Consider the following 454,462-nt stretch of genomic DNA (forward strand, 5'->3'; position numbering starts at 1 on the left):
ACTGCTTAAGGACACCCACAAGAGAGTTTGCACTAACAGAACTAAATTAATTTCCAACAGATTTTAGTCAAACTAGTATAATTATCATGTCTTGACAAGGGTTCAGTCTATTTTTGCATATCTTTTCCCTGCAGAGTGATGATTGCCACTGACATAAATGGCATAATCGAACTCTGTTCAGCTGAAGTCCATTCCATGGCACTTTGTTGAAGTGAACAGGGATTACTGTGGCAAAGCCAAAGTATCTGTCAGGCTGTAAAACGTGCTGTGTATTTATGTGTGACACCTTTGGAGCCAGCTAGCTTTCTACATTCAAAGGGGTGAGGACAATAGCTTAAACTGTTTTTGAAAGGCTTTCATACAGCGTCTAAGGAATAAATGTGAAGGGCAGGTAGTAGTTACACTTCAACTAATTCTGATCATTGAAACTATGACATACCTGTGCAAAGCCACTGTGACTGTGGGGAGAACAGAGCCTGCAGGCTGTGTTTTTGGGTTGTTTTTGTTTTTCTTTCAAGAGTATCTGTGAGCAGTGTGATTGTCATGCAGAGGCACGGCGCTGCTCCGACGTATATGGTGTCATCTGTTCTACGCTAATAAATTAGCATCTGCAGCTACCATTGCTGCCTGTCAAACGTGGGTACAAAATTGAGCTGTTTGATCTCAGTGCCACTGAAGTGTGGCTGCACACTGCAGAAGATGCACATTATCCCATCTGTTTCCCACAGACCCTCCATCAGGTCGGATGCTTCAAGGTAACAGATCAGACACAATGAATTCCACCGCAGACGACTGCCTTGGAGGCACCTCCTGCTTTGTCCCTGCATGTAAAAATTTGACTTAAGAGTAATTTTATTCCTTCACAGCAGGTCATTTAAACCCTGTCCACTCTAGGGAAATTTCTAACTTTGGCTCAGCTCCTTACATGCCAAGGGTTGTCCCCAGTGTGGCCGTTGTCATTATCGTGCCAAGTCACTTCTCTCCAAGCAGGCCTTACCAGACTCTGGTTCAATCAACAGCAGCCACTGGTGGCCAGTTTATTTTTGGGCTGTTGCTGCCACTTGCCAGATGGAGCTGAACCAGTGCCAGCCATGGTGAGGCTTCCCGGGCAGATGCCAGAGGTGGGAGGTGGGGCAGTGTCCCTGTCCCCAGCATGGGCAGCTCTGCAGCTGGGTGTGGGCACCTGCCACACCTGCACTGCTGCTGCAAACCCAGCTGCTCGAGGAGTCAAATCCTCTGCTGCACTGGCGTTTGCCTCAGAAAAACACTTTCTGTCTAATTGCCTAGGAAGGGAGAAAAACAGGCAGTTTGATTTGGAGTGTAATAAAACTAGTTTATTTACACAGTAACATGAATGCCACGGAGTACACAGCAAAGTACCACAGCAAACCAGAGTGTAACTGCCCCTGATCACAAAGGAAGGCTTGAAGTTTATATACTTATTTATATAAAAATGTGTAAATATCAATATGAAGCACCAGATAAAGCAATGCAACCAGGAATTCCAAATACAAATTACCCACAAGAATGGAACTGAAAAAAGAAATTAAAACAAATTCCCTTATTCAAGGCATTTAAAGAAATCCCATTTATAAAAGTTCACTGATTTTGGAATCCCCAATTTAAAAATAAATTTCCCCCTTTTATTAAAAACAAGAACATATTCTTAAATGCTCAGCATAAGTAAGTTTTAAAAGAAAAAAACCCAAGAATTTCAACTGCAAAACCTTCTAATACCAACAATCCAAAGAACAAGGAAGCAGAAGTTTTGAGTCATTTTTGAAGAGGTGTTATTTATGAAACTACTATATTAAAATTTACACACTCTTAAAATATATATTATATATACAATATATAATATATATATATTTTCAAGCAAAAAGGGGCAAAGAATACTTTTGGGATAAAAAATTTATATACATACATATATATTAAAACATGCCCACATGCACTCATATATATATATATGTATGTATATATATATATTTATGAACAAATATTTATTCCATATAAAAAAAAAACAAACTCCAACCTCTTCTAAATCCCTGAAATCTTCCCCTTAAATTTATGGAAAAAAATCTTTATAGTCTGAAGTAAAAACCAAATTCTCAAATTCTGCAGAGTGGTAAAATGCTTATGTACAGGTAAGTTGAGTATTTCTTTTCTCACTGGCAACTCTGCTTGATCTGAAAGCATTCTGTGGTTTCCAGGTAAATGCTGAGTGGAGTACCAATGCAAGGAGACTTACAGGAAATGATTTAAATTACATTCTACACCTACTCAAAATCACCATCCTTCTAACACTGCATCCAGGTCAGTAAGAAAATCCATACAAATGTCTGCCAGAAATTCTCTGCAGCACAGCAGGGAAAAAGACTTGCTCCTTCTTTTGGAGTTGAGGGTGCCCTTGCGACATTTCTCCCCAGTGTTTTGAGAAGTATTTTTTGTGTATTCTTTGCTTGAAGTCTTTGTAATCCACATGATTGTTTACAGAATATTTCCACAGGTGTATTTTTGTAGAGGTATTTAAAATTCTGTTCTGTACTTTGATGTCATCTTACTGCATAACTAAATCACAGTCACATCTCTCTCTGTGCTGGCTGAGGGGCTCTGACTGTGCTCCAGGTCTTACAGGAGTTTTAGCAGAACCAACACCACCTCTGCAAATCAGAGTAAAACTGATGGTCTAGTCATGCAGTAAAGTACTGTTTGTACTGAGAAACAGTCAATTTAGAGAAAGGGGGAAAAGAAAGTGCATTAAAAGGTCTGACTCAGTTTCTATTGTATCCCTCAGAAAACTTAAAATTGATTTAAATAAAAACAGGATAATTTATTTTATATTTACATAAGGATTTGTTATTACAAACAAAAAAAATTAATTTAGATGGGAATCTCACAAGAATTCAGAACCAGATACATTTTATTTCAGCAGCAAATACATGTTAAAAATTAAGGACCTACAGTACAAAGCTGCTGAATAAATTCTGCAGGTAGTTCAACCCTAACACACATATTTTATTTAAATAATATATTTTTCTCTATAGAAACGTGTAGGAATTCTCTTGTATTGACATGTCAAGATGATCCATTCATACTTTGTGGGTGGGATGTGTGGAGCATAAAAGATTTAAGGTGGAATATTTTTGTAAATGCTACCTGCACTCTTCTCTGTGGGGCAGCATCATGGTATCCTGGCTGGAGTTACTGATTTCATCGGTCTGAATACTGAAGTGAGACCAGGCTTCAGTATTTGGACATTCCAGGGGCTCCAGAAGAAAATTCTGGATTCCCTCATTCCTAAAAATTTGTAGGCAAGCTTTTACCAGTAGAGTCCCTTTATATTCACCTGGTTATGCATATTGACTGGATCAGATCTGAGGTTTGACAGACAATTAGTAAGAAGTAATTCCCACTGAAGAAATACAAAACTAACCCACTTTCCATATCACCTCAGGAGCAGCTCTTGCAGCCCTCCTGTTTGAAGAGAGGTTTGCATTTCCCACCACAGCCCAGGGCTGGGGTGCAGCAGCTCCACCACCTGCACCAGGAGCAGCACATCCCCATCCCGCGCGGACTCTGCAGCAGATTGTCGGAGCAAGAGGCTTCTCCTGATGCCTGGCCAGGCTGGAATAACTGCCTTGGTATCCACTGGTATTCCCCCTGATCCAGATCCCAAATCTGAAAGCCCACAGTTTTATTACTTCAGGTTTATGCTGTACTACAAGCAACTTAAAGGAACCTGTTCACACAAATCTTATGGAATAGATCAACCCAGTATCATACAAAGTACAGCATTTAATTTTGTAAAGTCTTGTGCATCTTTACATGGGCAGTATTATTTCTAGGGCTGTTATGAAAAGAGTAAGATTTCCACCAACTGACCAGCTACATTTCAGGTTTTTGACAAGGCACTAAACATTGTGAATCCAATCACTGTGCTCTCTCTGTAATATTAGAGAGGGTTTTAATGGCTCTAAAAGGATCAGAAACCACTCATCATAATTCTTCAAACAAGCATTTGATTTTTCCAGGAATTAGTTTCCACTGGAAAAATCTTTAGAGTTCATGTTAAAAATATTTGAATGACAGCTTTTATTAATAGAAAAATATATATTTACAGACAATACTGTTATCTTAGACTTGCAGCTCTTCCTATTTCTTGAGCTCAACTGAAAGTGCGACATTGCTAAAAAAAAAATTCAAGATCTGTGCATGTATTCAAGTACGTTCTAACATGCACAGCCAGGGGTTTTGTTCCTGCCATACACAGGATCCTGTTACAAACAGAGCGGGTTTTTTTCCTTTTGCTTAGCAATTATGCTGTAGCATTCTTAGGATTTGTTTACAATCAGTTTAATGCATACATTCTTGTGTATTTACGTGGCACAATCTGGTGCCAGGATGGAGAACCACCACAAACACAGTTGCAATCATCAGTTATGGGCAGATCTGCAAAGTCAGCCTCAAGCTCCTCAAGGAAGAACTCAGGCCAGATCAGGTTTGATTACATTGGCCATTCTTTCTTTTTTAAAGAAAAAACCACACAACATTACAAATTGCTAAAGTTTACCCAGTGCTGCACAAGAAAGAGGTTGGGAGTGAACATCTATCCATGCTTGATTATACTGCAGAGCTAAAATGAGTATTGGTTCATCACAAAAGATACAAACTGAAGTTAGATAGCTAGAGATACAAAGGCGTTGGACCAGCTGCATTAACACGTACGGCTGTACAACATTCAAAATCCAACTTTGCATGTGCGTGTTGACATCAAAGCGGCAGCAGGAACGCGTGTCCCTAAACATGGGAACACCCAGAGGCTCCCAGGGATTGCCCCACTGCAATGCCAAGTGGTCCAACAGTTACTCCTATACCTATCTGAGCTAGCTGGGAAGTCAGGTGCACACACACACCACGCAACAAACACAGAACCAGACCACAGAGAACAAGAAGCCCGCTGGCAGCTCAGCACACTGTCACTAACAGCTAGTAGGTAGTACACAAGTGACTTGCCATGCTCGGTGTATGTGAACTATGGGAGCATTGCCTTCCTGTGTCCAGATAAAGCAGGGCTGCACTGAACAGGAGATTCTTTGTAAAGGTTCTTCTACAAGCTGCTCAGCAGTAGTGCAGAAACTTTCTTTCCTGACGCAGAGGAAGTACTTCAACTACACACATTGCACTTGGGCTTTTAATGCACTGTCCTGTTTTTCTGCATCAATGCCACCATCCTAACCTTCTTGCCAAAAAGAGAAAGAAAAACATACATATCACATTAAAATATATTATCCTTATCCTTGCCTGATCCTTCACTGATACAGGTGAATCAAACAAAAGAACAACCAGAAGTTTCAAAAAAATCTTTCGAAAGGCAACGAAGACAGTCTATACTACAGCACAATCAATGTAGGCTTCCACACGCCATCAGCTGAGCTCTGAGAGGTGCAGAGCAGAATGACACAGACACGCCCTCGATGTGCGGCGTGCATCCAGAGCTACTCTCGCTGACTTTAAGCCTGCAGGACTGTTTGTTCAGTTTCCATGCATGTGGTCCAAGAATGCGTATGTTGTATAAAGTGGCTATTTGTTTCAAGGCTGAAGTGAATTGATTCCTCACAGTTTTAACAATTAAAATGGAACATCAATCCATAAAAAGAACACATGGATATCTGTGCATTTATGTGCCAGGAAAGTAAAGGAAGGGGCTGCAGATCTAGCATCGGGTAAAGGCTGGTGTGTAAAGTGAACACTGTAATGTACAGCTTTAAAAAACAATACAAGAATTGCACATAGATCCAATCCATAGGAGAGAAGCACAGGCTCATGACTACGGCTGTCTGCTTTCCATCACCCAGGTCAGAATATTCAGGATTGCTTTTCCCTCTGCATCCAGATCCATTCTTCAGAGCAACTCAGGAAACAACTCCTAGCCTACCAAAACTGAGCAAGGATAATGTCTGTCCAGAGGTTCCATGGGAAACAGCTGTTAGGGCACAGAAGGAAGTCAGCAGTGGCCTCTAAAAGTGAAAAAGCTCCTTCAAGTTGAGGTTTTAAAAATTCTGACTCTTCAATCCTCACTAATTCCTGCTCTAGTCCACAACTCTGTCTGTGATGCTCTTTGAGCTCTTCTGACAACATTCCATTTTTAGGGTGTTGTCTGTAGCAACATTAGAAAACACTGGTTGCAACAGGCAAAGATGATGGGCAGAGATGGCAGCCAAGCACTGCTGCAGGAAACGTGGATCATGGTGCTGCTGGTCGTGGCTGCCAAACTTAACAGCTCCCTCAATAATTAAACAACAGAGTTTTTGCCCCCTTGTTTTCACCCTTCAGAGAACTGTGTCTGCATTAAAAGTATCTCCATGCTGCCTGTTAGCTACACACAGACAAGCTCTCAACATTTCTATCTCCTGCCAACAAACCTGCAGAGCCAATTTCAGTCTCACTTTGCTGTATGGCATAAGTGACAAGAGCAAACCAAAACAAAACAGAAGAGGTGGCTTTTATTTTCATCCCTGATTCATAGCAGTGATTGTCAGAGAAGGCTACGTATGTCCCATCCATTCCAAGTCAGGCTTTAGTGCTTTTTGCGATGGAAGGGGAATTTCAATGGTCCACCAAGTGTTGTATTGTTCTTGTATAAATGTGGTTATGGCTACAGTACATCAACAGTCCAGACTGGTGAAAGTTGCCTAGGAAACAGGATAGATAAAGTGTGCATATTCTGCTTTTTAATGCACAGGTCTCAAGCTAAGGGTAATGGTGTGATTAAGGCAGCATTGATGAAATCGTGGATCCATGGTTAGAAGGGATATGGGTAGGCAGTGAGGCAGAGGAGGAGGGAAGAGGACTGAACACAGGTTCTTACTGCTCACTGACACTTGCCATGCTCAGTGGAAAAACCACATCTGGGGAGGAAAGTACAGGTGTAAAGCATAAGAGAAAGATCAGAACCTGTTTGGTTGAGACCAAAGGAAAGAGGAGCACAGCCTGCTTGTGGGGGACTGATTAAGCTGAGAGGAGATGTGTGGTATGTGGAGTGACAGCAAATGAGTGTTTTGTGGCATGGTGGATAATTCATCTCACATTCACCACTAATCCGTCTCTGCTTATGGTCACTGCTATTCACTGCTCAATGCTGCGTAGGAAATGACAGAAACTACCCAGAAGAGGAGGGCAATTTGTTTACTGCAGTGGTAGAAATAGTGGTATCAAAGCTTGCTCTCCTTTTCAGCCAGATATGAATCAAGTTACATACTGTATGATCCAAATGCAGTCGTGTATGTGATCAATCCCTAGCAGGCCAGGCAAAAAAGTAAAGTTTCTGTCATACTTAGTACAGGATGCAATTTCTCCAATTGGAACCTATTTGCTCAGAGGTGCTGGCTTTGTTGTCTAGGCTGTTTTGTAACAATTGTACAAAGTGTGAGCCCTAGTGCAGGCTGGAGTGAGGGCTAGGGCAGAGGTGGGGATGCTTCACGAAAAGCAATGGGCTCTACAACTAGTGCTGCTTCATGAGCCTCACAATGCGATGAAGTGAGTCTGTAGTGGCAAAAGCCAGATACTGACAACAAAGCCAGTCTTCCAGAATAATTCCACAATCCCTCTCAAAGGACTTCTCTGCAAACTTGATCATTAACAGCGTCCTTTTTATATCGAGCCAGTTCTGAAGTATAGCATCTCTCCGTGAGGGGTTGGAAGATGTACTGAGGGCATGGAACAAGTCTTCACGTGGACCCCAAAGCAGACACTGAAGGATTCCTTTGGCTTCTGATATCAAGATCCTCTCCGAAGGGTTGGGATTCAGCAGGCAGCTGGCAAGCTGCTGAAGCCCTTGAGAGTAGAGGGAACGGCAAGGAATCTTGGGGAGATCAGCACAAGTGTACTCCTTCTCTTTCAGCTCTGGATTCTCATCAAAGGGGTTGGGTAAGTGCAGCATTTCATAGATGAGGATGCCAGTCTGGAACTCATCACACTTCTTGTACTGCGTTGCAGTGATGATTTCCGGAGCCAGGCGGGACTGATCCCGTAGCACCTCGGGATCCACCATGTGACTCTTCTGCTTGGCCTGGGAGAAGTTGCTCACAATTAATCTGGCTGGGCAGGCAGTGTTGGGATTGGGCTCTGTGGCCTCGGGGCTCAGGGGGCTGCCTCCCGCTCTGGAGTGCACCAAGAGCAGGTTCTCCAAGCGCAGGTCACAGTGCGTGATGTGGTAGGGCTTCAGGTGCTCGAGGCCCAGGCACAGCTGCAGCAGCAGCAGGCAGACCTGTCTCTCGTACAGGTCGGGGCTCTTGCTGTGCCGGGGCGCGGACTCGCGCACGAAGTCGGCCACGGTCAGCTGCGGCACCTCGCGCGTGATCACCACCACGCGGCTGCGCGGCCTGCCGGGGCTGTCCCCGCGCGAGGCCTCCGCGCTCTCTCCGTTCTTCTGCTCTGCTTCTTCCTCCTCTCCTTCCCGCTCTTCCTCCACGTCCGGGGCGTCCTCGTCCTCCCACGGAAGGAGGCGAAGTGGCACTTCAGCCAGGAAGTGGCCACAGTCCTGCTGGATGTTGAAGTTGATAGCCAGGCTCTGCCGGATGGACAGGCTGTGGTAATACTGCTGGGATTCCTTCGCCTTGCTCTTACAAATCTGGGGGAAATAAACAGAACAGACATAATTCTTTAATTCCTCAATTCTATATAATTTTTAATATGTACTTTGTTGATAGGATCTCCAGTCTAGGCCTAAACATGAGCAATGAACATTTTTTTAATGAACTGACCTTGGCAGCCTGTCTTAAGGCACCCAAACAGCTCTCATTGGCTAGTAAGCAACTGCAGAGCAATACATGCAGGCTCTCTCCCTCTGCATAGATGATCCAATGAAAGTACAATTCTGCTTTTTAATCAGAACAGCAGCTGATACATGGTAAATGCACAGCAAAGCTTTTTTTCAGTTATTAGTTTACCTGTATCATTTTATTGCAAGTTCTCTCAGCTTCGTGTGAAGCTTGAACAAGGTAAAAAATCAATAGCAATAGGGGATACAAAGAAATATGCATAAAGTATTTGACCAAACGCTTGCACACGGCTGAGTTAGCATGGCAGAACAAGTCAGCCCCTGCAGCTGGGGACTGATGTTTGCTCCTTGCCCGTTGTAACTGGAACTGAAATGCAAGAGCTGCAGCAGTGTGCCTGCAGTGAGGGGTGCATGTGTGCATGGCTCAGGCTGCTGCCAGACAGACTCGGCTCAGGTGATGAATGGACACTCAGTAGAACATTGTACCTTAATTGCTTTCAATCAGTTATCAAGATCCAAAATATGGTTTGGTTTTTTGCCATATATACTGTATTTATGTCCAGAAGTATCTTGTTGATATATACATTATCAACACAGTAATTATCCTTATTAATTGTTTGCACTCCCATAACAACTGGCAGCTCCAACCTCTGACAAAAGTCACTGGACAAGCCCTATTAGGGCCTCTGTTTCTAAGGCATTAACTGATTAAAATTACAAAGACTCAGCTGTCTTGACCTTTGCATATTAACCTTAGTTCTACTAAATTCAGAGAGATCATTCACAGCATGTTAGGTTAAGTGTATGTTTTAATCTTTTACATGGTTAGAGTCTAAATATTCACTTGCTGTAATGCACCAACAGGTTTTGAGTGCAAAGCTCAGAGAAGAAAAAAGAGAAAGTCATCTCTCTCCAGATGAAGCTACAGCTTCCCTTAGCTCATCTCTGAAACCAAGGAAAGCCAGATAACCAAGGTCAGCACTTGTTATACACAACCACCACCACCAAGAAACCCAGATCTCATCCCAGCCCCAAATGTAAGCATTAGGTGACTTTTCTTCCTGTTTCTCATTCTTCCCCTTCTCAGAACATCTGCAGCTAAGTTATAAACCTACCTTTCAGTAACACACACATAGATGTTTCATATTTTACATGCTTATGTGGTTAAGAAATATAAATGTGAGATTTAATCTTTTATGGTAGCTGATCAGAAAACTGCATTGTCAGATAACCACAAACAAAATTTGTACCAACATTCTGACTGCCCTCTTGTCTTTGAGACTCTGCATATTTCTATACTTCACAAGCACTTACATTTCCCTACTCATGTACACTAAAGCTGCCTGTTTATAACTGCCACAAACCCACAACACTGATTTGGAAAATGCATTTTCTAGTCAATTTTATTTATGAGAGGAAATGTTGATCCTTACCCTGTTTACACAGTGGCTTTTGCTCATTTAAATTTTCAGATGTATTTTACCCTGTTAAGAGGTGAAGTGAGTTCTCAGTGGCATGTGTGGCCCCAGTCCCTTCTCTCAAGGGTTACAGAGGCAAAAATATAGTAATAACCTTTGAATTATATAGAAAAAGAAAATGCCAGTTGATTGTCTTTGAGACTGAAGTCCCCAGATTGATTAAATACTTAATACTGCACAGAAGACAGAACTAGAAAAGCTATATAGACAGACTCATATATATATATATATATATGCTGAATGTACACACATGGTGTGTATCAAATCTGACTGGGAGAAGAGCTATTAAGGAAAACAAAATTGTTCCATCTTCTATGCCCTTCAAGTCCATGGCCTTTTTCTTGCACAGCCAGCCATGGGAATACTCAATTCCAACTGCAGAAAAGGTTCAGCATGTTGTAATTCAGCCTTTAGTTTTTAAAAATACTTAAGTGACCTAAAAAAAACCCCAAAAAACAAACAAACCAAAAAAACCCAACAAAAAACCTCATTCTGAAAGTTTAATTTTAAAGTCAAGTTTACTTGCTGATAAAAAATGTTGAGAACCACAATTGGCCTTAGCTACTGCTCTCTATTTCTTAATCCACGGAGGATTTCTAGTGCCACCAGTCAGCCAAAACTGATACTCTGCTAGGAATATATAATCCACAAAGTATGTGCTCTGAAAACAATATGCACATCTCAGTTTGGTAAATATAAGGCTTTTTTAAAAGTTTATGGAAAGGATTTTCCCTTGACAACAGAAAAAAAAGCGCAAAGGAATCAAGACTTTCTCCTAGTTCCTAATTTTAGCCCTAGGAAGCCTCTTTTTCCTCCTTACTTCAGAGAATGTTCTCAAAGTTTCAGTTAAAGCTGGAGAGAGGATCTCACCCCCCAAAATCAGCTTTGGTTCCCTCACTTTAAGCACGGCTGATCCCAGAACTGTGAGTACAGAAGCACACCCTCTCCCCTGCTTTAGGGATGTGGTGATGCTTTCTTCTCATCAGAAATGGCTGGCCATGCACATCAGCATCCAAAGGCATCCAGCTGTTGGTGCAGAGGATGTTCCTCCTGAGCCAGTGGCCTGCAAGGGCAGTCTCCATCCCTGAGATGACCTCTCCAGCCTACTAAACCCACCCTAAAACAGTTCTGCTTCTCTATCTCCTTTATTTTTCTTTCCACTATTCAATCTTAAGTCAACTTCAAATTAAAGTGACAGCCCTTCTCCTTGTTGATTGGCCAAAAACTGATTCCTGATTCCCATCCTTGAATATGATATCTTTACAACTGGGGAAAATGTAACATTTTCTATCTTCTTTGTTTGTTTTTGAAAATACCCAGCCCTTACTTCTCCTACCTTTATTCCTAACCCTCTGATTTGTGGTGCTCTTTCTGGATTCTCCCCATCTATTACATCTTTCTGAAGAGTGGTACCTATAATGAGCTCAGTATTGCAACTGTGGCCTCTCCAGCTTTCAGCAGAACAAAGCTTTGTGTCCAGTGATCCTCAGAACACTTTGCAGGAAGAAAAAGTTACATTACTAACTCCCTGTGTTCTTGAAAACATTCAGAGCATTGTCCACTCTAAAGTAGGAAGTCACAGCAGGGCCAAACTTTCCCCAAAATCAGTTCTTAAATTTCATAGGTCTTGCTTCAGACTCCTGTCTATATCAATAAAACAGAATTTAAGTTATCAACAAACCAGACATTAAATAATAAATAGAATTATGATTAAAACTGATACTAAAATCACTGCATTCATTAAAAGAGATTTTCCCTCCTAATTGTGCTGTTAATATGGGGAAAAAACCTCTAATCCCACAAATGGCCAATTGTGATGGATTTTGGACACTTCCACTTCTCTTGTTTAATACAGAGAAGTAGATGGGTACATATCTACAATATCTACAGAGACAAGAGAGCTGAGATCTGATTCCAGATGTATTTTCTGCTTCTTGCTTTTTGTTTACAAACACCATGAAGTGAGAAGAGGCAGAGGCAGCTGGGTTATTTCAGGCTGATTAAATTGCTGACTACACAAACACTAAAATTTGTACACTGAGCACTCTGCAGTTGTTGGGAGGAAGGGAAAGCTGGGCTTTCTGGAGGCAGCACCCAACCTCAGAGTGTGGTAACAAATCAGACACCTGTCTGAATTCACAAAGCAGTTTCTAGAGCACAGACCTGCAGTGATCTGGTGTTCCTTTAACTGTGGCTTCTCTTCAGGTAAGTCTTGGGGTTTTACATTGCACTATTCAGATTCTTCTACATTGCAGGTTCTACTCAGAAGTCTACTTTATATTACCATTTTGCAACAGAGTAGTAAATACTGGTGTTTAAGACCATCAATGGGCAATTATTCTCACCCAAGCCTTTTGTCCTGGAATAACTCCACTATCACCTGAAACTACCATCTGAATGACAAAGATTTTAAACTTTCAAAATGGTTTGAGCTGGAGTCTGAGTTATGTGACTGAAGTCAGTATTTACATTTGAAAAAAATTTAGGGAACAAATAGTGAAATTTATTGGCCTTCCTAGCAAGTATTTTCAACTGCTGGTGATGAATTGCTAAAGGAGTGCACACAGAGCTGCTTTTCTGCTTGTGATGGTTAATTCTGTGTCAAAGCTGGGGAAAAAATATATAGCCTAATTTCCTTTGCATTTTAAAAGCTTTTTTCTGTTCCAGACATCTACTCAAAAAGATGGAAATCCTGTTGCCTTTTACATAGAGAATATGCTGAACACCTCTTTTTTGGCACAGGAAGAAAAGGTGAAAATACTTTGACTAAAACAATAACACAGAAAGTAGGCTCAATGAGTCATTTACTATTTGCTTTCATGAAATACATCCAGCTGAGCTATGAAGATATGGTATGTGATAACAGCTGAAAGGAAGGTGTTGATAAGGGCTTGGCCAGCCTTATGTCATGAGCTGATAAAGAGCTGGTTGCTCAAAAGATGAAGCAATGTTGGTGAAAAACCCTTCCATATGATGCAAGAAAGCAATGAGGAAAAAGGAGAGTACAAGTAGGGAGGAATGCAAAGTATCCATGTTCCTTTTCACTGGAATGCACTGTCATCATGTATCTTTTCCTTAATGCATCCACATGTCACATTTATAGGGACAGGACAGGTTTCTTTATGCTCTGCCATTTCAATTTTCCTCAGTGCTCCTAGCCCAAGGAGCAGGAGTTGAACATTTCAGAGCTTCTACAAAATGTTCTGCATTAGCTTTTCTTCTTCCTTTATGAGTCCCGTGGCCTGCAGTGCCATCAGCTGACTCTCACTTCCCCAGCAGGGAATCTCATTTCCACTCTGTCCCATGCATTTCACACAGCATCAGTGAACTTACAGCACGAGGAGTATTGTGGGAAATGAATTTACAAGCGCTGAAAATGAGAAACACAGAAGATCACAAAGACTGAACCATCTGTGCCACTTTGTTGTATTGCACAGAGGGACAACTGCAAATGAAATTCTGTGTAGAATGAAAGCTTGCTAATCCCAAATTGATAGCTTGTTCTTGGCACAACCTTGTTTTCCAAGGAGGCCAGTTTGATCTCTGATTGACCTCATTTTCTTGATCTGGCCTTGGAATAGAGCTTTGACTTTTTAATGATGTGCCAAAACACAAAATTCTGTTTTGCTGTGACTGAACTGGGAATGGGCTGGAAGTTGAATGTACATTGCTTTGTTTTGATCTGAAGCACAAAGTTCTGGGACAACCTTTAACAATCCTTCTGATAGGAAGCTGCACTAGGAAACTGGATTACCAAATAAAACCACCTTAGCACACTGTGACAAACTAAACATGATGAGGAAGTAATTGTCAGCTGCAATACAAAACTGCCAGCCAAGTTCAGCCCAGTGCTGCTTACTTCTGCATTCCTGTGTTTTATAGCTGGGACACAAACCTTACCAGGAATCCTAAGCTTTTACTGCCAGGAGAACTTCTGCTGCCCTGCAGCAATGAAAGCAATTCTCACCCAAGAATTCTCTCTGCAATTCCTGCTGCCCCACCTGAGCAGCATTGCCACACGTGCCTGTGGCCAGAGCCAGCTGGGTTTATGGCTGTGTGGACTCTGAATCATGGCTTCTGTGAGTCAGCCTGTGACACTGGACAGCGTCTGCTTTGGGAGTTTAATTCTGAAAGTGGAACCAGTTTATGTCACTGACACAGTAGTTGTAGTGTCTGTTTTCCTTCTGAGTAATCTTATTTATTTACTTTTTAATAAAAGACGTCCCTAGCACACCAGTGCCTTATTCAATTTGTGTCAGGACACTAAGAACAGAACTCCCCCAGTCTGCTGTGACAAAGAGCTGCTGCTCTCTGCTGCTTTTACTTTGGTGTAACCTTTTCACCACATATTTGGAATTACTGATAAGACTGTGGTTTCAGGGGAATGTTTATCCATATTGCCCCAGATCTACCAACAACTTAGAAGGTGGTACTGCACTAGGTGAAAGAAAAACACCTCAGGAATTTTATGGAAACCTTTCTTGAAAGGGAACTTGCATTTTTCCATTTGAAAAAGTACTTTTCTGATCACGACTTATGTACTCCTTTTATTTCTAATGTTTCAGTCAAAATAATTTCCACATGGCTTCCTGCAGCTATTTTTGCACTGAGTGTTTACTAGCAGATTAGGTGAGAGTTGAAGCAAAAAGCATAATAAAGTGCTGTGAAACAACACACTCCTATGAATGTTTCCTCTTATATCCACCCCAACAGAACAAGTTGTGCTCGTTCTCCACCAAATTTATCAGAGCATCTTTTACTGGTGAAACCACCAGAATGGAAAAGTGCACTGGTACGTTCACCTCTACAAATCATTTATTGTTCTAAATTTAATTCAGCAGTGTTAAATGGTCAAAGCTGAATTTTTAACAATGTTTTGTAATTATATTTTTGGAGATAGAATATTAAAATGCCAATTTTATGTATCAAGACTATTAGCACTGTTTGGGGGTGAATCTCTGATTTTTTACAAAGAGAATAATAATTTAAAAAATCTCATTATGACATTGTTTCTCAGATCTAATATTAAAATTATAAAACTTAAGAACTGTCTGAATTGTTAGCCAGTGTTGCTTGGGTAGTTCTGCAAAATTCAAAAGAGCTACATTAATTTACGCCATCCAGAGATGTGGCTCCATATACCATTTGAAAGTGTATTTCTAAGACTTGATCTGAAATAAGAGGAAGACTGTTTTGGATTCAATTGGCACACCAGTAATTTTCATCTCACTGCTTTTTCCACTCTGTTTTGGGGACGAGGGATTTAAAGTGGCAGGAAGACATAGGTTATTTGTTGAAGGTAGATTACTGTGTAATTTGGCTCACACAAAATACACCCATGGTAGTAAAAACTAGCATATTTGTTAAAGCTAAATTCCCCAAATCTCTGCGTAATGAAACAGCAATCTGTGGTTATGAGCTTTTGGACAAATCTGATCCTGGACCAATGGCTTATAAGTCAAAGATCAACTTGGGGCCAATACCTTCCTCTGTCACAGTAAATGCCAGGGGGGTATTTTCAAGAGGAACTTTTCCTCTCACCCTAACAGCACAACAGCTCCTGGTGACCTCTGACTCAAGGATATTTTGTGGATACTTCACTCGCATCTATTACCATGCAATAAAGCTTGTTAGTCAGAGAACTATTTTTAAGAAACCTGAATTATGAAAAAGAAAATGTAGCACCTATTTGACCATGTTACCCTGCTGTTCTTTCTTCTCTCTGGCTTCCTACAAGGGAAATGTATTTTCTGGCTGTATACAAGGGAATGTCGTGGGGGACACACCAATGACACAGGTCTTGCCTGTCAGGGAATATTGTAAAGGCACATCTGTGATGTGCAAAGACATATCCCATCAGTGATAACTCAAAGCTGCCCATATAGAAAATACCACTTTGGGCCCTAGAAGCAATCATTTTGCATTACTGTATTAAAGCAAAAGCCTCCAAGGCAGCCATGAGCAGTGCCAGATGCTGATTCTGGAGCACAGCTCACTGCCACATACGCTCATGGTCTGGCTCTCCTTGGCTGCTCTGTACCACTGGACATGGCAGCTCCAAGACATCGTACTTCATTTCACATCTTTTCCAATCAGAAGTCCTTAATAATTAATGCAATATAAATGGTTAGACCCAGATATCTGCATTAAAAGATACCTTTCAGGCCTCAGAAAAACATATTAGCTGCACCAATCTTACCGTTCAGTTTTTCATATCTTATTTGTAAACAGTCATGCAGGACTGGTAATAACATTTTGTTCCTGTAAAGCACCACCCTTGTGAGAATGTCAGATATAAGGAATAACAGCTCAGGCCTCACACATCTGTGTCAGGCAATAAATGTTTTATCTCAGTTTCAACAAGGAGGAGTCAGAAGTTCAGTGATTTACTCAAGGTCACACAGGAAGCCTGACAGTGCTATGAGTCTCAGCTGTCCTTCTCACTATCTTCCCACCAGATAAGCATTGAGAAATGCAAAGTTACAGCACTCAGAAAGAACTACCTATATAAAAGTCCAGGAAATAACAATATCTCGTGAGATAGCTGCCAGCTAGGCACTCATATATTAGCAGTAAATCTAGTAAATCTTATTTCTTTAATGTGTTAGCTGAAGAATTTATAGGGCAAACACTGATGGCTAGGCAGAGCTTCTGAAAGGCTGGTAATGAGCACTGGTGAAAATCTAAGACCTCGTATGGGAACAGAAAGGTCTATTACCCTAGAATTTACATTTAAAATTACATGGCTCTGAAAATGGAGAACTTTTCAATTTCTTAGGAAACCTTTCCTAAGTAGGAGTGATGATTTAATTTCCTCTGCATGCAGGTGAATCAAAGGATTTCGTTACTGTGAGCTTCCAAAAAACTGCTGACACACGTTAAAAGAACACCGTTTTTCTTTCACAGTGTCATTAAGCAGTGACCACAGTAAAGACTAAGACGTGTTGATTTCTCTTTCAGTAATTTTGGAGCTGCAATAAGAACACGCAATTAAACAGCAGGTACCAGTGGCACAGATGGGTGTGGACAGAAGGAAGAGCCTGTATCTTGGGAACCTCTCTTCTCAGCCATGTGCCAGCAGCAGCCCTGTCACTAGGGGATGTGGGGCTGTCCCACGTGCGCTCCGCAGCCCCTCGTACCTTGACTGCGTAGTTGTTGAGCGGGTCCTTGGCGTAGGAGGCGGGGTAGTACACGGCGTCGCCCGCCTCGCAGCACGGCTTGTCGCTGGTGAGCCGGAAATCCGACCAGCTGTCCACCCCGAAGCGCAGCTGGTCCTTCTGCCCCGCCATGAACAGGTCCTCACATTTCAGTGCCAGCTTCTTCAGCGAGTCAGCGTGCAGGCTGCGGATTTTGCCCACCACCTCCTCTCTGTTCTCGATGCCCCGGTAAAGCGCCTGTCTCTGCGGCTTCTGGACACCGCGGCCCTGCCGGGGCTGCGGGAGGCGCCGCCCGCTCAGGGACTCCATGCTGTTGGAGCACCGCTCCTTAATGCTGCCGGTGGTCAGGCTGGAAACGCTGCTCGTGGCCGAGGTGGCCGCCCTCGGCTTCTCTGCCGGCCTGTCCAAGGAATCTCCCGACTCGTTGTCCAGGATCTTGAGCTCCAGGCTGACCGAGGAACAGGCGCTGCTTGCTTCCCAGTTGGTGTCGATGTCGTAGGTGGGGTTGGCCATGAGGCACAGGTTGTTCTCCAGAGCCTGTTTCTGGAGATCTCGCGGTGTTGGCTCCGTGTTAGCTCTCAAAATTGTTTTCTTTGGCAGTGGAGGTGGTGTTGGCTGCAAGCTGTTCGCTGTCTCCTGGTCTGCCAGCCCTCCAAAGGCAATGGCATCATCCAAAGCTCCCTTGGGTTGCCTGGGCTGTTTTGGAGGGATCATAGCTGCTCTGGACTGCCCTGTGGAATAAGATAATAGTAAAAGAAGATTAAAGTACGTCATATGTGCTGCTCCTGTTTGCACTCTGCAAAGAAGTTTAAGGCAAAATCCCCCAAAATCCTAACTAGGACCTGGCCCCCCAACATTTCAAAAACCCCATGATACATATATGAAAAGATGAGCTAATTACAAAGTAAATTACCAAATCAGCATCATCTATATCTAATTACATCCAGCCAGCCTTGATTTGACCTTGGCATAGATACTGAAATCAGCTTCAGTGCTAGCAGTGCTGCGATTTTACATCCAGCAGACCAATGACAAGAACTGCAAGCAAAACCCAAACCTCAGTTTGACACTTTGGCCAAGTCCAGCCTCAGCAATTACACCCAGTGTCCTGTAACTTCTTCTGCAGTCAACTGACTCTAATATTATTCCTTATTTTCTATTCAAATGTGCTAAAACTAAGGGTGGATAACAGTCCATAAAACAATTAGGAAATGCACTAGACAGGCTGAAAATGCTATTTCAGAATGGAACCCAGAAACTGCTAGACACAAATAACACAGTTTAGATACTCTGGAGGTCCCATCAGGCAGGCAGGATTGCCCCAGCAGATTCACACAGTGAAATCAAGGAAGTTAAGCCAACTTCCACTCAAGTTGACAAGTGTGTTGCCATCAAGAGCAGGATCATATTTTGACAGAAATAGTTTCTACCCTGCAATTAAAACTCTTGTGCCCTCCTCCTGACTGTAACTGCTCTAATGCATTTCCCTTCCTAACTTGCCACAGGTACCTTTGCTGGCAATGCTACGTTCAGAGATAACCAGACCTGGCTTCACTCAAGAGATCCCACGTGGCAAGTTGCGTACACACAGGCTGGGATTTCTAATTTCAGACATTTGTGTGAATCCAGGGAAGATAAACTTCCTGTCATGTGTTCTGGATGGCTTTTATCAAGGGCATTTATGTTTCTTAAGTGCCAGAGTCCTTGGAAATGCAGAATAAATAAATGACAATAATATAATGGAGAATAAAAACCAATAAATACACAATACAAATGACCAGCTCACTGCTCTGGGACAATTAAACTGTTGTTACTCATATCAAGATGAGATCCTTCCAATCAACTGCTATTTTCAGATAAATTATTTTATAAGCTTTCTACTTCTCCTGGGAGGTTCAGTGACTGTCATGGTAAGGTAGGAAGCCAACTCTGACAGCTGAAAACAGCAAACCTGAAATGGATGCTCTGAGTAATTGCAGCTGAGCATCTTTTCTAGTAAGGGAACAGACACCACAGCTATTTGACTATTTATAATGTGCTGAATCAAAAAATCATTTTGGCTGAAAAGACCTTTAAGATCAGAGTCCAACTGTTAACCTAACACTGCCAAGCCCACGAAATCCTTGTAAAGAGAGGACTAAACTGGAAGACTAGAGGGATCTAAGATTCAGATCTGAATTACAACACTTCAATCCATAATTAATAATTAATGACTTTGAAGTTTGCAAAAAGGAAGAACTATTAGCTTCCTCTGCATGTTATGATAGGTTGTTACAGTTTTTATGAACACTACAGAACCCGAAATCCACATGGCCAGGATGTACCAAACCCTGCAATGCTGGGATAGAATGCTGAAACAGACCTCCTAATTTCAGAAGATCAGAGAGGATCATATTTCTATGTGTATCCACAAACAAAACAGCCGTACACCCTGCTTTCTTAACAACTGCTCTCTTTTCAGTCACTCCAAGGAGACAGCATCCCAAATGAAAGTTCTATCCCCATCTTTTGTTTAAGCTCCAGAAAGCCTCAGAAGAGCCTTATGGATTTAATGATAAGCCTGGCTATTCCAATGTTTAAAAAAAACAAGTTTTGAGCAGGAAATTCTATCAGTTTTGTACATACCTGATATTCAGGGAAGACTGCAAATCATGTAAAGGTTGCTGAAGAAAATGTAACTCTTGGAGGGCTCGGGGACCCTAGTGCTCCTCTGTATTGCAGCCAGTGTTTGCTGTGCTGCAGCACTGAATGCTGCTGCCAGCTGGGCACTACAGGAACTCTGCCATGAAGTTCCTTTTGCAGAGGTGAAGTGTGGTACGATTCCAAGTCAAAAGCAGAATTGATGTCTGTGTGCCAGACACACATCCAGATGCTTTTTGCCTAATCCTGAAACAAGTTCATTTCTTCTTGACAGCCAATTCTCTTACTCATGCAAACATGTGTCCTCTTCCACAAGTGCTCACTCTTACAAAATCTGTGACCTATGTACTTCTCCCCAGCAACACTCTGTGCTAAAGATCACTTGCCCGTTTTCTCCTCCCCAGTGCAGGGACAGCCCGACTGCTGGGCTTTGCAGACACTGCTCAGGAGGCAGTTTGCTATCGGGCCTTGCCTCTGGCACCTGCTAACCCAAGGATGCACAGGTGCTACAGGGAAACAGGGAAACAAACTGGAGCAAGATGCACATCCTGAGCAGCAGCAGCAGCAGCAGCAGCAGCAGCAGCAGCAGCAGCAGCAGCAGCAGCAGCCCTCTCCAGGAAAGGTAAGATTCATAACAGTGTTACTGTTTCAGTCTGCTTTGACGGCTCTGTCCCCCAAAAACCACTCACACAGAGGAGAGTGTTGAGACTGCAACCAGGGCTGCTTTTGCACAGCTACTGGCACTGTGACATCCAAACAGAGTTGGAGAAGGCTTTCATAACCAGGAGTTGTTTTTTCAGATGTCTGGAGGGGGGGCAGGTTCCAGAGAACTGAATGTACAAGTCATTCTGTAGTTACTGTTTCAAGTACTCTCAGCTGAGAAAAAATGACTTGTATAACATGCTATGTTACAGTGTAGTTTCTTCCCACAAGAACAAGTTTTCCTTATTGAAATCTAACCATCTGTATTATCCAGTTGGAAAGTTTTATGTCTGCATTGTTTCTGTGCTCAGTTATAACACTGTACATTTCTTTCACAGCTACTGGGCGAGTCTCCAGCTCAGCCTTCCCCAAGCATGGCAGGAAACTACACGGCCCAATTTCTTTAAAATCATTGTCTAGCAAGAAAAGGATTGTCTTAAATGCTGTCCCTGTCAAAGGCACAAGAATGTCCTTTTGCATAGAAATACTAGCAGAACATGAATTTCTTTTTCTTGCCTATCCTTTCCTTCTCCCATTGCATGCTTAAAACTCATCATTTCCTCACCTACTGCACAGACTCTCCAACATTGCAAGTTCAGCCTAAGCCACACTCCTGGGAGGCAAAATGGAAAGGAAGAACAGGGACAATATTAGGCTAGCACTTTGAGAGGTCTTTGAAGTGGATTGCAGACTGCTCAATGACAGAAAAAAATTTAACTCTTTACAGACAGCAGATTTCTAGAGCTTTAAATAATTCTACAGTTCAATAAGATCTTCCCTTATAGAATCTCACTACACTATTTAAATATTAATGCTTAAGTCTCCAGACACCATGCAGAGTTCTGAAACTCTGAAAGACATCTGAGAAAGGCATTTAAGTTTAACTTTGCTGGGTAACTGATTTATCATCAGACTTTGCATTGCAGCCTATTTATGTTAGCTGCTGAAACTATCAAATCTGACATCACTCCTTAATAAACACTTACTCTGACTGATAAAAATAACCAAACCACGAAAAAACCCCACAAATGCATCAAGTACCTTCCAGCCCCAGCAAAAGCTACCAGCATGCTTCATAGCCCCAGTTCCAATAAATGCTGTGCATGTATACCTCTGTTCTATAAAACAGTCCTGTACAGAGATTTGCATTAAATCCTCCATTGTTTACACATGTACTGTTAATGGAATAGTTAAGATCTTACCAGAATGATTATAGATGTTAGAGAAAGGGAAGCTAACATTTGTTCAGTAACACTGGTGATGCATGTCCAGAGTCTCAGCAGTAACTGGACACTGGGCACAGGTCTCTTGGGACATGCAGTAAGAGAAGTCTCACTTTGTTTCCTGGTGACTTGTCAGGTCTTGCTGCCCACCCTCCATTGCACCATCTTAGACATTACCTGTGCTAATTATGTACTATATAAAATGCACCAGACTGATGCTATAATCACTGTCTGTCACTGAGCTGTCAGTTTGCATCAGCAATGACCTCATTACTTTATTTACAGTCTGGCTAAAGCACTGTTTTCTGCCCTGGTCTAACTGACTGACTGAGGCAATGCCCCATGGCAGACACTGTGATTGGGATTTTTCTGTCAGGAATCACAGCCTAGAAACTCAGCCTCCTTTTTCCCCCATTTCTTTAGGTGTAAAGAGAAAAATAGCTGATAATGAAATAACCTATTTTTTTTCAATGGCAGAAAAACTATCTCGAGTATGCTGAGAATACCTTAATCTACTTACAGCTATGCAAATTCAATCAAGTCAATTTCCCCAACAAATTCAGACAAAGACAGAACAATTTAAAGATTTGTAAAGGAAAGGCTTTGTCTTCCTTATCATCAGTTACAGGGCTTACCTGAATTAACTTCTGTAACAATAAAAGAACCCCTTACAAAAGAAACATCCAGGCCCTCCCTTACACATCTGAACATTTGTTTCTTCATCTTGATTCAAGTGGCAGCCTCTGAATTTTGTTAAATTGTTGATACCACGTCTCCCTCACTGCAGTTCTGCTCACCACAGCAGCACCCACACCATGATCAAGCCAGGCTCTTTGATAAGCTGAATGGATGCAGATTCTGAATTAGTCCCTATGAAGTGCTCACCACAATACCAGGCATTTGCAAAGCTTTTCTTTAGAGTCTGGGCAATTTTTAAAAAATTCTTCTTAAACTGTGGGCATCACAGCCTGACTGTGACCATGGCAGTCAAGAACCTCTCTCCTCCTACTCAAGTTTCCTCCTGTTTCTACAGCCAGGAACACATCCTATCATCACAGTGGGATCTCATAAAAGCCCCAATTCTTTTATGTCGTACCTGACTCCTGGAGGAGAATCCTGTGTTTTGTAAGGCTTGTCTCTTGAAAGGCCAGACCAAATATGTTTGAGGGCAGTACCTGACATAAACTATTACCTGACTGCAGATGAAAATTCACCAAGGCTTGCAATTATTTCTGTTCATGACACTTCATGAGTGCTAAGGCATCATGACATGTCAGAACTGAAGATTAGCCATTTATCAAAGTAGAGACATATTATCTGCTTTTTAATAAAAACCATAGAATATGTATCAGATGGGTTTAAAAGGTGAACATTGTGCATTATGCTGCACATGATGTATTTTACAAACTACAAACCACAGCATCAGCTCTAATTGCAGCTGAGGCAAGAGTCAAATGTGATGTAACTTCTCATATTATCCTTTCTTCCAGTTTCACACACCAGTATTTGTTAATTCTGTTAAAGATAAGGTTTTGCTGCCCAGGTGATGCAAGATGTGAAAACAGGTAGGGATTATTCTCTGTCCCTACCTAGAGGTCTCTCTGTTGCCATCTGAACTAGAAAGTGAGGCTGCCTGAACAAAGCAGAAAGCCTTTGAAGGGCAGCCAGGGAGCTCAGTGCCATTTAGGGAAGCATTGCTCCTACCAGCAGGCAGCTCTCCCAGCCAGAGCCAGGCAAGCCCCAGAGCACCTTAACCCTTTCACACCAAAAGGGCACTTTGGAGACAGCACAGCTCAAAGTGAACTGACGGTGAGGAGAAGATTTTGAATAAATTGCTATGGGGTTGACTTTTTTATGGTTTTAAAAAGACACATTCAGACTTAGGAACAGCACTAATACAGGCCAGGACTGTTGGAAGGGATCTCTTGAGACATTCAGGCAGGGTGAGCTGGAGCAGGTTGTCCAGATCTTCTTCAGTTGGGCTGTGAACATCTCCACAGGCAGAGATTCCAAAACTCCTCTGAGCAAGCTGTCCCAATGTTGATGGTATTTTGCTGCACGGGATAAACGTGGTACAGGCAGTTCTGATGCAGCTAGACCTCAACTGCCTGGATTCTGTCTGCAATGTCCCTGTCTCCTAAGTACAGCAAATACAGATACAGATACATATCTCACTAACAATGGAAATAATTCATTACATCTATGAGTAATTCACCATAAAGACACAGGTTTTAGTTGTCCTCCTTAGAGGAAGAATTTCTTGGTAGATGTTAGCATCACACTTGGACAGGATATTTTTCCTCCTTATGCTTTATAATCAACACTAATTAATGTTTTAATAGCAGAATGCACCAATAAGCTTGCCATTAATTCGCATTTAAACAAAAAAAAAGCAACACTTTCACTGAATGTCTAAGGAATGTATGCACCTGAGGGTTTAAAGTTTAGTCCTTGATCCCTGAAACATGTGTGGACATGCCAAACCCCTGTACTCGTGAGCCATCTCAACACATTCAGTTTACTCTTGGCCAAATGCTTAATAAGTTGCTGTGTACAGGATTGGGATGTTCAAAAAACATGTATTGGGATATCCTGGAATGTAAATAAATGAGAGATTTTGTTGTTCTAGGAAACCTGGCTATTTTGCTGTTCTAGAAAACCTGGCTATGAATTCAGGTATCCCTGAATTCACAGTACTGCAAATCAAAATGCTTTAGAAAATTAGGCTGATAATACTGACACTGCACTCGGAGATGCTGCTTTTCCTTGCTCCCTTATCTTCCAGAGAAGCCCTGCATCCATGCATCTTTTTAACGAGTCAGGAATTCAGTAATCTTTGAGTAGTACCTTCAGAACATTCATATCTCATTGGGAAGGACCAAAAGTAAACTCTGACTAGGATAAGAACAGTTTCAGCCAACAAAAATGGATAGAAATATTTTAGCAGTTATTGATGCTCTAAAGTAGAAAGACCTATCGTTTGCTGAAGTTTAGAACTAAAATATTGAATTTTACTTATTCCTTCTAAAGAAATGAGGTAGCTTGCTCTGTATTTTAAACCTCTTTGACAAAAAATTCTTCCAAAGACATAAAACAATGTTTATTTTAAAAATAACCTGAGATGTTGATCACTAAGGGCAATTAAAAGACTGTTTTAAATTACAGGAAAACAAACCTTTGAGTTTGTTGAATCCTCACTTTCTTGGTTATGACCTGTGAATGACACTATATATCTTTATTTTCTGTAAACCAATATGAAACAGTTAGGCATTAAAAGCTACCCTTAGGAAGATGCATTGAGCTGCTCAGAAGGAAAGGCTCCTCACGCCCTGGGAAGGTACCCAAACCCGAGGCAGCTCCCCTGCACTCACCGAGGTTGCTGTAGGTAGCACTGCAGGTGCTCAGATCAGGAGAACTCGGAGCTGCCGCTCTGTCCTCGCCGCCCGGCGCGCGCGCCGACGAGACCGGGATGACGGAGGCGCTGCCCCCATTGTCCTGCTTCACAAACACAGCTCTGGGGACACGGGGGGACAGCTCCTCCAGGCTCGGCTCATCAGGCACTTGACTGAAACAAACACAAGCACGTCACCTGGAGACCCGAGCTGGGCACTAATGTCTGCAGGAAGGGGAATGAACTGGGGAAGAAGCAAGTTCTTTCACCCTCCTTTTCTAAGAACAATGATCTGCAGTTTTTATTTTCCTTAGTGAGAAGAAACAACTTGTGACTGAAATAGTAACCTGGTAGTTACTATTATCATGATTATAATAATATATATAATACCTTTGAGATAAAAGCTATAATAAAATGTTTTGCAGCTTGACTACCATCAACATCTGTACTCATAAATATGCAGGCATGATTCTGGGTAAAGTGAGTGGGGCTCAGGACAGCAGCAGAGTTTAGGGTGCTTTTTGCCAGTGCAAACAATTGTGCCTCAAACAAATATAACAAGGTATAGCAAGGGTGATTAAGTCCCAATAAATGCATAAAACTTCAATGATACATTTTCATATCCTGGTAGGATTTTGGGAACTGACACTCTGGGAAACAGAGCTCATTTAGGCCAATAATCTCTTTCCCATATAAAATTCTCCACCACTAAAATCCATCTACATTAGGCCAGTTGCAAAAGGCACTGAAGACATTCCTCTGTGCCTGCTCTTAGCTATGAAGTTTTAATCACACTGTGATGACTTATAGCACAGAACTCTGAAAACTGTGCATTTACTTGGTTTCCATGGATATATTTATTGCAGCATAATTTAAAAATGATGCATTATATGCATGAAAAAAATGTCGAGATTTAATAAAACCCCACAATCATACTGAAAATATAACAGCAATTATCAGTAATATGCCACAAAAACATGTCAGAGCAAAATTATTTCCATGCCTTTATGTTCTCTCACTTGCAGAAACAAATACTCATTACAGGCCAAATCTCAAGAGCATATGTGCTGTTTGCTAGCTGTCATTACTACAGCCTGATCAAATACACCAGGAAGAATTTGAACTACTTGTGACTTCCATTAGGGACAGGAGGAAGACACTTCCATCAAAAAATGATCAGCACATCATGAATCTGTAAAGATACTTATTTTCTGTGATAAGGATTTCAAACTTCCACAAAGAGTTAACATAAATGATAGGTATTTGTCTATGGCAAAGCCAAAACCCTGAAAACCCTGGGACACAGTCTTGTAGCAATCCCCAAGTACAAAGATTCCAACATGCCAATGCTCTGCATGACAAGCCCCAGGACGGTGCAGTGAGCACATGCTGTTTCTGCTCAGACTCATGAATTTTAACTGCAGCTGACACAAACCAAACTCATTAGAACTTGTTAGTAAAAGGGAAAAAATGGCGTCAGTTCAAAAAGATGTAATCTTTAATCAGCGTACCATTTTTTGTTCAGTTTTAGTACCATGCATAGGAATGGTGTGAAGAACATTCCATGTGCCATAAATATATCCACATTAAAGAGTTAACCTCAGTAATTTCAGAGTAAAGCAGACATAAAATTAAAGCAGTAACAAGGCTCTCAGGATAATTTAACTGAAGGCTTGTAGTTGCTGTAAATAATATAATACATACCTGCATTCCTCCACAGGAATGTTTTCTTTAAGAAGAAATAGGTTCTAATAGCTTCACAGCTCTGTCATTGCCACAAACCAGGAATTATCACATCTCAAAGTAACTTTTTAGTATCTCTTGGTGAGGTAAGAACATACTCATTCTCCAAACCAGACACATGCATGCACATACACTAAACCTAAGCTCAGAAGCATTTTGCCAAAGTAAACCAACAGCTAGAAAGGAAGAAAGAAAAAAATACCAACTCACCCACTGTACTCACTCACACAATTCCCCATTAAAGGAAATTCTTTCAGGGCCTTCTTGAGTCTTTTAATCATGTCTTGAAACTCTGGCGAGCCATTGATTCCACAGTGTTCTGGTGTGCTACAAGTTGTGCAAGCTGTGAGCAAGAGGGCTGAACTCTGCACAGAGTGATACACCTACTGCACCTTGGTGTTTACCTTCGGGGGCTGGGCCCTGCAGGGCCCCGGGCACGGCAGCCCTGCCTCCTTAACTCCTGCACTGCCTCCCTGCAGGCCAGGGCAGGCTGCATCACTGCTCTGGAATGATGGCCATGGCCTCACTCATGCCTGCTGCCCGGGAGAGCACACTCAGCTCTCACTGAGCTTTGGGAAGTAACACTGACCTATTGTTAAAGTAAGAGAGTATCTCCAATCTGTATTCAGGGCCTCAAAAGAATACATTTTAAACCACAGCAGTTAGAGGTCAGCTCGTGAAATCCATGGGGAAATGCTTCCCAGTATCTTAACGCTGAGAACAGAGAGATCGAGCTTATGTACACAGTGCAAATGTCAACCTTCAGTGGTGCTGGCAGGACACAGGAGGAGTAAAAGGGGGAACCTCCTCACCCAGGGAGCTCCAAGAACCACATCCCAGCTGCTTCATGAACTAAACAGTTAAAATGACTGGTTTTTCGAGGAAAGAGGGGCAGCTGATAAACAGGCACTTCTCTCAGATTAGAACCACTAAAACCTGATTTTGTGTAACTTTCTATCTGCTTACTGGTACCAAGTCATACTTAAAGCTATCTCCTTATTCGGGATATTTATAGATATTTTGCCAGGATGGATTCTTTGATGCCTTGCATAAGAGCACAAATTTAGCATCTACCACAGTGGGCGCAGCCTCCTCTGTCCAAGGTTTTTTCTCTCTCCTTTTTTATTTCAAAAACAAACTTCATAGAAATTAATTATCTTAGAGAACTCTGCTCCTCGGGCACAAGTGGCTGAAGCTAAACAACTACTCAGTTAGTGGAGGAAGCAGCCCTCTGCATGCAGAGAATTCTGTTTTCCTAAGAAACTGAGACTACGTGAAGCAAAAAAACTTGCCATAAAAATGACTGTCCTTCAGACAACACGCCACTGAATTCAAATACTTGTTATTCACGTGTGCACAGGCTCAAAACTGTTTTAAAAGTGTTATTTTTCTGCAGGGACAAATGGCTCTCTTTCCTTCAGGCTCTCCTCCTCCACAGTTTTTGGCCGATAGCCAGAAGATGATGCAGGCTAACTCGCCTCGGTCTTCTGGGAACAGCAGGATCCAGAAAGCTGCCTGTGTAGCGTGTTAATTTTGGTGAGGACACTGGAATCACAGCTCTTGTGTGACCTGTGTTCTCCTCTATTCAGAGCACGCCTGCTCAATTAGGGTGATTAATAAACAGCAATGCATACGAGGGAGATAAAGTGGAATGCTTATAAGAAGTGATTGTGAGAGTGTATTCCTGAAATAGGGTCAGATCCAGAGGTAAAGGTGAGGGAACACAGTTCTGTACAAGACAGCACGTAAATCCCAGCGGCAGGAATTAGTGACAGAAACAGAGAAAAGCTGATGTGGCCTTGGGGCCAGCACAGACTCTGCTCTCCTCCCCAGTGGACATCAACACAGCAGCCTCAATGGCAGCTGTACAGTTGGACATGACAAGGAAGAGGACTTCGTTTTGCACACACAAAAACCCAACTGTGCAATTTGTAGCTATATTAGTTTCAAAGACAGCACTTTGAGATGCCCTCAGGCTCTGCTCTTTTAAGCTAATAAAGCAAACATAAAGCCTAAACTGACTGATTAATGCTTGAGGAAAAATGCAGAGGTTAACGGCTGGAGGGAGGTCAGAGGCCACCTTAGGCAGAACTTCTCCTCAGAACACTGCCCACTGTTCCTGCAGAGCACTGAGCAGAGACAAGCAGTGCCCAGGTTTCAGTCACAGGGCACCATGGATACCAAAAACATTCCAGTGGCTCCTGCAGTTCAGTCCCTCCTCACCACCATCGATAGTCACTGCAGAGGAAAGTGAAACAAACTTCTCAAATGACAACCTGAAACTACTAAGCCATGAAGTTCATTCCTAATTCTGATTATTGAGAAGCTGGCTTAGTCCTGAAGCTTGAGAATGGTTTTTTTTTTTTTTTTTAGATCTTGTATAATGCGATGTTTGCACGGATAAAGGGAGTACACTTGATAATCCAGTAAAGACATCCTGCTAAGCTCTTTAGTGTCACTGAAACTTAATGGTAATGAGTTTCACAGATTAACTGTGCATTATAAAAAAGATATTTTTCTTTATCCATTTTAGGTTCTCAGTCTTTCCATTTTACAGACAGTATTAGAGGAGTTAAGAACAATAATACATGATTTACCATTTCCTAATCTAAACTTATAAAACAATAAATGGTAAAGTCCCTTCTACTTGGATCTTTAACAGTCCTTGGTGTTTACAAGTTCACATTACCAAACTTATTGCATAATGCATGTGCAGAATTTCCAATTCTGTTAGAATTGGAAAATGTTCTAGAGAAAAACCTCACAAGTTTTTAATTGATGAAATGGTAGAAGACAGCTAGTTAATACTTTTAAAAGCACTGCTAAGCACTGTTGAGTAAGGTGGATAAAGCTTGCTGACACCTAGACAAGAAAAGCCCTAACATGGATTTGACAAGAAAGAACAGCTGATCCACCCTAAATTTTCAGGGAGAAATTCTCCCATTTCAATGGACTTGCTCAAGCAAGGATTTTCTTTTCATCTAGAACATCCTTGAAAATGCTCATCAATTTACTTGGGCTGTACCTAAGAAGTTCTGGGTTCATGTGAGAACCTCATCCTAAGAGTTATACCAGAAGCCCTCCAACCACAGAAGGACTGTGTTTTAAACAGAGCCCTACTGTGATTTCACAGATTTTCTTATCTTCCCAAGCAGTTTCTGAAGCAGCTGTGGAATCTGCAGGACTGGATCAGTGATGACAGTGTGAAAGTAGAATGTGGCAGTGGTGGTTATTCCTGCCTGTCTCTGGATGAAATCCTGACCTTAATGGATGGCTACATTTTTGTAGAACAGTGATTCCCATTGTTTCCTCTGAGTGATCTGTCACAACACTCATATTCCTCTATACAGAGCTCAGATCTATCAGTTATGAGATCAAATCCTTTTGCAAAAGTGAACATAATCTTAGGAATTAGATTGGGTGATCACAAATTTAGCTATGAAGAAATGCTTCCTTATCTGTACCAGAACAAAATTAATATTCAGATCTCACTACCTGAAGGAAGTATTTCAGGAAAAACAGAGTTTTATCTTCACTTCATCCAAGACTGGCCCAAAGATCCCATAAAGGAAAGTTATGGCTGGCTTGCAGCTGTGAAAGGAAACTCTTGAGTTTACCCTGTAACTGAAATGGAGATGGCTGTGCCCAGATCAGATGAGTTCAGCTCTGATGTGCTTTATGAAGACAGCCAAGGAAGCAGCAGGACTGTGCTGCACTTTGCTTCGAGGAAATGTCTCAATCTAACAAGTTGCTGCTGGGTATGAACAGTGATGTCTCAATGAAGGAGAGGAGAAGCCTTTACCTTGTGAAACTCCAATAGGAACACTCTGATCCACAAGATAACAAAGCCTTTTAAGGATCTTTTTATTCAACCTGAGATGAGTGGATTGCAGCTGTGCTGTCCCACCTTCATCAATTACAGTGACTCAGGCCAGAAATGCCATGTGTTTATCTTTTGGTCCATTTTAGGTTTTGCACCTGAGAACAACTGCTGCTTCATGAACTAAAGGTGTTCTCTTCCTAATTAATGATAAAACTGTTGATTTTTAGCAAAAATGAATCTATCTAAAATTTTTTGGTAAATTTAATATATCATTATTTGCTAGCTCCTTTTGAACCAGCATATGTGCATCCTGCCATCAAACAGAAACAATCACACTGACCAAGTTCCTTTGTATAACAGAGAGATAATTTTCAGCTTTCTGAAAAACTGATAGCTTTGCAAGTGCTGTTCAAAGGGAAAACTGACCTTTCTAGTGATAACTTGAAATACCTTCAGCTGTTTTGTAGTTGTGTTATCAATCTTTAGCAGCTTTGTAATCCATTGCAAAGTAAGGAAATACTGGATCTTCATTAAATTTGCTTTCGAGACCCCTCAGTAATCTGACATTTTTTAAAGCTTATCTTATTTTCCAGGTCATCAGTTTGTTTTTTCAGAGAGCTTGCTGTTCTTGGTGTTCTGAGTTAGGGAAGTGTCCTGTTCACTGATTGCTATCTTCAGGTCATCCATTCTCCTCTAAGCCTCTACAGGTTTAACTGAACATTCTAAACATCTTTTTCATGCACATATTTTAGCCTGAATTACAGCTAACCTTGTACTAATACCTGGAGGGTTAACACAAAACAAGCAAAGCTTCTCATGGGTTATACCTCCTGCTCAAGCAAAAACAGCATTTAGAAATCCTGATTCTCACCTACCAGGATATTAAAAACAAAAGCCAAACCCCTTAAACAACAGTAAAACCCTTCAATTATGTGGCATTATAAGGTTTCACTTGGTCTCATTACAACATTAAAAAGTATTAAAAAACCCTAAATAACTCAAGGCACCAAGAATAGAAGAACTGAAGCATAAAGCTACCCACTGCCCAGTGCTCCCACAACTCAGCACCTCAGTGTATTTTCTTTGAAATTTGGAGAAACCAGGGAACAGTATTGTCAGAAAGAAGAAATTCTAATGCTAACGTGTGGAAAATTCCAGTTTTCACTGAGGAAAATTCCGAGATATGGTTTTAACCAACATCCTTGTGACTTGAAGAAAACTAAAGAGTAAACATGCTTTTTGGAATAAGCGAATGAGAGATCAGTGACCCACTGCCTTCAGAAGGAAGGGCAGAAGGAGCACAGGACACATCTCAACAGCACCATCTCCAGGGCAGTGCAAGGATCCCTGGCTGCTGCTCCTGCCCTCTCAGCACCCACAGAGGCAGCTGCTCCTCCTGCCCCATCCCCTGGCACATCTGCCAGCTGATGTGGCTGAGCAGTGACTGCCAAGCTCCTCCTCACTGCATCTCTGCCCTGGTTCAGCAGAGCACAGCAGCAGGGCACTGAGAGCTGGGAGCAAGGGCACTGGAACCAAAATCAACCTCTTTCCCTAGCTTGCCCCACAGACAGGAGAAAGAAACCAGGTTCCTGTAAAGGAACAAACTCCTCCAATCCTTTAACTTGCCCTCTGAAGGCAGCTACTTCTCACCAATTCATTTAGGGCAAATCTAGAGACTGCACTGTTCTAGCACTTTTCTTGTATAGAGGAAGAAAACCAAGTTATTTTGCTTTAGGACAAGTGGCAGTCAGTTTATGGTAAGCTCTGACTATGCTCACACAGAGATTTCTATTAAGTTAAAACTGTTTTTAGCTAAAAACCACTGCAGTTTTCTTGTATAGAACATGGAGAAAGAAAACCAAAAACCACTGTCATCATACGTTTTCTAGGGCTCACACTTCACAAAATTTTTGATTTCCTCCCATTAGGTTGTTGTTATAATGAAATAAATAACTCAAGTTTGAGGCTACTTTTGAATTGTTTGTGTAATAACATTGGAAGACAATTCCAACACATCCACAGCTGTGGTCCAGCACTCAGGGAATTCTACTCTGCCCACATGACTGACTGCAACTGATGTGACCATGCTGGATCTAATACTGTCAGGGGACAAAGCACAGGCCTTGCAAGACAGAGATAACACTGTTTTGTAGATACCTTAGTTCTGTTTCTACCTTTTTACAAGGTTTATTTTAGGAGTCCTGCAGTGATGTGCAGTGTGGTTAATTAGCATCTGTTGAATTCTTGGGCATGTGAGGTAAAGTTAGTACAACACCTTCTGTGAGTCGCAGATCTTTTAATTTCTATTGTACTTCTCAAGAGTTGCCTTGTATTTCTGCTGACAAATTCTCAAGTTTCCCATAACACAGAAACACTTTCTAAGCAGAAATTCAAGAGAATGGATCTGATCCAATGATCAAGAGAATAGATCTGATTCAAGAGAATGGATATGATCCAATGGAACATGACTCTTGTGACATATTAGCGAGCCTGCAAGACAAACTCTAAATATCAGGTACTGCTTCTAGTAAATGTTTTACCTCTTTTCTGTTATTTAACACAACAGAAAGATTTTAAAATACACTCTAAGTTACCTAAAAGAAATATACATTGAAAAAATTGCATTAATGTAATAAAACTTCTTAGTCTCTCCCTTTTGAGCAGCACATACAGGACAGCTCACAACAGAGTAAATGACTAAAACAGCTGAGTGGTACCTGGGTATTTTCTTGGGAGCCTGAGGCGGTGAGGAATGGCTGGCTAGGTTTTGTTCTGAGCTCTCTGGAGGCTTTTCCTGCGTTTCCCCCTTGTCCTTCCCCAGTGCCTCTGCAATGGCAGACTCCAGGCCGGGCTGGGGCGGGAGCTCAGCCCTGGGCTCGGCCTGCGCCGGGTCACACCTGTACATGAACACGATGGACGGCTTCTCGCCGGAGTCCGACTTGGCCTCGCTGAACCAGTGGTGCCGCTGCACCGGAGGCGGGGGGAGCATGTGTATTACAGTTCCATCCAGACCCACCAGCTTCCCCTTCTCCCTGTCTTTCTCTCTCTCCTCCTCATCATCGGCTTTCCTGCGGCGGAAGAAGCTCTTGAACGATATCCAGCGTTTGGGCTTCGCGTCGGGACGCCGCCCCTCCGAGTGCAGGATGGACTCGGCCTCTGTCGACCTGGGGGGGCTGTTGGGCTTGGCCCAATTGCTGAAATGCCTTTGCAGCAAGTTACTGGCATGGTAGGGAGAGGAGGTGGAGCGTGGAGGGGGGAATGGTGGGGCCTGCTCTGCCTGGGGACTGGTAGCGCTCGGGGTGGCTTGTGCTGGCTTTGGAGAGGGAGTGGCAGCCGGCTGTGAGAGTGGATCTTTCTGCATTTTAATGGCAGTGCTTTCCATCTTGGAGGACTCGACTTCAGGCTGTGATGTAAACAGAGATTTGGGTCGTACCAGGGTGTTTTTAGCAGCATCTCCCTCCGGGGGTAAGGAATACAGTTCCTCTACACTGCAGGACTTGGGAGCAGACTGAGGCGTTTCTGGAGGAGACTGTGGAGGCTGGATAGAAGCCACGATCTGTGAGAGCACCGTGCTCGCGTTCTCTCTGCCACCACTGCTGCCGATGGAACCATCCGGGGTCACGTCTGCCTTCGCTGCAGGCTCTTGCACTGCCTTCTGAACTCTGGAGGGGGAGCTGTGGTCAGCACTGTGACTTCTCTGTGGGGATATCTGGCTTTTACTGAGGCAGCTGTTGAACTCTTGGACCTTCTGAGCCACAGAGCCCAGCCTGCACTCAGAGCTACTGGCCACCCCCTTTGCTTGGGGCAACTCAGTGGATTTGTTGCCTATGGCTTCGGTGGCTTTACTTTCAGTTTCTATTTCTTCATAGGTATGGCTTATCACACTTGTAGTTTTATCTTTGACAGACAGCTCCCCAGTGGTCCCTAGAAAACTTTTATAGATTGCCAAGTTATCATATGCATTTGGATTGATTACAATAGGAACTTTAATAGCATTTTTGGAACTCCTAGCGTAAGTGGGCTCATCATGAATGATAATAGGGAAAGGTGGCATGCCAGCATTGTTGTAACTGTTGAATTTTATCTCAGACAAATTGGGAGACTTAACTGGGATCGTTTTCGAAGAAATATTTGTAGCTGTAGGTGAAGTAGGAGCTGACTTGTGGCTTGTCTTCCTGGGAGGAACGGAAGGTCCTGAGCTGTTTCCAATCAGTTCCACCTTAGGTATCTTCTGCCTTGGACTAGTGCTAGAAGTCCACACTTCCTGGTATCTGATGGCACTGGATTTTTTCAGATTAGCGTGTACACGTACAGGTGATGCTGCAGAGGATGCAACAGGTGTGCCTGGGGTTACTGGTGAGCTTGGGTTAGATGATGCCTTTTTGGTTTCTGAGGTTTCAGTCTGGTTCTCTTTACATTCACTGGTCATGGCAGCTGATACATCCACTACGGTGTATGGCTTGCACACTGGCTGTTCCATGTTCACCACCCTGTAAGGTTTAGCTTGCTCCTCCACAGGCACCAAGTTAATAGTCACGGCTTGACCAGCAACATCTGAAGAGCTTTTATTCTCCTGTGTATCAGTCTGCACAGCAATTTTGCCATCCTTCTCCTCCAGGCGAAGCGCAAGGACTGCCTTGTGAGTTTCCTGACTTTTCAGAGCATTTCTGTGTGCTTTTGGCACATCCTTCACTTGTTGATTGTCACAAAGACTTTCATATTCTGGTTCAATCACTTTGAGGTCCTGAGGAGTGCTAGGAGATAACCCTCCATTACAAAGCTTCTGGGAAGAACTGCTGGTTGTCCCAGAACGAGACTCTTCTGTCAAAGAAGAATCAGGAGATGTCGAATCAGAAGACACCATGCTCTGCATGCTCTCTTGCCCATAAAGCATCACAGTCTCTTCCCCATAACCATTTAAAATTTCATCATAACTGTCATCATAATCCACGGCACAGATCCGCTGGAGAGACTTGTTCCGAAGGGGCACAGTATTCCATTTTTTGTCAACACAGAACGGAACAGGAGACAGGGTGTTAGCTCTGAAATTAGCAAAGCGAGGTTGGCCCCTCATGCGGATTTCCATTGCTAACAACTCTTCATCACTTTCATCCCAGCTCTCGTGCTCTTCCTGCATGCTGCCAAAAAACGTGTCATCCTCACTCTCGTCTCCACTAGACAACTCTGGATAACAGAAACGTCCACCTTCATTGCTTATGACTTCAGTGCTTCCACTCAGAATAACATGCTTACTCTGTGAGTCCTTCATTCCACCCACCATGCAGCTCGGAGGGATCTTCCTCTCTAACGATCTTTTGTAACAATTATTTATCCTTCCCAAGAAGGTTTCTCTTGAGTTTGTTTCATTTCCAGTGAGCTGAGGTGTGGTATCCAAACCCGCAATCTCCTTCAGAACTTCTGTCAGCCCGTTATTATTGTTATTTGGTATCTTCCCCACGCCCTCGCTGCTGCCGTAAGGCCTAGGAACATGGCTGTAACCTTCGATCTCCTCCTCATTGTTATTGTTCAGTGTTTTTTTGCTCAGGACCGCCTTGTTGCGGTTCCACCCCACAGGCAGGGGCTTGTTCTCGCACTGCTCCAGCGTGGCCAGCTCCCCACAGAGCCCATCTGCCACTATCATGGTGGGCTTCACCGCTATCGTCGGCTTCTTGGCCACGGGCGGGCGGAAGCTGCCGCTGCTCCTCCCGCGCTGCCCGCTGCTCTGGTTTGCATTGGCTTTCAAGTTTGCTTGTGAGAGCGGCTTCTTTTCTGACACCGGGGGTAGCTGGTGCAAGCTCTTGGGCTTGAAGCAGTTCTTACATTCACCGGGTTTCCAGACGTGCTCAGTGAAAGTGTTGCAAGCAGACATTTTCTCAGAGCTCGGTGCCTGAAGCCCTGCTGCTCAGTGCATGGCAGGAGTCTCATCCGTGGGGCTCCTCTCTGCTCACCCAGCACCGACCCTTCCTGGAGCAGTGATCATGCTGCAAGAACACAAGACACAAAAAGGATGAGAATGGGGAAAAATCTGCTTGATCATTATGTTTTTCACACTAGGGATAATGTGGAAGGAGCAAGTAGCCTTTTGCTGACATCTTCATTTATAAAACTGCATAACTGAAATGCAAAACCAAATTGCAACTATCATTCTTCTCATACATAAAGAATTAAAACTTTGGCAGCCAAGTCCTATGTCACTTGAAGCAGAGGGAGGGAAAAATGGCAACGACTGAGAATTTAGAGTAACTCTCTTGACTAGTTCAGGACCATTGACCTTTAATTTTGTCAAATAAAACAAATGCAGGAAGAGGATATAAACCCAAAGATTACCACACATTATGCTTTCACCATAACTACTCAAACATGAGATAGGAAAGCAAGAGTATGTTTACTCTCCTAAATGCAATTGAGATAATTTGTTCTAGCTTCAAATGTGAACAAGCTCAGCTTAAGTGAGAAAATGTGTTCAAGCAATCCCAAACTCTGCCATTTTAGCACTTTTTTCATCAGAGTCAAGTGATAACTGGAGAGGTATTTTGGCTGAACAGATAGGCTGTTCTGATGTCCTGGAAAAGTCAGATAACAATACAGTGGAAATCTTTCTAGAAAGTCACTGTTTTTAATCTTTTTGTTTACCACAATGGCAATAAACCATTGTGATATCCTCAAAACAAAGCTAAGGATTTTTAGTCCCTGATTTGTTTCATATGTAGCTTTTCTACCTAACCCCTCCAGAAATAACAACTGAAGAAGAACTGCAAATCTCTTTCAAAGTGAATCTTTTTATTTCCTGAAACAATCAGCCTTAAGTAAAAATCAAACACAAATCTGCTGTGCTTTATAGTCACCAGAGTATCCAGGATTTGAGAGTTTCATGAATTAATGCCTGAAGATTTTAAGCCTTCTGAGCCAAATCCGCAAGTCTGTTCTCTTCGTCACTGTTGCATAACTCAAATTATTGGAGACATTTCACTGAGGTGAAAGGATCTCTACGTTCACTGCTACTTCTGTAAACACAGGCACTGGAAATCAATAATGTTCTATTCTTACAGGCCTTGGGGTGCAAATATCCTTGGCAGGAACACCGAGAGGGCAGTGCTGACCCCCTGCAGGTCCAGCTGCAGCTCCCCACAGAGCCACAGTGCTGGGAGCTCAGAGCAGGGTGGCTGTGCTGGAATTCTCAGGGCACCACTGGCTTCCAGCAGCGTGGCAAACAACAGGATCATGAGGAGAGCTGACACCAGGAGGGGTTTGTCAGTCTCCTCACGTCCTGCTCTGTGTTTTGGCAAGGGCTGTCCTGCGCTGGCAAACCAACAGAGCAATCCCGATCCAACAGCAGATGGGGCTGAAGCCTAACTCTATTAGTGCCTGCAGACACAGCCGTGCTACCAGAGCTATCACATTTCATATGCTGACTAAATATGTTTCCAGACAAAGCTTTCTGCCAAAAAGCCACTGCCAAAAGCTCTCTCTGTATGACCTAAGAGATAGAAACTCTGCCAGACTGAGATCTGCCCAAACTTTTAGACTTTATCTTACATATACAGAGTAAAATGCCTTTGTATGTTTCTTGATCTCTCTCAAGTTTTGTTGGATCAACACCTTGCAAGGCTATATACTGTAAGCAGAAAAACTATATGAATAAATAGGTCTCCTAAAATCAGAGAGAGAGCATGTACAAGAATTTTATACTCTGGCTAGCTCCCTTTCTTCATGTATTTAACAAATAGAAGGAGTAAAGTTACACTAATGGGAATCTAAACTAAGTGCTTTCTTGAAAAATATATTTCTCCATCATATAAAAGCTTTGAACAACCAATTTAAACAAAAGGGTTAGTGCTTGTGTGTGGGTTTTAAGATTTACCCGTGTGATCTTATTTCTCTGAAATTGCATAAGCTGCACTTGCTGCAGAATCCCATCACAAGGCAGGCTGCTTTATGGTGTTCCAGGCATTTCCTGCCAGGAACAGGGGGCCCTGAGGAAGCTCTGCAGTGCCCACCTGCCTGGGGCTACACCCTGATGTGATGACACCGCTGCCTGTGTCACAACACACAGTCACTCTCCTTTGCCCTGACAGCGATGCTGCCGCTCCCTCTAAGCCAGAGAAGGGTTACACTCAACCCGATAATGGGATCTACAGGAAACCCAGCAGAACCACAGTTCTGCAGAGAGAGTAACAACTACAGCTCTGTGCTTCATGCCAGAACAGCCCCTGTGTGCCAGCGGGGCTGCCTGCACCAGGTCACCTCAGCAACCACACCTGGTGATTGTGGAAATGCAGATGTGGAACCTGGACTCACTATATACAAGCCACGCGTAGATATTTCAGCTCTTTTGGTCTCCAACAGCCAATAGAAGTGGTTTGAACACAGCCCTGACCCCCAGGATGATTTGTGACACTGGAACAGAAGAGCCACTGACTGCCTGGGTCTGTGAACCCCAGCTGGGTTTGCGACTGGCTCGGGCACAGCAGGACGAGCAGTTCCTGTCACAGGCCCTGACACTGCCTGCAGCTGCACCACAGAGGAAACAGCCACCTTCCAACTAGAGGAAATGATCTTAAGAAAACAACCAAAACAATTCCAACACTGTGCTACTTTTGTACTTTGAAATCAGAAGCACTCCTACGCTATTTCAAATTAAATCCACAGTGACCTTTATATGCTGAAGCAAGCATTTGCATTCTAAAAAAAAGTCAGTTTCTTCCTTTCTGGACAACTAAAAGCAATCTTTCTGCTGCTTTCCTCTCCTTTAAAAAGGATTACTTTTTAAACTACAGATTCTCTATTATGTGTGGTAATTATGGCAGGAGTAATTAGGAGTGATAAGAGAAATGAAATCTTTCAGTCGGCTGCTGCTTCCATGGCTGCCACCAGCTGCAGCTTGGCAGGGGGCAGCAGAGGCCATCGAAGGGACTGAAAATGCACACAAAGACAAGGAAAAAATCACCCTGACATTGTTCCTTGCTGGATTCCTACACTATCTCCAAAGCAAAGCAGGGCAAGAAGAGACCCACCTCAGATCTCTCCAGCTGTAGGGGACCAGGTGTCTTTTACTCCCTACCTTCCCTGCTTCCACTGACACTCCATGTGCCTGCTAAGGAACAGGAATGTGCACCCTGCAGAGCTCCTGGCACTTGTGAAATGAGTAGTTCAGATGACAAAACTTATTTGAAGACGCTCAATCCACGCAAAATCAAGGCAATGACAAGATGTTACTTACAAAACATCATCAGACTTGTAAAGGAAGTATTAATAGCAAATATGTGACATCAACAGTCTGCATTTCATCCCTGTATCTCAAAGCCTTTTATGTAAGTTGGTAAACAGAACTATTCACAATTTATACAGGGAACCACTGCAGTGCAGTGACGTTCAGGAACTAAAATTCACCCAGTGAGTCAGTGTCAGGAGCAAGTACAGACAGACAATTTCTGCTCCTAACAGCAGATCGTGACACTTCATTCACTAAATGGTTGAGTCAGCACAGATAATTTATCAGCCTTAAAGGCCAAATCATTCTTTGTGTACATGAGACTAATGCTCCTCATTCCAGCAGGTACACAGCTGTGCACAGGAGGGCTCAGCCTGGCCCTGTTGAGTTGGTATCAGGCAGTCAGGAAGGCAAAAGCATATTTCAGCTTTCAGGTCAGAGGGAGAAGATGACAGATTTGGAGTTGCAGGGCAAAGATGAAGCAGGGATCAGCTGAGATACCCTCGTGTCAGGAAGCTTGCACAGCAATGCAGAAATGTCTCTGTGGAGCTTTTATTTGTTGACATCATCTTTGCTGAGTGCATGAAGATAGTAATAAACATGCATTTCAGGCATTTTGCCTTTGTTCTAGGTAATTTCAGGCTGGCAGGTCTCCTTTGGATGCATGCTGGCTGAATCACAATGAAGGCCTTCTCCAGTAATACTTTATACTAAAATAATCCAATTAAAAAGAACTTAATTGGTGTGCAACATTCCCTACAATTTCAACATTTTAAAAATGAATAGTCTCGGTAAGTACCAGATGGTGACACGCACTAATTAATCAGGCCTGCTCAATGAACGAGCATATGAAAATGAAGGCACCTATTAGACAAGTGTTTGCAATGCTGTGTGCTGCAAAAACCTCCCCCACTGAAAGGCTGGGACTTTCCTGAGCTGGGACCAGCACCCTCTGGTCTCCTCTGGGATCACCACATCCTGGCACAGGTTTCCTTTGGTTTGTCCTCCTCCAGGGAAAATCCACTTACCTTTAGTGCTGCTGGCCCTGACAAAGGGGCTGCAATTTTTATGCTGCAGAATAAACTGCATTGATCAGCCTTCTTCGGCATCAGTCCAGTCAGGGCTGCTGCACAACCACAAACCTCTCCCCACTGCCAGGCCTGTCCTCAGACTGAAAAAATCTGCAGTGGGAATTCAACCTGGGCTTCCTATATGGGAGTGCCCAAAGGCCACAAAACCACCGTGGCTTTGTGGTTTGTCTGAACCACTTAAAGGCATCTGGACAGTCACTGAGCATCATAAACAACAGTGCGAGTCTCACAGCAGGGAAAAAGGGATGGCTATTCTTTGCCAGGATTTGATTTCTGTTTCTTTTAAATTTTAATGCAATCATAAACATTTTAAGAGACTGTTTTAAAACCGACACTCGTGCAGGTCCTGCCTGGGGGGCAGCAGGCTGTGGGAATGCTCCCAGGGAGTTCCAGCACTCCCTTCACTCAGGGTGTGCCAGGAAAACCCACGGAACCAAAGGATGCAAGAAGCACTATGGGCTGGCACAACTTTATTCCCAAAGTAAAGGATATTTGCTAAATATCAACTTGCTGCAGTACCAAGCCAGAGCTCTGACTCTGGCAGAGAGCACAGATGGACATTTCCATAAATGCTGGGCATTACCACTTTTGTTAAAAAAGTTTTATCTTGCTGCAGATAGCTTTTTCCCCCCTGTTTTAATGTTTCACACTGTATTTTCTCTCCTTCAAAAAGAGCTCAAATGACATAAGTATTCCATAATACAAGTAAATGAAAGAAAATCTTAAACATGGGGTTTTTTTTCCTCCCTAAAACTTGCAAGGATAAAACATGATAAAAATAACCAACGAACCGGAGAAAAAACCTGCCCAGGGCTAGACAATCTGTGATGCTTCAGAAGAAAACAGGCATTTCTTTGCAATTTACCTAACCCAAAGAGATAATGCCACAGAGCAAGGAAAAGACAAGGAATATCCTCGGGATCTGCCCAGGTACTCTGGATGGATTCTGCATCACCACACTGGGAACACACAGAGCTGTACTAAGGCCAAGCTCTGCCCTTTGCTGCTGAGGCCCAATGGGCCAGCCAAGGCAGGTGTTTGAGTCCCAATAATAAGGATTCTTGACATTCTAAACTGGAGATTTTTTTTCCTTTTGGAAAAAGAAATCATCATTTAGCATTAATAAAATTTTAAATTCATTTGGTCCATTTAGACGTATATAAATTCTTATAATCACGATCACTCAGACAAGGCAGCACAGTATATTCTTTAAGAATACTTTTTTATTTACATGGAAAATTGATTTTTATTTCCTACTTTTAAAAAAGTGAGGTAAGCCAAATTATAAATTGTTTGCTTTCTGAAAATGGCTGTACAACATTCTAAGATTTAGCAGCAAATTATGGGTAAACATATCAACTGACAGTAAAAAAGCACAATAATTATGATTTCAAAAAAGTATCCTCAATTCTAGTGCATTCAGCTTCTCCCTAATTTATTCAAGGAAAACGATGAGAATTAAGCCTTCCACAGCATTTTAGAAGTGCACCTGTATGACTGTATCTTGACCAATGTAATTATCTTTGATTTACCCTTCCTGGGCTCACTTGAAATTCTGCCCTTTGATCTTTCTTCTTTTTGCTTAAGTACATGCAAACACTCGTGCAGAAGAATGAACTTTACCAAACCTCTCCAGAGTCTGCTCACAACAAACAAAAAAGCAATACCTGAGAAACATTATAGTGCTTTTGTAGTCAGAGACCTGGGAACAGTTGTGGTTATCCTTCTGCTGAGCACAGCTTGAGAAGGAAAACAGGGTGGATCACCCCTGGGTTGTGGAGTCCAGCAATTCTGCAACTTCTGTTTGCTTCAACCTCTCTTCCCTGAACTCCTGCAGGCCCTGGCTCCAAAGATCTGAGTGCTGAACACCTGAGGCAGCAAAACCCACAACTGCCAACCCCCAAAACCCCCCATAACCCCCATTTCACTTTAGCAAGTAACTTGTGGATAGCAAAATAGAAAACAGCATTGGAAAAGATGGGGAAGAAGTGACTAAACAGGAACCAAAGACACAGGGAAGTGTCAGGGCAGGTAACTCAGGAGGGAGGGGCTGGCTCACAGCCAGGGCAGGATCAGCTACAACACCAAGGCTGCAGCACAGTGGGGACCCTCCAGTGGTCCCAGTCCCCCCTGGGAACCTTAGGAGTTATTAAATAATGACTTGGAAGGATTAAGTTTAAAAATAAACCACCATGAGCCATTATAAAAAAAGGAGGTATTAAAAATAACTGATAAATTACAGCAACAGCACAGCAGGGCTGGACTGTGCAGAGCCAAGAACTGTGGAGAGATTCAGGAACCAGGTGGCTGAGCTGTGCAAAATTACAGTCCCTTATCAGAACCAGGCATCACCAGAGCACATGGTGAAGGGACCTGCTCTTTATCATCACTTCTGGGAAGGAAACTTGCTCTTCCTACCAAACCACGAACCAATGGCAAAAGAGAAATGGCACAATTTTATTTTAAGCTTTTAAGAAGTTCTCTCCAACTCCTAATAGCAGGGCATGCAAATGGTGTCACAGCAAAGGCCAGGCAACCAGCAGATTACATGCTTTCTGTGTGAGAAAATCAATGACATGATTTACTGAGTATTGCACTCAATTCTATTTATGACATTGCAGGAAGAAATGCTGCATAAAACAGCCACAAAAATATTTTAATATGGAAAGCTTTTCATCCCTTCAGTGAAACAAAAAGATTAGGATAGTTTAGTTCAGAATTGAGACAAATAAAATAATGTAATAGTATATTAAATGATCCGTCACATAAAGAAGACAGATTGGGTGTTCCCATTTAGTGTCTATCTCAAAAGAAAAAAAAGGCAATAAACCCAATGCAGCATATTTACATGTCCAAAATGAAAATTATTCCACATAAAACACTTCCTGAAAGAAGCTGGCACTGAGATCAAGGGGTCAGTGGATTCAGAGGAACAAGCAGACATTCACACATGGGATGAGCCATGACAGTTGTACCAGGTGGGGTGAACCCAAAGCTCCCAATTTCAGAGCTCGAAAGCAGCGTGTACCATTTCAGTGGAGAAGAGGATCTGCTCATTACCAGACTGTTCCCATGCTGGACACTGGAGAAGTCTGGGCAGGGTGAAGGGCAGGCACTGCTGGGGGCTGCGCCTGACTGCTCCTCCTCTTACCAGATCCTGCTTTTTCAGTGGTTTCCACTTGACACAGCAAAATTACCCCATGGAGCAGGAACCCTGAGATCCCATCATCTCCAAAATTACCCCATGGAGCAGGAACCCTGAGATCCCATCATCTCCAAAATTACCCCATGGAGCAGGAACCCTGAGATCCCATCATCTCCAAAATTACCCCATGGAGCAGGAACCCTGAGATCCCATCATCTCCAAAATAACCCCATGGAGCAGGAACCCTGAGATCCCATCATCTCCAAAATAACCCCATGGAGCAGGAACCCTGAGATCCCATCATCTCCAAAATTACCCCATGGAGCAGGAACTCTGAGATCCCATCATCTCCAAAATTACCCCATGGAGCAGGAACTCTGAGATCCCATCATCTCCAAAATTACCCCATGGAGCAGGAACCCTGAGATCCCATCATCTCCAAAATAACCCCATGGAGCAGGAACCCTGAGATCCCATCATCTCCAAAATAACCCCATGGAGCAGGAACAATGAGATCCCATCATCTCCAAAATAACCCCATGGAGCAGGAACCCTGAGATCCCATCATCTCCAAAATAACCCCATGGAGCAGGAACACTGAGATCCCATCATCTCCCACTGGTAAGGTCAGGCCTTTCTCTCCTCCTCCCACACTTTGTCACCCTTGTCCCAGACCTGTACCTCCATCCTGGGCCATCCCCTGTCTCCATTTGTACCTTTTGTGCCTTCATGTTGACCGTGGGCAGCAGAGGCCCCAGGCTGTCAGATGCCTGGGCCAAGGGACTGTGCCACACCCCCGGGTCCTGCAGGGCTCTGGACAAACCCACAGCCATGCCCAGGTCAGGCAGTGGGAATTAGCCAGGTAAGGAAGCCAGGTGGAAAGAGTTTACTACAGATTAGTACTGTTTGAAGCTTGGCTCACTACAGGCTAGAAAAATCAGGGTAAGGTTACCCTGATTGAAGAGTGATTTTTCTTTAAAAATAACCTAATCAATTTAACTTTTGAAGACACGTTACTATTTTATGGTGGAAAATATAAAGAAAAAGAAGGCCTATACTGCTATCTCATTCACTATGTGGTAGAGCAATGCCTGGAAAGGGCCTGAATCTTTATAAAAACTCCTCCAGTTTCCCATTCCACAGCAACCATCTCCTCCCCCTGCCATCTGCCTGGTGCACTCATTTTGCCTCATTCCTCACATCTATGATCAAAGACAGACATTCTAATTTGAGGGCCTCTTTGATAATCTTGAGAAACTAGCTACAGGTAATTTTTTGACCATCAAAGCTGGTTCCAGCAGCTCACTCTCACTCAGGGTACTCTTCTAATTAGGGTGTCATTTATTCATCCCAATAAGCTACTTCACCAAGCAAGATGAATGCAAGAAATTTTAATCTGCAGTCGTAAGTCAGAGCAATGAAATGAGTGATGAGCTCCAAGTCAAAAGGTTAAAGATATTAATGTTTACTGGTGTTGAAGTTTACAACAGATAATTTCTTTGCTTATTCTACTTATGCTTTGCTTAAAATCCATCCCCTAAAATGGCAAGTCTCCACTGATAAGAATGTTATTAGGGATAAAAAGCACTAGCATAGATGAAATTCAGAAAAGGAATTAGGAGGTATTGGCTTTGGATGCTTTTAGCATACATAATAAGAATTGACTTTTTCCTTATTCTGATGATTAAGTGTTGTGCCTGCCAGCCCACAACACCCCAGTGTTCCAGGCACATCGTGGGGGCTCTGTGTGCAGCCCTTTCCCTCCGTGGGGACAGAAGAGGACTAACAGCCAAACCCAGGGCATCTCACAGTCAGTCATCAGCTTTTTAGCCTACCAAAAGAGACAAGATGTAGGGCAGGAAAAAAACCCCAACAAAACTCCAGTAATTTATTTTAGTTCCCAAAATCTGATTCCATACTTAAAAATAATCCACAGATGGAAAACTATGCAGTGAAGGCATCATTAAATACAATCAAGGACACAATCAGAAAGGAAATGCAACAGAAATCCTGTGTTAGTTTTTATCTTTACAGTCAATGACTGGTTTTTGCAGCTGGGGAATTTGCTCAATTTACTCCTTGAGAGAAGAAACACCCTGCATTTTCACAGACAGATGTTTATACCTATCAAGTGTGTAAACCACTATAATTTTTAGCCAGTGCTGAAGGAGAAGCAAGGGGAAGCAGGAATGGCGAGAGGGCTGCTGCAGGCAGAAAATCGCTGCCCATGTGCCCCGGGGCAGCAGAGCAGGGAGCTGCAAGCGGCCAGCCCGGCCCCAGCGGGGCTCCTGCAGCGCCGGGGGCTGAGCCGGGCCCTGCAGCCCCTGCAGCTCCTGCAGTCCCTGCCTGGCCCTGCAGCTCCTGCGGCCCCTGCAGCCCCTGCCCGGCCCTGCGGCCTCTGTGGCCCCTGCCTGGCCCTGCAGCCCCTGCCTGGCCCTGCAGCCCCTGCCTGGCCCTGCAGCCCCTGCCTGGCCCTGCAGCCCCTGCAGCCCCTGCCCGGCCCTGCAGCCTCTGCAGCCCCTGCCTGGCCCTGCAGCCCCTGCAGCCCCTGCCCGGCCCTGCAGCCTCTGCAGCCCCTGCCTGGCCCTGCGGCCTCTGTAGCCCCTGCCTGGCCCTGCAGCTCCTGCGGCCCCTGCAGCCCCTGCCCGGCCCTGCAGCCCCTGCCTGGCCCTGCAGCCCCTGCAGCCCCTGCCTGGCCCTGCAGCCCCTGCCTGGCCCTGCAGCCCCTGCCTGGCCCTGCAGCCCCTGCAGCCCCTGCCCGGCCCTGCAGCCCCTGCCCGGCCCTGCAGCCCCTGCCTGGCCCTGCAGCCCCTGCAGCCCCTGCCCGGCCCTGCAGCCCCTGCCTGGCCCTGCAGCCCCTGCCCGGCCCTGCAGCCCCTGCCTGGCCCTGCAGCCCCTGCCTGGCCCTGCAGCCCCTGCCCGGCTCTGCAGCCCCTGCAGCCCCTGCCCGGCCCTGCAGCCCCTGCCTGGCCCTGCAGCTCCTGCAGCCCCTGCAGCCCCTGCCCGGCCCTGCAGCCCCTGCCTGGCCCTGCAGCCCCTGCCCGGCCCTGCAGCCCCTGCCTGGCCCTGCAGCTCCTGCAGCCCCTGCAGCCCCTGCCTGGCCCTGCAGCCCCTGCCCGGCCCTGCAGCCCCTGCCTGGCCCTGCAGCCCCTGCAGCCCCTGCCTGGCCCTGCAGCCCCTGCCCGGCCCTGCAGCCCCTGCCCGGCCCTGCAGCCCCTGCCCGGCCCTGCAGCCCCTGCCTGGCCCTGCAGCTCCTGCAGCCCCTGCAGCCCCTGCCTGGCCCTGCAGCCCCTGCCCGGCCCTGCAGCCCCTGCCTGGCCCTGCAGCCCCTGCAGCCCCTGCCTGGCCCTGCAGCCCCTGCCCGGCCCTGCAGCCCCTGCCCGGCCCTGCAGCCCCTGCCCGGCCCTGCAGCCCCTGCAGCCCCTGCCTGGCCCTGCAGCCCCTGCTGATCGTACCTGGGAAGGCCACGCTTGCAGCCCGGCCAGCGCTCGCTCCTGGAGCAGGACACAGCAGGAAACAACAAAGCTGAAGCACAGCAAACGAGCTCTAGCAAAGGAAAGAGAAAGACAATCACCACCAACATTCAATTTTCTTTCTTTAGCTCTTCTTTACGGATAGAAATGTTTTCCTAAAGGAGCTGATTGCCAGACAAATTTTGCTACTTGTACTTGACAGAATCCTGAGAATGTGAAGCCTTTTGTATCCAGAAAAAACACAATGTGAATTTTCTACTCTTGTACTGCTGAGATGACTCAATACCAGTCCACAGGGGTCTGAAGGTAAAAGCAGAACCACACTCATCTGAATTCCTTGCCTTTCAAACGAGATTTTTATGACAGAACACTTTATTAGCAAACTGGGCTGCTACAAGCCCACACCAGGAGCCACACCAAGCCCAGGGCAATTACCTTTTGTCACTGCCATTCCGAGTGAAATGGGACAGGCTACTATTACCTGCTCTCTTGGAGAGTCTTGAGGGAGGTTTATTCCTGCCATGTGCAACGTTGTGGCATTTGGAAGTAAATTGTTTATAACAAGCACCAGTGTGAGACAACAGCCACAGAAGCAGCATCAAGCTGCACAGCAGCAGCAAAGCTCTGCCCCTGCTCCCTCTGAGCTCCTGGGCTCAGTCTCCAGGACTGGCCAGGAGACACCATCACATTCCAGTGCCTCAGGGAATTGCTCAGGAATGCTCAATGCTTCCAGGAAGGTGCTGCCTTGCTGCCACCTCCTGCACAGGAGGGCAAGGCAGTGCCAGGTGTCCCCAGGATGGTCACAGGAGACTCCACGCTCTCTGTAGTGCTTAACCCTGCAATCTATACAGAAAAAAAAAAGATCTGAAGGTTCTGGGCTCAACCTTGGCTTAATTAGTGGTGGTGGCATATGTTCTGTGATGGTTACATAAACAGGGATGGCATCCCGACCGGTGGCCAAGGGGTTGCCATGGTAACTGTGACAGCCATCAAGGCTGCCTTACTCATCGCTTTCCCCCATACTCCAGCAGCACTTCTGGTTCTGCTTTGCTATTTTCAAATATAAACACGAATAAATGGAGCTCTCTGGCCTTCTCTGGAAACGAAGCTGCCCACACCTGTAACCTCCAGTGCCATTTGTGAACTGTGAGCAGCACCCTTGGGCACAGTGCAGGGTTCCACTCTGGGGACAAGCACCAGAACAGCCCTTCCACTGCTGCAGCACATCCCTGCACACCTGGAAGCAGGCACTGTCCTCTGCAGCCCAAACTGCTACCCCGAACTCATGATGATGATGATGATGTGCTCATGCCTTCCACAAGCTTTTCAGCAGCTTCACTTCTCTCAGTGCAATCAGGCAAGCCTGGCCTAAAATCTTTTATTCCCAGTTTACAGCTGTACATAATAAATAAAGTGTATTTCCTCCATCTTTTTTTTTCCAGTATAGTCAGTGCACATCTCTGTTTTCATATCTCCTGCTCTCCCTATTGATATTTTTTTTCAGACTGCTCATAAAAACCCCTGACTAATTTTAGGACAAAGATTAATACAGAGCAGCCTGCTCAGTAGCACCTCCTACCTACAATCAGTTTCAGACCTGTCACCTATAGCCAGGCCTAACCCACAGAACATCCACTGCATTTTCATCATTTTGGTTTCTCAGTAACAACACAGACAAATGAAATTAAAATATACTAGATTTAAAAGTTAATTTGGCCTTTTGTGTACTTGTTAATCAAGTTATCTATTTGTACCTCACTAAAATCCAGCATCTGCAATGAAATACAGAGGCACAAGACAGGAAACATGGTTTTTCAAATACAATGAATTTGTGTTTTATTTTAAAGCTGTTTTAAAAAACAAGCCTTTTGTTTGCAATAGTATGCAGCAGTTATTCGACAGAAAAACCAGTCTCAGTAATCTGAATAAAGAATAAATGCTAAATTTTTTGGATTTCAGTGATTTGCAGAAATATTTTTTGGCATAAGCAGAAAATGAGTCACTACTAACTTCACCTTCTATGAATGTTTCAAGTACAAATCATTTCTCAACTGACAATCACTCAACTTTTAAAGCCAGCTGTTTTATAAAGCCTTTTGTTGAAACGTGGTATGTGAACAGGGATCCCAAAGCCTTAATTTTGAGAGAAATTGCAGTATGTCAAACTCAATAAAGGCAGAAGACTTGTTTGGATGCCAGAATTCTGTATGTAAAAAAAAAATTAAAAAATCAAAAATGGTGAAGTTAATAATAGGAGATTTGTCAGCTGCCTGGATACAGGTGCAGGATTGGCCTCTTGGTTGCTCCATACAGCAGAGCTGAGAAACTGAAGCAGATCTGCTCTGCACTGTGCAGATCTTCAAAATACATGTTAATACAAACACTTTTGCTACATAAAAATACTTGTTTCTTCTTCCTTTCTTTCGAGAGCAAAGTAATTTCTTTACTTCCATATGGTACTGCAGGAACAGGAAGAGTAAAGGGAAAAGTGGACAGCAGTGGTTGTTAGGAGCAGCTCTGCACAACTTCTGCTCACCTGTGGTGTGCCAAAGCAAGGCTTGGGTAGGTTCCAAGAGGAGCCCCTGCCCTGCCAGGACACACTGCAGCCAGGCAGTGCCACAGCCCCAGCTCCCTGCCCTGCCAGGACACACTGCAGCCAGGCAGTGCCACAGCCCCAGCTCCTGCCCTGCCCTGCCAGGACACACTGCAGCCAGGCAGTGCCACAGCCCCAGCTCCTGCCCTGCCCTGCCAGGACACACTGCAGCCAGGCAGTGCCACAGCCCCAGCTCCTGCCCTGCCAGGACACACTGCAGCCAGGCAGTGCCACAGCCCCAGCTCCTGCCCTGCCAGGACACACTGCAGCCAGGCAGTGCCACAGCCCCAGCTCCCTGCCCTGCCAGGACACACTGCAGCCAGGCAGTGCCACAGCCCCAGCTCCTGCCCTGCCAGGACACACTGCAGCCAGGCAGTGCCACAGCCCCAGCTCCTGCCCTGCCCTGCCAGGACACACTGCAGCCAGGCAGTGCCACAGCCCCAGCTCCCTGCCCTGCCCTGCCAGGACACACTGCAGCCAGGCAGTGCCACAGCCCCAGCTCCCTGCCCTGCCCTGCCCTGCCCTGCCAGGACACACTGCAGCCCAGGCAGTGCCACAGCCCCAGCTCCTGCCCTGCCCTGCCAGGACACACTGCAGCCAGGCAGTGCCACAGCCCCAGCTCCTGCCCTGCCCTGCCAGGACACACTGCAGCCAGGCAGTGCCACAGCCCCAGCTCCTGCCCTGCCCTGCCAGGACACACTGCAGCCAGGCAGTGCCACAGCCCCAGCTCCTGCCCTGCCAGGACACACTGCAGCCAGGCAGTGCCACAGCCCCAGCTCCTGCCCTGCCAGGACACACTGCAGCCAGGCAGTGCCACAGCCCCAGCTCCCTGCCCTGCCAGGACACACTGCAGCCAGGCAGTGCCACAGCCCCAGCTCCCTGCCCTGCTGCTCCTGCCCAGAGCTCTTCCAGGGCTAAGCTAATCCAACAAAAGGACGGGCTCCCAGTGCTAAATGGCTCTGTGTTGTCAGGAGATAGACTGGAGCCTCTGTCTCTAATGCCCGATGGTAAATCTCTTCTCTCCACGTAAAGCCTGGGACATTAACCATGTCTTATTTTCCCATTTTTCTTTTCAGGGAGCCTGGATGGATTGTAATGCACATGGATAGACTGAAATGCTCAGCAGATGATTTTGCTTAAATCTCAAGTAAGACAAATGTGAGGAGATCTTCAATCACTGCCCTGGGAGGTGTGGGCGATGTATTACACTTTACAAGGAGCAGCATTTGGAAAAATTCCCTTTTCACTCCTCAGCCACTGTACTCTTTTAATTACTTGCTAAACTTGGGGAAAGAAAAACGGGAAAGGAAAAGGGCAGAGGAGACTTGACAGAGATAATGAGATGGCTGCCTGCTGAAGTGAGGCAGCATTAGTGCCTGGGCTGAAGGAGGGGCAGGCAGATCCCTCTGTCCCCATCCCTCGTGGCAGCAATTCCTGCAGTCCCTGGTCTGCAGTCAGACACCAAGCTCAAGCAGCAAGTTCCCTGCTTGAGTCAAGGCCTTTGTCCCATAGGGTGTGATGGAAGATTTCAGTTTGAGGCTCTGTAGGAGTAATAAAATAAATTGTGCCTGAAATCTCCACAAACCTGTAATATGCCAGAAACCAGAGACAAATTAAAGTCTCTAAAGGTCCCTGGAATTTTACCACTTGCTATGCCTATGCATTCCCTGGTAAACACTTCATTTTTACTGAAAATTCAGTGCAAAGAAATAAATTAGGAAGAGCTGTCATACTAATTTTTTTGCAAGTGCAATTTCAATCTTCTATATGAAAAATGTGATTTGAAAATTCTTGTAGATATTAGTATCCAAGGACTACAGGCTTTTAAATCTGTTTGGGTGGATTTGATGAGTTGCTCCACACCAATGTGGACAATACCTTTGTTTCCTTGTAGATGCAAACATGGGAGCATTTTCCCAAGATCCTGAATTATGCCTGCTGCTAAACACACTCCAGGAGCTCTCAGGTGAGTACATACTTTTCTTACAGAGGTAACCAAGTTCTGACTCTGACATGCTCAGAGGTTCATCAAGTTCAAAAGTTTTGCACAAGTAAAGCACAACTGAGAGCATTATTGCCTTTCAATATTATTATTGTAATATCTAGTGATAAATGTAATGCCACAAGTGTACAGCTTTAATTGAAACACAAACTAAACTGACAGTCTCCTTCAATTGTCCTTTGCTAATTATGAAAATAATTCTAATAATTACTCTGTCCAAAACATCTGGGAAGGAGATCAAAATCACTATCTGAAGATTAAGTACAGTTGTAGTTCAGGGGTTAAAGTCACATAAATGGTGCCTTCTTTAAAAATACACCTCTATAGTTTGCATAGTGCTGTAGCAGAGAATATCAATTAGACATATTTATAAACACACACACAAAAGGGAAGGAATCACAAGTATCCATTAGGATATTCTGACATCTTCAGATTGTGATCCCAGGCAGAAAGCTGAAGTAAGTGTGACCAAATAAAAGGGGACTTAAAACAGAGTAAGTATGATTACAAACCAGAAATATTATACTGTTAATGCATTCCAGGAAGAATTAACTTAGCCAGCTGATCCAGTGAAAGATGTTAAAGTGGGGATGGCTTAAAGGCCACCCCACAGAACAGTGGGGAGGGTGAGTGACACTGAGCAGACCCTGCTGGAGCAGACCCACGGGAGGTCACAGCTCTGCCCACAGCCCTGCTTGGGGATGATTCCCACTCTGCCCTCTGGACCAGCCCCAGCACGGGGGCATTTCAGCCCCACATCACACAGACCCACACGGGGTGCCAAGCTCCCACAGGTAACTTCCAATCCACATCATGCACTCGAGCTTTTAAAAACACTGCAAGTCAATTCCTATAGTAACCGTGTGGACATGAGAACATGCAATTTATGGCAATTATTTTATAAGGGAGAAGGGGAGAGGTTATAATAGGATTATGAGCAAGCAACTTCCAAACCCAGTTCTAAAATTATCTTCAGCTTTAACAAATCACAACTCTAACCCTCTCTCCTTTTTGCTTATTCCTAAAGCCTTTCTTCTTTCTCCTCTTGTGCTTAATCTGATCTAAATTCTTTCAGGATGTCAAGGGGATAAATCTGCTATTAAGAGCTACTAGTTTCCATTTGCTTTTCAGAAGTGGGTGTGTGACAACACTCTGAGGCATTACACAGGCAATTAGGTATGCACAGGATGCCCTACTCCAGAGAGACAATATGCAGAGAAGTGGAGGCTAAAGCACTTCTGCATTAACAGGAGGACCCTCCAAGTACTTTGCACAGTGTGCTCCAGGGCCACTCAATTGTGCCACAGTGTCAGTATTCCAAGCAGAAGATATTTAACACTGTTTTTTCCCAGACCAAAGGATCAACACAGGAATCAGGTATTTATCCAATGCCAGTAACAAGATTTCTACCTAGCAATTTTCTGCAACTTAAATGTAAATGATGCATGAAAAATGTGTTCTTATGAGATATTAAACACAAGCCAAGTGCTTTAACAGAGAAGTAGGAAACACCCCAATGATCTCTGTGTTTTGTCATCATCAGTGACTGCAGCCCTGAGGAGCCTCCAGCTCCTGCCAATCCAGTAGCAAATAAGGACTCAGTGCAGCTTCGAAGAAATTATGGCACTTTCTTATGTGCATTCAGAAAGAGACAGCCATGAAGCATTGCCTCGCTAAATGTTATAAAAGTTCTTATAAATATTCATGTGCAGCATTTGTACTCTGAGTATTTAATCATTTCTTTACAAGAAAGGAACAGGGAGAAGGGGAGAGGAAGAAACTACTGTTTCTTCAATTCCAAAGAGATCAAGGTAACAGAAGAGGCAAACTTGTGCACAGGTGATCTATAAATTAGTCAGCACCAAACCCAGAAACCTACAAAAAAGAGAGAATTTTTCCAGGTAGATTTTCTTTTTTCATTACATCTGAAGTTACACAACAGTTTGCAGGTATTAACCCAATGATTTCTTTGATCATTTGAATTACTTGCATTTTGATCCTTTGAATTTTTACATCATTGGCTTTTGAAAAACAAGCCTGTTCTGTTGCTGCTGACATTTGTGTGAAGACAGATTCAGCTGGCTGCACTCTGCACTCCAAAGCCCATGTCCCAGGTAAGGCCAGCACCAGAGCAGCACTGCCTGGCTGCAGGGGTTTTGCCCTGGGCACTGGATGCATCCCCTGTGACCCACAGGACTGAGAGCCCTGCCAGCTCCTGTGCAGGCACTGCCTGTGGAGCTCTGCCCATGGCACCCAGCCCTGCATCAAAGCCTCCCAGAGCTACAGTTTATCAATACTGCTGGGAATTAAAATAGATTTCTGTAACACGTGCTGACAATACAAAAGCCTGCTCACAAGTGGCTTGTGCACAAAAGAGAAAATACATTGTAAAACAGCTTTGATGTCAAATTATAAACCTAATAGAAAAGCCAAGAGATATGGAACAGCAACACCTGAATGGCTCAGAAATCACCCAGCAGAGACAGCAGTCAGGGCTCCTGCCTTGCTGTGATGTGGCCTCCAAGCCAGACCAGGAAAACCTTGGACACTTTTCCCTCTCCTTCCACACCAGGAAGAGCAGTTCCTGCTGCAGACACGTGTTACACCGAGGCTGTGGGTACAATGCCTTTGCAGACCCCACACTCTGGATGCACCTCCCCAGCCAGGATGCTGCAGCTCGAGGAAAAAATAACAATCTCAGATGTTTATTACTGCAGGCCCAGCTCCTTCACACACACCTTGGCTGGCAAGCAGACCCAGTGCTGGCTGAACAGGCTGGGACAGCAGCACTAACAGTGGAAGAAGCTTATTGTTGTGATGCTTCTCTGTTGGATCAGCCAAGGCAGATTCCTGCCAGCTGTACCTGTCTGTGCTCTCAGGTGTATTGGACAGGTCTCCGTGGAGCCACTCCAGGCCCATGCCATGTTTAGAATTACAAAGGAAAGTGAAACGTGGTGCTGCCTTTTGCTTCCCTCAGGAAAACTGCCTCTTGCAAATGGTTCTATCATTTTCATTATATCCTGTTTGATTTGCTTTACCATCTTGACTGGAACAATAGCTAAAACATAATAGAAAAAGATTTTTCCACAGGCTGGTTCTAATTACATTAAATCTCAAGTGAGATAGGACATTTAAATAAGAAACAACAACTGCAGAGTCTGAGATAATGACATACTGAGATACCAGGCTTTTTGAGAGTGCCATTAAAATGATGCATGAAGCATTACAGCTACTCCAATTGGGCTTCAACACGAAAGCCATTCCTTCTGTGGCACAGTGCTGCAGAGAGAGGTCAGCACTTACTGCACTCAATGTGCTACTCAACAATTAGGAACCATTATCCCTTATGCTGAAGTTGCAACAGAGACACAGGCTTAAACTTCTGTATGAGCTGAGGCAGTTGGGAAGGCAGGGTCTCTGGGATGAATCACCTCATGAGCCACAAAACAGAGTGGAGGAGCTTCTGAAGAGCTCCTGGATTTTGCTGCAAGTTGTACCTTTAACATTTTGCCATCATAACCGAATTCTCTTAAGTTTCCTGGAAAACCTATCTTTAGATTTTCTGGAAACCACTGAAATACAGACATGCAAAATGGAGCCTGTGGCTGTGTGTCCTGCAAACACAGTGCAACCTGTCACAGTCCCACTGCTCGTTTGTTTAACCTTGGGGCCCCTGCCCAGCTGTGCTGCCAACACTGGTGCCCATGGGGCCCTGCAGCAAAGTCCCCTGCTGGAAATCAAACTGAGGAAAGGGAACTTCTGTGGGAAGTGAAGGACTTCAGGCACTTCCCCTGTGCCTCCCTTTCCTTTGGCTATTAAGTGCTAACCCAGGCTGAAGGGAAGGGCTGGCCTGAGGGGATTGAGGGCACCCTCAGCCAGGGGCAGACAACACTGAGTGGGGTGGGAATGTTCATCTGCTGGGGGATGGTCCCAGCAGATGAACATTCCCTCTGCAGAGGGACCAGGACAGCCCAGATCCATGTGCCAAGGCCAACTGTATGAGGTCCAGCAGGGTGAAGAGCTGGGTCCTGTCCTTGGCTCCCTGCAGTGCTACAGGCTGGGGCAGAGGGACTGGAAAGCTCCCCAGCAGAAAGGACCTGGGCACAGCTGAACACAAGCCCAGGTGTGCCCAGGTATGCCACAAGGCTGCTGGCCCCCGGGCTGGGACTGCTGAGGCCACACCTCACACCCTGGGGTCACATGTGGGCCCCTCACTACAAGGAAGACACGGAGTGCAGGGGAGCTTTAGGTTGAAAATTAGGGAAAAATGTCTTCCCTGAAAGGGCTGTCCAGCCTGGCAGAGGCTGCCAGGGCAGTGGTGGAGTCACCATGTCTGGGGGATCAAAGAGCCATGTGGGTGTGGATTTGGGGACACAGCTCCCTGGTGGAGCTGGCACTGTTGGGTCAGTGGTTGGACACAAGGATCATAAGAGTCTTTTTCAACCTTAATAGTTCTCTATTCTGTAATGGGGGAGAATAGTTCACCAACTGCCCTTGCTCACAGCTTATCCCTAGGCTGAACAACTAACATCAAACCATGGCTAAGTGGCTCTCTGCTGAGGCAGGTCTGTACTTATACTCTGGGTATCAGTTTCTTCTCTGTCCAGCTGGTTTTGCACAGCTGTCATAGGAACCTTTCAAGGAAATTAGTGAGATACTGAGGATTTAGAGAGTTTGTTTCAGTCAGAAAACAGAATCTGTGATTCTAAATTCTATACTCAAGGAATATAAACTTCACAGAAGCATGTCAGTAACTAAAGCATTCTTGTCCACATAGCAAAACATTAATTGTCTCTTAATAATCAAGTGTACAAAAGAAAATGTACAAAGTTTATTTCAGCACACAAAATAAAATTATTTTCTTGGGTGTATATTCCACACTTCAGCCTTGCCCCACTGAAGTGCTGTGACACACAGACTGTGTTCAGGGCACTGCAGGATGATGGCTCAGACACAGCTCAGTCCTATGACCACGAGGCAAAAGCATTTGCTAAATGCAGCTCAGGTACCTGCACAGCACTGCTGGGGATGCCTGAATAGAGCCAACCTGAGCAGAAACACACATGCAACTATTACTGCTTGTGACAGTATTTAATTTGCATAAAATAAAGAAGGAGTTTAACTTGTACACCTTTCCCTATCAACTACTGGTTTTGTTACCTTGTTTTAGGCCCTCATAAGACATTAATAAGCTAAAATTAGATGGCCATGCTCACCTCCATGACACCTCTGAACAGCCCCAGCATTCCAACTGCAGCAGCTCCACCTGAGGGTGGGGAGGAAGGGTGGATTTCTGTCAGGTCAGAGTGAAGGACATCAGCAGTGAGCACCATCATGGGAGGCTGTTGGGCCTCTGCCTCCCTCTGCTCCCCAGAAGTGCCAGGGGAGGTTTCAGCAGGTGAAGAGCAGCAGGTTCATGGCCTGACCAGATCCTGTCCTGAAGTCCTTGGGCTCACACTGACTGCCCTTTCCCCCCCGCCCCCAGCTGCTGGCACAAACCTTCCCCACTGGATCCCATTGAAATACCATCATGCAATTTTACATGCAAACTGCACAAAAGGCTGTTTCTTCCCCAAATAGAGGAATAATTTGAAAACTTGCCAGTGTTGGTCATGAGCTGAAATAGAGGCTGCACAGGTCATGATGACCTGAGAGCTGAAGGGAGCTGAGGATTGTCTCCCCAAGCCAGGACATCCCTGGGAGCCAGTGCCAGCACTGCAGAGCTGGGAGCTCAGCAGCACAAGGGCAAACCCCAGAGCCTGAATTCCACAAATGGGCTGGGATCTCTGGCACTGGCAGTGCTAGTGCTGTATCCCAGGGCACCTCATCTATTGTCTGTCACATACTCTGGATTTGCCATCCAACTTTCTTCCTGCACAGTCTGGCCAAAATCTACAGAGCATATTTCAGCTTTTATAAAGCCCACTGTGCTTTCTGAAGATCCACCTTGTCTTCCAGGCAAGTGAAGTAACACTGTCTGTCTATGGCTCCTGGGGGTTGTTTTCCCTCTTTATTTTTAAAAAAGTTATTCAGATCTTGCAATGCCTATTTCTCAGCCAGACTGTCAGGGATGTTAATGAGATGTATCCGCACAGCCTCTCTCACTCTCTGCCCCCTTTCATTCTTTGACACACAAGTGCTTTTATGTTGCAGGAAATGAGGACAACAGAAAGCTGCAGATCCCATGAATGTAAAAATTGTCTTGAAGGCATGGAACAATCCAGCCCTAATTACAGCCAGCTGGAGCCTGCTCTCTTTGCACTGATACTTAGATAATTAACTGAATACTGACTGATGCAAGACTCAAGTATGTCAGTACCACTTGGATATTCAAGGCTAATTTTTGTATCCATCACCAACATCAAGCTTAATAGGTATTATCATCTAAACTCTTGAAAATTAGTAACACAGAGTCATAGTCAGGCAAGGACTATTTTTCCTTCAGTGAGCTTGGTGCCATCTTTCTTTAGCTGCAGAAGAAATGTCTTTTACATTAAGAAGGCAAACTCATAAATTTTGATCTATTTAATACCTGTAAATTCACTCACTTAAAGCCTTAAATTTAAATACACTGAAATCACAACAGTGATGTAATAAAATACACCCCAGAATCTTCCAGTGGGCATTACCTGTTTATTTCTCATAGTATGGCATCTTTAAATTGGTGTGTGTGTGCATCCTCCTCAGTAAGCTTTATATGGATGTTGAAAGCAAACAGTTCTATGCTGAAAACCAAATATCCTGATTTAACTGTGCATATATCTGAAACAATTACGGGAGGGGACAGCAGAGATAGTGCTCAAGAAGTCTGAAATGTCTGTAAGTCAGAACTGCTGATGCACTTCTCCTCCTGCATGGAACAGTCATGTATAGATTGTGAGGTACCTGAACTGTGTTGTCAGCAAAAGAAGTGAAAGAGGAAGTCAGTACCAACAAGAGAAAGTTGTCTGTCTCAGTTCCACTTTCAGCAGTGCTTTTCCCTGGAAACAGGGATTTTTGGACAGATTCAATCCCTCTGACTGGTTTACAGCTGCACTGACAGGAGAAAACAAGGTGTCACTACTGGTTATCACGTGGTACTTTTATTCCTAGTTACTAATTCAAGAAATCACTGTGAAAAATTGGAAGCATTTTAACCTGGTAAAATGTTCATAAGAACAGCAACGTAGCAGAGCAAAGCACAGAAAAAGAGGACAGAACTAATCAGTTCTGTTAGAGCTTGGGTAGGGCTATGCAGCAGATAACCAGCATGCATCTCAGCAGCCTGCAGTGCTCTCCAAACATCTGGGTGGGGAGGCAGGAATCTAAAGAATCCGGAATAGGGATTCTTTTCATTTTGTATTTTATTTGTCCTCGCACCTTCTTATCTAGTAATGGAAAAATAAATAATCCCAGTTATGTTTGCACATGGCCTACATACTCCTTCAGTGGGAAAAGTCTGAATTTTGTGAAGTATCTCTGGAATGCCACTGTAATGTAAATCACAAAGCACTGCCACCACAGTGCAAGTTAAAGTGTAACCTGCAGTTTCCCCCAAGAGAATACACAGAATTTATATCACCAGAAATGGAAAGCAACAGAACAAAAATAAAAGTTTAGCAAAAAAAGTAGGTTAACTGATATAGAGAACGATACATAAGACAAGGCTAAAAAAGAAAGCAAGACAGGTATTTTTGGAAATATTTTGAAGTCTTTTTAAAGCGCTGCCTATTTGCCTGTGAAGTATTTCTGCTTGAAATATAGATATGCTAATGTTCATATTTAAGATGGTGATGATTGGGCTAAAAGAACTCCTCTTTGGAAGAGCAAAGGAAGAAGGACTGTGCACCATCAGCAGCTGGCTCTGACTGCATTTTCAGCCTCATCCTGGGGAGGGTAAAGGAGTCACGGGATCATCAGGGATGAAGGGGCCTCAGGAGGTCATCCAGTCCAACTCCAGGGAAATGGATGTTTGAGAGGAAAAGTTGCATTCTGGATAAATTGAAGAAACCTTTGGAATCTGAGAAGCCTCTAAAACTCCAATTATTTTGTGTAAAAGGGGGCATAAGAAGTATTGCTGCAGCAACTCTCTGGATGAGATGGGTGCTGTAGTACCCAAGGGCATCCAGCACTGCCCAGAACCTTGGCACAGTGGCACTACCTGCATTCCATGGAAATGATTACTGCTTGCAGCAGGTTCAAATGTGTTAATTATCTTTTTCACCTGGAAGTTCATGGTTGTCTTAATTAGCAGGGTCTGAACTGTATGCAGGTTTTTTTTTTTTTTTAATTTTTTATTTATTTATTTTTTTTGGTTTGTGAATTTTTTTTTGTTTGGAAGAATGGGAATGTGTTTCTTGCCAAGGCCACATCACATAATAACAGACTAGAGAAATATAAAAGGACCCAGTATGAAAAATACAATGCAATTATCACCAACTGAGCAGCTGATAAAAGAAATGACAGAGTAAAATACACAAGTTTCACATGATGGCAACACAAGGAAAGTGAATTTGTTACAAATATTGAGCAAATGAAAAGAGGAGACCTCACCATAAGCAAGGCCTCTCACCTCCCAACCACTGAAAATTCCCTCCTCCTGCAATAAACAATCTGCCATCCCATCACAAAAGGAGCTACAAGATGTCCAGCAGCAGAGCTGCCTGGATGGAACTTACAGGAGCATGGCCAAAATGAAGACCAGGAGCACCACACAATTACAACGTATTTTTTTCCATTTTATACTGTTTATTTGAAATTTTCAGCCATCACAGCAGCATGAATTCATCAAACACAGCATCAGCTGCCCTCTATCAGCTAAACTGACAAGGACAGAATTTTTAACACACCTGTGATGGGCACATTTCAGAGATAAGTCTAAGTGAAAAGAGAGACTACTGCAAGCATGAAAAATCTGAACTGCCCTCTGGAAAGAAGTGCATATAGGGACATGGAATAAATATTATTAAGTTATTGTTGCTTAGCCTGTCAATGTTTCCATTTTGAATCAGCCTTCAGCCAGTGAAACCTCAGCTGGAAAAGCGTGGTTGAACCTGACAAATGAACAAGCCAGGTCTTGGAAAGAAAAAAAATCATTTTTCCTTGACCCCCAACTCAAAGACATCCTAACTTCTGTATCTCCAGCTTCTTTTGAGACCAATATCCTTGATTCTGCATCTTTCTTTTGTGCATGTGTGATTGCAGTTAAAATGTTCCCCTATCTGTTCCCTGTTTTACCCTGAGAGGGAAGCAGCTGGCCTGTTCTGCAGGGGAGCACACCCAGCACAATCCTCTGTGCCCAGAGCTTCTCCAAACTGCAAGGACACAGAAACTGATACAGCACTTGGAGTCTGGAAAACTGTTCAGGAATGCACACAGGAAATGCACTACAGAAATGTAAGATCATTAAAAGAATGTTATTATGGTTATTATCCTAAAAATCCATCTAAGGCAGCAGCCCCTGCCTGTCCCTGCAGATACCTGGCTTTATCTGCAGCTCACATGGATCACAACAGGCTCCTCCTCAGTGCCAGCATTTTCTGCTCCTTCCTTGTTCTTTGTGCCAAGCCAAAGAGAAGCAACAAAGGCTGGTGCTGTTCATGGAATGGAATGGCTTCTGCAGGAGTCAGTGGGCAGTCTCCCTTCATGCACACAGGCTCGAGCTCTGTACGGTGAGGGAACCTCTGCAAACACGTTCCTGGTGCAGCCTTCTCAATGGTAAGCATCCCACAGAACGTGTGTGGGTCCTGTGTGTGGGACAGGAGCCTGACAGGGGCCTCAGAAGAATCCTCTGTGTGGCTGCAGAGCCAGGCAGGCTGAGGTGTGTGAGCTGCCCACAGCCTCCCATTGTTCCTGGGAAGGTGGTGACTTCCTCTTCATTGAATCTTTCCCCTTACTTTGTCCTTCCTTCCTGATGATAAATACAGTTTTTATTTTTCCAACCAATTCAAAATTACTTTTAGAAATTTTATCACTCATTCAGATTTCAGTCAGTGAGTCAAGCGGAAAAAATGTGTTCTCAAGCTGAGAGAAAACCCTCCCATTTAAAATCCCTGAGCCAAGAGCACCTCCCAGGCAACATCCTCCAGCTGTTCTCAGAGACAGAAAGAATGTGCCCTCTATCAGTTCCCACCTAGGCCACTGCAGAGCATCTCCAGCAGGAAGGAGATCCATCTGCCCAGAGCAGCAACCCCTGGCTCTTCCCAGGCCTCATCCCACCCAGCTCTTCCCTCAACTGCAAAAACCTCTTCTTGTTCAGCTGATTAACATCTTCCCGTGCCAGCAGAGGAATCCATCCCATAGCATTGTTCTCCCTGATTCTGGGCCTCTGATTGTCACTTTTATCAGCTAAATCATAGTAATTAGAATGCAGAAACAATTATGGGAACTATTTGCTCAGCTGAAGTCCTTGTCCCCGGCAGATTTACAGTTAGTGCTGTTTTGTCAAAGGCTGAATGCATGAAGTACATGCAGGCAGGGATGCACAAGGCAATAGACAAAACATCACCTTCCAGCTTCCTAGCAATGTTTCCTCTAAGGATGGTGGTTAGAACCTGCTTGTATCCCCCCCTGACTGCCTGCACACAGAGAAGCCAAGGTGGTGCATTTTCCTTAGTAAGAACGGGCAAGCGTTTGTGACCAGGAGCACTTTGTAACTTGTGCTGCTCATATTTCTGGCTCTAAAGTGCCCTACAGAAACCAAACATCCCACTGAAGTGCTCCAGCTCCAAAACTTTTGCAAGAGCTTGGAACTGTCTTTCTTGTTCTCATTAGACACGTGAGTGAATCAGATCTGAGGGTCTCTGCACACCTTCAAAGAGAAAGGACTGCAGGGCTACAGGGAACAACAGAGAAAAAACACTAACAAGAGCACAGTAAATCTGAAAACTTGAAAGAAGAAAAACATTTTTCTTTTAAGTTCTTTTGAGCTTAATTTGTCACCACTGCAGACAGATGGAATCTGCAAGCCCTCCCTTTTTGCCAAAGCAGCAGAAGACACTGACACAGTATAGAAACAACTCTGGCAACAAACCAGACAACTCCTAAAGAGGGGAACAGTGAGGGAGGAACCTGGCAGCCTCCTGAGCACCTGAGCTCTATGCTCTTGGTTGGGAGGCTCCTAAATGCTGGTCTGACTGTGCTCTCACAGGAGACAAAGGAGCTCAGTGTGGATTTCAGACAGAATTGGCACATTAATGTTGACCCTTTTCTGAAATCGCACCCTTAACCTCACAGAATCTTTCTGGGGACTGACTGCTCTCCCACTGAAGTTCTAACACAGACTATGATACAGGGGTGGAATGAATACCTCACCTGGACTGGTAAATAAGAACAGGTATATTTGTGAGGTTCAGAAATGCTGGTCTGATTTTTCTACCATCAGTCACATAGAACTACTGTCAGGTCTGTTCACTCTCCCTCTAAAAAAAGAGGGTCAAATAAGAGATAAGCATTTCAAACAAAACCACAGCACACAACAGATTTCCTTTGTTTTATTCATGACAAATGAAAGGAATGTAGGGAGATGTCATTTTTGATATGTGCAGTTACATCACAGTTTTCAAACTAAGGCAGATTCTATTGAGCTGGGGTTTAGCGAGGCTTTGAGGAGAGCACAAACATCTCCTTTCACTCTCTTGCCTCAAAAGACATGGAAACATCGTCTTGGTGTGGTATTAAAGATGTAGTAATTCCCCTCTACCCTTTTAAAAGCTCCTGTTTTTAGTGGCCAGTTCAACACTGTTACAAAGGCACAGAGCCCAAAATGGGATAGTAAGACAGAGCTGAGTCTTTCTGCTCCCAATTTAACTTCAAAAAGTAGCACAGCTTTGTATTCCTGACTAGTAAACTGACCTCAGAAAGACAGGCACAGAAGAATTCTGATGTTTAATACCCAGCTATGAATGACAGAGAAAAAGATAAGCAAATAAAAAGAGCAAAGAAAAGAAGAAAATGGAAAAAGATTTTTGAGGAAATATTGAATGTCAGCAGAAAAAAGCAAACTTCCTAGTGTGCCATATAAGCACATCTTTCCACAGGTTTCAGGAGTCACGCAAAGTACTTAAAATATAACAAAAACCAGGGACAGAGCTACTTCTAAACCCCGTTCCAAACGGCATTTTGCTGGGCATTGGGTAGGAAGACAGTCAGTAATGGATAAAAATCTTTTTGTTTTTCAAAGATGAAGACATGGGATGAACCGAAAGGAGGAAATTTCAACTGCTGAATCAAGCACCAGATACTAAAATACCAACTTTTTGCTAATGAAGTTCACAAAATCATGTTTGCCTCTTGTAAGATTCTCTACTTAAACTCTGGTAGTAGTAAAACAATAGAATCTATAATAGAAATTCTCCTACAGTACTGTATTAGAAATCAGAAGCTGACAGATAAATGAGTTACCGCTTAAGTCTGAGGCAGTGAATCCATTCTCATGTCAATGGCTGGCTTGGCAAAACCTCCTGCAGCCAATGGTAATAAATCCTGCTGAAAACTTCAAACTTCCAACTTTTCCAGACAAATTCGCTTCATCCCCTTCTCTCCATGACTGCTGGTCAGGGCAGCAACATTTTCTGTGAAAGACAAGAAGATTATTTCAAACAAATTCCAAATCTGATTTATTGTAAATTTTCCTTGAGTGAACTCCTGATCTCTTAAATGCTGTGAGAGCTGTGTAAAAAGACATTTGAATTCTTTTCAGAATTCTGGCTGCATAGCTGGCACCCCAGAGTTTTGTCCTTAACATTCCCATTTCTTTCCCATTCCCCAGGAGCACACTGCTGCAGCCTTCCTTTAACTTTATCTGCCCAAGAGCCATGCTGCAGCTCTGCAATGAAAACAGATAGGAGGCACAAGCTGAGGAACAGCCTGTAGTACCTACTGGAAGAATGAAGGAATTTTCCTGGGAAAAGGAACAGAGCTCGTTGGAGTTATTCAAGGAAACAGCACTGTCCAGTTCTCCTGGGGTTTTGTTTGTGCGGTTGGTTTTTTCCCCTCCTCTGGTATTCTGCTTCTTGTGACTTCAAGTGTGAACACGTTTGTGGGTGACAAAGCTGGCAGCAAGAAAGCAAACACAAATAATTTGTGTAACGGAAGCCACAAATAACAAGGAGCAAAGCACTTCAACTTCTGTGCAAAGCAAACAACCTGGTGAGGGCACAGACTGAGCAGCACAACCAGAGCGCCTTGACAACGATTATCACCACAAAAGGACTTTTTAGGACATTTGAAAGGAAGATTCTGAAATAGCTCTGTAGATGAGCAGTAACAAGTGAGATGAATAAGAATCATCCTAAAAGAAAACACGCATTATGTGTTTGAAAATTGAGTTAATGAGAAGGGTGAACACCCTCGCACTGAAGGCAGGTAAGGGAATAGCCCCTAAATCAGACTCCAACTTGTGGCTCACTGTCTAAATAGAGATATTAGAGATGAGTTAAAAGCTTACTCTGGATGGAGAAGATTCAATCTAACCCGAGTGTTACCAACCAATTTCCTTTTGCAGATGGGATTAGCCAGAAATAGGATGCAGGAAAAGAACAGGAATGAGAACTGAGCCCTGCAAAGCCTCCAGAAGGAATGTTAAGGGAACACCACAATCCTTCGTAGTTCTGAGAACCTCACACAGCAGCAAACGTTTTCTTTGCTTATTACCAAGTTCTCTGAAATAGAGAAAAGAGCCCTGAAGAAAAGAGAAATCAGCCAACACTTCATGGCATGGAATGGCAGCACTGAAAGATTATTTAACATCTCAGCATAAGGAGATGTTGTTGGTGTACAATTTTAACCCCTTCTGAAATGTTTTTTGCTGGCGAGGAGAACAAGGGACTGGGAACTTTGTGCATTCAGGCAGGATGCTGCAGTTCAAGCAGCTGGCCTGGAGAGGAGGGGGGATGGATTTCTCCTTTAGTGCCCACCAGCCTGCAGAACCTGTTCCCAAACTGCACATCTCTACAGGGAGCACCAAACCAGGAAACATTGCCAGAGCTGTAGCTATATAATAAAATATCAACAGTTACCCACATTTTAAAATTTCAGCTGCATGCAGTTGTTTGTACTTCTGTCCTAAAATTCTGCAGCTTTTGCCCAGCAGCACAAAGGGCTCTCCTTGCCATTTGCCTTCACTTGTGGAGCTGCACTCCCAACAACTCTGATACAGCTGGAGATGGCACATCTGCCACAGCTGGATATAAATCTGGTGTTCCTGTGGCTTGTGAGGATCACTGAGGTGTTTATAGGTGCCACAGAAACATTTTATCTCCAACATCAGCATAGTGCACATTAAATGGTAGCTAAGGCAACAGGTGGCACAGAGATGACAGATACAGTTGTCGTTGTACTCACTAACAGCACAGGGACCTGAAAAACACAATCTACCCCTCAAAAAGAAATTACTCAAGCCACTCCATATTCACTTCTGTTCCAGTGCCCAGTACTACAGATTAATTTAAAACATTTGAAGTTAATTAATAAAGATGATGTGCAATCCTTTTTAGCTGCTGCTCCAAAGAGGCAATTCACATGGATGGAGTGAATGATGCTGCAGATGAGTCCCTCTCCATTTCCCTTGGCTTTCCCTGGAGGCTGGGGCAGGAGAAGCCCTGTGTGAAGAGCTGACATGTGACTCGGTCCCCTCCGCTGTCCTCACAGCACAAAGGGCAGGAATGCTCAACAAATGAATCACAAACCGTCCCTGCAAACATCCTGGCTCTCAGCAGCTGCCAGGGCTGGAGCAGCTCCCAGCCTGTCAGGCTGAGTGACAGCCAGGGGTAAAGGGGCACCTCCTCACAAGATTAGGAACAGGAAGGCTGTTTCAAACCCCTGCATGTGAATTATGATTGCTGACTGCGTAAGGAGGCAAAAATGGAAGCAAATCCACAAGGAAACAAAGCTTCATTTGGGAAAGGTTTTTCCTATTCATGATGATTGCAAGTGAACTCTTCCCAAGCTGTGAACAACTGGTGATGCTTTAGTGTTCAGTACATGGCCTGATTTTATCATAAAACCTCATCCTGGCCTTCAGCTGGCTGTCAGATTTGCCAAGCTGGTAGGATTCTGGCAACACTTGTGATGTTTAATGTCTCAGCATGTTGTATCTTGGACACAAACCCCTGCAAAAATACCTAACTATAAATATTTATGTTCATTATCCTTTTTGCATGATACAGTAAAGAGAGGGGAAGCAGATTTTTTCCAAATGGACTGAATCAGAGAAGCATGACAACATCACAGGGTCAATATCCACCAGCAAAGCATTCCATTAAACCATGGGAGCCCCTTCAGTGGAATCCCACACACACCGTGAGCAGGGCAGCTTTGCCCAGGGGCTGCAGGGATCACCTGGCACAGCAAACTGCCCCCAGGAACTCATGGCTGGGGGTTGGTGCTGAGCTCCTGAGGCCACTCAGGGGGGGGCATTTTGAGGTGGCATTACACAGCCACTGACCACGTAATGGAGAGATGTGCTCTGCTTTCAGAGCAATAACCTCTTCACTTCCAAATTGTCTCCTGGGGCACAGAAATGCTGCACACAGAACATATCCAGTCTTGGAGGAGATAGGAAAAGGGAATGCATCAGCACAGGAAATGTGCAGCCCTTGACAGATTTGTTTTTAATATAAATTCATAGAGGTACACAAGAGACTCCAGAAAAGTTTAAAAGTCAAAACTTCGGATTCCTTAAAAAAATATTAAATACATGATGACTGTTTAAAATAGAACTGATTCACAGGGAGAAAGGAAGTACTTAATGACTTGCTCATGCTTAAGGACTCTTAAATAAAACAAGTATCTGTTACTCATGCGTTTGAAGGATTTGCTGCTCCCGAACTACTGATTTGAAAAGCTTTTGACACAGCAAGATGAAGACACATCCCCAAGGGCTGCTGTGTGAGCTGAAAGCCTGTGTGCTCTCAAACACTCCTCCTTTCATTGAAGAAGGGAAAGATTAGCAAGAGGAAGAAAAAAAGTTAAAGACTTAATTGTTTTGGCTTTGGAAAAGACGTGTCAGTAAGGTTTTCTGGCCCAAAGAACCCCAAATTATCATGTCAAGAAGTAGTGATTGAATTTGAGCTCATCAGAAGCTATCCAGGCCCCCAGTTGCATCTCTCCTACTACAATATTATTCATTAATTGTTGGCCTAATATTACAGACCCAATACCATTGAATAAGAGAAGAAAATTCGCAGAAAAGACAGAAATTACAACTAGTCACCCTCCATCCTTATGAATGAATCATGTAGTACAAACTTCAAACACAGGGTTTATCAAGGCTTGGCCAAAATGCAATTTTGGCTCTGGGATAGCAGGCAGGAACAATGAAGCAATACAAGTCTCTGTTCCATTTTACTGCTCTGTGCTCCAACAAGCACCATCTCTCCTCTCACCAGCCACTGAAAACCTAGACTGTCATTGGGATTTCTCGTTCCTAAAAGCCCTATGAATAGCTGAATGGGGCTTTCCAGGAGGGCTCTTGGCACAGCCACACCAGCTCAGGTAGCAGCATGGACACAGGGAGAAGGAAAAGCTGGCAGCACCGTGGCAGCAGGAAAAACTGAGAGCAACAATGATCTGCCCCCAATGCCAAAGCCTCAAATGACTGTTTATGCAACTTTCTTTCACAAACTAACCCCAAAACTTGCACTGGGATTGCAATTTGCATTTCAACCCACTCTCCCCCCGCCCCCGGTTGCTGTTTGCCCAGTTTTATTAGAACCATCTGCAAGATCCTCCCCTTCCAGTTTCTTGTGTTGGTTCATCTGGCAGCTGCACTTTCTCATCTATTCAAAAAAATCTTTGTTTCAAAGTTGTTGAGACAGAAGGCCTTTGACAGGCTAAAAATCATCTTGAAAATCAACACAGAAACCACATCACATGCTGTTCTTTACAGATTGAAGGGGAAGAATGGAAGCTGGAATATATATATATATATATATTTTAATGGGAAGATAAATGAGGGTTTTGGGGATCAAGAAAAATTTTACCAACTGTATTTATCGGACAAAAGCCTCAATTTACAGAAGTACTGCAAGTTGCCACTGCAGAAGGGGTTTCAGGCTCACCATTATTACTGACAGAAACAAGAGAAATGAAGAGAAGTATTTCCTTACAGCAGCTCTTGGCAAAAGCTAAGTGAGGGGAGTGCAAAGGGAAGAAGGAATGTTGGTGAAGTAGTAGGGTTTGAATAGTTTTCTTTAAACATGATACAAGTATTACAAGTTTTTGAATATAACATGCTTTGCAATGCCCTTCATTAGCTGGTGCATGGTGCTGCCTAAGCTTCCATCTTTCCCTGTAACCCTCCTGAAGATCCTTGTCCCCTTCTGTGGACAGATATCCCTGCTGTCACCAAGCTGTCCATGCTGATGGGACAGCTCCTGCTGCAGGGCAGGGCACTGCTGAGAAATGGCACAAATCCTGGGCCTTGCATTGGTTTGGATATTTTTCTTCTCCAAATTGTTTCTGCAGAAGCATTCACCTCACTGCAGAAGAATGGCACAACCTTCACCTTCTGGGGATTAACAGAGAATTCTCTTCCAGATTTCTCCAAATCTTTTCATAAAACATTCTCAATAGAGCAAATTCACTTCAAGTATGAACACAAAATACTTGAGGAACACCACTCCTGCTTTCCCATTTAGATTAATACCAACATTTTTTTTTCTTATGTTGCTGCTGTTTAAAAGGTTATAAATAACTACAGACAAGATTCACCTGCCACCAATAATGCTTGTACACATGTAAATTTGAGGAATCTGTGACATGAACTGAACTATTTCATGTCTCCCAGAGTCCCAGCAATGCTGGAAATAACTTTCTCCACGTTTGCACAAGAGCTGCCTTTAACTCTCAATCACATCCCGGCCCTGCTCTCATCTCCTGTGACCTTTCTGATTCTGTTTTCTACAACCTCCAGCCCACGTCTTCCCTAAGCAAATTCCTAATTCCTTGTTTAACCACACAAGACCATTTAAAGTTTCTCAAGCACTCCGACAAGACTTCTACAGCTTCTGCACTGGGATTTGCCACTTTCTTCCCACACTTTCCTTTCAATCCTAATAGAACATTTTTGGGTTTAAATAAAAGTATTAAGCTGGATTTTTAAATTGGCATGAACAAATTGGCTTATCTTTTCCCTTGAAATTTATCATAAAACACAAACAATTTAAGTGCTTTTAATTGCACAGGATCTAGAAAAAAATATGCAAATGTAATAATTTGAGTTGACAGATCATATGCAAGGCAGACTTTAAAAATATTTTCAGAAACACTGGAAACAGCGTTATCATAATCTAACTACATAAATTTTATATGCAAATAAAAAACAAAAACACAGCCCTGAAAATATTTAACAAAATCCATTTATTTCAATGAATAATATAAAAAAGTAGATCTACCCTTGAAAAAGTATCCTGGAATCTCTCAGGGGAATTAATGGAATAACCACAGAGTTTGTGCTTCTGTGCTCAACTAGCAGGAGAGATCTTTATTGAAACACTTAATATTACTTTTGTTAGCATGTACTTCACTCCAGTGGCTTATTAGAAATTTTGGTTAAAATTAGACATGTTGTGAAGGCAAGAAAGCTGAACAAAACCAAAGTCTGAGAACACTAAGCTTGAAATTTCTCTTCCCCCCCCTCCAATGTATTGTAAAAAAATACCACTTTGATGAATAATCTCTTCCAAATCCTCTTTTCCAGTCACTTTTTAACTTTAGAGAATATATACATTTATATAAGCCAGAAACAACCACAAAAGCAATTTCAAACCCCCATCTCAATGCATACCCCTGTTTCAAGGTATCATGAATATATTAAGCTAAAATTGCAAACAAAGGAAGGGTTGGGACTATAAAAAAAAATTACACCCTGCTGTTAATGCCATTTTTCTTGCTCTTGAATATGTGATGTTGATTCCCTGGTTTCCATTCAACAAATAAAGCTGTGAAATGGCAGTGGCTTCAAGTCCAGGCCCACATCCAAACAATTCTAACATTAAAACTGCTGCTGCCAGCCTCAAATATTCCCTCCCACAGGAAAAAAACCCCTCCCGGATGTACCACAGAGGTTATCAGAAAATCTTACTGAACTTGGGTTAGAGGAGAAAGTGGCAGATTGAATGTGAGCATGGCATTCTCCTCATGGAATCTGTTCCTAGGGAATGAAGTTGCTGAGAGCAGAGGCTGCTGTGAGCTTGCTGAACAGCTTCATGCCATGGACAAGGAACATCCAGGAAATCCTGCTGAACAGCTTCATGCCATGGACAAGGGAACATCCAGGCAAGTCCTGCTGAACAGCTTCATGCCATGGACAAGGAACATCCAGGAAATCCTGCTGAACAGCTTCATGCCATGGACAAGGGAACATCCAGGCAAGTCCTGCTGAACAGCTTCATGCCATGGACAAGGGAACATCCAGAGTCCCCACCATCAGAGGGACTGCAGAGCTCTGCAGAGCTGCCACAGGAGCCCCAGGACAAACTCAACCTGAATGGCATCCCCTTCCTGGCACAGCACCTGCCAAAGGTTAGTGCAGCCTCTGCAGCCCCTGGAACTTGGGGGACCCACACTGCCATGAGGCTGCACCTCTGTGCTGGGGGTGCACCCACAGCTCTTCCTTTCCTGGGCTAAGGCAGAGGATCCATGTCTTGATCCCTGAAATAAATGGGCAGGAGATCTTTCTCCTTTTTAATGCCTTTATTAAGAAGAATCAGCTCAGGTCAGGAGAAATCGACGGGTCGCGCCCACGCCGCCGCTGCTCCCAGGCGTGGCACCGAGCAGGAGGGTGATGCAGCTTTGTCCTGGTCTGCAGGCAGAGCTGGGGATTCCGTCCTCACGGGAGAGCAGCAGATTCCTGCTTTTTTGTCTAACACCCCGGGGCGTCTCTTTAATCAACATCTTTTCAGGTTAGGGTGAGAAGCAAAAAGGATCCAAGCAGGTACGGGACTACACTCCCATCCTTAGACGTCACTTAGGTCACTTGTTGGCTCGTAATTTTAGGGGTTTTTCTTGTAAAAACTGTAAAAATTCGGGGCGCAATGCATTTCTCATCTGCATACTGGCTCTGATGTCACTGCTATTCTCTTCACCTGGAGGGTCTGTCCTGGTGTCCCTCCCTGGCAAGCGGCCAGCATCAGGGGGACAATGGTTAATCACCAGCCATTAACAGGTAATTGAAGAACTCTTCTTTGGCAGTGAAACTAACTTACAACAACTGGTCTGACTTGTTTTTAACTCTGCCACCTAAAAAAAAATAGATCGCTTTCTATTCATAACAATCCCCAGTTCTGTACTCGGTTAGGAGCACTGCCCTCCACGGCTCTGTCAGAACAACCCTGCCATGTCCCTGGCTGGTCCAAGAGCACCCTCCCCAAACACAAGCACTCGGGCCAGGAAGGCAGCTCAGCTTGAGCACAAACCCTCGCAGAGCCCAGAGCCAGCGTGCCCCGGCACAGAGGGCTTGTGGCCGCAGGCAGAGCGGGAACAGCATCCCAGACAAAGCTGGAACATTCCACAAATGTGTGGCACCGAGCTCTTCCCACAGCTACAGCCAGACAAAGAACACTCACTGCAGCAGGAAGCTGGAGAGAAATGCTTTAGCTGAATTCTTCTCATCGCTCAAGTCAGAAATGCAATCTTTACTTAAATGTTAAGCCATATACATGGGCCATTAGTCAAAGTTCCTGTTCTTTTTTAATAGCTTTACCAGGTTTGACATTTTGTAACGCTATTATTTTAAGTCTGGTCTGGACTAGAATTCAAATATTAGCAAAATGATTTTCAAAAGACTATGCTAAAATATCTTCCCCATATTGCTATCATTTGTCAAAGTTTTGCTTAAAAGGAGGTATTAAGATAAATGAAATGGATCAGAAATGGAATACTTCCAGGAACATAAATGATGGTTAAATTAAGCTTGTGACAAGAGCCAATCCACACGTTTTGACTTCTCAGTGAAGTACCATTTGACCTTGCAATGAGAAAGGCACTCATATACTATGTAAATCTAAAGGAAGAAAATACATCAAAAAGTGAGCTCAATTGGTTGAAAGAGCCAGAAGGCAAAAAAAGGCAACAAGTGGTGAAGGTGAGAGAGAACGTCGGGAATCGAACAGCAGCTCAGGGAAAGGGCCAGAACCGTAGGGTCAGTCAGGAGAATAAGCAGAGTTTGAAGACAGGTCAGAACCTACAGTGCACTGAATACAAAAGCTGGGTGAACACTGACAAATTGAACAGAAGCAGCTCTACTTGCTGCAAAGCCTCCTTAAGGCAAACAGCACTGGGGTGACAGCCGTGCACCCTGCAAAGGCCTGGGGGCATGGGAAAGAGGCTCTCTGATTCCTTCCTGGGCTATTTCTCTCCCTCAAGTACTTAAGGCATTTTCCCTTGTTCTGACTGCAGTTTAAAAATACTGATGGAAAACAACTACAGTTGTAATAGGGAACTTCAAGTAGCACTTAATATTTCTGAAGTATTAAGATACAGAGTATGCATTTAAATAGCACAAAATGCAGCAAGTGTTCAGTGGCTCCAGATTTTTTTTCCCCCAGTTCTCTGAAATGCTCTTGCCTGAGCTGCATACATAGCTGCACACACACTGCCCTGCTCACCACCAACCACTCACCCACTGCACCACGGTGTAAGAGACTGAATGCACCAGGAAAACCACATCATAACCCAAAGCACTGCCATCTTTCAAACACTGAAGGAAAGCAAGATTATTTCTTTAAACTCTCTCTTGCTAGAGACAGGTTGGGCATTAGTGGTTTTGGCAGCTGTATAAAACAGCTGCAGCTGGAAACAATTGGTGCTGAGCAATCGGAAACAGGCAAGGACAGAGGACAATACACTGCAAGTATTGCTCCCGTTCTGGCTTGTCATTAGACACATGAGAGCTTGCTGCAGCCTCACTTCTCCAAGGGCAGAGCATTTGCTTAAAAAAACCCCAAAAACTGAAATTTAGGATCAAGATCTATGTAAGAGCTGGGGCACTTGCATTGATAAGTATTGTTATGGAAAGGGAGACTCTGAGAAATTTTAAATCTAAACTCACTTGCCAGAGAAAAGTGGTTATTTGAATCCTGCAGTTAAAGAAGAATGAGGCAAAGATCAAAAGAGGGTAGTAAAGGACTATCAGAAGAGCAATGCAAACGGTGACAATTGAGAACATCCACAGCTGACAAACAGTTCACTGGGAATACACAGAAAGGAGAAACAGGTATCAGCAGTAAGGGGGAATCTTGTCTCACAAAGAACTGCTGGTGAACTGGAACCATTTGCCAGGTTGATGCAGACCACAGGGCCAAAGGAACATGGTTCAGTGTGCTAAAGCAACTGCCCAGGGTGAGGTGACCTCAGTGAGTGTTGTACTTCAATAACACAGTTACCAAAGCTACAGAGCAATCTCTTAAATGCTCCTCTGGAAAATGATTTTATATGTTAGTTCAGAATAAAATGCCAAATTGGAAAGGCTGAAGCAGCAAGTTACTTTTTCAAACATTTTACTCCTAAACACAAATTTAGGGACAGAAGAATCAACTGCCATGGAAAAGCAGGAGTGCTCCATCTGTGCAGGATAAATTATGGACTAGAAGGGAGAACTCAGTTCAGCTGCTGACATTTGAAACAACAGAGGTAACAAACTGCAGATTTAGCAAAGCTGCCAAATATCAAAGATGTTGAGAAGAAGATCAGAAGGATCATAAATACCCCAAGAAGAGCCCCAGAGAGGAAAAAAGTGGTTACAGGATGCCAGCAGCTGAATCCAGCGTGTCCATTAGGCTGCTCCTGGCACCAGCCCGCAGCACCTTCCCCAAACTCACTCCCACCTCCATCAGCAGCTCAGAGACTTCTGAGAAAGAACTGGGGTCTCTGTACTTCATATTCTTGCATGGAATTTTCCTTCATAAATTCATCCAATTACCTTTTGAACCCATTTACAATCCCATATCCACAACATCCTGTGGAAGGACATTCCACAGCTTCTCAGCTTTGTGCGTTTGTTTTGAGCTGCCAGGTTCTTGTCAGAAAACAAAAAAGAAAACAGTTAAGAAACTCAGTTCCTTTATCACCTCTATTTATTTTTCCTATGCCATAATGATTTGTGATTTCTGTTACAGGCCCCCTCAGCCTGCCTTGCAGTGGAAGTGTCCTGTTGTGTGTGTTCGTGCTGAGTGGATGCTGCTCCATACCTCCAGCTCCCCACCCTGCATTCCTCTTCTGCATTCTTTTCAAGTGAGGCTGTGTGTCATATTCAGAAGCTTTTGAGAAGAGGATGAAAGAATTCTAGAGCAGTGGGAACAAAGAGGCGTGTTTGAAGGGAGAGAAATCTTATTTAGGGAAAAAACATAGGAAATAAAGAGAAGTTTCACTGTGAATCTACATGTTTGCAAGCAGAACTGTTCAAGCATTATTAAAAGATATGAAATAGGGAACAAACTGTAAGATTTGTAGTAGAAATCAGCTTATTTTTCTGTGCCTTCATGCTTTACAGAGCTGAAAAAATTTCAGTGTGCTCTGTTTCTCCTTCAAATGAGCATTTCACCACAGTTTGTAACTTCCCAGCTCATCTAGAAAGGGGCACCAGTGCTAGAGGCACTAATGAGCCTCTGTGTTCTAATTGTATGAATATACTGAAAGAACAGAAGTACAGGCAGTGAAACAGATTGTGGAGAACTGGAGAGTGGGTGCCAGTAAAGGAAGCTAAAAAAGAATTACTGGTCACTGTACACTTTTAATGCTGTAGGAGTAATACCTGGAACTCGGCTTTTCCAGGATTAAAAGCCAACTGGGATCTTTATCACTCACTTCCAAAAGTACACTGGAGCAGCACTGTGATCTGGCACCCAGCTCAGGCTCCCCTCAGGTCCCACTGAAGCACTTTGGAGCTGCTCTTAGAGGCAAAGTTGCTTTTCTCACCTTATCACCACTACCTGACTCCAGGTGGACACTGGGCACAGCAGGAAACAGCTCCTGGCACCATTTCTTCACTAAAGGAGTCCTCAGTGAAGCCCTGCTGAGGTCAGGTAAGGTCACTGCAAGTCCGTCCCCCTTGGGGAAAACATCTTGGATTAAAAGCTGCTGCAAACCACACCCATGGCAGGCCCTGCTCCTCTCTGGATCTGCTCCGAAGGTTTGGTCAGTCCAGACATGGACATGGTTTATTTGCTGCCACAAAGTGTCCTATTAACATTTTTGAGGAACACCCCACTTCTAATCTCTGGTAAGCATCTCAAATACCCAAAACTGTATTATTAAAAAAAGAAAAAAAGGAAAAGGAAAAATCCCACAGGAGGCACACACAAAACATTCCATGCTCTTGCATCCCTGGGCTGCAGAACCCCACACAGGAATTTTACAGTATATTTTTTCAGATCACAGATGTGCTTGTAAATGTTGTGAATTGCATAAAAAATGTTGGCTTCCATTATTTAACAAAAAATCCCAGCAGGTGTTATTCATAAGAATATTTAATTTTTTTGTAGTCTGCCACAGCAATCTCAATTTTTTTGTTATTAAGTTACACCAAGTGTATTTTAGATTTTCCCAAGAGTAAGACAGAGGAAAGGAAAAAAAGATATTCCAGTGCTACTCTGTATATGTACTTAAGAGCTTCTCCACTTAGAAATTCACTTTAGAATTGAATTTTGGCAGGTGTAAAATTTTTGCCTTCTTCATAAAATCCTTCTAATTTGGCAGAGTTATGATAATTTGAAGGAAAAACCTCAACTATATTTATATTTTCAGCACATTATCTTAAGTGTTGATAAAATTCAGTATTTGCTAAACACACTTCAGGACATTAGGAACTAGGGAAGGGGTATTTGCCCTTGATGATAGCAGGTCAAGATTGGAAGAGACACGAGGTTGTCCACATATGACCGTTCTTGAAAATAGGCATATAAACAGGAGAAAACTCACTGATATTTGCATATCACATAACACTTCTGATATTTTAAAGCTTTTCAGCATATATGACTTCATAAACTTGATGCTGCAATGAAGAGCTACAGGCAGTGGAAACAAAATGAGTGCTGTGCTGGTTTGCAATGGGAATTCTTCCCAGCTCCCCACTGCCCACTCTGCATAAACCCATCAAAGTCTGATGCTCTGCCATGATTTCCCCACTGTAATCTGCTGCCTATTATTCTCTCAAACCCCATCTGCAGGTCATTTTTCTATCAAATGAGCTGGTTAAAATTCCTTCTCCCTTTTTATTTAAACCTAGGGGAATTTCAAATAGTCCGGCACTAACCGACAGGAATTTATTTTAACCATTATTTAAAATACCAGCAGCTTTGCACTGCTACAGTTTAACAGCTCTGATGGGTTTCATGCAGTCTCCCTTCACTTTATCTCCTCTGACACAGGCATTAGCATCCTGGAAGCCCAAGTACAGCTCAGAGAGTCATTGCCATTGCCTTTATTTCCTTTTAGGCTCAGACCTCTTTCCACACAGAATTTGGAGCATTATACAAATTTTCTATGCATAGAAAAGCATGTACTAGTGTGAAAATAGCTATGTAACAAGTAAAAATATTTAGAAATGCACACTAAGGTAAACCCTCTTTCCCTTTATAATTTAAGAATTTTTGAGCTAATTTTCCTTATAGAAGGGAAGCAAACTGATTATTCCCTGATCTTGGAGGAAGAAGATACTTAAGAGTTACAATTCTGTGTATGCATTTTGAACTGAAGCTTTTTCCTCTACCAGATGCCACTATGAATGGAAGCATCACACATGTCAGCACTTACCTCCATGCCAGAGGGCTGAGAGGGAGCATGACCTGGATGGGACTGCTTCCCAAAGCCAGTAATTGAAGTGATCTAACAGGGTCCCGTGCAGACTGGCTGCTTCTTGCAGGCTGCCACACACACTCAAACTCTGCAGCCAAAGAGAAGCTGCTCAGTAAGAAGCTGTAGAGAAATGTATTTTTGAAGACTGCAGCTTGAGAACCTCTTGTAGGAAACCAACAGAATAGAAGACAATGGAAAACTGTTAGCTATGATGGGGCTTGAAAATAATGAAGTTTAACATAGCTTATTTTTTCTTGTATGTGTGATGGAAGAGAGGCAGATGAGAGCAGCATGATGGCCAATGCTATCACAACATGCTTCCCTAAAAAAAAAACCACCTTTGGAGCACTGTGACAAAGCCACCTAACCAAAGCATCAGGTGTCTGTACTTCAGTGCTCATTGCAAATGCTTATTTGTGAGTTTCAGAAGTTACACTTAAACTACAGGTTCACAATTTACCACAAAAACCAACCACCAAAAACACATGCATCAGGGTTCTCCTCCTTTTAGCAAAATGCCCTTAGCTGTGGGTTTGCTAAAGGGGAAGTAATTTTTCCTTTTTGAATTGAGCTTTGCACAAGCTGATGGCAGTGCTGCAGCTTGGCTCGGGTTTGGTTTCACTGAGGAGAGCTGAGAGCTGACACACACCGAGCAGTGAAGGTGTGACGGGCACAGCGCCGGTGCCACAGGCAAGGCTCCTTATCTGCACCACCTGTGGCACTGAGTGCAGTCACACAGGCTGTGCTGGCAGATGAACGACAGGATTCAGCCCTTTCCCTGCCTCTGCTGGCAGCCACGCTGCTTTGCTTCTTCTATGCCCACCCACTCCTCACACAGCAGGCAGCTCTGTGCCCTTGCCAGGCTCTGCTCCTGAGCTCCTCCACGAAATCAGCTGCAGAGATCTGAGGTGGCAGCAGTGGCTGGGGAGGAGAGGCAAAGGCAGAGTGCTCAGGAACTGCCCCGGCAGCAGCAAGAGCTGCACTGAATCGTGTCCTTACAGGGACTCTGAGGATGCTCTCCCCACTGCCCTGCTCTAACTCATCACTGTACGAGCCACACAGTGCTACAAACACAACAGCAACTGCAGAGCTGCCAGCCTGGCTCCAGCCTAGAGAAAAACAAAGGGAAAACCAAGAGGAATATGATCCATGGGGAATTCTTGTCTTCCTCGTTCACCTTGACAGACCCAAAGCTGAGTCAGAGGAGCAATGTGCACATGGAGATGGAAGCGGCTGGTGTGGGTCAGGGGGCTGGTCCTGGTCCACAGGGGCTGCACAAAGGGCACCAGCGACCAACCCCACCCCTGCAGCACAAACAGCACCTTCTGCAGTGCTCCTCAAAGAGGCTGCAACCTGCAAACCTGGCCCACAAAAGCTGCACCAGAAAAGCCTCATTGCATGGAACTTCAGCAATCAAGTACTTTGCCTGAGCCTCATCAGCATCAGTTATACGAGTATGCTTCGATTTAATTTATCTTAGTAAGGACCTGACCTGGATAAATCAGCAGAGAGATCTGAAAAAAGAGACCCTGATGGTGGTTACTGTCTCTTTTGTTGTGTGTGTCCAATTTACCTATCACTTATTTTTAGGCATAACCTGAATTTTTAGGCTGTTGGCTCCATTATAACTTTATCAGCAGGAGAACAATCTTACACAACTCCTGCCTTTTCTCCCCCAGCTGTTTGTTCCCATGCCAGCCCAAGCACCCAAGACCACATGGGTTTATGCTGGCAGTTGGGTCTTCTTGGCAGGATTCTCCTTCCCCAGATGAATCACTTCCCTGGCTGGGTTCACCAACATGTGCTGGCACAGCACAGAGAGGAAAGGAATGACCAGGAAAAAACAGCAGTCAAGCTTTACTGGGCTGCAGTGACACCACAGATACAATCCCAGCTTTAATTAGCTTTCTGTTCACACCTGAAATGAGCTACAGAAACATTAAGAGTGGGGAAGAGTGATGTTAAACTAAAGATGAAGGAGGGATTTGACAATGACAAGTAGGGAGCAGATTCACAGTAGCAGCATTTAAATGGTTAAATCTCGAGAGGACATCTTTTAATCATCCCACAGTCACACAAATTCTAAGTTCCGTAGAAAATTTAAACACACTTCACTTTGCCAATGCAAATATACTATTTGATATCAGTCTTCAGAACAGGGCCACACAAAGTTGCCCAAAATAATGATTTACTACTCAATGCCCAAAAACATTTCTAGGCTTTGTAATTCCAAGTTTGGCCACATTATCCTCCCAAATGTACAGAAAGAAATATCTCTTTTGTCAATAATGCCATTACTGAATGGTATAATTCCAAAAATCCATGCAAAAACCGTCTAACACCAGAGTTCAAGAAAATGCCTTAATTTACACTTAGAGGTGGCTTGGGAAGAAGACAGGGATGGGTGTGGAATTAAGTATTTTGTATTTTTGGAGACAATATGCTTTGGTGTTTACAAGAACGTTCTTAGGGACGCCAAAGTGGTGGCTGAGTGCCAGGCGAGCTGAGCACCATCCTGGCAGCTGCTCCAGGAGCAGGGAATGCTCATCAAGGCTGTCACACACCAGCAGCCTGCAAAGGGAAGGGTTTCCCAATTTCCAGGGAGTGCTGCAGTCCCGCAGGAAGGGGGATGGGGACAGCCAGCTGCCTGGAAGCCAGGCTGTAAGGAAGCCCTTCTGAGTCCTCAAATCCCCATTAACTCAGCAGCCAAACATTTCCTAACTCCTTGCTTCTCAAAAAGGCTGTGGCCCACAGGTAGGAGTTCCTCAGGCTTAGGAAATGATCTAGCAATAAATCTAGGCAGCAATCCTTCTCAGTCTCATCTGAAGACCAGCATTAAAAGGACTCCAGTGAGACACTTGGACATCATGGCAATTTGGCAGCTTTGCAGAACACATTTGACTGCTGAGCTGCACAACAATAAATACAGAGACAGACCAACCCAAATGCCCCACATCCATGAGGCACTTCCAGCCCCTTTGCCAACACATCAAACCAATAAACATTGAATAAATATCAGCATGTAGCACACCATCTGAGCTGTGTTGTCCAAAAAAGTGGTCAAGAATTACCGAGTTTTATGCTCACCCTAAATTCTGATGACTAATCTGGTTCTTTTATTCCAGCAAACTGAAAGTACAATGGACATAGTGACTGACTGGATGCTGGAAACTACAGCTCTTCTGTGAGCTAATCCTCGGGATCTCAGCAGCTCTGAGCAGACAGTGGGGGAAGGTCCCATGCTTATGACTCATGACACCATTTTTCTCTCTCCTATTGTTTTGCAAATTCTCTGCTTAATCTAAAATCCATTTCAACTAGAAACTTCCAGGCTTAGTGGAAACGTGAAGATAATATATTCCAAACAAGTGATGCTTCAAAAGGGTGTGGATCTACAACCCTTGAAATCAATCTAAATCTGGGCTGGCACTGCCCTGCCCTTGTCACTGGCCCCTGCTCCTTCCCATGCTTGCATTATCCCACAGAGAAGATCCAGATGTGACCCAGCTGGAAACCAGGGCAGTGCCACCACGTGGAGCCACATGGAGTGGGAGTGATGGAGGACATGTCACAAGATAAAGTTGTGGCAATCCAGATTTAGACAAGCCTAAGTGGAGGTCTACCACTAAGAGTTATTAATAATCCTGAACGAGCCATGTCTTAAAGGAAATGGGCATCCTGAGCTTTGGGTTTCATTTTAAGGTATTGATTTATGTCCCTAAAACATTTTAAACCTGTACATTAGCAGAAAAGTTATCCTACATATACTGGTAATATATTCTCTTAATGGGATACATAGCAATAAAATTTTGTCTCACTAGATCTTTAAGAGCAGATTCAAACTTCAAGGATTATGAGTTCAGGCAGGATAATGCCCGTTTCCCTGCCTGATGGCTGGCAGTAACACTTGGAAGCTGGTTTTGATAATAGGTAGGATACCACAGTAGCCACACTCAACTCTAGGAATCTTTTCTGCTTCATTGCTTTAGCTTTGTTTAACAGCCCGTTTTTGAGTGGTAAAACAGTAGCAGAAATGGCAATATATTTATGAAGACATGCTAAATAAAATTGTACTGCTTTTACAAGGAAAAGCAATAGATTATACCAAAGCCATAACAAAACCCCTGTCTGTTTGCAGCGAGAGAACTGCAAGACAGGATTCCATCTGCCTCCCAGGACAACTTTTCATGCTGGTTACCCATGGCACGAGGCCAAACACACCTTCAGAAATAACTGTCAAATATTTTAAAATCACCTACCTATGCAAAGCATTTCTATCAGGCTACCACCCTTCTCCAGACAGGGAAATTCCCACTAAATCATCAATAATACATCCAGGCAGCCATCAGTCCATCTGCTAAAGAGCAGTTCTAGCACACAGCACCTATCCACAGAAATCAGGCCTGGAAGATGAGAGCATAGCCCTTAATAATTTACAGGACTCATTAACCTCATCCCAAAAGAGAAACAAAAAGAATGTGATACCTACTCAGATTTCCAGACCAAACCAAGATACAGTGTTTCAGAGGCCATTAGGATGTATCAGTCAATAAATACTCTGCAAATGTTCTTCTGTGGAATAACCTGGCAGCCAAAGAACCATCCACATCTAAAAGCCTGTATTATTAGAGACACAACATCAGGAACCTTAAGAAACTTGCTCTGCTGAAAATGAGATCGAAAAGGTTTGAAAATTATTCAATATGGCAAATGATAAAAAATCTTCTGAATTTGCTATTTAAGTAGACAAAACCAGTCTAGTCTGGTTCTGCATAGAATAAATACCAGCCCTCTACAAATGTCAAGTGTGCCCAGGGACAAATCTCACATCCAACATCAAATACTCACTTTGGCAGCACAACACAGAACCAGGAGCAGGGGGAAAAGACAGCCCAGGGTCTTGTCCTGGGACTAACACTCAGTTCTGTACCTGGCCCAGCAGGGCATCCCTATTCCCACCAGACACTCCTTACACAGGGATTGATACGAGTATCTGGGAAGGAATTATGATGATGCAGTTTGGTCTGCAGTTTATGACTGAAAACCAACAAAAATAACCCTAACACCAATTGCTTGGTTTTCGTGGTGTCTCCAGCTACAAATACACTCTATTCTCTCTGCACAAACACCCAGCAGCCACGAGGGTTTGCCTCCAGAGGGAAGCTCTCCACTTAGATCTCCTCTTGTATCAGATCCCACACAGTTACCATATTCCTGTGCCTGCTTTGAAGTCTTTCTGAAGGAGATAATCTAAATGCTGGAGGAGCAGGCTGGAACACCCAGTTGTGCTCTGTGGGAAAGGAGGAGACCCTGTGCTCTTCCCTGGCTCTGCTAGGCAGGTGTAGGAACAGAAGCTGGGAAGCTTGTTTCTCACTCCATTTACATGGATCATGTGGGTTTTTTCCAGGGATTTTTTTCCAGACATTGTGTATGAGCTGCTGTACCTTCCCTTCCCTCTCCACATGCCCAGTGAACTCTCCCTTCCAGCTACAAAATCAACATGCAGAACTGCTACATGATGTAGGCTAAAACCACTTAAAACCCAGATGTGCCTCTCACAGCCCATCCTATCCTAATCTTTCAAAAGCCAGGACACAAACTCCCATTTTACTGTCGATCATTCTGAAATGGCAGCAATTAAGGAACATGCTATTTTCCTAATTACAATTTCCTTTTTACCAAAGCCCCTTTACTCACAGCAGCTTCTGCTGCAAGCAGAGAAGCACAGCCCAGTGCTGCCTTGTCAAAGCCAAGTGTGTCTGACACTTGTTCTTTCCTAAAGCTACACCCACCCCTGAAGGCTTTTCCAGTGGGCCATGGCACAGGGACTGTTCAACTGCTTGATGACATTTTGGGACTAAAAGGAGAAAAAACAGCACTTAAAATAGAACAGAAGAACCATGAATTAATAGAAACAAGGAATGGGTAACTATTCCATAAATAGTGCTGATAGAAATTATCAAAAGAATAATGGTTATCTTCCTGTAAAGAGAGCTTTTATTGAGGTTTCATATTGCATATTACTTTGAAAGAGGACACAAAGTTGAAGGAAAAAGTGGTATCTTTTCAACTTTTCTTTCACAATTAGAGTGTGTCCTTAATGCTTAAACCTAATTAAACTCAGAACAACTAATTCCAGCTTAGTAAAAAAAAAAAAACAACATCTTAGACAAAAGGTGATCTGATAGCGCAAAATTATTATTTCAGTGCATGATCTGGGACATGCTGAAGATTAAATATTAGTTATAAATAAATATTAAATATTAGTATGTTCATGGAAGAAAAATAAAAACATGGCATGTTGACAAATACAGTTTTTCCTTCTGGCTTTCATAAGGTTACATCAAGTTCATTATATATAAAAACTTAAATATTTAAAATAAAAATGTGTATGCATCAACTTGTCAGAGGAACACAACAATATCTCAGCCTATCCAGCACAACCTGACCCACACAGTTGTGGCTAAACAAACATTATCCCCGTTTGCAAAGGAAAAACTCCAGCTCTGGATGAGCTGCAGGGTGACTGGGGCCAGTCTCCTGATGGAATTCCTTACTGCTCACTGGCAGCACTCACCCTGCCACACCCCATGAGACGAGCACAGTGAGGGTGAACAGTGGATGAAGTACAAATACAGCAAGAAAAGCAACTACTGCCAGAATAACACTGCTGTTGCGAACAGGAACACATCTCTAAGGTTACTTTTAATCAAAATAAAAACCAGTAACTGGTGTAATTTGTCTGGACACATGTTCAGCGGTTCCATATTTCAGTCCCAACGTACTTTTCTTCCACAGAAAAGTGCTTTTCTAATATCCAGAAGTAAACGAATTTTTGAAAGACCATTCTGTCTCCAAAGAGACCATTAGGATCAGTTTTCCATTCTAAACAGAAATTCCTATCTTCTCACACAGCTCCAGCTCCTCCAAAATAACCAAACCATCCTGAGCTTTCTCGCGCCCTCACCTGCCAAAAGCAACAAACACTTCTAAAGGAGGAACAGCAGAAAACCGAGAACTATTCTTTAATGGCACTGAAGTTTGAACAAGTGAAAATTATTGTTGCTTTCCCTGGAATAACAATTACCAAAGGTTCAGCCCAGAAATGCCTTTTAAAAAAAAATAATTAGGCTACTAAGATTTGCTGCCTTTCTCCATTTGTTTTTTGTCACAGATCTTTAAAGATCTGCTACCTGCAAGTGAGAGAATATCTCTGTTAACATGTTAAAGATTCGTATTTATACAGGTGAATGTTAGCTAGAATTTTCTAAATAGTATCTCCCAAAGTTTTGAGGTTTCTGCCTCAAAGTCTCAGTCCCCAGTAAATTTTATTTGCACATCCCATTATAAAGTTTTAATTAAAAATCATAAGGCAACACAGTCCTATGAGGCATTTCCTAACACACTGGTGGGCCATAAACACCAGGTATTTTGTGGTATATGCAGTGAAGAAATGAACATACCATGTACACTTACTGAGAATGGGTGTAATTATGCACCAGAGCATCTCACCTTGCCTCTGCCCAGCCTGCACACTGCTCAGCAGGGATTTCTGCAGTTGGGAACCTTATTTTTCACACACACTCCTCAGGCATTAAAAGTTTTAGAACAACTTTCTCATTCATAACAGGTCAGAACATTTTGCCTGCAGACCACACACAAATGCTCCGTTTGACAGCTCGGTTGTTTGGAGGCTGCTGAGATGCTGCTGGAAAAATTACAAAGGCCATGGTACTTCCAACCCCCAAGGACCTGCCCAGCTGAGGATGCCAGAATCCCCTCTCTCAGTCCAGCTGCAGTGGGAAATAAGGCTCCCAATGCACACTGATTGTCCTGAAAGTTACAACACGTTACCTGACAAGGTGCACACAGAATACAGGACATAAGTTATGCCTGAAGAGCCCCAGGTCTTCCTATAGACAGGAGAGAAAGATTACATGGACAAATTACTCTTCCAACTGCCCTTCAGGTCAGTAGCTTTCAATACTAACTTTTTATTAGATACTTCATTAAGTTATTGACAATCTTTATTTCCCTTTCGGAAACTGCAGAGATTTAATTTATTTTTTTTAACAGGACAAGGTATGCATTCCCTGAGGAGCTTAAGTTACTTCATTGCTATAGATTAATTTTCTCTAATCTTACTCCTTTATAACTCATTCCTCCGTTCAAAGAGATTTTCTCTCCATGAAAAACGAACATAACATCAAAGCTGCAATGCTGTGCTTTTCTCAGTAGTAAGAGAAAGCGATGTGAGATACCAAATTTTTTATACTGGAATTCCAAACGGTATCTTGTGACAGAATTTACGGCATGAAACCTTACAGAACTTTGAAATTTTCTATTTTTTAAGACTTGCAGTTACTATACATGGCAAGAAAATGAAATATATAAAATATACACCAACTGGATAAAAAAATCTGACATTAAATACTCCATTTTAAATGTAACACAATGTAAACTCCTCCGCAAATGCCAGCCTGTCGATCTGTAGACACACAAGCTCATCTCTGTGCTGCTGCCTCTCTCCTCTGTTGAAGTAAGCACTGAATTCAAATAGGAAACATTCTGAAGCACAATTGTTGAGCTGCTCCCAAGGGACAGTTACAGTTTCATGGCTTAATCACTTCAACTTTCCATTTTGTTAATAACATAGTTGAATAAAAATGATCTGATGCTACTTGTGCATTCATTTTAATGAGTCCCTGGAAAAAATGCCTACAGTGAAGCATGCCCAGATCTCCTGAATCAGTGGGAAAAGTTCTGCACAAAGATTAGAAATATCTTCAGCTTCTATGCATCAGTAACGTATTTTTGATCCTGAATCCCAATTCAGCTCTGAAGAAAAATAAGTTTAGGAAAAAGTTTCATAGTTAAATATGAAAATCAGTGCCTGAGCCAACATAATCCTTCAACCCCAGCTTCCCCTTCGAAATCAGAGCATATTAATCTCCTTTCCTTTTAGCTGCTCCAGTTCTTGCATAACAATGCCATTTCCTGAATTCAAATCTCACAAATAAACCTTAAAGCTGAATAATACATTATTAAGCCCTATGAATATTCCCTTAAGCAGGGCATCCTGAAACTGGGCTACACTGTCACAACTCAGCATCATTTTCTTTGGACTTTCAGGGTAAGAACAAGAAGCACTGCAGCAGCTAACAACCTAAAAACCTTACTGAAACATAACATTTCCACCCTCTGCAGAGGAGATTTTTAATAAGCTACTAATGCTTTGTTGAAATCCCCATCCCTCCACAGAGCAGTCACTTATTTCTCTGTGGATTCATAATTTGCACAGGCTCCCAGGGGAATTCTGGACTGGTATTTTTGGGGGAAGGAAAAGCACACTGCATCCCCACCTTCCTGCACAGCCCTGAGCCTCTCCCAAGTGTTCAAACTATCAATGCTCAAACATTCATCTAAGTGATCATTCCTGCAATATGAAAAATGTAAAAGCATTTTACCTGAGAAGGATGCTCAGTTACGATTTGCCTGCTCTCTCAGTCTTGATCTGTTCCTTTCCTAGCACAAATGCTCACTAGAGGCTAAAAATGTGTGTAATTACTGTGTTCAAGCTCCAAGCTGAGCACAGGCTGGAGATTCTCTGCATTAGTTATTATCTCAAATGAGATCCCTCAAGTGTGACTTGCTGGATGAGGAGGATGGCAGCTGATGGCAATGCAGATTGTACATGGACATGGTCCACAGGACACTTTTCACCAAAAGTCTATCTTAAGCAAGAAAAAAAGAAATCATCTTGAAGTGCAACTACTACAGGGTAAAGTGTACTGGATGTCAGAGGGCAAAATTTATTTCTCAATTAGGTCCATAAAAGCAAACTATTCATTATCACTGTTTTATCATCTACTCAAGACCCATGAGATACCTTTTCTCAAAGGGCTTGGAGAATACAAACAGTATTACTAAGGAAAGATCAATTACCTGTTGTAAGCTAAACATTTCAAAAACGTCTTTGCAGTAATCCCAAGTGAAAAACAGACTGACATCCAACAGGACAAGACAGTGTTTCACACATGGAAATGAGACAAGTCCATTACACAGGGAACAAGAAGTAACGCACTGAGAAACAAAGGGACATAATCTCTCAATTTAAACATTTTTTTTATCAGCCACTAAGCAATCAGCACACAGTCCTGCCCCTGCCTGATGGAGCAAGTACTCAGTACCTTTATCAGCTCAGTTATTCAGTGCAGCAAACGAATGCTGAGCCTGGAGCATGCCTTGGCACGATGAAATGCCAAGCAGTGAAAAGAGCTGAGCCAAAAGAACTCTGTGCCAGTCCAGCCTAAGCAGTGCTTCCCTAAGGAAAGAGTAACACAGACCAATGCACTTTTTAAAAACTGATCCTGAACATTTACACACCAGGAAAGAGACACACAGCTCTTGGAGTGGTGCCACTATCAGCAGCATCTTGTCACCCCCCTCCATGCCTGGGAAGATACAGCCTCCAAAATGAACCTGAAAAATCAACTGAAATGCAAGTGAAGAATCTGGACTGACAGACTAGATATTAAGGTATAATTATTTTAGGTTAAAAAAAAAAGGAAGCTTGAAAACAATCACAATTGAATCCAGCACATTTCAGCTCACTGTGTGACACCGACACCTCTAATTCCAGTATCTTGCAAGTCTAGACATCTGTCTGGAACTTTTAATCTGAAGCTAAAAACTGGGCAAAACTGATGCAGTAGGAATACAGCAGTGTAGCAGACTTGATGAAGAAGAACCCTTTTACTTTGGTAAGGTACAAGATGTGTTTACTGGGCATTCTGCTCCAAACCATCCAAATTTAATCAGTAGTAAGTTTACTCACAAAATGATCGATTACTCCCATTACTCCCTACACAAGTCCATTTAAAGCAAAGCTTCTGGAGCTTTGTTTTTCTCTTTAAAGTGCAAGGAAGCAGCTGAGCCATCCTGAGCCCATCTGCATGTTAACAGAACATTTCTTAAGGTAGGGATTTACAATCTGTGTAAGAAGATAAAAATCTGCGCTTTTGGACTATCCCTGCACTTCTCTGGCAGCTGGAGCTGATGAAAGTGCTTGTGGGTTGTGTAATCAGCCTGATAGATGTGCTCCCTAATCTGGCTGGAAACTAATCCCACACACAAGAAAACTTCAGCTTCGTGCTTTTCATATTACTTCAGGTCAAGATTATATACAAGAGGCAACTCTAATTTCCTACCATGTCATTGCAATTTTTTTTTTGTAAGTTATTTCTGATCATGGAAACACATTTAGAGAAACGCTCTTCCAGAACTGTTGCAATTCTTAGGTAAAAACTTGAGTTGGGCATGATATAACATTCTCAATAAACTTTAACACTTATTCCACTGGACTAATTTTCTATAAATTGCACGCCCATACTGGTATTCTAAGAAAATTAAGTTTATTGCTACATGCCCTCCCTTAACAACTGCCAGCCAAATAAAAGGAGTGTTAGAAGTACTGTGTCTTAAAGTCTGCAAATTCTGGTGTAGAAGGTACCATCTAGTAAGCAAAGCCTGCTGAGGAAGGCTTGACAGCTCAATCCTGTCCTTGGCAGGGCCGACAAAAAGGCCACTGAGGGATGCACTGGGTGTGGTGATGGAACAGACCAGGACAGGAAAATGAGGAACCACAGGGAAAGTGGATTGGAACCCCAGTTCTCTACTTAGGAATGGTTAAAAAACCGCCATAAATTCCAGTTTTCCAAGAACTTGTTTTCTGCCCCAAACTGAGAGAAGTAAAAACATTTTTTCAAGGAAATAAGATATTCCACAGTTGTTTTGTTTTTTTTTTCCAGTGTTGTGCTTACACAAAGTGATACCACCACACAAAACAATCCAAAGTTAACAGGTTCAAAAAAATGTATTTCAACTCCTTTGGAGAAAAAGGGGAAAAACAGTGTAAAGTAAGTAGCTCAGGACAATTGATGCACTTCTGTGAATTGTTTTGGTCATAAAACTGACACTTCTCACTTAAAAACTGTTCATCCACCTTTTCCAAACATGAACAGACTTGTCTTTCCACCATAAGTTTAATCTTTCCACCCTGACACTGAAAATTTTCCACTGACCTCAAGTGCTTCCCTGTTCCTCTAAGTCCCAAAAGGACAAACAGCAGCATAAAAGCTCCAGCTGAGCAGAGACCAGATCCATTACTCTAAAATGGGTTGGATAAGTGATCCATAACTATAAAATATTTATCTACATTTGGCGTGTGGCTATCAAACACCATCTACTTCATTAGGCAGTTTGGTACAAGGACACATTTCTTGCAAGAATTATTCCAAGCTTTCACAAGAAGTTGGGTAAGTTTTCAATCACCAAAGCTTATTTAGAATATAATCGACCTGTAGAAAAATAATTGGTTAATTGGCAGATCATCTAATCAAAAAATTCTGACAGAATTACCTCATTAATTCCTCCCTCCTACCCACACAGAGTAAAAGTCACAGGAAAAAAATGCTCTCACACCGTTTTAAACTGGTCACTTCAGCTTTGTTTTTCACCCTGAACAGAAAAATGGAAGTAATTTTCTTAGATAGGCAACAGCTTGTCTCTTGAATCCACATTAATAGCTGGCTTTCAGTTTTGAAGATCCAATTTGATTAGTTCTCTGAACAAAATCCAAAAATGAGCAGCTGGTCCCTAAAGAAACTTTCTTCTTTTGGGAAGAGATCTTGTCCCCTTTTCCCTGAGCCTCTGACAAAAAGGATGCAGTCACTACCAGGCTCAGGATTCCAGACTGGTATTTTTTATGTGGCTCTGACTTTGGACTGAGTTATTGGCATAAGAAACTCATTAAGTCCATCTCCCAGATTAGCTAAACTGAACTTGCTGGAAAAGGACAATTTAGCACCTGGAGGCAGGTGTAAACTGATTTTCTCAATATATGGATAAAGGACAACACGTTTCTATTTATGTCTAAAAACCAAGGAAGTAAAGAAAAAGAATAGCAAGTTACCAAAATACAACTGCTGCAATATATTATACAAACAATTACTTGCAATCCTAGCCAAATTTATTTGTTAAGATGTGAATGTATTCGACACATCAGAATGAAATCACTAAATAATCCTGCCAAAATGTTCTGGAGACAAAACTCCTTCTATGAGAACCTGGTGGAAAAGCAGACAGGCTTTTTATTCTGCTTTTCATTAATATGCAAACCCAACAAGACCAACCAGATACTGCAACAAGTTACAGCCTCACTTGTTACAATCGACCATTACCAAGACTCCAAAGATAACCAAAATCATCTGATGGACAATACAGCCTGGGAGAAAGAGTGGTTTTCAAGACATGGATTACAGCTTGACATGTTTCATGTTTTTTTTTGTAGACAGCAGAGAACAAGCCAAAAGTACCCCAAGAAGCAGCTTTCTAAGTTTCTAAAAATAAGCAAATCTTTTCTGTTGTACTCCTAATTCCATGAAGCTTCTAAAATTTTGAATTATTTTCAACTCCCAAAACCTGAACAAAAATGATTTTTCCAGAACTGCAGCACCACTTGCAATATACTCAGAAGACAAATTCTGCTTATTTTCCAGCATTAAAAACCAGATGTTCTTCTGTGCATTAACAACACTTGATTATAAAATAAATTTAGCCTCTGTGCAAAGAGGAATGAACATAATGGCTCCCTGAAGGCACAGCTTCGAGGTATGAGGGCTATTAGTTCAATTTCTTTTTCAAATGCTGCAGAGAAGGATGACAGAAAGAAAGCTTCCAGTTGTGATTCCCTAATCTGTCTGGTCCATGGATGCCCTGACTCCAGATTTCCCTAATAAACTCCATTACAGCACAACCCTGCCCTGTCCTCACAACACAGAAACTGCAATCTGTGTGGTCTAGTCAGAGAATAGCCCAGGGAAAGCATTTTGGGTTTCCAACGATTATTTTTTTAAAACCTGGGATAGCAAGAGAAGGTCATTTCATTTAAAGAACCCACAGGAATCTCATAACATTCCAAATATTTTTATTTGTGTGTGAAGATAGACATTTGTGTGGGATGTGGAGGGGAAGCTTTGGGTTTATATATTAGTTTGTTTGGGCAGAGGATGGATTGCTGGTTTCCTACCAGTGTTTTTGCCAAATTGCTTTGCTAAACTCTCTGTAGTACTGATTATCTGTTAAAATATTTAACTTGTGCAATTAATGAAGCAGAAATAACACAGACAGGTAATCAACAGCAAAAATTATCAAAAGGGAAAGCAATCTGTGTTGCTTGGGAGTGGGAGAACAACAAGTACCACTGGTACATTTAAATAGCAGAGATACATTGAGGGAAACAATGCCATTAAGCATGTAAGAGGGAGGAAGAAAACCAGGCAGAAGCATAAAGGGCAGAGGAATGAAGAGAATGAAGGGTGGTTGAGTAACAACCCATGCCAAGAGGATCATCTTGGAGAGATCTGATCTAGCTGCTACAGATTCTTCTGCAGAGCACAGATTGCCTTTACAACAGTCCACAGGATCTAAAATTCAAGGTATGCTGCGTCACAAAGCCCAATAAATAACTTTATTTTAACCATATCCTATAGGCTACGTTTAGCCTACAAATGTTTCACTACATTTTTCAGAAACCAGTTACTGGCTATACCTCCAACTTTTTCAAATAAAAGGATCAGAAATGTACACAATGTGAGAGTATGGGTAATGAATTTTGTGACCAACTTGGCACTGAAAGTTGTCACCTCCCCACCCAGCTCTCCCAAATCTTGCTGCTGCTGTTCTGCAGATCTGCTGCTCCACAGGCACCACCCCTCTCCAGGGGCTAAGCCCACGAGGTTCCCATGGCCTGCTTTCCAGCACAGCCCTATGAACCTGTCTTCTGCACAAATGAGAGAGCAACACATCTTGATAAGCAGATGGAATGCAATATGGCCAAGGGGCTGTAAAAAAAAGTCTGACACAACTCATTGCTGGTGATGCTGACATCCTGCTGCATGGCCACAGGCTGAACTCCTCTGGGTAAACAGCAACTCAGCTAAACAAGCACTTCACTCATGCCCACTTTTCCTGGCATCCATTTCTGGACACAGGTACACGAGTACACATGCTAACCAAGGGACAGGACAGGAGGTGCAAGCAGCTCTTCAAAATGGCCTGTGCAAGACAGCTGCCAAAACACTACTCTGATCTGAGGGCTTGGGTAACCACGAGGGATTACATGGGGAGGGATCCCAGAGCCATTCCCTTCTCTTCTGGCCCCACAGCACGCTCTGTTTCCCTCTCCCATGCCTCAGGATAAGCTCTTTCAGGGACAAAAAGCAACATAAATCTTTAACAAAAGTCAGAATGAAGAACTTCATTAATTTCATTGTGTTAAATACAGAGATTGCACAGGTTCCTCTTCCCCACCATGCTCCTGGTGCCAGTGTGGCTCCCTCCTGTATGCTGCTCCTGATGTTTGTGAGCCTCATCACTGAGCCAATCTGAATTGCAAAACTAGTGCTAAATCTCTCTTTTCTCTACTGGAGTGACTCCCTGCTGCTTTACCAAGTTGACTCAAGTTCAGCCGAGGGCCCACAGGTGCTGGTGGCAGGAGGAAAGAAAGGAGGAAGAATCAAGCCACTATTTTTGGATTAATTTAGGTGCTGTTTCATGCTACCATTGAGAGAGGGAAAGGAAATAAGACCTATACAGAGCAAAGTACTGCTGCTGGGTAATTAAGATCTAGGAGTAAACACGCCAAATGGTGTTTGCCACACAACAAACAAATGTGAATCAGAATGTGAATCAGTACTGGAGCAGAGGAGGGAATGTTTTCTCTGCTACTCAGGAAGCACTTCAATTGTTTGGGAAAGGTGTGAGTCATTAACTCTCGCATGTACAAGTGAGACATCCAAAACTATAAATACCTGACATACTTCAAGGGTTCTTTGGAATGGAAGAATGGAAATCTATACATACTTTTTCAAAATTACAGCAGCGTGAAGCCATGCATCACTTTACAGATTTTGATTTGTTGTGTTTAGGCTCTTCTGAATTGCATTACCCAGGCATGACAAACTCTAACCTTGAAAGGCCCTGCTTTCTTGTTTCTGAGCTCTGGGTAGCTGAACAGCTCTTTGGGACAGAAGATGAGAGGTGCACAGGAACTGATGGAATGCTATTTTGATGCAGCACTTTTCCATGTCTCAATTGGTTGCTGATCACAGCCATTTAGCAAAACTACCTTTCTGATGGCAACCAAGAATCTCATGGCAACAGTCACATGCCATAAACACAATCCTCCCCCTCTCTGATTTCGCATCTGCTTGCAGGAGCTCAGCAGGAAGGCAGTACGGAAGTTTTACCGCCCTCTTGCAAATTGACTTTTATGGATTCTTCAGACTGTAATGCACTGAAGCTCTGCTTAATCTAACTCCTAACATAATTTATTACTTCTAGACACAGGTAAAAAGGCTGGTTGGACTTCAGCAGTGTTTTCATTCCCAGGTGAAACCCACCAGAGAGGGATTATCAAGCCATGGTGAAGGGCTTGGCTCCTGAGCTAGATTTAGCCAGTCTGGCAGCCTAATGACAAATATTAGTGTAATAATCCAAGTATAGATCCCATTCCTTCAGATATGCAGCTTGAACATTTTTCCCTAAGAACATCATTAAGTTCAGATGGTATTAAACACCTACACAATCCTTCTAGAGAAAAATATGTTTTTTTCCTCATGATGTGTTCTTCAGAATGATTCTTGCATTGCCTTTTACCTTGGATATCAGAGAGTCCAAGTAATACTGATGGGCTGCCTGTGATCACACTACAGGCACCTTCCAGAAAAAGGAGGCATGAAATACCCCAAGAGTCCTGCCTAAGTTCAGGGAGTAAATGCATTACTCTACTGTGACTGACAAACTCCTGGGAAAACAGATTGCACAACAGGAAGAGGGTAAAGCAGAGCTTCAGAGCTTGGACACACATGAGAGTCATTAATTTACCCCTGACCCCAAATCTCAGAACAGAAATAAGAGGAACACAAAAAGAATGCTTGGCTTTATGCAGGCATATGGAAAGTCTGATTTTGCAGTATCATAAATATTTAATTACCCTTTCATGCAACTAGCAATATCCTTAATTCAAATTCCTTTAAAAATTCCCATTAAAAAAAAACCCAAAACTCTTCAGAACTATACTTTATTTCCTTTAATTTAATAAAAGGTTATGAAAAAATATTTTTATGAAGAACTTACTTTCTCCCAAAGACGTGTAAGTTATGTTGTCCAAAGTTATGCTGAGAGATTGATCAGGTATTCTTACAAGCCAAATGATCTGTAAAAGCTTTGATGAAGAGCTTTCAGAATGTAGAAGCCCAGCCTATGGCTGCATTTGAAGTGCTGCAGTCTGCATTTAAGTGGTGCTACATCACACCCAACTTGCTTAAGACTGGGGAACCAATTGAGGTGATATCCCTTCCTTTGCTAGCAACTTCCAAGCTTTATTAAATTCTGTCACTCAGTGAAGGCTTTCAGCTCTTCAACACTTGGTATTACAGTCTTTTCACAAAGTGAGCAACTTTCTATACATGCAATAAAAACCTCCAAGTCTGAAACAAATATTCCCACTTACTGCTTCAGAGCAAGTAAATCAAGAAACAGGAGCTCATCACGAAAGGTTCTGCATGCCAGAGCTGCCCAGACTGCAGTACAGACCCTCACAAGTACAGCTGCATTATTCTGTTGATGTATTTGTGCAGTCACCACAGTAATGCTGACAATTTATGTAATAAAAGACATCTAAGGAAAAATGAATTACCTTGTACTGTGGCACTGGAGCAGCTTCTCTGTCATGCCAGGAAGCAGAAGCACTGCTCCTGCACTGAGACCTGCCACAGCTACCTGCATCTGAAGGACACTGAGGCTTAAAGAGCTGCTGCTCTGAAGTCATGAGCTACATGTGCAGCACAGCTCATACACTGGCTCTCCAACATGGCAGCAATAAGAAAAACAGGAGTTTGTCTCACTTTCCAGAAGTCTAAAGTAGCAGTAGGGCTTTTCAGCCTGAATCACAAATCACTTAGCACTGTGCAATTTCAGAAGGATCGAGGGGATGCAGGTTTTCCACAGCACAGCCCTGTCAGGCTGTGGAGGCAGCCAGCAATCCGCCCTGATCTCCCTGAACACACATCCCTGGACCAAAATGCACAGAATGGAAAAAGCTGAACAGGCAAAGAAAGGGACACATGTATAAACACATCCATGTTTTTCAGAGAAATCTCCCCCGAAAGCATCATTCAAATGAAGGTATCACACTAAAGAGATTCTTCCCAAGGGGCTGCAGGAACAGAGCCCAGAGCTCCCTTCTGGGGTCACTCAGCAGAGGCTCTGTCCCCCAGGGGGGCACAGCCAGCTGCTGCTCCCTCAGCCTAACAACTTCTGCCTTAAGGAGGGGGATGACAGATTTTACCACTGCATACACATATTCTTTTCTCACATAACCAGACATCTGAAGAATGGAAAAAAACCCACCTCATTTGTGAGTGGGCTGAAGGTACCAGTCAAGAAGTAAAAACTTGCTCTTGTCAGATGGAGTGATTTATCAAGCTGCTGTCTCTCAGCAAGGATGTGAAGAATGCCTGTGCAAGCTCACTGCAGTGCAAAGGAAAACAACTTAGATTTAAGATGTTTAAATCCCTAAGTAAACAAATTCACCTCACTTTGTACTGAAATCAAGTAAGAGGTGCTGCAAGCTCTGTCCTGCACCGTGGAGCACGAGCAGTAACCTGTAGCTGAGGGATGGCTGACAGGTGAGGGACAAAGTCTCCTTCATGGATGCCAACTTGACCTAGAAAGAATTTATCAGAATTTAACAGGGCACTGAACAGAACTGCAGAACATGGCTGGCAGGTCTAAAGACTTCATAAGTTTCTGAATCAAAAATAAAATTATCAATGTAAAAAATACTCTGAAAAAATTTTGGCTAACCAAGTTTTCTTTTTTTGGTAAGTACATAGCCTCATTTTCAGAAAGTATGACAATGAGACACACACAGTGGTCAGCAGAACTCCACAAGAAATATTTTGGTAACACATCAGTGTTCCAGGCTCTCAGCTCTGCCCCGTTCCATTTTCTCTTTGATGTCAGTAAGTTATTCATCTTATTAGTTCAAGCTTTATCTTTTGATCAAACTTTTGTAATACATAATTTGGAAATTAGTTTCTTAGAGGACAAGAGCTGTCAAATCAGATTGACCCCAACAAAGTGGCAACAGCTTAGGACAGGTCAGAGCCAAAGCTGGAATTGCAGAGCATACGTGCAAGTTATTATTTCCTAAAAACCACAGTGTTGACATTACAAGGGAAGAAAAGAGAGGAAAGATCCTATCTCCTCAGCTCTTGATCAAATTACTTCATAACTCACCCACTAACCCTATCCCCTGGTTCCCATAACAGACAACAATCTGAGACAGAACAAGCCTGTGGATTTTGGAGCATTAAGGGAGAAAAGGGAACAAACTACAGTGCTGCAGCTAAATCTCCTGAGGATGTAGAAGCACTCAGAGGTATTTTACATGGCAGAATAATTTTACAGAACCTTGCAGATATAAAATATGGGAACAACTTGAAATTAGCCACAATCCATGTGCATGATATAAAAACTAGGAGCTCAGAACTATACAGTGTCTGCAGTTTCCTATGGTTTCTTTCAGAAAACTTTTTTCAAAGTAACTGTCAAAGATATTAGATTCCAGTATTTTGAAGATGGTATCTACTACTTCTTAATTTATCCTAGCCTCTTATCTTTGAAGCAATTCAGTTTCTGTCTCAGTGCCTAATTTCCATTTTACACATCCTATAATTGTGTTTGTCCTTTAAAGTTGACTTCTAAAGATTCCCATCATTAACACATCTACCAGGAACAAACAACTTGCTCTCTGTGTTCTTTGGTTGAGATCTAATTATTAAAGTTATAATTATTTCTCCTTGCAGATTTTAATAAGTTGGAACTGGCTTTAAATTGTTCTTTTACTTAAAGCTGTGGGCTTGGACATTTCTTTCTTTAGGAAGGGATGTGTGCTTTGCAGAGGCTTCAGATCCTTAACCTGTAAATTAACTTGTTGCATGAGTTACTGTTCACTTTGCCTTCTATCAAGTCCTGGCTATTTTCAACCATATTTAGTTTCCCTTTATATATTTAGGAACTACTCAGCCCAGAAATTTTATGCAGTGTTTCTAGAATTCCTTACTAAGACTTTTGAACATTTTACCTTCTCTCTCTTTTCTTCAATATCTATTTTCTTAATGGGTAAAGCATGAACTTTATCTTCTTAGGATATGGACATGCTAACACTTTTAAACATGCAAACTCAAGAGCTGGCAAGCCCTCTCCCAGATTAAAAAAAAACCCATGAAAAATAACTCACAACATTGAGCTATGCTTATTTCATGACACAGACTCTTTTCTATACAGGAAAGTATAAATAGTGTCCACAGCTGTGCAATTTATCCTCAGCCATTAAATGTCTCCACAGTCTTACAATTCCTAAAAGTGTCTGCACTGCCTACAAATGAGCTGCATTAATATAAACAGCATGTGAATGTCCAGAGAGCCTATAAAACAAAAGCCCTAAAAAGTGCCATTCTCAGATTTAAAAAATAAGAGCTTGTAACTATTCCAATTTGCCACGGAACCCTTCCCAATGTTTTGATCCCACAATTTTGAATCCCTGGTTTAGATACCTGGAGGGAAAACAAGAGCTTGTTTGAGAAGCCTGGAGCCAACCTGCACTGTGCCCAGGTGCTGGGGGAGCAGGCCTCCTGGTCAGTCCCAGAACTGCCTGGTTTCACCAAAATCCAGCACTCTCAGACAGAGAGGATGGAATAACCTGTAAAGACTGGCAGATTCAAACAAGGGACCACTAACAGGTATGCACAGGAAACACAACTAAACCTGGCTCAGGTCCTAAATACACATGCTCATGGTATAGATATATACTGTTCTAAATCCAGCACTGTTCACTTACAGCACTTTGCAGAGGAATAAGTGAGACTAAAATAAGCTGTACACTGTATCTTATCTCCATGTTAAGAATGAGCAAGTTTCTTAACCTCTTTGTCTCAGTTTCCAAGGCTACAAGTGAGGCATGACAAAGGCAGGAAGAAAACCCAGATATTTTTTGGCTCTCAGCTTTTTCTTTTTTTATTGCTGCTCAGTCATCTTCTCTTCCTAAACTCTGGGATTTAGTAATTTCAGCATAGATATTACTCTAGGTTCAGCCTGTTTTCTTGGAGATTCTAATCCATTTTTCTCTCTGCAAATCTGGCCAATTGTTTGGTGACTAAATCTGATCACTTCTTGTTTCATGCACATAGAATTAATCAAGTAAACAATACCCCAACCAGCACTAGCACAGGAAAAGACACATTCCTACAAAATAAAGTTAAACCAAGCTATTTTTTAAAGGTATGCAAATGACGTTAGAGAAGACAGGAAACCACATTTAAAGGCTAAATCAAATCCATTCTTCTGTAAAATTTCTGAAAAATGGCTTTTTCTACTTTTCTCTCGCAGAATTTCTTTGCTCCTTACAAAAGGAAAAACAAAGCAACAAGAAAATGATGTTCCTCCTCTGGCAGGGAAGTAATGGAGTCTCCTCCCCCTTCCAAAGGGGAGCACAGTTTGCCAGCTTTGGCAGCCACTGTAGTATTTAAAATAGAAATGAATTCCAAAATGTGATTTGGCAAAGGCCCGCTGCAATATTCAGTAAGTCTGTTTTCCCTCTTTTCCACTTCCTCTCTCCCACTGTAATAATGTGGAGAGATATGCAGGCAGCCGTGGCTGACCCCCAGAGCAGAGCCCCACGAACTTTAACACACATGGACACACGGATCAGACAGACCAGCTCCTTGTATGGCCACGGCCCGAGCCTGGGACACGGCCAGCAGCTGCTCGTGCTCCAACACACAGCTTCAGCTCCTTGGGAGGCAGCCCTGTGCCTCCCAGACCTGACAGCATCACTTCCTCTGGCACTGGAAAAAAGCCAACAATGCCAACAGGTTCCAGCAATTTTTCAGCACACACAGACAAGACTAGGATTTTTGTAACACTTTTGTTTTCACCTACACTGAGGTGAATCCTATAAGCCAGAACACACAGTATTTTAGAGATCTGCTGTGTTGAAATAAAGAATAAAGAAAATACCAGTGCAAAAAATGAGAGATGAGTCCAAGATGTGAACCCTTCAGAGGGCTATCCAAATCCACTGCCAGAGTGAAGAATGCTAGCTGGAGTCAGTATGCAAGGACCTTCACTCAGAACAATTGCTTTGGAAAAAAGTTACTTAATATGAGACAGCACTTGGCACTGGGTGGGACAATAACCCAGTTGTCCCAGATGCTTGAAGCAACAACAGAAAGCATGCTTGATTACCAGAGGCACTGAGCTTGAGGTGCAGGAGCCATGACAGCACAGCTTTAAGGAACTGTCTTTAACAGGAGGAGCAGATTGTGTGGCATCTATAACCACTGCTTCATTGGGCTTTAAAACTACTGACTTCTCCCTGACTAGGATGTGTTGTATATAAATTAATCCATCTTATTCATTCACAGAATAAAAGCTATTAAGTATCTGAACCCACAAAATGTTAGCTTTAGCATGCAAGCAGCCAGCCAGCTGACTCATTCATACCATAGTTTCAATTTGAAAGGTGGGTAAATGTCTCCAATGTATTTATGCAATAGCAACATTACCAAAGTAATTCTGTTCAGGATCTCGTGACATACCTCCAGAAAATGTCAGGACCAAAACTCTCTCATTCCAATTGTAAAGAAATTTTCCAAGCATCAACATTTTGTCTTCTGTATGTTTTAAGCTTTAGATTTTTTATAAGCCTTTCCCAAAGCCCGAGTCATTTCTACTTTGTCATCAATGAAAATGTTCAAAGGCAGCAGCAGGAAGACTCAAAGATTGATTTCACAGATCATTGGTCCAGGCAGTGTTTGTAAACTGCTGACCCCAACCATGGAGAATTGCTAGGGCCATGCAGATTGAAGGGAGACTTCCAGTTTAAAACTGATTTGAAACCTGAGGTTAGCCTGTCAGTTTTTCCTAAAAAAAGCCAACAAACTTTTAAAGGAGTTCATTCTGAATGAGTCATATTAGCCCACACAAGTAAATCAGCACATTGTTCTGATTTCCCCTCCCTAAAATGCATCGTGTCCTCAGCACAATGCTACTGCACAAATAACTCAGGACTTGCCAAAAGCTTCCAACAAGCTTTAATTACAGGAGTCCTCTATTTTGTATATTGTCGAATCAAACAAGAACAAAATCAGCCTGCTAAAAACCAGCCAGTACTTCAAAATCTCCAGTGAAGATTAAGAAATAAATCTCTGCAATAAAGCATTAGCCAGCCCAGAAAGAGCCTCATTTTCTTGCTTCAAGATAAGACTGTGGTACATATGTGAAAACTGCTGTACAAAAGAAATGGCAGGAAGCACCAATTAATTGCAACAAATTATTTTAATGCAAATCATTGCTACTAAATGTTTCAGACAATTTAACTGTATTTCCACTTTGCCTTTTTGGCTGCTCTTTCCAATTGATTTAGCCCCACAAGTGAGAATGTTTACATTGTCAAAGTTTTTGTCACTGTCAGCATTTTGTTGAGAACACCATGCTCCATTTCAGATTTCAATATATTTTACAGAACAGTTAAAAAACAAGAGGGTGCATGTCATTCTGCCAGTCATTCTCATCTTATTAAGCTTTTGTCATGGCCTGACAATACCAAAAGACTTGAATGCATTTTACTGTTTTGCAAGCAGACTGCTTTCTCTCTTGTCACAAATAAGGGAGAATGTGATCCTGGGGTCAACAAGGGAAATTGTAAAAATGAGGCTTCCTTACTTACAAGTATTTATTCCGTCTCTGACTTGGAGTTTAAAGGCAGGATCTTCCATGCTCTAAAAATAGCAAAAATCTGTTTTAATCCAAAATTTCAATTTTTAGATGGGAGAAGAGCACCTAGATTAAATAATCTGAAAACTGAGCAACAAACCAAGCATCATCCCAGTTCCCAAGTTTTTCCCATTGCTGAACGATACAGAAATTAATTCCCAAGATGAGTCCCAAATCACACATTAAGTATTTGGCTACAAGCAAAGCAAATACTCCTCAGCATGTTGGACTTCTGACATGCAAGGCAGCTCTTGCAGCTCCCAGAGAGAAATATTTAACTGGCAAAATGTGTGCTTGCTCTGAACTGACTGTAACACATGACCTGGCATGTGCTTTGACAGCAAATTATTCAAGAAAGATGACAATACAACAGAGTTACAAAAACAAAATGCAGCAGTGCCAGGAGAAGCCTTTGGAAACACAATTTGTGATGTAAAGCCATAAATCTTTAATATTTGAACTAAAGACTTGAAGCTTTTAGAAGCAGCAGCCTCACAGCTAAGGTTAGAAGACATTCCCCTACTCTATTATGGCAACTAAATAAATATTTACCATGGCTCTTTTCAAAAGACTGGGTTAGCAAAGTGAGTAAGACCATCAGAGTGCTCTGGGTCCTCTTTTAAACACTAGAATAATTGAGTTCAGGCAAGCCAAGCTTTTAGTTCTCTTATTTGTAAAATCAGTAAATTATGGAGTTCTGGGTTTTGATAGGAGCTGACTTAAAAAGCCATTTCACTCTTCTGCCTCTCTGCTTCCAACACACAGGCAGCTGGGATGCTCATTAGAAGTCTCCTCAACAGCACTTTAAAGGAAAAAACACTTTAGCAAACCAAAGTCCCAGCAAATTTCTGGAAAGATGAGCACTTCAGTCACACTCTCCAGACAGTGAAATGTTTTTAAATCACCCCTTCTACTGTACTGCTCTGAAGATAAAAATGGACTCTTCCCAAAACATGAATATAGCAGAAGTATTAATCACTTCAAACAAATATATATGCAAGATGTACATATCCATATCCAAATAAATCTGAGCAAAGACACACACCATTCTCTGGATGAAAACAAAAAATGTCTTCTTTTTGAATGAAAGTTTGTACAACATTTTTCCCCCAATAACACTAGGAAGTTGATTTCCAGACATAAATATTTTTTAAGCTGTACATTTCAGAGCAACATAGTGTAGGATGATCACACTTGTCCAAACCTTCATGGCCAAAGATATTTACAGAGAGGACTCTTGAACTATTGACAGAAAATTTATAGCTTAACTTCCACAAATACTCAAATGGATCAGTCAATTACTCTTCCCTATGAAACTATAAACTTATTTATACAAATAAGATATGAAATCACAGAAGGTGCTGCACAGAAATGCCAGGACTGACTGGTCTGCAGAGCCAAACAGCAAAATAAGCCACAGCACCTAAAATTGTTTCTTCAATTCAGACACTTCTTTTTTCTCCACCCAAAAGACATAGTCTCTTTTCTAAGTGATTGCCTTTTTGGTCAGATTCCAAAGCAGGCCCTTCAGCCCCGAGTTTGCTTTGTCTTTCAGACTTAATTGTGAAGTGAAAGAAGAAAGCAAGCAGAGAAAATGAGTAATTTGAATACAAGTTCAAAAACCTAACAGCTTCCACAGTTTGTGCCAATATTTCTTCAGAGAGTCATAATTTTATACAAAGCAAATTCTAATGATTTTGAATTCTATAAGTATTAAATAAAATATTTTCTACTAAAAACACTGCAGAGTTAAAGGTGCCAAACAAACTGTGGGGCATTAGAGGTGTCACAGAGCTAGAATAAAGGGAAATGTATCCATTTTTACATGGCTACAAGCAGTAAATACTTTATGAATGCAAAATAAAAACTTGAGGTCATGCTCAGAACTTAAAAACTTAAATGTTAGGTAATAAAAAGCAAAAAGCTCAAGAGAGTTGCTCATCTGAAAAATATGAAAAAACCCTTTCAAAACAATGCATTCATTCCAGCACATCTTAGAGAGGCAGAAGAGACCACGTTCCCTCTCTCTGCACATTGTGTACAGCTCTTCCAAAAGGAAATGTTTATCCAGGTCCCAGCACACGCTGTGAAGCAGTGCAGACACAGGAGGGTCACACCAACCAGCACAGCAGCATTCAGAAAGACTTGGCTTCATCACGAGATGCCTCCACTTTCCTCTCTCACAGTAAAAATAAAAAAGACAGACTTGTATTTCAGTATTTTTTCCTTATCTAAAGGCCAGAGTGCTGATTTTTCAGGGGCAGCACAGTAAGTTCAAGACTGCCTCCCCTTTTGTTCTCTGTATATTCTGCTGTGAACGCTGCTGGTGTGAGCACCCAAAGAGCACGGCAGTGAGGAGCTCATGTGGTTTGTAGGGCTCCTTATCAGCCTCAGGAAGCACCTCAGGAAGGCAGGATTGGCCATTCTCCTTCTTTTTAAGCTCTTAGAATACAACTTGACTCTAGTTCATCTCTCAAATTAATAAGAGTGCCTTTTGTGTGGTGTGACACCTCTCCTTTCTAAGCTCCATCACAAACCCAGTGCCAAGAAAACCACAAGAATGTTCAAGAAAATCTTACAGGTGCAGGCTGATGACTGCAAGTGCACCCTGAGACCACAAATCCCCTCCCACTGGTCCCAGGAAGGATCCAGGAGCTGCCCAGGCTTTGAGCTGTCCTCTGGCTGTCATTTTTCAGACCTTTGTAGCAGATTATGCAGCTGGGGCAGATATTTTACCACGTATCAGGAAATGAACATTTCTATGTCTGATGCACATTTACCTTGCTTGCAGAACAATTACTCCAAGAAATCATAGAAAAACAGTGGATGGAAAAGAAACCTTGACCCATGTGGCAAAATCAACTTTAGGAGTTGAAATCTGTGGATTTTAAAATACCTAAGTTACAGACATTTGTAAACTGGCAGGTGAAAGCAAAAAAAAAAATTACAAAAAACACCCAGCTCTTGCCTCACATTCACAATAGGAAAGAAACAAAGTTTTAAAATTATAACTGTTCCCATTTCATTTTAAACACCAGCTTGAATGGACAATCATCTCACTCATTATCAGCAAGAGAAACCCAAGAAGCCACATCCCTCTGCTGCAGAGAGATGGAGGATGGGACTGTGCTCCTCTACAGTGGCTACACTAATGACAAGCTTTGGTTTTTGGAAAAGCAGAGCTTACCTTGGTTTAGAAACTGATGTGGATTTTCAATTATTTCACTTGTTCAGTAACTTTTTACCCACAGTTCAGGTATTTGCATCCAGCACAATCACTGCAGCTATAAACTGAGTACTGGCTGCTCATTTTTCCAATCTATTTTCAAACTTCTATTGTGATTATTTGATTGAAAACGTACACCAACTCTTTTAGTCAGCAGAACACACAAAAAATTCAATGTGTTATCTGTGCAATGCAATTTAATGACTATTGACCTAACTTATAACCCCCTCAGTAAGCTGCACTTGCTGCTGAAAACAACAATATTCATTATATGGATTCGTATTTCCTCCTGTGTTCTATGGATCTCATTCCATTTGGGTGTTTAAATACTTTTTAATGAAAGCACCCCAAGTTAGCTCTCTATGTAGACAGACCAATATTGAACTGCAGAAACTGAAGTCCAGGGGGAAAACCCAATTATGTAACATTTGATTTATTAAATCTAATTCCCACTTATTTAAATGCTGCTGCTTCAGTATATCACCTGTTCACTTTTATTTCTCCTAAGAATTATTAGTGTATGCATGAACCTTCCAGCTGCCCCAGCAGTTGTGCAGGAATACTTTATAGAATACCATTATTCCACAGCACTTCCATCCTCCCCTCTGGGGGGACTGAGCAGAACTCCCTGATAACCTGTGCTGGTTTATCTTTTCCACCATGTTTCTGTACAACGCTGTTTCTCACTCAGCAAATTTGGCTTCAAAAGGTCTGTCTGTTGCTATCTCCATTGTTCAGGAATACACTGTTGATTTACACTGATAAACAAAGATAATGTACAACCATAAGCAATGAAGTCAATCTGCAGAGGACTCAGTGGGAAAAAGCCTCCAATGTTATCACTATCAAGTACTACAGAGAAAAATTACAGCTTTGTGGAAAAAAAAGAAAAGATGAAGGGTGAGGACTGGGCACCTTTTTTTATGCACCACTTCTTGCTATTTACAACATCAGGCAATCCAGTATGATTTGCAGTTGTGTATGTAAAGAAGATATTTACTGAATGCCCTTGTGATGCTGATGGCAATACCATCAGAAGGGAACCTGATTCAGCTTCTCTTTTTGAAAGCAACAATCAAACACTTCCCACACTCCAACAAGCAGAACAACAGAGAATTATGCAGAACACAGGAGAACTCACCACGACTAAAGCTCCAGCGAGGCTGAGGAATCTCCATCTAGACCACTCTGCAATCTCTCCTTAATGCTGTTGCAGAAGGTTTTTCATGGCAACTGTTACTAACAGCATCTCTCTACCAGCTGCTAAAAACAGGTACTTTATGTACCGGTGTGCAGCACTCCTCCTGATGCACCAGTTACTGAACAACTCACTAAAAGAACCACCTTTGGAAGAGATCTGCTGCTGCTCTGAGAAGATAAGTGGGTTAACTTGTAAGGAACCATGACCCAGCACCCTGCCTGCTAACAGGTTCAAGGAGCAAGATGCCAGTTGGGATATGGTACGGAATTGCCAGAATCACAGGTAAATGAAATACAGGGGAAGCTCTGAGTTCTGCTTCTGCTGACATTTTCTCTCACAGGGATGCTGCCTTTGCTGAACATGAAATACTTACCAGGCAAAATTCAGAGGAGCAGGAGCCTCAGTTAGCTCTGCCCTAACATGCCTTCATTTTCTGCGCTTCCCAAGCACTCTTCTCTAGCCAAAAATACTGTCCTTCAAACCTGAATATGCCTCACTTCAAGGCCTGCAATAACACTTTCCAATTTTCGTTGTTACAATTGAAAGGCATGTTATTGACAGCTTCATTAGCAGCAGAGCAGGTCTGAGACTTCTTGCTAACAATCTGATATTCCAAATTAAAAAATTTAAAAAAAAAATCACAGCATGAAAATACAATTTTATATCTATAAAGCTCTAAAATGGTCAGCATTTTTGTGTTGGATGTGTGTTTAACACCAAGTTCAGTGAATTCTTCCACTGACTACAACATACCACAAGCTGTTGCACAATCACAGCACGTGTAAATCACCACACTGGCAGCTCTCATGTGCCCCCCACTCTCTACATCTTTACTAGGAGCTGTCTCCCTGCTTCTAAAAACTGAGATGTCTACAGCTTATGGAACAAAAGTCATTAAATAAGCCATTTCCTCCAAAGATCATTCCAAATGGCAAGAGTCACACTCCTTAACCATATAGTTACAGCCTGAGAAGTCTCAGACTGGGGAATATTGTGCAACCTGTTTTTAAGGAAAACTATCCAATCTAGATGAGGAAGGCCCAGAAGGACAATTAGCAGGGTTTAAAGCAAATGGAAAAACAATTACACAACATGACTTACTCCCCCGTGGAAAACTCCTGGACTAATATTTATTCTCTCTGAGCTTGTATATATTTGCATTAAACTTCAAACTTTATTAAAGCAACATTGATGTAATTCTGAGCCTTTACAGAGGGAATCAGTGATTTTAACAGGATGGCAAACAGGCTAAAAGGACACTCTGCAGAAGGCTACTCAGGGATAAAACAAGGTAGAAAGGCAGAACTGAGAGGAAGAAAAAGGTGTGAAAAGACTTAACAGCTACCCAAGGCTCCAGAGGCACTGAAATTTGAAGTATCTCTATTACCTTCAGACACATGCTTCTGAATGTCCTGGTCAATCTGGGGGGAAGATTACATATTTTAAAACTGTTCTTCCTTCTGGCTGCACCACAGAAGCCCTCAGAAAGGACACCAACAAGTATAAAAGCAGAACAATGACCCTCACTAAGAGGAAATTTGGCAGCTGAGACAACAATAAGAGCATCTGTGATATGTACAGAGACTTATGCTAAGAGGGAATACACATGAAGCCAGTGTGGAAGCATGTCTATATTTGTTCATGTTTGTACTGTAAGATTTAAATGTCTTTTAAATGTGTTTGAAGGCTTTTCTGACAGCAAGACCCTTGGAGCTGGAAGCCTGAATATATACATGCAGAACTTACATCTCCTGCATTACAGACTGTCTTCCTCCTCTGGGGAGCTTTGTAGAAAGGCCTGTGTAAATACAGGCATGCATCCAAGAGGGAACATTTTAGGATTGAGATCAGTTTTACAAAAACATGGAAGGTCAAACTGTGAACACTAAACAGCTTCCTACAGAACCTGTAGCCAACAATACAATAACCCAAATCTGCTTGAACACCAATAATGTTGCTTTAGCAAATTCTGTGCTAGTAGCAGTATTTTCTGAAATAGCACTAACTTTATCAAGTCAGTGATCTTACTTTTTAGCACCACACTGAACTGGCATCTCAGACAAGATGTTACTAAAACAAGTATTGCTAGAAGCCTACAATGTTTAGCCTGGCATGATTTTTATCCATTTGTTTACTGTGATTTCGAAAACTTTGCTAAAAATGTCTCCTGCAGTCAACAGTGACTGCATTAAGACAGTTGAGCATTTTTCAGCATTTATATTTAAGCACATATAAGGCTTTTTAACTGAAATATTACTCCTAAGGAAAATGTAGGATAAAGTCTACAAATGGAAACATTTTTAAATGTCTTTACCAGACAATATTTATATTTTTTTACACTTAATGTAGATAAAATACTTCCTCCCTCCCCCTGCCCCCCCCATTCTCCAGAATCAAAGACTTAAAAAAGGAAATCCATTACAGATTGATTACAAAACACTTTCTCTAGGTGGTATGGCTCAAAACTGAGTTTGTCTTCATCCTGCACAGCAATATGTGATTACTAGGAGGAGAAAAATGATGACTGAGGGTCCCAGGGGTTCTGAAATCCTGTTGTTCTTGTTGTCATCTGAACAGACAAACTCAAAAACATTTGTGATAATCCATTTTGTTTCTTGGTGAGTTAACATGGTAACTTTTATAACAGCTGAATGTGTCCCAAAAGAAATTCAATTCAAAGAAGGTGACCTCAGAGTTACACCCACTGTGTAGTTTTCCTCTGTCCACATTTTGCACTATCAGGCAATCTCAAATCAACTCAGTCCACTTAAAGACATATGGGAAAAGAAATTGCTTGAGTCACTCAGATACTTATCTATCTCAGGCAAAAGGAAAACTGAAAACTTCTTACACAGTTGATAATTTCTGCTTTTGATTTGGAAAACACAGAGCCCACAGCGCTAAACCACAATTTATGGAAATTGCAGCTCAAATATTGGACAACTAGTTAGAATTATTACCAAGTAAAACCAAGCCATTTATCCTTGTCACTGATGTCGTGGAACTTCTAAAGATGTCACATTCTCCTCAGTGTACACTGTCAACTTGCTCCATTTCACCCTGCTTTAAAACAGTGAAAGTCAACTAGCAACTCTTACTCCAGTTTGCAGCCTGGATTTTTCCACTCTAGATTTAAAACTGTATGGTAATGGAAATTCTGCATTATTGTGCTGATCCATATGAAACAATGGAAGCATTTCAGCCTCAGGCCAATGTAAATCCCAGTGCACCTCCTGGTCCTCACACAGCGGCTGTGTGGGAGCACAGGAAGGTGGGAAGACTGGTAATGCCAAGTCAGGCTCTGCAGACAAGGTCCCTGTGCCAGCCTGTCACAAGGAATGCACTCACAGAACGTGCTCCATCCATCCCTCAGGTACCAGCATGGAGAACCCAAAGCCTTTTCCCCCACCTCTGGGGCCACATATCTCCTTTTACAAAATCCACGGGACTTTACATGCATAGAGAACGGAATTTCCCTCACTGGTGATTTTTGGCTGCCACTAACAGCCAGTAAATTCTACACATGGCTGCAAGCAACTTAACATTCTCTCACTCAACTTTGCTTCAATTACTAAACCAAAACACGTTCTACAGATTATTATTTTTGTACTCAAAGTAGGTTAAAAACATCTGGAGGTGTTAATAGCAGAAAGATAAGAAAGTTACATTTTTAGTTCCCCTGTCAGTTGTTTTCTTCACCATCTCCTTTCACACCACAGGTACTCCCCAAGCTCCTCAGTGCCTTCCACCAGCGCAGCGCGCTGTCCCCGTCAGAGCCGAGGCATTTGCATTTCAATGGCCTGCCCGTACCCGAATGTCAGCTCTGACACACCGAGGCACGGAGGGAGCAGCTCGGCCGGATTCCTCGGCACGATTCCCCGGCAGCAGTGCGAGCAGCGCGGGGCTGGCAGGAGACAGCCAGGCTCCCCTCGGAGCCCACCTGGAATCCTGCGGGGCTCCCACAGCCTCACAGCCAAAAAAAAAACCAAAACAACAGAGAGAGAAAGGATTATTAACACTGAAACCCAACCTCATCACAGCAATCAGAACAAGGAGGAAAGCTGCAGATCCCTTCAGAGAAAAGGGCAAAGAAAACATGGGCCATTAGCAGGGATGGGACAGTGTGATCCTAAACCGGGATGAGGGAGCTGGAGGAAAAGGGAGCCTAAGAGCAAAGACTAAACAGGAAAAAGGAAAAGGAAACGCACAGGAGTGTAAATGCAGAAAAAAGGTAGAGAAAACATGTTACGAGTAGTTAATTTAAAGTAAGTTTTTCACATACATATTTTTCCTAGCAGAAAAAATAACCTTCCTACAGAAGGTTAACAGTAACTGCCAATGTCTATGACCCTTATCAATAGATGACAATAGTTATCATAATCTTTTACTATCCTGTTTAGGAAAAATAAATTGGTCAACATTTAGGAGTCATTTAGCCAAATAGCATCCTCCCCTTTATTCTTCTTTTAATGACTGATTCCAACCAAATCCTTTACTTGGAAAGTAAACAGGAAATAATACATATATTACTAAACATGTCAGCTCTTCAGAAAATCCACTTCCAGACAAGTCAGAAACACAGATTACCCAAGAAGTTGAAATGGTATTTTGTCTCTTTGCTCTTTCACTGAAAGAGCCATAAGACTTGCAGACACATAGAAAATGCTGTTCCTTCAAACTAACTGTATGCCCCAAAGCAGAAGGAAATGCAAACATTGCATCCATTATGAACTGCAGCTGAGTGGAAGTGCCTACCTGCAGCCAGGCCATGCAGCAAAGTCTGCTGGCTCCTTGTTCTGCAGCTGGTACCTCCTGCCCCGGCTCAGGAATCACACCCCACCTGCCACAGGTGAGGAAGGTGTAGCTGAGCCAAGGAGATCTGTCCAAAAAGGTAATTTAGGAAATCTGTGACTGAAGTTATCTACATGGGATATCCCAGCAATACGGTAAAGCCATCAGGAAATGAATACATGAGATTAATCATGGAAAGTTACTCATGGAAAAACTGGTAATTCCTTCTCTCATACTTCTGTGTTTTAGAGAATAAAACAAAGTTTTCCTGAAAACACACTGAGCAGTAACTCTGCCAGGAAGATGCTTCATCTGGATAAATCAATTTAGCTGCTTTACAGACACAACCTTTTAAGCCAGTATGAAACTAGATTAAGAGCTCTAAGAAGTCCAAACAACCAAATAAAATCTCCACAAGTATTTGCCACTCTTGCTACACCCCAAGATTCAGACTGTCTAGAGGAGGCTGTAAGTCAAACAAAAGTCACACAGAAGGAAGTAAATCCAGTTTGTCACAAAGGCAGATCAGCTGGCAATTTTAAGCAAGTTAAAGTAAACTTTCTATCTACAGAACCTAATTATTGGAATTCCATAAAGTCTTGGTTCCTAAAACAACTACGTGTTCTTTCCTTCATGCCCATATATCTCCATATGTTATTTTTTCTGTAAATATCTGGGAATAAAATGTTTTAGCAGACATTAGACAGTCTTTAAGCCAGAACGAGTAAGGGGAAAAACTTTGGAGGCACTTACGAAGCGGTTAAAGAAGAATGAGCTCAACAAAAGTAAATGGCAAAGACCTAAAGTAAACAGAAGTTATGTTCTCTGAGAAGGAGCCCCTATTAAATCCGAGGTCAGAGATCCACCAGACGACATTCCCCCTTGCCCCAGTGCTCACCTCGGAGCAGCCTGGCCATTCTGCATCAGGTACCAGCTGCTCCACAAGTAACAAACAACTGCAAAGTATTCACATCGTTTCACTTGCTGTCCCAGCGCGAATCCCAGCTTTCCCAGCCCACCCTCAATAAAAACCGGGCAAACAGACCGACCCACCTCCAAATCCAAAACAACCTTCGAGAGAAAGAACCGAGAGGATGGAATGCAGCTACAGACGTACACGCTAGCACAAAACGCCTTTCAAGTCAGTAATTCGCAATAATAACAGAGCAGGGACAGAGTCCCGGCAGGAACAGCATCCACCCGACACCCACAGCAGCTTTACCCCGGGAAATTCCTCGAAGGTGTCAGCGCGGCGGCAGGCGCTGCCCGGCAGGGCGCGGGATCGCGCCGCACGCTCCCAGCCGCGCTGCGGGCTCGGCCGGCGCCCGGGGCTGCGGGGGAGCACCCGGGGCCCCGCGCCGCGCCGGGGGCGAGGGCGCCGAGCGGCCCCGTGGGGCCCCGGCGCGGCTGCCGGCGCCAGACGGGCTCTGCGGGCGCCGCTGCGACCGGGACCGCGGCGGGGCGAGGGGAGGGAGTGACGGGCAGGCGGCGGCTGCGCCCCGCTGGAGCCCCGCTCGCTGGAGCCCGGCTCGCTGCCCCCGCCCGCGGCCCCGCTGAGCAAAGCTGACCGCCGCCGCCGCCGCCCCCCGGCCTCCCCTCACGGCGCGAGGGGCCGTCACCCCCCTCACGGCGCGAGGGGCCGTCACCCCCCTGCCGCCCCTCACCTGGCAGGGGCTCCCCGGCCCCGCGGCCGCTCCCGCGGGGAGGCGGCGGCTGCGCCCCGCAGGCTCCGTGCGGGCTCGGGCTGCCGTTCCCGCCGGGCCCGCCGAGGACGCGGCTCCCGGGACGGGGCTGCGACCGCCGCGCCCGCGCGCAACAACCAACTCCGGGCGCCGCCCCCCGCGCGCGCACCGCGCCGGGAAGCCCCGCCCCTCGCTCGCTCATTGGCTATCGGCGACGGGTGGGCGTGGCCCCGCCGCGGGGCGGTGCGAGGCCCTCGGGCGGCCAGGGGAGCCGCCGCGAGAAGACTACAACTCCCGACGTGCACAGCGCGCGGGCCTTTAAATGCGTCCCGTCATCTCGCGCGCGCGCGTGTGCAGAAAACATGTGCTTCCGCCGGCGGTGGTGAAGTAGTCCCGCTGCGTGGTTTGAATTCCAGCCCCGCGCTGGGCCGCCGAGGGGAGCGGGGCGGCGGGCGCCGAGCAGGGAGTGCTCCTGGCTTGGCTGGGTTTTCTCCCGAGGGGTCCTCTTGGAGAGGCGAGAGGGCCGCGCTGAGGCGGGAGCGGAGAGATCCGAGCAGGCGGGGTGTGAGGCGGCCGTGCGCGTGCGGCAGGCGCGGCGGCTGCGCGGGCTGAGGGGACCCGGCTGAGGGGACGCGGCCGCCCCCCGCGACCCCGGCCCTGCCCGAGAGCCGCCGCCGGCAGGTCAGTGGGGACGGCCGCGGGCCCGCCGCCCCTCCTCGGCCCCGGGGCAAGGAGTCGGCGGGCGGCTGCGGGTGCTGTGGCCCGCCGTGAGGGGGGCTGGGGGAGCCGCCGGAGCTCACGGGGGGTGAGGGGGAAGAACCGGATGAGGGTCTGGGTGCTTGGTTTTCGGTGTTCTCCATTGTATATCTTTCCACAGTTCCCCCAAAGCGATATTTCATGGCTCCTTAGTTCTGTTTATTTGTCCTTTCTGTAGGTCCACTTAACGTTCCCTTGTCAAGCAGGTGATTTATTACGGTGCGGTTTTCTGATACTTCTGTCCAGGTTTCCACACCCAGTTCCCCGATCCTGGGGAACCAAGTCTCTTATTTCGAGGTGGTAGAAAGAAGCCCCGAGCCTGGGGTTGAGGACCCCGGGGCCACCCACGTGCCTTGCGAGGCGCCATTCATTCCAGTCCTCTGGAAAACCAGCGCTAGAGCAAAAGGAGGGAGGGCAGGTAAACAGAAATAAAAGAGCTCCTGCTCTCTAGAGTAGCGGCCTCCAGCTTTTTTGGCTGTCAATAAAGAACACTTTTAATCATGCATCTCTCATGTATGCAATTTTACTGGTTTATCAGTTATCCACACATAGTACTGTACCAATATATACATTATGAAACATACTCAGGCGTAGAAATTGAGAAAGGCTAAGACAAAAGTGAAATAGACAGTATTTTAAGACATAATTTCATAAAGCTGCAAAAAATGTAGCTTTTTTATTTGCCTTGCATGTGACCCCCTTGACCACTTTTATAGCACATGTATGTTGTTCTGAAGTGATCGTTCTTAACTTCTGAAGAGTGTAAACATAAACTGCTGATGAAAACAAAGAATTTGTTTTGCCTAGGTTTTCTTCTTTAATCCTGGCCACAGGTGCAGGGGCACAACCTATCTGAAGATAGTGAAATGCTGTTTTACCTTCTCTTGGCTTTTTTCACATCTGTATCATATACACTTAGAAGGGATGAGATATTCAGTATTTCTAGAACTGTATCAGTTGGTGGCAGGTCCTGTAACTTCAGAGTTCAGGAAATTGAGGGAAACTGGTATTTTTTTCCCCTGTCCTTAGAAATTTGGCATGTCTTGAAATAGAAGTTGAGAAGTTTGGCTTAGAAATAGTGCCTAAAGTATTGGGTTAGTCTTTGAAATCCTAAGTTAGCTCTTATATAGGATCCCAGCAATTTTCAGAACAGAAAAATGGATTGTGTGATCTGACCACAGTGTCTTGGTTATAAGTGGATTTTTGTTCCTTTGGTTGCCCATGGTGGGGCACACAGAGGGTATGTGGTGATAACCTTTCATGGCTCAGAAAAGGGAGAAGAGAATCGTGTTCCTTTAACACCTGAGGCTCGGGTCCAGCTCCTGTGTGTGCCTGACTGTTGGGAGGTGACTGTAACAATTTCTGGTGCTCTGCAATAAAGCAGGCACAAGGAGAGGGATTCTCCCTGTTTCCACCTTGTGCTCTTGCAGGGGATTTCCTGGCCCAGCTCAGGCTTGCAGTGCCCCCGGAGCTGAGGAGCTGATCTCCCTGCATGCCAGCTCTGGCTTTGCTTGTGTGGCATCACAATGTTACTGTCAGGGCACAGGAACGCAGAACATTGTGTTGGGGTTGACTCGTAACCTTTGTTAGAGTCTGTTCCCAGTGAAGTTCAATGAATCCAGGTGTTTCTCCTCACCTGCCACAGCAGCTCAGGCTTCCATGCTAATTGCTTCTCCTTGACTAAATAGGCAGTGTTTTAGCACCAGTTATTCAGTGGGATTTTTCTCAAGCTTACTGGCTCATACAAGTTTCTGAATTCTTGCTGTTCTTCCTGCCCTCTCCAGGCCGTGGAAAATTGAAGTATTCCTGCTCAGCATTGCTGCAGTGCACACAGAGCTGTGCTTGGTTTTTTTGAGTGTTGTGGCATGTGCTGTGAGGAATTGTTAGCGAATAAAATAATGGAGACACTCGTGATAGTGATCTATGGGAGAGATGGATGACTCAAGGGAACAAGCCTTTACAATTTTGAGGGCAGTAGGTGAATACAGAAAAGTTGTCTTTTTTTTTCCCCCCAGTTGTTCATGTACCTTTAATAAAATGCTGTTTCAGTCTATAATGTGAGTGGCTTGGGAGTCCCAAAATGAAGTAGCTTTCTGCATTCCTTTTACCTTTTTTGGTTTTTTTGCTTCCATGATTCCCTTTAGAAAGAGAGGGAAAATGTTTCTTATGTTCATGGGAGCTGTTAAACTTCTGCTGTTTTTAAGACAGGAAGAGTGATCAATAAACACATTTCAACACTAAGTGTTCACGAGGTATGAATTCCTAAGTGAAGTTTGTTTTCAGAAGCCACTGTTCTTTTCAGAGGATTGGTTTATGACAGCAGGTAAGGCTAGTTGATGGCAATTTGGAATACGCAGTCGAGTGGTAGCTAAAGCTTTATTGATGCAGGTCAGGCTCCGTGGCAGGAGTGCAGTGCTGCCCACATTGTGGTGCTGTGTGACCCCAGGAGTGGCTCCTTCGTGGCCAGTGCCATCAGCAGCACTGCTGTTGGCTCTGGGGGCAGCTGTTGGTGTTCACTGGAGTTGGACTGGTGTTTACTGGAGTTGTGGGTCCCTTCCAAATCAGCATGTTCTGTATCCTGTGGTGCAAACCTGTGCTCTGATACTGGACCTTGGATTGTGAGGGTGAACCAGCCAGATCTGGGCTGGTGCATGCACTGCCAGTGGGACAGGTCTGGTGATAAGCGTTTCATTACCAGACTGGTCTATTTTAATCTCTTGCATAATGGGATTGTTGGGATGTATATGGTAAAGCTATTTGTATGCACGTTAATCCCACAGATGACTAATTCTTGTTAAAGGAATAACTTGCATTTTTCGTAGCTGTGAGGGACAAAGCTGAGGCTGACATTTGATTTCTAAAGGTCTACTTGGTGCCACTTTGACAAGGATGCTTTGGAGGAATTGCAGCTATCCCTACTTTTTTGTGAGAAATCCTCATTCTGTGTCACAGGGAAACAAAACCACCTAAATGTGGAATACCAGAATTTCTTTCAAGTTCTGAATTTGTTAGGAAATCTTCCTTGGTCCTTGACCTTACTTTTGCAAGTTCTGATGTACTTGGAAGAAAACCTGTCTTTCAGAAACGTTAGGAATATTATTGGCTTGAGTATTTTAATAGTAAATATGTTAAAAAGAGCCTCTGCTGTGTTGCCTTCATTAGTGATTTTAGTCCTAGAAACAAATAATCCTGCACTGTTTTGCGGGAGACTGTGGCAAGGGCTGACTTTGGCTGACTGGTTTCAGTCTTTTGGACCATTCACCTCTCCTGGCATACAGTGAATTGCAAAATAAATCTTATTTTTCACTGTTTCTGAAATTCTTGTGACTTGGATTGTTTATACAGTTTCTTCATGTAAAAGGGAATGGAAATGTAAGACGCTGGAACGTGCTGTTTGTGTATCATGGCTGGGATAAGTAATGAGGTGAGCAGTGGGCACCCTTAGCCTGCAGTTCAGGATACTGGGATAGCATGAAATGGCAAAGGATGGTTTAGTCACAAGACTGAGTGGCAGAAGGCTTTGTTGCTGATAAAAAAAATGTGTGAAGTGCATAAGAGAATGAGGTAGTCAAAGTGTTGGTTATTAGTTGACTTCAAGAGGCTTAAGACTGACAGGATTTATTTCTGGATCCTTTTTTCCATTATTTTTTTTTCTTCCCCTAACAAGTGCAAAACACAGAGGATTTCTCAGCAATTTAGTAAATTAACAGGGGAAAAGACCACTTTTGTTTTATTATTGTGTTCAAATACGAAAAGATGATAAATTCATAGCTTTAATTATATGGTGGTGTCTGAGGGATTGTTTGAAGCCAAAAGAATTCAAGTTTTCAACTGCCCTTCAAAATGTCATCTGTAGAACTTGCCAGGCTTTGTTTGGAGGGCTTCTCAGACAGTCTTAACCAAATGGTGGTTAAAGCAGGTCTGACTTGGCTGTGCCTGTTCTGTAGTTCCTTTCATTTCAGGTAAGTAGTATGGCATGAATTTGGTTTTTTTTTTTGTAAATTTTTGTGTTTGTTACTTAAGAAATAAACAATTTGTTCCTCTTGGAATTCCCTTGGCTGCTCTTTTAAAGCCTTGGATATCAAGTGGTGTGTTTCTTCTTAACTTTGGAGTATTGTTTGCTGAAATCCAGTAATTGGCAAAAAATTTAGTGATGGAAATGAAAGAGATTTTGGGAGAATGGACTTTGGGTAAGAATAGGCTAAGCAATCTCAGGCTGATGTCTGGGCCATAATTATATGTTCATCAAGGGCTGAGTTTCTAATATAACAGAATTAGTGTCCCATACCAGTACTGAGGATGTGCTGTGCCTAACAATATATGGAAAGTGTCAGTCTCCATAGTTGGGAAAGCAGTGGAGAGAGAGCTGTGGCAAAACCAGTTCTGGTAATAGTATGGGACTACACAGGAGAGAAAAGAGATCAACATGGAGTGAAGTACTGGAAACAGTAAACTGTGAATCTTCTGTCACACTTGCAAATCTGGAGCTTGCTAACATTGCATTTCTGCCAGGAAAACTGGGGAGCCAGGAGGGTGTTCCCAGTGCAGGATAGTGGCACAGGGAGGTAGAGAAGAAAGCTTGGAGTACAAGCTTTGTAGTTTGTCATTTTAGGGGTGTTGTTTCCTTGCTTGTATTCTACCCTGGGTATGGTGCTGCTCTTATGCCCCAGTTTTCCCTGTCTTACTTTAAGAACAGTCTACCTTGTTTGAATTTTCACTTATCCAGGACATTGACAAAGACACCCTCTGATACCTAAAGGATAAGAAAGTAAGACTTACTGAAGTAGGATATTCCATTTAAAGCTACCATCTCTTCACATATACAAGCATCTTGTTGGAATATCTCAATAATTACAAATTCTGTACTATTTCTAGAGCAGAGGAGCAAATCTTCAGAGTCTCCAAAAGTCCTGAAATATAGGCATATTGGAATGCATTTTTTCCAGCCCTGACATCTAGTCAGTAACTATCATAGGTAACCTCCTGAAATCTTTTGGAGCAGAGTGCTGGCTCCGGGTGCATTTACTGCAGTATGTTGTAGCTGCTATAGCACATGACTCATGCTGCTGAAATGAAATTGAGATAACCAATATTTGACTAAATCCTTGCTGTTTCAATATGTGGGAAACATGACAGAATAGACTCCCAACTACTCTTTGCTGAGCTTAAGATAAGAAATTGCTGCAATTCATGTAAGATATGACAAACCAGTATAATAAATAATAAGAAGAAATTAATCAGAATTGTAGAATTGAATTTCTTTTTTCAGACTTGTGGGGAAGAATCTCATCTTTCATCAGGAGAATAAATGTTTTGCTTTAGATTGGAAAGGGGGGGGAAGAAGTCATGTCAGTTTATGATATAACCCTAATTTTTTCTGGTAATCATATTTTGTCCCACTTAAGACTATTTTGGGGCCCTCTGTTACTGGAATAGCTTCCAATGTTCTTTGTTTTTGGCAGCAGTAGAATTTTAGGGAGGGTTGAATCGCAGCCTGTGGAGTTATAGCAATGTACATCACTAACTCCTGGCTGTGTACTCACATCCCTTTTTCTTCTGCCAGCTGCTTGTTGGATCCTTTGCTGAGCCATTTCACCCTTTCATTTGGCATAAACTAATTTGGTAAATGAACTAAATGCTCTTGTGTTTCTTCAGCATGCTGAACCACCATGTGATTTGTCCAGGGAACAGGTGCCAGGCTGAAAGATGATGCTCTAGGAGTAGTTGGTAGCTCAACAGGCTTAGGCTGCAGTGAAACCATAGCCTTAGGCAGTGGACAGCTGGTGTCTGCACCTTCCAGCACCTGGCTTGTCTTCATGCAGGCAGAGGACCTTGCTGGATGCTTCTCTTGATGTCTTGTGAGAACTACAGCCCACTGCTGGCAGAACAAATCCAAGAAGTTATCTTGGGTGATTGGAGGTGGCTCTTAGAGCTTGATATGACTTCACCAGGCATGGCAGTGGGAGTTCCCATACACATTCTTTTTCAATTAGCTCTGGTATTTCTTTGAGCCTTTCCTTTCAGCTGGGTCTAATTGAAGATACTGAGCCTCCTCGATTTCCTGAGATTCTCCCAAAGGGAAGAGTTCGGGAGTTAAGTAGCTCTGTAAAACGTCCAATAAGCTGTAACCAGCTGAGAAAGGGGGAGAGGGCAAGACCTTTCTCTTTGCAACAGCAAGTTACTGCTTGAATCTAGGTTGTATCAAAATATGCAGAGCTTGAGCATTAGAGAATTGCAATCTTCAGGCCTCTTCCATCTTAGGCCATCAGTATTTTGCCAGTTTCCCATTCTGTGTCAGTTAATAGCTGTGTATAAATCGTGTGACATCATCAGGATTCTGTAAATTGTTCACTAACACCAGATATGTACTTGTAATGTAGAAGCACAAATATTTTTTCTTAAAGCTCCGAATATAGGAAAAAGAAAGTGAGAGAAAAGCTTCTGAATCATATTAGTTTGATCCCTGCTTTTTAAATGTCAATTTCAAGTAACAGATAGTGCGTGATTCATACTGCTTGCTGATGGTTCTGAACAAAATGCCATCAATTTAAAACTTCTGGGTTATTTGTGGAGAGGTAATGTGACAAGTGCTTTTTCAGTAATTGTGGTTGACTAACCTGGTTCAGCTTTCTGTTTTTAAGGAATGTACTCAAGCAAACCAGCTTTGGTATTTGGTCCCATTAAAGCAAGCATAGCTCTGGGCAGGTGTGGGCTGGGAAAGCCCGCATGGGAGCATTGACATGGAGAGGTGTTGGAGGTGACAGGATAATCCAGCTTGGGAACATTAGCATTTAGTGAAGCCTGAGAGGCTAAGCCTTAGGTATAAATAAGAGTACAGAAGAATCTTAACAGGCGAGGTATAGCACGTGTCTCCTGCAGCTGGCACTGGCACTGCTGCAGCTGCTTTGGAATTCAGAAAGGGTTGCTAGCACACTGGAAAAAGATCAGTTTGAACATAAGTTTAAGGCATATTTTAACTCCTAAAAATACAGGCAGGTGCAGCTTTAACTTCCTAAAATGATACATTTATCAAATAACAACTTAATCAGAGTTTATTGATACAGGCTCTTAGCTCATAGGGTCTAACCTGTGAAATCATACCAAAATCTGTGTGACAGCTGCACTAAGAAGTTGTACAAATTTACTGTGTGCATAAGTGCCACATGGGACAGCTGCTGTAGTGATGCTTCTTACTTTAACACCATGATGAAGGTTTGAATTCCTCTGTGTTTCTGGTTTTTAGCAGAGGGTAGTGCCTGGTGTTAAATGGGTCACAGTGATCACACTGGCTGTGGCTGTACTGCAGCTTTTTTAATAGGGAAATAAACTTTAATTCTAGGCAAAGAAAGTTTTGGAGAGTACAAAACTTTGCAGGTATTTGTATTAAACTAACCCCAGTGGTCTTTGTCTTGACATAAGATTTGATAGTTCTTCTGTTTACATTTGGATATAAAAACCTATAGCATTATTAACTGCATATTAAACTTAGACTGTGAGACTTTATGTGAATTGTTTTGAATGTGTAATGATGTGAAAATTTTCCAAATATCAAAGATACTTTTCTTACTTGAGAAATCTTTTCTGCTAATATTATTTTAACCTTAAAAAACTTAAAGTTCACTGCAAGTATGAAAAGCCATGAACTCTGTTACAGATGGCTTACTTCAATTTTCTCTATAGAAATACACTTTACATGTTTGGATTTTTTTTAGGCAAGTTATTTATATCATTTTATTGTCACTTGTAAAAACATACATTCTGTCCCAAAGTAATTTCAACAGAGTATTTCTCAAGGGAATTACAGAACAGACATTTATCAGGAAGGATTTGCAAGACATGCAGAAAATAACTGATCACCAGGAACTTTTCAGCACGTTCTTCAAGTTTTTGTTCTCACATTGCTGTTACATGGAAAAGTACTATATTCAAATAACCACATACAAATGGTTTACATTTTTATAGTGAGGAAAAGTGGGAAGACAGATTTCAAATGCATACTAAAGGCTGGATACTTTTAAAAAAAAGCCTTCAGCTTTTATCTTAGTGTCTTTATATTATAGACTTCTGGGAATTACATTAGAAAAGTGAATTTTCTTTATTGAGACAATTTCTTTTTTGAGACAATTCCTTATTCACAAGTCTGAGATCAGTAATGTTTGTCAGCTCAGTGTCTATAATTGGCTTTTTCTGGAGACATTTGAGTGGTGCTGTATAAATGCAGGGACCTGCTGCTCTCTAGCTCTGGGGCATGGTTGGGTGTTTTCCTTCCAGCCTGTGTGAAGGTAGATCAGTGTCTGATCAGTAGAAGACTCTGGGCAAGTGGTGAGTCAGGACTGTGCTAGTGCAGCAATACATTCCCTGAAAGCTAACCTACAAAGGTCTCTCCTGTAGATAAATTTTATTGAAATCAGTTGTCAGTCTGTAATAGGAAATGTCTGTCATATTTGTAGTTTTGAGACCTGAGTGTCTCTGCTTCTGAACTGCTTTATAGTATCTCAGTTCTGTGAATGTATTTGTATACCATTGTAACTAAAAATACAGAAATTTGAGCAATTGGAGGTTTTGCAGATCAGATAAAGGAGTTTCCTGGCATTTGCTGTGACTTGAGACTGCTAAATAATTTAGCATTTAAAAGGTGAATGAAATGCAAAGAAGCACAACAGCATCAACAAAACCAGACAAGACTTGGAATGGCAATTTATTGAAAGAATAGAGAAGTGTCAAATCATCGAAACAGTTGACAACAGTTGCTTTTTGGGTGTTGAATGTAGAGGGGGGTTGCAGGTGTGTGAACTACTGCAGCAGTTATTCAGGTAGGGCTTGAGTGTCCCTGCAGAGATGGTTTCATGCTGCTGGTGGCAGGAGTGTTAGTTGGTGATTCATAATCCAGCTGTGGCACAGAATGTCTCTTCAATTTTTCATGTAGTGCTGACTATTTCTTTTAAGATGTAAAGCCCTTTTGTCATGCAGATAACAATATATCCTCTGCCAGGCTAGAAATGAGAACTTCATTTGCTCATAGGCAATGAAGGCCTTGATGTTGCAATATCATCTTGGTCCCTCAGTCATCTGTCCCTATCATCTTGTGAAAGTGTGCAGATCATTTTGCTGTGCCTTCCACTTGAAGGACAGATTGAACAAGTGGACTGGTTAGTGGAGTGGCAAACACAGCAGCCCTGAGCTAAGCTTTCTTTCTTTTTTTTGAAGAAAAAGAACCTGCTGAAAGCTGCTACTGACTTAAACCTACTTGAAATTGCTGGAAGTTGGATTCTGTGAAGTGAGCCTAATGTGGGACTTCTCTTGGAAATGGCAGCTTGTCATTGTTTTTTACAGTTTGTTGAAATGGTTTGAGTGGTTTATTGTACTGAGAATTGAGAGTAAACCTGAGCTTAATTCAAAGGCTGAGGGAGTCTGATTAAGGTCAGTATTGGAAGTCCAGCTCTAGCTTCATAAATCGGAGACAAGATCCTGGATTCCTTGCTAAGGTTGTTCTTGATGGATTTTCTGGTTAATAGATGAATAAAGTGAAAGCTTTCTCTCTGTTACTCTGCTCTTTTATTCTCCTGTCCCTCCAGCTTTGTCAGGACTGGGGAGGTGTTATCTGATACACCTGTGTTCCTGGGGCTTCTTCAACTGCTTTTGTCCTGTCTTCCATCCATTACTGTCTGTGTCCTGAGAATAAGCAGTGCTTATTTCTTCAGCTCTTGGTAACCTTCCTAGCAAAAAACCAAAGCAGTTGAGGGCATTTGATGATTTAAATCAGTGTTGATAAGGATTTGATCCTGACAGTGTAACGTGGTGTCTGCCATGAAGATGACCTTCACCTTGGCTTTGAGTAGGTGTTGGGATTAAACGACCTCTAGAAGCCACTTCTAGTCTAAACTTGGAATCACTAAATTTGAATGATGCAGGAGATATATTTCTTGATTTCTGGGAGCAGGCTTAATTCAGTATAGCAGAAAATGTGGACCTTTCTCACATTGTTTCCTTTTTTTCCCCTTCAGCTGGGCAGGGGCAACTGACAAAGAAACTGTGGTGACTAGTCATGTACTTGCCTGGGTGGATCTTAATCAGCAAAACTAGTTGGATTTTCAGATTTTTTTTGTATGCTTAGGAGATATTTATGTATAAAATGTGTAACTGTTGGATGATGTCAGCAAGTGTTATTGAGAAAGGCATTTTAAATAGGAATACAAATGAGTTCATGCTGATTAAGACATGGATACTTGAGTAGAAGAAAATTTCATTGTGAAGTGAATGTTTTTGCTTCTTGTTAATTGAACTGTTAGCTGTAAATGAAATACACTTCAATTGTCAAAAGTCACAATTTTTACAAACTGAAATTTCAAACAGGGTTTCCTATTCAGCTTGGTTACTTGGCACAGTTTCAAATAATAAACTGCTTGTTTCCTACATGCTAAACTCCAAGACCTGGGCTTGCTGTGCTGTGTATGGGACGTGTTAGGTAGAGTTTGGGGCAGTATCTTCTGTCAGGCTTCTTTATTTACACAGTGTAACCTGCTCTGAGGTTTCCTCATTGCTGGTCCTGGTCAGGCAGCAGTGAGCCTGGTGACCTGTGTTTTGGGGATGTCCTTGTGGGTCACGTGTGTGCTGCTTACAGCAGCCAGGTGAGGCTTCACTCAAACCCAGCGCTTCCTTCTGAGTGCTTGTTCTGCCATGAAAAACAAGGCTCAGTTCAGATGTGAACTGAACGTGCTGAATTCTTTTTGGTGATCTTACCACAGAGCTTTGGAACGCTGTGGCCATATTTTGTCTGGTGTTATACATAGATGACCCTTTCTAGAGGTCAGGAAACAGTTCCAGGGTGGGAATTAGCTGTTTTGGGAGACTGTTAAAAACAAGCTTCCATTACTGTAATAAAGGTTTTATCTTGGGGCATCTATAAGCTCAAATATGATTGAAGTTTTCATAAAATATGAAGACTGTTTACTTTTAAAAATATAATGTATAGAAAGCAATATCATGCCTTTTTGCCTTTCTTTTGGGAGATGTAGGGAGAAGCAAAATATAAATGAGTGCTTTTTCAGAGGAGTCTTTAAATTAAAAGGCAGTGCTGGTGACTGAGAGGGTAGTTGTCTAACTCAGAAATCTCTTGAGCTAACTTGGGGATTAAATGTGGTATTTGATCCTCAGCTAAATCTGTGTACTTACTTCTAACAGTACTTCTAACTGTTGTAAAATGTTTAGGCTCCACAAATCAAAAAAGACAGTAGTGCCTGTACTCTTGTTTTCCACCAGTTGGTTTTGTCTGTTTCTGCTCAAGGCAATGGACTTCAGGTTATGGTATTATACTGAGGTGAAATCCATGTTGTAGGACTTTAGAAAATAGAAATGTTTTTCCACTTTCCCACTGTTTAATGCTGTGTAAACCAGAGTGTTGCTGACCTTTTGCAAGGATCACAAGGACTCTAGTTCTTATTTCTCTTTGCAGTAAGAATTGCATGATGTATATTCAGGTCAGAGTCTCAGCACGACTTAAGATGTCAGAAACCAAGCAAAGCCTAACAATTAGTTGAGATGTCCAAAATAAAGGTTAAGATTGGTAGTGCTTCAGAGTTTGTTTCTGAAGTTTGGTTGTATTAGCTTGGGGAGATTTCCTTTATCACCTTTAAACCAGCTGTGCATCTCTGCTCGTATATTGGGATAATATTTCTGCTTTCACTCACAGGAACCATATTTACTTAATAAATATATATAGAAATGAATCATGTTAAGAAATGTAAAAGCAGTATAAATCTGCTGTTTGCTAAATATGGTAAATACTCAAACCAGAATGCCAGATATCTTTCAGAACACTTTTAACTAAACATAAATTAGGAATCTTTCCAAGTGCAAGTACTTGAACACAGTGTTGTGTGAGACCTCCATCTTCATGTCTGTTCAATCATCAACCTGTTTGAAAAGATTTACATTCTCTTTTAGGGCTAAATTTATTGAGTGCTTTGATCAACTCTCTTTTTCAAAGCTTGTGCATGTTTCCCACCTGCAGTTTCTTGTTTCCAGCATATGAGGAGCAGCTGTGGAAGAGGGAAGTTGGAAGAGCAGATTAAGTCTTGGACGTGCTTTTCCCAGGTTCTTCTTTGCTCTTTGGCTCCCAGCCCTAGACAGTGATTCTCTGCTCTTGTGGGTTTTCCCTCACCTCGTTTGCCTTCTTGGCTGTGATATGACGGGAGATGCACAAAGAAGAGGCTGCAGGAGGAGGTTCACCACTGCTCTCAGAGCAGTTTCTTTGCACTGCTGGAGATGGCCTGAGGTGCAGTACTACAAATGTTTAGCTGTCGTTCCAAGCACTCAGTTTAGGATATTTAGGCACACTGCTGGCATGGATGCTTTTTTCTCAATCATACTTCAGCTCCAAAATGAACTATTTTCATTACCTATGCTATAGGTGCTCCAAAAATGTGCCCTCTACCTGCATATTCCCATCCCTCACATGCATCTCTGGATTTCTTATGTATTGCTTAGCACTGGAGAACAGTCAGACCACTCCAGTGGCTTTGTGCTTTTAGTGGTTTTTTCCCTTATTTTCCATTCATGATGCTAACTATTGTCTTTTCCTCTTACTTTTGGATGAAGATGAGTATAGGGAAAGCTTTATTCGAACTTGTCTGCATTCTGCTGTTGATTTAAGTTGATTCTTTTATGAAGCCATGGAAGTACCTGGGTTTTGTATGATTTTAAAATTTCTGCAAGCTCACCCTTTGGTGCTGAGAGGGGTGTCTTGGAATGTGCCTAGTTCAGAGCACAAAGTTTATCTTTTTATATTTTCCTGAATTTTTGTTATTAGTGTAATCTTTTCCTCTCATATCCATTTTAGCACATTTTGTCTGTAAACTCAGACAGTTTTCAAATCTTGTTAACAGTGGTCAGAGAATCTGCCTGCTGTTCTTGGAGAGGATGCTTTGGCAGGACTGGGCTGTCTTTTCTGTTTCTTTTCTTTTCAGGAATCCAGACAAGGTTTTGTAAGCAGTGTCCACGGGTGTATTGATGCTTACATGAACCTCTTGTCTGTTCTTTTGTGCTCACTCTCCTTATTAGTTTTTCCATCAGTGTGTTTCCAAAGCCTTTCCAGTTTTTATCCTGTGGTACCAATGGTACCATGTGGGACTGCAAGAACAGCCTTGGCTGAAAAGGGATTTTGGTTCACTTCATGCAATATCCCTCCAAACGTTATTTTCTGATAGATATTAAACTATTACCAGAGAGTTTTAGGGCCAGATTAGAAACAAACAGCCCAACCCAGTTCTTCACTATTCTTGCTATTAGAAAGTATTCGCTAACAGCAGTTCAATTGTTCAGATTTATATGCCTGTTCTTTTGCATAACTAAGGCTATCTAATATTATGATTTGTTCTACATGATGGGTTTGAGGATTCAAACTCACTTTTACGTTGGAATAAAATGCCATACTTGTTTTATGTTGTATGGCAACAGCAAGAAAATAAGAACAAAAATGTATGGAAGCTGACATGTCATATTTTTTTTTTCTAAAGATGGATCTTCTCTAAAAACAGGCAGAATGAGTTGCTTGTTTTGTGTGAGAATCACTGACTCTTCCCACACTTCATTTCCTCTAACCTTTGTCCCTGTACCCATATCAGTGCATTTAAAATATCCAGTTCCATGCTGTCTTTGTGGCTTTTGAGGTCAGAGTAGATGCTTTTGTGTTGGGTCATGATGCCTGTGGTGAGTCATTCTTTTAAGTATATACTCAATCTCCTTCTCAGTGCATTCTCACATCCAAAGTATTCGACCCCATATTCTGTAAATGGCCGTAATGACTTCTTTTGGTGGGTATGTGCATGAAAAATTCCAATTTGTATTCCTCTGTGGCAGCAGCCAGAGCTTCCTCTTGCAGAATATAAGTGAGCTTAGAGTATATGTTCTACTCCTCTACAACTCCTGTGATGAATAAAGCTTTGAGGAAGAGCAAAAGTGCTAAAATAGCTTTAAAACCACTTTACAATCTCATCAGGTATATGCAGTCTTCAATTATTTTATTTTCAAGTATGTGACTTTGCATTTCACTGGCCAGTCCCAATCAGGATTCCTTGACATTCAGTTATCTCTAGTTCACAATACTTGTTTGGCATTCTGAATCAAAGTATTCCTCAAGCATTAATTAATACTGTTTCTTATTTCACTGGTGTGATTCGGGTAAATGTTTGAACTGGGTAAACACCATGAAAAACTTCAGTCTGTTCATTTACATTTTTTAATAAACTGCTTTCCTTATGGCACTTTTATGTTTGCATTGCACAAACAGTGGGTGATTGAGTCTTACAGACATAAATGATCAGAGGAATCAGAGGATCCCAGTTTGGGAGGGAAGTGGCCTCTGCTCCTGCTGGGGAGGGCTGGGTGGTTTTGGCTGCTGGCCTTTGGGAAGTGTCTGTGCTCCAGGCACTGTTTGTGACACTCTGGAGCTGCTGCTTGTGGGGTATTGTGGGTGCCCCTTGTACCTTCTTAATGGGAGAGGAGCTGTTGGACAACTTTGTCCTGTGAAATACGAGGTCCTCAGCTCCCAGAGGAGTTTTCAAGTAGCACAGCAGGTGAAGTAGACTGAATTGCCTATAGTAACTGGAAATTCAGGAGACATTTTTATGGGCAGATTACAAAATCTGCTCCCATCCCTGGTAGTCATCTATTTGACTTACTCTAGGTAGAGTGATTAATAAAAAATTAAAAATTCTCAAGATTTTTGAGACTTATTTTTTGGGATCTGAATGGTTTCTGTTTTCTCATATGAGATCTGTAACACGAGAATTAAATTAATTTTGCAGAATTGTATTTGTTAATGGTATTAGTTTAAATGGCAATTGATGCTATCATGAACAAAGTTAATTCAGAATAAAATGAACTATCCTAATTCATAGGTATGTAATACCTGCAGTGAAGGGCTAGATAGCAAAGCATTCCCTCTGGATACCAGAGGTAACCACAGTTACTGGTTTAACTATCCAGAGATCTATAGCACAATTAGTTTTCATCTCTTTGTGGGCTTTTGTTTTCCCTGAAGAGATCTAAAAGCTGGTTTATTGGTAATGCAAAATTTCACTCATGTATTTGAAGGGAGAGCATCAATGTGGGGGTGCTCTTGCCTTTGGCTGGAGAGTTGAGTAAACCTTTCCTGAGGCTTTCATTCCAGAAACCAGCAAGGTTTTACATATCTATATATCTATCTATATATATATGTGAGAGATGTCTTGTATGTGCCTCATCCTAAAGCCTTTATATAAATAAGAGCAGACTGCAGAATTGAACTCTTTGTGTTTTTAAAATACATGTTTGCAGATGTTTGACAGCTGTTTCTAAGGTCAGAGTATGAATGGCTTTGTTAGTGTTTGCTGCAAAGACCCAATTAAACTAAACATAAACCTAAGCTTCATATCTTTCCCTTCTTTCCTTAAGCTGCTTGGAAATGCAGTGGAACTCTGGATTTTTTTTCCTACAAGTCTCTATTTTGGTCTGTAGTGTTTCTTTGTTTTTACTGGCAAGAAGTAAAACTAAAAGGAGTTGGCTATTCTCTGGTATGTATTTTCTGACAAAAACTTTTTTTTTTGACAGAAAAACCTTCGTCCCATTAGGTTGAGCTTGCAATTTTCCTACTCACAAAAACCTTTGTCTAATGAGTTGCCTGTTGGGAAAAAGTAAAATCTGATTTTTTGCAGTGAAGTATTTCAGATATCATACCTCTGCTACAGCTTGATGGAAGAAAAGGCTCTGTCAGAGGGATCTGGACTTCCTCTGACAGCTCCAAAAGCATTGTGGTTTTAATAGGAGATGGACTGACTTCAGTTTTGTTTCTGATATTCTTGTTTCTTATTTCTTTCTGTGGAAAGCAGAGGAAGTGATGGTCCTGTGGGTTTTTCTCTCATCTGAATTCAGATTGTTTGCATTCTGAAGTGCTTGGATTCTGATGCTGAGATAAGGAATACTGTGATTCTTCTGTGATGTAGCAGATGATTATTTTTTTGTAATCTGTTAGCCTGTGAATGGTAAAATTTGGACATATTTACTCTGGCAAAGGGGGACGAGAGACTTGAGGAGAAAAATTCTCCACTCAGCAGTAACGTTTCTAAAACTAGAGCTGGTGATGAGGTAATTGGAACTCCTGCAGTGTTTTATAATCAGCCTGTAAGTTGGATTTCTGATGCTGATTTCATATTTAAATATGCTTAACCGTAATAAATACTCTTACCTTGTAATTGGATGGCTAAAGAGATTAGTAATTTATTTTTTTATTGTTCATAAGATTATCTCTTGTAATGTAGCCATTGAAAAGGCAACATTGTTAAGGGCTGTTCTCCCTATTCCCAGTGTTCAGGGGCATCTTAGGCCTGGCCTTGGGATGAGAAGGAAGTCAGTGTGCACGTGCCAGTGACTTACTGGTGACCAGGGCGGTGCAGACCCTGCCGAGGCTGGCCCTGTCCCTCGCGGTGTCACTGCACAGGCAGTGGGCTTGTGTGGGAGCAGTGCCCGCTTTGGGTGTGCGGTGTCCCTGTGCCCGGCGTGCCCGGGGCAGCAGTGCCCGCTTTGGGTGTGCGGTGTCCCTGTGCCCGGCGTGCCCGGGCAGCAGTGCCCGCTTTGGGTGTGTGGTGTCCCTGTGCCCGGCGTGCCCGGGCAGCAGTGCCCGCTTTGGGTGTGCGGTGTCCCCGTGCCCGGGCAGCAGTGACAGCTTTGGGCGTGCAGTGTCCCTGTGCCCGGGCAGCAGTGCCCGCTTTGGGTGTGCGGTGTCCCCGTGCCCAGGCAGCAGTGCCCGCTTTGGGTGTGCGGTGTCCCCGTGCCCGGGCAGCAGTGCCCGCTTTGGGTGTGCGGTGTGTCTGTGCCCAGGGCAGCAGTGCCCGCTTTGGGTGTGCGGTGTGTCTGTGCCCAGGGCAGCAGTGCCCGCTTTGGGTGTGCGGTGTGTCTGTGCCCAGGGCAGCAGTGCCCGCTTTGGGTGTGCGGTGTCCCTGTGCCCGGCGTGCCCGGGGCAGCAGTGACTGCTTTGGGTGTGCAGTGTCCCTGTGCCCGGGCAGCAGTGCCCGCTTTGGGCGTGCAGTGTCCCTGTGCCCGGGCAGCAGTGACTGCTTTGGGTGTGCGGTGTCCCTGTGCCCTGGCAGCAGTGCCCGCTTTGGGTGTGCGGTGTCGCTGTGCCCAGGGCAGCAGTGCCCGCTTTGGGTATGTGGTGTGTCTGTGCCCGGGCAGCAGTGCCCGCTTTGGGTGTGCGGTGTGTCTGTGCCCAGGGCAGCAGTGCCCGCTTTGGGTGTGCGGTGTCCCTGTGCCCGGGCAGCAGTGCCCGCTTTGGGTGTGCGGTGTCCCTGTGCCCAGGGCAGCAGTGCCCGCTTTGGGTGTGCGGTGTGTCTGTGCCCAGGGCAGCAGTGCCCGCTTTGGGTGTGCGGTGTCGCTGTGCCCGGGCAGCAGTGCCCGCTTTGGGTGTGCGGTGTCCCTGTGCCCTGGCAGCAGTGCCCGCTTTGGGTGTGCGGTGTCCCTGTGCCCGGCGTGCCCAGGCAGCAGTGCCCGCTTTGGGTGTGCGGTGTCCCTGTGCCCAGGGCAGCAGTGCCCGCTTTGGGTGTGCGGTGTCCCCGTGCCCAGGCAGCAGTGCCCGCTTTGGGTGTGCGGTGTCCCCGTGCCCGGGCAGCAGTGCCCGCTTTGGGTGTGCGGTGTGTCTGTGCCCAGGGCAGCAGTGCCCGCTTTGGGTGTGCGGTGTGTCTGTGCCCAGGGCAGCAGTGCCCGCTTTGGGTGTGCGGTGTGTCTGTGCCCAGGGCAGCAGTGCCCGCTTTGGGTGTGCGGTGTCCCTGTGCCCGGCGTGCCCGGGGCAGCAGTGACTGCTTTGGGTGTGCAGTGTCCCTGTGCCCGGGCAGCAGTGCCCGCTTTGGGCGTGCAGTGTCCCTGTGCCCGGGCAGCAGTGACTGCTTTGGGTGTGCGGTGTCCCTGTGCCCTGGCAGCAGTGCCCGCTTTGGGTGTGCGGTGTCGCTGTGCCCAGGGCAGCAGTGCCCGCTTTGGGTATGTGGTGTGTCTGTGCCCGGGCAGCAGTGCCCGCTTTGGGTGTGCGGTGTGTCTGTGCCCAGGGCAGCAGTGCCCGCTTTGGGTGTGCGGTGTCCCTGTGCCCGGGCAGCAGTGCCCGCTTTGGGTGTGCGGTGTCCCTGTGCCCAGGGCAGCAGTGCCCGCTTTGGGTGTGCGGTGTGTCTGTGCCCAGGGCAGCAGTGCCCGCTTTGGGTGTGCGGTGTCGCTGTGCCCGGGCAGCAGTGCCCGCTTTGGGTGTGCGGTGTCCCTGTGCCCTGGCAGCAGTGCCCGCTTTGGGTGTGCGGTGTCCCTGTGCCCGGCGTGCCCAGGGCAGCAGTGCCCGCTTTGGGTGTGCGGTGTCGCTGTGCCCGGGCAGCAGTGCCCCCTTTGGGTGTGCGGTGTCCCTGTGCCCAGGGCAGCAGTGCCCGCTTTGGGTGTGCGGTGTCGCTGTGCCCGGGCAGCAGTGCCCGCTTTGGGTGTGCGGTGTCGCTGTGCCCGGGCAGCAGTGCCCGCTTTGGGTGTGCGGTGTGTCTGTGCCCAGGGCAGCAGTGCCCGCTTTGGGTGTGCAGTGTGTCTGTGCCCAGGGCAGCAGTGCCCGCTTTGGGTGTGCGGTGTGTCTGTGCCCGGGCAGCAGTGCCCGCTTTGGGTGTGCGGTGTCCCTGTGCCCGGCGTGCCCAGGGCAGCAGTGCCCGCTTTGGGTGTGCGGTGTCGCTGTGCCCGGGCAGCAGTGCCCGCTTTGGGTGTGCGGTGTGTCTGTGCCCAGGGCAGCAGTGCCCGCTTTGGGTGTGCGGTGTGTCTGTGCCCGGGCAGCAGTGCCCGCTTTGGGTGTGCGGTGTCGCTGTGCCCAGGGCAGCAGTGCCCGCTTTGGGTGTGCGGTGTGTCTGTGCCCAGGGCAGCAGTGCCCGCTTTGGGTGTGCGGTGTCCCTGTGCCCAGGCTCTGCAGGAGGCTGTGGCAGGGTGAGCCCGCCGTGCCCTGGGCAGGCAGGGCTGCCCCCAGCTGCCTCCTGGCACACAGCAGTGCGGCTGGGCTCTGCTCAGGGCTCTGCTGGATAGAACTGGTGGCACATTTTAAATGGCGTTTTTGCTGTTCCTGATGCTTTGACGAAAAGGTTGTCTGTGGTAAATTTTACCCTTCATTTACAGCATGTATAAAAGGACCTTGAACTTTGTCAGGTCCTTACATGTGCTGCCCTACAGGAGTGCTGTGAACAGCGCAGCCACAGTAATGTTGTGGAAAAGTGAATCATTCTGTCTGGCTCCAGCCATGGATTTGTTCTCACCCTGATTTTAAAGCTACCTGCTTCTGAGTTTTCCTCTCTGCAGTACAAATGTGATCAGAAATTTGATCATATGGTAGCTTTCAGTCTATGCAAAATGTAACTTGGCTACTTTAGTACTAGAATAATAATTACATATCATGGCCTACAAAAGGTAATGTGAGAAGAAATTAAGAAAGGTTATTTAAACCATATTCTGGTTTTGAATGGTGTTTAATTACCCACTGTTTGATCCTTGATGTGTGTAGTAGCACTTAGATCTTTATGCTGTAAAAGTTTTGCTGTCATTTCCTGAGTAATTCTGTCAGACCATGTTGGTACATTCTGTACAATTTTGTTTAAGTATGATCTCTGTGGCATGCAACCAAAGTGTCTAACTGACAAATATAAACTAAAAGTTACAAAGTACTGTTGTCTATTTTCTCTGTCATGAAGTCATGATTGATCAGGGAAGAGAGGGAAAGGAAAAGATAAATTAAACCACATTCTTGATAATGTAGGATTTTCTCTATGCTCATATAGAGGTTTAGCTAATGCTAGTGTATGTGTTAGTTGAACCTTTGAAATCCTGTCAAATACTGCTGTAAATGAATAAATCAGTCTCTCCATTCATGTGTAGCTGGTTGCTTTCTTGAGCCAACACAGCCAGCAGTGTAGCAGTACAGTGAACCCAGAGCTGCTCCAGTTTGAATTAGTTTTATTTGAGGAGATGCTTCCCTGCATAGGCCTGGTAGGGTTTGGGGTTTAATTGCAATTTCGGTTTTCTTTTTGCATTTGGGTAGATGTAGTTAAAAAATGAAAAGAGGGTATTTGTGTGAGCCACTGGAAAACTAATTGTACATTGTTTCTGTTGCCTTGAATTTAGTTAAAGGGTTTCAATAAACATGGGGCTCTGCAGTGGGGGTGAAACTAAGTGGATAATGATTTTGGAGCAGAGGCATGGTGGGGCTATCCCTGAGAAGTGGGACTGAAAGGCTTGTGTAGGTTCCCATCTGCTCTCAGTAAGTTTTAGGGGAACTGTTTTGTTTTCTTGCTCTCTGGAGCTGATTAGAAGCTGTTGTAAATTCACTGATGTTACTTTTTCTTTAGGATATGGGTCAGCATCATCTGAAAGAGTTACTGTCTAAAGCATATGGGTTAAATAAAAAAAGTGTATGTTCTCCTGGCTTCCTGTGTTTGTGTTCTGTTTATATGTTGTTAAGGTTGGTGTCCAGCTGCCTCCCTGCAGTTTGAAAGTGAGCTTGGGCCAGATGTGAGCAGACAGATCAGGACCTGGTGAGAAGGTCACAATGGGCATAATTGCTCAGGCTTCCTTTTTTAAAAATCGTAATTTAGAATTTTGGACTGATGAATATTGTGCTCCATGAAGCAGAACTTAATTTCCCTCTTAGATGATAACTGCATGAAGTGATTTATGTTGTATGTTTAGAAGCTGTGCTTAAACATCTTCCTGGGCAGTGAAGAGCATAATTTTCAAATCAGTTGAGTTTTCAGATTTCTTGTGATACATAAAGTCCCAGCCTTTATATAGTTTCTTTTATATGAGTATAGATTCTTATCCATGTGTGAAGAAGTATTGTTTGCACTGCCTTCTTTAAGGATTAAAATCCTATTTGTTCACCAGAGTATCTCTCTACTTTTCCTCGCAGCATTATATTATTTGAGTTGTCTTTCTTTTCCTGTCAGAGATGCTGGTATTTGAAAAAACCCATAATGTGGAGCTGTGATTCATAGAACTGCAGATGTTGCTTGGAAGGGACATCTGGAGGGAGGTCATCTTAGTCCAGCCTCCCACTCAGAGCAAGACTATTGCCAACACTAGTTTGGGTCAGTTACAGCTTTTAGCATTTAAAATCTGCCAGGATAGACTCCACCTCTCTGAGAACACGTCCTGGTGTCCAGCCTGAACCTGCAAAGCCAGTATAGCTGGGGAGAATTTGGTTCTGTCCTCTCTGCCACTTCCACCCAGTACCTTTGGGCTCCATTAGATTGGCCCTTGGCCCCTGTGCCAGACTGAGCAAGCCCATTTCCCTCACCATCCCTTACAGGCCAGCTGCTTCAGATCCCTCAGCATCTTGGGGTCCCTTTGCTGCTCAGTCTCCAGCTGTGCCACAGCTCTAAGGCTGAGTCCCCAAAACTGCACCCTCTTCCTGGCTTGTAGTGGCAGGGCAGGAATTCGGTTTCTTCACTTCTGAATGAACCTTTCCTGTACCTGAGTAAAGGTGTTCCTCTGCTAGAGATCAATGTCTGTACCACCTAGGAGTAGTCTGCTTAGCTTTAATTATTTTCCAGATGAGGAGTCAGGGTGATGGGATGCTTAAGGGTGGTCTAAGGATCTCAACAGTTGCAAAAGCAGAAGAGAAAAGGGTGAATGTCATCCATGTTGTGCTTGTGATGGAGATCTGCAAAATCTGTGAGATGCAAGAAGCAGTGACCTCTGTCTGTAGAAAACATCTACCTTTAGAGCTGGGGTGGCATGTGGGAAAACACATCTAATATTCAAAACATGGAGCAGCATTTTGTTCTCAGATCACTTGGATGTCAGTGCTGGGTGGAAAGCACCAACCCAGGAGAAAGCAGTACAGGGTGATAGCCCTCCTCAGTCCCTGCAGGCCCAAAGCCCAAGTGTGCCTGAAAGGGACAGCAGTAATTGAGTGCAGTATCTGCTGCTCATCAAAGGTGACTCTGAAACTGAAGGAACAGGAATTTAAGTAGTATGGCCCTTCAAAATGGCCTGAACTGGCAACTCATAATTGTAGAGTGAGTTTATTAAGGCTTTTTTTGGGGGGGGGGGGGGTGGGGGGGTGGGTTTCACTAAAATATAACAGTTTAGTTTTGTATTTTAGTAAGGAAGGGGATAAATTAGTTAAGCTTTGGATTTCATCTCTCACAGTAAATTCCCATGACAGGCCACAAGGTTACAAGTGGAACTACTTCTAATTTGGGGGTAGTTTGTATTCAATGAGGAATACACAGTCCTTAAACCATTTGCTTCAGCAAATGGGATTGAAGGTAAAATACTGTAAATAGCTGTGTTCTCAACTGCAAACACAGATTCATTGTGAAAATCTGGACAAGAAATTATTAGAACAATCTTTATTTGAAACTTCTGGGGGGACTTGGTTTCAGTTTTCTCTGGGATCAGCACAAACCTCTGGTGAAGGGTGCACTGTGAGGAGTAATCAGGCAGGTGGACTGGAAGAGCAGAATCTACTTACCTGTGTGCTGAGTATGGTGAGTGAGGGTTTGTTTTGAGGGGTAAAATAGAACTGCAGGGATTTCCAGCAACACTCTGGCACTGGCACAGGGCTCAGTTAAAATGGAACCTCGGAACTGAAGTGTCATTTATGGTCTTTGTTCTTTGTCCCTAAGCACATCTGCCCACAGGATCTGTCCTGAAGCCAGCCAGCTGGGACTGGCCAAGTGGTTCATGGGGTAAAAAATTCCTGGTGTGTTATGATGTTTGAATTGAAGGACTGCTGAAGGCAAACAATTACATAGTTAACTTAACCTTTTTTACCTTTGTTTTTTTTCCCCAGAGGTATGGAGAACTTGGTAGCTGGCTCCAATCTTCCTCCACTTTTTACAGATGAGGATGGATCTAAGGAAGGTGCTGAAATTAATGTAACTGGGTAAGTTACTCCTTTTTTACCTTCAGCTGGTAGATACTATCTCTGCACTTGTCAGAGAAATTGTTTCAGTGGGAGGAGGGCATTGTGAGTAATTTTTAAAAATAAGAGAAATAAACCTGATGGAATTCAATTTTGCAACATTCTCTTGGCCTTGATAGAAGATCGCAGGACTCTGTTTGGGAGAAACCAGAACTTGTCTGAACTGATGGAAGTAGTCACAAACTGTTCTTTAGTATCTCTTAGCTTTTAAAAGGTAAATCTGTAGGATTTCAGTCTTAAGTGACATTATGGGGACAGAGAGGGAGGAAGTATCTGTTGGCCGTAGTGACCTCTGCTAAGTCAATTATTTCAATTAAAGATATCATTACTATTCGTCAATGATCTCTGAAACTGGTCACTGACACTGATGTCTCATTTTGTCAGTCTAACTTGCTTTCAGAAACTGCAGCAATGGCCTCTTAAAATCCCATTGCCAAGAGAAGTTTTCTTTTAACAATACATGGAATTTTTGCTGTTTTGATAATTGAAGCTTCTTTTCTGTTTTGCAAAGCACCAAACAGTAAAATTCAAACTTTGCAGTCAGATAAAGCCCTGTAAAAATGAATGTGAACACTTTCACTCTAAATGGGTCTGAATTTGGATTTACTTATCTGGGACTTCAAACTTGCTGGTGCCAAATTAGGAGCATGTTCAAATTAGGCTTGTGTTTAAGAGGTATTAATGTTTTGGCTGAGCTTACATCAGTGTTTGCTGCAAATGGCTGCATCACATGAAGATTCTCCTGTAGGTGCAGTTTAAAGAGCTTCTCTGCTAAGGGGGAATGGAGAGGAAAATTGAAATACTCTTCAAACCCTAACATTGAATCCAGAGCTGTTGTTGTTCCTATTCTTTTTGACACATACCAAATATAATTAACTTATGGGAGGGTGTCTGCTCTGTTCCCGTGGTCCCTCTCTAATTGTCAGTAATGTGAGCTCAATCTGCTGTCTCAAAGTCAGCCATGGATCTCTGCAGCCCTTTTTTCTTTACCAGTAATTATGTCATAATTGCTGATTGTAGTGAGTGGTGAAAATATGCTGTTCTTTCTGAAGACAGATATTCCCATGGGCATGCAAATAACAATTCTGTTAATACACATCAAATTTTTATAGCTGTATTCTACATTGATAGGAGCAGTTATTTTGAATATTTAAAATTTGCCATAGACATGAGTAGCTTTAGACTGGAATAAATGGAGCAAAGGAGACTTGAAGCATACCCTGCTGTTAAAGGAATTTTCATGAATGTAACTGGGTAAGGCCAAGTATTCTTTAGTATCAAGAAGGGTTTAGAATCTGAGATGAGTCCAAAAATCTTACATTAATTTGCATACTGAGCACAGGGCTGAGAATGTCCAGGGGGTTGTTGCCCCAAAATGTGTGTTCAGCACTGTCAGTCTACCTTCAGAAGTATTTTTGCACGTTTGCTCTTCATTTTTGCCTGCAGACATCTTGCCCTTTTTTGGAGTAAGGTAGATTGATACAGCTCTTGCAGCAAAATTAAATTATGGCCATTCTGGAGCCTGTTGGGACCTAGTCATGATTGTGTTTAGATACCCATGTGTATAAACAGGAGAGTGTGTGGAATGAAGTTCAATCCAAGATCATACCCAATCACAGATCTCTACATGTATTTGTGGAGAAGTAGATTAAACACATCCAGAAAGGTGTATCTTGGTTGACGATGAAACTTTTAATTGCAAATTCCTTATGGTACTTTTGAAGAAGGATAGATTCATGCTATCTGGTTTCTGATGCAAATGTTCACTTGCCTGCAAATTGTTTGTGTGATCAAGTCACTAAAAATGAAACAAAATACTACTTTAAAAATCAAACTGGGTCTGAAAGTCCATGGGAGCTGTGGTAGTTACAGTGGTTGCTTGGATGGAACAGCCAGTTCTTCAAAAATCACTTCTACATCCCATTTTTCTTGCTAGTGTGAGAATGAATATATTTGCAACATTTTTGCATGTTTTAGAAGATTAGGGAGGAAGTGATTTAGGAATGATGATTAAATTTTTTGTTCTCCGCTTCTGTGCATTTTCAGATTAGCCAATTCGGAGGGTTCATTCAGTGGTGGAACTTCACAGCCTGTGAATAACCCAGATTTGGTGGAGGACTTGTCACAGGCTCAGCAGCAGCAAAATGAGTCTTCAAATGCTGCTGAAACCACTGAGCAGAAGCCTGAGGAGGAGGTGAGATGAAATAATAGTAACTTTTCAATGAAGCAAAGCCATGGAGTTTTGTCATTATATTGTCTTACTTGCTCAGATTTAATTTTTAAGAGGATCACAAATTTTTATCCATTTGCCGTCTGATTCCCTCATTTTCTCCTGTGTTGCACAGCTGCACACAGAGAGCTGGCAGTTGGGATGTGCAGAGAGCAGCACATGGGTCTCAGCTTTGCCAGAAGGGCCCACAAGCTGGTGCTGCATTCAGGACTGAATGTTCAACTGCCACAACTTATCTTCTCTCTTGTGAGCCAGCAAAGTGAGACCACTGTAGTGTTCTGGTAGTAACTGAGGTCTTTAAAATCAGTGTGTTTTTACTGCTTTAGACTATACCTTGTGTACCATCCAACACTGGTTTTTGGTGATTAAATCATGAAGGACCTGAAGTTGGACTAGGAAGTGGTTTTGGGGTTTTCTGGTTTGGTGGTTTTTTTTTGATAGATGTATTTGATATTCTTCCTTGTAGTTTGTTTTCAGCTGTGAGGTCCTTTTTTAATTAATAAAATTCCAGGAGGAAAACAAAAAGTAATATGATGGCAGGAACATGTTGAACTGGGGAAAGATTAGAAGTACAGAAAATAATTGTATGTACACAGCATTAGAAAATAGTGTTGTCCAGAGCTTGCTGTAGAAATGGTTTGAAGACAAGAGGATGACTGCTAATGATGTTATTCCTGTGAATCACGAGCATGCCCCAGACACATTTTACAATGTTCCCTCCTTTGTAGTTTGTTTGTTGCTCCATTGGAGGTGGTTGCTGGGAAAGATGAGAGTAGAAAAGCCTGTATACTGTCTTTCCAGCCACATTTTGGGCACATTGTGCATGAAGGACAAAGATCTAGAAGGTGCAAAATAATTAGTTGTCAATTATTAACTAGTACACAAAATCTCTCCAAAAAACCTATTGAAGTAAATGACTTGCAGGGGAGGGTGTGTGAGGGTGAGAATAACTAAAACAAAGCAAATAAGTAATAAAAGAATATTTGGAGTTGCATTAGTCGAGATGATCATGCTGTAGGTTATCAGTCCCTGTGATTTTACAATCAGAAGTTGATGCCAATGTTACTTTGTTGTCCCTGTGGCTTAGGAGAAACTGTAAGCTACTTTTCACAGTGAGACTCATTTGGCTTTGTTTAGACAAAAATTGGGATAGCTCTGAAGTAGGGTTTGAGACCTGCATCCATGGAGAGGATTGCAGCCATGTACTCCCGATGAAGCTGTTTATTCCTTCCACAGGTGAGGTTATTTTCACTCAGCCTGAATTACCTTCTGTTTTCATCTTGCAGCAGCAGAGAACCAAACGAGGAGGCTGGGCCAAAGGGAGGAAGAGGAAGAAGCCCCTGCGGGACAGCAATGCCCCCAAATCCCCCCTGACCGGGTACGTGCGGTTCATGAACGAGCGCAGGGAGCAGCTGCGGGCGAAGCGGCCGGAGGTGCCTTTCCCAGAGATCACCAGGATGCTGGGCAATGAGTGGAGCAAGCTGCCCCCTGAGGAGAAGCGGGTACCACTGCACTTCCTTGTCCTTGCTGCTGCACGGGAATGTTGTTTAGTGAGGAGGCTGACACAGACTGTTGGTTGAAATCGTGTTTAGGAGGATATTTCAAAATGAGTGCTACAGGTTCACATGATGAGCCCTGGCAGGGCCATGGTGTCTCCTCCAGGGGTGACTTGAGAGCTGTATCCTCTAGGTAAGGCAAGAATACATCCAGAATGGGGACAGTGCTCTACTGAGATCCCACAGTTGTGTGATCCATCTGGATGTAACTCAGATACATCTGAGACTTGTAATGCCAAAATCTTGGGATGTGGTGTCGCCTATCTGGGGGTCCTGTGGCCTTCTGCACCACCTGACAAGTGAATTAAGCTCAAGGCCATGTTTGGGCTGTTTTTTAGGGCCTTCTGGAGTGAACCTTGTTAATGGGTTAATTGCTAATGGATGTCTTACTGTCCACTGCTGATTGCCAGTTGGGCATTACTGCAAAGCAGTTTTTAAATCACAGTGCTACTGAATGCTCTCATACAAATTTGATCTTCATATTTGAACTTTGGAAAATATCTTAAGGGTGTAACGAAAAATGAGATGGCACAAAAGCCCAAGATCTCCTTTTGTTGTTTTTTGCTAAGCTTGTAGAATACCACTTACAAGGATGATATAAAATGGTGCATAGGCACTGTGATTGAACCATAATGGAGAATATGTGGCAAGACAAAGCAGTAGATTTGGTAGCAGGGATAGTGAGAATGCTGTTGCTTAGAGAAAAGTCAGGATTGCTGCTATGTAAGGTTGGAAATTTACATCCATGGAGAGGATGTCTTGCAGGGATGAAAATGTCTGCTGGGGGAGAAGGGAAAAAGACATCTGCCCCTCTGTCCCCTGCACTTTAACATATTCTTATCATGTCTCAGGCAGAGTTTTAACCTGAAAAAGGAAATTGAGTTCAAATCTCTATTCTGTATGCTGCTTTTTAAATCCTCTGGGAATCTGTCCTTGAGTAAAGCTGTAAGTTTCTAACTCAGAGCAGGTCAAGTAAAGACTGCTGAGCTCTTTCAGCAGCACATTGCTGGAGGTGGAAAAAAAGAATTAATATCTTACAGACTAATGTCCAAAAGCAATGCCAACCCAAAAGCATCACCAAATTTGTACCTCAGTCCCTAATGTTACTACTCATCAGCAGAGTCAAAACTGTGTTGCACAGGTATGGAAATCATACCTTATATGTACTATCATGATGACTTAAAGAGAATACCAGGTGATGAGGTTCACTGATTGAATTCTTACATTCACTGAATTTTAAATTCATTTGGAGAAAAAATTGGGAAGGCAACTTTTTTTTTCCTGAAAGGATCCCATTAGCAAGCATTGTGACATTCGTTAAATGTTTTTCAGTTCATCAGTTTCCCTATAGAATTTACCAGCTAAGCTCATTCTGTCATGCAGATGTGTGAAATGCCTTCAGGCTACTAAAAAAATTTTTCTGTTAACCAAAATGCAGATGGATTATATCAATTTTAAAAAGTTTTCTATTAACCAAAATGCAGATGGATTATATCAATTAAAACTAGGCTCTTTTATCTTTACACTGCTCTTTGCAATAGCCATGATGTTTTGTTCACCTCTCAGATGTGCCAAGTGTATGGTGGTGCTTTTTGTCTGGTGGGCCTGAAAACAACTATGTATTTGGAACTCCACTGTTCTGGGTCTGAACCATGAAGCATCATCTGATCTATCATCTGATAAAATCTTACTGTTTGGCAGCACTTCCTCCTGGCAACAGAACAGGAATTCTGAAGTGCTTGGTCTGTAACATGTAGGTAACATTCGGTTGAGTAGAGTAGCTTAGTAGCAAGTTACTCCTAGGCCTAGCAAACAATATTAAGAGAATAGTTATGAAAAAAGAGAGAGAAAATGGGACACCAGAGTACAGTAATTTTATCCACAGATCTTATGTCTTTGCACCTCATTGTTTCTTCACTCCTCTCCTGTTTGCGTAGGTGAAATGGATCAGCACTTCATTTGCCAAGCTGTTTTTCTTCCCTTCCTCCCAAAGGGGAGGAAACTCCCTGAACCCCTGGGACTTTTTTGTTTCAGCGCTACCTGGATGAAGCAGACAGAGATAAGGAGCGTTACATGCGGGAGCTGGAGCAGTATCAGAAGACTGAAGCCTACAAAGTCTTTAGCAGGAAAGCACAGGACAGACAAAAAGGCAAATCACACAGACAAGGTATTCAATGGGACAAAAGTAGCCCAGGCAGTCATGCAGCCTGACACTCCTTGAAAGTCTTGGATTTAAAGGCTGGTTAAAAAGTGAATGTGTTCTTTCTATGGCATTTACCTCAGCTGTGTGTAAAGGGAATTAGATTTATCTGAATTTAACTGTGTCTACATTGTGTTGGAGGATATGCTCTAAGAGCTTCAAAGTTAGACACAGCTTCTCTGTGGCTTTGTAGGAGAGCTGGGCAAGTCTGTCTAGAATTGTTGTGTAATTGGGGTTGTGTAACTGCCTTAATTCTTTGCTTCTTGTTTTCTTAAATTTTGTTTATTTTGAGAGACTTCTTGCTTGTTTTCTTTTTCAGATGGAGCAAGACAGCCAGCTCATGATCATGAGGTAAACCTCTTAATTCTACATTTACATCAGTGGTTAGACTTTCAGGTGAAAAAAACTTATAGTGAAATCAAAACCCAGTTTATCGGAACTTGAGTGTGAATTCTTCCTCTTCCTAATGCAGGTTTTGAAAAGTTAGAAATGACTGAGTATGGTTACACTCATTGATATGACAAAACTCAATTTAGTGAGTCTTGGGCAAGTACAAATTATAGATGGAATGGAGCATAGGATACACTTAGAGCATTGGTCTGTTTTGTAATGCAATGTTAAGAACTTAAAAGTAGTGTGAGACCTCCATAAGCCTGCCAAGTCAGCCCCTTTAGGTGGCTGTTTTCAGGTACTGATTTTTTGCAGTAACACAAATGCTTGTGGCTTCCTTGAGAAGAAAAGGGGTAAAGCAACCAAATAATTGGAAAATCTCTGGCTTAAGCCTGCCCTCCCTTGCCCTCTGCATATGTAAATATTGGAAAAGAATGATGATATCTGGAGGTAGAGCTCATCAGCTACAGCACAGGCATCTTACCACAAATCTTGTGTGTCCTGGCTGACTGTGGTTTCCCTCTCCTTGAAACACTGCAGCTTTCTCCAGTTGTATTACCTAGGGCCACAGTGCTTCTCTAATGGTTACCAATAAATTGCAAACAAAGAGCAATGAAAAAATCTTGATTATACACAGCCTCTTCACTTGTAAGCAATAGGGCTTTCTGAAAGATCTGTTTTTCTTTGTGAGGCTTTTTGCCTTGGGAAAGCAATCCAGTTTGCTTCTAATGTGTTCATTACAATAGTGACAAGGCTGAGCACTGCTGAGAGGCAGCTACTGGTCTTGAAGGAAAGTACGTTTCATTTTCAGGAAAGTGTTTTGGTAGCATGTTTCTTATATGCCTTTTATTAACTCCTAGAGGACGTGCTTGCAGTGAGATTATCCTTTAGAAGTACATGATCCCCAAGTTTTCTGGTTCTACAGTCACTGAATCCAAGTTTGTCTCTAATTGTACAAAAACTGAAGGCTTCAAGTTCTAGGTTGACTGTGACTGTTATATAACATTTGAGTTATACAGGTGGCAAACTACAAATTTGGAGTCTTCCCTCTTGCCCTTCTAATTGAAGCTATGATTGCTGATCTTTCACATCATAAATGCAGTTAAAAATGAGTTCTCCTCACCCTGTAGCTTCATCAGATACAGCTGAACATCAACCTGTCAGTCAGACATCCTACAAACTGTGCCTTTGACTACTTGGTGTTTTTCACCTTTATATTTATAAAATCCCACATGCCTATCACCTGATGTGCTTTTGCATCTTTTGTGCAGGGAAGTCAAGTATTATAATCCTGTATAGGTGGGGGATAAGCAGAAAAATCTTAGATTGCTTTTAGAAGTGTCTGCTCAAGCTGTTACTGGAAGCGAGGCTAAAGGTCTTTGTTATCTTGCTGCTTTCTCCTGTCCACACTGACTTCTGTTGCTGTGTTTGTGATTAGCAAGTACAAGCTGATGAAATGATATCTTGAGAGAATATAAGAGAATAAGGTCAAAGAAAGCTTTTTTCTTTCCCTTCCTCCACTTAAATGTTTATCGATGTAGTTTCTGTGAGTGGATGTTGAAGATATTTTCAACATTGTACATAGAGTTGACCTCTAAAGAGTTTCATGATGGGCAATTCAAATTCTGATTATAATAAAATATAACTAAAGGATGAGAGAGAACTTATAATAGATATTGCCTTGAAAAACATGCACACACTGTCCCCTGAGCTCATCTATATGCATGAAATAGAACATTTTTTTCCTTCAAATTCTAGTTTCATAGACAGTAATATACACTGGAACTATTGTCATCAGCAGTGACTAAACCCCTGGATAATTGTTCTCCATTGTTCTGCTATTGTTTATTTCCTCAAGCTGCTTGATTCCAAGTGGGTCTGGCATCATGCACTCAGTTACACTTGTTAGTAGAAAGCTTTCAGAGATTTGTGCACACAGGTTGAGGAGAGCAGGGGTTGCCTTGTGGTACCTACTCTGAAAACATTTAATGGAGTAGTGCATTTATTATATCTGTTCATTCCACTGTCTGCAGCCTGACCATGGCAGCAAAGGTGAGCTTAAACCCCCAGAATCTCAGCTGTCTCATTACCATAGTTCACCAAGTCTCTAAGAACTTCAAGCCTGATTCATTGCAGAATCTTCAGAGTTCCGCCTCAGTTTTAATAATTGGATGAAATTGTTGACTCTTGAAGCATCTCAGTCTTATTTAAGGTAAACGATAGAAAAAATTTTGATTCTCTTTTGGTTTGAGGGTTGGCTGAATGATATGTGAACTGAACAGAGTGGGTCCTTTCCAATAGGAGGTAATCAAAGCCTTAGGATTTTAATCTTCAGTGAACCTCAGAGTGGCTTAAGTACTTCAGGGTTCTCAAGAGGATCTTTTATGTGCTAGGTAATGTATTTTGTAATGGGAGAGTGCTGATGGTTTTAATGATCACTCTTCTGCTTGGTAGCATTTCTGGACAGTTACATTTAAAGCCTTAATATTTTTGATTTTTACCTGAAGAACCTGTATCCTAGGGCTGCAAAGAGAATATCTTCTTGGCAGTACTGTCTCCTCCACCATCTATTCTGTAGGAGGCAGAGATGATCCAAGCCAGTGGCTCTTTGCACACAGGTAGTAAAAGTGAGCATGAATTAGAATGTTTAAGATGGATATTTTATAAGTGTTCTAACCAGCTTCATAACTGCCAACATTTCTTAGTGCACATTAATGTTGTGATCCTGGATTTTGGGGTGAAATTAATTCTTAGCCATCTAGGCAGTGTTCAGACAAAACAAATACATTATTCACATTTCTGTGTATGACTTTTCTTTCTTATACTCTTGAGACATTTGCCCTGTAGCAGCACATACAAAAACTTCAGTGAAAAGCACATGTGATCATAAGCCCTAAATAAATCCTACTATGCCTCAGAGAGCTGGGAAGAGTTGCCCTTCCCTCCAGTCTTCCCTGTTTCTCGTGTGTCTCCAGCTGATTCAGGCCAAGTGAGGTTTGAATTCTCACTCAGTAAATACAGAGCTCCTCAACTGTAATTGTGCCAGACAATAAAAGCTAGCTTATCTTTAAAAGCAATCAATGGACAGTCTGTCTCCTCAGGGAAAAACAGAGTAGCTGTAGTTCCATCTAGTCTCGTCTGTCTTGCTTGGCTGTCAGCTGGCATTCAGGTGACCCCACGGACCCCTCTGTGTGGCAGACACCACCGTGGTACTCTGAACTCAGGGGCCAGAATTCCCTTATCAGCTGTCAAGCATTGGGGCTGTCTGCTGGAGGACACCAGTCATGTGTAACACTGCAATTCTGGATTATGAGTTTGTGGCACATTATCAGCCATGGCGTTCGAGAGCTGTGAAAAGCTTTTGTTCTCCACAGACACTCTTTCCTGCTTAACTTTATTTCTGTGTTATGTTACAGGTTGATCGTAGTTGCTGCAGTTTTTCAAACCAAATTTGCATTGGCTTTGTCCATAACAGTTCAGGTGCTAAAACAAGCATTAATTCCTGTTGATATAGAAGTGGTGACTGAAGTACCTTATAGTAGGGGGCTTTTGCCTTTAGTCAAATCACATTATATACAGTTCTTTGACTGAGTTGTAGAGCATTTCCTGACTTAAAAGTGGTTTTTGTTTTTTCGTTTTGGTGTTGAAAGGCCAAGAGCCGTGAAAGCTATTGTGCATTTTGCTCACTCCGTCTCTTGTTTGTTGATATTCCTGTAAACACTATTTCAGAATGTGTCAGTTGGTTGATGGTGGAAAATATAAATGCATTCAGATAGTTTTTAAAACTGAATAATTCTCGTGTATAATGCCATTAGGATGAAAGAGTGTATTTTAGTATGTTGTATGTTCTTTCTTAATAATGGCTTGATTAAACCTATATCTTGAAAATCTAAGACACTTTCTTTAGCTTTTCTTGGTAGGAGCTGGAAGTGTCTTTAATCCATACAGCTTTTGGCTGCCTCAGGTTTTGGTCTCCTTGGCCTTTTATTCTCGTGATCAAAACAGTTAAATGAATTCCTGAAAACAAACTGTTCAGCTACGTTATTACTTGTTCTGTTGTAGAAAGAAGCAGATACAAAGGAGAGATCTGTCTTTGATATCCCAATCTTCACAGAAGAGTTCCTGAATCATAGTAAAGGTAATTTTAACTTTTCCAGGATGCTTTCCTCCTTGCTTTTCCAAAATTCTTGGCAAATGCTGTCCAGCTGGAGAGTCCTTGCGCTCTCCCATCTCAGCTCACGTAAAGACTTGGGTATAGTTTCTGCTATTACCTTACCTCTGTATATATACAACAGCTGAAAAGCAGTTTTTCCTGGCATTGTCTTCCCAAATTAGCCTTTTTTTGAGAATGTTTCTGATATTTATTCCAACCACTTGCAGCTGTGTCTGCTGTTCTGTAGGACTAAGAAATATCTGAGATGTATCCTCATGGTGATTCAGTCTGGTTAGCAGTATTTTATTTACCCCCATATTTGGAAGATTACACTGATTTTCTGTTACTCTGGTTTTCATATCTGTGTCTCAAGGGTTGAGTATTTTTTGCCAGATTTCTTGAAGACTTTCTTGACTGAACAGAATTTAGATTCACATACTTTCCATGGTCAATAGAAGATTATTTTTGTAACTGGTGTCTTGTTTGCAGGATTCTTAGCACTGCTGCTAAACTTTGTCATTCTGATTGCATTTGAAATGAATCTTGCAGTCTTCCTCCCTGATCAATTCCCCCATTCACTACCATTCTGATGCTTTGAATGTTTTCTGAGTTGTCTCTCTCTAGGAATGATCCCTGTAAAGTGCTACTATAAGTGCTGTTGTCACTCCATGATACAATGCTCTTTATCTATAAACCACAACAGTACAGTTTGTAATTATCAGCTGAGCACTCCAGAACTTTCTGTCTCCTTGCCTGCTGGTCCTAGAGATGTTTGTAGCAGTTTGTTGACTCTCTGGGAATGGCTTGATGTTGGCAGCCCGTGAGGCGGAGCTGCGGCAGCTGCGCAAATCCAACATGGAGTTTGAGGAGAGGAACGCGGCCCTGCAGAAGCACGTGGAGAGCATGCGCACGGCTGTGGAGAAGCTGGAGGTGGACGTGATCCAGGAGCGGAGCCGCAACACGGTGCTGCAGCAGCACCTGGAGAGCCTGCGCCAGGCGCTCACCAGCAGCTTCGCCGGGGTCCCGCTGCCAGGTGAGCCTGGGCGGTCCCACTGCTCCTGTTCCTGTGGGCTGAGAACACGTGGTCTGCTGCTCTACTTCTGTGCTCTTGGCTGTTTCTGGGCTTTTGTTGCATGGGATAATGAAATACTAAAATGCATGCAGGGGGAAGTGTAGAGTCAGTGCTTTATTTCAACATGACATTTATTTTCCTATTGCTCCTACTCTTCCTAATAAAGTGAGACACATATTCAGTCCTGGCTCTCCTTCACTTGTTTTATGAAAATGTTACTGAATAGAATAGACAGGACGTGCAAGTTCCTTGATTAAAGTAAAGGCTGTGTCTGTATTGTCAGCTGCCAGGGAACCCACTTAGATGCTATGAATGCCCAGCTGAAAGAGTTTGTTATAATGAGCTATGAGACCCAAATAAAAGAGAACCGTGCTTCATTAGTCCTGATATCCTTGGAACTACTCACTTTGTGGGGTTAGGAGGACGTTGTTTAGTAGAATCTGTCACAAGAATGGTGCACAGCAAAATCACCTCCTATAGCAGTTTGTGTGTTGGCACAAATTACCCTTAGCATAGTGTTAACTTTTTTGAATTGCTGTGGTCATCAAAATACCTTGTGGCTCATTTCACTGTGCTCACTGTAGGCAGCGGGGAAACCCCCACGATGGAAACCATTGATTCCTACATGAACAGACTGCACAGCATTATCCTGGCCAACCCCCAGGAGAACGAGAACCTCATCGCCACGGTACGGGACGTGGTGAACAGGCTGGAGCGTTAGTGATGGGGTAAGTGTTCTCTCCCAGGCTGCTCGTGGGTCTGCTCCGTGCCTTTGGCACCTGTTCTGCTGCTGATGCCTGTGCTGATCACCATATTGTACAATCAGAAAGGTTTCTTTCTCAAAGCTGCAGGAGCAGGTTTGTCTTAATGAAAGTCAAATTGGGTTGAAAGGATTCCACGGCATTAAAGGGCTCTGAAATTCCCTTTAGCCCCAAGATCTTTATGTATTTGTATAAGGTGAGTAAGAGTTCTGACAGAATGGTGACAGGGTGACTAATTTAGAAGAAGGCTCCTTTCTTGAGTGAAGTAAATCTGAAGATTTTAGCAGTAATTGCAGAAACTGATGGCCATGGGGAAATTCTGTTTGTCTCAAGAGGTTACAGGTGAACTCAATTCTGTTATAAACTGAAAATACTCTACCTCTGCTCAGTGGCACCTGTAGTCAAGCTGTTGTAATTAGGAAGGCTTAGATGCAAATGGAACACTGAGGTATGGTTTAAGCTGTACATAGCATTTGCTGAGACTAATGTTTATGTGGCATGTGCGTAGATTATTATTGAGCTCATGATTCTGTATTTTTGCTTAACAGCTTGGAAAACTGTAATAGAGAACAGAGTAGAAAAACAAATTAACAAAGAAGTAAATACCATTCTCTCTGCATTACTGTGCTGCTTTGCATTTCCCACACCTCTCACTCCCCCTCTTCCCCATGATGCACAGCACTGGGCAGCCATGAGGAGTTTGCCTATTTCTGTTTGAACAAAGTGCATACCTTCATTCTTCAGGCATTTATTATGTAGAGATCTACTGTACACGTCTTGAATAGTGTTTAGAAATGCAAATAAAGCTGCCTTGTGCCATCTGCAAATATGAAGACAGGGCTTTTCATCCTTTCTGGTGCTGACCTTTTGTGGTGCTGTGTAGAACAGTTAATTACACATTTCCCATTATAGTGTGGCTTTAGTTGGGAGATCATTGTCCTTCAGGAGGGTAGCCAGATGGAACGGACTGTAGTTCTAAGAGATGACTGAGCTCCCAGCAGAATAAAGAAGTGCCTTTACTGCTGCTATTTGTGAAGGGAACAGCTTGTCGATCCAGGTCTGGGATTTTTCAGCAGCTCATCAACCTCCTCCTTTTTGTATACTGTTTTCAGTTAGTTCTCAGGCTCAGAGAGAGAATTGGGAGGGGAGGTTTTACAGAATACCTAAGAGGGAGAGCAGTTTCTCATCCATCAGTTACTAGAATGGTATGCCAGGCCCAGAAATGGATATTTGTCCTTTAAGCACCTTGCTAGAAAAATCATATCGCAAAGCTACTAAAATCTAGACTTCATTCTCTTGCCAGGTGGCTTAATCTTTCCTAAAGGATGGACAATTCCTGTGTTCCTGAACATACGGATACAATTTTCTTGGATAGGCTAGATTTGGCTGTAATTGATTTAGAAAAAGTAATTCTTGCTTTAAATTCTTCCTTCCAACCTCTATTTGAAAAACAGTACTTCTTTCCTTTCTTTTCTTTTCCTACCAATGCCTTCCTTCTTTTCAGCAGCAAAACAGTGTGAGGCAATTAAAAATGTTATTAATGATCACATAGTTTCACTGGATAATGACATGCATGTAACTGAATATAATCATCAAGTAATTAGTGGGACTGTTAATTATACTGACTTTCACTTGGCAATGATTATATTTTGAGACAAAATTTTGGAAGGAAGAAGGTTGGGTTTTGTTGCATGCAAACCTAGAAAATGGTAGAGATTCCCTGGAAAACAAGGAAGCTTTGGATAAAAGGTGTATCTGGCATATGATAAACTGTATCAAAAACTGTGATCATCAGTGTCCCTTTGTTAATGTGCATATGTGTATATTAATGCTGAATGTAATCTCTCTCAACCAAGTGGTCTGTTTGAGGCTGAGACATATCACAAAGCAATACCACAGGAAACTGTGCCATAATGCTCCTGAAAACAACTCTTTCACAGATCTGAGGTGGGTTTTGGTGGCTTCCTACATTGTGTTTAGGGACTATTTGATTATACTTGGGAATATTTTGGATTTTCTGTAGTGCATGGTAAAAACTTCTTTGTGCAAAGAGTATATGGGAAGAAGAGAAAGGGTTTTGTTATTTAGCCCTGGACGGAAACAGCAATTCTGGTTGTGTCTCTAGAGGCTGATTTACTATCCTGAACATTATGTTTTCAGATCAAACACCAAAAACCCCTCTCACCATGCCTGTTTGATCCTGGCACATTGTAGCCTTCTAACCCTTATTTTTCTGTTTCGTCTGCAGGTCTCGTGACCCGGGGAAGCTTTACAAAATTTTTTTGGCCAGTGTGGAATAAGAAGCCATGGGGAAAAGCCTGGGGTGGGAGGCAGGATGGCAGGTTTGTCCTGGGCCCTGCCTGTGTGTTTTGTCGGGGAGACAAACAGATCAATGCATTAAGAGATCTTAAGAAGCCACGGACACCACCCACTAAGCATTTGGAACTGTCCTCTCTGTGAACATTTAAGAGCATGCAACTTTTGTGCAATCTACATTTTTTATGGATTTTGCTGGGTGTGAGGGTGCCTGCGTTCTGTGGACTGGCTGGCTGTGGAGATGAAATCTCAGCTCGTGAAATGGAGTCAGCATATATGTTGTAGTAATAACTTTGATGTGTTATATTGCCTAATGTCTTCTAGTGTCTTTTATTTTGTTTTCATGTTTATCCTGTGGGGTTACCTTCCTTCACTTCAGTTCTTTTGATCTTGTTCCCTGATTCTTGCAGTACTGGATAGCAGTGCTTGCGTTCTCTGCTCTAACAGGGGGTTTTCCTTGCTGCACTGTCTTGTCCTACGCTTCCTGCTGTGTTTATAGAGCTTTTCTTAAGCAGAATCCTGGGGTTTTTTTGTGTTAGCCTGCAATTCCTACAATGTGAGTTTGCCCCTGCTGGAGACTGGCTGTGGTTGGTGCTTTGTGGCTTGATTCTACTATGAGACAGACTTCTTCTCTCCCCTCTCTTCAAGCACCTCTCTTGCACATTGCATCCTGCTTTTCTGTGAAGCTTTCCTGTCATCTCTTGAAAACATTTGCTGGAGCATTTCACTATCACAAAGATCAGTGGAAATCAAAAAAAACCCAAAAACATTAGTTCTCAGCAGGGAAAATGGGACTCTTCAGTTTAGACTAAACCCACAAAGCTTGCCCTTCCTCTGATACATTGTTCAGTCTAATTTAATGTTATTGCCTTGTTTTTTAGAGAATGATCTCATGGGGAAAGCAGTTTTCTATAAAAAGAGAAATGGGCACAGGGATTGCATTTTTTCCCTCCCTGCCCTCCTGAAATTGCTGTGCTGGGAATCAGTGTGTCTGGAAGCAGCACATATATTTTTGCATGAATTATTAGAGCAGAGAAGGTTATTAGCAGCTAGGTCCACGTAGTCCACAGAACTCAGCATTACAGCTTCTTTCTGTTCTTGCCTTTTGTACAGTCCAGTACTGCCCATGGAGCCCATGGCATTCAGCATTTTGTGTTCAGCTGACCTAAATGGCCTTTCGCTTGCATTGAATAGAGCTCTGCATGTTTGAGTCTGATCTTGGTGAGCTACACCACACCTCCTGGCAGAGCTGAGGCACCCGCTGTCTGCACTGGCTTATGCAAAACTTTCCCTGCCCTTTGGTTCCTGTCAAATTGTTGATTCTGACTTTGGCTCAGCATTTGTTGGACATCTCTGGGCTTTATGGGGGTGGTTGAAATGCTCTTGCTCCCACCTGACAATCTTTTTGCTCCTGCTCAAGACATCTGTTAAGATTCCCTGTTATGATGTGGAGGTTGCTTTCGTTAGAGGAGCATGTTGCTGTCAGCATCACTTTAATGTACCTTTAATGTGACACAAATATTTTGAAGATTAAAAACCAATTTCTTCTTTTCCTGCGCTGTACACATGGACATCATGCTGGCCTGGAGCCATCTTCAGGTCAGCACCTTTATGCCAGGTCTCAGCTTACTCCTGGGGTTATTGCTGTAGCCAAGAAGCAAGGATTTCCATGTAAATCAAGTCTTCCTTCAGGGAGGAAACTCCTTTCTCTTGTTACCTGTTTTGCTTTCAAGACTTTACAAAAATGAACTTCAGTTTGCTGCGTTGACTTCCACTCTCCTTAGCATGGATGAAACCAGCTGATGCTGCCATGAACTTTTTTAGTGGGTTCTGTAATTAATGTTGTAAATCCTAGAGGTTGTTAATGCCTCCAGTACAAGCACCTACACCTTCATCTCATGTATGTATCTTGGTTTTTTAGAACTGGTGATGTTTGACTCTCTGTTGAAGTGGCCAAAATGCGCTGCATAGCCAAAACTGATTTACAAAATCCTGAAGTTCTGTCTGTGGCATCCTACTTAATACCTGGAGTTGTATCCCATAAAGTCTCCAGAAATTCCATGTAATGTAGGATGCAGTTCCAGCAACAAATCCAATCCATCAGTAGGGTCAGATGGCTTCAGGCTGCCTGCTTACAGAAATCCGCTCATGGATACTGCTCATCCATCTCTGCTGAGAAGCATGCAAGTGTTGTGGAATAGGAAATGTAAGGTGATATTATTAGCTGGGGGCTGACAAATCTCTTGCCTTTTCCCACAAGGAAGGAGGCGGGGTGGATTATCCATCTTGAAGCAGCTGGGAGAAGACTGAGTTCTTGCTCACTGATGATGTGACAGATGATGTTTTGTCTCATTAAGAAGCTTCTTATTTATGTTTATTAACCCTATAAAAATGGATTTTGTCTTTCCAGTGTTTTCAGAGTGTCACTTCAGTTTACAGTTTTCAGTGTTGACTGATTAAAAAAAAATGAAGTGGGTGTCAAGGAGAACAGCAGAATAAAATGCTTTTGTCACTTGCAGAAATGTTAAGAGAAATATATGAAAGCAGAATCCATTTGCTGGATTAACGTGTTTGGAATTGTTTAAATGCCAAGTTTTCTGTACAATGTTTTTGTAATTAAACTTTAGAGCTCCTTGGTTTCTGAGAAGTTGATGTGCTTGTTTGACACTGCTTCATTAAAATTGTTCAACGCTGAATCCATTCTGATTCAATTTTAACTGCATTTTCATGAAAGAATTATTGCTACATTGATCTCTCACCAGAGATTTTGGCAATTCCATGTTAACCTTTGAACGGAAATGTGCCTCTTCCACCTCTCCATCCTAAGTGTCTTCCTCTGGAAAAGCTGAAGGAATTTAGGTAATTAGTGCTGAAAGAGTCAGAGTTTTTGGTTATAGCTAATGGTTGCCAGGGCCTTTCCTCAACTTGACTGACTTTAAAAATGTCATATCTCTCACTCAGCCCTTTTTTTACATCTTTGTCTTCCTTTATTGTTCCTAATTTCCCACCATCATAGTGATTTTCTTTAATAACCTTCTGTATCATAACTATTGTTCCCCACTTGATTTTCTTTTCCCCTACTAGATTTTTTGTCCTCTCTTCATCCACCTGCTGGCTGAGAATGAAGCAAGCTGTAGCCTCATGACATTTGTACTTGGTGTAGGTGCTCTGTGGAGGAGTTTGGATGACTTCTGCCTCTGCTGATGCTCTTTTAGAGGTCACAGTGCTGTGAGCAGCCTGTCTTTATGCTACTTTTGTGGTCACATCTCATTATTTTGGCTGACAGATTCATGCCTGGTCTGTCTATACCAACAGGCTTGATACTGACTTCTTCCTGGGACAGACTCTATTGAGATTTAGAATGCTTTGGAGATTTTTTTAACCACTAACTGTGTAATGGTAAAGATACTAAAAGCAGAAGGAATGTAGGGAAAGCCTGCCCAGGAGAATTAGCTGCCATGTGACACTGGCTGGTTTGGAGCTGGAGACAGGAACAGCCAGACAGGTGCACACCCGCAGGAAAGAGCGAGAGCAAAACAGCAGTGAGCTCCTAACGAGGGAAAAACCTAATTCCTTTGTAACCTGTGCTCCTGTTTGTGGCACCAGGAGCAGATGGTGGTAAATCATGCTCAATTTGAGACAATGTGCTGTAATACTTCCGCTGTTTGTTCCTGTTTGTTCCCCTGTTTACTCTGCAGCTGGGCAATTGCACTGATGATTAAGTATCATCTAAGGGAAGTTGGGGGATCTGAGGCCTTCGGGCTCTTGAGAGGAAGAGATCACTTCCTCTTTGCTCAGGCAGGTTCCTGTTGATAATGTGGATTCATTTGGAATCTGAAATTGAGTCTTTTTAACCTTCTGCTTCATTTCAGTTGAATCCTTCAGAGTCGTGAGTGCATTGATGCCTCTCCTTGGCTTTTACTATAGCATCTTTCTGCTTGGGAACCATCAGGAGTTTTGCTGCTTCTTTCTCCTTCATTGCTGATAGTATTGAGGTTTTTTAACACGTTAACTTTTAAAAAATCTATTCATGATTTGCTATTTTAATTGCAAAATTTCTGGATTTTGTATGAACTGTACCATTTTGGTGTGTGGTGAAGTATCCATATCCATTATGTAATACAAGGCATAGTGTTTATACTAACTGATTTATGAGTTTTATTAATTAACCTATAATTCTTATGCTGTGGAGGTTTGGGGTTTTTTTTGCTATTTGCTGTGCAGACACTAATGGTTTGTGTGTCTGAAAATGTAAAAATGCAAATTATTCTAAGATGTAAGGTAAGTGTCTACTCCTGTTGATGAAATGGCTCCTCTCCTAAAGCTGTTAAATATTCTGTTTACTGAATGGTCATGAATGCTCTGGAAGGCAAAAGGCATTCTCACTTTTCCCAAGAAACATGTCTGTGCACTGAAGTCCATGTGATCTTTTTGTTTATAAATTTGGATTCTAAAACCTTAATGAAAAAGAGTTCTACCTGTCCAAATCCTGGGCTGCTAGATACCATCTGGTTTCCTTGAATTGAGTGGAACAATGTTACATCCATTGAATACCTACCTGCCTGGCTTGTTGGAAATCAGAGAGAGAGTTCTAGTTTTTGTTTTGAAACAATAGCCCTGTGGGATTTCTCTTTCTATCTCATATCAGCAGTTCTAGTTTTATTAAATCTGTTCTAGTGTTAATCAAGAGACAATTCCCTCATCTAATTTATTTGAAATACTGCTTAAGCCCAAGACACTTGCAAAGAAATCCCCAGCTGAAATTCAAGGCCTACAAATACTGTTTCAACCCCTCTCCCTTCAAAGTGGGAGTTAACAACTGTATCAGTATTTTGATTCTTCTCAGAGGAAGTTCCATTTTTCTCAATAGCACTTCAAATTCCTGCCTATGTTGGTTTTATGTCTTGAATATTGAAGGAAGAGAAGTAAACTGTTTGGACTGGGGATTAGCAGATGAGCAGGAAATTTATCAAAAGTGCAGGCCAGCAGGATGGCTGAGTCCAGGAGAGTGAAAACTCTGGAAAATTAATCTAAAATCTTTCCCAGAAATGACTGCAGTGCTTTTAGGATGAATGTTGTAAATGCAGCTAAACACAGGCTGCATTCCTTGTGTTTAACAGCTGGTTGTGCAGAGTGTTGACATGGCCATCCAGTGATCTCAGTTCCTTAAATCACTTTTACCCAAGCAAAGCATCTGCTCCTGTAGGAGTAATTGCTGTGCAGTGCTATGTGGCTTTTAAGCATGTGTATGAACCTGATGTGCAGGAGGAAGGGGTTAAATTTCTTTTTGCTTACTGGCATTAATAATGAGTGGCTCAGGCATATGTAAATGCACAGAGACAAATTCTGTTTACAGGTTTTTTTTTCTTTTGTGATGAAAATGGCAAGAATTGCCTTCTATCTTCAAACCATTAAAAATCTGTGAAGGGCTGTGGTAGGATAAGGACAGAAGAGGAGGATGCAAGAATGGAACTTGCCTTTATTCTTGAGGTTAATGTCTACTTACTGCCAGTACAGAAATGGTTGAGTTTTCAGCCTCAGTAAGTTTGAATTCAGATCTGCAAATTCCATACATTCTTGAAGTGCTTTTGAGGAGGAAAAGTAGCAAATGTGAAAATGCAATTCCAGCTGCACCCTCGTTTCAGGACTTCACAGTTATGCAGTAAATGTGCATTTCCAGATATCTGAAATCTCTATCCACTTAACCAATTTCCTCCTGGGGGGAGCAGTGCCCTCTGATGATCCATCTTGGTATCTCTGAATGAGGGTGAGAAAGCCTGGCAGTGAAGGCCAGAGCCAGAGCTTCTGCATGTGAGAATTTAAGTCAATTCCCTGTTTTTGTTCTAGTCATATGGCAGTTTCTCAGGATTTTGCTATCTGTTTGGTTTTTTTTTTTAATAGATTGATATCTTTGTTTCATGCAGATACATTATTCTTTTCCTACCTCTCTTTGGGAGCTGGTCAGGGTGAAAGTGGTTCAGCAAGTATTCCTGTGTTACAAGGAGAGCAGCACAGAAAACATGACCTGAGTTAGCTTGTCTTTGAGGTCATCGTTCTGACAGCAAGGATGGCTGTGATAAAGATTTCTGGTTGGCTAAAGCTGTCTCTGTGTGTTGGCAAAATCAGCCTGGCTGACTTGGAGCTAGCAGGAGCTATGAATACACAAATCCATGGAATGGAAGCTTTGCAGCTGTTGGTATTTACACAGTACTGTGGCTTTGCAGAGCTGGTTTTTGTTCTGGAAGCTGCAACAGCTTCACCCTTGATCAGCCCCACCAGCTCTCAGGTGTACAGCAAAGTGGGAGGTGCTTCTCTATGGTCTTACTCCAGCCAGGAGCATGCCTGTCCAGCCCTGAGCTTCACTAGTGCATCAAAATAATAAAAACCTACACACCTTTTGGTTGTTGTAGAACGTTTTCTGTAGTTTGTGAACTGGCTGAGCTACTGTAGAAGTCTGGCAAGCACTAAGGTTTTTGTGAAGTGAGCAAGAGGATCAGAGAGGAGAGGAAGGGAAGCAGGAGCCCCTCTCTGGAGGTATCCTGCTTGCATTTTGGCTCCCAGTTTCATGAGACTGCACTCTGAATTTATGTGGGAGCACAGACTGGAGAGAATTATCTCCTTTTCAGCACCTAGGGCTGTCAGTAAATACATGACAATCAAAATATAACTCCTGGCTTCATGCTGTTGCCCTTATCTGTATGCTTTTCTGTATGTCTTGTCTTTCTTTTTCTCTCTTCCCCTCTTTCTTTGTGCTGAGCTGTTTCAGCTTAAAACCAGCTAAAATTGACTTAGGTGGCTCTGCCAAGAAAGATTTTTCTTATAAAGTCTTTTTTATGAATGTCACTGGAATGTCACTATCCAGTGGACTTAGAAGGGGCTCACAAGTACTGCAGTTGAAGTATTAAAAAAATTATGGAAATAAGTATTTTAAATTATCTTGTCTTTTGAGAAACGGGGGCAACAAATCAACCCAGCAACAGTGCTCTTCTCTCTGGTACCAGTTTCCAAGCCAGATACTGACAAAACAAACTGAAGGGAAAAAATCAAAGCTGCTTAATCTGGGCGAGGGGGACGAGGGGCAAGATCACATTACTGATAAAAGAAAATATGTAAAATTACAAATTCCAGGCTTTCTCCCTTGGGGTGTGCATTCAGCTGTAGAAAGAATGTTTATGGAAGAATACATTGTGATGTTTAAGCATGCTTCAAAGCACAAATCTTTTCTTACCTTGTAGAAATTCATCTCAGCTTTTCCTTTTCTTTCTTTCTTTCAGACCATAAGTCAGTAGAAGTGATGTATGTTACCCATGGGCCAGTTTGTACAGGGCTCGCTTAATCTGGGCACGTCCTTACCTTGGATTGGAAGTCTGTTGTATTTAATGGGGTGTTAACTCAGTTTATTCCCTGGGATTTCTGGAGTAATTTTATTGCCTGCAAAAGGAGCAATTTGAAGCCAGATGAACTGAGGGTATGCTCTGTACCATACCTGCTGAGCTTGGCAATGCTGCCTGGACACGCTTACCTTATTCTGGTATTTCTGTTTTCTTCATCACATCTCTTGCATGTATTTTCCTGGTAGTCCTGCTTTGAGTTTGAGGGTTATCTTTCTTTTTTGAGGAAATAGATCCATAGGCACTGCATCTGGTCTGTTCCCAAGTCTGTGTCAAATGTTCTTGGCAGTACAGGCAAGCATAAGAGTGATGGATTCTGAAGTCAGATTTTACGAACGAGGCTGTTTGGTAGTTGAGTTCAGTGATACTGCAGCAGAATATAAAGTGAATTACAGTCCAAGACATTTATAATGTTAAAGAAATGGGTTCCTCTAATGCTGAAGCACTAACAGAACAAAGAGGAAAAATCAAAGGCAAAGATAAAATATCATCTTAAAGTGGACAGACTGTGCAGGATGACAGACTTTTATAAAGCCTTCTGTCAGATGCGGCTGTTTGGTGAGGGGGGATGGTGAAGATCAGCATTGATGCCTTAGGACACAAAGCTCAATTGTTCAGTCCTCTTACACAGGTGGTATTACAACTCCTGTGTGGTAAAAGCACAGACAACAGTTTCATGAACATTAAAAAGTATTTGGATGTTAAATTACTGGGCAGTATGTGTTTAGTTGTGAATGAGAGTCACTTGTGCCTGGTGTTTTGGAGAACAGACTGCATTAACTTCATCAGACTCCTCTGAAGCACAACTTTGGCCTGACTAATATGAAATATCAGGTTGGTTTGTCCCAGTTCAGTTTGTTGTCATGTGGTTTTGACATATTTGCCTAGTAGGAAACACTTCACAATTAGATCAACTGTTTTCTAAAGCCAAAGTTTCAGTAGAAAGTTTTTGGCCCCTGTGAAATTAATGAAAATTTAATTATTGACATTGCTGGAGCCAGGATTTCATCTGCAGTCTTCAGCAGTTATATGTGTGGCTATGGATTATCAGCCCATATGGAAGTGAAACTGTGTCTCCAGCTTTTCCTAGACTCATCCAGTGTCTGTAATCCTGCAGCTTCAGAGAGGAATCTGTGTGGGGGCTCTTCCTAAGGAAAATCCAGGAGGAACTCCTGCAATGTATTACCAGGCTGACAAAGCATATGTTTCTTCAGCTAAAATAGCACTGCTCTTTCACATATAATGGGGTCACTGTTTCTCTGCTGAGTTTCTCATGTTATTGATACTAGCTGGGTTCCAATTTGATGATAAAATATCAGCACTTCAAAATCCTAGCAGTGGGAGGCCTTCACATCACCAAAATGTCAGTCCTGTCACTTAAAGAAGCACTTCTGTTACTTTCTGTCACTGCTCTACTTTTTCTTTTATGATAGGAAATTTCAGTTGGATTCCCAAGTTCTCCATTAGCAATTTCACTGAATCCAGTATTTCACTACCATGGGCAAATGCAATGAAGGTGTTCTCAGGGTGGGATGAGAGGACTCAGCCTGGATCCAGAGGATCTGGGTTTGTTTTCCAGGCTCACTCTGTGTGACAGATTCTATTTCTGCTTCATGGTTCAGTCAACAAATTAATGAAAGATACTCAGTTCAGTGATGATGGTATTAAAAGAAGTGATGGAGATAGAGTTTTTGGGCAGTGGGCTGTTTTTGGTCTGCTTCAGTTCTTCATTGTGCAAATGAAAAGAGTAAACATCATCCTTTTAGACAGCTTCCTGAAAAGGGGGCTGTGTCAGCCTGTGTGTCCAGGAACTACCACTGAATAGAATCTATGGGCTGTGTTCTGTTAATTCATCTACCTCCACTGGTAGTTTTGGATATGATTAAGAGGATTTGGTATTGGAAATAGTAATTTCTTGTTTGCTTTTTAATTATTATTTAAAGTAGACTTGTGATGTCTTTTTTCTGCTTGAGCTGTACTGCCTGAAATAGTGCAACTCTTGCAGTTGAATCCTATTTTCATTATTCTTTCTCAAGCTCTGACCTTTAAGAACACAAGTGGAACTGGTATCTGTACAAGGAGGTGGCAAAGGTCTTGTGTAGCCTTCTGAAAACAGTCCTGTTTTGTTTGCATGACAGAGTAGTCAGAAAATGTATCAGGAAAGAATAGTGGATAAGGGAAAAAGAGTGACATGACTGAGTGCAGAAGGCAGAAATAACCTCCTGCCTGGGCTTGTTCACCTCACCAGAAATTATCAGTATAATGGAAGTGTGATTTTACACCATCTTTAACCATAAGAGTGTAGTCTCTGTAGACATACATGTATGTCAAAATTCTTAATTTTGGTGTGGATACATTAATAAAATGATCCAATATAAAAATCAGTCGCTATATAGTCTTACATAATTTAACTGTATCAGTTTAAAAGCTGTTTATTTAGCATACTAATGAGTTTTGTCTGGGTTTGATGTCTACAGATAAGACTGTGCATAGTAAATAATAACCATTGCAAAAATTTTTTTCTCAGGGTCCTAAATTCACCAGTCTCCACAATCTATATTTTCTCTTCATGTGCTACTTAATTTCTCCTGAACTTCAGTCTTCTTCCTCACTTGAGTCAGTGTGAAATGTGTTTCTACTGGGTTTTTTTTTAAGATTTAGAACAAATGACAGGCTGACCCAAGGGGTTTGACTGGAGAAGGAAGAACACTGAGTGCTGCTTCAGCTAAAGAAATGTTGTTTTATTAGCCCATTTTGATGTTTGAAGAAGAGAACAGATCAGATTTGGGCTTCACTGGTAGATCTAGAGCTGGCTAGGTTGCTGCCCTAGAGGGAAAGGTTCCTGTCAACTCCAGATCTCCCAAGAGACGTAATTTGCTGAGCTGGTGTGATGAGAAGGTTCAGAGGTAGTGTCAGTCTGGATGGTTCATTAGTTTAAATGTCTGGTGTTGGGAGGTAGGTTCTCAAGCAAAGGCTTCTAAATATAAAATAGTCTTGTGAAGTTTTCATCTTATGCATATTCACTTGTTGAATTTACATTTTGTTTTTCATCTCTGAGCTCCTAGAACAGGGCCTTTCACAGAGGACAGCCTTCCCATCTGTCTGAATAAACTGACAGAAAGTTTTTGCAAAAACAGTCCCTTGTTTAACATGTCCATGCCTTCCAGCTAGTTTCTTTCAGAACACTTTGAAGACACAGCCATTGTCACATGCAAGCCTGAATAATCTAAAACTTGAGCAAAAGTTTGATCTGTGCACCCTTGAATACATTGACTGTAATTGGTGGAGGTGCAGGTGGAACCATAATACAGTTTTGCCTCAAGAGACTGAAGCAGTCCAGGCAGTGCTCTCAGTACAGAAAATGCTTGGTGAAGCTGGCAGAGAGCAAACATCTGTCACACACCTGTGGGGCATCTGGAGTGGCTGCCTGGGAGCTGCAGGGATCACTGGGATGATGGAGGGCTTTCACCAGAGCTTGCAGAGATGCACCTGTGGCTCATCTGAGCCCATCATCTCTGGCTGTGACTCCTCAGCTTTCCTCTGCACTGCAATCATGGGAAAAGGCATGAATATTTCAATAAGGGGATGCATTCCTCAACCCCTCCAATACTCTTGGGTGCTTGATTGCTTCTAGGCTGTGGGTTTTGTTGTTCTGTTCTCATTTACTTTCTTTTTTCAACTACATATCAAGTTATTTCCTGATCCGGCTTCATATGGTGGCTAATGGAACAAAATTGATGCAATTGCTCCAAAACCAGGCTTTTATCTAGTAGATTCTAATTAAAGAAACCTTTTTTTATTTTTCACAGAGCAAAAAAAATCCTTCCAAGGGCCCACTTTCTTTGTATCAAATGAATAGGCAATAATTTCCCAGCCTGATGGAGACAGAAGTTGAAATATGCTTGGAGCAGTTATAGCCAACCATATGTAAGTGCTGGCATTACCTGGAGCTTATTTCTCCCACAAGGTAGTATTTCTACCATGCTAATCCTGCTGCTTCCTGCTGTAGGCAGTATTAGGGAGAATGTGTCAGAAAATTTGTCAAAATGGCTTTTTCTCAGAAGATTCCTTTTAGTTATGCCCATGGGGGGAAAAAAAGTACAGGTTTAGTTGAAAATTCGTAGTTGTGTGATTTGGCCAGTGTGAGTTCTAGGGGCAAGTCCACATGCCCAGCTGCAGAAGCTCCTGTATTTACAAATTCTACTTACAGGTTCCCCAGGCAGATAGTTTCTTTGTTCTTGCCTGCTTCTTCCATGTGCTTGGTTACTTAAACAGATGGAGGTGAGGAGATTTTCTCTGCTTCCAGGAATAAAACCCCAAATTCCATACGTACAAACATGATTGAAATTAATCAGTTAAATTCCACGTGTGGGGTAGGTTGTCAGTGGCCAAAGCTAAGTGGAACTGTGAAGGGGTGTAATTATGATATGACATGGACTTGATATGACATGGACTGTTCATGGTGCTGGCTGGATCTGCTCTGTGCTGGGGGAATTACCTTATCTCCAAACCTCATCTCCCTTCCAAATCCACCCTCACGTCAGACTGAGAAATCAGTGCTCAGGAGAACAAAGACACATCACAAAATGCACTTCCACTCCAAATGCCAGGAGCAGGGTTTTTTTTTAATCTTCCTTCTGTATTAGTGAATCTGCTTAATAAGGCTTCCCAAGGTAAGTCGTTGCTGACCCCCAGCCATCCCAGGAGGAAAGAGTGATGGAAGGAAGGAATTGCAGCTCATGCACAGTAGCCTCAAGACCTGATGAAAAGACATGGTGGGTAAGTGTGCAAGAGGCTCAGTACACGAGAATCTGATTTTTTCCCCTCTATAACTGCCTGTGTGCTTCAGAACCAATTTTCATAATTCCCTTCCCTTACTGTCCTAAAGACCAAACAGCCTCTTACTCTCTATTTGGAGCATTTAGGCTCTCTATTCATGGAAAACCATTCCCTATCACTCCCTACCGAGCCTGAAAATACTTCCTGTCCAACATTAAAAAATATAAAAATCCTCTCTTTGTCTGTCCCATTCCTGCTGGCCCCCTGCACCTGGGCTGGCTGTATCTGAGGGGCTGGAAGCCTGCAAGTGATGCTGTTTGCCTCTGAGCCAGAGAGGCTTTTAAATCTGAGTGTAAAATGAGCCTCCTCCAGCAGTAAACAGCCCATCATACACCTCCTTTGAAGTTCCCATTTAAATAACCTCCAGGGCTTTCCTAATGCGGGAAGCCAGCAAGAGGAAGCAATTCCCTCCTTCTCCCCTCTCCAAAGCAAGGAAAATGAATTCCCTGGCAGAGGAGGGATTTCAGGGTACTGCAGAGGAGATGAACAGCTCTTGTTTGCAGCTTAGTTAGTGAGTCAGCACATATTCCTTCATGGGCACAATTTATTAACCCCTGAACACTAGAGATGATGGTGTTAGCACTGTCATAAAGTAATTTTAATTTGTTATATAATTTATAAGGTAGCTGCTGCATCAGAGGGAAGCCTGTGTCTGCTCATGTGTCCAGATCCTGGTGTGATGCTAGGATGGGGAAAGGATCAGGAAAACAAAAAGGAGGGCTCTTGGCAGGACTGTGGCAGCTGACCTGCTTGCAGATGTTTTTGGGGTTTTTTTGCTGATTTCCCACCCCTGGGGGTTGTTCCTGGTGCTTCTGCCTCATTTAGAGGTGGCTTTGTGATTTCAGGCCTCCAGCTCTGCATGTGAATTGATGCTTGGATTTTTCCTGAAGGTGAACAGACACATAGCAGCAGGAGCACAAGTGAGTTTGTGTGACATCTGACACCACGGGAGGGATGTTCAGTGGTGTGTTGGACAGGAGGGTCCTGTGATGTTGGATGTCAGCATTTTATATTCTTGAGATTATATTAGGGCCTTCTCTATGGACTGCTGTCATGTGGCTGCCAAATGTGAGAGTACAGTAAAATCTTCTGAGACCTTTGTACTTCCTCTGTGCTGCAGTGATTTAATGGGACACTTTCTAGTGAGACAGCAGGTTTGCCCATTACTGGAAGGACTGGAAACTGAGGAACCTGGTGAAGTCACATTCCTACTTGCCTGGATATTACTTGTTTGCCAGGTAGGTTAACCAGTCAATACCTAAATGAGTTCACTTCTTTGTTAAGTGATTTATTAAATAGTAAAGTTTATTCAAATAATTAAACAGACTTTACTAGTGCACCATCTTAACTAGAGAATGCCCTGAAGACATCTTCAGTAAGTCTGAAGCTAACCAAGCTGCCTGAGGTCTGTTCCTCCTGGGCTCAGAGGTGCAGAACTCAAGGATCCTTGCATTTTCAGACTGCTCTTAAACAGGTGTTTGGGGTTTATCTTCCACAGGGAGAAATGTATGCTTGCCTGAACATGCTGTTAGTCAGTCCTTGGCCTGACTGAAAGTGTGGGGAGTTCCAAGGCAATTATACCTGCACTAATCATAATTTGCTCCTTAATCTAGGAGTATCTGCCTCTATGTCCGTGTTTATGCTAAGTTGCTGAACAATTTGATTAGGTGCTTTGAATAAACCTTGTAATTATGCCATAGATACTCCTGATGCATGATGTTATTTTTATTATCTAAGTTAACACTGCCCATTGTTGTAGCATGGTTACACTTAGAGGCTGCTATTAGAGCTGAAGCTCAATTGTGCTAAATATTGCACAGACGTACAGTCAGCTGCAGTCTCTGTCCTGGGGGACTCACAGCTTGGCTGTACTACTGTGCATGAGCCCATTAGAGCACCCTGAGAGGCATTAGTGCCCCAAATAGTGCCACAGGTTCTGTAATAGAAATGGCCTTGCAGACCTTTTAACCTGTGAAGGCAGCAGTGTTCCTGAATTCAGCTTTGTCCGTGCTCTTCCATCATTATCACTGCTTGTTAGACAGAATCTTGGGAAATGATACTTTCAAATGTGGTTGGAACTAGCCAATTCTGCTTTCTCAGTGAGTCCTCCTGAGGGTGGAAGAGTAGAGCCAGGCCACCCTCTTTTATGTCCCCAGCATGGGTTTCTGTTTTGTCAAAAGCATTACAATGGGAGCCGAATTCTTTCCTGGCTGGTTTGTACTTCACCAGGTTTCCCTGACCTGGTGCCAATCAGTGATGAATTGTACATGTCCCCATCGAAAGCACTGCAGAAGCCAGAGGAATGCCAGCCTCACTGTGTAGTACAATAAGTCAAAATATTTTAAGCCTGAGACTGATGGGTATGATTCTTGTATTTCAATCTGCTCCTTCAGATTAAAAAGCTGCTAAAAGCTTCAGCTTGTCTTGCTGCATCTGCTGCTTCAAGACCAATGAATGGCATGTCCAGGACTGGAGGCTGTGGGTAGGAGGATGATATTTTGTGGTAAATGTACCTGATGGTGCTTTATGCTCATCAAGTTTTTTAAAAGCCTTCTACAGCAAATGATCAATCTGTTGGAGAGAATACTGAAAGAGGATCTAGCACTCCTTTGACTGTGAGAAAAAAGTACTGTCTAAAAGACCACACACCTCTGACCTATGCAAAGTTATGTCACTTTTTGCTTATGTTTCCTCTCGCCCTCTGTGGTGCTGTTACTGCTGGATTGGCTATAACTGCAGGATATTATTTTGTAATATTTTATATATTGGCTCTCTTACTAATTCTCTATCCCCTTTTTACTGTTTAGTGGCTAAAAGATTAAACTGCAAAGCATTTATATGAAAAAACATAAAATAACATTTAGATTGTTGTTTTTTGCTTGCTTTGCATTAAGTTTTCACTGTCAGAGTTTCAGTGAGGCAGATTCTGTGGTGATGGGAATCAGTGGTGGTAGAGTTGATTGATTTGAATTTATTGGTATAAGAATATGAGGATTTCCTGAGTAAGCTGGAAGGTGGGAATCATGCTCAGAGACATAGCTGGTAGAGCCAGTCTGTAAAACCTTTGAAATGATGAAAAGGCATAAATATCAGACTTCTTCCTGTTAGACTACTGTGATCTGTCACAGCACCAGTGGTAGAAGGAGAGGTGCAGAGGCTACAAAAGGCAGCTCATATTTCTGGAACTGGCTGGTGGGATTTAGAACTGGTTTTAGCTCACATGAAAATTTTGGGACTGAGGCCAAGTGCTATTTCCGTAATTTGAGGTTGACCCATGGCTAGGATTAAGGGCTTGAATTCGATTTGTTTTAAATCTGAGGCTGAACTTGGTTGACACCTGCTGGTTGGGATTCTAGGAAATCAAAGGAAGCTTCACTGACTGACATGAAATTCTGCTTTCAAATGCTGCTGAGAAATCAAATACTTTTCAGCCATTTTCCAACAACAAAATGAGAACTCAAACTGGTGATGCTTAGGTCTGACCTCAGCACCCTCATTTCTCCTGTTTAAGAAGCTGGAGCTGGCAGAAAAGAGAAAAAAGACGTCTGGCAAATAGACATTCAATTGGCTTAATATAGGGACTGTTTTGCTGCAGTGTAACTGGAGCCTCTTATTAAGAATCTGATGGCACTTCTAAACAAGGAGAGCTGCTCCCTTGGAGGGGGCAATCTCCAATCATATGCCAACATTGCTTTTGACATATTTATGACTTCAATAAAATCTCCCATCTGGTATATTTTAAAATAAAATTGAAAATTTATCACTTTGCTGTAGTTGGTTTGTCGTTCTCCCCGAGAGAAGATAGCCAGGCTGAGATTATTGCATTGGCAGCCTGTCAGCTGAGGTTAGGCTGAGGTGTGATTTAAATTTCAATACTTTCCACATTACAGCTGTCTGGGGTGGGGAAATTACAAGGAGAAAAGCAGAGAGTCTGTTATTTTTATTCATTAGTCTCTCCTGATTTGTTTTGTTTTTCTTTTGTTTTGTTCTGTTTACCGCATAGAGCACCTGGAGGAAAAGATACTCCCCATTTTTCTGGGTTTCCCCAACCCTTGCTTGGTCAGAGTTGTTTGGGAGGAACAAGGCAGACCCCAGGTTGTGTCTCCGTGGCTGTGCCATCAGGCTGTGATAGCAGGATGAGATCCTTCTGCATGTGGGGTACTGTGCAAGTTTATAGCATTTAGAGAGACTGCAGCTTTCAGCACAGCTAAGGGAGCAGTGCTGATTCCCATTTCCTTGACAAGGGACCAAAGGAAAGATGTGGAAGGCATTTTGTTTCACTTAACGTGAACAGCTGTATCTAAGTCTAGATTTCTTCACAGCAGAGAGAAATGTGCATTTCTGGAATCAGAAGCAAACATGCTGTGATGTGCCTTGCTCTTTCTAAGCCTTTATGGTGGGGTTAGGTCAGGTACTTTTAAATGATGTGCAATAGATTGAATTAATCAGCTGCTAGAGGATTTCTTTGTGTGTCCATAGCTGGAGTAGGTTTGGAATGTGGAGCAGCTGAAGCAGAGTCTGGTGTTCAAGCTGCAAGGCAGAGTCTGTGTCCCAGTGGGTCACTGGGATTTCCCATTCAGCCTGTGGTGGACAGAAGCTGTGGGACAGGAGTGTTGTGTCTGTGTGCAAGCTCTCTGGAGTGGAAGGCTGGCTGTAGCCTTGACTGCTCTGCTTCCTGCTTTTGATTTCTGCCCAGTCTCGCCTGGCTGGCTGCTCTGGCAGTGCCCGCTGGTGCGTTTGATTAGGTGCATTTGTTTCTGTTTGGGTACTCGATATTCTGACTGTAAAATTATCAGAGGTCTTATCTGGGCAATAAAAGGGACTAAAATGCCTTTATCCTCCACCTCCAGCAGCTGCTTTGTTGCTCAGATCGTGACTGGTGCTGCAGTGGAACCAGTGGCTGCCCTCCACTGAGATTCCCATGTGAGGGCTGCATTAAAATTAAAACCCTCCATAAAATCGAATTCTTGGGCCCCCCTAAATAGGGGGTAAAAATGGGAGAATTGCCAATGAATCTCCAAATGGATTTGGCAGTCCAGACACAGTAGCTTATATAGTTCTAAGATGGCTCTGGGGAATTCCAGCAGCAGTGCAGGTGCTTACTCTGGGAGAAGATTAAATTCTAGACATGAACTGTAGGCACTGAGGCTGTGTGGGGCCAGCCTCAGCCCCACTGCTCTGAGTGCTGTGCTCTGAGCTGCAGGGTGAAATGCAGCCCCCAGTGCATGAGTGTTATTAACTGCAGCCTGCACTTGAGACTTAGGAATTATTTTCTGTGGAGCACATATATAACTCTTAAATGCATGAGTTGGGTATTTGTGTAGTGTGTTCCTCATTTTTAAAGTGTGTATTTTTGACTCCTTATTATGTGTAATGGGCTTTTGTTCTTCTGATACCTATCTGTGCAGCTGAGTGTATGGTTAAGGATCTGCCTGTGTGCATTTGAGCACAACATAAGTGTATGGAGAAGTCCTCTGGGAATACTGTGTTTGTTTATGGTGGGGTGTGCTTTCTCCTGTGTACATTCTGTGCACATACAGAGCCTGTGTGTGTGGCATTTCATTTGATTGTTCTGTTTTCCTGTTTTCTGGGCTGAACAATTAAGGGTGGTTTTTTTGAGTGCATCAGATGTATTATTTCCTTTCACAGCAATTGTGCATTTGCTAATGTCAAATTTATTCTAAATGGATATTCAGGTGCAATTCTTCATTTGGTAGACATAAATCTTTGTTACATGGAATGAATTGATGTTTTGTCTGCACGCTCAGTGTATGTGTGCTCTCTTGGTACACATGCTCCTGTTGCCTATAGAAAAAGGTGCTTTGCACTGAAAATAATCTGTGCCTGCCTTATGTGCTCTAAATTTTTTTGTGAATGTGGGGGTTAGAGTATGTGTGCAGGATGTGTAGTAAATGCATGGCTCTAAAATCTATGTACTCAGTTTAATATTTGTGCCAGGTAAGCACATATTTCCCTGCATTTGCTGGCAGACTTACACAAGTGTTGAGTCTTCATATTGCTAAAATAACAGAAGAATTGTCCACATATTTTCTAATTTTTTTTTTAAATGTCCTATAGCTTCTGTGGTTTAAATTTCTAAATGTCCAAGTGATATATGTCAAAACATCAGGAAGGATATTTAAGCAGTTATGTCAGTGGAATGAAACAAAGTCATGAGTTAATGCTTTTCTGATGCTATATAAAAGGGAAAATGGTGAAGAAGGACCATGACTAAAATACAGAATGAACAAGATCAACCAGAATAAAGTCAGGCAGTTTGCTCTTAAACTGGAGACATCTACAGCAATAGAGCTCACATGACTGTATTGATATTTTTATGCCATCCTATGATCACACCATCCTGTCCCAGATCTCCCACCCTCTAGGGTCAGTCCCCAGGAACCAGGAAGGATGCTGGAGTCCTCCTAACCTTGTTGCTTCCTCCTGTCTGTCCTGCCAGGTGCTTTGAAAGTGAGTCAAGGCATTCATTATCCCACCACTTCTTTTCAATGACATTTTAAACGACCTGGCACAGTAGGAATGATTGAAGCGCCTGCTGCTTTTCTCTGTAATTATCCAGTTTCCTTGTTGGGACTGAAATTATTGCCCTGCAAGAGGGCAGTGTCCCTATTGCCACGTAAGAGCTACCCAAACACAAACCTGCCTGGCTGCCACCAGCAGCAGTCCACGTACCCAGACATAAAAAGGTTTTTCCTTGGCTGCTGGGTTGTACTGGGAGTGTGTGGCCCAGATTCAACTGGTGAAGCTCCAGTTGGCTGAGGTGGTGATGTGCTGGTAGATGGTTACAAAAACTTACCCCTTTTTTGTCTCCCATTTCATGGCAAAAAGTAGTGCACTGAAACAAGAGACAGTAAGCTGTAATTAGTACTCAAACAGCTGTGGATTGCCCAACTGAAGGCTTTGCCTGTAGTCAGTGGCAGGAACAGGAGGACAAAACCCCTGAGATCATCAGCTCAGTTGGTTAGAGCACGGTGCTAATTACACCAGGTTGTGGATTTGCACCCTGTATGGGCTGTTCACTGAAGAGTTTGACCTGAGGATCCTTCTGGGTCCCTTGCAGCTCTTACTATTCTGTGGAGGAACAAACACAGGTAAAAAATGGAAGTTACACGAATAGGATGAGGAAAAAGTCTCACTCAATTATGGAGCATCTTCTGTGGCGTTTGCTTTTTAGAGAGTGTTCAAGGAGTGTGTGCAGCTATTATCAGGGGAAGTTAGATCTGGAGCCATCAGGAAACACAAAAACTGGGAGTTGAAGTTTCTTCAGCAAAAGGTAGGAGTGTGCCAAGGATGGTGTGAGACAGCAGAGGGAGCTGACAGGGATTCCTGTATTTGTTGGACAGCTGCTGTTCAAAGCCTGAAGAGTTAACAAATAACTGGTCTTGATGCTCAAGGACTGCCCCTCTGCAGTCTGTTCAGAGTTCTCTGTCTTCACCTGGGCTGTGAATTCCTCTCCAGAATGGACGCTGGAATGTTAGTGGATGAGCAGGATGAGAGAAGGGGGAAAAGAAGATTAGGTTGAAGGATCAATGAGGTAAATGGTCCTTCAGCCTGTGCTAAGAGAGCTGTTTGTAATGAGCAAGGAGACAAGAGGATGGTGTGTAGCCTCAGGTGCGTGTGCAGACCTGTCCCATGGGGCTTTCCTGGAGCTCAGCTCACACTCCAGCTGCCTGGCCCTCACTTCCCCCTCCCCTTGGCAGCACATGCTGCCTCTGCTCTGCCCCCTCTGCCTCCAGTTCCTTGTGACAGCTTAGAAATCCTGGGACCCCTGATGCTGGAATGGCATTTTGGCCTAGCTGGAATTGTTTATAAGCACAGAGCTTTGATGCTGTCTCCAAAGCCTCTGGAGAGCTGAGAAGGGCTATTTTTCATGTGATGCTTTTGGAGAATGCTATGGGAAAAGGTCAAGGGACAGAGTGGGAACGAGTAGGTCACATACTCATTGGTTTAGGGCACCACGACAGCACTGGTTCTTTAGGCTCAGAGGCTGCTTTGTACAAATAAGCACCTCTCAGTGAGCTGCCTGGGAAAGAGCAGGGCCACTCCCCCCCAGCGATGTTCCCTGTCCTCCTTCTCCTGCCCTGGCCTGCGCTGTGGCTCAGCATCCCTGCAAACCGGGCAGATCCCACAGATGGTGTGCAGCATCCTAAAAAGCCTCTTTGCCTTCTGCTTTCACCTTTGTAATGCAAGGAGATGTTCTGTAAGCAGGGGCCTTCTGCACCTGGCACATGTGGGGTCTGGCAACAATGCTGCAGGATTCCTTAGTCCATCCTTGTGCCATCACCTTGGACCTGTGGGCAAGAAGAGCTCAAGCTCGAACATCTGCTTGCCCTTTGATTTAGCATGTTATCTTTCTCATTTAAATTGGGGTGGGGGGAAGCAGTCTGACAAGTCCTGTTTCCTTTTTCCTCCCTGATTCACACATACTTCAACTACCAGCCGGAGTGTGGGGGCTACATGAAGGAACAGGAAGCAGAGGGGTGAGGTGGCAAGTCATTTACATTGGAAATATGAGCTGAATGTGCATTTCCCTACTGCTGCCATCAATCACTCAGATTTCCTGTACTCTACAGAACAGAGGAGTGGAGTTTGCTTGCTTCCCACTTCCCCCGGGAATGGAAACGCTCATTTGTTTCACTGCCTAGAAATGCTGATCACTCAAAACATTTATTGTTTTAGAGATACATGCAGTTCTGAAGCTGGATTTTTCAGCTTCCTCTTATCTGGTCTTCAGAAATGTCTTCAGATGTCCTGCAGACCTGGGGTAAGTTACTCTGTTCTGGTAGAGATGTGAAGGTGCTGCTGCAGAAGCACAGGAAGCCCACAGGCAGCAGAGCAGATGCACAACCCTGGCAGATACCCTCTGGTCTCCATCAAACCAGTTGCTTTAGCTTGTTCAAGTGGTCTGGCACCTGATCCAGTGAGATGAGGTTTTTAGAGTCCTAAGTCCTTCTCATTGTTGGAAACTTTTCATTGACTATTTTATGGGGCTAAGAAATCTGCTAAGTGAAGGATACAGTGAGGAATGACATGGAGCAGACAAATGAGCACATGTTCACTGTTCAGCTCTGTTGGAAGGGATGGGGACAATAGAAGAAACAAAACCTAAAATGTGGAATTGAGAAAGGAATAGAAAAAGAAGAAAACCAGAAAGAAGCAGTAGGACAAACTGGAAAGTGAATGAAAAGTCTATACCAAAGAGCAGAAAATAACTAAGCGTTGAAGAATTCAGGTAACCTTGCACACTGCAAAGGTAAAATAAAAATGCCTGTGTATTCATTGCCCTTGTGATCATGTGAAGGCCTGGCACACTTCTGCTGTCTTTGATGGGATCTGGTCTCTGATTAAGAAGCATCTTCCCGTCCTTTAACAATCTCTCATTAGCCAAATTATTTTCCTGCAGAGGAAATGCTGCTTTCATTCCTACAAGGGGGCTCTTGAGCTGTGGACAGTTTGGAAGTCATGGATAGCTGAAGGGATGGGGCTCTAAAACTCTGGTGTGGTTCCTGCAGACCTTGTTTGGGGATGGCAGGGCATCTCCGAAGCTTCTGTGGTGGCTGGGACTGGGATGTTGTTGGTATTCAGTTCAGTTGCTGTAATAAAGAGGCTGGTAATGCACCATGTCCTTGAAGCACGGGGGTGGCCAGGAAAGCTCTCCTGGCTGTGGGGGCCTGGAGCCCTGTTCCCTGGGGCTGGAGCTCAGCAGCTTTTATGAGCTGAGCCACTGTGGGTCTGGGCAGTAACTCAGAGGGGACCTGTCGGGAAACCCAGGGGCTGGAAGGAAACGTTCTTGGTGACTCAATAGGCAGAGCTCTTCCCTCTGTTGATGTTGGAGCTGAGCCACACAGACACATCCCTTCATAATTACCCACCAGTTACTTACAGTCCATGCTTTGTAACCACTGGCATTCTCGCGTGTGGATTTGTAAGGCTCAAATCCTTCCCGGGAAATCTGATATCACAGCAGTGCTTGCAGCCTCTGAGAAGCTAGGATGTGTTTGCCTCTAGGTGAGGGGTGTTTGGCCCATGTGAACACATATCGGGCATGTACAGGTGTAGTAACCATGCAGACAAATCGTGGATTCATTGCTGCGGCTCCGTCTGTGCTGCGTGCCCGGGAATGGCTGGTGTGGGGTTACATTCACAACCCCAGAGATGTGTCATTACCCGCTGGGTTTCAGCCTGGTGAGGAGCTGGGAGGTGTCAGTGGCCCGGTGTCAGGGCGCTGTGGGATGGCTGGGCAGCACGGGCGGGGGAGGGGATGGGCTGGGATGACAAACATCCTTCCAGGAGAGAATTCCCCGCGGTGGGATTGAGCGCGGGGGACCCCTGGCGGGCAGCGGGCAAGCAGCGCTGAGCCCCGAGCCCAGCCACCTTTCCCACGTGTTCTTTTCCATTCGCTCATTTCAGACATGAAGTCATGCCATGACTTCAGCTCTAGACATAAAACACAGTTTCAGCTGTGTTAACTGCATTGATAGTTGCTTTTTTTTTTGTTTTTGTTTTTTGTTTCTTAAGGATCCTCTTGGAAATATGGAGGTGCTTTGTAAAGCTGACACAATTTTCGATTGCTGTATTGATTGCTGTGTGATATTAGTGTATTTTGTTGCAACTGCTGCCTTATGCTGAGAAGTTCCTACTTCAAACTCCTTGTGAATCTATTTGACCTTGTCTTTGTGCTTCCATCCAGCCACAGTGGCTTCCTCTTCTCTCTTGCTCCCCACCAGCCCAGTGTAGTTGAATTTGGTGAATGCCATTAATTAATCTGATTCTTCCCTGAAGGGGTTGTGAGACTCTGGCGTGGGGTCCTACAGACCCTGTGAAGCTGTGGTTGTCCCATCCCTGGCAGTGTTCAAGGCCATGGATTGTCCTGCTCTAGTGGAAGTGTCCTTGCCCATGGCAGGGGCTTGGAATGAGTTGGTGTTTGAGGTCCCTTCCAACCCAAACCCTTCTATGATTCTGAAACACCCTTATCCAACTTGCTAGCAAGTGCACAGAGAATCTGCTTGCTCCTGTCAGAGTTATTTCTGTGTAATTATTCTCTTTGCTGTGGCTGGCAGAGGGACCAACCCACCCATGCAATGGATATGTCCTGGCTCTGCAACAGCACTGCCTTCCTGTCCTGTTTGTGAGAACAGTGTTCTCTAGAATGTTCCTAGGTAACAACCAGCAGCAGGAAAATCATCTCATCTCTTAACATTCTCTAGTAAAGAGACTAAAGCTCTTTATGAGATTTAGTCACTGCCACTTCAGAAGTGAGGGACTGTAGTCTTCCAAGGATCTGTTTTTGTAGCTTGATGAGTGACGGGCTGGGAATTGGAAGAGATGGGCTGGACATCTCGAGGGGTGGTCATTTGGGGTAAATCTCTTAGGGCTAATCACAGAGATGTGCAAAACAGGAATAATGGTCTGACTCACCTTTGCAGAGAGCTTAGAGAACTCAGATGACATGTTTTTTGCTGACACTGGTTTTTTCTGCCACCTTCCAGCTCCAGCAGTGGGTCAAGACCTCCCTTAGGACTCTGACAGCAGGAATTCTACTGGTCTATTAGGAATCACAGCAATATATTGCAGGGCTCTTCCTTCTCTCCCAGTGATGCTCAGTAGCTGTGCACAAGTTACCACAACATCATCATTGTCATCATTAGGATGCTGTGTGAAATCACCACTTAGTGTGTTCGCTGAGTCAGCTCTTTCCTGGCTTCCACATTAAAGCTGACTGATCAAAACTAACACTATCCTGCAAAAAAGATCTAGAAAGCTGAGATTTCTTTTCTGCCCAAATTCTCTTCTTCATTGTTATTATTATCTGTCAGTGCTCTAAGTAGTAAATTTTCTGAGGTCATGAGCTGTTACAAGCTGCTAATGATGCTGTATACAAAGAGCTGATGGAAAGATTGGCTTAGAAGAACCACAGGATCCCAGACAACTTCTGGATAAAGGATTCCAGTAGAGTCTGGACCTTGAAGTTAGTGTCCCAATCACTGTTGTACCTCTTCATGAAACTTCCAGCTCTCATGTTTGTAGGAGACAATGAGTATAAAGCAAGGGGTGATTGTTTCTTTAAGGCCCCCCTGCACTGCTCCTCTCTCAGTTTTCCTGCTGACACAGATTTTCCTCTCTTGCTCAGTTTCAGTGCACCTGCTCATATAAACTAGGCTGCACTGAGTTCTCTCAAGCTGAGCGTCTGTATGGTAACAGAAGCAGCACCAAAAGCACATTCCTAGGCTGAGAGGAGTCATTAGTAGGCAAGGAGCAGCCTGGTTTCCACAGCCCCACAGAAACTAGTCAGAAAGTGCCTTTAACTAAAGGTCAAGTCACCTGACAGAGGAAAATGCAGGGATATTTCAGAGAGGTAGCAGCAGAACAGGAGGCTTCCCTATTGGATCTAGGTATTCACTCTGACTATATATCATTATAATTGTCTTATATACTCAGTACAAATCTATTTACCTGTGCATGCTAAAAGCTTTGCACTCAGATTCAATATCAAACAAGACAAGTTAACTTGAAATGCGAGTTCCCACATTGTTTTACTTGAGTCTCCAGATCAAGCTGCCTTGTCTTAGTCCTGCTTTAACCTGAGTTAAGTAACGTGGGTTAGTCAGCCTGTATTCAGAATGCCTATTTTCTTGGTTTTTAAAAGCCATTTTTGTGTAACCAGAAGGACTTAGAGATGGATAGAAAGGCCTCTGTGGTCAAATTTCAGGAAGCCAGAATATGCCAAGTGGGAACTGGTTAGAGCTGTGGAGGAAGCTGGCAAATAGCTGGAGAAGCCTGAGAGTTTGGGGGCAGCAATGTCCACTGGGCCTGTGCACATTTCCAGCTTGTTGTAGTTGTGACAAAAAATGTAGTCTCAGAAAGTGTTTGTGTGACAGCTTGTTTGCCATTCTGCACATCTGGAGAAGGGAGGCATTGGTCAGAAGGATAGGTGCAGCTGAATTTATATCCAGCTTCTGGAACACAGACGTGATCCCTGGCAGGATGTTCTTGCTCTCAGCTTTCTGTGTGGCACAGCTCCCAAAATGCCCCTCCTGGCACGTTGCTGATGCTGTTCTGTGCTGTTGGCTGTTCCCTGTGGCTCAGGGCTGCAGCACAGTCCCTGATGTGCCCCAGTGCACACCTGTGAGCAGGGCTCCAGAGCTTTGGACAAGGCCAGTGCCATCCAAGGACAAGCTGCAGTGCTCCCCAGGCCTCAGGAGTGGACAAAGCAACTGTGGTGAGGTTCCAAATTATATTGCAGGAAGGCAGGGTACCTTGGAGTCTGGGTGGGGGCTAATCAATGTACATTCATCATTAATTTATGCATATAAGGGGCTTTTGGAGTGGAGTTGTCATGCTGGTTTTGATAATGCTAACTGTATCCAGCCTGCCAGCTGCTGCAGTGTCGTGGCAGTTTGTGTTGCTGCATGCAGAATTATGGTGCTTTTGTGGGAATGTTATGTTCCCTGAATAGAGCCCCACAGAGCAATTTGCTTCATCCTTACAAACCCATCCAAATAACTGGCAGTGCCTTACAAATACAAAACAATTGAGAAAATAAATGTATTATACTGTACATCTGTGACAAAACAATGCTTTCATGTGCAAAGAGAGAAATGTGTTTGTTTAACTTATGGTCTCCCTTTTGGAAATAAATGCATTCATTTAAATCAAAATGGGATGTTCTTCACTATTACAGTATTTTGCATGCCAGATGTAAGAAATATGCTGCTTGAGGAGCAGACAAAAAACTTGGAGTGGTTGATCTTACCACAAGCATGTATGTAGTGCCTTATTCTGGACCCTGCCTCTCTTCCTACAGCGTGTCCTCTCCTGGAGTGGGAACCTCCTGCCTTTGTGCATGAAGGATCTGTGTGCAAAAGCTTTCAGAGTGTGGCAGTCTGGTGTCCTTTTTGCACACAGGAGAGTTTCTTTTCCACCTGGGTTGTGCCCAGAAGAGAGTGCAATCAGCAGCCACACAGCAGAGCTTCACATTGCCATGATCATGAGGCAAATTCCCTGCTGGAGTTGTAGCAGTCCAAAAGATTTTTGATCCTTTACAGTTTTTGTGTTAAAGAAACATTAGTTTCATTTATATGCAGCAGTAGAAGTGTTAGATGGGGAAATATAATCAATAAAATGCAGGTTGAATGTTCTAATATTTGTTTTAAAAATGTGCCACATCTTGTAATTTTCATCTTTTTAAATGGTTGAGCTCTTGTAATGAAAGTCTGCTGCATTTCAGTTTACACATAAGCTTAACATCATCAAGCAAAGTTTGTTCTGGGAGTTAACATTTGCATTTTTGAACGCAGCAGCCTAATCCAGAGCAAAACCAGATGAGAATGTATTATAATATAGCACATTACCAGCTGTCTGTCGGTAGGTGTGAGAATTGTCAGAAAGGTGCTGAAACTTGATTTCAGTGGTTTTCCAAGTCTGCAGTTTCTTCCAATTCAGTCTGAAGATCACTGCCACCAGGAGTAGGAGTTGTAAACAGAAATTCCAGGAATGATTATTAGAAGGAAAAATAGCAAGAAAAAGAAAGTATGCACCTAATCTTTTCCAACCTGATCTTTTAATAATAATAATGCCCAGACCACCTTCTGGGCTTTTTGTTATTCCTTAATTGAAATCACTTCTCAGATTATGGGTGGAAGGAAAGAGGTGGAAGTTTCAGCCCCTTGCCAGTGTTGGCTGACACACACTGCTCTGTAATGGTATTTTTCACATGTATCATCAGGTCTGGGCAAGCATCTGATCGTATTTGTATTTGAGTAGCTGGAGGGCTCCAAGTTTAGATTCCCAATTCAGCAAGTCTAGCATTAATAAATACTCTTTAATTCAGCTGGAAAGCATCATGGTCTGCATCTCCCCATCTGAAGTGTGATATCCATCTTACTGCTGTATCCAGCCAGCCAGAGGACTCGTTACAGCCTGCAGGAAACATGACACCTTTCTGAAAGCCAGCACCTGTGTATTGACTGATTGACCAGCAGGGCTGTGCAGCAACGCTAGTTTGGCCTAGCTCTCTTTTTCCCATGGATTGATTAATCAAATACTTCAAATAATTGCTGCAGTTGTGATTAATGTCAACTGCATAGCTAATCTCCCAGGGGAATAAAGTGACTCTGTTTGAAAAAAAAAAATCAAAATCCTGTAAATGAGTTAATTATTTACTCTGCTCACCTCTCTAACCTTGTTATGCTTGTAAATTAATAGAAATATTGATCTTGGAGCTGACTTTTGTGTTATCCATCTTGCTTCAGTTTAATTGGGGGGTTCAGTGTAACCTTGTGCCCTCCTTTTGACCAAGGACATGCTCCTTCTGCTTTGATTTGTGTGAGCTGGGAGAGCGGGGCTGGCAGGACCATTTGGGCTGTAGCTGAATGATCCTGCCCAGGAATTTAAGGCACCCCTGAATTAGTCGTTCCTACTCTCCATGGGCCACTGTGGCCCCTGGCAGCAGCACCTCCTGGGCCACCTCTCTCGGTGGCAGACTCTACCACCCAGTGGCTGCCGCTGTTAAAACAATCTTGTTTCCTCCCATTAGCTTCAGCTCACATCCAGTTTTCTGACGTTCTCGCTCCGCCAGCACATTGTCCCCCCCACGGACACAGGACACTTTGAGAGCAGCCAGGGCTGCAATTACAGATTCCAGGCTGCAATTACAGATTCCTGCCCCGGGCACGCAGTGCGGGCTCGCTCAGAGGTGCCTGATCTGTTCTCTGCTGTGGGACAGACCCCCCTGTGCCTCCCCATGGTGCTGCTGCAGCCAGGGCTCCTGTGCCCAGCACTCTTCCCTGCTCAGCAGTGCCTGGCAAAATGTGGGACTCTCGAACTCACAGAAGAATGGCAGTATTAGGAACATTAGCAGAGTTGTACCACCAGCAGCAACACAGAAGGCTCCTCTGCTCTTGTATTTGTGCAAATGTAAGTAAAGGAACCTTCAAAGCCTTTTGTAGTCAGGTCAACTCCCTGTGCTTTCATTTCCTTGCAGTTTGGATTCCAGAAGAAGGTTGTGTGTCTAAGCTTTGGAAAAGCTGGTTTAGACACTGTCCAGAGACCATCAGCTTGTGTAACACAGAGCTGGGACAAACCCCATGATGCACAGGTACTGTTTGCTGGCCACAATGTCATCTTTTCCTTGTGAAAACTCATTTTCAGGAAACAGAGAAAAGCAAGTGAACAGTTACTACAATATCCCTGCATCAGGTAGAACCTGAGAGGAGGTTGTAGCCAGGTAGGGGTCAGTCTCTTTTCCCAGGTGACAAGCAACAAGAGAAGAAGAAAAAGCTTCAGGATGCACTAAGGGAGCTTTAGATTGGATATTCGAGATTTTTTCCATCAAAAGGGTTGTTAAACCCTGGCACAGGCTGCCCAGGGCAGTGGTGGAGTCACCATGCCTGGAAGGATTTAAAAGCTGTGGGGATGTGGCAGTTGGGGACATGGGTTAGTGGTGGCCTTGGCAGTGCTGGGCAAATGGATGGACTTGATGATTGTAGAGGTCTTTTCCAACCTATACAATTCTATGACTGGAAAAAAATAAGACACCCCAGCATAGAGGCTACACAATGGCTTTCTTTTCTGCATCAGACTGTAGTGAACACAAAAGGGCAGGAGTTTCTAGCAGAGCTCTGGAAGAGATGTTCATGTTTCCCAGCAAGGCTGACACAGCTCCACCAAAGCATCCTGATGGCCAGACACAGGAACAAGTGTATTAGAGCCAGACAAATACTTTGTGCCAGGCTCCATCAGCAGTCCCTGCCCAGACACAAATGGTCTGAGCTGGTGCTGAGAGACCCAAATTTTCTTTCTTTCTTTTTTTTTTTTTTTTTTTTTTGGCAGCAGGAGGCTGAGTTATATATGTAGCCTCAGGGCTATGTGGCCTTGGTACAGGCATGGCTGGTGCTACGAAGATAAAATAAGTAAAATAAACAAGAAACATTTTTACTGCTGGACTCACTGGCTTGACTTTAATGCCAGGTGCCATCATGGGAACTTGGCTGCAATTCAGTTGGTGAAACTTGATATGTTTTCTTGTAGCTTTTGGATGTGGCTGTATTTTCTGGCAGCTGGGGAAAACTGCTTTGAAAAATAATAGTGGCTTTTAAGTCAAATTAGTGTCAACATTCACTCCATGATACTAGAAGGCAATCGGTTTAAATTCCTACTTGGCAAATGAAATTTCTGTCTGGATGGCCACTCTCTGTAGCCCAGTTCTCATAGTAGCCCAGATACAGTAGCACAGTTCTCATGCTACTTGTTTCTCACTCTCTTTCTTTCCTTTTAGTGTCTGGTTGAAGAAATGTTTGGTTGCTGAGGTGTAGGATCTGGTGTGGTTTTGAAGGTACCTGTGCATGAGCCTCTCTCCTTTTGTATAGGACCAGTCTTGCAGAAGCAGAGGGGGAAAAATAAAGCAAAAGTTGGTGAAGCTTTAACACCTGCCTTGGGCACAGTTCAGCTCATGAAAACCACCAGTGCCTGCTCTCAGCAAGGCACCTGACTCCAGCTGCCCTGCCTGGACTGAGGCAGGTGGGTAGTGAGGATCCGTGGGGGAGCCATTACAGGCTATTCCAGGTGAACAGAAAAAGGAAAGAAGCAAAGCTGCCTGTGAATAGAGAGAATCAGGCGAGCAAGAGGTAGATGGGCTGCTGAAATAATGCTGCCTTTAACTGTGAATAAGTAACAGCATCACAGGATGCATTCAGGGCAGCAATTTTGGAGGGTTAAAAGGAAGGTTAAAGATTACATTTAGGATTAGGATTAGGAAAATTGGGACCCCTAAGGCACACTCAATGCATGCTGAAGATAAAGGCAGAGGCAAAACTGGCTCTGTCTGGAGTAACGACTGGTAATTAGGTGTGTATGATACACTTCATCATTTTCTGTATTAACACCTCCGTATTTAATATCTATGACATGTGCATGTATAATCTACAATATCCATGTTATTTGCAGATTAGATGTTATACAGACTAATTCCTTGGATTTATGGAAGTGTTAGAAGTTGCTGTGCCAAGGAAAAGGTTTCCTCTGGCAGCTCTTTACATCAGCTCCTGTCCAGGAGCAGCTTACACACGAGGCTTCCCTGCCGTGCTGAGTGCCTGGCTGTGGATGCAGCCCTTGCTGAGGCCATGGCTTTGGCTGGAGCTCTCCTGCCCTCCCTAAATGCTCAGGGGTAATGCAGGCTGTGTTAGCACGCAGTGCAGATGCTGGGGAATGAATAAAGTGGGAAAGGAAGGAGTGAGCCTGCCTCTGTAATCCTTTTCAGAGAGCAGAGGAAGGCATTAGCAGCCTCCAGAGGGAGTTTCACTGCTCAGCTGGTCCCTAGGCACAGGCAAGTGGTGCCTCAGGGAATCTTGTGATGGATGAGCCTGTTTTACTTAGTTCTGTCATGGCCCTTCAAAAGGCACTTGTTTCCTGTTTGCTTTTAAAAGATTGGGTTCACTGTTTGCTAATTTTGTGTGAGGGCATCAAAGCTTGCAGAGGAAGCGATTCCCCAGAACAAATCCCCTCCCATCTGTGCAGCACTGGGCTCTGCCGTGGGGGGCCAGGTAAGCCAGGAGTGAGACTGAGCAGCTGCCCCTCAGGAGCCTGCTGTGTGCTGGGGGGATCAACTCCCAAAATCACTGCCTCCCTCTTCTACAGCAGGGACAGCTCTGCTGTGCAAGGGTTGACTGAGCTGTTTTGTAAATCTCAGCAATAAAAACGTGTCCGCAATCACCCAAATAATGGAAGGAAAAGATGAGAGCATAAAATGATTATGCTGGTGAAAGAAAGGAGGAACTAGTGGAGTCTGAAAGAGATACAGGCAGGTGACCAATGGGCCTGGTGAAGCAGAACAAAATGCATTCTTATTTTTAATGGAAATTCAGAAAAGGCTCTGTAGATGTGCTGGGCAGAGGGTGAGTAGAGAAATTGCTAATTCTGTACTGTTGGAAGTGAAACCAGCTTTGTTCCACCACTCAGGCAAATGGATGGTGGCAGCTGGAAAGGACTTTCTGGCAAGGGATGGGAGGAACCTCATGTGAGGATTGCACTTCACACCTGCCAGGTTTTCTTCCTGTTTGCACCACAGGAGTCCATTGTGCTGGTGTGAAGCTCTGGGTCCCCTGCAGAGGATATGTCTCAGAAATTTCAGTGTGACACTAATTTCAGGCTCCTTCCTGCCCCTCTGGCTCGCACATCAAACCTGGCCACACCACATGCTCCCTCTGCCTTACTTAGTCCCTAAGCAACCTTTCTGACCTAGGCCACCCTCCTCCAGTATCCTCCCAGTGTGCTCGAGCCTCGCTGCCCTCAGAAAACTTCCTGCATGTGGGATTTGCAATAAAAATGTAAGATCCCTGGTAAGCAGGGATCCAAATTACAGGTAGCTAAAGCTATGCTTGGCTTCATGCTCACAAATTAAGGGAAGGTTCTGATGCCACCACCAAGGAGCAGAACTGAGACTTTCACAGACTCTGAGGTATTTTCTCTTCTCCTTTCTTCTGGGTGGGGTGCCTAAAGCTCAGTTTAAAAAAGGACAATCATGTCACAGGATATGTGATGGTGTGTCATAGGAGACATTCCCATTTAGCACTCCTGAGAAAGTGGTTCCCAACACCTATTCCAGAGGCTAGAGAAAACGATACATTTAAAAAACAAAATAGAATTAAAAACCAAATCAATCTGTATCCGTGGGGAGGGCTCTCCCAAGAGCAACATTTGTTGAGAAAGAAAGAGCATTTACTCTGTTTCAGGCAGAACAGAAGTCATTAATGCACAGCACCTTCCCAAGGCAGCTCCCAAGGTTGCTGGCTGGCCAAATGGGTAATGTGGAGGGATTTAGGTGGTGATAGTGGCCTGTGATGGTGTTTAATAGAAAATTGGGGTTGGATTATTATTTCTGGGGGATTTAATCATCCCAGATTCAATGACTTGGCACAGCACAAGCTTTCCTGGCATGAAGTCATGCTACATGTCTTGGAGATGCTGAGGACTCCTGAGCCACTGGGTAAGTGCCAGCCAGGGGGTACAGGTGAGGGTAGTGCTGCTCTCCCCTGAGGAGGCGTAGGTAACAAATGCTGTATCTCAGGGTGCACCTGGTTACTTGTGCCAGGTCCTCTTTTCTGAGCGGTACCAGTGCCAGGATGGGCTGGGCATCTGTTGAGCTGCATGTTCTCATTCTGGCTCAGACAAATTTTCCCTGTCCATGCTTGTGTAGTCTAAATACTGGGCATCCAGCCTGCCCTTTGCCTGGCATTTCAAGGGTCAGTGTGACCAGTGCTGGGATCTTCATGGAGAAGCATTGTGCCCTATTACAAAACCAGGAGGGTTTCCTTTTCACACACAGCTCAAGCTGGATCTTGAGGTGACGGGACCAGGCTCACCTCCCTTACAACCCACCAACATTAAGCATTTGCTCTGTAATTGCCAGTGCCCACAACCTGATTTCTATACAGGTCTGTAGAGGGGGGAAGCAAGAACAAAAGGAGAGTGAGGTTTTAGGATTTGCTTTCTCAGTGGCAGTTCCTTCTGATCCTTTGTGCATGTGCTTGGGGAGTGCAGGAGTGGAGGGGATGCCACTGCCTCCTTCAGTGCTCCAGAAGACTAATGGAGCTTGACAACTGCAGCACAACATGGAAACTATTCGAAAGGGAGGACTGATTAAAGCCCCAACCATCCCAGCATTCCCCTGGGCTCTTAACCCGTGTTGGAGCTGAGCAGCCCAGCAATGCCTCCTCCCCGTCTGCACAATTAACATCTCTTGTCACTAATTGATTCCTGTGGTGCTCACAGGACAATTAGAATTTAAATTGCCTTTTACAAAGGTCATGAAAACATGATAAAAGACGAATCTATTAGGGAGGATCACTCAGGAGTCTCTCCCCTTTTCTGCAGTGCTGGCTGTTGGTTATCACACAGACATGAGGGAGGTTCATGCCTTGGGTTCATTTCTTGATTGTAGTTCATGGTAGAGGCTCAGCTCTTTGTGACTTGTGAATATTCTTGCACTGAAGATGGCATTTAATTTTTTACTGCCTCTTTTAGAAGGTTTTTGTGTCTGTATGTGCTAGGTCTTCTGATAAACTCGAAATGCTCCTTCTGTGCTTGAATCTTGAATTTACTGCAGAGGGGAACCTACAGTGTTTGCAATGTGAGGGCAAAAGATTTGCCTTTGCAGGGCAAAGGTGTCCTAGTACAAGCCTGTCCTGGTTCCCAGAGGGTGGAATAATGCATTCAAATCTGCCATGACTCCCTGGAAAGCACAGGCAGTGAGGCAAAGGGCAGCTGAAGTGCTGTCTGCACAAGGGTGCATTGAGGATCTGTGTACTTGGTTCAGCAGTACTGTCACTCCAGCTTTCTGTAAAGCAGTCCCCAGTGAAGAGGTCCTGAAAGAGAAAATGCATAAATCTAAGTGTGTGAAGGCATCACTTCTGAGCCCATACTTGCAGCTTTCCCCATTTGCAGCTGGCACTTCTAGGAATGGCATGATGGCTTCAGAAACCTCTGGAGCTCCTGCCATCACTTCTGAGCTGGTGCAAACCCTGAATTCAGGTGTCTGTAGCTTCAGGGCTCGGCAAGCTGTGAGCATTTTGTCTCCAAAGCAGAATATGGCAATTGGGGATGGGCTTGCAGGGGGGACTAGTATTTCACTGGCACAAGGGAGTGCAGAGTTGTTATACCTACAACAACTCCCCTCTGCACCCTCAAACCTCAACAGTGGAAGAGATACAAAGTTTGAGTGTGAGGGTTAAGGCAGTGTCTTGTACAAGAGTGCAGCAAATGGGCCTGGCCTGGATCTGGCAGCTTCCCTAACTCACCTGCCCTCTCCCAGGCAGGATCAGCCCCACCCTGTCCCCAAGCTGGTAGGCAGGAAACCTCTCACACAAGCCTTTGCTGCAGTGGGGATTGGGATGGGGGCAGGTCACCTCCTGCAGGAATTAGCACATCTTCTTCTGACACACCTGGTCATTGTGGGCTAGCTGCATTTCAGGCCTGGGTCCAGTGAAAAGCAGCCTTAAATCCTGCAGTTCAGTCATTGTTCTCCTGTCTTGTATGCCCAAAGTGTGGGGTTTGACAGGAAAAACAAAGTTTGAGAGCCACTACTGTGGTCCAGAAGCTGCCTCATGTAACTACAGCAATATTTCATGCTGAGAGAGAAAATCTAGCCAGAATGTCCAATTGCCCATCCCATCCTATCCCAGTGGCATTCCCATTATAAAGAAAGCTGGCTGGCTATTTGAAAAACTCATGTCCTTTCCAAGTCCTGCCTTTGACTTCTTGCTATTCTGGTTATTGAAATTGATTTTGCACTCCAGGCATGGGATTTTCCATTGCCAAGTTTAATGTGGGAGATAATAGAAATTATGTTTCCACTCGCACATAAATCTCAGGGCTGTTTGTGCTCAGATGACTGGACAGTAAGTACAGGTGAAATTGCTCCTGTGATTGTTTCAGTAAAAGTGTATTATTGTTGTAAGGTTTTATAAAGTGTGTTTAACTGGCTTACACATATTTCTAGCAGTCACCAAGTAGGTTCTTTGTTGAGTTTTTTTTTTCTATTCCAATAAATATAAACCTCTAAGCAGGGCATCTAATTTCTCTTCTTGACAGGGTGGTAAATCAGCTGGTTTTGGCAGTAGGCCAGAGAGTGAGCAGCAAGCCCACCCAGCAGTTGTGCAGTGCCCCTCTGCTGTGCTTGCCCTGCAGTTCTGGGCTTGGAGAAGCCAACCTGTGCAAAATATCACAGGGATCTCTCTGCTTTTGCACACCTCCTCACGTAGGACAAGCATCAGGCTTTGTTCTGACTGCAGCACAGCCTGGTCTGCACTAAACCCAGCCATCATTAGTCAGCACACTTAGGACCTGGCTCTAACAAGCTTGGGAAGGAATAAGCAAAGGTCAATCTCTTGAGCTTTAAGGGCAAAACAGGCAGAGAAGGTTTCTCCAGCTCCCAGGAGCTCAGGGAGATAATGGTGTTAGTGTGAGGCCCACAGGGATCGCTCACGGGGTTGTGGCCTGAAGGCACTCCAGCCTTTGGGGTCCCCCTGTCCTAACCCAGCAGCTTGCTCTGCTCCCAGGAGGAAGGACTTTTCCTTTTCAGAGTGCATGAGACAATCTCATACTTTACAAGGATAAAAGAGTGGAAGGAAGGGCTCCAGAGTGATACAGGGACTGAAGCCTACATCCACTTCAGCTCCAGGCTCCTCTGGTTAGTTGTGAATCTGCTCAGCTCTGCAGTCCTCACCTGGGTGACATTCCTGTCATCTGGAGGCCTTGGTCAGCTGCCCAAAGAGCTCCATGTAACCCAGCCAGCTGGCTGCCACCCAGCCCTGCTGCCATCTGCTGCCCTGGGCCTCTGTTTTGTCTGGGCCCTGGATGCCAAAGATGCTGCCATAGCTCCTTCCTGAGGGAAGCCCAGGCCCTGGGAGCTCAGGTGTTCAGAAAATATTCTTCCTGCATACAGTGCCAGCCCCAAGCAGCCAGGGCATGCTGTGTGTTGATTGGAGCACTGCAATGCATGCAACACATTTCTTGGGTGGCTTCCTATCTGCCCTGATCCCACATTCTTTTATGCTTTGTATGTCTTGTGTCCTTGGCTCAAGGAAAGTCATTGTTGTGTGGCAGGTAGGGCCCAGCATGGAGAAGCCTCAGCTGGAGCTGGTATTTTAGATATTGCTGAACAGTGAAAAATGCTGCACTTGGCTTATTTTTGTACTTGTATGCATTTGGCAGAGCTGCTTTGGGGTATCACATTGTTTCCCTCCCAGAGATCTTAACTTTGGCTGGGAGCAAAGGGACTCAATTTATCTATGCCTTGCCTTGCAGGGGTTTGGTGAAGCTCAGCTAGCAAAAACTTGTAAATTGCTTGGAGATCATTAGAGGAAAAGTGCTGTAAAAGAGCAAAGTATTATTTATTAATGTGCCCCTGTCTTATAGTGCCAGAAATATCAAGGTTCTAATTGTGCAGACTTGTAATATGAGTAACTTCCTGTTGTTTTTTTTCCCCCCCTTCTTTGTTTTCTTCTTGGATTGCCTTGGTAAATAAATTCATGGAGCAGTCACTGCACAAAATGACACGTGGGAGTGGTGTTTAAAAGCCAGGTCTGTCAGATAGAAGGCAATGGGATGCCACAGTATGACTTTCAGCTTTCCTCTGGCTGCTCTAATCTCTACTGCCTCAGTCTTATCCTCTGCATCTAAACTTGCTTTTCCTCTGTCCTTGTTTAAAACCTGACCTCTGCTCAGGAGAGGAGTGTGTGACACAGTATTGCAGAAGTGAACAGAGACCTTACACTGCAAGGATCACTGCATCAGCCAGATGCAGCCACTGATAAACTCTGGCCATGCCTGAAAACCTGCACTATTGCCACTTTTGGGCAGGAGATGAATGATGTGGCTGAAGGGCACAGAAGGGAGAAAATCCTCCCCCTCATCCCACTAGCTTCAGCTGGCAGGGGGAGGTGGGAGCTGGCACTGCTGTGGGCCTGCCCTGCTCTGAGGCAATGCCAGCAGCTGTTGCAGCCAGTTTGAGGTGACAAGGATGGCTGTGAGCTGAGTGTAGCTGCTCCAGGAGGAGTTTGAGCAGACACGATGCAGTTAAATGTATTTGGGGTTTTTCTCTGCATGAAAGCTGCCTCCAGATGAGTGATTTTAGGAGCATAATCAGCTGCCATCTTGCCCATCCCACCAGGACTGGACAGGGATCTTGCACATACTTACCTCTGAGGCTGTGAGAAGGTGGAAGCCTGGTGTTGCTGCAGGCTGCTCTGCAGAGGCTGATGTCAGATGCTGTGGCTGGTGGGAAGGTATCAAGTGATCCACAAAGAATGATGGCAAACACTGTGGTGTGTGGGTTTAAAATTGAACCTTTCTGTAGTATTTCTAATGTGCAATGAGGAAATTCCTTCCCCCTCTCTCTCAATATCTGTCTCCCTTTGCCTGTTTTGTTTTAGTTGCCTCAGACACATGGCCTGCTCCTGTTTTCCTAAGTGGATGGACATCTAGCTGCTTGCTCCTGCATTTCTGGGGTCTGGGATTGGCCCTTTGAATACATCATTCATAGTCCTCTGAGATCACCCCATTTCATACAGAATTCAGCAGAAGCAGCAGCAATTTGTGTGTGTTCTCACTGTTTTCCAGCTCTGGCTGATCAACACCAGGTTTAAAATGTTCATATTGGCTGTCAGTGAAACGTAGAACTGGTCTGGAGACTTTCTTCTGGACTACGAGATATGAACAGCACAGTGTTCTGCCCTCCATGTTTACACTTCTCTCTGATCCTCCCTAAGCTTCCAGTGGGATTCTGAAGGCTGCAAGATAACAATTTCATAGCAAATTCAAGGGAATGGAATCCCATATACATCAACATTGAAGGAAACTTTCAGGTTGGGTGGTGAGCATGTCTCCAGGCAGTCCTAGGGGGTTATGCCTCAGGGGTGGTGCTCAGACAGCTCCTCTGTGGCCATCACCTAGGCCTGGAAAAGAGAGGATAGCCACTGTTATGACCTTCACACTAAGGCCATGGCTGAAATCCCCCAGGCTCCAAGGGATGGGCTTTCAGTTGGCAGCAGAATTTAGAACTGCATCTGGCTTAGCCCTCAGCTGTAGCCATCTGCCTTTTCTGCTTGCTTAGAGCCTCACTTCCCATTAGCAGCCCTCCCCAGGGGACTCAGGTGTGCCACCTGAGAGAGAAGGGGAACCAATGGTCTGTGCTTCGAGGGAGAAAAGGGAATGTCAAGTCCTGATTCAAGGGCTGTGGCAGCCTGCTCTTTCCTCATGAGCCAGCACTTGCACTCTGTAGGAGAGGAAGTCTCTAATATCTGCCATTGACTTCCACAGGGTCCATGAGCAAATGGGAAACACCTGCAAATGCTGAGGGCCATGAAATGTGCTCCAGGGAAACCTCTCCAGGAGCAATTGCCCGTTGCTTGGGCATCATCACTCAGACCTGTTCCCTTTAGCTATGCTAACACCCTTCTGTGAAGCAATTTATACAATCTCTATTTGGTTTCAAATATGTGGCTGATATTGAAAAGGTGCATTTTAAGCATAAGAGGGCTTTAAGAGCTGTATTTATACCTAAGAAAGGACATCCAAGTTTCAAAGGTGTAGATGAAACAACCTCAAAGTGGGAAAGGAAGGAAGCAGCACATTTCTTGACTCTACAAAGATTTCAGAAGTATTTTGAAACCTAGAGAAACTCTGCACTGCAAAATCTCTTTTCCTCATATATTTTGGCTGAGATTTCCAATTATTTTTGCCACATGAGCACAATCTGGAGTCTGAAGAGAGAATGTGGTGGAGTGTGCTGCTGCATTCTCTGTGCAAACTTTGGGTGTTGCAGGAGGGAGGTGCAGGTGAGGCTTCCAGAGGAAATTGTATTCACAAGGATGCCCTCCCAGTACAGCTAGGGACAGTGACTGCACCTGGCCTGGCTTCATTGAGGATGTGCCTGGAGTTCAAGAGCTGGCTGAAACAAACCCTGAAGACTGAAATGAAGACTCAAATTCTGTCCCAAGATCTCCGCACAGAAGTGATCTCTGTGCCTCAAGCACAGGTGGGATGGCTCCTGGCCTGGTGTTTGAGCCTCTTGCTAAAGAGTGCTGAGGGCCTTGCTGAAGTCTCAGTTTGTGCCTGGCAGAAGAGCTCATGCAGACTGCTCAGCAGTGATCCCACCACGTCCTGCCCAGCCCAGCTCTGAGCAGTTCTGGGATCTCAAAAATTCCAATTATAGAAACTTACAATATACATTCAAATTATAGAAACTTAACACTTTTGCTTCCATGGCTTCTACTCCCTTCAGCTGATGACTGATCCCTTTAGTGAGGGGCCTTTGAAGTTATTATGAGACTCATTAAGGTAATTAAATGGTTGGAGCCTACCAGGAGAGCTCTATGCACCTATGTTCCCATTGGTGCATAGAAGGCAAGAGGCAGCATTTTGTCTGGGTTTGTGGGGAATATTGACCCCTGTGAGCACACTGCTGTAGCTCTTGGTGATTGCTGATGCTGCCAAAAGACCTGTGAGCAGGCTGAGGAGCCTGGTGGTGAAAGCTGTCTGCATTAAGGAGTCTACCAGCATTCAGACTGTAGCTGAAATTAATCCCAGTCCCTTGAGAAAGGCTCAGCTTGGGACTTCCAGCACAGTGAGTGCTGCAGGCATACTCATGGTTATGGCTGGAATTAATTACATTTATAACAAAGAGCAGGTGGAATAAGGGAAGAAGGAGAAAGTGAAGGGGCTGTGGGACACAACTTGTTCCCTCACCCTAAGGATGGATCCCTGACAGCCTGGGTGGTTGCTGTGGTTGTGTTCAGCTGAATGGGTGCAGCTGAATTCTCTTCAGCAGAGAAGGGGTTAAGGTGGTGCTTTAGAAATCCAGTGTGGGAATAACAGGGGCTCTAAAGATGGGCACTAAATTGGTACGACAGGCTTATGTGGACAAAGCTAGTGGGGAGACTTCATTTCACCAGTGCTCGGGAATGGAAAAGAAATGAGAACTGGCACATGATTCTGTTTCCACTTATGAAGCACCCATCTGCCTTTTTAAAATTCAATTTCAGGGCATGGTGAGTAAGGCTGGGCCAGTTCATAGCTATTAGATCCATGCCATTAACATCCCAGCCCCTTCAGAGTATCAGTAGCACGCACGGGGCGAGGGACGTCGCTCATGCAGGATTGGCAGAAATTGATATTAATAAATGGATCTAATATTCTTAAATTTGTATTCCTTCCCTAGCCTCACAGCGACCCCAAAGGGCAGGAGAAATAATAAGTAAAGGCCTAATTCATTATTTATAACCAGGCAAACCAGGGAAGTAACTCTGGGAGATTACCTGGATAATCCAGCATTAGCATCTTGTTTCAGATATCTTTATTAGGACTCAGGAAAGGCTGCTGGGAGACTGAAGACAGCACAGTAAATTCATGTGCTAGCCTTTGGCCCTGCCTGGTGCCCTGGCCTTCTAATTTACTTTGGGACGTGTGTGAGTTTAAGAGAAAGATAAACACCTGTGGGTGAAGAGAGAGGAAAGGAGGCTGAAGAGGGGCAGTGCCATTTCAGGCTGCTTGGAGTGGATCTCAGAGCAAGGTGCTCCTCAATCTTTTAGACTGTTCTACAGAATGGAAAGAATAATATCACATCTTAGAGCTCAGGCTGATGAGGTTAATGTTTATGTGATGCTTTTGAGGTTAAAATACATTAGTTTTTCTAGTCCAATGTCTGTAATTTTTTCTCAGGGCAGGGCCAGCCTATAGGCCTTCTGAAAAATTACTGCCTTACTGTCCTGTGCTTTGCTGCTTTTGTATGTGGTATGTGGATGATTTTGCAGAAGGAAGGGACCAGTTGCTGTCTGAAGGTTGAGAACTATTGTCTTTACTGGGTTTTTGTTCTTTTTCTCCTGCAGAGGTTTAGAATGCTCTCAGGTTGTAGGAATGAAACCAGCTAAAAGGTCACAAATAAATTTTTGTGAGATGATATAGATGGGAGTACCATGGGACAGAGAGTGAGATCCTTCTCCTGAGATTCCCAGCTCAGCTTTGCAGATGTGAAATGTTTGACTAAGTTATGGGAGAAGAATTTAATGTGTGTTTAGTCCTGATAGTGCCTTCATCTCTTTATGGTTTGCTGAGCAGCCCCTTATTGCGTGAAGAGCTTTGCTTTTGTGTACTAATAGCAAGGCAGATGGGAGACACACTCTTTGGAAAATCGTGGGGACTCCCCTCTGGATGGCTTTTGGATTGGGGCTGTTCCTCATCTTAATTCTTGGCATTCATTGTTGATTCAGGTCTGTGGGCAGGCCGTTAAAAAGGAGCAGAGCAGGCTGTCAACAGTTAATAGAGCAGCAGTGCAACTGCTTTGCATTTATATTGTACCTTCCCTCAGAGGTTCTCAAAATGTTTCCAAATATTAGTTAATCCCCACTAGGCACCTACCAGGTAGGTACAGTCAATAATAAGCCCATTTTAGATGAGGAAGTCTGAGGTGGAGCAGTTTAATGGTTCTGTAACAGATCAGTGGCAGTGCTGGGAATAAAGCCCAGGACTCCCAGATGCCTCTCCCTGGCTCTGATTCACTCTTCTTTGCTTCTTCCTCATCGGAATGGATTTACCCATCCCTAATAGAAAGCAGATCAGATCACCTACCATGTCTGCTTACATGAATTTCCTTTAAACACTAGCTGTCAGTGGGCCTTTTTGTGAAATTACACACAGAGAAAAGAGGGAATATTACCATCTGGGATATCATATCAGCACTTCTAGAGATACTCGGTACAGGATGTATCCAATTATAAATGAGCTAGAAGCCTACAGTCTGACAAAAGCACATGGAACCTTATCAGCAGCAGTGAACAGTTAAGGGAAAAAGAGTTAGCAGGATTATTAACCCTCATGAAATAGATTCTGTCTTCCAAAAGGGAAAATAATAATGTCCAATACTGAAATAATTAACAGAAAAACAATTTGCAACACTTAATTAAATGACTTAGAATATGCTAATGCAGAGTTAAGACTGCACAAAGGCTTCTACTACATTGCATGCTAAGTATGCAATTTTCATCCACTCATAACTTGGTTAAATCAAAGCCCAACTTTTTCCAATTTAGGGAAGCAGAGGCTCCTCACTGAGGTGCCATGGGTCAGGTCTCAAGCACCAGCCACGCTTTCTGGCTGCAAGGCTTTTGAGATTTGTTGGGGGTTTTTTTCCACCACAAAGTGTGCTTTTCATCATTCTGTAACTCACAAGCAGCTGAAGAGGTTTTTCAGAGATGATTCAAAACTCCGTGGCTCTGGGAACACATGAAATTGTGAAAGAGCTGTTGAAGAGTGTGCTGGGATGGCCTGGGAATGAGAAGTGTCTCGTGGCCGTAGCTGCTGAGGGTGTGCCAGCTCCAGCCTGTCCCACTGGGCATTGCACTCTGCTGCAAATGTGCTGGGAGCCCCGGGCACTCTGCTCTGCCTCAGCTGTGCTGGCATCCCAGACACCCCTGCCACCACATGGCACCAAATGGAGGTGGCTGTCTTTATTGCTGTGGTGCCAGTTCTGTGCCACTGCGTGTGACCCAGCTGTCCCACTGGCTGCTGGAGCCTGGGCATTCCAGCTCAGGTCTGGCAGGAAAGAAACACCCAGTCCTTCCCCTGAAAAGGGCTTGTACTGAGAGAGGGGATGAAGTCTAAGACTCTTCTGGGGGGCCTTGAAAGGCTCTCTCTGCCTGTAAGGAGTGCAAGCTGTGGCCTGGTTCTGTCCTGGTCTGCTGGGCTGTGCTTGTATCATGGAGCCAGCCCTGTCACAGGAGGGTGGGGTAAATTGGGGATGTCCTGCAATGGTGACCAAACTGAGGTGGGACTGAATCCAAAAGGTGCCGTGTAAGCAGAGCAGGAAAACGTTCTGCTTGTCTCTCAGGATGAGGTCCTTTCTGCTCCAATCACTGACAGGAGGGAACTAGTGGAACAACATTTCAAATCTGCATTTGCTATCTTCTTTCCTGGGTTTCCTCTGCTGCCAGCACAGAGGCTGGAGGTGCTGGTTTTTTATTGCTTTTATGCATTTTCTGGTATCAGCCTCCAAATATTACCTAGTGGCAAATAAAATAATGATAATCCTAATAATTCTAATGGTCCTAATAATCCTAATGGTCCTAGTAATCACCATTGGGCAGTGTGTGCTTTTTGGAAACTGCTTGCCTAGTGCTGAGAACTCTTTGGGGCTTAGATTTGCTTTCTCAGTGGTGAGGAGATGCCATTCACCACAAAAGCATTTCCAAAAAAAAAGGTCCCTATTTCCAAAGTGAGTCCTGTTCTGGGTTAATGGTGTTTGAAGTCCAGCACCCCTCCTTGCCTTTGCAGGGAGTGCAGGATGCTGGGGCTGATGAGCACATGTGAGAGCAGTGATATTATTCTGGAAAATGCTATTAACTCAGCCCAGGAAACCATGTTCTGGAAACATCAATATCTGCTCTGGGAGGTGGTTCAGGCCCTTTAAACTGATCCCTGATATTGCAGATTTCTCTGCTGAGAGCCCCAGTCTCATTCCTTACATGTCCAATTCTTTTATACCTGGAGTTAGCTGTTAAACAACTGGTTGTAAGGCATGTGGGAATAGGGGGATTTAGTTAGCAGGGGTGGATTGAACCGAGTAGCTCATGAGTGGAGGGCTGGGGACTTTCCAGGATGAGCTTAAACCCCTGCTCGTCCTCTTCTGCTGTTCACAACATCCAGGCTGGCTGCAGGAGCTGGGGGCTGTGGGAGAAACATGACAAGAGTGTGGGAAGGGGCATACATGGTTCTTGGGCTTCCTCTGCTGAGCTCTGTGCTTGCTTTTGAGAAAGTTGGGAGAGAAATTCCTGCTCAAGTTCCATGCACAGGGATTTTAAAGAGATGACTACTTTGAGAGGGAGAAGAACACATGAGAATGGATGTTAGGAGCTCATTTGAGTCCACGTGACCCAGAACAGAAGGCTCTGGCTCCAGCACAGAATGACTTATTCCCACGCTGCCAAAATGCACACTTTGCAGTACACTAGCTGCTGCTTCATGACTCTTTTAAGGCTGAAATGATAGAGACTCCTCTCCCATGGTAAATGGCTGCTGGGTTTGCAGGCTGTTTGGTGGGTTGACACATCATAAGTGCAGGTGCTTAGGTAAATATTGCCTCTTCCTTGCCTGAATCAATACCCGTGCTGATCACTTTGTAAACGGATGCGTTTTGATGAGAGGAGAGGGTGCAGTTTGCCATTTCACAGTCATTCTGCAATATCTTTCTCTTCAAATTGTTTTGCTTTTATGGGACTCTGGCCTGTATTCTGCAAATAACCCTGGAATTTTGAATAGTTAAATGGAGTTGGCCAAATTCTTCCCTTGGAGATGCCCGTGTGGTTCCCATGGCATTGCTGAGGACTCAGAATGCATTTCTGAGGACAAGCTTAAGCTCAACAGAGCCATTTCACTCCAGGCATAACACTGTTCAAAGTCAATGGAAGCATGATTTGAACACATCGGGTTTGTATTTTTACAAGTGTTTTTCTATATTCCTTTATTTCCAGGCTAGAATCCAACTATGCAAATGCCAGACAGAAAATTGCTGTTTTCTTCTTAACCCTTGTTTTCCATGAGCTGTGTATGTGTTTGGGGAGGATTTGCATTTCTGGATATGTTAAGGTTATCTGGATTTGGTCCTACTGAAGCTGGTTTGTAATCTTGGCTTCCTAGTAGCTAAATAAAGCTGGAGCAGAATGCTTTAGAAAAATCTCGTTCCTCCCTGAAAAAGATCAGTTTCTGACCAGTTAAAATCCTTTTCTTCCCAGATTAGCCATCTGAGGCTAGCTCTAAGTGCTGGTAGCCCCATTCTCTTGGCTTAAAGCACCTGCTGCCTTAGCTTCACAAGGTTATGCACGATTGCCAAAATTTAATTGACATGTGTTAAAAATTCTCTGAGGGGAGATACAGCCTACTTGGTACCTAGGCTGGGTCAAGCTGTCTGTGCTAAAATTGTCCATCCTGGAAATTCCACCTGCAATCCTGAGTCTTTCCTGTTTGGTCTGCCTTGCTGTATGCTGTATGCAGGGTTTTCACATGGTTCTCTGTGCTGAGATGCTGTGGGAGCTTTGTGGCCAATTGTGGGCCAGTGTGGCTCTTGAAAGGAAACTATGAAAAGGCTTTGGAAGGCTACCAAGATGGGAGTGATTTGGCATAGATGGCATCTCATCTCTGCTCACACCCACAACAAAAATGTGTCCAGACTGGGGCTGAGAGCTGTCTGTGGTGATTCTGTGCTAAATCCTGGGTCAGAGGCAGTGCAGCATGCACTGTGTCCATGCTTTAGTTGCACAGCTCTCCTGACTCCACTTAGATAAGTTTGGGGCTATCTTGGGAATTGATGTAACACCTGTGTGGTTCTGTTGGGAGAGCAGTTTAAGATGAGCAGAACCAAGGTTGTCAGTGCAGTTGGGCATGTACAGTGTGTCTGGGCTTGTGCAGCAAATCCTGGTCTTGGATATTAAAAAACCCACTCTTGGCAAATTCATCTGTCTCCCCAGCAACTGGCAAGATGACAGGAAAATTGGCCAGGCAGATTTCCAGCTAGCTTGTGGCAGCCCTGATTTAAGACGAATATTCCCTGTCAGATTTATTTAGAAGCTCCAAGTACTCCTTCCTGGTCTCCTCATCCACTTCTCATTGTTTAGTTGTCTGCTTCTCAGCATCTTATTTTCTGTTGATTTAAGGCAGCCATTGTTTAGGGTGAGTGTAGCCTGCAGTTACACAGCACACCTGACTGTGTCTTGGCCCCTGCCCTGGGCATACCCCAGATCTGCCTCCCTGTGCTGTGGCACTTGTGGGGTGGCCCAAGTGCAGTTCTGGGGGGACCTTGCTCTGCAGGAGCCCTGGGCTGGCCCTGCTGCTGGCTGGGGAGGTCAGCTCAGAGTGCTGCTCTGCTGTGGGGAGGAGCCCTGGGTGCAGGGTCACTGTGCCCTGGCAGCTCTGCTCTGTCAGGTCAGTGGGGCACTTCAATCCTGTGCTAGCTGTGCATGGAGACATGAAATGAAGGCAGTTCTGCTGCTCAGGAGTGGCTGGGCCCTTGGCCTGGCTGATAACAGAGCTGCTGCAGCAGGAGCATGCACTGAGAATGTCTTCCTACACAGTTTTTGATTGGTACACTTTGTGAGGTTTCCTAAGTGAGCTGTTGAATGCTGCAAAATGAGTTCTGGACTCTGACAGTGGCCTGCTAACACGATTCAAAAGTAATTCCTGGGCTCCCAGGGGCACGAGGAGCATTGGCTGAGCCCTCCTTGTGTAAGCTGCTGTGGAGGGGGGCTGTGTCCTTTTGAAACCACAAACTGCTGTGCTTGCCCCATGTGATTTCCTTATTGTTCAGCCTGAATTGAGGCCTTCAGGAAAATGCCAGAGACGCTCCAGTGACCTCCTTGCAGTACATCCCAGAGCTCCACAATCAGATATTAATTACAGACAGACTCTATATTAAAGCAGAGATTTGCCAAGTTACCATAGGGGTTTCAATACTTGATTCACATTAATTTAAAGTGGAATTTAGAAATCCCCCCCCAGCAACTTTGGAAATCTCATAAAAGCAGAAATGAGGAATTTTGCTGGATGTTCCCTGTTTAGCCAGGTAGCTATCTAGTGGGCACCTGGCTGAATTAAAAAGGGTTGTCCATGTTGCTTAGTGTTTGCTCTGACCCTGTTTTCTTCTTTGTGCCTCCCAGCTGTGGGCCCAGCTCTATTGCCTGTAGCTCTGTAGAGACTCTAAAAATTGTGATGCCTCCAATATGCAGATCCTGATTCGCCTGTCACTCGTTTCAGTCCAGTGGTTCATGCTGCTCTCATTGTCCTCTTGCACTCAGATCTGATATAACTTCTGATATAAACTTCTTGGCTTTTCTAGCTTGGGAGGACCTGGCAGTGAGTCTCATGGGGCTGCATAACTGTGTAACTAAGCAGTGATGTGGCTTTGTAGGGCTTCCACTGGGATAGAAACTGATCCTGGGCTGCTTCTGCAAGGTAAATCTTTTTTCCAGGGAGAGCCCAAATTTCACTCTAAGCAATGGGGATCAGCAGGTGAAGCGATGCTCCTTGGGCACACAGGGAATTTGTTTTGAATGCTCCAAGAAAACAAGGGCCAATTTATTTCTAGTTTAGTGAAGTAAGCTGCGTGAAACAAGAAAATCTCCTTCAAATTCCCCTGGAAGTTGCTAGGAATAAACTTCAGCTATCTGCAGTGAGAGCTGGTCACTGTAACACGGCATCTGCTCAGCATCCCTGTGGGATCTGGGTCACCTCTCTAAATGTCCTGCAGCAAAATTTCTTCCTGGGATTCTCAGCAGAGGAGATGCTGCCTCTGTGGTCCTAAGATAGATGCTACTACTATGCTGCCTGCTGGAAGCTGTCCCTTTCTTAATCCCAGTAGTGAAGTGGGAAATGGGATCAGTGGGTCACCAAGGTGCTGTCCCAGCTGCCTGCCTGTCCTGTCTGCACTGGAGAGGAAAGCTGCTTTTGAGGCATGGCAGGGCTGGCTGGGGACCTCACTGGGGCCTGGAGGAAGCGATGTGTGCGAGTGACTGCGCTCCGTGTGAGCAGCAAGGATTTCCTGCTCCTGTCCACTGGTTAGAATTTGTCCTCTGCCTTCTCTGGCTCTTAATTTCCCTTTTCTTCCCTTCCTCCTTCAGAGTCTTCCATCTCCTGCAGCTTCCTCATCATGTTCAGCTCAATATTCTTTGACAGCAGCTCTGGAAGGAAGGAACAAGTTCAAGCAGCCCTGTTCCCTTCAGAAAACTCTTCCTGAGGAGCAGGGCAGCAGAGCTGTGCCCTAGAACACAGTGTTTCCCTGTCAGGGCAGTGTGCTCTAACAGGCTTTATTGCCCTGCTCACCCTCACCTGGGCCCTCCATCCACCTCTGCCCATCAGTCCTGCAGCACCATTTAGGGCCTGGGCCTCAGCCCTTTCCTGAATTTCTCTGTATCTGCTTCCAGCCCTTTCCTGAACTGAGGGTTGTTTGGATTTCCTGGACTGACCTCAGCCCTGATTTTTATCTTACTCTTGCCTGATGATTTATTGATAGACCTGTTTTTAACTGCCTGACTCAAGTGCTGTGGGACCATATCCTGCTGGGGAGGTTGTTGTCCACACCTCTGCCTGCAGGCTTGTCTGCATTTATGGGAGAGCAGGCCCTTGCTGCTTCCTGACACTCCTTTTGAGAGCTTCAGCTTGGAGTAGTTCTGTCTCTCAAGTTAGAATATGGACAAAAAAACCCAACAAAACAGCTGTGAAGCTTAGTTTTGCTCATGGACCTGGGGCCTGGTTTTACTCGTGTGTTGATGGCTTGATGAGTGTGCTGTGTGTTCTGCCCCTGCGCAGGCAACTGTGAGCTGGCAGGCAGTGGCCACTGCCTGTACTCCCAGGCTGCAGTGCTGGGGGTGATCCCAAGCAGGACTAAATTCCATTTTGCTTATATCTACAGAAGCTGATGCAGTCAAATAAACCTGTTCTGACAGCAGCATTTAATAGCCTTGCTGTCTGCAAAACCCTGGGTTCCTGTGCTCACTGGCAATGAATGTGTGTTTTCAGCAAGCTGAATTTATTGTCTTGGAACTGGATTTACAGCTCAGCATCTGCTGAGTACCTGTACACCCAGACTATAAAAGACAGTGAAGGCGAGGGGGAGGTGTTCAGTGCTCAAGCAGACCCACAGGAGAGAAGGCAGCAGCTTCTGTGCCCCTTGGTGTGCTGAAGCTGGCACACAGGAGATTGCTCCGTGCTGGGCTGGCAGGGAGGCAGTGCAGGGAGCCCAGGCCAAGGCAGCACAGGCAGACATCTCTCCTCCCACACTGCTCCTGTTGCCTGGGCTGTGGGAGGCTTGTGTGGGGAGGGATGGTACAAGCTGCAGGGTGTGGAGCACAGCCTGGTGCCAAATCCAGCAGGCTCTTCATCTTCCTGGTGCTTTGCTCGGTCCTCACAACATCCTCAACCCCTGCCACGCTTACACCTGTGAGGAAGGTGCAAATGGTTGCTGATGGGGATGTAGTGTGAGCCTCTGAGGTGCCTTCAGCCCTTGGAGTCACTAACGAGGGTCACTGTGCCTCAAGGCCAGAGGCAGGGTTAATAACAAGAGCCCTGCTTTTGGTTTCTCTCCTCTGATGTTAGGAAAGTTGTGGCAGGGAGGAATTTTGGTGCTCTCTGCCTTGCTTCAATTCTGTCTCCTGTTGTGGCTGGTACAGTCATGCTTGTTTCTGCCTTTATAGATTAAGTGCTGTCACTGCACACAGTTGCATCCCACCCTGGGGGTGGCTGCATTTTGGTGATTCATGCTAGCCCAGAAGACTGCCTTCTTATTCCATCAATTTGATGGAAAGAGGCAGTTGAACTTGTTGTTTACATGATTACTAGAATGCCTGCATGGTAGAAAGCTGTATTTGTAATTAATATCTGTACCAATGGCCTAGCAGTTAGTCATCTTTCATTACTGTATGGGCATTCTCTCTCCAGCAGCTGGCAGGGCCTTTCTTTGATGTTGTGGCTAACAGCCAGTGAGGGCAGCCAGCTCTTCAGAGAGCTCTTGGGCTCCAGCAGAAGTGGTTTCAGTGTGCTGCATGACACAGAAGGCATCGCAGCATTCCTCCTCTTGCTTTGTATCTAAATGGAGCTTTCAATGGGTGCCTCAGGGAGGATATTAGAGATCTGCTCTGGCCCATCTCAGGCAGAGGGTTTGTTCTGGTGCTGTTCCTGGGAGTATCTCCTACCCCTTTGGTGGGCAGTTGGTGTGGTGAACACACGAACATTCCCCAGGCCACAACGTTCTCTCAGGACCAGGGTTTCCTGGCCCATTCCAGGAGGCAAAGTTAGTGGTAGGTAACTCATTCTCATTTTAATATCAAGGAAAAGGGACTGATTTACAGATCATTTCCCCAAGGACTTCATCAGGCTCTTGCTTTTCTCCAGCTGGATCCTTTGCCCTGCACTGAGGTGCACTGCTTGACTCCTCTGTTCCTCCTGCAAGTCCACATCGCCTCTTCCCCCTGCCTCTGCTCTCCCTTCTGTTCTGCTTTCTGCTTTTTCCTCACAGCTGTTTGTATTCAGGGCTCTCCTGCTGTGCCAGGCTGCTGGGTTATCCCTGCATGAGTTTCCTACAGCTCTCCTAAGTGTTTGTGTGCCAGCACATCCACAAATCATATGGATGTGTGGGTGAGAACCAGGGATGGAGCAGCCATGGCTCCCATGGCATCACAGGCTCTCAGAGCTAGCAGAGGAAAGGGAAGGGCCTTTCTCCAGGGACTTCACTGCCTAGGAAAGGGGAAAAGCTCCCTGGGTGCTGGAAGCAGCCTGTCAGCTTGGCAGGGAAAAAGGAGGGTGGGTAGAAGCAGGTTGGGAAGGAGGGCAGCTGGTGTTGGGCTGGGTGGGCTGGGGAATGGACTGGCAGTGTCAGGGGCAATGAGGGAGAGGGTATGATGAAAAAATTCCTCCCTTTGAGGGTGGTGGTCTTGTCACATGGAGCCCTCAGCCATTGTCCAGCTCAGACATGCTTCTCTATGTATGGCTGACTGGTGCCCATGCCTGGGCAGGGGATATGTGCTCTTCTCTCAGGGAATTCTCTCCACAAGGTGGGAAGTGTGACCCTCTCCTCGCTTCACTTCAGGCCTGGTGAGCTTTGAGTCACCCCTTCCCTCTCCAGCATTCACCTCTGCCTTCTCAGCTGGCTCTTCTTCTTTCCCAACCACTCCTGTGCCTGCCACAGAGCTCATGTTCACCTCTTGCCCCTGGCTTTGGCTCAGGCTGAGGGAAGCACCTTCTGTGGGCCCCCAAAAGCACTTTGATCCTGGATGCTGTTCTGCAGGAATTGCAGGGGTGCTAAATGGTGAGGTGTATAAATGGAGGAACTAGGGGAGACGTGGGAAATGCTTTACCAGGGGGAGCAGTGGAGGGGATGCTGGTCTTGTATGGAGTTCTGAGGTAAATTCATCATGGGAACAGCCTTGGGTGAAACAAAAAAAGCAAGCACAGCTGGGTTTGTAACAGGTCTGCCAGAAGCTTCAATTGCTGGTCTCAGATGTGCACAGATGTGCCATTCTCACCCATCCCCTGTGTGTGTTTTCCAATCTCTCCCTCTTCTCCATTTACAGTGAGTGCTTTGGGACAGCAGCCTCATCTGCCAGTGTGTTTTGCAAGCCCTTGATGCATACCTGGTGCTGAGTAAATGGCTGCCACCCTTGTTATTATTGCATCAACAGCTCAGGGCCCCTGAGCATGCACGAGGCCAGATCATCTCAGCAATTGGGTTAGGGCTCTCCAGCAAAGCCCTGGGCCTGCTCTGCCAGGGGCTGTGCCAGCCAGGAGGGGGATGGCCTGAGGTGGGCTGGGTTGCAGTGTGTCCTCCTGCCCTCCCAGCTCCATGCCAACCAGTGGCATCATGTCCCTTGGTACTCGTTCCTTGATTTCCCCCTCTTCCCCCACTGGCTCACAAGGTCTGTTGAGTGAAAGCATTGTTAGGCCTAAGGGTTGGTGTAACTTGTCCAAGACAGCAGGGTAGTCAGGAGTAAACCCAGGGACTTCTTCTGTCCAGCTGTGTGTTTGAACTGCTCCTCTTGCTGCCCAGGAGGACACTTGGATCCTGTTGGAAGCACAGCAGATGGAGCCAGGCAGCAGGTCCAGCTCCAGCTGCCTGGCAGGGAAAGGGCGAAGCAGCAGCACCAGTGACCTTGTTGATTTATTCATCAGACAGTGCTTAGAAGAAGGGGAGGATTGATTTGTCTGTCAAATACAACACGAAACCATGTGGCCTGCAAGGGGAGCACTAATTGTGCCGCTGACACACAGGCCAGGACTGACTCACACAGCAAGCACCTTTTTATTAGGTTTTCCTGCTAGTCAGCTTTTCTTTTCATCTATCCCATTATCTCAGGCAATTTATTGATGCAAAGTCAAATTTAAGTGGTTATTTTGCCTGTGAAAATGAGGAAAAAAATGTCTGAACTGAATACCATGAGGAGTTGGATCAATCTCTGTTATGGAACCAGTTTGAAGCTATCCAGCTGTAGGATCCACAGTAACAAAATTCCTTCAAGGGGCCAAGTTCCTTGTTCAAAAGCACTTTGTGGGCTCTTAGTAAGTATCCCAAAACAGTCAGATTCTTGATTCTTGAATCCAAGAGATTCTTGAAAGCACTACACTGCCTGCATGCCTTTGAAATCAGTGCCAGAGCTGCTTTAAAGATTAAAAAAAAAAAGAAAGAAAACTTTTTGTATGTACAGTGTGATTGCTCTGAGGCTGCTGTTCTTGAAAACAGGCAAGGGCCCAATTTAAATTGGCTGTTTCACATGCAAGTAGTGGCACTGCTGCAGGAGCTCTGCCTGTTCTGTGGGCAGCTCAGGCACTGCTGAGCCTCCATCAGCACTGTGCTGGAACAAGGTGAGCCTGGCTGGGTGGCAGCATGGCACAAACATGAGCTGTGCCCTGAGAGCCTCCACTGCTGTTCCCTGAGCTTGCTGTCTGTGCAAGAAAGATGTGCCACTGTCCTTCCCAAGGACACTGACCATGCAGTCACAGGGGTCAGCCACTTCTCTCAGGTTCCTGTCTTGATCAGCAGCTTCACCTGCACTGCAGGAGGCTTTGGCCTGCTCCCCACGGGGCTCAGGAGATTCCTGTGTGTGTGGGATACCTCCAGAGACTCCAGGCTTGGCCAGGCCATGGACAGCTCCTGCTGGTGATTCCCAGCCCATGCCTGGCTGGCAGGCATTGAGGTCAGTGCAGTCCTTTGGAAGATTTCCAGTGGTTGCAGTGGGTGCTGAGCTGAGCCTGCACCAAGCACACAGGGGAGAGTTCCTTGTCTTTACTAATGTGGTTTTCATTCTCCCCCGCTGCTCTGCTAAATGGACCTCAACCCTGATCTTGAAGCAAGTACTTTGCCAAAATTTGCACCCCTACAGGACTTGAATAGCCCCTCCTCTCACTTTCAGCCTCTCCTTTCCTTGCAATTTCTGTTCCTCCTCCACAATTTTTTGAAGGCCATTTATCCTCTGGTTGCACAATGTGCCTCTATCTCCGCTGCTTTATCTTCTTGCTGCCCACAGGATGTTGAACGTGATTCCATCCTGCATTGCAAAGCTAATCACCTTTTAATTATGTAGAGGAGAGGGAGTTGGAAAAGCCTTTCAAAGCCCAGAGTCCTCCTGCAAAGCAGAGGCAATGTGAGGCTGGAAGTTTTTTATATTGCTAGTGAGCTGTTCCTTTAAGCCACACGTTACACCTTCCACCAATGTTTAGTCATGGACAGAAATGCCAGCTGAGAGATTTCTGGGCTTGTTTTGAAAGGAAAGGGGGATTCATTTGAACAAGAACTTGATTCCTTTCTCTTGGCTCCTCTCATCCCCATGGAGATAAATTAGGGATACTCTCAGCATGGAGGCAACACAGTTGGAAAGCCAACTGTTCTGCAGAGGGATTTCAGAAAATCTTGTGGATTTGGCAGGGACGACATCAGTACAAATGGCCAACTACCTCCCAAAGGGTAAAACTCCTCTGGATCAGGGAAAAGCTGCTTGCAGTTTGTTTTGGTGCTTTCTGTCTCACTATGGGGCTTTTAGGACTTTGGAGGGAGTAATGAATCAAGGGACTCAACTTACAAGACTTCCTTTTTGCTGTGATGCTCATGTGAAAAAGTAATAGCAAAGGCCTGTGAGAGCTCCATTAATGTCTCTTATTCATACTGCCTGGTTTATGGGTAGTCACTAAATTGGATACTTGCTAATCTTGTGCTCACTTCTCTTATAGCTGTGCCCTGCTGCTTCTCCCTTCATAGTTCCTGTCCAAATCATCTATAAGAGAGCAATATTCTGCATTCATGTAGCACCTGGCAGTCACAGACAGGCTTAGGGAGCAGCAGTGGAGTCTGCCATGGGACCCTGACCCTTTTCTGCATCCCAGATGAATGTTCCACTGGGCTGAATTATTGAATCATTGCATAGTTTTTCTTACCTCCTAAATTTTTTTTTTAAAAAAGGGAGACCACCTTTTTACTTGAGCCATTCAGGTAATTTGAGGGCTAATAGAGAAATAGGTCAGGGATCTCCAGTTGCTGTGTCATGTGTGTCATAGCAGATCACACTCCCTGTGGTGAGGTTGAGAAGGAGCAGCTTTAGGCTTGGATACTCACCTGGATTTCTGTGAGTGGCTGCTCAAACATGTGACCACATGTTCTGCTTATTCTCTGCACCTGAGCTGTGACAAAGTTGAAAAAAAGCTACAGAAGTACAACTTTCCTACCAGCATCCTGGGGAAGCTGGGCTGAGAAAGCCCAGGAATGGGTAAGCCTGAAGGACAGACAGGCCTGGCAAAAAATGACAAGCTGACTTGAGCTATTGGCATGAAGGTTTGGGTGAAAGGTGAGAGGGGAGCTAAGATGGTGAGGGACAGGAAGGAGGAATCAGAAAATTCCTGTGCCAGCTCTGTACCTACCTAGAAAGACAAACTTTAATAAGTGTGTTGAGCCTGCCTTGCCTCTGATTCCTGTTTTGATACATGGTGAGTGATTCTCAGCTACCATATGGATGCAGCTCTGTCTGGGGGACTGCTATCTGCTGAGTGTTGTGATGCTTGGTGTGAAGGAAGGGCAAAGTCCCTTTATTGACACAGTATTGCACCACCAGTCAGCAAACAGCCGTGTTCACCTTTGGAAGTCCTTCTGCCCCAAGAGAGGCCCACGATGAAATCCTCACCCACTTCCCTGAGGACAAGAGGGCCCTGGAGCTGAGGCAGTGTCTTTCCCTGGCCAGGCTGTGTGCTGCAAGCCTGTGTTAGCAGTTCATTTACATGTTAGCCAGGGCTGCAGGCCTCACTGCACGCCTGGCAGTCAGCCAGCGCAGCGATGCATTCAGCTGGCAGGCCGGGCTGCAAATCCTCTACAAGGCACTTCATCTCTTGATCTCCAAAAGACAAAAGTAATGAACCTCTTGAAAGAAGGTTGCTGCTTTTGCTGTTGTACTGCCACAATGTTTGGACAGCGGTTAGAGGAGGCTGGAGTCAAAGCAAGAAACTGTTGAATGAATAAATCGGCTTAGAGGGCTTTGTGGCGATTTATTCCGCTCTTTGGTCCTTTGGACTTGTGGGCAGCTCATAAACGAGCTCATTATTCTATCATGATTCATAGCTCTGTGGCAGAGGCTGGATGTGCCACCAGGAAAGCCACAGGGGCTGGAGAAGGAGCATTGGAAGAGGTGATCAGGCAGAGGTCACCTGGAATGTGGGGGAGAGGGAGTAGCTGTGGCTGCAGCCAGCAGTGAGAGACAGGGCTGGTGGATCAGGGCTGGTGGATCAGGGCTGCTGGATCAGGGCTGCTGGGTCAGGGCTGCTGGATCGGGGCTGCTGGATCGGGGCTGCTGGATCAGGGCTGGTGGATCAGGGCTGCTGGATCAGGGCTGCTGGATCAGGGCTGCTGGATCAGGGCTGCTGGATCGGGGCTGCTGGATCGGGGCTGCTGGATCGGGGCTGCTGGATCGGGGCTGCTGGATCGGGGCTGCTGGATCGGGGCTGGTGGATCAGAGTTGGTGGATCAGGGCTGCTGGATCAGGGCTGCTGGATCAGGGCTGCTGGATCGGGGCTGGTGGATCGGGGCTGGTGGATCGGGGCTGCTGGATCAGAGCTGCTGGATCAGAGCTGCTGGATCAGGGCTGCTGGATCGGGGCTGCTGGATCAGGGCTGCTGGGTCAGAGCTGCTGGGTCAGAGCTGCTGGATCAGGGCTGCTGGATCAGGGCTGCTGGATCAGAGCTGCTGGATCAGAGCTGCTGGATCAGGGCTGCTGGATCAGGGCTGCTGGGTCAGAGCTGCTGGATCAGAGCTGGTGGATCAGGGCTGGTGGATCAGAGCTGCTGGATCAGGGCTGCTGGATCAGAGCTGCTGGATCAGGGCTGCTGGATCAGGGCTGGTGGATCAGGGCTGCTGGATCAGGGCTGCTGGATCAGAGCTGGTGGATCAGGGCTGGTGGATCAGAACTGCTGGATCGGGGCTGCTGGATCAGAGCTGCTGGATCAGGGCTGCTGGATCAGGGCTGCTGGATCAGGGCCGGTGGATCAGGGCTGGTGGATCAGGGCTGCTGGATCAGAGCTGCTGGATCAGGGCTGCTGGATCAGAACTGCTGGATCAGGGCTGGTGGATCAGAACTGCTGGATCAGGGCTGGTGGATCAGAACTGCTGGATCAGGGCTGGTGGATCAGAACTGCTGGATCAGGGCTGCTGGATCAGGGCTGCTGGATCAGGGCTGCTGGATCAGGGCTGGTGGATCAGAACTGCTGGATCAGGGCTGCTGGATCAGAGTTGGTGGATCAGAGCTGATGGATCAGAGCTGCTGGATCAGGGCTGCTGGTGGATCAGGGCTGCTGGATCAGGGCTGCTGGATCAGAGTTGGTGGATCAGAGCTGATGGATCAGAGCTGCTGGATCAGGGCTGCTGGATCAGGGCTGGTGGATCAGGGCTGCTGGATCAGGGCTGCTGGATCAGAGCTGCTGGATCAGAGCTGCTGGGTCAGAGCTGCTGGATCAGAGCTGCTGGATCAGGGCTGCTGGATCAGGGCTGCTGGATCAGGGCTGCTGGATCACTGCGTGTGCAATGCGGGCTAGGGGGACATCACCCTCCCTGAGCAGTTTAATTTGTGGCTGCTTTGACACTCATTTAAAGATATCTGAGATCTCCCAGCGACAGGAAAGTACTTTGTACATCTACTGATAGGAAGCTTAGTGATGGGTTACATACAGTCTGTCTTTAGGGAGACTTCAACCCTCCCATCTATATCCTAGGACTTCTCTGTTCCACTTCACTGTTCACAACAGCCATTTCAGCCTTTCCTCCTATCAGTGCAGAGTTTCTTACTGGGATATTCTGCTCTAGCATGCACCAAGGCACCTCAGAAGTCCCTCATGCTCCCCTTAGCATGTATGTCATGATGTCCTACTTAGAGTGCTGCACAGCTGCTTTCTGCATGTTGGGGGGCCCTCTGTCACTGGAGATTAATGCTGCAAACAGGAATCAGCTTGAGATGGGGCTTCAAGATGTCCCAGCCCATTATCTGTGTGTCTGATCTAATCTGTCAGTCAGTCTCCCTGGCAAGGAAGCGACAGCATGTGCCAGGCTGCTTAGCCAGATGCTGTGGTATATTTGGTGTTTCAGAGCTGTCAAGGAAAAAAGGAGAAGCCCTGGCCTTTAGCACCTCCCTTGGTTTTTCCAGATTGAGAATGAATTGTGTCTGAAGGGCTGCTGCACAGCTCTGCCTTTAGAGAATGAGCAGGTGGGCTTTGTTCTCTGTGCCCAGGTCACAGGAGCCTGAAACATGCTGTCCGTACCTCGTCCCTGTGCTCACTGATGGCATTTGTGTCCCAGAGACCTCCTGAGCAAAGGCACCTCAGCAGAGCCTGGTGCAGCTGTGGGTGTGTTTCCCAGCCATGACCTTGGGAGCTTTCTTTGCACATCCTTCTCCCTAGAATCACAGTGGGATTCTGATCTTGTTCGCTTTTCCTTTTGCCAAATGCAGGGGTTATTTTGATCAGGAACTTGCCTGCAATGGCCCAAGACACAGGAGGGTTTGAGAACAGCCCTTCTCAGGGTGTTCACGGAGATGCTGTCCTGTCAGTCCTCAAAAACAATTTTGATGGAAGACTGAGCCTCCAGAAGTGCATTACTTCATCACACAGGGCAATGAGGTGCAGGTTCAGTTCTCTGTGTGTATTGTTGAAGTTGGGAGTCATCCCATCCAAAGTGAGGAATGCAGATAAACAGTGAGTGCAGCTCTGTTTGCTGGTATCACAGTCACTGCTCTCAGGGAGAGAAGGAAATTGGCTCATCTGAGGCCAGTGGCCTTCTGGCCATGCTCTCCAACTTGCTGTTGTAAAATGAGCTTGGGATGACTATTCTGTGCTCCTCCCTTGGGTGTTGAAGCTAATAGAGGTAAATGCAGGTCTCTGACCCTCTCTGAAGTGTATCAAGAGGCAAACCATTCGTCATGACACTGTGGCTCTTTGCTGTAGCTCCTGGTGCAATGTGGTGATGGTGGGCAGCCTTATGAAGGTTTGTTCAGGTGGTTTAGGTGCACAGCTCTGTTTGAGGGTGCTTTGCTTGCCTTAGCCCAAATGAGAGCATCCAGCCAGCCAGCCAAGTGTTCCTTCTCCTGCCGTGGTAAACAGTGGATGCCTACAATAGAGGATGGATGTAGGAACAGGATAAGCATGCAGTGACACCTCTTAATATATTCTCTCCATCTCCAGAGATTTGGCATTGTTAGCCAGTCATTTCCTACAATCAGTAGCTCTAGATGGGGTTTTCTCCCTTGAATTTGTTCAGTCACTCTTTCAGCTTACAAGAATTTATAGCATCCAGCCCCTGAAACAAGGAGTTCCACTGCTCAAATCCTGTTGGTGCCCAAAACCACAGGATTTTGTATTGACTTCTCTAGTAAAGCAAACCTAATAACTCAAAGAGATGAAGGTCCCTGGGCAGATATCTTTGATGCTTCTGAAACCTGAATGGCTTTCTGTGGAAGTGTGAGTCAGCAGTGTTGCTTGTAGCTCAGAAATTCTCAAGGCTTCTGGCACAAATATGTGTTCTGAAAGCAGGCTCTGGTTAGTGTTGTGAATAGAAAGCTATCTATATTTTTTTAGGTGGCAGAGTTAAAAACAAGTCAGACCAGTTGCTGTAAGTTAGTTTCACTGCTAAAGAGGAGTTCCTCAATTACCTGTTAATGGCCGGTGATTAACCATTGTCCCCCTGATGCTGGCCGCTTGCCAGGGAGGGACACCAGGACAGACCCTCCAGGTGAAGAGAATAGCAGTGACATCAGAGCCAGTATGCAGATGAGAAATGCACTGCGCCCTGAATTTTTACAGTTTTACAGTTTTTACAGGAAAAACCCCTAAAATTACGAACCAACAAGTGACCTAAGTGACGTCTAAGGATGGGAGCATAGTCCCATACCTGCTTGGATCCTTTTTGCTTCTCACCCTAACCTGAAAAGATGCTGATTAAAGAGACACCCCGGGGTGTTAGACAAAAAAGCAGGAATCTGCTGCTCTCCCGTGAGGAGGAATCCCCAGCTCTGCCTGCAGACCAGGACAAAGCTGCATCACCCTCCTCCTCCTCCGTGCCACGCCTGGGAGCAGCGGCGGCGTGGGCAGGACCCGTCGATTGCTCCCCACCTGAGCTGATTCTTCTTAATAAAGGCATGAAAAAGGAGAAAGATCTCCTGCCCATTTATTTCAGTTAGTGACTGCGCGGGCTCCGGGCCGCGGGGAGCTCCCAGAAGGTGAATCTGCCGACAGGAGTGTCTTCAGCCAGCTGGGAGCCAGACTGGGCAGGAGAGCAGGATTTCCTCTTCTCATGGGGCCACAGCTCTGCAGCAGTGCGGCACGGGTGCCTTGTGCAGGTGTGAGCTGTGCCTGCGGTGCTGCACAAGTCAGACATTCCTGTGTGCTCCACACCTTGGCAGGGAGCTGAGGGGAGCACCGAAGCCTCTGCCTGGGAAGGGACTCACATGGGACAGCGGGGAGAGTGATTTGGTGGGGAGAAATGTAAATGAAGGCTCTGCTGATTCCACAGGAGCTCTCAGCAGGCTCATCAATCGCTCTGACCCAACAGGCAAGCTGAAAAGAGTGCATTTACATTTCAAAGAGAGGGAGAAGGTGTGCAGAATGAGGCAGATTCTTCATTTGGTGATCCTTGGGTAGGTTAAAGAGGCAAGAACTGCCTCCTCTCCTGTGCTTCAGTCTCATGTGCAAACCATGCGACCGTGCTTTCAGAAATGCTTGGGATCAAGAGGTCTCCATCAGGAAGACAACTCCAATTCAGGGTGCACACAGATTGATGTCACTTTGTCAGAGCTGCACCTGCTTATGCCAGCTCTGAGGGTGGCTGAGGGCCAGGCAGCACTTGGGTAATCAGATGGGAAATAAGGAAGTGACTTTGATTAAAGCTGAGAGACAACATGTGGGGGAACAGTGGGAAGACCCACTCTGAGCCACTGGAAGGGAAATCTGCTGGGAAAAAATGCTGGGGATGGATTTCTGGGGTTTGAATGGGTGAAATAATAAGAAAAGAAAGGCTCAGAGAAGGCTGCAAGACTTTTGGAGATATGATTGTTTGGGACAGTAGCAGGAAAACAGCCAAATTCTCCTGTCATCGTGTTTCAGAGCCACTGTGGGTGAGTGGCACGGGAGTTTTGGGAAGAAATGGCAGAATACTAAACCCCACTAGCAGAGGGCCCCTCTCCTTGGGGACACATGGAGAATAAAGGAGGGGTCTGATCCTGGCAAGTGCCAACCACTGCTGGATGTCTGAGGTCCTCCTCAGCCCAGAGCTCAGGGTTTGGCCCTGAGAAATGATACTCACTTCAACAAATGTGAAAGGTGTATTAAAACCTTATAAAAAATACAACAGAAGACCGAATAGAGAAAATATTGGGGTGCTGGGAGCAGAGGATCTTTCCCACCATGTGCTCACCCACACAATGGATGTCCCACCTTTTAACCCTTTTGGCTCCTCCCAAAGTCTTGTCAATTGACTCTTTCTTTGCTGTCCAGTGCTGGAGATCACTTTCTTACATCTTGGTTGGAGGTCAGGTGCTGCCACAGTGAGAGGAATGACAGATTTGTCTTTCCAAACAAGCTGTGGGTCTGCTGGTAGATAAAACTGGCACTGAGAGATAAAAGAGACAATGGGAAGGAGTCCAGTGATTGATGAATGGAAAAAGATATTTGGTTTTGCAAATAAACGTTAGGGTTGCTGATAAATGAAATTGGAGATTGAAAGATGAAAGAAACAATGGGGAAAAACCATAAATTCCATAAGAATTAAAAATTGAAAGGGAGGGTTACACATTAGAGGGGAATCTTTGGTATCACGAGTTCTGGGAAGTCTGTACCTCTCAAGTACCTCAGCCAATGGGAAAAGAGAGAGGGAAATGTGGGAAATTAGGATAAAAAGGAGGCTGCGTGCTCTAAAAATTGGAGACGCCCCAGGGGAATGCCCCATGGCCTCTCCCTTTATTCGAATAAAGTAAAAGGACTCCTCTGTCTCCTTTTTGGACATAAACCTCTGATGTTTGTGGGTTAATTTTCCTGACAATAGTAATAAGCTGACCCTGCCAAATACCCCAGCTTCCCCATCCATCCTGTGAGAACAATGCAAAAGGGAGGGAAATAAACCTATATTATAAATTATAAATAAATTATAATTTATTTATAAATATAATTATATTAATAACATAATATTAGGTTAATTATAAATAAACCTAAACCTATCCATAAAACTTCTCTCAGCATATACATAATATCTGCCCTTTAATTGTGAAAGTCAACCATTTCATTACTCATCTATCAGAGCCCTGTGCTGTGCAAAGCTTGTGCTGGGTATTGGTGGAGCCTCTGGGGAGCTGGGGACTCCCAGGGGACAGTGACATGGCTGCAGTGCTGGAGGCAGAGCTACCTGGGAGTGCTTCTGTGACACGGTTAGCACATCAGGCTCTGGGGCAAGGGAAGCTCCCAGCCTGTGAATTTGTTCCTCCAAATAGCTTCTCAGCTAGAAATTTGACCTGCCCAAAACAAGTTTGCTTGTTGTTTTAGTGAAGCCCCTTCCCTCTGGTAGCCAAAATGTCTGTAAGGTGGCAGGTGTGCAGTGGGTGAAGCAGGAAAGGCTGGCTGAACAGAGAACAGCCACCAAAGCTTCCTCCAACCACACCTACCAAGGTGGGACTCCTTAGAGCCATTGGCTTTGGACAGGAGGAGAGCTGGGTGTACAGCTCTGGGGGACACAACCTGCCTTAAAGCCTCCAGCAAACCAGCTGAGACTCTGTTTGATTGAGTCACTCTGAAGGGAGGTACAGTCTGTCACACATTCCCACTGTAATGAGCATGAACAAACCAGAACAGCTGGCTGGAGCATATGGAGCATCCAGAAGGGAAAAAAGCTGAAATAATTCCCTTTTCTCTGCTCTTTGCTTACCCTGGCCCTGATTCAGGAGCACACTGGGGACTGTGCTCATCTTCAGGCCTGCACTTTAGATCCCAGTGATTTCTTTTCAGTTTTACTATCAACTTAATGAGTTCTCTGGGCAGATAAGCACCTGCCTGAGTGCAGCTGGGGTACAGCATCTTTAATCACAGATTCCATAAGGAATCTGGCTCCCCCATGACCAGCTGTGGGGTCAGGTGGGAGTCCAGCCTGCACCCTTGCTCCTGGATAGGAATGGGGTCTGTGATGGGCCTTGGTAAGGAAGGCAAGGAAGAAGCACATGAATGGAGTCATCTTATCACTCACAGTTAGCTAATGGTCCAATTCCTGGGTTGTTGTGTTTCCACTTTTCCTTAGAGTTTATCAGGTTTTGGACTTTGGAATCAAATAGTTTTCTTCATCTGTATACTGCACATGTGGGAATTACTGCTCCAGGAGGCTCAGAGGCGACAGGTTTGCTTCAGAGAGTTTGGCACATCTTTTTCACTCTTTTCCATGGATTTTTCCATCTCCATCAGGAGGACAGAAGGGCACAAGCAGATAATTGTTCCCCATTGCCAGTATTTCTGTAGCAGAGCAGTGACAGAAGGATGGAATTGTGCCATAAGCAACATATATATGTGGGTATGAAAAATGGGAACATGGCATAAATGATCTCACCCATAATTTCTGGCTTTGATGCCCAATGGAGGATAATTATCAGCTGCTCTTGCACAGAATGCACTGGTGAAATCAGGGAGAGTCTGTCAGAAACCAGTTAGAGGACCAGAGGAATTCACAGGAAAGTTGCTTACTCCTTGTTGAAAATCCCCAGTGTGTGTGTGCACATAAGCACGAGTGTATGGGTTTTGCACTTGCCTCAGCATTTTTGGGTGGACTGTGAAGCAAATTTCCCAAGTAGTCTGCACCTCCTGCTAAGCAAAAGCTGGCTTGAACATTTGTTATGTTAGTAAAATGCATCTTTGTGGTACCCTTTAAGCAACTGCCTCATTTTAGATAAAAATCTGTTTGTGATTTTTTTAGGGCTCTTGCAATTTATTGCTTCCTCTGATATCCTAAACCTATTAGTTCTCTACCCATCCACAAAATCTTCCAGAGAAACAGAATTGACAAGACCTGAATGTCTAATAAAAAAACCCTGAGCAGGATGAAAACAACCAACTAAAGTAAAAAAACAGCAAAACAAAAGCTGGCCTAAGGGTTTCAGACTCTACTGTGTATTGCAGGGAAGGGGCTATAAAACTGGAGCTGTTTTTCCCTCTGCACCTCCCTTTTATTTGGAGCATCCCTGAGCACTCGAGCTCCCGGTGGATGGGCTGGGATTGTAACCTGGAAGCAGCCTGTGAGTGCTTGGGCAGCACTCCCAGCCTGAAGTGAGTCAGAGCAGCATCTTTGTCCCTCTTCCCAGGAAGTGCTGCTCTTTGGGATCCCCTGCCCCCAGCTCTCCTTTGGCTGCTGTTGAGCAAAGGCTGAAGGAGACAAGACAACCCAGAGAACCTGGAGCAGGAAAGAATTTTTCAGCAACACCCAGCACTGACATTACAGCACATTTCTCAGCTCACAGGCAGAAGCAAAGCCTTGCTGTTACCTGCTATTCTCAAAGGTGCATTTCATCTCTACTCAAATAGTCATTCGACACCAGATTTTTAAATACAGCCTCCAGAAGGCTTTAATGTTAACATTAAAAAGATAATGAAAACAGGCAAACAGACAAATCATGATGCCCAGAACTCTGCTTGCTCATTGATAAAACATGAGAGCAGCTCCCCCCTTGCAAGATTTTGCCTTTCCAGACTGCTAGTCATTTATGGTTTTATTTATGAAAAGAAGAAAAAATGAGTTTCCATCACAGCCCCTAAGCATAATAGAAAGGGAAAGCTTTCATGCATTCTGCATGGGGCTGTGCTGTCAGGCTGTGCAAGTGGGTAATAACATGATTTCTTCCGTTACAGCCCAAAACCTGCCTTCCAGTTCCACCACAGAGCTCAAAAATAAGTTTGCATTCAATAATATTCCTGTTGTGCTCATCCACAACTTCCTGCTTTGTACCTGTTTCCCTTTGCAGTGTTTCTGGGGTGGTGCATCCCTGTGCCAGGCACTGCTGTGTGCATTGCTGCTGTTCACTGCTGCAAGGCACATCATTATCCTAAGAGGCCCCGAGTGTTCCAGGCTCAGTGCAGTAGGACAGAGTCTCTTACTTAAGGGCTAAACAGGCAAGGCAGACAGAAATGTTATCATTCTTACTTTTACTGAGAGCTTGAATGACCTGCCAAAGGTCACACAGGGACCTGTGGTGGACTCACGCCTGGCACACAGATTTCCCAGGGTTTATTTCAGGAAGGCAGTGTGAGAATGCTGCCTGTGTGTGTGAGCCTGGTGCAGCTCTGGGCTGGATTTGCAGGGGACCTCCTGGTCTGAGCAAGGAGCTCTGGGTGCTGGAATGAAAGCACAGTGAGCAAACAGCAGCTCTGAGGTGCAGCTCCTGAGAGCTGCAGAGCTCTGAGCAGCTCAAGGACAGAGCCTTGGATGAGGTGCAGAGGTTGTGCTTGTACTTGGGCTCTCACTGGGTGTGAGTGCTACACAAACCTCAGCAGGGAAGCACAAAGGATGGTGATTGCTCTGCATTTAGGCTGGTGCAGAGCACAGTCCTGTGGCTGGTGTGCTTTGTTGTGTGGGCCTTGATGTTCAGAAGCAGCTGAGAACCTCCCATTTTGCATCAAAGCTAATGTTTAAAGTGCTGTTGCAACATGTTGAAATGTTATGACAAAATACACATTTTAAAAGCACTCTGAGATGCACAGGTTCATGTGTGATGGGAATGAAAAGTGCCCGTTATATGGCTCTATGCAGATATTTACTATATGTATTAGGTTGTATGTAGTAGTATGTAGTAGTACTGTATGAACATTTTAATAGTATAGTAAATGCAGTTTTGTAGTTAAAATGTAGTTTTCGTAGTTAAAATAGAAACTATGTATGTGGGATATTTTTTTAAAGAGAGGAATGAGGTACTCGCACTCAGATAGCAGCCACAGGACACCTAAATCTTTCAGAGAAAAAGAATTTACTGCTCTCTTATCAGAAGAAACTAACTTCTTCCTGCCTCACTCAGCTCTGAAGATGCTGTCAGGATTAAGAGGAAGAAGCTGACACTTGGGAACCACTCATGGTGAGTGCTGGAAGTAGAGGCCACCCAGAAAAACAACTGTGCTGCAGAGCTTCCTTCTGCCAGAATGGTCTGGAGGAAAGGTGACCTTCCCACTAATTCCCTTGTGCCAGGTCAGGAGGGCTCCCTGGGCTGTGGCTCTGCTGTCCCTGGGGTGTGGAAATGGCTCCTCTGGAGCTGAAAGCCTGGGCAGTGTCAAGGTCCTCTGCTCTGTTTGGCTGTAAGCAGTTTTTCACTGACTGGAAACTAGACACAGTTGGGGCCCTAATATCATAGAATTAGCACAACTACCTTGCTTAGCTAATTGTTTTATTTGAGATTTTTAAAGAACTATTTTCCTTAACGTTTCTAGTTTGCTTTTCTATTTTCTGCAAGTACGAAATTCAATTTTCTTAAGTGTCAATTTTTATCTAAAATAAAATACTTATTAGCAGTCCCAATGCATTTCAATGTAACTTTGTTTTTTGAAATGATTTCACAAAACTCTTTACATGTATAATTGAAACTGACTTTAATTTGAAATTCTGCCTTAACAGAGTCACTATTTCTGCAATCTGCCCTAGCTCGTTTCCCAAGGAAAGTGTCATTTCTCTTGCAGCAAAGGGAAGGACATGAGGTACCTGCTAGGACTGGAGACCCAGAGCTTCAGGGACTTTGGCCAGCTGTGAGTGAGGATTTCTGAAGCCTGTGCTCGTGTTTTCAGCTTGCTCTCAGCATGTGCTGTGGTCAGGGTACAGCTCCACAGAGCTTTTTGTGAAATTTTGGCCTTGGAGTAGTAATGCTCATGGTTTCCTGAGAAATAAACAGTTTTTATCAGTGGCTGAATTAGAATAAGGCACTAGAATTAACTGAAATGTGAAGGCAGATATTTGAGAGCTAATGCATAATGCTGAATGCAATTCCTTTCCTTTTGGATACAATGTGTTCTGGGTTTAAAGTTGCCGTTATGGTCAAATAATTTCTCTTCAACTCCGTTTTGTAACTTAGCTTTAATGTGTTTTGCCATTGTTTTAATTTTAAAAAGTCTACCATTAAAAAGCTTTTAGCACACTGTGAAAGGACCCTTAGTGTGGGGTACTGGAAGTGCTTTCCTGTGTTGGACAGCCTGAAAGAGCTTAAAAATTGCTGCTGAACAATCTGGTCCTCTTCCCCTGCACCAAAGTCACTTCCAGCAGCTTAAGAACATTTAAATAAAAAACCTTTTCAAATGTAGTATATGCAAGGGCCCTGTGGGAAAGCTGAGTCACTTTGGGAGATGTTTAAAAAGATTTAAAAGTTTGCAACGCAGCCTCCTTGATCAAAGGATGATAGGTCCATGGGAAACTTGCTGTATGATATATTCCTGTATTCCATTGGCCTTGGGAATTACAGCTCTGTGCACAAATGAACGGTACCAGTTACAAGTGGAGACACTTTGCCAATATTGAAATAATTGCATTACAGTAAATCTTTAACTTTTAAAAATATTCCAAATGGAGTTTCAGCACTGCTTTCAAAGTCATCCTGAAGACAATGGGTTGCTTCCTATTCAGCTTTGGAGTTATAAATGATTATTGAAAATATTTTTATATTTCCAAAGGTTGTAGCGTAGAGAGAGCAAATAAAATTGTCCTTTTCTAGGATGTCTTTATTTCCTGTACTGAAAAAGAAGTTAATATATTTTTGTCAATAAACAAAGATTTTGCCTTATGAAGATGCAGCATTTTAGCTACGAGTTAATCTTGTAGAAACAACATTATTTAATTTGCTACTGATTCAAGAGATCTCTGCAAACAACTAAATAGTGGTGTTGTGTGCCTTTGTGGTTTCACAGAAGCCACTTTGTTACTCTGTATTTGCAGGCAATAATCCATTTCAGAAATGTTCTGTACTAACCTTTACAAGGTTTTGTTTTGTGGACTGTCTCTCATCTGAGTCCACCACAAGCAACAAAGAAACTTCTGCAAAACTTGTCATGAGCCTTGTGACAATTATCGGTGCCTTCTATGATTCATGCAAAATAATTTCTCTACTCAGATTAGAAAACACCAAATCTCCAGGAGATCTCTTTTGAGTTATTGCTGTAGTGCTGCTGGCAGTGCCATTGAGGTTGTTACCTGAGGAGGATATAGGGAAGTAAATAATTCTCAGATTAATTTTTTATTTTAGAGCTCTATATTTTTGTTTCAAGTCATTATGGTTCACGGGCCAGCAACCCTCCAGATAGTGAGACTTTGGATTCAGGTCATGGTAAATATAGGGGGAAAAATAATATTTACAGATCAACAAGCTCAGAAAATGTGATAATCTGGATGAATTTTTCTTTTAGAAATCTTGCTGTGATAGTTGAGGTGATTTCTGTATGAAATCTGCGAAGACTTTTAGGGTCCATTAGTCTTGAGGAAATTGTACAAATATGAGCTACTGCTGTTTGAGATCACTTATCCAACCCTTGATCTCAAACAACAAGGAAGTCTGGGGAAATGAAGCAGGCTTTGCAAGACAGCCTGAGTCACTGCTCACAGTCTCTGGGGGAGTGAGCATTTGAAGTACCTTTCTCAGTCAGTTCCAGTCCTTCAACTTGTACTCATTGATTTTCTCCATTCCCAAGCTCTAACCTCGCTGCAGGATTGGAGGGAGGGCCTGTGCTGGCTTTTGAGGAAACCTTCCTCCCTTTTGTCCCCAAACCTCCTGTCCGTTTCTCATCCTGAGCTGTAAGAGAGCTCATTATTTCTGCTGTGCTGCAGCAGGAGCAGACAGTTCTGGGAACAGGCAGGGATTCCAGCCCAGGGATGGAGCTTCCCTCCACACGCAGGCAGCTGAGCCTGGGCAAATATTGTCCCAGCACTCTGGGGCAGCCTCCATTTAGAAAGTTTGAGCACCCTCCAACCCATTTTGCACATGACAGTGTTACATCTGTGCAAGAAAATGAAATAATACCTGCTGTGGCAGTTGTTTGCTTTCCTTATGGCCTCAGTGAGCTCATGCAGAATTGTTCTTCCTTGCCTTTGGTGGGGTTACAGAGCCAGGAGCAGAGCATCGAGCAAAGCCACCTTCATGGCTCTCATTTCTGCTCTGCTCAGGCTTCACAAACCATTAAAAAGCTTTGGTTTTCTCTCCATGGAAATGCATAGATTAACTTTGCTAAAATTTTAGATACGTTCAGGTTGAACTCTCAACTGAGACAAGGTTTAATCAACAGTTACACTGCTTTGTGGGGTTTTTTGCAGTTTCTTTTCTTTGTTTCAGTCTTCTCCTTTTTCTACTGATAAATGAATAAAAAGAGGATATTTTCTAAAAGAAGGGATGCTGGGCTACTCTATGCATTGAAATTAGCTGGAGGGAATGAAAATGTACCCCGTGGTTTCTGTCCATTTCTACTGTATTGGGAAAATGGATCAAATGTGCACTAGATTTCAAAGTGTTCTGTAATTCAGGCAAAATATCTATATATCCAAATGTGCCATTATTAAAAAAAAAAACAACAACAAAAAAACCAAACAAAAACCCCCAAGAAAAAAAACCCCACAAAGTAAAGGGAAATGTAGGCTGAGAGCTTAGACTTTGGATTTCTCCTAAGGAAAATATTTTAACCCTCCCCTAGATTTGGGGGGGCCTAGAGTGAACAAAGTATACCGGTAAAATCCAGAATTTGTTACCATTGAATCACTTAAAGCTAAAACAATATTCTGAGAAAGAATCACTCACTCAAACAGGCCTGAGCAGGAAATATTGTCCCTGTGTGCACCAATCCTTCAGCTGTCCATGTCACGAGCTGGACTCCTTGAGGGGTTTTGTTCATTTGTTTTGTGGAGGTGCTGGAAACCTGCAGCTCCTACTGAATTCAGCTGGTCTCCAATGAGGTCCCTGGTGAGCTGACAAAAGAGGACAAGGATAGTTGAAACATTTTTCCATCTCAGGCTTGCCTGAGGCACTGGTTCTGGAGTGTGGAGGTGCCAGTTGGATTTTCTGTCTTACTGCTGGTGTTAAAATGGTGACCCAGGCTTGGAGTAGCTGCTGAGGCAACTCAGGAGTCAGGAGAGAGATTCATTGCCAAAGCTGCTTTTCACCTGGCTCTGGTCCTCACAAGTATTAAAAGTTAACCACAATTTTTTGACAGGAGAAAGACAAAAGGCAGCCCAGCCCTCCCCTGGGTTACAGGGGGCTGCAGTGGGAGGCAGATGTGCACACCCCTCCCAGAGCCAGGCACTGCTGGCAGTACCCAGTGGGACGCTAGCAGGGAGAGAGAGGACAATTTTGCTGCTGATGAAATGCTGCTTTGCTCAAGGGACCACATTATTGCTGTTATTTATGCACTGCCAAAGGTGTGCACAGTGCTTTATAGTGCAATAAAGCAATGACTGGTGTCCAGTCCCTCGGGGTGCTGCGCCACTGCTGAAGGATGGCAGGGGGGCAGGATGAAGGGTTGATTGTCCCTCTGCGATGAGGCAGAGCTCTGTCACTGTCACAGCGAGTCCTCCTTGGCCTCCTGGCTGGGGACATTCCAGTGGCTGTGTCACTGGTGTGCACAGTTGCCTCTGATGACGATTCCAAGGGCACGTAGCCTGGTTGATATGCACTCAGGGTCTGGTGGCACTGGGAAGGAGTGAACAATACCTGGGGCTGTGACGGAGGCACTTTCTAAATTTTTTTTTAACTTTTACAGATTCCTGGCCATCTGCTGCCTCACCAGCTGCTCACAGTGCAATGCAGAACTTGTCTCCATTTAGGAGCTCAGCCCCTTGAGGAGGGCAAAGGCAGTGGGTGCACAGCTGACCTCCTGTGCACTGTCTGCAGGACAGACCCAGACCCAGTGCCAAACTCCAGAGAGATGGGGAATAAATGCAAGGAAAAGGCAGAAGAACAGACATATGGCTGCATGAACTCTTGCTCACCCCTTCCCAAATCCTGGCCATAGAGATGCAGTGGCCTGGAGAACTGTGGGAGTGAGTCTGGGGACTGAGAAGACCACAGGAGGTGGCCCAGTCCCAGATTTGACACCCCTTTAGCCATTATTAGATAGCCAGGAAGGAGGAAAAGACATTCCCTGAGGGCATGGAGAGGTTCTGGCTCTGGCTGCTGTGCTGTAGTTGCTGTGATGTTGCTTTTGCTTGGGAAGGGAGTGGAGGCCTGTGGCAGCACAACTGGAGGCAGTGGGGAGAGAGCAGCAAGTTCAGCCTCAGGGACCCTCAGCAGCCCCCAGCAGGTGTAGGGGAACAGAGAAAGACACAGCTACTGGAGATTTGTGGGGCCACAGGGCCCAAGGAATCCTCCTGCCAGGCAAATGGCATGCATTATTACTTGCTATCTTTGGGGCACCTAGGTGAGAATTCCCTAATTTCATTAAATCTTATTTTTGTAATGCCCTTGGGATCAAGGTGACTGACCTGGATGCTCTCTAATCCTACCCCTCGATCTCTCCTGTGCCTGCTCCCCAGAAATGGGGGTGATGCTGGAGCAGGCAAGGGAGGAAAAGGCAGGTTGGCCTCAGGAGCTGGAGGGAGTGACCAGGTTTCCTCCTCCATTTCCAGAGAGCTCCTGTGCTGTGCGTGTGCCACTTCAGATGCTCAGAGCACCCTCCTCCCTCCTCATGCTTTTATGCATTTTCCAATTAAATTTCTTCCACGAGAAGGAGAGAGGCACTCTGAATCCATTAGCATTAGTAATTATGCAAATGCTTCAGGGAGTTGACTGCCCATCATTACATATAATTAATGTTTTTGGTTATGAATGAAGGGTTTGTTACTCTTCTTCACCCCCCTCCCTTTTTGTGCTGGAATGGGGCGGGGTAGAAGCGCAGGAGGGGGGGAGGTGGTGGCGGTCATGTGTGTATTGGAGGTGATGATGTTGCTGTGTTTAATTTGCATAATCAGGAGGTCTGATTGGGTATGCATGAGGGTAGGGGCGGGGGGACCTTCTCCAATGTGCTCTCAGTTAAGCTGGTGGCAAATCTCAGGAGGGACCCGCGGCGTGTGCAGCGCGGGCGGGTGCGGCAGTGATGCAGCCGGCAGGCTCGGGCTTAGGCTCGGGTTTAGGCTCGGGTTTAGGCTCGGGCTTAGGCTCGGGTTTAGGCTCGGCTTTAGGCTCGGGCTTAGGCTCGGCTTTAGGCTCGGCTTTAGGCTCGGGTTTAGGGAGCAGCACCAGCAGGAGCAGAGGTGCCCATGGACTGGCAGGGCTCTCTGCACAGGTGTTCTTGCCTGGAAATGCTCCTCCTGCACTTTTGCTTTGCTTGCCTGCTAGAAATGGCCAGGGATTCTGCAGGGGTGCTGCTCCTGGCTCTTTTCTTGGGCAGCACAAGGGCACTGAGCACTGCAGAACTGCATCATCCATACCCGAGGCAGCACTGGGGAATGGGCTGGGCACCCACAGCAAGCCTGGCACAGCCTCATCTTGTGCCCCATCCCCCGAGGCTGTGCACAGAGGTCTGTGTCTGAGGCTCTGAGCAGGCTGGGGATGCTCTGTGCCTCTGGAAGGCAGGGCCTGACAGGGGAGGTGTGTTGGGATGGGCTGAGCTGTCCATGTCACAGTGCTCAGGACAGGGAAGTGGTAATGTGGTAGCTCAGAGCTGTACCTCTGTCAGATTTTACCTCCCACATAAAACATTATAAAAGTTGGGGGTGGAAATTTCCTCTGTGTGTTCTAGTTACAACAAATGCCTGGGAAACCTCCCTGGAGATCTCCCTGCTTCCTGCTCCACATGAAACAAATGCTTCCTGTCCACTGTAAAGCATCTTCCTGTTCCCTGTCACTATCACTTTTTGTCTCTCCTATTCCTCTCCTGTATGTCCTTCCCCAGGCAGCCTGACCTTGGTCTCCAGCTGAAGCCTATCTTGTGTCCTTTACCACCATCCCTGGATGCAGGCAGCCCATCACTGGCCTCTCCAGGCTCCCTTGGTTTTCAAGTGGCAGCTGCTGTGTTCCCTCACTCCTCCACGGAAAGGATATAACCCTTGGTTTTGGCTGATCCAAGATGTACAGGAATAGGTATTCAGTGAAGGGGATCTGCAGTAACAAAAGATTCTGGGAGCAATATATGCTCAATGGGATAGAATGCCCCTGGGAGGGCCCTGGAAGTATCCAAGCCAAGGAGACAGATCCTCAAAACAGAGGGAGATGAACCTAAGAGATGGAGCCATGGAGATGAGAAAAGCAGGCCTGCAGCAGAGATCAGATTGGCCAGAGAGTCTCTGTCAAAAACCAAAAAGGGGCAGCAATTGCCTAGATGGAGTCTGGGGTATTGTGTCCCCCTACTCTGTAACTACCATTATTTTCTGTCCTGATTATAGTCCATTGCTTGCAATGCAGACACTGGGAACTGGATAGATCTCTTCTGGCATCTCCCTCTTGGGTCACCATGGGCAAGGTGTGAGCTCTTCCCAGCAGAGCAGGAATTTGCAGTATCTCAGCAAAAGTTCCCAGACCAGGCAAGTAGGGAGAATTTCAGTTTTATTTCCTGCCATACTATCCCCACAGCTTACAGAAATGTGAGACAGAATTCCAACAAGAACTCTACTATTACTTAGAAGAGGTGAGGAATGGGACACACATAAAAGAAAGAAAAGATTCTGAAAAATTAATGTGTTTCTGCATATGTGTTTTTATGTGTGTTTGTTCTTAAAACAGAAGAAAGTTCTCTGTGTGTGTCTGTGTTTGTGTATAATCTTTTAAAGGAGGAGAAAAATGGGGAAAACTTGAAACATTAAACTTCCAAAAATCCTCAGACTCTTGATAGATGGCATTATGAACTGATACCAGTTTTGCTTTTAAGATTGTCTTTTGGTACAAGAAACTTGAAGCAGTGCTGGATTCTGTTGTTGTCAAGGTTTTGTTTTCTCTGACTTGAAGCTGCTTTGGAGATTTGTAGTTCTGAGGTTTGTGTTGTTCAGTATTTTGTAAAGCATTTGTGCACTCGGCCTGCTGCTGCAGAAAACCACTGGGGATGACAGGTAGAAGCACCTGTAAAATCTTCAATGAACACAAAACCAAGAGCTCTGCTTGGCTCAGACAAAGAACTTCTCTTAAGGATGACAAAGGTACCAACACTGATGGGAAAGGTGATCTCTGAAGGATTGGGTGAAATCCCAGAGACACTTGCTAGGAGTAGAGCAGAGGTCTTTGGGAATTATGTGATGAGTAGCTGCTGTAAAATCATAGCAGCCAGTGATGGTTCTTCCTTATGTCATAGAGAGGGAGCTTTCCTCCTGTGCAATGGCAAGATGGCAGCAGCTCTGCTCTGGTTTTGCTTTCTGTGACATTCACCCCACAACAGAATGTGTGACCAAGGCACCAGGACAGTAGTGACCCATGGAAGCAAGCTGAGCCCAGGCTCTTGAGGTGGCCCATGTGTCCAAGCCTGGCTTTGTGTTTCCTGAGGTTAAATCTGCTGATTGTGCTGTGTCCTCAAAGAAGACACAAGGTGAAGACCTCACTGTCCCCCAGAGCCACTACTGAGGTCAGCTGGGCCTAGAGAAAGGATGAGGGAAACAATTCCAGAGCAGAAGAGAGACAGTGCTGAGAACAGGGAGTGCAGCTGAGGGAGGGAAGGGAAAGGACAGCAAGCAGCATGAGAGCCCCAGACTGTGTCCCTTCACCCAGAAGGGTGCAGCCATGGCCCAGGGACCATGACCTGCAGGAACAGGGCTCCCAGGACACAGCTGAGCTTGTGAGGGTGTCAGCCCTGTCACAGGCTGCTCTGTGTGCACTGACACTCACAGATGGTGCTTGATGGTGTCACTGCGGGGGAAGGCAAAGAACAAGGTCCCCTCTGAGCTGTGTCCAGGAGTGGCTCCACATGGCTCATGTCACTCTTCTGCATTTGCTTTGTTTCCCCTTGCCATTTGCTTTGTTTTGTTGCCCACGCGGGTGGGTCAGGCTGTGTCTGGGCACAAGGACACACGAGAACACTCCATGGGCACATGCTGGCACAGTGCATGGTGCACAGACTCTGGAGATTGCTAAAGGCAGAAGTTAAATCCCACATCAAAGCACAGAGCTCTCAGAGCAGCACTGTTCAAAGGCACCAGCTTCCTTCCCGGGAAAGACAGATTGTCACTTTGATTAAGAGATTTTAACAAGAGAGAGAAAAAAGGAAGAGTGAAAGAATGGAGGAGAGAAAAGAGGGAGTTTTCATTTATACCTTTTTTCCCCTTTGGCTATCCAAATAAGGTTTCAGTTTGATCAAAAAAGGACCCCAATTTAAAATAAGTTTAATGTAACAATGAATTATTTAAAGGAGAAGAAAATACAAGCTGCTGCTTAAAAAAAAAGAGAAAAAGCTATTATTGAAATGTCAGAACAAATACCCAGCTTGATCTGCATTAATATGATAAATACTAATATATTCATTTCCCCTGGTGCTTCTGGGCTTGCAGAGGTACATCTGCAGCACGTTGCTTTTGGTAATCAGGTCACAACTTCAAAGGGAGACATGCGAGGTGTTCTGAGGGATGTCGTGCAAGCAGCAGTTAGAGACCTTGTGGAACATCCTGTAGACTTGAGGTGTTCTCATCAAGGGTCTTCTGGAAGTTCTGTGATTGCTGAAGGAAATGGAACATCTTGTCATGTTCTGTGGTGCCCCACCAGTTGTGGGACAGCGCTGGTGTCTGTCTGGCTGTCAGCCTCAAAGTTGCTGTTTTCCTGTAGGCAGCTTATCAAGAGAGAAAAAGAGGCTGAGGTGGAGAAAGCAAATGAGCTTCCCACCTCCTATCCCCACAACCTAATTCCCAGCCCCTCTGTGACTGGGAAAGCTGTAGAACACAGCTGTGAATCAGCCATGCTAGTCTGGGCTGCCAGAGCTGCAGATGAAGTTTTCAGGAGCAATTCAGTGGGGCTTGAGCCTTGAAGAAGCTTTATGTAAGTATCTTTGTGTTTTTAGGATCTAACAAGCTGGGAAGGATGTTTTGGGTAGGGACATGTACTATCCTCTACTAGGCATCATCTCTGCCTACCCCACCCTTCTCATCTGCTGGACACGAAGTTCTGCTGCAATGTGCATCAGGCTTGCTGGTATCAGCACCACCTGTGCCCTTGAAAGAGTAACCTGGAGATCAGACCCCTTTGTGGGGGTCTTTTCTATAGCCAAGGCCTAGATTCAGACCAGAGTGGTGCACCCAGGTACCCAGAGAAGCCAATAGTTCACACTTAGGAGAGCTTGTATAGGAGTGATGTGGTGTGAAAGGTGTTGAAGTGTTGTTTCTAACATTACTGCTGACAGTTGAGTGACAGATTGAGAGTGTGGTTAAATTGAGATGCAAAGGAGTTAAACTGGTCTTCTGGTTGGTAGATAATGACAAAATGTTGGAGAGAAACAAGGAAGGGGCAATTTTACATGAGAAGGTTGAAACAGAGAGAAGCTCAGAGGCATGGAGTGGAGGAGAGGTGAGTTCAGAAAATCATATAATACAGATATCTAATGTGAACCTATCATAGAATGGTTTGGATGGGAGGGACTTCAGAGATCATCCAGTCCAACCCCCCTTCCTCTAGCCCAGGTTGCCCCAAGCCCTGTCCCTCTTGCCCTTGGACACTTCCAGGCACAGGGCAGCCACAGCTGCTCTGGGCAGCCTGTCAGCATGGCAAGGTGAGTTAAGGTAAAGCCATGAGATATTCAGTTAGATTTTGACCTTCCTCATTGGGATGACTTGTTAAGCATCATTTCAATTGAGATAGCTCAACCATAATTAATATATTGCTAATCTGCTGCCACACTGAAGCTGCTATCTCATGAGACATTGAGCCCCTCCTCAGTGGGCACGTGGGCCCAAGGCTGCAGTGTGGTGCTGTGAGCTGGCCACGTGCCCACCTCAGGAAGGAGTGATTGCATCCAGGGGAATTTAGCTGCTGCTGGAGCCTGGGGTTTCCAGGTAGATAGAAGTGTGCCCAAAGCCCAGGCAGGGCTGGTTAGAGATCTGCAGGAGCCGTGCCTGAGAGTCTGCTGTGATAATCTGGGCTCACTTGAGAAGCTCCTCTTCTGTGTGTGTGTGTGTTTCTCCATGAAATGCTCCAGTTTCCAAGGAGCTCTAATGTGCTTTTCCGGTAGATTTTATTCACAAATGCAGAGTCTTAGTCCGTCTGCTTCTGTCCCTCTTTCCCTCCATTGCCTGCATTTGAATGTATAATACTGGCTTTTGGGCATGAGTGTGCTGTGCCCAATTTACAGACCAGTTCCTCAATTAAAAGATGCATAAGCTTTATTATTTATACCATTATTTTTCTAATTATTTTGTTTTCCTGGAGATGGCCCACAGGGTCCACAGTTTGCTGGAAAATCCACCAAGGGCTCCTGGCTATTGACTTCAGAAGGTTAACTCTCCCAGTGGCCATTTTTGATCCATTCACTGAGAAAATGTGATTACTTCTTATTTACTGACATTAAGTATTCCTGCTTGTAGCCAGTGTGGTATTAAAGTAAAATGTTCAGCATTTAACACGATGAATGCGGAGATATGAGGCTAAATGCACTGCATAAAATCTTTATGGGGCTGTAAACAGACGCCCAGAATATTTTCAGCTGTTTTGTTGTGAGTCAGGCTGGGGTCCCCTCTCTGCCAGGCAGCCTGCCCCAGGTCTCTTGGGAATCAGCCAAGATGTGTCAACACAGCCTTGGCTTCTAGAGGGGAAGGGGCCTGGGGGACAGAAAATGAGCAGGACTGCTTCTGGTGGGTGTTGCACTTGCCAAGACTGGCCTTGGCCACACTTGGTGGCTGTGGCTGCATCAGTGCAGATCTGGGGTGAATGGAGGCTGTGATTGCTTCAGAGCTGCTTTCTTCAGTCTCGGTCTCAGATAAACAGAGCTCAAGAGAAAATCAGTTCAGAGTGAGTTTTGTCAGCTTCAAAAGAGATTCATTCCTGCTGTTGTCAGTCACGGGAGACTGATGACTGAGATTACTGAGGAAAGCAAGGCCTGTGGGCATTAAAGCAGATACAGTTACTGGAACTCAGGGCTTAAAGATGAGATTTAATCTGGACTGTGGATTTGTACAACATCCCTTCCCCCTTCCAGCTTCTCACTCAGAAGGTCTGGTTTCCATGAGCACACTCAGCTTCCAGGACTCCATTTGCTCTCATCAGCTCTCTGGTCAACACCAAATCTGCTCCTGACCTCCTGTGTGCACTGAACACCAAGGACAAGGGTAACTGAGAGCTGGGCTCTTGCTTGACCTTGTTCTTGTTGGGTTTTGGGTTGGGTGTTTGGGCTGTGTCCTCACCCAGGGATAGAAGCTGGGAACTTCTTAGCAAAACAGGCACCTCCTGTTCCCAGGGAGAGCAGCTGGGCTCCCAGGAAGCCTGTGCCGGGCTTCCCACAGCTCAGCAGCTCTTCTGTGCTGAAACCCCACCAACGCCTCCCGGTGCTGCAGCACAAGGAACGCCAGTCATGCCACCCAAAGCACTGCTTGCCAACTTTTACTTGGGGTAATCCCTGCCACCCTTGGGTGTTGGAACCCTGGATGCTGAGAATTTTAAACTTTCTGTGCTTAAAGGCACAGACCCACAAGAGAGCACTGCATTTGACCTGAGGCTGTGGAGAAGGCTTCCAGAATTGATTGATAGCCCTGGAATTATGGGTGTGTAGTTGGTTAGAATTGTTCAATATCACAGGGTGGAAAACTTAAGAGTTTGAGGTTTTAGAATATAGAAATAAATATGAAGAAAGATAGAGGTTTTAGGGTGGAGGCAGGTTGTTCTTCACCTTCTTCTTCCTTCTTCATGGGTTTGGGTGATGCTTTGTAATTGGACAGAAAAGTCTACATTGGAGCCTTTGAGGGATCAGTGATTGGGTTTAAAGGGAAAATAATCTAGGTGTCCTTTCTTAATTGGATAGTTTAGTCTTAAAAGATCTTGTAACAAGAGATTGTTAGCCATTTTGTGCCTTCTAATGAAAAGCTGCTGAACTCATGGTTGTGAGGCTGTTTCACTGATAAGAAATAATAAACACCTGAGTCCGAACATGAGCTACCATCTCAAGTGCCTTCAGTCCAGACCCAGAGACACCAATACCTGGGCACCTTGGCAAGTTCTAGGTATGGTTCATGCTAAATGAGGAGGCAGAGCTGAGTCACAAGTTCTGAGTATCTTTACTGCTTTAATAAAAGGCTGTGGAAGGTATTTAAATAGCCTCCTGAGGAGCATTCAAAGAGCTAAGTCAAAGGCCGCAGTTCCATATTTAATGATACGGAATAAAATTGGTTGTGTTTGTGCTGCAGGGAGGTTCACACAACTCTGACCTTCCAGAGCCTCTTTGTGCCATGTGTGAGGCTCAATGACAAACCTGAGAGTTTCTCCCAGGGGCTGATTTATTTTCGATTGTTCCAAAACTGTGTCCTGAAATTTGGAGTGGCAGATCCCTGGAAAGTTAACATTTTGCAAGCTTTACTCTTGGTTAGAAGTCTAATGTGCCTGTTGGGAGCAGTCCTGCCTATCTGCAGTGGAGTGATCAGGACAATTTCACATCTTTGCCCTCCCCAATTGCTTTGGATGCTTCACATTGGGGTTCCCAGCACCGGAAGGGCATTGACTTGTTGGAGTGACTCCAGAGGAGGCCTGCACACGATCAGAGGGATGGAGCACCTTTCCTATGTGAAAAAGCTGTGAGAATTGGGATTGTTCAGCCTGGAGAAGACTCAGGAGTGACCTAATTGCAGCCTTCCAGTACCTGAAGGAGCTCCAAGAAATTCAGAGAGGGACTTTGGCTATAAGAGCCTGGAGTGACAGGACAAGGGGGAATGGATTGAAATTAAAAGAGAGTAGGTTTAGATTAGATATTAGGAGAAATTTTTGTTGTTGGGGGGGTGGGGCATTGAAACAGGCTCCTCAAAGAAGTTGTGGATGCCCCATCCCTTGAAGCATTCAAGGCTAGACTGAATGGAGCTCTGAGCAACCTGATCGAGTGAAAAATGTCCCTGACCATGGCAGGGGGGTTGGAATTGGATGATCTTTAAGGTCCCTTCCAACCCAAGCCATTCTGCAATTCTGCAGTTCCTTGCTACAAAGGTTTGTGTCCCACACCCATCCTGCTCCTCTTTCCCACTGCCTCCCCCTCCATTCAGTGTCTCTTCCCTCTAGCATATGGCCAGAGCATATTCTCAGTGATTCTGACACTTCTCTTCTTCACTGCAGCAGCCACAGGAACTGTGGGACGGGAAATCTGTTTGGTGTTGAACTCCATGTTTGCAGCCAGTCACGGAAGAGCACTAATTACAGTGGCTCTAATTGGCTGACTGCAGAGGCCATGCCCGAGCAGCCCCAAACACTCCATGCTTAGGGCAGGGCAGGGAGCACTGCCAGGGTCTCTCTGCTCTTCTTCAGCAGGCTGAGTGCTGCTCATTTAGGAAGCTAACAAGGATGTCTGACTGCTGCCTCGAGGATCTGACCCTTCTGCAAAAGAGATGCTGGTCAGCTGAAGTCCAGGAGGTCTCTCCTGAAACTCTTTCAAGGGATCCTGGCAGGGCAGGCTCTTGGCAGCTCTGGTGCTGCTTCTGCCAGGGTTCCCTGCTTTCCCCTTATCCCACTGCTGCCAGGCTTGAGCATGGTTTTTTTCATTAGCAGTGATGCAGGCAGAGCGGGGCCAATTACTCACTGCTTTATGCTTGCTGGAAAACCCACCCAGGACTGGTAATAGCCATTAAGTGAGGGTGCAGCTTTAACTATGTGCCATTACATTAAGTTTCAAGTTGATCTATGGCCAGAGCAAATTGAATTCCTGCTGCTATCCCGTCTGACATTTGTTACATTACAATGCCTGCTCTTTTGTTTTTGAGTCAATAGCTGCTGCTTTCGAGAAATATGGATTATTAGAATTTATAGCCCGTCCAAAGCGTCTTTTCAAACACTCATATCCTTTTATCATTTCGTTTTGTTGTTATTCTGCCCAGCACAGTTTGTATTTCTTCAGGTTTTAGCACCTGGGACTCTTGATACTTGTGCTAAATCAATACCCTTTGTCCTCATTGCTTTAATATACACAACCATTTGTGTGATGCATGAATTGCAGTGGGTTTTCTACCTGCAATAGTCATTTACGCCTCCTGCTCAAGCATTCCTGCCCCTTTCTGCGTACAGGCCGTGCTTTGCAGTAAATATCACACATCTACATTTAAATTCCTTTATATGACGATTTCCAGGTACCTGGCTGCACATGGAAACTGAATTTGCTGGCTCCTTCTCAGGAGGGGAACACAGGTTGGACAGTGTTCCAGGGCTTCCTGGAAAGTGCTGGTGTGCTGAGTTCATAAAATTCTACCTTTTTCTCTTATGCCTTAGATTGAATGCAGTTACACCTTTTCATACAGCAGATGTGAATACTCTCAAGATCAGTAAGAGGGTAAAAGAGGCCTTTGGATGTTTGTTCAGATGTCCTCAGGTCGTAGCAATGGGAGTTGTCACTCATCAGTTGGCAGCTCTGGAGACCCGTGGGAGAGGAATTGCTCTGATTACTGTCCTACAGCCAGGTGTACTGGAATGGAGACCCCCAGCCTTGTGGCTCGGCTCCACCCCTGCAGCTCAAAGTGGATTTACAGCAAAAGCAGCAAAGCCAGTGCTGTCACTGCATCTGCTCTGCCCTTCTGTGCTGATGGAGACGTTCCCAAGGCTGTTCATCACACCCTGTGGATGTGTGCTGGACACTGCAGCGTGGACTGAGGGACATGGGAGCTTTGGGCCTTTGGTATCACTCATCTGCTGACCCTTCTGGTCTGCTCCACTTCTCCTCTGCTGGCTCTGTCATCCAGGATGCACAAGAGCAGCAAAGCTGCATGTTCTCTCTGAGTTTTGGCTTCCTTTGGTCTATCAGGAAGGGCAGGAAATAAACAGGGAAGGTGAAGGCATCCAAGATGAGATCAGAGAAAGAGCAGGCTTAGCTTGGCCACGCTGAATTTCCCACACAAGAAGGAAAACCTTGTCCTCTGGCCATTACCCCTTCCCAGATGTTTCTCTTTTCCTCTGCTCCACAGACTGGCAGCCACACACCCACTTCATGCCCCAGCTCCCTGCCAGCCCCGTGGCCATCCCACAAGCTGTCTGTGCTTTGAGTCCTTGGCTCAAGCTGCTCACCTTTGTGGTTCAAGGCCCTGTGCTGCTCTGCCAGCTGCTGCCAGCCCAGCCCTGCCGTGGCCCTGCAGCCCCATCCTCCTCCCAGGCTGAGCATCTCCCGGCTGTGCCTTCCTGCTTGAGAGGTGACAATTTAACTAAGAGCCATTTCCGAGAGTGATGAGTGTGATTTTGAATGTCTCATTGAAACGCAGGGCAAATCCTTCATCCCCAAAGGGAGATGTGTTAAACACTGCTTCAGAATTAATCTGCAGAGCGTGAATCTCCCTTGCAGCAGCAGGGAGAGGCACCACGGTGTCCTCCTTTGTCTCCGTGTTCATGGCAGTCTCCTGGTTTATCTCTGCCACTGCTGCTCTTCAGGGCTCTCCCTCCCCATCCTGCCCATGAAAAATGAGATGTCAGCTCCCTTCAGGGCACGGGTATTCCTGATAATATGTTTTCCATGTAAATAAATGACAGGGATTTGCCTATTACTTTCATTAATTGTAGTAGAAACTGGGAGAAGCAGGAGAAGGGGTGACCAGATCCTCTACTGGAATGATCCCCCCACTGCTGCACCCTGCTCCCTGGGGGCTGCAGTTTGGGCAGAGCTGTGGTCTTCTGACCACATGGAGCATCAGAGCTGCTGTCCTGCAGATTTGTACAACATCACTAGAATGGAGCCCAGCTGCCCTGGCTCAGGTGAACCAGCCAAGCACCTGACCCTGATGGATGTGTTTTCCGTGATTTTCAAGTCCTCCCCTCAATCCCTTGATACTCCCAGTGCAGCCTTTTCCTTCAGAGGTGGTTTCAGACCTGCAGATGAAGCACCCATGTCGCAGAGCCAGGGGGGAGAGCGCAGCAGGACTGTCAGAAGGTCCTTCAAAAATCTGTCGGCACAGGTGGCACGTGCCTGCCTGTTCCTGAAACATAAATGCTCCTGACTATAAAGATTATTTACATTGCCAACCAAAGCTGCCAAACACTTTTAAAATGCACTAACGGTGCCTCTCTCTTCCCACTGCACTTGCTGATAAAGGGCCATAAACAAGCTTGACACATTTATAATAACCTTTCTCCCCTCCCTCTACCTTGTTCTCTCCTCTTCCTCTCTTGCCTCTCTCGCAGGCTGCATTGGGTAAATTTTTATTCTACTGCCATTAGCTGGGATATATTGTTTGATGGGGGAAATAAAATGTCGAATCTCATTTTATTTTTATTTTTATTTTCTTGTTCTAGTAGCAGCTGCTTCTAATGCCAACAGCGGATGTTTGGTTTTAAAATTTTTTTCCCCCAGCATTTTTTCCTTTTCTCTTTTCATTTTCTTCCCCTTTTCCTGTATCTCCCTTCTAAAAGGTCATCTTAAATGATGCAAGGATACATGCTTTTGCAGGTTGTTTTTATCACTTATCAGCCTGTTCCAAAGGCCATTTAGTCTTCTAGGCAAAGGTTGTAGCTTTCAGCCTCCACTTCCTATTTACAAAGGAAAAATGGATGCTCCATTTCTAGGTGTATAAATTAGGTATAGATATAGATATAAACCAAAATGCTAACCCATCGAAAAGAAAAGAACCTTGTAATTTCTTTGTCTCCAGTCTGAAGAGGTCTCAGGTTCACCTTTTTTCATGTCACCTGTTCCTCTCAGAGATATTGATGGAAGTGCCTCATCTAACGATTCCTCCTCCATCCTGTATTGATGGCACTGTAGAAAAGCCCGTGCTCTGCAGATGAAAGGCAGGGTACAGACTGTTCCTCTGAGGCCTCTCTGGAGGCTTTTTTGCTCAGTAACTCGTGGCTGTGCGGGAGGGTTTGTGGGCAGGGGGGCAAAGGGGACTGCACTGGGAGCCCATGCAGTTGAAAGTCTGCATTTCTGGAGCCTTCCTGGCTTTGCAATTTTGTACCCATAATGATAAAGCACTTATTTGTTTCATCTTCCCTTGAAGCCCTGGCCAGAGGGAGAGAAATGGATGTGGTAGACCTGGCCTGGAATTGCTCATCCTCTGGCAGCAAATGAAGCCATGGTGAGCTGTGCTCAGCTGCTGGCATTGGGAAAGCCTGGCTTGTGGGGGGGTTGATTCTAGGAAATCTGGCAAAGATGCAGCAACTAAGCTATTGTGTAAGAAAGCATTACCTAAGATATGGTTAGATAAGGTGAAAACGTCCCTCACCTCTCCCCACTTTGTCTTGCTCACGTAATATGTGTATGGTATGTATGTATATGGTACTGGCAGGGCAATTAATCACAGTGTGCAGACCTTAGCTGGAGCCACTTTCAGAGCTTGAGACTTTCAAATGAGAGATGAGGAAATAATTTTTTATGTTTGATACATTAAAACTGCTGCTTTTCCTCTTCACTTGGTATATTTTGTTGTACGTGGTCAATAAATTTGCAGAGATATGCCTGTGGTTATGGAAATCACACAATGGAATAATTAAATGGCCTAATTGTAAAGTATATTATCCTCAGCATTTCACTCACCAGCTATTCTACCACACCGCATGGAGGAGGGCAGTAATTATGAAAATCTGACACAGACTTGCACTCAGCAGGGGAATCCAGCCAAATCCAAATGTGATGAACTGATCCCTCCACCCATGGGGATGGATCCCACTCCTCCCTCATGGTGGTTTTAGACACGGTCAGTGACTGAAGACATTGAGGGAGGGGATGATAATATACAGGGATAAATCATGAAGCATCTGCAGCAGAGAGAAGGTGGGCACCATTTTAATTTTGGTACCACTTTGGCCTTCTAAACCTGTTCTGTGGGACTCAGGTCTGTGTTGTGTCCAAGCATTTCATCCTCTGTGGTCCTGGCTGGAGTTCTGTGAAAATATTCCTGTGGTAGATATCCTGGGGCTCCTGTCAGCACTAAGGGCTGATGCTGTCTAAAAAATGAGGAAGGAATGAAGTGTCCTCTCTAATATGACACAAAACCCTCATCATCCAAGCCATTTTCTAGCGTATTAATATTAATTTTGCACTAATGCAGGATGAATACATTTTAGTGTTTGACCAGAGCACATTTGTCATTTTTATGTCATACTCACAGAATGCATCAGTGTGATATATTGTGTATTTTACCATAATAGTAGACAATATACCTCAGTATTTCATTTGGACAAGTAGCAAGTATGAGGCAAGGAGACAGTCTCTGCTGGACCAGGGCTGAGCACAGGAAAACAGAAATAAATTAAAACATATTAATCTGGAAGAAAAAGTAATTTATCCAGTAAATTAAAAGGAGAAGCCTTCACGTCTTGTTGAGTTGCCCTATTAGGCTGCTTTAGCAAGGCTTGGCCTGGAGCTTCTTGTGTGTGACTTCAGGCAGTGTGAGTTTAGAGACAGGTGGCAAAAGGCAGAACCTGAGAGTGACAGTGCCTGGGGAAGTGCAGAGCTGGAGAATCTGAGATGGAGCCAGGTGGGCTCAGGAGAGCTGGAGAATGTGAGATGGAGCCAGGTGGGCTCAGCACCTGCTGCCAGGTGTGCCATACACACCCTTCCTCTTCCCAGAGCACAGCTGGGGCAGCCTCAGGTGCTTCAGGTGTCTCTGGGTGCTGGCAGGGAAGGAGCAACCCTAGGGTGCCCACAGACAGGAGGCTGAGGGGCAGTGAAGGAGGGAGAAAGGGCCCCAAAAGCACCAGGGAAATCACAGTTACTGAATGGACTCTTCCCTATTGCTTTATTTGTTCCCATGTTTTGCCCTGGGCACTGATGTTTAGTAATTTAGACCAAAGGGATCTAAAGCGTTGCTATAAAGGATAGTTCAAAAATCAATGGATGTTAGAAAGGGTCAAATGATGCCATAAAGAGATTAACAGCAGCATGGAGAGATAATATTCCCCTTACTGCAGAGCTGGCCCTGAGAGCTCTGTGACAGGGGAAGAGCAGAGGCAGCCCCAGCACCTCTTTCCCTGCTTGAGTCCTGCCCCTCCTCGCAGCCCAGGGCTGTTTGGGGAGAAGGAGGGTGGGACTGCTGGGGGCAGGGATGGCTCTGGAGGTGGGAATGAGAGCAGACAGGCAGCTGGGCCATGCTGCTGCCTGATGAATTCTTCTTCTAATCCAGACAAACTGCAGCTCTGTGGACAGTGCCTGCTAAATCACCCAGGAGGAATTACTTACTCAGCAATCAGTCACAGGTTTGCAGCATGAAGGTCAGATTTTATGAGGATCCCCTGGAAGTGCATGGGGAAAGCACAGCATGGCTGTGTGTCACTGCCCTGGCATGGGAGCTAAAGCCAGGGCAGGCAGTGTGCTGGGCAGGGGACAGAGCCAGCCAGGGCAGCTTCCCCTGCCACTTCCTCCCCAAACCCATCTGTACAGCCTCCTCACAGAGCTAGGGAATGAAATCAGCAGCCCAAGGGACCTGAGGGCTGAGGCAGGGGTGACATTTGGAGATGAACTGAATGTCCTTGTCAGGAGGAGGAAAGCTGTTCTCTGGGGATTTGTTTTTTGCTTTGTTTTCAGCTGTTCTTTGGTTCCATGGAATGTTCTCAGCACTGACAATGCTCTCATGCAGGAGCACATTGGAATAAGCAGCTCTGTTTTCTCCTGTCACTCTCCTGGGGCTCTGCCTCTCTGTGTGGGGACAGGCAGAAGGAACCACTGGCGTTTTTTGCTTAGAAAACACTGTTGATGCACAAAGATCTGTTCAGGACATGTGGAGGGGCCACTGCCCCTCAGGCTTGCAGTTGACTGGGCTCATGGAAGGGCCCTGAAGGAAGTGAAGAGGCTGAAACCCACATGTTCAGCAAGGATTGCCTGGGAAGTCTCAGCCTGGCCCTCCTGGGAAGGTTTTCCCCTTGGAGAGAAGCCAGAGGCAGCTTCCCCACAGCCCAGCTGATGCTTGGGAAGCCTGGGCAGGAGCCAGTGATCTGCACAAAGGGATCTTCCTTCCAAGCATGAGCAGCCCTTGTACACACAGCTCCCTAAGCCTTGCCATGGTGACAGTTTATGGCAGATTAAAGCCAAGGCAGATAAAATAACTTGTTTTCCTGGTATTGCACTGTAGATCTTAGTACTGCAGGAAATTAAAAATCACACCTGAGGTACCTGATGTTTCCTGGATAGAGGTTCCTTTCTCCTGGGTGCTGCAGGCCTGGCTGGCACCCAGAGGCTGGGGGCTCTTCATGGGGACAGGCACCTTTGGGGTCTGCTGGGGACTCCCCAAGGTGGGAAGAACACATGAAGAATGGGATTGCATTTGGTGCTGCACTTAAACAAATCAATGTGTGAATCGATGTGACTGCAAGAGATGTGTTGAAGAGCCAGCTGACTGATGTACCATATTAGCAAATGTGAAGGGAAAGGAAAGAGATGGCTAAACCTCAGGAAAAGATGACCTTGATCCAGTGCCCTTTAAAGCCACAAAGGCATCTGTTTACTGGAAGAGACAGCTGCCATTTTATGTGGGAGCATTGAGTCTCCACATGCTAAGAGGTGACATTCTGACTCTGCCTGCTGCCATGACTGGGTGGCTTTAGGCCAGCTCAAAGCCCACTTTCCCCAGGAGGAACCTGCTGTGATTCCCTTGCCCAGAGGGACATTCTTCTCTCCACTCCTTGCTGAATGCAGCAGACCCTGGTGGCCATCAGGATGCCTGGTCCGTGCCCTGGAGTTGGCCCTGCTGGAGGCACAGCAGGGCATCCATTCCCATGCCCTGGGGCAGAGCAGGCAGGAGCCCTGGGCAGGGCTCCCAGACCCTGGCATGGAGCAGTGGTTTGACCTTTGCTCCATCTCCAAGGAAAGCAGCATTTTACTGACAGGCTTTAGAGTGACGTGTGCTCTGTCACCTCTTCCCTCTCTCACTCTGCTCCTCGGTGCCAGTTTTTGCTGTTCCTTTGGTGCTGTTTTAGCTTGCTCCCTCTCTGCATTTCCCCTCCTTCTATAGCTTTGCTTCTGATTCTCTTCTACTTCCGATTTTTTTCCCTTTTCCATGTCCTGCTGACCCCAATCCTGCTCACCTGCCAGCCTGCCCCACTGGGACTAACTCTTGGGCTGCCCTCTCTAAAGATTTGTTTTTTCCTCTCACCCAAGTGACAGCAGATGAGGGAGTAGGGTGCTGCCATGAGATTCCTGTGCTTGCTTCCATCAGTGCTTCCTGCAGAGTTGGGCGATTATTATCTCTGTAAATGACTGAAAGAAGTAGAGTGATAAAAGGATTAAGTGAGACGTATTTTATTTTATTTTATTTATTTCTATCTTGCTGCTCCTCCTCCCATCCCCCTTGACAAGCTGTGGAGCATATTGTGCTGCAGCTGTTCCGGGGAGGAGCAGTGACATGGAGAGCAGGGCATGGTGCAGAGGGCTCTGGGAGCAGGCAGAGAGCACAGATGGGTGTTTGGGCAGGGGGTGCAAGGGGCTGCAGCAGGAGGGCAACAGACCCCACTGTGAAGGGGCTGCAGTGAGGCAGCTTGTCCACTTTCTTGTCTCCTAGTCCTTCTTTTCAACACAGGGGTAAAGAGCCCATGAGAATGCAGTCATGGAGCTCGACCTGGAGCTGCTCAGAGTGAGAGCTCCAGTGAGTTATGCACCAGGAGGGCTGACACAGTGTCTCTGGACAGGAATTGTTGCACAGAAATCCCACAAACTGCTGCTTGCCTGGGGCCCAGGCACAACACAGTGGCACAGCACTGCTCCCACGGGCAGTGCCCGCCAAGCTGTTCCTGCAGCAGATCCCTGCAGATGCCACTGGAAGCAGCCTATTCCCAGCTGAAGTTTATTTCAGGTCTCCATGTGTGTCTGCTAAATAGCTGCCAGCCTACAGACTCCCAGGGACACGTGGGTCCTGTCTGGCAACTCACAGAGCCCTGCCTGTGTCTGTGCCCTCACTAATGGCCCTTACAAAGGTTCCCATGGTCACAAGCCCGGGTGACTTCCAGCCATGCCAGTGGCATTAGAGTCGGATGGCGCTCAAACTAAGACAGAGACTCAAAGTTATATAAAACAATTTAGCTCAAATGTTCAGGTTTTGGTATTGCATCTCCTTCCAGCTCCCTGGCACAGAGGGAGCAGTACATGATTGCAAACTCTGCTTGGATTGAGCCCTAAGGAATGAAGCTGGAGATTATATTCCTGGCAGAGAGTCCTCTCTAAAACTCATTTGTACCAAGGCTGTATCTATTCTAGTAAATGTAACGAGTCTGGTCCTGCGGGGGTGTGATGTGGTGTGGCTCCTGCTGATACAACTAAACTCTGGCTTCTCCCATGTAGTTCAGTGGTGACAGTCCCTGGCTCATGCCATCCCCTGAACTGTGTCCAGGATCCTCTGGGACACTGCTGGCTGGAGCAGGCCAGGGAAGCATGTCCTGGCTTGGATGGCCATGACAGTGTCTGAAGCCTGGGCTCTGGCCCTGGCTTAATTACCAGCATAGATCTCTCCTGACACAGTTTCCCAGGGTAGAAGGAGTTTCTTGGACCTGCTGGTTGGGAACCAGGTACATGGGCTGTGTGCAGTGCTGCTCACTGGCAGCACAGGGTTAACCCATATGGAGCAAGGGTGGGGCTGGAAGGGAGGGGGGGGGGGGGGGGGAAATTGGATGGGGAGGGAAGAGCAATTTGTGGCACGCTGGGAAGCCTCAGCAAGAAGGAGTGGAGGCAAGAGGAGCCTCTCAGTGTTTCCCTGTAGTCTCAGTGCTGGCATGATCACACTGCCTGTACCAGCAGGAAGAACTTGGCAGCCGCCATCTCACTGAGTGCTGTGTGGAGACAAATCAGCTGCTGTGTTTGTGTGACTAAAGAGACCCAGGAGCACAATCAGTCAGGAAGTGAAACAAAAGGATGGCAGCATTCAGGCCAATACCTTCAGGAGTCCTCGGGATATGGGAGCTCTGCAGGCAGGTGAAGGAACAGCTAGAACTATGTGTAATGATTGCATGTTCCCCTGGACCCCTGGGACCGTGAACTGGCCCTAAATGGGCAACAGCTGCACCATGATACTCCCATAAGAAGTCCAGTCCCTGAGGTGGCATCACAGATATTTGCCTGGTAGGCATGTGGTGGCAGCAGCACCCCTCGATTGGCTGTTGCCATTTGTTCTGCCTTGTGCTGCAGCTGCCAAGCAGCTGATGCTCACTGGGCTGTTGGTGCTTCTGGACCTTGGCCTCCATCTCTGTGTCCAGAGTTCAAGGCTCTCCCTGGGTTTATGGCCAGCAGCAGAGGCTGTGGGTGCCACATGCCCCGCCAGCTGTCACTGAGAGGCAGCCCAGGGGCTCAAGGCCAGGGTCAGTCTGCTGCTTCTGCTGCCCTAAGGCCCACCCACAGGTCTAAGCAGAAGGAACAATTTTGTCTCTTCAAGCAAGGCCTGTGGGAGATGAAGCCACACCAGAAGGGTCTCTCATGGATGCTGCTCCACCCTTGGAGAATACAAGGCAGGTGGGATGGGCAGCCATCACTGGAAGGTCACCTGAGGACATCTCACAGCCTGACAGCTCTGCCTAAAGTCAGTGGCTCCCCTGGGCTGACTCTTGCTATGGTGGCTTCTCCCCACAAATCCCCTCTGGCATTTGCTTTTCCCTACCTTCTGTGCTCTGCCATCTCTGCCTTCCCTTCCACCGCTGCCCACAACGAGCAGAGTGAGCAATCCAGCATGGCCCAGTTTAATATTCCACAGATCCTCACACACTGATAAATGAGAACAAGAGAGGGAAGGGGGGGATGAGAGCCTGGTGCATGGGGGGGATATAAAGCCCTGAGCCAGTATTCAGAGCAGCAGAGATAACAATAAGCGAGAATAATAGTCTAACAAGTCGGAAATGTCACACGCGATCGGGTGCCATTAACACAACATGGATCTGAAATATCACATAATTAGTTTTGTGCCTGTTGTTCTGATTTGGAGAGAAAAAATATTAAAGGGAAGAGATTTGGGGGGGCAGAGAGGAAAGTGCCAGCAAAGTGAACTCATAAAAGGGTGAAGCCTACAGCGTCTAATGTTTTTGGAATGCTATAATAAAGCTCTATCTCCTTACCCGTGTTTGAGGCAGAGATTTTTATCTGGCAGTATGGGATAAAAAGAAATGAGAACTTGAAAAGGGTAGATAAAATTGCGATTGATCTCTCTAGGGCTGCCTTGCCTCCTTTCAGGGAAGCTTGTGGGCCTCATGAATTGCTCCACTACTGAGACACATGATCCCCACCCCTTCCCATGCCACCTCACTAAAAGATGAAAAAACCCCAATGTTTTCAAGACTTCTTTCCCCATCTTTTTATAACCCAGTGCACAAAGCCCGTGTTTGAAGGCTGTGCAGTGACTCAGGAGCTGTTTGTCCCCTGAGAGCAGGCTAATGCATGGGTGTTTGGGGGACCCCCTCTGCTCCAAGGCATGAGAGTGCCTGTGCCTGCAGACAGGCTCAGAATTTCAGGGGCTGGTGTCTGCCACCAGCTGCTGGGAGCAAAGCTCCTGCCTCTGCTGCAGAGCCTGCTTTGTGCTGGGGGCATTTTGTCTTTCTGAGGGATACAGGCACTATCAAAAGAGACAGAAATGCTCAGGTCTCAGTGGGCACTGCTTGGGGATGGTTGTATAAGGATTGGAACATGACTCTTCTCTGAAATGGTAGGAAAAGGGAAAATTGCAAATATCACAGGAGACAAAACACTGTCAGTCTTTTCCGGCCCTGCAGCCTCTTGGGGTGTGAGAAAAGTGGTGTACATGCCAAGCTCTTGTGAGTCAACTCTGGTTGTGTCAACTCTGCACCTGACTGTTAGTTGTCTATATTAGGTGACAAGTTAGATTATTAAGTGACTAGTTAGACTATTAGGTGACTGTACACTCTTTTTGTGGAAGGAGCTGCCCCTTTCTGTGGGGCTAACATCTCAAACACACTTCTTTGAGACAGCAGCCCTTGAAAGAGGGGGTGGGGATTGCACACTAACCCACCCCTCCATCCTGGAACAACTTCAAGGTCAGGTTGGAGTGGGCTTGGAGCAACCTGGTCTAATGGAAGATGTCCCTGCCCATGGCAGGGGGGGTGGAACTGGATGATCTTTAAAGACCCTTCCAACCCAAGCAATCCCATGATTCTATTAATTTTCTATTTTCACCATCAACAGGATCATGATAGGGATGGGGATGGATTTCTTATCCATGCTTCATTTTAAGCATTCCCCTTTCTACATGCCTTTTCCAAAAAACCCTTTAACTCTGGTGCTCACTGGGACATGAACAGCCAACTTGTGACCTCTTCTCTGGTGAGACAGCAGCATCAGGCTCAGATTTTGTTGTCTCCTCTGGCAGAGGCATCCCCTTCTCCAAGCCCTGGCTGTGGGAGCTCAGTGGGTGCCTCCTGCTCTTGCAGGCAGGGACTGACCACCCATCAGTGCTTCTCCAGGCTGAAGGACCTTGTGCTGCACAGCAGCCAGAGCTGGTTTTGCCAGCTCATTCCAGGGACTGTATTTTGGAGGGGAGATGGGAAGGACATGTGCTTCTCCTGCTCGCTCTTGCCCTGTCACTGCAGAGCAGCTTCACACCCATCCCAGCACTCGTGTCCTCTTTCCCTGGTCCGTGTGAAGGGAGAGCAGAGATGTGCTAACCTCAGACTGGAATTACACTGCCTAGAGCTCCCAGTCACTCTCTACCTGCAGATTGCTAATCACTTTTAAACGCATTCTGGGAAAGAGGTGCTTTCAAACAAAAGCAGCACTCCTGTGCCCGAGGCATGGGCAGCTGTGGCCAGCTCCTGTCTCTGGAGGATGCCCCTAGGATTGGGATTCAATTAATCCAGCCCCAGCGGACCCATCGCTTTGCCTGCCAAGGGCCAGGCACTGACAGCAGTGTGACAGCAATGCTGATCTATTGCTGCTGCTCTGGCCCGCCGTGCCAGGGAGCTGCTGTCACCTGCAGAGCCGCAGCCTTTGCGTGGAATGAGCGATGGCGGAGGGCTGGAGCGTGGCAGCTCTGCAACAGAGCTCCCCTCGTTCACACCGCAAGTGAAAAGTATTTCTGCATTTTGCTAACACCGAGCAGAAGTCACCGTAGCAGAGAAGTGAGTTTTCCTTTTGACAGGACAGTCTGTGGCATCAGTTTTTCTCTTGACTCCGAAATGAATGTTAAAAATTCTGATGAAGCATATGTTCTTCCAAAATTAAACATTTCATTTCTATTTCAGTCTTCGCAGCTTGCCACTATTTTTAAAATACAAACTAAATGATTTTGTGTGGAAGAATCGTTTTGAACAAGGCGTTTTAGACTTCTCAAAATTCTTTGTTTCATTTTTTTTAATGGAAAAGCTATTGAACAGACTGTGTGATATTAGCATTTTCTGATATATGATGATTTAAATGAATACAATTGATTATTTTATTTTGGTGGTGAGCAATTGTTGATGAAAAATTTCTGATCTGCTCTAGAAAGATGGACAAGGCCTGTATTATATATTGGTCTTTATCTATAGAATGAGACATTAGCTATTGCAAGAAGCAAAGGGAAGCTTTTGTGACCATTACTATCAAAAATCCCTAAACACACTCCCCTCTATCATATGTTAATGTAAAATATTAAATTTCTTCCAGCAGTCTACATGGAATTTTATCAGAATGATGCAAGAAAGAAATAGGCTGCAAGATGAGCTTAACAGTGCTAGTTCTGCAATCCATTTCAGTCTGCTTGAGTTCTCAGCAGATCAGCTCAGCCTGGACTTGTGAAGGTTTGGACAGATCCCTAACAATGTCTTGGTTTGAAAGAGAGGCAGGAAGCTCCCTTGGAATGGAGAATATGACCCCATTCCCTCCGAATTATTAGAACTTGGAAATGAAGGGGCTTTTGGGCTGAGCTGACTTTAGGAATGGGGAAGCTGGAATGCAGAGCTGGGAGCAGCATAATTGGGAGCAGCGGAGCTGGAATAAAGAGCAGGGAGCCACAGGGTGCCCCGCCAGGCACCGGGTGTGAGGCTAGGGAGCAGTGGCAGAGAAATGGCAGGGCCCGGCTCCCAGACACCGCCAGGAGAGGCTCCCCTGGAGGGAAAGGGCCCGGGGTTCCAGGGGTTCCCCTGAGGCACCCGAGCAGACGGTGCAGGGTCCTTTTTGCTGAGGTCGGGTGTTGGTAAGGCCCCAGCCACAAGCACAGCTTCGCTCTGGTGGCAGAAGGCAGCAGGGACGGAGCCTTGCAGCACGGCCGAACTCTGCCCACAGTGAGCACAGCCGGCTTCCCCTCCTGCTTCCCCTCCTGCTTCCCCTTCTGCTTCCCCTCCTGCTTCCCCTCCTGCTTCCCCTTCTGCTTCCTCTCCTGCTTCCCCTCTTGCTTCCCATCCTGCTTCCCCTATGATGGACAGCGGAGAGTGAGAGAGCGAGGAGCTACACCTGATCCACTTCCCCTCACAGATCTCTTGGTGTCTCTGCCCCTCCAAAAGAAACCCCTCAGATAACAGAAGTGCAGCCAGGTACACTCATCTTCTTTCCTCCTTCCTGGGTACAACTTTTTTAGCTCTTACTACTGGTTGTTATTGTTTCTTAGCAACAATTGGGACAAAATTCCATGAGAGAAAGAAACAAAAGGAAAAATCCTAACCCCCAACAAACACCAAGGCAAGTGTCTGCCTAGAGTACAGGTCCCAGGAAACTGGGCTGCAAGGCTGAAATCCAGTCAGGATTTCAAGAGGCTTGGAAAGGAGCAGGCAGCTGAGATGTGTTAGGGCCCAGGTTTGAGGTGGCAGCAAGGCCAGGGTGTGGTAGCACCAGTGATGTCCCTGGTAATGGCAAACAGGTGGAGATGTGTTAGGGCCCAGGTTTGAGGTGGCAGCAAGGCCGGGGTGTGGGTAGCACCAGTGGTGTCCCTGGTAATGGCAAACAGGTGGCACCAGCAGGGAGGCTCAGCCGGGTGAGCACTGCAGCACCTGGAACTTGTGACGAGGTAACAGAGCCTGCTGACCAGAGGAGCTGAGACAGTCTGAAGGACTATCTTCAGAGGAAGATAGAAGTCCTTCAGTCTGAAGGCCAACTGGGGAGAGGTGTGCAAGCAAGGAGGAATTGGGGGAATGGTTCTGATGTGTTGCTTCAGCTTTAGAGGAGAGAAACCTCTGCAGAAGCCTTAGGATAAATATGGATGTTTGATCATTTAAACAGGAATGGCTCAGAAACTGAAGGTATGCTTTGCTGGGTGTGTTTTGGTGGTGGTTGTGGCTGGAGAAGGGGCTCTCCTAGCCCTTGTTCCTCTCCTCTCTGTTGAGTTGGATTGTGATGATGGATGGAGCCATACCAGCCCTGTAGGTAGGGCTGAGTGTGGGCTGGTGCCTGGAGACAGAGGTTCCCTGGCCTTGGAAAACAGGGAAACACAGGCTCTGCCTGTGCTGTGGCTTCAGAGGACAAAGAGAGCTTCACTGCCCAGGGCAGTGGGCTCTGGAGTGCTTCCTTAGCTCAGAGCAAACATGCCTGTTTTTCCATGTCTGTGGAAATTACATTACCAGCTCTTCCCTGGGAAATGGTCTGCAAATTCAAAACATAAAGAGGAAAAAAACTTGTGAAGTTGTTCTATCTGGCTTGCAGTCCTTTAAGGGCCACTCTTTCCCCTGTAGCCATGAGGATTAGAAGCATCCTGTCCCCTTCAGCTGATGCAGAAAGTGAGGTTAAATGCAGTGCTGAAGACTCTAGGACCTGAGGATATGCAATTCCCTGAACTCATAAAGTCATGACTTGGCAAAACTGTGCTAGCTGCAGTGCTGTTCATGCTCTTAACCTGTATGTTCCCTGAGCCAATTAGGCTGAGTTTCTGGAGAGGGCAATAATGGCTGGGCACAGTCCTTTGAACCAATAATGAAGGTGGCTGGAGCTGATGAGTGGCCTGCTAATGAGGGAGTGCTGCCTGCTTGCCGTGCATAGCTAATGATCCTGGCTCCAGTAGCCCACAGCCAGGCAGAACAAAAAATCTATTTCCACCCAGTCCTTCATTGCTATCAGCTGCACTCCAGTAAACAGCTCGTTTGGTGGGGAGAGGGGACACCAGCATGGCTGGTTTTGGAGAGGTGCAGTGGTTTGTCCTGTGCCACCCTGAGTCAGCCTCAATTCCTCTTTAGGCATTGCTGTTCTTTCCGCTCCCAGCCTGTGCAGTGGTGTTGCTTCAGGGATGGTGTTGTATTGGTGTTGCCAATATTACAGACGGGACTGCCTTGGTCTGTGTGGTCCAGCTGCTGACCAAACAGCAGCACCTGTGGGGTTTTCTCCCCAGAGATGCTGTTCAGTACCTGTGGTCAAGCCGGGCATGTGGAGACAAGTCCAGGCACACCCCGAGCTCCAGAGCTTGGGACTGGAGCTTGCTGCTGAGGGGGGGCACTCCTCAGGCCTTCCTGAGCTGGAGAAACCTTTGGGGCGAGGTGAAGAAAGGAGCGGGTCCTGATGGAGAGTTTTTAACCCAGAGTTTTTATTTTGGTGGCACGGCCTCTGAATCTTGCAACAATCCCTTGAACTCTCCCACCAGAACTCTCCAACAGAACCTGACCTCCTGCTCTGCTTGTCCTTTTACCTGGGGAGGGGCAGGGGAGGGGACCCAGGGAGCACCAACCAGGCACAGGGGAGGGGGTCTCAGGTGAGAGGGACACCTGGGTGGGCCAATGGCCCCCCGTGGGGGTGGAGAGCATCCTTTGAACCTGCCAATCACTCGATGCTCTCTTGGAATTTCTGGGTTGATAGACAGTGCCCAGCAGGGGTCAAGGGTGGGGAAAAGGAGAGGTGATTGACACCCACTGGGGAAGGGTAATTTCAGGGAGAAACCCAGGGAACTGAGGCAAGCCCTGACATCACACCGCAACATCGTTGGGAGTGAAATGGGTTTTGATACATGCTACAGGTTATGGTGGGGAGGAGGAATGCCAAAATACAGGTATTTTAGAGCTCCAGTTTGGAGATGCCTGCCTGGTTAGTGTCTATCATCTCTCCAGCCTCTTCTCAGGGGATAATACCCTTCTGCATTTGGGAAGGGAGCTCGGGAAGCGGGCAAGCCCCCCACCAAAAGCTTTGTAGTGTTTGTGAAACACAGATTTCTCCAGGATTGGTCCTTGTCTGTTCAAACCCGTTCCAAGGGCTACAGGCAGGCCTGGGCTGGGTCTGCTCCCATCTCTGCACTGGGAGAGGTGCCCACCTCTGGAGCTGGGATGGTCTGGTGTGTGCAGGGGCAGGCACTGTACCTGTGTGCAAAGCCCAGGTGTGCAGGGACAGGCCCTGTACCTGTGTGCACAGCCCAGGTGTGCAGGGGGCTGTGTGCAGGGACAGGCCCTGTACCTGTGTGCAAAGCCCAGGTGTGCAGGGACAGGCCCTGTACCTGTGTGCACAGCCCAGGTGTGCAGGAGGCTGTGTGCAGGGACAGGCACTGTACCTGTGTGCACAGCCCAGGTGTGCAGGGGGCTGTGTGCAGGGACAGGCACTGTACCTGTGTGCAAAGCCCAGCTGTGCAGGGACAGGCACTGTACCTGTGTGCAAAGCCCAGCTGTGCAGGAGGCTGTGTGCAGGGACAGGCACTGTACCTGTGTGCAAAGCCCAGGTGTGCAGGGACAGGCACTGTACCTGTGTGCAAAGCCCAGCTGTGCAGGAGGCTGTGTGCAGGGACAGGCACTGTACCTGTGTGCAAAGCCCAGGTGTGCAGGGGGCTGTGTGCAGGGACAGGCACTGTACCTGTGTGCAAAGCCCAGGTGTGCAGGGGGCTGTGTGCAGGGACAGGCACTGTACCTGTGTGCAAAGCCCAGGTGTGCAGGGACAGGCACTGTACCTGTGTGCAAAGCCCAGCTGTGCAGGAGGCTGTGTCAGCCTCCTTGGAAGGGCTGGGCTTGCTGTGTGTGAACCTCCTGATGTGTGATGCCAGGGAGGGTGGGTAGGTGGGCAGGGTACAAAATCTGCTGAAAAAAATTCTTCCTTTCACCAGATTAAACTCTTCTTGCAGAGCTCCTGTGCGTCTTCCCTCCTACTTGAAATTATAAATATGTTTTTTCAGTGAGTTAGTGAAAAATTCAAGCTTTCTACTGTAAAGACCCCAGCTTCAAACCAAGCCCTGTGAGATGTACATGTGGCAGTTGATTTAGCTTCATTGGGCTGCTGTGGTTGGTAAAAATGTATTGAGATGCTTCCAAGATGCTAAAGAAACATAAATGATTGCTGTTAGGCTAATTTATTACTATTTAGCAGAGAACAAATACATTTTTAAAGGGGTAATGGCAAATTAAAATTCCTGTTAGGCAAATTTGCTTATCTAGTACTTAGTAAAAAGTTTGGCTTAGATCCTACAGTCTCTTAAATGCACACACGACCTTATGCAAGTGTGTAGGCCCAAATAAATCTTAAATCTTTGTGGGATCAAGAGCATGGATATTAAATAGGAAGCCCCCACCAAATTAGTTTTTTGCTCTTGGCACTGCTAGTCTGCTGCTTACTCACTGCATTTGCTTGGAAAATGATAGTCAAAGAGGTCTGTTTTACTGCTGTTTCTAGTTAGTGTGAAATCATTGCCCTCAACACTGGTTTTAGTGAGTGTGGTATTGATCCCACCTCTGATCTGCAGCACTGGGCATCAGCAGCCAGAAGGACACGGGCAGTGCTGGGTCAGCTGGGCTGTGCTCTCCCTTGGAAGTGCTCTGGGGAACTGCAGGATGTGATGCTGTGCCCTCAGTTACACGAGGAAGGATTTGGGGAGCTGGCTGCTGCCGTCCAGCACAGGTGGGCTGTGCAGCCCAAGGCAGGATTCACTAATGAAAGGTTATCCTGAAAATTCTTTTCTTGGGCTGCTGGATGAGCACAGTAACCTGCTTCAGCTGCTTCTTGACTTACCTGTCACAGCTGTGCAGCAGCTACAGCTCCTCTTCTGCTCTGTGTCGTTTCCACATCCACAATGATTGAACTAAAAGGGTGAGAATTTTGGTGAGGCCATGGCACAGGTTGCCCAGGGAAGATGTGGCTGCCCTATCCCTGGAAGTGTTTAAGGCCGAGTTAGAGGGTGCTTGGAGCAACCTGATGAAGGCATCCCTGCCTGTGGTAGGGCATGTGAAATGATAGGATCTTGAAGGTCTCTTCCAATGCAAACCAGTCTGGGATTCTATGATTCTAATTAGTAGAAATTGGTCTTGCTTTCATTCAAGTTCTAGTTTGTACTGCAAATCAAAGCAATTGCCTTTCTGCACTCCTGAACTGGAGACTGGCATTTATTTTGTTAGCTACAGTTCTTCATGTGTTCTGGTGCAGATAATGGAACATGCAAACATGGTTTGCAGTTCAATTGTGAGCAGGCTGCTTCTTGGGATGGGATGTCACAGAGCCCCTGCAAGGGTCTGGCTGAGGTGTGTTGTGGCAGAGAGGCACCCCAGAAGTCAGCACAGCTCTGTGCAGGCGTGAGCAGTGCAAAGCTGGAGTACTGCTGGGTTGGTAATCCTGAACCAGGGAGCACATCTGGAAGTGTTTGAGCAGGGATGTGTGCCTGAGGCAGTTTGTTGTGAAGGCAGCTTGAGAAGGCCTGGCATGCTTGCCTTGGTTCCACTGAAAGCTGGTAGCTGCACCAGCACAGACAGCTGCACATGAGGGCAGGAATGAGCTGCTGGAGGGGCTGTGATTGAGCAGGAGGTTGTGGGGGGATTCCAGTGGGCTTTGCATGGCCAGAAGTGGTATGGTCTGCACCGGCGCCCTGGGATTTGTCGCCTGTGGCTGGCAAGAGCTGACATCTGCTGAGACCTTTCAGGTGATATCTGGCCTAAAAACCAAACGTGTAGAGCAGTTCTTATTTCCATTGATTGGAATATGAAGTTGTGGGGGCAGTGTGAATAAATGCTCACCTGAACCAGCCTGTGCTCTCATCGTGGTCACCAGCAGATTGCTTTTCTCCAGTGAGCCTCATTCCTTGCAGATCTTGGTGCACCTGTCCCACACCAGGTGACAGTCTGAGGCAAGGTCTGTGTAAGAAATCGTGCCAATACAACAGCTCTGCCCTGCCCACATGGCTGTGGAGGCTGCTCCCCTAAGATGGGTGCTTACCAGCTCTTCATTAGCAGTTGACTTGATGAGGAAGGCCCAGAGGGAGCCAGAGGCAATTCTCGCCCCAGGCACCCACGGTTTTGTGCCTGCTCTGACCATATCACAGATTTGAGATGGGTAGTGCATGTTCTGGTTGGAAATGACATGTGCTATAATTCCTGTAGCAAAAATATACTTGTGAATGTGTTCCTCAGAAAAAGTGGTGAGTTCAGATGATGACGGCTTTCAAAAATCCTTCCTCACTACTGGTACAATGGCTTCTATTTATGTGAAAGTACAGCTTCTGTGAGGACCTTAAATTTGAGAGGAGTTTGGATTTTTTGGCAGAGAGATGAATTTCTGATAGTCAAAACACTTTGTTTCAGATCTATGAAGAAGTTCTAAATTACTTTTTTTGTCCAGGTTTCCCTGGAACTACTCTGTTCTCTTGGATATGACATTGTTTGGGGAAATACTTGGATGTTTTGATACACAAATGTTTTTCAGTTGGGAACAGCCTGAGGTGTTTTTGGGAAGGAAAGCATACTCATTCAGCAGTCAAGGATTAATACAGCTCTGCCTGCATCCCTCTTCTCTGCCAACCAGTCACTGCCTTCCAATTCCACAGCAGTGGTCATCCAGGCAAGGCAAAAAAAATAACATGTGAAGTGACCCACTGCAGAGTGTAACTACTGAAATCCAAGGGAATTGGCCTCAGCTTCCGCAGTGTGATTCTTACCTGGCTGCAGAGATGCTGGGTGGCCCCTCATGGCCCTGGTCGTGTAAGGACTGTGCCTTAAATTTCAGTGCACTGTAACTGAATGTGATAAAAGTCAAACCAAGAGGTATTTTAATGCACAAGTAACAGCTTTCTATGAAAGGGAATCACTCTTTCTGCTTTTAGTGAGCAAGTGTCATTGCAAGTGTCTTTGTGATGCTTTTGTTGTGACAGATCTACTGGGCAAATATACTTCAAAACAGACTTTTCTCTGCTATGGGCAGCTGTTAGCCTTGGTGTGCAGGGCAGCAGAGAGAGCTCTAGTGGGGAGAGCAGGAGGCTGTTGGTGTCTGTGTCCTTGCCAGGCTGGTGGGGTGGGTTGTTTTCCGGGATGTGGGAGCGAGGTAGGTGTGAGTCATGCCTTGCCCTTGTCATTCCCTTGTTTCCTGAGCCATGCTCGCTCATCTTTCTGAGCACAGGATGTGGTTGGCTTTATTTGGAATGTTACAAGCATCCCTGTCTGAGTTAATTGACCAAGACAAATTTTGTTAAAAAACCTTGACATTAATAATGTGAAATAAGAGCTGGGAGGTAAAATACACACTCTCTAGACAAGCATTAGCAGTAACCCCACCCTTCCAGACTCCTCCTGAGGTACTGTGGCAGAGAGCTTAGGTCAGTTAGTTTTAAAATTAACTTCTAGTCCTCAAGGCAGCCTTTAAATAGAGTATTTGAGCTGTGACTATTGCTAGTCTTTTTTGGCTGTGTAAGGGAGAGGTTGGAAGAGTGTAAACCCAGAGAAATCCGTAACTGCTGGTGACTGGTCTAATGACTGATCGTGGGCAGACCCTTCATCTCAAACCCCCTGGGCCCTGCAAGCCGAGCTGGGATGTGGTGCACTAGTTAGCACCAGGAATGGGAATACTCCTCTCTTCCCAGGGAGAGTCTCCACGTGCTGTTAGTCTGCCCTTTGCAGCTTGGATCCATCAAGGCCTTGCTGTGATGATACAATCCAAGTGGATGTTGTTCCTGCTTCTCACCCTTCTCTGGGCAGGGGTGTGCTGGTGTAGCATGTGTGGGACCCACGGATACTGCTTTGGGTACCAAACGTGTACTGGTAAGCTGCATCAGTCCATCTGAGAGGTGCAGAGCTGTTCCCTTCTCTTGGAACAGTGGGCTAGGCCCAAGAGATACGCAGGGTCCTTGCCTGAGATAATTTTAAGGTGGAAAAATGAATCAGGTATAAAGGGAAAAAACAGTACGAGATACTCTGAATGCCTGGGAAACAAGGTGAGAATGCTGAAAAAAACACCTGTTTCTTGGCTGGGGCAGTGATGGGACAGTCTAAGTGAAATAAATGGGCAGGAGATCTTTCTCCTTTTTAATGCCTGTATGAAGAAGAATCAGCTCAGGTGGGGAGAAGTCGATGGGTCGCGCCCACGCTGCCACTGCTCCCAGGCGTGGCGCGGAGGAGGAGGAGGGTGATGCAGCTTTGTCCTGGTCTGCAGGCAGAGCTGGGGATTCCGTCCTCACGGGAGAGCAGCAGATTCCTGCTTTTTTGTCTAACACCCCGGGGCGTCTCTTTAATCAACATCTTTTCAGGTTAGGGTGAGAAGCAAAAAGGATCCAAGCAGGTATGGGACTACGCTCCCATCCTTAGACGTCACTTAGGTCACTTGTTGGCTCGTGATTTTAGGGGTTTTTCTTGTAAAAACTGTAAAAATTCGGGGCGCAATGCATTTCTCATCTGCATACTGGCTCTGATGTCACTGCTATTCTGGGTCTGTCCCCATGTCCCTCCCTGGCAAGCGGCCAGCATCAGGGAAACAATGGTTAATCACCAGCCATTAACAGGTAATTGAGGAGCTCCTCTCCGGCAGCGAAACCAAAGAGGTCTGACTGGTCTGACTTGTTTCTAACTCTGAAACTCAAAAAAAACCCCAAAAAACCAAAAAAAACCAAAAAAACCCAACTTTCTATTCATAACATAAGCAGCAAGGACACAGTGTGTCCTGTGTCAAAGCAGGCAGCATTCTTTTGCCTCTTCACCTTCCCTTCCTGTGGGGAGGAATCTCCAACACGACTGTGGCTGCTGTGCTGCAAATCGTACTTTTCTCCAAGGAAGCAAAGCTAACCCTGTTCCTGTTTCTGACCCAAATAGGACTTTGTGCTGAAAAGATACTCCAGAGGCTATCAGGGCAGCAGCAAAAGCAACATCTTCCTTTGCCCCTAGCAGCAGGCAGAAGCTCAGTGGTCGGGATAGCTCCAGCCCGGAGTCCCGGCGCTGTCCTGGCTCCTCCCGGGACGCTGCTCTCTCCCCTGGCCTCCCCGGTGCCGGTGATCCATCAGCTCGGTCTGTGCCCCAGTGGCAGGGCTGCAGCATCTGATCGATACCAACCAGCCTTGCCACGGAATCAGTCACTCGTGGCCAGCTCATTACTGCTGCCGAGCCGCTCGCCTGCAGCAGCCCCTTAATAGCCCTGCTCGGCTGCTGCCGAGGCGCAGCAAAAGTGTTTGGCTGCCTTATTTACATGCAGCATTTCACCAGTGCCTCCTTCCCTCGCTTGCAGCTTGCCATCTGCTCCGGAGCCTCAGAGGAGACACAGGCTGCAGAGTGGGGACAGGAGCAGTCGTGCCTGTGCTTTGTCTCTACGGTGACTGAGTGCTCTCCCTTGTGAGGGAGGGGGCTGGTCCCAGGCCTGCCCAATTCAGGCCTTATCTGCTAAAAATCTTTCTTCGTCCAGAAAATTTTGGTGGTGTGCTTGGCTTTTTTTCTGGCTTTGAAGCTGATTTTACTTACAGCTGTTTTAATCTGCTGTGTGTTTCTCGTCTTGTCACTGTGTTTGCAGTCTCCAAGGGGTGGCAGAGGCTTAGAATACTCTTCCTAGACAGCAGCTTTAAAATGGCAATTTATTATTTATAAATTAGGGGGTGGATGAGGTCTGGGAGTCGAGTTCCTGTGAGTCTATTAGCTGGGCAGGTTGTGCCCTGTGTCACTGCAAAGATGCTTTCCTCTATATCAGCAGCAAAGTCTTAGACTTGACTCCTGACCTTGGTCATGAGCCATTAATGATCTCTGAAGGAAGAAATGCACTGACATGTGCACTTTGGGGGATATTTGGTACATCTGCTAGCATGCCATTGATTTCCATGAGCAAACTCACGAGGACAGGTTTCTTTTTAGATAGCTTTTTTAAACTGGAGTCCAATTCTTAAACAGGAGATTCTCTGATTTTCCTAGGAAACAATTTCACCCTGGGGAGCGAGGATGTGGAGGGTGGCAAGAAATGAGGTGTGTCTGTATCAGCAGGGCTGGAGAAGCAGCTGCACCTCTTGGTTGTGGGGCACTATCAGGGACCTCTTCTCTTCTCTTCTTCCTCATGCAGTCTCTTACAAGGCAGTGTCACAGGCCAAGCCAGCTGTGGCAGATGACCCAGACAGAGCAGTATGGGTGTGTTTGCTGCTTTTCTGGCGGTTGTGGTTGTTGTGATCCTCATTTGTGGTGTGGGAAGCCCAATCTCCAGCACTTCAGTGGCACAGAATTGAGGTTCAGCTGTGCCCTCAAACTCCCTACATGAGCACTGAGGGTCAGACCAATGTATGTGCCATGGCTGCCAAATAAAGTTGAGGTTTTTGTGACTCTTAACTAGTTCACTAAACTACTTCAAGTGATTGTCCTGTTTCTTTCCTGATTAGGGAAAAAATCTTTAAATGCATGAGACTATTCTTAGATGTTTGGGGAGGAACCAACAGTGCTGTAGAGTGAGTTGTGCTAAAGGTATCTTTAACTGGAATGAAGACAGGAAGGTTTGCTCCAGGAAGCTTATGGGCAAGGAATGTTTTCTAATCTTGTGTTTAGAACCACTATCTTAGGGGCTCTGTTTATTTTTGGTGGTGAGAAAGAAATGAGTGGTTTAATTGCCTTATTTCGGTGTTTTGTGGTTTAACCCCAGCCAGCAAGCAACCAGTGCAAGCAGTGTTTTGAGTGCTGAGGTGCCCTGGCCAAGGGTTTAATGCCAGGGAGGGAGAGGCCCTTTGCCCAGATCCTGAGCTTGGTGGGGATTGGAAATTGGAGAAGGCTGGCAGCTAAGTGTTTTCCTTCTTGTCAGGGTTTGTGGTCAGGCAGCTGGCAGACTCTGGGAGCTTGATCTTCATAAAGGATCAGGAGCAGATTTCTCCCTTATGGTGGGGAGAGCCCTTGCCAGCAGCACTCTGTGCACACCATGGACATGAGGCGCCTGACTCGGTGAAGGGAGGTTTTTGTGGCCATGCCTTCCCACATGGGGGTAGATACAGTGCTCCTGGGAAAGCTGGGACTCTTGGGGTGTCAGGCAGCACTGCCAGCTCTGGGGATTGCTGCTTGTCTGGGACAAAGACCTGGCTTGTGCAGAGGCCATGCTCGCCCGGCTCTCTCGGCAGAGCCTTGGAGCTGGGAGTGCTCCCACCGAGGAGAGGCTGCAGTGGGAAGCTGTACCCTGTTAGTTTACAGGATTACAGAGAGGATTATAGAGGGGACACTCTGAATGCTGCAATCACAGGAGCATTCAGTCAGCATTTGTGCTTCCTGCCAGGGCAGTCATTGAGGAGTGAGGCGGTCGAAGGAGATGGGGCTGAGCACAGTGCCCTGAACCTGCCTTGATCCTCTTCTCTTACCTGTCTGCCCTGCCCTGAAGGACTCTCTCTCTCATCAGTTGCTAATGAAGGAGAGTTTTGTGTTTCAGAGTAAGATTTGTAGGCCTCTGTTTCCCCTCTTGATTTCAAGAGCTGGATATATGGTTTCACAGGCAAGGACTTTGTGCTGGCTTCTTTTGTGTACAAATGTTGCTCCAGAGACTTGGAGGACAAAGGCAGCCTGCAGTGGCTTTGCAAACCAACTTCTGTGCAGCAAAGACTGTCTGCAGTGAACCAAAGCTATTTATTGTGTTTCTTTCCAAAAAGTTTCCCCCATCCAAGTTTGAATTAATTTTCTTTTATGTGGGAAAAGTTGGAGCTTTTCTGTGGGGTGAAGTAAAAATAGATAATTTTGACTTGCTGCATCTTGCATCCTGGAATTTGCTCCCTTTGGAAAGGTTGTTGGGAAAACAAAACACCCCTTCTTGGCTGGCTGAATGGCATGAAGATGGAAGGGCTGGGCTGGGTGGAGAGAAGGCCAGGCTAACAAATCCCCTTGCTTCCCTGGAGACCAGCTGAAGTTTGGCCAGCTGAAGTGTTCTGGGAATGCCAACAACCTCATTAGTGGGCAGCAATGGGTGGAGCACGTTGGAATATCTATATGTATTTTATTTTTTTATTCCAGGGTCAGAAATGAAACAATCAGGTTATTAGGCTTCTAATCTTCGTGGTGCAAACAGATGGACTGCTACATCCTTACCTGCAGGCTGGGCACTCTGGATCAAGTGGGTTGCAGCAGCACAGATAACTCAGCACTGGGGATGGTGCTCTTGTCACTGAGGCTGGGGAGGTCCATGCAGTCCTGGGAGCCACGACATCAAGGTCTGGGAGCTGCCTCGTCCATCTCCTCCTCAGCCAGACCTCAGCTCCCTCCGCTGCAGTAATCCAGATGCAATCAATCTGGCACTTTCAAATATTTATGAATCATTGATGGATTTTTGTGAAGTTTGAAGTTGTAGCTTTCATGGAATTTGGTTTAATTAGCTGGAAAGTCAATATTTTCACTGCGCCGTGGCTGAACAGCATTAATTCCAGCCCAGGCAGCAGCAATAACAGCACCGCAGTGCTAATGGCTCTCTGCCTGTCCTGGCTGGTGTTTAGGTAGTCTGGGATGAGCTTGGAGCATGTGGAGGAGCCTTAGAGAGGTGATAATAAAGCAATACAGCTCATGGTGAAAATTGGCAGAGGCAGGTAAAGAAAAGGTCTACAGCAATGTTTGAGAGTCTGCAGAGTGAGGTGTTGAGGCTGCCTTTCTTCATAAGTCATCTGTTCCAACACATCCAAACAAGGTGGATTGCTTCTACCACAGCTCCCATTAACTTGTCGTAAAAGGATAAGGCACCTTCAGCAGAATGAATCAGAACCTCATGGGACCAGACCTTTATTCTTTTTAGCTGATGCAAATAGGAATTTGATAGGTGAGCCAAGTTTTTCTTGTCTTTACAGATGAGGGAGCGAAGCCATAGGGGAATTGTTTGAGCTCAGAAGAGACACAGACACTATATCTTTCTGTCACTTCATGCCATGATAGTCATTGCTTGCACTGGGGAGCCCACCTCTCCTTTCCATGTCTCTAATACCTGTCCTGTTCCAAATAACCTGTCCCAGTCAGGGACCCAACAACTCCTATGCTAATTTGATATGACTGAACAGGCTGACTGAGAATTTATAAGCTCCTCACTATTAGTGTGGGCTGCAGACAGAGCTTCCTGTGCTCTGAGGATGTCTATCTGAGAGATTTGAGTTGTGCATGACAGTGAATGTGTCTGCATCTGTCAGGGTCTGGATGTTTCAGTGTCATCCCAGGGGTTAAGTGCCTGCAGTGGAAAGCCATGTTCTAGGATATTTCTTTTAAATCCACGTCATGGTGCATTTCTGTCACACCAGGAGCACAAAGAAATGCAGTGGTTTGCAGCAGGAGATGTCTGATAACCTGTGCTCCCTGGGCAGCAACAGCTCAGCAGGGACTGAGGAGGTTCTGCTGCATATGGATGGGATCAGCCCTCGGGGTTCTGTGGCAGTCTGTGCTGTTCCATGCTGACTCCATCCTGGGAAAGCCTTGCCTCTGCTGCTGAGGCCACGGGGACATGAGAGCCAAGGCCTTGGATCAGATTTCTCCTGATCTCTGGATCAGGACCTGGGAGGCAGCTGCCCAGCGCAGTGTGGAAATGGGATTACAGGGCACTCGGGGTGCAGAGCATATTTCGGATAGAGCCCTTTACACACTGCAGGGCTGTCAGATTGCTGTGGTCGTGCTGAGAGGTGGCAAAAGGCACGAATAGCTGTGGCTGTGCGGCTGTTCTCAGCGGGAATGAGCTGACACGCTGGTGTTAATAGTGTGGGTCACAGGTGTCTGACGGGGCTTAATGGCAGCAAGGGGTGTGAGGAAGGCAAGAACTGAACTGACTGTGCCAGTGGCACGCTAACCCTGCCTTCCAGTGCTCAGGGCCATTTTTGAGGAGAATTTACATAGCCTGTATCTTCCATTCAGTTTTCCCAGCTGATCTTTTGTAAATCCTAGAGCACCCTTGTGGTGTTGGCATCTGTGAGAATAACAAAAGCATGACAATCCTGCTTTAAACTTCACAGGCTTTTTGGCAATGCTAATGATGCCCAGTCTCTTCTGAAGGAAGAGATGCAATGGCAGGCTGTGGAGCCTCACCAGCCTGTGCCAAGGTTGTCAGTGCTGTGAGCCTTCAGTCTGAAGGAAAGCGTACAGATGTGTACGTGCATAGCCCATCCTTCAGGAGAGAAACCACAATAAGTACTGGTGGGAGATATGGCAGATCCTCACAGACTGATGCTGACACAGAGGTGCTAATGCCTTGCTTTTACACCTTGATCTTGCTGCTGTCTTTTGTGGTGGGTAATAAATACAAGCCACTTCATCCACTTTGTCTCTTCTTTGGACCTTTCTTTAAATTTCATCAAGTTCCTGATGCATGGATTGTCTTGACCTCACCGTGAAAATACCTGCCCTGGGATTACCCTGAGCCTCACTATAATTTCTGCTGCAATGCTTTATTTCAGTCTTCATTTTGGAGGGATAAGACTGCATTCAGTCATACTCCACATGGTGCTAAAAGCCTGTGGTCTGGGTGATGCTCCAGTGGAGAGCGTTTTGCCAGCTGACTGTGTACTTCTGAACCTGAAGTGCCTTCCTTGACATGATTCTCCTGCTAGCATTTCAAATGTTTGCTTCCAATTCTGGGTTCTTGGAGGGCTTGGCAAAACGTGTCCGTGGGAGACGTCCATGTGGGGAGCATGGTGCAAGGATTCCCCCCATGACATGTGGGGGAAGTGTCTCTGTAGCAAGGCAGCTGCGGGGGACAGTGCCATCGAGTTCTCTGCCATAGCTGTGGGATCCTGTTCCCATTAGTCACCTCCACAGGAGCCAGATCAATCCCCTGCTACTTTGCAGTCTTCCCTGCAATTGCTGCCAAAGGAAAAGAAATGTCACTTATTTGGAAACTCTGCTTTCTTATTCTGGCAGTGGATGAACTTTCCTGGAACATCAGAGTTCCCAGGGCTTCAAGGTCAACTTCCCCACCAGCTCACATTGAGACAAACCAAATGTGCAGCCAAAGTGAAAGCCCAAGGATCATGTGGAGAATGGCTGCAAGCATATCTTCCCTAAAGGGTAAAAATGTAGCTCATTGCAGGGGCTTGGCCATGATTTTCCATAAAAAGGCCACATCTGGAAATGCCTTATTATTCTTGTGGAGCAGTTGTGCTTTGCTTGCTTCTGGTGGCAACTGGAGATGGGAAGTCCTTGTCTTGCAGAGTCTGTGGTGTGAATTGTCACAGGGAAAGAGGAGGGACACTTGACAGCAGAACTGGGTGCAGCTGGTTATGGGGGGCTCGGGCAGGCAGTTGGCACAACTCTGTGAAGCGTGCACGGTGTCGGGTGCAGCCTCCGCTGGGCTGTCATGATTAGCATGATGTGCTGCTGGCACAGCAACGCCTTCCCTGCTGGAGCAAGAGGCACTCAGTGTGCCAGTTGCAACGAGGTGACAGTGATGCAGGAGATAAAGAGCAGCCTGGGAGTGGGAATTCTTGTTTTCTGATCCTGTTCTGGGCCTTTGAGCTTGATACTTATTCTGCTTGCACGCTGCTAGGGAAGAGATCCCTGATGCCTGCCTAATGCAACATGCCTTGAACCCTACATGGCACTGTCATAGGGTTAAGGGCAAGAGGTCTCAGTTCCTTACAGCATCAGTAACCCTTGATATGCAAGAGTGGTGAAGCAAAACCCTGAAAACTTGTTTTTTCTATTTGGACATTTGTTCTTGGACAGCTGATTATTCCTGCTGGAGAGAAAAACATGGCCCTTGTATCTGCCCTGGAAAAAAAGAAGAAGATTTCTTAAGATACCAGTATTTTCTAATCCTGTCTTCTAAAACAACCTGCCAGTTCTTCCCACCTCCATGCTACCTGTGAATTTAATGAGTTTTCTTTTTGCTCCTTCATCCAGCTCTGTAGCAAAAGCTCTGAAGAAGGCAGATGTGTGACAGGTTCCTACAAAATCCTGTTTGTTGATATGCTCTGCCTTTGTAGCAGAGAAGAGTGCTGATATCTGCTCTTTACATATGGCTCTCTGAGCAGTTTTGTGCCTGCCCTGTCACAGTTTCTCTTCAGACCCCATTCCCCTGGCTGTGGGAGTGGCAGCCTGGGCACTGTCAGAAGCTTTCCTGGAGTGGAGGTGTCTGACAGGGAGAGCTGTGCCCAAAGCCTGTTAGGAGGGAGATAGATGGGAGCGATGTGATTTGCTCTTGACAAATCCATATTGGCTGCAACTCATCTCCTTGTTATCTCATTGATTTTTGGAGGGCTTGGAATTGGGTCTTTGAGGAAACAGGGCAGCGTGTGTGAAGGTGCAAGAGCTTCCTCTCTGCAGTGCTGTGTTGTGTTGGCCACTGCTCTTGGAGTGTTTCTCCTGTATCCCAGATGGCTTTTTGCTCCTCAGCACCCCGTGGTGATGGGGTGGGTGATTGTCTCTGTCTCCCCCAGTGGTGTTTTGTCACACCTTTGTGGCTTGATGGCACAGTGGCCATGGATGTGGCCCTGCCACAGGCTTCCAGAGGTCTTGCTTTTCTTCCTTCCTTTGGAAGACTGGTCTGGGATTGAGTCCCCTCTTGCTCACAACATGCCTGGTTGTCTGCTTGGGAGCACCAACAGTGTTCAATCCCCAGATCATCCCACCTACAACATCCCTTGGGGTGCTGACCAGCTGTGCCAAGGGGAAGGTGAGCTTGTTTGTGCTGCTGTAGCAGCAGTTCATTTCTCCTGTGTTAAAGATGCTGCTTTCCCCTGTCCCTCATGAAGAGCCTTGGTTATGGAAAGGCAGGATGAGGCATGATTTCCTTCATCCCTTTTGTCTGAGTTCCCAGCAAAGCCATTATGGTGCCAGAAAGTGACTCCTGACAGTGCCAGCAAAAATGGCAGCACCCATTCCTGTCCATTTGGAGGAAAGTCTAGCTAAGATAGGTTATTTACTTACTCTTCTGTGGCTGCTGTGGGATCTTATGTGTGGTTCTGGGTGAGATTCCCAAGGAGGGGATCTGCTGAAGGCTTGAGGGGCTGAACCCAAAGGCCATTGCTGGCTCTGGACTGTTGTAGGGAGGGGATGGGGACACTTGTACATGATCAGCTGATGGGTGAGACCTGGTGGTGTCTGTGCTTTACCAGTCCTGGCCTCTCCAGGTCACAAAGCAGCAGAGGGATGCACAAAGCTAGCTTTGCTATGTGGGTGTTGATGGCATGAGGAGTGCTGGCAGGCAGTGGGGCCCATCTCTGAGAGCTGGAAGTGACACATGTCTCATCCAGGGCCGTGTGGGCAGCAGGGCCGAGGAGAAAGTCATTCCTCTGTATTTTAGAGTCTCAGAAATGTAGCTGAATCTGGGGCAAAACATCTGGGCTGTGCTTCCTCTTATGCTTTTTCATACCCATATCTGTGATTAGAAGCAAACGGTGCACTTGACTAGAAGCTCAAGCTATGTCTTCACACAGGTATCACCAGTGATTCCCCCAGAGATGGCTGAGGTGACCTGGCAGACTTCCCCTGCAATGGCGCTCAAAAGAAATGTCAGCAGGGTCACGGAAGCTTCCTGCTGTCCCCTGTGGGGGCAGTTTGTGGGCTTGGTCCCTGGGCTTGCTTGGCTGACACTCTTGGCTTCCCTCTCCTCCCTAGCCACTGGAGAACAAGCAGAAATTGTGCAGCTGCCAGCCACCAGGGAAGGAAGCACTGGAATACTTAAAAGGCAATTAATGTTTGCCACCACAGATCTAGCAGAGCATTGCTCTTTCCAGTTGCATTCCCTGCCTCTGGCCCCCTCACCACCTGCTGCATTTTGTGGGTTTTCTTTTATCAGTTGCTTTTCATTTTCACTTGAGCTGTCAGTGAGAGCTGAAGTTCAGATTAAGTTGCAGCTGAGATGTGCTTTGCTGGGGATTATGGGGCTGGCTGTGTGTGTTGCTGCCAGGTAGGGTAGGAAAAACAAAGCTTTTCAGCAGGTTCTGAGCAGGCAGAAGCCTCTGCTTTCCAGGCTGAAATGGTGCTCCCAGGCCCAGTCTGCACTGGTGAAACCAGTACTGCTTCCTTTATGGAACTGGTTGATTCAGTCTCAATAGGACACCTGGTCTGTGCTGAGCTCCTTGGTGAACTGGAGCCTCTGGGCTAGCCCAGAGAGCTGCCAGCACTGGTGGAGGCTCAGGCAGCACCTGGAGAAGAGCAGAGTCTGCTCCCACTGATGCATTTTGGTCTGATGCAGGTTCTAGGTGTAGTAGAGAGAAAAAAATGAGTCTTTGACATATATCTCAGCTTTATTTTTTTGTTTAGGGGTGTTCAATTTCTGTAATTGCTTGCTCCAGGAAACTCCCTGGCTATGTCTGTGAGAAGATGAGGCATCACCTGAAGCATAAAATGTGACTGTTTTGATCTGGGAGGGCCAGAATGGGCCAGAGCCATCCATGGATAGATGGCTTGGACACCAGGAAATGGACTTGTAGGGCTGGTCTGAATTCATGGACTGTACTGAGTTAAAATAACCAACACTGAACGGCTGGGTGTTTTTCCAAATGTTAAAAATATCCCAGATTCTTCATAAATCCAAGGGATGCAACCACAGTTGCCTAGCACAAGTGTGGATGACTGTCCTCCCTCAGAGCCTTGGTGGGAGTTGCAATACTTGTGCTGAATTGATATTTTAAGGACCCTTACAGAGCAAATTGCCTCAATCTTTAGTTGGGCAGCTGGGCTGGCCCCAGGTGAGATGCAGAGCGTGGTTCAGGGTGCCCTGCTCCTGCTGGTGACAGGGTGAACTGATCTCATTCTTTGCTCTCATAGGGCACAAAGTCCACTCCATTAACTTGCATGTGGCTGGTGCCACATGTTTTGGGCAGACTGCCATGTTTCCCAAAGAGTCCCAGAGACTTGTGAGAGCTTTGCCATTCCAGGGTAGCAGGCCCAGCTCTCAGGTTGCCCACCCCACTTTGCCCATCTCTGGGGCTCACTGTGGTGTTGTCAGGCCACAGCCCTGGGGTTTATGTTGCTGCTGTATGACAGGAGCACAGTGATGCTCTGCCTTAGCTCTTCCCTCATTTATGTTGTGTCACTGCAGCCTGTTGCTAGTGCCACTGGCATCCCCTCCCTCTGAGCCCTGGATGATGGAAGCCTGATTTCCATCCTGCCACCTCCAGGCCTTTCTTGCCTTGCTGCTGTCATTTCCCAGAGTCTCTCCCGGAGAAATCCACCAAGGAAGCCTGCTGTTGCTGGAAGGACTGCAATTTTCAGAGCTGTAATCTCCCACCTGCCCTGCTCTGAGCTCCCAGTGCCACAGGCATAGCCTTGCTTGCTGGGATGCACTTGGCAGGAATGCTGCACAGCTTAGCAGTGGCCAAGGTGATCTCTAAAAGCATCTGTGTGTTGTTGAGATAGCACTTATCTGTGGGGAGGGAGTGGAGGAGTGAGCAGGCCTGACCTCCAGAACACAAATGAGACTAAAACCTCATACCTGAATCTCTCAGATGATCTCTCAGATCTCCTTCCACCTACAGAAACATGCAAAAAAACAGTAAACATGATAGCCAGCTGCTAAAAGATGCTTGGTGGAAAGATTATTGTGCTAGTGGGGAGCAGTGCGAGGTAGTGTGGTGCTTGCAGCCACGAAGGATGCTATAAATTGGGTCCTGTGTGATGATGAGCCACTGTCACAACATATGGCAGCCAATGTGGGCTGTGAAGTCTGAGCCCCTCAGCGGGTGCCTGCTGCCACCCAAAATGGCTCACAGCCATCTGCTGGGACTGCTCCCACCTCCTGCTGGAGGCATGGCCTGAGCCTGTGTTTCCTGCTTGGAGCCTTCACAGAGCAGCTGCATCCTTCCCCTGGAAGGGTTTGGAAAGCTGGATGCCCAAATGTTTCATGTAAACCTGCATGTCAACAGCATGTCCACATATCCATGTGCTGGAGATATGGCAGATGCTTCCTGCCCTCCTGGAAGGGGTTGGGGTGCTACAGGTCCTGAGGGTTCATGTCCAGTCTGAAATTCTTCAAACAAGGCACAACAGTGAAAGTTTGTTTAAAATTCCCCATCTAATCTCCCCAGATGCTGGTGAGATAACAACACTTTTTGCGGGGTTACTCGGCAACGAAGAAATATTTGGGTCAAGTTGAGCTGTTTACATTCATCTTGGTTTATCCGTCTTGTAGGGAATGAAACAAGTTTCTTGTTAAATTTTTTCCTCTTCATTTTATTTTTATCTTGGTGCTTTGTATAAAAAGTATTCCATGTGAATCACGGATATTATGATTCCAGTCATGATGAAGGCCTTGTGACATCTCTCTGCTGTGGTGGTGGTACACAAGGGATGAGTAAGCTGCGCTCAGTGCCGTGAGACCCAGCCTGGTGTGCATCTCCTGCATTTCCTTGGCCTTCTAGTTTTGAATGGAGAAGCCCCAGATTGTGAACCTGTGTTGGAAATAGGAGTACATTTATCTCCTGTCTTCTAATGAGGTGCCCAGCGCCTCAGGGTTTCACACATGGTTCTCCAGTCTGTCTGTGAAAATGCTCTTGAGGGACCAGACCTGTTCTTTACACTCATATTATGTTTTTATGGACTCTTCACTTTCTGATTCAAAGTGAAAGTTCAAATAACAAAATGTCTTTCAGAAGTCAGTTTCTGATTTTTGTGTGATAACAAAGTCGTGAAAAAGAGACTTACCAAAGGATTGTTTGTGCTGTGTCTGCTCTTATGGAAGGCTTAGTTTTCTATGGGGATCCTAAAAACCATAATATGACTGAAGATTGTCCCATAGCTTTAGAAGAAATATCCTATGCCTGTTCCATGTATTGGCCTCTGATTTGTGCTCTGTGTCCTGCGGCTCTGTTGGTCTCATTGAATTAATGTGATGGAGGTTGTAGTACTAGAAATGAAACCATCACTGAAGGAGCTCATCCTGTCTGTGAGCCCTCTGTGCTCACCAGTCCCTCCCTTTGGGCCTCTTTGGAAGTGTTGCCATTGAAAAGGATGGAGAAAAAGCCCCCAAAACCCAGGCTGGAGACAGATGATGCTGCACCAACTCCTAGAAAGCGCCTGGCTGAGTAATCTGAGGGCATTATGTGGTGTTTAGGTCAATCCTGACAGCCGGGGCCTGCCCATGCACAGAGCTCCAGGTGCTGCCCCAGGGCTCTGGGTAAGGGGTGGATGGCTGCTGCCAGGAATACCTGGGGCTGCCATGGGAGGTGAGTGTGTCACATGCACAGAAAAGGGAAGTAGGTCAGCAGTGGGGAGCAGCTCTTTGTGTGGGCATTAATATGTTGGTGTGACTCAGGGAATGGAAAAAAAAAAAAGTCCCTACCAAAATTGTGTTTTGTCCTTTCCTTCCCAGTGTGTGCTGTGAAGGGAAGAAGGGATCTTCAGGGACAGCAGGACAGATCCTTCTCTGGAGCAATTCTTTGTAGCTCTGTTGATTTAGTTGGCATTTCACTGATTAATACCAGTTGAGAATCCAGGCTGGAGTGTTTTGTATGCTTGTAAATAATTGAACGCCATGTGAATACAATGATGTAGGGGAGGATGGGAATAAAGCAGAGACACTGAGAAATTTCAGATTTTTTGCAATGAGGCTTTTATGTGGAAACACATTGGCATCTTGGCTGTGAGGCACTATGGTCGAGTGTGGGGTTTTTTTCGTTGTAATTACAAGGACTAGAGCTGGAGAGCTGTTGAAAATGTGAAAAATGGCAAGCACATGTCAGATGGGGAGAGGGAGGCTGCTGCCAGCTGTTTCCCCCTCCCTCTGCCTGACTAGGTTCAATAAATATGCATTATTTTTTTAATACTAAAAATGAGCCCTAGTTCTGGCAAGGTGCTGAGCTGAGAAACCTGGAGATTAAAGCCCTCATTATCCAGGGTGAAGCAGCAACAACACAAGCCTCCCATGTGTGCTGAGGGACCAAGTTAATGCACATCTGCTTCGGTGGAGGCCAAGAGATGCTGCTTGTAGTGATGGCGTTTTGTGGTGTGGGCTACAGGCTCCTTTTACACACTGGCTGCCAAATCCCTGCCCATAAAAGATGTCTTTTAACAGCTGGGGTTGGTGGGAGCTCATGTTGACCTGTCCTCCTCAGTGGTCTGGGAACAGTTCCCAAATTCATGGCTCTCCTTTTTGCCCTGTGTAACGTGGCTATGACAGCTCCAGCCCCTGCTCCCAGGGAGATGTGAGGTTAGGAAATCAATGGATGTGTTTAAAGCCATCTGCACGTGTGATTTAGGGACAGAACACGAGCCAAGGCAGTGGCCTGGGAGCTGCTGGCTGCCCTTGGCTGTGACACGGGCACCCCAGGGAGCCTGGGTGGAGGCTGCTGATATGTGGATGTGTGCTTCAAAGCCTGGAGGCTTCCCAGGAGCTCCCATGGGAGGAGATGAAGCTGTGAGGACTGAAAGTGGGCCTGCAGATCATGTGTGAGATTCCTAGAGCTGTGGTGTCTGCACGATCTGGTCACCCAGCAAAGAGGGGCAGTGTCTGCCTTGTATTTCCTTGTAAACCAGGAGGAGAAAAATGTGGGTGTTTGGAGAGAATTATTCTTCTTTCTACAGATGAATGAGTTCCAGAAAGACTCAGGTTGGGTTAGAGCCTGTGGGCTTGTCTTTCTGCCCATTGCAGAGTAGAAATGAATGTCCCTGATTGCTCGCTCCCTCCTGGGCTGGGGCTGAGCCAGCTGTGCAGCAGCACGAGGCAGGAGCTGGCTCTGCCTGCTTGCAGGACCTGCTGCTGCCATCTCATGTCTTGCCCTGCTCGGGCCGTTGGTGAATTTCTGTGCTCACTCTCTTGGGGAAGCTTTATATTCTCCTTTTCTTTGTCACTGTCTAGAACTTGAAATAAAAGTCACTTGAGAATGAATGAGGATTTGTGCTGGGCATGGGGCAATGCAAGAGTGGTGACAGATGCCCTCCATTCCTTGGACAATGGGAGCAGCTCGATGCCATAAGCCATTTTTATCCAGAGTTTGGAATTTTCTCCATGTAATATTTATCAATTAGCTATTCCCTGCATTGCAAATCCCTTTCTGCTGCAAGATCTCTGCTCTTCTGGTCTCTGGGTTGGGACAGCCTCCACAGTCTGTGGTGGCCCTGCTGCTGCCTCCAGCCCTTGCCCAGGAGGCTCAGGTAGGAATGGAGGAGCACAAGTGGTGAAGTGAAGATTAAGATGTGCTGGTGACCGATCCTGAAATCCCATAGATGGTTGCCCTTGGGAAAGTGGTGCAGCAGGAGATGGAGGAGGAATAGAAGGGATGATGCTGTGAGGGCAGACTGCAGAGCCCAGGGGAAATCCCAACCCTGAAATGCCAGGTGTGATCCACAGTGCTGCTGGGGGTCGGGAACTGTGCTGGTGTTCTGAGGGGAGGTGACACTTTGCACTGCTCCTTGTGTGGAAGCAGCAGTCCTGGCCCAGGCAGGCAGGATTTAGGGGCTGCAGAGGTGGTCAGACCTGGAGCCTGTCAGAACATTCACTGGAAGGGTAAAACCACAGCCTGTGGGGAAATGTCAATCAGCAATTGTTAGAGAATATGGTGCTGGGAAATAATTCAACCTTGCCCTCCAGACTCATTCCAAAACACATATTTAGAGTTACCCAGATGACCTTAATACCTTCAGCAGTGTGACCTTGAGAACACCTGGAGAGCAAGGCACTTGCAGACAGTCTCCAATGCTGGCCACCAGCAGTAGCCACAGAGTAACATGCTCTGTGTCTCACCTTGGCTTCACTCTGTTGCTGTCTGAGACTAAACTGGCATCAGGTTCAGCTCAGAGACTTACGGCTGCTTGGGGGGTTCTGCTGAGCCATTGATGCAGCATTGAAATATTTATTTCATAAGAATCCACCAGGAAAACTAAACTTCCAAACAAGCCAGCCCTGCGGGGGTACTCTTCAAAGGACACTGAAGCGAATGTTGAGCTCCCTGAAAAGCCATTTTTTAAAAAATGTATTGGGACCATTAAATGGTCCCAGTAGGAGCAAAGGTGGGTGCAAAGCTGCCTGTGGCAGGAGTGCCTACCTTTCTCTGGAAGGCAGCAGTGAGTCCATGGGCCAGGGGGTTCCTATCTAATTTAAATATATTAAAATGGAACTGGGTAACTAAGTCATCCTCGTGACATTCCTCATACAGCAAAGACCTGATTTCTTTCTAGGGACCAGAGTGAAACACCAGTGGGAATTCTATGCCTGAAACATCAGTGCTAAGGGCATTGCCTTGGCAGGGAAGGAAAACAGCAGTGAAATGCTAAAATGGCAAGACAAGCACTGCTTTCAAACCCTCCTTTGTAACTGGTGTTTCATTTGTCTCAGGCTTCTCAGGGTCTGCCCTGCCCCATGAGCTCCCTGGGTACATCAGGCTCATCCACTGGCCAAGGCTGGGGACAAGAGCCTGATGTGTGTGTCCTGTTTGTGACCTGTCTGTGATTTCATCAATGAGCCGCTCTTAGGAGTCCCTGGGACCGACCCCACACCTTTGTCCCCACAGGGAGGGACTCTGGGGTGCCTCCACACAGTTTGCTTACAGTAAAGCATCAAAGTCAAAGCAGGAGTCAGACTGGAGGGGATGCTCTGGGCTGCTTGATGGAAGAGCTGTGGATATCCAGGAGGGTCTGTCCTTGTGGTCCTGCCTGTGTCCCAGGTTCTGGCAGCCCCTTAACCACTGCTTGCTTACTGCTGAGAGATGGTGGAAAGTGTTAGGAGCTGGAGGAAGGCAAAGCTTTTTTACTGAAATAGGTTGAAAATGCTCAGCTGGTGATGTTTTCATGCCTGTGTGTTGCAGGGGCACTTGTAAGAGTACTATTTAAAAAAAAAATCTTTCTAATCTATTATTCATTCAGGAAACATCATTTCAGTGTAAAATAAAATATTTTCCTTTTCCACCTCATTCTTAATATACTCTCTTCTCTCTCTCTCTCTGCCCTGCCTCCCTCCACCCTGCAGTGCTCCAGGGAACAGTATGTATGAAATTATTTTGTAAAATCCAATAAAAATTTTAATCAGGTCAACATCATTACAGGAAAGGAAAGTGATGGAGCTTTCCTGATCCATAAAAAAAAAAGAAAGCATGTAGAGTTAAAAAAGCAATGTAAACATGCAGTAGTAGGAAGAGGAGCACAGAGCTTCACACCTGGACACCATGCAGTGCCTTCTCCTCCTCCTGTCTCCATGGAGCACAATCTCACTTTCAGCCAAATGCCTGCACACATCTCTCATCCCCTTCCAAATACACCAAATCTATGGCAAAACAGGGAATCAAGGCATATTCTGAGTTGGAAGGGATTCACAAGGATCCTCAAAGTCCAGCTCCTGGCCCTGTACAGACACCCCAGCAGTCCCACCCTGTGCCTCAGAGCTCTGTCCAAACATTCCTGGAGCTCTGGCAGCCTCGGGGCTGTGCCCATTCCCTGGGGAGCCTGGGCAGTGCCAGCACCCTCTGGGGGCAGAGCCTTTTCCTGGTATCCATCCCAACCCTCCCTTGGCACAGCTCCAGCCTTTCCCTCAGCTTCTGTCCCTGGTCACAGAGAGCAGAGATCAGTGCCTGCCCCTTGTGAGAACGTTGCAGACCACAGTGAGGTCTTCCCTCAGTTTTCTCCAGGCTGAACAAACCAAGTGACCTCAGCCACTCCGTTCATGGCTTCCCCCTTTAGACCCCTCTCCACCTCTATAACTCTCCTTTGGACACTTTCTAAAAGCTTTATGCAGACAAAAGTCTTTGTCCAGTGCCCTTTAGGAGAACGCCCACCTCTGCCTGGAGGTCTTTACAGACCCTGTGGCCTGTGTGTCCCAATTTTGTTTATAAACTGTGGCTGGTAAAGCAGAGGAACCAGCCATTCTGTGGCAACTCCTCTTTTTAATCCCTGTCTCTCCAATTACCATGGAGGGGAATAAAAAGCCCTGGTAGCACACGGTCATGCTCTGAGGATTTGCATAGTGTATTAAGGTTTGCTAAGATCTCCTTATCCTGACATTTACAGGAACTGCAACTGCTGAGGCTCCTCTCCATCTTCCCTCTTTCAGATTAAATCTGAACTTCTGAATCTGCCAGGGGGGAGCAAAGGGAGGGATTTGGAATAGAAGTGCCTTGCCCTGACCTGGGTTTGTTCCTGCTGTCTGAGATGAGGAGCTGGGCTGAGTGATAGGAGTGATGGATGTCCATTCAGGTCAGAACCCCTGAGGGAGGGGAGAGACATACCAAACCCTAAAAGTAATACACTGTTGACTTCAAGGGATTTGCAAAGGCCTCTAGGAATGAGTGCTTGGAACAATATATTTTTTGCCATTGGATTCCTTAAGTGCAGGAGGGGCTGGCTACCTCCAACACCCTTCCCAGTGAGGTCAGGGTGGTGCTTGTAGATGAGAATGGAGCTCTGGAGATGAGCACCATCCTCTGAGGAACCCACCTATGGAGGAGAAAATGTGATTCTGAAGCTTCTGGTAGAGATGCTCATCTGGTAGAGATGCTCAGCTTCTGGTAGCGATGCTCATCTCTGCACTGCGGGGACTTCTCCCATGGAGTGCTGCTTCCCTTGGGGAAGCTGGGACCAACGGGGTAACCATGGGCCCTTGTGCTTTTCTGATTCTGCTGGGACATGGGATTGTCCTGGAGGACCAGGGGTGGTTTTTGCAGTTCAGAGAAGCTGAGATGGGAGTTCTAGCTCTTGGGAATGAGGATGCCTGGTGTTTTCAAGCTGGAGACAGCTGAGGTTGAGTTTACTGGGAGGGTGACATCAGCAGGAGCAGTGCAGGGACTGGTGGGGCTGTGAGATCCCCTACAAAAGGTGGATGAATTCCCCCCTGGGGTAGGAGGTGTCTGGGGGGCTGCAATGGGAAATCACTGAGGTTTGTCTGGTGCCAGCACTGCCTGGCATCAGAGCATGGAAGTGTCCAGGGCCAGGCTGGACAGGCCTTGGAGCCAGCTGCTCCAGTGGAAGGTGTCCCTGCCCATGGCAGGGGCTTGGAATGACATGGTGCTTCAGGTCCTTTCCAGCCAAACCAGGCTGTGATGTTACGTGGTGCAGTTCATCCCCTCCTCAGCTGTCCCCTCTGTGCAGGGGTGTCCCGTGTGCCTTGTGGGGACATGTGCTTGAGCCTGTGAGCTGGGCCTCCGCTCTTTGCCGGCAGATGGGCTAAAACAGGAGTCAAAACATTCAGCGCTTTGGAAAGAAAAACAAACTCCCAGGCCAGTGCCAAGTGCAGCAGCCATTTTGGCAGAGCCGTGGTGCAGGGGGATGGGGTGCCAGCCTCAGGGTCCTTGGGGACATCCCCAGGGGAAGCAGGCTGTGTGCCCGCACCCGCCGGCGGAGCAGGAGGAGGCACCCGCCCACGGCACCCGGGCTGGCACCTCGCCTCCTCCCCGAGCTTTCTTTGCACCCTCCAGTACACATGCACGCGCGTCATATGGCTCTGACGTTATTCTCCTTGCTGCAAAGGACTCAAAAATGTCCATTTTAGGGTTTTTATATTTTGGGAGCCAGACTGAAAAATTTTTTCGTGGTCAGTGACAAGCAGCTTATGGGAAACAGATGAACAATACTCCCAGGAATTTCTCTTATTGCTGCCTGTGTTTAAAATACAAAGTTAGAGAGGGAAGGGAGGAAAAAAATAAAGTTTTTTAGGCTGAATTCCAGTCGAGTGCTACAAGACGTTCCCTGCAGTTCTCCCTGTAAGGATGTGGATCTCAGATGATGGAAGTGGGCATGGAAAGCTTGGCTGGGTACAGATCTGATTTGGAGTGAGGCCCTGCTTGGCTGCTGGGAACTTGCTGGTCTTCTCAAAGTGTTTGCTCTTTCCTGGAGCTCAGAAAGAAAAAGCAAGTGCACCCTGAGGCCAGTGGCCATGGGAGTCTCTTCATGGTGGCCACAGCCAGACTGGTGGCTCTTTCCAGAGGAGACCACATCCTTCTGATCTTCCCACTGTGGAGAACTGATTTGTTTCCAGGGGGGCTGGTGGTGATGGAGGACTTGGTGAGCACCCTCAGCCACCCCTGATGCCTGCAGCAGGCATGGGCCACTTGGTTTTCACCTTTCCCAGTATTGTAGATGTGGCCCTGTGGGTTCTACAGGATCAGTGTTGAACCTGCCTGCTCCAGGCAGCTGGATGTGATTTCTAAGCCCGGTGCTGCTGCCTGCAGGGCTGTGCTGGCTCTGTCCATGGGCTGCAGCTCCCTGTAATAGATGGCCAGAGGGACAGATGGCCCAAGAGGTAAATAAATCTTGTGGGCTGGGTGATATAACAAAGCACTTGACCTTTGCCCCGGTGGTTTATTTTGTAATCAGTGCCTGGCGATTGATTTATGGGATAATCAATCTTTGCCTCTCTCCCTTCCTCTGGCCTTGGCGTTGCCTGCACCGTGGTCCTTGCTTTTGAGTGATGACTCCAGGCGAGAGTCAGGGACGAGGCTGCCCACCCCTGCCTCCTTCTTTCCCCCATGCCCAGCCTGCTGTTTGCAGCCCCTCCTGCCCAGTGAACCCTCGTGAGGTAACTCTCATCCTCTCCACCTTGCCAATCTGCAGCGCTCCTGGCCTGACAGCTGCCTGCCCAGCAGCTCTGTTTATAACTGCTGCAACAAATTGTCCTCAAGGAAAGGCTTTCATGCCTTGTGATGGATTTCCCTCACATAAATTGAGGCTGTGAACATCCTTGCTCTTCTCGGGGATGCATTCCACTGGGAAGCTGCAGTTGGAGCAGTGAGGCCTGTGCAGGGGTAGAATTCATGCCCAGGGGATGCTTGTCCCGATGCTGGTGTGTGTTCAGAACATACTTTCAGGCACTGTGCAAAGCCAAAACCTGCTCAGTGACAGGTCAGTAACTTCCTCCCTGGCTACAATGCCCAATTTTTCATCTTTGTCCTGTTATTCCCCTTTAATTTGTACTGGCTTCTGTTTTCTCACTCAGCAACATGCTGCCTGATAGCTGCATGAAGTTGTGCTGTGGGCTGGGGGCAGGCAGAGAACAACTGTAGTGTCCCTTGGGATGGGGCTAGAGAGGGTGTGTGCCACATCCTCCACTGCTACCCAGTAAACCTGAGCCCTGGCTCTCCTCTGCTCCTTGCCTGAGAGGCTGACCCGCTGCTCTGATAGCTGCTGTGCCCAGGGGATTGATAGGGACCGTGGAGTGATCTTATAAATATGGGATTGGGAGGAAAGAACAAGTGAGGGAGCTCAGCTCGTAGCGGGTGTGTGATGGGGAGCAGGTTCGCCCAGTCAGCAGTAGCCTGAGGAAGGCATCCAAGTGTCAATTCCAGCAGCAGGGTGGCTGTGATAAGCCACAGAGATAGGAGCAGAAGAGGAAAGCTCTGAATCTCACCAGGCTTTACTGCAACAGAGGTAGCAGGGCCGAGGCTCTAAGTTCCTGAAAAGCTCTGGGAAATGCTCCCCAATTTGGATAGCCTTAAATTTTGGCATTTCTGTCAGAAGCCCATCCTAGCAATGTGTGCTGACTGAGACCTGCACATGTCCCACCTGCCCTGAGGATAGGATGTCATGTACCCCGCTCTGAGCAGCCATGGTGACATGGTGGCACTGGGAGAGCTGCTGACACTGCTGGGTACCTGTGGGACAGACTGAGGGGAGCCCTGGTAGATACAAAGTGCAGGATGCTGCTGGAAGAAGAGAGCCTCAGCCCCCCAGTATGTAGGGCCAGCTCTGTGTGTGTTACTGCCTCCAAAATCCTGAGCTGATGCTGTGTGAGATGTGGGGCTGGGCTGGCTGTGATCATTCTAGTAATAGCACCTTTCCTCTAAGGTGTTTTTAAACACCCCCTTCTTCCTCATGGAAAGTCTTTCCTTATAATCTATTCTTGTCCTTCTCTTATTTAAGTTCATTCCTTCTTGCAATGCATCATCCTTGGTCAGCCTTAAAGGTTGGCAAAGCCTGAGGGAAGAGAGGAAAGAGTTATAATGTCTGAGGGACTAAAGGTTTGATTTGGATGCAACCACATTTATTCAGCAGCAAATTACATCTTCAATCAAACCAATGCAAATCAGGCTCCCAGTTCAGTCTATTTGTTTGGACTTAGTGAGTGCAGGGGGAATAATTATTTCCTGTGCTTCCCCCATCCCTTTAAGTTCCTATTTGTCCAGACCTGCGCACACTTGCCTGTGAAACCCTCTTGCCCCAGGGTGGTGTGCTGTTGGGAATAGGTACGTGGTGATCTCTGGGTTTGGTAGAGCCTGTATCCCTTGGGAAAGCAGTAGAAAAACAGCAGTTTGCACCCAGTGTGGTGCTGTACCAGGGAAGGGAAGAGTACCTCCGAGCTGCAATTAGAGCTCTCTGAATAATTCAGTTTTTCAGTGTGGTGTCTGAAGTAGAATAGTTAAAAGAATGTCTCTGGGAGGCTGACAGTGATCCCTTTCTCCTCACACACACCCTGAGGAAGAAACAAACCATGAAAATCCATTTCATTTGTTTGGGGTCATTTCATTTTCCTTCTTGTTTGTGCATGTCTGCTCACTTCCTCAGTGAAAAGTCCTCTATTTTAGAAACGTCCAGGAAAAATAAGTCAGGGCTGAAATTTTCATTTTCACTTCTTTTTTTCTGAAGTTTGTCTCCAAATTTGGCCTGTATGTCTTTGGATTTGAAACCTGCATTTTAGGGTGGAGAGGTGAGAAGAAGTAAATCTGTCGCTTTTATGAACAATTTCCCTTGCCTTCATCCCAGTCTGCCCTGGACATCTGTGTGTCTGTCCGTGCCTGAGTCTGCTGAGACAACCCTGTAAGTCCTTCTTGTGCATCTCATGCCCTACAAGAGGGCTGGGCACTTGTCCAAGCCGTGAGTGGGGCCGTGGGCAAGCCTTCCATCCCATGGGCAAACCTTCCATGCCATGGGCAAGCCTTCCATGCCATGGACAAGCCTTCCATGCCAAGGGCAAACCTTCCATGCCAAGGGCAAACCTTCCATGCCAAGGGCAAACCTTCCATGCCATGGGCAAGCCTTCCATGCCAAGGGCAAACCTTCCATGCCATGGGCAAGCCTTCCATGCCATGGGCAAGCCTTCCATGCCAAGGGCAAACCTTCCATGCCATGGGCAAACCTTCCATGTCATGGGCAAGCCTTCCATGTCATGAGCGAACCTTCCATGCCATGGACAAGCCTTCCATGCCATGGGCAAGCCTTCCATGCCATGGGCAAACCTTCCATGCCAAGGGCAAACCTTCCATGCCATGGGCAAGCCTTCCATGCCAAGGGCAAACCTTCCATGCCAAGGGCAAAACTTCCATGCCAAGGGCAAACCTTCCATGCCATGGACAAGCCTTCCATGCCAAGGGCAAACCTTCCATGCCATGGGTAAGCCTTCCATGCCAAGGGCAAACCTTCCATGCCAAGGGCAAACCTTCCATGCCATACTGCAGCCATGCTGACTTGGGAGGCATTGGCTCCCAGCACGGGGGTTGGACACAGCCCAAATGTGAAAGCAGTGATCTGATTTCCCCTGGGCAGAGGGAGGCTTCTTCCCCTGTAATTGTCCTTTGTTTCTGGAGTAGCCATGGCAAGTGTTTTCAGAGAAGAACCCATTGGTGGGTTTGTGCTAGATCTGCCCTGACACACCTGGGGAGGTGAGCTGGGTGCCTGCTGTGTCCTGCAGTGCTCCCCAGCTCCCGGGTGTACGTGTTCCTCCCCAAAGCCCTAATCCTGCAGCGGCCCACGCTGCCAGATTCAATAAAACTTGACCAGGAAGGCTCAGGAGAAGGCTGCAAGGTCTGCACTGAAAGTGGTAAATCCTTTGAGGCTGGAGGCGTCTTTATGCTATATGTGTGTCATGAGGGATTTTTGTTCCTTCTTGCAGCCTCCTGTTATCCTTGCCTACCAAGTCCAATCTGGATTCACTGCACAGAACGTTTTGAGCTGAAAACAGCTCAAAGCACCTCCTGGAAATGCTAGGGAAAATTTCCATACGGGGGATAATGAGCGGTGAGTGCAGAGGAGGGACACAGCGGGAATTCCTTACTCCTAGAAAGTTGTTCTGAGCCTGAATTTCAGTGCCACAGAAACCTTGGAGGATTTAATACATGGGTCTGGGTTTGTTGTTTTTGTTCACTCCTGAAATGGGTCAAAAAGCTTTGCATTTCTTCATGGATCCAAAATCACGCACTGTATTCTCTGAGACGCACTGCAGCTGCTGTGTGCCTGGTGCTTTCCCAGCTGCTCACGGCTTTGAGACCGGTTCCTTGGGGTTGCTGTTGTCTGGCAACAATGAGTTTCTAAAAACGTGTTCAAGCAGTACCAGGGAGGCTGGAGGCAGGGACACTCCTAACAAGTACAACACACATGAAGCTGAGATGTTTGCCCTGTCCTTCAGCTGAAACCTGCTGGTGCAAGCAGGGTGGTGGGTTGATCAAGCCTGGCTGTCATGGGTGAGCACAGAGCTCCAGCTGCTGGACCTTGGTTCCTCCATCATTGCCAGGTTGTGTCGTGGCAGAAGCAGAGCTGAGGTCACCCCCTGACTATCAGCAAAGCCCCCTGTGAACATAAGCTCCTGCACACAACCAGCTCCAAGCTGGTCTGTGGCAGCAGAGAAAAGATCTCAAAAGCACCAAATGAGTGCCAGTGCTTTCAGAGGGGCACGTGGCTCCCAGTGTCAGCTGGTTGCCCAAGCCCCTGGAGCCATCCATCTTTTCCAGGGACCTTGCTTACCCTGGGCAAGAGGAGCTCTCTGAACTCCTTGTCTCTGTCCCAAGCAGCCTAGAAGTTGTTTATCTTTTGTAGATTCTCTGCCCTGTAAATATTTGCATGTAAAGCCAGAGCTATGGACCACGTTATTTATGTGGAGGAAATGGATATTAAAGGCTGTTCCTCTTTGTTATTGCCCACATTATTTTCAGGATGCCAGGCCCCTTTTTATAGGGGAGCTGCTGCTGTGATCAGCATTTCAGAGCTGGCTGGTTTAGAGCTTTAGCTGCTGATGCCTCTCACCTGGTGCCTGTGGGAGGCCTGGCTGAGCTTGCAGAGGGGCTGCAGTGAATTTTTCCATTCATTGGAATTCCTTACCTCTTTCCCCTTTGATCTTCCCTTCCCAGACAGGCTTGAGTTTTTTCCCTTTTACCTTACACCCTGTCAACTCTCACACACCCCTTTCTTCCCCCCAGTTCCTGTAGGTTTTTGGATGTGCTGTCACTGGCTGGTGGCGATTTCTGGTCCTCTGGTTCCAGCTCAGGGCTGGTCCTGTGCCCTGCTTTCCCTGATACTGATGAGCTCTCCTTGGCAACAGCTCCATGCTGGCAAAGCATTTCCCTCATCCTGCAGACCTCTTGAAGACCTGTCCTCCCTTGGTAACTCAGATCATCTTTCCTGGTTTTCTGTGTACCTCTTCATTTGCCTTGTCTGTCTGAGGACCCTTACAATGTCAGTAAGATGGTTTGGGTCAGGGATGATTCCCCGGAGCCCATCCTCAGCCTGGACTGGGATGTGCATCCATGTGCAAGCACCCCATGGCTGCCTGAGGGTTACCCCTCTGCCAAGGGCCAGCAAAGTGTTCTCTGTGGAGGGGGCTGTGCTGGCCTGCCCCATTCCCTCACCCCAGGTTGCTAAGGTACAGCTAAAACTCTCATCCAGAGTGCCATCATCTCACGGCTCAATTCCTTCAACATCCTTTTCTCTGGCCTTGACAAATGCAATCTTCTCCCACTCCTGCCTGTTCAGAGCTCTGCTGCAAGGATCATTTTCTGCGCCTGTCATTTTGCTCATGTCACCCATGCTTTACTTGCTTTTGCTGATTCCTGCTGGCAAACAGCAGTTACCTGTATCTGCTCTCCAGCCCTTTCACAGCTTTCTTTGCTGTTAACCTTGTAGTCCCTTTCCACACGTGGTTTCTCACTGTCACTCACCCTCTGGTGACAGCCTCTGCCAGCACTTGCTGTTGTCTCCCAGCTCTGCTTTCTGCTCTGGTGCCTCTGAGAGCTCCTCTTCCAGCCAGAAGAGCCCCTCATTTGCCAGCTCCTGTCCCAAATTGGTGACAATGGCTCAGGTGCAGGTGTGGGACCCACGTGTCTAGGAGGCTTTTTGTGCTGTTCTTCCATCACCTGCTTAGGCTAAAGCCCTTTGGAGCAGGACCTTTCTTTGTTTGCCTAAAGAAGTGCAAGCTCACAAGACCCTTCTGGCTTTGTGCCTGTCCTGCTGCCATGCTTTGTGCAAGCAGTGGTGAATTCAAGCTGAATTTGGCAGGCTGGGTGGAGATGTTATGTCCTTCCAGGTTATGTCTAGATACTGGAGACCTTCTCTGGCAGCCCAGGTATGGAATCTGGGTTTGTGCTGGGTTTGTACAGCTCAGTGCTGACATGGAGCAGGCTGAGCCCCTGCCCCATCCAGCTTGATGCCTGCTTCACTGTGCTTGGTGGTGGCCCAGGGGAGCTTTCCTGGTCCTGAGCCTTGCTAGGGAACCTCCCTGTACACCTCAGGGCAGCATTTGCTGTTGCAGACCAAGTCTGGTCCCAGACACAACGTACCTGGACTAATCTGGAGCAGGGGCAGGGTCGGGATGATCCTGAGCAGCACATGGAGCCTTGCTCTGTACTGCAAGTGCAGGAGGGAGAGAAAAATGCATCAGTGCCTTCATCTGCCCTTATGGATTTTTCCACCATATTTTATAAGCATTCATTTTTATTTATGTGAGGTTAAAGTCAGTCCAATTTGGAAATCAACTTGTCTAAGGAGCTCCCCTCAGATCCTATTAGCTTCATGTTGTATTCCTATTCATTTTTGCTAATGCCATTCACCAGGCTGGCTGTGGTGGTGGCTGCAGGAGCTGATAACTCTCTCCTTGCCAAGCTGCTGGGGCCGTGAGCTGGTGGCTGTGGGGACAGCAGGATCTGGCCATGCAGTGAAGGGCTGGAGCTCCCAGGTTTCAGGGTTATACTAGCATGGGGGGTCAGTTTCTGACCTCTGCTCTCCCTTGCTGCACCCAGCATCGCCAGGAGCCCACCTATCCCTGCAGGCATGGAGGGCACTTCTACCTGAAAATCAGTGGCTGGTTTGGACAGAGAAGAGTTAAGAAGTGCTCAGGCTATCCTTGTAATTAGAGAAATTCCTGGAAGAAAATAAAAATAAATCCATTGAAGGCTTTTAAAGGAGAGCTGGGATGCCTAACTCAGGAAGTCTGTCAGCCGCAGATTGCCGGCGGCTGGGGGAGCGTCCTGGGGAGGTATCAGTGCACGCTTGGCCAGCTTTCACACCCATCCCCTGGCATTCACTGCTGGCCCTGCCACGGAGGGATTGGCAGGATGGATCTCTGCACTGGAGCTGGATAAGCACTGTGTCCCTTCCGGTAACCCCAAATCAGCTGCCAGGATTGCAGCACGGAGGTGGGGGTCAGCACCAAGCAGGAGCAAGGCTGGCTGCCAGGGTGGGATGCATCCCTTCTTTCCATTCCTATTTCTCCATGCAGGTAGCACAGCCCACCTCTCCTGAAGCATCCTGGCTGCTCTGTCTCCCCCTGCCTTTAATTATTTATTGAAGTGGTCTGATACCAGGCGACTGTAATTAAAAGAAGAAAAATACACACAATAAAATGATTTCTAAAATGGCAACACACTGGATGCAGTGAAGCAAGCAATGTATTAAATATTTATAGCCACTGGTCTGCTGGGGGGAGAAAATTAAAATTATTTAGCCTGAGAAAAACATTTTAATTATTTAATTTGAGGGGAAACCTCCCCCACAGCTCTCCTTAGTAGTAAGCCCCAGACAAATGACAGCATAATGTAAGGTTTGATTAAAATCTGAATGGTATGAGGGCCTGGAGATTGGAACAAGGAGATAGGGAGCCACGTGGTTATCACACGAGGCAGAGGTCGCCTTGCTGTGCTGTGGCAGGGCTGTCTATGTGATCCTGCATCTTGCAGGGGAATTCTTCCTCTCCAGGTGTGTCCGTGCTTGGCAGCAGGTAGCCAGGGGTTTGCTCTGAGGTGGGAGCCTGGCAGCTGGGCAGGAGTGCAGGGACAGGGTGAGCCATCATGGGGCAGGACATGGAAGTGAAGTACTGTGACCACCCCTGCAGCAGGAGCTCTGTGCCCGCGGGTTGCTGGGCCAGGAGCTCTGGTGTGTCTGTCCCAGCAGTTCTGCTGGGCTCACCCCACACCAGGCATGTGGCACAGGCTGCCTGAACCGCCAGGTCTCGTGGCATTTACACACTGTGTGCATGTGGCTTCTCCTGGGAGTCTCCGTGCCCCTCTGCAGGAATGGTGCTGCAGCTGGCATCCCTTTGGCACCTCCAGTCGAGGCTGGAGCAAAGATCTCCCAGCTGCATATCAAAGATTGAGAAGAGCAAAGCGTGGGGTCTGGCAGAGGCTGACTGTTTGCTGAGAGAGGAGGGGCTGCAATCTTTTCCCTTGTGCCTCCAGACTGACAGTCTCTCATTATTAGCCCCCTAGAAACAGGCACTTTGACTGAAAGAGCCATCCCAGCCTTCACTGTAACAATCAAAGCGACTCAAGAATAAACATGGCTTGGCAAGAATAAACACAAATTGCAGTGCTTGCTGTGAACAGCGATATCCAAGGGAGCAAACATCAAATGAAGGATTATCCCTGTTTGCAAGGAAGCTCTTTGAGAAAGAGATTGAATAAGGACCATCTGCAGCCCAGAGCAAAGGGACTACCAGGAGAAGCTGCTTGTGCCATCAGGAGTTCTCCCCTTTGAAGCCCACATGGTCTCCTTTAGGCACTGTCTGCTTTAACTTCATATGCTCTGTCAGCTGCTGGAGCCCTGAGCTCTTTGCAGCTACCTCCAGCTTGCAGACAGTGTGGGCAAGCCCAGAAAGCACAAGGAAAGGAGTTAAGAGGGTCACAGAGGACAAGGAGAGCTTCCCTGCTATGGGCAGGTACTGGACCTGACGGAGACAGCCTGTGGGAAAAATGCAAAGCACCTGTAGGAGCTGGAGGAAGATCACATCAACCAAATCCTGCGGGAAGCTCTGCCCTCTGCCCCAACACTCATGCTGCCAGTCTTAGAGCAGGAGCCCTGAAGGCAGCTCTTAACCAGTGACTTTCCCCTCACTGCCCATGGGAAGTGAGCACGAGCAAGCCCTGCTCCCCAAACCCTTGCTGAGAGGCAGCCCGCGTGGCATAAATCAAATTTGGAGGCACAGAGGTTCCATAAACAAGCTTATTTTCTGAAGCCGGGTCCCATTATGTTATCTGTCACTTTATTGGGGTTTCTGAGCCGTTTATTTTTATGTATATACATCAGAGCTGGTGAGCTGGCGTTGGCCTCAGAGTATGAAGCTGACAAGACACAGTAGGAGCGTGTGAAACCTGTCAGCAGAGCAGCCGCCTGTGAAATGAACACGGGAGCCGATGCAGATGATTTTATTTATGGGGAACCTTGGGTAGTGCGTGCTGGAGTGGTGCTGCTGTCCCTGGCCCTCTGAGAGAGACCAGTACCACAGCCATTGCTGGCAGGGATAATGGCTCCAGGCAGCTGGAAATTAGATTTTCTTCTTAATGAATGTCTTAAGCTGCTGAAATACTTTGGTAGCCCAGAATCTGTATAAACGGACAGATTTTCTTGGGATGGAAGGTTGTGATGGAAGGTTCTACAACACTTTGCTTTCTGGTGTTGTTCATCTTGGTAATTGTTCTCTTAATGTTTTGTTTGTTTCTTTGTATTTAAGATAAACTCCAACTCAGGGTAAGGATTTGTTCTGAAATAGAAAAGCTGGAGTTTCTATATCTTAAAAAAAAAAAGAAAAAAAGTAGGGTTTAGAAATGTTTTTGAAACTTTTCTCCCATTTTTTTGCCCCTGGAGCGACATTTTGCCAAACTCAATAGTCTTTACAAAAGCCTAAATGAGTAATTGTTTCTGTCATGTTCCGGGAAAAAAGTATTTAGCTCAGCAATTTTTCCTCTCAGTCAGAGCAAACATTTCGGGTGTGAGATAGTTTTATGGGTCATTGAAAACCCTACAGAATTATCTGGATTGTTATCGGGGCGATGGTACAAAACACGGACCCTGCTCTTAGAGGCTGTTGTGACCTTGCTCTGAGTCCTCTGCTTGAGCACAGGGAGGATGTTGCTGTCATGTTCTGGTCCTTCCACAGGCAAGAAGGGCTCAGTGCACATAGAAAAGCAGCTAGAGGTTGTCAGCACCGTGTTGCACATGGAAGTTGGTGCTCCCTGCCTACTCTTGCCAAATGCTCAGCCTGGATGAATAACTTGGACTTGCACTGTGCCACGTGCCAGCCCCACTGCCCAGGGAGAGCAGGGACCCTGTGGGGCTGCTCCTGCCTGAGCATGTCATAGGTGCATAAAACCTGCACACATTCTGTTTGGCAGGAATAATACTTAGAATCTTAATCTAGACTCCAGCCTGTCATCATGGTTCACAAGCAGTAGCAATGCTACTGGAGCAATTCCTAGAGCTGTCCAGGGAAATACCTCTGGATGTCCCATGGCTGCCCTTGGAGAAGGCACGGGTTAGATGGTGGCACGTTTCCTCCTAAAAGCTGCAACCCCTGACCAGGGGGTTTCTGGTACTGCTATATTGATGCTGAAAAACAAGTGGTATTATTTTAATCCTCAGCTGTCTGGTTTGTGTGAGGAACACGTTTCCTTCCATGGTTTCACTCACAGCCTGTTCCACCAGCATGTCTCCTGCTGGCCACATGCAGGAAAGGCCTCTTCACCCTTCTCCATGAGTGAGACAGGCAGCTCTGCCTGATTGATCTGCTGCCTTCCAGCCTGGATCATTCCTCTGCAGGTCTGTCTCTCACCTGCCTGGGTACTGCTAAATCTTCCCTGGAAGGAAGAACTATTTGTCAAGTGAAATAGGAAGGTTTGAGTCTCATGTTCCCCAAGGCCACTTAGCAGGGCTCTGGCTGCTCTCTGGACACTCTCTTTGCTGTGCTGGAGTGAAGGCCACGAGGCTTTTCTGCCTGCTGTCAGCACTGCTCCTGTGAGCCCTCCTGGCAAGAGCTGTGTGTGTCTTGTCTTCCCCAGCCTGTGAAGGTGCAGCATGCCTCGGCTTTGCCCACTGTGGAGCAACGTCTGTGGTCTGCACGTCATCCTTTGTGCTTCTCTGCACCAGCCCACTTATTGACTAGGAGTGTAATTGTGCTGCATCATGTCTAATTGGTTTGCTCTGTCGCTCTCCATTTGCTTTCCCCGTGTGCCCCCCCCTCCCCTCCGTCAGCGCGGCGAGCTGCGAGCGTGAGCAGGGCACAAGGCCACGCTCCTGATTGCTGCAGGAAAACAAGGCTCCCAACTTCCTCCTTTCTTCTCCTAAATTCAAATGACAAGAAACAGAGGCAAACAATTTTGCCAACCCTTGGCAGAGGGCCAGCGCTGATAAAGAGCCGTAATTAATCTCCCCAGCTTTATTAGAATATCATTACAATTAACTCGGCAATCTTCTGTTGATCAAAGCCATTGTTCCCTGCAGAGCAGAAGAAGCCAGCATGAGCCTGGATTGTGCTGTGCTTAAAAGCACCTAGAGCTGGATCATTCCTGCCAGCCCAACAGCAGCTCCATCCCTCTGGTTGGCAGCACAAGGGCCGGCAGAGCTGTGGGCACAGACCTCTGTCCTCAGCTGGCCTCTTGAGCCTCTTGCAGCTTTGATTTATTTTTTTTTAGCTTCTCTTTGTTGAGCTATTATAGCCCGGATCCTTTGCAGGCACCTGTGAGTCCCCGATTCCCTGTGTAGATGTTTTTGGGTCCAGCCTTCTAAGCACCAGGTTGATTCCTTTGTGTGTGTTCACAGAGCTCTTAGCATGCTTGATTCTTAGGCTCAGCTGGAGCTACAGTGACTGCTGCAATGATTCGCCTAACAGAGGCAGAGCAGGTAAAGAAACCCGGGGAAACATTTGTGGAAGCCACATCTGAAGGAAAGGAGAGCTGTCAGAATGAAGCTACATGAGCTCTACAGTTAAATAGCCCAAGATGTGTGCTGTAGGAAAGCAGGGAAAATGAGCACCGTTAAACTTTCCTCCCTTTCGAACTGTTCTTTTAATATCAGGTAGTTATCTGTAATTTAAGCCTGTGATTAGTTTTATCAAAAAGATAGTTCTGAGGCAGAGATCTTAAAAATGATTAGGTGTGTGTTTGAAAGACAAGAACAGCTCCACTTGCACTGCAGGATAAAGATGTCTGTCTGTTTGCTGCCTTGAGCATCCATCTGTGAGGGCCTTGTGCCAGAAGAAACCTCCGGTTCCAGACAGATCCCAACCCATCTCAGACTTTCAGGGCACTTCTCATCCTCCTTAAAAGATGCCAGAGTAGGATCCTTATGTCACTGGGCAAGATTGTCTCAGGTGATTGTATGTCTCTTCTTCCTCATCACACTTCTGCTTTTGAAGAATGCTCTCAGCTTTGGTGCTGCTGCTGGCATCCTGACAACACAACCTTACTGAATGCTCTGTCACCCGCACCTGGAGCCACCAGCAATGTGGAGACACTGGCAGGTTGGCTTCAAGAGCATCCTGTCAGAGGGGTTTACTCTAGAGGGGGCTGGAGGGCCTGCAGCCAATTCCCCTGCACCTTTCTGCCTGGTGGCAGCCCTCTGCCAGGCTGGAACAATGCCCTCTGGTGCAGAACCAAGGGGCTTTGCTCCAGAGCAAACAGCCTGGCCCTGCCTCTGTTCTCAGCCTGGTGTAAGATGGCTTGGGGGGAGGTTTTATCCTGGAACTGACTCTGCCACAGAGGATTTACATGCTGTGAGCAGACTTAGTGGGTGTGAAAACATGCTATCCAGCTACACAAGAGAGAGAAGCAGGGGAATTTAAAAAGCTCTGGGTCTCTTCCCCTGTGGTTTGTGGAGCAGGTTGCAGTGGGCCAGTGAGCTGTTGTGGAGCAGGCAGTGCTGGGCTGCCTTGCCAGCCAGCCTGGGAAGGGCTCTTAGATGAAGGTGTTTGAATTTCCCTCATTTTTGTCCTGAATTCTCATCCATTTGAATAGTCAACACTTGTGAGCTCTGGGAAAAAGAAAGGAGAAAGAAAAGGCAGGTCCAGGGTTGGCTCTAATTGACCTTGGCATTGTCCCTTTAAGCAGCCACCCAGGAGAAGGGAGCAGCTGCTCCAGTCCATTTGGAGGTGCAGATATAGCACATCCAACCTTGCCTGTACTGCCTGGCTTCACCTGCTCTCTGCAAATCCTTAACCCTTCAGGGCTGGAGAAAAAGGGAGCTGTATTTGCAGTGTAATTTTATATGCACAGTGCTGGGTGTGCTGAGTAAATGCACCTCGCTGGTGGCAGCAAGCAGGATCTGGGGGTGGCACCCACTGCCACAATTCCTGCTGCAGGCAGGGGCACGAGTACATTGCAGAATGCAGTCACATGAGGGTTGGTTTGATGTAGGCTGCCAAGTTAGAACCCTCTTCCCACTTCTTCCCTGCCCCTTCTGTGGCTGGGGATCTGAGGCACTAGAAAACCCTAAGAAGAACAACCCAAACCCAGGAGGCCGTAAGACCTCTCATGGAAGGGTTGTGGCTCTGTGTGAAGTGCCAGAGTATTCATGAGGTCCTTTGGTGGTTGGTCCCTAAGGAGAGACAGCTTGTCCTTTTGGCCACCAGCATTCCTCAGCACAGGCTCTTGAGGGCAGCAGGGGCTGCTCAACCTGCATTGAGCAAGTTCAAAGGGAGCAGAAACTGGAGAGGCTTTTCCAGAGGGCTTAAAGCAAGGCTTGCCTCCCCATGCCCTGCTGCACCTTCCCGTGCTCCTCCACAAATGGCTGAGGATATTATCAGGCTTCCTCAGGTCTCTGGGTGAAATGCAGGGGCTGAGTGTCAGGTTGTTATTAAATATCATTAGTAAGTGCCAAAACTGTGTGTAGCTCCTCAGGCACAGACTGTGACTGGAGGAGGGAGGGTTCACAGTGCCAGGAGATGAGTGAATGGTGAAGGTCAGGGACACCTCAGTCTGGGCTGCCTTCAAATCTCATTACCTGGTAGAGGCAGGAGGGAGGGTGTGTGTCACCAGGGACTTCCTTGTGCTCACATGGGGAGTCCCCAGCATGGTCTGTGTGTGAGGAAGAAGGACCTGTGCAGCCCCAAATCCTCCTCTTGTATCACCCTGGTCTATTGAGGGTCCAATATGGGGCAGGGCAGGCTCCTGTCCATCACAGTGGAGCTGCCCAGGGGAAAGACTGTTTTAGCCTCTCTTCTACCCAGTAGAGGCAACTGAAAGAGAAATTTTGCAAATGTTTTTCTTGCTATTTTCCATGCTTGGCTCTAGCTTTCCCCCAGAGAGAGATGGAGATGGTGCACTGCTGAGGAGGCAGCACCAGCATCTCCAGGAAAGCTACCTGCTTGCTTTTGTGCCTGGCTAGCTGTGGAGATCTGGGGAGGAGCCAAAAAACCCAGAAAGCACCTGCCTGAAGGGTGAGATGGAGGCAGAGGCAGCTCTGGTGAGCACGCCTGGGACACGAGTCGGTAATCGTGTGCCTGAAGCACGCGCGGCCGTCAGCGAGCACAGCGTTTATTTAAGGCGAGGTGCCCTACTTCTGTGCTTCTGAGAAGTCCCTAATTATTCCTCAATCTTTGTAGCCAGCTAATTAGTTTCGCAGCACTCAAGGCTGGGGAACACTGATAGGCTTGGGAAGCACAGTCTGAAGTGATGATGAGGAGAGGAGAGCTGGTGGGAAATGGCTGACTGGCAGATGGGCATGGCTGAGAGCAGGGCAGGGTTTGGAGAGCTGGTGGGTGATGGGCTGGGAGGATGATGGAGGAGGGAAGAGCCATAATCTCTTCAGGCAGGGTGCTGCAGTGTGACAACAGGGAAACAGTGATGGAGCAGCAGAGGGGGTGCTGGAGGTGGGCAGGGAGTGAGAGGGATGGCCTGGGGCAGAGCAGCCACAAAGCCCAGGGCAGGGTTCAGGGGTGGGATCCTGCATGGAGGGGAGCACAGCAGGGCAGCAGCTACCCCCTTACATGGGCACTTCCTTGGGCAGCTGCCTTTCCCAGGGTGCTGCCAGCAGGAGCAGCAGCCATTCCTCACTGTCCCATCATTTTGCTAGCTTGGGGTGACACCGAAGAGCTTTGCTGGGAGAGGCCAGCCTGGTCTCCAGCTGGATGCTCTCCTGGTCAGAGCTGCTTCTTGCAGAGAGAGCCAGCACAGATAAGGTGGCCTGCACTGATAGCCAGGTCCACAATGCTCCCATATAGGCGTTCCCTCTGGCTGCTCTGTGTGCATGGATGCCTCGTTGCTCTGACACAGGGCTGTGCTCCAGAGCCCACGCTCCCTGCACCTGCACTCTGAGCCCCAGGAGCACAAAGGTCTCATTCCAGCTCTCACTGTCATTGGGAAGTTCCCAGTGGCCACTGAGTGCAGTGTGTGACAACTCTGAAGTGCCCAGGTGGCCACAGATTTATTAGGGTATTATTCTACTAGTGCTGCAAATGGTGTCATCTGTCTTCTAAACTTTGCACTTTATTTCAGGGAGAGAATTTAGTATATCCAGGCAATATGCTGCAGCTATAGCATATGATAAAGCCCTGCTGGGAAGTGTAGTTTAATTGATTTTGTTATTAAAGTGCCACTGGAATAAATTTGCTCATTTGAATGAAATGTCTTATTACCTGGATTGTAACAGGCACATGATGAAATCTCCAGAGGGGCTGGAGTACCCACTGCCTGGTGGTAGAAGCTGACACAGAGCAGCTGACAGGGACCCATACCTGCCACCCTGTTCACTGCAGGCTGCTCACCCTGAGACCCCAGCACCCACCCAAATCTGCAGGGAAACTGCTTGGAAACCTCAGGATGGGAGCAAACCACAGTGGCAGGGCAAACTGTGTTTTGGTCACAGTTTGTGTTGTTACTCTAATCCTTTTCTCAGGTAAGGACATTGTTTTAAAGGGAACTGAGGAAAAAATCTCTTTCACAGGACAGTATTTCTTCAGAACCACCAATAATGGGGGTGGATTGAGAAATGAACTGTTCCCCATTACACTGGGACTAACAGCACAGCCCATGCTTTCCAGTTAAAATTTGATTGCCTTGAATCCTGAGGATTATGGAAAATAACAAAAAGGCCTAGTAAAATTTATGGGTTTTAATCATAAACTGATAGAATCACAGTAAATCTATCATAAGCATGCAGATACAGATCCAGAAAAAAGAGGGGAAAGCAATAGGCTTTTTCTTAGAGGAGCTGTGTGTACTTTGGCAGGGCCAGGGAGAGGGGAAACAGGGCTGCTCCCCCAGCCATCTCCTGTGGGGCTTTGAGCCCCTGCACCTCAAATCCCTCTCCTCTGCTGTGTCCTGCAAAGCCTGGAAGCAGGGATTGCACTGCAGTGCCCCTGCCCTCATGGCAAACTGGCTGGGCAGGGCTGGAGAGCCCATGTGGAGGTGGAAAAAGAGGGACAAGGCAGGAGATGGGGAAGAGAGGGAAGGGGAAAAGGAGAAAAGGGAATCAAAGCCCTTTTTTTTCCCCCTCCACCTCTCTGTGTGCTGCTCACTGTGGTGGAAGCAGGATGAGACCCTGCCAGGGGAGGAGGGAGGCAGAAATGTGGGGGAGAAACTTGAGTGCAGAGGGGACTGCAGGAAGCACAGCTGTGGTGGGGACAGGAGAGCTCTTGACAGAGAGAAATGGCAGGAGAGCGAGGGAGCAGCACTGAAGGCAGAAAGTATTTAAAAAAAAAAAGAAAGCGATAAGGAAGAAAAGGGGAGAGAGTAAAATATTGGCTCTGAAGCTGAGATAAGAGAGAGAGGGCAGTTAGTGAGAGAAGGAGTAAAATTAAGTGTGATAAGGCCTGATAGAAGTAAGGGAAGGCAGCAAGACCAGGCAGAGAGCCAGGGGGCTGTGGGCAGGGCTGGGGGGCTGTGGGCAGGGCTGGGGGGCTGCGGGCAGGGCTGGGGGGCTGCAGGCAGGGCTGAGGGCTGCAGGCAGAGCTGGGGGCTGTGGGCAGAGCTGGGGGGCTGCAGGCAGGGCTGGGGGGCTGCGGGCAGAGCTGGGGGCTGTGGGCAGGGCTGGGGGCTGCGGGCAGGGCTGGGGGGCTGCAGGCAGAGCTGGGGGCTGTGGGCAGGGCTGGGGGGCTGCAGGCAGGGCTGGGGGGCTGCGGGCAGAGCTGGGGGCTGTGGGCAGGGCTGGGGGGCTGCAGGCAGAGCTGGGGGCTGCAGGCAGGGCTGGGGGGCTGCAGGCAGGGCTGGGGGGCTGCAGGCAGGGCTGGGGGGCTGCAGGCAGAGCTGGGGGCTGCGGGCAGAGTTGGGGGCTGTGGGCAGGGCTGGGGGCTGCAGGCAGGGCTGGGGGCTGCAGGCAGAGCTGGGGGGCTGCAGGCAGAGCTGGGGGCTGCGGGCAGAGCTGGGGGCTGCAGGCAGAGCTGGGGGCTGTGGGCACAGGAAGGTGAAGGGCCAGCCTGACCCCTGTTCTCTGGTCCCCCATACCCCTGTAGATGCTGTGGGTACCTCTGGTGATCCCTGTGGAGGAGCTGAGCGGGCACAGGGATGGATTGGGAGGGTCAGGGCAGGTGTAAATGTGTCCTGCAGGGTCCTCATAACCCTGCTCCTGCCTGGAGACAGAGGGGAGAGCTGGCCCTGCCTGCCAGCCATGGGCCCTGGAGTGGAACACATGGAGCTGGTGGGGAGGGCAGGGCCCGGGCTGGGTGATGCTCCCAGGCTGGAAGTGCTGCTTAACTACTCATCCTCCTCCCTGCTGTGTCCCCACACAGGCCGCCGGTCATGCCGATCCCCATGGGACTCCCAGTCTAGGAAGCAGGGGAGGAAAGGCTCGTTTGCCCTCCATGCCCTAAGCACAACTCCCTGGGGGTTTTTTCCTACCTCTTTTAGACTGTTTTATAAAGTGCTTTGTATGCATTGTGATTCAAAAGAAGCAAGTGGAGAGTGCTGTCTGGCTCTGACACATGGGCCGTGGTTCCCTGAAGAGCAGTGCTGGAACCCAGCCTCTGCTTCCTCACCCCTGATTAAACTGCAAGGGAAACAGGCTGTAAATTTCAGCAAAGAAGAGAAATAGTCTATTCCTTGGGTTTGTTTTTTTTCCTTGTTTTTACCAGCTATGAAAATGGCTGAGCTTAGTTGCTGGCCACTCTGAGATGCTTTTCTTCTGCTCCATCCATCTGCTTCAATCACATGGTGACTGGAAAAAAATGATCTAGTTCACAAAGCATCGAAGATTAAAAAATCAGTGTGGGTAACAAAGTGTGTGGCAGTGCCACAGAGCATTGGGCATACTCAGTAATGAGGGATTTGAGCTGCAGCTTGGGATTTAGGGCAGCAGTGTGGCCTCCCCCAGGAGGGCTTTGGGCAGCACAGGTGGTGGGGTGGGGACAGGTGTGGGGCTCTGTGGCAGGGCTTGGCTTGGAAGATTCCTGAGATGTTCTATGGAAAAGAAATAATTTGCTCTCTTCCTTTTTTTTTTTCTCCAAACCTTTTTTTGACAGTGAAAGACTTGGTTCCCCCCTTTGATTGCCCTTCAATGTGTTGCAAATTCCTCATTGGACTTGGTTATAGTACTTTTTAAATCTATGTGTGTTGCATTAACTCTTTTCATTACAGCATTAGAAGTGATAACTAGAGCCAATTAAGCAGCTCTTTTGGATGGCCAGTGCCTGTAGCTGACCAGGGCCATGGAGACCCCCCTTCCACCTCTCTGCTGAGCCACTGGTTGAGTTTGTGTCAGTCCTGGCATGCAGGCTCAGACTGAGCTTTCTATGCCTGAAGTTCTTTCTTGCTTGGCTCCACTTGGCTTGGCATCATCCTTCGAGGGCAGAGACCCTTGTGCATCCCTGCCTGTCCCGGGGGAGTGCTGCTCTGAGCCCCTGGAGCAGGCTCTGCAGTCTCTGGAGCCTGCCTTCAGCTTCACCCTTGGGTTTGTGTGTTGCTGTTGGCAGTTTCGTGTTCAGCTTGCTGGAAATATTGGTTAAACATTGGTGGGAGGGGAAGCTCATAAAGAGCATTTTGCTTTGGCTCTTTTAAAAAGCAAAACAAAGCCAAAGGCTTTTAAAAAATGTATTGGTTTCAAAGTTACAAAGGAAGGATGTGTTAGAGATGAGGAAAGAACAAATCAAAGCTTCTGAAACTTGCTGTGGAGAAAGAAACATGAAATGTTTTGTTTGAAGATGAACAGAAAGCTGAAATCAGCAAAAACTCCCCCTCCCCACAGCACAGATGCTTCAGGTTGGCTCTTCTAGGATGGCACACTGCTGAAAGAAAAGCAAATCCATTCTTTCCCCTCTTGGGGTTCCTGGCACCTACATTTTACCATCTTGTAGTGACTTTGATCCCTGGAGACTCCTTAGGTGCCTTACAAACCAAGAATGAAAATCTGGGCTCATCTGCCTATGAGGTGTCACCGAGGCTGGGTGGGCCAGGGGGGTCAGTGTGGTGCCGCCCTCTTGGTGGCAGCTGGGAAGTTTGGGAAGCACCTGCTGATTCCGTAAGGTTTATAAAACCTTCAGTGCCCATACTGACACCATTTGCAGGGATGTTTTGTGCTTCCAGCCCTGGGAGCCCAGTGGCCAATTTAACCCCTGTTTCTCTCCCCTTTTCTTGTGGAGATGAGATGGTCCTTGAGGTCTCTTTCAACCCAACCCAACCCAACCCATGCCATGGTGCTGTGAGGCAACACAGACCTTGCAGACCTGATCCAAGCCCCAGAGCAGAGGAAAGACAGGATGCTGCTGTGACCAGACCCCGTGGTGATGGGCACACTGGTGCTAGGCAAGGGCAGTGTGCCACAGCCTGTGCTGTTCTCTGCCTCAGCCTATGCCTGTGTCCACAGACCTAGGGAATTAATTTTTAGATAAGGTCTCCTGTGAGCCTGGAAGCTGAATTCCCTTGGGTGTGCCTGATTGAGAGTCTGGCTGTAGCTATGATATTTTATGGAAAATCCTTTCCTAGGATTTTTCCCCTCCTGAGAGGTGAGAGCCTCAGGAAAGAAATGTAAACAATAACTCTCTGCTGCTGTGGAATGCCACAGGTGCATCTCCCATTGGTCCACGTGGATTGTTTTTAATTGATGACCAATCACAGCCCCCTGTGCCAAGGCTGTGAGCAGTCACAGGATTTTGTTATGCATTCTATTCTATTCTATTCTATTCTATTCTATTCTATTCTATTCTATTCTATTCTATTCTATTCTATTCTATTCTATTCTATTCTTGGTCTTTGTAGCCTTCTGATCTTTCTTCTCTCCCTATACTTTTAGTATAGTTTTAATGTAGTATTTTAGTATAATATATAACATAATAAATCAGCCTTCTGAGCAAAATGGAGTCAAGCCTCGTGTCCCCACACTTGGAGCAGCCACTGCAACATCTGGCTGCCAGTGATCAGGTCCTGAACTACAGGCAGGTGGGGAGCAGTGCTGGAGCTGCTCCAGGCACCAGTTCCTGGAGGCACCCAAGTGGGTGCTGCCAATGGATGTGTCACATCCCTGCCCATGGGAACAGGAGCCAGCTTGTTCCCTAGAGGAGAGGGGACACCCTGGCACTGCTAAAGGCTGGCAGAAGATCCTCTCCCCATGTAAGAAGCAGTAGGATCCCCAGCAATGGGGCTCTGCATCCTCCTCCCACACTGAGGGCAGGAAAGCACAGCCCTGCTCCTACTGCTTACGGCCATCAGTGCCACAGCCCTGCTCCACAGGCTTCGGGGATGGAAAGGGGAACTGACTATACAACCAGGAAAAACAGAGAGACCCGCCTTGGTGCCACACAGGGCACAGCGGGAGGTGCCTTTGGTGTCAGCAGGAGACTCGCCCTGGCCTGGGGCTGCTCTTGGCAAGGCATCTGGGCAGTGCCTCTGAGGCAAGAAAGTGAGCACTTGCCAGGTACAGAACTGGACAGATCAAGAAGTCAAAATTTTTCATTCCAACTATCTATAGGAAATAGGGTTTTTTTATTATTTCAAGTTTTCATAAAAATCCATAATTATTGAAATCAAAGTTACAGAAGAAAGTTTGTAACTTTTTTATTGATTTTATTTCTTTTTTTCTTTCTTTTTCCCACCCTCCCCATTGTTTTTCCCCTCTCAGAGTTATATCTGACACCATAGTCCATCAGACAAAGTCCTTACAAACACAGGAGTCCTGAAGACATCGGCTGAATGTTTTCCTGGTATAAAGAAGAGGAGGAGGAGGTGGTGACAGTGCGGGCGCAGTGGGTTTGGACAGGGGCAGAGGGCACGGTGGAAGGAGAGAGGTCGGTATGTTTGTAGCAATGTTTGTTAATTATTTTTTATTTGTTCATTTGTTCTTTTTTTAAAAAAAACAAAACAAAACAACACCATTATTATTTGCAAATTGTTGCCTGGTTAAATCATTTTCATATTAAACTTGCGCGGCGCGTCGGCAGAGCTGATGCCCGCGTCGGACTTCCGTGGCACGTACTCGATTTCAATATTGTGCTTGGTGTTGCCTTTCCCACGGCTCCAGAGGAAGAGGAGCACCAGACAGAAGAGCACGACGCCCAGGAAGGAGATGAAGCCCATGGTGGTGGCGATGATGAGAGTCTTGATGTCAAAGGGGAAAGGCACGGTGGCGCGCGTGCTGTTGGCATCGCTCTCGTTGGGCTGGTTGGAGATGAACGCGAAGGTCTTGTTGGGCTGGTGGGGCCAGTCTGGGGAGTAGCTGCGCACGTGCAGGTGGGCCAGCATGGTGTCGTTGCCACCCGCGTTGCTGGCGATGCATAGGTAGGTGCCATTGTCCTGGATCTGGGCGTAGCGCACCTCCAGCGTGCCGTCAGGGAAGACAGTGAGCCGCCCGTTGGTTTTGGTAGAGATGAGGTGCTTCCGGGGAGAGAGCCACATGATGGTGGGCGGCGGGTCCCCATCTGCCCGGCAGACAAAATGCACCGTGTGGCCTTCGTCCACGAAGATCTGCTGAGGTTTGCGGTCCCGTATTCGTGCTCGGCGGCAGGTGAAGTAGTTGGGCAGGAGGACGTCAGGGAAGTCCTTGAACTCCTTGCCCTGGACGAACTCGGGGGTGGAGCAGGTGGGCTGCTGCTTGTTGAAGTTCAACCTCCATCGCCGCCGGAAAACCCAGAGCAGCCGACAGTCGCAGGCTAAGGGGTTGTTGTCGAGGATGAGCGTCTCCAGGTTGCCCACCGAGTGGAAAGCTGACTCCTCCAGGGTGGTCAGCAGGTTCCCTGACACGTTCAGGATGCGCAGGTAATTGAGGCCGCGGAAGGCGAAGGGCTCGACTGTGGTGAGCTGCCCTCCCACCAGCTGGATCTCCTGGAGCCTGAGCAGGTCATGGAGCATTGAGCCCTCGATGGTGACGATGGGGTTGTAGGACAGGTTCAGGAACCGGAGGTAAACCAAGTGCCTCACCGACACGTACGGGATGGACGTCAGGTTGCAGTGGGTGATGGACAAGGAGGTCAGGTTCAACCCATAGAGGCAGTTGGATGTCATAGTATCCAGGTAGGGCCAGTGTGAGATCTCGAGGACCTTGAGCCGGTACAGCCTCTTGAATGAGTAATCCCGGATGGTGTTGATGTTCAGATGGCGCAGCCGCAGCACAATCAAGCCGTGAAGGTGAGACAGGGCCTCCGTGGGGATGGAGGTCAGGTTGCATTTCTCCAGGGTCAGCTGCTCCAGGCTGTTGAGGCCACTGAAGGCCCGGTGGGAGATGTAGACAAGGTCGTTGTCACCCACCTCCAAAGACTTCAGGTTGTACAAGTCCTGGAACATGTAATCTAGGAGGATCACAATTTTATTCTCACTAATGTCTAGCTTGGTAAGGTTGCTGAGTCCAGTAAACACCCCCAAAGGGATCAGCTTGAGTCTGTTACTCCTGAGCCCCAGCGTCCTGAGGTTGAAGAGGTTGTTGAAAGCCCCAGGTTCAATGGCACTGATAATGTTCTCATTTAGCTCCAGCTCCTCCAGGTGAGGGTAGTTGGCAAATTCATCCTGGTTGAGCGTCTTGATGCGGTTCTTGCCCAAGTCCAGCAGCCTGGTCTCGGTGGGGATCCCCTCTGGCACGACCATGAACCGCTTGCGGTGGCACAGGACGGCGCGCTCCTGGGCAGAGCACTCGCAGCGCGGCGGGCAGCCCGTGGCAGAGCCGGACAGGATGGATCCCAGCATCAGCAGGAGAATCGGCTGCCAGCAGGCCAGGATTGGGCTGCGCATACTCGCCTCCCCAGCTACCATCCTATCTCTCACCTGCAGGCAACAGCGGGAGAAAGAGCAAGTGGCACGTGAGCAAACAACGGGCATGGCCAAGGCAAGAGGTTTGGTGTCCTGGCAGAGGTGACGGTAAGGCAAAAGGCACCATGGATGCACAGCAGAGGGTCTCATTTTCCAGCTGAAATGCAGCCCTTTGGCTTCAAGACCCTCTCTCCTCCCCACTCCCTGACTTTCCACTTGATGATTGAACGTGCATAGACTTTTGAGTGGAAGGCCTTGAGGAATCTGTGTCATACAGCTTCCTCTCCTTCTTAAAAAAATAATTTAATACGAAACACATCTATCTACATCCTATTTTAAGCTCTTGAAATTATTCTGTTCCCTGTAGATGGAGCCTGAATATAAAGGCTGCTTTGCAAACAGAGGAGCTGAGCAGAGGATGGAGCATCTGGGGGAGCCCCACTTGGGGCGAGCAACGCTGACAGCTCAGTGGGAGCCAGCTCCCTCCTTCTGTGCTCCCCCATGCCCCAGCTGCTCTCAGTGTGTCCCCAGGGCCAGTTCCTTGTCTCCCACCATGCCAGCCTGCAAGGGGAGACCCAAACCATTGCACTCCAGAAACAGCAACTGGGCAGACACTGCCTACAAGAGCAAGCTGTAGCCTCAACTCAGGTCCAGGAGGGCTCTGGATAACAAGGGAGCTGCCTGGTGTCAGCTGGGAAAGACCCAGCCTCCTGCTGATGTCCCTGGGGAGGGCTGGGAGGCCTCCCTGGGGCTCATGGTCTGGCTTGTGCCCCAGCCCAGAGCCATCCCAGCCCGGCAGAAGCGGATGCTCCTTGTCACGCTGGTTTGTTGCATTTATTTTCTTGTTCAGGTTGTTATGAGGAATCAAATCATATCAATATTGCATATTAGATCTCCAGCTATTCCAGCCCTTGTTTATATCTATTGTTATGTTACTCTCTGCACTACTCCCACTAATGCTATTTATGGCTATCACCAAACACACCCAATCCATTACTTCCACTGGCTCCCTTTGTATCCATCACTGTATATCCTGTCCATTACTTTCCCTGCTCTAGCACTATTTATGGGGCTGGTATAAGTTCTGCACATTCCTGCCCTTGCATCTGCTCATATTCATCATTTCATACAGATATATGACCCAAGGATCACTTTTGTTCCCAAAAAAATATTCAAAATTTCTTTCTAAGATACAAGGATGGGAGATGATGGACTGGCCATAAAAATGTCCACCAGCACCATCTTGGAAACCACCAGCCTCGGCACAGCCAGTGATGGGCTGTGAGAGCCTGGAGTGTCCCTAGAGGAACCCTCTGTGGTTTCTTCCCATTTCACTGTCCTCTTCCACCCCCACCCCCTTCCCTGCTCCCTCTGCAGTGGGGCTGCTCAAAGGGGCTCACACTGAACACATCACCCCAAAATGAAGGGGTGCAGGGATGGGAGCTGGCCCTGCCGAGCTCCCCTGGCCGTGATGCTGAGCTCCCTCCTGCTGGCCCTGCGCCAGCATGTCCCAGTCCAGTGGAAACATTTCCAGTGGGAGTGCCTGGGCCCCAGCCAGGCTGCAAAGAGTCATTTGCTGGGTATTTACAATCCATCATCTCCATGTCATCACCTCCCTGGTGCTGGGCAGCAGTACAGATGCAAGGGGGCTGCTGCTACCACTGCCACGCCACTGGGGTGGGGCTGGGACTGGAGCCGGGGTGGCCCCTGGTTGGCATGGCCCAGGTTCCGTAAGGATTTGTTCCCCAGGATGGTGCTGCAGCCCTGGGGTGGGCTGGGCTGCCAGCGGGTGCCATGGCCAGGAGCCTCTTGGGCACTGCTCTCCCACCACATGCTTGTTACTGAGCGCTGGCTCGCCTGCAGCCTTTTTTCTCAGAAAGCAATTCCTGCTCCTCAAAGCCGTGCTGAGAAAGCCATCAAAGACAGCAAAACACGGCATGCAAAACAAAATACAGTCTGAGGGGCTTAATTATAGCAGGACTGAAAACACTCAGCTCATTAAGAGTGCCAGGCACCAGCCTTGTTTGTGTGCTGGGCCAAAAGCTCCACTCTGCCTGCATATGCTGCTCTGTTCTGGTCCCTGCTGGGCATGGGGAGGGGGCAGAGCTGAATCCTGCAGACCAGTTTCCTGCCTCTCCACCAGCAGGAAGGGGATGGCACCTCCAGAGCACCTTGTCCAGTGCTGTCATGCCCAGTGCAGCCCCGGCACAGCCAGAGCTGGGCGGTATCAGTGAGTAAAACATCGGCAAAGAGGCCATAGATGAATGAAGCAGAATCTGTGCGGCGTTACCGACGAGCACAGCCCAGAATTAAAGTCTAGACACACCTCACATGTTATTAGTTCTCAGCTAAATTTAAATCCGTGATAAATACAATCCCTGACAAAAGCATCCGTAATCTTAATAGCCAGAGTCACAGAAGAGCTTTGGGAGAAAGACAATAAATAAGCTGGAAAATTCTGAGCTAAGATGAGCTTTAAATCACTTCTGGCTCCCATTTACCTCTGCCTGATTCGGAGAGAAATAGTTGTGCCTCAAGGTGATGTGGATATTAAGAGATGCCCTTCTAAAAACGACTCAAATTGGGATTTTTGTGTGAGCTGTGGGACAACATTGGCTTTACAGCCCCTGCACAACTGCTACCTGCAGGAAGGGCTTTCCACAAAGCCCTCCCAGATTTACTCTGAGGAAGACCCTGAAACATGCCCAAGCTCCCCTCCAGGACGCTTGCCATGGCCCATCAGGAGCTGCCAGGCAGGAGCAAAGGATGGGCCATGGCCGTGATGCACAGCCCAGCCCATGAGAGCCCCAGCCCTTGGCACGAGCCAAGGTTCTCCTTCCTCGGTCACAAAAAAAGAACCGACAAAAAAAGCAGCAGCTGCCAGACTCGCTGCCTTCAGGCAACAAGCAAACCCAGTGCAAGCCAAAGCAAAATTCATGCTCAGAGCCATGGCAGCCACTGACCCCTGTCCTGAGCACCTGCTGCCCAGGGCTGAGGGCTCTGGGTACAGTCCCCTCCCGCGGGAAGGGCCCGGCCTCGGCCCAGGAGGCACAGATGGACACACCAGAGCTGCCTTGGTGCTGAATACAGCAGGACCTGCCCAGAGTCTGCCTGGGCTCAGCGCTGGGAGGAAAGATGCCTTTCTGTGCCTGGAAATGCAGCCTGGGGCCAGACTGAAGCGCTGACGTGCGTGGGGTTTGCTCCAGTGTGACAGGCACAGGCTGCCCTGGGGTGCGAGGAACAGCCCCAGAAAGCCAAACTTGGGTGATGACTCAAAAGGGAGCCCAGGCTCTGCCCCTGAGTGTGCTCCTGAGGATGCCCCAAGGCGTGGGCAGCCACCTGGCCATGCCCACCACTGTCACCGCTGTCCCTGGGCTGTCCCCTGCTCCCCACCCCACCGAGCAGGGAGCGATCTGCTGTGCTGACAGGGAGAGAGCAGGAGGCAAAAATGCCCGAGTCAGCTCTAAGCCCACCTGGCAGCCATAAATTACAGGGCGGGAGATGTTCACCCTTGAACCAGATGCTTCTGAGAGCATCGAGCACAACAGGCAATTTAGGACAAAGCCAGCCATAGCCCAGCAGGGAGGGGGGCCCACAGTGCTCTGGGGGCACAGTGTCCCCACCCTGCCCCTGCAGGAGCCAACCTGCTGCTCCCAGCTGTGCACAGGAGTGAGCTGGACTCAGCAGTGCTGGGCATCCTCACTGGGCTGCAGTGGGGGGGTTCAGCCATGGGCTCACCCCTTCTCTGCCAGGATGGATTCCTACAAAGCCAACGAGACACGGCTCCCCGAGTCCATGCTCCTGTCTTCTCTAAGCTGCTCCAGCTAAATCAAATGTTATTGAACTTCACTACATTTTAGAGATAAAGGCTCCAGGTTTACAAATAAATATTTAACAACCTTTCCTGCTGCTAGAGGAGTTTCTTATCCAGACCCTGGTCTCTGCACTGTTTCTGTAACTATCTGCAAAGCAGCAAAACAAAGGGAGCAGCTTTAATTTGCCAAACACGTTTGTGCCCATTTCCTCCTCTCATCATTTCCCCTGTGTCCAGCACGCATTTGTGGGCTCTTTTGCTTTGTCTCTCCCTCTTCTCCACCCCATCTGCTCCCTCTTCTTCCTCTTTTCCCACCCAATCCCAGAGTGCAGGCATTGGCAGTAACCACCCTTCTCCCCCTGCTCAAGGATGGGCATCAGGCAGAGGAGGTGGTTTCCCTTCTGGAATCACCATGCTTCACATGGGGAAGAAGAAATCAAAGAGGGAGAGCATAAAGTGATTCCTGAGTGCTGTCAGGGCTGGCTGGTAGACACAACCAGGGTGGCACAGCACCAGCCTGGGCAATGGAGACTGCCACCACACTCCTCTGAACCTTCATTAATGGATGGGCTGCTAACAAAGAGTTAGAGGGCTTCCCTGTGTCCTGGCCTGGCCCCAAAATCATCCAGGAGCAGCACAGGAGGGTGAAAGAATGGGGGAGAAACAGGCAGAAGATAAGAAGGACCCCTCAAGGTTGTGGGGACACAAGAGCAAGTTGTGCAGGGCAGTGAGCCAAGGCAGGTCAGAGGAGTGGCCACCCCCAGCCCAGCAGCCAGCAGCTGCTGGGGTCACCGCTCCCCTTCCCACAGGAAGGCACAGCTCTCCAGCTGGAGCTCTTGCTCAGCCTCCTGGAGTATCTGCTTTCAGCAGCGCCGAGGTGGGAGCCTGGAATAGGTGTGAGGCAACCTGATCTGCTCTGGCAGCTGCTCTGGAGCTGTAAAAGAGCATGAAGAAGTATTGAAGATGCAAATCCCCTTCCGGCACTGACACCGCCTGGCTGGCACCACATTTCAGCCATGGCTGGCCCATGGGAGTGCCCTGCAAAGGCTTTTCCTTGTGGAAACAGGCTCTGCCACCCAAAACGTGGTGTCCCCAGCACTGCAGTCAGTCAGGAAAGCACCAAGCCAGAGAGCAAGAAGAGAAAAAAAACCAGAGATGCCCAGGGGAGGAGAAGAGCTCTAACATGGGCTGAGGGGCTGGAATGCTGGTAAGGGGAGGCTTTGGCCCAGCTGTCTACTGGTTTAAACCTGGGCTGCGGATCTACTTGACCCCATGCAGGGACAGCTATGTACAGTGGAGGGACAGCCAGCAGTGGCCCGGAGCCAGCCTGGAGAGTGGCTTTCAGGTGGGTTATTGGAGCAGGACGGTGGGAAGGAGATCCTGGCTGTCTCTGCAGGATGCTGAAGCTCAGGGCAGTTTTTGCTGAGGCTGTTTCTTGCTGCGATCACATTTGTGCACGAGCTCCTCACCCTCCTCCTACCTGTGCTCCTTCGTTTTGAGCACCTTTTCTCTCTCTGGCTGCACATGCCTCAGCGCCCCATCAGCAGAGAAAACATCCTGACAAGGGATCAATAAGTAATTGCAAAGGCAGCTGTGGATGTCAGGGGGTGTAAAGCCCTGAGCCAGCACAAGACAAACACGGGGGGTGAGGGTGCAGTGCAGAGTGGGGCTGGGGCTTAGGGCCAGCCATGGGAGGAGGTGGCTGGGACATGGACTGGTCACTGCTGCCACTGCCTGAACTGGTGCTTCAGTGCTGCCTAGGTCAGGTGAGCCTGGAGAAGGCTTTTTTATTGTTTATGTGAGCCAAAGAGCAGGGGAGTTGTGTTTGCCAAGGGAACAGCTCCCAGGGGTTGGCTGGAGACTTCTAGGCTGGGTCAGGAAGAGATGGCTGGAGGCTGGTGGGCACTGGGAAGGACCTGCACCATTTCAATGGGGATTCTCCTTCTTCCTTTATTTTGGCAAGTATCCTTGGGATTGCTACCTCTGTGGATATGGGCTGGGTCACTAGGATGTTTTAAGTGCTCACTGAAGGCAGGCAGCTCACCTTGCACTCTGATCAGTGGGCTCTGTGTACAGGAGGCTCCAGTGTAGCATGAGGGTTTCCTTAGATGGTTCTTTTTCCCTGTCTCTACTTGGGAGGGGGGGATGGAAAAACCCCAGGCTCTTCTCAGGGCAATGGAAACACTTGCCCTGAAGAGGTGAAGAAAGTCCAAGGAGTGTGCCAGGGTCACAATGACATTGCAAAGGCATCCCCTGTGACGTGCCCATGGCCCAAATGCCTTCTGTGCTTCCCTGAGCTGCCCTGAACCGCCCTGCCCGGGGTGGCAGTGCTGGGGCTGGGGCTGGAGGATGGGCACAGCCCTGCAGGCAGCCCCGAGTGGCTCAGCACACGGCCAGGGCTGCTGAATCAGCCAGAGCCCAGCTGCACAGAGCCTGAGCCAGCCCCACGTGCAGGGCAGGACAGGGCCTGACATGGCACAAAAGCAGCTGGAACAAAGTCACCCCGCTGCCAGAGCGCCTCTCGTCCTGCCCAGGAGCAGATGGCATCGCTGTGTGGGCTGGCCTTGAGGGCTGGGCTGGGGACAGGGGCTTCCTGCACCCCCAGACCCAGGCTCCAGCCTGTGCCATGGGCAGTGCCTCAGCAGTGAGGAGGACACAGCTCTGCCAGGCTGAGACACGGCTGCTCACCAGCCACAAACCACACCCGAGCTGCTCCCTGCCTGGGAACACCCGATCCCCTGCAGCTACCAAAAGGGATCCCATGGCTCTGCAGCTCCCTGGAGCTCTGCTCAGTGCCCACAGAAGGGCTGGGGCACCAGCAGCAGAAATCCAGGGCTAGCAGGCAGAGCTGGGGGAGCCCCACCAGTGCCTCCTGCCCTCATTTACCCAGGGCTGCCTCAGGACAGCAAATGCCAAACCAGCCCAACACCCTGGTCCCAAGGGCCATAGAGAACAGCACTGAGGCTTTGGGATGTGACCCCCTCTAAATGCCACCACTCCAAACCACTGGGTCCCTACTGCATCCCTGCCACTGCTCAAAGGTTGAAACCCCAGGTCAAAGTCCCAAGAGCTGGGGAACAGCAGGTCCAGGGACCAGTCATATCCCTTATATTTAATTTAAGCTAAGACTGTACTTACAGCATCACTTTGGTTCCCAGGGCACATCCCTTGAATCCCCCTACAACCAGCACAGGATACCAAAAAAAGTACAAGGGCTGCTCCTTTCCTCTGGAAATCTTTGGGATAGTGGCAAGAGAACTTCAAAGGACATAGGACATAAAGTGGTCTGCTTTGCTGACCTCAGGGAAACCTGCTGATTTACCCCCTTTTAGGACCAGCCCTGATATTTTTATACTGCTGCCTAAAATAAGTGGCCTGGGAAACCTTTGGGAGAAGCCAAGTGCAGCCCAGCCCGGCAGAGCTGGCTCTGGGATCACCCACCAGTGAGACAAGTGGCAAGGGTCAAGGGACAGTGTGTGCCGAGCTGCCAGGGCTCCATGAGCACCGGTGGCATCAGCAGAGCTGTCCCTGCTGCACTGCCCACAGGGACAGGGGGCAGAGCAGGGTGCCAGCAGCACGGCCGTGCTTCAAGGCACTGAGAGATGGAAGCCCCAGTTCACTCCATCCACCTCATTTCCCGACTCCTTCCCGCAAGCCAGATCTCTCTCTCTCTCCCCCCTCCCATTTATTATTAAGTTTTGTTCACATAATCACAAATTTGGTGCCGCAGGAAATTCCAGAGAGAGAGAAATGGAGAAAAAAGGGAGGCAAAGAAAGCATGAGCAATAGCAAGTGCAGAGGGAAGATTCCTCTTCCCAGTCTGGTTTTCTCTGGGCTGGTTTTACATGTATAATTCCTTTTTCTTTCCCCCTTTCTCACTTGTTTGATTTTTGCATTATTTATGGCTTGTCTTCAGGGCCTGTATTTGCTGTTATTGTTTCATTCAACAATAAAATGGATTAGATAAAAACAAACTGTGCCGAGCCGCGGCTGAGCCTGCCCGTCCTGCATCCAGCTGAACCCACACAGCCAGGCAGAGCAGTGAGGGGCTCCCAGCCCTTCTGAGCCCAAATCCTGCAGCAAGGAAGGTGCTGCAGGATGTGGCCTGGACAGGGTTTGGGCTGATAGAAATCCTCGGCAGGTACGGGGCTGTGCAAGGCACAGTTGTTCTAATGCCCATGACAAGGGGTGTCAGTGTCAGCACATGGCAGGCTCAGCCATGCCATTCCTCAGCCTTTCCAGCACATACTGAGCCCGTGGGCATAGCAAGAAAAGAGGGACCCACCATGGGGCTGGAGCGGCTCCCCACTGCCCTCAAAAGAAGGCAGCTGTGGGGTGGGTTTGCTGTTTTGCCTGAGCTGAAAGCAATGCTTTCTGCCCTTTCTCCTCTCCCAGCACTGTGGATAATGACACGGAGCCTGCGCTCTGGGCTGTACGTGAGAACAAAAGTAATCAGGGGGAAATCCAGAGCATGGGAATGCAATCGGAAATGCGAGGCCAGGGTTTCCATTTCGCTGCCGCTCCGGTGCCGTTTCCCATTGAAGAGGATAAACAGGCTGAGCACAAATCAGTTTAATGGCAGCACCTAATGGCAGCGCAATTCTGCGGCTCCCGGAGCAAGCCGTAGCTCAGGCCCAAAGTGGCAGCAGGGAGATGCCACCCATGGCACAGCCCCAGACAAGCCCTGGGGCCCCAGGGCTGCCTGTCCTGGGCAGCAGCACTGAGATCACCCAGCCCACCATGGCACAAGGGGACTGGTGTCCCTCTGCAGCCCCGGGGATGTCCATGGACTGCTGCCTGCCCAATTCCCAGCAGAAAAGAGGTGTCCCTGGGGGTGTCCCCCACATCCCTAAGGTCCCCAGACCCACGGGGAGCCTGTGGAGGGCCGTGCCTTGCTCTGTGCTGGAGCACACAAAGCACTGGCCAGCAGAACAAGGCTCCAGGCCAGCGCTTACTGCGATGCCTCCCCGGCTCCTCAGGCTCACGTTTTGGGTAGACCAGATGGATCTGGCTCTCTGACTATTCCCAATCCAAAGGAGGGGTGCAGAAAGGCTGGGTTTGGGTATAGGAGGGACAGGTTTGGCTGCTGGAGGGTGAGAAGTATCTCTGGAATGCTCAGGCTTTGCTCACCACCCCCAGGTTGCCTCTGAGGTCTAAATTGGTTGTTTCCCATTTCATACTCGACATCTCAAATCCAAACAAAGAGCTGAAAGAATAGATCACGTCAAAATATTTCTGCTTCTCCCTCCTACGAGAATTCCCCATCAGAGACCAATCCAATTAAGGTGCAGGTTATGAAATTAACCATAATTACCAGAGCGATATTTAATGTTTTGCATTCTGATGAAGAAACAGAATGGAAATGACAAAAAAAAGAGTAATTGTGGGTCCTACTGATATAACTAAGAGCAATATAGGGTGGGGAGGGGAAGGCTGCCAGGGAAGTCAGGGCTGTGTGGGGTGGCAGGGGCTGGGCTGCATCAGGAACCTTACACCCCCAGGGGCAGGGCTGGGTGCTCAGGGGCACATCCCCCACGGAGCCATGGCCAGCCTGACCCCCAGAGCACAGCTCAGCCCAGTCTGATGGCAGCCACAGGCATTTTGCTATTTGAGCATCCCTTGGACAATGCTGGACCACAGGAATCATGTCCTGGAAGGCACAGCCCAGTCCTGCACCTCCTCACTCTGTCCCTGCTCCCTGTGGGGACCCTGCAGCTCACCCAAGGACTGTCCCCACCTCAGGACAATGACCACAGCCCTGAGACAAAGGACATGAGTGCTTCAGAGGGAAAAGCCCACTGCCCACTGAAGCCTCTGCCAGGACACTCCTGTGGAGCCCAGGAGAGGAATGCTCATTGTACACACATCCATTGCAGGGTGCCAAGGCACTGACCAGCACTGACACGAGAATAAAACGATGGGAAAAACCATCAGGATGGTTAAACAGAACCGTGTCTGTGCTTCACCATGAGCATGAGGAAAACAAAGCCGAGCTCTCCAGCCCGACAGGGACACTGACCTGCTGCCCTGCCTGATCCTTCCTCAGGTAGGAGATGCTGTCTGCATGGGGCACGGGTCTGGGAGGGGCAAGGGATGGTGGCCAAGATGTTGGTGAGGTCAGAGGGAGGAGTGAGCCACTGGTGGGGCTCATGGCAGGGCTCCCCCAACACGGCCATGCTGCACCAATACACTCCATGCATCCCGTGCAGGCCCAGAGAGGTCCCACTGGCCATTCCTGACTGCTGCTCCTGAAGGTGGGAATCACCCAGGATTCACCCCAGCACAATGCTTGGGATGCTTGGGGTCTCTGCTCTAGGCTGGGCACTCCCCCCACTGTCCCCCCGCCCCGAGCCACACTGGTGTGACCTCCTGCCCCAGGGATGGAGAGAGCCACATACTCCCTGCCTGGGCTGAAGGGGAGATGATGATGTCACCCTCGGTGACATTTATCAGCATTTATTCAATTGCCCAGGTCAAGCTGACAATTAACACTGCTCAGACAGACATCTCTGTGTGACCCAGCTTTCCCCTGGTGACAAGGGGACAGAGGCCACACCGTGCTGCTGACAGTGCCTGGGGGCTGGGGAAGCACTGGCAAGGGGGGACTGTGGCTGGTGTTTGTCCCCTTCCCCAAATAAGCCCCATCCCCAGACACCCCTGGCACTGCCCAACAGGCAGCAGGTTCAAAGAGCCACCAGCACTGGCTGTGAGTAAGCCATGTCCCCTGGCATGTCACAGGGTGCAGAGGCACAGAGCCTCTCCCCACAGCCATTCCCTGCCAAAAGCTCCCAGTTTTACTCTCCTGGATGGAAAGAAAGTGGAAAAAAATTGACTAAGAAGAAAATTGAGGTCATGGCCTTCCGATTCTTTCTCCCTTTGTTTTTCTTGGTTGTTTGATTTGAGTTAAACATTTGGAGCCCTTTTCGCTCTCATCCCAGCCTTCCCTGCTACCTGAAAAGCTCTTCTGGCTCTTTTCCCACCAAAAGCCATTTCTGCTTGAACCCTGCTCAAGGCTCAGCAGAGAACAAAGGAGAGCTGCTGACTCAGTGCACTGGGTGTGTTGGAGAGACCAAACATCCATCCTGGCCAAGCTGTGTGTTTTCCACCCAAATGTTCACAGAGATGTGCCCACTGCCAACTCTGCCTCCAAGGACAGGATCCCACCAAACAGCAGCACCCAGTGGTCATCCAACATACCTCACTGAGCCCCAGTAGGCTGTGTTGTGTTTTATAATACAGCTGTAATCACACTAGAATTGTGGTGTTATCATAAAGTGATTTATCAACCCCTGAACTAAAGCCTCAAGTTAGAGGATTTTATACTTGTCACTTACACGGAGCAGCACTAACTTCAGCAGTGCTACTGAGGCTCTGTGAAACAGGACACTAAAGGAAACAGAAGTCCTTCAGTGATGCTGTTAACCTTCCAGGAAACAGTGGTAATTAGAGGTATCACACAATAATTACATTACAGGTGTAGAGTAACTGCAGCACAGTACGGTTTTATAATGGTAGGGCCATTTGTTGAGTAATTAATCTGTCCACAAGAAGGCCTGGAAAACCTGATGCTTCCCCAGGAGCTGTAAAAGCAGCTCCACTGTCTCCTCCAGTCACCTCCTGCCCATTCCACGAGACCCAGTGAGAGCTGGGGCTGCCTGAGCCCTGGAGCAGGCAGGTGCTGCAGGGAAAACTCTCTGTGGGAAGATGTGGAGGCTTCAGCCCAGGGGCACATCTCCCTCTTGGCCTTGCCCTTCAGGAGAGCTCCAGAGGCCCCCTCTCCTCCATGGCATTCAGCAGCTGTGCCAATGGGATCCAGGAGGGAGCAAGGAGCAGCAGGTGAGAAGGCACAGCCAACCCAGCCACGTCCTCCTACTCAGCTGGCCCTGCTCCTGGCACCTGGGACAGGCACAGTGCTCTGGCCATCGGACCTGCCAGAGGTCCAGGACAGGGACACAGCGTGCTCTTGGAGCAGGGGAAGTACAGGGAAGAAGCAGGGGGAAGAAAGGTTTGGGCAGTGATGCTGGCTGGGATAGCTGGTGTTGGGGTGGGGAAGGGCTGGGATAGGTGCTGTGGGGTGGGGACAGGCTGGGACAGCAGCTGTAAGGTGCAAATGGGCTGGGGCAGCTGTCATGGGGTGGAGATGGGCTGCTGTGAGGTAGGGATGGGCTGGGATAGGGGCTGGGATAGGGGCTGGGATAGGGGCTGGGATAGCTGCCTTTGGGTGGGGATGGGCTGGGATAGGGGCTGGGATAGGGGCTGGGATAGCTGCCTTTGGGTGGGGATGGGCTGGGATAGGGGCTGGGATAGCTGCCTTTGGGTGGGGATGGGCTGGGATAGGGGCTGGGATAGCTGCCTTTGGGTGGGGATGGGCTGGGATAGGGGCTGGGATAGCTGCCTTTGGGTGGGGATGGGCTGGGATAGGGGCTGGGATAGCTGCCTTTGGGTGGGGATGGGCTGGGATAGCTGCCTTTGGGTGGGGATGGGCTGGGATAGGGGCTGGGATAGCTGCCTTTGGGTGGGGATGGGCTGGGCAGTCCTGTTGGTCCGTGCAGCCCCCGTGCTGGAGGAGATGGCCGGAGGCACAGCCCCACTGCTGCTCCAGTGCCGTCTCCTGCATGCGTGAAGGTCAGGTCAGGGCTGCTGCAAGGTGCAGAGCAGTGAGGAGAGGGTTAAGGCTGGCAGGAGGGCTGGGATGGGGCTGTGGAAGGGGTATCATCGCAGAGCCACAGCCGGGCTCTGGGAGGTGGTGCAGAGGAACGGGAGATGGAGATCCATAGAGTGGGGCTCTTCGTGGGAATGCCTGAACTTCCCCCCGCGAGCCGAGGGCTGTCACACCGATCCCCTGCTGCCGGCCAGCGGCGACAGTCGCTCGCTGGAGAAGGCGTTTGCTGGGAAGGAGCGCGGATGGCGATCGCCGGGGCGGCAGCTGGGGCACGGACAGGCAGGGAGAGGCAGCAGAGCCTGGGCGATGCCAACCAGCCCGAGCACACCCGATCCCAGCAGTGCCCACGCTCGCCCTCTGTCCCTCCCTCCCTCCTCGTGCAAATCCCTTTCGCGGCACCAACGCTCCCATTCCTTCTCGGAGGTGGCATCTCCAGCACCTGGATCGAGTCGTGCCTCTACCCATCACTTGGGCTATTTATACATCCAAGGCGCAAGGTGAAAAATGCAATAACCTACACACGGTAACGGAGAGCAACAAGCACCGGCACCGCCCGCGAGGGCTCCCAGAGCCCTTCTGCCAAGCAGGCTCCTGGGCATCCCCGCAATCCCCACTGCCCTGAGGAGCTCCTTTAACATTAACCACTTCTTTTTTCTGCCAGACACAAACCGAGGGCAGAGCCCGCACCGACAGCCTGACCCTGGCCCAGCACCTCCAGTTCTCCGGGTTGGCTCCTGGCTCCGGGGTGTGGAGCTGAGCCCAGGAAGGGGGACCCTTCCGAGCCCCCCGAGCCCTCCCGGAGCCTGAGGAATCACCCCACCGGGCAGTAGCTCCCCACGTCCCCGACTCACCTATCTCCAGGCTGGGGGGCTGGTGACAGAGAGGTGAACTCCTGCCCTGAAAAATCCCCCTTCCCCATGACTCCTGCCTCCAATCTCAGGGCTGGAGAGCTCTCCCTACCCGTCTTTAACCCTTAATGCCTCTGCTTTGGGGATGGGCAGAGGAACAATTCCTCCTCTCGAGTTAACCCTTGCTGGGCAGGAGATGGGCACAGCCAGCTTGAAGCTGATCCCTGCTCCCCTGCCAGTCCCGGAGGGCAGCGCTGTCCAGACTGTCCGTTCCCTACCTGAACGAGGCATCTGCTCCAGGCCGGCCAATTCACCCGGGAGCTACCGGGAGAGGAGCAGGATACTCCCCATCAGGATACAGCCTCAGTCCCGCCGAGCCCCAGCCCCGAACCCCGACCCCGCCTGGTTCGTAGCTCCCGCAGGGGCTGCGCCGAGGCTGCGGGAACGGTGCGGGAGGAGATGGGCAGAGGGGAGCGCCCGGGCAGAGCGGGGCGAGGAGGCGGCAGCATCCGCACCGGCGGGGCTGGAGGGCGGCAGCTCCCGGAGCCCTCGGCTCCCCGCACCCCCGGGGCTCGCAGCAAGTTCCCAGCCCCGCGCCCTCCGCACCGCCGCGGCTCCGGCCCCGGGGCCACGGAGCCCCCAGCCCGCCGGTCCCGCCAGCCCCGTGCCCCGCTCCGGTCGCCGGTCCCGCTTACCCGCATCTCATCCTCGCCGGCGATCTCCTTCGGTCAGAAATGGCATCTCCCCCGGCCCCCCCGCCAAACCTCCACCTGCAGTAGCGCAGCTCCCCCTCTCCGCAGCGACAGCACACGGAGCGGCGGCGGCGGCGCTCCCGGGGCCGGGCCGCCCCCAGTCCCGCGCCCGGGGGAGGGCGGGCCGGGCCGGGCCGGGCCGGGCTGGGCACGGGGCCCCGCCGGGGCCGCCCTAGGGCCGCGCGGCCGGCGGCTCCCTGCCCTCCGCGCCCGGGCGGCCGGCGGCGCTTCGGGGCGGCGGCATCGCCCCCGCGGGCTCAGCCCGGGCTCCGCACGCCCGCTCCGCCGGCCGGGTCTGCCGCGGCGGGGCCGGGCCGGGTGCCGCCGGCCCCCGCCTCCCCTCCGGGAGGAGCCGCCGGCGGGTGCGGGGCGGTGCGCGGAGCGGCGAGCACGGCAGCGGCGGCCGCGGCCGGTCCCTCCTCCCGCCGCCGCCCCCGCTCCGCGCGGGGGGTGCGGGTCCCCGGGGCTGCGGGGCGGGGGGAGCGGGGATGGCTCCCCCGCCAACCGGGGCCGCTCGGTGGATGGGGGCCCTCGCAGCCCCCGCCCCGCCGGTGCAGCCTCGCTGCCCGCAGAGGAAGGAGCAGCGGAGCTCTGCCCGTCACCGTCGCGTCGGTGCCCAGCCCTCCCCGCGTCCGCCGGGAGACGGAGCCGGGCTACCCTGAGGATTCCGGAGGGTCCGTCCTACAGCAGCTACCTCAGCACTGCGCTCTGCTCCTCTTTACAGTGTCCCCCCTCCCCGGCACATAAGAGGGAAAGGGCTGCAAGCGCCGAGGGGACGCCTCCGAGGACAGGTCTGGGACCAGCTGATCCCAAAGCCCCCTCGGAGGGTCCGGCGCATGCTGAGCTGATGGCCTCTCATTCCGGACTAAGTGCACGACTTCCCCAGCACTGCCCACCGCTTCCCCCCTTCCATAATGGACACTCTTCATCCAGCGCCGGCTCTCGCAGCTGAGGCTGGTTTCTCCAGCAGTAATGGACACAAACTTTGCTCGTAACGTGCACTTTCCCCTCCTGCTTTCCCCGGGCTGGGCTCTCCCGGGGCGCTTCCTGCTCTGTCCTGTTTCTACCTAGCTGTCCCTGGCTGCCGGCCAAGGCGGACCCAAGGCAGGGGCACCAGGGCAGCAGCACGGCTGGGGCCACGAGTCGCTTCACTGGGCGCCATGAGCCTTCCCTTGAACGGCTCTTTGAGCAAGTGAGAGCTTTTGAGCTGGCCCCAGGCCTTTCTGTGCGATGGCCTCCCCCAGCCTGCCATGGAGCACAGGACAGGCCACCCCCAGCTCATGTCCGGGCAGCGGGCTAAAAGCAAGCCCCGGGAAACTCGGGCCCCTCCTGGCACGCAGGCAGAGGCTGCTGCCTCCCCGGAGCCCCGTTATCCTCCTGCTTGGCACAGGCGAGCTTCTGAGCAGAGGAGGAATCAACAAAGGGTGGGCACGGTGAACTCGCCAGCTGAATCACTGCAGCTCTCCGCTCCTGCCCACAGGCACAGCCCCCGGCTCGCCTGGGAGGGTGGGTACCCGTCAGGTGTGCGTCCCTGCGGGGGCCTGGCACAGCATCCTCGTGGCGACAAACACAGCGGGGTGACAGCGCGTGTGTTCGCGCACGAGCTCTCCTCCTGCCACCAAGGAAACTCAGCCTGGCCGCTCTCAGTGGTCCCCAGACCTTTACTCAGTGCGGATCGATGCCTCTTATTGTTACGGCTATGGCAGCAATGCCTTCGACGTTAATAGCACTTCACAAACACAGACAAAGCCGGCAATCTGAATGCGGCCAGGAAAAAAAACAAAACAGAGGACAAAAGAAGGCTAAGAGCTCTGAATGCCGTTTCTAATGTTTCCGTTCCCCCCCTCCCCGTTAAAGCCCTACTAAAGTGCAGGGCACCGCGTATTCAGTAGTGACACTCGGGAATAATTCCTGGAATTGTTGGTGTGTGAGGGGGGAAATTTCACCTCGGCCCTTCCACACAGACACGGCAAGTACGCCATGCGCGCAGCACTGGTGGCGTGTGAGAGTGATGCTATGCACTGCCTGGAAGCAGGGGGCCTTCCAAGACCGTCTTTCCCACCTCGGCTCCGACGGCCATCCCCGCCCTGGGAGCGAGCCGAGCGGCAGAGGAGGGCCCTGGGTGTGCAGCAGCAGGGATGAGCTTTAGGGCTGAGATGGCATCCATGCACACCCTGCTACAGAGCTGTCCTGTGCAAACCCTGCCTTTTGTGTACCCTCAGCGTGGGATCCCCTTCCCTGGAAGTGTCCAAAGCCAGCTTAGATGGGGCCCTGAGCAACCTGGTCTAAGTAGAAAGTGTCCCTGCTCATGGCAGGAGTTTGGAACTAGAGGACCTTTGAGACCTCTTCAATGCAAACCATTCCATGGCTCCATGATTTTGGACCTGGTGGAGGGACCAGGACAGCAGGGGAGGTGAGGGCAGCATGGGTGCCCCAGGCACAGCCCTGGTTTGCTTTGACAGCTACACTGTGCATTTTGGCCAGCAGTGGGGAGAGGTGATGGGAAGGATGGAGAGTGCAAGAAAAAAACAATCACCTAAGAGCTGCTCTCTCAGCTGGAGCCCCAAGGCCCTCGCCCACAGTGAGGGCCTTGTGTAAGAGCACAGAGTGTAAGAGCAGCCAGTGCAACCAACCTGCCCAAGAAGCAGCACTGCCAGCTGGGTTTTTCTCTCTAATCTCAGCCCACTTCATGGGCAACACTGCCTCACCCCAGCAGCCTCAAGGACACTTTGGGCAAAGGCAGATCCTGGCAGCAGTGAACCCTGCAGGTCTCTGCTGGAGGAACTGCATTGGCCCCTGCTCAGAAACCCCAAAGGCTCCCATGTTTCTGCATTTATTGACCCGTCATGACTGGTGAGCTTACTGTTAATGTCCCTGAGGTTGTAGCATGGGTGACAATGTGCTGGGGACAGCCAGAAGCACACAGCCAAGCCTCACTGGAAGCACCATCCCCTCCTGTCCCCACTAACAGCCCGTAGCTATGTGCAGCTGACAGCTTTGCAGCTAACATGCCTTTTTTCCCTCTCCCATCACCTTTACTGGCCTCCCCCATGTTGTAAAAACCAACTGCAGCTGTTTGGGGTCAACCCCTCAACTGGGTCAACCTCCTTTTTGCAGCACGGAGTGACCCATAGCGCCCCAGCCCTCCAGGTGCCCCTGTCCTGTGCTGACCTGTGTGCAGCCCCTGGATGCTGCAGAGCAGCTCGGCTCACACGCCCTCGTTGAACACGTTCCTCTGTAAAACCTGCAGGGAATGGCAAGAACATTTGGGTGTCCATCTGGGGGGGCTCGTCCCTCAGCCAGATGCTCCAGCTCTTTGCCACTGCCATCCTGGGCTGATAAGGGGCTGTGGCAGATGGTTCCCTTCTGCTGGCATGAGGCAGGAGTTTATCCCTGCTCTCAGCTCCCTCCTGGAGAGGCAGCACCTGCACACAGCTGAGGGACCTGGGCAGTGGGAACAGAGCTGCCCCTCAGGGGAGAGGCTCGGGACCTGCTCTCTCCTTTGGTTTAGTGCACGTGTCCAGAAATGCTGCAATAGGTCTAGAAAGGGCCGAGCTGGCAGGAGGGAGGTGGATTTTAATTACTCCCATTATTATTATCGTTCCTTTTCTTTCAGATTTTCACACTTTTGTCGTAACAAGCTGAGCTGAGAAAATACATGCAAATGCCAGGCAGAGATAAGATGTACCACACCTTGAAGTACTGCCAGCGCTGGGAATGCCAGATCGGCTGTCTGCCCCTCCAGCCTCCTCCCTCTGGCAGCAGGCACGGGGAGGGGCTGTCCCTGCTCTGCCCCTGCACATCCGGAGAGGAGGGCACCTCACACGTCCCTGGGCTGGACCAGCAACCAGCTCCTTGATCCCGCCCGGTCCTAACCAGTCTCTGCAAGAAGGCACCATCATCTCCTGGCTGCTTGGCACAGGGAGGAAAGGTCACCCTGATGTCCTGTGTGTGCCTTGCATATCACATGGACACAGTGCCCTCCTCAGCAGTGCTGGCAGCAGGACCTGTTCCTGATGAACCCCTGTTCCTGAGGAGCCCCTGTTCCTGAGGAGCCCCTGTTCCTGAGGATGGCTGTTCCTGATGAGCCCCTGTTCCTGAGGAACCCCTGTTCCTGATGAACCCCTGTTCCTGAGGAGCCCCTGTTCCTGAGGAGTTCTTGCTCCTGAGGAGCCCCTGTTCCTGAGGAACCCCTGTTCCTGAGGATGGCTGTTCCTGATGAGCCCCTGTTCCTGAGGAACCCCTGTTCCTGAGGAACCCCTGTTCCTGAGGAGCCCCTGTTCCTGATGAACCCCTGTTCCTGAGGAACCCCTGTTCCTGAGGAGCCCCTGTTCCTGATGAACCCCTGTTCCTGAGGAGCCCCTGTTCCTGAGGAACCCCTGTTCCTGAGGATGGCTGTTCCTGATGAGCCCCTGTTCCTGAGGAACCCCTGTTCCTGAGGAGCCCCTGTTCCTGAGGAGTTCTTGCTCCTGAGGATGGCTGTTCCACCGGGCCCCTGTGGATGCAGTCAGGGAGAAACATGCTCCCAGATCACGTTCTCCCTTGGAGGTGGTGACATTTCAGGGTGTGTGGGGGGCGTGGGATGAAGAGACAAGGCAGGATATTCCTGCTCCCCCGTCCCCACGGCCATCTGGATGTGTGCTGATGCCTCCTCACAGCAGGCTGAGTCAGTCCAGTGGCTTCTCATTATCAGCTGGAGGGAATCCAAATTCCACATTGTATGGCTGCTCCTCAGTGAAACTGAGGATCCTTATCAAGTATTATCATAATGCTTTCTCTCTGTACTATCTTGTACTGCTCCCTGCTCTGGTCAGCTTATTGATTTGGAGCAGAATGACCCAAAAATTCTTTGACCACCAGCCATTCACTTGGGACAGAGAGGCAGGAGCCACAGAATGTCCCCCTGGACATGGGCTGGGGCTGTGAGGCCCTGGAGGGGATCCCTCCACTGTCCCCACCACAGCCTCACTTGCTGGAGGCTGCAGGTGCGTGGCTGGACTCACCTCCAGCTCTCTGTCCAACTGAAAGCGAGGTGAGAGGCAGGAGATGCTGTGCTCATGCCTTGCACATCTCAAACCATGACATGACCTGCATGAAGCTCTGGAGAACGGGGATAAGAGGAGAAAAAAGCCTTTCTGCAGGCTCCCTCAGCAAGTGCTGCTGAAGATTGGGTAAGCTGCTGATACAGGGTCTGCCCCAGCTCAGCTCATCTACGTCTCTGCCAGGGCACTGTCACCACCCCGACCCACTGGAATTCTGGGCGTGGAAATTAGGCTTTTCTGTGACACATTCTGGAATGGAGAGGGGCCACATGCCCTCATGTCAGCCTGAGTCAAGCACTGATAGCTTGACTGCTCTGTCAAGCAGCCCAAACACGCGGCGTGAAGGGCTGAGGGAAAAGGCTCCATTAAGTTCTTAAGCCCATTGACACATATATAGAAGGTATTAATAATATCAAGCACCTCGGTGCCTATTGTAGCCCACGTTCAGGAGATGGAAGATAATTTCTGGGACAAGGAATTTATGACAGTGACAGCTTTTTAACAGCTTGGTGTAAGAATAGGAGCTGCACAACAAGACAAAAAGCAATGATTAAAGAATTTGGCACAAAGGAGAGAGGGCTTGGAGAGAGCTGTGAGTATGGAGGACAGGAGAGTCCTGTCAATTGCCCACACTGAAAAAGCAAAGGCTGTGCTGGGCACGGAGGATGGGGAGGTGATGTGGGCACCATTCTGCTGGAGCTGACTCACAAATCCTTGGCAACTAAGAGAAAGGGGTCAGGGTGCCCGAAGGGGATGAAATGGGCTCCTCATCTCCATGTTCAAAATAAGTTTGTCCCCTGCCTGGTGTGGCAGGCTGAGATGGGCAGGGCTGCAGCCATACCAGGGAGTGATGCTGGGGAGCAGGGGGGAGCTGGGCTGCACTGCTGGGCACAGGCCAGGGAGCAAACACGTCACTCAGGGAAGGGGGGTCTGGCATGTGGCACGGTAAGGAGGGAGCTCTGCTCCCTGAAGGGCAAGCTGAGAAGCAGCAGTAGCAGACCCAGCCCCAGGACACTCTCAGGGTGTAATTATTACTAATATCCTCAGTGTTCCTTTGCACACATACGTGCTCCCCTAATGTACACTGCACATGTGAACAGCCTCATAGTGACATTTGCATGCCCAATTACATCTGCATATAATTGATTTGCATGCACAGTTGGAGGGTGTTTAAAACACTGGAGCCTGCTCTGCACTTTCCCACAGCCACCTCCCCAAACCCACGCAGAGGAAAAGCACCTCATGCTGGGGCCAAACCCCATCCCAGCCCCACAGGGGCCGTTTGTGTCCCTCCCTGCGGGGTGTGCCACGTGCCAGGAGGGATGGGCTCACAGCCGTGCCCCTTCCTGCATCCCCATCATCTGCAGCGACCCCAAACCCAACCCCAACCCCAGCCACAGCACTCGCTGTTTGCTCAGCTCCTGTTATAAGTGACTGGCACCATTCCAAAAAGGATTAAAAGCAGGGAGTGAGAAACATAAAAGCTCATGTAATTACGTGCAAAAAAGCCCCTTAATAATTTATAGAGGGAGAGGGTAAATATCTTCGTGTGTTATTCAAGTGTAGCTCATTGTCCCGTCTGGCTAATACCCAGCGTACACGCATCACAGGCTTTATCCGGGAGGCTGTTTTGCCTTTAATACCTTTCATAAATTATTGAATTTATAAAGAGGAAAGCAGGTGTCATGTCACTCCTATAAACAGCTCGTTAGTTAAAGCTAACGAAGTTGGGGAGCAACAGTTTCCTCCTGGCTTGTCTACCTCCCACCTTGCTGTCTGTGCTGTCACCTGTGATGCCGCACAGACCCTGAGCTGGGGCAGGCCTAAATTTGCCTAAAAAAAAATCTGGCAGCAGATAGATGGCCTGTGGCAGCCCTGTCCTCTGGCTTTCTGAGCCCTGCTTGTGCCCTCGTGGAGGTGTGAGGATGCAGGTATGGAGAGGATCCTTTCATCCATTCCCAGCTTGCCTGCTGCAGCATCACCATGTCCACGTCACCCATGTCTGGGTGCAGCAATGGACCAGCAGCTCCTGAGGGTACCTGAGGATGCTCTGGGCACTGCTCCCAGCAGAAGGGCTACAGGGGGTGAACTCTGAGGGCAGGACAGGGCAGGAGGCAGAGATGTCTGTGGCAGGAGGGCTGAGCACAGACCTTTCTCACTCCAAAACCCACGCCTGTCCCATTTCCAGCAGCCGAGGGCCAGGACGAGCAGCCCAAGAGTGGCTCCTGAGCGCCGGGGATGTGTTTTCAGGCTGGCTGGGGGAAGCACAGCATCTCCCTGCTTTCTGCTGAACCAGGCAGGGTGTTAGAAGGCCGCCTCTAAAAACAGCAGAGGTGTGACTGAGTCAGCAGCACGTGTCTGTGCGAGGGAGTCAGTCCAAGCTCAGGAGAACCAGCGTGCGAGCATGGCCACGCAGCCCCCCTCGGGCCCCCCAGGCTGTGCCCCCATCCCTGCGCTGCAGGACGGAGCTCTCGGGGAGCAGCTGCTTCGGAGGCTCTGCCTTTGCTTTCACACCCAGGGGAGAGTCACCAAACCCCCACACGCTGCCTCTCCAAATAGAATACATATGCATTAAAGAACAGCCACGGAAAGGGGAGCCATCAGAAGTATTTTAGACAGTTTCGAGTGAGTGCCAAATGTGGATGAATAAGCTGAACGCAGAAGGACCCACGCAGAAAATGCTGCCGGCATCACGACGGGCACAGCTCGGAGACGGGGACGCAGGAGCAGCCCGAGCTGAGACTGCCAGCAGCGAGGCACGTCCCGGCCTCATGATGAATGCTGGCCCCCGAAGAACACCCAGTAGGGCCTTGTGGGCACGAGGAGAGGGAACTCAAACTATTGATAATCAATTAACTCCTTCAATTACAGCAGCCTAATGAGGTAGCACCAAGTCAACTCTAATGAACATCAGTTTAATAGAGGCAGCTCCTCAGGCGCTGGTTTTTGACTCAATCTCTACAAGGTAAGGAACACTGCAAACGTATTGAGCAATGAATGTCACAAAATGAACAAAATGTGAGCAGAGCCACACCTCCTGGGGGCTGCTGCAGCACGGGTGTCCCTGACCCCGGGGAGGTCCTGCCTGTGCCCAGCTGGACCCAGCAGGGGACACTCGTTTGTCCCGGCGGAGCGCGCGGCTCCCGGGGATGCTGCCGGATGCATTCGCTGCTGTGAGATGAAGCGAATGTCACCGGGCCCAGCTCGCCCCTCGAGGCAGATATTTTTTAGGGTTTTTTGTGACGACAGCATAAGTGACAAAACAAATGTCACTGCCTGCTGGCCTCAGTGCCTCCCTGGAAACCCGCCGGGTCCCATGTAGCGCAGGGGGAGCGGAGGAGGGGTGCAAAGCACCATCCCTGACACGTGCCTGGCACGGGGCAGTGCCAGCACCCCGCTGCACCAGGCAGGCAGGGCCTGGGGAACCCCCTGCCCAGCAGGACACTGGGGTGGGGATGCCCAGGGAAGCAGGGATCCCGGAGGTGCCATCCCTTCGGGAGCACCGTGCTGTACCAAACGTGCTGGGGAGGGATTTGCATACTAAGGAGCCTTCAGCGCAGTAAAGACAACCTGACATCTATTTTGGGTCTCAAAGCCAAAGGCTGTATTTCAAATCCACTAATCAGGTGAGAATACAGCAAACCCATGCAGAGCAGAGCTGGGAAGGAGGGGGAGCCTGGGGCTCCTGGCAGCATTCCCCACTCCACAGCAAGGCCCCAGTGGTCCCCAGGACCCCATCAGCACCACCCAACTGGACCTCCAGGGGAAGGGACCCCTTGTTCTCGTGGGGGCTGAACCCCAAACTCCTGCTGCACTGGGGCTGTACAGAGGGGCCCTTTCAGCACCTGAACCTCCATGGGCAGGGACTGCCAGGACCCTGCCTTCACCCAAGGCTGTCCAGAGCAGAACTGAGCTCCTGGAGAGGCACTGGTGGCACAGCCCCACGCCCCACAGATGGAGCACATGGAGGGCACAGGCTGCCTCTCCAAGCCCAGGTGTGTGGTGCAGGGGCTGCCTGTGCCTCTGGATGCTGTGGCAGATGGAGGTGGATGTGGACTGCCTGTGCTGCCTGCTGGGACCACAGGGGCTTGGCCACAGCCTCCCTTCCCTGCTGGTGGGCTTGGGGCACGGTGGATGGCTGGAAGGGCTGAAATGACAGCAGAGGCACAGGCCAGGTAATTCACCCACGTGGATGTGTTTGTGAAAGGTTCAGGGTCCGAGCACCATTCCCAGGGGTGCAATGCACCTTTGGTCCAGCTTGGGGAGGGTAAAGGGAGAAGACATTCCTGCTCTCTCTGCCATTCCCGGGCAGAGCTGGGCCACACTTGCACCCAGGAAACCCAGGATCACTGGAGCTGGCCAGGAGGAGCCAGAAGGGAAGTGCAAGGCAGAGGACTGGAGGGAGAAGGAGAGACATGAGTAGATACACAGGGAAGGTAACAGCCCTGCATGCCTGGTAGACCCACACAAAAAACTGAATCTGGGCATCTCCAGTTCCCACAAGCAACTTGTCTGAGACCAGTGTAACCAGCACAGCCCCAGCTCTTCCCAGTCCAACAGTACCGGCTGCAGATGCCAACCTTGGGGGTGTGGGGCCCTGTGCCCACAAGGACCTGCAGAGTCCCCCTGGCTCTGTCCAGCCTCTGGATGAGCAGGGGGTGCTCGTCCCTTCCAGCCCTCCCAGTGCCCACTCACCCTGCAGTGTGCAGGGGACACAGAACACTGGCTGTGGCTAGTCTGCCCCAGACCACTTTGTCACCATTCCTAAGGGCCAGAAAAGCTGCTGAGAGTGTCCTGGCAGTGTGAAGCACGGGGGGATACAGGTGCAGGCTGCTGCACTGAGGATGCTCACAGAGCTGCTTTAGTGGAACAGCCACACAGCTCCAGGCACCGGAGATTATTCTTGTCTCTTTTCTTGTTTGGTCAATTTATTCAAAGACTGTTGGTGGATTAACTAAAATTCTTATGATGCTGGAGCAGCATCGAAGGTGGCAGGGGTTGGCAGGGGTTTAGGGAGGTGGAAGGGGCAGTTTTCATGGGCAGCTCTCATGTTACCCTGGAGCAAGTCTGCAGCTGGGAGGGCTTGCCAGAGGAACAAGAAGAGGCTCAGAGTCCTGGCAGCAGCCGCTCTCCTCTCCGAGCTGGCAGTGCCGTAGAGGAATTTTCTGGAGGGCAGCAGTGGCTGGCAAGCCCTGTGGTCCCTCCTGCTCTCTCATGTTTGTCTTGCTGCTTCTGGGCTCCATTTCACAGGGAGAGCTCGGGGACACAGGGGACTGAACCCAGGGATGGGGGAAGTCTCTCCACACCTTCTGTTGCTACCTCCTCCTTGCCACAGGTAACCCTCTCTGGGGCTGTTGCTCTTACAAGCTCTGCTTCCTTGTCCAGAAGGTCCCAGGACCATGCCCTGGTATCCCCACAACCCACAGACAAACACCCTCACAGCATCCCTTGTTTCCCCAGGCTGCCTCGGCGCGTGTGGCAGAGTCTTCCCCCTTCCCACCCCCTCCTCATCAACTGGCAAAGCCCCAGCGGTTTCCCCCAGAGAGCGCGCGGTGAGACACAGCATGAAACAACTGCACATAATTAGAGGATTGAACGGGGTATGGGAGCAGAGCAGGGAGCTTGCAACATCCATAAATAGCTCGTCTTGCCGAGCTGCTTAACTCCTTGCTTGTTCTTGCCAAAGTGCAGACCCCAAAGGGATGGTGCCTGTGCATGAATAGGGGTGGAAAGTTCAGAAGCGTATTTTTAAACCATTCAAGCTGTACTCGAGCTGAGTGATACGTTATTGTCTCTGTGTGTCACTTGAAATGTCCTATGAATGCAAGAAATAAAAAAAAAAGCCACCATTTTGCCTCTCTACACTCCCACCCCTCTGCTTCTACCCAAATAATGTCAGGCTAGAGCTGACAGGCGAAAGGAAAGCACCACAGGCTAAGGCTGCTCAAAAGCAGCCTGGAAAGCTCTCTGGAAGGAAGAGCCCTGGTGGTGAGGCCGGTGGGCAGCAGAACCCACAGCAGGCGCAGGCACCCCAGGCAGCAGGAAAATACTGGGGTCCCCAAAGAGTCCCCAGCAAGGACAGCAGGGCTGTGTGCCTAGCAGCAGGGGTCAGCTTGGATATCAGGAAAAAGTTCTTCAGCCAGAGGGTGGCTGGTCACTGGTACGGGCTCCTCAGGGAAGTGGTCACAGCTCCAAGCCTGACGGAGCTCAGGTGTGACTCTTGGGGATGGTCCTGTGCAGGGCCATGAGCTGGACTCAAGATCCTTGTGGGTCCCCCTCAACTCAGCATATTTTGTGATTTTTGTGACTGTGGGCCAACTAGTCTTGACTATTGTCCCATAAGAACAAGGGACCTACCCCTACTACCCCACCCGAGGTCAGTGTAGGATGGCATCATCCCAGTGCTGCCCATCCTGAGCTCTGAGGCCCCTCTGGGTGGCTGGCACTTGGTGACAGTGACAATCCCTAGTTCTTGGGGCTGGCAGCCTGCCTCAAGCTGTGCTTGGAGACAGAGATCCCAAAGAGCCTGACAAACAGCTGGAGCCATGGTGAGATACAGCGGGACAGAGGGAAAACAAACCAGAAACTCACTGGGAAATCATTTTTCTCCTAAATGGGGCAGATATAATTAAGCAGCACGGGCTTTATGAAAGATACCAGCTCTGCCTTGAAACACATCATTACCCCTCTCTGTTAGAGCAGTGTTTTTAAATACATATTTCCTCTTCCAGTGCTAGAGGAGAAGGCTCTGTGGCTGGGATGCTGGGATCTTTTGCTAATCACCTCTCATTTCACCTCGTGGCAGGGAAGTGCTGAGCTCTGGTTTTCCTGTGCACACACCTCTGCCCGAATCACTTCTGGCCTCTCTCCCCTTCCTCTCCTCTGTCACTGTGGACACCAGAGGGGAGGTGAACCTGCATCCTCCAGCCCCAGGGGGTTTGAGCCTCCCTGTGCCAAAGCTGCCTGGGATCCCAGTGCCAGAGGTCACCCCAAACCCCTCTACCCTGGCTATGTGAGCCCCTCACCATACTGTTTTCCTTGTTTTACAGAACCTGGGGCTCCAGGGGATGAGATATTTCACTGACTGTTGACCCAAACTGGTTTCCCCCATCTGGCACCCTCTGAGCCCAGCAGGGTCTGGGTGTTCTCCTCAGCTTGGCACAATTTGGGCCTCTCTGTTCCCAGACAATCCCACAGCCCATGCCATGTCTGCCATGAGTGCTCACTGCAATGGATTAGAGAGACCCGAGCAAGAACGAAGGGCTTTTGTACTAGAAATTGAAAGTTGATGGAGTGTGTCATAGGAAAATGACAACAACCTACTGTACCTCGAAAGACAATTATTTTTCCCTCATTGGAAGTGATTGAATTTTTCCATCAGTGACACCACCAACATCAGTGACACCAATGGCTCTCTCATGGAAAGGCTCTTTCCCAGCTGCACACCTGAATTTTCTTACACCTCCTCTCTTACCTGCTCTGCTTCCTGTGCTTTGGCAGGACATGCACAGGTCACAGCCAGTACAGAGACCAGCCTCAGCTGGGTGTGCTCTCCCTCCTCATCCCCACACTCCTGCAGACCTTTGCTTCCCTCAGCTCTGCTCCTCTGGACTAATTCTGAGGATTCTGTGGTTCTGTGAATATGCCAGGGATGGAAATCACAATTAAATCATGTTGCTTCACTGTGACCAGCCATGGTAGCAGGACCTGCATCAAAGTACCGGGGCTGTGCTCAGTGTCTGATGTAGGTGCTCACACTGGCAAAAGGAAGAGCTGGCAGACATGGTGACCTTTCTAGAGAGAGGGAAAAGGGTCAGGCAGCACCTCGATCTGCTGTGGGGTTGGAGGGTTGGACAGCACCCTGGAGAGCCTGCTCTCCCTGCAGACCTGGAGCTGGGACACCCTGCAGCCACAGCTCACCCCAGGGTGAAAGGTCCAGCCAAAAGCCCCTTCTCTGAGTGATTTTGGCCCAGAATCTGGAGTAGCACAAGCCCCAAGGGCTTTGGGATAGGTTTCTGTGTGTGCCTGGGGCACAGCTGTGCTTTCCACAGGCTCCTTCCCATTCCCAAGGTGCTTCCCCCACAACCCAGCCTGGGTTACTCCCTGCTGGCAGAGGGCCAAGCTGGTTGATTAAGACACATGAACTAATGAAGGAGCCACAGCGAAGCACCAGGAACCTGCTACACCCCATTGCACCCACCTGCACTGGGAGCTGGGCAAGGCTCCTCACGAGCCTCGTCCTCCTCCCAGCACAGACCCAACCCTGAAAGCCTGGGAGCACAGGAAGGTGCCACCACCCCACACACGTCTGGGGGGACAGCGGTGACACATCCACGCTGTGCAGGGTGCTGATTGTTGTATTGTGCTTTTTGTTTTACTAGTAGGTTTATGGTTTGATTTGGGATTTGGTGGTTTTTCTTGGTGCTGTTTTCCTTTTGTCTCCGCCTTTTCCCAGTTATTTTGTCAGCCAGTTTCTAGTTTCTATTTCTCCAAACTTTACCCATTTATTGAAACCGCTTTTTCTCCCTTAGGATGTTATTGGTTCACTGCCGTTATCTCCGCCTAGAATTTTCACTCCCAACTCTCCTGATTTGTTGAAAGTTGTGCCTACCCCTGACCTCCCCCCACATATAAGTCTTTGTTTGCCCCTTGATTGGGGTCCCAGGAGAGGAAAAGGGGAAGTTTACTGCCGGGGTCAGCTGTCACTTGTCTCTGCCCCAGCACAGGAAAAGGTGGTTCTGGGCAGGCCGCGCTTTGAAGAAGGAGTCTGGACTCTTGCTTTTCGATCTTCAGTTGAGTTTATTGTTCCTTATCTACAAAGTTTTTCTGTCTGTCCAGCCGAGGTCTGATCAGCAAGACAGCCAAGGGCACTCTCTCCCGCCCACGGGGCAGTTGTCTCTTTTATAGTGAAAACTACGTATTAGATATTTACCTTTAATTTCCAATACTTTTCGCCCTTGTTGGCAAGTGCACTTTCTCTATGAACCAATCCACACATGCCAACATCATCCTGAACATGGATGCCAAGGAGAAGAAAGAAGAAGGACAGGGCACGCCCAAATTCCTCCATCTTAGAACCCTTGACCCCCATGTACAGAATTCCAAACCCCCCTGTACAACATACAAAACCCCCCTGTACAGTGCATTATAATTCAAGTTTTATCAAGTGAATATCGTCCCCTCACCATTCAGGTCTGAAATTCTCTCATTTCCTCACATTCAGGTGTCTTTGGCTTCCTGCCAGGGTCTCCGAGCCCCTGCCAGGGCTTTGAGACATCCAGGGCATCCAGAGATGTCCTGGGTCCCGACAGTTTACCATCAAATAAAGTTTCCCTGGGACCAGTGTGCGCTGCCTGTGTTTTATATTGCGCCAAAACAATTGACAACTGGGATTGAACGGAGCTCCAGGGTGAACCTGCCGCCCTCCCTCTTATCATCAGCTATCCGGGGAAAGAGAAGCGGCATGGATCCCAGCGGGAAGGACGGGGGGCAGCGGCAGGTCGGGCTGGGTGGCGAGGCTGGCACAGGCAGGATGTCACCCACCCGCCCCGGGGTGCCGCGCGCAGGCTCCAGCGGCGCTCGCAGCCCCATCTGCTGTGTGGGCTGGGAGCACATATGTTAGATACACACACATCTACGTGTGCCTGCGTATATATATACACAGACATGCATGAGAGAGACTATTATAGACACGCATTTACATATGCAGTCAACACCAGCAATTACTGCGGGATTTGAAGACAGCAGAATCAGCCCCAGCTATCAGAGCGTGCCTGTCTTCATCCCTGCCCTCTGAGCCTGTGCCTTTGGTCGGGCTGGAGAGTGCCACGAGCCAGAGCCCCAGCTGGGCAGGGTGCTGGGGAGAAGCAGGGCTGCCCATCTCCCACCTCTGCACAGTGCCCCAGGAAGGAGCAAAGCGTCTTCCCTGGCCATGCACAAATCCTACAGCCCAGCAGGGATCCAGGGGGATCCATCTGCCCAAACACAGCCTGCATCCATGGACAAGCTGGATGAACTGCTGTATCGCTAATGGAGAGAAAAGGCCTCTCAGGGGCAGGATTAATCTCGTTCTAAGGTGGCTGCCTGAGAAAGGTCAGATGAATTTTGCCTGGACGTGCCTTTTTTCTCCCTGCTGACTATAAATGTCATCCAGCCAGTGGGCTCCAAGGCAGGTACCTACAGAGAGGCTGCATGTAGACACGTAACAGGGATTCAAGTCCATAGTTGCTGCCCTGGATCAACCCTGGTGCTGCACGGATCCACAGGCAGGACAGGGGGACAAACCCGGCTCGGGATTTGAGACTCTGAGATTTCCCCCAGACACACAGCTCAGCTGGTAAAAAGTTCATCTTGGTAAGTGAAACTTTTCCATTCATCGCCTGCCTAGCCCCAAGCAGCATCACCCAGCTGTAAAGTACCTCAGAGTTGACTCAATGTCACATTTAAGTGCTGGAGGCATCAGAATTCAGGATGCTTCAGAAAGGTTATGTAAACCATTACATCAAATCCTGGGAGAGTTATTAAGGTGAGCGGCAGAGCATGGGAGAATGGGTGATTATCTCACAGCAGTGCTGTGGAACCACACCAGCAATGGCCAACCAAAGGATGTAACTCATTCTCCTTACAAGCCCAGTTTTGTTTCCCCCTAATGTGTCTTTAAAAAAAAAAAAAAAAGTCTGTCCACCAAAAAATTCTCCACTCTGGAATATAATTATTTGAGAGAGTCTCCAATGAAGCAGCTAAGGCACTGGGAGATAAGAAGGTATGAAAAGGGGAAAGTTTTCCAACTATTGGACAAGTCTTCTATTCCCCCTCCCCATTTTAGAAATGTCGTATTTTAAATTCAGAGTGGTCTATTAACTCCAAATTTATTTTATTCATCTGAACTTGTGCCTTTGAGGGCTTGGGGAAGGCCTGCATGGTTAATTTTGGAGTGATTTGCTATGGACTCTTGAACCTCTCAGAAGTGCCTGGGCTCCCCAGGGAGGTTCTCCAGTCGGCAGAACTTGTCCTTAAGGACATGAAAGCATCTGCAGGGGCCTGCAATTTTTAGAGTTTGGAATAGACCCAGCCAAATTGAAAGACATTTAGAAATCTTCAGGATCAGCAAATGTATTTTGTAAAGCACAGAGCTGACCTGTTTGGGTTAAATAATGGTAAGAATTTTGTGGGGGCAACACAACTGGGAATTGCAGGCCCAAAGCAGTCAGCTGAAGGACTAACATTAAGTCAGGAGTCATCACACTGAAAACCTGTGGTGCTGGTGGCATAGAGCAGCCAAGAAATGCTAATTATAACAATATCCCTGATGGACATCCTGCAGCATCCTGCCCAGAGTGCTCTCACATGGCAATGCCGCCTCCTCCTCCGAAAAGCCACAGAAACCACAGGGAGACAGCCAGAGCTGTTTTATAGAACTCCTAATCCCACAGGATTTATCCCACAGGATTTACACATGGATGTACATCTCCATGCCAGCAGCCTGCATCCTCCGGGTGAGCCACTGGGATGCTGCTGAGTGAAAGGAGGAGCAGATCCTGACTGATCCATCCCTAGGACACAGCCCCAGCCCAAAAGCTTTCACACTGGAGTCTGGGAATGCAGGGAAGCCCATCCTGGAGTCTGCACACAGCAATGGGGACGGGGTGTGTGCTGGCAGGCACGGCAGTCCTGGCAGCATCTCCTGCACAGGACACGGGGGCTCTGCCTTCCCAGCGCCCCAGGCAGAGGGAAATGAGGCATTGCTGAGTAACTGGGTGAATTCCTGGCCAAACAGGCAGCGGCAGGAGCACGGGGTGCCACAATAAGGTTCAGCCCTGCTGTCACCCCCTCTGGAGGGTTTTGACTGCAACACGTGCCACTGGCTTCCCTCCTCAGTGTGCTCAGCCGTGCGTGGCCGTGTCAAACACGGGGGCAGGGACTCACAGTGGCTCTGGCAGCACATGGGCAGTGTCTGGGCTGAGCTGTGTGACAGTCCTGGAGAGCTGTGCCTTTCAATACCACTGCAGTGCTCCCAAATCCCGAAAATGCTACTCCTGAATAACCCCTGGACGTGAGCTTGGCTCTTTGCAGGGTGCTGGGGTTCCTGTCATGCTGTGAGAAGGTGCTGGTGTAAGTAGCTCACCCAAACCCTTGAAGAAGGACATCTTGTCCCCAGAGGTGGCAGGGACACCCACGGGACACATGAAGGAGCACCTAGGCTGGCACCAGCCTCAACCTGCTCTATGCACAAAAGGAGCCCTGACTCTTGGGCTACCAGCTGGCACCTTTTACTATGCTATGCTATGATGTTAACATTCATTTAAGAAAAATTACAAATACCCCCAACATGGGCTAATTAGCTAATGACATTATTTTGGCCTGATGTGCCATATAATTAAACAACTAATAAACGGCAAGAGTCCTGTGTTGCTGAGGCTCCTGAGTCAATACCATGCTATTACCACGGTGTAATTGAGTTTACTGAGAACCTCAGCACAGACATCCCAGAGCCCATGCAGGAATGGTATTGAAACAGCCACCAGAGACCCACCTGCTGGATAAAGGAGAAAGACAAATCTTTTAATCTACAATACAGCCTGGAGTCACACACAGAGAAGACAAGTTTGTGCTTCACACTGTAGTAAATGCATTTGCTAGAGGAGGGTACATGCCTCCCAAGAGGGGCTACCTGTGCAAGAGCTGCTCTGGCAGCACGAGAGGCTTCCAGAGCTCCAGGGAGGGTGGGATGAAATGCAGCTTGCCCTCACTTCCAGACTTCTAGAAACCGATTTCTATTTCATTTTTCTCCATCAAAAGGGTGCCTTTTGGATGGATTTCTAATGACAGAACCAAAGGGTGCTCTGGGGCTACTGAGAGGTCTCAGAGGGGGCTCAAACCTTCCTCCTGCAGCCCTGACCTTTGTAGACCAAGTGCCCCAACCTAATACAGCACTGGCAGGCTGCAAATGGGCCAGGAGCTGGATTTAGGGCTGCAAAACCCTCTTTGGGTTATTTTAGTGCTACTGGGGAAGAAGGAGAGGAGTAGGTTGGCAACTAGGCTCTCATTTGAGTCATGCATCTACAGATGTCTCAGTATTTGCTGTCCCTGGGGTGGGGAGGGTGATTTTGAGGTGATTTTGCTGTATGGACATGCTGTCAGGCAATGGCCACACGACCTTTGTGTGCACACACACCCCCGAGTCCGAGCTCCCCTCCCCGCAGCCCTGCTGTGCTGTCCCCAGATGCACCCATGCTCCAGCTCGCCCTCCTCTTCCTCCTCACCTCCCTTCCCTGGCAATACCAGGCAAGAGCTCCTTGCACTCCTGACCACTCTCAGGCAGGCCTGGAAGCTTTGCCAGCACACGGCAGCATCTGTCATCCCAGGCAGAGGCACAGGGCTCTCGCCCCGTGCTGCTGTCAGGTCCCTGCATGGCAGCAGTGGGCAGAGTTGAGTCCTGCTGGCAGGCTGAGGGCCCCAGGAGCCACAGCAGGCTGGGGATCTGCACTCTTCACACGGGGTGAGACAGTGGCTGCTCAGTAGGTACAGCTCACATCCAGCACCTGCACCCCACACTGGATGAACTAAACACAGCCCAGAGGTACAGAAGCCTGGGCAGGCAGCCCCATCCAGGGGTTGCAGCCACAGCTGGTACAGCCTCAGTGCTCCTGGAGAGTTTCTGGGACTGTGAGCAGGACTGACAGGCTGCAGCTGATGGGCTGGGTGGGCAGCACTGCTCTGAGCAGGGCCCTGGCTCTGCTGCCACTCACATCCCACCATGGACCTGCTCTGGTAGCTCATCCTCATCCCACAGAGCTCCTCAAGGAAAGAAGGCTAGAGACAGAGAGATGAGAGCCCAGAGGGACCACTCTCAGCCTATACTCCCAGCATTTGCTTAGCACAAACTACACCATCCCCAAGGAGCTCCACATAAGGGTTCCGCACTTCACCCACTGCCAGTATTTAAAGCACAAGACCTCAGGAGTGAGGCTGGAATCAGACTAAGCCTTGATCCTGGTGCATGAGGAGCTCCCCAGGACAGTGGGAGAGGGATGATGGCTGGGGGATGGTGAGCAACAGGGCTACACCAAAAGAAGGGCAAAACCTGAGGCTGCGGGAGGGCAGGGAGCGGTGCCCGGCAGCACCGCGGCTGCGGCAGCAATGCGAGAGGTGCCAGGAGCAGAGGCTGTGGAGCCGCCTGCAGCTCCGGGGAAGAGGTGGGTGTGCAAAGGCTCAGCGACGGCAGAGCTGCTGCTGACAGTGAGAGGCAGCTCCTGTCATGAGCGTGAGCCAGGCTCTGCCAACACAAACACCCAGAGTGCTGAAAACAAGATGTGCGGCCACGCGTCTTGGCTGTCAATCAGCAGCGCGCAGGGAGCTCCGGCTGACACGGGGGAGGGCTCGTGCTTCCCCTGAAATGCCTCCCTGGCGGTCGTGGGCAGCCCCACCAGGCTCTGGCCAGGAGACAACAACTGTGCCAGGGTGGCAGGAATGGTCGCCACCCTCCTCACTGGTCAGGGAAGCCCTCCCAGCTCCCTGGATGCAGCTCGGCCACTTTCCTCTGGTTCCACAGCTCAGAAAGGGAGTGAGGAGGAACAAGGAATACCTGCTGCTGCTTTGGAGAGGTGCTTGTGTGGAGAGTGATTCCTGCAATCAAGAATTGCTCACAGAGCACTCAAAAGGCACGCCGAGGGCAGGCAGGCTGTACCTGCACAGGCAGGAGCCCACCACGGTGGGGCCACTGCCTGCCACTCCCAGGGGCTGCAGCACAGGACAGCCTTGTCCTGGCAAAGGGGCTGAGGGCATCCAGGGCTGCTTCCTCAGCAGAGGAACACCAGGTGAATGGAGACCTCCCCCAGTGCTGGGGTGGACACCTAGTGTGACCCCAGGGACCCACCTGTGCTGAACACCAGGAGTTCAACTCATGGCAGAAGACACCCAGACTCCAACCCACTGGGATGGAGCCTGGGGAAAACAGGTGGAGAAGAGGAGGCAGTTTGCACACCAGTGCTGGCTGGAAGTCACCACTGGAAGTGCACCCATCACAGGACAGCACCCAGACCCCTGAGGCTCCACTAACCCCCCAAAATGGCCTGCCCATGGCTGAGCTCCAGTTCCTTCCCTCTGAGCCACACCGCTCTGCTTTGCTGGGAATGCAAAGTTTAAGCAGCCCCTGTGTCTTCCCTTTTATCTTTCATTTCTATGCTGACATTTTGAAGGAAATTTGCTCTCCTCCTTGAAGTACGGAAATCCGTGTCCAAGAGTGCTGGGGCCCAAAAAGCTGGGAAGATAAACATATTTGGACGTGTGATTTCACAGCGGCTCCGTTGATAGCTTTCAGAGGTCGGGTCCTGTCCATCAATTACCCACAATGTGCATCCAGACGTGATATGGGAGAACAAAACCCGACTCATTACAGGGGAAGAGAGGTGAGTGAACACCAAGGCTGGTTAAAGAGAGTGCCTCATATCTCAAGGAGTAAAGGCAGGAACTTTTCTCCTGCTCTTTTCCCCCACTCCAGCAGAAGGCTACAACATCTGGGAGACACAACACAGCCTGCACAAGCCCACCATTGCCCCACAGAGCAATGTGGCATCAGCACCACACAGAAGGCACTGGCAGAGCTGACTTTTGGGCATGAGATGTGGCATGGAACAGAATTTGCAGGAGAGACTTTGAAATGGAAACATTTAGAATGGGATTTTTAAAGATATTCAAGCCCCTCTCTCTCTTCCCTCTGGCCTGCAGGTACTTAGGAACGCTTTGCACATAAAGAATTATTTGTCTAATATATCACGTTAGAATGCAAGATGACATATCCAGGACAGACTTTTGTACAAAGCAGACTTTTAAAAGCAGAATTTTAGCAGTCCCAGGCAGGACCAGGGCATATAGAGCATGCAGTAGGACAAGCAGTGATTTCTCTTTAGCCCAGGCAAGGATTTTTGTTTGAATTCTCTGTCCCTAGGAAAGACAATTATCCCTGGCACCTCTGAGCCCAGTGCAGCCCCAGAGGGAAGTTGTAGAGAGCTGTGGTGGGTGATGGGGTGGTCCCAGGGGGTCACAGCAAGGTGGGGGGAACAGGATGATAATTTCAACACTTTACAGATGGGAGCAACAGGGAGGGAGTGATGGAAGTTGGCTCTGCTCCTCCAAGCCACTTGCCTCCACTTTGGCTTCCAAGATTCAAGCACTTGACAATAGGATTGAGCAAAAAGAATAATCACAGTCTCAGCCTCATCACTTTTCCCTGGGGATGTGACAGGTGATGCAGGATAGACCCCCCTGTGCAAAAGGGCCCCAAAGAGTGTGGGTGGGGCTGCCTGGCTTGGGGACTTCCCAAGCAGGGGATGGACTCCAACCCCATCCCCCTCTGCCATGGGGGGAACCTTCCCTTCCCCTCTGTGCCTTGGCATCCCAAACCTGGAGCCAACATGGCCTCAGTGGCCTCTCCTGCCCTTTGGCACCATCCCATCTGTGCCTTGGCATCCCAAACCTGGGCCAACATGGCCTCAGTGGTCTCTCCTGCCCTGCTCCCTCCCCCTCCTCTCCCACAAGTGCTTCTCAGGGTGTTATTTCCTTTCTACTATGCTAATCCCTCTCCTGAGTACAAACTGCTGCAGTCTTCAGAGGGAGAGGGAAATATTTCTGTTCTGCATACTCCACAGATCCTCCTCTGCATGGAAACGGACACTATCATTATTGGGATTTCTCTTTTTAACATCTTGGCTGAGGAAATTCTTTGTTCTATTGAGCCTTTGCTAAGCAGAAACGAGGGAGAAGAGGTACAAACCAGGCACCTCTCTCTTTCCTGCCACTCCGCAGGGAGTCTCCACTGCTTTCAAGGTGGAATTCCATACTGGAGGTGGCATGTGACATGCCCTAAGGCCCCTGCCCTTGTGTGGGGACAGTGTGGCCAGAGGACATGAACGTGCCCAGGATGCTGAGGCAGAGCAGGGGGCTCCAGGGCCCTGCCAGGCTCCCAGCTCCTCAGGGACAGTTGGAGGCTGGATCTTGCTTGTGGACCCTCAGTGCGAGGTGCAAGGGGTCCTGACTGAATGGCTCTGGGGTTAAGACATTTCCAAGGCCAGTCCTGGTGGAGATAATGCTGTGTGAGGGTACAAAGCACTACCCTTCCAGGCAAATGGGAACAGAATCCATACATATATGTGTCTATGTATATATATATATATATATATATATGTGTGTGTGTGTTGTGGTGAATGCTCCAAGTGTGGGGACACGAGGCTTGACTCCATCTTCCTCAGAAGGCTGATTTATTATGTTATATATTATACTAAAATACTACCTTAAAACTATACTAAAGGACAGAGAGAGAAGAAAGACCAGAAGGCTACAAAGGAATAGAATAGAATAGAATAGAATAGAATAGAATAGAATAGAATAGAATAGAATAGAATAGAATAGAATAGAATAGAATAGAATGCATAACAAAATCCTGTGACTGCTCAGAGCCTTGACACAGTTGGCTGTGATTGGTCATCAATTAAAAACAATCCACGTGGACCAATGGGAGATGCACCTGTTCCATTCCACAGCAGCAGAGAGTTATTGTTTACATTTCTTTCCTGAGGCTCTCAGCTCCTCAGGACGGGAAAAATCCTAAGAAAGGATTTTTCATAAAATATCATAGCTCCTTGTGTGTGTGTGTGTGTAGAACTGAGCACTCAGACCAACACAAACCCACAGGAGCCCTGCCCTCACGCCAGCAGCCCCCCTGAGTGGGGGCAAAGGCTGCCCTGCTTTAACAACCATGGCACCAAACTAGACTAAAACTAATTCATCAGAAAATGGACTAATTGGTTGAGGAGGAATTAAAATGAAGTGATCACACACATCCATGCTCAAGGGCCCAGGGTCAGGCAGTGTGAACGGTTTTGCCCATTCTGGATCTGCATGGATTACACTGGCCAGTGTGGAGATGGATTTACTGGAAGAACACCCAGACCCCCACCTGGCAGGGAGTGTTTTGCAGGGATGGCAGTGCCTGCAGATAGGCAGGTGGCTGGTTTGAAGTTTTGAGCTTCTCAGGTAGAGGATCATATTACTCTGGAAATGGAGGATCAAATTATTCCATTATTCCCCAGGGAGGGGATTAAATTACCCTGGAATTAGAGGATTAAATTACTCACCAAGGGAGAGGATTGAATTACTTTGTGAGTTGTGGGATTAAAACACTCTGCAGGTGGCAAGCTCAAAATAGACCTTCACACAGAAGGCAGGATTAAATTATTCTATGGCTGGTCAGGGAAAAAAACCCCAAACCACCACACTCTGGAGGAAGCCATATTAAATTATTTCTGGAGATTAAATTGCTCCACAGGCTTGCTGGATCCCAGTGCTGTGGAGCAGACCATCTGCTTGGGAAGGTGTGTGGATACCCAAGCATGAACAGCCATCTGATGGGGTCCCGCTGGTGGTACCCAAGTGCCTCCTGGCACGGCGGCACCGGCGCCTGACAGTTTTGACTATATTTATTTGCACGTCAAGGTTGGGAGCCTGGCAGGGCTGGGCTCTGCTCCCCCGCACCATCCGGGAAATCCAGGGGGATCCCAGGTCACCTGGGAGCACAAGGCAGACCCGGGGAATTGAGCCAGTTCTTCATTTGGTTTCTTAAGGGAGGTTTTATCTTCTTTTCCTTTTCGTGTTGATGGCTGCCTTGAGCAATGGCACCGCTGTGTATGTGGGGCAGCAGATCAAAGCCCTCCTTGCTACCAGCCAGGAGCAGCTCTCCTCCCCACATTCCTCACTTGCAGCCATCACCTCCTCTCCCCTCTCGTCCGTGGGCTCAGCCCTGCACCTGGCATCTCCCACGGGAGCCGGTCAGCGGTGGCTGGAGCGTGCCGGCGCTGTCAGCCCTGACTCACTCTGCTGTGCCTCCTTCCCTGGTGCCTGTCACTGCCTGTTCCCAGTGATGGTGACAAATTGGCATTTGAAACTTGTATTGGTATTTTTTATGCTGATTTCTTTCTGAGGCTCCACTGCTGAGAGTTCAAGAGAGAGAAAGAGAATGAGCATTTTAGGATAATCTTAAAAGCAGAAAAATTATTACATGTCAAACACCGAATGGGGACTTTAAAAGGCTCCCAGGTGGGCTGCAGAATTAAATGTTTGGAGGCTTTTTTTCCCCCAGCGAGGTAGGAAATGGCAATGTCACCATAGCAACTGCAGGGCACATTCTGGGCAGCAGCTCAGGCATAGTCAGGAGCTGGGGCTGCCCCAGCCCCTCTGCACAGCCTGTGGGGATGGCTCCAACCCTCACACACTGAGCCCTGCAGCCAAGGTGCCTTGGGAGCCTGTGGGTTGGCATGAGATACACCATGGTCAAAGGCTCCCAGAGACCCATGGCATGGGGTCTGTGTTCCTGGGGAAGGACCCTCCTGATCACCTCAGCCCCTCCTGGTTTCTCCATCCCACCTGCTCCGTTCCCTTGCACCAGGGCTGGGTCCCTCCAGGGATGGAGAGGCAGCTGGGACCTGACACACCCCTCAAAAAGGGGCTCCAAGCTGCCCCAAACCACCAGGGAGAAGCAGCTGAAGAGCTCAGTTGTGTGGCCTGGCATCCCTTGGCTTTGTGGCTTCCAAACCACACAGGAAAGTTGTCACCTCCCCAGCTGCACAAGAGGCTCATCTGCCTCCTGCCTGCCACTGTTTCCTTGTTGAACTGCTGTGAACAGGGGAAATCATCACGAGCAACCAGGGGTTAATTGAGTGTTAGTTAACTCCTGGTGCTCTCACCGGTTGTGGTAATTAGCACAACCTGAGCTGGCTCATTAACGAGCTTTGCAGGAGAGTCACAGGTAGCAGGGGGGTTAAACTGGCTTGATTACTTCTCTTCTCCATTAGTACCAGCCACTGAGAAAGGATTTGTGGGAGGGAAACTGGTTTCTCTCCGGATGAAGCAGGATATACCCTGGGAACAGTGCTAATCCCATGGGAAGGGACAGGGACAGCAAAGCTTTGCCCATGGCAGGTGAAGAGGGCTCATAACCAGCTCAGCTCTGTGCTGAAAGCTGCAGTGATCCCTGTCAGAGCTGCAGTTCAGCTGCAAATGATGATGGTGATGATGAAGAGAAATGTTCAGCAGCTCCAAAGGGCTGTCATTTTCCAGGGGCTCCAGTTCAATTTCCCAGGAGCTCGCATGCCAAGAGCAGCATCCATGGCTCTGACCATGGCAGCCCATCAGACAGAGGGATCACTGCTGGAGATCATCCTGACACCCAGCTGGTGGCCACCACGTGAGGAGGGTGGCCCAGTGCTCCACAGCTGGTGGCCTCCATCACCACCTTCCTTCTCCCCCCACAACACAGGCTCCCTGGGAAGCTGGATTCCAGCTCCTCTTCTGCCTGCCTTGGAGTCAGATTTCCCATTTGCTGGGAGGTTACCCTGAACTCTGGGTGCTGTGGGGGCACTCAAAGCCATGCTGGATATCCCAGGCTCGCTGGATCCACCAGCTGGCCCCAGTAGTTGCTCCCAGACCCCACGCCAGCTCCTCTGCTCTCCTGCCCTGCTGCTGCACCCCCTGGCAGGGGCTCACTGACCCCAGGGGAAGGTTGCTGACAGCACAGGGGGTGTGGCAGAGCTGGCAGCCGGCAGGGCCAGCTGCAAACCCAAATGCTGCCCAGCAGAGGCAGGGAGTGCCTTGCAGGTGGCTGGGCTGGCCGAGTCATGCAGGATGGATGCTGCTGTCTAGAGGCACAGGGAAGGTTCTCCTCAGCACCAGATTTATAGAGAGGCTGTAGATCAATAATCAGCAGCCTCTGACCTTGAAAGCAGAAGCACAGAGGGCTGTAGAGTGTCTCCCTCCTTTTTCTGGGCAGGAGGTGCCCATTTGGGAGGTGATAATGCACGGGAGGGCTGCCAACAGGAGCCCCACAGTCCCTGGAGGGGATGCACACACAGAAGAGGTTTCCTCACATGCCACACACACATTTCTCCTTCTGGCACCCCTGTGCCCTTGTTTGCCTCCTCCCTCATGCACCCAAATACACAGACTGGCCCCACATCCCAGGCAGGGGCAGGAACCCAGCTCCTGAGCCTGCTGCAAAGCAACTGACTGAATGAAGTGGCACACAAGGAGAGGAGGGAGCAGGCAGAGACAATCCAGCTTGGCTCTGCCTTCCCTAAACTTGTTGTAGATGCCAACGAAACCTGAATTTCGGAAGGGGGTAGAGTTCCAGGAAGTCCAGGGATATCCCTGATGAAAAGTGGACAATTTGATTTTTGTGAAGACTCATCCTAGGGTGAAACTATCATTTGTTTTGGAAAGCAGGCACTACCCTTGGTGGCAGCAATGGGCAGCTCCTGCCTCCAAGAGCTCAATGGAAGCACAGAGGTGGGCATTTTCTTGTATGGACAGTGAGAATGCCATCCCTTCTCCCAGCTGAAGGAGGGCCTGTGGCACCCAGCTCTCCCCCCCTCCACCTTCTCAAACACTGGGGCCTCAGCTCAGAGGGCTTTTTTTTTTCCTCATGGGCAAACAAAGTGGAAAATGAATTCCTTTAGATAGCAAATGAGTTTAATAGAAATGGTGATGGAGTTCTGCTGTGCTAGGAATGTTAATCCCAGACCCGATGTGGCCGGACTCTCAAGCAAGGCAGTGAGGGAGAAGGAAGGTTGCAATTAAGAGCAGAAACACGAGGTCTGTGTCCAGAGAGTATCCCCAGCTGCTGGCCACACCGTGGCAGGTCCTGGGGAGCACCAAGCAGGATGGAACCCAGCTTTCCAGCCACTCCTCCTCCACCAAGGCCCAATACACTGAGACAAGGGGTGACAGCTCACTGGTCCTTGCCTGCAATCAGTGAACTTTGTATGGAAAGGTCCAGAAGAGAAGCGAGTCTCAGCCAGCAGGAGGGACACAGGGCAGCTGGGAACTGGCCCTGGCAGAGCCTGTGCTTCCAAAGCCTGGGGCTGCTGGGTCACCAGGGAGGGGATCAGTGTGCTAAGTGGGAAAACCCACTGCGTGGAGCACAGCAGCTCTGCCAGCTCACAGACAGCTCTGGACAGCATCCAGATCCACCCCAGGGCAGCTGAGATTTCAGTTGAGGTCTTTGTAAACAGAGTAACAAAAACAAGATGTGAATGTCCCTACTTCTGCTGCTCGCTGAGAGGTGACCCAAGGCCAAGGCTGAGCACAGCCCCAGGGCTGTGGAGCTGGCCAGGCACTGCCCATCCCCTGGGGCACTGCACATCCCCTGGGTCCCCCTGTGCGAGCAGCAGGTTAAACACACCACGGGACACACAGGCTGCTGGGGACACTGGCTGGACCTGCAGCTGCCCTTCCCTCTTAGGCAGATGTCGGAACCCAGAGCATCTCTCTGGATGCCCTGGATGTCTCAAAGCCCTGGCAGGGGCTTGGAGACCCTGGCAGGAAGCCAAAGACACCTGAATGTGAGGAAATGAGAGAATTTCAGGCCTGAATGGTGAGGGGATGATATTCACTTGATAAAACTTGAATTATGATGCACTGTACAGGGGGATTTTATATGTTGTACAGGGGGGTTTGGAATTCTGTACAAAGGTCGGGAGTCCCAAGATGGAGGGATTTGGGCGTGCCCTGTCCTTCTTCTCTCTTCTCCTTGGCATCCAAGTTCAGGATGATGTTGGCATGTGTGGATTGGTTCATAGGGAAAGTGCACTTGCCAACAAGGGTGAAAAGTATTGGAAATTGAAGGTAAATATCTAATACATAGTTTTTACTATAAAAGAGACAACTGCCCCGTGGGCGGGAGAGAGTGCCCTTGGCTGTCTTGCTGATCAGACCTCGGCTGGACAGACAGAACAACTTTGTAGATAAGGAACAATAAACTCAACTGAAGACCAAAAGCAAGAGTCCAGACTCCTTCTTCGAGAGCGCAGCCTGCCCAGAACCACCTTTTCCCGTGCTGGGGCAGAGACAAGTGACAGCCGACCCCGGCAGGCAGACACTGTGCAAACCATCACCTGAGAGCAGCCTCCAGCCTCACCTCTGTCCTGGCACAGACAGATAACCTCAACCCTCTGCTCCTCCAGCAACAGCCCTGCCCTGCTCCAGTCCCAGCCCAGAGTGGGGACACAAAGGAGGACACCAGGGAGTGCTCCCCTTTCCCTGCAGCTCCTGCTGCCAAGGTGACACATGTCCACATTCAATAAAGCCTTTCAAAGGTGGGCTGGCAGTTCTCTGCACATGGTCTTTTTACTCATCCTTTTCATCTGGGTAATTTATTCCCCCTTTCCCCAGCACAGCTTTAATTGAGTTCACAGCAGGATCTCAGCTCTGGAGCAAAGAACCGAACACCACCAGCTTCCTCAGGCAGGGACCCCACAGAGAGCTACTGGGCAAGGGCTGTGCCTGGCACATCCTGGCTCCTTGTGTGCCACTGGGCATCTGCTGCCTCTCCTGGCAGCCCCCAGGCAGGGCAGGAGCCACTCAAGCTGCCAGGGCAGCACAGTTTGGCACAACCTGGGGCTGGTGACACACAGACCTGGTGAGCCCCAGCTCCTGCCATGCTGCTCGGATCAGGCCAGGCACAGCCACCCACATCACCCCTTTTGCAAGCAGCCCTCCAGGGAGCAGGAGCCTGGGGCAGGACACCCCCAATGCACCAGGGCATGGAGGAGCAGGAGCTGCTGCTGCTGCTTTCCTCTCCACTCAGAGTCACCAGGAAAAGCCCACGCTTCTGCTGACAGAGTATATTTGATTCTTCTGCTAACCTGACCTTATTTAGTTCATTATAAGCCCCCAGGACATTGCAACTGTAACTTAAAAAGAAAAAGGAAAAAAAAATAGCCTAACAAAAACACAAACCTTTCCTCTGATCAATAGTGCAGGCAACTGGAAAAGGTATAATTCAATTTGTCAGCGCACAGTTATTAGTTACTGTGATGGAGCCCTTCCTCCCAGCCCCACTTCCCTTTTGGCTCCCAACGCCGCTGTCCCCGGGCAGGGGAGCAGCCCATGATGTGACAGGGAACTCGGGGAGGGCTGAGACCAGCACAGCCACACAGGAGCTAATGGAGCTGTGCCCTGGGAGCTGAGGCTTCACTGCCCCTGGAAAAGGCAAGGAGACAGAAGCTCCTGTGTTAAAGGCAGTGCTGACTGTTCTCGTTCTTCCATCGGCTTTGCAAACTCCCCTTCTGGGGCACACACAGTGTTTGGGGGTTCCCACACATCCATCCTAGCCTTTAAATCCACTGCTCTTCCCAAGCCTGCCAGTGTCCCCTGCTGCCCCCCTTTGTGATGCTAATAAATCCACATTATCCTCAGCAAGAACCACCAGGTCCTGTGCAAGGGCTCTAAAGCTCCCCCTTCCTTTTTCCAAGGGGTGGCAGGAGCCAAAAGAGGGGAGAGAGCCGGGGTCCCCACACGGCTCTGCTGTGGACCAGCTTGTGGCCAGTGAGAGACCAGCAGGAAGGGAAACATGCCAGAGCACGCATGGCCTCAGAGGAAATCAATTACCACATGAAACAGGGGCCAGAGGCCTTGGGGAGCCTTATCACACACCTTCCACAGCTCTCCATCAGCAGCCTAGCCTGAAATTACCTCCCCTCTCTCCCAAGACCAGTGAAAGTGGAGGGCAAAGATGCAGAGCCATGGGTAGCTGTGAATACCAAAGGCTTCTGTGCGTGCTGCTCCTCCTTGGCACGGTGCCTCCTGAACCACCAGTCCCAAGAGGCCACCACGAGCCGAGCGTGGCCATGGGTCCCCAGCTAACCCTGAGACAGAGGCACTTCAGCAACGCTCAGCTCAGCTCCCTCCCCCAACTCCTTCACCAGGGAAACCTCCAGATATGCATCCAGAGATGTCTCTTTCCATTTGTTGATGTCGACAGGCATATCACACACACATTCATTATTTAATCTACCTTTGAATTGGGCTAAATAGTTCTAACGATAATTACAGAGCATTTGTATTTATAGAAGAGCGTCGTGCTCGATCTGCGTGCGCACGGATAACGCCGCTGTGATCTATAAATACGGGAGGGATGGTGTGGGAAGGCAGACGACGCTTCCAGGCGCCATGAAATGCAAAATGCTCGGATGGCCCCACACGCAGGGAGCTGTTACGGCTCCTCTCCCTCAGAGCACGCCACAAACGGAGCTGAGGCACAGCCACACGGCAGCCAAGGGACAAGGAAGGGGGCAGGAGCACACTGCCATGGGGCACAGCGAGGCCAGAGCAGCCACAGGGATGCAGGACAGGGAGGGATCAAAGGCAGCAGGAGCAGAGGGAAATGGGATGCACTCGGTGCTGCCTGGCACAAAGGCTCAGAGCCCAGGAGGGGAGCAGTGCCAGAGTTGGGGGGCAGCACGGAAGGAGAGGAGGGAGAGAGGGAGGATTCACTGTTCTCTTCCCACAGCAATAAAAGTTTTACAGCAGTGTAGCCAGCACTTATGATTTTATTGCCAGCATTACAGAGGTAGAGCTTCTCCAAGCCCCAGCCCCTGGAGTCAAGTTAAGACACAGGAAGCTTGGCTTTCATAAGAAACCAATGGAAAAGGAGAGGCCAGTGCAGGAACACTGGGGAATGTGCAAACACCCAGCTCCAACTCCAGGCAGCAAATAAAAGGAAGACATTGTTTTTAAATTTATTTGTTCTTAAAATAATTTTATGCCTCTGGAGTGACGATGTGCAGAGAGCAGGGAGCTGGACAGTCCTGTGATTTGGGAGGACTTGCAAGAGGCAGCACTAGCACTACCTTGGTGAGAGTCTGTGGTCCATGCCCACCTCCCACCTCAAAATCTTTTGGCATTTCTCAGGCTTTAATTCCCCGCTGGCACAGAGCCCCAGCTCAGGTGTGATGCAGAGACACCCCAAATGAGCCATGAAGCCATTTCACAGGTGAGCTCCAGAAGGGCAGGACCATATGGAACGCTGCTCAGCACCAGATCAGGTACACTGCCTGTGCCCACACAGGCACACACACAAATTACGAGTACTTCTATTGCATTAGTGCCTGGAAATTTCATTCCAGTCATATCCCATTCAGTGAGATACTGCACAGATACAAGACCAAGCAGCATTTTTTTTTTTTACCTAGAGAGAAAAGCTGTTTTTCTCTGCATATTGGTTTAAAGCAAACACAGCCAGAGGCTGCACACGCCTGAGTAATGGCCCGTGACTGTGCCAGTGAGGAGGGGAGAGATGACAGTGCCGTGCCCAGGCTCATTGGCTTTGAGATCTCCTTGTGCTGCCCCCACAACGGATCCACCCAACCCTGCTCTGCAGAGACCACCCTGCACAGCAGGAAGAGTCCAATCCAGGCCCTGGGTTTCTCCAGTGGAGGGCTTTGCATCGCCTGTTTCCCATTGCTAATTTATAAGCAAATATTTGGCCATCTGGCAGCCCTGTCCAGCGGGCAGCAGAGCGAGCGCTCGGCTTTGCAGAAAGGGCGAAGCTGACATTAAACTCCCACCCCCAAACGCCGGGCACCCCCTTCCGACACGGCTTCCACCATTTGGCAAAGCGCTCCTCCGCCATCTGCCTGGAGAGCTCTCCAAAGGCCATGGAGCCTGCTAAATATAGCCCAGGAGCTCAGCAAACATTTGCAGCCAGTCTGAGAAGACTTCTCTCGAAGTTACATCTCCCCCGGCCCATCTCCCTTGCCTGTGACGTCTCAGATATCCTTAAACCACCCCTGCGTTTTTCAGTCCCATTTCCTCTTTGGAGCCTTTCCCTTCCCCGTTCCCTTCTCACTACCACTCTTCACCTCTACTTTTACAGTTGATTTCTCCTAACACTTTCCTTCACGCTCAGAGGAGGGCTCTGGATGATGCCAATGCTCCTTTCCCAGCCCACGGATCCTCAGATGCAGTGGGAGATTGCAAAGCCTGTGGGCTGACTCTGCATTCGCTTTTCCAGGACCAACTTCTGCACACAGCACCCCAACTTTCCCTGACAGCCCCATACAACTGACACAGGGGGCACACCGTGTTGGCACGGCACCCCTCTCTCTGGTGGCCCAGCCAGCAGCAGGCTGATGTTCCCACCTCTGCCTCAGCAGCTCACCTTCTGTCTGACATGGAGTGCCACAAGCCCTGACCTTCACATCCATCCACACTTTAGCAGCCTCTGACTCCTTTTTTTCCAGGAAAGCACAAGCCCAGCTGTCTCCTCTCTGGCCCAATTTTAACCTCTCCCACCAAGAACAGGGACCAGTATCCCTCATGGCACCGCTGACCAGCTAAGAATGAGGAAACCTGTTGTAGTGTTGGGCTGAACTGCACTTACAGACTTCAGGCAGCTTGATCCCATCGTATCTGTTCCCTGGAAAAGGAAGAGCTGTCTACTTGTGTTTTATCATGGCAAACAAACTAAGCACAGGGAAAAAAACAAGCAGCCATCATCCTGGGCACAGGCAAACTCGGCATGAAGACAGCCCTTGCTGTTGTATGGGGCTGTTAATAGTGCAGCACCTGGAGTTTCCTCCTTGGGGAAGTAGAGAAAGGGAAAAAACCCACAAGAAAACAAACCCCCCTTAACAATGAACTCCCGTGCTCAGTCATACGTGAAAGACAGGAGGAGGGGGGAGGAGAGAGAGCAAAAGGGAAGGAGGAGAGACAACAGAAGACAGAGTACTATTTCTTCTTCAAATATTTATTTTCAGGTCCGCCTTGGAGTGCTGCTTATTGAGATACAGAGCCTTGCTGTGCTGCAGCTTGTAAGCTCCTGCTGCACATGTTCCTGGCACTGCTTTGAGTGGAGCTGGAACCATTGGGAATTCCCATCACCCAGTGCCAGAGCCCACAGAGGTCCCACTCACCCCCAGGCATCCCACCACGCTCTCCAGCTCCCCATCCTGTGCTCAGCACCACAGAGTCTTCACCTCTTCCAGCACTGTGCTTGACTCTACCTGGGACCTCAGAACACACAGTTCAGCTCCAAGCCTCGCTGTCTGGCCAAGGCACAAGGAGGGCCTTTTACTGGCACTCCTCTGGGGTTGAGTTCCTTCAATGCCACTGCCCCCAGGGGCAGCAGAGGTGGCCTGCATGGAGATGAGAGACTCTCCAGCCAGTTATTCAGGTGAGCTGAAAATAGTGACCAAAGCAAGGTGGCAGTGAGCACCAGCCTGCTGGAAGTGACAGATCTTGGAGGAGAGCCAGAGCTGACATCTAGATCACAGATAGCAATTAAGAAATTAAGCTATCAGAGAGGCTTTTTGGGAGGGGTGAGTGTCTGTGCTTTGGTCAGATGCCAGAGCAGGTCAGTAACATTTGTCCTTCCCACTGCAGATGGAGATCCTCCTCCACCCCTGATCCCGACACGGTGGCACAGCTCCCTCCTCCCACCACACTCCATGCAGGAGCAGAGGGGGAGAACACCAGAACTCTGCAAAGCAGTGCAGAGGGGAGAGAGGGTGGACAGAAACCACCTGGAGAACTCAGACCTGGAAAAACCAGCTCCAGCTGCCCCTGAACTACAACCCCAGCTGTAGATCCCTTCTGCAGGGAAGGATGGGAATCTTCAGCAGTGCTCCCAGAGCAGACCCAGGGGCCATTCCCCACACAGCCTATGTCCTCTGGGCAAGAGGAACACCCTGGACAAGGACAGCCTTGCCCAGGATATGGCACCACAGGCCACACAGTGCTGCATGCAGTGCACCCAGATCAGTGCTTGGGCTGCACAGCCAAAGCACCCCATCCAGTCCCTATCTCAACCACTTCCATCCTCCAAATGATGGGGCCTGTGGGTCCTTGGGAAAGTCCTTCACTCTGCTAGAATCCCTGATTATTCCCATCTCCTGCACAGCTCAGCTCCTCACACCAGCTACCAGAAACCAGGACATGCAGAGCACACCTGCTCTGCAATAAGCTCACAGCCTCTCACTGGCCACTAAATTACACCTCTTGAAATGGGAAAAACTGTGTTTCCTTCTCTAAAAGACTGTGCTGGGAACCCCATGGAGGGAAGTCCAGCTGTGTCACACACCTGAGTGGGATGGACTCGCCCCCACAGCTCTCCTGGAGCAGCACAGAGCCCTGGCACTGCAAACACCGTGCCCTTCTGCCCATCCCTGGTCTCAAGCTCTGCCACCCTCCCAACCCCAGCCTCATGTGTGTGCACATCTGCACTTGCATGCCTGCAGCCACACACAGACAGCTTCCTCTCTGTGCCAGGCATGAAAAATATTGATTTCTTTCCCCCTGCAATATTTCGCTTGGCTGAGCAGATTTAGAATTGAAGAGTCAGACTCTGCCTAGAGACTAGAACCATATTTAATTCCACGGTTTAAGAAGCCCTAGAGCAGGTTATTCTTATTTTAAACTACTAGTGCATTTAAAAGCAAGTGACATTTCAGGGGGATGGGGTGGGAGATGGCTGGTGGCCTCTGCCTCAGTCCAGCCTGTGCTGGGAAGAGTTCTGCAGCTCTGCTGCATCCCCACAGCTCCATCAACTGCTCTGCCTGTGCCAATGAGAGGTGAGGGGTGGTGGTGAGCTACCCAGCAAAGCCCGGGAGACCTGCTTCCCTGTCCTCCTAACTGAGGAGAAATCAGGGGGAAAAGAGAGCAGAGAAAGGCAAGGTGTGAAAACCTCTGATGAAAATTGCTCGGTGCATTGAGGTTTCAGGATTCATATTGCCTGTTCTTGTACCAGGCTCTGCTCGTGGAGGCCTCAGTAAGGAGAAATTTGCAGATGGAGAACAAAGACATGGTGCCTTGGCCAGAGGATGATCCCTCACGGGGCCTGATCATGGAGCAGGGCTGCTGGAGGGCAGAGCCACCCCCATCCACCTCCCAGACAAACACACTGCCCTCCACAGGCACAGCCTCAGCACGGACCTCCAGAGGAGATGCAAGGGATTTTTAAGGGAGAAGGGGGAGAACACGATAGCAAAGGCTTGCCCAAAGCATGTGTGAGACTTTGCCAAGAACAGGCTGATGGGCACATCCTTTACTCCCTCCAAGCCACAGGGAGCATGTCTGCTGCCCAGCACAGTGGCAGAAAAAAGCCAAGTGTCCCCAGGATGAGGGGTCCAGCTCAACAGGAAGGGGTCCAGGTGAGATAAGCCCTGTAAGGAATGGGTGAAAGTATTCTGGAGAAGAGGAAGGGAGGCACAGATCCCTACACACTGCTCATCCCCCCACATCACAGCTCCAAGGACTCACAGCACAGGTTCAGCTGCACAGCTGTCACCCTGCCCTGGCTAAGGTGGCCTGAGCACACACTGTCCCCTCTGCCTAAGGCACCATCTCCTGGTCCCTGCCAGTTCCAGCCAGCCACTCATCCCCAGTGACCCCACAACATGCCCATGGAGTGACAGGCAGATTGAGATGCTCTTCACAGCCTCTCAATAATGGAGATGAAGACACCGGGTGCCTGACACCTCAAGGGTGCTCTGGTTCGTGTGTGCCCATGTGCACACCCGCGTCACCGAGCAGAGAGAGCCCTGACAGGGCAGTGCTGCTCCCGGGGCCCTGCAGCAGGCTCAGCTGGGAGCTCCGGGGCAGCTCCTGCTCAGAGCACGGCAGAGCTGCTCCCCGCTGGAGCCGAGCCCGGCAGGGCTGGGGGAGGCAGCCGGGGAGCTCCAGGGAACCAGGATTCACAGCAGGGCCAGCTGCGGGCTCCGGGGGCTGCAGACATGCAGTGCCCACCTCAGCAGCCATGCATTAGCTCCCTGTGACTGGGGAGATGCAGTGCCCACTGCAGCAGCCATGCATTAGCTCGCTGCAGTCAGGACAATGCAGTGCCCACCGCAGCAGCCATGCATTAGCTCGCTGGAGCTGGGGAGATGCAGTGCCCACCACAGCAGCCATGCATTAGCTCGCTTCAGTCAAGGATATGCACTGCCCACCGCAGCAGCCATGCATTAGCTCGCTGCAGTCAGGATGATGCAGTGCCCACCGCAGCAGCCATGCATTAGCTCGCTGCAGTCAGGACGATGCAGTGCCCACCACAGCAGCCATGCATTAGCTCGCTGCAGTCAGGACGATGCAGTGCCCACCGCAGCAGCCATGCATTAGCTCGCTGCAGTCAGGACGATGCAGTGCCCATCACAGCAGCCATGCATTAGCTCGCTGCAGTCAGGACGATGCAGTGCCCATCACAGCAGCCATGCATTAGCTCGCTGCAGTCAGGACGATGCAGTGCCCACCGCAGCAGCCATGCATTAGCTCGCTGCAGCTGGGGAGATGCAGCGCCCGCTGCAGCAGCCATGCATTAGCTCGCTGCAGTCAGGACAATGCAGTGCCCACCGCAGCAGCCATGCATTAGCTCGCTGCAGTCAGCCCTGACACTGCACCCCTCAGCTGTGGCGTTGTGTTTTGACTGGAGCAGACAAGCAGGGGAATGAAAATGGATGCCTTTATGTAAGCTCCCTGCACACGCTGTAACAGCTCTTGACATCTTTGCCCACTGTGTTCCCAGCTGGTGCTCACGTCCAGGCCGGGCTGGGATTGCACAGGGAGGGCAAACTGCTCCCAGCACTGAAAGCATCCATTGGACACAGGGCTAACACCCTGTGGGGACACGGGCACAGTGTGCCTTGCTCAGGATTGGGACAAGAAGCCTGGCTTGGATCTGGTGCCAAGGACTGCAGGCATTGATGCCATGGGGCTCCCAGCACAAAGGTGTGTCCTTATGGCACCTCCTGGCAGCAGGTCCAGCTTAAACTCGAGCTCATCTGCCTGGATAATACCAGGCACAGGCAGCTCCTGCAAGACTTGGTGAGTTCAGCACACAACAGGGCCAGGGCTGCTGCAAGTTTGGATGCGAGGAGGTCACATATGGGGTGCTGTGTAGGGACCCACTGTGCCTGGGGAAAAGTCTGAGTGAGGAGGAGGCAGGAGGAATGGATGAGCACAATTAGCTGTGGTAAAAGCCAAGGCTGTGAAAGCCCATTACCATTAGAGTAATTATTGCAATTATTATCTTTTCATATTTTTGACAATTCAGTAAGAATTAGCTTAACAGAAGAAAACATTTTCTGCTAAGTGCTGGTGAATCTAAAACAGAGAAGTAAAATGACGTTTCACTTTACATATGGACATTTCCAAGGATTTACCTAGCTCTCTAAAATAAAAGTCAAGGAACTTCCCAACCAAAGTTTTCTTATGAAAAGAAAGTAGCAATTAATTCATAGAGAAAATAGCACAATGAAACCCCAGGACATTATCATTTTTCTGCTTTTCTGCCCCAAACAAACAATTCAGTAAAACAGAAGCAGGTGTCTGAGGAGATGGCTTAGCAGTGGGATTGGCAGTGGTGGGTTGGACTCAATGATCTTAAGAGGTATTTTCCAGCCTAAACAATTCTGTGATACCTTGTCCTGATCTGCTGAGACAGGCTTGTGTCACCAGAGCTACTGACAGCTTTGGCACGTGGGTGCAGCTGGGGCACCCCTCCCACCCAGAGGGCCAGTACAGACAATAAACACCCCTAATGAAATGGCTTTAAAGAACAAAGTGTATAGAAGGACAAAGCTGGAATGAATTAAAAAGAAGTATATAAAAATAACAAAAAAAGAGCATTGCAATTAGCTAAACTGTTAAATGAATAAAAAGGTATTAAATAAAATTTCCTGAATGTCAAGTTGACACAGTTTTTTACATTCAGGCAAGGAAATGAGTCCCCTGAGCAAATCTCCCTGCTCCAGGGCTGGGCATTAAAGGCTTTCTGGTGGATGTTGCTGGCTGCGGTGCCTTTGATCTGGGCTGCTGGATGCAGCTCACATCTCCCAGCCAGTGTAGCCCTGAACACAACCCCTCCTCCCAGAGCCCCAGGCCGAGGACAGCCCTGCAGGGCTCGCCAGAGCCAGGGCTCCATGGGACAGGGAAGCTGAGCCTCTCCAGTGCCACCCAAATCCACGCCGGGTCTCCATCAGGGTGCCCTCACAGCCTGCTTTGGCAGCTCTCCTGCAAGTAGGACAAAGCAGCAGGGCTGCTCTCTGTCACACCTCCACCTTCACCTCCCGCAGGCACCAGCAGCAATTTTCCCTCTCTGGGGAAAGCAGCTTTCTTTAGCAGCATGTTGCCTGTCAAAGGCTCTTCCCTCAGTGCCTCCTGGAGCCAGTGAAACCTTTCTTTTGGGGAACGCGGGGAATGCTCCCTCCTGTGGCAAACACAGCGGCAGCCCCGCTCTCCGGTGTGAGGAGCCCCAAAAGGGCCTGGCAGCCTCGCTGCCCGGAGCTACAGAACCAACACCCAGCTGCTCAGAAGCACCACACAGGCTGGTGACATGATTTGCTGCCTGCAAGGTCATTCATGGGAGAGAACTGTGGATCCCGAGATGTACATATGTATGTCTATCTGTAATTCTCATGTGCTTTGTATATAATAATAAATATATAATGCAGGAACTTAACCAGTGAGGTACCAACAAAGACATCAAACGAAGCAATTTGTCTCAGACAATTGCCTGAGCTGCCTCCGATGTCGCTGTCTCGCCACTGACAATGAGAGGCTCTTAAGTGTCCTGGAATTGTGCTGCGAGCTCCCCAGTGCTCTCACTGCCGCCCGCCTTCCCCTCCCTCGAGCTCCTTCCTGTGTTTCTCCAGCAAAACACTTTCTTACGCAAATAAACATGCAGGGAGGCACAAAAGGCATTTTGTCTAGGATTTCAACACTACCACGTATTTCTCATTCAAATATTCAGCTGTATCCTTCAGAGATCAAAAGCGCAGCACTGAAACGAGGCGAAGCACGAACATCCCAAGCCAATAGCTCAAGCTTCCCTTTCATTCCCGTTCTGGCTGAGGAAGCAGATGAGAATTCCATCACTGTGGTGGCTCCCAGGTGTCACAGGCCCAGGACTCCTGGGGATGCAGGTAGAGCTCTCACAGCACCCATCTCTGCACAGAGCTGCCAGTTATTATATTAATGGCCATTAAAGTCTTCACGAGCACTGCCTGTACAAGCAGCAGGTAACCTGTGGGCTGTGAGGTCTCCAGGGAGGTGCAAGCTGGGGCTGGCACAGCCTGGAGCAGCTCTAGGAAGCTCCCAGATACTGGAGTGGGGTCTGGCCAGGGAAGGGTGGCCCCGTGCTGCACCAGCACCCAGGGAAGGCACAGCTCACTGCACAGCATCCTCCAGCACAACCAGCACCCAGGCATCCCTGCCACCTTCACACAGGGGAGCTATAAAGGGTGGAATGGATAAAGCAGTGTAAATCTGACCCAAAACATGCCCACAAGCCCCTCCTGCACCCCCACCTTTTGGCCAGACCACACCTGCACTGCTCAGGTTTGTGAACAGGGACCAGCTTCCCTGCACAACCACCTCCATGACTGCAGCCCATCTCCCATCCCAAAGATCCTTCCCCCATGGGAACACGTTGGAGCAACAGGGCTGAGCCCCAGCAGCCCCCCACTGCTCTCCCCACCTCGGTGAGGATGGTGCTGAGCAGGAGCCATGGGCTTGGGCACGTTTACTGTGTAATATATGAACTCATACCAGTTTTATAAGCCCCTCCTGGCTCAAATCACATTGTAATTCTGAACAGTCTTAAACTCATTTAAATCCTAATAAAAACACCGCCCTGCATTTGCATTCGCTGCTTGCAGGTCCCTGCGGCTGCTGTGACAGCAGCTCCTGTGGAATTGGGAATGCTGGATGCCATCCCTCACAGGAGGGGTCAGGATGCACACTGAACAGGACAATTAAAAACACAGATGCAAGAAATGGACCTCCAGACTGACCCAGGATGATTGGCAGAGCAGTTGTGTGTCAGAGCTTTCACAGTAACACAGGAGAGCAGCACATGGAAACCTCAGTGTCCCACCTCCTCTGGAACCCCAGAGGAGCTCCAGGCCAGCTCTGTGGACACACAGGCACAAGCTGGAATGACAGCATCATAACTGGGTTCAAAGGAGAGCAGGGAATGACTAATGAAGCACAGCAAGCAAGCAAGGCTGCAGGTGCTGTGGGAAATGTGTGCATGAACCACACAGGTGCCCTGGGGCAGGTGGGCACAGAACCAGCAGGAATTTGCCCTGGTTCCCCACATATCCCAGTGTGCTGGAGACAAGGGGGGGTTGCTGCCACGGTCTGGGGGCACATCACACCCTGGGGACAGCTCTGGGGCTGCATTCAGCAGATCCTCCACCCCAGTGCCAGTGTTGCCCTTCCCTCCCAGCACAGCCCAGCTGTGCTCCAGCTGTGGCAGAGGGTGCAGTGAGGGGCTGGCTGATGGTACCCCAGGAGGCCCAGCTCCCCTTAGCAAGCCCACACAGCTCTCTCAGCCCACCAGAGGCACAGCAGTGCTGACTCAGGCCCTGCCCACTGTGGCCCTTGCCCAGTGCTGCTGCCCCACTGTTCCCTGCTCCGCAGGCTCTCACCTCTCCTCCAGGTTCAGCCCTGCTCCATTCCCATCCCTCCACCCCCATCCAGGGCACTGGCACTTGTCCAGTGCTTTATGCATGCCTGCTTTTGGCAGTGACATTGACAGGCTCCCCTGAAACAGTGAGATTATGAGCTATACCCATCCAGCTACAGAAATACTAATTATTAGTAACTGTATGAGATAAATGGAAATATCAATGATGAAAGTCAATATTATTGCCTCCTTTGTTCCTGTTTGTTTTATTTGTAGATGAAAGGACCACTCAGGCCGTCTCCCCAGGATGTGGCCAGGAGCTGGAACAGCTCCTCTTGGCAAGCTCCTCCAGAGCTGTGCTCTGATAAGAAATCACACTGCACACATGCTTGCAAAGGGCTCTCTAAATCAGCAGCCCTCAAAAGCAGCCATTGTCTTTGATTGATTCATAAAACTGGAGCTGCTTCCATTCCCTGCTCCAGAACCTGGCAAGGGAGGATTTAAGGAAGGGAGAAGGTGTAGTGTGGGTGGCAGTGATTAATTGTGGAACATGGCACGGCACTGGGAACGCTCCATGGTTTGGCTGGCTTTGATGCTCACGCCTTCATCCTCCTCACTTGGTGGTTTAGGCACCAAGATGGGAACCAAGGACCCCTCCCAGGCTCTGACAGAGATTCTCAGGCAAGTCCCAGGGCCCTGCTGTGGCCAGGTGAGCACTTACAACATCAACATTGCCTTAATCAGCAAGTCTGCTCCCTCTGCATGTTCTGAGTCAGAGCTGCTGATTTTGGTGACAAGAGACTTTTTTTTTTTTAAGCCCTATTAGCCTTGCAGAGCTAACACAGCTAAGAGCAAGTGAATGGGATACTAATTTTGGATCACACCTCACAGCACTGGGAGAGCACTTCCTAGAGCAGGCTGTCTCCTGTGCCTTGCACAGGCAAGCCACGTGCTCCCCACAGCCATGGGGGGCAGGACACAGCCAGGAGGGAGCCACAGGGCACACCAGGGCATTTTCTTGTTCCCGGTATACCCTAATATATCACTAAACTGCCTCCATTCCCTTCCAAGCCCTGAGTCCATCACCAGCAAATAGCCACAGGAACAAAGCAGCCCTCTGAGTCCCAACTCGCCATCTCCAAGGTCAATGCAGTGATCACCTCCCTGCAGTGAATACAAACCATCCCAGCCCCTCAGTGCTAACCAGGACAAACACTCCTGCTGCCTCTCTCCATGTGCACTGAGATCAGGAGAAGTGGAAACCTTGCAGGAGTAATTAGAATAGTCTTTAAAAAGCAGTCAGCCTATCCTAAATATTTCATGGAAGGTAATTTTTTTTTAAGCTGCTTTAAAACCCCTCCTTGCCCCTTGGAGCATGTCAGAGTGCAATTAAGCAGAAAGTATCAAAGCATAAACCCAAAGAAACAAACTGCCATGCACACCCACCTCCACTCTCACTTCTTCCCTGTGGTTAACATTGATGTGACATCCCAAAGCTGTGTGTGCACACGATATAATCTCCCAGCCCAAGACAAGGGAGAGCTGGCTCAACTGCTGGAAAACCTCAGAAGCCTCCCAGTCTCACAAACTCAGTGCCCAGACTCCTGCCACAAAGAGTCCCTGATGGTCCCCACCAAACCCTGAGCACCAGACACTGTGTGCAAGATCCCACCAGTGGGCTCTGCAGAGCTGCTGGACAGTGATGGTGGCATCCAGAAAAGCACTCAGGGTGCCACCCTTGGGCAGGGCTCCCTGTCTGCCTTGCTAGATTTTTGCAAAATTAATAATTATTTTTAATTTATTTGTTTAATTGATAATTATTTTTAACAACAAAAACATCTCTTAATAGCTTTGTCAGCCCTCTGAGGGAGATGTTTGAGGAGAAATCTATTTTAATCCAGAGAGCCAGGTGGGAATTCAGGTGGGAACCAGGTAAGGCACAGAGCAGAAATTCAGGGCTTCCCTTGGCCCTACTGGGGTGAAGAACCCAACCTTCCAGAAGAGACCACAGGCACCTCTCCCTCTGACACTCCTCCTCCAGCCCAGTTCTCTCTCTCAGCTCTCCCAGTCCCACTGTTTAACCACAGCCAAAGACAAGAGTGGCCCTGGTGTCCCCACTGTCCCTGGGCACAGCCCCAACACTGCTGCCACTCCCACATGTCCCCCCAGCTCGTGGGGACACCAGGCTTTTGATGTAACCTTGGCACCAAAAACTTGCTTTTCAGTAGAATCCAGAACATTCCACAGGGGCTTGGTGGAAACCCTGCTGCAAGTCTGTGGCCACATCACCAGAGCTAGAAACACCAGAGAGGGCGTGGGGGATTTTTTTGGGAGCATTTATGGCACATGCAGTCAGAGAGGAAGAGAAACATCCCTCGGAAACCACAGCAGTTCAAAGATCTACTCCGTCTGAACACTAAAAATTCATGCATTAAAAATCCACTCAGGCTCAGAACTAAATAAAGCCTCTGACCACATCATCCAGCCCAAGGTTTGCAGGCTCCTTGGGGAGAGAGCTTGTGTGCCTACTGGATGCTCAGGCTGAGATCCCTGCTCCCAGCACCACATCCTGCTTCCCTCCAAGCTTTTGGGCAGGGCAGGAGCCTGTGGGGTGTTTGGGACCCCAGCTGTGCCTGGCTGCCCTCTTCTTGCACTGCTTAGTGGACAGAACAGCCTGGGAAAGTGACCATACCCCCCTCCCCCCCATAATCCCAAACTCCCTAGGAAGCAACTTTTCTCCTTTTCTCAGAGGAAAAAGGACAAGGAAAACCAAAACCACCTAATACTCTAAAACTGTTCTTAGGAAAAACCTTCAGTTTTGCAAAGAGCACTCTGAAAGAAAACACCCAAATCCAAACACAGAGCAGATGGTTCTTGGTGCTTACATTTTCAGGAGGACTTTAACCAGCAGGATCATTTCCCAGCAGAATTTTGTTTTAAGAGACAATCACTAAAAATAAATGCACTTCAGAGCTTGCTGCTGAAAAGGTATTTTCACAGAAAACTGCTATTTCCATGGTCCCTGTAGCTGCTCTGTCAGCCCTGACACAGTGGGAGCTCCTCCTCAGAGCATCCTTCACACACAGCTTCTCCCAGGGTCCAATGCACACAGAGCACCTGTGGGAGCAGGGAGGGATGTCTGGGCTCGTTCCTGATTACCATAAAACAGGAAACAGCAACAAGAAGCTACAAACACCTCTCTGCAAAGCTGGAAATGCCTTTCCACAGGCTCCCCTCACTCAGGAATGTGAGGCAAGGTAAGGACAGGTCCCTTTTTTACATGCACCAGGTTGAGCCCATGCATCCTCCTCTTTGCTTTGAGCAAAGAACAACATATGGGAGAAATGACATAAGTGAGTGTGAAGGAGTTCTGCCTCACTGTTCTGATTCTCTTTTCCCTGAACCAGGCATGGAGCACTGCCCCTGGCAACCCCAAGTGGGCCCCTGTGCCCTCCCCAGGCAGAGTGCCCCTCCCAGTGGCACCACTCCTGTTGAACAGAGATCCCAGCACACTCCTCCATCTCCTACTACCTTGGACAACATCCAGTTTCAACAAACCCTCCCCCAGCTGTGGCAGATGAAAGATGCTTGAATCATCCTAATTTTCTTTTTTTTTTTTTTCATTAGGAAACCAAACTCTGCTCTTCAGCAAGAGATCCTTTTTATTCTCTCTCGAGGACTGACATCCTGGGAAATTGCCTCAGCCCAGTCAGCTCTGATGTTTGCTGTCTCACGCATCTCCCGCATCAGGCTGACAGCTCCCAGACTCAGCTGAGGCTGGGATGTGCAGCACAAGCCAAAACCTGCTCCTGTCTCTTTTAACTGTCCCAGCAAGAGTGCAGGGAGGAGGCTGAGCCAGGGGGAGCGTGCAGAGCCATCTCCAAAGGCACTGCTTTTTGAGGACCCTCTCGCCTGCCCTCTCCTGGAAGATAAAACCCCTCCTTGGCATTCCCAAGCCGCGGCGTCTGGGCTGTCCCCCTGAATCACTCCTTGTAGGCAGCGTTTGTCCCTGCCTGATGGAACACTGGAGCAAACTCACACAATCCCTTTACAAAGCCCTTCCTCAAAAGCACCACCATCCAAATACTCAGTTTAGAGCCTCTCCCCCTGGTAAAACTCCCCTGAGCAGGCACATGGACAGACTGAACACCTGCCCCAGGTCCTAGCTGGAAGGATCCCCACCAGCAGGGCTGGGAGGCCACCCCAGACTAAGGGGGAAGGAAAAGGCATTTTCACCATGTTTCTGGCAATGGAAACCAGTCCAGCCCTGGACTCAGCACCACAAATGCACGTGAGCATCACATGCAACAATGCTCCCAGCTCGCTGCACCTACCTGGGTCAGATGAAGGCAGGATGCTGGGGGATCAGATGCCAGGTGTGCACTGGGCTTTGGCCTCTCCTCTGCTTTCCACTCATGCACTGTGAGCAAAAGGAAACCAAAATTAGGGCTTTAAACCTGGCGTTTGAGAGGTGAGCAGGAGAGAAATTAAAAAGCTGTGAATGCATTTCCCTCTCAAAAGTGAGCTCAGGGAAGCTCAATCTTCATCCAAGATGATATTTAAAAGTTATAAATCAGGCAGTAACAGACAGAAAAACACAACTACCAAAATTTAGTGGCCCTGCTGCTGGAAGGTCCAAAATGAACTGCTTAAGAGAGCCATTTTCCCACGGAAATAGAGCAGGTCTGTACTTAGTAGAGCATTGATCTGCTGACAGCTACCAGGACAGATTTGGGCCAGAGCACTTGGGAATCATTTGCAGTGATCTCTGAAGAAGCACATGCATGCAAAACCCCTTGGAAAAACACTGTTGTAAGGCACTGCTGCAGCTGATTACAAGTCTAGATGTCACTCACTGGTCAGCACAGGCTTACCCTTCCTTCCAAAAGCCTCCCCAGGCAGCTCAGTCCCTGGCTGCATCCCTGTATCCCAGCCAAATGTTTCACAGAGCCCAGGAACTGCTAAACATCACCAGAGCACCGAGCTGCAAAGGGCTCTCACAGCTCAGACCCCAATGAGGCTCAAACTGGGGACCCTGCACCCCACAGAGCCAGGGAGTCTGAGGGCTCTCCCACAGATGTGCTGGGATTGGGAGATGCTGTGTTACAGCCAGAACACTGCCACAAGTCCTGGGGACAACAGGCTGGGCCCTGAGAGACGCCAGGAGCTCGGTCCAGCTGAGGGGTGCACAGGCTGCCAGCACAGGGTGCCCCAATTTACCCAGCCCGGGGCTCCCTCCCAGTGCCACCACAGCAGAGACGTGTGCTGGAGGGAGAAGAGCTCAGCTGCAGCCCTCCTGCAGTGTGGGAAGAAATGCCCCACATGCACCACCTCCCAGCACAATTTCTGCTGTTTCAGGAGATGAGGTCAAAGCAGGGGGATGCATTCCTCCTTTCTTGCCATAAAAAGCCATTTCTCCATGTCCTGAGCCACTCCACAGACGGGGGCACAGAGGAGCCTCCAGGAGGTAGGAGCACTGCTGGAGGGGCTCCAGTCCCACGTGGGACTCTGTCTTCCCAGCACAGGGACCCAGTGCTGGGCTGGCCAGGAGCCTCTCCCTTGCCCACCAGCTTTCCTAAAGCAGTTATCACCCCCAAGATAACCCAAGAAAAGCTAAAGCATCTGATTTCCAGAGGTGTTGAGTGCTCTTGGCTCTCAGTGGCCTCCAACCCAGGTGATGGTGCCCCAGCCCTTGGCTAATTCTCACCATCAGAGGCCCCCAGAGCAGCAGGTGACTTGGCAGAGAGGTGGCAGGGAGGGCACAGTGAGGGGCAGGCAGTGCTGGCTCACCTGGCCAGCCCCCTCCTGTACACAGCTCCTGCACAGACAGGGTATGTAACACCAGTTAATGGTTCCCTGTTTTTTTGGAGGTTATTCCTGTTACTGTCTACTCCTCCTTAGGAACTCACACATAAGCAGATCTCACAGCAATCCCCAAAGCTACCAAAAAAAGTCCATCTGTGTCAAAACTGGGAGCACAAATGTCTCTACTTTAGGGGAACAGAACCTGCCCAATCATGCTTTAGAGGACATCTGAGGTCCTAACATTGCTCAAGATCCTGCAGAAGGCATTGGAAAAACTGGAAATTACTTATTTGGTTTATTTTTTGCTTTCACACATCACTTATTTTAAAAGACTAAAAACATGTTTGTGAGTTTAACATATTTAAATGGATCAAAATCTGTTCAGCAAGAATGGAAAACAACTCTCCCACCCTAAACTTCTTGTGGGCTGGGACCTGCTTTTCAATCTTCCACCCACAGCAAATATTTCAAATCCATTTTTAAACTGAAAGGCTGGAGACAGATCAGGGAGAGGACCCGTGTGGGGAACTGTGCCACTGCTCTCCTCATCACCACCCCAAGCAGCCCTCACCTAAAGTCACTCAGGGACACCTGGGCAAGGGATCAGCTGGGAACAGGGGACAATAGAGGCATCTGTGTGTGGGGAGAGCATCCAGAGGAGATAAAATGAGAAGCTTTCCTTCCTCCTCCTCCTCCTCCATCAGCAGCTTTCCACAAGGAGGATCAATGCAGCCCACTGTAACTGCACCGTTGTTCCATTTTTAATTAATGAAAGAAAAAACTAATCATTGAATTAAACTTCTCATTACTCCAGCTGAATACCCTCTAAGTAAATTTAATTACTGTACGAATTGGGTTTCTCCTGCCTGTTTCATTAGCCACTGATAAAGATGGAGGGAGGGGGGGAAAAAAGGGAGAAATGAAAACAGAGGAAGAGAATGGAAGGTAGGAACATAAATGCAAACCCAGAGGTACATGATTCTGGAGCTTCAGGGGCTTCCAGTAAGGGCCTGGGGAAAGACTGTGCCAAAGCAGGGTGGAGGGATTCCCTCTGGGGTAAACCCACAGGGACAAGGTCCTACCACCCTCCCAGCACTGTCACTCTCATCCTGGAGTCACAGCCACCTGCAAAACAGCCAGGAGAGGTTTGGGCACAACCAGCTCCCCTCCAAACAAAGGCAGACAGTGATTTCAGACCTGCAGCAGCCATGATCCCTTCTGATCTCACGTACCTCTGAACAGCCAGGTTTTTTTTCCTCTACAACAAAGGCAGCAACCCCACACCACTTCAGCAGGGAGCCAGTGCTGACAGCAGCATGGCAGCACGTGTGAGCAGACCTGAACACCTGCAGTCCCACCACGCTCCGAGACACCTGCCTGCAGGGCTGTGTGTGAGCTTCCTGCTGGGCTGGGAGTCCTGCACACTCCACTCCTCCCAGGAAACCAGCCCAGCATGCCTTCCTGCAGCCCCTCGTGCTGCTGCACAGATTTTGTTTATGGCATTGTTTTGGGGCTCCATGTTCTCTTTCTATGATGCAGCCCTCCATTCCTCCTTGCTGACACAGGGCATGAGCCAGCACAGCCCCATGGCAAGGAGCCCAGCAGCCCCAACGTGCAGCAGCTCTGTGTGGCTGGAGAGGGTCACATTTGGGATAGACTGGGGTGTTGTAAAAATGAAAAGCACAGCTGTTTTCTCCAGCTGGGCAATTTCAGCTGAGCTGGGTGGTGGAGGTGCTACCCAGGTACCAGCCATGATGGGATTTGGGATATGGATCAGATCACCTCCTCCCTGCCATCAGGGGGCTGAGAGGAGCCCATGCAGCCCCACAGGGGTTTGTTCTCCCCCCCAGCCCCTTCCTTCTCTCCTCCATCCTCAGAGTGATTTCTCCTGTTCAAAGAGAGCTACAAAAAGGTTCTGGGCAGACCAGAAGGTCCCTTCTGCTTCCTATTTACCTCCCCAAAGTGGGCCTTCCCAAAGACCAGATTGGGAAAGCAGGTAGCAGGCACAGCTGTGCCCTGCAGGGAGGGAATGGCACTGGGTGAGACCCAGCACACACCTCTGGCACCCAGCACAGCTCTGGGCACTGGCACCACCCCCACAGCCTGGGAGGGTGCTGGCTCCAGGTGGGCTCAGCACAGCTCACTCTCCTCTCCAGCACGAGCTTTCTGCCGTAGCTAAAATTGGCTCCCACAGGCTTCTGCCATCACCAAAGTCATTGGTACAACATGTTCTGCCACCACAGGCTCTTCCCAAACTCCCACTCAAAAACCCCCAACGCTGCGTGCTATGGGCTCCCACTCCCTCACACGCTTCTCTTTTGTCCTGGTGATTAGAGAAAAGAAAGTAATTCAGGATGACCAAAGTAATTTTTTTTCCTTTGCCAGATTTTAAAGCTCCAGTAATAATTTGGGGCTGAATGAAACATTTTGTTTGGGCTGAAGTGAAGCTTTCATTTTGTTTGTAGGTGGCTTCCCCTCCACCCTGGGAAAAAAAAACCTAGGAAAAAATCAAAATGAAATGTCATCTTGAAACAGATGGCTGAAAGGTTTCATTTTGAAAATGTCAAAATCAAACTTTTCAGTGTTTCACTTTTTTTTTCCCAGCCAAAGCCACTTGCTAAATACAACCTGAATTCGTGAGCTGAGTCTGTTGACTGAAACCTGAATTTTTTTGGTGCATAAGCTGTTCCCTCAGGGCGTTTTTTTGCAGGCTGGCACAGGTGCCCCACGCTGTGACCCCGCTGCAGCCAGGGACACTCACAGAGTCAACAAGAACAGCGACCCAGAGCAGTCCTTCTGCAGGGAGGTGTCCTGGGAAAGGAGAGCAGTGGCAGGACTCACCAAGGAAAGCCAGAGCAGGACTCACCGTGGCAGCAGCTCTCTGCAGCTCGGCCGGGCGGGCAGAGCCGGGCGCTGCGGCCCCGGGCACGAGAGACAGGGGGGTCCTGCCCGTCTCATGGGACCCAGCACGGAGCAGGGGGCACCTGGCTCAGCCCCAGACACACAGCCCTGCAAGACAGGAGGAAGGGGACAGCGTCAGTGATACCTTGGGCTTTCTCTGTTCTGTGTCGGTGTGCAGCTTTTAGCTTTGTATTAAGTGTTCCTGGGATCTTTTCACAGGGTGGTGGAGGCAAAACAATCCTGTTCTAGCTGGAGACTCAAGGCCAATGTCTTCAAACTTCAGGCCCAAAGCATAAACAATGTGAAAAGAGGGCAAGCAAGCAAGGAGGATGAAACCTCATCATTTGAAGCTGTTAATTGGACAGTTAACTCCTCTATGCAAATGGACTAAAACTTATAAAAATGTGAGATCTCGTGACCAAGCCCTCTTTTGCTCTCATCTTGGAGCCATCCGGGCACTGCCAGCGTGTGGCCTTTGAGGGCACTTCAATAAATCTCCACTTTATTCCCCTTAACTCCATCCAGCCTCTGTTCCAGCTCTTCAATGCATCACCACAGTGCCCAGGGATCTCCCTCTCCACGAGGGACTGCTCGCTCCCAGTGCTGGCCAAGGCTCCCTGCACGGAGCCCAGCCCATGGCAGAACGGGCTTTGCTCATCTTGCTCCAGCAGGGACAATGTCCATCCCTAAACTGGTCCAAACCAGATCCCAGGGATGGGGTCTAACAACCAGGCTGGTGCTGATCAGATCTCACAGCCTCTCTCCCATGCCCTGGGTGCCAGTCCACACAACTGCCTTGTGCCAGCACTGCTGCCAGGTGACTCTGTCCCCATGTCAGATGTGACAATGTGATCATGGAGGGCAGCCACACACAAGGCTCCCACTCAGCAAGCAGGAATCAGGCTTTGATTGCCAAGTTCAACAGTCCAAGAGTTTTCACACTGCGCCACCTCTAAATTCTGTCTTGAATTTTGGGCCTTGACACACAGAAGGGCATTGGAAACACTTTAAATCTGCTTTACATCTGCTATTGATTCCCAAAGAGTGACAAGATTCCCAGGGTACACTGGCAGAAACACAACAGGCCAGATTCGTGAGGGTGCTCTCAAAAAAAAACCACCTGAAAGCCTTAATCCAACACAAAATCATTTATATAAATCTGATTTATGCTCCACAAGAAGCTGGATAAGGAAATCACATGCCACAAAACCCTACGAAAGCAGGGTTCAGGTTAGAAACCTGTAGGTTCATCTCCTTTTCCCTTTCACCTCTGGTTCAGCTCAGGAGCAGCAGCAGAGGTGCAGCAGGACCATCACCCTTCCAGCACGATCACAAACCACAAAATGCTGAGGCTGGTGTTGGAAAACCTGTTTGTAGGAGATCACCAGCCCGATAGCTCCCCGAAAGAGGATTAGATGGAGCTTAGACTAAGCATCTCAACAGTATCAACCCATAAGAAGATGCTCAGCCGCTGCCACTGCTAAGGTAACATGGAGACGGATTTATCCACTGAGAGGGAAAATCTTACTTCTGAGAGCCTCTCTCATCACAGAGAGGGCAATTTGCCGGGTCCTTGGCTCCATGTCCACAGGGGCAGGGCAGGCAGGAGCCTGCTGGATGGACTCACATGGAACAAAAGGCACACTGGCTCCAAACTCAAGCCTCCTCCCAAGTTCAGGGGGCGGCAATCGGAAATTAAGCCCATCTGTTCCTAAAACATTGCACTGGTGGAGAGGTAAGGAGGCTGAGAATCTGAGCTCCAAAGAAACTAAAAACAGAGAGACAGAGCTGCCTCTGAGAGGAGGGATGCTGCCTCAGGCTCACCACTGCAATGAGTTTGGAGATCTCAGCTAAATCTCTTGAGCAAGGGAAGTGCTGCCAGCACCATGTGGGACCCTGCACCAGCCCACCCTGGTGAAGGGAGAGATGAGGCAGCTGAAGTGCCCCAAACCTCATGGAAAAACTACAGACAAGGGAAGAATAGATTACATATTAGGAAGGAATCCTTCCCTGTGAGGGTGGGCAGGCCCTGGCACAGGGTGCCCAGAGCAGCTGTGGCTGCCCTTGGATCCCTGGCAGTGCCCAAGGCCAGCCTGCACAGGGCTTGGAGTGCCCTGGTCTGGTAGAAGGTGTCCCTGCCCATGACAGGGGTTGTCCTTGAAGATCCCTTCCGACCCAAGACACTCTGTGATTCTATGAAGGCACCAGGGGTTCAAGGTGCTACCACAGCCAAACCCACCAGCAACAATTCTGGCCTGGAAAACTGGCTTTGTCATGGGGAATGGTTTCACAAAGAGTATCAAGTGCTCCATCAGCATCAAAGCAGCCAGGTTTCATGTGTTTGAAAGGAACCATTGCCTTTTTTCCCTCCCCCTGAGCCCACTTTTCATTTTAAGTCTCCTCATTTCTTTTCTACCCCAATCTAAACCAACTTTGCTGTCAAGTCCTTGCATTTCTGCAACGTTCACTCAAATAATTTCAAACCAAACCTCTACATTTTCCTCTTCTCCCTTGAAACAATGATGCTAAACCAGGAAACATTTTCTTGCCCAGTTCCTGCCAAAAGCCAGGACAGCAGGGTGTTGGCTGGGAGCAGAGGCATGGGAAGTGGAAGCCAGGTGGGATTCTGAAGTGTTGCCTCCAAATCACCTCTTGGTTCCAGAATGTTCAAAAAAGTAATTTTGTGCAGATCCTTTATCCCTGAGAGATGGAAATAACAAGGGAGCAGAATTGGATCAGGCGTGGGGAGACAGAGGGATATTTAACAACCAATCCTGAGCACCACTCAGGTTACCCAGGATCAGGGCAGCAAAGGAGGCTGATCCCTCCAGCATCAGAACAGGGCAGGAGTACCTGGTCCCTCCTGCTTCAAGTAGTAAAAACTCAGATTTAGCAAAGAGTATTTATGAGTATTGAGGGGGAAAAAAACCCGACCCACATGCCACGGGGAATAACAAGGCTTTCTTGCTGCTGGTAGCTGAACAGAATAAATCTATCCACTGGGTATAAATTGTTTAAGCAAAAAATCCTTCTCAACTGGAATATTTTGCAAGAAAAATAGCAACAAAAAAAGAAAGAGAACTCTGAACCCTCATTTCTCTCCTCAAGGTCAGAGCTGTTATTCTCTTTCATGAAGGAGAAAAAACCACCTTTCACCGGGACGTTCAGCCAAAAGAATTGAAACATTTAGGATGTGAGTGCATTACTGCCTGGACTGGCCTGCCCAGCTGGACTTGACTAAATCTCTCTATTTTACAGGGAGTTATCTTTCAAAAGCATGTGGTGGGGAGGCTGAGGCACCCAGGGTAAAGGAGACATCAGCCCCTGGGACTAAGCAGTCAAGGAGAGCCCTGTGTCAGAGCTCAGGAGCGAGAGCCTCTCTGGTTATTATGCAGAGGCTGTGCTAAGGTTGCTGCTTTAGTGCACTGCAGGCACTAAATTAAGGGGACATTTACAACCCACAATGCAGAAGCAGCTGCTGAAGGTGGCCATGGTGAGTGACTTCACCTCTGGGTGAAAGGCTCTTTGAGAGAAATCTCAGGCACAAGGAATCAAGATGGGAAAACAAATCCTTCCATCCACTCACTGCCCTGCCCAGCAATGCCAGGACATCTCTGGGCATCTGAGGCAAGTGGGGACCAGGAGCAGCCTGCTCTGCCCAGTGCCAGCCAGGCTGTGACTGCCCTGTTTGGAGGGCATGCAAAGCCCACAAAACACTGAAGCTTGGCCCAATTAGCAGAGTTCTCATGCAACAGACTGTACCATCACCACCAGGGCAGCACTCCAAGGGATCTGCCCCCCAAAAACACTCCCTGCCCAGAGCGTGCATGGCACAGACCAAGAAGGCAGAGCTGCCTACAGCATCAAGCAGTTGCTGGTGGCAAAACAAGTCCTGGTGCCTGCTCAGCCTTTTTAACTGCACTTGATGGCCAAGCAGGCTGGGGCTGCCAAACAGGGGGTGACACATGGTGACAGCTCCCGTGGCTCCTCCTGGGAGCAGTCAGCACTGCTCCTTCCCTCCTCCCACACCCATGCCAAGCCCAGCTCACCAGGGCTTTCCACCCAGCACTGCTCCTTCCTCCTCCTCCATGCCAGGCAGGAACAGCCAATTTCAGCACAGGCCAAAACCCAGTGTGCTGGCACAGACAAGCCAGCCCTGCCCTGTGCTTCCCCTCTTCCATGGTCCTGTGCAAGTACCCAGCTTGTTTCCTGATGGAAGTCACCAGGAGCTTTTCCCTGCAGCTCCAGGGACGTCCTGTACTGTGCTCAGCCATGCAGGGAAGGGGATGGCTCTTGGTGGGAGCTGGCACAGACCTGTTCCTGCCCAAGGCACAGGGCCCAGAGGCAGACACCTCCTGGAAGTGGCCAAGGGAAGGGGAAGCAGAGGAAGAGCAGAGATGATCTGACAGACATGCAAGAAAGAGGAGAAAAGGATTCACTGGGAGTGGATCTCAGCAAGGAGAAGGATTCACAAGGTGTGTGTGGTCACAGCACACACCTTGGCTTCTGTTGAGAATTCCATGTGCTGCACTGAGAGCTCAGCTGTAGAGGGGCTGCAGCTGGGAGCAGAGGGAGCAGCAGCAAAGGGTGGGAGCACACCCCTGAACACAAGCAGGGCACCTCAGGGTGCTGGGCCCAAGGGAGATCGGCCATCCAGAAAGCACAACTGGCATCATGCTGACAACCCTGCAGCTCACAGATCCTTTTGAGAAAGTTAACTGAAGGAATTTACACCTAAATCCCTCCAAACACTGGGGCTTCCTGCCTGTAGGGATTTACAGCCACTCTAACCACCTCCTGTTTGCTTGGAGATCCCAAGTGTTGGGGAGATTTGAACTTTCAGGCACCAGGACCAGCCCAGGGAGTGCCCATGAGCCTTTGTGCAGCCAGGCAGTGACACCCCACGCAGGCCCAGGCACTCTGGGAGCACGCACCCCTTGCTCAAAGGGATTACTCCAAACAGCCCAGCTAGGAACAGATGGGAGCCTCGTGGAGACCTCTGCTGCCTGCCAGCAGAGCCAAGAGCCTGCAGCTCCCATCTTTGGGAACCACGTGCCTGAGTGTGCCCAGAGCTGCTACACTTGACAAAGCCATCAGCCAGGGACAAGTTCTGGCTTCTGTTCCAGAGCAGGTCAGACCACAGTCATAAATCTGCTCCTCTGGCCTTTAAATGTGCAACAGGTAGAATTCAGAGGTCTTGAACTCCTCTGATGGATGAGCCCTGAGCCTGGAGGGCTGCCCAGAGCAAGGGATCCTGCCATCTCAACCCAAAGCCTCCAGGTGAGCACGTCGCAGGGTGAGCATCCGATGAGCCACAGGGAAGCCAAAGTCACAGCCAAGGCCAGATACAGGAATAGAATTGGCTCAGACTGAGCAAATGTAACTTTCCATCACTTTGCAATCAGCCATGCATCTTGGAGGCCAGCTGGCTGCCATGTCAGAGCACCTCCCATCCATTTCAACAGTCCTGAGAATGCCAATGCTTCACAAGACTAGCTCAAGAAGACTTGGGAGAGTTATTATCCAAAGCCAGGTGGCTGGACTTGACCCAAATCTTAGGCAAGTGATTAGAATGATTGGCATTTTTTTGGAAAGCAAACTGCTGTGCTGTACCTGCCATCCATCTTCAGAAAACTATTAACTGCACAATCACCAAACCAAGCATACCTGTAAGGTTACAGAAGTGCCTGCAGACTGATGAGGCTCATCCTCACCTGCAGCTCTGGGACCAGCCACCCCTGTTTGCTCCAAAAATGGGCTGCCTTGGCTAAGATGCTCTCCTTGGGCATCATGGTACCATGCCCAGACAGTTCTTGCTGCAGGATCAGGGATGGGATACTGAGTCATGGGCATGAGTGTGGAATCGCTGGACTGGGATGACTTTCACCCTGTGGGTGATGTGAGGAGTCTCTTCTGGCTGGGAACAGATTGTCACAAAACTGCCTTTGCTGAAGATCTGAAGTTAGGTCTTATCCAGGCCCCTCTGCTGCAATGGGACACTGCAGCACCACCAGCCAGCAATTGTGTCATTCTGCCCCTTTGACTACACATGCCAAAAATAGTCTGTTTTCTTGCAGAGCAAAGGACACTAAAAGCAGCAACGTTTCCAGGTGAGCAGAGCACAAGAACAGCCCCTGAATGACACCAAGCAGCTCCCAGCCTCTGCCCAGGGCAGCCCCCACATCCCCTGCTGCTGCTGTCCCCACTCCAGGGCAAGGTCAGGAGCAGGGAATGCTGATCCCAGGCACACTGGGGTCTCAGCCCAGCTTTCCTGCATGCCAGGGCAGGGGGTTACCACTCGCTTCTGGTTCAACACCAAAACCCCAAACTCAGTTGTTTCAGGGTTAAAACCTGAACCCAACTCCAAAATTACAGCTAAGGGAATGAGGAGAACAACAAGCCCTGTTCAATGAATCAGAGCAGATCCAGCACCCCACATCTATTATTTCAGCATGAACCACATCACCCAAAGGATGAGCAACCCAGGATTTACAGACTGTGTGGACTCAGTGTTATCTTGCATGTCCTTGTCCCTGGAGGGTCCACTACCCAGGAGCCCTTCAGAACTAAGGGAGGTCACACAGTTTTATGTCCTACACATCCCCAACCCATGCCAAATGCTCAGCTGGGGCACCAGCACAGGAGTGCCAAACCTGCTGCACCAAGAGGTTGAACTGTGCTTAGATGGGGATCCCAAACAGGGTAAAATCTGCATTTAATACCTATTATCCTAACATCTCCCCATCTGTCCACATCCCTCACATGCCTGTAACTGCCGCATGCCAGGGCTGCCTCATATCAATGGCACTTTAATTTCATCATTCCCAACTTATTTAGAGCAATTAGGAGGCAATGAGCACACGCCAGGGGCCAGGATGCACTTGAATAGCATCCAAGGGTTACCACAGTATCACAGGAGACTTTCAGATGGAATTATCAGCCTGAAAAAAAACTTAAATAAAAAGGAAAGCAGTCCCCAGAGGGAGGATAAGGTTCTTCTTGGTCCGACAGGTCCCTTTTTAATTTGAAATCAACTGACAATTATAAAGAGGTGATATTCCTAATTTAATTAGTGAAGAGACAGCATCTCAGGTTGGAAGACAGAGATAGATGCTTTGCCTGGGCAACTGGCTGAAGAAAGATCAGGGGAGCAAGGCTGGGATTCCTGCAAGGACAACTGCCTCATCCCACTTCAGGCAAGCAGGTTTTGCTGTTAACTTTTCTGGGAGAAAAGGGACAAACCTGAGCCATTTTTTGGAAACTCTGGTTGGAAAGGCAAGACAAAAAGTGAGCTGCTTCTCCCTAGTGATTTCTGCTGGGTGCTGGGAGCAACCCACAAAGCCAATGCCACCAAGCAAACTACCAAAAAAAGCCAGCCAGCCTGCAGCCTGGCTTCCCAGTGGCCCCATTTCAAGGAAGGCAGGTGAGGTGCCAAAGGAGGGGACAGCTCCTCACTTCTGATTTAGCCACATGCCCACACTCCTCCCTCACAGGCTCTTTAAATGCCTGCCTGCGTGAAGAAAGCAATGGCCTATTTTCTTCTGAGCAGCTCAGCGCAGCCTCCACCTCGGAGCACAGAGCTCAGGTCTTATTTAGGATGCTTCAGACACATCCGGAGGGACTCTGGGAACAGTCTGTGGAAAGAGAAGACTGAGTGGGCAACCTGAGTCACTTCATTGCTTACAGAAGTGTACACAAGCATCCTCCATTTGAGCAAAGCCCAGCACAGCTCCGCTGGCTCTGGGGACCAGAGGGAAGTGCATCTTCTCCAGCACACTGCACCGGTGCAGAATGACTGCACACCACCTTCCCCACCCAGGCTTACACAAACAGGGATCATCCCCCCAGCTCCAATCCAAACCCCTGATCCTGGCAATCCCTCTGCAGCACTGGGGGAGCTGGGAGCTGCTCTAATCTGCTCTGAGGGAGAGGTCTGCAGAGGAGATTAGCTTCCTCCAGAGGAGGAGGAAGCAGCACAAGGCATGTGAGGGGAGGGCTGCAGTGCACATGCCCTGGAGGGACATTCTTACAGCTGGCTGCAAAACTCAGCCCTGAACCCCTTGCCAAAGAGCCCGACTCTTGCAGACAAATCAGCCCAGCACCATCTCCTGCACGAGGGGAGGAGGAGACAAGCACAGGAGTAACTGGAGACCAGCCCCCAGCCAGAACACAGCCAGCCCTTACCCTGAGCCCTGGCCCCAAGCAAGTCACTTTGAGCTGTCAAACAGCACCTCTGCAGAGGCACATAAGCTGAGAAGGACTGTGCTGAGGCAAAGCCATGGGGGGCCCCTCACATTACCTTTCCTCCTCAGTGCAGGTAAATGGTGCTGTTTGGGCCTTGAAGGCTCAAAGGCTCTGCTCATCTGCCCAGAGGCACAGCCCAGCTCACACAGGTGTGCTCAGCATCCTTCCAGGGAAGCTCTGTCTTCATCCAGGACAGGAGAGCAGCCATGGACAGGAGAGCAGCCTCATTTTTCTCTTCAGGCTGGTTCACAACAGCACCATGCAACATCAGCTCTGTGGTGTCTGCCTGCTTGGACACCCTGAGCCAGCTCAGAAAGAAGCTCCTCTCATGACTGCTGCAAGATGCCAAAGGCTCCTGCTTCTGCCCTGCAGCGACCAACAGCACTCCAACCTCTTTCCATTCATTTCCCAGGGGATAAAAGCCACAAAGTGACATCCAGCACAGGCAGTGTCATCTCACAGGACTACTGATGCTGTCAGCAACCACATGCACAGCAGCTCCCTGGGGCAGCAGGGAAGGGAGCTCGTGGGAATCCATGGAAAGTGCCAAAATATGAACTGCTAATAAGATGTATTTTCAAATATCACCACATTATGATCTATTGATCTCACACTAGAAACTTGACTTTTTCTGCGTAACATTAATTTATGTCACTTGCACATTCTGGGAACAGCAGACTGAACGAGTGCCATTACACTAAAATTAGGTACTGCAGTTATTAAGTGCCAGGGGCCCAGATTGTTGAGGGGCCAATCCAGAATAAAAGCACCCCTACAAGGCAGAGGGAGCAGCCATCCACATGGGAGTCCCAGCCCCCCAGTGCTGAGTGTGGGACAGGGGCACAAGGCTCACCACAGAACAGGCTTTGCCCAGGACCAGCCTACAAGATGGGCACAGGTAGGAACAAGAGCCAAGTCCTGCCCTGAAGCAGGGGAATGCTAGGCAAGGCAGTGTTTCCAACCCCACCCAAGACACAGCTGAGGCCTGGTGACATCTCTTAGGCTGGCCAAAGCCCCATAGAGCACCTGCAGCTCCTCACAGAGGTGATCTGAAACCCAAGAGCCCGATTCTGGTAGGAACTCTAGAAACAAGTTGTCTAGCAGAAGGTTTTTACAAAAGCTGAAAATGCTCCAATGGGACTTTGGCCAAATATTTTGCTCCCTTTTAAAGCAGGGCCAATCCACAGTCATTTCTAATGATCCCACTGCCTGCTTTTCAGAGTGCTCACAGAGACAAGTTGTCACCTTTAGACCACTATATCATGGCTGAGAGCATCAAGTGGGGAAGATGATGGGCTTGGAGAGGAAGAACATCCTTCCTTTGCTCCACTTGAGCTGCTGATGGGTGTGCCAGAGCTCTCTAAATGGCATTACATTAGTGCTGCATAAAAGCAATAAAGCCCTAAAACACCCATTACATATTTACTGAACTACACATCACACAGACTGTCCCCAGGACGCCACACCAACACTTGGAATAACAAAGCCAAGGGCTGTAAAAAGCACCAGGCTGGGCAGACATCCACAGTGCCCGCAGCTGGGGTGAGGGCACACACAGGAGCTGGGCACACAGCTGTGGGGAGCCCACAGCATAATCCAACCATCACATCAAACCAAAGAAAGCAGCATAAAGCACTGTCTCCTGTGCCAGAAACTTGCCCAAGCCACAACTGCTGAGCACAGAGTCTGCAGAAGAATCAGCATCCAGGGTGAGACCTGCTGCTGTGCCAGTGCTCAGTCCTGGCACCAACATGCACTTTCCCCCTGCTGCTCTGGTTTCACTCCCAGAACTTAAATTTTTACTGTTAAGCTCAATGAGTTGTCATTTCCAAATGCCTCCTGCCTACAGGAAAGGGGGCTGCACAAAGTACTCTTTGGTATTTCTCAGTAGCCCACACTGGGGCACAGGGCTGTCATGAAGCCCTCAGTGTTGCATTGTCATGACAACTTTGGTAAGGTGAAATGGTGTGATGGCTTTTAAAAGACCTTTTTCTCCCTCTGCTCCTGGCACCTGGCATATGGCAAGATCACTGGTCCTGCTCTGCCACCACAAAGGCCATCAGAAGCACCTTGGCTGGAGAGGTGAGGTCTCCACCAGCCAGCAGCCTGTGGCAGAGGACAAGCTGACAGATGTGTTGGGACAGAGCTGAGGACTAAAAAGGCTCAGAGACAGAGAGGGGAGACTCCCTTCAGTGCTAACACTGGAGAAATTGAGTCAGTTTGGGAACTTTTGGATGCATGTTCTCCACCCCCCCATAAGGCACAGGTTTGCTAAATCAGCACAGCTTTGCATGAGAGCCTTGCCCTTGCTGGCAAGCAGGGGGGGGGCACAGGAAAGCCACAGATGACTTGGAATGCACTCTCAGCTGCTGGCAATGAGGGGTGCACCCTGAGCCCCAGCAGTACTCTACAGAAGGTCTGTGGTCCCTGCCTGTGACACCTGGGGCACAGATCCAGAGCACAACACTGAAACAACCTCAAACAGGCCCCTGTCACCCAGCTCCCTGCTGCTGGAATCATGGCAGGAACCAGCAATGCCAGAGAACACCCTGACCACAGGCTCGCCTCCACAGAGATGCAAGCAAAGCCCAAGTTCTGAGGGCTCCTTCTGGACAAGGGTTTCTCCAACCCCTCTTGCAGAGGTGCAGCCAATGTGCCACCCCCCAGAGGTCCTGGCACAGCTGGAAAGCTCAGCCCTGCCCCAAGAGCGCATGCAATGCAGCCAGCTGCAAGCCCACAGCCCCTGCACTCGGGCACACACCCAGGGCTGGCAGTCAGAGATGCAATGCCCGAGAAGTATGGTGAGTTATTGTGTCCCCACCAAATAGCTCTGACCTTTTCAATATTCCATATTTTTATTGGCTGCCCATTTCCCCCCAATCCCCACAGGCTCATTAGACAGCCAGCAGCTCCACAGCCAATGCTGTTGCACGACACTGAAAAGGTCAGAGACATCGAGGCTGAGAGAGCCCTCTCCAGAGGGTGCTCAGGGCAGGACAGCAACACTCCTCAGCCAACACAAGCTGCACACCAGGACCTGCTGCAGGGTCCCTGTGGATGCACTACACCCATCCTTGCTCCCAAACACACCAGCTGGTTCTGCCAGAGGACCTGGCCACCCTGGCACAGAGCCTCCAAGAAAAACCTCCTGTCACAAGACAGCACAAGGCAGGGCTGTGCTCCTGCAGCCCAGAGGCCAGGGCAGCAGGAGGGCTGCAGAAATGCCCTGACTGCTGCCACTGCCCTGAGGCTGCTGCTCAGGTAGGGGAAGAACTGAGATAATTTTCCAGAGTTTCTGGCACACACACACAGGACACAAGGCAACTACCCAAGGTGATTATCAGCCATCTTTGGTAGATGTTAGATGAGACTGTGAGTCCAGGCCTCCCTCAAGGCATCCAGGGGAAAGAAAGGAAAAACCAGCCCTGCTGGCCAGCACAGCATGCAGCAGCAGGGACAGCACACCTGCTTCCTCCCAGCCTTTTCTTCAACCCCTGTCCAGCAAAGCCACCTTACACAAAATAAAGCAGGACCCCCCCTCTGTGTAATGCTGGCACTCCCTCTGCCTGCTGCCCAGGCAATGGGGAGCCCCAGGAGTTAACCTTTCCCACAGACAGAGGGCTCACCCCTACTGCGGGGTCAGAACTCACCGGCTGGCTGCAGAAATGTGTCCCCAGAGCACCAGGGTGCAGCGCTGCCTGTCCTGGCAGGGAGGGCAGCCCAGGAGCACAGGGTGCCCTCTTGACGGGGCACATGCCCATGGCCCCAGAAACAACAGGAGGAGGTGGGAGCTGCAGCCAGGTCCCCCAACAGCAACAAACGAGGCCCCAAAATCCACAGGCTGGAGCCCAAGAACACACATCCATCCACCAGGAAGCTCTAGGAAAGAATGAAGGGGCCAGTCCTGAGGTTAAACAGGAGTGGGGCAGCTCCAGGTGTGGGTGATTAGGGCAATTAGTGCAATTAGAGCAACGAAGGCTGTGAACAATTAGCTTGACTCGTGCCAGCTGAGCTCTCTGTCCTGAGCTTCTTTGTAAATGCCAAAACACGCCCAAAAAAAAGACCCCGACCCAGAGGTAGAAATAATAAAAGACAGAAATAAAGAAGCAACAGCCAGAAATGCCCCAGGAGAGAACAGGAGAAGGAGGCAGAGCTGCTCAATGGGGACAAAGGTGGGGGAAGCCCTGGGGATGAGCACCAGGGGTTAACACTGCAACAGCTCCTTCTCCAGAAAGGGAACATGGCACTGCTCTGGCAACACGTACTCAGATTTTTCTAAAATAATGTTAAATTTTTATTTTTTCTTTATAAAAAATGGATCTGGGCAAAGGAGTGCCTTGACATTAGTGACAGATGGCATCGAAAAATTTTTGTTTGGGGAAAAAAAAAATCTTCATTTGAGTCACACATATGCAGAAAGGAAAAAAAAACTTAACCCATCCGGGCCTCCTCTAGGGATTAGCAATATCATGTCAGCAAAAAGCCAAATCCCAACAGACTTCAGGGACATGCCCCTGCCCTTCAGATGACTAGAGACCACAGCTGGAAGGAACAGAGATGGGTCTGCCCTACAAAAAAGGTGTTTTTCTTCCTTGCTGGAAGATGGTGAAGGCAAACCCTCAGCTCTTCCTGTCACACCAGATGGTTTTGCTTGGGAAAGTTGTCATCCCTCAGCTGTGACGGCAGCATGTCCCAGGAGCCACATCATCACCTTCTTGGCTCCACTTGGCCAAGCCCAGCCCTGAGGGCAGGGACCACAGATGTAGAGAATACACTGTTGAAAGAATTGATATAAAGTTCATTGTTGAAGAAGTTAATTGAAGTTCCAGTGTTATCTGAATTTCTATGGTTATGTAAATCCCTCTTAGCTGATTGTTCAATATTCTGTAGTCGTATAAGAACCCCCTTGTTTGTTAGATGTTTGTAGTTATGTGAATCCCTTTGCTGCAGGGTATTGACCTTGCTGCTCCCACTGTCATCTAAGATGGTGAACCACCCAAGACCATAAAGAAGATTGCAGAATCACAGAATAATGAGGTTGGAAGAGACCTCTAAGATCACTGAGTCCAGCCTATGCCCTAGCACCTCAACTACTATAGCACCAATGACATCACCTAGTAAGCAAATATGAAACTCCCATAAGACTTAGCAGAAAAGGATTACCTAGCAAAACCCCCTAGAACAACGAATGCAAGTAAAGAATTGAAACAACACCTCTAACCAGAGAGAACATAAGACAACATCAAAGACCCTAGCCAGAACTTTTTGCCTTCATCACCCTAACCAGAGCAGGCTAAGAGCAGTAAAAAGAATAGGAATGTGAACCAACAGGCTCTGCCAGACCCTCCACGCCAGACCCTCCATGCCAGACCCTCCACTCTGCCATCTCAGGAGCAGCGGTGGTGTGTGCACACCCCCATGGGTTCCCTACCTAGACTGTTTCCAATAAAGCTGGAATCACTAGAGCTGGTCACGTGCCAGTCATAACAACAGAGGCTCTCTGAGAGCATCCACAGCGAGAGCTTTGCTGACGCTGCAGGCGCCCGGAGCTCCAGAGACAGTCCTGGGGAAGATGGGCTTTGCCTTGGGAAGCAGAGCCCCACAAGGAGCTGTGTTTGCCCAGGGAAGGCGTGGAGGAAGGAGGAATGAGGGGCAGGGGGAGGGCCAGGATGAGGAGCGGCGCAGGGAAGGGAATTACAAAGTGTTTGCCCTTGTGGCGAAAACGGCTGGAGATGATCTCCCACTGCTCCTGTTTTGACAGCCCAAACGCACTTGCTCGCACAATATCTCAGTCTCGTTAAAGGTAATTACAGTTCTTCCTGTGTAATGAGATGGTTTTTAAAGGCCATTCAAAAGAAATTTTCTATAATGAGGTTAAGGGTTTTATGGTGTTATACATCAAGGGAGCTGGTAATTGGTCGGATCCAGGCAGCATCCTGAAGCAGGGAGATAGGAGGTTCTGTGAATAATAGGCTAGCAAGGAGTGCAGAGTCTCCAAAATGTTTTGGTTCTGCAGAGGAAGGAGAATAGAAATGAAAAAAAGAGGAAGGAGAGAAAGGAAAAGGCAGAGAGATGCTTCCAGCTCCTGCTGGACTGCAGTGGCTTCTTCCATCTTGCTCTGGGTGGGTTTTGAGGAGCTCCATGAGTGGAGAAGGTGCCGGGTGGGTGGCAGCTGGCTCGGTGCCGGGCAGGCAGTGGGACAGGGCAGGGCCTGCCTGCAGCAGAGGGCAGAGCTGTGAGATCTGGCTGGTGCAGACTTGCAGCCACCCACTCCATCTGCAGGGATGTGACCATGCAGGGATGTCCCTGCTGCACACAGAACAAGGCTGAGGCGGGCACAATTCCGTGTGGATGGGGTGTAGCTCCTGCCTCTTACTTCCCCCCCCCCAACAAACCCCTGATCCCTCCCTCCTGCAACCTGTGCAGGAAAAATCCCCTGTCTCCCAGCCCTCAGATCAAAGCCTTTCCCTGCTGGATTGCTCCCTGGTTATTACTGCTGTTGCTGCTGCTTCCGCTCCCTCCTGTCTCCTCTGTTCTTCCAGGGCCTCCCAGCAGCAGGATCATTATTCCAGGACGTTTAGCAGCAGCTCCCCAGCGTAGCTGCTGAAGGCCTGCAGCATTTCTCCATATTTAGAAGCAGCTGATGGTGGCTCAGACACTGCTGTGGGTGAACAACAGGGAGCTGAGCTGGAAGAGTGGCTATTTTGGTGCCACCCCCAGCCCAAGAGCCCCAGGCAACAGCAACTCCATAGCAAAGCGTCTTCCCTTGGGATCTTCAGGCCACTTGAACTCACTGGAGTGGCATCAGAGAGACAAGTACCTGAACTCTGGGCAGCTTGAGTGCTCCACTGATTGAAAAATCAGCCTGTAGACGTGCAGAGGTTCATGCACCACTCATGCTGGTGACACTGGAGTGGTCGTACACGTGTGCTGGAGATGGCAGGGCAGGATGCTCTTTGCATCACTGCCACCTCCCCTGGGAGTACCGCTGCTTAGGGGATCATGACTGAACCCCAGCTTCCCCTAAAACCTAACTGTGCTGTTCCTGTATAGCTGAACCTCCAGAGAACTTCAAAAGGTATTTCAGTAGGGCTTTGTTTGTTTTTGTTTTCCCAAGCTTTACCTGCCCATACACCCACTGCAGAGTCCATAACTTGCCCATAGCCAGGCTGAAGCTCTTGCCTGTGATCTCATGTCACAGCGGGGCAGTGGAATTGACTTCCCAAGGCATGGACTGACTCCAGGACATGTGGTGCTGTAGCTGAAGTCCTCTGAAAACCTGTCACAGCTGGAGGTGGGAATTTGCAGGCAAATCCTGCAACATTCTGAGCAGATGCAACTTTGCAGTGCTGCACTGTGCCCTGGGACTGAGAGCCCTAATTTGGCTCTGTGGCCTTATTCCAGTCTGAACTTCCCAGTGCTTTTTGCCCCCACCTACTACTGTCAATGGCACAAAAACTGCTGGACCCTTAGGAAACAGTTTTTAATTTTTTTTTAATGCTCCCACCTCCTGCGTGGCTGAGGCCCCAACAGAGGTTGGGACAGGAGAACCCCTGGTGGCCTTATCAGCAGACACGGTGGAGAGTATGTAAGGAATCCCACATCCCATTTCCCAATGAAAGTCCCATGTTTGAGCACCTACAAACTCCATCTGGGAAACAAGAGCAGGAAACGCCTCCCAAGGCCTTGGTTTCAAACCACACTAAAAGTGCATTTTGCAGATGCCACCAGTCATGGGTAACATTCATTACTCGCCTTACTCTGCCTGAGGAGTTGCATTTAATATCCTGCCTGTTTATGTTTTTTAAAGACCAATTAAATATTAAAGGCATTTATCAAGGTTTAACGCTGCAGTGAGTCCAGCAGCACGGATGCCAGTGATGCCAGTGCTTGTGGTTTCTGTGGGGAGCTGTTCTGCTCCATGGCAGGGACACGGGTGGCCCAGGGGGACTCAGGAGGGGACACTGGCACCCTTCCCAGCTCCAGGTCTCTGCACAGAGAGCTGGAAAAGTCCAAGAAGTGCCCATTCTCAGAATGCATCCCCACCCAGCGTCTAAAGCTCCTTCTCATGTACCTAAACCTTCCTCCACTCTGCTCTGGAAACCTGAAATCACAGTAGCTGGTTTGGGAATTTGTCAACTCACTGTGTTTTCAGCAGTAAATACCAGTTTGTTGAAATTCAAAGCCTCTCAAAAAGGATCAATTGTGACAAATTACCCGCTTCACAAAAAATCCTAGAAAAAGGCTCAAAAAGTCAAAATGTCCCATTTTTGACACATTTGAAATGAGAAAGAATCAATTTTTAGGTTAATAAATCTAAGATAATTTATAGTTTGCAAAAAAGAACTAGAAACGAAAAGCAACTATCAAAATGTTTTGAAAGCATATAAAAAACCCCTTTTTCAGTGGAATCAAAAGAAGGGCTTCCAAGGTTTTTTTTTTTTTCTTTTACTGATATTGGAATTTTTCATCTCTGCTGCTGGTGGGAACTCACTTCTTTTCTATCTCAGGAATTGCAGGGGCGGGGAGATGCTTCCTGAGCCACTTCTGGCCTCACTCACATGGCCTCAGTAGGATTATGGCTGTTATTGCCTTTACCAGATGCTGGAGGCTCCAGGTGAGCTGCTCTGCAGACATCCAGCCCTCTCCCACTCGGAGTGCCAGCCCTGGCACAGGGGGGGAGTGAGGGAGAGCCACCAGATCAGCAGTCACTGTCACCACGTGCTGATGGCAGGGCAGGGTGCCACGGAGCCCTGGCTGTCCCCGTGCCCCCCTCAGCAGGCAGAGTGCCTCTGGAAGCAGAGCAGATGATGCTGCTGAGTAGGAAGCAGATAAGGGGAATACTTTCCTTGCCCTCCCCCCAGCCTGGTTGTCCCCCTGGGTCTGCAGCATCAGACCCCACGTTGGACAGCTGGGCAGCATAAAACCTGCAGGCCTAGAAAAAGGGTATCCTGGTCACCACCCCTGTGTCTGTCCTGGGCTGTAAGATAGGGTTTGGGGGTTCCATTCTATTTCCCACCTGTTAGAGGTGGGGCAGTTCTCTTCTGTTAACTGGGAAGTTTTCTTTATCTCTTCCACAACCAATCCTCCCTACAGGAGATCTCTTCTATTAACGGGCCATTAACTATTAATTATCTTCTGTTCATGGCCAGTGAGTGTCCCTGCATGGCTGATAAAATTCCATCATCACATGGGGAGATGCTCAGCCCAGGGGAGGAGCCAAGCATTCCTACCTGGATACAATCTGAGCCTGGAACAGCCCAGCAGCCTCTGCCCCCTGCAGCTTTCCCCTGCCCTGCATTCCCACAGCAGCAGCTTTCTCCTGCCCTGCATTCCCAGAGGAGCAGCTTTCCCCTGCCCTGCATTCCCACAGGAGCAGCTTTCTCCTGCCCTGCATTCCCAGAGGAGCAGCTTTCCCCTGCCCTGCATTCCCAGAGGAACACCAGGCCCATCTCCAGCAGCCCTGGAGCTGCAGAGGAAAACTCCCCCCTTGTGCAGGATCCCTGCTCCAGCAGAAGCACAGCTGGCACTGCAGGAGGGCTGAGCCACCATGGGATGGGACTGTGTCACCACCCTGACCCACAGGGGGACAGGGACTGTTCTGACTCTGGCAGTGGTTTGGTTTTGTTTGTACTGTTGCATTTGTATTTTTAATTTTCCTGCTAAAGAACTGTTATTCCTACTCCCATATCTTTGCCTGAGAGCCCCTTAACTTCAAAATTACAATAATCTGGAGGGAGTGGGTTTACATTTTCCATTTCCAGGAAGGCTCCTGCCTTCCTTAGCAGACACCTGTCTTTTCAAACCGAGACAGTGTCACATTTGGCTCCCTTGTGGCTGTTCCCCCGAGGGCCCTGTACCACCACGGGTGTCCCCATGCTTTGGGGTGGGCTGTGCCAGGGCTGGGGGGGGCAGAGTGCAGGTGGGCTTTGCAAGAGGCATCTCTGTAGAGATAAAGGCAGCAGAAAGGGAAAATAAGCTGATAGAAATGAAGGAGGCTGAGATAATGAAGCAACAGCCCATATTTCCTGTGATGAGTAAGAGGCACCCTGTTAGGGGTACAGCGAGAGAGGGAGACAGCCGGTCCCTCCCTCCCCCTGCACACTTCTTTCCCCTCTGCCCCCCTCCTCCCTTGCCCTGCTCCCCCTGAATTTATCTGTCATCCAGAATAACATCTCTCTTCATAAGGAGAGAAAGAATGAAATATTTCACGAGACTACAGTCAATCTTGCAGGGCCCTTCTGTTGACATTTCAAACATATATTTGACACTGCTTTCTCATTCCCTCCTGGTGGAACAGGGAGCTCTGCAGAAAACCCTCTGCAGGGAGGGGACACTGTGGGCTGTTCCAGCCATCCTCATGGGGAATGAGATGGAGAAGCAGCCCTTTTATCTCCTCTCCCTTTCCTTCTGTCTCTCTCTCCTTCCAGGCCATGGGAAGCCCCTGTCCTCTGCTTTGTCCCTTCCTTCCAGCAAAAGCTGAGCTGTCCCCCAGCTCCAAAACAGGATCTAAAAGCCACCAGTTCAGCAGTGCTGAGGGTTTGATAAAGCTCCATCCTGAGAGAATCCCAGCCCCTCTGCTGTGTGGTACCTCTAACAGCCCTTCCCTTGTGGGCACAAGCAGAGGTCACAGGAGGAGGAGGATATGGGCTGGGGTTCCATTCTGCTGCCACCCTCGGGGGGACATTGCAATCTCTTAAGGAGATAAGAAACCTTCTGCCCCACATCTATATCCTCTGCCACCAGGGAGAAGGAGGCTTGAGAAGCATGAAGCCAGTGTTAAGCAGCAGCAGCAGCTACAAGGTCTGATTGTTCCATGAGACGAGTCAAGGTCGCCTTGCCAGCCCGCTGGGGAAGGCTGGGAAACTGCCAGGAAAACCCTGGAGCTGTGTCATTCCCCAGACTCCTTGTGCAGGGAGTTTCCCTCACAGCTGGAGCACCCAAGGGTGGGGAATCCTCACCCCCACGCAAGAAAGAAGGGAGAGGAAAGGTGGAGGGACATCCCTGTTCCAGCAGCAGCACATCCAAGTGCCTGTCAAGCATGTAAGCCATCTTCAAGAGTTTCCCAGGTGCCAGAAACCCCAGCTGCTCTCTGGGCTGGCTCCAAAACCTGCAGTGTTCCTCTGACACGCAGGAGGCACGAGGCTGCAGCACGCTGAGCGCTCGCAGCGGGGTGGGACAGGCTGGGGGCGCGTCCCAGCTGCCACCCCCTGGCACAGCTTCTCTGGCAAGCACCCCCAACCCCTGCAGCCCTCACTGCCCTCTCCCAGCCTGCTCGTGAGAGAGGGGAGAATGGCAAAACCACCCCCGTGGGCCTTCTGCGGCACCTCAAAACAAGGAGGAGAGGAAAAGAAGCCACTTTGCAGCAGAGACACAAGGTGATGTTTCCAGAGCAGAGGAAGATCACCCTCAATGTCACACCTCTGACCTAAGGCATCCACTGCTCTTTCCATCCCTTCCACTAACATGAGCCTCATGGGGAAACTGGGAGAATGAGAATTGGTTATGAGGAGGGATCCTGACTGCTTTTATATCCCACATCACCCCCCAGGGTGGCAGGATGCAGCCTGTGGGGCCTGCAGGTCAGTCACTGCCCTATGGACACAGCAGTAAATCGCTGCAGACCAGAGGGAGAAGGAAGGTTCAAAGTTCTTCAGGAAACCTGGATGGATTTGGAGAACATTCTCCTATTTAATGAGGTTTTACAAATTGTTTCTAAGGTTCCTACAACTCCTCCGGTGTGTCAATTGAACAAATCCCTTTCTTCTTTTTAAGTTCTGTATTTAAAGATACATTTAATCTTCCTGTTAAACTATTTCCCATTTCCTCAAAAAATTACAGAACTAAGATTTTCATCTAGCTCTACCGCTCTGACTCAAACTCTTGCTGTAATCTTCTTCAGATCACCAGAGGCTGATGCCTGCAGATCAAAAAGAAATATTTATGATCACTGGTGTTTCCTTTAGAAACATCCACGACCCTCACAAGCTCACGGAATGAGATCCAATGACTCCAAGTCAAAGCCAGGCAATTCCAGGTGGGAAGAAGACATCAGTGGTTAAGAGCAAAGGAAATGGAGCAGCAGAGCTGTTGGCTGAAGAGCACGATCTCCTGCCCTGCAGGACCTCTGGGCCCAACTCAGCATTGCTAAAAGCAAAACTCTTCCCCTGAGCATGCCACGGGGACCCTCGGGAGGGCAGCAGCACTGGGACCCCCCAACACATGTTCAGGGACCACAGGTCCAGCACAGCCCCCACGAGGGGCCCAAAGGCTGGCTGAAGCTCTGCAGTGAGCATCAGGCAGGAGGGTGAGCTGGGATCTCACATTGATTTCTGCTGGCATTAAAGCTCCAGGAAGAGAAAAATACCTTACGCTGCAAGGAAGCGTTCTGCAGTGAGGCGGTTGTGTGCCGGTTCCCTTCCCTGCTAATTTCTGCTTTGTCAAAGCCACTGGAAAGTATTTCTTATGACTGACAAAGCAGTGGGATTTATGAATAGGCAAATTAAGAATAAAGAGGGAAGAAATAAGTCTGTTGATAAAAAAGCTGAATAATTCAGTTGAGGATCAGTTACTTGAGTTGATTCCCCAGAATTTGAATGAAATATTTTTTACTTAAAGTAAGTTTGTCTTTTGGTTTGAAACCCTGTGAGCCGGAAAGCAACATATTTGCATTTTGCTTTTCAATACATAAACCTAGACTTCATTTTGTAGGCTTTCTTGTTGAATAATCTGCTCTAATTTAATTGAAACTTGAATCCTATAAAAAGCATTTTCTGCTTAGTTTTCTACTGATCCTGGGTATTGAGATTTTGTGATCTGAAAAAGCAATATGTCTGCGTGTGCTGATTACCATTCTCAGAGGAGCTTCATTGTTTTCGTGTTTTCTGCTGAATAATCTGTTGAATCTAAAATGCAGTTTTGACTTAGCTCCTTATTGATATTTTTATTTTAAAATGCTCTGATATGAAGAGCAATTTATTTGTATTTTCTGCTGGGAAGTGTTTCCTGTTGAGGAATAGGAGAGCTGATTCTGTCAATGTTTACAGGAATAACTAAGTCAACAGAATTGCTCACACAATTAGCTTTACTTGGCCCTAATGGCCAGATATTGAGACATTTGAAATGCAGGTCAGTGTCTGTGGGGCAAGTGAAGAGGGCATAGCCACCTCATCTTCCTCAGCTGTTCTCTCCATCTGTAACTGCCTAAGTACCTAAGATCACTGAACTCGATACCTGGAAGTCCTTTCCAGCTCAGGATACTCTGTGATGTTGTATGATACCCTTATAATTCCAGCCCAAAGTTCATCATTCTGTGGAAAATGCGAGAGGTTGGAAAACAAATAAATGACAGTAAAGTTTGGTTTTGTTTCTGGATGCCCAGGAAAAGCCACTTGCTCCTGCGTGGCTGGGAGCAGACAATCCCAGGGCATGGGGACATCCCAGCATTGAGATCAGACACGCCAGAACTGAAACCAAGGAACTGCAGGCACTGAAATCCCTCTGCAGGTCTGGGACAAAGCCCTGCGTGGGAAAACCAGTCCTGTCTCATCCATCAGCCTCACTGAGCCAGGCCCTGCACATTATCTCTGCCATGGCTTGTAGCGCCTAATCACTACCGGGCTACGTACAACCTGGCACATCCTTTAATCACGGCAGCAATCGTAAGAAATTAAAATAAATTTCTATATGTAATAATCACTCAGCCCTGGGTTATCAATAATACACGAGCAGCTTGTGAGAGAGCAGGCGGATGAATGAATGTGTACCCCAGCCCTGCTCTGCCACAGCCCATCAGAATTCCCAGCAGCAGGCAAGCACCACTGCCCAAGCTGCTGCTTGGAAACAAAACGGACAGCAGGAGGGCTGGGGGGAATGTAGCATTTCATTCTGGGCATCAACAGAAATGGATTAATATAAGACAGGGATCCTCTGAGCAATGGCTGGGTAAAATATCACCGTGAGGACAGGAAAGCTACATTGACCGTGAAATAATTCCAAAGGGCAATATCATAATTTTGGTATCCCTTCTGTCCCCTGGGTGTTATTTCACCACTCCTGTCATCTAAACAATGCTACAGACCAAATTCACAGCACTGGAGACTTGCAGACTGATTCTCCCAGCCAAGGCTGTCGCACTTAGGGGTGTCTGGGGGTCCCTGCTGCTCCCCCGTGTGAGCTGGGGTACCAGGGTGGAGTCAGCGTGGCCTTGGCAGGCACTGGAGATTTGCAGCTCTGTGTGTGGGTGAAGGGCACCAGCTGGATTAGCCAGATGCTGAGGGCATTGTGGCACGACCTTCAGCGGGGGAAGCAAAGACAGATTTGGCTCTCTTACAGACAGCCACAAATCCCCCTGACCTCGGCGGCAGCAGGGCAGCCGTTCTGCAGGGCACAATTTGATTTCCAGAGTTTAGGAGTTCAATGCCAACTGTTCAGACGTGCATAATCCCCCACTTAACTGCGGGCAACCACGTGCTGGCCTGGCCCAGAGGCCTTGGCGGGAGGAGCCTGGGATGCACCCGGCTCTCCTCGGATGCAGATCTGTGGGAGGGCTGTGCTGAGCCCTCTGATGTGCCCTCTGATGTGCCCCCTGATCCCTCTGATGTGCCCTCTGAGCCCTCTGATGTGGCCTCTGAGCCCTCTGATGTGCCCTCTGAGCCCTCTGATGTGCCCCCTGATCCCTCTGATGTGCTCTCTGAGCCCTCTGATGTGGCCCCTGAGCCCTCTGATGTGCCCTCTGAGCCCTCTGATGTGCCCTCTGAGCCCTCTGATGTGGCCCCTGAGCCCTCTGATGTGCCCTCTGAGCCCTCTGATGTGCCCCCTGATCCCTCTGATGTGGCCCCTGAGCCCTCTGATGTGCCCCCTGATCCCTCTGATGTGGCCCCTGAGCCCTCTGATGTGCCCCCTGATCCCTCTGATGTGCCCTCTGAGCCCTCTGATGTGCCCCCTGATCCCTCTGATGTGCCCTCTGAGCCCTCTGATGTGCCCCCTGATCCCTCTGATGTGCCCCCTGAGCCCTCTGATGTGCCCCCTGATCCCTCTGATGTGCTCTCTGAGCCCTCTGATGTGCCCTCTGAGCCCTCTGATGAGCCCCCTGAGCCCTCTGATGTGCCCCCTGAGCCCTCTGATGTGCCCTCTGATGTGCCCTCTGAGCCCTCTGATGTGCCCTCTGAGCCCTCTGATGTGCCCCTTGTCAGTGCTGTGGCAGTGAAATCCCCCCCAAAGCCATCCTGAGAACCCCTGAGCTCATGGGGCTGCTTGTTTGCCCCAGGTTTGCTTTCCTACCTGCTTTGAGAACCAGATCCTCCTGCTGCATCCCCAGAGCCTGCCATGTCCAGCCACCCCCATCCTGCTGTAACCCCACAACACCCCAGGGTCCCTCTGAGTGTGAAGGACCAGCCCCTGGGCATGAGGGAGCACGCTGGCAGCACACATTCATCGTGCATGCCTGGCACACGGGTGCACACCCAGCTCTGCAGGACACGGTAGCAGAAAGCCCGTGCTCCAGACTTCAGGCAATAAGCAGATGGCTCCCCAGCACTATCATTTTACAACATTACAGCTTCTGCTCTGCTCATGCAGTAAACATTTTCTGGCTTATTGCATGAAAAAATGTGGCTACCATGGCTTTGCAAAATTCTACGTTTTCTACATTATCTTTTTATCAAATGCTTTCAGGGTGGAGGGAGGGAAGAACATTTCTATTTTCAATTTACATCCTGCAGGACACAGCCAGTTTTCCCTGGATCCCAGTGGGTTTTTGCTTCTTGTTTGCCTCCTTCCTGATTGTCACAGCTCTGTCACTGTTTGTGGGGAACTGGGAGATGGAAAGCTGTTATGCAGACACCAAGGGGTTGCAGTTGCATGCTGGTAAACACGAGAGCAAGAGGGATTTCTGATGGTATTAGAAACCACAAGATACCTGCAGATGTAAGTGTTCCTGGAGGCAGCAGGTCTAGCTGTTAGCAGAGCAATTAGAGCCGGTGTTACTCCCAGCCCTGTGAGCCACTGCAGAGGAGGGGACAGTGCCTTCGTCCCCACCCACCTGGTGGCAGCTCCAGGGCACATGTGGGTCCCTGTATCCCACCCTCCAGCCAAGCCACTGTCACTTCCACCTAGGCCTTACAAGCTGGGAGAGGGGGGAAGGAAATGATCTGGAGGATATGGCACGGTGCCTTGCTTTACATGTACAGCAATTACCATTCTGGCATTTTCCCTGTGTTCGGAATAAAAATGTCAATAAGGAACAAGTTATTACACCAGAAAGAGGGTGGAAATGGCAAGAGCTCGTGCAGGCTCGAGGGCCTGGCCATTACTGCAAATGCTGCCCATTCCTGCTGTGCTCCTGAGCTCTGGGATCAGGCCTGTCCCCCCCTGCAGCACCATGAGGCTGACCTAGCTGGTGCTCCCCAGTCCAAGGTGGCACTGGAACAAACTGGGATGGTCGGGGACTGGAGCACGCGGTGCACAAGGAGCTGGGTTGTCAGCCTCCAAGCAGACCTTACTGCCCTCCTCTGCTCTCCACAATCCTGAGGCTGCCCCAGTAAATGAAAATGTATTTTTCTCTTTTAATGAGACCTTTCTGTCCTTTTCACTTTTGCCTTTTCCTTTCCAAGGTGCCCTGCTGAGCTTTCTGCCTCCACCAGCCCCTCCAGAGGCCTCATCAAGGAATGATGTTTCCAAAGGAAACAATGCAATTCCACACTGAACCTCAGGGTCCCTGCATCCACAGGGCTCTTGGCAAAGGGCACCTCCAGAACTGTGAATACCAGAGGAGACCCCAACCATGGCACAGGATGAAGGAGGAGGGTGACAAGGGCAGAGGGATGCTTATAACCAGTTTGCCCACACAGGAAGGATGAGAGCCAAGGCTGAGGGGCAGGAATCTGCATGCCCATAGCCCCAGCAGCAACTACAGCCCAGCCCCAGGAGCAAGGGCAAGCAGGGCACCATGCCATCCTTCTGACCATGAATGGTGAAATGATTCTGACTGCACCTCTGCTATCCTGCACCTACACTGCCTTCCTCTCCCTGCTTTCAATTATGAAAGCAAAACAACACACACCAAAAAAAACCCCCAACCTAAAAAACCTCAAAACAAACAAACAAACATTTTAAAAAAAAAGAAGCCCTCCAGGAATTAATTAATGATTCATGTTGGAGCCTTGGCAAACCTCTCTCTGCAGAAGTTCAAAGCAGGAACAATAAGTATTTGGCAAAGAAGGGGCAGTGGGCTCGTGCTTGGCGGCGTGTGGTGCGGAGTGCTGGCAGCATCCTTCCCCATGGAACCGACACCTCAGGGACCACAGGAAAGGCTCTGCCAGCCTGCCCCGAGCCAAGTGTCACAGCCAGCCCCAGGGATCAGCCACAACCCAGCTGTGAATAACCAGGGACAGGAGCTTGGGAGGAACACGCCACTGCTGCCTGTGGGGGCTGTGCCTGCTCTGCCTGCCTTGAATGAGGGGCCTCCTCCATCCCGAGTGCTCGCACACACGTGTGCCCTCCTGAAAACCTGGGCCTGAGCCACTCCAACTTGGCATCCTGGAGATTTAGGATAATGAGAGATCTTTAATGCAATTAATAGATGTCATGGGACATGGTCTTGTGAGTCTAGAGCAAATGAGGCTTGGATAATTGGTGCTGAAACACATATATCAGGGAGATGATTTTTCCCCCCCTGCCAGAGCTGGAGGCTGGAACACGCTGTCGACTGATCCCCTACAAATGTGTTTGGCTATCCAAAGTTCTAGTGTGGAGCCTCTGCCAGGCAGGCCTGCAATCCTAGCAGCAAACAAGCTGTCATTTGGTTGTTAAAAGAACTGCCTGGAAAGTGGCTTTTTCCTCACATGCATGCACAAACACCCGCGCACGTGCTCACGTGCATGGAAGCAGCCAACAGGCACCGGCAGCAGCAGCAGCTCTTCTGCTCGCCTCGAGCTCTGCCTGCAGCTCCACTTCCCTCAGGGGGGTCTCTGGGGGTGCAGAGGAGGCTTTAGTCTGTGGCACCCCTGCCCTGTTACGGTGTCAGTGAGAGCAGAGTGTCCGTGTGTCCCCAGCAGGGAGAGGGATGCACCCCATGGCACCCCACCAGAGGGATGTGCCACCTCCCCGCACCGTCCCCAGCAGGGAGAGGGATGCACCCCATGGCACCCCACCAGAGGGATGTGCCACCTCCCAGCACCGTCCCCAGCAGGGAGAGGAATGCACCCCATGGCATCCCACCTTAGGAATGTGGTGCCACCTCCCTGCACCGTCCCCAGCAGTGGCCCCACAACAGCACAGGACATGGTGCTCCCCAGACACCTCCGTCCCTCAGTGGTCTGCTCAAAGCCATAAATAAATCTACCTCTACATTGCCTCTGCTGCTTCCCCAGAACCCCAAACCTGCTCCAGGGTATTGCCAAGGCACATGAAACCAAAAAGCCATGAATTTTCAGAAACTGCCTAATAGAAACCAATATCTGGTTTGTGCAAGGTTCCTAAATGGAAAGTTTTGTCTTGCACTGAACTCAGTGAATCAAAATCACCTGCAGGACAGGACTCAGAAAAAACCCAAGCCCTGGCATTTCACTGGGAAATATTCAGGAATTTTGCCGCAGTAAGGGAAAAAGTATTTAATTTCTCAAGCACGAATCATAATAAAATGTTAAATACAACCTGGATATTAAATTAAAACATAAAAGTCAAAACACATCAAATCAAAGAGACACATTTGAATTTCCTGGACACTGTCAACAGACAGAAGCCAGAATTATTTGCTTCAATATTCTCCCACCTGAATTTTGGCTCCATGGCTACATGCTGATTCTGATAATGTAGCTTGATAAAAAATACATTTTCCAACGGAAAATTTTACCCTGGTACCCTGTGCCTCCATTTCCAGAGTGTCTGATGGATGATGCAGGGGAAAGAGGTGGTGTCACTCCAGGGCAGGTCCCCAGCAGAGAGGGGAGCAGCCTTGAGATGCTGCCCCACGCTTGGCTTGTGCAGGACCAGGGGAAATGGACCAGCCTGTGTCCCTTTACGAATGGGAAAGCATTCCCATGGGTTATTAAGCATTTGTGTATGGCTTTGGAAACTGTAGCTGTGTCACCACAATGTAATTACGGATAAACACAAGGCGGGCCATCAGAGAGCAAGGCTGGAAGAAGGGCCCTGTTCCCTTCCCACCCTCTCCCAGCACTCCCTGGGAATGAAGGCACTGGGCAGTCTGAGCCATCAGCTGTGCACCAGAGCAGCTCTGCCAACCAGCCCTGGGCACTCCTGGCTTTGCCAAAACCATGCTGGCTGGGGGTCAGGCTGTGCCAAGGCAAGGACTGTGAGAGCTCCCTAGGGACAAATCACTTCTGACAGCAGAAGAGGGAATCAAACCCTGGCTGAGCCCACTCCTGGTTGTCACTGGGCAGCAGCAGTGCAGCCCCAGCTCCTGCAGAGGCATCTGTGGGGCTCCAGCCCCCAGGAGCAAACCCACAGCATCAGAGACAAAAAACAAAGTGGGGAATGGCATGGCCTTGGTTTACTGCTCTGCAGCTCTGTGCTTCTGTGGCAGAGGAAGGGTACCAGGAGATGTGCCTGGCTCACAGAGCATTTAATGAAGGTCCAGCACTTCATCAGGTAGCCATGGAGCCCTGTGAAGCCCATTTCTGCTCTGGATCAGCAGTGCCAAGGGCACCCAGCTGCTGCCAGGGTGTGGAGGGACCAGAGGGCCTCGAGCACCCAGGGCCCAGGACATGGGGATGCCAGGCTGTCCTGCCAGGCAGGGCTCACCACAGGACACTGGTGTGTCCAGCCCCACGTGCTGCTGGCCCAGGGGACCCCCCTGCCCACTGTACAGCCCTACAGCACCAGAGCCCCCTGAGGGGAGCAGAGCCCAGGGATGGCTGCTTTCTGCAAGGCCAGGGCTTCCCCAGGGCCCTGCACCCCACCCAGCACAGCCCACGGGCACAGCCCGGCTCCAGCTGCAGAGCAGACAAGGCTAATGCATGCAACACCTGGGAGTCAGGAGTTAAAGAGCAGCTGAGAGGCAGCTCTGTGGCCATCTGCCAGGTGATACAAGCAGTGCTTTCATAATTCAACAGGCAATAAAGCGTTAGAGCAAGGTAAGGCCAGCAGCCTGTCTCAGGGAAGGTAGTCTTGAGAGCAGGGCTAGCACCCGAATCCTCAAGCCTGCAGGTGTGGACGTGCAGAGGGGAAACACAGATGCCCTGCAAGGATCCTGCGGACCTCACTGCAGGATCAGGTTGTCTTAGGCTGGAAATGCAAGATGTGGCTGGGGGTGTCTATTCTGCTTCCCATCCGTTAGAGGTGGGGCAGTTCTCTTCTGTTCATTGGGCAATTTTCTTTATTTCTTCCACAACCAATCCTCCCTCCAGGAGATCTCTTCTGTTCATGGCCAGTCAGTATTCCTGCATGGCTGATAAAATTCCATAATCCCACTGGGAGAGGCTCTGCCCAGGGCAGGAGCCAAGCATTCCTACCTGGATACAATCTGAGCCTGGAACAGCACAGCAGCCTTTGCCCCCTGCATTCCCAGAGGAGCAGCTTTCTCCTGTCCTGCATTCCCAGAGGAGCAGCTTTCTCCTGCCCTGCATTCCCAGAGGAAGAGCAGGCCCATCTCCAGCAGCCCTGGAGCTCCAGAGGAAAACTGCCCCCTTGTGCAGGATCCCTGCTGCAGCAGAAGCACAGCTGGCACTGCAGGAGGGCTGAGCCCCCATGGGATGGGGCTGTGCCACCACTCTGACCCACAGGGGGACAGGGACTGTTCTGACTCTGGCAGTGTTGTTTTGTATTACTGCCTTTTTTTTTTTTCCCTACTAAAGAACTGTTATTCCTGCTCCCATATCTTTGCCTGAGAGCTCCTTAATTTCAAAATTATAATAATTTGGAGGGAGGGGGTTTACATTTTCCATTTCAAGGAAGGCTCCTGCTTTAGCAGACACCTGCCTTTTCAAACCGAGACACAGGTAAAAGCAGGTGCTTCTTTAAAGCATTAGATGCTATTGAGATTAATGAGAACAGAAAATAGAGTTGGGCTAATGAAGGCAGCAATGTGAAAACTCCTCAGACCTTTGAGGTCTAGGCTGAATAGCTGGAAAGAAGATTTACCTGAGATCTGCCACTTTCTGTTAGACTCATAGTGCAGAGCACGTTTTTCTGTGCTGGGAATTCATCAGCCCCAGCTGCCAGTGAAAGGGACACAGGATGCCTTCCTGAGGTGTTCCTCCAGTTCTGCCACAAGCTGTTGACAGAACAAGAGTTCCCTATGCAAGCCACAAGGAAGTGGCTTTCTCTGGACATCATTCCTGCCAAGCACAGTTAGAGGTCCTGGATTTTGTGGTGTCACAAAGCTGGCACTTAGCTGTCCCATCCTGAGGAGCTTTGGAACAGCCTGGGTCTCGCTGGCTGACCTGCCAGACCCAGCCACCATGCTCCCCGCTCTCTACAGGCTGCCTTCCTAATCTCTAGCTCTGCTGACCCAACAAGGTGTTGGGACCAGTGGTGACAGAACAGGAAAGAAGGTGGCAGCTGGAAACCATGACCAAGATTCACCCAGAAATCACTTAAGATACAGCCCAGCATGGGAACCCCAGAGGTCTGACATTGCCCAGCAAAAGGGCACAGGCAGCTCTCCTGCCCAGGGACATGGGAAGCACCAGGAGAGCCTTGGAGGCACAAGGAGGGTTAACTCACAGCCATGGGAGCAGAAAATGAGGTTCCAGTTATTAGTTGATTTATTGGTCTGTCCTCAGTTGGCACTCAGGACTCAGAAGAAAATGTTCCACTCCAAAGCATTAAGCATCTTCAAAGAGCAGAAGCATTAAAAATTGAAATCATAAAATAGACATGTAAATATAGCAGAGGTAAACGGGGCAGCGAGGAGGGGAGCAGAGCCAGCCCCAGCCAAGACTGCAGGGCAAGGAAAGGGCTGTGCCAGGGGGCTGGAGCCATGCTGGGATGGCTGCAGCCCCCCAGGCTGGGGGGAGAGCCTGCAGGGAAGCTCTGGATAGCTTCCCTGAATGACTGCACTGCTCACCAAGATCTGCGGGTTGCACACCAAAGGGCAAAGCTGCCTTGCTGGATGTGTGCAGGAACCTCACCCCACAGCCCCTCACCACCCTCCCCTGGCTACACTCCATACCTCTAGGGGTTTTCACTCCCCATATCCCACACCAAAATACTTCAAACATGGAGAGAGAGGGGAAGTGGGGCTGCCTGCCAACAGTTCACCAGGTCAAGCAAACCCAGTGAAGTCAATCAGCTCTACATCAAGAGTCACAGCTCAATGGGAAACTAAAGCTTTAGGGAAGGGCTGTTGGTCAAATGCAGCATTTCACAGGGTCAGGGACAAACACTCCCTTTCCTTCTCTCCTAGAGGAGCAGGGCAGAACAGACCCAAACTCCTCTGACCAGCTACCTGCAGGGCAGAAGGATGGTGCCACCCTTCCCAAAGCACCTGCCAAAGCAGAGGGCTGAGCAGCACTGCCCAAACCTGAGGATGAGCTGCTGGAGGTGCTGGTCCCTTCCTGGGCACACAGGAGGGGAAGGAGCCCAAGGTAAGTCACTACCCCTGTGTAAGAGTCCCTTGCTGGGCCTGGGAAGTGGGAGCTGAGAACTGCTCCATGTGTTGTTCCAGCATCTGGCCCAGCCTAAGGCACCAGCTGCCAGCAGGGGTGGCAAGCCAGGGGAAAGATGTGGAAAAAGGAAAAGGGATGGTGGGGAGGACACAACACCTCATGTCACAGTGGGAACATGCATCTGGCTGGGGACTGGCATTTGTGGAGAAGAGTGTGGCAAACCCATCCTCCTTATGAACACCAGGTGGTGCCCCCTTGTGAACACTGGGCTGCCTGTTGATTATATTATCAGAGCTTCTGCAGATACCAAGCCCTCCCAATTTGCCAGTGCATTTAGGAGGGTGCTGGATGCTCAGCCCCTCTCCAAACCCACTGTGCTCAAAGGCCTTGAACCTCCATGTGCAGGAAGTAAAACCCCTTCAAGGACCAGCAAACCAGCCAAATGTGCAGCAGCCACACCAGTGGTCAGATGAGCTCCTAAGCTTTCAGATCTCTGGAAGCACAACCATCATCTTGGGAAAGGTCTCCAGTGAGGAACTGGGTAATTACCACATCCTCCAGAGTGTTGGAGTCCCCAAAGGGCCCCATCCCACGTGGGATGGTCAGCAAGAGGGACCCACCACCACTGCCCCTCACCACTCTCTGGCACAAACCCAGCTCTCTTGGCACCCATACCTGCTTTTCCTCCACACACAATTTTTCCTTAATTGGGAGCTTGTTAATTATCGCAATACTTTGCAGAGGAAATAAACAGCAATTAGAGAAATAAGTGGTATTTTTATTCCCTGGCACTCTGGCAGAGCTCTCTGACGCCTCCCATCCCTCGCTCCCACACGGGCACATGTTGCTGCCTGCTCCGGCGTCGCTGCCCGAGTGCTCTGCTCCGTCTGTTCCCCACGAGCAGGGCACTGTGCTGGTGGGCTGCCTTGCTCTCCCCCGGGGAGGAAGCGTTACTGTGTGAAAGCAGCAGGCTGTCCCACTCTAATCTGTTTTAAAAGTCATAAATTGCTGAGAAAAGCCAGTTTTCCTGCACAACAGAAGGTTAGCGTGTTTAAAGAGAGCACTGGAACTGTTTTTATTAATCAGAACTGCCATAAAGAAAGCATTTTAATTAACATAATTATCCTGTTTGAGAGAAGCAGCCCATACCTCACAGATACTTTTCAAACTAAAGATGCGGGCTGTCACAGTCAGTCATAATTAAGCAAAATGAGCTGGTTTTCCTTGCTCTACGTCTGCCTCTTTCCAGCCACATGCTCCCCCTTTCCTCTTACACTGAATACAAGGCAAGTAGAGACAACATCATGGGGGTGGCAGGGCAGGTCTCCATCCCTGCATCTCAGTCTCCAGCATGGAGCAGCTGGGGTTAATCTCCACCCGAGCCAGCGGTGCCAGCTCTGGGCACCGACCAAGCTGCAAACCATCAACCTGGAAGATGGAGGTGGCTATAAAAACCCACAAGATCTGTACGACTCTGTTTGCAGCACAGTCTCACAGTCAACAGATAAAAGATTTATTCTCATTGAAAAAGACAAAAAGAAAACCATAAAAAGCCTGGCACTGGGCTGCCCGCCAGCACCGAGAGAGAGGAGCGGGTAGAGGGAATAAAAGCTGGCACGGGCAGGCAGCTGTGTGGGTCTGGGTTTCTCTGAGCATCCCAGACACAAAGCTGGCCCCTGGAGGGCAGAGATTCAACCAGGAACTGCAGCCTTCAGCAGCAGCCCTCGTCCTTCTCCTGCTGCCTGTTTCTGCCTGCAGCATGAGGCTCCACTACAAGCCTTAGGCAGCACCTTCCATTCCTCCCAACACAGTAAGAGGCTCAGTAGCTCCCTTGGCACAACGCTGCCCACCCTTTGCTCCCAGTGCTGATGTCCCCCTTCCAAAGGGCAAGATGGGGCACACAAAGCAATCGGGCAGCACCTCCAAACCCGATGTTGGCTGCTTCAGCCGAGACATCCTGCACCTCCTGTGCACCTCTAGTGTCCTGCAGCAGGACACAGACCTTTGGCCAACCAGCCAAAATCCCTTAATGGCAGCACCATTCAGTATTTTAACAGGTACTTTCAAGAATGCTCTGCTATTTGGCAGAATGTGCAGTGTATTAGACTGTTAACAATCTGTGGTTTTAATTAAAACCTCCTTTTTTTATAATAGATGGTTCTGAGTTGATGGGTTTGCCCTGATGTAGCACAGCACTCCTGGAGAGGCTCGTGTCACGTCCTTCATTCACACCCAAAGTCATCTCAAAGGGACCAAAGTCACCATGCTGAGCTCTCAGCCCTGTGTCCCCAAGGACTGCAGGGACAAGGACACCCATCCTGCCCACACAGCACCCAGTGCTGGGTGTCACCACCCTGAGGCAGCCCACATTCCCTTACTGCCAGTCAAGAGCTATCTGCAGCTAGAACAAGGCAAAAAAATTTGAAAAGAGGTATTTTTAGATCTTTTTTCCCTTTTTTGTTGGCGTGGTTTCCTTAAGAAAACAAGTCTTGTGCCATCACGTGCTCCACGTGTTGTCTGTCTACCCTAATTACTCTCTGACCCAGCAGTCAAATTTAACAGCTTGTGAGTGACAGCTGAGAATCTCAAAGTTATTAAATTCCTGGAGGTTTCATGGAAATAGCCAGGCAGACAGAGTGGAGAGGTCTTCCTCAGCTCAGCTAAGCCAGGCTGCAGCAGGAGCCTGGGTCTTGCAAGGCACCAGAGGATCCACATTGGAGAAAGGAAAAGCACAAAAGCCCTCATGATGCAAGGAAAAGGATGAATCAGAGGATGTAGCGTGCTAGATATTGAAATCGGTCAATCTTCAAGTATTAGCCCCTGGAAAAGCAGCCTTCTGTAGTGCTGAGTGGCGTGTTAACAACCTGTTTTCAAACAGGAAACACAATTTCCATGGGAGAATCAGGTTTTCTGGATGGAAGAATTAAAATATTCAGGGGGAAAAAAATCATCAAGCACACTTTTCTTCTTTGCTTCAACACAAACTGACACATTTCAGGTGGCTAAAAAGACATCTGGGACCCACCACAGAAAGTCTAGAAGCATCTCCTGCATCACATTTTGCTGGGCAGGAGTCAGAAGTCGTGTCAGCCTGCTCCGGGTGCCCCAGGAGAGCTGGCCAGGGACATGGAGCACAATGAGAGCACAGAGCAGAGGCAGCAAAGGGAGAGCACAGAGGGCAAAGCCTGGGGCTGGCGGCTGTGAAGGGCTTTGGGTGGCGCATGGGAGGGTTTTATTTCTACCCAGAGTATGAAGCACCCACTTAGAGACGTTTCAAGACCTACTTGTAAGACCAAATAAAAATATCTCTCCTGGCTCTCGATTGTGAGATCTGGGAAGGAGGCTTCCAAAATTGGGTTCTCTCCCTGCCTGCGCAGAGAACGGGGCCGTGACACCGCAGAGAAGCTGTTTGTAGGTCTCTGTGGGCAGGCCAGCAGGCAGGCAGCCTCACCCTCCCTCAAGCAGGGCATCTGCCTTGCCCAGCTCCCGGTCCCCGGCAGAAATAGGGCTCCTGGCGCTCGGGGGCACTGCAGCGGCTCTGGCAGCCGTGTCCCCTCCTGTCCCTGTCCCTGTCCCTGTCCCTGTCCCTGTCCCTGTCCCTGTCCCTGTCCGGACAGACCCCGCAGGGCCGGGCCGCCTTCCCCGCACCGCCGCTCCCCTCGGCACAAACCAAAGCTGCGGCGGGATGCGGCGACGCTTCTGAACTCCTTAGCAGGGAAATGTTAATGAGCGCTGAGCCGAGGGTGAGAAAAGCCCTTAATCGCATTAGTGGGCTGCCAGAGCTGATGAGCGTCCCCCAGCCGGAGCGGCACGGGAGCGGCCGGGAGAGCCGGACCGCGACCGCTCGGGGAAGGGGGAAAACAGCCCCCAAAGCCACGCTGATCCCTGCTGAACCTTAGGAAAACACCTCCTGCGAGCTGATGGTGCCCACGCCATGGGGCTGCGGGATCCCATCCCGCCCATGCCATGCTGGGATGGGATGCTCTGCAGGAGCATCCGTGTGTGCCCGCAGCCGCGAGGGTCCGGGCTTCCCCTGCGTGAACAAGTCACGCGGCAGGTTGTATAGTGGGAGCTCGGTTTTGAGCTTGTATAACTCTCCCGTGTTTTTCTTTTTATGTTTTTTTTTTTGGTGGTTTTTTTTTTTTTTTTTTTCCCTTTACGCAGCCAGGAAAGTGCCATATAAAGTGTAAGTATAAAAATAACGATTTTTCCTCAGCTAAGCAGCCACGTGAGCGGCTCCGCTTGCGCCGCCCTGCCTCTCGAACGCTGTGTGCACACACATGTGTGCTGCTCCGTGACACACCGGGACATTTGTTATGGTGACAGCCTGCCGCTCCCCCTTGGGGCGAAATGTGGTTTAATTTTTAGTATAACCTTAAAAAAGGAGACTAGCAAAGCTGCTCTTCCATAAATTTTGTAAGTGACATTTATTTCTCGGTGCATTATCACTAGTGATGGACAAATCCGGAATTTGGGGGAGCAGCCATCTTCTCCTGCCAGCTCCAGTGTGATGAGGCGGTTATCACACTGGAGCTCAGCTCAGGCATGGCCTGGAAAACCTCCAGATGCTGAGCCCTCTTCTCCCTTCAACATCTCAGCACAAAATGTAGCCCCTATGTGCCTTAGGGGGCTCTGGGTATTCTTTTGGTGTCTGGAGACCCCGTCTCTAAGGAGGCTCCCATGGGCTGGATACCAGCAGTAACACAGCAGAGTTTCCCACCCAATTTCACCAGCTCAGCCCATGAAAGCATCTCTGGTGTGCTCACATCCCTGCCCATCCTGGCTGAGGGATGATGAGTTTGCTTCAAGAGCTCAACAGATCTTCCTGGCCACAAAGGTGAGCTCCCTGCTACCCAAGCCTGCCAAGTCTCAATTTGAATACATATAAAAGATCTCAACAGATGGATGTTTAATGACAGGGACTAGAAATCAGGCTCTGCAGAGTCACACCAGGTTATTTCAGCTCCCTGGAGCTGGCTTTGGGGCGTGCCAGGGAGGCTGGTGCTGCCAGCTCTGTCCAAAAGTGCAGTGGTTCAAGGAAACACAAACCATTCCAAACCTCACACAAACCATGCACAACCCCTCTCAAACCATGCCCAACCCCCAAAGGCTGAGCTCAGAGGAGCCCAGCTGGGGATTCACAGCACAGTCCTCTCCAAAATGTGGGTGCAGGGGTTTTGCACCACTGCAGGGTGGTGCCAGGGTGAAATACCATTATCTGTGCCTCGACAGAGGAAAATGCAAGATGCCACGAAATCCATTACATCCATATGATTCTGCAAGAGACAGAGGGACAGGAGATGTCCAATTTACTACCCTGGGTCTGGACTAGACCCAAAGAAACTCTTCCAGCTCCTTCACACTGACAAAAGGTCAAAGGAGAAGTTGTTAATGGATAGCAAAGTCTGATGTAATTTGTAGCACAGTTATTTGCACCTAGGAAAGGGCAGGCTGGTGTCAGCCCTCCCACAACAAGTGTTGCCCTGCCTGCTGGCACACAGGGATCTCTAGAGTCAGTTACTTCCCTAGGAAGGGAACAAGTCCTTTGAGAACTGTACTCTGAGTCCTAAAAGACTTGGGCACCTCCAAGTGCAAAGTGCTTCAAAACAGCCACAACAGGCTCTCCCCTCACAGGGTCTGGAAAAGCCTTTTCTCTGGGCAGACAAGTGCTTCCCTCTGCTGAGGTGGCTCAGTATCCTTGGAGCATCCCCTGTGCTCCTGGGGATGCGTCTCTCTGCCATTCCTGGAGCAGTGTTTGGGCTCCCTCCCAGCCCAGGGGATGGTAAATGCTGAGCAGAGCCAGCAGTGCCTGCCCAGGCCTGACTCTAGCAGGAGGTCCTGCCCTGTCCCAGCCACCTCTGTGACTGACCCTCAGCACTCCTCCTCACACAGCCCAAGCAAAGGCATCTCTTGTAGTCTCCCAGCATCGATGTCCTCTGCTCCAGGCTCCCCAGGAGCTCTGCCTTCCACCCTCTCCACCCGTTCTCTGGAAACCCGAGCTGTAATTTCCTAGGCCGTGTGACCAATTCCTGCTCTGGTGTCACCACACAACTCCAATTCCCCATGTCACATCTCAGCAGCTTCCCAGCTTCCTCCCTGGCCTCTCCACTCAACAGCAGGCACAAGCCAGTCATGTTTTGGCAAAGGAGTGCCTACAAAACCTCAGCTGCAGCCCTGACTTAAAAAAATAAGAGCACAGGGGAAAAATAAGGCAGCCCCAGCAGCGCTGACCACCAGGACCCATCATCATGCACCAGGGTTAGGAGTGGCACCCATAGGAGCTCTTGCCTTGGAGCAGCTCACTCTGAACATGCAGCTGAGAACTGTAACTCTTCCTCTGTGCTGTCTGAAAGCTGCATCATCCCCCAAAGGCCCTGGGGGAGTTGAAATAAGGATGAACATCAGTTCAGACGTGTCTCCTGCTCACAGGCATGCACACATCTGCCTCTCCAAAGAGCCTGGAAACAGAGTCACAAGCACAGCCCAGCCCCAAAACCCACTCTGAAGCTTGCAGGTGAGGAGGGAGGAGAGCTCCTGGCTCAGCACAGCAGGCTGCAGGGTCTGAGGATGAGGCTCAGAGATGCTCAGACCAAGCTTTCCACTGTCTCTTGCTCTGCTGCCCATGACTGCTGGTGCCCAGTGGCCAGAGACCCCACGGGGCCCTCACAGGCACAGGAGGCCAAAACACCCCTTCTCCCTCCTCAAAACACCATGTTTATCTGTTCACCAGCTTATGGCTGATCTAAGGGAGCCCGTGCCCTTGTAAGTTAAGATTTAAAGTTTTAACAAAAGCTTTACACTGTTTTGTCTGGGCAAGCTGCTGGGAGCACCAGCAGCTCAATTTTATTGACAAAAGCCTCTTTTCTCTAAAAACATGGGACCAGTTCTCCCCATGAGAGCAAAACGTGAGCAACGCAGAGCTTCAGACTGCACAAGACAACAGTCTTCCAGCATTTCTGCCAGGCTGTGAGGAAGAAACTCACATCCAACAACATCTGCAAAGAGAGTTGCTGTGAAACCCTTAAGACACCAGTGGGCAGAGCAGGTTTCCAGCCTCTTCCAGCATCTGGGAGCGCAGCAAAGGATGCCACCAGTCACTGTACAGGGCATCTGTGTGTTGCTTTGCTTTGCTGTCCATTATTCTGCACCCCCAAGGAAGCACGTGGTGTGCTGCCCGCAGCCCCCTGCAGTTCCAGGAGAGCAGCCCCAGTGGATCTCCTCCAAGGTGCTCCCATCGACTGTGGGGGGACAAAGCAATGAGGAAGCAGACAAGGAATGCATGACTTTCCCATCGTGCAGGGACTGCTGGGATTTGCTGGAAGGCATCCAATTAGTTAACGAGCACTCCAGAGCTGAGTCTGGTCTGGAATTAGTAATTAATTACCACAAGACAAGCAAGAGTGAATATATTGGAGAAACCCACGTCTGTCCTGGGGACGAACTTAGGAGAAGAGAGTTTGCCCAGCAAACCCACACTGAAGTGGAGAGGAGCAGCTGGCAAGCAGGATGATGTGGATCCCAGGAAGATGCACAACACCAGGAACGAACATCACAACTGGCCCCCATCCTTGACATCCTGTACCAGAAACTGGCCCTGGAGCTGGTTCTCCATGCTGATCCCAGCCCATCACAGGCACCATGGGCACAGCCAGCGAACGCTTTGCTTCTGATGAGCAAAACTGAATGAGACACATCAGCCTGGCTGGCTGCCTCCTGCTTCCACCATCCACAAAGACCATAGCTTTGGAAATCCTGGATAATTCCCTCATATTCATTTCCTTCATTAGTCTTCTGTTCCGGGTTCCCGAGCATGCTCCAGTGCAGGAGGACTCAGCTTCCAGGTCCGAGGTGCCTTGGAGGAGCCTGGCTGTCGCCAGCAGCATCAGCCCTCCTGGGCACGAGCAATCTCCCACCAGGTTCTCCTCGTTGAAAATCAGTGGCTGAGCTCTGGGGAGGAGGAGAATGTGTCCTCCTGAGCATTCAGTCCCAGGCCTCACAGCTCCTTGTCACCTCTCCGGAGCATGTCCCCATGCGGCAGGAGCTGCGGAGCAGCGCTGCGTCCAGCCCCTGTGATAAATTAGCCAGGGATTCAGGCATTTCGGTGCAGCTGCCTCATCCTCTGCCAGCATGACAATGTGATTAATTTTGGGTGCAGATGAAGCTCGTTTATCAGAGGCACGTGATGGCTGCGCAGGCTGCAGGGGCGTGCGGGGAGCCCCGGGGTGCAGGGCAGAGCGGGAGCCAAGGCAAAAGGCAGGAGGCAGGGAGGGAGAGTGAAGAGCCGAGCCCGGGGCTCCTCTCAGGAAGGCTGTTTGCCACGTTGGCTCATGATTAAGCATGCTGGGGAAGAAGAGCCCGTGTGGGAAGAGAGCTTTTATCTCTGCTAACACACATGGCCACGTCTGGGGAGAGATGTGCAATGGGAGGGGTGAAAGAGGATTGGGGAGAAGAAGCCGTGAGCTGATTACGTTGTGTCAGGAGAGGCAGTTCTACCACCATGGCCACTTTTCCCCCACTGCCCCCTCCTCCAAGCCGTTTTCCACTTTCTCCCCTTTTTGGAGGACCAGGGGGTTCTGTCTTGCCTGTTTCCACTCTGAAGCTATAGACACTTGCTTTTTGCTGTTGGAGGGAGTGTGGCCAGAGCTGTTCCTGCAGGAATTGTCTGGGAAGACAAAGCTTTATGTTCACTCCCCTATGTAACACAGCCCTGACCCAGAAAAGTCTCTTGATTGGTTCATCAACCTCTTGGCTGGAGTTTCCCCACGTGCTGGAACATGGCAGTGCTGCTTCCTCAACACAGCACAGCTCTCCCAAGGGCCTGAGCTGCTCCCAGCGGAGGCTGCCAAGGTCACGAGCAAAGCATCACGGATGAGGAGTCTCTGCACAGTACAGGAGTGAGGAACAACTTTTGGGGTAAGCTCACATCATGCCCAATGCCCCCCGGTGAGATGGATGCACAAGGAGAAGACATCAGGGCAGTTCCCTAGGCACCAGGATCCACAATCTTAGTTTGCCCCTGCCATGCTTAGATATGCCCCAGACAGTGGTGTCCCTGTCACAGAACAGCTCTGTCTCAGAGCAAGGTCATGCCAGCAGCACCCCAAAACCCTGAGATCACCATAATAATCCTCTCTTCAATAATTTTAGGCCCCAAGTAGTGAACCATTGCAGCTAAAGAAAAGAAAACCCTTCAAGTTCAATAAGGCCATGCAACCTGCGACATCATTGGCAAATCCTTGAGCACATGGCTGATGTCAATGCCTTCCATGGGACTTAATTATCAAACCAACAGATAGCATCAAACAAAGAGGCTGCTTTTTTGATAAATACATACTTTTTTAAAAAAACACATCAAGAGGACAAAGGTGAAGATGACACAATACTTGGTAGCCACGCTGATTGCGAGACACCTCTGCTAATTTACCTTGGCACAGAACCAGGACCCTTTCTGCTGGGTTAAAGGTAAGGTTAGAAAACCCATGGGGACTTTAGAAGTGTGAAAACATCAAACACTGAATGGCACAGGGACCTGAGCCTGAGAAAGCCCAGAAATGTTATCCTTCTACCCACTGGTCCCTCAGGAGAGTCAGCTGGGTGGCTGGTGGCAGAGAGGGTGGCCTGAGAGGAGCACATTCATTCCTGGAAAGGTCACAGGTGACAACACTAGCTTGCAGCCAGGACTGCAGCTTCTGACATTCACATTTCTTCCAGGGCCTACATGTTCCTCTAAGCCTGGCTCCTCTGCAAAGGTCCCCAGGCAGGTTGTGCTCTCTTCCCACCCATCAGTTCACCTTCTTATTTTTGCAAAGGCCCCCTGAGTCACACCTAGTGGAAATATTTCCCAGCTTGTATTAAAATCATCCTGCCAATCACCAAAGTTTTCAGTTCCCATCCAACAAAGATTGCCCAGGAAGGATTAAAGATGCGCACACCGTTTCCCTTCATGGACCATGGGAGGGCACTGATAGACATAGCTCAGTGTATTTTCACACAGAGGGGAAATCATTCTGGGGCAAAGTGAAGCAGGAACTGGCTCCTTAACAGGGACACACTCAGGCTCTTCCACCTGCCTGGGGAGCAGTGGTGGTGCCCAGCCCCAGTGCCCTCAAAACCCACACGACGCTTTCGCAACAGACGGGGACTCAGCGAGGAGAAAACACAACTGCACTTACCAGAGCTGAAATCCTACAGGGACCTGCTGGTGAGGCAAGGAACCTGGAAAAGAAGAGAAGAAGAGATGTGGTTCAATGGGTTGGCTGTGGACAGAGTGTTGGTGTGGCCCAGCCCTGAAGGGGTGGATGGGGCTGTTGTGGTGAACACCCCATGTGTGGAGACACAAGGCTTGACTCTATTTCAGAAGGTTGATTTATTATGTTATGATATATATATATATATATTAAAATAATACATAAAAACTATACTAAAAGAATAGAGAGAAAAAAGAGATCAGAAGGTTACAAAGAACAAGAATAGAATAAAATGCATAATAAAAATCTTGTGACTGCTCACAGCCTCGGCACAGGCGGCTGTGATTGGTCACTAATTGAAAACAATTCACATGGACCAACAGAAGATATACCTGTTGCATTCCACAGCAGCAGATAGTTATTATTCACATTTCTTTCCTGAGGCCCTCAGCTCTCAGGAGGGGAAAAATCCTAGCAGAGGATTTTTCATAAAATATCATAGTTACATGGGGCAGCACGTTCAGACAGGGCTGTGGCAGGTCACCTACCCTTGCACTGCACCAGGCCCATCTAAATTGATCAGGGCCACCTAAATCCACCCAGCCCCGCTTGCCACCCTCTCCAGGTGCTCAGCTGGTGCTGGCAGAGCTACAGCTGCTGCACACAAGAGGAATTCATCACAGGATTAAGGAGCTATTTCCATCATTACCGTCCTGGTATGAACACTGGGCTGCCCCATCAATGTTCCCCTCTCATCAGCTCCTGCAGCACACCCTGCAAATCAGCGCAAAGGAGTCACAACAATCCACCTGAGAAACCATAAATATCTGTGAAAAATCTCCCCATAAATCCACGGGAAGGGGAATTTATGGTGCTTTCTTTGGGGATTTCTCTGGGTGTTCCCTATTAAGCCGTTGTGCTTGTTTGCATAAGTATTCCTCAGACAGTCAAGTCTTCTCTGCCATCAGTTATCAGCTCTGCAAACAGGAGCAGCACCAAGCGTGGGACATACAAACACCCAGCTGTAAAGATGAGGGACTGGCTCCTCACCTTGTGAAGAAATAAAGGGTATTAATTGCTTAGTGCAACCACGGCACACTCCCAGCAAGGCCAGGGTGAACTGGCAGCCCTGACATGTACAGAACAAGTGAGAAAAAGGAAACGAGCCAAAAAACTCTCTCTATGCTCTCAGGGTATGCCACACAATGGCAAAGCTATGGAAAGAATGAGGATTTTTTACGTCATTGGGGGAAAAAGTATCAAGTGGAGAAGAAATACACAAGTGCTGGAATCAGCTCCAGCTACCCAGAGAAATTGCTGTAATGTATTGTCCAGCCACATACCAAGGCCACTACTGAAATATTGGGAAGGAAGTGCCTTGCCTGATATAGCAGCAATGAATACATTTGTTAGTGATAATACATCAGTTACCAGGCTGGGTACAAGCCTTTGCCACAAGAAGGGTTGACACAGGGCCTCCTTATGAAGGTAATACCCACTTAAGACACTTACTGGTCTCATCTGATGAATGGTTGACACAATGCATTGTATATATGCAGGAGGGATTAGAAAATACCAGAATATGCTCAATGGTATCAACCCACACCTCTGGAAATACAGGTCCATGACACGCAACCTTGAGATTACATTTTAATTAACATGTTCTCATGAAAATACAAACTGGAACCCAAGTGGGAAGCAACATATACCATCTTACTATGTTCCTATTTTGCTGTTAAAAGTTTAGGAAAAGAAAGATGGATACACCATTCTCCCATCAAGCAGGTGGTAACTAGCCAGCCAGCTGAAAAATGATTGACTCCTGGGAAAACTCTCACAATAGCTAAGAATGAATGGGACATTTCACTACTCTTGGTATTATTGACTCTGTTACTGCTACAGCATAGCTAAGGATAAAACTGATGGATGATCCGGATTAGTGGAAAGTTAACAAATCCAAAGGGAAGGTAGTTTTCCTAGATTATATAGGAACAAGGTTCCCAGTTCCTGAAACACCTACAGGAAGGCTCTTGCTTTCTGGGGTCCATCAGATAAGGTTTATAATTTAGCCTGGGTAGAGGTAAGCAGAAGGACAGGTCTCATTGCCTTGGTAATACCAGCTGCTGCTCACAACTTAATACTGGTTGTTGTGTGATGACAGATAATAGTTTAAGGAGTAACAGTGTACAATTAACATCACTTGTGAAGTGTTGACCTTTTCCCTGCTCATCCCCCTTCAAAGCAAACAGGGAGAGATGCAACCAGTATTACAGGGACAGGATTGGGAGTCCTAAATGGTATAGACGTTGAAGTGCTCCTAAATAAACTAAGTGCAACAACAAGTGATTTAAGCAAATTAGAGCACCCATTGCGATCCTCTCTATTAGCACTGGGGACTAATCAATGGCTCTTGTCTGATATATTGCCTTTGTGGGAGAAAATTAATGAGAAAGACCACTGGCTGATTGTAGAGGCACTTGGAATGGTCCAGGGCAATCTTTCACCAGCTCTTGGATGTATCCACACTCAACTGCACTTCACAGTGGCAGCAATTACAAGGGTAGGCAAACACAGCACCTTACCCACAGAGGTTTGAAAAGTAGCTTGGGACAACACAACTAGAAAAGAATTTCAATCCTGGTGGTCTTTGGCCAATTATGACCCCATTAAGAACAAGGTGGCAGTTTCTGTCTTAATAATAATATGCTTCAGTGTACAGCACATAGCCAATTGTTGCACTAAACCACAATACAATCATCCTCTTTCCCAGAGAACATAAAGTATGGACACCACAAAGTGGGCACAGGTGGCAAACAGTATATGGGAACAAGGATTCAACTGTATCACCTTTAAACCCCAAGACATGTCTTGACACTGAGCAAATTGTTTGTCATTTTGAAACACATGCAGATGAAATCCCTGCAACTGCACTTTTATATATATTGGAAAAGGATATGTTTTCTTAAGGACCCTTTGTGGTTTTCTATTAGTAGGTGATATTATTGCAGATACAAGTAATCATTTGAATATTTGCATTTGTAACTTTAGTGGAATTATAGGGTATGATTTTAATTATACAGCTCCTGTTACGTCCTGCCAGTTGTTACAGTCTAATTATACACTAGTTAAAGACTTGTTACCTACTTCAACTGGAATTAATCTTAATGCTGGTAAGAAAATTATCACAACATGATGACTTACATCAAGTATTAAACCATATATGAATTGATACGAAGAAACTATAATCACTGTCCCCCATAATAGGGATGAAATGCATTGTGTGTTCAAAAGAGGAAAAAGAGATGGAGAACACCACTGGTGGGGAGCTCCCGGGGTGGTCACCTACAGCCACAGGAATTTATAACCTCCTGCTCCACCCAGTGGTAATCGTACTAGCTTTGAGTCTATTAGGTCTGGCGCTTGTGATCATTCTGTATATAAGATTATGGAAGCTGATCATGCTTTTTGAAAGGCTTTGCAAGCTTTGCTAAATGTATTAGCAGGGATGCTTAATAAAAACAAAGGAAGGGCTGTAAAGAAGTAAAGGATATTAATTGCTTAGCATAACTTGCTTAGCATTAGTAGCTAAGATGTGCTGAAGCTTTAGGCCCCACTTTGAGCAGATTTCACCCTGCACAGCTTCTGCAAGGCTGCCTGGGTTAATTGCCAGGAGAGCAGGTTGAGTTTCAGCTATGACATTTCTCTGCATGTTTAACGTATCCCTATCATGGCTCCAACGTACTTCTGCATAGATGGGTGGGAGATGAGGGAAAATGAATAACACGTTTTCTTCCAGCATGAAATTGTGAGAGTGTCCTCCACTGAGTGCAATTACTGCGTATATGACTTCTGTAGGCTGGCTAATACTGCTAAGTATACTGGAGATTAAGGGATTTGGGGCTGTAAAGTCCATTTCATCCATCCAGGCCTGAGCAAGGCAATGAGAGCAGGGAAAAAGTCTTGCAGAAACCACTGGACCAAGCAGGGCCTGGCCTGCAGGTGACCATCCCACCACGTCTCCTTGCTGCTCTCAGACCTGTCCCAGGCAGCTCTGAGCTCTGTGGGGGACATGAAGGAGGTTGAATGCACACACCAGGGCCAGAGCACCTGCAGGCACATCCCCAGGGCTGACCCCTCACCAGTGGCTACCAAACCCAGCACATCCCATCAAGGATGCTTCTGAGCCTATGCCAAGCACGGCTGCCATGTTCCTGGATGGCTGAGCCCTCCCCAGGGTGGCATGTCAAGGACACAGGGGAAGAGGGAAGCACTTAAGCAGTCATGGTGCTGCTTCTGGGAGTGCTCAGGAGGCACAGGAGAAGAGCTGTTATCCCTGAGCTGGAGACCTGACAACAACACTGGAGCATTTCTGCTTTGGCAGAGGCCATGGCCTCTCCCTGTTCCATGGAGAGGGAAGATGCAGAGCATCCCATGGGGCTGAACTGTGCTGCCAGTCCCCAGCCCTGCTGCACCTTGCTCCTCATCAGAGACTCACCCTGGGGGGGCAGGCTGAGCTAATGGGGGGAATACCCCACCCCAGTGCTACAAAAAATGAAGCTTCAAAAATAACTCTCCTATGGAGCCAGCATCCTGCCCAGTTCAGAGCAGCAGAGGCCAAGCCCTGCATCCACTCCTGCCCAGAAGGGAAGCCATGGTAATCTCCCCCCAGTTCTTCTAAGCCGATGGAATATGAAGCAGAGCAAATACTGGGTTGTTGTGAGGGCATTGAGGAGTGAAGCAGAGCAAGGAGAGAGCTCTGAGTAGTAAAAGCTGCCCTTATGTTATGAGCTCAGACACAGCCTTGTGCATCCCCAAGCAGCAGAGGAGCCATCTCCACTTTGATCTGAGTTTGATTTAAAATGGAGCATCTCCCTCAGCATCACCCATGGGGCAGCAGTGCAGCAACCTCATTTTCCTCTGCTTTATCCCTTTTGCTACCTGCTGTGTGCCCAAGGTCCCAGGGCCACAGACTCTGGTTCCCTGCCCTCCCTGGCCATGATGTTCTGGGCACAGCCCTCAGCTGTGGGGGCATCCTGCTCCCTCTCTGCTCTGGGGTAGGGATGAGCCAGCACAGAGCCAGGGAAATGAGAACTTGCTGGGGCATAATGCCAATTCAACGCCCATTAACTTCCCACAAATCCTCCTCTCTATAGCCTTATCTTCCTCTGCCACGTCCCCTGGCTCCCCCTCCTCCTCCTCCTCCCAAGCTAATGGTCCTTGGATGTGCAGACAAGCTGTGTAGGTACTCTTGGCTGTGCCTGGGAGCCCTTCAATGGCAGTATCTGCCAGAAGGTCTGCTAGGAGACATTCCTGACACCCCTTGGTGACACCCTGAAACCCCAGGCACCCACAGGCCATGGGATTGCCCCACACAGCACAGCTGATGGCCAGATGCTCTCCTGCTCTTGCAGATTGAATATCAGGCTCTGAATGTTAACTTTTACAGCATGACATATCCCACACCAACCCACACTGCCAGGAGATACCCCAAAGCCATCACCTGATCTGGATGCAAATGATTGTTTAAACACCCCACACAGTCCTGTGCATACGGAATGGATTTACTGTCACTTCTTGTAAAATTAGGAAGGGATAAAACCAAACAGCTGAGCAGCAATGTCTGCTGGGCAGGGGGTGGGGGAGCAACACCAGCCCAGCTCAAGGGCTCTGGCTAGAAAGGGAGCTCCAGAACTAACACCAGCACAGCTCACCAGGAGGCATCTTTGCTTGCAGCTTCTGCCCGAAGAGTGGATTTGACCTGGGAGCTCTGCTGACCTGTGGCAGCCTGGCAGAGCTCATTTGAATGGAGAGGCAGGAGGGGCAGGAGGGGCAGGAGGGGCAGGAGGGGCAGGAGGGGCAGGAGAGGCAGGCAGCTCCCCTGGCAGGTCCAGTGAAGTTTCTCAGATCAACAACAGATGAAAAGCACTGACCGTGGAGCTCAGCCCAGCTGCCCAGGCTCTCCTGGCCTTGCAGGAATTCAGTGGCAACACAGAGCCAGCAGCAGCCCTGCCACTGCCCAGGAACAGCTTCAGGTCCCTCCATACCTCCCTTCACCCAAGCTGTCTGCTCCCCACCTTGTTCCCCTGGGAGCTGCAGCCATGGGCTCACAGCACTGGTTTTGCAGAGGAGAAAGTTCACCTTTTCAGCAAAGACCCCATGTTTTACACAACAAATTGAACTCAGCCCAAGCCTTAGCATTCCACCAGAAACTGTTTGCACAGGAAGTTTGTGTCCAGTCTGTTCCATCAGGAGGCACTGCTTTCTACATGAGGAAGGGCTTTGGAAAACAGAGCATTCCTCGAGGCAGCAGATAAATGCTGGAGGTTAATGGTTAATGGCTGGAGGCTGGAATCTAGGCAAACTGGGACTAAAATAAGGCCCGACTGCTGGACAGTCACAAGGAATATTGCAGCAGCTGAGTTAGGATCAAGAGGAATACTCAGCCTTCAGCTATGTCAAGGGAAAGCGAGGCTGTTTCTCCAAAGGAGGTGCCACAAGCAACATCCAAGAGTTACAAGTGGAATACAGCTGTGGAGGGGCTGGTTTCCACCAGTGCTACAGAGCTGTGACACGGTGCTTGGGGATGGCACAGCCACCATGGGCTCAGGTTTGGCACCAGCCTTTGCTCCAGCCAGCAGGTCACATCCCTCTCCAGCCATGCTGAGGCTGTGGGACAGGATGGGAGAGGAAATAACATTCCCAAGCCCATTTAACCTGCCCATGAGAGCTCATGGCATCCTTACATCAGCACCCCAAACTCTGCAGGATCTCCCAGACCTTCCAGTGAAGGGCAAGAAAAATTCTCCTTCATTGCGGCTCCCACCTTTTATCTTTAAAAACCACAACAGGCAAGGTTAAAAAAAAAAAAAGACAAATAATCCAAGGAAAAGAATACAACAGCCTTTGAAACCCCATCCTACAGTTGAAAGGGAGGGATGGAGGCAAGGCAAGAAAGCCAGTGTAAAACCTCATTACCATCAGAAATCCTCTCTCCCTGCCCTTACCTCCCTGCTCATTTCCATATCACAGGGGACACAATACCTTTCTTCTCTTCAAAAACATCCCATTTTTGCAGAGACCGGCTGTCCCCACCCCCAGCACTGGCTTATGGAGCTGGGGAACAAAAGCTGGGCTCACACCTGCCCTGGCAGGCTCTGCCCTGTGTGAATCTCCAGGCCCTTATCAGCCCCTCAGGAGCAGTTTTTACCATTATTATTATTATTATTATTATTTTTACTCTATCTTTTTTTTTTTTTACCTTTAGCTTCAAGATCCTTTAGTCAGTCAAATTACACTCAGAGTAGCAGAAGTGGCAGAAAATAAAGCATTATAAGGGGTTCAGGAAGTTATTTTCATCTCAAGGAGCACATAAGAAAGGTTGACAAGTCTTTATTCTGCTCTTATGGGATAATCTGTAGGTTCCCAGCTGATAGGGGGGAAAAAATTAAAAGCATCAGAAGAAATTGCAAGAAAAAGTAAAACTGAGGCCTCTGCATAAATTGAAGTAATGTGCAGCTTGGCTGACAGCTGAAAGCACTGGAGGGTGAAATGTCAGCGCCAGGAAGGAAAGGGGCAGCCTGGGGCTGGGCAGAGGGTGCTGGATGCAGGGCAGGAGGGTCACCCAGCCCTCTCCAGCTGGTATTTCCTCATGCTAAGTGGAGCTGTCACATCTTTCCAGTGCAGAGCATCACTAACAGAGCAGGTGGAGAAGGGAGGGGAAGCAAAGCAGCTCAGCCATCAGTCGGCATCCCCCATACTGCCCCGGATCGCTGGATTTGTCCAGCTCCTGTCGGGCTGCTCCAATAACAGCTACAAGCATCAAGTCAGGCACAGAAAAGATTTTTCCACCCAGACTTCAGGCTCTCATATTTACACACACAAGGCAGGGCCCTGGGAGCTCCCAGCATCCACCCAGCAAGCACCAAATGTGGGGCTGGGAGCGGAGCCAGGGTGCCAAGGAAGTGGCCAGGATCACAGGGAGATGCACAGAGGGCAGAGAAGAGGTGGGACCATCAACTCCTCTCTGAGCCATTGGCCCATGGGGATTAGAGTTTGATGCAGGACGGCCAAGAGAAGACAGGACAGGCTGCAGGCTGGCACGAGATAGCAGGATCCTGAACAGCACAGAAAAGGTGCAATGATGCATTTGTGGTGTGAGACAGCCTTTCCCCCAGCGGCCATGCAGAGAGCGAGGGAATGGGACCCCTCTCCTCCAGCCAGGGCGTGGGGGTCCGAGGCAGCCCCTCCCAGGGTGGTGGGGCAGCCAGCCCCTGCCTTTCTGGCTGCTGCACGGCTGAGCCACGCCGTGCCGAGGCGGTGCTGTCACCACTGATTGATGGCATGGTTCAGCAGGAAATAAATTCCCAGGCTTTTGCAGGAGGTGATCTGGGGGGTGTATCCATCTTAAAGATGCTTAATGAATGTGCCACAGCCCGCGGAGTGGCAGCAGATACATCTCTGCAGCCAGCATTCCCCACGCTGTTCCTTGCGAGGTTCAGGCACAATTTAACAGCTTCTTATTGATTTTATTTATGTTTCCCAGGCCTTGGCAGTGTCTAGATTGCCCCAGTCCAACAAGAACCCCATAGTCACAGAGGCAACTTGCACTTATTTTCCCATCCTGTGCCTCAAGCCTAGGGACAAAACCTGGTGTTTGGCCAGAAAAGATGGAGTTTTAGGCTCACATGGGTTTCAGCTTCAAGAAAGAGGATGGTGCAGGACAGCTGGGGTGATGGTGAGCACTGGCACAGCACTGGGGCAAACACTGTTGCCACCTACCCACATCACCCCAGCACCAAGCTCTGGGTTCTACCTTTGGAACTCAAAGCAAAATAAGGACCTTTCCAAAGACACCCTTGCAAGATGGACTTTGGAATCTCCTAGCTTTTATACACACCTTAATTTTCAAGGCAAGAAAAATGGCAATCAGCAGTTCTGGCATGTGACTTGGCTTTGTGTTTCCCTCTTCCCCTTAGGGGGGAAAAAAAAGGAGAAAAAAAGAAAAGCAGCAAAGAACAGCAGAGACCCAGTTGACCTTTCTGGCTAAGAGACCTTGTCTGAATCACTGGATGGTAACAATGAATGAAATGCCAGTGCCCTGCCTTATAAATACCAGCTTCCTCTTGGGGTGAAATGCCATCTTCCAAGCATGGAAAAGCTGCAAAGAAAATGTCACCCTCGCCAAGGTGTGAAATGCCAGCCTGCTCCAAGATCCCCAGCTCAGCTGTGAGAGATGGGCAGGCTAATGCTGCTGGAGCTCCAAATTCCTCCTGCCCAGGGCCTTCTCCAAAGCTCCATGGCATGAAGGGTACAGAACTTCAGTGTGGGACAGGCAGAGCATGAGTCCTCCAGCATTACCTCTAGCATCTCAGCAGTGAGCTTCCCTGAGGATTTGGATTATTTCCCTTTTCCAGTGGCTGTGAGTCACAGGGCCAGTAGGACAAACAAATCACCTTTCAAGAATGGTGGGACAAGCCAAAACAGTTATTTCCAGTTTTACCAGTGAGATGAAAAAACAATTGAGCATAAGGAGATTTTGTCATCTAAAAAGTTTATCACAACCCAAACTCCTAGTTCCCAGCAAAAGCTGTTGTTGCTGGGTCTAATCCTATTTATTAAATGTGGGAAATCATCCAACATACTGTCCTTGTGTGAAAAAATGCTTCCAATGAAGCTGGTGATATTTGCAATATCTCCCCTACCCTTCTCAGGGCCACATTTGGCTTAATCAAAGCCACATTTTCCAGAAGCTCATCCTCCCTTTTCCCCCCATTTGGCATCCTCCTACCCCAGTTTCCCAGTGCCAAAGTCCCCAGCCCCAAAGTCCCTCCTGGAACAGGTCAGGGCAACACAACAGGAGGGGCAACTTGGACCTCTCTGGGAACTGCAGGTCTGCAGGAACATAACCAAGCCTTCCTACCTGATGAAATTATGTCAGGAAATGAATGAAGTTGCTTTTTGTCTTCTGAGAACTGGAGCTGTTCTCTTTCCCCACACCCACACCTTCTTTTTTTTTTTTCATAAATGTGTGAAATAATTTCACCACCATTTTTTTTTCCTTTCAGTTACTCCTCCTCCCCTCAGATCTCGCCTTTCCTGGCATTTGAAAATAGCTCATGAAAAGGAGGAGGAAGGAGGGGAATGAAAGGAAGTGTGTGGGGATGCAAGATGGAAGGGAAGAGAAGGGGAAAATACATGAATACTGAAAATACATGTTTTTCAAAGCAAATCAGAATGGCTGATTGCTTCGACTCCAGAACCCATTCTGGGAAAGGGCTGATAATCTAGGGAGTTTTCTAAGGCTCTCTGCATCCTCTCAGTTGTCAGGCAACACCTAGGAAGAAAGTGGCACAGCACGGCTGCCTGCACCTGCCTGTACCTCATGAGCAGGCAGCCATCCCACAAGGAAAAGCGACCTTCCAGGGGCCCAGATACCATCTGTGCTCAGAGCCGACCAGGATCACTCTGAATATTCTCTCTGACCTGTGCAACACTAGTGGCTGGAACAGAAATGGCTGGAAAAACCTCCTCAGGTTGGATAACCTGCTGGCAGAGCAGCAGCTCAGCCCCACAGGACCTGGGGCACGGTGAGGGGAAGGGTCTCAGCCACCTCTGGCTCAGAGGGGCTGCAGGATGAGGGCTGGAAGGCTTTTTTCTCCAGCCAGCACCAGGCTGATGACCAGGATGCCCCTGGCTTGCTGGGCAAGCCATTAGTACTGGAGCAGTTCCAGGGACAGGTTTGTGCCCCACCCCTCTCCCTGCTTGCCTTGTGGAAGATCTCCATGGGAAACAGTTTTAATGCATCAGCATCCATGTGCATCACATCCAGGGCTTTCCCCCAAGTGCTTCTCTGTAATGGATTTAGTCCTTGACCTGGAGTGATGCTGCTCTTACAGGTTCCCAGAGAATCAGAATTCCAGTTGCTGCCCAGCTTTCCTGCCAGGAGAGCAGCAGGGCAGCAGGGCTGCACCCCTAATGTAAATCTCCTCTCAGCCTGGGCAGTGGTGGGGCTGCCAGCACAGGGGGAGGGATGCTCACTGCTAGGGGAGGCAGCCAGGGCAGTCTTTCCCTCCCACACTCCTCGTCTCCATTTGATATTTCTTCTCTCCCTGCACAGCACCTTCCCCCTCCTTCCTGCTCCTGTTCTCTGGGCAGAAGCTCTGGGGCCAAAGGCATGCTTTACAGCTTTTTTCTTTAAAAAGCCTGCATGTCCCTAAACCACTGCATGTCTGTGTCTCCACAGAAGGGACTCAGGGATTTATGTTGGTGGTGGCACCAAGGGGAATCTGCAGCTGCATCAGCAGCAGGAAGGCTGGCAGCCACAGGCATTGCCAGCACGGCTGCTCTGGGAGCCCTGGGGAGCCACCCCATGAGCAGCACATGCAGGGATGCTCTGCCAGCTCCAAAGGATGCTTCCCATCCCAGTCAGGAGCATGACAAGCACTTCTCACCATAACAGCATCACAAGCCAAGAAGGGAACTACGCCTCGTTCTGTGCCACCAGCACAGGGAAAGCCGAGTTGGGCTGAGCCCTGGGGAAGTGGCAGCACATTGAGGAGAGCCTCGCTGCTCTAGGGGGCTTCAGGCCAGGCAAGAGCACCCCCACAGCCCCCAGGAGTGAAGATGGGGGGCTCTGCCATTGTGTGCAGCTCCCTCAGGACCTTGGAGGGGATGAGTTGACCGAACCTGACAGGCAGTGCTGCCCCAGCCCAAGACAGTCTGCAGGAGCCCAACAGGACCACCTTGAGAAGGCAGTGGGACACTGAACATTGCTCCAGCTGAACTCCCGAGCCCAGCAATCCGCTTCTTTCCTCAGGAGATGCCACCCTGTGACGCTCTCTCTTCCCACCCTCCCACAAGGACACTAATTTTTTCCAGCTGAGCTGAGGAACAAACAAATCATCACCCACTCCAAGGAGGTGGGTTGGCCACGGCCAAGGAGAAGATGCTTTGTGTTTGGCGATGGTGCACAGAGCTAAGTCAGCAAAGCCAGATGACAGGCAGTGAAGCCACCCTTCCCAATAACAGCACTGTGACACACAGATCACTCCTGCTCCAGAGGTCTCCAAGGGCTTCCTGTGAACTCCATAATCCCCCTGTTTCCAGCACACAGGAATGCTGCTTGCAAAGCTAATCATCTTCTAGGGCATCTTTATTAGCCTTAGAGCACTCTGCTTCTGGCCTCCTGCATCCCCACCAGAGGCCCTGGGCCATGTCCTGCTCTCAAGTTCTGCAGTGTAAATGTGTGCATCCACACCTGAAATCCCATGGTGGATATTTCACTGCTGTCCAAACGTGCTCTTGGAGGCTCAGAAGGGCACCGCTCCTTTCTCTTCCAAGGTGACAACAAGCCCACAAGACCCCCAGCTCACCTTGTGGATGTAACACAGTTCCTCCTCCACAGCCCTTTTACCTCCAGCCATCTGCAGAAATCCCTCCTCTCCGGAGCTCAACATGAGGCATTTCAACTACTGAGCTTTGAAATCAGACACAGCACATTTACCCACACATCTCTGCATGCCACAGACCAAGAAGCAAACACTGAAATACACCTTAATCCTCACTCACAGAAGCGTCTCCTTTCAGAGCAGCAAATTATTTTATTATAGGAGAAGTCCAACCAGGGACCACACTGAAAGCCCTCACAAGCCATGTGCAAATAACCACACATTAACAGCCAGGCAGGCACTGGAGAAGGGCAGAGCAATGTGGGCTTCATGTGGAAACAGCAGCTCTGCCCAAGGCATGGCCAGCACTGAGCTTTCCATGTGTAATCCTGAGCCCCCCATCCTCCTGCCTGCTCCCCAGCACCTGCCAGTGGGGTCCCTTTATATTTCCCTCTGCTCTGGGGCTGCTCACGGGGCTGTTCGTGGGGGCAGATCTCTCTAGACCAGCCCTGAGAGTCCACACTCCTCTGCACCAATGTGCGAGCATCAAAAGCCTTCACAGGTTCCAACACAGAGTCCCAGAAGTGTTTCAGCTTGGCCAAACCAGATTTTTCCCAGGAAATGAAGTTTTGATGGACATTTTCCAGCCAGCCAGCTAGTGCCTGCCAGCACTTGCACTGCTTGGGTGCTCCCCAAGGGTCTGGACCAGACCTGGCACAGGCGTAAAGCAGCATCTGCCCTGCCTGGGAGGAGACTGGCTGCAAACCTGGCAGCTCAGCCTTACAAAGCTAGGCCAGACGTGGGATTTCCATACTCCACAGCTCCAGCCCTGCCATGTTCTTCACTCGGGGTGTAAGAGGGCAGGGAGGCACGACAGCCTCGGATGAACCCAGCTCTCCCTCCGCCCCTGGGCTTGGATGTGGGGCTGATTAGAAGGATTAAAAACCAGTTCAGCAGCGGGCAGCAGGAGGGATGTGCTGGCAAGGCCCAGGCTCACCAGCCTGTGGGATGCCATGGGAGATCTTGAAAGGAAAGGAAGATCTGAGCGGGCATCGCTGCCCGCTCCCTCTCTAACAAGGGACAGGAACAACCCGCAGCTCTCAAAGAGCTCCCAGATGAAAGCAGCTCCATCCCCAGGATCTTGTTATCATTTCACAGATGTTTCTCACATACCTTTTCTTTACTGTTATTTTCTATAGTTACTCATTGCTCTAGATAAATGGGGCCTCTCTGGCTGCTGGCAGTGGGTGGCAGGAAAGGCAAGGCAGCTCTGGGGGGCTGCCCATGGCAGTGGCAGGGCCAGGCACTGCTGAAACACACAAACACCACCGCTAGGGATGTTAAAATGTGCCTTCAGCAGGTATACCCTGCGCAGACCTCAGTTCACCTCCCCAGCTCTTCTGCTCCTCGCCAGCAGGATGGGCTTTGCAATGGCTGGTTTGTCTGGGAATTGCTAAGAAATCCCACCATGAAAAGCATTAGCAAAGTGCAAACTGTTGTGACCCAGCCTTTACCTCTGCCTCCGGGCAGGATTGCCATAAGACAATGTGAAATCCAAGCTGAGGAGATCCTGCCTGGTCTGCCCCAAATCTGGCAGTAACAACAAAATCTCCCCCTCCTTGAAAAGCTAGAGCTCCTAAAGGGCAGCAGGCAAAGCTCTGCCTTTGCAAAGCAGCCCTGAGCAGGACAGCCTGAGCCAGGGTCACGGGGCAGAGGGACCATGCAGGGCTGGCTTGTCTTCCTGCTCTAAGCTGGGCATGCAACCTGGCCCTTGGCCTCTCCCAAACCCTGACTGAGCTTTTGCAGGATTAGCGTGATGGCTGAGTGACAAGAGAAGGCTGAAAGGGGGAAAGGGAAAGGATTAAAAATAGATTCCAGTTTTGTTTCAAATATTGTAAAATAAAAGGTCGTGCAGCAGCTATTGTGGAACCAAAAAGCACGCCCGCATCTCGGGCTGCGAGGCAGCTCAACAGCAGATGTATTTTTCATTAAAAGACTATTTAATATTGCAGGTTCCTGCTGAAGACCTGCTTTCTTGTTTCTGGCTGATTGCCGGGGAGACACTTCTTCCCCTCCCTTGCCTGGAGGAGCAGGGATTTCCTCCCACAGTCCCTTTTCCACATCTCCCTGCCTTGACATCCCCAGGAGTGTCTCTGTTCCCCATCAGCCTCCCCAAGCACACATCCAGCACTAGCAAGAGAGCCCCACATCCAGCACAGAACCCATGTATCATAGAATCAACCTGGCAAGCAAAGGTAAATAAGAAACAAATTATCAGGCATTTTTCAAAAAGCAAAATGAAAGGCAGAAGCAATCCCAACCACCCAAGCCCAAGGACTGGTGGTAAAGGGAACTCCTTTCCCCCTAATGAGAGACATGTAGACTTTGTTAACTCAAACTTTCTCATTTATCACCTTTGCACTGCCTCTGTCTGACCATGCTAATGTATGGAAAACAGTCATTTATCCCTCAACATCTCACTCAGTACAGACACACTGTGCAGTGGGAATGGATTTACCCCACGCCCAGTTCAGCTCCCAGCACAATAAGGCCAATTTAGATGTTTAGCCAAATCCTCCTTTCTCTTCCATCCTCCTTTTATTTTATTTTAAAGCCAGCAGGTGCTGGGCTCAGCAATTGGAAGCGACAAGAAGCTGCAAGCAGAACACAGTGAAAGCTTCTCCTCTCCTGCCTGCTTCTCTGCCTGTGATGTCCCCTTGGGCACCCACTCCAAGGGCTGCACTGGAGCACCTGGTCCTGCTTGTGGTATGTTCTGGGCTCTGGAAAGCAGCACAGGAACCACTGACACACAGAGGCATCTTAGCAGTGGGGCTCAACACAGGCAACGACCTCTCTCGGTCCCCCTCGAGCTGGCTTTGGTGTCCCCATGTTTCCCAAACGTTTTATTTGGCTGGAATCATGTGCAGAGTGCTGGCTCTGCCTCCCACGCAGCTGTTGATTGTGCTGGGCTCTGAGATTTGCAAGAGGGGAGGAGAGAGCAGCATGCAGCTCTGCAAGTGGATACGTGACTAGATCCTGCCATTTTCAAAAATTAAAGAAATTGCCATTAATTAATGCTTAATTAATTAACAAAGGTTTCAACACTGAGAGATGCAGAAGGCACAGAATTAAAAAAGGCAAAACTCCCTGGCTGCTGGACACATTTCTTCTGGTAGAAAAGCTTTTTAGGAGATTAAAAAATCCACGTTCAGATGATTTTGGAGGAGGCATGCAGAGCTGCCCCGAGGCCTGGTGGTGCCATCCCCATGGGTGCTGCCCCTGAGCTGGCAGCTCCTGCTCCTCCAGCCCAGCCCATCCCTCTCAGAGGGTCGCCTGCCATCAAAGGAGCCGCCCACCAAAGTCCCCAGGGCTTGCCAGCTTGCTGGGAGAGGAAATATCAAACCTGTCTGGAAATCAAACAGCGGAGTCAGAACAGAGGGAAGAAGAGAAAAAACCACAGGAAATGAAACCTAAACTGACACGCTTTGTAATTGAAAACACCCAATGCGGAGAATCATCGCTCGGGGACAACAGGCTTTCTGCAGAGGAAATCCAAAGTGACTCCGACCCCGGGGCAGCTTCCCCAGACACTGCCGGCCATTGGAGAGGGCCTGGGATCAGGATTGTCACTGCTCTCAGCTGCAGGTTCCTGGCGACAAGCTCTGAGCGTGCAGATGCCACTGTGTGTGTGATTAAAACCCTGTGAAGCTCATGCCAGCCCATGGGCTCCCACCACCAGCAGTGGCAAGGCAAACACCTCCCTGGGGACAAAGAGCCTGGCCACTGGAACAAATCTTCCTCAGGGATACCCAAAGCTCTGATGGAGCCCAAATCTCATGTTTCAGCCTTTAGATGCTGTCCTCTCTGCTACCCTGCTGGCAGCAATGAGCAACGAGCCAGAGAACCCTGCTCAGAGGTTCCAGCAAACCAGCAAAGCCCAGAGGAAAACCAGCCAAAACCCCTAAGGATGCAGATTCCATGGCTTACTATACCTCATTCAAAGGCATTGTATTATCCTGAACTTTAATGAAAGCCATGTAAAAAATAATAATAATAATAATAATAATAATAATAATAATAATAATAATAATAATAACAACAACAACAACAACAGGTGTTCAAATTGAAAATAGGATGCCATTTCTCTTCTCATCTCTGTTGTGATCTCTTGCTGATCTCCAAGTGGAAGCCATACTTTAAAAAGATTCATGTGTGCCAGGCACTCTGGAAGCAAGACCTCTGGCAATTTGCCACAAAAACCCATACAGGAACTAGAAATCACAGGCAACAAAATGCATTTGCAGTCCTGCTGGGAAGACCAAGGCAGCAGAAACTGAAAGTGAGGAAGGAGGGACAAGGCACATGCTGGATGCTGACGTTCCCCACCCCAGTCTGACCAGTCTGGGGCAGGCACCTCCAGAGCAGAGCAATGTGGCATCCCTGGAGTGCACAGGGCACTTCACAAAGGCTTCTCAAGTCCACAAAGGAAAAGCATTTTACACATGACATGAGACTTTCCACCCTGGCCTGCTCACAGCTGGAGGGTTTGCTGCTGGGCTGGATCTGAGCACAAGGAGATGGCTGCAAGTGAAGGATTCACAGCCACCGTCCTCAAGCAGCCCTTGGTGCCCCCACGGCTCCATGCCCGGTGTCCCAGAGCCACCACCATGGCATGGGCAGGGAAGGGAGATGCTCTGCAGGCGGGCAGCCACGGGAGCTGGCACTCGTCCTCCCTACCCAGCTCCGTCCCAAGCAAGACAGTGGAATTAAGTGCAAGTTATAATTAAGACTGGATGTTTGAAGAGAAACATAATCTCCGTTCCGTGGGATTCGCCGGCACAACAGTAATTAACGTCTCATTAACATTCGCCTAATTAAGCAGTTTATGAAAGTGGATAGATTTGCATACTGCTCCACTTCAGCTTCAGTGCATCCAGTTATATCCAGGCATCAGAATTAACCCTTCCAGGGCATTTCCAACCAAGTTCCCAACCCTGCAAGTCTTCCCAGCCTCTCCCTGTGAGGACACAAGCTGCTGTCACTGCACATCTCACTGCACAGTGCTTCCCAAAACCTGGTAAAACATCTCTCCATCACCTCTTTTCCAGCCAAACACCTCCTCCCTATTACTTCTTTTCCAGACAAACCCATCTTAAGCCTCTCCAGCTTTCTCCATTGGTTATCTGATTTTAAATCCCTCAACTGGTTTCAATGCTTTCCCCTAAGTCCTCAACACATTCATAAGGAAGCAAAGATCTACGAGTTTCTGAAGATAGGGAGAAATGTCTCTTAAAACATTTCATGCTATACTCATTCCCAAATGTTCTTTAATGTTTAAAAACAATGACTTCAAGATTAAAAAGATGCTCCAAATTCTGAACACCAGTTTAAAAGCAGGATGCAACAGGAGCTTCCTAAAGGGTTTTATCATAGGGAATATGTTCCCTCTCTTTGAGAGTCTTCCTGTCATTGAGAGGAGAGGCAAACCAGCAAAAGCAGTGACAACACCCAGATGATGCCCTGTCCCTCTTGGGGACAGCAGGACACATTCCCGATGGATCCTGGAGCAGCCCATCAAACAAGACACATCACAGGCACATCCCCTTGGCAGTAAGTCACTTGAACTGCTGGACACAACATCTTCCGCTGCTAATACTGCCTTTCTCTTCTGATGCTGGATTAGTAAAGCTGCTGCATCCATCACACGCTTAAAAAGACCATGTGCAAACCTGCCTCCCCCCAGGGAAGCTCCTGGGGGGCGAAAAATGAGCTCTCTAGTTAGTGGTTAGTGCTTGGAGACCAGATGCAACTTTCCAGCAAATACAGTGGGAAAGAAAAATTCATGACACAGCCTTTCATTGAAAATCAATAAAGCCCAGACCTGCCTGTGATGTACACACTCAATTTATTCCTCGCTCAGCTCATTGCATCTTCACCACCAGCCCTCTCACATCAGTCAGGTCCTTGCTGCAGGACACAGTGTCCCTGCCCATCTCTGGGTCATGGCACTGATGTCACCAGAGCCATGTTAGCATGGGGCTGTCACCTCCCTGAGCCTGCCAGTCCCAGGCCCCTGGCTGCAGCAGGCCATGCTCCAGCCCCACAGCATCCCTCCCCACAGAATGTCCAGGAGTGACAGCCCAGCTGTGTCCAGTGGCAAAGGCAATTCCAGAGTTTCCTTCCATCTCCCAGTGGGTTCCTACAGCTACAGCACACACTCTGGATTTGCACTTGGAACACCTCTGTCCTGAAAACACATCTTAATTTTCCCCTCTCCCCAGCAGCCAAGAAACCTCCCTGAAAGTGATGATGGAACAAGCCATCCTCCTGAGGCAAGCTAGGGCATCCTCCAGTCCTGCCTGAGTGCTATTTGTCCTGTCCTGCTCCCCTTCCCCTCTGAGGAGGCTTTGAAATCCACATGAGACACCCAAAACCCCTGCAGACTGAGGTGTTAGCCTCTGCCTTTAACCATCTTTTCTTCCTCCCCAAATCTCCCTGACAATGCAGAAAACAGTCCCAGAAAGAAAGGGGGGGGGGTAATGTCCCTGAGCTTTTCCCACCCCCAGCTAGTGGGAGACCTCAAAATTCTGGGGAGATGGAGAAACAGCTGCTCCTTTCTGATGCTGGGGTTGCATCCTGCATCCCTCCTGCAGCCAAATCCTCACTGGATGCAGGACAGCAGCTAAGGGATGCAGGCAGGGGAGAGGGAGCACAGCCTCCCCTCCCTCCCATTGTCCTCCCTCTATCTCTGCCTCTCCTCCGGCACGGATGTCACAGTGCCACCCTCACCCAGAGCCACCACAGCAGGGCCAAAGAGCCGCGCAGACACGGGGTGAGGGGCTGATGCCAAGGCAGCCCCACAGCGGCTGCCCTTGGTGCAGGGCGGGCTGTGGCTGGCTGTGAGCAGAGAGCTGAGGGGATCTGGGCAGAGGTGGGTGTCCCGCTGTGCTGGGGGCTCTGCAGCACAGCCTGACCTACTTTCTCGGGCTGTACAGTCACACCAGCCGCAGCAGCAGCGCGGGGTTTCTCTTCTCCTCCACCACATACACACGGCTTCTTAAAAACTGGCAGTGGGATCACGGCGGGGTCCCCTCTGTGCCACCACCTCGAAGCGTTGGCTGTCCCCTCCCTCACCTCCAGCCAGTCCTGCTGCCTTTGAATGGGTGCCCTCCTTTCCCTACCCTTTCCCAAAAAATTCACGGCACATCTCAGCCGAGAGGAGGATTTATTGATCGTCTTATCTGTGTCTAATCCCAGCCGGAGCGCTGCGATAAACGAAGCCGGCTAAATAAAATGCCTTCCTGCAAGGTCTGTGTGTCGAGAGCAGTTGGCTGCTGGCAGGGTGCAAAGTGGGGAGCAGCCCCCAGGGTCCCCAGACCCACTGTGCAGGGAAGGACAGCCCATCATGGCAAAGGCCTTGAGAGAAGGAGTAATGTGCTGTGAGCACCCATCCAAAGCTGAGAACAGGGGTGGGGCACAAACCAAACCCCAACTACTCCATCTAATCGATGGTAAGCAGTTTAAATGCTCTTTCACTGCAGTTCAGGGAGCCCTAATTCCAGGCGTGACCTGAATCTCTTTAAAAAGAGAAGGGAGGGGAAGCTGGCAGGCAAGGAGTGGGGAAAGCCAGAAATGCCAGGGATGCTAATTTGTCCCTGTTTCCTCTCTGCAGAACAGCATCTGGGAGAAAAAGCACCTGCTAAAGAGAAGGGATCCCCGTGGAGCAGAGATCCGGAGGCGCGGGCTCGCAGCAATCCCTATTACCCAGCCTGGGCTGGAAACGCTTGACGCAAGAGCAGGATGACGGATGCTTCTGTCTTTGTGAGAGCAACCTGGGGTGCCAATGAGCACTGACAAAGCAGCCCACCCCAGCACAAGGAGGGAGCAGGGGAGCTCAGCCCAAATGCGATGTGGCCGTATCCAGGTCAGCTGGTGAGCCTGCTGGGAAGCACAGGCTATAAAAAGCACAGGCAAGATGCTGGGATCATCCCAGAGCAGCGAGGAAGAGGTGAGGATGGCCCTGCCCTCTCAGTCAGCAGTGCCAGGGTGGCAATGGGCTGCAGAGGATGGCACTGGCCACACAGGACCATGGGCAAGCACCCTTCTCCCTAGGATTTCCAAAGTAATGGTCCATGAGACAGCACTGACTAAGAGTTACTGCTGGCTCTCCAGAGGGAGATGGGGTGTGGAGGAAGGGGGACTGAGGTGGCCAGCAAGGCAGGTCTGGCAGATGGAGAGGTGCAGTTTGGCACCCCCAGCCCTGACCGAGAAGGTGAAGGTGGAATTGCCATCCCCTGCATCCTTCTGTGCTTGGTACACAGTGGTTGTGCTCCTTCAGCAGGGAGATGCCATGGGGAGCACCAGCCTGGGACCCCGCTCTGCATGGAAGCACCAGCCTGGGACCCCACCCTGCATGGAAGCACCAGCCTGGGACCCCACCCTGCATGGAAGCACCAGCCTGGGACCCCACTCTGCATGGAAGCAGACATCCTGGGTACACTGGAATGGGGACAAATCCACTGACCTATTCCTGGACAAGGCACATGCATGTGGCCAAGAGCCTTCCTCTAGCTCAGCATGGCCCCAAATCCCCTATAGACAGCGGACAGAAGCAGGGCTGGCTACACTGGGCTTTCAGCTCAAGCTGTTCCCACCCTGCTCCTCTCCTGCCACCCAGTGTCATGGTGTTCCCTCTGCTCTCCCAAGGAGAATCTGCCTGAAATCCCTCCTTGGAGGCCTGAGCTTTGCCAGACCCTCTGCCAAGCACCACAGACCAAAGGGTTAATGGCTGATGAGGGGGAAATGCTGTGATGCCTGTTCCCCACTCCCCACCCCGTGTCCCCCTGCAACAGGAGCTGGATGGGCAGCAGTCACTGCAGCCCTGCCCCCAGCCCCGATTTCGGTAGAGCCTGCCGGGGCACACAGGGAGCTGTCAGGCCCTATCATGACTCACACAATCATTTCTCCCTTCAAGCCAGGGGAAAAAAAGACATAATAAAAAAAAAATCAGACAAACGTTTGAAAAACTGGAAATAAACAGAGGAGAGAGGAGATGGAGGCAGCTAATGAGGTCCCTGGCCCCGACAAGAGGTGTGAGGAGAGCACAGATGCTCCTTGGCCAGCAGCGATCCCACCCGCCGGGCACAAGGAGCACACGAGGGACAGCCCTTCCTGGCACAGCCCTGGCAGGGACCCGCGGGCAGCTCCGGGGAGCTGTCCCCAGGGTGGCAGAGCAGCCAGCCCTGGGGCCAGGACCCACAGCAGCCCTCGGGCAGTGTCTGCACAGCCACACACAGCACAGGGATGGCAGGATACCCTGCCCAGTGGAAACCTCACCGAGCTGCAGTCAGCAGACTGGGGGCACTCCCAGATTTATTTTTCTCCCCTGCTCTATGAAACACCCACAAGCTTATAAATGCTCGGTCAGGTGGAAGCCAGAACCCCAAGCCTGTTCCCATGCAGACCCCCAGCTTCCCTATGACGTAGCCAACCCCTGCCCTAGAAACTGAGAAAGGAGAAAAGCTGAAAAATCTTGATTCTTATAGCTAAAACCAAATGTGTCACCTCAGTAACAAATTGGCCTGCCTGCCTGGCAGAAATTGCTCCGTTAAAATATATATCCATATTATTCTTTTTGAGCTGCCTTTCCCAAATCTGTTCAAAAATGGGGGAGTTTTCAAGTCCCCATGGACAGCAAGTCTTTCTGCTCCCTTCCCAGCACCCAGCAAGGTAATTATCTGCCAGGAGCCCTGGGCTGTGCCACGGCTGGTTATACGGCTAATTAGCAGAAACAAGCCAGTCCCCTGGGGCACACCAGGTCCATCCCCATCCCTCTCTGCCTTCTTCTTCCTCCTCCTCACCCTGGAGGGCATAGCAGAGCATCTTGTGTTTAGCACCGGGAGGGCCTTGTACTCCTCCCCTGGGTGCCAGAGGTGCACAGGTACTCCTGCCCACCCAAGGGACAAGGGACAGAAGGACCCCAGAAACACCCATTGCCAAGAAGATGCTCCTTGCCACGAGGCTACCAGGCATGTGAGGACACTGTGGAGAGTGCTACTTCTGCTGGTACCAAGAGACTTAAAAAGTGCATAACTTAGAATCTGTTTTAGCCCCTTCTGGAGGGATACCTAGGAAGCAGAGGCTTCCCAAGAAGCCTACTCTTCCCAAAATTAAAGGAAAAAAGCCCTGATCTTAGAGGCATTTAAATGTCCCCCCTGGACTTCTCTAGTTTTCACTCCTCACTAGTTTCCCTGTCTCCTCACCAGGCAAAAGTCACATTTAAATAAGCCATCGGCTTTGCCAGGAGAAGGGCAGAGCGGCTGCCAGAGTGAGCAGCGGGAGGCAGGAGTGGCACGGGAGCCAGGAGGAGGCAGGAGTGGCACAGGAGGCAGGAGGAGGCAGGAGTGGCACGGGAGGCAGGAGGAGGCAGGAGTGGCACGGGAGGCAGGAGGAGGCAGGAGTGGCACGGGAGGCAGGAGCAGCACGGGAGGCAGCCACGGGCAGCGCTGGGAAGATGCCCCTCGTGCACGTGATGCGTCGGGAGGAGCATCCCCCAGTGCATGGCCCAGCGAGATGGGAGGGAGCAGTCAGAGCCCAGCCACCCTACCAGGACGGCTTCAGGCTGCCAGGATGCCACACCATCATCCTCCTCGCCAGCAGAGCCAACGGGAGCTTGATGGAACGTGCAGACGGGCGTGTTCCCCCCCTTGGATCACGGAGCGCACACCGGATCACCGATCTGAGGAACGCGGACGGCACCTTGGGCTCTCCAGATTTACACCCATCCCTTCCCGATGCTTCAGTGCAAGACATCCAAGGCCCCACACCACCAGGAGCAGGACCTTGGATCCCAAGGGAGCAGCAACAGCAAGAACTGGGGCTGTTCTCAGCACGTAAGCTGAGAACCAGCACCGAAAGCTCCCAACCTTCAGAGCTGAAGCTACTTATCCAAAGCTATCCCAGCACTCAGAAAGGAACTCCAGATCATTGCTCCAGGGGATCCAAGACTCTGCTGGACCGTACACACAGGTTGTCCTCCCTCCCTCAGAGGTTCCCTGCTTGGGCTGGATATCCCACCCTGCCCCAGGGAGCCCTGGGTCGGGCTGAAATAGCCCTCAGCTAGCCAGCGCAAGCCCAGAGCTTGTGTGCTCCCAATGTCAATCCCTGCCCACTGCCTGCTTGTTTCAGCTTCCCCAGGAGATGCAGAAGGGCATGAGGCTGGTCCTGCATACCAGGGCTTCCCCACAGAAAGAAATCAGTGGGGCATCTCCTGCTATTAATGGGCAGGATCCCAGGCAGCCCCTGGAAACACCAAAAGTGGACTGAGCATAGAACTCATTCCCATCACCACAAGGAAGACAGGACTACCCCCCCCCACTAACCCCCCGCTTACTGCAAGACTCTGGGGCCCCCAAATGTGTGGAGCTCCTCAAAGGCTGCACCACCCCAGATGGACAGGAGGAACAGGCATTCACCCGGGCCCCGTTCCTGGGTAATTCAAGCTCCTCTTCCCATTCCCCCCACTCAACCAAGAGCGAGACCAGCTTGCAAGAAGCCAGTGCCCGCTGCTCCACGCTCACCTGTGCTCTGCCCCTCCGGAGAGCGGCTTGGAGCTGCTCAGCCTTTGCAACAAACTCCCTTCCGCAGCAAGACATCAGCCTTTGGGTGCTGCCTGCCCCTTCCAGCGCTGGCTGCTCTGCCTGCCTTGGGGATTTTTTTCCTTTTTTCCCTTCCACCCCGTAGCGTTTTGAACGTGCAGATGCCCCAGCTTCTTAAAATTCAGCCTGGGGGCGTGGGAAGTGTTTTGGAACATGCCCAAGCTGTCTGCTCCGTGCGTGCGCGCTGCTAAAAACGATCCACCTACTGCCCCCATCTCCTGCACCGCTTGTCAGCGCCGCCGTGCCTTTCCAAAGATAAGCAAGTTTACACACGCAGCCCGGGAGCAAAGCCCTGGGAGCAATCCCATGGGGCAGGGGGGGAGTTCTCTGCTCAGGCACCAGCAGTGGACAAGGAGCAGGGTGCCAGGTCTGGTGGAAGGTGTCCTTGTGCACGCTAGGAGGGTGAAACGAGATCTTTAAGGTCCCTTCCAACACAAACCATTCCATGATTCTATGATGGATAGCCCAGGGAATAATGCCCTTGAGCCAGCACTACCTCCACCCCACTCCGCGTCCCAGCGAGGATGGAGCACCACTGTTGGCACAGGAAAAAAAACCAATTTACTTGCTTTTGTAGGATGCAAGTTTACACACGCAGCCCGGGAGCAATCCCATGGGGCAGGGGGGGAGCTTCTCTGCTCAGGCACCAGCAGTGGACAAGGAGCAGGGTGCCAGGTCTGGTGGAAGGTGTCCTTGTGCACGTTAGGGGGGTGAAATGAGATCTTTAAGGTCCCTTCCAACACAAACCATTCCATGATTCTATGATGGATAGCCCAGGGAATAATGCCCTTGAGCCAGCACTACCTCCACCCCACTCCGCGTCCCAGCGAGGATGGAGCACCACTGCTGGCACAGAAAAAAAAAAACCAATTTACTTGCTCTTGAAGGATGCAGTGGCAGGGGAACGCAGCCACCCTCATTACCATGGAGGCAATGTCATGGGCTGCACTGTGAGCATGTTTAGGACACCCAGCTCAGCAGCCCTGCCCGACAGCTGAGCATGCGTGTGCTAGCACGGTCCAAGGGAGCGTAACGCATCTCCTCCCCAGCAATCCTCAAGGGCTCCACCAACAAATAATCGAGCTCCAGAGATTTGACAAATTAACCTGTAAAACATTGCTGGCAAAGCCCAGCTTGTCTGAGACACCAGCAGGCAGCTCTCAGTGGGGCACCCAACCAAGGCAACGGAGCAAGGCCAGCACACACCAACTCAGAGCCTGGCTCCAGCCACCAGCATGCTTTAAGAAAAGGGCATATAAACCACCGAGGCTGGGATTTGGTCAGGAGAGATGGGCTGAGCCCTCCTGCCACATGCACAGTGTACAGTGAAGGTCTAGGTCCCCAAGAGAAAAGGACAGCAGGGCCAGCTCCAACCCCACAGCCTGGCTCTGGATTCAAACACAAGCTGCCCAAAATCAGTGACGAGGTTGCTTTTTCTTTTGCTTTTAAATCCCTCTGGCAATCTGGCCTTCAAGTGCTCATCAATCCGTTCAAGGCTGTCTCCCCCCCACCATATCACTGCTCTGCAAATTTGAGTGAAATTGATATTTTCCTATCAGAAACATGAATTTTCAAACACACAGAACATTGGATTTGAAAGCTGACTTTTGTTGGGAAGGTGCCTGTCTCTTTGTTCACAAAAGGGCTCATTTTTCCTGGAAAAGGGCCCAGATTTTGAGTGAAAGATCAATAACATGCAGAAAGCGGGTCCTTTTATTTAATTTTGCCATGATACTAGAAAGAAAAGAAAGAATCCAATGCTGAGACTGAATGATTTCAAAATATTTTGCATTTGTTTACCCCAGTGCAACGCTGGAGCCTCTATTCAGAGGAACTCAGTGGGAAGGATGCAGCCTTTGGGGCTCTCCTAGAGCATCCCTTTATCACCTGCTGGTTCCCCACTGGGACAGCATCCCTGGCACTGCTCCAGTCCAACCCCAGTCCATTTCTGGGAGTATTATTAGAGATTTAATTGCTGTTTCCTCTGCCCTGCCTTGTCCAAGGAGCTCTCTCACCACAATGTTCAAGGATAACCTTCTGCCTACACTAATTACGAGGAAGGGTGAATCAAACTTAAACTGCAATTACAGCCGGGGTGGGGGGAATAAAGGAAAAAAAAAATTCACCACGAAGACACAGCATTCAAGATGCCGTGCAACAGTCATGACATGCTGCATCCTCCCCATCCATATGGGGGAAAACTAACACTTTGGCAAATTTATGAGGATGTGTGAAAGTGATTATATTCCTGAAAATATCTCAAGTGGAACGGCCTACCTGGCATATTTTGTTAGTCATGAAACACGCTCCTTCCACCGACTGTGGATTGTGGCTTTCCATCTGCTTGAATACTTTAAATACTGAAACTTTCTTCTTTTTTTTTTTTTCCTAAGCTGAAATAGCACGCCAGCAGCAGAGTGCTGACTCAGGGGCACGAGACGAGGACATGCTCACCACCAGCAAAGGGAGGCAGAAGATGCCATGCCACAAGGGCAGGAGAGCAGAGGATTCACCATGTGGGTGGTAAGTCCTCCTGCCCCTGGCCAAGAAATGCAAGAGGTCAGCTTGTGTTAATTAATTAACTGAATTAATTGAATTAGTGTCCAGCTTATGAAGAAAGAATATTATTTTGGGTCAAGTACGGACATGAAAGGGAAAAGGTTAAAGGAAAGAAATGGCACTGGTTGGCCATTTTAATTTCATTTGGCCAGAAAAATTAGGCAATAGCTGTAAAGGTTACAGGTCACTGCTGCCCAGCCCAGATATTAGCAAAATGGGGTTTATGGGCACTTGTTTCAGGGCAGTCAGCACCCTCATCCCCCCAGTTCCTGCTTTCATGGGGAGTGATGCCCCTTTTGTCCTGGCAGAGCTGGGGGAAAGGCTCCAAGGCATCAAGAGGATCCAGGGCTGCTTCTCTCCTGGCCTCTCCTGCTCTTTAGTTAAGAGTTTCTATTTTACAGCCCTGGCTGGAGTTTTTATGGCCACAGTGGCTGGAAGTGGGGTGGGCCTGCACAGGGATGCAGCCAGAGCTCAGCACTGGTGCAGAGAAAACCCAGCCAAGACCTCCAATGTCAAAGGAGATGGCCAGGGGGCAGCCACAGCAGCAGAGAAACACCCCCTAAAACCCCATTGCCACCAGGGAGGTGCCCTTAGGTGTGCTTGAGGGTAGTGAGACCCTGGCACAGGGTGCCCAGAGCAGCTGTGGCTGCCCCTGGATCCCTGGAAGTGTCCAAAGCCAGGCTGGACAGGGCTTGGAGACCCTGGGACAGTGAAAGGTGTCCCTGCCCATGGCAGGGGGTGGCACTGGATGAGCTTTGAGGTTCCTTCCAACCCAAACTGATTTTACGATTCTACTATTGTGTATCCTGGAAAAAGTTGGAATATCAAGGCTGTGATTTATCCACAAAGGGATCATTTTGAGTCATCGAAGCAGTTATCTACTTGTTGCATGAAGCAATGGCAATTGTGCCCCTCAAAGCAACAGTGAACAGCACTCAGGTGTAACTACAGTGCAGAATGATCAAAGTACAGGAGCACCTGGGCCAAATCACCTCCCCCCGGGGCGTGCAGGCTGCAAGAGAAACCCCAGCCACAGATACAAAATCAGCTGGAGCAGGGACCAGTGGAATATGATGAGCATTTTCCCAAATGGCAGTGCAAAGCTGAATATTAGGTGATTTGTGGCAGATTTCCTCCAAGAGAAAATCTCTCCTACCATGGTGGTAAGGTTTTCACAGCTCATTTGGCTTTTCATTTGCTGAACGGCTTTGAGCTGTTCTCCTTTGCAGGACAAGGCCTCATCATTTGTGTTTTCTAACAGGTTTTTTTTTTCGCCTAGGAGAAAACCATCTCTTCTCCTGCTCTCTGTGAGCCTAATTCTGCATCTCCAGCTGACATTCAAGGGTTTTGGAGTTACTCTCACTTTTCAGGGGGATAAGTAATCTTGGAGGGCAGGGGTTTTTTTCAAGGTCCAATACCCAGAGAAGGAGTTTCTCCTTCCAAATGCAGATAGTCCCTGGGAGAAATAATCCCATGGGAAATAATCCAGTACAAAGAGGGCTTATTGCATCTTTTCACAGGCTCTTTCTCACTGACAATTGATGAGTTCATAGCTACCAATATCCATTAGAGGGTTTATTTCTTGTTAGAAAATAAAAAAGGCAGAGCCTAAGAAGAGTAAAACCAGCCACAGAGACTGAAGACTGACAGGAGCTGCCTGGCAGACAGTGAGTGAAAATGCTCTGACAAGATGAAATGTTTTTTCTTTCATTGAAATCACTCCCTTTCCGAATGACTAATACACAGCTATCGCACCATGGATATTTCCAGAGTGATGAGATGTTTTTAAAATATCTCACTGTGCCTCAAAATATCTCACTCTGGCTCAATAGATCATCCAAAACACCACCCACGGAAATCATAAATAAATAGATACTATAGTGCTGTAAAAGAGCAGACTGGCCAGGGCCAGGGCAGCATCCTTCATCGGGGAGTTCAATGAGGCCACTGAACCCCTCCCCTCGGCACGTGGCTCCTGCAGCCAGGCTTTGTGGAGGTGGAGACACCGAGCCCTTGCAAGTGGAGCTGGGCACCTCCTACTCTCCCAGCACCCTCACAAAGCTGTCCTGTACAGCTCCTTGATGACACAGATATCTCCTTGAACGAGCAAACTGGATATAAGAGGTACAGTGGACTCCATGGTCCACTCAACCACCCACACTCAACAGCACAGCGGCCACCAAGAAGGTAGGTGACATTCTCTAGCACATGGGCCACCCCTGGAAATCCATGTGCCCTCCTGGGGACCCCCACTGCCTACACAACAGCTTCAAACCTCAAGTTGCAGCAACCAGAAACACTCCCTCCTACTCCCTGCCCCGAGACACATCGCTCCCGTTGGGAAAGGGACACCCACACCCTGGGAACAGCTGGCGCTGGGTGACATGGGTGACGTGCTGGAGGGGGACTGCCAGCCCAGCAGCCTCCAAACACCCTCACCCTGGGTGGCAGGGACCAGCCCAGCACAGCACCCATTGCAGAACCAGGAAAATCCACTTCTGACAATGGGATTGAACCAAGCCAGGAAGCTCCTGCTCTCCTGACAAAAACTCTGAGGAACTGAACCAAGCCAGGAAGCTCCTGCTCTCCTGACAAAAACTCTGAGGAACTGAACCAAGCCAGGAAGCTCCTGCTCTCCTGACAAAGACTCCGAGGGATTGAACAGAGCCAGGAAGGTCCTGCTCTCCTGACAAAGACTCCAAGGGATTGAACCGAGCCAGGAAGCTCCTGCTCTCCTGACAGAGACTCCGAGGGATTGAACCGAGCCAGGAAGCTCCTGCTCTCCTGACAAAGACTCCGAGAGATTGAACAGAGCCAGGAAGCTCCTGCTCTCCTGACAGAGACTCCAAGGGATTGAACAGAGTCAGGAAGGTCCTGCTCTCCTGACAAAGACTCCGAGGGATTGTACCAAGCCAGGAAGCTCCTGCTCTCCTGACAAAGACTCCGAGGGATTGCAAGGAGGTTGCAAAGCTGCCCCCAGGCAGCTGATATTTTACACATTTGGATGCACTTGCTCCAGGCTTGGAGAGGGAAAAAAGCAGGAAAATGGCAAGAGGAAATCACAGAGCAGGGCTGACTTGCCTTGCATGTGCTCCAACCATTCTGTGTGCAGAGAGGACTTGTGCTAGATCTCCATGCCATTGTCCTCCCTGAAGGGAAGAGGCCAAAGTCCCATCCCAGGCTTGGATCCCAGTACAAGGACAACTCTGCTTGCTAGCTCAAGCAAAACTCCCAGAGAGCTGGAGTGCAGGATATTTTTGAAAGCTCCCTGGATCCTGGTGCATACAGCTCAGATCTAGCCCAAAGAGAGCTGTGACTCCCAAAACCTCAGCTCAGCTCGGCCCCAGTTCACTCAGCAGAACCTGAGTATCCTCTTCCCTAGGAATCAGGCATCACTCTTTGTTTTGCTCATTGAAAGCAAAGAGAGCAAATAGTTTTGAGGAACTGAAAATGGACTCCTTTGCTCTTCTCAGCAAGATAAGAAAATGGTTCAGATCACCCAGACTGTGCTATTCCTAAATTGTTTCCTGATTAGTGGCATTTACTGAAGTACGTTTTGAAACTTTGGGTGAAGAAGCAGCTTTTCAGAAAAGGAGTCAGAATATGTCCTTTGGAAACCACAGACAGCCTGCTACTTGTAGTCTTCTTTTCAAAAGGGCTGAAGCTACTTGTCCAGCACACCAGGAATTGGTAGATTCCCTGGGTTCAAGGAAGGAAAACACCTTGCCACACAAATTCAGTCCTACTGCTGAGGAACATGGGAGCGTGGGAATCCAGCAGCAAGGCAACATTCACAGAGCTCTGCCAGCTCCTGTCCTTCCTGTCAACCTCTGCCTGGTTCTTCCCTAAATTTCCCCTTCTTCCCACTGGGAACAGGCAGAACTGAGAGGCTGCAGAGAGATGACAGGGATGCTGCAAAGGCAGGAGGGAGAAAGACAAGGCCCTGCATTTCCAATGAAGATAGCTTCAACATCTGTCCTCAGCCACAAATGTATTCACCCGCACAGACACACTCATCAGATGAGGCTCTAAAATATTTACTGCCCAAATATCAATCCTCATAAAGCGAGGCAGCCATTTGGGCTTGGGGAGGGGGAAGGAGACGGGGCGGGTTGTCAATAATGTCATAACCACGGGCAATTTTATGTATCTCTGGAAATGGCCAAGGAACACGCAGCTTGACAGATGTGCAAATGGGTAATGCAGGCTCCCTAGTTATGAGCATGAGGATGTCAAGAGGAATAGATGAGCAGTAATTCAAAGTATATTGGGCTTAGAGAAGTACATGGGCACTATAATGAATGCGGGATGGGCACTGCGGTGGAGGGAGGGCTGAAGGAGGATGAGGAGGGAGTGGGATGCTGGCTGGAGAATGCAGCCCCTGGAGTGCTCGAGAGTGGCTGAAGGGACAGAGAACCAGGCTGGGCCTGGTGGTTTGGTGGCCTGAGTCATACTGCCATAGGGTGCTACTGCACCAAGGGATGTGTCAGCCTGTCTGCTGCTGCCAGAGGCTGGACCAACCTCCAGGCTCCTTCTTTCTCCTTCACAGCTGCATCTCTACACAAACCTCTCCCACCATTGTGCCACCTTTCCTTTCCTTTGCTCTGAAACTCAAAGTCTTAGCCAAATACCTATATTTTTCACCCAGACTCAAAAAAAAAAAAAAAACCTCACCAAGGAACCAAATTATGTTTCAAGTTTCGTCTCAGCAGAACTACAGCTTTTTTTGCTTCATCTCCAAACCAGAAAACAACCCCGACAGCGCAGCGAGGGCTGCCGCCGCCCCCGGCGCCGCCTGCGAGGCGCAGGCACTGCTCACACCTCTGACTGTGCCTCGCCCGGCATTTCCCCATCCCACCCCAGCGGGCTTGAAAAGCAGCATCACACAGACGCACGCTCCCGCCCCGAGCCACAAAGCCCAGCGCACGACGCCACGGAGCCTGGCCGGCTTCCAGCGCGGGGGGCTGCAAGGAACAGAAGGCCAGTTGAACTCGGGGTGGGATGCTGGGACTCGTCTGCTCAGGTGTTTGGTTTGCTGGAGGAGTGGGGCAGCACGGTGCAAAGAGGACCATGAGCCAGTCCCAACTGACCTCGTCTTGTTTAAGCTGAGACCCCTTGTGCGAGGACACGAGGCTTGACTCCATTTTCATCAGAAGGCTGATTTATTATGTTATATATTATATTAAAATACTACATTAAAACTATACTAAAAGAACAGAGAGAGAAGAAGGATCAGAAGGCTACCAAGACAAGAATAGAATAGGAATCAATAACAAAATCCTGTGACTGCTGTGGCTGTGATTGGTCACCAATTGAAAACAATCCACATGGACCAATGGAAGATGCACCTGTTGCATTCCACAGCAGCACACAGTTATTGTTTACATTTCTTTCCTGAGGCTCTCAGCTCCTCAGGACAGGAAAAATCCTAGCAGAGGATTTTTCACTAAAATATCATGGCTACAACCTCACTTGGCCAGCCCAGAACAGCGCACATGGACACCTCAGCTCCGCTCATTTTTCCAAAAGATTCGCCTCCTTCAGCACTTCTGGCAGTGAAATTCCCCCTCTCCCACGTCCTCCAATGCTCTTTGGAGGGATGCAGTCATTGGCTGCGGCGGTGGAGCCACGCACACCCTTCCTCCCTCTCAGCTCCTGCAGAGAAGTTCATCATTTTTCCACACCCTGGTGCTTTTGGAGCTGGGGGGAATTACTCATGAAAGCAAGCAGGCACCCCACACACCAGCAATCACCATAAAGGTGGTTTTTCCTGTGGAAAAATCCATGAATCACTGTAAAAGTCAGTCAGGCTCAAACCAAGCCACACTACTCACCATTGTTTATTAAAAAGAATTAATCACCGATCTTTTTCTTGGCAGGTTTTATGAAATATGACTTATCCCAACCATTCGCTACTAAGTTGTTACAATATCCAGCTGCAAACATTCTCTGTGTGTGCTTTGGCAGCCTTCCTCATGGCTCACAGAGTGACACGCAGTTCTGTTAGGTCAAATGACCAATAACTGAAAAAGCTTGAATCTTGAATGAATATTTCCTACAAGTCTCAGGCCCCAGATTTTCACTCTGGAGATACACTGCTGGCACTGGCTGTTCCTGCGAATGCATTGCTCAGTGAAAAGTCCCACTGGAGCTGAAGGGCCCTGGGCAAAGGGTGACACCACGAGGAGGCCAGGGCACAGGCAGAGCAGGAGCTCACAAACACACAGCACAGGTCCTCTGCCTTCCATAAAAAACACTCTGCCACCATCCCAGCCAAGCCACACACAGGCAGGTACCAGGATGGGGAGGCAGGGGCTGGCATGACTCTGCATGGGCACAGCAGCTCTGAACCACTGAGACAACCAAGTGGTAACAAATCCTTAATGAAAAAAATCTCTTTCTCTTTCCAAAAAATGTCCTTGTTATAATTTCTTTCTCCTGGCGGCACCCTCCTGTGCACAAGAGCTCGGCCATGACATGGTGTAAGAGCAGGAAACTTCAATGCCCAGAGTTGCAAGAGTAGAAAAGAGAGATAATTGCACTTCTTACAGCAGCACTAACTTATCTTGGGGAAACTTTCCCTGCTAATGAGGCCATTCTGTTCAGACATTCAGCAAGAGCTGAGAGGGCTGGTGCTGCTGCCAGCCCATCGTGGGTGCAGGCAGAGGGCAGGCAGGGGTGGGAAAAGCAGCCCAGGAAACCACCACCATGGTCCCAACCTCATCACTTTGCAGCTTACTGGAGCTCAGTTTTCCTGACCTGGCTTTAATTTATTTCTCTTCAGAAACAACAAAAAATCCCACTACATCAGCTATTGTCTGCTCTGCCTTCTCTTGCCTTTGGCTACATGCTGTTTTCAAGGCATCTCCTGGCAGAGCTGCACCTGCCATCCAATCCCAGGTCTCTGCAAAGGATTTTCTTTCTGCATCGGTGCCCACACCCGTACAGGTCCCGGGGAGCCCGTGGCTGGCACTGCCAGGGGCAGCTGGGGACAAGCCTCTGTGTTGATGAGTGCCAGCTGCTGAGCAGGATACCTGGGCTGTGGCAGCTGGAGGCAGAGGTAGCGATTTGTGTACTCACCTGGAAAGGCAGACATCCTCTCATCCCTTGCAGAGCTGCTGAGAAACCAGCTCCTGGCTTTTTTCCTAGGAGTTTAACATCACCATACTCCAGCTCCTAGGAGCAGATGCAAAATCCGCCCTCCCTTGAGTCCAGAAAACTCCATAGCAGGAGCAGAGGTGAGACAGCTCTGCAGGACAGCCAGCTTCCAGGAAAAATGCTTGGAAGGTGGCAGTTGCAGCCAGATGGGATTGCATCTCTTGTTTTGAAGGGAACCATGGGACAGTGCCTGCAGCGTGGCTCTGCTTTGGCACATCCCAGGCTGAGCTGCCAGCGCCAGCCTCACTCCTCATTGGCATGCCAGGCACATGCCTCCCAGTGGCATGGGGCTGCTCTTCCTGCAATCTGTGTACCCAAGCAGCAGCACCAGGAAGGCTTGGAGAAGTACAGCAAGAGTGGAGATAAGGAGGGAAGGGAAAGAAAGCCACAGCTGAGCACAGCACCGCAGCTTAGGCTGCAAAGCCAAGGCTGGCAGTGTTGCTCCAGTTGCCTGCATGACCTTGACAAAACTGCAGGGAAGAAGAGGAAAGCCTCCAGTGGCAGCTCTGTGTGCTAACAGGGACGGGGAAGGGGACAGAGGGGTGGGTGCCATTTGGGATGTGCCACCCCAGGAACAGAGCACACCAAATGGAGCAGGCTGCTTTTACCTCCACCTCAGCCCCAGAAAGGCAGCTCACACCCACACCTTCTTCGGACAGCATTTTGTGGGTCTTGGGTTTGTTCCCATGGGAGCACATGCGTAGGAAGAGGTGAACACCTCATGTCACTCCTCTGGGACCCAGCACAGGGCAGCAAGAGGGGGAGTAGGCTCTGCTCCCCAGAGGGAAGGGCAGCCAGCCCTGTTCTGCCAGGCTGAAGTTGCTACCAACACACAGGCAGGCCCCCGAGATCACAGCGTGTGTATCTTGAGAGCTCAGAATAAATATTTAAAGGTGGAGGGAAAAAAACCTGCTTGTCTCTGTGAGCAAGTTCTCTGTCTTTGCTCTGGGATTTGAGACAGAGACAGAAGAATGACAAAGGAGACAGAGGTTTCATCAAATCATGGGCACATCAGAAGCGATGGCTTTCAGATGCCGGCTTTGCTGCAAGACAAATTCTCTCCCAGCCTGATGCCTGACAAGCCCGACAGCCCTTGGGGACTGCAGGTCTGTGTTCCCTCAGACACAGGGGCTGCAGTGAGCCCACCTTCTGCACGTCTCCACTCCAGTCAGGGATGGGAGCCAGGCTGTTCCCTTTCCAAGCCAGTAAGAGCTGGTCCTGACCTATGGAGACATGTCACCCTCCTTGCCCTGTCCTGCGAGGATGTACAAGGTGATGGGCTCTGCATCACAGTGTTGGACAAATGTTCCCAAATCCCTGTCCCCACAGCAGAGCTCTGCCAGAGGAGCAAACCATGGCTCAGCTTTCTCAATGCCTCACACTGAGCAATGGCTGGGGGGAAGGATGGGAGGTGACAGCTCTGCTCAGCTCCCAACAGCCCTGTGCTGGGCCATCGCTCACAGGCAGTGGCCAGAGCAGCCACAGAGAACGGGATGTTCTGTATCACAAGGCTGTCCTTAGGATGCTTTTATTTCCAGAGAGAGCTCATTAGTTCTGGTTGTGCAGGAGAGTTCAGATTTTTTTTCTCCTTGTTACCAAGAGCTGGAAAACTCCACTGAATAATATCTCTGAGCACGGGTGGAACAAAGACAGGGCATGGCGGGGAGAGGAGCAACTAAACCAGAGATAATCAAAGCTATTGCTGCAGCCTCCAATCACTCACAATCTCCATCTCCTTTGGATTTTCCAGCTGGACTGGTCTCTGCTTGCTCAGCCCCACTCACCATTGTGACAGGGCTGCAGGGCTTGGCTCTGCTCAGCTCCAAGGGGGAAGAAAGACAGAGAGATGGAGAGTTTGAGATGTCAGGGAACTGGGCTCAAGGCAGCCCACTGGATCAGATGGGATGCCAGGAGCTAAAGGGACTTGCAAACTCACTAGCAAGGAGAAAGTGCCAGAGACTGTCACAGGAGGGGTTTAATACAGGCACATCCTACCCAGGGATGCTCCAGCTGTGATGCCTTGCTGCCATCAGTCTGGAGCAGCCGCCTCCTTAGCAAGCCTGGCACTCCTCTCCCATCACCACACGGTTCAGCACATGCTGCAGGAGATGCAGCCAAGAAATCACGTACCAACAGCAGGAGATAAGCCACCTTCCCAGATATGATCACAAGCCCCATTATCTCCTTAACCCTTATGCATTCACTTATCCATCCCAGATCTACTCCTCCTTATCTAAATTCTCCTGTTCACTCCCTCTCTCACCATGGTTGGTCTCGGAGCATCGCGGCCTCTCCGGAAGCGAGGAGGCAGCAGGGGAGCCTGATGCCCCGGGCAGCCACTCACCACAGCTAATGGGATAGGCTCTGATTGACTGGCCCCGGCGATTGAAAGTTAATAAAATGTTAAAAGCAGCCCTATAAATCACCCATGCAGGAAGTGACCTGGACAGGAGGCCTAACGAGTTAGCAGAGGTTTTATTTAAAAGCCATTTGTCTGAGAAGTGCAACACAGAGAGTCAAATAACTCTTAGGAAAACAGCAGTGATGGAGCTACTGGGAGGATTAGAGCTGGCTGGATATTTACAGCCTAAGGATGCCAGTCTTCCCAGTGCTAACTGACCTCTGCTTCCCAGCTGGAGCATCCCAGCTGATCCCAGCTCCAGGTAGGGAGCTGCCAAAGTGAACCAGGACAAGGCAGGTCACATTTCTGACTTGTACTTTTAGCTCTCTGGGTCCACTGTGACTTTCTCACAGCCCTCTCAAACAGGACTCATGCCCATGTCCATCCTGTGACAAGCTGGTAGCATCCTCATCTTCCTCCAGGCCCCAGCTCCCCTGCCCATGTGGGATCACATGTGGAGAAGCTGCTATTCTCATATGCTACTGCACACAGCTGACATCTCTGTTTGCACAGAGAAGCTTCAAAACAAGAGGCCCCAAAAATCTCAAACTCCAAAACTACCCCAGAAATCAGGTGTTTGGTTTCTAATCCCGATTTCCTCTCCTCAGCCATGAATACTGATTTTGCACCCATTAGGAGGGCAGCTGGGCCACATCAGCCTCAGCCCCTGCTCACTCCCCACAAGCTGAGCTCTACTTTTTTAACTTAAAAAAAAAAAACAACCTACTGCCAAGTGCAAGGAGCAGATGAGGGTGTTTCCCTGGGAGAGGGACTTGACCTCCTCCTAAATGCCCTGTCCCAGCCATTCTTACTCCCCCATCACAGGAAGCCTCCAACACCCTAAAGGCCTTTTACAGCTAGGAGGAAAGGTGGCTTATGCTTGGGAAGCCTCCAGAGCATTGTTAAAAGGAAAATTATACACAATTATCCTCAGGAGGTACATCAGGGAAGCAGAGGCAGTCACAAGGCACCAGTCCCACCCAAGCCTGGCTCCTTGCAGCAGCAGAGTAGTTTCTAAAACTATGAGCAAATTCCAATGGGATACAGTCTGCAAGCAACAGGCTTCACCAGCAGCTACCCCACCTTCAAAATCACCTTTCAATTGTAAGACAAGTTCTCATTCCCAAGCCAGCACCTTTCCTCCCAGCAAGACAAGGGGGAGAGGAGTAGGTAGGAGATGCAATGACACAGCAACAACTTGATTGCACTTGAACTTTCGAAGTGAAATTGGATTGCCTTTGCCTTTCATGGACATCCTTACCTTGGGAGGGATGCAGGAGGCTGGGTGCAGGTGCAGGCCAGCGATGAGCACCTTCCAGGGGAGCAGGGAAGCCTAAGAGCACCGGGGGGCTGTGGCTGGGAGGCTGCTCTGGTGGCTCTGCAGGGTCTGCGGGCAGCTCATGGCTCCTGGGCACAGGGGGCTGTGGGTAGGAAGCACAGAAAGTGTCAGTCAGGAAACACACAGCCTCAAGCACACACCAAGCAAACCCAACCCCACAGAAAGCCTGGCTCGAAAGTTAGGAAGGTGAGGAACTTAATATACTGATATTTTTGTGTCTTGCTCTTATTTCTCCTGCAACTCATCATCAAGGGGAGGAAACCAGTGGGATCTGCTTAGATCTGGACACTAAGCAGATGTGGATACCTGAAGAGGGTCCAGCATGGCCTGAGGGGCTCCTGCCAGGCACAGGGTGATTCTTTGGAGCAGTTTCCCAGAGGGTGTTATAGGCTTCCAGCATCACTGGTGGGGAAGGAGAGAAGGCACAAGCTCACCTGGGCAAGCAGCCCCTGGCCCATGCTGATGCACACAACCATGAACATGCAAGGGAAGGACCTCCCAGCTCAACAGGCCAAGACAAGGGGAGCTCTCCCCATTTCTCACAAGTCAAGGGCTTCCACTGGCACCTAGGAAATGCCAAGAGACAGCAGGTCCTTGACCCGCTGATCTGTGATTGCTCCTCCTGGATTTAAAAGTGAAAGGGAAGCAACACCCTTTGCTGATGGAGGTGGTACATCCACCCATCCTCTAACCATTTTCACCTTCACATGCAGCACTCTCCTCCCCAGCAGGAGTTTGATTTAATACATTTATTTAGTAGTGAGGTCTCCAAGGCAGAACTCACATCCTCTTTTTGCATCTCAAACAGTTTTGAGCAGTCAGTGTTTAACAAATTAATAATAACGTGATGGCACCTTGAAAAATAGACTGTCCTGTTCTCAAAAAAGGGGCCACGTTTCCCAATTACTCCAAAGGGCACTGCTTCAGACCTCGCTGAGCAAACGGCATTTAGGCACAGCCACTTTTAATGGCAATGATGTGATCCTGCTACAGCTGTAGTCACAGAACTGTTAGGGTTGAAAGGGACCTCTGCAGGTCACCTAGTCCCACCAATTAAAACAGACCCTTAAAAATTACTAAAAGCACTATTACACATCTCCCAGATGACAGTATTACTGAAAATACAATTAAATAATCCCCACCCAGCCACAGGGAAGGTGAACAATGCTGGGGCAGGGGTTGGGCACAACGGAACAGAGCCCCCTGAGCCTGCAGGCCCTGCCATTCCCCGCAGCACCAGGAGCCTTTGGTAGCCAGGACCAAACTTCAGGCCACAGGGCCAAACCCATCCCTGCCATCGCCCACCCACTGGTGACATCAAAGGCCACCGCAGCGCTGTGCCGTCCCCACAGGGACCCTTCCCATGCTCACCCCATGCCCCAGAGGGAAAAAGCAGCTGTGGGGGTGCTCGCCCGTTCCCCCCATCCCACGGGAGCCATGCTGACCTGTGGGTGCAGTGTCACAGTGTCCCCGTGCCCACAGGCTGGCCCTCACACCCACTGCACCATCCAGCACGGGCTCAGGTGTATCCCATCTCCACCTACCTCCACACTGCACAGCGTGAGGGCAGGGCACAGGAGGGGTGGAAGCAAGTTAGAAATACCTCTTAGCTCAGGTATTTTTTAGCAGCCATCCCCTACCGAGGTCTGCCATCCCACCCCAAGCTGGCAGCGAAGCTCAGCATCTCTCTGTCATGAAAAGTATTCAAGAGGTTTGCGGTGGAGGCTGGCAAATATTTGCCAAGGATTCTTCCAAATCTCCAAGCCCGCCATGAGCTCGCTGCAAATTTGTTTGCTGATCGTGGTCCTTGCACTAATTTGCAAATGGAGAGCAAAGAAAAAGGCAGCTGTACTGTGTAGGGGAAGACGAGTAAGCAGGATCCTATTCCATGGGGAAGGCAACCCCACCGACCCTAATGAGGGCTCATTAATTAACACCTGCAGCACTGGTGCAACACCCAGCGCCTGATGCTGATTGTGGCCAGGGAAGTGATGCCTCAGCAAAGGCAGCACCAGGGGATGGGAGGATGCTGCTGGGGATGGCAACAGCAGCACCTGCAGGCTGTAAGCCCAGTGCTAGCCCCAGTCTGACCTGTCAGCGTGGCAAGCTGCAAAGAGGTGCTGGGAAAGCATCCTCTCCCCTTCCCTGCTCCCTCCCCAAAGAGGTTCCAATCAGAGTTTCTCCTGTGGCTTCGCCTCTGATTTGGCACCTCACCAAGTTCCAGCCCAGGCCAAGCACATTGCTAATTAGCTGCACTAATTAATCACGGTTTCCATTGTTTACTCTTTTGTTCTCACATAAACGCCCATGCTGCCCGGTTTGGTGAGCTGCCATGGCATTCATGGAGCACCGGCACAGCTGGTGAGCTGACCCCAGGCAATGTGGGTCACTAGCTGCTGGGCTCACTGCTGGAGACCAGAACAGCCCATCTCTGGTCCTGCTGGAAAGTGAGTTAAAAGCCAAAGCCATCAATTCTACAAGATTCACAACCCCTCTCACTCTCCCAGCCTGGAATTCCTCATGCTAGCACAGCTCAGAGCATATTTCTGAAACTTCCAGGAGCCCAGGAGCTGCTGTCATTTAGTCCATTCCTCCTTTGGGAACTGGGATTTACTGTGCCAGTCTTCAAGCCTGGCCTCCAACATCTCCAGCAAAGCCAATTCTACAGCCTCCCTTGACTTCCTGAGGCTGCTGCCACCACTGTCAGGGCACAGAGTGGGCTGCAGTTCACTTGCCACCATCCTGGATCCCTCCTGCAGCCATCAGTGCCACAGCCCCTTCTTCCTCCCTGCAGCCACAGGGATGGCTGCTGGCTGTCACTCCACAGATCCCCCCGGGAGAACCCACACTCGCTCCCAGGAGCAGCCAGAGCTGGCACAGAGCTGCAGCACAGAGGCAGCCATCCATCCGCTCTCCCGGCTAATCCCACCGAAATCCTGCCTTTGTGCTTATCACATCCCCTGCCTGAGCATCAGGCACCCGCCGAGCCCGAGCTAATCTCCGGAAAGCTCCCTCGCCAGGGGGGTTCCCCTTCCCTGGGCAGCCCTGCTACCCCAGAGGCACGGGGGGACAGCAGGACATGCTGGCTGGGACTCCTTGCCAGCGCTGGCAAGATGTGCTGGGAATGAGCCCAACAACCACTCTGCTCGTTCCCTCTTGTCAGGGATTTTTTAACCAGGTATTCTTCGGAAAAAAAAAAAAAAAAAAAAAGACACCAAGGGGAGAAAGAAGAACTGTTAGTCCAAGGGAGTCTGTGTTGTTAAATACAGAGAAATCCAAGTCTGAAGTCCAACAGAGGCCAAGGTTTCTGGGCTTTGACACAGCTGACAAGCTAGAGCACAATGAGAAAATACGCACACAGAAATAGCCAGGCAGGATAAAGGATTTACTGCTCCTTTCACAGAAAACAAAAGAATAGGCTTAAACACTCCATTTAGGAGTGGAAAAAAAAATAAAAGAAAGATAAAAACCAGATCTACAGGAAGAATATTTGAGTACAGGATTACCAGGAGGTGAAGGAAAACCAGATCCTGCCTGTCCTGGGTGCAGCAGGGCAGCATCATCCCCAGGGACCTTCTCCCCAGCAGCAGCAGTGTGTGCGTGCAGTGAGCACACACAAAACTCCAGGTCTCATCTCAGGGCCACCCAGTCAGTGCCCTCCTGCCCTGGGTCAGAGCATCCCACCACAGCCCAGACTCCAGCACAGCCAGCTGTCATGCCAACATCTGCACGGTCTCACCTCTGGAGCATTTCTGCTGGGCTGATTCTGGAGCAGAATTGCCCTCTTCACTCAAATCCCTCTCCAGGGTCCACTTTCCCAGTGCCAACCACCCCAGCCAATGAGGCTGGTGCTCCCTGCCTTCCAGACAGGCTTTTCCATGACAGGAAGGCTCCAGACTCGTGGCTGCCCTCCCTTTCATGAGGAGGTTATCCCAGAACACCTCTTGGGACCTCAGCTGAGGAGGCTTGGTGAAAGAGAGCTAGGGCTGGCAGGGCCTTTGGAAACAGCTCCCTCCCATCATCTCTCCAGGTGTGTCCTTATTGAAGAAGGAAGTTTTCAGTTCCCTCTAAGTTTCCTCTAACTTGTGATGAAAGAGAAACAGACAGGAACCGAGTTTCCCTGATGAAAGTACCACAGTGGGATTTTTTGGGTTTCTTTTCTTTTGAGCAGCACCAGCCAGAACAGAGCTTTGCAACGAGGCAGGCAGAAGGTCTTACCCTTTCCATGGCAGGAGACCAAATCTCCCAGCTGGAGACCAGGACAGAAACCACCCCTGGTCCTGCTGGGAAGTGAATTAAAAGCCAAAGCCATCAATTCTGGCCTGAAACAGCATGAGATTCACAAGCCCACTCACTCCATCAGCCAGGAACTGCTCGTGCCAGAGCAGCTCAGACTGTCTGTGTGGAACTCCCAGGAGCCCAGGGGCTGCTGGTGGGTCATTTAGTCCATTCCCCCTTTGGAAACTGGGATTTACTGTGCCTAAGGCACACCCCATGGCTACGGTCAAGCCTGGCCTCCAACATCTCCAGGAAAGCCAATTCTACAACCTTCCTTGGCAGCTTACAAGCTGCTTAATTGCCCTGATAGTTATGCATTGAGGGTTTTTTTTTGTAAAAAGCAGCTGATTTCTCAGCAGCAACAAATACTTGGGAAAGCTTTCTCTCTGGCAAACTCTCTCTATTGTTCATCTCTTTCACATAAAATGTTCCTAATGAAGAGGGAAAGCAGGATCTTGGCTTCTTTCAAAACAATCTGAAATATTATATTAAAAACATGCTCTGAGTGTTGACATATTTAGTGCATTGCTTTATAAAGCAAATTGCCCAAGCTCATTCAGAGCTTGACACCATTAAGACAACACAGAATTGCATGACTGGGAGGATACCACTGCAAGAAGTGCCACTCTGGGGAGCTGTGGAGCACCTTGGAGCAGCCAGACAGTCTTGACTCCATCCTAGTGAGAAGTGGAAGTCACCAGCATCATTTCCTAAGAGAGGGATGCACAAGCACCACTCAACATGCTAATGTGACAACTACAGCAGGTTTCAGATCGTGAATCCTCCCCACCCAAACCCTCAGCTCTTCATATAGGCATCTCCAAATATCCAAGGCTGGGAGGACATGATATGTACAAGGCTCTCACAGCAATGGATCTGTGCTGTGGGAGCAAAGCTCAGTGCCTCCCTCAACACACCAAGCCAAACCCCTTGGAAGTAGGAAGCTGCCTGTGGTGGCTGGCCAGGTTTCTCTCCACACCTGGCATAGGCAGGGTCCCTACAGAGCCCCCTCCTCTCCTGCAGTGTCTTTGAAGTGCTCCAGGCTCTGCTGCAACAGGATTTTTCAGACATTAAACTGATGCTCAGAAAACAAACAGACAGAGAAAGCTTTCATTACAAGGCTGGGTCATGTCCAAGAGCAGCCCAGGGGCTGGCTAAGACAGGCAGTGGTGCTTTAACAGCCCCTCGCCAGAGGCCAGTGTGAGCTATGGCTCCCTGTGGACTCCCAGCCCGTGCCAGCTCCGCACTCACTTTGCAGGAGCAGGGCAGGAGAAATGAGCAGGTTTTATGGCACACTGGCTCTCCTCCAGGGACCAAAAGCTTTGATGCTGACAAAGCCACTGCATCCTCTCCTGCTGTGAGGGTGCCCAGACAAGATATTTCTGGGTGCATCTGGAGATGCTGCTGGCCTCTGTAGGGACGTGTCGGGGTGATAACCACCAGCATGAGCCCTGCCTGCTGTGGGTGGTTGTCCTGGGGATCACCTCTTCTCCTCCAAGCAGGAGATCAGCTCCTTAGGGGGTCTGAGTGCAGGGCAGGGAACACTGCAGCCATAGTGTGTATGGAGCATGTTCAGGTTTGTTTACCTGTGACCTAACTCCACGTGCAGTGTGGGCAGCTGACACAAGGGCCTGGTTCCCCGGGACAGGCTGGTGCAGAAACAAAGACAACTGCTGCCCCATGCCAGAGTGACACTGAAACCCCCCAAGCAGGGCACAGACCTTTGGAAAACCTGATGTGCCTCAACCTTTAACTCAGGACCCCAAACCCCCCAGGAAGGTCAAGCAATTCCTCATGACTTCCACTGTCTCCCACTCCCCTTGGGTTTATCAGCACCAGTGAGCAGACAGGCTCCCTGCAGCGAGACCCACAGAGCCCAAGGCATCACAACAGATCAGAGAGACCTGGGGCTCCTCCTCATTTATATTCCCCTCCAGCCACAGCCTTCAACATGGCTGAGGAAGGCAAGGCAAGACAAGGCCTACAGAGAATGCCTAAAGATTATTTCTCTCGGATTCCAATTTATTTTCCATCATTAATGTCTTTGAAAGCCCAACACGTCCTGCGGACAGAAAGAGCATGTTAAATGTGCACATGGTGGAGCTGCAAAACCGCGGTGAACACGTGCCTGGCACAGGTACCCATCCCGCCAGGGAGATCGGCGCGGCCAAGGGAAGGGCTTTGCTGCCAGTGAGCATCACCCTTGCTCAGCAGAAGCTGTGGTAAAGCCACTTTTTCTCCCCTGAGAGATCCCCACCGTGCACCACTTGAGCCCAGAAAAGCGAGAGCTTCATTTGGGAAAGTGGAGGTACCAGCAGCCCCAGTGCTGAGCGTTGCACAGTGGCAGAGAGAAGGCAGGGTTGGGGGAGAGTGACTTGCATGAAGGATGAGAGGAGCTGGAGTCTTCCGTAATGGAGAGAAAATTGCTTTCGCCAACTATCTGCAGTTTTAAAGCAATTACATTTGGGGGGAAGCCGAGAGCATGTCTGAGCGCTACGCGCGTGGCGGGCGTGTTTTGAAATACAAGAACCAAGTCAGGAAAAAATAGAAAAAGAAAATGCCATTAAAAAATATATATATTTGATGCAGTAGGCACTGAGAGGATAAAGTATTTATAACTCAGGGAGGGGATAGATACTGGAAGCAGCCAGACATCCCAGCAATGGGACAGTGGAGAGGAGGTGGAGCAGCTTGCTCCTATCCATGGTCCCTTTCCCCCTGAGAATGGAAATCTTTCTTGGGAAGGATTTCCTCTGAAAACAGAGCAACTGAGTGCAGCCTGGTCCAGCAGAAATAAATAAAATTTGTTCTAATTAAAACACTGCTCGCCCTCCGCTTCATCGGCTCATGCAGTAGGGACAGTAACAAAAGTGACTGCAGTGACATCAGGGTCAGGTCTCCATGGGCTGGGAATTTGCTGCCCTCAGCCAAAACACGGAGCTGCCTTAATACTTCCCCTCACAGGCCTGCAGGCTGACCCAAAACCCCGTAAGCACCCAGCAGCTACCTGTTAAAGCCTTTTCAGAACTAGATTCAGACTGGGAAGCAACAGCTTGATTTGGCTGCAGAAAAGAAGCTCCTTCAAGCTGTACAAAATACTGCTGATCTTCCCTGCAAGCCATCACCTTTCACCACCATCCTTCTCCTCTAATCTGCTGGAATTAGGAAGGATCCCAGGCCATAAGCATGTCTCCTCTAATGACCAAGGTGGCAGGGCCCGAGCTGCCCTGATCCCCAGAGCTGCTGCACTGACTGCTGCCGGCACTGCTCAGACATCCAATTTATCAGGAGGCTGTCCCTTTTGCTTTCTGGCCACGCACCTTCCCCTTGTCTTTATCTGCTCTGGGGACAAGTGTGGGAAGCGGAGAAGTGGCATCCAGGGCTGCTGGTGACAGAGTCCCTTTTCAAAGGATGTTGTTCAGCTGTTATTACCAACTCTCACCAAGTGGAATTGAGACATGAAGTAGATTTGTGCCCAAGATAATGGCGTTTATTAGACAAGCTATTGAGGAGAAAACAAAAGCTAACAGTGGAGAGCCACTAAGAGCAACGCCTAAAGAGAATCCATCACGAATACAAAGAGAAGAAGTGCTAATAGTTAGTGCTTCCCATCAATGATTTGAAACCTCAAGCAGTCCCTTAACGACTCCAGGAGAGTGAAGGTTAGTGTCACCCAGCAAGAGGTGACAAACAGCACCAAGGCATCCACACCCTCAAACACAGCAGCATCCAGCCCCTTCTGCTCTGGTCAGATGTGGCTGAGCATCTCTGCCCTAGGGTGGCAGCCCTCAGCCTGCCCACCACCCTTCTCCTCACCTGTACCAGCATCACATCACACCTATGCCACACAACACCTACGCTATATGCTCCTAATGCACACAAGGATGCCCCAGAGCAAGGATCCCAGGAGGACTGCCCCCACATCCTGACCTCAGCAGGATGGCAAGGAAGGAGAATTCCATCTCTGCACAACCCTGCAGCAACCAGGCCCCTTTTGGCAAAGCCCTCTGGGAAATGCTTTGAAAATCACGGGTCCATCTAGATTTTGCTGTTGGAGACCATCCCCTTCTTTCCTCACCAAAAGAGACATGCTCCTGCAAAACCTTCCAATTAAAAAAAGCATTTTTAATGGGAATGAAAGTCTTCCACAGGATCTTCACTGGCATGCTGGTTCACTGCCAGCCAGCCCAAGCCCCTGGTGAGATTAGCTGGAGCCTGGCACAACGCTCACATCCTGAGGCACAGCTGAGATCCTTGGGAAAATGCAACAGAGGTCACGGCTGTTAAACAGCTTGTCTGGGTCCTTGACAGATTTCTACTTTCCAATTTCCAGCCCAGACAAACAATATAGGAAGCCCTCAAATCCCCAGCTTTGAGATCACCAATCTCAAATAGCCCAAAGAGATCACCAATTTCACACTCTTCATCCCAACCCTCCTCTCCTTTGCTCAAGGGCCAGGCTGGGGCAGCAGCACAAGGAGATGTGGAGGAGGGTGAGCCAGGCAAGAGCATGAGGGCAACCACACAGCCCAGAAGCTCCTGAGAAATTTATTGCTTGTGACACGCTGTCAAATCGAGGCGCATCTCATTAGTCAGAACCAAAGCAAATGAGAGGGCTCCTTAGCCAATTAAAAATTAAATAAATAAGGAAGGGATGCTCCATGGGGCTCACCACCTCCCCTTTGGCCCTGCTGGAGAGTGGGAAACCCAAGGCAAGATGTAACACAAGTCTGAGTCACAGCTTTGTCCCCTTCCAAGATGGTGAATTCCCCACTTCCAGGGAGCAGCCAGCGACCACCAGAGCCTGGCTGGATCTGGCACAGCCAGATGGAAAACAACAAGCTTGAGGAGCCACACCTGACACTCAGGGAGTTGGAAAAGGAAAGACTTCCTTTCACAGTCCCTGGAGCATTTTGTTTCCCATCTCTTGAAATGGAGCTCATTGACTCCTCTGAGTGTCATTCTCTGCTAAAAAATTCTATTTTTAACAGCTTTTCTTTTTAAAATGACGTGGTTTTCCTTTGAGAGTTAAGCTGAGCAGGCACATGACTTTTTTTGTTGTTTTTTCTTTGGTTTTTTCCTCCAAGATTTATCAGCCATTGGAGCAGAGGGCATTACAACTCTTCTCCAGCTTGACGGCAACAACAACCCTGTGGAGTTTTACACTGCCCTCCTCCATGCCTCCTTGCAGCACTGAAGAGCAGGAGAGCCCATCCCAGACCCACAAACACAGGGGAAGGGACCATTTTGAGCAAGCACTACAGGGCAAAGTTCAGTTTCCCCATCACGAGCCAGACTGAAATTTTACAAGAGCAGAGAGGCGCCTGTTAGCAGCAAACATCCCAGCTCACCAAGTTCCAAATAGGCACTGGAGGAACCTGAGAGCTGCAGACAGACACACGGGTGTTGGATGGATTGGTGGGGGCACCTGAGCAGAAAACAGGTCTCACCTCCCAGGAGAGGCACCCTGAGAAGAGCCCTCTCTCCTCCACCCATACAGGAGGCAGCGAGGGAGGGAGCGACTCCAAAGGATACCATGCCCAGGAGAGATCCTGGCCCAGGGCAGAGAGGGTCACCCCCTCTTCCCACAACACTCCCAAAATGCACCCCTTAAAAAACAGCACAGACCTGAAACATGAGCCCAGCCCAGCAGCATTTCCCAAATCAAACAATAAACAAGGAGCCATTCCTTGCAAGGAGCCATTCCTTGCAGGTTTCCCTTACGCTGCAGGTCCAGATTAATCCCCACAGGAAACACAAAGGAAGAAAACCACCCTAAGGGGGATGCTGTCTGTTTAAAGGCACAAATGGGTGGTAAAAGTAGACAAAGAAGCTGAGCAGAGGCATAGCAAGTTTGGGAGGAGGAAGGGAGTGGGGAGAAGCCCATGGGCTCCAGTGCGAGAAGGAAGAGCAGTGGGAATTCTGCCAGCCATGCCCAGCAGCCCCTAACCCTGGAACCATCCTACAGTGTCTGTCACCCTGGCAGGAGGGGGCATCCCCTCACCACCCCCAAAACATCCCAGCCTGAACAAGTTCTTCCCTCCTAGTGGTCCCCAAGGCCAGGCAAGTTGCTTGGGGCTCTCAGGACACAGGCTCTGGAGGAATGGTCAGGCAGCAAAACAACTCTTCCTCTTATGGAAAAGGGCCATGACCCAGAGCTAATCCCCTGTGCCCAGAGACTAATGCTGCACAAGGCTGGTTTAACAAGAAATGGACATTTGAAGCTCAACAGCTCTTGCCAGCAGATTCCCCCCTCTCTTCCCACTGATGCTGCTTCCCATACGGTGCACCCAGCTAATTAATTACAGAGCACAATCCAATCAGTCAGGCCATCCTATTGCAGTTAAAAGCATTTAAGAGATAATGCCATGAAACTCCAGATGGACTGGCCTGACCCCAGACTTTGACACCACTGGGGGGCTTGGGTGATGCTGTCGCTCCAGGTCCAAACACACTGGGAAAAATCCTTCAGCCTTGCAGTGCTCCCTGTGGGCTGGGTTTGTGAGTCCCTGCTGACTTTACCAAGAGATGTACTGTCCTGGTCCACTGGCACATTGCCCCAGGGCGACCTGGGCTCGCTGCTGCCTGTGGAGCACACACCAGCCTGGCTCACCACAAGCACCAGTGAGAGAGATGCCACCTGCCCTGCTTCTGGCTCCAAGTTTGCTTTCGGCGTGGCAGAAGGACAGATCTGAAGGCCAAATGCCCGCCCATCTTCTCCCCACTGCTGCTACACACACCCCACATAGTCAGCTTCAGCAGCGGCTGCCTCAGGGTATCATGCACCACTGATGCCACTGTGCCAGGACAGCCTGATCCCTGCACACCTCACCATCCACCTCCCCACCACACCACTACAGAGAGAGGATGGCCCCTGCTCACCAGCAGCAGGGGCTGGCCTCACTGGAGAGGGGCTTTGGTGGCAAGTGGATGTAGGAGATTGGCTAAAGTGATGGGATGCTGTACACCAGCCCCTTTACTGTTCTTACTGTTGGCACTGATGTGCTGATCTGTATATAGGATGTTCCCAGCTTTGCAGGGATGGCCTGAATCTCCTCCCTGGGCTAAAAGTGTGGGTGTTCTCCCTTCTCAGCACTTCAGTTATTGGTTGAAGTTATCAGACCCCTTTGACAAAGGTGGGGCTTGCATTAGCTCAGCCCATTTGGTCCTGGATGAGCCACTGTCCTTCGCAGAGCCCCAGCAAGAGGTTCCTTCAGTGGCTGTGCTCCGTTCCCCACGCAGCCTTTGTTTCCTCATCACACCCATGTGAAGCCCAACCCCATCCACGTATGGCTGGGGTCCCTGCTGATTGCCAAGCTGCTCACTGTAAAGGAATTAAAGGAAAAACCCATGGTGCCAGGTCCTGATCATACTCCCAAGGACTCAGTGTTGTTATCCTGCTCCGTGCTAGCTGTGTTCCAGCCCTAATGTTTGATGATGAAAGTGGCTCATTCTGTGATTTACTGATCCTAGCCTTGGTTAGTTTTGCCTACCCAGAGCGAGGATAAGCTCTTGGATTTGCAAACATTTGAGGATTGTGGTTTTAATTTTTTTTTCCCTTATTGTGTATGCAAGCATCAAAAGCTCTTATGCCTTGATCCAAAGCCCAAAGTCAAGGCAAGGGATATATATCAAGTCTAAATATGTTCCTGTCACAGGCAGCACCAAAAGATTGTTGGAGTTGAAATGAGTGAGGGTTCTGCTCTTACTTGGTCCAGCCCATCTTCCAGATGCTTGACCTCCAAGGAGAAGTGAGGAAGAGCCTCTGCTCCTCAGTCTCACCTGCAAAATACCTTTGTCAGAGACTCAGGCACAGTTAACAAGGACAAAGGACAGAAAGCCTCCTCTCAGAGCTGCCCTCCCTCGAGCCACAGCTAGCCAGATACCCAGCACTTCTGCATCAGGGCCAGCACCACACAGGTCACAGCACCAGGAGTATCCATAAGGTTTTCACCTAAGCAACAGCCACAAGTTTCACTAATGCAGATTTGCAAAGGAGGGATGTGACTCTGGCAGGACTGGAGCAAGGCTAGAAGCAAATGGCCGCATTCACCAAGCACAAGCCTGAAGGGAATGATGCCAAAACAACATTTAATAACTGGGTCTTCCTGAAAACACCATCTCAGCACAACTACAAAACTCACCAAGTTTACTGAATGTCCTCTCACAGTGTCAGAAAAAGACACCAGCAATTTGCAAGGGGGGATAGAACATGATTGCTGTAGATGAGACAGGACCAACCCCAGACTTCTAACACCAACTGCTGTTTTGTGCTTGTAGGAACTGCCTGAGGGCTGGCTTGTTGCACCCAGCACAGAAATGAAGTACAGCTAACTCATTATGTTGGACCCTAAAACAAGGAACCTAACTACAATAGCACAACACTGTGACTTCACCAGAAAATCAGGATGCCACGTCCCCTCCAAGGAGCCAGAAGAGACGGGGGCATGGTTTCTTTAAAACATCTGTCCCATGGTCCCCAGGGAATGAGCACAGAGAAAAGCTCAGCATATCTGGATAAAAAATAAAATGAAATAAAATAAGACATCCTTCTTCCTCATGCTGGAGTGTCCCACACCAGGGTGATTACAGGGTCTGGACACAGAGAGGTCTCATTTTGTGGTAGCAATATGGCCATTGTGGGATGCCACAGCTGGAGGAGGTTATGCGATGACAGCTACAGCCCAGGAGGCAGCCCCAGAGTGCCCTGATTCTGCAGTAATTCTCCCATTCTCAGCTCTTGGATGCCCCATAAAACAGGGCACAGCTCCCAGTGGCCCTGCAAGGACTCTCATGGAACCAACTGAAAAGCTGAGAAACCAAGTGAGACTGAAAACACATCAGCACCTTGCAGGCTGCAGGACTTGAGGTTGTGCTACTAGCCCGGAGCACCCTCTCTGCTCCAAGCCCACAAAGCAATGCACCAGAGAAAGTTCTTAGCCTTCAGCATCCATCTTCCCTTCCTACAGCTGCAGCAGCAGGATCACTGATGGAGCCTGCACCGTCCCATTTTCTGTACCCTGATATGAACCCTTCCAATTAAACCACTGAACTGTTCCCAGCTCAGCCTCCCATGCATGAAAACGTCCTGTTATTTTGCACCTGCCAAGAGCTGTGTCCCAGCAGATCTATCTTGAACTGACACTTGAGGATAATTAAACCTCTCTCTCCTCCATTGGCAGCGCAGCAGATAAAAGGAGAGCCCTGGGGCCCTCGAGTCGCTGTTGTGGTGGGTTGCTCCTGTACAAGTCGAGAAACGTGAGATGAGACTCAGTTTCTCAATAGAGACATGGGCAAGGGAGCAGGGGGCCAGCTTGGCAATTTGCCCTAATTTAGCAGGGGAACAAGATGTCAGAAGCACGCAGGCAGCTCCCCTAGCCGGGCAGATCCTCTGAGGAACAGAGAGCTGAAAACAAAGTGTCTGGCTGGGATCAAATCGAACCCCTGCTGTTGCTAAAGCTGGGGTATCATCCGCCATGCAGCCAGCAGTCCCTAGGGACCTAGCTGTGATGTTCTAGGCACCCTTGTCATCTCCTCTAGCTTTAGACCGGGCAAGGACCGGCTCCCATTGCCCCCACCAGCACCAGGTGCCCCACAGCATCAGCCCAAAGTTGGCTGGTTTTGGGAGCTAGCGGCAAGATGGGAACCTGTCACCTCACACCACACACTGCCTATCTTCTGCGCCAGCTGCCTGAGGTTGCTGGATGCATTCAACCTCAAAGCCGAGCTTCGATCGGGGTGGTTTTGAGGTTGGCACTGAGCATCTGCCGCTGCTCCGAGCTGGGCCTCCAGCCCCTCGGGGCATTGGGGGGGCCCAGAGCACGGCGACCCTGTGTCTGCCTGCCCCGCAGGGCTCTTCGCGCCGGGAGAGCCCTTCACGGCTCGGGGGGACCCTGCCCTCAGCTCAGCCCCGCTGCGCGGGGATCCAGTCCCACTTGCCGAGTGATGCGCTGCAGAGCCGCAGGTCCCCAGGAACTGTGGGTGTCCCCACCCTCCGGGGGGACGGATGTTCTCCCCGCACAAAACCCCACGCCGGTGTCCCCGATCCCCTCCGCCGTTACCTGCGCGGGCTGGGGCGGCGGCCGGGCGGGACGCGCCGCGCTGCAGCTGGGCTCGGCTCCCCGGGGCTCGGCGCATCCTCCGCCGCTCGGGAGGGCTCGGCCGGGCTCCCTCGCCCCGCTCCCCGCCGCTCTCCGCCTTCCTCCGCGTTCCTCTCCCGCTCACCCGCATACCCCGGGGCTGGCGGCTACTGCCAGGCTCCGCTCGCCGCCGCGGCGCCGGCCACCTCCCGCCGCAGCCGCCGCCGAACCGAGGCGCCGCGCCCCCCGCCCGCCCCCGCCTCCTCCCCGCTCTCGGCCCCGGGTTTGCTTTAAAGGGAGAGCGCCTGCATAGAGGGATCGCTGTTTGACAGCCCCTCCGAGATGCACCGCACCCCTCGCAGCGCTCCATCGCTCCCTGGGCGGCTGGGTGTGCCATGAGGATGAGTCCCAACAGCTGGACCCAGTGATGGCCCTCGTGCCCCCTGCAGAGCCCGTTTTAGTGAGCGCGTTCGTCCCCTCATCCAGAAAATTCTTACCCCCACTGGCTGAGTTTGCCTTACCCCTTCCCAGGGCTGCAGGGAGTGGAGCCAACAAGGGCTCGGCACAGCAGACCCTGTCCAGGAGAAAGCTGTGAACCCCTTTCCCAAAGCTGACACCCTGCCACACTTCTGCTTCAGATATCATCGGATGTTTTCATTTTCTCCTGCCAATATTATCCTCATCCTTATTCAAGCGGGAGCCGAGGCTTGCAGGTCTGTGGATTTTAATCAAAACTGGAATTCTCTTCACACAGTCACTTATCTCTATTTGTCTTGCCGGAATGAAGCAAGGTGTTTTAGAGCATTCCGGGGTGTGAGTGCATCCCTGCCCCGAGCCATCTACAGCTGCCACGGTGAGGACAGGACCCGGGGACAGGAGCAGGCAGACGTGCTGGCAGCTGGCTCAGGTGTCTAGAGCTGGGATCAGGGCAGTGGATTTGGGCTCTGCAGTATCCCGCAGCCCTGTTGCTCGCTGCTTTCCCGCTTGGTGTTTTTCATCAGCGAGCACCATCTGTACCAGAGCCGGCAATTGTTATGACCTTTAAGGCTCCATCCAGTGGCCACTTCCTTCAGATGCTTTTGTGTCTTACTACGATCCCAGGCACGCTGCCAAACTCTAAACGCACAATGAAGGCAGGGAACATCTTTCCTCCAGTTTCACAAAGCAGAAACATCACCAAAAAAACCTGCCCAGATGCCAGCATTGGGTCTAGAATTATGAGATGAGTGAGATAGGAAAACACACCTGGTAGGGGGATTGTAAAATAATTAACGCATAATGTTAATAATGATCGTCTTATTCCAGCTCTGCTTATTACCACAAGCTTTGCTTGAGTCCACCATGATGTGCTGCATAAAGCAGATACCTCCTGAATCTGATTTCCTGTTTTGAGATGATCTCTAGCTGAGAAATTACCTGCTCTCAAAACTGATTAGAGTCCTCATCAACAGATTCTTCACCCATCCTTTAGGCAGGCCCTAGAATATACAGGGAATTGAGAATAATTTCATGCAGGAGGTAAAATCCGGAGTTGGTGGCTCAGCAGTGTGACATTCCCAGTGAAAATCCAGACCAACCAGTGATGGCAGCAGATTCCCAGCCCTAATCCGGGTGCTCTGAGCTGCCCTGCTCCAATCAGTGAAGGTTTGTGGCATCTTCCAAGCCAGTAGACACTGTTTACTGCTTCTCATTCATTACCCCTTCCACCCTGAGCATTTGGGGGGCTGTCCCAAGTGTACTGGGACCTCTGAGGTTGCCAGCTGTGCACCATGCACCCAGTGACCCTGGATGGAGCCTGGCATGCCAGGACCCCACTGGCTCCCCCCCCAGATCCCTGCAGTTGCAGGCATCTTGCTTTCTGCTCCCTTCACATGGTGGTCCAGCTCCATTTGGAAAAGCAATGAGGTATTTTTCCTCCTCTGCTTCCCATGGTTAAAAATTGTCTCCTAATTTCCAGTCTGCATTAGCCAGTTTAAGCCTATTTGTTCTTGCACCACAACAGTCTTTTCGCTTAAATGCTTCCTTTCTGTACCTGGTGTTTACTGGCTTGATATATTTATGGAGAGTAATCATATTCCTGTTTTGCCTTTCTTTGCTGGGCTAAACAAGCCAAGTGCTTTCAGCTTCATCTTACAAGACAGGCTCTCCATACTGCCCCATGCTAACAGCCCTTCTCTGCACCACTCTCAGCATGAATTCATCTCGCTGCAAGATGGGCCATCATGGCTGTGTGCACCTCCCAGTGCTTGGCACAGCCACCAGTGCCCACCCTGCCTACACTGGTGCCACCCCAAAGCAGGCAACCACAGTTCCAGCCATGGTGATGCTGCACCTCTGCTGGCCTTGCCCCACCAGACTGTCACCTGGATGAGGTGACAGTGGCAGGAGACACTGCCTTCTGCCTCAGGCTGGCAGCAGAAAGGCCAGGTGTTCCTGCACACTGAGGAGAGATGGTTTCTCCCCTCTCTAGCACACTGCATTGGTGCACGAGTGGAGCTCTCCCACAGGGGGTTATGAACTTCCACAGCCTTAAATGAAACTCACAGAGGACGCACAGACTCATCCCACTAAACGCAAGACAGAGATGGTATCACCATGCTCTGATGGTCACTAATAACTTTACCTCTCCTGTGCTATTCTCAGCAGAGATAAACTTCCAGTGTCTGATGAGCCAGAACAGAAATATCCAATGGCTTTCTGTTCTTTTCTATTTTTGCTGCAAGCTGGTTAACCCTGAAATCCAATTACTGCTCATTATTCAGTGGAACTTGCCTCTTATCAAATGGACACACTGCAGGGCTGCTATGCTGACTCCCAGTGCTAATGGAGCCACAAATTACTCCCGCCACGCTCGTGGACCCATAGGTGTGAGCCCGGGGGTACAGCGTCGGCACTCCACACACATGCAGAGCTCCAGGGTGCTCACTCCTGCATCCCTTCCTGGGGCAGGCAGCCCATTGCTGCTGAGCACACCGCCCGTGGGATAATGCAACCACACACTCCCCAGAGCTGCACTTTGCTCCCGAGGTTGGTGAGGCATGGTCTTGCTGGAGTCACCCTGCCCAGCCACCCATGGGTGCCAAGGGCCAGTCCCAATCCCCAGCACAGGCGGAGCAGGCAGCCTTTAAGCTCCAGGGGTTACAAGCACAGTGTGAAATGCCAGAGGCTGATCCAGGCACGCCTGCCTCGGATTAGCCTGGGAGGCTCGGAGTGCGGGAGTCTGGCTCCCTGCATTAGCACGGGAAGCGGGCGCGCAGCCAAGCCCAAACGCCGCCTAATTCGCATTCGGTGCTGAATTCAGCAGGTGGGGAAAGGGAAAAAAAAAAAAAAGGCTTTGCAGTTTTCTTTGCTGATTAAAGTCATGGCACAGCAAGTTTCACCTACGTTC

At 48.2% G+C, this 454,462-nt stretch overlaps 3 protein-coding genes and 5 long non-coding RNA genes across 38 annotated transcripts; 3 read left to right on the plus strand and 5 right to left on the minus strand.

Annotated features, from left to right (window-relative positions):
• Positions 1-1,319: 1,319 nt before the first annotated feature.
• On the minus strand, positions 1,320-113,186 carry PEAK1 (pseudopodium enriched atypical kinase 1). 7 transcript variants are annotated; one of them, XM_064388672.1, is made up of 9 exons: positions 113,011-113,186; positions 102,082-102,133; positions 64,833-65,002; positions 47,839-47,929; positions 33,654-36,917; positions 27,324-27,440; positions 25,351-25,544; positions 17,397-18,145; positions 1,320-8,629 (listed from the first exon to the last, which is right to left on the minus strand). In XM_064388672.1, exons 5-9 carry the CDS (start codon positions 36,803-36,805, stop codon positions 7,502-7,504), a joined length of 5,340 nt encoding a protein of 1,779 aa, XP_064244742.1. In that variant the 5' UTR covers positions 36,806-36,917; positions 47,839-47,929; positions 64,833-65,002; positions 102,082-102,133; positions 113,011-113,186; the 3' UTR covers positions 1,320-7,501. The 7 variants fall into 7 exon arrangements, with proteins under 7 accessions (XP_064244742.1, XP_064244741.1, XP_064244743.1 ...); XM_064388671.1 differs by lacking the exon at positions 102,082-102,133; XM_064388673.1 differs by lacking the exons at positions 102,082-102,133; positions 113,011-113,186 and adding an exon at positions 96,699-96,716.
• LOC135280619 (uncharacterized) lies at positions 20,793-25,344 on the minus strand. The gene is made up of 2 exons (XR_010347500.1): positions 25,155-25,344; positions 20,793-24,116 (listed from the first exon to the last, which is right to left on the minus strand). It is a non-coding gene; the product is annotated as an uncharacterized LOC135280619 (long non-coding RNA).
• Positions 113,187-113,413: 227 nt separating the features above from the next.
• Positions 113,414-154,068, plus strand: HMG20A (high mobility group 20A). Of its 4 annotated transcripts, XR_010347474.1 has the most exons (11): positions 113,418-113,709; positions 136,607-136,699; positions 138,785-138,932; positions 140,255-140,470; positions 142,559-142,691; positions 143,044-143,075; positions 147,177-147,252; positions 148,085-148,300; positions 148,924-149,067; positions 151,349-151,442; positions 152,530-154,068. XR_010347474.1 is itself a non-coding variant. In XM_064388689.1 (10 exons), the coding sequence occupies exons 2-9, from the start codon at positions 136,611-136,613 to the stop codon at positions 149,058-149,060; spliced, it is 1,044 nt and encodes a 347-aa protein (XP_064244759.1). In that variant the 5' UTR covers positions 113,414-113,709; positions 136,607-136,610; the 3' UTR covers positions 149,061-149,067; positions 151,349-154,068. The 4 variants fall into 4 exon arrangements, 3 of the variants coding, with proteins under 3 accessions (XP_064244759.1, XP_064244757.1, XP_064244758.1); XM_064388689.1 differs by having other exon boundaries at positions 113,414-113,709; positions 140,258-140,470; positions 151,349-154,068; XM_064388687.1 differs by having other exon boundaries at positions 113,419-113,709; positions 151,349-154,068.
• A 61,894-nt stretch (positions 154,069-215,962) lies between these two features.
• LOC135280617 (uncharacterized) lies at positions 215,963-222,033 on the plus strand. Its single transcript, XR_010347498.1, has 3 exons — positions 215,963-216,298; positions 216,894-216,959; positions 220,941-222,033. It is a non-coding gene; the product is annotated as an uncharacterized LOC135280617 (long non-coding RNA).
• Positions 216,891-224,164, minus strand: LOC135280609 (uncharacterized). Of its 2 annotated transcripts, XR_010347475.1 has the most exons (4): positions 224,027-224,164; positions 219,983-220,149; positions 218,171-218,391; positions 216,891-217,087 (listed from the first exon to the last, which is right to left on the minus strand). It is a non-coding gene; the product is annotated as an uncharacterized LOC135280609 (long non-coding RNA). The 2 variants fall into 2 exon arrangements; XR_010347476.1 differs by lacking the exon at positions 218,171-218,391.
• Positions 222,817-293,292, plus strand: LOC135280610 (uncharacterized). 15 transcript variants are annotated; one of them, XR_010347477.1, is made up of 5 exons: positions 222,817-222,996; positions 223,136-224,726; positions 226,557-226,651; positions 287,651-287,896; positions 293,048-293,292. It is a non-coding gene; the product is annotated as an uncharacterized LOC135280610 (long non-coding RNA). The 15 variants fall into 15 exon arrangements; XR_010347485.1 differs by lacking the exons at positions 222,817-222,996; positions 287,651-287,896; positions 293,048-293,292 and adding exons at positions 239,964-240,137; positions 240,595-241,618 and having other exon boundaries at positions 224,502-224,726; XR_010347482.1 differs by lacking the exons at positions 222,817-222,996; positions 287,651-287,896; positions 293,048-293,292 and adding exons at positions 236,365-236,437; positions 236,766-239,070 and having other exon boundaries at positions 224,510-224,726.
• LOC135280613 (uncharacterized) lies at positions 247,993-249,466 on the minus strand. Its single transcript, XR_010347493.1, has 3 exons — positions 249,219-249,466; positions 249,039-249,108; positions 247,993-248,853 (listed from the first exon to the last, which is right to left on the minus strand). It is a non-coding gene; the product is annotated as an uncharacterized LOC135280613 (long non-coding RNA).
• Positions 292,968-451,300, minus strand: LINGO1 (leucine rich repeat and Ig domain containing 1). Of its 7 annotated transcripts, XM_064388679.1 has the most exons (6): positions 451,057-451,300; positions 436,640-436,799; positions 399,203-399,245; positions 358,181-358,323; positions 353,844-353,929; positions 292,968-295,179 (listed from the first exon to the last, which is right to left on the minus strand). In XM_064388679.1, exon 6 carries the CDS (start codon positions 295,165-295,167, stop codon positions 293,326-293,328), a length of 1,842 nt encoding a protein of 613 aa, XP_064244749.1. In that variant the 5' UTR covers positions 295,168-295,179; positions 353,844-353,929; positions 358,181-358,323; positions 399,203-399,245; positions 436,640-436,799; positions 451,057-451,300; the 3' UTR covers positions 292,968-293,325. The 7 variants fall into 7 exon arrangements, with proteins under 7 accessions (XP_064244749.1, XP_064244750.1, XP_064244752.1 ...); XM_064388680.1 differs by lacking the exon at positions 358,181-358,323; XM_064388682.1 differs by lacking the exons at positions 436,640-436,799; positions 451,057-451,300 and adding an exon at positions 423,183-423,336.
• Between the last annotated feature and the right edge of the window lie 3,162 nt (positions 451,301-454,462).

This window comes from Passer domesticus, chromosome 14 (genome assembly GCF_036417665.1).
Source record: "Passer domesticus isolate bPasDom1 chromosome 14, bPasDom1.hap1, whole genome shotgun sequence".
In the NCBI taxonomy this organism is placed as follows: domain Eukaryota; kingdom Metazoa; phylum Chordata; class Aves; order Passeriformes; family Passeridae; genus Passer; species Passer domesticus.

What these genes read in the sequence shown, in the direction of transcription:
- PEAK1 (XM_064388675.1), bottom strand. Translation starts at nt 36,805, where the DNA reads ATGTCTGCTTGCAACACTTTCACTGAGCACGTCTGGAAACCCGGTGAA. An exon ending in GCTCCCAAGAAAATACCCAG is followed by an intron (nt 27,441 to 33,653) that starts GTACCACTCAGC and finishes CACAACTTGTAG; the next exon opens with CACACCAGAACACTGTGGAA. An exon ending in TCAACAACTACGCAGTCAAG is followed by an intron (nt 8,630 to 17,396) that starts GTACGAGGGGCT and finishes TATTTCCCCCAG; the next exon opens with ATTTGTAAGAGCAAGGCGAA.
- HMG20A (XM_064388687.1), top strand. Translation starts at nt 136,611, where the DNA reads ATGGAGAACTTGGTAGCTGGCTCCAATCTTCCTCCACTTTTTACAGAT. An exon ending in TGCCCCCTGAGGAGAAGCGG is followed by an intron (nt 140,471 to 142,558) that starts GTACCACTGCAC and finishes TTTTTGTTTCAG; the next exon opens with CGCTACCTGGATGAAGCAGA. An exon ending in AGGCAAATCACACAGACAAG is followed by an intron (nt 142,692 to 143,043) that starts GTATTCAATGGG and finishes TTTCTTTTTCAG; the next exon opens with ATGGAGCAAGACAGCCAGCT.